The sequence below is a fragment of the Perca flavescens genome, chromosome 3, assembly GCF_004354835.1.
Source record: "Perca flavescens isolate YP-PL-M2 chromosome 3, PFLA_1.0, whole genome shotgun sequence".
Lineage (NCBI taxonomy): Eukaryota > Metazoa > Chordata > Actinopteri > Perciformes > Percidae > Perca > Perca flavescens.
The window spans coordinates 26966941-27386836 of NC_041333.1; the positions used below are offsets into that span (position 1 = coordinate 26966941).

The 419896-nt window shown below is 39.4% G+C and overlaps 1 protein-coding gene and 1 long non-coding RNA gene across 2 annotated transcripts; one reads left to right on the forward strand and one right to left on the reverse strand.

Moving 5' to 3' along the window:
- Window positions 1–192887: 192887 nt before the first annotated feature.
- Window positions 192888–200453, reverse strand: LOC114553251 (uncharacterized). Its single transcript, XR_003692273.1, has 2 exons — window positions 200360–200453; window positions 192888–193216 (listed from the first exon to the last, which is right to left on the reverse strand). It is a non-coding gene; the product is annotated as an uncharacterized LOC114553251 (long non-coding RNA).
- Window positions 200454–210880: 10427 nt separating this feature from the next.
- Window positions 210881–419375, forward strand: lsamp (limbic system associated membrane protein). The gene is made up of 8 exons (XM_028574484.1): window positions 210881–211298; window positions 341363–341507; window positions 342001–342088; window positions 381915–382040; window positions 408306–408437; window positions 409488–409608; window positions 416639–416787; window positions 417940–419375. Exons 1-8 carry the CDS (start codon window positions 211144–211146, stop codon window positions 418035–418037), a joined length of 1014 nt encoding a protein of 337 aa, XP_028430285.1. The 5' UTR covers window positions 210881–211143; the 3' UTR covers window positions 418038–419375.
- Window positions 419376–419896: the final 521 nt, after the last annotated feature.

Sequence of the window (419896 nt, forward strand, 5' to 3'; positions counted from 1 at the left end):
GTGTTAAAGTGATGGTTCGGAGTAATTTCACCCTAGGGTCCTTTGTACCATGACCTCAAGCTAAACACCCACCTGAAGCTTTTTTCAGCAGGGTCTAACATTGGGAGAGTTAGCGTAGAGTAGTGTTATCAGCTGAATAGCTTAGCGCAGGGGCTAATGGACCCAGGTTTGTATCTCGTAAATGACCCCACTAATAATGCTCGAAATGATACCAAACTTCTACACTAGTACAAATAGGTTATGCAGTTATAAAACAATGGATTGGAAAGTTTGTAAGTACACCAGAAGTTTATGTAAATAACACTTGCCTGCTGGCTTCTGCTCTCTGCTGTTGTTGTTGCTGTTGCTACCGGCAGTAAGACGAGTGCTTAGGGACGTCTTGGTTTGGTTGACAACACCAAAAAGAGATACAACAAAAATATTCATTAATTTAACTTTTTTTTTTAAAGTAAGTGCTGTATTATAACTATCAGGAGACAAGTTATAATTGAGGTAAATTTGGAGACATTACTTTATTTAATCATTAAATTAATAAATATTTTTGTTGTATCTCTTTTCGGTGTTGTAATTTGTAGACGGCCCTAAGCACTCAGTAGCAACAGCAGCAGGGACGAGAAACCAACAGGCAAGTGTTATTTACATAAACTTCTGGTGTACTTACAAACTTTCCAATCCATTGTTTTATGAATGCATAACCTATTTGTACTAGTGTAGAAGTTTGGTATCATTTCGGGCATTATTAGTGGGGTCGTTTACGAAATCTTTGTCTTCCTTTGTCACATTAGTTAGCTGTTGTGGGGAGGGTGGGACAAAACAGTTTGCCTAAACTGTCTTTTTTTATACCACTGCCAGGATTCACCAAAGGAATCACCAAATTCTCTACCCAAAGAGGCTAAAAACACTGCATAGCAGGCAAAGAAGCTCCTGTTGATCCTCTAAAATAACAGTATATAGAGGAAATCACTTTACCATTCAGGCACCCATTCATCATATTTTCATAACATGTCATGTGGCATAAAATGAGTGGAGCCATATGTCAATTGTGTTGCTCAGTGTATATGATTACAGGGAATAATACACGCAAGCTGTCTTCAGTTCAGTAAAGTACAAATAGTGGATTTTTTGTTATATATTAACTGATAAAGTGGCAGTTGTGCTGTAAAGGCAGCTTTTGCTGATTTATTTCTCACTCTACACTGTATAAAACACATTTATCCCATAAGCATAAGCAATTTATCAACATTTTCAACAGACAGAACATTCCCTGGAGTGGAGGTTTCTGCCAAAAATAGGGTGGGTCACAGAACACAGAGCTTTCAAGCAGGGGAGCATAGTTCGTGTCCCTGAGGAAGTTAAGGGGAAAATACAAGACTTTCACCCAGGAAAAGTGTGTTAATGTCCCGGTAGTACTATTTAGGGGGAATGGTGTTTTAACCCAAACCACAATTTTTTTTCTAATCATAACTAGTTGTTTTGGTGTCGTCGACGCATGACAGTCACCTTTTGTCAGCTAGCGTTAACTGCAATGGCCGCTTAATGACTGGGGCCTCACGGTGCTCTGTAGCCAGCTCACAGCGAACATTTGTTGCCTTAACTTAACCGCAACGGCTGCTGAAACGACAACAAACTCATGGTGCTCTATACCAGGCTCACAGTCACCTTTTGTCGGCTAAACTGCAACGGACGCCGCTCGCCATAATTTCATAGGATATTATACGAATTGTTGTGCATAAGTTTTTGTACAATATAATTAATGAGAATGCATTAAAATGCCATGTGAACTTTCCCAGTCTGGAAGTGATTTTTCAAATACACCACATATGTAGCCCAAAAGCCCTTTCTTGCAATGTTGTTGTGGAAGTGAAAAATTATTTGTGTATCTGCCTCATGATTCAAATGTAATTGTTTCTTCCTTGGCCTATGCTACACCATTTCACCAAGTTTTATAAAAACCGGGCCAGTAGTTTTTCTGTAATCCTGCTGACAGAGGAAACCGAGCCAAAAACATAATAACCTTGGCGGAGGTAATAAATGATTTGGAGTAAGAATAAATATGTTTATCTGAAATGTTGTAGAGCAAAAGTAAAAGTCTCACAAAATGTAAATTTCAAATACTTCGACAAATAGCCTGTAACAAATACAGTTCTTCAAAGCGGATGTCTTCCATGGTACTTTCCACTCATGCAGGATAAATGGGATCTCCCTAATGCTAAAAACATCTTCTGCTCTGCAGATTACTAAAGTAGGGTCTCAGTTGTGCCACAAATGTTCTAAATGGATTGGGCATTCCTTAAACACAACAGGGAATTAAAATCTGGAGAGCGGGAACATTAGTTCATGTACACTGAGCCATAGCTTTGGACCAAAATACACTGGAGCGTAACAAAAGTGTTTGCCTCCATCCTCCACTTCCTCACCAGTGACCTTGTTAACCCAGCCACACTCCACTACCCTCAAAACAGGCCAGGGAAATTGCAGTTAGTTACTGCTCTGACCCTTATATTAACAAGGATATTCCCTTACTTGCGTGGATGGCTGAGACCAGGCTTAGTCTAACTCGGTTGCAAACAATATGGAAATAGATTGTTGGTTGATCAGATCTTTACAGACGTTTGCTGTGTTGTGTTCATACTCTACTGCACTACTGTTTTGCATTTCATCCCCATGAGCATCATAAGGTTCCCTGGACTTAAAGGTCCCATGACATGGTGCTCTTTGAATGCTTTTCTATAGACCTTAGTGGTCCCCTAATACTGTATCTGAAGGCTCTTTCCCATAATTCAGCCTTGGTGCAGAATTACAGCCACTAGAGCCAGTCCCACAATGAGCTTTCCTTAGGATGTGCCGTTTCTGTGCCTGTAGCTATTGAGGAGGAGAAAGGGAGGGGCAATGTGGAGGGTGGGGGTGTGGCCTTGACCAACTGCCACTTTGCTCATTTGAAAGCCATGATGACTCTCTCTCATGGGTTGACCAAATTCTCTGGGCGGGCAAAGCAGAGAAAGGGGAGGTAACCTTGCTTGTTATGACCTCATAACAAGCAAGATTCCAGATCGGCCCATTTGAGCTTTCATTTTCTCAAAGGCAGAGCAGGATACCCAGGGCTCGGTTTACACCTATCACCATTTCAAGCCAATTGGGGACCATAGGCAGGCTGGGGGAACGCATATTAATGTTAAAAAAAAATGTTCATGCCATGGGACTTTTAAGCACTTAGCCTCTGTGTTCATTTCAGTTTTAAATTCGGTACTGATTCCTGTTCTGTCTAAACCCAGATTTCAGAATGATTTTCTGCCTGATTTTGACTCAATTGCAATTCACAGATTCACTAAACTGCAGGGGACTGCAGGCAAAAAACAGCCATGGCCAATGAATTTTGCTTTTATGGTGATGCTAGTCATCGCTGAGAGATCCATCCGAGATGATGAGAGTACCATGACAAGCTCAGGATTTTCTGCCTGTGACTCTGAGCCTCTGCGGCCTCTTTCTCTAAATGACTGAGATTGTGCCGTCCTCCGTCCTCTGCAGTCTAGCAGCCGAGGCACACTGTGGATGTATCATGTTTTTATCAGGACAATACAATTGGGCTGTGATATCAGTCATTGAACCTTAGGTTAGCCAAAAATTGATTATTTCACATATCAGGACATGCCAAGGTGTCCTGAAAGTAATTTGCCATGTGCAAATTGTCTTTTCCCTGCCAATAACATTATTTTTTTTAAATGACGGCATCAGTTTTGTCAGCGAGTGCCTCAAAACGATACGTTTATGTTCCAGTGACGAAGCCCTCTAGCAGTCTTAGTTGTTATGACTGAAGTAAAGAAAGAAGAAAGGTGACGGAGACTGGCTGGCGTCACCTCGCTCGCCGTAATTTCGTAGGATATCATACGATTGTTGTGCATAAGTTTTCGTACGATATCAAACAAAACCATTGGGATGGGAATGCATTGATATAGTAGACATAAATGTCGGTAATTCCAAAGGGTTGACATTTTGTTTTCTCGCCACTGTACTGAAATTGAATTATACATTCATTTAAAGACTCTGACAATGCTGTTTGCAGAGTAAAGTAAAATAAGCGAGTTACATTAATAAATGGAACTGAAAGTGCCAGTCTGCAATTATATCTGTTTGCCTTTTTTATTACAGTGGATAATGTGTTGTTATTTCTTTCGGTCAGTATTTCGTTGAGCATCACTGCAATCACACAGGTAGCATTTCCACCTACTCTGTCTTCCTCTAACAAGGCCGGCTGCTAATTCATCATCACTGCCGTGTTTTGATGAGCTCTTTAAGAGCAAACTGATTAGGGGAAATAAATGAGAAACTCCCCTTTATGAAAACACAAGTCAATTTATCTTCATAAACAGTACAGGGTGTACTCTGTATATGAGTAAAGTAAGATAAATGAAAACTAAAATTATGCGTTAGAGTGTATACATATTTTTTTTATCAACTACCACCACCTATTTCAGACAGAAAGCAAATGGGTGAGCAGAGGGCTCGGAATGCAGCTGTTTATTTAAAAGCACTGCACCTGGTGGTTTTTTTTGGCATGGTGAAGTGCCAAAAGTTGAGAGTGGTTCAAAGCCCCAAGTGGTGTCATCTGATTTAATTCTCATCCAGTTAGTCACAGAAAGTGAGTGGATTTCAAGTTTTACAAAAACAAGCAAAAAGTTTTCTAGGAAAAACAGTGTTAGATTTAGATAGACCCCATGTAACATTCTGGCAGATGCATATTTCATGAATCATACTTTAGCTGGCAGATTGTCTAGAGGGGATTGCACATACAAACACACACATTCAATGATATTTTCACATATAGATTACTGCATCACAACCTGGTCACTCGCCGGAAATACAATTTTAAAACCCATAGAAATGTTATTCAAACAATCTATAAAAATACTTGATGAAAAACCTCTGTCATACCATCAGTGTAATATTTTGGGAAAATACAATATGCTCAGTTTTGAAAATTTTATTCATTTTAAAAACAGTTGTCTAATTTATAAAGTTTTTCATGGACTTGCTCCACCTTCGCTTTCTACATACATTAAACCAAGGTCTGACAGAGGTTATTGTACCAGAGCCTCATTTAGAGGAGATATAGAGATCCCGCATAGAAAAACTACCTTTGGACAAACTGTTCTGTCTATCAGAGGAGGTCATTTCTGGAACACCATCCCAACGAACATTAGAGAATGTCCAACTTATTGCACATTTAAAAAGCAATTTAAACTGTTTCTTAAAAGTTCCCAGTTATGTCATCATTTTGACTAATTTTACCGATGTAATTTAATCTGTCTGAATGTGTGATAATGTGTTCCTTGTTTGATATTGTATATTGTCATATTTTTTGCTTTGCATTATCTTGCATGTTGTTGTTTTCCTGCCTCGGGACTACAGGTGAAAATATATATATATATATATAAATTTATAGCATTTATGCTATAACCTGGCTCATTTACAGTCTGTACAGAAATGTTAGATTGTTCATTAATGTGCACTGTCCCGAATAAATAAATAAATAAATATCATCCCAAACCACAATCAAAATCACAATTCCTAGTTTGACCTCATAGGTGGAAGGAAAAGCTCACTTGTGTTTTCTCTAGGTGCGTGTATGAACATGGGGTTTTATTGTTAAGTGCCAAGGATTCAGCCTCACATACTGCTCTTTCATCATATAGGCCAATAAATGAACATGCCAACCCTTTTTTTAAGTACTCAAATCTGGAAATTGATCAAATTATGATTCACTAAGATAAGTAACATAAGAATGATATTCATTATTCACATAAGAATGATATTCATTATTTTATAAGCATAGTTGTACATGGCACTTCCCTAGAGCATGACTAGGGGGAAAGAGGGCGCCAGTTGGTGTAGGGAAGGTATTGATCACCTGAAGCCCCATCCAACTTTAATTGCCACTTAAAGCGGCAAACCTATGTGATATAAATAAACCAGTGTGGCTCTGCACACATTATAGAGTTCTGACCTGCATATGCCATCCAGTCTGGCAGACTGCCTTAGCAATTCAGTAGTGACAGCAGCTCAAAAAGATATATGGGAAATTATATTGGGAAATGATAATGATATTGGGTATGTATGTGAAACAGTTAAGCTCTGGCTGTTGTGATATGATATAAGGTCACTTGTGGTCATTAACTGGGGAATTCTAGTGATATTAAAAATATCAAAGTAAACTTATCATTTTCTATTGATAACCTTTTTTAACACAGTTATGTGGTGCAGTGTTATAGTCGTTCAAAAAGCATTTAAGTTAGAAAATGACAAATGCATTCAAACCACCCCAATCAGGTCTGTCAGATCATTTATTTATTGCTACTCTCTCTCTCCCACTGTCTACACAGATGCATTTCAGCCATTTTAAGACAATATAATGCTTAAATATAACATCTTACGGTCATCCAGAATTCATAGATATTATTACATACTGTTCTACTACTTGACGATAGTGTAATAATGTGATGTAATTTACTAACTTAACAATTTAGTGATAAGTTACTCTTTAATGTGATAAAAGTACCAGATTGTGATCTAGCAACCCACACGTTCATCTCAAATATTAATGAAATGACATCTCAGCCTATTTCAGATCCCAGATGTTTCACTGCGGGAAATGATGTGATGATAATGACTTCAGCTTTTTCCTGGGCCTGTCCTCCCTAAAGCTTGACTTAAGGATTTGACTTGCAATCTGATAATTATCTTTTATATGACAGAGACACTGGCTGAAGTTGCATGAGATTATTTTACCAAGTGAGTGACAACCAGTGAGGTATTAACATGAACATCAAATGTGTGGCCTTATCATTGGTTTACTGCTGTGCGTATCCCTGAAACTACAAATGGCTTCACAGAGAAAAATTGCCCAGTCAGAATCTTTTTTACAATTTAAAAAAAAGGGGTGTTTCCCAGGGGATCTTCAAAGTTCATATAGAGTTCATATATTCCAACAGTAATCAGAAATAACATTTCCATCCATTCTTTTAATTTACAATTGTTTTTAAACAAAACTGAGGTTCATACAAAACTAAATTCCTGTCTAAATGCCTATTTACTCTAATTGTTGTGTTGGCATGTTCTCATTGGGCTTTCAGTCTGACTATTGGTGAGAAAAAAAGACTCCTTATGGGCACATAAAGGCAGAGAAAATGGTAAGCAGAAGGGTGATTTCAGTAAGCTTGCAATTTGCCTTAAACACACTAACGTGTTTTATTATCACAGTCCTAAAGCATGGATGGTTTGACTGCTGTGTTTTAGTAAAGTAGGACACATAGGGCTTTCTTAGATTTGTACAGCCCACAGCCATGCTGACAAATGAAACAATCACAATCTGCATTCGCCTTTTGATGAATGTAATTGTGTGTCTGCTCCAAATGCCTTCAGGTCGTGGAGCTGCTAGTATAATGCATTTTGTTTATCGCTTTTTACTTAAACTGGGAATGTTTTTAGCTGATTGGATGAATGAGATACACAAAGCTGTACAAGGCTGTTTGTGCATAAAGATTAGAGTAGGACTAATGTAAGCTGCCATATCTTAAGTCACACACACACACACACACACACACACACTCAAAAATATGAACAATACATACACAATAGTTTATTTACAGCATTGTGGCATACTATAGAAAGCTATTTGAGCTTGGTGTTTAATGTAAAAAAAATATTTTACTGGCGTGATGGATACTGTCTTAGTAAATGTCATGATGCAATTCACCATATTTATGATCTCAGTGGCTGTTGATAAATAACTATTAGTTGACGAGTGGGAAAGTCTAGATAATAAACAGTACATTATTCAGATATACAGAGCTCAGACCTTCATGTACATAAATAAAAGCACTGAGGGACAGAGGCATAAAGAGGCCAGAGTCAGCCTCTGCTTGAAGGCTTTTTAGGATAAATGATAAAGGACGAGTTCTTACTGCAACAGCTGCAGCATCGTACATTAACATATATCTACACTAACAATGTTATAGCTGTATCTGTGATATCCTTCCTTAATCTGCATTTCCAAACACATGCTGATTCTGATTTGTTAAAAGGCCCAGTATCTTAGGATTGCATTCTTGTTGGTAGAGTTGGGTCGATTTCCGGTTTCAACGGTCCGTTATGGTGTACAATGATGACCCGGTATAATTTTATGCTAACCGGTTGAACCGGCATTTGTCACTATGTCACCTTCTGGCAAATTAAAAAGTAGCTGACATTAGCAACCTGTTCCAACGTCGCTAAATCTCATTTTTGTTGCAAGCATTGTTGGACAGTAACGTTACTTTTTTTACTGACTTCTAAATAGCATCGCTGTTTCCTGAATCAAATAGCTTTTCAGTAGCTCAAGTTAGGTCTTTTATTGACAACACATCATTGCCAGCTGTGCTACCATTTTATTTCAGGCTGTCTTATACCACGACTGATACTGATAAGTTTATTTTCAGCAGTACTTGCACAGTCACATTCTTCTTTTTACTTTTTGGTAAAGAAATGTGTGAATAAAACTTGCCCACACACTGAACAGAACACAGCCTTATATGACAGTTTTAGGGGCGTTAGTTATGCCAATGAGAACAGGTGGCATTCATCAGGCTGAAACACATAATTGACAATATGACAAGTTGGGGAATCCTTTCATGAGGCCCAATGTGTTCATCCTCTCATAAAATTAACATGGGACAACTTGCAACTTCAATCCATTACTTTGCATCTATCTATCAAGTGGAGATATTCATACACCATCATTTTCTTTCTATTTGTATTGTTCTGCAAATGTTTGCGTTGTTTTAGGAATTACACTTAGTTAAAAAATTTTACCATCCTGACCTGAGTGCACACACACTATCATGGTCAACTTGTGTAATACATGTAACACATGGTTCGTACCATGCATTATAAGAAGAGATCACCTGGAAGTGTATAACAATATTTATTGAGAAGACTGGTGATTAGCATTTTCATTAAAGTGATGGTTCGGAGTAATTTCACCCTAGGGTCCTTTGCACCACGACCTCGAGCCAAACAACTCCCCAGAAGCTTTTTTTCACCTGGGTCGAACATTGGGAGAGTTAGCGTTATCAGCTGAATAGCTTAGTGCAGGCGCTAATGGATCCAAGAGTGTATCTTGTACATTACCCCACTAATAATGCCCAACATGATACCAAACTTCTACACTAGTACAAATAGGTTATGTACTCATAAAACGATGGATTGGAATAGGATGGATAGGTCATGGTGCAAAGGACCCTAGGGTGAAATTACTCCAAACCATTGCTTTAAGCGAATTGCCTTGAAATAGAATGAAATGAAATAGATCTGAAAGACAGGTTGATATAATTACAATAATATTTAAAAAAGAGCATTCAAGAACTCATTGAAAGATCATTGGTCAGATATGGTGACTTTGCCAACAGAAAATTAGAACACAACAACATAGCAGAAACGTGTTCGAGGAATAAAGACAAAACATGAAGGAAAATATCTTCCTTATTCAACTTTTCACTGTTACATACATCTCCTTATCTGACCAATTTGCTTGTTTCCACCACAGTAACGATACAGAGCTCATAAGAAGTTTTTTTTTACTCCAGTTGCTAAAATCCTTGAATATTTGTTAAACATCTTATAAAATGTGTAACATGTTTTCATCCATTCTACAACTTTTCAACAAAATGTCTATAAGACGTACTTTAAAAACCTTGGTCGAGTCAATGTTCAGTAATGTTAGCCAACGGCAATTGGCATGGTCAACACTTACAGCTTCACAGTAAAGCCCCGCTTCTTGCTTCACATTAAAATACATGTAATGTTTAGCAAATTCAGGAAGTGATAAGCAACAGCAGTAGCTAAGTGCATCAACATTACAGCAAATCATTGGAACAGAAGTAATAATGTGGATCGTGGTGTCTATTTTGTGATGCTGGTAAGTTATCATAAATAGTCAACAGGCATATTTTTTTTTATCTATGAGAAACTCTTACTGTATATCTTCAAAAAGTTAATGAGGAAGCTTTTCATGTCTTCATGGTATCCATTATGACTTTAACAATAACTCCTTAGAATCTTCTAGATCTAAGGCTCCGCTGATTAAGAAGCAACTTTCTGCTTCAGCTCTGAGGGACAGAAAGAGAGAGAGAGAGAGAGATGGTGATTATTTTACTAGTTTCACCAAAGAAGAAAAACTCCCATTGTGAGTTTAAATTAGATGACTCTAATACTCATAGTCTGGTGATTTTCTTTTTCTTATCTCACACAAAAATAATTTCAACGTTTCCCCGGGGTGTTTTTTATATGAGCCCATGGCTGAATGCTGAATAATTTATTCAGACCTGTGGAGAGAAAAATGGTGATGATTTTGTGGCAGTGACACCAGGACCGTCAGACCTCTGGATCGTAAACGAGAATCAGAGGAACTGAGTGAATTAATATGACTCATCCATGCTTTTGATCAACAGCTTGTTCTCTCTAAATACTGTAATTGGCATCAAGAATTTTTCCTTCAAGTATTTGATGTTTTCGGCTTAGCCTATGCCTGTATCTTGCAACAATGTTTTCCATTAATTATTTTCATCCTTTTTCAATGCTTATTCTACAATAAATATTTTGCTGGTAGTTATTATAAGGATAGTTACTATTTTTAACCATGTTTGAATTGCATGCATCCTCTCATTTTATTTTGTTTATTTTTGCAATAAATCCATCCCCTTTGTATTATTTTGTCAGAAAACAGAGCTGTTCTTAACTATGGGCTTCAAATTCAAATAGGATTATTTATTCTTTTGAGTCTCTCATTCATTTGCTCTCTTTCTCTCTCTCTCTCATACACACACACACACATACCACAGTAGGGTGCCCCTGGGAATGTTACACCATTGGGACATGCATGTTCCACGGTGCCAAATGAGCTCTCAAAAGCATAAAGTGTGTCAGTCGTTGCTTGGCTCTGGAGGCTGTGGGCCCTGTAGAGCTCATATTCCATCAAAGCAGAGCTGACATCAGAAATCCCTTTCATTTAGAGCAGGCACATTCGCACAAACATAGAGAGCTACAAATTTTGTGTGGTGAGATGGCCTGCTCTGTGTTTGATGTGAAGTTGTATTGAATTAGCTTAGGTTCAAAAATAAAATTGCTTCACTAGAAAATTTGAGATTTTCTTCAAAGGCGTCTTTGTAACTTGGCTGTTCATTTTTGCAACAATCAAAAATCTGTAATTTTAGGGTAATTTTCTGTCATGTCTGATTGCAGCTTGCAGGGTCACGCAATGCAAGGTATGGCAGCAATGAAAACAAAAGGAAGATTTAGAGTAATGCAATTATGTTATATAGCATGGGAGAGGACATTTTTAAGTTATTTCCCAGGGGACCATAAAGTGTTTGAGGAAATAAGAAACTTCATCTGCATTTCGACCAGAGGTCAAAACTAACTTCTTCTCTTCTGCATCAACTTACCAGCCCAAACACTTAAAGGGTCCTTTTTAAAAAAAAAATGTCAAGTTTTTAACATTTTTAACCTTTGTGTTGTCTTCCCTTCAACCTTGAAAAAAATGTTCACCTTTTTTTCACAGTTTGTTTTTGCTTTTTCCAACGTTTTAAATTGTACAATTCTTCTTCTACACATTTTCAACGCTTATTTCTATGTCCCATATTTTATGATATAAAATTGAAAATGGGTCAATTTGACCCAAAGTCAACAAGGGTTAACATTCACTAGTAGCTGAATCCAGAGTTATTAAACTAGGTATGATGAACGCCCCCCTCCTCTTAATACATCCATGGCTTCGACATAACAAAGGCAGAGGCAGCAGTTTCCGTGTCGTGCGGACGGGTGTGGCAATGTGATCGCGGTTCTCTGGTTCTCTTTTAAAATTAATGCACTGTCGATATCTTCTATAACGGATGCGAATAGCAGAATCTACACATCTCAATTCTCCAGCGGCAGCCACCTTTGTTGTAAACAAATTCAACACAAGCGCTCTTTGGTGACGTGGTTGTTTATGTTACTGTTGATCATCTGTCCGTCATCGTTTAAAGCCCGCCCTGACAATTTGATTGGTCCGAACAGCTCTGGTTCGAGCATAGTTGCTCCACAACGGATCAAGTCCAGACCGAACGTCGCGACCTCAAATGGCTGGCATCCAGGCTACATTTTAGGCAGAGCTAAGTTATTCTTAAGTTTTGCGTTCTATTCTCCATTTCGTTTTCAGTTGAACAAAGAGCAAGCTCATTTGTTTAAGCCTTGGAGATAATATGTCCATTTGTAAAGATGAAAAATGTTGTTAGAATGAGTATTTTCATGGTGAAATGAATCTATGAAAAGAAACGTTATGTCAGTTGCTAGATGAATACATACTACACATGTTGGTTATATGCTTAGCAGCTAGCTTGAAGGAGCATTCCTATTGAGGTCTGTGCTAAGTTAATTGTACATTCCTATGTTAATACTTACCTGAGTTACTTATTATGCAGTATACTTGTGCTAAATCAGATACAAATACTTACCTTCCATGTTACCTGTGGAGAAAAGTTAAAATACATGTACAGGAAAATGCATGGGCATTCAAGTATTATGTTAATTGCATTAAGTTCATTTTCATTTCATACATGGAACTATTTACATGTCATTATTTTATATTCAAATGTGTGCAATATACATGCTTTGTGTTGTATCTTTCAGTTTTACAGAAACGGCCATAAATAAAGCCACACATCTTCTAAAACATGGTTTATTGGAGTTTGTGTTCGCTGTCTGTCTAGCCTTGCCCAGACATGCAATCGTGAGGACAGAATACGTTGTGTTACAGTACATGAATGGTGTTTGTCCATATGTGTGTGGTTTTTTTTGGCAACAGCAAATGTATAAATGTATTAATTTCTGAGATTGAGTTAAATAGTATCCTTTTTTTACACAACCATATTCAAAGTCACTTTTGTTGATTTGATATTGATATCATTTTAAAACCATGACATATCTGTTGATTCAGTGGGTTAAAAATGTTTTGCACATGACACAGACCCAGCAACATTCAACAATCATCAAATAAGTCTGTTTCATTAAAAGAATAAATAACTATATTCTCCACAGCATTGATCATGATGCAATGCAGTAACAACATCTGCTTTAGTGGTGAAGCGAGGCACCCTCTCGTTCACTCACTCTTTCTTTCACCACTTGGTTTACAGTATGCACTAATGCAGTGCTTTCTATTCTCCATTCTCAATTAGGACTCAGGTAATGGGTTCATGACCTAATCGTCAAGACAACAGATGCATATCTGTATGTCATTACTGAGCTACTTTAGGTTTGGATTACGTGTTGCACATCATGAATGCAACTATAGTGTCTTGCAGAGATATTGCATGTCTTCCTTTCTTTATGGTTGAGCTAATGGTGAACCACTTAATTATCCATCAAGTATGATGATAGAGTATAGAATGGAACAATATTGATTGAATCACATCTACACAGCATCCTTGTGACCAGCAGAACTGTATCATTTACAGTGCATTTTCAGATACTGTGCGGCAGTTGCACTGAAATGCTAATGACTTTTGCTGCTTCAGTTTCCCTTGCTGTTAGTCTCTGTCCTGAATAAAGTACTTTTTATCTCTATTTCTAATGACTCCCTCATCCCAGAGCTTTCCATCACACTGGACCCACAGCTGATTATGTGTGGCTCTTTAGAGAACATTTGATTCATAACTGCTTTGCTGTTTTTGTACTTGGACTCTCAACTCAAACTCTCCAGTTAGACAAGCTACGGTAGCGAGCAATAAATGTGGTCAACTCCTATTATTCTGATTCTGATTTGTCTTTTCAATTAGTATGCTTGGCTACATTTGAGAATGCTGTGTACTACTTGTACACACAATCAAGTCAATTTATTTATTTATTAAGTCAAATATTTGTAGGGCAGAATATTACAAATCACAAATGTGCCTCAAAGGGCTTTGCAATCTGTACAGTATACAACACACTTGACCCTTGACTCAGATATGGAAATACTTAAACTTTTTAAAACTCCCCCTAAAACACTTTAACAGGAAACAAAATGTGTGGTATGCAATAACCAATCCAGTCATCAGCTAGCATCACGTATGTTTTAAGTCTTTAAATGAGCACTGACAGATTTGCAAAACATATTATGTTGACATTTTTTCAAGAAACTACTAAAAATTACATGCATGATTTGAAATGCATGAGCCCTCAAGATCGTTGCTGGTAGTAGCTGGGATTCTAGATGATGAATCGTATACCACTATAATTTTTAAACACTGTTGAGCTGCTTTTTGTAGTGATGGATTTCAATTCCATCCAAGAATCAGTGAACATGCCTTTTGGAAAAGATGACCAAAGCACAGCTAAAGATAACATGATTAAACTCCATCATCTCTGATCCAGGTAGAGTCTATTGCTGCTGACCTCTATTTCTTCGGTGGGTGTACGAGCCAGAGATTTGCTCAGAACTCAGTGGACCAGAGTCAGTCCAGTGGGCCTGTGTGTTCCTGGGTTAGAGGGCCTCCGCTGGGACACACGCCCGCCTATTAGTACACCCTCTTTGGGAGAAAGAGAAGTAAAGACAAAGAGTGAGAGAGAGAGCAAATGTTAAAGTAAAAGCTGTCGGGCTAGATGCCAGTAAATGACTAATGAATGAAGGATTTAATTTTTTTGCACATGTGTGCTTTTGTGTGTCAGCTAATGTGCGTCGCTTCGGTTCCCTTGAGGTGAATGATTATAAGGTTTAGAGGCAACGGTACATTGATCTGACACACCACTGTGTTATGTCTGTCAGGGAGCAGATGTCTTTTTTTAGCACTTTTCCATGCTGTCATGGTGTCCCATCATCCCAGATGGATGCTGTCAAGCAGCTTAATGATGCATGTTTTCCCTCATGGACTCTGGCTATAGCAGCAGTTTACATGCAGAGCAACAGTCAGACAAGCTGTAACACTCACCCTCATGCCCACACTCACACCTTATTTATGTTTGAGTGCTTTGTAATTATACAAACATATCACTCTTGACAACACAGATTAAGCCTTCTATAACATGACTCAAAGAGAATGTATATTGTAAAAATGATTACATCGTCTATGACATGGAATTTTGTTTTTAAGTGAGCATTCAAAATCACAAATGCACAATGTTTCCAGAGTCTTTAAAACAAATATGCCTTAGAGAAAATGACAAATAAAATAGCAAAACAAAAACCTCAAGTATGTACAATACAATCTAACCTTTTAACAAGTCGTTGTAGAATTCAACGTACCATTTATGTGATATCACACTATAAGACTGTTTTTCATACATAATTCTGGAGAGAAAATAAAGACCAATGTGTTATCCTGTGACACTGAAGACATTGGAGAAATTATTTCACGACAACATGCACCATTTTGCTGTGTAACTTCACCTTGCGTCACTTATGCCACTTCCTTACTTAATGACTGCTTCTCAATTTTAATAATATAGATACTGGTGTGGCATCTTCCTTATTCCCCAAGGGGCCAGTAATAAGGTTTCTCTCTCTGGATATTTTAAATTAAATTAAAAAGTGCCGCTGAAGCCTCATCTCTACATTAGTACCTAAAGGAAAGAAATCACAATGCACTTCTTCACATTACCCCTTCACTAGCTAAGCATATCGGCTCTACAGTGGATCCATTATATTGAGAGGAGCTTTTTTGCCATTTACACACGCTATGTACACTATCACAGTTATTATACTATTATAAACATCTTAATATAACATCATATTTAATATCACTACATACTGCAGCCAGTACACTACTAAAATCAACTACAGAGTTGAATCAACGTATCTTTATCACAATGTCAGCAAAATACTGAACATTACAGTATACAGTCAGCTTCACAGTCATTGGGTTTATTGCAGGGCTGTTTTATTGAATTGCATCTAATAAACTGGTGACTCAGTGAATCCACCGACTATGATCTCTGCTTACGATTTATGAACACTTCTACCTGAGTGTCTTTATGTACTGCGTATGTCAATATATGTGTTTTGTTTTGCTGAGCAGGGCATTGAGTTTCATGATTTATGATGGTGTCAGCTCAAATTCTGTCTCATTGCCCAGCTCCCTGTCAAAGGCTGTTTTCATCAATATTGGTCATGGTTGTAGGTCTTTGTATAACCACATGTGCCGCTATTTAGTCTTTTTGTATTTTAATAAAGTGCAGTGGTGTACTTTCTTAACAGACCTTTTGACTTATAGAAAGAAAAAGCTAATGTGATCCATAATGTTAATGGTGCCTCTGTTCCATTTAAATGCCCTGGTGAGCCAGTGTGCGCGATGCCAGACCACTGGAACTGGTACACCTAAATAGAATGCAGACATTATTAATGTTGTTAGTTACACCTGTGTTTCACAAGTCAAAGTGTCCTTGTTCCAAGAGGAAGTTGACCGTGCATACAGGTGTGCTGCATATAGCGGATTAAGAAGACAAAGTTGAAGCCATACTTATCCTGGCTTTCCATTATTTGTGAGAGGTCCTCTGATTGGCCAAAACCTTAGGCAAATACAATTACATTAGGACAAAGTGTGAGTTTATAGTTCATATGTAGAGTCTCGCCCTACCTGGCATCTTTAAAGTATCTTAAAGCTAAGTGCATATGTGTCTTACCTTGTCTCAATACAAAACAATACAAACACTACATGGATGTTTCATATTTTTAGTTGATGTTTGGGACAGGAATTCATCTTTGCTTGGGCCGTAAGGTGCTTTCCTTTGCCTGTTAACCCACATTTATCAACATCTTTTATATGTTTGTTTTTGTTTGCCAATTCATGAAACTGAATCAATCCAAAGCCTGGTATTCAACTTTGTGGTGAACACTGTAGTGCCTTAAAGTCAGGTTGAAGTCAGTGAAAGCCAAAAAGCTGCAACAGCATCAGTAGAACCCAATGAATCTGAGATGGTTATTGTGTCAAGTATAAAATACCAGCAGAACACATTTCTTTTGCAGTTTGGATTGGAGACAAGGCTGGCTAAATGTTGGAGGCAGAACAAGTGGCTGTTGGACATTTATTTCAAACACAGGCTATTACAAACACAGAGCTGTGTAGTGTAGAATTGCAAAGTGATGTAGTATTAACTACACAGTGACTGTCAGGCCAGTATCCATGGTGACTTGATCATCTATGCACCTGAGTTATTATATGTTGTCGATGGTTAATTGCACTGTGGTTAAACCAGGGGATTGTCAGTGATCAGATAATCAGCAGGCTCAAATGGCTGGCTGCCTATCTGCATGCTGGCTATACTCAATTATTGTCAGTGACTTCATGTAAAATATATCTAATAACAAGTCAACATATAAGCACTTTCTATTGCAAAGTTGAGAGTTCTATCAGTAGCTACGTACGTATTGAAATTTGAGGTGTAAACCATTTCTTAGCAGTAGCCCATTTGTTGTATGTTATGAAACATTACATACACACTGTACATGTGTTATTAATAACATAATGATGGCTCCATTGCATCAGTAAGCCATGTCAATAAGCCAGCATGCTCTTTAACAAATCCATTGAACTGGAACACCTGAATGTAATACAGCCAAAAATCATCTAAGCAGTTACGCATGTCCAACACATGCATACAGTATCTGTTGATTATAACACTGCAGTTGCAGCCATTTAGGTCAATGAATAGGAAGCTGGGTAGGGTTGGGTACCAACATCCGTTGCTAATACGACACAAGCGCCTTAACAACCGGTATCTACCGGACCAAACGCGGATTTCGGTGACTCATTTCAGTGCCACTGAAATGCCAGCACTGCCCTCTGATGCTCCGAAACGGACATTAGAGGCAACCGAAACATTGCTGCATGTGATGCTAGTTAGCATAATACACTTGGCAGCAGGTAACGTTAGCCTACCGTTAGCTAGCAGCTGGATTAAACCATGGATGTATTAAGAGAACGGTTAAAATGCTGACAGCTAACGCGGTGTGACTGTATTTCACTGTAGAGGATTCCAACACAGAGACGTAGTCAGCAGCTGCCGTTGTTGGAAAAACAACACAGAGGGTGCGTTCCCTTGAAACTCGCCTCGCCAGCCTCGTGGTGCATTCAAAGTTATTGTAAAATGCCCTTTTTTCATCTAGTGGTTGTTTTTGTCGGTTACCAGCAATTTACTGGTGAAATAAGTTATTGTTATAAGTTATTGTTATTACATTTTTAATAAATCATTTATTTTTGACCATATGGCCTTAGCAATAATAATAATAATAATAATAATAATAATAATAATAATAATAACTTTATTTACAGACTCAAGGTCCAAATATAAAAGTACACACAACATACCACAGACAGAAGGGTACACCCAAACACAAAAAACATACAGACACACTGTCCATCACATAGTACACAGAGGGAACATACAAAACATACATACCTACATACATACATACACAGACACAAGACATTCTTAAATGTCGCCGACTGTCGTTTTGTGCTCTTTTTTATTTTTTAAATATATATAAAAAAATGTTTGTTGTACCAAAAGTATTGGTTCAGGCACCGTTTAGGCACCGGCACCGTTTTTAAAAGTATCGTTTTAGCACCGGTATCGGAAAAAAAAACAACGATACACAACCCTAATGCTGGGTAATGCCACATTCACATCATATTTGTTCAGAATGTAATTATGAGCAGCCAAGTGGGGGAAAAAATGTGTTATCAGCCTCTGGGTTTGTAATTCCAAAACTACCGTCAAACCCACCAAATCAAATCTTAACACTAATATAATCAATTCAGCTAATGTAAAACGTGTTATATAATGTATCTGCTTTCACTTGTTAACCAACTACCACATTAACTAGTTATGGCTATGTATCTGGTATGACTGCAGGGCTAGCAGTTGGGGTAAGCATATTGTTCTTTAAATGCTGCTAGCAGTGCATGATTTGAGCACCTGGTACACACTAATTCCATGTTTTAATGTTCATCACTGGTTTAATGAGCAGTGCAACACTTCCTGTGATTCTGTGATCAGTGATCTGCTGATGGATACTATACATAGCAGCAATGTTGGGACTTGTATGAGACTTGTTGGCAGCTACAGTTAGTTGTAATTACATTTTAAAACATGTTGCAGATGCTCAGTTTTGGATATAACATGATGCATTTTGGCTTAATTAATTCATCAGAGAGGAAAATACAGATTGATTGAGTGCTGATCATGTTGTTCTCCTGCAGCAGGTGCATAATTATACGAAGACATGCTTATTATGAGTGACATTATGCCTACAAGCATTTAGCTTTATACTCTGTGTCTTTTGCTTGCACATCTGGCATGTGTGTGTGATGATGGCATATACATTTGCTTTTGCCCATGCTTGTAAAATGTGATTTTGGAGACTGAGGATGTTGATCTGTCATATCCATGGAAACATGCATAATGGATATTCAGGTTCTCAGATTATGTAGCCGTGGAGCAAAGGAGACGCATTCGGCTGGACTTCCAATGCGCTGGACCAACACAGTCTCACTCCCTACTCGTCAAATGTATGACGCATGGTCAAGGACCCTGGCGTCAAGTTTCAACGAAATAGGGGTACCCTTGACGTTATTTTTCGACGAGGGGGTCCGTCAGATAGACATTCATGTTATTCCCTCACCGTCGGATATCGACGAAAGAAAAAAACACGCCCCCCCCCCCCCTTAGTTATTGGTATTTTTAGCCCAATAACCGCTGTTTTAATCAACATTATTCACGAGATAGTATCATGGTTTATATGTATTTCTTTTTATGTTATTATTTCGGTATATTTCGGCCAGGGAAGCTGGATTGCTTTTTTGTTGATTTATATTTTTAAACTATAATGCTACATCTATCAACATTTATTTAGATGTTATCATTGTATTCATTTCTTTACTTTAATAATATTATTTCGGTCTTATTACCGGTGAAATATTACAGTATAGGCTAATACAGAACATTACGATATGATCCGAGCAGGAAGCATTCAAAGCCGATAGGCCTATCCCCAATGCAATGCGGCCATTCATTTCAAAGAATCGGGCAGCGATCAGCTGGTCTTTAACGCCAGGATCGCTTCAATATACATATATACAGTCAGTTATTGTGTCACCAGCAACAACACGTTGCTCAGTTTTATTCCAGTAAGTTATGAACCATAATAACGTTTAAAACGAATCCGCGAAAAACTCCGGAAGTGACGTAGTACGTCCGCTCGGGCGGATACGAAGATAAAAATATATAGGCCTAACATTCGTAATATTAATGTTTTTTCTAATGTTGTATTTGAGGAGTTAAACAATAAAGATTGTTATAATATTAAAATACAGTTTCATGTATTTGTCTACGTTTAAACGAATCCGCGGAAGTGACGTGGAAATTCCACATCTCGTCTGTGAAAGAATGTTTCAAGTTGTACGTGAGAATTTACACAATAAAATACTAATAATGAAAAAATTGTGTTTTATATTTAGCACTTTTATTTGCCTTATATATACTATATAAAAAACCTACAGTTGAGTGTTTAGAAATACAGCCTAATGGCTTGTTTGACTAATTTGCATTTGTTTTGAATTGTACTGTTGTGAAAAACAATATACAAAGAGAAGCATTTTTTTTATTTTATTTTCCATACATAGTTATTTAAAAAACGCAATTTTCTAATTTTGCAGATGATGAATATTAATAGCAAAGACTAAAGGGGAAAAACATAAGTATATTTATGTGTGGGACTTAGTTTGATTTAAAATCACACTGCATTATTAGTTGTTTTAAATAAATTACTTTTTTGAAATATCAATTTATGGTAGGCCTAACATATTCATTATTATATTCAGAACATGATCCTCATATCAATCACCGTGGTTACAGCTTGTAGCCATCCTAACCTTTGTAGCCTTTACTGAGACTACCTTTTCAAAATTAAGAAGGGACTAGTTTTAAGAAGCATTTTCAGGAAATTAAAAGGATAAGCAGATTGTTACCGAGGTTTTTGTTCACTGAGTTAGATGTATATAGCTTTGTTTGGGTATGTGTACATATACAACATTTGTATATATATATATATATGGCATTTTTGGCACACTTCTACCTCAGCCCTACTGCACAAAGACAAAACTCACACATCTCATTCAACCATTTCACAAGCTGAGAAAAGGGTCATGACATGGGTCAGAGCAGTGGTTCCCAACCTTTTTTCCTTGGTGCCCATCTTGTGAAAGATGAGCAATAGTTTGTTGCTGTGTGATGTGCTTCAGTCTAGCCTATATCACTTTGTTCATGTTGTTTTTTATTTTAAGTATGTCAGCTGTATGATAAAACAATATGTCAAGTGTTATTTGTGAAGCATTTGAACTCAAGGCAAATATACCTCTGGGGACAATAAAGTAGGCTATCTCCTGCTAAGTGGTCTCCATGATGTGTAAAAATTAAAACGTTATCGTGGGACTATAGCAAACACATCGTTGGAAAGGTCTCAACCTGGAGAGTAACATATGTCAGTCTGAAGAAGATACAGTACTCCTGCTTTGAAATATTGACCTCTGAACCTTGAACCCAGTACATGTATGAAGGCCTGTCATTTAGCAACAGAAGGTTCTACACACATAAAAACAGCTGTTATAGAAAGCTCTGGACCTCAGCTGTCATATAGATATGGTCACCAAAGTTTATCCACTGTAAGCACTGTCAAATATGGTAATAAGCTATATTCACCTATTTAACGATTCGATTTTTAAAATCTGATGACACCAGTGTATTCTCCATCCCAAAAAACCCCAGGGTGTATCCAAAATTATACACTGCCAACTTCTACTTATGAGCAATATACCAATATACTTTAAAACTACAACTCCCATAAGAAACGCCACAGAAGCTGTTACAAAGCTTGAGCACTTGTAGTTTTTCCGGGGTGGGTGGGGGGGACTCGTTCGGCTCCTCTTTCTGCTGTCTGCCGTGAAATGGCTTGATTCCACTTCAGATTGAGGCCGCCCGCCCGCCGACCCGAGCACAATAATATATGAGACAAATACATGAAACTGTATTTTATTATTATAACTATCTTTATTGTTTAACTCCTCAAATACAACGTTAGAAAAAAACATCAATATTACGAATATTATATATTTTTATCTTCGTATCCGCTGAGCGGGACGTACTACGTCACTTCCGGAGTTTTCCGCGGATTCGTTTAAACGTTATTATGGTTCATAACTTACTGGAACAAAACTGAGCAATGTGTTGTTGCTGGTGACACAATCACTGACTGTATATATGTATATTGAAGCGATCCTGGCGTTAAAGACCAGCTGATCGCTGCCCGATTCTTTGAAATGAATGGCCGCATTGCATTGGGGGATAGGCCTATCGGCTTTGAATGCTTCCTGCTCTGATCATATCGTAATATTCTATATTACAGCATATACTGTAATATTTCACCGGTAATAAGACCGAAATAATATTATTAAAGTAAAGAAATGAATACAATGATAACATCTAAATAAATGTTGATAGATGTAGCATTATAGTTTAAAAAATATAAATCAACAAAAAAGCAATCCAGCTTCCCTGGCCGAAATATACCGAAATAATAACATAAAAAGAAATACATATAAACCATGATACTATCTCGTGAATATTGTTGATTAAAACAGCGGTTATTGGGCTAAAAATACCAATAACTGTCACAGATTTCGAGTTAAGGGGCGGGGGGCGTGTTTTTTTCTTTCGTCGATATCCGACGGTGAGGGAATAACATGAATGTCTATCTGACGGACCCCCCTCGTCGAAAAATAACGTCAAGGGTACCCCTATTTCGTTGAAACTTGACGCCAGGGTCCTTGACCATGCGTCATACATTTGACGAGTAGGGAGTGAGACTGTGTTGGCTGGACTGGTACAATGGTTCTTAATGTCTTTCTTTAGTTAAACGCATAAGAGTGCAAATTGTGTTTTAGCGACAAGGACATCATCCTTTGCCAAAACATGTTTATTTTCTTATGCAATAGTAAGAAATCTATTAATTAGCAATCTGTCAGTTGCATTTGCTGTTATTTGATGTACTAGTCATAATTTCACATCTATCTATCTGTCTGTCTATCTATCTATCTATCTATCTATCTATCTATCTATCTATCTATCTATCTATCTATCTATCTATCTATCTATCTATCTATCATTTTGTTCTTTCTTCTCTTCCATGTGTTAGGAGTGCTGTGTAACCTTGAGTGTGTTTCCAGCATACAGGCTACTTTCTTATTCAGAGTGTGTGTGCTGCAGTAATGTCTGTCACAGCCCATTTCCCTCTAGAATAGAAAATGCCAGCTGACACACAGCTCGGGATTAACCACGCTGTGTCCATGTGTGCTGACGGTATGTGTGTGTGTCCTCTCAGCACACCACCCAGTGCAACCATCAACATTTTTTGTCCCTGGCACATATTGAAGAACATTAATAGTTGTTTTTTGCTTATTTTTTCGTAGTTGTTTTTTTGCTTCACATCACAGCAAATGAAAAAAGAACTTCTATATAACCTTTATGCAATATACCACGGGCATTTTACATTTACGTTTGGCTATATTGGCTTCATCATTAAAGGCCACATTGTAATGGGTTGTACAAAATAAAATGAAATAGTATAATATACCAGCCTGACATAGTTCCTACCTTCATGAGAGTTTTTAATGTTCAGTTGTGTTGCTGTGCTGCTGTTGACAGTGGTGGAAGAAGTACTCAGATTTTACAAGTACCAGTACCACAATGTAAAAGTACCCCTTTACAAGTTATGCACTTGGAATCCTACTTAAAGCTTTAGTGCGTAACTTTTTGATATTAATGAATTCAAGCCATTGCCAAATGAGTTGCTACCAAGCTAATCAAGACTATCCGCTCCACACAACTCTCTCTGTATTTCGAGTGAAGATAATTACCTCTTCTGAAGAGTCCATCATGTTTTTTTAATCCTCCCTGTCCTCTGTGGCTACTAGCAACTGCATGGGGGAGGGGTGGGGCAGTGTTCTCAATACTTAGAATTCCTCATAGGGGAGACAGAAACTATGCACTATAGCTTTAAGTAAAAGTACATAAGCTAAATGTTCCTAAAGTATCAAGAGTTAAAGTGTTTGTGAAGTAAAATGTCCTGTGACTGATATTTTATAATATATAACATTATTAAATTGTTTATACTGATGCATTACTGTCTAAGCAGCATGTTGCTATTGTAGCTGCTAGAGGGGTAGCTGGTTTTCCCTTTTTTACATACTGTTCTGTAAAACCACCATACTGGTGGTTCTTAGCCTGGGCATCAAACGCCCTCCACAGGGTCATAGGACAAATCTGAGGGAATCGGTTGATGATTAATGGGAGAAGAAAAAAGAGCCTTCAATAATTATTCAACTTAAACTCTCAGATAAGTTTATTGGGGGAATTTCTCTTTAGTGCAACTGCTAACAACTAATTGGCAGCTGAAATCTGACAAGCGGGCTAACTAGGCACTGCTTTTTGGGGGGGTCACAAGCCAAAAAAAGTCCAAAACCACTGGTTTAATCTTTTATTTTTCTATTTGTGTTTTATGTATCCTTTATTTAGCCAGGAAGAGCCCATTGAGATACAATATATTTTGTTCCATGGAGTCCTAGTCAAGACGGCAGCATAAGCAGTTTCACATAAAACCAAATTTCACATGTAGAAGACATAAAATACATGAAAGCAACACATGGGAAATAATAAAAAGAAGAAAGGCATACAGGCCATACCACCAACACTTTGCACCTAAGTGAAACAGCAACATGTTTTCTTCAGGGTAGTTTGTAAAATACGTTGAAAGGTATTTAAAAAAGGGAGCACTTCTAAGGTAATTATGTGTTGCAGCTCATTCCATGCCCAGGGTCCATAAAAAGAGAAAGCAGTTTTACTAAGCTCTGAGCACACCCTGGGGACATTTAAAATAATCCAATTCGTAGATCTAGTGCTGTAGTTGGTATTAAAGGATAACAGGCTGGAGATACATGCAGGTAGTTTACCTAACAATGTCTTAGCAATAAATATCAACATGCATTTTTCTCCTCTGGTACAGAGGGCCACTCTAAAGATTCATATAAAATGCAATGGTGAGTGTGTGAGCCTGAATTTGTTTAGGAAAACGTAATGCAGCGTGATATGCAGAATCCAATCTTTTTAGGGATAAAGTTGCATGCTTGTAAGTCACTATAATCTAAAAGAGATCAAAATGAGCTTTGCACAGTTGTCTCTCTGGCCTAAAATGGAAAGCATTTTTTTTAAACGGAACAAAGAAAAGCCCAGTTTTGGCCAAAGCTTTTTTAATCATCTTTAACAATGTCTTGCATTTTATAAATGTATGTAAAATAGTAATCTTAAAAGCAATAAGTACCTACTGCTGTCAAATAAATGCAAGTAAAATGTTTCTATCTGAAATGTATTAGAGTAGAAAGTATAAGGTTTTATAAAATGGGAATACTCATAAAATAGAAGTAACTCATGTAACTCACAATTGCACTTGAGAGCAGTTCTTGAGTAAATGTACTACTTGCTTTCCAGCACTGTCTGTTGAATGGTATTACATTATACATAGAGGTGTGGAATTGTGTCCACTCCATTTGTATCACTGGCTGCTCATGCCCTCCACTGGATGAGACTACACTCTGGTAGATAACATCCTGCAGGTACATAGCAGCTGTCTGTGTTGTTTAAGTCGGTAACCTTTTATATATCCTGATTGCTTGATTTAAGCATGTCAGTCCACATCAGTTAATCCAGTTATTCTTACCCTAATTTATCTAAGATGCAATAAAGGTTTTCAGCATGCCTATAATTACATTATTAACATTCTACCAAACACAGAATGCGTGTTTATCCTTAACCATAGACCCCTTATGCTGACAAGAATAACATGTTGCACAGTGAAGAGAAGAGATCCTTGTGTCTGTTCATGTGTTGGATATTTTTTAATAGGGAAATAAATATCCTTGTTATATTTATCTCAGCATACAGTATTATGTGTCAATCCTTCCGTATAATCATTTGGAGTTTAGACTTTCATTTATGCATTGACAGAAATAGATTCAACCTCTCAGATGTAGACGTAACCGAATCCTTCATTCAGCCTCATTCCTCACTTTATTCTACTTAACATGTACTTTAGCTGAGACCTCTAGAATGCCATTTGAGAGGTCCAGTGGACTATATTAGGCTCATAAATCTGGTCCATTAGGAACAGGATCTGAGAGGAGAGGATATGAAATCTCTCTACAGCACCACATCTGACACCTTAAATGTCATTTTAATCAGTCTGTCACAGTCTGAGTCTTCCCTCTTTAACCTCTCCTCACCTCCTTATTTCTTTTCTTTTAACTTCCGCTTTGAATGTAATGCTCTGCGCACCCCCTTCTATGTCCCAACCGGGATGGCGCACCCCCAATTCACACTTCAAAAAAAACGCAACAAAGCTTTGTTTTATTGCCATATAAAGACTCATGTTTAAACATGCGCAAATAACCAGAACACGCATGACAATAACAACATCAACAAAGTTTCAATATAATGCAATAAAGCTACGCACAAGCTTCCACTTTTAAGAGGACAAGTGACAGACACAGGCTCTGTAACAGAAAGCAAGGTTATTTTCAGCCGCGTAAAATTGCAGCAATAGGCTCGGCCTATTAAATGACCGTGCAGCTATAGCATCATCATCATCATAACACAACGGTTATGGAAATTAAAACGACAGTACATTGAATTAAATTGCAATGAAGTTACAAACGATCCATAACATTAAAGAGAATAGGCTCCAAAATAGATAAAATAAATAAAAACAAGGATCAATCTGAAGTGCGACAATAAAATTAGCCTACACACGATTGACAACATAATTAAGTAACAAAGAGCATAGGCTCAAACATAAAATAAATTAAAAGAGGATAAAAGAGGATCCATCTGGAACTTTTCAAGTGCAGCGCAAAAGTTGCTAAGCCTGCAGCGAGAGAGAGAGAGAGAGAGGGGTGTTGGAGACGCGGAAGAGGATGTGTTAGTTTTCCCAGTAGGCCTATATGTGTAGCAATAATATCAAATACTTACCCATATTAATGCGACGGGTGGGCTTGCATCTTGGCACAAAGCTCTCCAAAGTTTGGCGCAATGGAAGACAGTTTAAGCCTCAATTCCTTCTCAACAGCATCCAGTCTTTGCCCATGTTTAGTTTTAACTGCTGCGATCGCAGAGAAACCAGCCTCGCAGAGGTAAGTTGTGGCGAAGGGCATCAAAACTCTCAAGGCTTGCTTTGCCAAGACTGTATATTGGTTGAGGTGTTCAATTATGAGACTTTTTACATGCTCACCGAGGTCCACGTCATTTCCCCCCAAGAACTCGTGAAGCATAGGGAAACACAGGTGTGTGTTCCCACTCACACAACTCTCCCAGAACCGTAGCTTCTTTATCATGGCCTCAATCCTGTCTTGTGTGATGAACACAGTTACACTGACTCCCTGCAGACTTAGATTGAGTTCATTCAGAGCTGAGAAGATGTCCGCTAGATAGGCGTGCCTTTTCCGAAAATTTTCGTCATGCATACTGGAGGCCAAATGAAACGGATTCTCCTCAAAAAACTGCTGCAATTCGTGCCCGAGTTCAAAGAGCCTTGTCAGCACTTTGCCGCGGGACAGCCAACGCACCTCTGTGTGCAGCAGCAGTGATTTGTGTTTGCTGCCCATCTCATTACATAACAGTGTGAATATTCGTGAATTTAGCGGACGAGCTCTAATGAAGTTCACCAGTTTGACTGCGTTGTTCAGCACTGCAAGTAGATCAGCTGGCACGTTTTTGGCTGCGAGGGCCTCTCTGTGAATACTGCAGTGTAACCAGCTGATGGATGGGCAGACTCTCCTAATATGATCTATAAGCCCTGTGTGTTTCCCCGTCATTGATTTTGCCCCGTCTGTGCCAATTCCCACACAGCGCTCCCAGTCGATGCCATTGGTCCTCGTCAATTATATTGAAGATTTCCTGTCCTGTTGTTCGGGTAGCAAGGGGCCGACAGAACAAAAAATCTTCTTGTACCATTCCTTCAAAAAGGTAACGGACATACAGTAGAAGATTGGCCAGATTTGCAACATCTGAGCAGCATGGTGGTCCAGTGGTTAGCACTGTGGCCTCACAGCAAGAAGGTTCTGTGTTCGAATCCAGGTCGTTCCGGGCCTTTCTGTGTGGACTTTGCATGTTCTCCCCATGTTTGCGTGGGTTTCCTCCGGGTGCTCCCACCATCAAAAACATGTACTAGTGCCCTTGATCAAGGCACTGGCTCAGATCTGGAGTTGGTCCCCGGGCGCTGTCATTGGCTGCCCACTGCTCCCTTGAGGGATGGGTTAAATGCAGAGAAAGAATTTCGCTACATGTACGTGTATGTGACAAATAAAGTACCTTACCTATCTGTAGACTTGTCTACTTGCAGAGCGTAAAACTCACTTTTCTTCACACGGCTGACTAGTGTAGCCAGGATGTCTTCAGACATGGCATCAATGCGGCGCGACACAGTGTTATTGGACACAGGAATCATGTCCAACTTTTTTGCCTCTTTCTCTCCAATCATACACTCCACCATCTCTTTGGCCACTAGCAAACGCACGTCTTTGGCAATTGTGTGCGGCAGCCCCTTTCTCCCTACTCTGTAACTGAGCAGATATGAAGCCCGTAATGCGTCTTTCGTAGACCCAATGCATGAATGAAACTGCATTTTTTTGGGCTTTTCTGCAACTCCTCCAATTTTGCTTTAAAAAATGTAAGGGGCTTTTGACTTAAATGGCCATGTTTCGTGTTCAGGTGACGACGGAGATAAGACGGCTTCAGACAGCTGTTTGCTAGAACTTCACTGCACAACACACACTGAGGCTTCGGGCAATCTGTATCGCCGATCCAAGTGAAGCCCAGACCCAGATAATTGTCATCATATTTCCTTCTTTTTTTCCCCGTCTGGTGTTCACCCTCATCACCTCTTTTTTGGCATCTCCTTCCCTCCTCTTCGGTTTCCTCCGGTGCATCTTCTGACTCCCGCTCATTTTCTTTCTCTATTCTCTCCGTCTCTGTTGCCTCCAAATCCTCACTCTCTCTTGGTCCCTCTCCTCCTTCGTGACTAACAACTTTATCATAAGACATCCCACTTGACAGTTTCCCTGATTTCAGCCAGTTAAGCATATTTATAGAATGAATGAAACGAGTTGTCACGCATATAGCCTAGCGGCTGCAGTAGGCCTACATAAAAGAAGAGCAATGCGTAGAAGAAGACAGCAGCTGTTTCTATCAAAAACTAATAAATTATAGTTTTTTTTATTGAAAATAAAAGTGATTACAAAAGGAAATGTTTACTGTTCATGTTTTTTTATTGTATGGAAAAATCCTTTTATGTATGTCAACAGACCGCCATTACATTTTTCCTCTCGCGTACCCCTGGGGGTGCGCGTAGCACACTTTGGGAATCCTTGACCTAGTATAAGTAAGGCCTGGTTCACATTACTTCTATACAGTTAGTTTAAAATGTATCTCTCCAGATGCCACATTAATGTTTAGCTCCAGGGAGTTGTGGCTCTGTCTGACCATAATGTGCTTCCAGTTTTACTTTGTTTTTCCTTTACAAATGCATTTGTTGTTATCATTGTTCCGGTTCTCATGGGTCTGGGTGGAGGTGTGGTGGAAAATTTTATTTTAACCATTTGTTTAAAGATTGTTTTAAACCTCCACATAATCCTGTTCCTTCCTGTAGACTTTTAAAGCACCAGAGAGGGAAACAGTTACAGCCGTCAACTATAGCCTAGAGAGTTATTTAGTTTTACTAGCTTGAAGCTCCTCACATTGTTGACTTTTTGCTTAGATAGAAGTGGAGAAGGCCGATGACTGTTTACGACAGTGAGAACTACGTACGTTTCTGTCTCCTGAGATAAACTGTTGTTTAGGCTAATGTTTGGAAGAGAGCAGAGGGGAAGGTGAGACAATGGTTTGACTGTTAATGATGTCCTCTTTTCAACTATGAGCATGCTAGAAGATACGTTTACAGGGGTGGCTTAACAGAGGTTTTCACTATATGAAGTGTGGATGTTTAGACTTTAGGTTAGAAGACCCTTTCAGATGTGCCGTGGTACTTGTGAAACTGTTTTCTCTGCATTTGCAAATGTAAATAAATACTCAAAGACCCGACTTTGGTTTAATTCTCAAACAGTCGTTATTCATTTTCATTTTGATCATTGATATTACTAAACACTGCTGCTTCAAGGAAAACTTCCACCACAGAGGGAAGAGAGGGGACTGTGGGGATAAGACCATTGATAAAAAAGGGCAAGTATCAGAATTATTCTATAACAGACAATCATAACTGAGTGCATGTAAATGTAGTCTATGTAACAGGATGTCTGGCTTGCTGAGGTGAACAGAATGCCCGGTCAGCCGTGGCATAACAGGCTCAGCACCCAGCAGAGCCAAGCCCAGCATGACCAGACCAGCTGTGGATCAACACACTGGAGAAGCCATGAATAGGTTGCAGAATACCCTCAACTCCCAAGTGTGCGCACTAGCACAATTAATGCTGTACAGAACATTGGCAGACACATTAGGTCAGTGTACTTGTATGGTTGTTTTGTTTTGTAGTTTTTGAAAACAAATTGTAAGACTTGTGGTATCTAAAAGTGAAAATTAAAGCATCTACATACAGGGAAAACTTATAGATAGATAGATAGATAGATAGATAGATAGATAGATAGATAGATAGATAGACCAACCTTATTAATCCCAAATTGGGAAATTACTCTGTTACAAGCAGCAAGTTACTTGGACATACACACATACTCACTCACTCACTCACTCACACAGAAAAAACAAGAAATATACTAGAAGTAATAAATAAGATAAAAATAAGATGGCAAAGACAAAAAAAACAGCCAGAACAACTACTGAAAAAAATAAAAAAGAATGTACATGTACTATATATACTAGTGTAGAATACAATTTACAAATAACAAACTACATACTGTATAACAAATTAAAATGAGTATAATATTAAATATGAAGTAACCAGTGTACAAGTAGTTGTGGCTCATATAATGAGACACCACTTTTACCATTAGATGTATTTACTTGTGTTGTTCAAATAAATAAATCCAGTGATATGTTTCCTGTCTACCCAACAACACAAAAACACCCAGTGACCTACGAAAGGAAAATTGTCTTTCTGCATTTTAAGAGGTGCAAATTAGTGTTTTAATATAGGGGAATATGCATTGTCATTGTATAAAAGATAGTTTTGTAGTTAAAAGTTACATGTTAAATATTTACATATTACAAAAACCTCTATTTTCAGTGACTGTGATTCAGTGTGATCTGTTTGACCATTTAATTGCAACAACACTAGGCTTGACAATGTGACAAAGTCCTTATTGGCTAAATGATAATGAATGGGTTATTCTGCGATACATGCAGGCTGTAATCTTAACATTTAACAAAATGATGCCATGTGCAGAAATGCATTGGTTGAATAAAGGTCAGGCTATTACATTAAACTAGATAGTGTTGGCGAGTAGTCTTTCACATTTACCCAGACAACACAGCGGTGGGATCTTAGCTACATGGGAGCAAAGCGCTGTGCACAGTGTCATAGGTAGCATCCGTCTGTCACATGCTGCATCCACCTGTAGTACTGTATGTCCAAACATTTAGATTTCTGAGGAGTGTGACCTTCAGCAGATTGTAATGCATAATGTATGAACAGCAAAAATATGCACAGTTTTAGCCGAATGATCACACACACACATATACACACACTCACACTCACACACACACACACACACACACACACACACACACACACACACACACACACACACACACACACAGACAGACATTTTGCATTTATACATTTTTAAAATTGAAATGACATTACAGACACCACTGAATGAACAATATGCTGAATACATGCATGAACTGGAATGTTTGGACTATTACTAACGCTTATCTGATCATATACCTGAGGCATATATGTGCTTTATGAATTCAATCAATGCTTGATTATTCAAGATAAGATGAAGTGTAAAGTGTATGTCAACACTATTAACACTCAACTATTAACTCATTTTGAATTATGCCTTAATTTATATTTAATCTGACTAAAAAAAGCATTATGACTTTCAAGCTTACACTTGAGGATATTAGATCAGCTGAGTCACTCATCTCTTTTAAGTCCCTTCTTAAAAGATACTTTTATCGGAGAGCCTATCCTGATTTTATTTGAGCTTTAACTTCCTTGACCTGTCTTTTGTTCTTTTAAAATTGTTCTTTTCTTCTCTTTTCTACACTGTACAGGTTTTTATACATCAAATAGTTTGTATTTGTTGTTTTAAAAACCTGATGTTTTTATGACTGGCTTGTTTTTTGAAGCACTTTGTAAGATGGAGTTTGAAAAGTGCTCTATAAATAAAGATTAGATTATCATTACTTGCACTCAAAACCCATATAGAAAATGAGGGTGAAGAGAAAGTCTCTGCCCATCAGCTCACAGTGTTACCTTTAGAGATGATAAAGTGTAATGGCCCTGATCCCTGCCAGGTGGAAGTTATAGCCAACACAGAGAGACAGCTAATCATTGTTTGGTAAGTCAACCTTGATGATGTATAGAGATAATTCAGCACACGCAGCAGTGTGTGGTTAGCTGCTTCTGGCCGCAGAGCCAAAATGCACCAAAAGAACACCATTTGTTATGTGAATATACAAGGCTTATGTGGGAACACCGTGAGCATGGTGCAAAGTATGGTTTAAACCATGAAAAGCCTTGGTTTGTTTGTCTGGGTAAGTGGCAAAATCTCTCCAGCTGTACACATGCATTCCAGTGGATGATTCATTCCGATTTGAAGTTTGTGTATGTGCTATTTTATATATTTTACAAGAGAAGTTAGCTATGCTAAAGCAAAGTCTAACAAATTAAGTCATCATAGTGGTTGCTATCTTTTGCAATGATTGTGTTATCTTGACATAAATCTGTAAACCCCTTTAAAGAAATACTTCAACATTTTTGGGAAATACGCTTATTTTCTGTCTTGTCAATAGTTAGATGAGGAGATTGATACTCCTCTCCTGCCTGTACACTAAATAGGAAACTACCGCCAGTTAGCTTAGTTTAGCAGAGAGACTAAAAACAGGGGGAAACATATACCATTGCTCTTTCCAAAGATAACAAAATCCACCAACGCCTCTGAAGTAATTTTGTTTTTTTTAAAACAAGCATGTTAATTATTGTGTATTTTATGCATACAGAAACTAAAGTTAAAAGTGACTTTACGGGGGGTTATGTGCTGGACTATTTCTTGGCTGGGCGCAATAACTTCCTTGGACATAATCCCCCATAAAACCACAAATTGACATTTTACACTTGACATTGTGTGATTAAGCACATAAAATAGCTGTAGTCAGGTGAAAAAGATCATACTCGTGACATTGCATGATTTATCTCATTAACGACAAACAAGTATTTTACCATACTGAACATCCAAAGTCTTTACAATGATGCCCTATTCCCTGTGTAGCCATTAGATTTGTATCAAAATCAGGTAATCAACTTGCAAATACTTGAAACGTCCTTGAGATAGGTAATCCATTGCAGTTAGCATTTTGACTCATACGGTATTTATTGCTGTTTGTCAGTATTACATTATTGCCAACCGGGAGTGTTTTGATTGATTTGTATTCTGATACTTTGATGTATGAGAGTTCCCATAGCTTCTAAGCAATATCTACATGGACTTCCAAAGTTGACAATGAGTCAACCATTTTTTTTAGTGTTTACTATAATTCATTGATGATATTAACATATCAGTGTAGACATCTAAACAATTACAATATTTTAAAGATGATACCTTTGTGCATTTGTCGGGTATCTTATATATACTTTTCGCTCTTCTGCACCTGACTAACTGCTGTTAGGCAAACACCTCTCTCAAATTATTGGCATGTCTCACTGCTGTTTTGTAGCCAATAGTAAAATATGTTGGCTTAGTGGATGATATTGTACTTTTGGTTTGTGTCAGAAATGCACAGCACGGTGAGTTACTTGATATTGGTTATATTTTTCATACAGATCAGCAATCATTCTTGAGTCACCTCAAGACATAGCTCAGCAAAATGCTGACACTGTAAGGCTTTGGTCCGTGAAAAACCAAGACTGAGAGAAAGGGGATCTTTCAGGGGAACACATTATTTAAAGTGCAGTCTTAGGCATTATCATATCATAGGGCTGGGCGATATGGTTGAAAACTGTATCACAATATAAGTTTTTCATATCGGTCGATATCGATAATTATTGATATTTTTTATGACCTATTTAAAATAAGGACCAGGAGAAAAATATATTAAATTTAAAGATTTTTATTTTAAACTTAACCCTGCTCTGATTATAATCCCCTCAGTTATAAAAGCAGAAATGTCAACACAACCATGGAAAACACTCAAATAATTAAAATGTAAACAGGTCTAAAATCACAATGAACACTTAACAATTATCTCTTAACATTAAAATTAAAGAATAAGTAAGAAATGCTTAATAAAGTGTCATAAAATAGTGCAAAGTGTTAGCTAAATATAAGAAACCTGAGAAGGAACTATTTTCTGCAGGTTTAGTGCTTCTGGACAGTGCTCAGCATGTCTGCCTGGCTTCTGATGACAGTGGTCTGCTGCTTGTAGCATGTCTGCCTCCGTTATTTGCTGCTTGTAGCGTTTAGTAAGGCGCTGATGCAGAGAACCTCTCCATGGTGGTCTGCTGCTTGTGCCGTGTTGCAGCTGCAGATGTTGTTGGACATTGATGGCGAATACGGCTGTGCTCAAAAGTGTGAGCGCAGCTAAAGCGGTAAAACAAGTTTATGGTAGTACCAGTGTTGGTGGGGATGACGGTCTGACGACATTGGTCTGACTACGGTCAGACTTATAAAATCCCCAAAACTGCCATACTGACTTTTCCTGTTTTATCAACGATTTCCTTGCTCGCTGCGGCACTTTCCACTCCACGCCGGTTCTGTTATTTGGCGCAACCAAACATGATACTGTTACATGATTGGCTGTTAGAGTGTCACTCCCCACATTGCTAGGTTGCCAGAGAGTGAGGGCCTTTGTTCATGCAACCAAACTTGATTCACAACCTCTGGTTTCTTCTGATGAAGAAAAACAAGTTAACGAACGTTTTATCGACCGCATTTTCTATTGATATTGATTATGTGTCTATCGCGATACATATCGTTATTGTTTTATTGCCCAGCCCTATCATATCACTGTTGATGCTCTAAAAATAGATACTTTACTCTCTTTTCTTTGAAACTGTGTCTATTTTTTCTCAGCCAGAGGGATGATAATGACGCTTGATTCGTCTCTACATTTAGTCATGAACATAACAGATATGTCAAAATATAACATCAAAGTCCTGTTTTTTTTTACTCAATCACTTATACATAAGTTGGATTAGTATCCCAATGAGTCAGATGTGTCATATGTACAATCCACCACTTCTTTTTCTCCAATTTCTGTTAAGAGATATATATGTTTGCACCTCACTTCAGTTTTAGTTATTTAATAACCCTATGTGTGTACAATGACCAATTACAATCTGCCATATCTAAAGTCCTGCTTTTTATTTCTATTACTGACACAGTGGCTGCCTTTCCTGAGGCAATCATACACCACAGAGACAGAAAGATGGAGTATCTCCCTCATTTTTTTCCTCACATTTAATCGTCACTTACCCCTGCCTCACAGTAAATGTACCCTCTAGTGTAATTACTTTATTCTCTGGTTGTGGATTTTTATCAGGCAATGTCATATCTACTTCCTAAAGAAGTCCAAAAAGGAAGAGGCTTCAGAATGGGCTTCACTGATTGCTCTCTAATCAGACATTGATGGGAGGTTGATGTGTTTGATGGGGGATAGTTGACTTGGATATTATCTTTGTTATATGTTTCCTGATGTGCTGTATTGTTTGTGTCTGCATTCAAACTCCCTGCGTGTCCACTTGACAGTGCTGACTGTGGTTTTATGTCATGATTATGTTAATATTACGGTATAGGCAGTGGCCATTTTCTCTAAGCCACTCAGAGGCTGCTAATCCATCTGATGGCATTTGACTTGGGTGCTACAGTAAGTAGTTACATTTGTGAGTGTGCACCTTTAAATAGTATTTAGCTTTTATACCTTCATAACCCCTATATCTCAAGCTAGGGTGTAACCAGGTGTACTGATTGATGATCTATATCATTTCAGCAATTACACTGCGGTCATTAATAAGCAGCAAGCACATAAGGTCAAACTGTAATTGCGCTGTACTTTTGGCAGGGAGTGTATCCGTGTGTTGTCACACTTTTTGACTGTTTTTCCACTGACTGGAAAGATGAAAGGATTATTATTCAGTCCACAGCTACGCATTAAGCAACAGTGCTGCATTGATCAAGGCTTCTTTGGTTTTAAGCTGGCAGGATTTTACCCAAATACAAATTAAAATGTGTGATTGCTAGGAACATCTGATATGTTAGAAAAATTAGATCTATCTATCTATCTAGCTATCTAGCTATCTAGCTGGTTGTCTCCATGTCTGTCTCTCTGTATGTCTCTCTCTGTCTCTCCAAAGTCTGTGCCTTGGCTGTTATGATGGGTAGTTGTATAAATATCTTAATGGATTCATACATGGAAAAGAAAGCTTCTCCTGGTTCCGTTTTGACCTACCATGCATAACAGTAGTTGTGGACTGTTTTCACCTCAAAAAAGGTGGTTTAAATAATATGTTTAAACAGGGATCTCACCAGTCTGATTGCTCATGTGACAAGGCCATGTGCTCTCAGTTATAAACACCCTTTTCTAATACTCTAATTATGTTGATAGAAACATGTCATGTGGGCTACATTGTCTCCAATTATACAGTGTAATTTTATTAAATGTAATTCAAATGAGACAGGGTTGGTTATTACAGCTTAGTTTCACGTTACTGTGTCCCTGTATTTCTATAATCCATCTGTTAAATAAAATGGTGCTTTTAATGGTAGACAAGATGGCCTAAACCTACAAAAATAAAATCACAAAAGAAAGACTTCTCCCTTCTGTTTTATGAAAGTCTTTGGGTATAAACACCTAATGTCAGTGGCATCAGAGACCGTGGCAAACAGGGTGTCCTTGCAGAGCTGATGAAACAGAAATATATCACAAAGACACCCCTAAATTGTGTTGTAGCACCCACCAAAACCAAGGTCTCTGTTCCAGCTCACTGTTTACGAGTTCAAACACAGCTGTGCATGAAAAATATGACGGTAAGGTAAAGGGTGGTGAAGGGCGTGCACCGAAGAGCTTCCGCTTACTGAATCCATGGGCATTCTCTGTTCATCTGTTTTTGTCCCTACAGGCTTACCATATAGAAGTTAACTCATTTTAGTTCATGGGCCACATACGCGTCTACTGTGACAGCATTCTAAGGCCATTGTAGGAAAAAAATATTACGGACCCAGGAGAAAGGGGTAATATTCAGAGAAAAAGCTCAAACATTTCTAAGACTAAAGTCGTAAATTTCCGAAAAAAAGAAATTGTATTTTCTCTGAGATTAACGTGGTAAATTCAGAATTGGAATTAATTACTTCTCTGCAATTTTCACACTTTGCAAAGTCATCCAGTTGCCCTGATTGGACCCTTTGGCGGACCGGTTCGAACCCACGGGCCATTTTATTTCCATCTGCAAAAGCTGTAAATATTGTGATATGGCAACATGTATTGTTTTTTAAAGGACACGAGGACCTCTACAAAGCATAAGGGAAAGTTTCTGACAAACAAACATAAGCCTATACCTCATGTGTCTCCTTTCAATAATGCTATTCATACGTGAAGTTTCAGTCACATGAATAATTTAAACAATACCTCTAAATTGCCTCCGTTTGCAGGCTTTAGAAATGGAAATTAGCTGCACTTTTTCTACTGTTTTAATTTCATCCAACTATAACAACTGTGGATTTAAATCTTCATATAATGTTCAATAAAACAAACTGCAGGTCATTTTCTATTGAGATCCTCAAGATGGCAGACATCCATTTGTCTCTGTAACAACATTAAACCTGCCCATGTCTGTAACCAGAGGCATGGTGTTATTTCTCAGCTGGGTACTTAGTCTTAGAGTAGAAGCAGCATAGGGTGCCACTCCAAAGGTTGTATTTATTACCATATAGGTTTCAGGCTTTGGCTTAGCCATACTTAACTCATTCACTTTACTTAGGGAATGCTACTCAGTGAGCCTGCAGTCTAGCATATTAATCAGGCAGCTCTGCAGTGGAACCATTTCTCTTCTAAATCTAATCTCTAAAAGGATCCATATCCTTTGGAAAGGAGAGCCTTGAAACAAATCATTGCACCCTTCTTAAAATCACATTATTCTAAAAGAATCTGCCATCAGGTCGTCTTTGTGACCCTATACTGTGTACACCCAGTGTGTGAAGGTTGAGGGGAGAACAGTTAGGGGCATATGATGTTTTAATAATGAATGAATTCTGAAACTGTATTAGTGTCCCTGGAGTGAAAACATAATGATAACTGCCCCACACTGGTGCTGCAGGAGTCCTATAGGACACTGTTAAATGCATTGTTCACAAAAAAACATATCTGTTTATAAAAAAATCTTGCCTTGTTTAGCAATGGTTATTTGTGGGCGTTTTATAACCTTTGTTTGCAGTCTTTTGTTCAGCCTCACTCATTTGCACTAACATGCTTTCATTGTTTGGGGGTTAACAGCATTTGAAAGAAAACTTTAACATATGTTCACCTGTCCACTAAATTTCACTCTTAAAGGTAGAGGAGTTTTGAGGAAATCAGGATTCAAGGTGATGTATGTGATAACCACATATTTAGAATCCCCAGCCTCTGGTTGGATGCTGGCAGTAGACACATTTGTAACCACCAGTGTGCTCCTTCCTCAGAGCTGCGGGGAGGATGGTGTGAGTGGAGTGAGGAAATAATGCTAAGAAATGGAAAAACAATGTTTCCTAAGAACTGAGTGAGGAGTTTTAAGACTGTTAGATTGTGCTAACTCGTTACATTAATTCTGACCGACTTGAAGGGGAACGTAATGAGTTCAAATGGGGGGCTCGTTTGATTTTATGATGACTATTTATTTGAGACATTTGACTGTGTTCAAACCTTATTCAGTGGCTTACCGAAGCACACCTTTATAAGATTGAAATAGACCCTGAAACAGAATGTACCACAGCAGCCTGATAAACTGCATTGACTGGCTGAAACTCTTGGGATTGTGCCTAGGCTCAGAGGGTTCAGCCTGCAGAGCTGAGAAGTTTGATATGCTCTATTGACTCCACTCTGGCTAGATGGAAGAAATTGATCTCCAAGGTGTCATTCAGAAATTGTGTGTGAACAGCCCGTTGGCTGTCGCTGTGGAACCATCTGGCCTTTGAGAACCCAGCAGGTAGCCTCTTGCAGAGCCTGCAGTAGATCTTCTCAGATTTAGACGGTGGAAATCCTTCTGGTGAGGAACGAGGATCTTTAATGTCATTTAATTACCATAAATGACTTCAAAGGGCTCTCAGATCATGAATTTTAGCCATTAGCCAAATATTTTAAGATCAAAACATTTGCAATTAAGATTTTGAGAGATCATTGTTCTGTGTTGTCTGTAAGTAACAGTTATTATATTGTAATTATTCTAAGAAACATACAGTACTTGAACTCAAATGTATCTTAGTTTTCTCTTTCTATCTCTGTGTGTGTGTGACATAATGCAGCATAAGTACATAAACATACTTATGCTGCATTATGTCACACACACACACACAATGGGAGTCTAGCATCGAAGCAGTACATTCTGTTATTTCAGACTTGTGTAAATGTGCATTATAATGATACATTAAGGCATAGGTTTTACGTGTGAGAATACACGATGGCTCTTGTTTGTGTTGGATTTGGCTCACTCTGTAGATGGTGAACAAGGAAAATTGAGAGAGAATCCCAACTGTATTATGGTGTTCTAGGCAGTTAGGTTATAGTGTTAACTATCTTCACCATTTTTGTTGAGCGTGCTAATTAGTGGCCATGGTGCTAGATAAAAGTCAGGGATCAACAAAGTCATGATGATTCATCCTCTGGTCACTAAAGTTATCTATACTAATATACAATTTTTTTTTCTCTAAACAAAAAAAAAATGCCAACTGGCTCGTGGCACTAGAGGTAAAGTCAGGTGATCACATAAGTCAGTAGGATCATTTGTCTGGGGTCCATGAATGTTAACTCTACATTTCTTGGCAATCAATTTTATAGTTGTTGGGACCAACTAATGTTTCCATTTCTAGAGCCATGCTGCCACAGTAGTATGGCCCAAAAGTATTACGATTGGGGTTCCTGTAGTAGTCACATCACCATAGGGCTGCAACAACGAATCGATAAAATCAATAAAATTCAATTACTAAAAAAGTTGTCAACGAATTTAATTATCGATTCGTTGTATCGCGCAACTATTAGGCAACCTAGTTGCGGAGATAAAAAAAATTGAGTTGAGCGCAGCAGCGCGGAGCGGAACAGCGCGGAGCGGAACAGAGCGGAGCAGTGCGGAGCGAAAGAAAAAAAAAAAGAGCAGAGCGGAGGTAGAGGAAATACGGAGAGAGACCGGAGAGACCCGTAACGTTGTTCTGAAACACACAGTAATAAAGCAGGGGTGGTATACTTTGCAAGACTAAAGACGCGGTTTTATTCACTCGCCTTTTTTGGCCCATTAATTTTTCAATCTGTTGTCATGTATATATTATGTGCTTTGTCCCATATCAGTTAGTGTTGACAAATATAATAGTGTGTGGTGTATAAACGAACTTAACTTGCACTTACGACAATGATGGCAATAATTTAATGAATAAGTGTGTGTGTGTGTGTCTGTCTGTCTGTCTATCTGTCTGTGTGTCTTGTCTGTATCTGCTATTTGGGTTACTTACCTTTACACAACTATTAACTAAAACAACAAGTATGTATGTATTGAGTTGATGTAAATTAATGTTTTTTTTTTTATCCGATTCATCGATTAATCAAAAAAATAATCGACAGATTAATTGATTATTAAAATAATCGTTAGTTGCAGCCCTACATCACAGGCACGGCGCCAGGATTCCAGTTTTGGATGGGCCAGACCAATTGTGGGTGGGACTTAAATTAAAAACGTTATCAAATCCCTGTTTAACCTAATAAAAATGACTGGCTAAAATACTGTTATATTATATATATTATATGTGCTTACATAATAAAGATTGTAATAGCTTGATGCTATTTATATGTTGTTGCATTGTAAAATGTTTCGGTGCAAAGGACGGACCTATCTGCGATCGCTCTCCTTGGTTCTGACCAAAAGAAGAGCGCTTTGGACTCTCCATTACCACCATACCTGGCTGGGCTATAGCGCATCTCTCCTAACCTAAGGCCTATAGACTGTAAAAGTGGTCAGGAATCTAATATTTCCCCAAAACATAGTTTAGTTCTGCTCGTATAACATGAGGCCGAATATTTCACAATTATTTTCAACTGTTTTAAGTTTTCAACAATATACAGATCAACAACACTGCCCGACAGTTTCAATCAATACTTGGCCACAGAACGTGTTCATTGACAACGTCATCTGTCATGTAAAACAAGACTCAAGTTTTTTCCTTACTTTAGTGTGATGATTTATGTTAAAAACATGTTTAACAAAAATAAATAAATCGCATTAATAGCCCTAAGCATTATTGGCCATAACAAGAGAAAACCATGAGGGAAAAAACAACTTGACAACAGTAACAAGCTGTTATAGAAATAGAACTGCGCCTGCATGTTCTGTAGCGGGTTACGAATTGATTATTTGAATCCATATATCTCATATAACGACATAATACAATACAGGCAGATTAGCCTTCACATACCTTACTGTTATCCTCTGGCGGTCCTACACAATTAAACTCAGCAGAAGAAGTGACCGGATACTTTAGCACTGGTTGAGTTGCGGGCTCATCCACGGAAGACCGATCCACAGGGCTGTATCCATAGGGGCTATATCATCCACTCGCAAGGCAGAGGCAAAGGCATTAGCACCGGCGCTGGTCACGCTAGCCGCGTTAGCATCCTGCGGTGGCCGAGACAAAGATGTGCTCGGCGTTGTGGATCTCAGCTCTCCTTCATCTCCTGGTTGCAGCGATGACTCTGAGACCGTTCGTGCACGTTTAAGGTACCTAAACAACGACTGTTGCAACCTTGTCCTTTACTGGAAATGATTTTCACACTCTCAGATCACTGGGAGCTAGCCTAGCATACCTACAAGCTACATCCGATCTGAACCTCACTGTCTGCTGAACTTGTGCAGAAACATAAAAATAGACATGACCAGTTTTTTTAAATTGTTTTTGAAAACTAAACATTTAGACCATTTTAGCACAAATTATGAGATTATTTGCCGATTTTTAATAATTCTTCACCAAATTATAATATATTAATTAATTAATGTTTTTTGAGGAAATGTTTTGGGTGGGCCTGTTGAAAAGTGGGTGGGCCTAGGCCCGTCAGGCCCACCCATAATGCCGTGCCTGCTACATCACAATGTTAAATATTGCTGTCATGAGCTCAGCTTTTCTAAGGGTACTATGGCTTATCTTCTCAGTTGCTAAGAGACAAAATTTTCTTCATGGCTAGTTAAAATATAAGTAGATTGACAGGATATGTGTTGTTGACAGGTTCATAACGTGCACTATTGTTTTTTTCTCTCTTCCTTCCTTCCTGTCTCTCTCTCTGCCTGTGTTTCAGTTTGTTGAATATAGATACATGCTCTGGACTATTTAGTGCTTCTCCTTTTATGCAATATTCCCTCTCAAAAGCTTCTCTACATAATATAAACCTCTCTAGTGACTGCTCCGTGGCAAAGTCTCTGTATATTACTTATTCACAGAAGGAAGATAGCTCAGTCAACTAAAGCAGGATTATGTGGCTAAACTAGCATTTTTAAGTAAGGGAAGAACGGCAGTTTCGGCTAATGTTCTTTCAATAATTGCCACTCAAAAGTCTAATTAGGGCTCATTATTGTCCTCTTGAAATGAGTGTCCTTATGGTAATGAACTTATGAGTTTTAAGTGCTGGGGGCTCAGCTGGGCCTGGCTTTTTCTTTTCACATTTTTGTTGTTTTTTGTTGTTGTCGTTTTATGAATCCCACTATGGCTTCTCTCTTTAGGATCATGCATCATTGTGTAAGCTCAGACTGCTCTCACACACACTTTTTTTTTCTTCTTTTATTAAGAAAAGAAACAGTAGTGATGACTCTGCATTTCAATGCTGTGATATCAATGAGACATAATTAACCCTGCATTGTATATGCTTCAAGAACATGTATTGGTTTCCTAGCCATAATTACAAGGAAGGAAAACAGTAAATGTCTCCATTTTCAAAATGTAATCTTAATGGTAATTGTTTACCCTCACCCTCACATCTCAAACAAAAGGAACACATTAAACTCAATACATAAGCATAGTTTTTCATTCAGTCAAACATTTTCCACAGAGTGCTTGCGTTTCAGGCCAAGGAGTAACACAATGCTGTCACTGAATAACAAGAAGATGTTCTTGCTCCATTGATCTCAAGCTGTGTACTTCCACTGTCAGACATGGCTGTGTTCAGCTTATGCTGCAGTAATCCCTGTATTTACAAAGTCATTGTCATGTTGAGAGCTTTGCTCTCAAGGCCATTGAGCTGTTGACTTCAGCCGGCAATGACTCTCAAGTGACATTTAATGCAATGAAAAACACACCGCTTTATTAAAGATCAAGACCTGCAATATCTGAAAATCAAACCATGAGTATTACTCTTCCCACTACTGATTACAATAACTTGTCATGGTATAAGCAATTATACTTTTTTGTTGTTGTTGTCTTTCACACGTCTTGTGCTGTTTAGCTGCTACTCATTATCTTTAATAATTTGAATTAACTCTACATAACTACACCAATAACACTATCTATATTGTAATTCCCTCAAATGCCCTACAGAACACAGAAGCTCTGTGGTTGTTCTTGGTAAATTACACCTGGCCTGGGGTCATCCCAAAAGAGTACAAAGGCTTGTGCCTTTGACTTTTTTATAAAATCACCAGATATTTTCTAACAAAGTTGTACACTTCTTGTACTGATGTTTAAACCGGGAGAATTTCATGCTGATCCAAACATCAGAAGTTCTCCATCTGTAAGGTATACACTAATGTCTAATAGGAAACCATTTTCAGGCCTGGAGTTTCATGGCTTAGACCGTCCCACTTTATTCACAACTGACTATGTTAAAATAATGTAATTAAAACCTTACTATATGAGTCTGCAATAGCGCACTGTTCTCTACAGTTTTGTACTTCAGTGTATTTTTTGGAAAATATAATTTCTAATTAGAACAGTTAACAACATCTTTACAACAACACAACAATGTTCAACAATAAGTGTTTACAGATATCTGAAAAAGAATAAATACAAATATAAATAAAAAGACATAAAGAATAAAATGAAATGTATTGCACTTTCTAATGACACCATCATCTATGTTTTACTTTGTATAATATTTCATATTACTTTCATCCTATTCCCTTTCAGTCGTGGGCTTTGTATATTTACTATCATACTTTTGACTACTACGTTGTATTATGTTTTGCAAGATCGCTAGCATCCTTCACTCCTCCTCACTAGCTTAGTTTACCCCTCTCATCGTCTTCATTTGGCTTTTCCCTTTTAAATTGCAAGCTGTGTTTTTAAAAAGGTTTCTCAGTTTTCAGGCCACGTCACTTTGTAGAGCTTTTCTTTTTTAATTGTCGATTGCCGTTTAGCCAATCGGGAGCCTGATAGGAACAGTCAATGGGATTTTTTACGTCTGGAACCAAGAAAGACCGAAATAGCTCTTCCCTAATCACTACTCTATAACCAAAATACCAGATCTCTGCATATTTCTCTGTCCCAACAGTAAGTATCTCTTAGTAGGATTTAGTAATCAATACAAAGTGATCAGTGCATTCAAAAGAAAGCTTTTCAACCAAGCACATACTGCAAACAGCATTGTTTTGTTCCCTCTCCTCCATCTGTACCTATAATACTAAAGTAATCACGTTTTTGATTGGAGTCTTAAAGAGTCCACACCTCTTTTGATAACATAATTAAACTGTGCTTTACTGACTGACAGCTCCATTTCCCAGCTTTATTCGATGTATTAACAATGTCTTATTTATCAAAAAACGAATATAGAATAGCAGGGGTCTGACATCATCATCATCTTGTCATCTTCATGAACCAAAACATGACAACTAATTATACCGAAGCTGTTGCTTGCATTGACATATTAACAAGGGTTTAATGTGTTAGGAAATTTATCAGTATAATATTGGAGCAATGTCAATGGCGGGCACAGCAGCTATTTGCTAAAATGATGTATCACTGCTAACTCCAGTGATGTTGTTGTTTCACAATAATGGATTAACTGTGTCCCATGATGTACAGAGCAACTTTTCAATATCAGCTGAATGTCGACCATGTTTCTGCTGTTCACTGTCATTGTTGGATCATTAGCTGGTATGGTCCATGGGTAGTGAAGTAAAGCTAGATGGATTGATGGTTTCGCTGGTCTCTTAAGGCAGGGTCTCTTGTTGTCCGTGGTGTTGTAGAGGAGACATATACGATATCGGGGGTGTCTTTTGGTAAAGTGACTGGATACTCTCGCTGTTTCACTTCCTGCCCGGCTGTCCGGACACCTCGCGGCTCTCGTGAAAATAGACCTGGCGCGTATCTTTAGTGGAGCCGAGAGGCGAGCCGCTTCACGCTCGCATCTGGGACGTGCCCTGGCGCAGCTAGATTAGATTATCAAACATTGACTTGAATGGCCGCGATTGCTTGCGGGGGCCGCAGACACGCCCATTGGAAAATAGGGATTAGTATATTCTGCAATAGTGCATTGTTCTCTACAGCCTTGTAATTCAATGTATTTTATAAAATATCATCATTTCCAATTCAGGGCAAACACAGTATGTGTGTCTACAATGTAGATTTATTACATTTAACAACATATTTACAACAACACGATGATGTTCAACAATATCAGAGTCTATTTTCAGTAGAAATAAGTGTTCACAGAAATCCAAACCTTAAAATAAAATAAAAGAATGAATACAAACATAAGTAAAAAGACATAAATGATTAAATAAAATGTAATGCACTTTCTATGGATTGATGGTCTCTCTGGTCTCTTAAGGCAGGGATTCATATGAGCTGACAGTCCACAACCTGACTTTCATATGTCCATTTCTGTAGTCTTGCATGCTGGAATTATATCTCACTCACACACATACAGTACACACACACCCTTCAGCGTCCTGATACATAGTAAAGGTGAGTGACATGTTAGAAATATATAATAATAACCAAAGTTCTGCTTTCATCCCAAAAAGGAACCTTATCTCTGAACAGTTTTACTGATACCATCAGGTACATTTTCTGAATAACCTCAGGTTTTTAGCAATACAGTTTGAAGCCTGAGCTAGTTTAAGTTTTTCCCTTTCATGTATTTTTTTATCTTAGACATGTCCTTCCACCTGTGTGCATACTAATCAACACGAAACGGTAATTATCCAAAATACAAACTGTGGCACTTCAAGGCACACTGTTTAATCCATACGAAACCAATTCTCTCCTCATTAAAACTGCAATAAAAAAATATCATTTAGGTCATTAGACACTGAGCCAAACACACATACAGCAAGCATGCGTGCACACCCAGACACACTTATATGCATGCACATAAAATACATACACACACTTAAAATCAAACCCCCTCAGTCAGGCTTCAGCTATGGGAATACGGCAGCTAAATTAGCATAATGAATTAATATCAAACACAGCTTTATCCAGCCTGTACAGCCTCACAGGTCCAAAGCTCCAACCAACTCTATCTTTAATGTGTCCCATGCTATGAGCATTAGCACGGCTGCCCACTCTTAGCACAACATGATTCATCTTGGCATTGTTTTCAACCCTGATTAACTGGGTTAAGGTCCTACTAACAATACACAGGAATCAGACAAAGCCATGCAGGCCTGTAACAATTCCAAATTTTGCTGGATATTTTATTTAATTATTACTTTTTTAAACAAATGTTTAAATGAATCCCAGGATACGTCTTTTGTTATATATCCATGTTATGTATGTAAACCACGCCTTATCATAAAACATTGTATTTTTTGCTTAAAGTGGCTATATGTAACTTTCAGTTTGTCTTGATTCTAGCAGCTGCTTTGGCCAAAAGTGGTAGTGTTTTTACCACACCTCCTGTCGTGAAGATCTTTTCTTTACGGTGCTATATTGCCCACTGTATTACCGAGTAAGTGTTACAGGGAGGTCATCCAGTTGCGATGAATGTTTTGCTCAGAAAGAAAATCATTAATTTACAATAACCGAATAAGTTACAGATGCATTGTTGCATTTCAGATGTTGCTTACGGTAACCTACTTTGGATGTCTCTAAATGAGCTAAACCGGCTATCGCTGTCACTGTCACAAGCCAAAGCATTAAGACATTGTTGTAGCAACCAACGTAATAACTTAGATTACTATAGCTCATTTCATGAAACCCACGGACACTTTACACAAGTAGGTGGACAAGGGAAAAGAAAATAGTAAGCCAACACAAACACGGACTAAAAGGAAAACGTCCACACTAAATGGAAGGGGGACATAATTTAATGTCTGCTACTGACGTAAAACCACATCACGCAATTTTATTAATAAAAATAGACATATTACATCTGATTCGGGGTGGATTTTGATTAATTTACAATCCTGTAATTGTCTACATCTGTTGATAGCCTCATCGAGTGTGACTCTCATTATCGCCTTTTGTCTTTCACTTTCCCTTTTAGCTTTTAGTTGTTCTTTGTTTATTTCCTTCTTTCTTGTGATGGTCCTGCCCCAGTATCAGCCATAACTACAGCAGATAACTTGTGAAATAACATTAAAATGCAATTAGGCCTATATAAAGAAATATCCTGCTTCCTTTTACCTGGCTCAAAAGGCTGGATACTAACACAGGCTTTCTGGTGTTACAAAGAAATCTGTGACCCATCAGAATGCGTTGATGTAGCACCGTCTATCTGCCACAAATCATTCTGTGACTGGGAAAATTACTAAAAACTATATAAAAATGGCGTTCTGTTAGTCTAGTTTGCTGTTACAGGTCATTTAAGATCATTGTATGATCATTGTAAAAAAAAAATTGTTACATATAGTCACTTTTTTAAATAAACAAATTTAAACTAGAACATTTATTCCCATCAATAAAAAACAAAGCATTAATCGTAAATAATCAGAGTGTGTTTAATTTCTCTGGCTTTAGACGGCTACAGTCCAGGATGTTTGGAGTTGCTATGGCAACAAGTGACAGCTGCCGCTAGTCCGACCAATAATCACTTATATAATTACAATTTGGCACATCTAAACAAAATTAACAATTACCATCAACCGTCATACCACTTAGGACCTTAGCAAATGTTAGCAAACAAGTTGTTCTGTACAGATTAGAATAATAAAAATACAAATCCCCGTGGAACTATGTTAGCATAATGTTAATTAATGACGGCCATTTCCGCTACTGCGTCGTCATTTACGGTAACCTTACTAATTAAACAAAGCACCATAATAGATTAAATACCACAGATGGACTAACTGCATTACTTCAACACGTAACACTTAACGTTCAAAAGCCGACTGGACTTGAAACTGCGGGTGGGGCGTCCTCTGGTAGGAATCCATAGTATCATAGGCTAGCTAACGTTACTGTTATGATGCTACACTATGCTACTATTGCACATGCGCTTGATGGATCCAAACAATAGTGTGACCAATCTCATAAAGAAAATGCTCTAATGTTTTAATTGCTGTTAAAAAAAAATAAAAAATGCGGTTAGACAATTATTTAATAATTGTTACAGGCCTAAAGCCAGGTAAAGAAATTATTTAAAAAGGACTTTAATTTGTAAGTAAGTAATTATCATGCCAAACACTGTTGCAAAGGTGGGTCATATGTAAGGGTTAATGCCCAACGAGGTGTCCATTGTCAGGTATTAATGGACAATGGCGAGGCTGCGTCAAACAAACCACAGTGAACATGAACGAAGAAGCTGACAAGACCGCTTTGGTTGGCCCCGTGGATGGGAAATTTTGTTATAAAAAACGAACGGATGGAAGCGTCGATTAGAGCATGGTTGTGTGCATGCTATGCAACAAGGAATTCGCATATCACCGCAACACATCGAGCCTCAAGTATCACCTCAACGCAAAACATTTAGCAGCTAGCGTGGACGTTAGCCCGACTCAGAGTACAAGGACCCACACCCAACCTACATTCCACCAGATGACTGGTTTAAGGACCAGGGTAACTAAGTCTGAATGTACTTGAAAGTATTGTGTTTTACTTAAAAAAAAAACATAGTTTACAGAAGGTCTACCTACCTATAGGCTACCTGAATTTCTGAAATGTACTATATTTCTAAATATGCTATTGCTACACTTAATGGCAAAAATTGCACTGGTCTGCTGGACTTGGTTGAACAAAAATAAACAATATTGTGTTGCTTAAGCTTATGTATTCAGTCATTATTCAATGGTATACTAAAAATCCATGTGAAAAAAATTACTTCTCACTGTTCTCAGGTCAAATATTCATGGAATTAAAATGCGATTAATTTCGATTAATTAATTACAAAGCCTGTAATTAATTAGATTCATTTTTTTAATCGAGTCCCGGCCCTAGTTTATATTTTAATTAGTTTTACAATAGAAATCTAAAGTTTTTACAAACAATAACTCTGTTTCCCTGGTTACGCCTGATGGTTTGACTAATACCTGGAACAATCATTCCCATCCTATAAGGTTCTTATGCAATGCAAACATTGTTCACTCCTCCAGGAAATAGGAAGGGCCTTAGATACGACTTGACTAGTATAAGTCCAGTATGGATGGATGGATGGATGGATGGTTGGTTGGTTGGTTGGTTGGTTGGTTGGTTGGTTGGTTGGTTGGTTGGTTGGTTGGTTGGTTGGTTGGTTGGTTGGTTGTGTGTGTGTGTGTGTGTGTGTGTGTGTGTGTGTGTGTGTGTGTGTGTGTGTGTGTGTGTGTGTGTGTGTGTGTGTGTGTGTGTGTGTGTGTGTGTGTGTGTGGGGGGGGGGGAAGGAGTCCTGGGCTAAGAATATGCAGTGTGAAAACGGTGTTAGATGAATTAATCTGTGTAGTGGAAAGTGGTCAAACACTAAACAAAAACAGGCATTTGGTTGGTTTCACTATTTCTCTTCTTCAGATACAAAAAGCTGCACCAAAACAAAGTCACACATGTACTTGTTAAAATAAAGTCTGATTCTTATATTAACATATCGAAAGTTACATGTTGCAGCTTGAAATGTCTCTTGTGTCTCATTTATTATGATTGTCACCTGCATTATCATACTGTATTTCCACTTTAGTTTGAATTAATGCATTGCTTGTCATTGGTATTCCATTCAAGCAGATGGTAAAAATCTCATATTGAGTGATGGAAAATCCTCTGGAGGTTGATCCAAGCTCCTCCACCTACGCAGAGTGAACAAAATGAAAGGCTAACAGCTGGTGAAAGTTTGCCAAAGCAAAGACTTGCAGAGTTTCTTTACTCTGAAAATGTCATGTGGTGTTGATTGTTGCATGAGCATGTTCATACTGTTGCAACTGCACAGGAAACTCAGACGCCATGGTTTGTTTATAGTGCGAACACCGCACAATGTTCTCAGCAATCGTTGTCAAGGGTTGCTTCACTTCCACCTTTTCCATTATTTTTGTAAATCAAGACTCTGTGACTTGCTTACATAATAAACTTGTTTCACCTTGGTTAGTCAAGAACATTATTCTACAAATGGTTGTGACATGAATTCGTTGGTACAAGTTCTGCTATCCAAGGTGATTGTTATATGAATTTGTGCATGCATACTTATTCTCATCATACTCGTCTCTGATAATAAAAAAAACATGTATATCATATGAGTTTAAATGTACTCAGTATTGTGCACCTGCAACAAGCATACCGAGAAAGAATCAGACAGCAGGAGATATGTTTTGGAAGGAGAAATTCGAACAACTGTCGTTATTGCAGGGAGGAATGGCAGGAAAGACGTGGAAAAAAAATTATTAAATACAATTCACATAGCAGGTATAGTTTATTGCCATATGCAGAATAAAATAGCATTGAGTGTTCATTCTAGCACAAACACATCAACTGTGAATTTCAGTAATTAGCACTCACTAAAGAGGAAGAAACTTATTTGTTAAATCTGTTTCTGTTGTGTTTTACTATAGAACAAAACACTGCATGCACTTAAATACATAAAGGTCGGGGGTGCACATGTTTGAATTGAAAGCCTTGTCGCTTCTAACTTTTTATTTCCTTCCTTTCCTCCTTGTGGACTATATACAAATGTTCACGAGAGCTTTCTGTGAAATTAATTTGTAGTATCGTGACAGTTTTGGTAAACACAATTTTTTTTCCGCTGACTTAATAGATTGTTTTGAGGAGAAATCATTTTTGATAAGAATCATTGTTTGTTTGAGTGATTTGTTGCCTCTTTTAGGCTTTCTCCAGCTTTAACAAGTTCACTTCTTAAGAGACAATCTGTATGCAGCATAATTTCATAATTGGGAATTTCTGATCATAGTGACAAGGCCGTGATGCGTTTATCTGTCAGTGCTCAAAGGGAGAAAGGCGAGTACGAGTTAGAGAATAAGAGACAGAGAAGAGAGAGGTTACAAACTGAGCCCAGTTTATCCTCCTACGCAAGTTGTCTAATTCATCAAGCACATAAATTACCAAACAGAGGAGACTTTGATTTAAACTGGAGACTAGCGTTATGCTAATTCATCACAATGCACTTTATTGCATTATCTTACACTGTATTAACTTATCGTCTCTTCCCTCTCATCTCCTCTCACCTCCTGTTAATTATCTTTCTAATAACAATTACAGTGAGGCAGCAGGGAGCCTCCTTAATTTATTCTGCTCCAAAGTAAACCCTTTGGAAGGTCCTCCTAGGATAGGGATCATTACAACGATGATAGCGTCTATATTGTGTGCGTGTGTGGGTATCTGTGAGGGTCGACTAAGGTAATTCTAGACCTGCTGCTCTAGCAGATTGTAAAATGTGCTCTACACACCTGCACACAGCACCTGTAGTGCAGTAGGTTTATTTGTATTTGCACCTGCATGTGTACGTACCTCTGTGGGAGTCTCCTCATTAGTTCGAAAAAGTGCAGTTCAGATTCAAATAGACCATGGATGCTTGAGTCAAACTCTGAGCCAAGTGCAGCTCCCAGGTTATTGTTTGTCTGTTGTGTTATGATGAGGATCCTGTATGTAAAACAAATTGCTGCATATTAAGCAGGTCCATATCGATCACCAGGGACGAGTGAGTGACAGTTGAACTCAATGCTTTCTCTCTTCTAAAAAATAATAAGCAGTTATGATAAGATGTGCTGGGGTGGTTTTATTCATGCCTCACAATTGCTCATTCATCAGGCCAACAGCTATCAGCTGATGTCTAATCATCCCTCTGACATCAACCTTTTCAAATTATGTGCTATACTTTTGGTGTTGTTGCTTTACTGTAAGATTTAATGTCCATCTACACTACAGTTCAAAGTTTTGAAACAGCTGTTATATTGATGGTAGTTGTTCTTTCCTTCAATAATGGCTATTAAACCAATTTAATTCAGACACAAAACATATTATTGTAACACCGTCTCACGGCAGTTCGTGAAATTGTCACGTTATTGTTAATCTATTGATTCGTGTACAACAACACGTTAATCTTGTTTTTTTTTCGTGGTGGCCAGCACAAAATGGTCTATACGGAGATTAACGGGGAAAGCAAACGTCACACACCGGGACACGGCCGTGGGGGAGGACGCCTCACACGCCGGGACACTCGACAATAACAGGATGGCGGAGGTTGGGTTTAGGAAAAAACAACGGGGAAAAGATGTCTCACACACCGGGAGATGGCCGCAAGGAACGCGCGACAATAACGGGACGGTTAACGGGGAAACAAAACGCCACACGCGTGATGCGGTTCCCGGCCACTGGGACGAAAGTCCTGAATTGTTTGACCCATCCACCACCCCAAACAACCTCCTTACGCAGTTTTTCGGCATTTCATGCTACTATACTACTATATATACTGCTATAGATTAAATAATGTGACCATTTCACAAACTGCCGTGAGACTGCGTTGATTATTTACATTTGGCCCCAAAAGAAGAATAATTAAATGATTAAAACTTTTATTTTGTCAATGTCCCCACAGTGCTGCATGACAGGGGAGAATACTTTGGAACCATTTTCCCCAGTTTGCCAGTCCAGAAAAAAAGTGACCTTTGATCATTGTTGAACAACATTAATGCAATTGCACTCTGAATTTTTGGGAACCCACTTTTTTTGGGCACTCTGCAGTCGACTCATTGGTTAGATTGAAGAGGTTTAAACTGTGTTTTGTCAGACCATAGAATGCTCAGCTGATATTCCCTTATCCAATTCCAACAGTGCCAACCCTAGAGTAACATTTCAATTGTAAAGTTTTAAGAATAGCTTTGATAAACCATCACGCCTTTTAATTGCAGCTTGTTATAGGCTGCAACAATGTGCACTTGACACTGAAACAGCAACCTCTTTTTATTTAAATCACACATATTGATGTTGCTCAGAGGTATCTTTGTCTTTTTCTGCCCTTTCAATTATCATTCTGGTTGAACCATTATACAGCGTTTTATTGTCCATGTAAAAAACATTAGTTTTTTTGCAAACCCTTTATACAAAATAACATCTATTGGTAATCTACAACCAAAAGTTGTAGTTGTTGTTGTGTTTAGTTTAGTTTATTGAAAATCATGCTCACAGTCAAACAGAATAAAAAGCTGAATTGGTTTAAAACGTAGAAAGTCCGGCCCTGTATTGATACAAAATAAAAGATAAAAATACTATATACAAGTTAGTAAATAAATACCATATATGCACACGTATGTTTATGATCACACTGCATTTAGTGCTGAGTTGTACAATCTCACTGCCTTGTCTTCAGTCGGTTAGTTCTGCACTGAATGTCTGTACGATGGTCTCTGTTTTTTAGAAGTCTGTTGGTATTTCTGGGTCTAGTCAGTGGAAGCAGGTCATGAAGAGGATGGTGTTCAGAAGTCATGTCTTTAAACAGCCATACTGCTGCCTGCTTCCTCCTGCTCTGATAAGATGGGAGTGGCAGAATTGTCTGTGATGCTATAATTAACTGGAAGTTCCTTCAAACAGCAAAACCTTTATATAACCATTGACTATAAACGGTCAATTCTTTAACAGATGTGTCTGACTGAGCTAATAGCCTGTTTTAATTAGCTAATTGGGCTTTTAGGGAAATATGATGCTGACAGAACAATTTGTTGTTGTTGTGGTGTTAAGGGATATGAAGAAGTTTGGTGGAAATTACAGTGAATAATTTCATGTCCTGAGGAGAGTTTTAATGATTATGGTCAAATGAATATAGTGTGGCAAACAGAGTGTTGGTAATTCAAAAAATACAATTGTATTTTTAATCTCGAGGAGCAGATCTGCCTCTGACACTCAGTCTAGCCTTGGTCGACCTACAGAGTAAACTACACTCATTGGGTTGATCAAAATGAAGCAATATTTTGGCCAATGCGTTTCATGGCTTATTCATGCCAATTATTTAGATGAATAAGGAGTGTTATGGCACTGGAGACATATGCGATATCAAGCTGTTGAAACCAATGACTTGGTTTTAATTTCTACAAGGAAAATGAGTGTGTTGATATGATATAGTTTATACATTTATCCTGCGGCCTAGTCATCGCTTTTGGACTGCAACAATTTTAGACAGCTACATTTCTTTCTTTCAATAAGAGAGTGGGATGTTATTTAAGTTCTATTTCAGTACATATTGCATAAATAACCATGAACTGTCCACTCAACCCAGGCTGTGCCCAATAGGCCTACAGCCTCACTAATATGGACCTGGAATTTACAGAGAGAAAAGATCTCTTGTCCATAGATTCTGCTGCTTTGTCAGTGAGCCTCCTTCCAAGATAGTAGTGGATGACATGTATTTTATTTATTTTTCTCAATTCTTTGCTCTTGGCCCATTTGTACATCATTGGTGGTGAGCTTATAAAGACTTGAGAGGAACAGAACCCCAAGGGAAATGATTAAAAGTCTTTATGCACAATTTGAAAAATAACACCTCTTTAAGCACAACCCTGTCAGACACACAAAAAAAATAGAACAGATGGTAGTACATCGTTCTAAACATGCATTCTATTGTAGCAGCTGCTGTTGTGTTTTCATAAGCACCATTTGCTCTCTTCATGGTGGCTAAGTAAAAGAAAGACATGTCTGATGTTGTTTCTTAAAAACATCTTCTAAGAAAGCAGAGGGAAGAAGCATGACTGCTTCTTCTTGCCAGAGATCAATATCTTGCCCTCAGAGGGTCAAATTCTGAAGTGATTTCCCTCAGTCCATTTTCCCACAGTGAGAACTCTGTGAAGCAATAAATCATTTCCTCAAGTACAATGAACAAAACAAATACCTCCAAGAGGAAGGCTGCTGGAGTACATAAATACCTGCCTCCCTTGTGTACATAATTCCCATTAACACTCTCTAAAACTTATTCAGAGTCAGGGAAATTTGTCTCTACAGCTCTCAACCTTCTAATGGTTATTGGGACAATTAGGGCAGCAATCCACATTTTTTTTCATGGATGTTGGAGCTTTTCTGTTTATGATTTGGAGAAACATTTCAATATACTGCAATGCAATGCAACAGTCTAAACAAAAAGTGAATAGAATAAGCTTCACAAAGTTTAGATTAATTGCAGAGCAGTTTTATTGGAGTCAATTAGACTTTTTTTTTTTAGAATTGATTTAAGCTTAGTTTTTAGTGACTGCCACTGACTTTTAATGATAAGCATCCATATGCTGTTTTTATTGAGCTAAATCTATGTTACATCCACTCTTCACACACAACAAGTTATATAAGCAAAAAATGAATTTTATGGACGCTGGTATCTTCTGTTTAAATGTTAATATCACTACTGAGCTACTAAACATAGTCCTAGGCTTTAATAAAGTGTTTTTTGCACCCAGGAGGTGGTCGTCTTAGGTTTACAAACTACAGTTTGTTCCATTTACAGTAGGCTACTGAAAGTGTGTGTACAGGACAGTCTGGAATGTTTTAGATAACCGCTGTACAATTTGTTAGATTCTACAGCAGTCTTGCCATTCAATTTATTTTTGATTATAAAAACTAAAGCAAAGCGCTACAACGTCAACAAAATGGTCACGACACAATTGATCTGTTTTGAATTTGTGTCGTGGGTTGAAAGAAAATCTATTATTCCAGTCAGGCCCCGACTTACTGGCAATTTGGTACTGTGGAGCCCTGTTATTACAACTCTTTCATCATGACAAGGACTTGCACATCTGCCAGCCTGTGGCCCGGTCAAAGACAGCCATCACGTCTTTAAGGCTGCTGCTCTGGATTGTTCCGGAGGTCTGTGCTGCCCTGAAAAAGGCTTTTTTCAAAAACTGCGCGCAGACAAAGATGATAAATATCACAATGTTTAACATGCGGCATGTTGCCTCTGCTGTTTGGGAGTGTCACTTATAGAAAAGGTCATTTTGAATGTCACACTCATGCTATATGGCAAGGATTTATGCATCCAGGTGGACAGATTTTTTTTCCCAAAAGGCTCATAGTACAACATGTGCAGGCTGCCTGTAAAAAAATGAATCACAGCAGGAGGAATGCATGGGAAATACCTACCTGTGAGACAGGCTCACTTGGACCCTTGTGTTACTTTCAAATGGTTTTCTGTCAAAAAACTACTACATTATACACTTCATTTTCAATTATAAAGTTGAAGTAGAAATTACGTCGGACTGACATTATTTGTTTTTGGGTAGCTTCAAAAAGGAGATTTCATATCTGTGTAGTTCATATGTTTCTTTCTCCATGCACTTGTATTTACTGCCATGTTGTAAAAGGTTTGTGAAAAATATGTTTGTGTGTGTTCTGCCTTTTGTGCTTGCTCATTTACAATTGATTCTCTCTTGTTTTTGTCTAAGTAAGGGGGAAGTCTTTGAACCTGTGCCTACTGTGTGCAAGTCTGTGTGTGTTTTGCTCATTCGTGTATGCCAGAGGGGTAGCGACATCACTGAGTTGAGAAGAGAGAGAGATTCATTTGACACGCACACACACACACACACACACACACACACACAAAAAGACACGCACAACTTGTTAAAACTGCTTCCTGCATACTTGTCTTCCCAAAAAGACTTCCATCCTGATGGCTCTTTGATTTGATTTTAGCTTCAGTTTGTGTCATTCCAAGCTGTTTGGTTAGGATTTTTAATTGAATCAGCAGGATGTGAAGAAAAGCAAAGCTGCTGTAATCATGTTTGGTTGAAATAGCACTTTTGAGGAAAATACATATAATTTGGAAACTCCAGGAATAGAGTAGAACATGCAAATGGTGTCGGAGCACCTATGCAGCATGCCTTTTGATATAAATTAATAAACTTTCTTATAAATACTTAGTAGTGAGAAGTACTTAGTGAAATACATGGTCAGATAAGGCTCAATTCAAATCTGATTTCTTTCATGACCACACTTTGTGCTGTTGTTGTTTTGGATTACATTTTGGATTACATTGGGCAAGGGGTACCAAATAACAAGAACATAACAGGAACATGGAATTATAATAGAAGAACACCACGTGCTATGGCCTAAAAAATATGTCCGCCCCCTGCATATCAGAGGTGGATTGTAATGCTGGGGAATACTGTGGTGCAGTTTCAAAAGAGAGAGTTTAGAAATTTGACGAGAATGTTTGATGCATTCAGATTAATATGTATTGAGCAAAAGGGTTTTTTGTAGAGGAATAAAGTATGTGCAAAATTCCACATTAAAATGGAAATGTAAACAGAAGCGCTGACATTTGAAAGATTTTGAGTTTTAAAACTGCACTTGGTGGTATCTCTGTGTAGTAGTATCTCTCTTTAGGTCCTGACCCAGTTCAGTAAAACTGGTCAATTTCCCCTCTGGCACTTTAGACTTAAAAGCAGAACATCACTACAGGAAGAAATACTGGCTCATGCATATTTAGCAGAGTTTACCATTGTTACTATTATTCGTAAAAAAAGCATGAGCTCTTTTAGAGAAAGGCCCTGTTTCTATATGTTTTTTTCTGTTATACATGTTGTGAATGTGGAAAAAAAAAAAATTGAGCTTAAATTTTAATCCTGAGCTACAGGTGCATACAGTATGCTGTGTTTGGGGCTCAGTCCTGTACTAAAATGCGGCTGTGATCTGCTTCACCGGAGGGGGAATCTCTAAGGGTCGGCCATTCTCTGTACTATGATAAAGACGTGCTGTGAAGCTGTGAGTGTTTCCATCTGTCACTTTGTCACTTGGCTCCTCAATTCCAGCCTTCGCTTGCTCTTTCTTCTAAATTACATCGGTGTATGTTTTCATTTATTCTCCCTACTTTTCCTCTCTACATCTCTTTCTTCCTTTCCTCCTGTCTGTCAATGTACAATCCACCACCTAAATTGTCCAACTGTTATAAATTCAGCCCCACTACGTCTTTAAATACATATAGGGACAGACGGTTCTCCCCCATTTCCATTCATGTGTGACAAAACAGGACATTCATAATAATAATAACTTTTATTTATATAGCGCCTTTAATGAAACTCAAGGACACTTTACAGAATTACTGTGGCTAAGCTAAGGGAGGTTGTAGGCTGTGGTGAACAGGTGGTGTTTCAGGAGTTTTTTTTTAAATGTCCAGGGATGTAGCATTTCGGATATTTGGAGGGAGGGTGTTCCAGAGGGATGGGGCTGCAACACTAAAGGCTCTGTCTCCTAAGGTACAAAGTCTGGTGTGGGGAATGGAGAGCAGGCCAGCATCTGAGGACCGCAGGTTTCGGGGTGGGCTGTATGGATGGAGGAGGTTGGAGAGGTACTGTGGGGCCAGGGCATGGAGGGATTTGTAGGAGAGAAGGAGGATTTTACATTTGATGCAGGACTTAATTGGGAGCCAGTGAAGGTGGATTAGGGTTAGGGTGATGTGCTGCCAGGAGAATGGCCTGGAGAATGATCACATTAGAGTCCCGTCTCTGCCTCCCGGCCCACTTTGAAGGCATTCCTAGTTTTCCTAGCAGCAGGGAAAACGTGGGGAAAGGAAAAACAAACAAGTAGTTAAAAGTCCCATTTTATCCTCATTCCATGTTCATACTTGTATTATGGCTTTATACAAGAACATGTTAAATGCTTTAATGTTTAAAAAACACATTATTTTTTCTCATAATCTCTGTCTGAATATACCTGTTGTTGGGAATTCGTAGGTGTACAGATTCAATCATTGGCAAATGATCACAGATGTTTTATCAATATTAATAAAGTTATGAATATGGTTATTAATAACTTTATCAAATCGACAAACAATCAAAACAGGACACCACCCTGGAATACAAGGGACTAATAATCAAACTGTGAAACAGTCTCATTTAGGTGGTTTTCCCTTTAAAATACAGATCTTAACTTGGTTAATCTATCTGGTATTCTTTAAAGGAACAAAAGGAAGGGTGAATTCGAGCAACGATCTGTTTAACCAGCTTGTTATTACATTAAGTACACAAATAATCACAGACAACTTCTATTTAAAATATAGTAGAATTTATTAACTTCAAAATTATCAATGGCCAATCAATAATCCTTTGATCAATTAAAACTAATATACCTTTTTTTTTAAACTACAACAAAACAAAGCAAAAACAAACCAGCATTTATCTGTGAGACAGTGTGTGTGTGTGTGTGTGTGTGTGTGTGGGGGTGACGAAACCTGGGGGTTGCTTGGTCACGCCCAGATTAGCCGTTAGCTCATTGAAGCTAGGCTATGTGTTAGCTGCACAAAAGCTATTTAGCCTCAAGAAGGCGAAAGTGGTGCTGGGTGCAGCGCCGGGTGGCTAGGGCTGGCCGATTAGCTTTCAGGCTAACGTCTTACAGACCAAAGGGACACACTAGCTACTTTGCTATGTGCTAGCTGTTTAGCTATTCAAGCATGTGCATTTGTGTGTGTGTGTGTGCGTGTGTATGTCTGTGTGTAGAGAGAGGGAGAGAGAAATGGAGGGAAAACACACTTGAAAGAAAGAAAACACTTGAAAATCTTGATCTCACTGTAAATAATCACTGTCTTTGTTTACTTAAGATTCTAACTTAACTCAACGCTACAGCAGAATCTGAGGTTTTGTTCAACGAGAGAGTGTTATTTTCTGCTCCTTTCTGCGAGCAAACGGCTGACTCTGCGGTAACGATAAGCAGGCCCTCAGCCGTTCCACGGGTCTATGATATAACGTCTTTATATCACAGTGCAGTAGTTGACTGACAGAAGGCAGGATTATGGCTCCACTTACTAATTAAACTTCTCCATGGCGGGATGTAAAAGCTACAGATCAACACAGTTTCATCACAGCATCAACAATATCTGGATCAGAGATACATTCACAGCCAAAAAGATTAATAATCAAAGCATGCAGAAATAGCACCGTATTAATCAGATCACATTAATGGTAACACAAATAGCAACAATAGCAAATTACTCATTAATAAAACACACCCTGTTCTAATCAGCCCAGAACACTATGAAGCCTCTTACTTTTGGATGTGTAGTTCGCTTAGTTTGTTCGGTAGAGCGAGTTAAAACACAGGCCCGTGATTTAACGAACAGAAAAGTTCCTCCTGGCAGACGGGGAGCTTTTCCAGAGTCGACTTGTAGGAAGACACATCCTCCTTTCCTTGGAAAACAGGGCAAGTTACCCTCTGCAGATTCGGTGAGAGACAGAAAATCTTCTTCACCAGGACCCCCTTTTGTAGTATCACGAAGATACCCACTCCACTCAGGTCAACTCAACCGGCAAGGTGAGGCTGTGGATTTCTCGGCACCGCTGCAGTGTCATCGTTTCAGTAACGAATCACTAGTGGAAAAGACTCAGGTTTGTGTGTGTCAGAAAGTGTTATAGTCTCAGGCCCCCTGCTGTGTTTGGAGTCCACTGATCCAATGGGAATCCAGGACCTCCAGTTTAATTCTTCCTTACTGTGCTCCCAACACTGTATTCAACCTCTGTCTGAAACGCTCAATTTTAGAACCCGTCATTTTAAGCCCCCCTCCCGAAAAAAGTCCATTCTGCTCTGATTGGTCAGCATTACTTGGTCTTCTGCAAATGCGCTCTCAGAGTCTCTGCACCGTTGCAACCGGGGAATGATTGTAACAGCACTGTAGCGGCACATTCTACCTATATAGTATCGTTGTGACATCACAACCTTACTGAAGTTCTGGCGGCTCGTTGAAAGGCCCCATTTTCTAATACTGCCTATGTGCATTCCTCTGTGGATTGAGTGTTTTGATATGTTCACAGAATTTTTAAAGCACTTAGACTTTCTTTATAATAAAAAAACATGTAAATCACACTTAATATATGGAACCTTTAATATGACTCTTAATATGACGCTTTGAATATATAACAGTGTTCCAGGGATTTTGAAACCCGATGAGAAACTGTGCCCCTGTCGGACCTCTGAGGATACACTGGGCCTTGGACAATTTTGAATTCTCCTTAAAGGGATGTAGCAATTGGTGCAGAAATCAAACCAGACCCTAAGAAGATCAGTAATAGGCTTTCAGAAAGAAATCATCAATGCTCAGGAAGCATTGGCCATCACTGTCATAAATCAGTTAACTGGAAATTGTTGATTAAGAACTGGTGGAAATATCATTTTGTGTGTCACCTTCATGGTGGATTAAATGTTGGCTGATGGTTTCAAGTGGAATCATTTCATCATAAAAGATTTATTATAAACTGACTGTCTGAGTGCTGAGCCTTTAAAGACTGAGCTAATCCCCGTTCAACAATTTTTTCTGCTGACATATTCTATTTTAAAAGACGTTTTGGCCTTTTTAACTCTCCATTTTCTCATGTTATTACAAAGATTGAAGCAGTCTAATTGGACTAACCATACGTCGATGGAGCAGGTTTGCAACTTTCAGTTGTATTTTAACTGTAATTCTAATTTTAACTGGGCACATTCTCAAGGCAGCCTCTCTTATTGAGTGATTACTAATAATATTATACAGTCCATTAACTGGAGCAGTAGTCTTTAACTTACTTTAACATGAATTTTCATGATGGTTACAAGGCAGAGAGAATACATTTTGCTGATGGGAAAATAACATAATCTGCCAGAACAGTTATTTTAAAAGCAGACATAGGGTGTAATCTTTTAAGTAAAAATGTCAGGGATCCCATGCATGTTTCTGCACTTTGAAAGCCCCTGCTCTCCCACATGGGTGTTATAATTATTCTGGCTGAACAGAACTGAATATAATTGAGCCATCATTATTGCCATTAGTTGCATCACATGCTCTAAAGTCAAAATTTCTGCCATGAAAAAAAGGTAGCACGGAATCATTCATTTACATACTTTTAAATACTTTGAATAGTATTTATTAGACTTTTTATGTTATGTTTTAGGTTATGAGGGAACTCATAGTTTATCATTTAAATGACATTCAGTCATATTGACACTTTTTAAATTAGCTGGCCTTACAATGAAACACTAGTACCTTAGCATCCTGTCATGCATGATCAAACATGAATTTATTAAGCTTGGTTTGGTTTACTAAAGTAATATGCTCTCCATTCTCTGTAGACTTGAAGGGCACTGAGTGTTAATATCAGCTGCTTGTGGCACTCAACAATCTACAAATTTTTCCTCCTCTTTCCTTCCGTCTTATCCCTCCTCTCACCTCACATGTCCAGGGGACACCGTTTCATGCGGATTAATGCAGTTTGATGTCTTTTTTCATTGTGAGTCTGCACATTGTTGCTTTTCACAGTCAGTCTTATGCTTCTGTGGCTTATATCTTAAACCAGTGTCTGGTCAAATCAGAAAAAGAAACTTCCACCCTTAAAATTTCCATTTCTTTAGAATGACATTCATATGTAGATGGGGATTGTAAGAAAGGAATAAAAGGATGAAATGGAAAATTGACTGAAGGGAGGCGATGGTGTTAAAGGACGAACAAGATGCAAGCATAATGACAGCACAACAGATTGAAAGTATGGAGGCTAAATGGTTGCTTCTTTCGCAGGCTGAATACTAAGTGCAGACATCAGCGTAAAAGACGGGATGAATCACTAAGTCCATAATGTTCTTTGCTTTCATAAGGTATTTTCGTGATATAAGTGTTGCTTTTGCATCAGGGAAATTCTGGATTACTTCCCTGGCTTCTCTTCACTGGCTGTCAGCTAGATGCTTCTGGCTATTCATTATCCCAAATTCAGTATTTCTGCCAGACTATTCTGTCTGAACAGTGAGGGAGTGGTGACTCATTGGTTTACTGCTACATTGCTCTCATCACGCAAGAGACAAGGAGCTCTGACTTCCATGTGTTTCAAAATTCTTTGCAAACAGAAGAATTATATTGTTCCTAAGACCTAGTCAGTTGTTTCTGAATTAGTCATTGTAATGCTAGCATAAATAACAGCTGCAAAATCCATGGGTCATGTTTTGCATACACAATGCAACATACACAATATAGAGAGCAGTATAACATCCTTTTCAAGTAAACCAATCTCACGCAAGAGAATATTTCACTTTGCAATTTGTTTGCAGTGGCTTTGTATGATGCATGTCAATAGAACTTTTGTTCATTATGGACATTTTGACTTATAACATAAAAAGGCTATGCTACTCTTATAACTGAACTAGCACTAATGTAACAAGCTAATCTGCTAGCATGTTACCTGCCAGCCAATCACTATTAACTGTGCAAACTATAATTGCAGTGTTATGGACCACATATGAGCTTAATTAACCCTCATCCTACCAACATATTTAACATATCTGGACTCGTGACTGGAGACCCCTAGAATGAACTACTGTAACTATCATAGTAACATTTTGACATATTTCTTCTTAAAACATTTTTTTCAGCAGTTGTTCTGGCATTTTTAATCATTGCTATCTTATTTTATTTTATTTTATCTTATTTTGTTATCTCATTTATTATTTCTCGTATGTTTCTTTTATTTTCTGTATGTGTTTGAGTGAGTATGTGTGCATGTCCTTGTTAGTTGCTGCTTGCTTGTAACAGAGTAGTTTCCCAATTTGGGATTAATACAAATCTATCTGTTAGTTATGTAATTAATATCATCTAAACAATTATTTATGGAAAACATGTGTTGTCATTTCACTACAGTGTCTCTGATTGACTATAAGTTCTGTTTGCATGGATATTCTCTTCCAATAGAAATTTAATTATGGGGACATTTAAAAATATGCAAATTCACATTATCACAAAATCATGTCAAATGTGTGATTAAAATAACACCTAACAATTTTTTGAGAGCACTACAAGATAGTATATATATTATTACTTTATTTAAAAACATAAACAACATACAAAACAGATTCAAATTCTTAATTATATATTAAATATTTTATATTTGATTGCAGGCAGCCTCATAAATACATGCATGTGTGCACCCACTGCATGTTCAGTGTCAAAAGTTACTTTGCAGTGTTTTATTTTTGGCAAAGTCCCTATCTTTCATCAGATTATTAGCCTCTGTTTGAGCTGTCTGATACTCTGCACCTTTGTTGCCTTTGTTGAAATATCTCTTCTAGCACTGACAGATAATATGGTTCTTATTCAAAGCAGCTGAATTGATAATCCCATAAGACTATAGGAGTGTAAAGCTGTGTCTTCAGCGGGGTGTCATCCCGGCTCGCTGCAGGGTTATCTCTGTCTCTGAAGACAACTGCTGAGCACGGGTTGTATGGCTTTCTACTTCATATTGGATTCTGGGATGTGAGCAGAACTCTTTTCCCACCATTTCTTTGCAGAGCAAGTGGGGTGATGTCTGTGAGTTGATCCATCCATCCAACACTTTGATCCAGAACACGATAAAGAGAATTTCACTTGATTGAACGTTTCTCATTCACTATAGTTGTAATTCCAACGGAATGCTGTGGATAATAATGATCCCTAAAGACAAGATAGATAAATAAAAAAATAAAAAACTGAAACCCCTGACCTTTCCTCTAATTAAAGGTATCCCTCTTACACCATAAATAAAGGTCTACGCTTTATTTTTGCATGTTTATGGCCTCCATTTTAGACACTTTCAGGTTTTTCTTGACCACCCACAAAACAACTTTAACACTGCACACACATTTTCCAAGTCTTATTGGTAACTGTGACATTTTTTAGTAACCTTTTGCTCCCAAGGGAATAAACCCTTTTGATATCAATAACCCATTCCTTTAGTGTTGCCTTCAGGACAAACTTCACATTTGTAGCTCCACTACTTGTAATGCTCTTACAACAGAAACAAAAAAAAAACATGTATATAGACATTTTGACAGTGATCAAAGTTACAGCTCTAAGAACTATCCACGTTCAAACAGTAACAATGTCCTCTCATCGCTCCCGACCCTCGTCTCCTCCACATTACTACTTCTTTTAATCAACAGTCTGGTAATGATATATGTCATCTTTCACAGAACCCTGATATATCCAGATTTGTTTTTCAATATTCACCTTGGGTGTGTGTTGGCGAGAGATGTGTCAGGGCTTGCCGGAGCTTGAAGCTGCACAGTTACAATGATCCACTCCACTGGGCTGTAGGAAGCTATTGTGAACTCCAGATTAATAGCAGTGACACGAACATGCCCTTCATCCCCCCACAGATTGCAGTAGAGTAAAGTAAAGACATTTTGGTCGGAAAGGTGAGAATGCAGCAGTGTGCACAGGGGAGAACGTGGGTTAGACTGTGTCTTGTATCCGCCCTTACATTAATCATATTCATGCTTGGAGGCATAAAATAATTTCCTTGTTGTCTTCAGTGATGTTTATCTGCTCAGAGAATTTATCATCAGGGGACATGGATTTACTGCTCATATCTTTCCAGCTGAGACGGAAGATTTAAAGCTCATTGTGAGTCACGTACAAGAGAGCTGTGAGGACTGTTTGCTACAGTCTGCTCACCTGAACTTTAATTCAGTTATTCATGAATCTCTCCTGAACTGAGGGTGTGTATATTGTTGCGATCATGAACATTTTCTCTCCAACAAAAGACTGGCGATTTGATCACACACACACAAAGAGGATCATACTTCAAAGAGGGAGAGAGCAGCAGGGAGAAAAAGAGGCAGAGAAAAAATATCCACAGTCTTTTTATCTTAATTCAGAAATGTTTATATGTGCATCCAATCAATAATCCCTTGGTCTTGCTTGATAGCATTGAGGCTGCACTGTTTGATAGCTACTTACTCACTCCCACATGGGGTTCTACAAAGGCGAACTATGTTGCTAAGCAACATAATTGAATTGCATGGGTGGGCATCCATTTTTGGCATATAGGATAAGTGACATGCCATTAGCCATTGATACTGCTAACCACTGTATTGTACTGTTATTTCCATTAGGTGAACAGTTGTTGATTAATGTTTCCAGTCCATAATCGTGATTGCAGAAAAGGGTTACACACTTCATCAGTGTGTCAGGACTTTGGGCCATGACCGAATCACACCCTTTTATTTGGAAGATCTAAAACAAAAAGTCGCATTTCATGCCGACATGCAACCGCAATCACATTTAAAAAAAATACTCATTCAAGAAAAAATCACCAAGGGCGCATGGGTAGCTCACCTGGTAGAGCGTGCGCCCATATACAGAGGTTTACTCCTTGACGCAGTGGCCGTGGGTTCGACTCCAGCCTGTGGCCCTTTGCTGCATGTCATTCCCCCTCTCAATCACCCCTTTGATGATTTCAGCTCTGTCCTATAAATAAAGGCTTAAAATGCTCAAAAAATTATCTTTTAAAAAATAAAAGTCACTAATCTAAGCAATGAGGCACATTATTTTTGTCTTGACTTTAGAGGATACAGATTTAATCTAAGACATGATGTGTGACTACTGCTGCAGGGGTTGAGTCAGATAAGAACCAATAAAACACTCTTGCCGTTGCATTGCTCTGTAGCTGTAAACCTGTAAAGAGAGAAGAATAGGTTTTACTGAAGTCCAATTATGTTACAGAGCAGTAGAGGTAGACAGCAGCAGGACTACCAGGCCAACATTTTTAAAAGACCTGAATATACTATACTATGTCTTTTGTTGTCACTGTAGTGAAGTCTACATTTACACATTGATTTTGACTGATCCGATTTATTTATTTCAGGTTTATTTAACAGGGACAATACACTAATAATACATTAAAAAAATGTACAGTGTGCCAGAATTAGCCAAAAGGCTATTTTACATCTGCTGTCCCTGGACAGATCGTACATTGTCACACCTTGACTGATCCGATCATTCCATACAACAGCATTGATTCCCAGAGCCCCGAATTTGCTCAATTGCTGAACTAAATTAGGATTTGTGTGTCTCTCCCCAATGAAAGCAATCATTAAGTAATGAGATTAGAGCCTTAGCATTACATAAGTAGAGAAGTAGAGACAATTTACACAAGGTATGTTCATTGTGTTTTTGAGTGTGTCTTGGTTAATGAGGTTTTGAACTCAAGAAGTGTACCAAAGTCTATCCACAGCCTTCACATTGGTTTCAGCTTCAAAATCAAAGACTCCAAACAGTATCTTCATGGTGATTTCAGGCACTTTCCTCCGTGTGCAGTCTAGAATACATGAATCATCTGCCCTTGGCACTCATTCGTTATGAGCTATAGATTCAAAGGAAACTGCGTGTGTCAATACATGGCTGCTTGACCTGACTGAATCATATGTGAGCCCTCAGCCTCCTTTATCTGAATGGGTCAGAGGATCGAGGCCATGTTTCTCTTCCATGGACAATTTCCCTGCAACTGTTCTTCACAATAACAAAAAACACAAGCGGTAGGCATGATAACTAGTTATTTATTTCTCTCAATGTAGGAGCAGAAGCAGACTAAGGAGCAGCAAGCTGTCAGTGAATAACGGGATGCAGCTACTGCACAGTTATTGATTCTGTAGAAACAGAGAGTCAATCCTGGGCTGATGAAATGTTTACAAAACCCTCTAAGCTCAGAAAAAAACTGCAGCTGAGAGTAGGCTTTTTGTGTAATGAAATCAAAATTGCACCAATAACTTGGAACTTGTGTGAACCAACCAGGTTATCATTGTCTTGATGGTAAAAATGCACACATTAGATTCAACTTCATTGTCATTTCACAGAGTAAAGACAATGAAATGCTGATTAGCTTCTAACCAGAAGTGATAAAAGATGTAATGTACAGAGTAATATGCAGAATAAACCGTAATCTAACTAAAATGGAAGGGTCTCCATCTGTCCATATGTATGTCTGACCTTTGATTTTCTTGACCAAAGTCTATCCACTCGACCTCACACTTGGCCGGTGTATTGCTGAGGACCTAAGAAAGTGTGTCGTCGAGGTAGACCTACAGGATATATTCTTTTAGAATTGCATTATGTACACATTGTGTAGTGTATTGAGAGGGGACTTTTACACCGCCAAACGACATGCTGGAAACAGCTCGCTCTCCATCGCTCGCTACACTATATTCAAAGACAGATGAAGAAAGACCGGAGACTGGAGAAGTTACATTGTAACAAACTCAAACATTTTGAGCATCATCTATGTAACTTTTGGAATTATCGCTTTTATTCCCAGAAAACCTGGTCCCAAATAGCTAGCTGTTAGCATATGAAGCGTGTACTCTAGCATTGCCACTAATAGAATTAATTTAGAATGTAGAATAAAGAGTAAGGGGTAGTTATGAATATGTTAGATATTAACAGTATGGGCATAATGCAGCAGTTACAGTAGGCAGTACAGGGATTTGATTCTGAAAATACCACCATGTAACTACTAGTAAAAGAGATAATACTGAAAATACCGGGGGAAAAATACTGTGTGTTTTTGATTTTTTTTATAAAATGAACTCATATAGCCTATGGACTTTGTGCAAGGTGCCCAGATATGGAAACCATTAGGAGGTAACTGGGGAGGTGATTGGTTAGGCTAGGCTAGGTAGTCTACATGCATACAGTCAAGTTGACCTACTAATGCTGCTGTAACAGAAAAGTTCAGCAACATTGAGCAGTAGTGCTTTGTTTTAATTAGCTCATAGCTGTTCCTTATCTTAACCTTGAATAATTGTAAATCATTTAAGTCTTATAGTATGTATTATACCCATATGTTTACACAAACACACACACATGTACAAATATGTTATGTTTGTGCCCCATTGTACAGACAAGATCTCAGTTTCAGTACTGGAGTAGGTACTAACCACAGTATGCTCTCAGGGGAGTGATTCATTTAGGTCAGTAGGGTTCACTTATCATTGCTAAGGTACCTTCAAATTGGCTGATCCCACAGTGAACAAGCTAAATCACTTATCTATCTCTCTTTTCCATTAATGCATCACAGCTTGGAGCTATGATAGAAATCTTCCCTGATTTGGAGATTCTGGATGGATTTCACATCATCGTGACATGTTCTAGAAATAATAACCACTTGAACATAAAGAATCCTACTGAGGCAGTAACGTGAAAGGGCACATGAATTCCTCAAACACTACCTAACCAGCAGAAGGGATTTCACTACAGAATTTGTTCTTCTTGTAGTGATGGAAACAGGTACATGTCCATAACAAACCAGAACAAGAGGCCAGTTACAAAATATAAATTGAGTTATTCACAAAGTCTGCATGAATTGAAAACACTAACAGGAAAAGGCCAACAGCGCCAGCGTGGAGCTACACAGTAGCGACTTTAGGAGGAAAGTGCAATGGCACCAACACAATCACTTGATATAAATAGCAAAAACGCACAGGAATAATTTAGAGGCTATTGATATGCTTTAGGACCCAATACACACAATAAAAGAGCAAATAGCTCCGATAGATCAAAATACCACTGGACACTTAAAACCCATACATTAATTGTTCACTACATGCAGGGAATAATAGAAGACTTAACAGCTCAACCCACACTAGCAGGGAATAAGGGGTCTCTAAAGCTATATTTGAGCCTATAACCAACTCTATAATTGCACAGCTCCTGTCAGCGATATTGCACTATACCCGTGAATAATAATATTTAAAGTGAAAGAAAACGGACAAACCAACAATGACAGTCAGTATTGCACTCAAAGACAGTCCTGTAAAAAATCAAGATAATACTAGACCACTTTCCAGCATATTTTAGGTCGCAATGTATTTCATAAAATGGTCCGACAGTATGCCATACCTTTAAGTCATTTAGGTTTCATTCAGCCCAGCAGCATGTTTTAATGTTGTGGTGACCAGTACTAAAAAGGAAAAACAAAGACAATACACTGAACATCTCATAGTTACATTCTACTATATTTGATACATTTCACGGTTCATAGCTTACAATTATTATCCCCGCTCCAAGTTTGAGCTCATCTAAACAGCTGACTGGAAGTGTTTTACAGCACGCCTATACGGCAACTTGTATTCCGTCACTGCAGTCTTCTGCACTCTGTGAAAACAAAGGCACTTTCTAATTGAACAACTTTTCTGACACACTCTCACGTTACATGCTGTAGATGTTGCCCCCGCTGCACTTCCTGATTCTGCGGACCGATAGAGAGGGAGCGCAAATTACCAGTGTCCCTAAACAACCTTCGCCCTTTCCAGGGTCATGACGTCATATCCATTACAATGTTATTCATTTTAATGAAACTATATTATGACCTAATTTCTACAAATGGCTTTTAAAGGTTTCTAGAGAATTGCAATAATGGAAGTAGCTTTTAGTCTAACTCTATATTTATTTATATATTTGCTAAGTTAAAGGACCCTGCACGGACGGTTGCATTGTTGCTCTAATTACAGTTTTTTACAATCACTTTGCTACTAATTTCAGAACCTTGACGTCATTTTTCAAAACTCTAGACACAAAACTCACAACGGTCAACACTTGTAACACAGGCTGTCCAATGTTCAAAACATTGCATTGTGCATTCATATCTTTAAAGAAATCTTGCACTTGCACAATCATTGGTTCAAAGAACAAATTTACTGTGAAATACCATTGAAACGTTACTTTAGATCACCCACACACAAGCTACACATAGTTTCACTGTGTCATCGTTCTTACAGTCATTAAAGTGATGGTTCGGAGTAATTTCACCCTAGGGTCCTTTGCACCATGACCTCGAGCCAAACACCTCCCCAGAAGCTTTTTTCAGCTGGGTTGAACATTGGGAGAGTTAGCGTAGAGTAGCGTTATCAGCTGAATAGCTTAGCGCAGGGGCTAATGGACCCAGGTTTGTATCTCGTAAATGACCCCACTAATAATGCCCGGAAATTATACCAAACTTCTACACTAGTACAAATAGGTTATGCAGTCATAAAACAATGGATTGTAAAGTTTGTAAGTACCAAGGTTATAATCGTTAATGAAAACGAACGAAATAACGAAAACTCGATGGGAAAAAACATTGTCGTTAACTGAAATAAAAATAAAAACGAGGCATTACAAAAAATCGATAACTAAACTAAAACCGTAATGTCTGTTTGCAAAACTAACTAAAATGAAATAAAATGATCGAGTAAATGTCCTTAGTTTTCATCTTTGTCAATGTCTTTCACAGAGCAAATAACGTTATATCTTTCAGAGTTGACATTTCCGACCTGTTTTATTCAGTCTATGCCGTAGACATATAGGTTCCGACTGGGAACCCAGAAATTCCGACATTCCACGTCAAATTGAACACAACATGTCCGTGCCCTTCACCTGGCATTATAGCGGTACCAAAAGTCTGAAGAAAGCGGCAGAGTCCTATCTGATTATGACTGTGTCAGATAAAAGCAAGTGCCTCGCAGTGGAAAGTGGTAAAATCAGTGGACAATTCCCACGAATTTGAAAGTACATTTGAGAAGCGCGCTCAAGGAGGCTAACCTAGCTTACCTTAACAAGCAGTGACAGGGCAAGGAGAACGCAAAGCCCCCTTCCCCCGAAACAGAAGCTAATATAACCCCGGTACAGGTCGTGGATGTATGGGGCCACGGCCGGGCAGCATAACGGAGACAACAGCAGGACAGAGAACACTACAGGAGGGCTTTCACCGGTGACCCGATAGCTGCTGGTTAGTAAATATGCATGAACACCAAAAGTGTGAGGAAGCGTGGGTTAATATGTGTGTGTTGATACTGGGATGTCTAGCTACACAACTGTGGGAGTCGACTGACTTCAAAAAGTTTGCCACTTTACTCGAACCAAAGTTCAAAACACCTGTTTATGTATGTCTTCTTTAGTCTGTTGGCTATTTAGGTTTTTTCCTGACACAGTTACTAGCACATTTTGCACTTACTGCTGCGTCTTGTGTAGACTGTTTACATACAGTATCTCACAAAAGTGTTTTTTACATTTTAGTAAATATTTCATTATATCTTTTAATGGGACAACACTGAAGAAATTACACTTTGCTACAATAAAGTATGAAGTGTACAGCTTGTATAACAGTGTAAATGCACTGTCCCCTCAAAATAACTCAACATACAGCCATTAATGTCTAAACCGCTGGCAACAAAAGTCAGTACACCCATATGTTTAATTCCCATAGAGGCAGGCAGATGGTTATTTTTAAAAGCCAGTGATTTCATGGATCCAGGATACTATGCATCCTGATAAAGTTCCCTTGGCCTTTGGAATTAAAATAGCCCCACATCATCACATACCTTCACCATACCCCCACATCATCACATACCTTCACCAGCAGCAGAGACAAGAAGCCAACAGGCAAGTGTTATTTACATAAACTTCTGGTGTACTTACAAACTTTCCAATCCATCGTTTTATGAATGCATAACCTATTTGTACTAGTGTAGAAGTTTGGTATAATTTCGGACATTATTAGTGGGGTCATTTACGAGATACAAACCTGGGTCCATTAGCCCTTGCGCTAAGCTATTCAGCTGATAACGCTACTCTACGCTAACTCTCCCAATGTTCAACCCAGCTGAAAAAAGCTTCTGGGGGGGTGTTTGGCTCGAGGTCATGGTGCAAAGGACCCTAGGGTGAAATTATTCCGAACCATCACTTTAAATACTGTAGTACAAAATAGGTGATACATGTTTCATTATGGTACTACATTTACAGTTTTTTACAATCACTTTGCTACTAATTTCAGAACCTTGACGTCATTTTTCAAGACTCTAGACACAAAACTCACAACCGATGATCAAAATACACATTTTTCAAAACTCTAACACTTATTGCTTGGATACAATACACATAAACAAAAGATCATTTGTTCATTTAACAAAGATTACTTGTTCAATATGACACAACTTAACATCAAAGTACTACTATTTCAAAAAGCAATTCACACATTACATTTCAGATAATTGTCTATTCATTTCATTACAATCATCTAACTATCAATCCATACAACTACTCAAAATGATAAGTAACTGTTGCATTACTCTTAATGCATAGTTGTATGGAAACAGACAAACAATATTCCATGTTTATATCATGAAAGTTTCAAGATAACGAGATTCATTGTCACCAGTTAGCGTGGAACATGAACCAATTAGAATACAGTATCTATGGAAGTTAATATTTCATCATCATTCTTTACTGTAATGTACTACTGTTTACCAGACAATGTTTCTATGGTCCCATGTACTACTTTCACTCTACTGTACTACTGTTTACCAGACACTGTTTCTATGGTCCCATGTACCAACTTTTCAGACTATTTACAGTATTGACAGTATTGCACTGTATGGATTCAGGCCCTTGGAATTTCTTGTCCAATTCTTCCAACTCGCTACTGATGATTGAGATAGATTGTGAAAAAATTAGGACACCCATGCTAAAGTTGACTAAAAAGAGGAATAAAAAAATCGTCTTTGGCAAATTGATCTTAATGCCTTAATTAGAAAAATGAGGAAAAATCCAATCTTTAAGGACACCAATTTTCTTTGTGAATGAATAATGTATCGTAAATAAATAAATGTTCTTCCTTAAAATACAGGGGGCATAAATAAGTACACCCCTATGTTAAATTCCCATAAAGGCCGGCTGATGAAGTTCCCTTGGCCTTTGGCATTAAAATACCCCCACATCATCACATACCCTTCACCATACCCCCACATCATCACATACCCTTCACCATACCCCCCACATCATCACATACCCTTCACTTTCCATAAAATCATCTCTATATGCAAATGAAACCATCTATTAGACTAACTGAAATCAAACCATGCCAATCTCTAGGTATGATATATATATATATATATATATATATATATATATATATATATATATATATATATATATATATATATATATATATGTATATGTGTGTTGTCGTTGCAAATGAGAATTTGTTCTCAATCGACTTACCTGGATAAATATATATATATATATATATATATATATATATATATATATATATATATATATATATATATATATATATACTTATACCACATTGGTCTGTAGTATTCTCTACTACTGCAGTACTTTTACAGGGATGTATTTACTTGTAGTACCATAATGAAACATGTATCACCTATTTTGTACTACAATATTTAATGATTGTACGAACGATGACCCAGTGAAATTATGGGTAGCTTGTGTGTGGGTGATCTAAAGTAATGTTTCAATGGTATTTCACAATATATTTGTTTTTTGAACCAGTGATTGTGCAAGTGCAAGACTTCTTTAGAGATATGAATGCACAATCCAATGTTTTGAACATTGGATAGCCTGTGTTACAAGTGATGACTGTTGTGAGTTTTGTGTCTAGAGTTTTGAAAATCACATCAAGGTTATGAAATTAGTAGCAAAGTGATTGTAAAAAACTGTAAATACATCCCTGTAAAAGTACTGCAGTAGTAGAGAGAATACTACAGACAGTGGAATCATTGAACACAATCTGAAATGTATTGATGAAAAACAATACAGTACTAGACATAGGTTTATTTGAATCAAAGCAAAAATAAATAGCTAGGAAATAGAAAAGAAAAGAGTAGTGTAAAACAACAAATGCAGTGTTCCTCAACTTGCTTGCTTGTACTTTAAAAAGCAAAACAAAGTGTGTGTACAAAGTATATATCTCAATCATCAGTTATGAGTTGGCAGAATTGGACAAGCAATTCCAAGGGCCTGCATGCATACAGTGCAGTACTGTCAATACTGTAAATAGTCTCAAAGGTGGTACATGGGACCATAGAAACAGTGTCTGATAAACTGTACTACATTACATTACTTACATTTGTTATCTTGAAACTTTCATGATATAAACATGGAATATTGTTTGTCTGTTTCCATACAACTATGCATTAAGAGTAATGCAACAGTTACTTATCATTTTGAGTAGTTGTATCAATTGATAGTTAGATGATTGCAATGAAATGAATAGACAATCATCTGAAATGTAATGTGTGAATTGCTTTTTGAAATAGTAGTACTTTGATGTTAAGTTGTGTCATATTGAACAGGTGATCTTTGTTAAATGAACAAATGATCTTTGGTTTATGTGTATTGTATCCAAGCAATTGAAACAAGTGTTAGAGTTTTGAAAAAATTAGTATTTTGATCATTGGTTGTGAGTTTTGGGTCTAGAGTTTTGAAAAATGACGTCAAGGTTCTGAAATTAGTGCCAAAGTGATTGTAAAAAAAACTGTAAATCATAATATACTGTGGATTCCCATGATCTAAAGAGGCTATGACTTAGTATATAGTGTGTTCTTTGTTTAAAAAAGTCATAAAGAAAACTCCAATCCTATTTCTAACTGAATCATTGATTACCATCAGTCGTTTAAAGCCCATGGAGCAATGGATAAAGGGAATTATTCCTTTTCTGAATACCTTTTTATCCCCTTTTTAATTTTTATATATATTTTTTCAAAAAGTAATTAAAAATTGTTGCTAGCAGAGCAACATTGATGCATCACTGTCCATTTATTTAAGGAAAGCCTTGATGTATAGTGGTGTGTTGTGTCCCGTCTAAATTAGTTTCCAACATGATGGTATCGCTGCCATTGCAGGATGAAATAGTAACACACATACACTTTTTATTTATAAATCATGTAGGTTTATACAGTAACATTTGAATCAATTTAGGACCAGCATATTTACCCATTTATTCTTTTCAGTTATTACATAATTTTTAGTCATTGTAGTGAAATGGCTCTCAGGATGGCATGTCAATCTGTCAGTTAGTCCCCGTATAGTCCAGACTGAATTATCTCAACAACTATTGGATGGATTGTGATGACATTTTGTACAGACATCCATGATCCCCAAAGGATGATTCATAATCACTGTGTATGCAACTGCCATTTACTGTAGTGCCACCAGCAGGTACAAATGTTCACTTATCCTGAATAATGTCTAAATCTCATTGGACACTTACTTTTATCTATTTCTTTATCCTAACCGCTGCAAGACAAATAGAGGCAAAGGGAACACAAAGGCTGAGAATTGAGTTGTACCCAGTAATGGTTGCAACCTCATTTTGTTTCTTTTGAAGATAAGGTTTTCTCCAGCTGGATGGCAGTATTACAAAGAAAGTAAGATGAGGTAAAATACATTTGTCTGTCATAATCCACCAGGTTTAAAAGCGTTCTCCTTGTTATGGTTTCTTTTTGTCTGCTTGATTAAGTTGTGTGATGGAGCAGGTTGAGTCACTGTTGCAATGAGTCCGCCACAAAAGGAGATGTCAAATGTTTGTGTTAATGAAAATAATGTTCATACCATACAGACATATTTCCATGCCATATTCTATTCCTTGGCAATAAAAGTGATAGTAAGTCTTAATGAAGGGAAGTGTTTGAAAAACCAAGGACATAAGATATTGGAGTCACCAGGTCTCTTACATGTATACGTTTTCTTTGACTCAATAAATTGGATTCTGTGGATGAAGTGCGGTATTATCATTCTCTACAGTAGATGGCTGTTGTATAATCCTGGACTACTACCAATATGGTCTGTTATCTGAGCTCAGCGAACAAGTTTTGGAAACAGCAGAGTTGACTCATTTGATCACTTTAAATGGCTTTTATTTTTGGGTAATACAACTAAGTGTGTACCATTATCTCTCTAAAACACATAAAGGAGGCTGGTGTAAGAGCAGAGTACAATTTTCCAACAGGAGTTTGTGTTTCCATGGTGCTGTCCTCTCTCTCTCTCTTGTCAGATGGAAGTGCTGCTGATTGTTAATGCATTTGCTTGTCAGGCTGGTTGTACTCTGCGCTGAATAAAACTTTCATAGAGAGAACAAAGACGCACTAAAGCATTATGCTGTGCCACATACGTGGACAGGGTCTGCTGTTATGATGATAAGGGTCATGCCGGCTGTGTTGTGGCCTCGACCGCAGTGTCAGGAGAGGCTTTAAGATGGGATGTGACGCACAAAGAGGTTAACAGAGACACAGCAGGCAGGAGGCCAGGAGAGAGAGGCAGCACAACACTAAGTGCAAAATTAGCACACCCATGACATGGAGCTCTTTGGATGCTTTTATATAGACCTTAGTGGTCCCCTAATACTGTATCTGAAGTCTCTTTCCCGAAATTCAGCTTTGGTGCAGAACTACAGCCACTAGAGCCAGTCCCACAATGAGCTTTCCTTAGTATGTGCCATTTCTGTGTCTGAAGCTATTGAGGAGGAGAGAGGGAGGGGCAAGGTGGAAGGTGGGGGTGTGGCCTTGACCAACTGACACTTTGCTCGTTTGAAAGCCATGATGTCTCTCCCTCATGGGTTGGCCAAATTCTCTGGGTGGGCAAAGCAGAGAAGGGGGAGGTAACCTTGCTTGTTATGACCTCATAACAAGCAGATTCCAAAACGGCTCATCTGAGCTTTCCTTTTCTCAAAGGCAGAGCAGGATACCCAGGGCTCGGTTTACACCTATCGCCATTTCTAGCCACTGGGGGAACATTGACAGGCTGGGGGAACTCATATTAATTTTAAAAAACCTCATAAAGTGAAATTTTCATGCCATGGGACCTTTAAAGGACAATTCCGTCGCAAAATGAATCTAGGGGTTAATAACGTGTGTACCGAGTCAAACGTTCTCTGGGATCTGTTTTCATGCTAATCGAATGTGTCTCTAGCTTTAAACAAGCTACCGCAAACCGGTGGTTAGCTGCTAACGCTAGCTTTCGCTAGCTAATAATAAAAGATTATTAGTGTGATTTAACATAAACTGAAACCAACTTTAATGTCCGAAGTGGAAAACAGTGGTGTCAGTGGTAAATCACTATTTTATACCACTAACAAGGCTCAAAATAGCACCACACTTCAACGGTAGTATAATAAGGGTCCCTACATGTAAACCGATGCATTGAGAACTTTGTAAGTGTACAGACAGTTTATTAAAAAGATAGATTATAAAGACAGTAGCATTTATGTTTACATGCGGGCGCCATCTTGGAAAACAATCATCAGCAGTCAAACGACAAACGCCGTGCAACCAGTAACCAGGAACATAGCTCAAACCCTCATTATGCTACCGTTGAAGTGTGGTGCTATTTTGAGCCTTGTTAGTGGTATAAAATAGTGATTTACCATCTGCCCCGAAAGCTAGCGTTAGCAGCTAACCACCGGTTTGCAGTAGCTTGTTTAAAGCTAGAGACACATTTGATTAGCATGAAAACAGATCCCAGAGAACGTTCGACTCGGTACACATATGTTATTAACCCTTAGGTTCATTTTGCACCAGAATTGTCCTTTAAAACGCCCATAAACCTCAAACACAAAACGTGCTATAGTTAAATAATTATTTCATTATTAACACATATCAAAGCTTTTGTCTGAACATTTAATTGCCCTTTAAAATCATATTCTGAAAATCAAAAGAGCAGATTCAGAAAACTTTGAAATAATGTTTCATGTATTTTATTTATTGAAAAAAATCTTGCTCTCATCTGCAATGTTATGTAGGGCTTTTGCAGGACAGGAACATTGTATCCATAAATTACAGCACTGCGTTGTCTCGTCCAGATGCTCTTCACATTGTTTTTACGTTTATATGGCTTATACACAGAGAAAAAACACTTGGTAGATCTTGTGAGGATAAAGAACTTCATAATAATTTTGTGAAGAGTTTGTGTTTTTGTGTTCAGTCCAGTCAGTCAGTCCAGTTTAGTCTAGCTTTAGATAACCAGCAGTATGGCCTCATTGGCTGTAAATAAAGCTTTGGGACTCCCATTTACTTGGTTTTACTATCGTCTCTACTAAACAACATGACAACAAATGGCAAACATGCCACAGTCAGAAAATATTGGATGAGAATTCAAAATAATATGCTGTTCTAAAATATATACAATGTAACACATTTTTAACCTGAATATGTGCTCTTAGCATGTGCAATACCACACTATAAAAATACCCCATTACAAGTAAAAGTCCTGCATTCAAAATGTCACATTAGTAAAACTACAGTAGTAGTATTATTAAGTATTATCATTCAAATAAGTACTTGTTTTGCAGAATTGATATGTTAACTTCCTGCATAGTTCTTGTACATAAAAGCCTCCCAGTAGCTCAAATGGTATACTCAACATTGGTGCAGTATAACTAACATATAAGCTGCATTTAATATTATAGTTAATATGCGTCAACTATTGGTCAACTGTGTTAACTACTTTATCTCCCTAAATCTGTAGCAGTGCATATGTTTTATACTGTTAAGTTTGCAAAGTAACTTTAGCTGGCAGACAGATGTAGTAAAGTGACAGCTACATTTCCATTTGAATTGTAGTTGAATAGAAGTATAGAGTTACAGAAAAAAACATAATACTTAAGTAATGGTGAATTATAAATGAATAGACTCATACCGTGATCATTTCATGATTTAAGCAATAATTACGTAAAAGTTCTTGAATGCCAGAAAGTCGTCTGGACAATGTGTAGGATTGTTTTGGTTCTTTAAAGAGTTTAGTTATGCCAGCAGAAACCAGTGTTGTAGTACTCAAGACCAGTCTTGGTCTCAAGACCACTTTTCGAAGGTCTTGGAATCGACCACATTTTTACTCGGTCTTGTCTTGGTGTCAGATGAAGAGTACTCAGGATTTCACATAAATTGCCTTTTGTATCCTCTGCCGATTGTTAACATCATTACTGTTATTGGATGTAAAACTTCCTGCTTCAATCCCTGCGCCTGCAGCGGCGCAGGGTTTGAAACCGACCTGCTGCCCTTTGCTGCGTGTCATCCCCCATCTCTCTCCCCCCTTTCATGTCTATCCACTTTCAAATAAAGGGAAAAGCCCCAAAAAATAATCTTAAAAAACAAGAACAACAACAACAACATCTGATAGAAAACACACAGCAGTGTGTAAATTCTGCAATGTAGCCTAACGGTAACCGACACAGCTGGGACCACCTCACATTTTTATCGCCACTTAGAAAGGAAGCATAAAGAAAGATAAGCTAAGTGTAAGTGATGCTAGTGAAGCTAGCTAGCTAAAGTTATGAATCTGCCTCTGTACCAAAACTCTTTAGAAATCTCTTCACCCCTCACCCAAATTGATTTAGCAAATATTAGCTATACATATAAGCTAGTTGTGTATATACTGTATGTTTCAGTTGTTTGGTCTGATCTTGGTCTTGACTCAGTCTCGCCCTGCCGTGGTCTTGATCTTGACTCGGTCTCAACCCCTCAATGTCTTGATCTTGACTCGGTCTCAACCCCTCAATGTCTTGATCTTGACTCGGTCTCAACCCCTCAATGTCTTGATCTTGGCTCGGTCTTGATACACTCTGGTCTTGGTAATGACTCGGTCTCGGTTTAGGTGGTCTTGACAACAACACTGCCAGAAACTAACATGTGTGTTGGTGTGCACTGCGATATACTTTGAGTATTTATGTGTATGTGTGCTGTGTGTCTGGAATCTGATCATGAACATCTGTGTATCTTTTTAGTTTGCTGTGTGAGTTGCCTCCCCTGTGTTTGTCTTGTATCTCTTTCCCACTGAGCTTCAATGAGTTCAAGTGATGTATGTCTTTTAGATATCTACAAGCTCTTTAATTTACTGACATCTTTGTGCACATGCTCGTATAAGAGGAGCAGTAGTGCCATGCTGTTCATAGCATTGTGTTTTCTTCATTCCCTGTAAGTGATGCTCAAAATAGTCTGTGTGAAGATAAAAGCCACGTTGCATTTGCGCCCTGGTAATTGAGGGAAACAAGTTGGACATTTGAACTAGAAATTCAGAGTTATGTACTATAATAGAATACAAAGTAAGACTGGGATTTTCTAAAAAGGAAAACATAATGGCTTCTTCAATGAAAAAAAGGCAATCTGTTGTTGCCCAAATTAAGGATACTGCACATACATAGCTACTCATATACAAAACTTTTTTTAAGATTCACATTTTAAATAGACTGCTGTTTTTCATCTCAACCCACACACTTTTACCACAGATAAGAACATTGCAATTGTTTGTATGTGTTGACACATAGACCTTTATGCAGAAGGAAAGGACGACAGTCTCACTGTGAGCCATCTGCTCATTCTAAATGCTGGTTGCCTTTGACAGGACAGCAGAAAGTCACACTCATCCATGGGGAACAGTGAAAGACACAAAGCAGCATGAGACTAATCAGAGAGACAAAAGCCCCTTCACACATGGAACCTGCATATCTGGGTTCAGCTATCCCTGCAAGTTGGTGGTATTTTTTGACACACATCTTGTCTTCCTGTAAGGACGCATTCGGTATTGAGTCTGTTCCCTCATGACGTGACAGTTCTGGATTGATTAGCTTTTTCAACTCACCATGGGTGGCAGCTCTGCTGGAGAACAGCAGCCAGTTGAAAAATAAGGACACCGCAGGAGACGCGTTAGAGTGAAGATGAAGGGAGTGAGCATTTCCAATCCTCGGGCCGGCCACATAAATGATGGATTTTGAAAACTTGTTTTGCATGTGAATGCTTTATCAACCCCCTTTATTGTCTCATTGCTAATTTCATTGGACAGGGCATAAGATTTAGAAAATATGCTGCTTATCCTACTTTACTCAGTCCAGTATCATCTAGTTAAAAAGAGAGAAAAAATATGGACTTACGTTAAAGGTACATTTTGAGAGATGATATGAGTAATGTTTAGGGTTAGCCCTGTACGTCTGATGATGGTGTGTTTTATGTTTTGCTTGCATGAATCTAGTTGGAGTGTTTGTCCCAGAGCAAATGATTTTGACACATTAGACAACCAGACATTTCTCTTTACACATCCAACACTCTTACTATCTCTACCTATCTGCTGCTGTCTGTATGTATTGTATGTGTAAAGATGAATTATGGGAAAAACACTGTAGTTAGATGGCTTTAACTTTACTTGCACCTTCCAAGAGCAGCACTGGCTGTTGCAGATTCTCTTTGAAATGGTAAAAGAGAATCTTAAAAAAAAAAAAAAAAAAAAAAAAAAGAGAGGGCTTGTCTTTGTTCAGGGTCATATTCATGAAAAATTATATTTTTCACTGGCTTATTTTCCCATAGGTTACTGTATATAATTAAGTCAATGTTGTTTGTTAAGAGACGTAATCTTGTTCATGGTCTGGGTCAGAACTGTGGCAGAATCACTACAGATTTCTTATGTACTGTATGTATGTATGCTTGTCCTCTGGTATTGCTACTTGCAGCTTTCTTGAGAATCGCACCTCCAAACAACTTCACACTTGACACTGCGCTTTCCTACATCCCAACCAATACACCTGCCATGACATAGTTACATCCCCTAGCAATGCTAGAGTATAAGCTTCATTTGCTAACATCTAGCTATTTGTGACCAGGCAATTTCTGGGAACAAATGCATTCATACCAAAAAGTTACATTGCCTCTCTTTCTTCATCTGTTCTTGAATGGACTGTAGTGAGCAATGGAGAGCCAGCTGTACCCATTGGTGTAACAGTTAAAAGGGGTCCCCTCTCAATACACTACACAGTGTGTACATAAAACACTACTAATACATATGTTCTCTAGTTCGCAAGAGCTCGCAGTCAACACTGCACTTCCGTGGGTCCTCAGCAATACACCCGCCAAGAGGGAAGTCGATCGGATGAACAGTTGTTGAGAAAATCGAAGGACAGACATTTAGACTGACAGATACTCCTTCTATTTTAGTTAGATAGTTGGCTATTGTATGGCTCTCCTCTGTTAAAGTGCTGCAGGGGAAAACCCATCAGGAATCTGGAGGTATGTAGTCCTCTGGGGAAACAGAGGAGGTTTCTTATCTAAAATGGATCTGGCTATAATGGGTGGAATGAACGAGCATTTTTCTCTATGTCTGATACTGTATAGCAGAGGCATGCAATGACCTTTTTGATGTTTTTAAAAAATAAAAAGGGCTATAACTTACTAAGCTGGATGGAGCAAATGTATCTCATCTGCCAACTTGCTTAATTAAGGGATCAGAGAATAAAGTGTTGAAGAAGGGCTGCTATAGAAGACTGCACTTTTCACTTTGATTTGCTGGAGCCCAAAACAATTGGATCCAAATTGGTTTTATTTCAATAACTATGAACTCATTGATCTTGACACAGAGGAAAAGGAATTATGGGTTTGGGGTGAGCTGCGGTTAATTTCTGAAGAGGTTAATTGTTTAGTCAGAATCGTGGACTGTGAAGGTGAAAGTGAAATTGTGCACATACAATATCTGTCTGGATAGGATGCTTCTGGCAAATTAAGGCAACATATAATGTAAGTCTTCCCTACCCAGTCTCTACCACTGACTGTATGTACAGTATACTGTATAGATAAGAAATAGTGGTTTAGGATAGGGGAGTGTGATTAATAAGTGATAGTAAGTGATGCCAATTGCTTGCCTTAAAACTGTCCCTTTTACATTTTAATAAAGGATAGGTACACATGTTTTTCAATACTCACATGCGTGTATGTACATCACTGCATGTCGAGGTAAAGTAAGTAATTTACCTTGATTACACGTCATTTAGCTGACGCTTTTGTCCAGAGCAACTTACAATTACTATATATGTCAGAGGGACACATTGGTTGATGTATCGCAGTGGGATTCGAACCCAGGTCTCTCACACCAATGGTATGTGTCATATCCACTGCGCCATCACCAACTATTTTTTTTTTTTTTTTGAAGGTCAGCTGGTTTGAACAAACTATTGTAGACACGGTCATCTGCAGCTCCTCATCAAACGTCTCACTGTGGGTGATTCTGTTTGTACCATAACTCACTGTGATATTTAGAAATGGTCCTCTTAGCAAATAGCAATCAGTATACTCATATGTTGTTGTTTTGACAAGGAGAATAACTCCGCCAATGAGCTTGGCAAACTTGGTGCCAAATATATTGCATTTCCTATATCGAGTAAAAATCTGGACAACAGTGGGATATTGCATCAGCAATAACTTTCCTAGGCTGTGATGCAGTGGAAACACATTTGAATTTAAAAGATGAAGAACAAAATCCACAATCGTCATTATGGTAAAAAATGTATGTCGAAGCTAAAATTAGGTTTCAGTAGGCCAAGGTAGACATATCAAGTAGGTATTGTTAAGACTTTAAATCCAAGAAAGCACTGTATACGGCAACAACAAAAAGGAAAATTTTGTACTTGTTGAAGCCTCATATTACAGGAGCTTCAACTGAACTTTAGAATGCGTGTTTGCACAGAAAGAGGACTGTGTATGTCACCCTCCAACATGGAAGTAAGAATGGAGGGAAAATGGAGTGTCTTTGCAAAAAACAAAAAAAAACAGTAGGAACTCTGTACTTGCTCTAATGTTATTATGATGCATAGAAGCCAATAAACACAATTTCCAGCATCTTGTTGACTCTGTGCCTCAGATAAATGTAGAAAAAGAAATAAAGCGATCCTGTTGGGTATAGATACAAACTGAATGTGAATATGCTGTTGGCCACGTTGAGCACTTTCCTCAGTAACTTATTGAGTGTTTTATAAACCACAACAAAGTCAATCACCGTACCCTCTGGGATCCCTTTGTCTCGCTCTTTGCCTGTCTCAGGTTAAAAGGGCAAAGAAAACCCTTTTAGACTGTCTATACAGAAGTTGAGGCCAGGCAGCTGCAGAGACAATCAATACAGTCTGTTGATTCAACCCACTTTACTAAATGAGTGGTCTACTAGAGATGGACATTATAATTAGAGTAGTTAAAAGCTTTGAAAGACATACACTGGATGGATGTTCTTCACAGCTGTGTTTTTTTATTTTTTATCTCATGGGTAATTTTTATTCAGTATGTCTTGAGAAAAACTTGTCACATTGTTGTCAGGGCTTATATTGTATGTCAAAAAGGCCATGGGAAATTGTATAGCTCGTGTAACCATGTATTCCCTTTACTAATTAAATTGTGTGTGTGTGCGTGTGTGTGTGTGTGTGTGTGTGTGTGTGTGTGAAAATGACTGCTCTTGGTCTTTGAGAGGACACTGAGCTGAGTGGTTGACTGCATGCAATTTAAAGAGTAGATCAAACCACCTCTGATCTCTGTCAGACTAGAGAAGCTGAACCTCAGAGCACTTAAATTCTTCATGCAATTTAATTAGGCCCTATGGCAGATGAGCAGCTGTAGTCATTTTCCTGCCAGCATTGACCAATTTACGATATATGTCATAGATCGCTGGAGAGTTAAATCTTGTGATACTGGCTCTCAGTAGGAGATAATCAAAACATTATGGTTTAAACTCTTATAGATGTTATGAAAGTTGCCCATGTGTCTTTAATTTGTTGGTGGGTGCCGTGTGCGTTGAAGGTGAGGCTTGTGATAGAGACAGCAGACTTGTACGTCCAAAGAAAGATTTACTACTTGATTGGGCAAGGGACTTCATATTAAAGTAAAGCTGGAGTGAGCAAGAACACTTTTCTCATTTGTTAACATTTCAGATTTTTTTTGTCTTGCTCCCTCCCCTCTACTTCCCACCTTTGTCTGCCCTTCTCCTTCTCATCTCTCTTTTGACATTTGTCTTGAGGATATTGCTGACAAGATTAAGCGATGGATGTGTTTACTGACTAAATCTAATCTAGCAGAAATATATAGCAAACTCTGTGTGTGTGTGTGTGTGTGTGTGTGTGTGTGTGTGCTTGCGTGCATACTTGCATGCCTGCTTGCCTAAAGGCAAAGGACATGTAACGCCTAGCAACAGTAGTTAGCTGCCAGACAGCCAGCCAAACAAACAAACAGACAGAGTGCAAAGCAATACCGGGTCAGTCTGGTAGACTAAATTCATATAGCTACCTGACTCTGGTGCTTCTCTCCATGCACAGCTGTGCAGAGATAAAAAGAGTATCAGTGTGAAAATCCAGAACAATTAGTGACCATTATGTTGCCATTTACTGTCGTGAATATCCACAGAGGGCACAATTTGCATTTGAAGCTATGCCACCTACTCATTTAAGCTAGCACAGGTGTGGGAATATTTTGGAGGATTTGGATGGTTAGTGTCTGAAATGCACAACCATAGCAACACGGTAGTCTGTCTACAGTAGCATTGACAATTATCTTTGTTCAGGTGAGCATTAGTAGATCTTGTTGGCATACCATGCAGATTAAAAAGGATGTGCCCCACAGATTGGATATCACTTTGAATATAAGACACATTGCATAATTGGGCACTGCATCATGACTCCACTGTATCCGTGTGTTGTTTATCTAACCGCGTTTACAGTTAAAATTAATTGGCAGGCAAGGGACATTGCACATTTAAGTATGGAAACTCTTGCACAGTGGCTGAGTGCTTAATAAATAAAGACTTCCCGGACAAGTGGCTATATAGCTCACTACACCATGCAGATGGCATTAGCCAAACTAGCAAAAGAGAAATATTAAAAGCACAGCTGAAGTCAACTTTATGCTGATTTTTTTGTGTCTGCAGCAGACTCAAAGCCCTCTAGCATCCCATAAAGCTAATTAGTATTAATAAAGCATGCCCAAAAACCAAAGGGAGGATGAAATAAATCCAACAAGGCACAACCTGACCTTCTGTACAGGCTGAAAACACAAATCACACCCAGTCATTTGCGGAATGAAATGCAGGACACAGACTCTAGCCCCTTTTACACCGCCTGACTGTTGGACAGGACTGTTGCGCTGTTCTTCCGCCTTGCTGTTCTAAAATCACAACTGATGCAGCGTTATGCCAGCTGTGTTAGGTTTAGTGTAAAACAATAAAGCCAGCGTAATAGCAGATCTCCTTTACTGCAGTATTGCTGAATCTCTGTGTAAAAGGGGCTTTGGATAATGGAATGGATAACAAAAGGTTTCTTGACTGGGTTTCAGGGGATGAAGGTGGATGAGGAGGAAAGTCCGGCTGGCTGAGTCAGAAGAGGGAGAGGGGTGCTGGTGGCTCGTGAAGCGTGGTAGAGCAGGAGAGATATGAGCGTGGCTGAGCGGCAGGCAGGCAGGCAGGCAGTGATCCTGTGGCAGAGAGAGACAGAGACACAAGATAACTTGAATACACAATTCAATAGGCCTGAGACGTGATCTACATCTTTGGCTGAAACAACGAACCGGCGATGAGTGGATGTCAAACCGGGGTTGATACACTGCTGAGTAGATGAGTAGATGGACTCACTGCAGGTGTGTGGACAGGATATGAAACCAATTAGAGGATAGTCAGACCTGAACCGAATACACCCAAGGATAATAAGGCCCAATCCAAAATGCTGTCCATTCACAATTCACAAGCAGTATTGTTTAAGGACTAGCAATTCATGACATTTTCTTCACCATCAAATATAAAAATAAAAAACCTTTGAACATTAAATAGGTGAGCCTGTCCTTTTGGAAAAAAACAAAATTACTATGTTTAAACAGCTTCAAAAATATTATTATTGTGTCATAGCAGGAAGTAGTGTGGCATTCCTATACTGCAGTCAGCGCTGTGTCCTCTCAGGAAGATTGACAGCACCAGGCGATTCAGCAAGTGCCCCAAAAAACGAAAGTAAGTTCACAGTATTATAGAGCGACGCATATGGAGGAGTTTGGTTTAGTATTTTTTTTAAGCAGGACCACAATCATTTCCAAACCTTATCTGTTATATAAAAAAGGCAATCACAAACAACCCACCTTGTCACTGAGGTGTTAGGACTTTTTGAGCAGGACGTTAGTCATGCTGCGATCACTGACATCCAGTTTTCTACACTGTTCTTATATCGAGCTGGCATAGTGCCTGGAAGTAAAACACACACAAAGCAATGAGCTATTAGAGGAATATTGATCTTCTCGGACGCAATGCCACAGAAGTCAGATGGATGATACAAAAGCCACAGTGTGTGGGCATAGCAGTCAATTATGTGACTGAGGCAGGAGCTTTGATACAGTGGTTGGCTGGCAGTTAGCTGTGAACCGTGATTGGGCATGTGAAATTAAATGAAACGCTTAGTTAAAAGACACACCCAAACCGTTGTAAAGGGAAATACAAAGCAGCCAATGCTTAGGGAAACCGATTTTTCATTGACATCTGAAAAAAATAGGTTATCTTTAGATTCTACATGGTGCAGGTGATTAGTAAACCTGATACCTTTTCCTTGGATGTTTGGCCTCTGGAGAAGGCCTTCACCGTCATTTTCACAGCAGGCTTATAAATGTTTAATGAGGTTAAAATGAAACAACACAGACAAACCCCCCGCAGCGTTCTGCCTCTGGTGACTTTGTTTCATTCTTTATTAGTTTCTTCTTCCCCACTGAGACGCACCAGCAACCACATAAATGCATTCATCTCTGAATGAGTACATCAAGCAGTGTTTGCTTTTTTACACATAAGTGTAGGCCTCTCAGTAAATCTACAACATCTCCCTCTCCAAGCATTCCGGGAGGTTAATTCTGGCAAATGGCCTGATTCACTGGTTCCACTCTAACTAATTTCATGCTGCATCTCTATTTGGAAACAACCATTAAGGAAACGGGTAAATAGTCAGAACGCAGCACATGCTCTTTGTGTGTTTGGGTTGTGGAAACTGTTAGCAGTGTTCCACTTAGACCGCAGCACCCCACACACACACACACACACACACACACACACACACACACACAAAATCCTCTCATAGATGCAGCTGTGCCTTGAGATTATTGGGGATTTGACGCAATTGAAATGTTTGTCCCTAACATGATTATTATCATTATTTAATCAACTCTGATTGCATTAATCACTAATGAAATAATGGCCGGTAACTGCAATCCATTTTGGTGTGATTTTAATGGGTTTTTTTAGCTTTAAGGCTGCTCACTTTGAATTATGATTGATTAGAGTTGACTATAGAGTACGTAGTGATATAAATTAATACTAGAAAATGTTGGTGAAGTAGTTTAGCCTATATGATCACATCAGTCTTACGCTTTTCAGGAAAGTAGGCCGTGATGCACATGATTTATCAACCCAGTCTCACGGCAGTTCGTGAAATGTTCACATAATTTAATCTATTGATTTGTGTACACGGACAAGTTTATCTCGTTTTTTTTTTTGTGATGATCAGCACGTTTTTTTAAACTAATGTATTTCAGTGGGAAGCATTTTTCGTGATCACAGCATGATTCTTTCTGCCAGTCGGGCTGCAGCAGAGAATCTGTATACAGCTTTGCTATTATTGGTATTTTTAGCCCAATAACCACTGTTTTAATTTATTCACAAGATCATATCATGGTTTATATGTATTCCTTTTAATGTTATTATTTCTGACTTATTGCCAGGGAAGCTAGATTACTTTACTTTATTACTGCACGTTGTACGCGAGAATTTATACAATAAAAATACCAATAATGAAAAAAATAGTGTTTTAGGCTAAGCACTATGATTTGCCTTGTCGCAGAAAAATACCAGGCCTATATAAAAAACCTACAGTTCAGTGTTTAGAAATACAGCCTAATGACTTGTTTGACTAATTTGCATTTGTTTTGACTTGTACTGTTGTGAAAAACAGTATTTAAAAATAAAATTTTCTAATTTTGCAGTTGATGAAAGTTAATAGCAAAGACTAAAGGGAAAAAAAACATGAGCATCTTTATGTGTGGGACTTTGTTTGATTTAACATCACACTGCATTATTAGTTGTTTTAAATAAATGACTTTTTTGAAATAACAATTTATGGTAGGTATGTATCATTATTATATTCAGAAGATTGTCCTCATATCAATCACCATGGTTACAGCTTGTATAGACATCCAAACCTTTGTAGCCTTTACTGAGAGACTACCTTTTCAAAATTAAGAAGGGACTAGTTTTAGGAAGCATTTTCAGTCGTGCTGTGTTCACAAAAGATACTTCCCATTGAAATACATTAGTTTAAAAAACGTGCTGATCATCACGAAAAAAAATTGATAAACGTGTCCGTGTACAAGAATCAATAGATTAAATTACATGAACATTTCACAAAGTGAGACTGGGTTGAATTTGTGAGCTCTGGTAACACTAACTGTCAAAATACTGAGTTCCAAAATACCCATCTGATGTTTTTAGAGGTGTTTTATCTGGTGTCATTTGCATGTGATTTAGGTTTTGAGGAAAATGTGATGTATGGCAGAGCTCAATGACACTGCGCTCTTGTGCGACACTTCTTTACAAAATTTTTTTTTGATGGCTAAAGAACAGTGAACTGAAGCCACATGTGCAAAACTCAAACTACAGTCTGCACGGGGAAAACACAAGAATTTCTCTCAGGAAACGGGTATTTGTGTCCCGGACGGGGACACAGTGGGGACCGGTGTTTAACCCAAACCACAAACATATATCTAATCGTATATAGTCGTTTTGGTGCCAAAACGTAACTGTCACGTCGCCGCACGACAGACACTTTTTTGGCTAAACTACCGTCACTGCTTTCACGACTGCTATCTCATGATGACCGGTACCGCCTCAGTCACCTTTTGTCAGCTAAATTTCACTTAACAGCCGCTAGACTTAACTGTCACTAAGGAAAGCATACCAGGTTGACACACTTGATGAACATAATGAAGCTTTTATCCTTGAGGTAACTATTCCAGACAGATAATTTTACCCACATCTTTTGTAAATTTAACATAACTTGATGTGGTAAAATTCACTGCACTACAGGGATCAAAATAATGCTTAATTTCTCTATTATTCAATACATTTTAGATGTTCAACCTGTCTCTATATCAGACTTGTACCGGAACTTTAGAAATGTGACTGACTTAACAGATAAGAGAAACTCTATCACATTTGATGCAAAATCAAAAGCTCTTCTAATGTAAATGATGACTGGAAGGAGGTACAAAATGATTCACAGAGGGCACACAACAACAATCTTTCAGCAGGAACAGGTTTCTATTATGTAGTGTTACTTCATCTCTGTAGGGCTGTCTCCATTGGAAGGGTAGATTTGTGTCCACAGTGAGTCCAATGACATTCATAGTAAAATTTCCCATCCTGTATGTAATGATATCTGATATAGATTGGAGCTGTATGTCTATCTAGCATTGAATGTAAGGTCTTAGCCTCATGTGCTACAGTGCCTGTTTCCTGGCTGTATTATTGTGCAGATTGTTTTGAATTTTTCACTGACTGCAACTAATTGTGGAGGAGAATTAGGTATTTGTCTGGTAAATGTGGGCGACTGCCAATTAAAACTCTCTGCTACTTTCTCTTTCACTGTCTGTATTGCTCTCTCTCTCATTTGCAGCAAATGATTGCTATTCAGATGTTGCATTGAATAATTTCCATGACCAGGGATGTGGGAGTAGAAATCCTCAACTGGCCTCCCTCACACTCCTTCCTTCCTATCTCAGAACTCTCCATAAATATTTATGATGGTATTTGAATAATGTGAATTGGAATGACACAATATCATTTTGAGAAGCAACGAGTAGAAATAGCAGGAAGGTGAGGAATGGCAAACAGCAAGGGTGAAAGAATCTCCCAGACCTGAAATGTGAGTCCTTAAGAGGTCTTTGAGACAGGTTAGATGTGGACCCTGCAAAGGAGGTGCCAATAAATAATTGCAGTGTTCGTCATAGTGTGTACCGTCAGAGAAGGCAAATTGAAATCTCAGATGTGGTCCATCCATCCATCCATCCATCTTCGTCCGCTTATCCGGTGTCGGGTCGCGGGGGGAGCAGCTCCAGCAGGGGACCCCAAACTTCCCTTTCCCGAGCAACATTAACCAGCTCCGACTGGGGGATCCCGAGGCGTTCCCAGGCCAGGTTGGAGATATAATCCCTCCACCTAGTCCTGGGTCTTCCCCGAGGCCTCCTCCCAGCTGGACGTGCCTGGAACACCTCCCTAGGGAGGCGCCCAGGGGGCATCCTTACCAGATGCCCGAACCACCTCAACTGGCTCCTTTCGACGCAAAGGAGCAGCGGCTCTCCGAGCTCCTCACGGATGACTGAGCTTCTCACCCTATCTCTAAGGGAGACGCCAGCCACCCTCCTGAGGAAACCCATTTCGCCGCTTGTACCCTGGATCTCGTTCTTTCGGTCATGACCCAGCCTTCATGACCATAGGTGAGGGTAGGAACGAAAACTGACCGGTAGATCGAGAGCTTTGCCTTCTGGCTCAGCTCTCTTTTCACAACGGTGCGATAGATTGAATGCAATACCGCACCCGCTGTGCGATTCTCCGACCAATCTCCCGCTCCATTGTCCCCTCACTCGCGAACAAAACCCCAAGGTACTTGAACTCCTTCACTTGGGGTAAGGACTCATTCCCTACCTGGAGAAGGCATTCCATCGGTTTCCTGCTGAGAACCATGGCCTCCGATTTAGAGGTGCTGATCCTCATCCCAACCGCTTGACACTCGGTTGCGAACCGATCCAGTGAGTGCTGAAGGTCGCAGGCCGATGATGCCATCAGGACCACATCATCTGCAAAGAGCAGCGATGAGATCCCCAGCCCACCAAACTGCAACCCCTCCCCACCCGACTACGCCTCGATATCCTGTCCATAAATATTACAAACAGGATTGGTGACAAAGCGCAGCCCTGGCGGAGGCCAACCCTCACCTGAAACGAGTCCGACTTACTACCGAGAACCCGGACACAGCTCTCACTTTGGTCATACAGAGATTGGATGGCCCTGAGTAGAGACCCCTCACCCCATACTCCCGCAGCACCTCCCACAGTATCTCCCGGGGACCCGGTCATACGCCTTCTCCAAATCCACAAAACACATGTAGACCGGTTGGGCATACTCCCAGGCTCCCTCCAGGATCCTTGCGAGAGTGAAGAGCTGGTCCGTTGTTCCACGACCAGGACGGAATCCGCATTGTTCCTCCTCAACCCGAGGTTCGACTATCGGCCGAACCCTCCTTTCCAGCACCTTGGAGTAGACTTTACCAGGGAGGCTGAGAAGTGTGATACCCCTATAATTGGCACACACCCTCTGGTCCCCCTTTTTAAAAAGAGGAACCACCACCCCAGTCTGCCACTCCTTTGGCACCGTCCCAGACTTCCACGCAATGTTGAAGAGGCGTGTCAACCAGGACAACCCCTCCACACCCAGAGCCTTGAGCATTTCTGGACGGATCTCATCAATCCCCGGGGTCATTACCACAATATATTATCTCTACGACATTGATATGTGGTCATTTGAGTTATCTAAAGTAAAGATGTCACACTATTCTTGGAAGGATGTTACTGATGTTACAACAAAAGACCCTGTATCGAAAGAAGTGAAAACAAAGGGGGAAAAAAATCTGTTGGTAAATGGGGTGTAGAAGTGAGAGTCTCCCAGGAACAGAGAGAGAAAATGACATTAGGTGCTGGGAGAAAAGTGAGTATTGCTCTCAGAGAGAAAAGACAACATGGCAAATGAAAAGCGAAATCAGGCACTAAGGGAGTAAGGTGTGTACAGCATTTCTCAAAAGTGAAAATGTCAGAAGAAAGAGAGGTGCGTGGTCCTGCTGTCTGTCACTGCTGTCTTCTGTGTGGATCTGTTGAGTTGATTCTCTAGTTGTGCTGCTGACAGTGTTGCCTTGATGTCTCCCACAGGGAAAGACACCTTGTGTTCCAGGAACAAGATATACAGTATTTTAGCTATGATAGTTCCAGGCGAAAAGAGAACACAGTCATGAAGCATTACAAATACAGTGAAAATTTAGTGAATTTTCTGCAACACTTATGGTTCAAATGTCTTTAATTATGTAAAGGAAACTATTATTAGATAGTTCGGTTTGGGGTGGGGGGTGATATTGTCTGTACCTTTTAACGGACATTTCTGTTAATCCAAAGATTTAAATACGGAAAAAACACTGTGAAACAGAAAATTCCTTCATATTAACACACTATATTATCCTGTATTTCTACAGACTTTTCTAACAGTGTATTTAATTTCAAAACACAGGTTAATACATTATTATGCACTGCAATAATAAACAATAACTCAATAAACAAATGGTCTAAATACCAACCACAGAGCAGTGAATATGCTAATTGTACTGTTTCTTAGCATTTTTGTTCAAAAAGCTCTTTGTCGATTCAACTTGTATGTCATTAAACTGGAATAAATGGGAGTCAGGGAATCAGCCATGCTTCAGAACCTCTGGCTCACCAAAGAAGAAAGACATCTCGATGTATCAGTAAGTCAGTATAAAGCCAAAGGTCAGTAACCCAATGCTCCTCTTCTTGTCCGACCCAAACATATCCTTCCCTCTTCCTTTACTCACTCTTCTTTTTCAGGTTGTTTTTCTTGCTTCTGTTTTGCCTCTTTTCTCATTTTCTTTAATCACTCTTTATCTTCCTTTCTCAACACAACGTCTCCATCTACCTCCCCTCTGGCTTTCTTTTATCAGGTCTAAACCACATTTCCACCACCATACTTATTCAAGGAGACAATTTTCTGTTCAGATGCCAGGCTTTTGTCGAATATAAGCACTTGTTCAAAAACAATTTCCACTACTATCTATTGTGGGTTTTTTCTCCCTATCCTCCTTTCATTTAGGTATTTTCTTCCTCTCAACTCATTGTTCTGCTCTGAGTGATAAGGAAAATAGAGCTCCTTTCAGGAGATTGGAGCAAGGACATAGTTTCTATGACGAACACTGTGATCAATCTGATGGGGCTCTAAATAACCCATTATGCACAGTACATTGTGTTGTACTGTAGGTGAATTATTATTTTTATTCCAAATAAAAAGATTGACTGACTTCTTTTGAGGTGACAGAATGGTTAACTGAATTTTTACTGATTATGTGACTCTTGAGGTTTGGTTCTTTTACAGTCAGTCTGCTGCTTGGATGATGTTTTTTTCCAAAATGAGAAAATACTTTGGATTCTGTTTACAGCTAGGAAAGTGTCTTTTTTCATATATAACATTGTGTTACAATTGATAATGAACTATGAACTGCTACTAATATTTACCACAAGTTATATATACTTTGTATATTATTTATCATTCGGGGGCAGCTGTGGCTCAGGAGGTACTGTAGAGCCGATCGTCCTTTAGCTTGGCGTTCCTGTCTGCATGTCAAAGTGTCCATTGGTGAATGAATGAATTGGTGACTGAGAGGCAAATTGAAAAGCCCTTTGTCCAGTAAGGTACAAAGGCACTATATATATATATATATATATATATATATATAGATATATAGATATATAGATAGATATAGATACCATTTACCATGTATCTAGGGAGATAGCCTTGGCACAAATGTAATTACTGTTAGTACATGCCATTAAAGAATGAGTTATAAGTTCAACGAAATAAAACATTTGAAAAAGAGCAATACTATTGTATAAGATAAATAATTACTCAATTATTGTTCATACAACAAAACATGCAGATAATATAAAGACTGAAATGTAAATCTGATGATGGAGAGGGATATTATGACATATTTCAAGAACCACTTAATTCCCAAGATGAAAAAAGTGCAGGTTTTATCACTAGAACTCATACAGCGAGAGCAGAGGAGGGATGTAGTGTTACTTCATCTCTGTAGGGCTGTCTCCATTGAAAGGGTAGATTTGTGTCCACAGTGAGTCCAATGACATTCATAGTAAAATACGACAAAGCAGTCTGATTATGTAAGTACATGAGTCTGGTGGCTAGCTTACATTGCCAGTTGTCAATTATATTTTGATGTAAGAAAAGTTGTTGAAAGGCTGTTTGGTGCTGAGCATGAAGCATACAATAGATTTTACAGCTTTTAGAGCTTGAAACGGCTCTGCCAATGATGCTTATAAGAGTGGTTAGACCTAAACAAAGGCTGTGGGCTGTAAAACCAAAACTATGAGCTGAAAGACGCTCAGTAGAGCTGAGGGGAACTACATAGTTACGTAGTTATCAGTTGGTTTGTTACTTTGAGCAAATCATTTGATCCATTGTTAATATAAAACTATTGACTACCGCAGCTTTAACTTCTATGTTCAGGCAATTCAATCATGTTACAGAAATGGTCTTGTGGTACATTCTCCTGCAAAGCATTATGGGAAAGCTAAAATTGTCTGCAGATATTTGCATGGAGAAGTCATGAATTCACCTCATCTCATAAGTCCATCTTTCTTCCCCTGCCAACTTTATTTTGGTACATGCTACCTTTTATATGGCGAGCTGACAATGACAGACTGACTGTGCTATGTATAGCCTGCTGCAAACTGCGACTGAGTCCTATTAAATTGATGAGAAAGTTCTTTCCTTTCTTCTTTTTAAATTATTCTCATGCACCTTACAGAGCATTTACATCACAGAACCTTTATGCCTCCAAAGTTGTTACATATGACACACTGACTGACAAGATCTACATCCAAATAGTATGACTATGTTCATTGTCACTATGCCATTTTAAGATTCACAGGCAAATGGGTTGGAGGTGAAAGTGGCACAGGGCTCATGCCACTTTAAATAGTGACATTATCCTGGATATATATGGCTATGTAAACCATAGTACAATATCAATCACCAAATATAGCATATTTTCCTCTGTTGTTTAAACCACAACATGCCCAATTAATCAATCGCCTATCAATCAGTGTCTGTTTGTGGGAGGGAGGTGCTGTGACACTGTGGTCGATGTATTAAATGGAAGTGGGGAGAGATGGAGAAGCGAACCCTGCGTTGGGTTATTGTCTTTCTCTGCAGTCAGGCCACATAAATGCCTTGTTACCCATTCCTCTTCTGCTTTAGATGTCATCTTCTGTTCGGCTTTCACCTTGGAAGGCCGACATCTTCTTTCAGTCTGCCAACATTTTCTACATTGGTTCACAAGACTCCAGACTTGAATATCAATTATCTCTGTTCTTTCTCGCTGTCTTGCTCTCTGTCTTTCTCCTTCCTTTTTTTGGTTTCAAGGAGGTAATGATGTCAGCAATTACAGCTCTCGATGCAATGTATTAAAACCGCAGCAAATCAAAGGAGAGTGTTGTTCACATGATTTGTTGTGCCACTTAATGTATCCTTGAGGAAAGGATGCACATTATGCATGGCCATGCACTTCAGCTGTATTTTTTTATTTTGTTTCTTTTGTTTTTTTGTGCTTATGTAAATAATTTGTCCTAGAACTATTAGCAAATTACTCTATCAGAGGAGTCAAATCTTGAACAACATTTTCCACAAAGAGCTGTAAGAAAACAATTGTTTTCCCATAAAATGTCACAATTAGCAACAACAAAGATGCCTAGAGCTCCAGACTGGGAGTTGATGTTTATAGGATAGGCACTAAAAACAATGCATAAGTATCTTAATTCTTACTTGAATAGAGCTTAATTTTCAGAGCTGCATCATCAACCTTCAGTGGCCTACAGCTCTCCGACTATAAGTTTTAGATTAAAGCATCTAAGCTTCAACAGTGAGTGAATGAACACTTAAGTATTGCACTTAGATGATCACTGGTGCATAATAACATTCATAAAAAACGCTGACAGATGTGTTTGCTCTGAGTTGTATAGTCATTTAGCTAACTTGAAGGTCACAGGCTGCCAGGTGTCAGTGTGACAATACTTCAATAAAACGATCAATATGGCTGATATTTTCCTATATAATGAAGTAGTAACTTGTACATGGATAATACAAACAGTGCATACATTCACAAAACATGCAGGTCACACATAAATAGCTTTGTTATAAATAGTGCCTTGTAGGGCCTTAACAAAACGTGTAGTTTAGTAGTCATCAACTACTCCCCAGAAGTCGACAAATAGTTGAAAATTAGGACTGTCAGCATTAAGGGCCGAGCATAACGCGTACATTTTTTTTAATCGCATGCCACCATTTATTAATTTGTTTTCACTTCACTCGGCTTCACGCCATGCCTAACAGACTACTATTTTGACCCTTTGCCGCACCTTTAGTTATCATCAAGCTGTCATACTTCCTCGTAACACATACTGCTGCAGGCTGCAGGCATGATGGAGAAATGCAGCAGCAACACAATTCTGAATGGCGCTTTTTATTTTCCAAAACTCCCGGACGGCTCATAGACAAGTCGAAAGCCATATGCACATTGTGTATAGCCGAATTAAAATATCACCGAAGCACGTCAAGCTTGAGCTACCACCTACAAGCTCAGCATAGTACAGCTAACGTGACTTAGGTTGATGCTAGTGGGCTCAGGCAAAGCACTATTTTGGAGAGTGCTATTCGCCGACCTGTTATTGAAACCACAGTGCAACGTGCAAACGCTGTCTCATCATCCGGTGATCACTGGACATCAGTGAGTAATCAAAATTATTTAGAAGTTACTGCACACTATATTGACTCTGGTAAGTAGGGTTGGGTACCGAAACGTGCCGACCTAAACGGTAGTAACAAGACTGAATAAAAACGAAAATTTTGGTACCTTATTTCGGTCCCTGACTGAATCGCAATTAACTATGGAAATTCAGCAATTAATCGCGATTAAAAAAATTAATCGTTTGACAGCCCTAATATATATATATATATATATATATATATATATATATATATATATATATATATATATATATATATGCAATCTTGCCAATTACCCTTTATCATTTCATGAAGTTCATGAATGTTATTCATTTATTCACATCAGTAGTGGCTGAAACACATCGAAATGAGCTGTCATAAGGACACAGATTATTAACAGTTTCCTCAGATGACAAGTGTAAACAGAAAATAGGCTATAAACAGTGCAAACAAAAAATGTCACCAAAATGAAACACCAAAATAAAAGTGCAAAAATAGAAAATATCTCACTGTATTACTCGCTGTCGCTACAGTCCTCATTTATATCCTCATTTTGCACTCCTTTTTAGCGTTCAAGATATTTTCTGCTGCTTTCCTGCCTTGCTGTCTTAAGTCCATAGACAGTATATAAAATGGACCGACAGGTCCTGTTGCTCTGGACGGAGACCAGTGAAGGATATTAGAAGCACTTTTCCAGTGAGCACTGAGCGTTACTGCGCAGCCTCCAAATGAGAGAGACGATGTATATGTGACGTGAGCAACCTGTCTGAAAGTTGTAATTCTTCTGGTAGCTGTGCCAAGAGAAATCTCAATCATTCCCAATCTTGCAGAGACGTGGGCGTAGGTATATGTAAGGAGATAACATGGGCAAAGGCTAATTATTGCTAACTAAAATGCTAGTTAATATTAGTAATTAAACTTAAACAGCTAATGTAAGTCGAAACTGCCTGCGAGCTTCTCCTGTACTATACGGTAAGTATAGTACAAGTCACGTGGTTATGACACAATTGTTAGCCTATTTTTACAAAAACGTCTGCTATGGAGCTATAACATGAGATACAAGGTAATGGAGCCTTTTATACATTGTCGTGTTTCTTTAGAAATAAACAATGGACAGATAAAGTCTTTAAATGCTTCAGATATAAAGTTATTCGCTGTCAAAGTGACGTCGAAATGAATTTCAGTCAGTGGAATGCTAACGGCGGATGGGCGTTTGGGAACATCAAAATGGCGCCATAGGAGGTTTGAGTTCTGAAGAGAGGCTTACCCCCTTGCTTAAGTCACACAGAAAAACTATGACTTATTTACCCACACCACCCCTGGTGCATATCTGATGTAATTACATGCATCTCTGATACATTGCCACTACTTCATTACCGCACCATGTTAACACCACAGATGAACGAATATTTGACAATGATGCACTGCATCAATTAGTAGTTTTGATGGTCGAATATTCAAATAGTTAACTATTCTGTGAAACGCCTAGTGCCTTATAATCACAACGTTACTTGTATAAATACATTATAATACAATGTGACAGAAACACTTCACAATGTCAGTGATTCAGCTGAATTATACTTATTTGAATGCTTTTGAGATAACCAGTGATTATCCAAAAAGTTGCATATTTGTTCTTTTAATGGAGCCATATTTTTGCTCCCGCTTTCATTATTTCCTGATCCGTTTCGATACCATTTATAGAAGGCCTACTAACAATTCAAAACATTGTTGCAAAACAAAGCGGGATCACAAATGCCTGCAGCTAATATAATTAAACCCCACAGAGACTAAATAAATGTAACAAATGCACATATTACTTGTAGACTTGTTTTATCTCACCTGAATTGCTGAATGTTACTCATTTGAAGGTGCCAGGCAGCATACAGTGCAAACAACTACAACCTGTCAAGAATACTCTAGAAATGAGATTTCAAAGACACCATGTAAACTATTTCCAAATATATGCATGCATAAATATGCTCCAATACAGAACTCATGGCACTTTTTCAATTTGAAGCTGTCACTCGACGTGGCCACATTTTGACAGATCAGATTTGGCAGCAAACAAAGCTCTTGTGCAAATGCAGCTCTCTCTGCCTCTATACCTTTGTGCACCTTAAGTCACCCCTCTGAGCTGCCAGTTCAAAACAAGTTGAATTATTTCGCAAGGTTTTTGTCACTAGCATTTGTCACCCACAAAGGCCATATGTAGCACAGAGTTTCCCCTAGGATTTTTTCCAGGGGGGGTGGTGACCGTCCCCAAAAAGTTGTTGAGCGGGGGTTAATCAACAACATTTATTTACACATCACATAAATATTTAGCAGTTGAATACCATTAGCCTTTAGCGGAATGTATGTTTTAACCGGCTACACCAGCTGCGCACACACGACGTAGGATTGTGTGAGTGACAGGCGAGACGGAGAGCTTTTGCTTTGGGATTGTTGTTGTTTCTTCAGTTTTTTTGAGCTGGCATAGTGCTGTGAAAATGTAAATTTACTGTCTGCTGTTATCAGAGGACGCAGGTGAGGGAAACAAGAAATGAAAACAGAAACTCCCCCAAAAAACAATGGTAGGGGAAACATTGTGGCAGCAGTGCACTATGCAACAAAATAACACAAAGAGTGTAGCATCATTAATCAAGCAATGTTGTTAGGTATAAGAAATGCTCCTGCCATTGTCATTGTCATTGACCAATGCTTTAGAAGTGGAGGTAGTTGCATAACATGTATCTTATCATTAGTTGGGATGCCTGTGGGTGGTACATGCATTGCAGTGTGTGCGACCGGCGATTGGTTCACTTCCATTGGTTCCAAAGGTTCCCCTTTTGAGCGTCTGGCACAAATCTCTCTCAGAATGTTGTTCCTGACAAAAGCGCTCCTCATAGCCTTGAAGTCGGCTAGGAGAGTGAGTGACTTATGCGCGCTGTCGGTCTCACCGTCAGTCTCACGGCTACTTTACAGAAAATCCTTCATTCATGCCGAAAGTTTAAACAAACTATTTTCTGCCAATAATTTCTTACCTTGAGGGTTTCTTCCTTCCGCCTCATAACAGAGAAGCGGAATAAGCGTCTCACCGAGTCTGCCCAGTGCACGCGTTATCTCAGTATGTTTTACGCACGGCAGACATCAGGCGGAGCAGCTGTTCATTCACTATGTAACACTCACGCGGCTCTTTTGAAACAGCGGCTGTCTCACCGGCTGTGGGAAGTTATCACCCACGCTTTTAGTGTAAAGGGAGTGGCATCCAGGCACACGTACACAAGAGCGTTATCAGCACCCACGGCCCTCCTTAGAGGTATGACAGTGGCTGACATCTGCACAATGGCGTCTTGTGCATTTCCGTGCCTTTTTTTATCCGCTTTCATTGCGCGATACATAAATATTGTCATATTCAGAATAAAAGTTGTTAATACAATATTTTTTCTGTGACATAATTTTAAACACGACACTCGCTGGATCATTTATTTGGCAACAATGTCTGCACTTTGTCAATTTTCTATTAATTATTGTGCTAAATACTAAGATAATTACTTAAAGTTATTACAAGTCATGAATGCCTGTACCTAATTACACAGCAACCCATCAAAGGGTTGTTGAGAAAATCACCATCACAATCCACACAGGCAGTGTCAGCTTACTATAAAATCTTTACCAATTTTAAGTCAATCAAAATGCCTTTTTTATTATCTGCTTTAACCTTGTCTTGCAATTTCATGCTTCAGCTGAATTTAAATTAAAGTCCAGACATTGGTTACTTTGGGAGGCTAAGGCACTTTGCGTAATTTTCAGTTAAAGTTTGGAATTGTGTCAAATTCAAAAGAAGCATACATCTTTCCCTGCAAAAGTCCTCCTGCTTTACCAAGTACAACTTACTGCAGCGTGCTTATCTGCCATGACCCTCCACCTTAATCTCCACTCCCTCCCGCTTTGGCTGGCCACCTCTTTTCATTTTGACACATCTAAATCCCTCTACCTGGTTAATGATGTGTAATTATCTTGGAGTGTGTGTGAGGTGAAAACTGATTTCTCTGTGTCGTAACTGTTGACAGGCTTGACATGAGTGTAGTTGTCCAGGGCGGGCCGTCTGTCATCCCAGTGAAACCCTCTGGGTCGACATCCGCTTAGTTATGGCCACTCAGTGACAGAGTTCAGGAGGTAAAATGACTTTGTGGCTTTTTCTCCCCTTCCGTCATCCAAAAGAAATCAGCTGCAATGCTCTCTAAATGCAAATTGGAAGCCAGGCTTTTATGTGCTGCACTGACCGAACATTGGCACTGCGCTGCGAGGCTGGCCTGGTGGGTGGGGACTGTTGCAAGTGCAGGTTCTGGGTGAATGTTATCAACTCTTGTAGGTCCTCAATCATCCTTGGCATTAAACAGCTCTTCCAGCAGAATATAATTGTTTTAAAGTGGATGTATTTATTCTGTATGGGTGCATTTTTTAAGAGAAATATTATTTATGTATTCCAATTCTCCACAGAAAGATTATTTGATTTTTAGAGTTATATATAATAGAATAGATAGAATGCCTTTATTGTCATTGTATCATTAAAAACATACAAGGAAATTCAGAGTGCTACTCCTGTAAGGTGCCGCTAGTTAAACACAAAAAAAAAATTACATTCTACACAACAGAACGTGTGCTACTATTGATCAGCTCCCTAATAAATCATGTATTAAACATTATCAAAGGATGACATTTTTTTCCACTCTTCTGTCTCTTTGAATTAAAAAAACTGACATCTCTCACCATTCCTCAATTCCTACATTGTTGTGATTAACTGAATACACAGCAGCGACTGAATAAATGGCTCTGAAGTATTTTGATGAGCAGATCAAAGTATCTCTATGAGTCTAACAGCTCTGTCTGTGTCCGATGAACCATTGCCTGGAAGTGATAAAAGAATATATGGAGTTTGAACTGTGAAATTAATGCTTTGTCTGCCATTTTCCCTGTGCACTGGGCTAAAAAATTATAGAAAATTGCTCATTTATCGCACTCAGCTCAGATTATTAAGATTCACCAATGTCTTCACTGTGCCAGTCTCAATATATTAACTTTGGTGAAGCTAAATTATATCCTTATCTTTTCCACTTTACAACAGCCTTAGATAAAGATCAGTAGCCATGATGAGATTAGATTTTTTTTTTTTTCGTTCCCAGACGGATTTTTGGATAGTTTACATTAAAGGTTTAAACTAAAAAGAGTGGAAAAAACATATATCACATAACACACACACACACACACACACACACATATATATATATATATTTATATATATATATAGATATATAGATATAGATATATTTATACACTACCGGTCAAAAGTTTGGGGTCACTTAGAAATTTCCATTCCACTCCATTATAGACAGAATACCAGCTGAGATCAGTTGCATTGTTTTTTTAATCAGGGCAGCAGTTTTCAGATTACATTATGTGTTTACATGATGGCAAAAGGGTTCTCCAATGTAGAAAGAAGTGGCTGATCTTTAATGCAATATCTACATTGCCCATTATCAGCAACCATCCATCCAATGTTCCAAAGGCACATTCTGTTTACTAATATGATATAATTTTAAAAGGCTAACAGAGAAAACATTGGAGAACCCTTTTGCAATTATGCAAGCACATAATGTAATCTGAAAACTGCTGCCCTGGTTAAAAAAACAATGCAGCTGATCTCAGCTGGTATTCTATATATATATATATATATATATATATATATATATATATATATATATATATATATATATACTACTGGTCAAAAGTTTTAGAACACCCCCAATTCTTCCAGGTTTTTATTGAAATTCATGCAGTTCAATGTCTTATTGTACGCTGAAATGAAAGAATAGAACAAATGAACAATTTAAGTTGAAAAATAAATCCTGGAATCAATTTATAAACCAAAATGTATTCTAAATTTTTGACTCATCAAAGTAGCCCCATTTGGCAGACACACTCGTGGCATTCTTTCTACAATGGAAATCAAATATTCTTCAGAAAGTTCTTCCCAACTCTGCCATAAATGTGTGGCACTTGTAGGTTGCTTTCACTTTTCTTTTTAAGCTTACCATCTTGTTCTTTTTTGCTAAGGTAGTTCTGGCATAGCTTGGACTTATGTTTTGGGTCATTATCTTGCTGTAGGATGAACACCTGACCAACTAGGTGCATAAAAGAGGGTACTGCATGGCGCTGCAAAATGCTGTGGTAGCCGTTTTGGTTCAGGGTGCCTTTCACTCTGTACAAATCACCTCCCTTGGATCCAGCCAAACAGCCCCAGACCATCACGCTTCCTCCTCCATGTTTGACAGTTGATGTCACACACTGAGGAACCATCCTTTCGCCTACTGGACGGCGTACAAAAATCTTGCGTGATGAACCGCACATTTCAAATTTTGATTCATCAGTCCATAGCACATAGCAATGGCTTTCTTGCTGCAACTGGACCTATCAAACCTGCAGCTCGAAGTCTTCTCTTTACAGTTGAAACTGAGACTTGCTTATTACGACCACTATTAAGCTGTGCTTGAAGCTGTTGTCCTGTGAGCCGCCTATCACGCAAGCTGTTGACTCTCAGAAACTTGTCTTCTGATTCTGTTGTGGCTTTGACCTCTTCTTGTCAGAGTTTCCCCCAGTTTCTAAGTGCCTTTTGATGGTGAAGAATACTGTACTCACTGACACCTTGACTTTCTTCGCAATTTCTCTGTAGGAAAGACCAACATTCTTAAGTGTTATGATGGTCTGTCTCTCTTCCATTGTTAATTGCCTTTTTCCCACCAGTTATATAGCAACACACTACTTTCTGCAGTACAATACTGTTCAAATAATGCTCACAAGGGTACGGTACCACAGTGTGTTCCAACAATACTTTTATACAAACAGAGGGGGTTGTAAGTAATCCAGACAAGTTGGAACACCTGTGGGAATTGGTAGCACCAACTTTCAAAGCTTGATCAACCTCCATTGCTGCAGAACAGCTTTACATTGTTAACCCATTTCTTGTTCCCTGAAAAAGGCCTTTTTGTAAAACACTGAAATGTACATTATTTTTCAGTTTTGGGTAACCTTACTTTTTTTTTACCTCAGGCAGTTCACCACTTACCTTTGTGACATTTCAAGCTATTCATTGGACTTGAACTGCTAAAACAAAAAAATTGGGGTGTTCTAAAACTTTTGACCAGTAGTGTGTGTATGTATGTATGTATGTATGTATGTGTATATATATATATATCCAAAACACCCTTTTAATCACAATGTATTTAAGCCATCAGTGCTTCTGCTTCACTTCTGTCAGCATTTCAAAAGCCCCAGCATCCACCTGTAGAGCCTACTGCCTTCTGTCTAGCTTCCCCCTAGGGGTCACAGCCTAGACGCCAAACATTAATGCTGCACATTCTTAATTTACATAATCATCTCTTCCATGTGAGTTGGGTGACTGAGCTACAGATAAATGACAACATCTACGGCAACCCCAAATCCGATGCATCATCTTGTTCTCATGTTTCTTTCATTCGTTTCTCTTTTTTATATGTGCTGGCAATGTCATCCACCAGGACAGAGAGAAAGGGGGGAAAAAAGAAAGAATAAACAGCTGCCACTATCTTCAGCGTCGTTCATATCTCTGCTTGCTACTCTTTCTCCATATTCAGTGGAAATAATTAAAACAAAGGGACAATGGGCCATGACAGTAGGCCAGTGAGAATCTTAATGGGAAGATGCAACAACACACTCAGAAGATTGAAGTTGTGAGTCTGTTGATACAATTCATATATTATCACCCTAACGTCATTTTATTTTACAATTTTACATCCAATTCTGGGTATATGGCTTCACAATATGCATTTTAGACTGCATTAAGTTTTCCTTGTAGCCAAACCAAAACAATCCAGCAGTCAACGTAATAATGGTGTACGAGCCTGAAGCCAAGCAAAAAACAGTGGTGGTTTCTCATGTCAATGATTTGCTGTCAAAGACAGATGCTGGCCCTGTGTGTTTGTTTCTGTGCAAGAGATAACCCAAACGTTTGTGGATAGGGCTGACATATTTGAAAATAAAATAGGGAAATTTGATCAATTCTAATCACATTCATAATTTCACAGCATTCACATTTAAACTAAATGTCTCACACTAGTGAGGCCACAGCAAATTAAACTGGTCTCAATCAATCACATCCATATTCAGATTGTGCCCGAACATTTTCAAAACTGTGAAGCCTAAAGACTTTTTGTCTTTTCATTATGAGTACATACTTTGTGAAATTGTACCATTGCCCTGTGTGATGACACAAATTAAAAATATACATAAAAGTGCAATCAGTTGTTTTTCCTAACACACCAGACTGCAAAGGGGAAAGGATCATTTAACAGGTGTGTGTGTGTGTGTGTGTGTGTGTGTGTGTGTGTGTGTGTGTGTAGGTGTAGATGTAGGTGTGTTAGCCTTGTAGAAGCTTATGAGATATCAAAGGCAGGAGAACATACATTTCTCATCAGCATTTAACCATTACGTACATTACCAAGCCGATTTTACATTATGTGTGAACAGTTATGTCATTGCTTTTATACTGTATTTTGGAAACTAAAAAAACATTATTTTACATATTTAAAAATTCCCAAATGTGATAGTAATTTTAACATAATTTAAGTATGTGAGTGATTTTTAAATACCATTGGGTCTACTTTAATCACACAAAGTAATGTGTTACTCAGAATTGTCCATTGGCTCAATTGAGCTGGGCTGTATCTCTTTTTCAGAGCAAGGTGAAGAGGCCCTCTTATGAGTTTGTTTGCTGGCTGCAGTTAGAAATGACTGTGAAGTGTGTTTGCGTTCCCCTCAGTCCATAATAAGCCCTCTCACATTCACTAAAACATCCAAATGGAATTTTCTGAAGGACACCGTTTCAAGTTGAACAGAGCTTCATCACTCAGCCTGTTGGCTTGTTTAGCCCAGAAGGGGTTGAAGATACTGACAGATAACTAGCTTTTTTCAGATTGTTGAGACTCTTCTTCATCTGTTGTACATCTCATAGTGTCTGTCATAATGTGGACTATTATAAGCTCCATCTACAGTTAATAGATCTCTAACCTCCACCACTTTTTCGTGAAGAGTCAGTGACAGGCAAACAGCGAGAAGTCAATCATAGATACGGTTGCCTTCACAACTATGTAACCATTAATGTGTTACGCCTGGCGCTTGGCTTGTCAGTAAGGTGATGAAATTGGGTTTAAGTGCTGATATTGAATCCTTTTAAAGCACAACGATGCTGCATTTAAAAGACGTTTATCTCGAAGCCTGCTTCCTGCACCTGTGACCTTTCATGAAAATGCACCACAGTCGGTGCTTTTAGTGTAATTTTCATGGAAAGTTAATAGTAAGTAATGGAGCTGAAGAAGAAATCAAACCATCAAACCCTGCAATCTAAAATACTCCAAGCTTACCTCCATTTGCATTTGTTAAATTAAGGCTTTTTACACTGAGTCACCTTATTGTCTTCAAATAATCAATACATTTTATCAATCAATTTTATTTGCAGAGTCGGCAGGAGGTTTTCAGAGTTGGCAGGAGACTGGCAAGTTGATTTCCCGATCCTGATGAGGAACTCATAGCCACATTCTATAACCGTCACACAAGTACAACTAATATTTGTAAAATAGACAATTCAGCACAACTTTTGCGGAGCTCACGGAGAGGCGCCCGGAGAAAGTCTCATGGTACATCACATCCATGCAACATGGACTGATATTGTCTCACAAATTCAGTTCATTATTTCTTTCCAAAGCATCGTCATATTTAAAAGTCTATTTTTAATGCTGTCAATTGGATGACAGGTAATATTCTAATGCTCTTCTGTGCTCCTCACATCTTGATATGCATACAAACAATCAGATACAATTATGAAAACTGACTTTCAAATGACATCTAATATGTTTTGACGAAATAGGAGCATTTCACATTTCTGACAGCAGTAAATTAAGATTGAGGGATTAAAGCACAAACTTCCTGTTCCCAAAGTTTTAGTGTCACGTGTTTTTCTGAGTTCAATAATACTGATGCTGACTTTCTGTTGTAATTTCAATGGAAGTTATTTATCTGACAAATGATGATGAGCAGTCACCATCAGCAATGAATCTTAATACCCATCTCGACAGCACAGTTGGTTGATTATTGACAGCAGCTTGTCAGTTAATATACACATCAGTGAATTATATTAAATAGCAAACCAGTCAAATGTGGCAAATCACCACATCGTTAGAAACTCAAATTAGATGGAATATTTTTTATCAAGATGACAGTCAGTCATAATTTTCTTCAAACAGCTTATTATTTTCCACATCTAATAGGAGTTTGCATATCAGTCCTCCCAAATGCACTACTAGTAATAATAGCATTGTTCCAAATCTCCACCCTGGTCTTTAATACCCATATGTGCAAATGTGTTTCTTTTACCATATTTTACCTTAAAGTATATATGTTTCTTTGCCCACTTGATGATGGTATAGGTAGTATAGGTATGAACCCATAGATATGAAGCTCTAAGTTGTCGGCTGTGTGGGTCCGATTGACCAGTTCCTCATTCTATTATCATTGCTGACTGTAGGGCCACAGTTCATTTGTGGTCCTGGGAGTTATCACAATGGCTCGGTCAACCCTGAGTTGGTCCATTAGGAACTGTGTTATTTATTTATGGGGCCACCGGATGAGTTTTTGGACCTTTAGCCTAAAAAGACATGACCCTCCCCTCGCCAATAATATTTTTTCTATGACCCTCCAAAATGACTTGGAAAAAAGGCATGACCCTCCCCAGCAATTTATCAATATCTTCTGCACTGGTTTGCGCTTGGCAAAGATATACAGATTACCATTGTTTTTTTACAGCCATGACATACCTGACTAAACCTCTGCATTCTCATCTTACGCATCCCACTCCTCTGTTATGGTGTGGTGGCCCTTTCAGTATATTTACTCACTAACATTGTTGTGGAAACACAATAAGCATGTAAACTAAATGCACACTTCCTGCATTACTGCATTACTTCAAATACTAAGTTACTTATCTAGTAAACTAGTAATTCACATGAAATAAAACAATAAAACATTCAGCAAGGCACTCAACATTCAACACACAAACTGGTTGCTATGGATTCGTCACTAGGCTTCCTCCACTTTGCCGTTTAAACAAAGTGGAATAAACGTATACAAATCCAAAACACGCAATCAATTAGTAAGCTGACATCAAATGTGGCATTTAGGCAGTGACGGACTGGGAACTTTGTGACGGACTTTGGGAACAAAAAACAGCCCTGGCATTTCCACCCACCAGTGACCCACTGGTGGGGGGGGGGTTGCAGATAGAACTTTTGACGCACGGAAAGAACACGCACTTTTGATAGCCAGAAGGCTAAAATCATCAGAGCCAGCCGCTCCATAATAATATAATATTCTGAAGTAGCCAAACTTACTATACCTACACTCCCTCCTGCAGCATTGGTCTCCATCTCTGTTGCTTCTGGTAATCCACATTCAAACCCAGGCTTGTTGTTCTGTGTTGGTTAGTTCCATAGATTTGTTATCCATGTCTATCTCTTCATCCTCCTCTTGCTCATTTTGTTCTTCCTCTTCCTTATATTCCTCACTGTCCTGTCTTTCTCCCTGGTGTGCTGGCTCAGATATAGCGCTAATGCTAGCTGAAGCTGCACTTGATTTTAAAAACAAATCAGTCAGTTTGCCGCATTTTTCAACATCAGCCAACAGTGCTCTCTTATATTTCTCTCTCTTTTTCTCTTTTCTTTCATTGAGCTGACACTAACAGACAGCCACAGTTGGTGTTGCGCATTAGCTGTGACTTAGTTGATTTAATGGCTGAACATTGTGTTGCCTTCATGTGCCTGTTCTAAATATAAGAATTATGGTTTCAGATGTATTAACCAAATACATCACTGAACATTAATCAACAACTATTTGGATGATCGATTAAGTAGAATTGTTGGCTGTTTTATATCATTTTGAATCAAAGTCTTTGATTTTTGAAATGTGGAGTACAAAACAGGGCTTGGGCTATGGGATTAGCAATTTTATTTTGTCTGACATGTAATCGAGAAAATTGTCAGATTAATCAACAACAAAAAACAAAATAGTCCCCAATATCAAAGTCCAGCTGGCCTGCATATGGCAATGGGAGTGTCACTTTACTGGAACTCCAGCAATAATATTGGACTTTTTAAGAACACACTGTCCAGAAAGAGGTTCTTTCAGCTTTGTTCCAACCCGCACATTACTGACAACTATGATGGGCCTTAGGGAAATCATGACGTCTTCTACAAAGTCAGACCACTCTATGATGCAATCAGAAAGCTATGCCATGACCTGTCATTGGAGGGAGAATTGTGTATCGATGAGCAGATGGTGCCGTGCAGTCAACCAGTATATGAAAGTAATATCAGACTCATGGGGAATCAATCAATCAATCAATCAACCATTTTGCTGACCCCCCCCCCCCCCCCCACACACACACACACACACACACACACACGTAACAAGGAGATGTGAAAGAAAGAGAGGGAAAACAGTGATCAAGTCACAAACAGAGATGGGAAGTTTGTCCTTGTGAAGTGGTATGACAACCACCATGTCACTCTGGCCTTCAACTTTGTTGTTGTGGGACTAGAAGATGAAGTTTAGAGGTGAAACAAGATAAGAATCAAGTTCGATATCCAGCACCCAGAGGTTGTGAAGAGATACATCCATGCCATGGGTGGAGTCGACAAGCTTGAGTCTTTACAGAACGGAAATAAAAATGAAGAAAATGGCTGCTACGTATGATTACCCACACATTCGATCTCACACTTGTGGCTAGCTCAAATACAGTAGAGACAAAGCAAACCAAGGCATACGAGCTCAGTACATGCTGGACCTCCTACATTTCTGCATGGGCATTGCAGAGGCGCTGCGCTGACAGGCAAAGGCAAGCCAAAGGACATTTGAAAGAGAGGAAAGCCTTCCTTGATCAGTCCAACTCCTTTGGCTGGGATTGCCTCAAAACAGAGTTGCAAGAGGTGTTCCCTTTTGGAAGTTCAGACAGACCTAGTCGACTTCATGCCAAACTTCAACACAAACCAGATCCAAACTGAAAGGATGCACAGGCATGACACATGTCTACTGTAAAAAGTGCAAGATGCTCCTCTGCATGGTTTCACAGAGGAACTGTTACAAGATTGCGCACGTAACGTAAACACATGACTGCTGAAAGCGACGATATAATTGTTACAGATTTAGCAGCATTTATTTCTTGCTGTAATATAGGTTACATGTTTTTGCTTTGTGCTTGCAGTCTATTCATGTTTTTTAATCTTTCTGAATGAATATACAGTATTTTTCTTTGTTGGCAGTACTGTTACTTGTTACTTTTGTAATAATAAAGCAAGGCATACATATCAGATTTTAACAGCATTACTGATGCCAATAAAATAAACATCCCCATATGGACTGAGTCCTTGTTTTTTGTTAATCATTTTGTTAAAATAATAAAAATATACATGCAATGTTTTTTAAAGCATTACTTTTTGCATTGATATGAGAGAACCTTTCATAACAAATTAATAAACTCGTGTTTTTTTGTTAAAGAAAAGGTATCTTAACACTGGTGTATTTAGATTAATGCATTTCTTTCTTCAAAGAAAAACCGTACATAAAGCATTTTCATTCCAGCATGATATTTGCATACTGTCAATCATGTCATTTACAGCTTAGGTAAGATCTCCTCCTAAGTTGGCTGTTGAATGTTTTTGGCCATGACAGCTGAAATGAGATTTATGAGTACATTAGACTTCAAAGCTAACTGGCTGAGCTCTGCTCAAACATAGGAGGAGACATTAAACACCCAGAGAGAGAAAGAGATCTCTTCCTCTGTGAAGCTTTCAAAAATCAGGTACAAAGTGATATAAAAGAAGAAATTCACTGACACCCTACACAAAGTAAAGTACTACTGTGCAATCTAAAGTACTGTAATCAGTGCCTTGAAAACAATTACATTTCAGTGTGACTTAATCAGAATCAGAACAGCTTTATTGCCAAGTATGTTTTTTACACATACAATTACTTTGTTTTGGTGTTGTAGGTGCATGTCACACATTCTCTAAAATGCGTTAAACAAATAGGTTAAACAGAACAAACAATATAAGTATATATATATATATATATATATATATATATATATATATATATATATATATATATATATACACACATATAATGTATTAAAAATAAGAGTAAAAATTAAGATAAGAACAGCAGATAAAGTACAGTGGCATGTAGAGCCAGAGGTGGGGTGTGGAGAGAGTCAGGGTGGGTTCCGGGACTTGTCAATAAGGCTAGTGGCGGAGGGGAAAAAACTGTCCTTGTGACGTGAGGTTTTGGTCCTAATGGACCTCAGCCAACTGACAGAGGCAGTTTTGTATGTATTGAAACATGATATAATGCATGGTTTTATGGCTGCACAGGTTTTATGGCTGCACAGGTGCGTTCATATACAGTATGTCTATTCTATCGTTGATCAATGTATCTCACTCATGTTCCTCCATCATGGAGTTGTTGACTTCACCCCAGTTTCCTTGGTTGGAGCTGTTTTTATCCGGTGGGTCTCACACATGTCTGATCTTATTAGATCAGAACACGGCTGCTGAGCTGATCAACTGTAGCTCAGCAGATGGTGAGCTGATGAATGTTCATAATGGAGAAAATGAACATTAAACCTCCTGATAATAGAAATTAGATTGGCTTTTACTTCTATCAAGAGAACAAAGGGAGCCAGAGTCTGTTTTTGATGTCTGGTCATACATGGGTCCCCTTGACTAAAGCAGAACACTCCTATTCAAATTAATGTTATGGAGACCAGTACCCTACAGCCCTCAGTTTAAATGAAGGCCACATCCTCACATTATGTGAACTGTGTGACACTGTAAACCAGAGGGATGATGTGTGTCCCCTCGGTGCCCAGTCCTTGGTCCTGTCCTCTCATATCGTTCCATGTTCTCTTATAGCTGATCCAAAGCTGGACAGCTGTCCTCCGTCCCAGTCTGTCTTCTGTCAGAGCCAGAGGGCTGGAGCTGCTCTTTTGTGTCCTGTCAGTGGTTGGAATTCAGCTCTCGCTCTATCTCTTCTCCACCAGACTCCACAGACAGAGCAACCACACACAGACTGACCTCCATCTTCTGTCCTATAAACGAGGACAATAACGCTTCATGTCTTTTGAGTCATTTTATTGTCACTTTGACTGATTAAGAGAGCTTTAAATAGGATCATCACAGCTGTTTAGTGGAATTTAACCAGTTTTCAGAACTGTACATTATGTATTATGCTGCATCATTATCACCATTTTTTCTAGACTGTGTAGGCAGATGTTTTATTATGTTTAATCTATAGTTGCCTAAATTAACACATTTATTTGTATTTCTTTTTCACATTGCCTGGCAATTTATCTTTAGGGCAAACTCTTTTCCTCTTTCCCTGATATATATCTTCCACCACCTGCTCCTTTATTTCCCCCTCCATCTTAACAATTTATACTGGTAGCATCATCATATACATCACATAGCGGTATCAAGCCTTTACCAACTTACTAGTTTTCCTCAGAATCTTGTAGTAATAAAGCTAAAGCTAAGAGAGAAGAGGCTGCAGGTAATCCCTACTCTTTAGAGTAAGGATGGAAAGAGGACATGGCAGAGAAACAGGGACTTAGACAGGGTAGGGGAAGAGAAACAAGGCTCAGAGAGATAAAAAACCAGATTAGAGACAAACCGCAGGAGAGATGCCATGCCGTGCTGTCCCACCAGACAGAGGAGAGCACTGACTGTTAATCACATTGTGTTGTTTAGTTTGTGTGTGTGTGTGCTTGTGTTTGTGCATTGTACTTTTGACACACAAAAAAAACATTTCTCATTACATTTGTTTGCATGCTGGGATTTGGACTCCCCTCGCTGAAAATTTATCTGCCTCTGCTTTTTCTTTGGTCTTAAAGATCGCACAAAGAATTCTTTAGCCGTCAGTTAATAATGCAGATGTTCAATCTGAGCCAGTAAGAAATATATGAATTCCAGCTCAAATATGCAGTTGCGAAAGACCCCTAAAGCCCTAAATAGTCCGACATTTACAACCAACAAAAATATACATAAGCACATTCATGCATCACACACATCACACAGGCCACCACCTGCTATGACGTAAAGAGGAGGAATGCAAGGCTTTCAGGAGTGTAGTTGCTCTGCTCTTGACAGGTTTCAAAGGAGAGATGTTTGCTATGCATGCTGAACTGCCAGTGGGTGTTTATACTGTAGTTGTGCTCTGTCTTCTCCTCTGCGCCATCCATATTCCTGACAAGTTTCACAAACAGTTCCAAACTCCATGAATGCAAAGGCACCAGTGGGTTTAGTAGTAGTGCTCTCTCTTTGTCCTCCTCCTCCCACATACTCTCATTGCCACTTCAACACAAAGTCATTCAGTCTCTAGAGTTTGTATTCACCTTCACTCTGAAAGAAGTGCCGCGAGTTTTGTGCATTTTTTAGTTGTTGCTTTTTTCACCGATCACAAGAGGTGGAGGCATTCCAGTGTGGAGCTTGACTTCCATTACTCATCCTCCACACACACACACACGCGCACACACACACGCACGCAGATACACACAGATACACACAAGCACCTGTTGACAATAAACAACTCATTCACAAAATAGGCCTTAATTCACTTCATCTTGCTGACCTTGTTTCCTGCCTTCAGATTTATCATTAAATGTATGCAGTATTGTCCAAAATAATAGGTCCTATATTTCCCTGGTCGTCAAGCATGAAGATGTTCACAGTTTATCTGTTAATATGCCCAAGCTCTCTTCACCTCATCTCAGGCCTGACCACATAGCCTTTCCCATGGTGCTTCCATGCCAGACGGAGCTGGCACACTCACTATCTCACCCTGGCATGGACTAGACCCTGTCAGCCTCTGCTCCTACAGGAGGTATCGGCTAATTAGTCTGAAATTGAAGAGATAAAGAGACACTGGATTGGCTGAAGTGCAATAGAACCAACTTCTCTGTCCCTATCATCCATATTTACTATTCTCAGGTGTATGCCCTTAACCTAATGGCATGCAATCTTCCAAAGTTGTAATAATTTAGCTGGAGTGATTTTGACTTGTTCTTGCTTGGTGTTTAGGTGCTAACGGTCTCTTTTCTGTCTCCTTTCTGGTTTCCGGGATGCTGTCTTCTGATCTCCTCCACCCTGGGCTTGATCTGTGGATCTTGTAATGCAGGTAAAAATCGTGGTAGTTATTATACTGTACTTATAGGGTCTGATTATAAATGTGTACATAAGCATGTAAACAGACCAGTGTTGAGTTGCTATCCACTGTTTATTCAACTTAAAGAAAAACATTGTTTTGAACATCTTGTCCAAATCATAATTAAGGACATATATTGTAGAAATATATTGGGTTTAGAATAAGAATGTCCTGTAGCCTGGGATGGCCTCGCTGTCTCCTCCTGTCTGGCATGTGCAAGATAAGATGTGTTCAATGCATATTAAACAAAAGTATGGAATCAAGTTGTTACATCTTTAGAAGCCAAAGATCTTCAGATGTACAGTTTAAAACTGATATTTGTCCTTTTTTCATTTAGGTTGGCAGATTCAAAAATATTTGGAATGAAAACCGATTGTGTATGCTATGTGATTTGGAAGAAGTACCGAGTCCCATTTTCTTTTGTACTTTACAATATTATTTAAGGAGATTTAGGAATTGTCCACGGAATGGCTCGCAAATGTATTGCAGGTGCCTGCAATGCATTGCTGCCTCGCTCTAATTCCTCTAACAGCACTTCACACATGTCCCACTAATGATAGCAACAACACTATTGTCATGTCTTTAATTTGAAGTTTATAATCTTTAAAAAATGACACCATTACACCTCCATTTTTCGTATTACACCGCCATTTATTGTCTCATGCGACTCTGCTCCTGGAGAGCTACTGCCCTGCATGATTTAGGTACCTCCCATACTCTAACTCATTATCAAGCAGGTGAAGGGTTTGATGATGCTGGTCTTCCAGGCCTATCATCCAATGTTAGGGCACATCTAAGTTTGATGCAGAGGAATGGTACGTGTATGTGCTGTTGTGTAGTTAAAGCTGTTGTTTTGAACTTTGAAAATAGTTTCCGTAAACAACTCAGCACTACTAGCTATCAAATGTATGAACAGTTTTTTACAGCATTCATGTCTGGTAATTATTTGTATTCTCTGTTGAGTGTCCAAGGTTACAAATGGTTATGAATGCAATCTTATGTGGCAGCTGAATGGCAAAGCATTGTTAAAACTAATTAAAATGAATATTAAAATGAAGTAACTTTAATGAAAACCAGGAAAAACAGCATTAGCTGTGTTGAGTTTCAAGTCTGGCCAGTTGATTTTGATAGCAAGCTTTAATAAAACCAATGGGGCCCTGGAAGGTAGGAAAAACACATTTAAAAATGCCAGTGTGTTAGTGTTCTTTTACCATGTGTTGGTGATGGGGCTCGTTTGTGTGATGGATACTGGAACTGCACAATGATGGACTGGCCGCCGTGTGGATGTGCATCAACCTTTTGCCATTATCAATTTAACATTGTCTTTTTTTGCAATTTGACTTTGACATTGTAACCATATCCATCTGAATAGGTTTTGGCACAGTGATGTCAGTAAATGTTTATGCTATGGGACATTTTTCATAACTGAAATAATCTAATTTCACCACATTTGTCTGACTGTGAATTGTGCTGCACTCATTTCCAGTTTGTATGGTTGCCAGTGTTTTTCCACCCCATGCAGTGACAACCATATGGTTAGAGTGTTTGTGTGATGAATAGTGTTTCAGTTGCATCTACATTGGCATGAAGAGAATCATCCTCCATCTTAGTCATCCATTCTGCACTGTATGTCAGATGCATTCTCATCAACTAGTATGTGTTATTAAAAATACTCCTAACAACACATGCAGCATCACATATAAATAACCCTTTACATTTTGGGGCAGATACACAAATCATCTTTCAGTTTTGTCAACATTGTGAGTGCATGGTTGGGGCAGAGGTCTGCTCTCTCCAAGTGCTCTTCTAGTTTATATATATATATATACAGTATATATATATATATATATATATAGGGCTGTCAAAATTAACGCGTTAATTTTTTTGCGTTAATTTTTTAATATTTAACTCGTTAAAAAGAATTAACGAAATTAACGCAGCTGTGTTTGTTTAATTCATGCGGCGGCATTTCAGCTCAACAAAGGTCAGTTTAGAAGATTTTCGTCAGATTTTGAGAGACTAGTCACCTCATTCCGCTCGCTATTTCCGGGTGAGTCCCGACCATTGACTGCCCTGCCGCTGACTGAACATAGGCTCGTTGGAGATGAACTGCGCCTCGCCTGTAAAGTAGACGAGAGCAGGTGACAGCAGCCGGGGGCGGTGACAAAAATCTGCTCTCAAGTCGGACAGTTTCTAGCCGTTTCTAAATAAGCCAAATTGTTGCTGCTGTTGTTCTGAAAGATATTAAACATTCTGAACTTAGCAGAACCTTTCTTTGTTTGTTTTTTTCTTCATATTTGCAAAGTTAAGTGATTTAGCATTTAAATATCCATTATTACAAGCTTCAGTCTCAATTTAAAAAAGCGATTAATCGCGATTAATTACAACAAATTGTGCAATTAATTAGTTAATTTTTTTTTATCAATTGACAGCCCTAATATATATATATATATATATATATATATATATATATATATATATATATATATATATATATGGGCTAAACAATGAATTCAACTGTAAAAACTAGCTTGATGTGTTAGGAAAAGTAAATGTTAGCTAACAGATTTGCTAACATTAGTTTGCCCCCACAGCACAAATATTTCCTCATTCTTTTTCTTATAAAAAATGGATGTAATGTGAAGGGATTGCTTGTGGTGCAGAGCCAGTAAGCAGGTTGGCTTTCTGATTTCAGCTTTCAGCTGCTTCTAGCCACCTTTAGTTAATTGTTTTTTGGCTAGCCTTCACATTGGATGGTTGAGCCACACAGCAATCATAAATATCACATAGGCTATAAGGAATGTAGGCAGTTAAGCACACACTTCTTGCCCACCGCAAAACAACAGAAAAAGAGAAATAGCAAAACCAGCAATGCTTTTTAAGGAATGAGAGCAAATATGCCTCCAAGTTCCTATATGACAGCTGGCCATAGGGGCAATTTTGTAAGCTGTTGCTATTATAGCAGTTTTAATATGTATGTAAATATTTCCCAGTTGTTAACCATAATTAGTTGGCAGTGAAAGGATACCAATAGATGTTGACAGCGGAGGGGAAAGGTCAAACTAATTGGAAACTAAGCACTCCGAGGGCTGATGAAGCCTCCAAACTGTCCACATGGTCCAGTAATGGTCTCTCTAACGATGTGCCAGACAACTAAAGTTTTCTGGCATCCACTCTCTCGCTTTTTTTTGGTTAATCTGTCTCATGCTTTTACAGCACATGCTTCTGTCATACATTTTAAGATTGACTGTTCTTTTCACTCAGTCTGCTTGTTATGTATTCTATTTTCCTGGCTGACAGCCATGTTTCTTTCTCTCCCATGAAACCAATTGAATCCTAAAAGACGTACAGTATTTACAACCCATAAGGGCAAAATAAAAATGTTGATACGTTGTTTACATGCTCTGCACTCAGCAGTCAGAAAGAATGCCTCTGACTTGCGTTGTGTACAACAAATCCAGCTTTTTGAAATCAATTGACCTGCATCAAGGGCTCCGCACCATTGTTGCTTTACTTTCTACTCAAGCAAGGCTTTTTTTTAAATCATTTTTATTGAACTGAGGAAGGTGAGCCTCCCACTGAACCCACTGGGATTCCGACTCTCTAAGAAAGTTGTAAACTTTGTGTCGTTGATTGCCAGCAGAAATAGAGTATGTATTTCAAAGTGTTATACCAGTGGGAGTGAAAGAAAGTTTTATAAAGATGATTACTTAAGCTGTTTTTCTTTTAGTGATTTTTCAGATTAGTATTTGAATAATGGGCTATTGGAAATGCTTTTTTTATGTTCTGCATCCTATGGCGTCCCTGCTTTTCTCATCCATCATATCAAACAAAAGCCCCTGTGATTAGAGGGTGTAGGTTTAGAATGAACTTTGTTTGGGAATGCACTTCATCTTCACCATTAACAATTGTTGGATAGTTTGCATGACAAACACTTCTTGCATGTCTCCTATTTTATCCAAAGTCTACTTTTTTCCTTCTTCTTCTAACTTCCCAGTATAACTCTGCACAATACTGACAATAGGCCAATACTAAATAATTTAGTGATTCTATATTCCCCAAAAATGTCATTTCTGAGTCACTCTTTCACTTCTACAGCAAATGCCAGCTTGAGTCAGTTTCTTTTTTTTCCTGAAAATGACCAGCTGTGTCTAGTTTGTATTCTTGCCAATGTTATTGCAGCTTTCAGTGACAGCCATATGGTCAGTGTGTTCGTCACATAGTCACCTTTGTCACATAATGACCTTTGGTTAGGTTATTTTCAGAATTTTGGAGCAGTGAATAATAAGCACGTTTGGATGTAAAAGAGGAGGGCAAGACAGAGAAAGTCAGTGTGTCAGTTTGCTCCCTCACAGGAAGGTTACAAACAAGCAGATCAGCTGTTTCAGCTGTTTCATCTTGTTCCATTTCAGTTGTGGTTGGGAGTCCAGCTTGTCATAGTCACATACTGCATATGTACAGTATATGTTCATGCCCCCCCCAACCTCCAGAATCAGCTGCTACTTGACAAATGACAAGGACATGTTGGATATAAACATCTCAGTCTACCAAAAGTACATCTTGACAGAAGAAAGTGTGTTTATGTTTTCACAGCCCTGGAGATATGCTTTTTTATGTTGAGGATAGTGGGTAGTGGGCACTTTACTTGAAGGTATTTACATAATAGTGACATGACACTGTCATAAACATTAACAACAAGTCATAAACGTTCATGACATAACGCTTCTTTTAGTAAGTGTCATTCGGTTTGGGTTAGGGTTAGAGTTAGGGTTAGGGTTCATGTGTCATAAAGTGTTACCGGATATTGTTGTACGCAGTGTTATTGAAACAACCTTATCAAAAGATTAAATTAGTGAACACACTTACACACCGTGGCATTTTGAGTGCCAGAAGAAACTTTATCCTCGCTGTAGTTTAGTTTCCAGTCCCTCTCTATACACATTAGGTAATGTCATGACTGCATTTCTCTATCAGGGTAACTTAGAAATGCACACATGCTAATCCCATACATTCACCCCCCTTTAGTATTCCACTCACTATTCCATGAACCCAAGTAGCTTGCTTCAGTCTGTCAATTTCTGTCATTGTGGTGTATGTTGTATGAATTCAAGCTGCGTTCAGCCATGACGGCAAGCACCGCTTACTCTCCCGGCATGTCAGTGATGTGCTGAGGCAACACAGTGGTTAGAATCCTCGTATTCAAACTGTCCTCTGCGTTGTGGCTTCTCCAATGCGTGACAGAGGCTCCCAAGGAATCTGTTTGTGTGTGTGTGTGTGTGTGTGTGTGTGTGTGTGTGTGTGTGTGAGAGAGAGAAATAAAGAAAATGTCAGCATGTGTCAGATGGGTGCCTGTGTACATGGCATGTTTGTGCATTTACAGTGCAGTAAATGTCTGTGTGTATATTTATGTTTATTTCCATAAAACCTTTAATGTGTCTCCTCTCCTCTCACTGCGGATAAAAGGTCATGCAACACCATACAGTATGTTGTGTGTGTGTGTGTGTGTGTGTGTGTGTGTGTGTGTGTGTGTGTGTGTGTGTGTGTGTGTGTGTGTGTGTGTGTGTGTGTGGAAGATACAGCCTGATGACCATGCTCATATTTATACCGTGCAGAACTCATATCTTATTCGTTAATACAACTGACCCCTTTCCCCTTAGTGTCTAACCATACGTCATTTATCTGAGTTTTTTGTTTAAATTAAGGCATACCTGATTGAAGATGTTGCTGTTTATTTTGGGCCATATGTTGGGGATGGTGTAGTGGAAGTTTCCTTTGCAGCAGGGGAAGAGTTTTCAGAGTTTAGTAAATTGAAACAAATAAGACAGTGAGACTAGAACCAAGTTGGGTTTTTGTATTTTATTAAAAAAGATATATTTGCAAATATAGGATCAACATGATTTCACAAAAGGCCGCAGCCCAGTGTGGAGTCAGTTTCTCAAATGAGGTGAACAAGAACACTAGGCTTATATGCATCTTCAGAGTGACAACACACATGCACTTGGATTATTATGACGCTACAGTTCTTACAGGCAATCTGATACACATGAAGACAATCAGAGAAATGCAAGAGACATCTTGGAGCCATTTCGCCTCCTCCTCCCTGTATGACTTTCACCCCCCAGTTACATCTTAACTGGCATGGGAAAACTAGAGATAGTTTTAGGGTGACCTTGTACCTTTATCGGTTCAGGCAAACAATGCTCACATTTTGTTCCAGACTGGACGTCTCACAAAGTTAGAATCAAAATCTGCATGTGGGAATTGAGATAAACTCTTTCAGCATTTGTGAGAGAAGTAAAGTACGAATTAAACATAAAAATATAAGGAATTGTGCTTAAATGTAATTTTCCCATTACATTCCACCCTTTTGATTAGAACCTAATCACAATACACAAATTACTTTAATGATTACATATATTTTCCATGTTCTTCAATTGTCAGAGCTTGCTAGCACTTGACAAATCGTTGGAAACAATCTTTACCATTGTTTTGTGTGTGTGTGTGTGTGTGTGTGTGTGTGTGTGTGTGTGTGTGTGTGTGTGTGTGTGTGTGTGTGTGTGTGTGTGTGTGTGTGTGTGTGTGTGTGTTTTAGCAGTACCTTCCTTATCAGCTTTTGGAATCAGTCAAAAAGAGGGACTAGTGTTGTTCTTTGTCTGAGGTGTTTTTTGCTTTTTCTTCGGGCAATTACATACCCAATGTCCAAAGTCCTTGCAGTACAAACACTGGTCTCGGTTGTAGGGCTCATTATTTTGCTCACGGAACCCGCCTCGGCACCCTCTGCCGTGTCTGGGGCCTCTCCGTCTCGACCACGTCCTTCGTGGGAGCGGCCTTTTTCGGGTCCGCGCTCCATATGTTGCCCACCAGCCTGTTGTAACATGCAGACAAACGCTTCAAACATGGTTTTTTCACGTACTCGTTGGTCTTTCCACCCGATGCAGGTGTGACTGATGTTGTCGGTCCTGTCCGATAGTTGAGTCTGTGTCCTCTTTGTCCCTCCATTTTTCCAACTTGTCTTCCTGATTTTTAGAGAAAGCTTCAGAAAACTGATGAGGATTGGTGTATGTGTGTTGTTGCATTCTTTCCCTGAATCATACCTTTAGATTCTTTTATGCATAAGTTAAAACACTCCTTATTTTTCTCCACTTGTTCTAAATCACTCGTCTTAATTTTGTCTTTCTTTCTCAGTTTTTTTTCTTGTTCCTCTAATTCTTGTCTTAACAGTTTGAGTTTGTACGTGCTAAAAGACACATTTTCAGGAAAAAACGTAAGTTTTGGACCAATGCGGCAGGCACCCCAGGCTTTTTGAGCCGTATTTTCGCACCATGTCATCCACCACGGTTCCCGTAGGGACGTGTGAGCCGGATCTGCCTGATCCGTTACCCATTTTACTGGGAAGAAGTACTTCTATCCTACTTACAATCGTCACTGTAAGGCCGGGTTTCTATCTTATTTCGGAAAAACCCAAGCACAAAAAAACCTAACCGTTTCTGAAAAACTATTTATTAGATTTACTTCAAAACCTAATTAGATTTGTCCCCCGAAAATCTACAAAGCAAAGTCACACCCGTGCGTGGATCAGTTTTATTGTGCAAAAATACTGCTAGAATGATCACAATTAGGCCTATGTATTTACACAAACATAAAAGACTAGGCCTACCCAAAATTAATACAAAAAACCCCAAAGTGGTTATCCTATTTTAGTGTCAGTTTTTGTTTCTGGAAGTTTACTACTGCCAATTCAAATTACTCTTCATTTAATTTAAATTAGAGTTTGATCTTACCCTGCTGCTGCTGGCAGCTTTTAATGCTACATAAACGAAACCAGAATGATGCATATCTATCCGCAGCATCGAGTTATTTATTCATCTATGCACATTTTTCTGTCTAACAAATGTTCTTGGTTGTCATTTGGCAGACATTTATTTACACCAACATACACACCTGCAAACCTGCACACCTGCTCATGCATATAATGTTCTCTCTGTACGCTTATGGGTGTAAATTAAGTTGTTTCCCATATAATTATAGATCCTGTCAATATTATTACAGCTATATAGGGCAGAGAAAATAAAGCGCATACAAACCCAGTACACTTGAACACAGAGAAGTCACACACGCGTATGCAAATAAAGCCCCTGACTTTTAATGTTTTTATTTTTGAATCCAAGTTATTTTTCTGAACAAGGTCCAACAGAAAACAGCAATGTAACAATGCAGCATGTCTTTTTAAAAACCAAGAACAAAGTTGCTAACTAAGAAAAAAAAGGAAAGGATGTCAACATCAACATTCTCCTCAGATGCTGGGAGACGATGCATACCAAATGTCTACAAAAGTGACAGACTCTTCTTTTTTTTTAGGATGCACATATGCAACATTTTGATAATTTGATCTTCATCAGATCTTCATCAGCTTCAGTCAGTGATCAAAATGGTGCTCCAAATATGGGAGCCCCATGGTTTGTGGTCATTATTTATTTCCTCTTCTGACCATATCATGAGTTTGTGGCTGATGTGAAGGTTAAATTCTGATCAATATTGAGCTTTCATTGGTTGTAAAGATATTTGACAGGCATTCCTGTGCATGCATAGCCTGATAGCATGAACACATAAGCATGCACACCGCTTCGATCAAATTCACCTTGGTAATCAGTGGACCTGAGAGGTGCACATTGTTTAATTCGCCCTTATCACAGCAGTATTGTAGACGAGGCTCTGGGCCATAGATTAAACGTCATTATTTAATGAGAGGAGAGCAGGATGGATGCAGCATGTAATTACAACGACACATACACTGCTCTGATATATCCATCACCATAGACTGAGGGCCTTGTGTGTGTGTGCGTGTGCGTGCATGCGTGCGTGCGTGTACGCTGTGGGCTTTCTCATTCAACGCTCAGATGAGTGTGTGAGTATGCAAATACGCAACACATTAGGTGCTGCTCATCAGTCTTCTGTTAAATCTGTTTTTGTCAGCCATGAATATACACATACACACACACACACAGACATAACACACTCGACACACGCTCAAATGATCTGAATCTTATTTGAAATCCCACTCCTCCAAGGCAATATATCATGTATCTGAGAGGTAGAAATACAGATTGGGCATGTAAGCTCTCGGGTGTTACTAGTAAAATATGTTAATGATCCGGAGGTTAGGTAATAAGGATGTCTTGGATAACTAATGGAGGGAGTCACTGTCTATTTATCTCTGTCTCACCATCTATGTTTTTAGTTTTCTCTATCTCAATTTTCTGTTACTCACACAGACACACATGTTCACGAAAAAAGGTTTGTGTGGATCCTATTTATCAAGCTAGAATTTGACGTATTATGCAGGAATATTAAAATACACCAGCATACACACACACACACACACACATACACACACACACACACACACACACCAAATACAGTACAAATGTGTATAGTGTACTAATACTGTAACTTACAGTAACAAGGAAACACAAGGCAAACACATTTAATGTGATGATCTGCTGACATCTAGTGGTCATTGTATTTTACTGCATTGTGCAGTAGTGGGTATTTGTATTTTACAGGTATTTTACAGATTTCACTTAGTAGTTCATAACTGTAAGATGTTTTTTTTACCAAAATGCATTACCCAAAATGTGTTATACATTTGATATGTACCTAAATATATACATTTCTCTGAGGTTTTCAATGTGCACAACTTTTCCTATATTTGTATAAATATGTGCCACAAAATATCTGGAAAAGGTACACCAATTTTTAAGTTAGCTGTAATCAAAATACTTTATTTTGCATGTACAGTAATGTCAACGCTATAAAAGAGTAGAAATGGATAGTGTGTGAAAGTGACCAAAGGAACTAGGACCACATACTGTAAAACATTGTGTTGGAAAAAGCTGTTACCCAGGTGGTTTGGATCTTCAGTGATTCTCCTAGCCTTTTTTCTTGCAGTGCCTGGTCTAAATATCCTTTAGGCAGGGTAGGGCACCGGCTATTGTAGGTTCAGCCAAACAAACCGCTGTTTGCTGTACTCTCTGTTGTCAAATACCTTTTAGCAGAAGGCACAAGGCAGCTCAAAGAGTTTGATCGGTCCGCCTTTGCTGGTTCTTTGAGTTCAGCTAGTGTGTCAGGGCCCTCAGATTTGCTGGGGACGTGAAAGAAGCAGTGCTATTTAAAAACCTTTAATACATGCAAATGCCATAAAAAATAATTCAGGAAAATAAAAAAGGAAGTTTGAAAGTTTAACTACAAGGCAGTCTCTAAGGGTTCAGATCATAGAGTCAGAAGTTTGACTAGTTTGAATACATAGTGGAAAGAAAATCACCGGTGACCTTGCAGCCTTCATTAAAAAGTAAAGAGTAAACATTTCAGTGGCGGAGAACTTTATATATTTATATATTTAACTTTGAAATGCCCTTTATCAGATCTTTAACTTCATTGAAATGGGAATATGCCAGAAACATCCAGCATGTTTCTAGGAGTTTGAAAGTAACATTTTGAAATATATTTAAAGCCAAGAAATGAATATGTGTAACTTTTGATGTGTGTGCAAAGGGTTTAAGTGACTTTGAGCTGTGCAAACGTCGACTGGACAGAAGTGTTTGTAGGCAAACTATAAACTGACTCAACAGCACACACATAGCACAGAGAGGGCCAGATGTACGTACATTTGCGAATGTAGCGTTATCGGCGCTATGGCCAACCCGCAGAAAGCGCACGCTGTGATACTTCACTTTACGTCGTATTTACCAAACCTGCAGTTCATTGGGTAATCGGCGCCTTTCTGGTCAGTGTAGAACTGACACTTACACTGACCCTTTCTCCACCCACTATACCGTAGGCTAAATTGCACGCATCTTTCTATCATGGATCAGCCACCAAGTCAGTCAAAACAGCGCAAACAAAGATTTAACGATAAAAAAGTTGATCTGCTTGTTTATGAGGTATAACAGCTTGATTGCGTGTTATTTCGGCATTAGTGGTGGGGAAATGTATGTATTGACTAGTGCTCTGTAGCAAAGTGTTAAGTACTTGTGCTATGATACGGCTGAGTGCAGACTGCGATATTCCCACTGCTGATGCTATGACTGAAATGATCCTGATGATATTTGTAATGTACCAAGGACTTTAACAACTGCTGGAATGGAATGTGAATGCTGAGTTGGAGATTCAATGTCATGTTTGATTTCTTCCAGTAACTGTAATATTGCATGGCTGCTTAATCTGACGCTTAATCATTTTTTTTTCACTCAACTGAAAAAGTGTGATCCTTGTGGCAAAAAAACATTCTGCTCATCTCCTTGGCCTATGTCTTCGTCTTGCTCGGATTACTGCTACAATTTCACCAGGAGGCATATGCGAGCAAACCCGCTTCCTGGTTTACACCTGCTTTTAAGAGGCCGAGAATTTTCACCGCAAAATAGAGGCGCGAGGTTTTTGTACATACCGCGGAATACATTAATAGGCGCACTTTACGCTTCTCCTCCCATCTCTTTATGGGAAACTCCCACTTTCGCCTTCACCCTCCCATGAATGCATATGCATGACACGGAAAAGCGCAATTTGCCATTTTCAGTTTCCACAACAGGCAGTCTGCGCTTTTACCTCAGTTCGGCCTGTTTGTACATAGGCTAACTAGTAAGTAAGTAAGTAAAGTTTTTTTCTATAGCACAATTTAGAAAACAGCTTGCACTGACCAAAGTGCTGTACATAGCGCATTAGCCACAGGATGATAAAAAAAAATAAAACACACTTACAAATCAGTGATTTAGGCTAAAAAGGACATCGAAAGACAAACAATTACAAACATAGCAGGATAAGACAATTCAAATGCTGGGAAGGCCAATGTAAAAAGGTGAGTTTTGAGCCTGGCTTTGAATATCACATACCTCACCATGCTTTTACACGCACGTTGCGAAACAAATACACCTGAAGTGGGCGCAAAAGCGTTAGTACTTCGGTGTTTGTGCGTTGGTGTGCAAACATAAATCAAATCAACTTGGATCCACCCACTTACATCCTTGACAGACTAGCATTGGTGTTGAGTGCCTGTAACACAACAACTCTGAGACCACATCATTATCAAAGCACTATCATTAGCCAGCAGTCCACCTGTTTTTTTTCAATTATACAAAGCTGCTGCTGCTGACTCTAATAAAGATGTGTATTGGGATTGCAAACCGTAATCAGTAACTCCTGAATGTGAAATGATTCTCATTTGTTTCTCATTTGTTTAGGACTGGTACATAGACAGTTCAGTAGATGGGCATGTAAGGTCAGTTTCTTTGTTCTGCTTGCTTTGTGGATGAATATTTTCAAGCCCTGTCTGAGGTTATAAACCCATATCCCATGAGCAAATCTGTCTTGAGTGAGTCATAAGCAGTTGTTTATTAAAAAAATAGGTAAGGAATGTCTGCCTATGTCTTAAATTAATGCTATAGAACAAAGATGATTTATGTAACCTTCAAACACTGCAGATGCTGTAATTTAAGATATTTAATATTATTTTCCTTCCTTTTTTTCACCCAAATTTTAGCTGCATTTTTTATATAAATATCAACTTCTTTATAATTGAGAGAGATCTGTTTTCTTTTTTCTCACTTCAAAACATAGATTAAAGCATAATGTCTCTCTCATTTTGCCTCAGTCAGGACAAACAACATCCACAATATTCCCCTCTACACCTTTGGACATGTCAAGGCTTAATGCCCAAAACGATGTAAAAAGAATTGCATTCTTATCCCACACATTGCTCAGACAGCCTCACTTTTTTCAGCTTTATTACTACATTACTACTTTTCCTGGGTTTAGGGGCCATCTGAAGCAATGCTGCATTCAATAACTTAATCCAGAAGGGATCATGTACCAGTCAAGCCCTGTGAGCAGACCCAGCAACGATGAGTCGGCGTAGGCCCTCGGCCATTAAAAATGCTTTGTCTAATAGCAGTAACATGTTCTTTACAAAATGCGCTTTGCAGTGGTTCTTTGTATTTAAACTCGAAATACTTAAAATACTAAAATACTTAATACGTGTGTGAATGGTGTCATTTAGCAGATTTGCTATCTATTTGCAGTAACGCAAATACCAAGTAATAGACACTGTATGTTATTAAAACAAACGCACTTACAGTTTGAAAAAGCCATGCTGTGCTTACTGTGAGTGTTTGGACTTCCATGGTGACCCACTGTCAGAGAAAGAGAGAGAGAGTGTGTGTGTGTGTGTGCGTGTGAATGCTTAAGGCACAGATGTGAGGTGCTGTAGGCTTCCACATTCACTGCACAGATGAGAGTGTGAGTACACACTCTACTCATTAGACACAGCTCAACAGTCTTCTTTGAAATCTAGCTCTGTCACAGTCACACAAACACACACACACCTCCATTGCAGTCAGTGCCTCTTTTTCTCTCTCTCTCTCTCTGATGTTTCTATAGCAACGGCAGGCCCAGAAGAGGGAGAAGGGAAGCATTTTTTACCAGAATACACAGCAAATTAAATACCCTGTCAAAAAATGCATACAATACCCATTAGACTATGTTACATGTATCACTGTATCACTGCTGGCACATATTGGGAATAGATGTAATAGTAGTGCATTAAATCAGATGCAATTAAAATATGTAGCATTAATCACTGTAACATGAAATATAAACTCAGTGGACATTTTATAAAGCACACCTGCTCATTAATGCTAACAGCCAGTTCATCCACACAGCAAAGCTTGAGGCAACTCTCAATATAGAAAGAATACAGACTGACTGAGAGTACAACCCACACAATTTGCATGTCTGATGTGTCCGTTTTTTTTAGGCTGACCAGTTGTCTTAAGATAAATTATGTCCTGTGTGGGAGGATAAGTTTTAGTGCCCAGCCACAGACTCGCAGTGGTGAATAGCACATTGAACAACAACCTGAATAGGGTATGGAATTTTGGAAATTAATGTACGTGGACTTCATGAGTTATGCATCAAAGTGCTATTTCACATCTCCCAAATTTGCCTTATATATGACTACCAAAAACATACTGGAAACAGAATGGTGGTATTAGACGACCGTGTTGTTGGGTCTGTGGTTTGTTATTATTAATTGACTGTGCTGTGAGATACAATGACCTATGCAACTTCTATCAGCATCTATGTGCTATTTATTGTATGCAACCCCATTGTGAATAGTAGCTCCAACACCCTATGCCTGCTGTCCCACTGTGATCTTCAACTCTCACCCTCGCATAAATATGTTTTTCTAACTTGCCACTTGTGTGAAAAGTGTGAAACATTGGGGTTGCCAACATGTGCAGGGCAGATGGAAGAGTGTAGTACTTTTTTAATTAATTCCACTCAGAGCAGATTTGGCAGCCGCAGCCACACAGTCATTTTAAACATGGACCTCTCTCAAGAATTAGGTTGGCAGCATATGGTTGCGAATTAGAGATTGCTGCCCATATATACTGCAGCATCAAAACAACAGAGAGCAGCTGGAGATAAATATGGCTGTGGTGATTAAATTTGGATATGAGCTAAATTTATAAATGAGATAAGTTTGTTCATATGTTTGGTGGATCTGTCTGAGCAAATGCGGCAAGGAGCACAACACATGTTTTTATGCATACACAAAAAGTGGCACAATGCGTGTCTGTGTGTGCAGGTGCACAGTTGAGGTCTGCCAACATTTGTTGTGGTCCATAATTCCGTAATTTGCTAGTTTGCTCACTCCCTGTTGAAAACAGTTATCTCTACAGGGTAGCCCATGACATTTTCTTTTGGACAAGCGCTGTCCTCACAAGCCTCCCTGTTCCATTAAGTCCCACTAAGATCCTTTTCAAATCATGTCACAGTTCACCTCACCGCAGTAAACAACTACCTGTTGTCTTTGGCCATGTCATTTGAGTTTGTGTCATTTCATTGAACCTCAAATGATTGGACTGACCGACTATATAAGATTCAACATAAGTGAACACATATATTTGAGACTCAGAAATATCTCTCCTCAGAACAACAGCATATAGATACATTCCAAATTGCTAATTTCTTCCCCTTCATTGGAATGCAGAAGAAGCAAGTATGGGAAAGTAGTTTTTGGAGGTGAAATCAAGGCTTACATAAATATATTTGCATCCAAGCTTCTTATGACAGGGTCCAAGCCTCCCCAGCACGAGTCGCCCCCGACGACCTGCCCAGCATTCATAAGTGATACCCAAGGCGCAACAGCACACGTCAGGAAATATTGTGAGGTGTGAGCTTCAATGTCTGTAGTACATTGCCTTTGCAAATTTCCCATTTAAATTGATTGCGTTATAGGCTAAAATAGGGCTGCTTTATTATGGAAAAAAAATATAATCATTATTTCGGTCGATATTGAAATCACGATAATTTAACACGATTACTCTTTGACTTCTGGAAAGATGTTGCAATTATTGAACTTAAAAAACAGTGGAAAAAGTTAAATAAATCAACAGTAAAAAACACATACAACTGTGAAATTTGCCTTAATTTTTTACTTTATTTTTTCCTTCAGAACACAAGAAAAAATAAGAGTTTACTTGAAAAACATAATGAGCTAAATAATTGTTTCTCTTGATTATTCTGTTTTTGTGATCATTGGGAGCCGAAATCGTAATCACAATTACATTTTGATTAATTGCACAGCCCTACGTTGATTAAAGTGTCCCCTTATGGCCGATCTTCGCCAAATTTGGTACAGAGCCTCGAATAGGGACGTCAAACGATAATACCAGTTTTGCTCTGATACCTGTTAATTTGGCCGAGATTTGCTAAAGTTGGTGTTTTGTGGCTAGCTATGAAAATTTGTTTGGTTGTAAATTGTAAATAGTTTAACGTAGCAAAGTTCTTTTTCGATAACTTTTTGTCAGGTCGGTCTGGAGATGCTACGTACCAAGTTTCGTGCAGATCGGTTGCACGGTCTAGGAGGAGTTCGAAAAAGTAGGTTTACAATAAATCGCGATATTTTGTGCAAAACATTCTAGGTGAAAATGAGGCCTATATCAGGGAACCTGTGGATATTAGTATGTTTAATGTGCAATGTACAGTTTGGGAGTTAGAGGGCCAAACGTGTTTGCCATTGCAAATTTCCTATTTACATTGATTGAGTTATAGGCCAAAACGCGTCTACGTTGATTATAGCACCCCCTAATGGTCTAAAGGCTCGGGGTGGCAAGGCCAACAGGAATACCAAGTTTTGCGCTGATAGCAGTTAATTTGGCCGTGATATGCTGAAGTTTGTGATTGGTAGTTAGCTATGGAATTTAGTTTGGTCGGTAATTCCGCATAGTTTTACTTAGCAAAATTATTTTGATAAGTTTTAGTCAGGTCCATCTGCAGATGTTACTTACCAAGTTTCGCGCAAAACGGTCGCACAGCCTAGGAGGAGTTCGAAGAAGTTGGCTTTGCACATTGTGCAATATTACTAAAAAAGTCCATAGATCACTTATAGTCTCCTAAGTCCATGGATCAGGGAACCGTGTTGCCTTTCAAATGCAAATCATACGTACAGACAAACAAACATCATTAATCAAGGCTGCAACTTTTCAAATTGAATTAACCTACTTGAACAAGTATAAATAAACTGTTGATTTATGCAGACCTACAGTGTATTATGAAGCTTTTACTACAGTAATTCAGATTCAGTTGTCACTGTTTTGCCAATCCAGGAAGGAAGCGAAAGGTGAATATGAATATCAAGCATAGTTTTCTGACCATCACACAATCTTTCCCTGTTGATACACAGGAGAAGCCTCTATAGAGTTGTAAAACATCTTGTAGCCAGCAGATGTCTCTCTTATGCTGAGAATTCCACACTCTCCATAGAGGCTCCCATGTCTAATTTCAACTTCTCTCCTATGTCGTCAGAGTATAAGCTTATCTGAAATTCAGAGTGCTGATAAACTAGATAAAAGACGGAGTGCTGATAAACTAGATAGGCTCACTTCTCCCATCACTTTGAATAAGGCAGTCAAGTTTGATGGATGGGTCTTATCGCAGATCTTCTCATGAAAGAGGATGGCAGCAGAATCGCTAATAAGGTCCTCCATGTCCCTATCTGATCCATTATGATCCACCAAGTAAAACTAATAAGAACCTTTCATTCTTTCTTGTCTTTTCCTTTTCTTTTGGCCAGAGTGAAGTTAATTATGGAAGCACATTTGGGTTTCTACCCTCCTGACTCCCTGACTTGAAATTGTGTGTTCATTTTAGATTGTACATTGTCTGTTTCTATCCTTTACCGATATGGTTTGGTAACTTTATTAAGGACAAATAACAGGTATGACATCTACCCAGAGTCACTTTATGAGTAGACAGGGCCACAACAAATCTATCAGTGTAACTTTGACACAACCATTGCCAGCACAAGTTTGACAGATCAATATCCTTTATTGCGGGGTGTATGCCAGTCCTTGGTGTTGTTTTGTATTTGTGGAATTTTGTGTGACACAATTTGATAGCTTATTGATTGGCTTGAACATGTGGCTACATCCATGTCCTAAGTTTCCTTATGAATTGTTGGATGGATTTGATTTACCAGCTATTGGACTTTACGAAAACCGAACTGGAAAAGAAGTTTCTAATTCCTATAGCAATTAATGATGAAACCTGCAAAACTTTGCATTTGTATGACAGGATTTCACTTATGTGTAATTGGAGGCTTAAATTTGCCCACACGTGAAAGTGTGAATGTGGCTATATGTATCAGCTCAGGACTGGCAACCTGTTTCACCCATGTTTTTCCTAGATGAAACGTCCTTGTACAAGTGACAGGCACACGTTGGGAAACGGTCACAGTTGTAAACCTGTTGAATTTACTAAAAACTTGGTTAAGTTTAGGAAAAGACTATGGTTCGGGTTAAAATAAATTTGATTACATAACTTAAGTTACCTATGTGACATCATTGAGAATGCAGTTAATTTGTACGGAAATGCAATCTTTTGGAGACAGGGCTGCCTATTAATGTGATAATTGTCTCAAAGTGCTAATTGTCCTTTATCTTCTTTGCAAGATTGATGTAGATATCACACTTTATGAAACTAACTTTCTTTCAAGATGTTGCTTAGGTTAAACATTTGCATTTGCTAGTTTGCTCTCTGCTCTATTCAGTTTCATCCCTGGCTTGGAGCTTACTATCCACATATTGCCTTCATACTTGCACTGCTTAAAATAGAGCCCATAAGCTGTGCGACTATACAGTGGCACAAGCAGAGCCTGATTAATGCCCATAGCAGAATATAACACAAGGTGTATTTCTTCTGTGGCTGTGCTCTGTGGCTGTGCATCGTGGAGAGGTGGAGACCCTGCATTTAATAAAATGTGAGGATTGTAAGTATTGGATTTTTTGTTTTTCACACCCTTATCACAGGAGCTGTTTGACTACTGGTCATCACTAACACTAAGGTTTTTTTTTCCCATCATTCGTTTATTGGATTTCCATCCACTCACCTGGAAAAAAAAAATACAGTATACTTTATGTGCTGATTAATAACTCCCATATTGACTGAACACCTAAAATAAACTACTGGATTTAAGTCTGGCAGCTTTAATGATAGCAAAACTAGCCAATGTTTATGCTCTGATTTCCATTCTTTTGTAGATCCCTATGGATGTTTTGTTTTGGTCAATGTTTATTTTTTATTTTTCTATATGCTATAGAGGATTTTATTTTGGACCGTGCCTGGGACTGCTAGCAGGGGGGTTGAGTACACAACATTTATTTTTCTTAAAATTCAGAATTTTTATCAATTAAAACAAGGACATGAAAGCTGTGAAAGCATGGTAAACAAACCATGTCTCTAGTTTAAGCAAGCTTTTTTTCTTCTTCATTATTATTATTATCAGCACCGACCACAGTTAAAAACGCACATGTGATGTTTGAAGACATGACTCATAAGAAATTCTGCAGTGTGCAGGGCCTCTACTGTTAAAAGTGTAATGAACATAGTGCACACACATCAACACGCTCCTACGCATATACATGGAAGCATGTATGCATGTCCTATTGTGCACACACACTATCCGGGGGGACCATATTTCAAGTTTAAATTATACAGCCACTTTTTTATATTAAAGGCAGAAAAGCCCAAAAAATAATTTTCAAAATAAATAAATAAATAAATTATACAGCCACTTTTTTATTTTTCAAAAGTTTTGCAAATCAATTAGGAACTCTTCTTTGATTTAATTAAAAGTGATGATATCTCAACTCAATACTAAGTACTTTTCAGTCTCTTCTCAAACTTGTGCTGTTTGGCCGAAGAGTACAATGTTTATAGCCCCGAGCGTTTGTTAAAATCCTACAACTTGATGTCCGTATAAAAACATTTAAAATGTAAGTCGTACATTCTGGATGGGTGATTTTTCACGTCTGCTTTTGGCTCTGGAATAAAGACTATACCCAATCCCATCAATAGAACTGCTTAAGGGAATTTTAGCGGAACCAAACGTTGCTGTCTCCAACTTCTTTGGCGGATTTATTTTTATTTTTGGACAAACTGCTTTGAAGTTAGGAGACCATAAGTGCTTTTCCAGGGGCTAGAGAGGTCAAACAGAACAAAGCCTCTTTAAGTATAACATATTCAACTGTCGTTTTCTGTCCACTGTATTCATCTCACATACAGGCAGCTCAAGTTTCTGACTCAACCTTACACTAGTCTCTTAATCCATCCATCAACCTTTTTATTTATTTATTTTATCCATCGTTGTCTTCACCTCCAGTCAAAATAAAGGTGGAAAACACTTCCTGCAGGTCAATGTCGTCTGACACATGAAATCAGTCAGTGTTTGGATTTGTGAAATATCCTTCAGCAATGACGTGACGAAAAGCTCAATTCGACCTGAGTCAAGTAATTCACCATTTTTATGTGCGTCCTTGTCAACCACTGAAGTGATGATTAGGTGGAAAGTGGAGAACGGGAGTTGGTCATGCCTGAATGGTTCTGTGTGTGGAAAACAAAGGCTTGGCAGCTGAGAGCGAGTGGGGTGAAATCCCGGTTACTAAAGGCCATGTTTCATTTAAAAAATGCAATAATAAAATACAAACATACAATAGATATACTGTGTGTATAGATAGGGGGAGAGAGAGAGAAAAAGAGAGAGAGAAGTTTTGCATGCCACTCAATGCCACATTTAAAAAATCTGTCTAGTCTGCTAGCAAATAAAACCTTATTTGACTCATAACTGACACATTTAGATAACTGAGTCAGAAAGCCTATAGTGCATTGAACCTCTTGTTTATTCTCTGTAATGTAGGTTGTGAATAGCAATGAGCTGTAAAACTTTAAACACAAATGTTCTATTCAGAGATCTACTCAATAACCTTAGACTTTGCAAACTATAGAGGGTTTTCACGAGGAGCGCTCTAGGCAAACTTACTTGGGGGATAATTGGCCTGCGCTCCTGGCAGTATAATCCAATAACGCTCTTATAGGTACAGTTCATTTTCTCACTCTTCTGTCTCTAGCTCATAAGTGATGGTTTACTTAACAGTGCAGTTTTATTAACAATGAACTGTTGTATAACATATCTACCCACAGCCGCACTCTCACTGTGCTTTCAGTAGCTAATTAGCATTATCATTCATATGTTGAGCCATTCTTCATATACAAACAGTCAACTCATTTACTTTAATGTAATTTGTCTGACAGGCATTTCAATGATTGCCAATACCTAATGCTGGGAATAAGTGTTGAAAACATTTAGTTGATATATAATCAGTTTTAAATCAATGTTTTGAATGCAAGGTGTTGGCTTCTGAATCAGTTATATTTCCCTTTGAGAAACGTCATTCAACTCTGACCAACAAAAAGATGGGGCTCTGCTAGCAAACCATCATTACCACTGTATTGCAGTCTTTTGGGGGAGAATTGCATTTTATTTGCATCAGCTTTTCTTTCATTTTTTCCCTCTGATTATTTGCATATATTAATTAATCAATCTGCATAATAAAAAAAGACAAAGTCTTATAATTTATTTTGTATATGATATCGCTGTCACCTGCTGGTTCCTATAGGATGCCTCTCCCAGAAGGAGAGCTGTCACTCAGCGAGTTAAACACTGGAACAAGATTGCTGCGTTTCAGCTATTAGCATAATGTGCTTGTTTTGATGCTTATCTGATGCACGTCTCCTCTCAAAAGTTGATACACAATGAAATGTTCTCAATGTTTGGACAGAAATCCACTCAGTTTTACCTGACTCTTTTATTGAATGTAAAACTACAGGGATATTAATATACATCTTTTTATCATGCTATCTCATCAGTTTAAAAAAGTCCGATTTTACAGCAGTGTTGCACAAGGTTTTTGTATAATGAAGGAAAAGCAAAGTGCAGAATATGATTGAGGCTTCGATGGATACTGTTCTACTCAGCTCACATAAGACAATACCACTGTGGATTGTAATTATTATCACAATGTGTCCTAAATGCTAATTTAGACTCATATATATGACTGTTAGAATTTCTTTAGCATATTAAACACATCCTTGCCCTGATCTTAGGTTACAGGGTGACCTCTAATGCCTTATCAATAATTAATTCATATTGATATATTGTTATTGATATCCTTGAAAACGCAGCAAGTAGCAAAACATGAATCATTTTCTGACTAAAGCTGTGGACCATATGTTTTAGGTGATTAGCACCTACTGAGCCATCGCTGGTTGGTTTAAATGATGATGACTCATAACACAGCAGCAACATCTTTCTTTTATTTCTCTGTAGCAGCGCTAAATGTTCTCTCCACTTGTATGCCACAGAGTGTAACCGCTCTCAGCAGTGCATTTGTAGGATGTTCAAATATTAGAAATAGATAACTGAAATAGTATCAAACAAATACACGATGCACTCTTTAGCTGTTGTACAAAGTACCTGTTACAGAAAATATATACTTACAAGAAGTGAAAAGATACAGATGTGTTTGCAGGATTTCTTGTTGGTATATTAAAGACAGAGACTCAGGCCTGAAGGTCGAGAGAGAATCCACTGCTTTCTTTTGAAAAACTCCCTTTTTTCTGCACAGGCTGACAGATATGTGTTGGAAGCACAAACAAAATGCCAGCAGGTTATGCACTTTTGTTCCTGGTACAAGTAATGTGATATTGAATATTTTATGAACCAAATCTAAAAGCCTTTTTCCTTTTTTTTTTTTTTTTCACCCATCATATCAACTATGCCACCTTTATCAGAGTTTGTTGCTGTTGCAGGGGTTGCATAAAAGAAAAAAAACAAAAAAACAATTGATAACGCCATGACACTATTTCAGCTATACCCTGTAAGTGCACAGGTGTCCAATGTGCGTGTATACTTCCTTTAAGGCACAAACAAATACTGTAGTGGCCCATTATCCATCACGACTAGCTGACAGGGCCTCAGGGAAAGAGTGTTTTCATAGTTGACAAGCCAGAGAAGGCAGTCTCACCGCTGCCTCAGCTTAACTTCAGGGGGTAAATGGAGCTTCTTAGAGAATGTGGTTTTGTGTCTGTGTTTGTTAGTGTATGTATAACAAACTGAGGAGTGTATCGATAAATTGACCCATTCACTGGACAATCAGCAACAGTTGAGTGTAGGTGCTTCAGGCGACGCCCTCCCACTGGTTATCCACTTTTCCCTGAAACATCTCCCACTCTCAGAAACAGCTCCCCCTCTCAGCCACTTCTTAGAATCTTCTCTGGGCTTTGAACAGTCTCTGCCCTCCAGTGCACTTGTTGGTATTAGGTGGAGGCCTGCCTCTGGGCATATTGAATGAGAAAGTGGCTGCATGATGTTCTCAAGGAGGCAGGAATAGGTTTCTTCTAGTTTCTGAGAGAGTGTCTATATCTGTCTGGACACAAGTTGCTATCTGAAACTGGAAAAACAAAAGAAAGGAGTTGGAGAACTGTATTGTTGCTTTGCATTTTGTGGTTTACAGCTGGAAAGCCCTGAACAAATGGGAAGGAAATCTTTTTTCAAAATGACAGATACAAACATATTTATGCAATGAAACGTCTACCTGAAACAGCACACACAAGGTACAGACAGAAGCACTGGAAAGTGCCAGGGCTTTAGTTGGGACATTTCAGCTACATGGATGCACATGGTTGGTCATCTCATTTCATTGTGTGTTACGGGTGATGCTAGACCCTGACCTGTGAGGCTGTAAGAGTATACAGTGTTCCACCTCAGTGCTGTTCCTACTGTCCCTGAGGGCCACAGTCTCTATCGTGTATAGGCTATCAGCTTTACTTCATTCCTGGTAATTGCACAGACCAAGTGGAACTTTATTTTGTCAGACATGTGAGCATGTCACATAGCCTGCGGATTTTCAGTTCAGCAGCCAGATCAGAGTGTTGTATTCATAGTAGTCTATATCCACGATGTTCCTCTTCTGGGATTGCTTCGTCGCCGCTGGAAATTCCGCCGGATGTCACTTAAATAATACAATGTCAAAATGAAGAGTTACTGTGGAGCTCTGAAATTGGCAGTGGTTTAGTTTCTTGTTCAAGGACACAATCTCTTAAATTGACATCTTCTAGTTGAGTTCCATATAGTCTACAGTATATCCACTTCCGGGATTGCTCCAGTGTCGCCGGAAATGTCACAATTTTCGGCCGGATGTCTGTTACCTTCTGCTTTCTTTGTGTTGGAATTTTAAACTTCGGTCGATTTATGAGGACTGTGGTTAACTGCTCCTTAGATCTCTGCAGGATAAATCCAGACAGCTAGCTAGACTATCTGTCCAATTTCAGTTTTCTGTTGCACGACTAAAACAACTTGAACTTGCACGTTCCACCAAAACAAGTTCCTTCTTGAGGCTATTTTGCAGCGGCAAGGTGGCTCTGCCCGGTGCTTAGCGCCGCCCATGATGATTTGGGATTAAAGAAATGCCAATAAACCAGAGCATGTTTCTCTCCCATCCCGGAATGCTGTGTGGACTAGCCAGACCCTCTTTCCAAGCTCTGTGGAGGAAGGTCTGGCAAAGCAAGACTATGTTCATAGTGATGGTATGCCAATATACTATACATGCTATATGTACTGTATGTCTAAGAAAGGGCATTATTTTTACTTGGGACGGGGAAATGCCCCCCTCACTTTTCAATATTCAATTTTTTTCTGCCTCACTTCTGTATTTTTGAACATTGTAATCTTATTGTCCAGACTTTCTTGTTTAAGTTGCCTTTAGTTATTACTACGCACTCAAAGCAATAAGCTATACGAGCAGTAGCAAGCATTTTTGCCTTGGGCTACATACATACAGTATAAGAGAAAGAAGAATTACTTTAAATTGAATCCACACATAGGACACATAGAATAGCAGTTGTAGAGATGTTGGTTTGTTGTGATGACACTCACACACACCTCAAGCAGTAGTCCATACTCTTTACTGACTGACTGAGCTACTACCACTTCTCAAACACAGCTGCTGAAATCCAAAAATGAACCAGGGACGTTTTAGATCTTTAGTCTAACTCACTCCCAACTGAGCTATTTCGGCACAGGCGAGGCTGAATGCATCTTGAAAGGAATACCTGCAGACACTATTCAGGGCTTTGAATGAGATCTATTGAATCTGTATTTCTATTCACAGTTAATATTCCCCTAAAATATGCTAGAATTCTCCTGGCTACATCACGCTGGTTTGGGAATATTTTGTTATTACACTTAACATTGCATTAATCCAACAACCAGACTGAACTGAAATTGTATTTGGTACTTCCGTAATGCAATTATATATAATTATATTGTTTAGCAGCAATGTGTCTATAACTACAGAGGAGAGTCTCTGCAAACATTGACGACACCAGATTAACCCGTTGCAGCAGCCTCGTAAATGAGATCAAGCATGGGATGAACGTGCGTATTCAGTAGATCTGCGGCATACGCGTGTCTCCTGTGGATACAGGTCGGAAAGAGGCCAGAGCCTGAGCTGCAATTGGAATGACCCTGTCGACCTCGAGTGTGAAGAGAGGTGGAGAGTGTAGCTGTTTCCAAACAACAGGTGCTGATTGATGTCAAGGAGCAAATGTGTCTTTTACTCTCCTCTCTCTCTCTCTCTGCCCTCGTGTCCCATATACCTCACTCGGTACCTCTTTCTCTATAATGCCACATTCCACTCAGAGTTTGAAGTCAGAAATGTCCAGTTTCCCTTTGGATTATCATTATGACCTCCTTGTGTTTCATTGGCCCTGTTTTAAAAAACACAGAGGAGACATACAGTATGAAATCTTGTTTTTCTCACTGGAAAATCCTTTACTCAGTGCAACACCAAACTCATATTTGCTAGTGTTAGATGAGTTTGCTTTGAATTTAAGAAACCATAAGTGGAACGTTACCGTTCAAACTGACAGACAGGTGACATATTACATGTGATCTCACTGGTTTTACACATCAAAGTCTAGTCACAGCTTTTGGGGGAGTTCTACTCTATGTGTGTATGTAAAAAGAAGTGATGCCACTTAAATCAGTGTTGGTTTGTTTTGAAGACTACAAGTCTGACGATGACAAATGTTTGGGTGTGTGGAGATAGCTAAGAAGTTAGTTGACCAGACCTCTGTAGCCCGCTCCACTTCTACCATACACACCGGAATCTCAAACCGATCTGTCAGTGATAAAGTTGCATTGTTGGTAATGTAGGCGTCAGGTCGCAATTTGTTTCCGACTGCACAATATCAGTGGCAGATTGTATGCTGTACATAGATGCAGCATGCAAAAAAACATCAAAAAGAGGTGGAAAGGAAAATTGTAAAGCTGGTCCTGGGAGAGCAACATGAGATTTTGACTCTGCAAAGTGAGTCATGTTATGCAGGGGTGTAGGGTTTACTTGTTGTCTTGGCAACTGATGTATGATTTACAGTTACTAGCCCACCATGTACATAACCTTTTTTTTCCTGCCTGTCTGCTTTGATATTGTTCATTCCTGCAATTCTTTTGTCTATTCCACTCAGGCCGCAATTTCATAGGAGCAGGACAGAAATGCACTATAACTCAGCCCGATCCCTCATGCAGCACTTCAATGCTCCGGTGTTCATCTGCCACTCAAATCACAACCCCCCTACAACAAAATAAATAGCTCAACTATCAATGAGGAACAATCTTACTTTTTCTATATACAGACAATCTCTTTTTCACCCACTCTCCTTTTTTCCATTTTTTTTACCTCAGCTCTTCTTGTCTTGCCATCCCCTCTCACCATTCCCCCCTTCAGCTTATTTTTTGTCATTTTTATTTTGCCATTCTGATGGGAGTGAAATAATTAGGCTGTCAAGTTGGCTAGCCATGGACAGCACGGGGGCGCTTTGATCTGGACTTTCTTTTATAAGCATGCACACACATATCACCATAGATGCGCACACACACACAAAGACACACACACACACACACGGTGGACATGGTACAAGCCAAGGATCAGCTCAGTTGAAATAGTTTTTGGGTTAGAGATTTTCAGTGTTATGGTTGTTGCCAGCCACACAGATAAAAGGGGTGCAGATAAATAGGATGTATGCAAGTCAGATCAACTTTTTTGTGCTTGTGCTACCTTAAAGTACCACTTGTGCATGCTACTTTACAGAATTATATATATATATATATATATATATATATATATATATATATATATATATATATATATATATATATATATATGCTATAATATGGTCAGATAATCAACTTTATGCATGGCCATGTGTAGTAACTGTCTATGCAATCCTACAGTACAGACAACCCCAGGATGTAGTGATGCTTTCAGTCAACTTGCCTGTTCAAATCAAGTTTCAAGGTCTGAAAATGCATCTCTTTGTAAATCCAAGGCTTTTGTGAAGGTGTACGCTGGACAGATTAAATGCATAATTGATATGCAAATCTAGATGATCCTAAAAGTCAACTATGTTAATCCTTGTTGGTCCTTGTTTGCCTTTCATGTAACCTGGTTATTGTTGTTTATGTAAGCACAGCAGCTGCATATGTGTTAAGTCATGAGTGAACCCAGCCTCTGTGCAGATGGTGCATGCAATTATTTCCAGGTGCTCGATGTTCCAGCTGTTCTTAGCCTACACTATGACAAATTCCCATGGCATGCATGGCCTCATAGTGAGCACCACAGACCTGCCTTAGTTTGTGGTGGATGACACCATTAGACTGATTTTACATGGATGCAATTTTGGGTCATATAAAGCTTTAAACTCATGCCAACACAAGGATTAATGCTTTTTTTTTAAAGGCTTGCCTTTCGTCTTTGCCTTAATTTATAGACTTTCAAATGTTTTGTGTTACTTTTGTGTTTTTTCCTGATACATGTATGAAAACCTCATGATAACTGACCTATCTTATGTCACGGACACCAGCATAGATAGAAATGCACCCACACTGAATAAAAACCATCAATAAAATCCCTATAGATAAACATAAATATGGTTTTACACTTCCCCATAAACATCTCTGAAATGCCTGGTGTGGGTGTCGATTAACCTATGATTCCTGGCCAAATAGCTTTACCAATAGCCAGCCATCACATAGAGCCATTCAAATGACAAATTTCCAGCGTTGGTCAATTGATGTATGGAGGACAGCATCGGCCTGCCAGCAACCTTTCACTGCATTGTCTTCTTCCTCATGCCCTGCTGGGGTCATTTAGTATTTATTCGCCTGACTTGGCTCCTTTATGGCCCTGCTCTGCTTAATGGGCCAAAAGAGAGCCGCAGATCACGGTTTACCTCCCCTCATAAGATGATGCATGTTATGATTCTGCTCACATACAGTAAACTTAGACTAGAGTAATACAAGTATTTCACAAATTAGACCTGTAAACCAGATAAGATTTAGAGACCATACTTACTCATGGTCTGCCAATGTTTTCACTTACAGTTTGTTGCCTGATTAAAGCTTTTTCCAGGGCTGTGTCGTTGTGTTAAGTTTGATTGACATATTGTTTTCCCATGGTGACATCACATTTCCCAGCATATCACCCAGCTACAATCAGCAGCTGTACTGTAGCTGAAAACACCTAACATCCACTTCACACACACACACACACACACACACACACACACACATATATATATATATATATATATATATATATATATATATATATATATATATATATATATATATATATATATATATATATATAGTATCTCACAAAAGTGAGTACACCCCTCACATTTTAGTAAATATTTCATTATATCTTTTAATGGGACAACACTGGAATTAAAACATCATCACATGCCCTTCACCATACATAGAGATTATGTCAGTTAGTCTAATAGCTAGTTTGATTTGTATTGAGAGATGATTTTATGGAAAGTACCACATGCCAATCTCTATGTATGGTGAAGGGCATGTGATGATGTGGGGCTATTTTAATTCCAAAGGCCAAGGGAACTTTATCAGGATGCATAGTATCCTGGATCCATGAAATAACTGGCCTTTAAAAATAAAAATCTGCCTGCCTCTATGGGAATTTAACATAGGGGTGTACTGACTTTTGTTGCCAGCGGTTTAGACATTAATGGCTGTATGTTGAGTTATTTTGAGGGGACTGCACATTTACACTGTTATACAAGCTGTAAACTTAATACTTTACATTGTAGCAAAGTGTCATTTCTTCAGTGTTGTCCCATTAAAAGATATAATGAAATATTTACTAAAATGTGGGGGGTGTACTCACTTTTGTGTGTGTGTACATATATATATATATATATATATATATATATATATATATATATATATATATATAAAACCCTAACAGCAACAGCAACACATTATTAGTGTAACTAAACATTAATGAAACAGGCAACCTCACAGGCATAGCACAAGAAGCACAGACTGACAAAGCAAAAGAGTTTCAACTTTATAAGGTGATAATATGTCAGTGTTATGTTCACAGCTATTTCCTAAGTGGCCAAAATGCAGGTTCATTATTAAAAAGAAAGAATGTTGCATACATTGTATGCAACTACACCATTTAAAATGAGTGAATGGTCTATATTCTCAAACTGAGCATTTTCCAGTCAAAAACATTTAAAAATCAAAGCTGCCTGATGACTAAAAGCATGCTGCTGCTGACTAAATATGTAGTTGTGTGGTTAGAATAAAAAGGTGATGGCCCAGTGACTAACACCCACCCCACATCCACCGTCCTCTGACTCCTAGAGAAAGTGTTGCCATCAGGCCTCCAGCCCATGATGTTTTTATCTTTGGCTCTCTATGACTGATACTTTTCCATCAGCGGAGGGAGGGGGGGGTATTTTTCCCATACCTCTGTCACTATCCGCTGATCATGTCTCATCCATCCCTCCAAACTCACGACCAGACCATCCTCTCAGCTATCTCTCCATCAGCCCTATTGCAGACATCACTCGTTCTTCACTCCTCTCTCCTCCATCCCTCCCCAAACAGGGCCTGTTCAGGGCCTTGATAATCCCATAAGTTCTTTTCTAAATGGCTGACTAGTCCGGCAGTGTCCCCTGAAAGACTTAGCATTATTGAATGAAATGTGGTAAATGCTGCCGCAGGGGAAAATTAATGCCACATCGTATCACTCTCCCCCTTCATCTCCTCCCATGTGTTTGGCCCCACTATTGTCTTTATTGAAGGATTGAAGCTCGTCTGCCGGTGGGGCTGGCCAGGTGTAGTCAAACGTAATACAGAGCTGTCACTTTTGATCAACATTATAAAGATGGTTCAGGGCTTCTATTTTATCGTGTGTGTGCTCCTTCTTGAAATGACACTTAATGGAAAGTCATTTCCAATCATTTTGTGTTTGCCAGGCGTTAAAGGTTAGAGTGAGACTTAAAACAGCTATGAAAACAACAGAACAGGAACATCCAATTTGAAGAACCCAGGTGGAAGGATGCTAAATAAAAAATAATCATTGCGTCCTGCAACGTGTGGCAATACAGTCCTTTGATAATTCAAGCTTAAAGAATACACTTCATGTGCTGTAAGCCTTTCTTTTTATGACGCATCCTGCCCACACAAAAGCATTTGGATTTACTTAACAGCTGTATTAGCTTTTCCAAGTTTTTCTCATGGTAAGTTTTAATGAAAAGGACTCGACTAGGTTCATACTTTATATGTATTTTGGGTTTCTACAAGAAACATCTGACGCTCTGTTTTAGCGCCTTTTTTTGTTGTTTAAGCCTCCCTCTCAAAAAAGCCCAGTCTGCTCTGACGGTCAGTGGTTCCAGGTCTTCCGCATCTGCGCTCTCTGAGTCTTTGCAAAGTCATTGCAGTAGGGGAATGACTGAAACGGCACTGTAGCGGCACTTTCTACCTATTTATAGTATATAGTTGTGACATCACAAGAAGTCCAGATGGCTCGTTTAAAGGTTTCTGAATACGTGAAGTGTGCATTTCCCTGTGGATTGAGCGCTTTGATACTGTCACAATATTTATATAGAACCTCAACCTGCTTTATAATCAAAAAAGGCATGTACATTTCACCTTTTACCATATAGGACCTTTAAAAGGGTGCCACCCCATGTTTACGTCATTTGAGAGGCATTTGGCTTCTTTCATGAGAGAAAGCTGGTATTGAAAAGTGATAATCCAAGAAAGTACATTACAGAATATTTTCCTCAAGGACAGTGTCTTTTTTTATTCACTGGAAATATAACCCACAAGTGTGCTTTTAACAGACCAACAAGTCCTCCAAACCATACCACAATAGGTTGTTTATTCCTACCCTCAAATACAACCCACAGGAGTGTTTTCCTTCCTCATATTTCAACCAGAGAACAAAACAACTGTGGTTTTAAACAGGCCATTAACGGTGTGAAATGGACATGACGTAGTTCCTTTTGTTTAGTAAATAAAACATTTAAAAGAAATCACAATTTACTTTGATTTTCAAATGGAACACGGACCCCAGTCTCCACTCTATTGTCTTATTTGGCACTTTTACACTTTGTCAACTTACTACTTTGCTCCTGTCACAAGTTTTATGTCCACTAGCGGGTGATGTCACTATAAACATAATTATGAGTCGTAATTGCTGCTTGAACAAACAACTTCTGGGGGCGTTTTTCAGGTGAGGACAGTCTCCAACAGACACATAATTTATTATTTGGCATAATGCACACAAATTCACTGCACGTGTATTCAACAGGAGCATGCCAGAAAGTACAGGACGGAAGAGAAAAGTAAAAAGAAATAGTAGTAGTGAAACTTTTCTTCTGTTGACTGAATTTTCTCACCAAACAATGGCTTTACAGGTCCGAACATACAGTTGAAAATGAATCACTTTGTGAATGGTACATGGCAACAATGCCAGTTAAGTGGAGAATCAGAAGATTTAAGCTGAGACACTCTGCCCAGGTCTGCTTTCAATCTTTATGCAAATTTATCTCCCATCAAAGAATCCATCAGAATAGTTTGAACCGAGTTAGGTCTTGTTAGGGAAACAAATGAGGCTCCAATCACTAGTTACTATGGGAACAAGTCCACATATTACAGCAGGCAACACACAGCAGAGTCTAAACAGCTCATCGATGAAAAGAGGAAAGACTCTGAAAGAATTTGAGGTTGATCATGTACCTAGATCAGGGGTGGCCAACCAGTTCAGCATAAAGAGCCACAAAAAAACACGCACCATAGCAAAAAGCCACACAACACATGCACGTCCATATTACAACAGTGACTTCCAGATCTAATGAAAGTCATAATACATAGCAGTTTTCATAGTTTTTTTTTTCTTACTTATATTGACTCAGTGGGAAACCTGACAGTCTTTGTTATCCACAATCCTTTTTAGGTCTGGTTGTACTCGGTTGTGGCCACTCTTTCACTCATTTGTCACTAGAAGGGCTTTCAAACAATCAGCAGTAAAAGGGTTGATGAGGAAGGTGATCTGTGGCTGCTGTTTTTCCTCAGGTTGCAGAATCTGTCCATAAAAAAAACTCTGCTGCATTATTTTTTATTTTAAAATAATTGGCAAATGCATCATTCAAATGCTTTTTTTTTTTTTAAACTTATCTGAAATGTTTCAAAAAGTAAAAAAAAAATCTACCAATAACACAGCCACACAGTAAGAGCCTCAAAGGAGCAGGCAAAGAGCCGCATGTGGCTCAAGAGCCACAGGTTCCCCACCCCTGACCTAGATGTAGCATCTAGCTGAGATTAGCATTTCCAACTGTGCATCACCTTAGGTCAGAGTATATTTATTAGGCATATTCAGCTTTGCCATGGTTTTGTGAACATAGCTATTTGCAATGTACTCTATTGTCAGATCCAGACAGCTTGTATGGTTGATCCTCTGCACACTGTAAGTAAATGCTAGTGTATACAATCTTTTCCTGTTACATTGACATATTATTGATTGTTTTATTTGATCTGTCAATATGTTTCTTTCAACAGGAAATCACTGAGAATCCATTTACAGTATCTGCACAGATTCTTACATACAAGTTTCTTACATCAGTGTTCCCAGTGCCAACAATACACAGGAATGATTCATTCCCTGATTTGCCCTGTTATGTTTACCAGCATTATTATTGTTGCCTTGTAAAGCAGCTATATTACAACCTATAATTTTGCTTTGTGGCGTTGGCCTGCTTGTACCACCGGATAGCCAGCACGTGGTCTGTTTGAAACTCAGGCTCATCAGAGCCAAATGACGCCCTATTATTATCATGAATCAATGCTTCATCAGCACAAATAAACAAGGAAATACTTTAGGCACTGCCACTAACAACCAAGCAGGTCTTTCATTATTTCGTTTTTTCTTTCTACACAAAGATCTGCAGTAATTGCTTTTGTGTGTATTGTCTTGGATCTTTTGTATGAAGACGCTTACACTACTGCATCTAAATCTGAACTCATCGGTGCATGCTGGCTGACTTGAATAAGTGCACCAAGGTGGATGCCTAAGCTGTATATTGTTCCTTCAATTTTCCACCACTCTTGTTGAACATTTCATCCACTCAGCTGGTAAAACGTGCAATTTGAAATTATTGCAGTTTAGGCAGTCACAATTTATTTTTTGTCTCGCTGCAATGCCACCTTAATGTAATAATAATTAGTTGGAAAAAATAACAGTTTTGTTCCAAAACAAAGCTAACCTGGTGCTCATGGCTCAGTGTTTTGAATATGCAAACATTTATATTGTCATTTCTATTTGTACTGTATTGGCTCTATGCCCTGCACAAGGACTGCAGCAGACTGATCAACTAAAACGATGGTTCATATATAACTAAAAATGGCAGTATTTCTAACATTTGATGGGAATTTTCATACATAGTAGATGTTACATTTCATGTTGGAATGATCTTTTTAAACTTATTTTTGTTCATGTGAATTTTTGCCCTTTATACAGACAATTTGATAGCAGGGTAATGTAAGATCTTGAGAGAGCGATGGCTCATGGTGCTGATGAGTGCTGTTTCCCATGTACATAAGCAGAGTTAAACAAAGCCAAGTGACAGGAACAAGGAAGAGAAATAGAAATCACCTACAACAAGGTTTACTTAGACCCTCCATTTAAGATACACCATTTGTTGGCTGTGTGACAAGACATCCCTTTGTCCCAACATTCTAGAAAGCACCATTTTGATCATCTTTTGGGGAAAAGTTTTATAGACATTTTTGCTGTAGAGAATGACAGGTCCAATGTGAGACTGCGAGAAGAGAGAGCCTGCATCACATTTTATGGATGAGGATCACGTCCACCTGGGATAACCGCCCACTCCTTTTTTATCTGAATTGATATACACACATACACTGTAGGTGCTGAATCCTGTTTCAAACAGGGACACGTGTTACTTTCTATTCATAAGAATGCACGGAGAGAAAAAGGCACATTTGCAGCAACAAAGTAATTCTAAGTAGCATTGCTTTACTGCAAGACAGTACAGTTAATTCCCCTTCAGCGGCACCCTGGAAACATCCATATGAAATGAGCTGTGGAAATGTCCCCATTTGAGCTGTATTCAGAAATCTCTTTGTTCCTCTCCATTGGGTTCCAGACTAACCCAGCATTACTATGAATAGAAAATCTGATGCTGATGTAAAGTACCATTGTGCATGTTTGCATGTCTGTGTGTACAGTATGTGTGTACATGTAGGCACATGATAAAGTACATGTCCAACTGGGGTTTTGATAATTTCTTCCTTATTACAAACTCAGAAGATCAAAACAAAAGCTGTCCTACATAAGCTAGGTTAAAAACATCAAACAAGAACATTTCTTTGGGAAATAAAACAGGAAGAGAAATGGCCCAAATTGAGACAATGTATATACTTTGTGTTGTGCAGTGTGTCGAGTTATAGGTTGCAAACTAGTTAACGCCGACTACACACTGGATGCGTGGCGTGAGCGTGGCGTTTCTGTTGCGTGTCAGTTGCGTGGTGTTTTCTATGTTTTTGCACACCAGAAACGTGTCTGACGCGGCGCTGCTGCTGCTAGCCTTGTCTGTACACATGTATGTTTCCCATTGATACACTGCACTCAAGCAGTGGTATACTTCATTTAAAACATAAATATATATTGATTTGATTACAGCAAAGTTGTAGCCGGCTTTAGAACCAAAACAATTAGAAATAATTAATCAATCCATAAATAATTCTGCAACAATTGTGATACTATTTGAATCAGTTTAGTTCCTGTGTTTGAGGACCCACCCTCCACCTCTTATACTATGTGCTCTGGTCATAATTAGTACATAGTTAGTAGATAGATAGTAGATAGTAGAAGTTGCTGCTCTACAGCAAACCTCAATGTGGGGCTTACAGTAATAAATACGTGAAATACATACGAATAGAACAGCATGATCCATTCCGGTGCTTCAGTTTAACGAATGACCGTGTTAACTGATTTTGTTTTGTGATCAAATGTTTTTATTAAACATAAACAACAGCAACACGGTACAGGTTACAAAGCTCAGCAAAGAACATACATATATGTTCCCACCCCCCACACAAAAAGGGCAGAAAGCGAAGAAGAAAACAATTAAATATATAAAAATAAACATAAAACCCCACCCTCCCCAAGACCCTGTGTTTGTGTGTATGTACACACATACACACAAACATGCACACATGCATAAGCCCACATTCCAGTGTTTAGCCCCATTAATGTGGGCTGTTGAACGTTCCATATAAACAATATCAGGAGAAGTCAAAACCCATTGCTTAAAGGTCAAAGTCTGTGGAGACTTCCAGCGGTGACCAACTGGTGACTCTCAGCGGAATGCGTCGTGGTTGCTCATAGTGACGACATCGAATAGAATATGTAGGTGTCCTTAAATACATACTCATCTGTGTTTATTATCTACGCCACCCACTTAAGTAAGTTACTATGAGCAACTATGGACGCATTTGGCAGAAAGTCACCAGTTAACATGGTCACTTTGAAACCCCAGCATGCTGGGTGCCGTAAAACACAGTGTGTGAGCACTCTCGCGTGCACGTTCATTAGTTGCAAATGTATATTTTCAGTTCACCTTTAACCAAGCACGTTTAATAAACTTGCTCTTGTAGCGCTTTCATTCACAACACAGCAGCTGGCTCAAAAAGAAAAAAATATATTTGTGTAACAGTTGCATGTGTGTCCCATTTTGTAATGCATAGGGAGGATATGATTAAACTGTAATGATCTCCATGGGGAAATGAGGGGATTCACATACCGTGTATGCTAATCAAGATATAGGTTTCATTTCCCTCTTGTCGTCATTCTCTGGATGCTGTTGCCATTATGGATTCATCAGGTGCTACCCTGGTTTGGCTTGGCTGGCGAGGATCGTTAGGTTCACTAATCTAATGACACAGGACTACATGCTACTGACGGCTGTGCCAATAGAGGTCATTACTTACATAGATCAAGATAAGGAGGCTCTGATGCTGTGCGGTTGGTGTGCATGTGTGTCCTGTATCTGTGTCTATGGATGAGTGTATTTGTCTTTTTTGTGTATATGTGGGTTCATCTTTTATTGATGTGCCCTGATGTTTGTGCAGAGAAGGAAGCATCAAGGCCACTGTTAAATTAGTATGCTCCTGTAATCACTCTGTATGACGATTGGACTGCTACAGCTTTTAATTGAGGAGCTTAAATATTTATTTTTTTATTTCATGCATGCCCAGCAGTGACACAGTAAGAAAAAAAGACTGCTTTTGCTTCTTCTGGTTTTGCAACAGGAGAGGGATCATGCATAACACCAAAAAACATGTGTCACTCAATCAGAACTAAAGTAGTGCCGCATCAAGCAGGGATCACTGAATCAGTTGAACCCCTTTTGTAGAGCATCTACAAAGTACATTCACATTCAGATACTGCTATGGCGACACAACAAAGACCACTCTCACTAGACGATACGGCTGAAACTAGTGTCTTTGAAAGGCCAAGATAAGACCTTAATAGAGATTAGAGTTGGCCAAAGTTAATGTAAAGAGACAGGATCTGCTCATGCTAGGCAAGAGAATAACGGAGCTCTCGTGGACTGGTGATAAAGCAACTTTTAATCTCTCCCAACTCCTTTTAATGTGATCCAGAAATCCCTGTGCATTGTCAAGAGAAGTGGCCCTCTGTGCCATGGAAATGAATTTGGGGGATCACCTTTAACCCTGACCAACTGCTCGCAGCCCCCACTCTCTTAAGGTCAGGCTTGTAACAACATCTCCAAGGGTACAAGGATATGTGGCCAGTAAAGTATGCATGATTTGCTATTTAAAATTTTACGATGCAATCTGGGAGTCCTTGCACAGAACATGCAACAGCCACTCGGCTCAAGTCATCCCATCTTAATTGAGAATATATTCATCCAAACTGACGTTCACAGTGAACTTCGAGATTAAAGATTGATGATAAACTAATGCTTCTATCAGATTAATCCAGTGATAGGAGATTAAATTTGAATGCCTCCTGGTTTTGGTTTTGATGGCATAATTACTTTTTTCCCCTAGTGGAGAGCATCAAAGAGACACAATCCACTTTTTGCCACTTAAAAAAAGAATTTCAATAATAAGCACAGAGCCGATGCCCAGATAAAGGTCAGACTGTGTTTTAATTCTTTTTTGGAACTTGCTTTGATAAAACTTAGTGCTTTATATGGAGGTGAACTCACAGAAAAGGTGATTATCACAAAGATGTTCATGGCAAAAAACAACAACAAAAAGAACAACAACAATAGACTTTGTATATATATATACTGTACATATTGTAAACATTGTATCAATTACAAGTACTGTCTGTATGCCTTCTGCTGCAAACAATTGGACAGTGAGAACATAAAGGCCTCTATCAAGAAGCGGCCTTGTTTAAGCACCATACCCATAATTCAGCTGCTATATATATTCTCAAATTATTATTTAGTGAAAATAATAAGCCACCTAATACATTATGGTCACACAGCCCTTGCTACACCAAGTTACAAAACAATTTGCGGTGTGAAGCGCGTGTCCGCGCTATTCTCCGACACTCTAATGACTGTTGATAGACGGCCTTTTGTACAGTCGGGCTGTAAACGGGTTCAGGCTTTTAAAAAGCTGTCAATCAAAATGTACTTGTCGGGCTCGGGCCGAACTCTGTTGGGCTCGGGCCTTTTCGGGCCGTACTTTTAAGGACCGATTACAGCTCTACTCACAGCAACACTCATGCTCAATGCTGTCTTCACTCCCATCCTCCTCAATCAGATGTTCTCTATCATCTTTCTCTATGAAGGATACATCTGATATTAACCTCTTATCCTAATTGTAACCTAATATAATAAAACACACTAAGATGTTAGTGTTACTTAACACCTTTCAGTCAATATGGCTAAACATGGCTTGCTTTAATTTTGATATAAGCTCACCTTGTCTCAAATCAAAGAGGATGATGAGGGGTCTGTTGCTACTCCACTTCCTGGTGGGACCCTTTTTGAAACTGAGGGCCATGTGTTCCACAATATTAACATCTGCTTCTACTAAATCTGACATAACTATAATATTGACATGATATGTATCTACCAATGAGCTACCAAGCTACCTATGACACTGATTAGCCTATTATTGCTAATTATAGACATTATAGCCTATTAATTTAAAATTAAACGTGTTTTAAATTAGGCTATTACAATGGTGTGTTTTATGCAAACAGCATTGTTAGTGTAGTTTATTTATTTAGCCTTTACCTCAGATTACATATATAACCAAATTATCATTTGAAAGTTTATGTTTTGCTCTTTCAATGGGTAGTCTCAGTCCATTTTTAGCACTAACAGTCGCGGAGATATTCAAGCAGTTTAGCACCATAGATTTGGTTTTCTAGTTTCTTCTTTGAAAAGAAGTCAGTTACCAATTGTTTTCCCTCATTTTGTTTTCTCTCCTTCTCCTGTCTTTCCTTTCTTTTTTGGTAGCCTGATTTGGCTTTCATTGAGAAAGACATTTCTACAGCAGAAGTTTGCGCTCCACCAGATGCTCAACTGCAGATGGACTAAACCATTTGGCGCATTAGCAAGGGGTGGGTGAGACCTTAGATAGTCTTTTTTTGTATACAAAATGTAGTCTGTCAATCATCCAAGTTATTCAGCCAATACACTAACTTTGCATTTCATCTGACATGCATTATGAAATTGAATTAAGAAATGAAAATATCCAGGTGAAATAAAATATATTCCAGAATTTTCAAGGGCCCTCTCTCCCCTTGGGCCCTGGTAATCTGTATTGGTTTTCCCCCCAGTCCGACACCCCTGTATTCAAGACATATATGTTTATTTTTAAAGCAGATTTTAAATTACGTTGTAACAATTTAACAATTCGCCCTTATGAAATCCAATCGCGGCACGGCTGTCTTGGAACGCAATAGACAGACAGTGGCGGAATGCCCCTACGCTTAAATTCAACTAAAATGTAACAGTGAACAAACGCAGAAACCAAGCGCAATCACACCTTAAAATGTTAAGAAAAAAGATCTGTATTTTGCAGTAATCCAATGACACGAAAAAAAGTAATCCACAGCGATCAGTAGATCCACAAATAGAGTCACTGTGTATCCAGCAAGGCCTATACGAGCGTCACATTCACCAGCCAGCTCCAAACAGGTGAACGACGCCTTTTTTTACGTTTTTTACGTCCTGCTGCTCCCATCGTCAGCCAGGTAATAGGTTTTTTACTAAAGCAGTATATAAAATCTGATGTATTACCTACCACAATTTAGTTTTGTGGTATTTAAGATTTTTATAAAATATCTGGTCAGACCAGGCATAATTATTCCACTAATGGGTCAGACCCATCTGGTAGCGAAGGATGGTCAAGACTAAGAGCTAAATGGAAAAATATGCACCAAACAAGCCACTTTGAAATGTTGCTGTTTTATGAATACAAAAGTTGGGTGATCACTTGTTACCGGGTTAAATCGCTGTGGTATCTTATGCTGAACACCTAACCTGCTCGGGAACAGGTTATGTTGGAGATTAGAGATCAACCGGTGTAAAAGCACCGCCTACTGACCAATCAATACTCGATTGATAACGGCGTCACCGTTCTTAGAAGATCTGGTGGAGCTCGGTGCGTGGAGAGAGAGAGGTGCTCTCATGAAAGTTAAAACATTTACAGAGCGACAACCCTGTTTACATTCCCTGATGGGTATTATTTTGAAAGATATAGATTTTCAGCGGAGGGAATTACCTATAGGCTATTTGTCGGCTTCTTGAGCCGTGTGTTGCCAATGTGCACATCGGTTTCAATTATGTTTTATATTTTTTATTTGCTCTCACGATCGCTTACCACTGCCAGGGTTGCAACTGAAATAATAGGCTACAGCAACGACAGTTTATGGAAAGCAGAAGTGTAATTATGGTCAGATCTTGTGCCTGACTAATGGGGCCTATATCACTAAAGTGATATTGATAAGCGTTGTGATTTACGCATTTACAGCGTCGCCTACATTTTTGCCAGCTTTCCTTCCTGTTTTAGAAAGCAGCGACTGTATTGCTTTTTGCCTGTTAAACCATGTCTGTGTTCTTCATATTCATGTTGAATTATAGTTTGCTCTTCTTATGTAAAATATGCGGCTCTGGTAGATGTTTGTGATTGGTCATGCTGTGCAAACACCGCCTCTTTTATGTGAACGCGCACGTCACTGGATTGGGAAACCCTGGGTTGATTGAACTAGTTGATAACCACCGTCGTGACACAGCTTATGCAGGACCACGGTTGTTAGGTTTGGTGAAGCCGGATAACTGAAATAAATCCAGGGCATGTTGATCTTGCTTCGTAGTACAGGACACTGCTTTCACACACCACACTAGCAGAGGGAAGAATATGTAGCTACATTAGGAAAGCTGCAGATGAATTAAATGTCAATAGGAGTCATTAGAAGCATAAGATAAGCCTCTGAATCAGAGCTACCTGGAAAGTGTTTTCTTTATTACTGCAGAATATTTTGTGTAACACAATGAAACCTTAGTCAAATCCGATGACATGCACCACGGCTGCTAAACGGATTGCTCTCCTCATGCCTCGCCCACCAGCACTTACCGCTGGCATCGCTCGCAACAAGCCGCTGACTCAAGATCTCTTCAGTTTCAAACTTTCCACAGAGACTTCAATAACGGCAATGTATTATGTGGCGGTAAAGAAACCTTTTTTTCTGTTTCTCTTTCCCCCTCATTTTTTTTAACCTCCTCTCTTGTAGTGTCCTTATTCTGTTGTCATACGCGTTCTGATCTGCCACCTGCCCATGACCCCCCCGCCTCTTTGCGCTCCCCCTGTCTCCAGCTCGAGTACTCCTTCTAAGTCTTTTTCTCTGGCTGTGTGATTAGTCAGTTTGAGGGCAGGTCTGAAGCTCTCCTATATCATCCGTCTCCCCCACATGTTCCTGTCTGCAACACAAAAACTTTGGAATTAAAGAGCTGGAGCAGTAAAGGATTGGAGTTAAAGAACTGGAGCAGTGAGTGGTTGGCGGTGTATGTGTGTTTGTGCCGGTGTATGTATGCCTGAGTGCCCACTAATTGGGACCACTGGATACAGATGGTACATGGTGCATGCTGTATATAGTCTGGCACTTATATGTTAAAGAGAGAGATATTTTAATAATAAAATGATTCACTGGTTGCTTGTAAAACACTTATGTAAGTCTTTTTTCTGTTTGTCACTTCTTCAAGGGACTTATTATGGGTTAGGGTTTGAATCAAGAGTTTAGATTATATAATTATTATTATAGTTGTAGGTGAAAATGTTATCTGTAGGCATTTAGTGATCATTAAGGAATAGATTTGGGAAATAGACTCCTTTCCACTTACTTTCTTGCTTGAGTTAAATGAGAAGATCAACATTACTCTTATATCTGTTCGTAACTATAAAGCTAGGACGGGAAGGCTTAGCCCTATTTTAGCTTAGCACAAACACTGAAAGCAGGGGACAATGACAGTGTAAAAACAAGTTGCACTTTTACAGGGGGTTAAATATCTGTCTTGTCACCACGAGGTTGCCGTGCAACCATGAGGTTGCCATGCAACCAGCGAAAACTCCAGATAGTCACAGCTTCTGGCCAAGAATTAGTCCAGCACATAACCTTCCTGGGAAACCACAGCTTTTTGGACAGAGCCAGGCTAGCCGTGTCCTCCCATTCCCAGTCTTTATGCTAAGCTACTAACTGTCTCCAGCTTCATGTTTGACGAACATACATTGTTGTACCGAATAGCTCAACTGTCTGCAAATTTCCCAAAATTTAGAACCATTTATTTCAGGGTTATGGGATGACGCCAATAACTAAAGGTTCCCCTAAAACCATTATGACAAATGCAGGTTGCAGTTCAGTGCCTAAATCACATAATCAAGCAAGATCAGAAAAGTCAAATCACAAATGGCGCTTTAGGGCAGGTGCTTTGTCCCATTGGCAGAGCTATAATAAACTGTACCTGAATGCAAAATTGTAAAGTGGATTTAAAGCCAGACTGTGTGGAATCCTCTGAGATCTCAGAACAATAACTATATATACATTTTCACAGACTCATGTGGGATTGATATTTGATAGACTTATTTAAAATGTTATAGTCAGAAGGCTGTGTTGGTCCTTGAAAATGTGTTCTTAGAAGAAGAGAACATTCCCCTAAATAGGTAGTAGGGCCTGCAGCACCCATTCCTCTTCTTTATCCCTCTTGCAAAGACAAAATAGTGAGATGGGAAAATGGCAGAAGCTTAATGGAGACCTTTATAGCTAATGAGAGAGGGACCCATTCTACAAGCCATCTGGTTAGTGTAAACAAAACGTTTTCTATTGAGGAATATCTAAATCACAGCCTATGCCTATAAACCATATTTCATCCATTCATTTAGTGGTAAAGATGTAGAAATGTCAGGATATGCAAAACATAGTCAACACACATAGGATAAAAAGGAGTAGCTGAACTGTTTGCATGTATGAGTCAGTGTGTGTTGAGGGGAGGGAGGTCTGGAGTTCAAGTTTTCATCTTCCTTTCTTTTCCCTCCTTCTGCACTTTCTCTCTGGTGCCTGGAGGATAGAGATATGTGTTCTTGTTACTTTGTGCTCTCTTGCTTTTCTTTTCAGGCTCTTTCTCTTTCATCTTCTACTGGACCCTTTTTACCTCATCCCTCTTCCTACACTCTCTCTTCCTCACATCTCAGAGAGAACACACAGAGACACACACACACACACACACACACACACACACACACTTATGATTTAAATATCCATCCAGCATTATGTCTTTGTTTGAGGAAGCCTACCTGGCCAGCATACTAAAGTGTGTAAGCCACTTTTGAGGCCTGATACCAGCACCAGGAAGGGACTGGTTGCTACTGATCCCTTATTAAGGAAATATGGACTTTCTTCACAAATGCTGGAGCCCGTATATGGCTAAGTGACCTTACAGAACCCTCTATATGCCCTCCATTATGTTTGTAATAGATTTGCATTTGATTCGTTAACATGCTCGAACAATGCATCATGTGACACATCTTGCCCTTTTTAGGCTTCAGCTATTGGCTAACGACAACAACAGCTCCTTTTAATAAAGATAAATGGATAAATAACCACAGAAGACAATCATTGTTGGATTTTTTTGTTTTATAAAGTCTCTAAAAAGACACTGCTGGATTAAAATGCTTCTGAACAGATAATGGTAACAAAACAGATGCAATTAAAAGTAACTATCTAGACCACAGTGTTCTGGATATATTCTAAATATTGTAATTAATGAAGAACTACAGGTAGCGGTTATACTAACTATAGTTACCAGCTTCCCACCAGTAACCAGCACAATCCACCATGTTGCAACTATTTGTTAGCTTGTGGTTTTAATCACAGCTGGTCACATATCTTTCCATGTATTAAAGGTGATCCCTTGTTAGACCTTAATCACAACAGTGATTGAATGACTTAAGCTGCTCAACACAGCAGCTGTGGTTTGTCTTTGTCTCACACTACAAATGCAGTGTTAAAAGAGGCTTCACAAGTCTGTTGTTTGCAGACAGCTCAACAGATGGCCTTATAATGTCGTGTGTATGTGTTGGAGAGAGAGCGAGTGAGACCGAGATAGTCCCTCTCACCCATGTATCACTGTGTCTGCCGATCTCTGTGTCAGAAAGACTCACACTCTCACACGGACGCTTACATTCAGCGGTGTAATACAATCAGCAGGAGCAGCAAACACAAGCGGAGAACATCTGCGGAGCCACAGAAAGCCAAATTATCTCCGCTGGGAGACAGTGACCATGGACAAACCGGCATATGGATGGGCCAGAGCTTTCCAACAAGGCCAAATAATGATTGATGCTAGCAGTCCCTCACTCCACAACAGTCTGTGCATACCCAATTCACCAGAGAGGCTCTGTTGCAGGCAAATGAGCAAATAAACCATAATTATATTGTCATTGATGATCACATAATCCTGCTAAGGTAATTTGGACCAGGATGCACATAGTTAGTGAGTTTCTATTTTGCTGTATCTGCCATTGGAAAGGAAATGAACAATAATAATGATGATATGCCGTGCCCGTCCAGAGACAGAGCAGAGAAATACAATGCGTCCTTTTTTGGAGTGCTGTGTGAGAGGATGACGAAAAGTTCTGTAACAGCAGCTGCCATCTTAAATTTACAAGACCCAGAATAAATCCTTTTTAGCATGGAATTTTGCTCAAATAACCTTACAATGTTGTCTGGTATAATCCCACATTGTTTCCCAAAGAAAACTTTGTCTACGGTTTACCTGCAGTAAGCCTATATTGCATAAAATCATATAATAACTGAGAAATAAGACAAATAAGAAAACAAATAAAAATCACCGTTTAGATATTTAATCACTTATTCATATTGATGATTGATGATTTGCAAAGCCATTTGTATCTAAATTACAGGGAAATCTATGCTTCTAATTTTAAAATGTTTATTTTTTTCATAGTTTTTGCAACATTTTAACAAAATGCAGTTTCGTTAAGATTCCTGCAGTACCTGGATACTGACTACGACTACCTCAAAATGGTTTATTTGTACAAACTGGACTCAATTTGTGTGCTCTGCCAACCAAGCAGTGACCTTGCAGCAGTGTTGCTGGCAAGCAGATGTTTTCTCACCTCTCATCTGTTCTGTATTTATCTATGACATATACGGTGCTAAAATGGGTTGAGGCCACAACTAATGGGTATAGAAACCGGTAACACAATGCCATTTTAATATCAACACTCAAATCTGCACCCCTTCCACAGCATCATAGTGCAGACACTGTCTTTACAATGATATACGTATGCAAAATAGATCTCTCCAAACCCATTTTATTCATGCTATGCTTGCCTGATTCATCATATAGATTCCTCTTGAAACACTGGATAGTATGTTTAGATGCACACAAAATGTGATTTTAATGTGATTAGACAATATTACAATATTAAGATGGAGTGTGTAATAGGTTCAATTTAGAGTGACTATTACCGCACCAGTTTTCCATTACTACATACGGGCTGTTCGGTTGATTAAATCCCTGAAACCACATGAAGACAGCAGATCTGTTCCATCTGCAGCCTCTAATTTGAGGAATGTGGTGAGTAGTTTCAAGCGTTGCACAATTTCACAAGAGTCATCTAATGTGGCTACCTGGATTAAATGTTTTTGCAACTATCAGCATGCTCTTTAAAAATAGGTAAACGAAAAGCCTTACCTGATATGTTGCACAGGAGATGGACGGAAGTGACAGAGACAATTATGTGTTAACAGCGGACATTATTGATGACATAGCCGTGATAAGCCAATGTATTGGTGTGGCACCATGATTTACAAAAGCAAAACATCTTTCTGTAGCTGGGAGGTATTTCTTTTATTGTGGAGCACTGTTATGTGGAAAGTTGAAACTGTGATCAGCGGACCCAGAGCGTGATTTTTTTATAAGGTAAAACCCTATAAAATTAGATACTTAACTCTTAAACGTACATCCAACATGACTACTAGTTAAAGAGTTAATACTGATAATACAGAGACATACTTCCATTACAAAACAAGCTTATATGCAGACTTTGTGCCTTTCAGTATGTACATTTGGATACACATAGAAGCCTGACCAGTGAGGTGATTGGTTACCTCCAGATTGTGCCAGATTGGCTACATAAGGAGCCAAGCTGACCTGTTGAGGATGGTGTGACAGAATAATACACCTACTTAATACCTTAAAATACCTACTGATACAGCAGCGGTTCTCAAAGTGTGGGGCGCGCCCCACTGGTGGGGAATAGAGACGTGACAGGTGGGGCGCGCCAAACGGGAGGAAATTTTCCTTTTTATGCCTTTATATCTTTATCCAGACATCCCAACTGTCCCGGAAGTTCCGGGAATCTCCCGCATATTGATAGCGGCTCCTTTACGCCCGCAAATGAGATCAAATATCCCGGAATTTGGAGCAAGAACGCGCACTAGACTAGAGAGTGACTGCGTGTGTGTGTGTGTGTGTCAGGGTACCCGCGGGGTCTTAAAAGCATTGAAAAAGTCTTAAATTTGATCGTCTCAAATTAAGGCCTTAAAAGCCTTGGATTTGGTATACAAAGTCTTGGATTTCGTTACAAAGGTCTTATATTGTTTGCCTTTCCTAGGATTAAGTTCATACCGTAACAAAATTAACCGGTACCGGGGGGGGGGGGTTAGCGGTTAAACTGAGTGGAGGATGTGCGGAATGTGTCGGTGTGTCGAGCCTGGCTGGCCACTCGGCGCCTTCAGACAAAGCTCAAGATAACAGGCTAACGGGATTATTAGCTAGTCAAACACCGAGCGGCTCCATTAATCTGCTCGGTGCGTCTTAACAAACAGAGCGAGCAGCCGCCGGACTCTAACATCTGTTGATCCGTGCAGGACTTCACTGTGAGCGGACTGTTTAGAGACGATGTGACCGGCAGGTAACGTTAAAGGTTCGCTGCTACTGTAGCAGAGCTGCAAGGAAACTCAAGTGTCACACATTGAGCGTGACTGTCACGCAATCCCGCCACACATTGTATTTCTCACGCGAAAAAACTATTTATAACATATTTAATATTCTGCAGCGCCCAGACGTTTTCTGGTGCGCCGCTCTCACTATGGAACTGACAGGAATCAAGCGTGTCTTTCCTGGAGTTCTTAGTCAAGCCTGCCACTTATCAGCCAATCAAAAAAAAAAAGGGGCTATACAATAGCCAATCAGAAAATAGTACTATTGTATCTGGGTAAGATTTAACGCAACAACCAATGAGAAAAAAGCATAGAGCAGCGTACAGACACTTCCCTAAACGTTCCCAAACAGGGCTCTGAGTCTGTCAGAAGGTCTGAGATCTACCGTATCAGCACAGCAATCACGTAATGCACAGCAGACTATGGTGCAGGTAGATTATTTTATAGTTTTTTTTTTTAGGTACTTTATTTTTCTCAAAATATCATGACTCCTCCAAATCTCAGAGAACACATATATATTTTGAATGTGCAAAAAGTTTTGAACATGAGCAGAAATCTTGCTCAAAACACATCTGAAATATTACAGTCCAGGGGTTTATTAATTCATTAAAATTAATGAATTTATCATTGAGGTGAATAATTGTCATATGCGCATTTAAGGAGGTTACTTCCTCAACAAAAGTTGTCACTGCCTGTCCTTAAAACTTGAGAGCCCTGAGTAAATGCTGTACTGAGCTGTGTGTTTTCAGTGTTAAACACTGCTGCAGCTATTCATGCACGACTGTTGTTAGTGATCTCCAGAGGTGGAAGACTTACTCACATCATGTATTTCAGTAAAAGTAAAAAAAAACAGTGTTGTAGAGTTACAAATTGTCAGTTACAAGTCCTGCATTCAACTTAAGTAAAATATACTGTACTTAAAGTACCAAAAAGTAAAAGTGCTCATTATGCAGTGTAATATATCTTATATTATTGGATTATATTATATTATTATGCCACATCATATCTCTGTGAGATGGGCTTTTCAGCTGTTGCTTCACTGAAAACAAAGTACAGATCTCAGCTGAACATTGAGCATGACTTGAGAGTAGCAGTATCAAGCCTGCAAACCCAGTTTGAGAAATTGTGCAATGCAAAACAGGCTCATTGCAGCCACTAATGCAGGGATAAATAGACCTGTCTTGCCAAATTGATTTCTTTTTTTCTTTTTTTAACAGATTGCAAAGTGGCGCTTTTATTTATTTTCTATTTTTGAACTTGATACAAATTTTGACACAGCTGTACTTTTATTTTCTTTAATTTTGAACATGTTGTTATTGGATGTAGATTGTTAGTTTGTATTTATTTATTGTATTTAGAGATTTATACTGATACTAGTTGTTCAATAATTTGGAACAGTTTAAGCTTGTTGCGTATTTCACTAGCATTGTGTTGGGCCGATGGGGGCAGGTGGGGCTTGAAAATTCCGCCTTGTCCAAAGTGGGGAATGAACGAAAAAGTTTGAGAACCACTGTGATACAGTGTCCCTCCAACTTTTACAACCGTGTCACCAGTGTGCCAGAACCTTCAGTCACAACCAGGTGAGCCAACACTGGGAAGTTGTGTCACCACCTGTGCACTCACCTTGATTCCCGAAATAGGGCCTTAGGGTAAGAAACTCAACTTAAAAAAAATCTATACACACATAAAATAAAGAAAAAGGGTAAAAACTTTATTTATTTATAACTTTATTTTTAACAGTGGAGTCTTCTCTCCATACTGCCCATCTGTAATAGTTTGCCAGTGAAAGAAAAGTATATGTTATTTCTCACAGTGTCCATTTTTTTCTCCAGCTGCAGTGAAAAGACAGATGTCTGTATTTTTGCTATATGTCTGTGGAACAACTGTGGCCATTGACCTTGCATCTGCGTTGACACTGTGGCTTTGTTAAGAAAAACAATCAGGCTGTGCTTTACATGCACTCTGCATACTGCTGCTTTGTGTGACTGCATCTCTACACTTTACACTGCAGTCTCTGAGGACGTGTTGGGTGGCTAAGTTACTCACACGCACAAGTATGCACACACACTTCCATTGTCAGATATATTTCCACTGGTGACAGCACTGCTAAAGGGGAAATAATTGTTTTGGTATCTATGGAGGGCTTTTTGTAATGTGTCTGTGTTAGTGTGTGACCTCTTTACCATCATACCCAAAGACTTCTTTGTCAACCGCAGAATGAGAATTTCCCCAAAGACATGTTTGTTTTAATGGCTTGTACACCTCCACACTGTCAGTTCTGCATGGTCTTTACTGCAGTTGATTTTACATTGTTGATATACAGTATGTATGCCTGTGTAATGCAATTAGACTTCCTGAGTGGGTGTGTAATGAACCTCTCCTGCAGGAGCTGTGACGTTAAAAGAACAGCTACCTTTGTTATCCTGTAAATATTGATACAAGTAGTATAAAAAGTGTCAATATATTAATTAGCACTCTGTTGTAATTTGTGGTACTGCACATGTCTGTGCAGAAGTGTTAAAAGTCGTCATTTATTGCAAATTTTGACATGTCATCACAATTTATCAGAAACTCTGTCTGCAACATGACTGGCTGAACCTTACTGTTTAGAGACTGGCTTCATAGACTCATACCTACCTGGAAGGCACTAGGATTAGGCAATCGTTAGGGTTAAGGTTAGGGTTAGGTCCCTTGAATTCAACGGTCGCATCGCTGCCTTTAAGTCGATTAGGCAATGGTCAGTGTTGGGGAGTAACGGAATACATGTAACGGCGTTACGTATTCAGAATACAAATTATGAGTAACTGTATTCCGTTACAGTTACAATTTAAATAGTTGGTATTTAGAATACAGTTACATTGTTAAAATCAGTGGATTACATGACGATACTTCTCTGTTTCACGAGTTTATTCACTCTGAATAAATTAAGGCAACTTAATGCATTTTCCAGAAGCCCCGATATGAAATAGAAAAAAATTGCTATTTGCGTGATCAGTCACAATGGAGTCGGAACGGGCACGACAGAGCCAGGGCAGCCATAAGTTTCTATCTTGGAAATTCAAACAGCATTTCACATTAAAGAACGAACAGGGAGAATGAAATACAGCTAACTGTGCTGTGCAGCCTCTGCTTGCCAGAAACCAACCTCCTTTCAGCGTCCAAATTACTCCACCTCCAACCTGAAGAAGCATCTTAAAGTAAGTTATTTTTTTAATTAGCCAAGGGTAGTCGTCTGCTGTAGTTTTACTGGTCACCTTGCTATTTTAATATTGACGTGTGACTTTACATTCTCCTATACGTATACGTGCTGATTTACTAGCTCCAGAGCCGTTTAAAGACTGACTAGCCCCGTTTGACATGCTAACTAACGTTAGCTAAAATTAGCTTGTGGTAGCTTAGACCGCGGTTAGATTTTTGTAGTATGCAGTTCGGGACTACCAATACAATAATCTATCTGCTTGTTCAGGTACACATTCAGCTAGTTGGAATAAAAAGAACACACCATTATAGGCCTGTTTAGTAAGCTGGATGTGATAGCCGCATTCCTTACACTGTAACGAAATACGTTTTGAAAGTATCCTTCCCAACACTGGCAATGGTTATGGTTATAATTATGGTTAGGGTTAAGGTTAGCGTTAGGTGTCTTGAAGTCAAGGGTCGCAGCGCTGCCTGGAAGGAGACGTTGAGGGCTTAAAACACCATTGAGCAATCTGTGGCCTCAATGCAGCAGCTAAGAATTAAATTAGCAACACATTCTCATACCTAAACGACAGAATAGGTCCACTGTCAAGACTCTCAGTAATGACATATATGACCGTTATGCAAGCAGCTCATAACGACCCAAATTACATTTGTGTGGCTGTAGTTATTATCACGAGAGAAAACAAGGCTGATTTAAATGTGACTGTAACATGTGATTAGTGAAACGTCAAGGATTGGATTAAAATAAATCACATGAAAATACTAAAATGAGGATGTCACGTGACGTCACAGACGTCATTGCGTCACGCACTAAGGTCCGTAAAATCAGTCAATTTCAAAAAGTGACAATTGACTTTTGGTATCACACAGGACACAAACCATGGTTTACTGAATGAAAGTAGATGAAGAAGAATCCCCAAGGGAATATTACATTTTTCACTCCCTACACATTACACACAGGCCTGAAATACAAATTGTGTTGTTATAAATTGTTAACAGCAGGATTTTTGGTGTGCCTTTCAACACAATACAAAGACATTTCAATCACCACAGGATGACCGTTTGCATTGGAATGAGTCTTTTTTTTTTTATAAATCTTTTTATTAGATTTTTCATTCACATACAACATTTGACACATACAATGAATCCAGGTAGTCTTGTTGGAAGGTAGGAAAAACCCTATCCTACACAGAGTATGTTGAAAACAACAACCAACTGTAGGATTCTCGTAGGGTACAGATTTGATCATTGGCAAATGATCAAAGATGTTTTATCAATATTAATAAAGTTATGAATATGGTTATTAATAACTTCATCAAATCGACAAAAAATCAAAACGGGGCACCACCCTGCAAGTCAGGGACCAATAATCAAACTGTGGAACAGTCATTTCTGTTAAAATCCTTTAAAAAGGAAATAAAGGAAGGGGTGAATCCAAGCACGGACCTGATTGACAAATAATCACAAGCAACTGCTAATTAAGTATAATAAGATTTATTAACGTCACAATTATCAGTAGCTAATCAATAATCCTTCAATAATAAACTTCTATACCTTTTTACAATATCACAACCAGAAACAAAACAAAAACAAAACAGTTGGACACGTCTGTGCCTGTGTGTGTGTGTGAGTGTGTGTGTGAGAGAGAGTGAGTGAAAAAGGAGAGGCAGTGTTGAAGTGTAGTTCTAACACAAAAACAACTCCAAAAATGGCTACTCCTGTGAGCTGCACAAACTATTTAGCCTCAAGAGGGCGGTAGTGGTGCTGGGTGAACGGAGAAGGGGCTGAAGAAGCCGGGGGGGGGTTGTTAGGCAACGCGCACGCTTAGCCGGTATGGTAGCTAGTTCCTGTGTTAGCTCTGTACGAACGTAAGCCGATTCCACGTGGCTAAACTACAGCGTTAGCTCGGGAGCTACGCGGCTGTGTGTGTGTTAGTAAAAGAAGAAGGAGAAGAAGAGTAAAGAAAAGAGGCACTCTGATCTTAGTTATCGATAATGACCCAGTCCCCCTCAGCCACTCAGGTCTGGGCTAACGTGTAGTTAGGACAGACTCTGAGACTTTTGTTTTACTGAGGAAAACGTCACTATAACCACTCCAGTGGCTAACAGCTCATTTTTGCGATTCTATAGCAGACAGTAACTAAACTCCTGAAAGGAGTGATTTAGCAGGTAGCGATTACAGTTATACCCAGCTACTTAACACAACATAATCAACGGTATCGTGTCGTGATCTATTGATACATTCACAGAAACAGATTAGTAACCAGATATGGCCAATACATGATTACAATCAGATCACATTAATGGCACAAGCGGTAGCGAACCCTTTGCTCATTAATAACAAAACAAAACGCACTAGTTCTAACATCTGCCCAGAACTGTGTAAGCCTCTTACTGTGCGTCGTTTGTCAGTTAAATCTCTTGCCAGAGTTTAACGATCCGTTTCGTCCGGAGCAGAGGACGAACGTGATCCAGGTCGACCAAAACAAGAAACAGAACGCTGTCCTTTTCTTGAATCCAGGCTGATTAAACCCGCTGCAGATTATTATTATTATTAATAGTTTGTATTGCTCTCTGCTACTCATGAGGGAGCTGCAACAGGTCTCTCCATGACCAAGACCTGCTTAATGATGAGTAAAAGGGCCTCTGTGTGTTCAGGCTCATAGATATCTGTCTTTTTGTGTGTGTGTGTGTGTGTGTGTGTGTGTGTGTGTGTGTGTGTGTGTGTGTGTGTGTGTGTGTGTGTGTGTGTGTGTGTGTGTGTGTGTGTGTGTGTGTGTGTGTGTGTGTGTGTGTGTGTGTGTGTGTGTGTGTGTGTGCGCGCGCGCATCCGTGTGTCTTGCTGTATTTGTAACACACTGTAGGCAGAGGAGCTTCTGCCAGGGTGTGATTATGCCCATGGTAGCTGCTAGCAGTCGGGTAATCATCAGCGCCTTATTGTTGCCTCTCTTTAATGACGCACTTTCATTGTTGCTAAGAAGAGCGATAAAACTAGGAAGAAAGATAAAAAGCATGCAGCTAGAGAGAGACACAGAGAGATAGAGTCCACCAGGGATGCTGGAGGGGACTCTTGTTCTGAAGTATACCTCCGTTTTGTTGGGGAAAATTATGTTTAATTGTTTTTCTCTCATATTTTTGTCAAACCCTATCTCCTATTTGTCCTTTCTCTTTTTTTTCTCACCACCAAATTACTCCTGCGCTCCATCTTTCACTCCCCCCCCTCCCTTTCAACAGCTCTTTCCTCAAATTTCTCCTTCCTTACATCACATGCAGAAAATCAAAACGTGGGAAGAATGAAGGCAAAAGGTGGATAGTTAGTGGAGAGACTTACAAGCAACTCATCTACAACAGTTTTTTTTTTTTTTTTTTCCTCGCTCTTCATTGGTGTAAAAGTACAAGGCTGACAGAATGTTCAAAGTGTTCAGGATCAAAGAAGAGCACTCTTCCTTTTTGAGTGATGGGGGTGGGATTGGATCCAGAGGGTTAGCTAGTGTCAGACCGCATCACGCCTCTCTTTTCTCGCTTTCCACAACTGTCTGTCTTTCTCTTTTCCCTTGTTCCCTTGTCCTCTCTTTTGCTCTTTCCCTCCATGTTTGCTGTATCTCACTTTATCTCTCTCCTTCTGCCTCTGTTTTTGTTGGCTTGCTCTCTCTCTGTCTATCTGTCACTCACTCTTTCTACCTTGCTTTGCTTCCTGTTATCTTTCTTCCTTAGCCTGTGCTGCATCTCTCCTCATCTTACCTCCTCTCATCCATCTATCTCCTCTACCCCTCACTGTCATTTATGCAGTTTTTTATCTTCCGTCTTCACTACCCCCTTTCCACCTGTGCCTCTATCTTTCCCCTGTCTCTTTCATTTCCCAAGTAGGCCTATAAGGCGGACGGCTATTCTAATCGGCTGTAGCAGTTTCAAAGTGGTATGACTTAATATTCAAATTGATGGTAAATGATAAATCAAAGGCACTGTACTATTAAAGTGATGGAAATAATCAGAGTCCTTGAGGATCCATGCTTACGCTGAAGGGCTAATTCTGTGTGGGCGCAATGAAGCAGTCAAGTATTCAATTAGGTTTCATGTTATTTCCCTGTTTACCCCTGTGAGCAAAAATCCTCTTGAATTAGGTTTAATACACAGACTGGGGTCACACATTTTTTAGGCAAAAAGCAGCAGACGTTTCACCCACAATATGAGTCAACCTCATCATTTATCAGCTAGTTCTTTCTCAACTGTTTCTCAATACTGAACACAGCATGTTGCCAATAAACCAGAAAGGCATACAAATGATTTCCAAAGTGTTGATACTCTGCATGTTTTGTTTCTGTTGGCAGACCGATAGTTACGTATTGTAACTCCAGATTCTATGAGGATAGTCATAGCCCTCTAAGAGCTGTTGCTATTGGTTTTATCCCTCACGCATGCGCAGTCTTGAAGATTTCTTTCGCGCCCTTATGCCCTACACTGGCCTCTCTTACATCCGTAGTTACTGTATATTACAGCTGCGAGACCAGACATCTGCTCCCAACATCAGCATTTTTCTTCAGCCAATGTTAATGAAGCAGGTGGCCTGGATCTTAGAGGGCTATGACTATACTCATAGAATCTGGAGTTACAATACGTAACTATCGTTCTATTTTTTATAAGCTTCACCCTCTAAGAGCTGGTGCTATTGGGTTAAGGGCAAAGCCGATGTAGTCAAGGCCACCTGTGACACCAAAATCCACAAGCAGATAGCATAGACTAGCTCCTTTTCCTTCTCACACTGTACAGGTTTTTTTATGTAACTAAATAACATTGTTTGCTTAAAAACATGATAGGCTATCTCCATGACTGGCATGCTTAACGTTGTGAAGCCCTGCCGGATGGATTCTGAAGGTGCTCCATAATTAATAATAAAATCCTCATTAATTAATGCAAAGCACATTCCTCACGGGCACTCTGGTGCAGGAGGATGGAGACGATGGCATACCAGATCTAATAGCGCATCACATGCAGTTAAGTGTGGAAAAGACAGAGTGAATCATGGAGACACATTGCGCAATGAAAGCGGATGAAAAAAGGCACGGAGATGACCAATGTCAGCCACTGTCATACCTCTAAGGAGGGCCGTGGGTGCTGATAACGCTCTTGTGTACGTGTGCCTGCATGTCACTCCCTTTACACTAAAAGCGTGGGTGATAACCTCACACAGCCGGTGAGACAGCCGCTGTATCTTTTTCTAAGAGCTGTATGAGTATTACATAGTGAATGAACAGCTGCTCCGCCTGATGTCTGCCATGCGTAAAACATACTGAGATAACGTGCGCACTGGGCAGACTCGGTGAGATGCATATTCTGCTGCTCTTTCATGAGGCAGAAGAAAGAAACCCTCAAGGTAAGACATTCTCTGCCGAAAATAGTTCCTTATTAACCTGACTCCGCCAGATGGATTGCTTCACATTTGCTCGGCATATCCATCTGGGAAGTTTCCGTTGGAGAACTTTTGGGAAGGGGCGAAAATACTGGTTAGCTGATTGGATAAACCATCTGTCTATCACCACCTATGTTGGTGACAGACGGGCCAAATCAACCAATCAGATCAAACTCTTGCCGAAACCAGTCGGGAGAAGAGCAAAAACATCTTTTCCTCCGAGAAAAGCCTCCAGTGCCGTTTTTTGCTCTTCTTTCAATGAAGGAATACTTTCTAATATGGATAAAACTTGCGCGATAGCTACGCTCATCTCATCTGTAGAAGCTGCCATGTTGTTTAGACTGAACAGTCGCTTCTCATTGCGTTACACCTAAACCCGCCTCAAAACCAACGCTAATTGGTTGGTCGTTTGGCGAACGGCTCCAAATTTTCTCTATCTCAAGATGCCAGACTGATCTGCAAGTGGAAAACTGGAGCTCGCGAGATCAGGACGGTCTCTCGAGGATAGTTCCTTATGACTTTCGGCATGAATGAAGGATTTGGCTGTAAAGTATCTGCATTCCCGTCCTCTCTAATAGAAAAGCAGCACGCATAAGTCACTCACTCTCCTAGCCAACGTCAAGGCTATGAGGAGTGCTGTTGTCAGGAACAACATTCTGAAAGAGATTTGTGACAGAGGCTCAAAAGGGGAACCTCCGAGCCCAGAGCACTGGGATTAAATCCCTAGAGAACGCACAACAGGTTTCGCTCGTCTGAACCCCTTCAACAAATGCTTCAATAAGGAATGCGCAAAAGCCCACCTCTCTCCACAGTCCTTGTGGCACAACGAAAAAGCCAACAACATACGCTTTAAAAACTTAGCCAAATCATTATCCAGCAATGTCTGAGGGTAGGTTAACATGAGAGGCAGAGGACATGAGGTGGTGTCCGAGCCTTTCTCCACTCACCAGCACTGGAAAGCAGACCGCCGTCAAGCGTAACACGCTGAATGAATAAGACCGCTAGTCATTCTGTGACTTAAGATTTGTGTATTCGCATACAGCATATTGGCTCACACAGTGGGCTCTGCTGTTACAGATCAACATACACCTGATTTAACCACTGGGTGGAGCTGTTGCTTAAGTAGCGCAACGAGACACCCTAACCTCCCCAAGTGCTCCCGTTCAGTGGCCAGGGCAACAGCCGTTGGTTTATCACTGCGGGGTGGGAGATTGCCCAGTCCAGCTGCGACAGTGTGTACCTGTGCCATATGGCAGCTGTCATGATATCCCCGCCAGTAATTGTACAAGAATCGGGAACCAGGGTGCGCTTGTGTGTTCTAGTGCCACTAAAATGGCCGCCAGGCTCTCTTCCTGAATGTGAGCCAGGAGACGAGGAGTCAGGGGGACAAAGGGAAACGCAATACCTCTCGTGAAGCGAACAGATCCACTTTTGCCCTCCCAACCTGTTCCTGTTGTCCGTTTACAAAACAGTGAGTATTGTGCCCTCCCTGCCGCTGTTTTAAGCAAAAAAAAGAGTCGAAAGTGCGGCTGCTGCCCGATATGTGCTGGGGATGCATGGCGGGGTCAGTATTCGGATCAGAGTACCAAAAACAAGGCCCGCTAAGGGGGGACTCAGGATTCTCACTAATCTGCGTAATCAGCTGGGAGGTGGAGAATAACTGAGTAGGTTATCAACACACACTGGGTGTTTCCTTCTGTTAATTCTGACACAGTGTGACTGGGCTTCACCTGCGTTACTGCATGTGAGTGTGGCGGCAAGCCTGTCTGTGTGTGTGAGGGGAACGTGTGTCTCAGTGGCCGCAAGATGCTCAGAAGTGGCCCTTAAAATTGCTGCTGGAGTGAGACATGCATTGCCGGCACCCCGTCAATGTCACTGCCACTGACGCCGCTGTTTGCGAGTTGGCTCAGTCGGGGATTGGACCAGACGGGTGCTGCCCGCAGGGCCTTAAGGCCGAGTCCATTTGATGTTTGGCGGGGAATTCCGCTGCGGGCGAGGAGGGCGGTACCGTGGAGCTGGAGCTGGAGCCGGGGCTTGGGGATGCAGCCGCAGCCTGCTGGGCACCGTCTCCTCGAGCTGTTGTGGCCAAGGCGCCTCTCTGCAGGAGATTTGTTTCCGCATCACCTCCACTACCTATAGCTCGTGGCTGTCAAGGTTTGTTCCAAACAACCCACCAGGGGACTGTCCAAGAGCACACATCTGCTATTGGCTGGAGTTGTGACCTGTGCAGGCAGATGTTCCGCTGTGACATGTGCAGCCGGATGCATGACATCCTCATACCTAAACAACTCCCCAAAACAACCTATATGACCGTTATGCAAGCATCTCATAAAGACCCAAATTACGTTTCTTGTTAGGCGGCGACCTCATGTAGTAATTATCACCAGAGAAAACAAGGCCGCACTGTTTTAAATGTGACCATAACACGTGACTGCTTTGGAAATTTAAATCATGTGATCATTCTATTTAACGTGATAGATGCAGCTTGAAACACATAGTTAACATTGTGAAATTGAACTGCTTAAGTTTAGGCAACACAAATCCTTAGTTAGGGTTAGTAGAGCAACAGGAATTGGCTTAAAATACTGTAAGTTCCTAACAAGAAACGTAATTATCAGGCGTTATGAGCTGCTTGCACAATCCACCTATGCGGTCGTTTCCTGGGTGAGGACCGGATGTAAATTTGGCATGGCTAAGAAGTAGCAATGATTTCAGAATTTTATAATTTTTATTCTGTCAGACAGCCAAATATTCCATATTTTCTGAGACATGAGCAGCATTTTCAAATGTACATGCATTAGTCTGAACATGCCAAAGCCTTCTAAGACATAAGTGGAATTACATCCTGAAGATACAAAAGTTGAACCACTTCGAAATGCAGAGAGTATCGGCAAAGACTGTGGCTAAGCCAGGGCTTGATGCTGTCTTTCAGATAGGGTGAACTTTTAAAGAGCTGGGGAAATGCAGTGGCCAGCAGTTGTGATCAGACCAGAGCAGAGCCAGATCTTGGGGGCGAGCCACAAATAAATGAGGCTGGGCCACTGAACTGGCTGAGGTCTGTCTTTCTTTGGCTGCAGGGAGGGAGGAGTTGAGAGAGCGCGGTTGTGGAGTAACTGCAAAGCTAAAATGCTCTTAAGCAGACAGGGAGTAAAATAAAACGGCCAGTTAAGATGAGTAGCGATAAGGTAAACTCTGTCAGTAGGCTATATGGAGGGTGAAGTTTGTTGGTTCCGGTAGTCGCTTGGCTATTTAATATGTATGGGTGAATGGAAGCATTGATTGTTGCTTCAGTATTCAAATCACTATGATCTGATGTGTCCACTGCTAATGATGTGTCTCGCTTTGGGAGAACATAGATTTGGTTTGTAAACAAGGCAGCATGCCTGCCTTCCTCTCAACTTCCTCTCTCTCCCAATGTGATTAGGACTGTAATGGGGACATAATTGCATGACAGACAGAAACAGTGCTCAAATGTACCCATCTAAGCCCCTCTCCACTCTCCCCTTTCTCAGCCCCCCACCAAGCTATTGCTCTGACTCTAATTTCGTCAGTCTCCGCTTCTGCTCAGGGAAATACAATCAGAGCATAAGCCATTGACAAATTCCCATTATATGCAATTTCATGGGCGATAAACCCATTCAAAATCAGAATGATCCCCTGAATGTATGCATGCAGCTCCCCCAATGAGCTAATTATGATTTTTTTTTTTATTTACTCTCATGGAACCCAGCAGAGAGATTTCTTTTCTTGAAATGAAACTGGGTGGAGAAATGAGAGAAAAATGCCTGTGAATGAGAGAGCAACAATGGAAGAGACAAAAAAGTGGCTTTGTGACATAAAGGTTTTTGTCTGAAGCAGAAGATTTGACATACATACATCTTATTCTGCAGCACAATTTTGCCCAGACATTTAGCTTTCAACCCGATGCCATTATTAGTTAACAAAAAAACAAAGAGTAAATCATATGAATAAGAAGTTCTGTTCAAAATGCAATTTCTATTGAAAAAAATCACAGTAGATGGCATTTAACTGTTTTATTCATTCAGCATCTCCAAAAGGTGAGCACTGTAAGCAATAGCTTCATATCCACTTTAAAGTAACAGAGCTTTCTACAGCTCTAAATGTTACCCTATGAATCATAAGCAGTGCTTTTGTCAAATGTTGATGCTCATTCTGGAACCAAGTGCAGTCCTCCTTTGTTCCATTGACATAACAAGTCCCCAGAGCTTCCAAGCCTTTATACTGCCGCAATCAGTAGATTAAAGCAGTAAAGCCCTTACACACGTACACTGGCGTGCACATACTTGGACACACACACCCACACTCTCTCCACAACAGAAATAGTCACCCAGGCTTCACGTTAAGCTTGTTTTTCTCCCTCTTTGTTTTTTTCTATTTTTTTTTTGGTCTAATTTTACAATCACATATATTTCCCATCCTTCACCACATCTGTAAATGTACACGATATGTTGCTACAAGTGTGGTTTCTTGTTCACAGTAGTAGAACATGTACACAGTGACAGGTTTTGTCATGTTCAAGATTGGAAAAGTATTAAAGTGTCATGATTGAAAAGATGATTCAAAGGCATCGTCCCACTGTGGTTTTTCTCTTTTCCTTTTTCAACAGCCCTCTCGCACAAACACCATCACACCTGAGAAAGTCACACACTCTCATTCTTACGCTAGGATTTTGTGGGATGATGTCTTTTTGTAATCCCCCCCTTAATGCACAACATACATCACTTTGCCTTTGGTATAAACACTATAAATCTTCTCAATACACCTAAGTTGCCTTCCCTCCAACTTCACAACCACTAATGTGTAACACTTTGAAAAAATGTTTTTACTGAAATGAATACATGGCACCGTGCGTGCATATGTTTCCATTTTATGTAAATTTCCATTGAAGATATGAACTATGAATTGCACCAACCAAGCCACTCAGCACCAGTTACATCTTTGATATGCTGCAGTGACGAAAAATAAATTAGTATGTTGGTTGCAAGGGGACTTTGAATCAGATTAGAGAGCCACAGGATTCAAATCAATTCTATAACTCATACAATTCTACAGGTTGATGAAATAAACACATACAGACCCATAGATTGTTTACTGCTTTATTTGCACTCGTTTTGCTTGTGTTTGCTGTGCAAAACTGCACTTAAGTTGATGAAATTTCTGCAGAAGATTAGTGGGCAGCTCTGAATAGCCCCCAGCCTCTCCAGCAATAGGTTTGAGCAACACAGTCATTATGTTACTCATTCTTCATCCATTCTTTGACTATAAACACAGGCCTTCCTCTTACAAATACTGTAATTGTGGCATCATCAATCCTTACTGCAATAAACTAATTACATGCATCCAGATACGATTATGTGTCTACGCATCATGACAGTAAGGGCCACTTTTGACATAATGGTCCATCTCCTCAAAGAACAGTCTGATGATATTGGCTTTCTGATCTATAACTTAGCTCCATTACAGCATCATTCCAATAAGGCGCCTAATGTCGCTGAGGCAGTTTCCAGGCCTGTCTGGTTTGGTGCAACAGTTCAGAAGACTGAAAGTAGCACTCCCAGAGGATCAACGCTCACTCTTATTTGAGAAAGTGGAGATGTTGATTTTATGTGAGTAATTTTTAGAGATACCTTTACCAAATTGACACTGACATTTCTGGTAAGAGCAGCTACAGTGGGAATTTAATATTTTAAGCAGTGAGTGTGCTGGACAGCACCATATGCAAGGTTTTTCAACTTGATTCTTCACATTCCTCTATTTTAGCTTTACTTCAAATCATATCTTGACTTCAACTGATACAAACAAGAATAATGGTCTCTTTGAATCACTGTTTAACAGATTATGTGTAGTATTTTAAGTTGTTTAGACCACCACAGTTTTCATGACCAACTTACTGTAAAACTATACTTTTACTGAGAAACACAAATGTAACACATCTTCAAACAATAAGTTAGAAGCTTGTTTGACAATGTATTATTTTTTTCCCAATTGGCTCTACGTACATATGTTGAAGGACAACTCCAGTTTTCATCTTCAAAATTATATGTGTGTAGATTTTTGTAACCCTGTAATGAGCATCTTTTCAGTTTGAAGGTTTAGAATTATTGTCTTTTATTTTGAATAGTTTATTTATTTTGTGAAGCACTGTGTGACGTCTCTGTTCTTTACTCATATAGTATCAGCTTCCACATAATTTCAACCTTGGTACTTGGACATTCTGTTCTATGTTTGCTGCCTACTGTTTTCCATTTTATTTTCAACCCACAACATTGTGTTAACTTAATCACATCCCTCTGTACAAATATATGAAGAAAGGGAATGTAAAGTAAATGGGCAAATCTGCATTATGCAAGGAATATAAAATATTTGAAGAACACGGCCATCTGAGTTTGAGCCCAGAACAGTTTATTCTCCTTGTATAACCTTTTTTTCACTGGATAACCTTGACCTGGTGCTGCCGGATTTCACAAAGGATTTAAAGCTAGCTTATTCCTGCTACTGAAAATTATAAAGCTAAATGACAGAATGTATATGTAGAAACAAAAGTTAGGTTTGAAAATAGCAGTGATGATAGCCTAAACATGACCAGTCTTTAAGATCTTCAGTAAAGCTGTGCTGTTGAAGGTATAGGAACCAATGATTTGATACAGGTCAACTATGCATATCAGCAGCTCCCAATGAAAGCAACATGTTATGGTTGTAATTGGTTCACAGAAAGCAAATGTATTACAGAAAAGGACAGCTTTGTAAAAATGCACACACACACACACACACACACACACACACACACACACACACACACACACACACACACACACACAAACAAAAACAGGCCCTGCAGCCACATGGACAAAAGACTCTTTGTGATGGCCAGCCATGAGATGAGGAATTGTGCCTTTGATATCTTTCACTCTAGTGGTTTGTGATTGGGCCTCACGTGTGGCCAAACCTGAGTGCAGGGCACTGTCACTTCTGAATCATCAGAGCTCCACAGAGAGGCTAGACCAGGTTGTTAATTTGGTCCACAGAGAGACAGAGCCTGCCTGCCAACAGTACAGTGGTTGTTAACAGTTATGTCCCATCAGGACTGCCTCCTTATTAACCAAGTTATGATAATGTAGATTTCCACCTGGAGTATATGCTGTATATTAATAACTAATTTTGTATTATCTTCAAATAATAATACAGTGTTTGAGCCAGGATTGTCTGGTGGTAGTAGAATTACTTTTTTCTTTTTCTTTTAGTAGGTTACTGCTCTATCCAAATGGGAGAATAAACAATACTTTGAAAACTGTAAACATCCGGCGAGTGATACGAAATAATATTAAGATTGATATTACCCCATATACACAAATAACACATTTTGTTTTTTGACTACACTAAAGAAATTAGCATTTCATTTTAATAAAATATAAAATCATATTGATTGAAAATTAAGTGAGAAATACTTCACTTTTTAGGGCTTAACTGTGTCACTAATAAATATTTTGTCAGTATTTTAACTCAACTTCAAAATTGATCTGTATGTAGACAGATTTACTGTAGTTCACATTTAGTGATGATATTATTTTTATAAGTATATCCTATTATTATTATTTTTGACTGACATACCCATCACTCTGCTAGTCTTGCTCTCAGTGCAGCAAAAACAAGCAGTCCCTGTTAACATACATATAAAAAATGATACAGAGTGCCATGTTACTCCATAAAAAACATATTTGGCAGAGCACAAAGACAGACTCTGGCTTGTGATGCACGTTTACCAGATAACAGCCAAATAAAAATAAATGTTGATACAGCTTATAAAATCTGAAAATATGAAGCCTGCTAACAGCATTGATCCTTCCTTGATTTTATAGGGGGACAATTGGGTGCAGGGAGGTTAAAGTTCAAGCTTCAAGATACTTTATTGTCATTGTATGGACACAACGAAATTCCGTTGGTGGCAATCAGTATAGTAGCAGTAAATAAATAAATAAAATTACAGCACATTTGATGTTTTATAGGGTTCACAATAATTGTATCACTACTATTATTATATGAGCAGTAGATAATTAACTTATAAATGTCTGTGTATGTGTGTGTGTGTGTGTGTGTGTGTGTGTGTGTGTGTGTGTGTGTGATTTAAAGAGCGTACTGTACTTTGTAAATGTTTTCTCATCAACAAAACTTGTAGCTTCAACATCATTACAGTGTGTGTTGATTTGTGTAAGCTTCGTGATAAGTCCCATTACAGAAAATGTCTCACCATTGAACTGTCATTTGGGCAACTTCAGTCACAGAAATAACGTAGAAGGCAATCAAAGTGGCTGATTACACAATCAGCTTCTAAATTTGGTAAACCAGACTTAAAAATATTCATCCAGGCGACAAACGTAGAAACGGAAAATACTTTCATGCATTTACATAAATCTAAGCCTTTGTATTATATTGAGCTATACAGTATGAATCAGTGAAAGAGCAGCAATGCAGAAATGTGACATCCTTCAGTATTTAGCCCTGTGTAGAATTCCACCAAAATGCTCACTTTGGTGGATCTCACTTAATTTAATTCTGGCGTCAATAAATCTGGACTTGAAAAATGAACACACATCCAGTGTGCAAATTCCAGTTGTGTCAGACAACAGGTTCAGCTGCATGGGTGCAGTCAGCTATAATCAAATACTTGTGATGACAGTGTATTGTATTCACTGTGTGGAAGACTATGTTTTGCGACAACAAAATAATGTTAAATGCATCATAAATAGCCATACATTGAAACTGACCAACAGGAATAATAAAACATGTCCATATAAGGTGGTGGAAAAAAAGCAGCTTCATTTACATAAACCAAACAATCAGGGGCATAGGAATGAGTTTAACATTGGTGGGGACACATATCGGAAACCTGACAAATGGTTTGAACAGAAATATGTCATAAATTAACTACACTGCAAAACATTCACCAACCTACTTTATTCTACTAAAAAGGTTCATTTGTAAAGATAAAGGAAAACACATTTTGAATGGCAGTAATTAACTGATACATATCAAATCAATTCTTTAATTGCAGGCCTAATTATCCAGTTTTGTAGATTAATGAATAGCATATTGATCCAAACTTTTCTGAATACATTTTCTTTTCTTAGTTGTATTTTAAGCCTCAATGAACAGACACAGATACACGCAAAGGTTAAGTTGAAAGGCAAAAACAGCATCAAGAATGTTAACATCGGGCATGAAAATGGGTCAGGGGTGAAAAAGCTGAGAAGGATATTACCCCTCTAGGGGGGTCTGGGGGCATGCTCCCCCGGAAGAAAATTTTAAATATTCCATATTTTAAAGCATCAATCTGATGCATTTTGAGATGCATTTTTTGCCAATCAACACTGTAATATTTCAATATGCACTCATTAAAGTTAATTTGACTGGCAAAACAGTTAAAGTCCTTCTGACATTACACAATAATAAAAGTCTAAAAACTAAAAAGTGTTGCATCAATTTTTACTTCTTCTAACCATATGTTAAATAAAGAGTCAATGTGGATTTACATAATTGCAATAATATCATAACTAAACTAACTAAACTTTACTACTTTGGTCATCATCAAAAAAGAGAATTAGTACATTCATGATTTTGTCCATGTTGATATTAGCTGCTTTATTTACATTTATTAAAAACGTTGCATTGTTTATCTTTTCATATACCTAGACGTCTAGACTCTGGGACAAGGCCGTTATGTTTAAATACCTGCCATGCTGATTCCAAACAGACAGCTTTGTCAAGGAAGTTTGGGCTTCAGATCAGATGTTCAACAAACTAAAATCACCTCACCCTTCATATAACACATACCTGCAGCTCTGCAGTGCTGGCTCTCCCTGCATCACTCTCACCAGTGTCACCACTGTTAGTTTCCAGCTGAACTTCATCTAATCTCTAATATGAAAGCAGTGGAGATGAATAAGGTATAGAAAAATACTGATGGGAATGTCAAGAACAAGTGAAAACCCACACAGACAGACTAACTCCTTTCTAAATGTGGGAGATGTGTAACTTTACTCGTTTTCAAGTTACATGGGTTAAGTTAATAGAAAACTCATGTTCTTTTACAATCATCTTAAATACTGTTGTTAGTGTCAAATCGCTGCCAACGTTGGCTAAGTAACGTTACGTTAATAGTAACAACGTTTACCTAGCAATAGTGTACTAGTTAGCTAGATGTTGAATCACAACATCAGCTTTACATCAACAAGTCTAACGTTGGTTAGACAGAAAATATAATTATCCTCCTGGACAAAATGATTACCAACTCACATTTCCTTTCTTTCTATTCTTCCCCATGAGAAAGAAATCACTTAAACTGAGCTGCTGCTGTCTTTTCATCTTAACTTCTGACTACCTGTCGCCACTGCCAGCTGCAAACTCCGCTTCCCAAACAGTCTGCCGTTGAGGGGGTGGGCCGGTGGCAAGACGCTGTATTGCGCTTTCAAAATAAAAGCATGCGAGTTAAAGATTTCAAAATAAAATATGTGTCTGCTCCGCCGGTATAATTTTTGGGTGGGACAAATGCGACTGTCTCCAATATTGGAGGGGACACGTCCCCCCCCGTCCCCCGTGGTTCCTACGCCCTTGCAAACAATACCCACTTGAAACAGCATTTGCAATGCTGATTTATTTTAACCTTAAATGTGCAATATGTAATGCTGACAGCTAGTGTTTCAAATAGTTACTGCTGTACAAATTCAAAATACTGGAGAAAGTTGTCCCCCCCGCCCCCTCCTTCCCAGACTCGAAGTTCACGGTGGTTGCCAGGCTGAGACCGCAGCATTCACAACAATGTTGCTAGACGCTTGTCTCACATAGCCAGACATTACTCCACAGCACAGCGGAGTAGCTAACGTTAGATTCTGGATATATTGACAGTCGTAAAAGCCTGTGCTCACGTGGAGCTCTGTACCAACTGACAGACACACTTTTCAACTTAGAATTATGGTAGGAACATCTAAAACACAACAACCTCGCCTTCCTCTCCACCCTACGGACAGACACACTTCCTCGGCTTAGAATTACGGTAGGAACTGCTAAAAATACCACTACCTTGCCGTCCTCTCCACCCGAATGAACACAATTTATTGGCTTAGAATTACGACAACAATCGTTAAAATTAAAGGAAAACTAAAGCCTTTAACCCAGGAAATGCGTGTTTTAATAAAAACCACAATCTTTTTTTCCTTATCTTATTTAGTCGTTTTGGTGCCTAATCTTAACTTTCGTCGCAGCAAAACGCTCATATTTTGTGGACTAAATTTAACCGTTATGTCCGCCGAAACAACAGGCAGCTCGTGGTGCTTTGTACCCGGCTCAAAGTCACCTATTTTCGGGTAACTGAACCCCCAACTACCGCTGATACAACGCAGGTCTGTAGCCACCGTCACAAAGCTCTGTAGCGGCTTAAACAACTAGCAACTGCCGCTCAGCGTCATGGAGCTCGTAGCCAGCTGGCCGTCTCCTAATTTTGTAGGATATCATACGTTTTGGTGTGCATACATTTTTGTACAATATCATACGGACCCTTTCATGAGAATGCGTTGGCACTGTATTGTGCCAAGTGTCCTTTTAAGGAGCAACACTGTTCTTGTATAGCATGGTAGGTCATTATACACTGTTATAATTATTAAAAAGCCAAAGCAGCATGTGTATACACTCTCTGTACCTTCAGTAGCTATAACGTCTCATGTTCTGTCCTTTGCTAATGTTAGCTCCACACGTTTTCATTAGGGCTGTCAAAATGAATGCCATAAAAATGATTTAACGCCACTAATTTTCTTGATGCGCGTTCATTGATTTGGGCCTTGGGTTGGTTACAGGCTCTGTAGTTTGTGAAATCAGGAAGCGATGCAGCAGTTACGTTGTGGACAAGCACATTTCCTTACAACCTCACTGGGTAACGTGTATCACTATTACATGTGCCCCAGGTACAGCGTTTAACCATGACTAGAAACCAGACTGAAAATAAAGAAAATCTGAAACAATTGCACAAGTATCTATGTAGCAGAGCCGTTTAGTTGTCAGACCTTGGCTATAGCTACATATTTTGCATACAGACATGGGAGTGGTTTACATTTTCTCAAATATGTCAGAAAGCAAATAAGCATGTTTTCCCAGTGTCAAGGTATTCCTTTAATTTGTATATATTCATATTTGGTTCTCTCTAAAATGAAGTTGTGCAGGTTTAGAGGAATGTTTGACACAGCTGTGTTTAACATTGTTTTGTTTGTCCCAATTTCCATTCAGTATTTGTAATACTGTGGAGGGAGATAATTTGTGAGCCATTGAATTAATTGTTTGGAGCTAGAAAGACTCGCTAGTGAATGCAGCGCTGATTCAGTTAAGTGTTCACACCTTCATAATTGCAAAGTCCTTGCACTGTGCTGTGCTATGTTGGATCAAATGAGTTATTTTCAAGTGTTTTGCCAGAGCCGTTATTACCAGAAAATGCCCAATGATGTAAGACTGTTGCACATTTATCTTCGGGTTTTTATTAATTTTTTCTTTTTTTTCTTTTCTACTACGAGCCAATTCCAACGGAAAAGAGATGCTGGCAAAGTTAGACAACTCCCAGCTCTGCAGAAGAAAAGCAATCAATCAGCCAGCCATCAAAAGAGCACATACCCAGCATCTAATGAATCACCACACTGGAAGATTTCCTAATCGCAGTGTAGCAGAATACAGAATGCAATAATGATAGATGACTATATTCTTTCGACAGCAAGGATTTTTGTTGGATTTACAGTTAGTAAATTAGTCAAAGAGTGTCTTGAATTGTAATGCAACATTAGTGATTTCAACAACAGAGCAATGTAGAACGGCAATGTTGTATATGTTAGTGTTACTATTACTGCACAGCATTTCCATATGGATAATAACTGTGAGTTAAACCTCTTTGCAGTTGATGGATAGATTTTTTCAAGACCTTGTTTTGGCTGGAGAGCTTGACAGTTCCGTGTGACACTTTTAAAAAATGCTTTTTTCTTTTTGAGCAGCACATCATTATTTGTTTAATCTGAGGAAAGAATCTCTTCACAAGACCTCCAGCATCACACCCCCTGAAAAAAGACTTAAGAGGACTCTTGGCAATGCTTTAAAATGTTATTGATATAAAAATAGATAAAAAAATAAATAAAAAAAATAAAAAAGATGTGGCTTGTTTTCAGGTCTTTTGTGGGATCTTGATGCTAATCCCTTTAGAATATCAAAGTTAATGTCTTTTATAGACTTACAATATCATTCTTTTTTAACAAACCAAAACCGATCTTTTAAATCTAGAACAGCCATTTTGATTTAACATGCATTTCAGCATACTGCTTAAGCCCCGTCATTTTGATGAGAGACAGCCAGAGCATTATTAAAATGATAAGAAACAGAGAACAAGGCTGAGGATGTAAGCACAGATATGGGAACAATATGGAACCATGTGAATTCAGGTTGGAGACTGCAGTGTCAGCCACACTCTCAAATAGTGATCCCTACAAAATGAAACATTCTTGGCTTGTTCTCAAACAAGCTTACATTTTTTCTATTTTGGGATCAATTATTGTACCATAACAGAAAATAACATAGGCTGTACAGTGTCTGATATTCTTTCTCATAACTACACTATACTTAGCCACAAGACACTGGAAAAAAAATTGACCTCTAAAGCTTTGCAACAGAATATCTATTATTGTAATAGATGACGTGAACCTGATATATTAGGGAATTTAATATTTCCTTTGAGTAAAATAACTGACTCAAAGAAAGACATTCACCATAGAATATTCAGTGTCCCTTTGTTTGCATTGTGATGTTAAAGGAATCCTCTCCAGCTCTCAGTCTGAGTTGGCTGAGTTTTATACATAATGGCAGTTCAAAATGTTCCACATTACATTTTTAAGATCTCATTTTTTTTTACTTCCAACTGTACTGATGATGACATGTTGAATCTGAGTGTCTTTCAGACAATGCTAGTATTGTGTTTGATCTCTATCTTTAGTCCTCAAAACGAAGAGCAGCCTATCTGTCCCACTGTGCATCGGTCATTACTGAACAATCTAGTCCGCCTTTTCAGGCAGCTTTATAATTAGTCCTCCATGAATAGGGGTGAAACATGAAAATCTCTACCTCTCAGGACAGTTTCACTTTTTGTACATTTGAAAACTGGCTTAATTGGGGCCAAACTCTGTTGCTATGAGATCCACTAAGAGGACAGAAAGAAACATTTCCACATAAAAGTAAAGCAGTTTGCTTTGATACTTGAGACTACATAAAGCAGCTAACAAATGGGCCTTGTGAAAACCCTGCTTAGACTTTTTAAACAATGTTTGATATGAACACATTTGCCATTGTTGTCATTCACATTGAGTGTGTCCTATTTTAAAACACTCCAAAGTGTATTTTTAAAAATAAATTAAAAAAGATCCTCAAATGATACAAAACTCCATTGTGTAGAACAGCATTGTGCATGATTGAATTCTATGTAAAACTGGAAACATTTTATTATCCTTTTGAATTTGAACTGCAAATACACTGTAGGATATATGTAGAAAGTGCAGTGCGTGTTCAGATTAAGCATTGCCCCAATGCAAGTATAGTCCTTGGGGAAAATGGAACCAAGAGCCGTGTTTCCATTCACATATGTATTTTTAGGCGCATTTTATGGAAACAAAGGACATTCCTCTTTGAGTGACATGTTGGCTGCTATCAGAGAGGAGGCAAGCACAGACTGCAGGCTTTACCCCGCCTCAGCTTCTGCACGCTCCACGTCCTTGCTCTTTTTTGGAGTGGGCGACAGGAGCCGCCCACTTTGAACTTAATTTTGGCTTTCCAGAAACCTATTGGTGACAAAATGGAGACTACATTCATATTGTATACAGTTTATACATGAAACATGGCCAATAGTAGCTGACATTAACAACAACTAAAGTCTCCCCAATTGAACCAAATTCCTGAAGACCTCTCTCCATTTTTATCTCACAAATGGGAGATTAGATGTACAAGGCGACTTGTTTTGTTTCCGGTTTGCAAACTCTACTTCAACTCTATTTACTGGTGGATTATAGCCATGCATAGCCTAAAGTGCTATCCTCTGATGAAAGTACGCTGTAGCTTTATTCGCTCTAAATCGGTTGATGGAAACGTGCCTAATTTGCATTTCTTTTCACAATGTCGCTTAAAATTTGCATGACAGTTGAACGGAAACACGGCTAATGACGTAAATGAAGAGAAACACAAACCACCATGGAAGAACAGAGAATCTATAATTGAAGCCATATTAATTGTATTCTGAATTAATCATATATTGCATAATATTATGACAAACATATTTTCATGTTTCTTATATATCATTAGTTTATTTCCTTCATGGTGTGTGTCAGCTTTTCTTTGGTCTCTAAATCTAAAATGTTAACTGTGAATGATTTGTTTTTGCTTCTGAATGGGATAATTGCTCAACACAGCGTCATGTTAAGGGCACTTAGCAGTGTGACACACCTGCTGCAGTCATTGTCAAAGCTCAGTGGTGTCAGGATGTATAGGTATAATCAATATTGTATTAGCACAATTACTGTAATTCAGTTTAACCTCTTGTTCAAACATTACAGTCAGTGGTTTACAGTAGATGATAGGCAGTTGCATACTGTAGGTTGGCAGCTGGCTAGAGCGGCGGAGCACTACTTATATATTATTAATTGTAAAGTAGTTACAGTCCATCAGTTGTACCGTCCTCCTTCCACTGTGCATGTGCCTTCTGGGCACAGTGCTCAGCAGCAACACACACTACACCACAGAAGCACAGCTCCAGCTTTTCTAACATCCCCTCAGTGCGACCTCAAAGTCGTACATAGTCTGTCAAAGATCCCAGCACCTAAGCTGATGGCATGTCTGAGTCAGTTAACCTACACTAAGGCTGACATCTTTTCTCTAGGAGTTTTATAATAATAATAATAAAAAAAAAAAACACAATTTGTAACCACACAAAACCAAGTGCCAGTTCTGTAAATTGTGCTAGTTTACTCAGAGAATATGACCTAATTTTAACTGCACTTTCAGCTTCATCAACTTTTCTTTTTTTGCCGCATTATGTGACTTCTCAAAAACAATATTTTTTGAAAGCAAACTATTTTTATTTTATTTTTTAACAACTGTTTGCTTTAATACTGGGTGACCCTGATTGAATCATGAAATATTTATTCCATCATTTGACAGACAGAAACAACAGCATCAGTGGCCAGTTGTATTGTGGGAGTGTGTGTGTGTGTGTGTGTGTGTGTGTGTGTGTGTGTGTGTGTGTGGGTGAAAATTGTTTGTTAGAGTGGGTGTCAATTTTAAGAATACATATTTTCCTGGGATTTTCATGGACAGACGCTGTCTAGCACGACCTCAACCAGCCTGGTATCACCAAATTACGTGTGAATAACACACCGAGAAAAAGAGTCACCCGGTTGAATGGCACCGGCACTCCAGGATCCAGCCAAGTCTCTGCGAACGGACACTAGGGGAGAGTGGGGTGATTTGTGCCAGGGGGGAAGTAGTGCCACCCCTTGTTTTTGGAAAACCATAAAATAAATTGGTCATTTGACCACATCATTTTGAAAAGCCATCCATTTTACTCAGCCTCCAAAGAAGGGAGTCACATGGCATCCGCGGCACTGTAAGATGACGTAGTATTAAGAGCGACAACGGTAGCGAGTAGTACAAAAATCTGCATAAGGAGGTTGGTTGGGGTGGTGGATGGGTCAAACAACACAGACTTTCACTCAGGAGACCGGGGTTCGTGTCCCGTTTTTGTCCTGTGTGTCACTGAAACTTACATTTTATAACCCCACCCTCAATCTTTTCCTAAACCTAACTGTACCGTTCTTGTGCTGCATGTCAGTTAAACATACGTCCTGACCCAGGCATCAAAAACTGACGCCACAAGTCCCGACCAAGTGTACCATTATATTACGCCAAAGGACTAGACGCTAAAGGAGACTTTTTGCATCAGGAACAAACACCAAAGGCACCTGACCAAGCGTCGCTTTTCGACACGCTGGGGGTGAGAATGTGCTCATGTAGTCAGGATCGTAGCCATAGGTCGTAGCTGACATCTTCACCATAATGTTTGTTGATATGCACTGTCCCTGTAACCTGACTCCGCCAGATGGATTGCTTCACATTTGCTTGGCATATCCATCTGGGAACTTTCCGTTGGAAAACTTTTGGGAAGGGGCGAAAATACTGGTTAGCTGATTGGATAAACCATCTGTCTATCACCACCTATGTTGGTGGGTTGGGTCGGGAGAAGAGAAAAAACATCTTTTCCTCAGAGAAAACCTCCAGTGCCGTTTTTTGCTCTTCTTTCAAGGAAGGAATACTTTCTAATTCGGATAAAATTTGCGCTCATCTCATCCGTGGAAGCTGCCATGTTGTTTAGACTAACAGTCGCTTCTCGTTGTGTCACACCTAAACCCGCCTCAAAACCAACGCTGATTGGTCGGTCATTTGGCGAACGGCTCCAAATTTTCTCTACCTCAAGATGCCAGACTGATCTGCGAGTAGAAAACTGGAGCTCGCGAGATCAGGACGGTCTCACTAGGCTACTGTCCCTGAGAAATAAACTGAATAATAATAAGCTGCTGAAATTGTAAGGGTTGTTCACTGGAGTCATGCATGCAGATTGGTTGGAGGTAAAGTTTTGGACTTAAGTATAAACCTGTAAACATCAGCAGGCTGCCCATGCCCTTTACTAGCTTTCCTACTAGAGCCAGTGCAGCAGCAGATGGACCTGCAATGCTGCTCTGCACCACAAAGATGGTTGCATGTGTGCCCATGTGTGTGTCTGTTCCTACCCCAGGACTCACCTCTGGCTTCTACCAAAACAGACGGCTCTGGGTCATTATGGCAGGTCCAGGAATGACGAGTAATGCAGTGATGGATTATAGTTGGTGTGAATGCTCCTGTGAGTGTGTGTATGTGCGTGTCTGTGTGAATCAGGTCACCTCCACTCCCTCCTGACCTTCCCCAGATTCCTCTACACCTCTTCTCTCCTTCTATCTATCCCTCCTTCCCTCCTTCTCAGCAGCAGCTCTCTGCAAAGGTTATTATCACAGCGAGAGAAGCCACAGCCCTTTTAAAGTCAGGTAATACACACAGCACACATGAAGATTTGTATTGAATGACTGTAAAACATTAAACATGTTTCCCTATCTTAGCACACTTGTATCAAACTATTTTTGTCGCTGATAGAGAAATACATTGAAAAATACTTTCAGGGAGAAGAGGACTGCAGGACTTTTCAATTACAGTGTACCTGACAAAACTGCTGTGCGTTAGTACTACAGTATAATGCAGTCTGCTTTTATCTTTTCAGATGTCGTTTATTGATAAGGAGTATACAAGTATGTTATTTCCTTCATTTAAATAATAAATTATAATTAAATTGGTTTCCATGCTTTTCATATTAATATATAATAAATAGCGCGTTGCATTATACTGCACTAACCCAATTATCACCTATAATTTCCTTGATAGACCCATGATACTTTTTGAGAAATAACTTAGTTATATGAACAAATGTGTCTGACAAAAATGTCAAACTACCTTTTCCATTAGCAACAATACACTCTATAAAGAACGTTATATTTCCATCTTTACTACATAGAGCACTACAAAGAGTATTTTACTGCATGATGAGCATTTCTGGTGTTGTTTTAGGAGATTATCCAAACACAAAATATACAAAAATGCAGAGCAATTGACTTTTCTGCGCCTTATTTTTTCTCCATACTGTCCCAACAACCTCCACCAAGAAGGTAGGGTAGCCTTTAGCGATTCAACATGGTGGACTTCATATGTAGATATAAACAACTCATTTAAACGTAACAAAAACACAATTCTTATTTTTAATTGTAATAAAAACATATTATATTCCCTTTTAACCAATTGATCACCCTAAATCCTACACACTTGAGCTTTAAATGAAACAATGTTAGAAGTTTAGAGGGGAAATGTCTCTTGGTGGAAATACTAACAACTCATAGGTATCTGAAACATGACAAGGCAGCCCTGTCTCTTAAAAATCATGTTCCCATACAACAAAACTGCACTTTAAACAGCCTGGTCTCACAGAATTCTGTGAAATGATCACAAACTGTTAACACCGCATTACGTGGTGGTGGCACGGAATATGTGAAAATTCCGCGTGGCCACCACGGAAAACAATGCCAATGTAAAGTCAATGAGAAGATGACGTAGCATTAGGAGCGACTATGGTAGCGAGTAGTATGATAGCCCAAAAATCTGCGTAGGCAGGTTGGTTGGGGTGGTGGATGGGTCAAACACAGGACTTTCACCCTGGAGACCAGGGATCGTGTCCCACGTGTCACGTTTCCTAAACCCAACCGTAAACGTCCCATTCTTCTTTTCCTAAACCCAACCGTCCCGTTGTTGTCCCGCGTGTCATGGAAACATAAGCCCACCCACAAACTTTTCCTTAACTTAAGGGGCTGTGTTCATTTCATGGAATTCTGTGAGATCAGGTTGATTTTAAATTACGTTTCAAGAGAAACATATTTTGTCCCGAATTATGTTTGTCTTTGATGTATCACAAATATGTTTCTTATCAAAGTCCTTATCAGGAGGATGCTGGTGTGGATTGATGGGTCAAACAAACACCCAAGAGACCGCTGTTTGTCTCCTGTGTTAAACCAAAAGTCAACGTTGACTTATTTGCAATCACCTAACTTGTGTACGTAGTTTTGTTGCTGGAACAACTTTTCCCTTGAAATGTAATTGAGAATGCAGTTTTGTTGTATGGGAATGTCATTTTTAGGAAAGAGAGATGGACAAGCGGCCTCAGCTACACATTTTTGCGTCACAAACCAATGCATTCTATTTTATACACGTATCATAGTTGTAGTTTTATCTAAAATCTTAAATTGAAAAGTAACTAGTAACTGCGGCCTGTAGTAGAAAAATAAAGTAGCATTAAATGGATGTATTTATGTGCAATACTTTAGTAAATGTACTCATTTACTTTCCACCACTGTGTGAGGGACGTATTTGCTCTTCATGTTACCTAGTTCAGTCAGACAGATGAGATGATAAGCATCAGCGTGGAGGTCAGGATTCAGCAGAGAGCTGGGTGTCTCGGTCGAATGGGCCACCTTGAAACTGCATTATTTGACAAATAGTGAGAGTTGAGAAAGCAGATAGGAGAATGAACCATAGGAAGTGTTATTTTTGTCATCTATATTTATGACAAATAACAGCAGTAATCAGGCACCAGGGGCTGACTGGCCAACTGGAACAGTGGGCGGTTGCCCGGTGGGCTCGTCAGCACTGATATATGAAAAGTGAAAAACAACTCCATGCTGTTTTGTACTTCTGCTGTTGACTGGTTGGCTGATTCCTTAATTTATGTGCGTGCGTGCGTGCGTGCGTGCGTGCGTGCGTGCGTGCATGCGTGTGTGTATGCGCATATAGGGGTCATAAATTTGTCACATTCCTCATCTCAACTCCCCACTTTTAAATTTGGTACGTTCTGCTCTTCACAATGAATGCTAAGCTGACAGTGTTCTGTATAAATTTGTGAAAATGTGAACCAAATAAGTGAGCAGTATGCTGCCTTCAAGGCTCTGGTTGAAGAATGAGACTTTGGAGTTGAACACATACAGAAAAAAAGGTAAATATATAGGGATTTAAAATTTTAAATAAAAACTTGTCACCCATTTAAAAAAAAAAATGAAATACAAGTGTGGTCCTGTATTATGTAGCATTCTTGCAGGCTATTTCCATGTTATTTGTACTTTTATCTACAATGATGGACATGTGTTTAAGCATGAATTGCTTCTGTTTCAGTAATTTATTTTAGTTTGTCTAAGTAATTAGGTATGGGTTGCACTAGCTACTCATAAACCCATTACAAATTCATAGTGTAAAGTGTATAAAAAAAAAAAATCTTACCTAAGGTACTAAATAATATATAATACCAAGTTCAATCCCTACTTTTGGTGATTCTGTCATTTCTATGTATTTAGCCTAATTTAAGCAAATCCATGGCTGTTTTGAAAATACAGAGCACACACGAGGGACTATGAGATTACTCTGCTGGAGTGGTTTGCAAGGTTTCTTTGGATGTTTTTGAAACTGAAAACTTTATGAAACCACCACCATTCAAGTTAACCACAGCTGCTGTTCTTTGTGTCAGCCTTTTAAACCTGCAGATAGTGGATATTTGATACTAAAAGGTTGGATTTGTGGTTGGACAACACTTTAAACAAACATGTGCATTTTGGATTTTTGGTTATTGAAGGCAACAAATGACAAACTGATTGTGTCCTCCAGATCTTGACTAAAGGCCACATTACTTGGCAATGAATTTCGCTACATGTACGTGTATGTGACAAATAAAGTACCTTTACCTTTACCTTACTTGTACAGGGTAGAGCCGCTGTAGGAAAACTGCCTTGTCGACCAAATCAGTGAAAAAAATGTGAAGGATGCAGACTCTGAATTGGAACAGAACTCAGTGTTTGGATCTTTATCAGCTATGGATTAGTTACATCTACAAGACTATTAGTACTACTTCTCTTTCCAACCTCATGCTTTACTATTAAACATGTTAATAAATCAAAAACAATGTAGATATAGACAACTGTGCCCCTGGCATTTAGACTGAAATTTGTGCATAAAAACCTGTCTGAAAAAGTCACAAAATAGTTTTTATGCTTGGTTGAGGTGGAAAGGATCTATAAAAGCAGAATGTATGAAAGTGCAATGGAAAAGGCTTGGGTGTAACTTAAACGTCCACTGAAGCTTATGCTCCACTAAAGGGGCAAAAAATGGCAACATACAAAAACATCATGTTCACACTGATGCCTGTAACGTTCCTCAAATATTACATAAAACAGACATAAATGCCATATTTCCATCATGTTTTTCATACTTCATTCGCATTTTCTTTTGCCAAATTTCTGGAATGTACATATTAATTGACCAAGAATGTGTGCGTGCACAAATTTGACTGTGCTAACGCTGAATGTAAACACACAAGAGAGTACTGTTTTAGCTTCTTGGATTACAAGCTATGTCATAGCTTATACATGAAGGTGGTGAAGATCCCTTGGGTGCTGTATGGTGCTGTACCCAGAGGCCCCAGGCTCGTCATTCCTTTGCTGTACACATTTACCCTGTAATTCACCCGAGAGAGAGAGAGAGAGAGAGAGAGAGAGAGAGAGAGAGAGAGAGAGAGAGAGAGAGAGATAGATTAATTTCTGTCAGGGGAGGTTTAGAGAGCAGATTCTTGTTTAGACAATATTATTAGATATGAAATAAGGCTATTATTAAATTAAGCCCCTGAAGTTTCCCTTTAACACCTAATAAGCAATGGGTCATTCAAGCTTTTATGTTGGGTTGTTATTGACTTTTGTGGCTTGTGGCAATTCTGTCTCCCTTAATTATTTACTCTGCCCTTTAGCCTCCCTTCATTGCTTCTGTTTCTATAAACTATAAACTATGCAGATAAAACGTGTTTATGATGATGATGAAGACGATGAACGCGTAAGGAAAAAAGACTAAGATGACTAAGATAAATTTGACTTGGGGAGAAAAGTGTGTCACAAGGGAGGACTAAAATGAGAAATCTCCAACAACTGCCTGCAATTACTGTGCCTTCTTGTCCATGGCCTCCTAATTAAGAGAACAGAGGGAGAATGCAGATTAGAGGGGAGGGCCTGAAGATAGGCCTGTGGCTCTCCAGTCCTCAGAGAGAATCTCATCCAGGGAATCAGTCTGTTTATACAAAACAATGGGAGGGTCTATATTATTCATCTCTGGTAGAGTGAGAAACACAGAGGCAGCAAGAGAAAAAGGATAGAGCAAAACTTGAGTGGGGGGGGGGGGGGGAGAGAGAGAGCGATATAAGATATGGAGGCACACCAGACTGCTAAGGAAAAGAACAATTTAGATTTGTGCAAGTATGTGGGTGTTTTTACTCTCTTCCTAAAGGCCTTTTTACATTGGTGATTTTGGTAAAGCTTATAGAGAAATTCTTTTGTGGATGTTCAGCAATTTTACCCACTTACTCATGGGTTAAATCCTTCTCAGCACAGACATTCAGCCTTTCCAACTGCCAATCACATGCAATTTTAGTTAGCCTTTTTGCTTCTAATGGCGCTGCTGCACTGTAACAACTTGGCAAAAAAATAACAATGCTGTAAGAAGATGCTTGCTGTGTTTGCATCCACGACATGTTACATCTTTGGAGGTTGGTAGAAATAGGATTGTGTTTTCTCACATCAGACATTTATCTTTGCCACATAACAGTTGTTAATGATTTGACAATAAATTATTAAAACATTTTTCACACTGTTTCTTGCCATAGGCACCATTATCAGTAAATGACTGCAATGTACGTGCAGACTAAAAAAAGACAACAATCTGATCTGGCAGGTATTTGACCTACTTGTTTGATTCCCCTCCTTTGAAGAAACAGCTTAGCTATATAAGAAGCACATCAGTTTGCATTTCCTAAGCTGTGCTTCTGGCTGCTCGGATCGATACATAAATCAGTCTCAGCAGGGGGTTCCTATAAAAGGAAACTATACTTTACGGAGATTTGCACTTTGAATATGTTCATGTCATGAACATGGAGTTACCAAGGAACATTTCAGGGTTTATGTATGTAACCTGTTGAAAACTGGGTTAAAATAATAATCGAAATAAAAGTGATAAACTACTGAATTATTTATGTAGATTGAAGTTAATGTTTATTCCGTCACTACTAGGTGGGATAAGTTTGAAATAAATCACTCTTTTTTTTACTTTTTTAACCATTTTTTTTTGCATCTGTCGGTTTAACCGGAAGTTTTACAATGCATTCTGAGGAAGCAGAAAAAAAGAGTCCGGTGGAAGTTTCTTCTCCAAGCTAAAGTCTTCAGTTGAAAACGTGCACCCTACGAAACAAGGTTTTGTAGAGGTTGAAAACTACTTAGGGAGACGCTGTAAAGATTATTGGCATTGTGTAGTTATTAAATAAATGTCGTGAAACAGCAAGAAGTACCGGTTTCATCTCAGAATGCTGCACTTTGTGCCTCGGTCAGGTCTTTTGTGACTACTGAGATTCAACGAGGAAAACCACTGACCCAGTAGGCGAGCCACCCTGTGCGATTTCCAGGAAATTGGATCTCCATCGCTATTGAAACTGCTGGATGAAATATCTAGCATGTTGTAGGAGTGTGCCAGTTTCCCAGATTGGTACCCGCAGCAGATATACATAGACAATATTGCACTTTGAACTTTGACTCATGACTTTTGACTGATTTAACTTCCATTAGACTGGAACTCCAGAAACACTACTCATCAGACATTGAGCTGGATAGACATTTTGGAGAACTCCATACAAGGACAATTTTATTTTGTTTAAAGGGCCTGTTTATTGTTGTTCACGTAGTAAATGTAATGTAGATTTCTTTGCAATTCATCTACTAAAGTTGCAGTTAAATTACACCTCTTTTGTGTTGTTATGGTTATTGCACTCTAACTCAGCTCCCCAAACCTAGAGCAAGGTGTTCTTACCAAGAGTGGGTTACATGTACATGCTTCAGGAATATATGAAGGGGACACAAGGGCGCTGGATTTTTATGCAGCTTTTTGTTTCAGATGATCTGTATTTAATTTAGACTCCAGGCAAATACAGCTGAATTACAGGATCTGCTAGGAATGCATTCATATTTGCGCAATATAGGCAAGGCAATTTTATTTGTATAGCACATTTCAGCAGGGGTGCAACTCAATGTGCTTTACATAAAACATTAAAACATAGTTAGAAGTTCAATACAAAATTAAAAATAGTTAATACAGAATTAAAACAATTCATACAAAAAAAACCAATTAAAAACAGATTAAATACAAAAATAAAAGAATAAAATTCCCAATACAGTGCAGTACAAAGAATTAAACATAAGCAGTATCAAAAAGAAACGAGTTCACCGGAAGTTCATTCCCGATGCGTGGTGCATAGAAACTGAATGCTGCTTCCCCCTTTTTTGTTCTGATTCTGGGGATAGCAAGCAAACCTGTCCCTGATGATCTTAGAGGCCTCTGCAGTTCATAGTTCACAAGTAGATTCAATAGGTAATTTGGCCCTAAACCATTTATCAACTTATAAACCAGAAGAAGAATTTTGAAGTCTATTCTTTGGGGTATAGGGAGCCAATGTAGAGACTTTAAAATTGGAGTAATATGACCCACTTTCCTTGTGTTAGTGAGGACTCGAGCAGCTGCATTTTGAATCAGCTGTAGCTGTCTGACTGATTTTTTAGAAAGACCTGTAAGAACACCGTTACAGTATATATACTGTAATTTCAGACCGTCGTCACCCAGAAAACGCCCATTGTGCAAGAAACTCATAACGACCCCTATTCACATTTGCTGTTATTTGGCAATGCAGGAGCAAATGAGGAATTGAGGTGACAAAGTATAAGAACGGCAAATTCCACATAAGGATACAGGTTGTGGTGGTACAAAAATTTATGCACAGCGTTACGTGTGATATCTTATGAAAATAGGCGGCCGCCGGCTGGTCACATGTCAGCTCCCTGAGATGTTGTCGAATCAGTGGCCGTTGAGTTTACCCAACAATAGGTTACTGGTAGGCGGCTACAGAGCTCTGTGCTATGTCACTGTATCAGTGGCAGTTGCTAGTTTACCCGATAGGTGACCAGGTAAAGGGCACTGTGAGCTGCCGGTTTCGGCAGACATTACAGTTAAGTTTATGCGACAAAAACTGAGCGTCATGTGGCGACAACATTCAAGTTTAGGCACAAAAACGACTAGTTAAGTTTAGGAAAAAGATTTTGATTTGGATTAAAACACTCCCAAGGAACATGCATTTCCTGTGTGAAAGTCTTGTTTTCCCCAGGAAGCGAACTCCACTCCGACCCATCCATCCAAACCTCATCCCTACGCGGTCCACAGCGTTTTTATACAGTGGCAGTCACTGTGGAGGATACAGCGAAAAATACGTGGAATGCTTACAAATTACAGTGTCTTACTTTAGGTAGCTTTTTGTATGAATGGTTAATGAGAACAGCCTGCGCAGTTATGTCCTTATTTTAGTTGTTTTACCTACATTTTTAAGCCAATCCCTGATGATTTCATAACCCTAAGTATGTTTGTTGCCTAAACTTAACAGGTTCCACTTCACAATGTTAACTATGTGTTTAAAATATCGGCCTTGGCATTAAATAGATTGGTCACATGATTAAAACCAGCACCGCGGTCATGTGTCATGGTCACATGTTAAAAATGCCCACCGTGCGTAAATGGAACGGTCATATATGTCATTTTGGTATGAGGTTGTGTTGAAAAAATACACTCAGTGATGGAAGATAAACATGTTAAATATGACCATCTGAAATTACATAAATGTAACTCTGAGTCTGAGATTCTAGTGCTATAAATACACTGAGATGTTGGAAGTTGCTAAGTAGGTTTTATATTGGGTCTTGTTTGTCTGTGTCTGTTAGTTACACTGCAAAACAAAAAAAACAAAGGAATCTCAAACAAACTTCAAAGTATATTGTAAACTACTGTAATATAAAGTTAGTTATTGCCAAAGTTAGGTTAAAGGGGTGATAGAATGATTATCTGGGGTATTTTACACTGTTTCCTTAAGGTCTCCTAATAAGGTATGTAACATTGGTTTGGCTGAATATTGCTCCAATGCTATTTTATTGGTCCTTAACTACCCTGTGAATATAGCCCTATTTGTAACAAGAGCTTTTCTTCTAAATATGGTATGCTCATGAATATTTAGTTGAGCTGTGCACTGATTGGTTTGAGCTGATTGGGCTGTTTTACGAAAATTGATGGCTAATTGCAAATTTGGTAAGAAGTGTCGGACTTCAGGAGCTCCACACAGTCTGACGAGAAAGCGGCAACCTCTATACCCAGTGAAAGTCACCGTTTCTCAGTTTCTGGACAACCGGGACTCGGGGCTCCGCGGAGCTCCGGAGCTGGCCAGCTGCCAGCATAGTTAGAGTATATTTACAGTTTGAATTTCGTCACGCCACTTATATAACAACTACCCCAAGGTCTTATTAAGCTAACAATGGTGTCCGATTTCAATTTAATGCATTTTTGACATTTTTGTGAACATGAGCGGTCTCTTTAAAGCCGTTATATACTAGACGCATCCAAGGCGGCGCGCGACATCGTGACGTCAAAATGATGTAGTATCCGGCCGGCGCGTCCGATTTATGCCGCGTGAGCCGAGGTTGCGAACAGCTTTTTTTTTTTCAGCGGCGCGCGACAAAGTGGAAACAGGAGGCCTGAATGAGTTCGCCGACAACCGGATGCCAGGACTCTCAGAGTGACTGCAAGTCTCTCTGGTAAACTTACTGGGTTAAAGGAGAATTCCGGCCAATTTTTACGTTAATCTTGATCGCTATAGCTACGCGAGTACTTTCGATAGAAAAAAACCCGACCCGAATCAGTGCAGGTAACACTGAGAAGCTGCAGCTACGTACTACAAGCGTCCCCTGAGCTAAAACGGCAGTGCTCGGGGCATGTTTTAGAGTGCCTTTGTGTCTCTTAACAGACACAAAATGCAATTAATATGTCTGTGCCACAAGAACAGGGCCCTTACGTGTCAACAAGATGCGTTTTCAACTCAGACATTGTTTAAATTCACCTACCCTGGTCCCTGTCTCGATCCTGCCAGTAGCTAGCTTGCCCTGCTAGCTGATAGCCGTTAGCTGCTAGCTGCCGTTTGGTGAGTGTATTCCGACAGGCTTCTGTGATAATCATCCCAAAAACAATCCACGGAGCGGTGGTGGTGTGGCTATGTCCTCCAGAGGACAGGTCATGTCATGTCTTGAAGTGTATTCCCCTAAAAAAACAATAGTGCGGTAGTAGCTGTTAGCTGCTAGCTGCCCTCCGTGAGTGTGTACAGCCAGATAGCTGTTAGCCGTTAGCTGCTAGCTGCCGTCCGGAGAGTGTATTCAGCCAGGCATCTGTGCTAATCATCCCAATAAAAATCCACGGAGCGCCCGGTGGGTTGGTGGATGTCCTGCATAGGACAGATCATGCCTTTGCAGCGAAAGGTTTAGATTATTTCCCCCTCAAAATAGGTAATTGAGCACTGTAGTGGTTATGACCATATCAGTGACTATCCTATGTAACTACATGGAAACGGGATAAACGATGTCTGTGGCTTGCACAGTAATAGCGTTACTGAAGCCTAGCTGTTGCATCGCGCGGTCTCCTGGGAATTCAGTTGTAGCAGAAAAAGGTAAACAGTAATTTGCAGATTGGAGCGTAGTGTGTGAAGAGTGAAAAGCGGAGTTGTTTATAACGGAAGAAGCTTGGAGTATGAAGAATATAGCAGATATGCAACACACGGAAGAGCCTTTTATGTTTGATGGTCATCCTTATTTATTCGAACCAGAGTATACAGACGAAGAACTAGCCTCAAGAGTTGAAAAGAACGAGACTGACAGACAGAGGGGAAACAGGCAGATGAACTTGCTGCTCCAAGCACAAGCTAAAGGTAGCCTTCAGTAACTGGGGACATAGCCACACCACCGGGCGCCCGTGGATTTTTATTGGGATGATTATCACAGATGCCTGGCTGAATACACTCTCCGGACGGCAGCTAGCAGCTAACGGCTAACAGCTATCTGGCTGTACACACTCACCGGAGGGCAGCTAGCAGCTAACAGCTACTACAGCACTATTGTTTTTTTTTTTTTTTAGGGGAATACACTTCAAGACGTGATATGACCTGTCCTCTGGAGGACATAGCCACACCACCACCGCTCCGTGGATTGTTTTTGGGATGATTATCACAGAAGCCTGTCTGAATACACTCACCAAACGGCAGCTAGCAGCTAACGGCTATCAGCTAGCAGGGCAAGCTAGCTACTGGCAGGATCGAGACAGGGACCAGGGTAGGTGAATTTAAACAATGTCTGAGTTGAAAACGCATCTTGTTGACACGTAAGGGCCCTGTTCTTGTGGCACAGACATATTAATTGCATTTTGTGTCTGTTAAGAGGCACAAAGGCACTCTAAAACTTGCCCCGAGCACTGCCGTTTTAGCTCAGGGGACGCTTGTAGTACGTAGCTGCAGCTTCTCCGTGTTACCTGCACTGATTTGGGTCGGGGTTTTTTCTATCGAAAGTACTCGCGTAGCTATAGCGATCAAGATTAACGTAAAAATTGGCCGGACGGCTTTTATGGTGAATAAAAGGCTCGACCGGACGAAGTAGGTCATTGAATCAAATTAAAGCATTGACGGCAATGCTGCTGCCAGTTCTGCCGTTGTTTACCTTTTTCTTTTTTTTCTAGCCAGTAGAAAGAGCAACATCAGTAGCCTTTGCTCATTAGCGCCACCGGTGTTCAGGAGAAGACTGCAACTAGTGTTGCGACCACCATCGCAGGTATAAATAGTCACGGCGATTTCATGACGTCACATATGCACGCGCCAGCTCGGCTGCGGTTACTGTAAAACAGGCATTAGGAGGAGCTGCAAGCTAGGCTATGTGTCCCATTTAATCCTATGGGAAAAGATTGTTGCTACACTTTCGGCATAACTTTTGTATATTTACAGTGTGAATTTTGTCACGCCACTTATATAACAGCTACCCCAAGGTCTTATTAAGCTAACAATGGTGTCCGATTTCAATTTAAGGCATTTTTGTGAACATGAGCGGTCTCTTTAGGAGGAGCTGCAAGCTAGGTTATGTGTCCCATTTAATCCTATGGGAAAAGATCGTTGCTACACTTTCGGCCGGTTGTATATTTACAGAATGAATTTTGTCACAACATGTATGTCACAGCTACCCACAATTCTTAACAAAGCTAATTTCAATTTAATGAATTTTAGAGGCCCTGGAGCTCTGTCAGGGCAGCGGCATTTGGTAGTCCACTAACCCAGAAAAGGTGACTTTGCGCAAGTATCAAGCACCGTGGGCTGCCTGCTGTGACTGAGCTCTATCTACCTCACAGCAGGCTGGTTTAGCCATCAATTTTCATAAAACAGTCCATATTTGACTTCTACATAGTTGATTTCTCACATAAAAAAGTCTCAGAAGTGAATTTAGTGGTAAAATAGCAGATGAACAATGTATACAATTTATGAGATCTGCCCGACCTATTCAGAAGACTAAGCTGACCTCAAATCAGTGGTGTAGCCTATGTAAATGTTTGGGCGTGACAAATATAGAGACTAGAGCCAAATGAGGAGGAGCTCGTTGAGATTCGCCCGTTTTTAGAGGCAGTTTCAAATTGTGAGATTTGCAGAGGAAGGATGTGTCAATGTGATTTTGAGGTTCTATGTATGTACTACTTACCCACAAAACTGTCGTTATTCAACTATGACAAGGTAAAATCAGTTTTGCATTCTATCACCCCTTTAAGGCCAAAGCAAGAACTGGGCCGTTTTTGGTGTACATAGCGCCACCATGTAGATCACATGTAAAGCACTTCACAATTTTGGCATAGAAAAACTTATTTCAGCCCTACATATCGTTTTTAACCTTCACCATGGAGGATCCTGAAAAATGCAATTATTATTTTAATTAATTACGGTCAGGATATCTATCGCCATGCAGGGTTTGATGTAAAATAATGTAATTATTTTTTATTACCACAAAAAAACATTAAAAGGATTGTGCAGCTTTGGTGTAGTTCTGCTTGATGGGGGCTTTCTAGATTGTATACTGTATGTTTTGGCAGCATTCTAGTTCAAATGTTTTTTGTTAATTGGCCACATCTACTGCCGTTCATTTATGTCCAACATCTCAGTGGGATAACGCTGTCCAAACAATCTGTATTTTATATTGCAGTATTACAACCATAACGTAACTCTGAAGAGCTTGTGTCAAAATCTCTGAAATCCATCCATCCATCCATCCATCTTCGTCCGCTTATCCGGTGTCGGGTCGCGGGGGGAAAATCTCTGAAATACCCCTTCAAATTTACAAAATGTAATTAAAAGAATAAATCTGTGCTTGAATGAGGCAATTTCACACCATTGCTTTTAATTCATGTACACAGTCCTCAGAGTCATTTGGTGTGTGCTCATACTTTGAAAGTCTTAATTAGTCATCCATCACTTCTTGAAAGGCATCCCATAATTTAGCAGATGAGTTATACAGAGAAACAACAACTTAAGTGAAGAGCATGGACTTACTCTCACATAGACTCATACAGATGCCTTGTGTTCACAAGGACAAGTCCTTCGATCTATCAGACTGCATATTCTTGTACTTCTGCAAGGAATTCATCTTATTACCCCGTAGGTTTTCACCTTCAACATTACTGCTGCGGCTAAGCCAATCCTCCTCAGCATGGAGCCTCTCTATGCCTGAACTCTCAAATAGAACTGAATCGCAAGAGGAGGGATGACCCTCAAGGGCCAACTCAAAGCAATTCTTTTGATTGAGGAAAGTCAGGTCAAACGTTTGGCAATGTATAGATGTGGTGTGACTCACAGTATGATTGGCTTTCCTAACCATGGAGCCCTGGGGCATTTGCATTACCAGTTGACCCATAGATGCAATTGCTGTACCTTTTTATGATGGCATAGGAGTGGTGACGCTGTCAAAGGCTGAGCTAGGAGATACAAATACCTTTCACATCAAAATATGATGCTGTTTTTATGCTAATCCTTTTTGACTTACGGTGCTTTTTCATACTGTAAATCTACAGTATATTATGTGTCTAAGATGAATGCAATCCTCATGCTCTAGTAGGAATGTTATTCAGAGATTTTTGCTGACCATTGCATTTTGTGTTTCAATTATAAATGATATGAACCAACTCGAAGTCAGAAGCTATCACTGAGCAAGAAACAAACAAAAATTTAAGTTGCATGATGGACCATGCCAACCCTGTCTCCTAAAAATGTATGCTTCCATACAACGAAACTGCATTCTCAATTATGTTTTAAGGTTAGCGTTTTATTTCCAGCAACAGACGCACAATGTGAAACGGTTGCTATTTTAAACATGTAGATACATTTTGAATTAAAACAAAACTACTTGTTAAGGTTTAGGCAACTAAACTACTTGTTTGGTTTAGAAAATGTATAGAAATATGTTACTTAATTTAAGTTACGTATGTAAAATCCTGTTTGTTTGACCCATCCATCCACACCGACCTCCTCTCTAGGTGGACTTTGGTGGACTTTGACATGTTTGTGATACCTCAGAGACATACGTAATCCAGGACAAAATACATTTCCCTCAAAGCGTAATGTAATGCAATTGTGTTGGGAACATATTTTTTAAGAGACAGGGCTGATCATGCTGCTTACCGCAGGAACATTTTGTTGTTCGGAGAGTTGCAATTACAGCCAGGTCCCTTATGGTCTTAAAAACACAAGACAAAAGAGCAAAAAGAGAAAAAAAATGCTCATTAAGGAAATGTTTGGCTTTACCTCTGCATATCCAAGTTTGTGGTCCTTGCTTTTTGTAAGGCAGAATGAAATAATATTTTGGCAAAGCACATATTGATCAAAAGTTTGAGTGAAAGAGGAAAATAAATAGAAAACACAATAGCCTACACATTGCTGTTTGTGAGATACAGATGCTCATTTTGTTTATTTTACATAACATACAATCATTTAGATATGATCATATTACACAGCACAGGTATAATTTGGCCTATAGATCTTGGGAACACATAACACACAATCTACCGTCTGGTGAAGGAAAATCACTCTTCAACAGGCAGTTGAGTAATCATATAAAACAGCATAGGTCTGCACAAGATAACAACATCAGAACTGCAGTTCAATTAGACATCTGGTCACACACAAAACCACTCACAGGCCAGCTTAAACTTTGTCAAGGTTAAGCATTTATGCAAAGGAGCCTTGAAAGGTGGCTTTGGAGTGCTTTTTTATACTTAATGTGTCCTTTGAATTGTGTTTTGTGTGTGTTGTCTTGTGCAAGTTGGTGTTGGCAGTCTTTGCATAGTGTTACGCCAGTATAAACAGGCTTCTTTGGGAATGCAGAGTAAGTTACTCTGATTTTAATCTCACCAAAAGCAGAGAAAAATAAAACTTTGAAAGAAAACCCATAGGTGATTATTTGTCACTTTCATCTTTTGCCAAAAAGTTATTATAAATGCAGTATTCACCTGCCGCGTAGAATAAAGCCAGAGATTGTTCATTCACTTGTTTCACCCTGCTGGTGTGCTGGGAAGTTGGTGCTTTTAGCAAAAATATCTGCGGTTAAATTGAATACAGATTAAAATTCACTGAAGTGTTCACAACATGTTCCCTCTAAACTTTGAACTATCACTTTAGCACGTTGTCTACAGTGTACCAAGCTTTGTGCCAAAGTTTTACATTATTTTATTTTTCTGCTGACAGAGAGAAAGAGAGCAAGAGGCTTCAGGCCAAGGTGTGTGTGTGTGTGTGTGTGTGTGTGTGTGTGTGTGTGTGTGTGTGTGTGTGTGTGTGTGCATGTGTGTGTGTGTGTGTGTGTGTGTGTGTGTGTGTGCGTGTGTGGGCGTGCGTGTGGGTATTCTTGTGCGTTAGTGGTGATACAGTATACTGCTGAGTATTTTGCTTGGTATCCTTTTTCCTGCGTATCATGCATTTTCCTGCCACGACTCAGGTTTTGATAGGAATGCCAGGGAAATTATGCATGCGCTCATTTTTTATGAAGAGAAGAAAACAGTGTTTTTGTCCTGTACACACACATGCACACACACTTACAGTAAGTGTCTGTGTGGGGGGGCATGTTTTGCTAATGCAGCCTATTCTAGTTTGATACAGAGCATATTTGGCTTGAAAGGGGAGACAAAAAATAAAAGAGGAATCTGAGGGGCGAGCCTGCTTCATTGATCTTCTATAGCTTCTATAGCAGAACCGAGTGCAATTTGTTTTCATGCAGATATTAGATGCACAATGGAGGTGGATGAAAAATCTGGATTCCATTATAGATCCTCCTCTTGTTGAAACTTTTCTATTGTTTGTGTTTCATACAACATCAGTATTGATCCGAGACCCAAAGATGGAGACTGCAAAATCCAAAGTGATGTACAATATTACAATATTTAGGAACACACAACATTGAACACTTAGTTAATCAAAATGACTTACAGAACAAAATGCAAGTAAAGGACAATGTCATTTTGTAATATTTTTTTTTGTTTATGCCTTCATTACTGGAAGGTGGACAAACTAACAGAGCATTTTACTAAATGGACTGTTCTTATAAATGTAAATGGACTGTTCTATAGCGCTTTTCTAGTCTCAACGACTACTCAAAGCGCTTTAACATTGTACAGGAACCATTCACCATTCACACACATTCATAAACTATGGCCGAGGCTGCCGTAAAAGGTGCCACCTGCTCATCAGATAATCAGTGACACACATTTACACTCCGATGCGCAGCATTGGGGGCAACTCTGGGTACAGTGTCTTGCCCAAGGACACTTCGACATGGGACTGCAGGGCCAAGGATTGAACCACCAACCTTCCGATTGGCAGCCGCCCCTAGTAAATAAAATTGTATTTTCCCCTTTGTGTCTCCAGGGTCAACGAGTCAGCAAAATGGAATTGAAACTTAATTTCAGTAAGACAAAATTACTTCTCAATATATACCAACAGAAAAATCTATTAATTATTTAACATTTTGTAAGAGTGAAAATAGTGGCCATCTGAACAAGGAAATGCACCAAATTGAGGCAGAGATGCTTCTGTTGCTGTGGCCGGGCAGCTGGTAGATTGTACTCCATTTTCCTTTTGCTGATGTGAGGTTTAATGTTGACCTTTACACTGGCACAATACGCTGCATGTTCCAAAATATTGGGTTTGCAACCAAATGAAGTGAAACATTTGGCTTTGATATAGCAGTATGGTGAGCAGCCAAAGTTTCTGAAATGTTTGCACAACCCGTTGCTCACTATACCAAATACAACAATAAGTCAATTGTATGACTGACTGTGGGTTGTTTGTGTGCATGCTAAGACTGTGTTATTATTTTAGTATTTCTTCTCCTCCATGTTGTTTCCTCCTACTGTGACTTCCATCTGTGGACATTATTAAGTGAACAGACTTTGAGACACTGCGATTTACACTCAGTGTGATATTTGACAGCAGTTTAACAGCCGAGGTGAAATGCCATATTTTATATATATTTACTATCAGCCTAATTTATTAATGAATTCCGTTGTTTGCTTGTGTGTGCAGGTCATGATGGTGTGTGTGACATTATAAATGTTCCTCAAAGATGAGCCAAAATCTAAAACAAAAATGCAGTGTTTCAGAAACATTTTGGTTTAACTTGGCCAGCATACATAAGCCACATAAGATGTTGTACAACTATTTTTATAGGCTGACTAAAACAAACCATGATAAGTAAACTGATCTGGTGTAAAATTGATGGAAATGCCTACACAGTCCATCAAGAAAGACTTGACATGAACACACTATGTTTTCTGTAAAACTTTTCAAATGAGAGTACAACAAGTGCCTGGATGACAAAACTGTGAGAAACATTAACTGATGAAATCTTGGCAGTGATGATGCATCCAGGTAATACTTATGAAATCCAGGTCATGGTATGGTGTTATAAAACAATGTGCAGCCATTGTCACTCTTGAAATGTATGGTTACAGCTGCTTTATTGAAGAAGACTCCCAAAGGTGGAGGCAAGACTACAGTCAGCCTTACTGGCATCATTCTCCAAAATCACATAGTTGTTCCTCAATCGCAAAGGGCCGACTTTGTGAGACAAACACCAGCAGCATGGTTCCTAAGTATGGTACACAGATGATGGATACATCATCCATCACATCCGAAACAGCATGAAACTGGAATGCCTGTGTTATGAAATCATTAGTTATACTTGTTAGCTATACAATTGCCACAGAAAAAGTATTTTGAACCAGTCCTTGTAGATTTTGTGTACAATATTAAAGGAACACGCCAACTTATTGGGAATTTAGCTTAATCACCGTAACCCCCAGAGTAAGACAAGTCGATACATACCCTTCTCATCTCCATGTGTGCTGTAACGCTGCCTGACGGTTCCAGCATTAGCTTAGCCCAGCACAGATCCTGCAGGTAACTGGTTCCAACTAGCCTACTGCTCCGAATTGTGACAAAAGTGACAAAATAACGCCAACATGTTCCTATTTACATGATGTGATTTGTAGAGTCACAGCGTGTACAAAAAACAACGTAACATGAGACACAGCCATCTTCTAACAGTAAACAAACCGGGAACTATATTCTCAGACAGGCTTGCTGCGAGCATATCACTCCGCCCAAGTACTATATTCTTCCGCCTGAGAATATAGTTCCCGGTTTGTTTACAGTTAGAAGACGGCTGTGTCTCATGTTACGTTGTTTTGGTACACGCCAGACTTATAAAATCACAACATGTAAATAGGAACATGTTGGTGTTATTTTGTCACTTATTCGGAGCAGTAGGATTGCTGGAACCATTCACCTGCAGGTTCTGTGATGGGCTGATGCCGCTGGAGCTGTCAGACAGCATTACAGCACGCACGGAGATGAGAAGGATATGTATCGACTTTTCTAACTCTGGGGGTTACGGTGAATAAGCTAAATTCCCAATAAGTCGGCGTGTTCCTTTAAATATTATTCTAATTGTAACAATAGTGGGGTAATGCAACCAAATTATGTCCCTGCTTCATTTCAGCTAAAGGGCTATTCAGGAAAGTATTAAGAGTCAGTCAGGCTCTGAACCAACAAGGCGGGTGCTATGTCACAGACTAAAGGCTTGATTCGCTGATGCGTTTATGTAACATTTGAAAATGTTAATTGACCAAACATCTTAGGAACAGTATGTGTGAATTCAGTTAAAAGAGTGGATTTTCTGACTTTATATCAGAGTCATACATCTCTATTTCTTTCTGCTGTTCTGAGTTCTGCCTTCTTGACTGGCAAAACCATGCAGAGTCACTCTGCTGGAGTTATTATGACTAATGAGATGGGGAGAAAGTCAGGGCACCTCATAATATGTATTAATAAAATCACTTTATAGTGTCTGCCCTTTGATGCAGACCTTGTGGAAAAAAATTACAAAAGGCAGAGTCACGTATTGCTAACATTAGCGTAATTTACGATGCATTGTGATCGCCTCAGTTGCCAAGCATGAAGAAGCAAAGAGATGATTTCTAGTTATATTGTCGCTGGTGTGTTTCAATAAAATGGCTTCCTGGGGCATTCCTTGCTATCGCCTTCTTCTGAACTACAGTATACAGAGTTGAATAATAGATCATGTTCTACTTTCCCTTCATATAAGTTAATTCCCCTTATACTGTAATTGTTTTAGCATTCATCTGTCACAGACTGCCCTATTTGTCATAGAAGATACCAATTATTGTGTATTTATCCTCACTATATTATGCATTAGCACTATTATCAAACAAAAAAAAATCCTCTGTGGTACAGTAAAAGAAAAGTAGGCATGTCACACAACTCACACCTGTCATTGTTCCTGAATTACACAGTATAGACAAATGAGCTGTATATATCGCCAGCGAAACAAATTCTATAATAAAATAATTTTACCTCAGTGGGTGTGTCATCTTCTGTTTATTTGGCTGTAAACTATCTTAAGTGGATGGTGTTGAGAACTGTTTAATGTTAACAGCTAACATGTCACTGTTCCCTGAATGGGACACGTTACACTATTGTTGTATTTACTTACAGTATATTATGTATTTCTATTTTAGCACACTGCAGCAGAATGTATGACCAGTTCTGCTTTCTAAACCACAACACCAACTAACTGAGAGCATCCCACCTGCATGATAATAACCTCTCTGTCTTCCAGCACTCAGTTTGTTTGTGTGTGTGTGTGTGTGTGTGTGTGTGTGTGTGTGTGTGTGTGTGTTCTCTAGTGTGGGGTAGAGCGAGAGATCACTGGCCTTTTGTTAGGAACTGGTTAAAGCTGCTGTGTCCCTGGCCTTCCCTCCTCCATCTCTCTCTGCCATACAGGGAGGTTTTCTAATAATTACACACAATATTTATTTACACGCCACATTTATCAGATCACTGACTGACTGGTGAGAATTTCAAACTAAAAAAAATAGCTAAAAGCCACATGGGAGCCATTCCTATATAAATCGGTATGCAGAGGAGCGCCTCTTCTCTCCTTTTCTGAGCCCAGTAGTCCCTTTTTAAGTGGTCTTAATGCATATGCACTTTCATAAACTGTACAATCTCCAAGATAGCAAAAACCTGCAGAAGCTTTGGTGAAATGGTAACAGGCACTGATTATTAAAGGCCAAGTAGGGAGCAGCTCTGCAACCATCACTCCCTGAAAAGATTGTAGTGTTCCTTACTAACATCCAAACACACATATCAATTATGTCACTGTATTTCATTTTCATACATCTTTTCTCTGATCTAGCTGTAGCTGTAAAGCCGACATGTCACAGTAGGCTACATGGGGGCTGTAAATTGGGGTTTATGTCTGATCTGGTGCTTAAAATCTGCTGATGCTGGAAATAAGGCTTAAACACACTGCCTTGCACTGGTTCACTCTGAACAATTGCATTATCTTTAGAGATAAGGGGTTGGGGTTGGTTGTTCATGCAACTTAACGCAATGTTAACATCATATTTAATCATTCTACTTTCAAGTCATATATGATATCCTCAGCATGTCCTGTACTTGACTAGAATTAAAACTTTGTTATGTGTCTGATTTGAAATTATTAACCAAACACCTCTAGAGGCAAAACAAAAATGCACCGTGCAATGCATGACAATGATTCACATTAGTATTAATGTATTTTCTGAATCAAATAAAATGCTAAGTGCACTGCCTTAATTGTTACTCTGCAGTTCATTAAGCACATCGTCGAATGAGCATTAGATCATGGCCTATTAAGCCGGTGCTTGATTGGCAAGTGAAATTAGAAGCTCACTCTGCATTCACATTTTTGTTAAAAAGGAAAGGTGCACACCTTCAAACGTTGGGTCCCTTCTTAGGTTGAAAGTCAATTTAATTGCCTACTGAGCTACAGCACCATGCAATGGCACCCGTGGCAGTCTAGACAAGAGATGATTATGTCTGGTTAAGCTATTCACAGCTGAGCTTTGCCCTGTTCATAGTCAACAGAGTGTTAGCACTGTTTTTCTCTCTCCTTTTCCACTTAATTAATTTTAGCTGTAAATGGGAAGTATGTAACATGGTCAGAATAAGGAGAACCTAATATTTCAAGCATATTATGTGTAAAAAAAAAAAGTGTTTCAAGAGTCCTTGATGTGATTACAATGTGAAAATCCTAAAATGTACAGACATTTTTTTTTTTTAGGACAGGTTTTACTGCTTACTACCTAACAGCATATTGAATGTATGTAATTCTCCCCCTTACTAAATCATAACTAAGTACAGAAAGTCTCACTGCTCTAAATAACAGGATACCTGTGAGCATAGTTTGTTTGAAGACTAATGATAACATGATGCTGCAGTGATTGGAACTGATAAATTGTCATTTCTGCTTGGCCTACCCTCCAGGGTGGTAAGAGCATTCAATAGACTAGTTGTGTATAGATTATCACATGTGGACCTGGTCCGGACTATTGGTTGTTGTCTCCTTTTTGGTATCTTATCCAATTATACAAGAGGGATATAATGCTCCTCAGAATATTCCTGCACACTTGTTTATTTATTCCTTTTTTGTTTTTACTTCTTTCGCTAGTATTCCTGTCCTCACTTAGTTGTGTATCACTGAAAGGGACCTCAGGTGGTGCTGTTGTCCTGACAACCAATAAGGGGAGCATCACAGCCAGACGGCTGGATAATCTGAGAGAGAGAGAGAGAGAGAGAGAGAGAGAGAGGACTCTGATCGGAAGCCTGCCTCTCTCCATCGCAGTTGCTGGCTGTGCCGTTCCTTTACGCAGAGAGCATTACGCATCACTGGACAACATTGCACGTTTTCGTCCCAAAGATCTTTAAGGAAACACGTATCACCCATCCGTTCAGCACTGCTTTGGACATAAAAGGCATCCCGCGTTTTCCGAGAAGTCTGGACAACTACTACTCTTCCTCCCCCCCTTTTTTAACCCTTGGATCTAGAGCTCCCTAAAAGCGCGCTCCTGTGCTTTTAAAATGCAAGTCGGGCGCAAATCGTGTTGGAGGCAATTGCAGGCTTCTTTTTTCAGACTCCTGTGTCTTATACCCACAGGATTCCCCGTCCGGAGTGTGGATATGCAGCGGGCCACCGACAACATCACCATCCGCCAGGGCGACACGGCGATTATAAGGTAAGAGAGTCATCTTCCAACTTTCCTCTCCTACCGTCTCCCTCCGAATGCACAGCAGCACCCTCCCCCGCGACAGCTGCATGTTGCAGATCGCAGTAGCCTACCAAAGGGTATCGTTTATTGGACTCCGTTAATTTGTCATAAGGAAGATATATACTACTTGTTTCGGTTTTCTCTGGGGTTAATTTATATTTTCCGCAAGATTACACAGAAGTAACGGGGGTGGTAAGTGTTCGGATGACAGTTAATTTGCTTACGTTTCCAACTTTTATCTCACCAACCAGTCCTGACAAAAATGCCCATACGATATCATATACATAATATCCCTTCATCTCCTCCCTATTTGCAATTATAGTTTTGCAGTGCCATATGTCATCCTTTTCTGGGGGGATTTATTGCCTTCGCTGACATGGCGCAAAGAGCACCGTAGCTTTGGTCACCCAGGCTCCCTGTTTTGTTTGACTTAATTCAAGAACAGCTTAATAATGCGAAGTGCGTCACTGTGTCAGGAGTTGCTGTTTGTGAGTGGATTACTTGCAAATACAGGGATCGAGGCACTGATAAGAGGATGATGCGAGTAGACAGAGAACTGTCTTCTTGAGATTTTACGAATCACTGTTGGATGTTGAGAAAAGATGAATTGCAGCCTGTAGGGGACAAGTAGTTAGGTGAAATACCATCAGAGTCAGAAAGATTTTAATTTAACCTCATTGCTGCACATCCCTGTTTGCTGCCCCATGAAGCTACAGTCTCTAAATCTAGTTTTGTCTCTTACCGTTTTTGTGTCCAATAGCCTCACATCCAACTTAATCACTTCCTAGACAATGCAAGCTGTCAACTCTATGCTATTGTGATGATTCTGGGCAGATGTCAGTGTTCACGTGATCTGAGCCATGTGTTTGTGGCAGGCTGAAAGGGGATTTAGATTTTGTTGGTTTTTATAAACAAGGCGCTTTGCCATCCCTCCAGCCTCAGTCGCCTGCCCCCCCATGCACTGTAGGGAAGTCCAGTGGTATAACAGGCTGCACACAGAACACTCAATCACATTGATTTTCCCTCTGCCTCACTCTTTCTCTGTCCTCTCCCTACTTTCATGCTTTATTTACAGTACTACCTCCCAGTCTTGCCTAATGAGTGTGAGAATATAGAATGCAAAGGATAGACCTTTAACACAGCCAGTCAGAAAAGCCTGCAGACAGACAGACAGACACACACACAAGCACATTTCCTCACATGTGCCCTGAGCTTATATAGGTACACACACACACACACACACACACACACACACACACACACACACACACACACACACACACACACACACACACACACACACAAGGAATAATTCCCTTTAATGGATTCATTTTTGTAACCTGGTTCCAATTATTCAGATACCTGCTGATCAAATGAGTCAATTGATTTAGTTACTGTTGAACTCACAAAGGGTCACAGCTATTTGTTTCACTTTTCCAAATCCAATTGACTGCGTCTTTGCTATATTCAGCGGTTTAGTCACCCAGTCAGTCTATCTCCTTTAGAGGTGGTGGCAGGCTTTTGCACTCAGCCAAAGCCAAATTAGATTCTCCTTTCCGAGAAAACACTTGCATCCTAAGTCCGCTGTTTTAACCATAATCTCTGATAAACTATCCTTGAATAATTGTCTATGGTAATCACTCAGGGAGTGTCATAATTAATTTGATGTTTATAATGTATGTTGTTGGCTTTAGCGATCAGTCTTATTTATTGTCAGTCAGGCAACGATAAACTGCAACTCAGACCCATGTGGCTCCATTGAAAAACACAACCATTTTTCACACCCAGTTTCCACCTGACAAATTGGATATGGGGGTGGTTGGGGGAGGGAGAGGAAAAGAAGAAAAAAAACATAAGGGCTAAAATGCCAGAACTTTGAGCAGGGGTGGGAGGCCGTTGGCTCGTAATTTGTCAAGCTACACAGTGTATCTGAGCCCATAAGCTGGGTTTTGTGAAGGCTGAGGGGATATTGGTTACCTGGGGGCGTAATAAGGCCCGTGCTCCTTTAGTGGAGCCTGTGGCTGCAGTCATGACATTCATGGCACCAGAGGAGAGATGCTGGAGCAGAGAAACAGTGTGTGGCCAAACAACCGCTGTGACAGAACACACAGCAGCAGGCCTCGCTACTGAAATGAGAAAGGAAATGCATTTTTACCAGGGGCCTAGAACTGTGTCATGTGTCAAGTATTTTTTCTTTATGCTTACGACTTACAGATTTGCAACACTATTGTGGCTCACTGTGAAAGCCTGTACTAAAGGTATATATTTAAGCTTTATAATGGCAATGGATTAATTCATGTGATTCCAAAATTAGACCTGAAGGAGATCCAAATAGGATCAAACTGTTGTCATTATTAAACTTTTGTGGCATGGAGTAAGTGTGTAGGTGTTTGATTTTCTTCATTTTATGGATTGATTTTGCGATGCATTACAGATTATAGTGTAAATACTCTAGATTTTGATCAGGATTGATTATTATATAAACATTCCATTCAAACATCTGCCAATTGTTGTGACAGGTTTGCCTACTGTAGATGAGATTGTTTTTTTTTCAGCAATTTTTTCACAGAATCTAATTTCCCCTCAGACTTCAATTAAAAGTGAACATAAACTAAATATTGACATATATCTCCAGCAACTGTGGGTGCCTATAGGGAACACAGCATGGAATCTTAATTGATTTTCACTATCTTTTCTTCTGTCTGATAAGACTGAGATCCACTGGTAGCACGGTCTCCTTTAAGTCAGCGTTACTGTAGATGTAAACATTAAGCTATTCTTAAACTTTAACCTTCTTTTGCCTAAGCAGGTCACCAAAGGGTTAATTTTAAGAAATTATGCTGTTGAAGACGGAGGATGTTGGACTGTCTCAGATTAACATTTCCACACCAGCATTTGTAATGTGGAGTGAATTAGTCCTAAAGTGTGTGGGTTAAAGCTCTAGTAACAACAACCATATTGGTGGTAAAGTTTTGTAATATAGTTTCTTTGAATCTTTAGTTGGTCTTGTGTAACATGCTTTACTCAGAACAATGTATGCATGCTGCATCCTAAATTGTTTACTATTTTAATGATCTGGTGGCTCTGTGTTGAGTTCAAAGATTACTGACTATCTGGGACTTACATGTGTCCCCAAGCTGTCTTTTTACTCTAAAGGGGGACTTTTCTTTGAAAAATGTTATCTTCTTGAAGTGACATTTGCCCCTGGAAAGTGTGAACATTAATCCCAGCATATTAAATCTAGGCCTGTATCACAACATCTTATTTCAGATCTACATGATTTAGGTCGCTGAAAAACATCCCATATTTCAGAGCCCCCTTCCATGGTGACGTAGCCTGTTTATATTTTTTTTCCAAGGATGATGCCAACAAGTGAAATTAATCTATTTTCATCATCTGCAAGTCACAATATGAATCTGAGGAAAGGAAAAATAAAAGTTTCTTCACATTTTCTTTAAGCCATATCTGAGTCACAATAGTTTACTTTTTAATTTATTTATTTTTAGTCCCAATTATGCGGTTGCCTTAAGGGGTAAGGTTGCAATGTCAGGCGAAGCCCTGATAATTGACAATCGCTTATTAAAGCATTAATGACACAGTCTCTGTGATTGCTCTCCTCTGGGTCAATTATCTGCTCTTTGACAATACTCTCTGCCTGGCTTGTTAATTTCAAGGAAGATGATTCTGCACTTGTGCTTTGCCCCAGATGATCACTGTTAAGACTTACCCCAGAATTCTGCCTTTAATTTGAGTTAGATTCAGCCAGATATTATGTTTGTGAAATCTACTAGAGGTTCAGACACTACATAAGGCATGGTGTTAGTCTAATTCAAGCTGCAATACAATTCACAATGCCGGAGAATGCAATTATTTTCATTTGCATTATTAAAAACTTAACTATTGAATTCTGATGACTGATGCATCTTAGAGTGCTGCTGTGTGCATCAGCCAACCTTCAAAGAACTGTACTTTTCCAAAGTGGAAATAAAGACTGTCCAGTTATTAGAAATTATCTGACAGTGCCAGCAGCTGATCATTTATTTACACAGTACACTTGGTGTCAACCCGACAGCACAAACAAACAAATAAATAATAAATTTTGTTTTGGTCATAATTTTTGGTCGGCTATTAACTATTACATATGACCACCAAGTATCTCCAGGAATCAATTGTTGGGACAATTTGTGAATTGCATAATCCTGTACCAATGTAGGAAAGAGAATGGCCTTGGCATTGGATTTATGTAGTGAGAGTAACTCCGGATTTCCACAGCATGCGTAACGGCTGCGGACCGGCTCAGCTGCATGTCTGCTGCGTGCTCCACCGTCCGTCAATACCCACCGGGTCCGGATTTGTTGCGGCACGGCTGCGGCCGTGACTGACAGCTGTAGTCACGAGGACCCACAAGTTCTCGCGAATTCACGTAGAATAGAACCACAAAACCAACAACAGTTTCCATCTCGAGGAGAAGAGGGGAAACAACTCTGTGCTGTTTTCAAGGTGTAGTGCAGGGAAATATGATCCGCCGTGAGCACGGTGTATTTTATTTTGAAAATTAACCGGATGTTTATTTTGTTTCTGTGCTCGACTTCCTGTCCCGCACTATCTGCCGTGTGCTGAATTGCTGCCAAGCTCTCCGACGTCCGGCAAAAATAGAAGCTCTGCGTATTTTCTGCCGGAGTCGGAACGCAGCCGTTATGCAGCCAGTGGAAATACACACATCGACTTTAATGGAAACCTAATGACTCTGCCGCCGTTTCGGAGCCGTTCCGCAGCTGTTCCGCATCTAGTGGAAATCTGGGGTAAGGGTGTCAAGACGATGGATGGGCATGTAGCATGTATGACTTCATGCTGCCCTCTGACACATCAACAATGATGACCCTTTTAACTGGAACATGAACTTTCTCCAGCTGGTTCAGTGTTGGGCAGTCTTCTTTGCTTCCTTCCAGGATGATGTTGTTTCCTCAAGTTTTGCCTCCACAGACCTTCTCCAGCTGTTCCTGGGTCTTCCTGGCTTTCTTTTCCCTTGTGTGTTCCAGGTGAAGGCCTGTCTGGTCATGCTGGAGAGTGGTTTCCTCAAATCTTGATAACTCCCTTACCGTAACCATAATTTACATGTGAGAATATTGCATAAGTAACTTTATTTTTTACTTCAAAGTTATAAAAAAAAAAAAAAAACATAACCATCCAACATCAACATTTTGTCTGGCAATAGGGCATGCATTACTTGTTGGTAAAATGTAAGCTTCACACCCCAAAATATGTGTATCACTGCCATTTATTTAACACAGCAAAACGACAAGCAAAAAGGGGAAAAGTGGGAGAAAAAGAAGACTGACTATTTTTACAAAGAGAGTTTGATTAAGGTGGCAGCTAGTGCTACCTGGTACAGTAACATATTGTGACTTGAGTTTGTTAGGCTCCGTGAGACCTGTAATGTGTTAATAAGTATAATCAATTAAAAAGTTTAAAACAGTTAAGTCTATCTGAAAATGTGCCCAAACGTGTGTGTGTGTGTGTGTGTGTGTGTGTGTGTGTGTGTGTGTGTGTGTATACCACCATTACATAAAACTGACCTGTAATCAAAATTGTTTGCTGTCACATTAAGTTATGATGAAGACACTGCAGATATTCATTTTCACAGACAATACAATGATTTGGTAGGGTAATACTGTGGGCAAGACAGTCCAGGCAGGATTCCAAGTGGAGGGAGGAAAACAGGAATAACAGATCAATTTCTGGATTTCCGGGCAGAGGGCAACAGTGCAACATCATTTGGGATGTCCAGCCCCTGGGGGGGGGCTCTATATTTCTCTGTACAGCTCATCACATTGGACTGCTGTCTGTGTTTTTTTACGGTTTAGAGCCTCCCTAGGCATTCCTCAGATGCTCTATCTCTTCATCGCTCTCTCTCCCTCTTTCTTTCTCTCTGCCAGCATTCAATTGTCCAGCTGTGCTGTCTTAACCCAATTTACAGAGTGAACATGAAATCAGATGAGGGGAAAAGAGGAAAAAAGTGAGCTTCTTTATGAGCAGGATAAAGGGAAAAAAAATGATAAAAGGGAAGAGTGACGGTTTCTGAGAGAGAGAGAGATGGACAAACAGAGAAGAGGAAAGAGTATGATGAGTAGAATTAGAGTGGGATGGCGGGGTAGGTCAGGGACACAGTATTAGTACAATCAGCACAATAATCCCTTCTGTTCCAGCCTGGGCCGGCGTAGGTTTTCAAATCAATTTCATTTTCACTCATGATGCTACAGTGGGAGAGCTGAGTGGCTGCCAGTTGGGTCATTATCGTCTTGTCCCTATTTTGGCTTGGGACGGAGCAGAGGTGAGGCGGAAAGCTTTGGGGGCATGGGTTTTGGTTGATATTTTGCCAATTCTGCAAAGTTTTGTGAAGGCTTTTGGAACAGCTCGGAGTCATCACAAGTTCCAGAGGCTTTCATCTTGGTCAGTAGGATCTGAATAATGGCCCTGCAGAGACAGTGTGAAGTCTTTTGACATGGCAGATGAACCGAGTTCTGACGCTCTCATCTGAAAGCCCAATACAGTTCACTGAGCTGCCTGGGACTCTTTCAAAGGCTGCCAACCAGATATGCTTTCAGACTGTAGTTTGATGTTTGCTGCTTCATCCTCAGAAAACATACCAGGACACTTTGAGCTCTTCATTATATGTTTTTGGAGCCCAGACCTGAAATGTTTTCTTTTTGTTACAAGTGAATATTAAAGCAGTGCTTCTACCTAAAAGCAATTCCACTTCATTTCCCCCTTTACCTAGGCTTTTGTTAGACAGTACAGACTGTCTCTAAGTGCATATTTAAACTACTCAGCAATTGCTCACAGCCTCTGGATACCTATAGGCGATGGCTGTAGTGTAGTAAGTAGAGTGGAAGAGTAGCCTATACTTATTGCTCTCAGAAAACCTCAAAATGTCAGTGCTAGGCAGCCGCAGTAGATGTAGTATAAAAAAGGGTAGGTAGTCTCAAAGTGTACTTGAAAAGTAATTACTAGCCATGCCATAATGTACTGTGTTGTATAGCAACACCTTGTGTATGTCTTCCCACTGTAGTCCTGGCCTGCTGTACTTTATGATTACAGCTCAGCTAGTCTTGCATTGCCAGACCTTTGGCTAGTCCATACAGCATTCCGGAATGGGAGACAAACGTGCTCTGGTTTATTGGCATGTCTTTAAACCAATCACAATCCTCTTGAGTGGCGCAAAGCACCGCACGGAGCCCCGGTGCCGCGGCAAAATCGCCTCTAGAAGGAACTTGTTTTGGTGGAATGTCTACGTTCAAAAGTTGTTTTAGTTGTGCAACAGAAAACTCAGATTACCCTGCAGAGATCTGAGGAGCAGTTAACCATAGTCCTCATAAATCGACCAGAGTTTAAAATTCCAACACAAACAAAGCGTAAGGTAACGGACACCTGCCAGAAAAGAAGGACATACGGAGGAATTTCCGGCGACAACGGAGCAATCCCGGAAGTGGAAGGTCGTGGATATAGAATACATCTCCCCTAACCCATTATCATTCTAATTACTTGTGTGCTATCATGATTAATTCCAAAATCAGTACAACTGCTTAAAAGCACAAGTGCTTCACTTTGACTGCCATTGGCCAACCACTTTGGAGCAATTTTGCTGTTAAACTAGAACAAAGCAGCAATTTGAATTAAAATTTAAACATTTTACAAACACCCCTGTGTCTCCAAATTAGTGAATGAACCCAGGTTGAGCTCAGTTCAGCTGGAACTGTGGAAGCAGGTTAAATACATTTTAATCTATCAGTCAGTCAGGATGAATTCAAATTAAAGCTGAAACATGTGGGTTTTTAGCTGGGATGACTCCCGTCCCTGCAGCTGTAAATCCACATGGCTTTAAAGCAGATTAGAGGCCTGCAGTAAGTATAGCCCTGGATGAGCACACTCATTGTTTACCTCCCATCTCTTCCAAGATCAGCAAAAATCTGCTCACTGACCCACTGACACAAACTGTACAAGATGGCGTCATGCTGCGATGATAGATGTGGATTCAGAGTAGTGACGATGTCGTCATTGGATGAAAGTGTACAGTTAGGCAAACCTGCAGCATAGCCGGATACCATAGCTGTCTATATACACGTCTCAATTACTGTGCTTGAGAGGTTTACGACATCGAACACAAGATAGTCAGCAATTTGTGCTTGCTTTGCTGACAAAGCAGATACAAGTGCCACGTCAGCCAAGGCTGTCTGTATTTTTCTATTTTATTTTATTTTTTACCAAATTATTATTTCTAAATGAATCAAGCTTTCTACTTATTTAGGTTTCCACGCCTTGTCATAATCAAGTGTGTGTTCCTTTGAAGCCTTCACAATGCTACACTTTGTCACAGTAACTTTTACAGTAATGAGTGGCCAGGTCGTGTTGGACACTGCTGTAAGCTTTCATACCGTACCATTTTGTTATCTCCAGGAAATGGTTTGGTATTGTTTGGTATGATATGGCATGTTGCTATTGCAATTAAGCAAGAAATAGCTTAGGGCTTTATTTAAATATTATGATTTCATAACAGGGTGAAGGCTGCAGTTGCAAAGCAAATTGCCAAACACGTTTGAAATATCTTTATCTATAGAATTTACTAAGCATTTAGTATGAACAAAAAGGAAGAGCAGCACACTCTGGAACCCATGATTAATTATGATATTTATGTTAAATTTTGATTAGAAAAAATAAAAGGAAAGATATAAAAGTTGAAATATTAGAGAATAAAATAAGTTGTTCCTAGGCTTATTAGTCCAAATTACTTTGGAAACAATAAGATAGAAAATAGCCAGGTTCTGGGGATGGTGGCAACTTCTCTTACTGAAAAAAAACAAGTACCTATGGTTGTGAAGAACTGCTTATTTATATGGAGTCTGCCATATTGTTTAATACATGCATTTAATGCGGAAAACAGTCTAAAAAAGTGTATTTGATGCATTCTACATTTCAGTTCACTGCTTATGTTGAAAGACACTTTTGAGTTCATCTATCTAATAAATCGCTTATGTTGAAAAAGTGTTTGCCCCTTCCTCATTTCTGTTCCTTTGAATGTTTGTCATAGGTGTTTTCATCTATCTAATAAAGTCAAGGAAACACAAGTAAACACAAAATGCAATTTGTAAATGAAGGTGTTTATCATTAAAGTGTGTGTGTGTGTGTGTGTGTGTGTGTGTGTGTTGTGTGTGAGGCTTTTACTTTGAAATTTTGGCCCATCTTTGCAGAATTGTCCTAACAGTTACATTAGAGGGTTTTCGAGCATGACTTTTTAGGTCATACCACAAATCTCAATAGGATTCAGGTCAGGACTTTGGCTAGGCCAAAAGTCTTCATTTTGTTTTTGAGATGGATTTGGTGTGTTTAATCATTGTCCTGCTGCAGAACCCAAGTTCATTGTTTAGAATCACAGATGGTCGGACATTCTCCTTCAGGATCTCTTGGGTTTAGTTCCTTTTATCACGGCAAGTCTTCCAGGTCCTGAAGCAGCAAAACAGCCCCAGACCATCACACTGCCACCACCATATTTTACAGTTGGTATAATGTTCTTTTTATGAAATGTACTGTTCCTTCTAGTGAAATGTTCCAAAGAGTTCCACTTTTGTCTCATCGGTCCAGAATTCCCAAAAGTTTGGGGATTCAAGATGTGTTCTGGAAAGTGGTTTTCTCCTTGGAACTCTGCCATGCAGGCCATTTTTGCCCAGTCTTTTCCTGATGGTGGAGGCATGAACGCTGACCTTAACTGAGGCAAGTGGGCCTGCAGTTCTTTGTTTTGTGGGGTCTGTTATCTTGGATGAGTCAGGTTTGGGGTAATTTTGGGCGGCCGGCCACTCACCATGTTCCAAATTTGAAATGGCTCTCAAAAAGCTTTGGAAATGGCTTTAAACCCTTTCCAGACTGATAGCCAATTACTGTCTTTCTCAATTGTTCCTGAATTTCTTTGGGTCTCGGCATGATGTGTAGGAGATTTCTGGTGGACCTTATTAGTGATGCCTTGATTGTTTGGCAATAATCAGGCCTGGGTGTGGCTAGAGAAATTGAACTCAGAGTGGACAACCACAGTTTAGTATGTTTTAACAAGGGGGGCAATCACTTTTCACACAGGGCCATGATGGTTTGGATTTTTTCTCCTTTAATAATAAACACCTTCATTTACAAATTGACTTTTGTTTAAATTGGTTTGATGTTCTCACATGGGAACAGGAAATGAGGAAGGGGCAAACACTTTTTCACACCACTGTTGAACCGTTCATACTAGTACTCAAACATCGACATAATAATTTTGAGATGGATTTGAATCAAGAAGCATACATTGTTTAGAATCACTGTGTTAAGTGGGTTTGCAGCTGCTTACTAATATTTTGCATTACGTGTAATGTACTGTACAGTGAAATGTTGAGTGCACCCAGTTTTAATTTGTTTCAAAGTCATGCTGTAAGTGGCCTTAATGGCAACATGTTTTGATCTGTTATCCCTCTCTCTTGAGCATTTGGCATTTGAGGAAATGGGGATGACTCCATGGCCTACTTGCTCTGCGCTCCCCTCTGATTTGTGTAGCATAAATGTGTCAGATGTAAAAAAAAAAAAAAAAAAAAACTTTAACTGTAACACTTTTTCAAATTATACAGTGTGGCATCATTAGATGTAATGTTTCAGCATTAGCATTAACAGGCAGGAAAAAAGAAAAATAAATCTGTATTGCATGTCTCATTTGCCATTAATTATTCTCTTTCAATTAACTTTAATCTTCTACCCAATGGAACAACATTGTTTTCAATTACTGGAATCTCACTCAGGTCTCTGTATGGTGCCCAATTACCTCCAATTATATTAGGTACCTCAGTGAGTAGTTCAGGTATTGATTACTGTTAGTCCCCCATTCATAAACCTTCCTTTTTTAAATGTACCATTGACCCTCAACAAAGCTTTTTTTTCAGCTGACACCTATGGGCTTGCAGAGAGATCATTCTGGCCCAGGAGTACATTGCAGGCTTGACTAATTCATTATTACTTGATGTTCAGCACTTCAGCTACATTAGCTAAAGCACTATGGTGCACTCACATTTAAAGGCTGTTTGTGTATAAAGGCTCTCCTATCACCTGACGACAAGGAGAGGCATTTGCCATAGTCTGTCTGGCAGCATATCGGCGAAAGAGTAGAAAGCTAATAAAACCTTCAGAATAAAGTGGTGGTTTGTATCCTATGTGTTTTCATACAATAGTAAGAGTTTTTGCAGAATGCCACAGTGGGAATTATGCAAAAGTGTGCGGTAATGGAATCTAGTATAAAGTCGTTTTCACTTTCGTCATGTAATGCAAATGTGAAAACACACTAGAAGATAGTAATTTTACACAATAGTAGGATGACTTGACAGTGAGGAAGGAAATATGCGGCTTGGTCTGGACCAAGCAGGGCTGAAAAAAATTACAGTTTAAGTTACATGCGTAAGTTAAGTATGTTACATACATGACCTAAGTTAGGTATGTTACGTAAGTTACTCAGTTATACAGTTACTAACAACACTCCAGTAAGTGCAGTAAGCTCGTTTATGAGTGAGATTCATTGCTAAGTGGGTGTTGCCATGCATTTTCAAAGTAATTTGGTATTTTTAATTCTGTGTTTCCATCCTTAAAATTATTTTAAATTTTGTATCGTTTGTTTAAGAATGCTGTGACTTAATATTACTTTGCCCGGAAGGGCATTTCTACAAAGCTTTCAACGCACGTTTTGACCTGTGCTGTCTATTTTATGTGCAAAATAAGCATTCACTTGCATGAAAAGTCTATTAAAGTTTTGTTAAGTTTTCAATTTGCTTAATTACTATAGCCCCTAAAATGCTGGAGTTTGCAAAAATTTGCATTTGATTGCTTTGTCTCACACTGCTGGAGGAAATACCGCAATGTGGTATGCCTGAAGTAAACATTGTACCCAAAGACTAGGAACAGGTGGCCAAGTACAAATACAAAGTCCCTTGGAGAGATGGCAGTAACCGCCTTCTTTGTGTCTTCAAACAGAATGGAAACAAAGGAAGGGAACTGCTCAGCCTATTTAACTATGGCTTGGTTCAGAGTCATTGCTTAAAAATAATGTCAGTTTTTTGTCTTTAGGGCATTTTTATTAAATTTTTATATCCTTGCAACGGAGGCCGTCAAAAATAAATCATACACAGGAAATAATGGGGTTGTGAGTTGTGAAATATGTTCGCCATCTTTAAAAATGTTTGTGTTAGGCTTGTATTTGTATGTAACATTATGGTTTCTAAATACACCTAGAGTATGTTTGAGTGTGTGTCATTTTTTTCATGTTTATATGTGTGCTTCCCACTAACTCATGTGTGAGAAGCCTGCTGTACCAGGTTTAAAAGGATTATAAACTTCTATGGTTATCCAATCAGCTGTGGCAGAATACACCAAAAAAGGGTGTTGGCAGACACTCCACTGACAGCACCACAGACCACAGTCATCTTTTCTTCGATACTGCATGTCCTCTATTCCGATTTTTCTTTTTGACTTACCTTAAATCAATATTAAGTCAACACATTAGACATATATTTTTGAAAATCTAATGCCCTGTGGACCTTGCTTCCTCTGATCTTCACATTGCATTCTTTTTTAGTGCAAGGCTGATTTAGCAACCCTTACCTAATTTAGCACACTAACACTCTGAACACACCCTTATCAAGATTTCCTTGATCCTTAAAATTGCCATCGCTCTGAAGAACCACCAGAGGCACCTGATGGTTTCACATGATTAGACTTCAAAACTGTAGTAACTCATTTCACAAACCAAACCAAGTCTCATGTTTGGAGGTGGAATTGTTTCCTATAGATTAAACCCTGTAATGTTCTTCTCAACTGTTTTCCTAACGCATTCCGATTGAACCATCTCTAGCACTCTTTTGAAGTATGTTGGGCAAATTATTTAAAAAATAATTTTAAACACCCACCTTCTTCTGGGATGTTAGCAGCTGACAAATTACTCCTAGCATGTGTCCTGTTTGTTCTGAAAATTTCCCAAGTAGTTAGTTAGTTGGTTTTAAGAGGACTGACAGAACACAATGGCGAATATACCCACCAAAACAAGCCAGATTTGTTTTTCTCCATATTTAAAAGATAATTTTGCAAGTGAAGAAAGTTTCAGATTGTTATACAGTTTGTCATAGTACCACTTAGTTTTGTGTGGAACTGCTCAGTGAACTAAAAATCTTACAAAATACACAAAATATATTACCTTGCTTGATGCTCGGCTTGGTCGCTAGCTAGCTAGCTTAGCTATGTTGTCCCGGTTTACACCAACCACTATGAAATTGTCCTGGTTGTCAGCAATTACATAGCCGACGTGGTCTTATTATAGCCCGATTAATAACTAAACCCATGTAGAAAGACTAATAAAGCATCCAGCGTATGGTTTTATGTGTGTGTGTGTGTGTGTGTGTGTGTGTGTGTGTCAGTCAATCGTAGCGGTCCGCGTATGCATAATCTGTGCAGCCAGTGTTACAATGTATATTTGTAAACATTCTTGCAATGCCTCTTCTTATCTGTCTCATTTTAACCATAGACAGTGAAAGGGTTTTAACCGGGCACAAATGCTCCCGTTGAGCGGATCTTTTCGCTCATGAACAACACATGGACTGACAAGAGGAACCGCCTGACCATTCCCACCTTAAAGGCACTACTTGTCACACGGGCCAATTTTGCTGACGCGCGCAATTTCACAGTAGGCTTTCAGCCAACAAATTGATTCTTGAGCAAATTCACTCCTCTAACAAATATACGGATCGGAATGAATGTTTCCAATAGGGAAGCTATCTGCTCTGTCAAATGAGATTACATTTGTGTGTGTGTGTGTGTGTGTGTGTGTGTGTGTGTTGGTTAGAATAACACTGCTAAAACTTTATGGTAACGGTACATGAATTAATTGATGTATTATTATGCATTATGTAATTAATGATTTATGTCTTACTGCATTCCTTAATATCCCATGAATCATCAGGAATTGACGTGAATACATAGTCTGTCATTCGTGACCTCATACATGAACAACACAACTAAAGCATTAGGTACGTGGGCACATGAATTATGATTTATTAAGCATGATCGTGATTATTTTTCTGCAAAAAAATGTGGTCATCACTGTGCAAATTCTGATTTGAACACAACTTCATAATTCATGTACCCTTACTGTAAAGTGTTACCATAACTTTAGTTCAAGCCTGTGGCAGCAGTTCCAAATAATTTGTTTAGTGCCATGCAATGAAAAATACCTTTTCACAAAGTTTTTCACAAGTTCAGTGGGTGCATTTTGCAAAAGAATGCTTTTCTGAAAAATAAAGTTGGTCCTACATGAAACTCACTCAACATCTTTTAATATTATTTCTTAGATATGTAGGCTACATACCAAGAAAATGCATGAATATTAACTGAGATAATGTTGTGAGCAGTAGACCTACGTGTGCTGTTGGCAAAATTGTGTCTAATCTGTCTGTGTCTACTGACCTGGGCTGGCACATGTTCACGTTAAAAAAAAAGTGCGTGCGCTGGCACATGTTCCCGGTTTTAGTTCCAGGATATCTGGTCATCCTAAAAAACACCATCTTACAGTCCTGTTTTATCCAGTCCTTTATCTGCCAAGAAGCGAGAAAACAAGCAAGATCAGTTGCTCGTGTGAGTAGCTTTACATCCTGGTACGAAACAAACACATCCTATAGCTTTCAGCGTGACGTCACCTATGCGACTTTGAAGTGAGTAGTCTTTCTAATTACGTATTTTCACAGTCTTATACTTTAACAGTTTTACGACAAACTGAGACTTATCTTTTAAACTGACAAATATAATTATGTATAATCCTTGGCTGAACTCAAATGGGATAAAAAAATTATTTGTCTTTCCCTATTCACTACCGTACATATTTTATTTCTCCAAATTAAGGTCCCATGGTGTTCCACCGGAAGGTTGTATCCTAACTGAAATGTTGAGAAAATACTTCTAGTGTAATAGTTTGTAGAAAGTTTGTATAGGAGAGGATCCATTGCCCCAAAAAACTAGTATACGAGTATACAAAGAATACTTATTTGCAGATTATATGCCAATTTTTTATTTTTTCAATTATTTGTCTAGTGCACAATGTTTTATTTCTTAGGTTTTACACATTGCTCTGCTGAAGGTGTAATTTGACCATAACAATAATAAGACCACTCTGTATTCAGTTGAATTTTTTATTTGTTTCCCAAAAGAAAGAAATCCAGTTGGTGGGGCCATTTAAAGGTTACATTTCAATCTCCATTATGCTGTTTGCATAAAAGATACAAACAGGTAAATCTATTTACTGAAATGGTTCTCAATAAAATACAATTTACTTCTCATCAATATATCTATTGTGTTGTCAAAGCATTTTTAAAGCACAAAAATTGTTCTGACTTTGCAGAAACCAAAAAGTTCTCTCTCTGTCACTCTGTCATACCTTTTTCCGTTAAGATTAACTCTGTAGCAGGGCTTCTCCAAGTCTTAGACACAAATCCTTTCTATTTTTATTCAGATTCTGACTGAGGCCCACACTCACTAAAGACTTCTGCCAAAGGGACACCATAGGAAAGGTATGCTATTAACTGTCTGTACACAGTGAGTGGACTGTCATAGACTTAGCATAGGAAAATGGTACAGCATGCAAATCTTTTTATTTTGCTCAAATATGAAGTATTGTAGATAGTGTCAGTGGTGGCCTTACAACATTGTGCAAAGGGATCAGTAGTAGAGATTGGCTCCTCTCAGGGAAGTACAATGAAAATTGTACTTTAGGGGACCAAAGGGGCTAGCCTTAGCGGATTAGCATTAAAGTCATACATTTTGTGCTCACTTTTGGTGATACATGGGAATATTTTAGCTAATAAGACAATAAATCTGCAATCATAGCTCACACAGCCGAGTGACAGGAAATATACAGAGCTCCGTTGCAGCGCCGTCTTTGTAAATTTGCTCCTGAGGTTCTATTGTTAAATGCTATTAGTCGTCCAGCAACTATACAAGTCATTTTTGTACAAGGACATTATTAGCTTTGCTGTCTTCTCCCACTTCCCACACATCCTAATTCTAACTGTTACTCTGTTCATAATTCATCTGGTCTTCCAGAGAGTGTGTCTTTACAGAGAATGACTTAGATAATTGGACATTTTTACCTGAACATTTCTCAATGTGTTTGGAACAGTAGTTTCAGTAATTGTGCTCAAATTGCCTTTTATTCAACTTAGCTATACTTTTCTGCCCCGGTTTGAATTTATATCGGTGAAGTGTGTGTTTTTGAGTGTTTTTTCTGAGTGAGTTTCTTTCCCTCCGGTAGTCTCTCTTTGCTCTTTGTCCTAGACTTACAGTAGCAGTTATGGCCTGTTGCACTGAATCTGTAGCATTTCTTAAACACATGCTGAAGAGACTCAATATTCAGACTGATCTCATGAATTGGCGTATGAATGACATGCCAATTTGTATTCCGTTTTTGCGTGTTATCAAGACGCATAATCGCATTTTTGCGTGTATATCAACGCAAATTGGCCGCCATTGACCTACATTACAAGTCAATTTCCGCCATAGCAAGGTAGGTTGGGGTGGCGGATGGGTGAAACATAGGACTTTCACCCAGGAGAGCTAGGTTCGTGTCCTGCGTGTGGTGATTTTTCAGCTATTTTTAAAATTGTTTTTAATAAGCCTTACCCAATGTTTCTTTCCTAAACCCAACCATTTATTGTGTTCCTAAGTGTGTTTTTGTCGTTATTTTCCGTGTTTTTGTCACTGTTTTGTTACTAAAGCCTTTCCCTGTGTTCTTTTCCTAAACCCAACCATTTATTAGTATTTTTTTTTTAACAGGCGTGTGACGTTGTTCTTGCAATAGTACGTCGCGTTCTCGCAATAACACGCAACGTGGCGAGGCCACGTGGTGGGTATGTTTACATCAGCTGTATACAGCGTAGGCACGTGGATAGCTGAAAATGCGTACAATAACACACCATTTGGCTTTATGAAAGTGGCGTGTATATTTACGCAAAGTCATGATGCCATGTTGCAATATTAAGAAACCATTAGGAGATTGGGGCTTTCCAGAACTATGTCACATAGCAGTATTACAAAGACAGACTTTGACTGATGAAAAGTTGAAGATGCAGCCCAGAAGTTACTGGAGTTCCTACAGCTTTCTCCAGAGATACATTCTGTCATGCATTTATTGTACTTCTGATGGAGAGTTAGGTTTTATTTTTTCTGAAGAAACTCCACAAAAAAGGCTTGAGAATAATGGAGACATTACATTAGTTGGCCTGAGGGTATATGGTAAACCTTCCCACAACTCCCTCTGTTCTCTGCTGCCTTTCTGGCGGGTCGAAACTGTTGTACTTTCCAGGATTTTTAACCCTGTGCAAAGACCACAAAAAGATGCTGCCGATGGTAATGATTATGACAATAGTGGTGGGAAAGACAATAATGAAAATACTGATCATATGAATGAGTAGGAGGACTTTTGGTGGTAAGATGGTAATAAACTGTCATTCTAGAGAATATTCACATTTTAATCATGGTACTGAGTGTATCCTATTATCCTTAGCAGTAGCATTTTGTCATTAATGTCATTTTTGATTGAATGTGCCGTATTTACATAAATTTTTATGTGCTCACTTACTTACTGAAAACATTTTTTGGCACCATTCATCACATGAGGATTTACAAATAAATCTATCTCAGCAGCAAGGTAGAAAGAAAAGCAGTAACAAATCACAGTTCATGGGTGTCATCCAACCCACCTTGAAATTAACCATAGGGAATGAATATTAACAATGAATTTACGCATTAATCATTTTGGAGCACATATGAGAAGCTGAAAAAAAGTGCATTCAGTAGAAGGTGGGAGATATGTTGAGTATTGAAGTCAAGGTTTTTTATTTATTTCTACATTTTTTAAATTGATTTTATTTTAGATTCATCATTTAGATTCCAAGTAATGCAGTTGCTCTCTGTCTTGTCTAGCTCTACGCTAAAGTCAGTGTCTATTGCAGGAGTAACATGGAGTGTAATTGCATTAGCCGTAAGCTCTGAAGTTTCACATCCAGAGCTGCTGTAGAGCTACAAGTCAGTACTTTGCAAACTAAGGTAGAAATCAAAAGGGAGGAATGACTTGTGTGGCCTTGTCGCAACAGCTTCTGGTCTGTAAGAACAATACGTTTCGTCAGTCTAAGAATATGTCACTGAGGCAACACTGTTCGGTTCACAATAGGATCAAGTTTCATGGAAATCATCAGTTTATGAACCAAAAGATCTGCAAACTCCAATGACTCCTACCTTCACAATTTCACAACTCGCTGTTGTTTTGATTATGTAAGATCTGTACCATGGAAAAAGTAAAATGCTCCATGGTGTGCCCCCCACAATACTTTACTGACAGTAAGACTAACATATCAAAGAAGACACTTTTATCACTTAGTGTGATAGCATGCCACAACCGAAGAACTTTTCTTTTTTTTTCATCCAGGCTGGTGAAAGGAAAAAGGAATTGTTTGAGCAAACTCCTGTATCTTCAGGAAGTCTTTGTTTCCATGACTCTGAAAGCAGTTTGACATGGTGCAAGATCTACAGCTCCATCCCGCCTGATTTATCTCTGATTCAGAGCTGGTTAATCCAGCACGTGGAGCACAGTGAGGAAGTGGTAAATGTTGTGTTTGTATGCTGTGAGGGGAAACAGAGGGAAATATCACAGGATACAAGAAACGAGACACACTATCACAGCCGAGACAAAAGAGGCAGAACCTGAGGGACTTGTTTCCGAGTGCATGCCTGCTGCTTCTGACGGTACTGGTGTCGAGTAAGAGGTGTGCGTGCAACTGGATTAAATAAACTGCATTTTCCAAGTTGATGCTTGTGGGAGTTAATTCGGGTTTGTGCACTTGTATCTGTTTTTAACTGATAACAAAACATTTTGACAGCTTAAATACTTTTCTATGCAACAAAGTGCATGTGTTAATGATATGGGTGGTGTGCGTTACCATTAAAGTGATATAACTTTCAGGACTTAAACATGTGTGTCACTGTCAGAAACAGTAAATCACAAAATAAAATCCTATAAACTACAGGGAAGAGCTAACATGTGAGGAGAGGCCTATTTAATGCAGCAGAATAGCTGGTTCCATCGTTGCCAAAATCTGCCGGGTGTTTAGTTCCTCGATGGAGAAATCGAGACCCCCCTCGTCCACCGAATGCATGGCTTTTTTAAAAATAAAATAAAAACATAATCTAAACATTTAACCTTTGTTCAACCTCATTAGGGGAAAACAAAGAGACATGGTGCCAGTCTTGTAAATGACACACAAGCTGGCACTTGAAAGGAAATCAGCCTCATATGATTTGGCAAAGAGAATGATGAGAGGCTGAGTGAGGAGAGATGTATGGAGGGAGGGAGAGAGAGAGAGAGAGAGAGAGAGAGAGAGAAGAAAGAGATTGATCACTGAGTGGGTGGAAATGTCAGTGGGCTCCAGGCTATGCATTTTCACATCAGGAAGCTGCCATTTGTGCTCTTTTTTACACTTTGTACACTGTCTAATGCTTTCTCAGACTTAACCTCACAAGCACTTCTCTCTCTCTCTCTCTCTCTCTCTCTCTCTCTCTCTCTCTCTTCTCTCTTTTGTCCTCCCATGAGAACATAATAAATGGTTTGCCCCCATCTAAAAATGTTAATTATTCTCTTTGTTAGTTGTATTTTAGTAATGCTTTTGTACATTGCTGGTCCCTTGCTTTCATCCCTACCATGATCCTCTCTGCATTACATTCAGTTACCTCTCCTCCTCCTGTCTCTCTGCTCCTCTCTGCTCCTTTCCAATTTTCTCCTTTCTGCTTCCTCCAGAGGAAGATAGTCGGTTCTCCTTAATTGACTGGTTTTGTCAAACTCCCATATCCACTGTTAGGATGGGGCTGGGGGAAGAATGCAATGTGCAAATGACTTAGTGTGTTTATCATTGTTTGTGTGTGTGTGTGTGTGTGTGTGTGTGTGTGTGTGTTTGTGTGCACTCGCAGCACATTTCTGTGCTTTACCTCTCAAATAAGCCTCCGCCAGGCACGTTAGCTCGCCCACCCAGGAAAGCTAGGATTTGCAGCGAGGGCCATAATTATAATCAATCATATGGCAAAGCCACTTCTGATACATGAAGGAGTTTCAGCCTCTAATGCCCCATTGCTTATAGCAGCATGTGGGCCTGCCAATTAAGACCCCTCAGCTCAGCACTGTACAGCACTCGCTTCAGTCCCATTGTTGAGGAGGGGATCATCTGGGTGTTAGCCAACAATCACCCAACATGTAAACATATACAGCATGCAGCAAACAGCGAGAAGCATGATGTTTGTTCTCTGCTGAGGCTTGTTTTTTGATGGACTATTTATAGCGTGTACACTTCGTGTACATCGCCCTCATTTTGCTTGCAGGAAAACCTAAATTCTCCATGGCAGCTTTGATCATATGTTCCCAACAAAACCGAATGCACATGGTGTCCATCATTATACATCTACCTGACACAGAATGCAGTTTCATATTTTGGCAGTGCTACAGTATCTGACTCTTTGTCATATTTTCAGCAGAGTTTATTATACCTCAGTGCAGACTGATCTCATTAAGTGGCGTATGTATGACACGGCAATTTGTATGCCATTTTGGCGTGTTATCAAGACGCATAATCACTTTTTAGCGTGTTTATCAACGCCGTTTGGCCTCCATTGACCATTACGTGTGAATTACCGCCGTAGCAAGTAGTAAGGATGGAAGTCCGTGTAGGGAGCGGATAGCTCAAAATGCATACAGATAACACGCCTCTTTGCTTTAGGAAAGTGGCGTGTATGTTTACGCAAAGTCATGATGTCATGTTGCTCAGTGCTACTTTTTCTATGTTTATGATCCAGCCCCATTTCCTGGTGAGTTCTTGGCCAACAAGATGCCTGAACCTATGTTACATAAAACAAAGCTATAATGCAAGCATGTATTGCATCATCTCTTATTTTGGTCCTTGAAAAAGAGCTCAATAAGAGGGCACACTCATGCAGAAGATTTCTCTTCTCCACTATGATTACGGAGCTGGCAGATTGCAGACAAATCCTGCTTATGCATTTTCTACTGTGGGATCAGTGCGTGCCTGCAGGCCAAGCTTAGTGCCAGATGCACTAGCCCCTATGACAATCGCCTTAATCTGATTAATCTCTATGCACACACCGCATCATATGTACTGTATTTGTGCAGCAATATTTCTAGTATTTGTGGGTTCAGACTGTGACCCTCATTGATTGGATGGAGAGATTTGTTAAGCAGGATCTCTAGCATTTAATTGTGGATGTGTGTGCATGCATGTTTTCTGCACATACACTATATTAGTGGATGAGTGTATGCGTGCGTCAGACAATGCTTGCATACGTGTGTGTGCAGGTCATTTAAAGATGTGTGGGTGCACATGTAAGTGCATTTGCACACCAGTAGATGCATGGGTGGATGTGTGTGTTGAAAAGTAGAAATCCTCCCAAATTAGAACATAGGCTATAGCTCATAGAGGAATTTGAGCTGGAGTATCCACATCATTTTAAACAAACACATTTTATTCCGGCAAAATAATGATTGAGGATCAGAGAGGAAACATTATCATTAGCACCAAATGAGGAGGTACCTCCCCTACAATGACAGTGGTCTCTTAGCTAACAACAAAGGTTGCTGCAAACCCTTGCAGGTTTTTCTCATCACGTGAGAAACTTTTCTGGCATTCTCAGATATCATTGTGTTTGCCTATTCACACAAGTGTTTCTGTGACTGCCTCGGAGTGTGCTTGCTTATTGATTTTGTCATCAATATTTTTTCTTAAAACAGACTGGAAAAAACTTGTCTATTGCTGTGCTGCAAGCTGTGTTTGTGAGTTATACTGTACATGTATTTGTGTTCTTACCAAGCGGCAACTTCTGGTGCTGAAAAGTGAAGCCAATGCAGAAGTGCCTAAAACCTGCATTCTATCTAATTTCCAGCAGGGCGCGCTCCACTGACTCCAAAAAGAAGTTTGTTTCTATAGAAGTCTATGAGAAAATGACAATACTTCTCACTTGAATTATTACCTCAATAAGTTTATATTTTCAATCGCTACTTTCAAGTCTTCTTCAATACAGCATGATGTTAGGATTTTGGACTGTGCCCCCTCCCACTGCCATGCTTCCCTACTGTGCAGCTACCTGCCTGAACTGCACTTTGTTTGGACTAAACACATGACTGCATTGCACTTGCACTTTATATACTGTGCTGCTATTCTGCACAAGCTGCTACTCTCCACTGCACTTTAATACTCTGTGCCTAAGCTCCTCCTATATGTCTATTTGCTGTATTTTTCTTGTTTTATACTGACACAACAATATTTAATTTTTTCTATGTACGGAAGGACACATGAAAGGGACAGTAAATCTTGAATCTTAAATCTTGAATCATGTTCATTTTTTAAATTATGGTCCCATTTATTTTAAAATAGACAATAAAGCAAAGCAGGCTTAGCAATGTGTATCCATGGCACTGTGTACATTCAAATAGCCGTGAACTTGTTTTTGGGTGCTGTCCATGTTTCTGTCTTAAACTTTGAGGGTCACTGTGTATTTTCACTTCATGAAAGTTGATAGTTTGAAATTTTGGTCACCTACACAATTCTGCAGAGTTCAGTAGCACCTTGTAGCTATCACTAGCGTTAGCAGGTAACTTAAGGAAAAGTCTTATTTATTTCCACGGCTCTGTGTACTGCCGTACATGCAGATGAATGGTGCCACTACCTGATGGCCTGAGTGAAGAAACTCCTCCTCATCCTCTCTGTTTTGGCCTTGAGGCAGCAGTAGCGCCTCCCTGACCACAGTAGAGCTGAAGATCTTTGCCCGAACCCGACGGGACCCTACGGGTTCCGTCGGGTTCGGGCTTAATTTCTATTGTTTTTCACGGGCTCGGGCCGGGCTCGGGCTTGCGCTTCGGGCTGCATGGTATATGAGCGGTCAGGTGATGCGTTTCGATTAGCGTAAAAATGGATCCTGAGGAGGTGAAATAGAGGCTGGTCTCTGGAGGACTTAATTAATTTCTATGTTCCAACTTTCAAGTGGCCTATAGCCTCCGTTATTCATGAATAAATGATGTTAAAAAATGTATAAATGACTCATTTTTTATGAAAGACAAAGGAGCTGTGTGCGTGCGGCGCAGTCTCTTTTTTCTTTCTCTCCCTTTTCCGTCGAGTGGTGCGTGTGCCCACTCGCGGTGCGAAGTGCGTGTCCAACACTCTAATGATGCTGATAGACGGCCTTTACAGTCGGGCTGTAAACGGGTTCGGGCTTTTAAAAACCTGTCAATCAAAATGTACGGGTCGGGCTCAGGCCGAACTCTGTCGGGCTCGGGCCTTTTCGGGCCGTACTTTTAAGGCCCGATTACAGCTCTAGACCACAGCAGAGAGAACAGTCTGTTGTTGGAGTAATAGAGGTCTTTTATGATCCTCTCCTGTACCTTGTGAAGTAAATATCTTGTATGAAAAGCTGTTTAAGCATTAAATACATATCCACCATATGAGTTGACATTGGATAATGTGTTCAGTTGACCGCACCACCCTCTGCAGGGCCAGGTAGTCCCTCTTGGTGTTGTTCCCAAACCAGAAAAGTCAATTTACAAAGTCATTGTGCAAATTAATGAATGAATGTTATTAATGTATGATATAGCGTTATAAATAGTCTATTAAGTTGTGATAGAATTGTCGCTGGAGTGTTTCTATGCTGGAGTGATTGGATGTATTGGTATCAGTGTGTGTGCATCACTCTGTGTCACCTCTGTACTCTTTACCTTTATATAAGACTAAAGAAGCTATGAGTGCTGCGTATAACCTTTGACCCGTACATTGTTTTTACCACTCCCTCTGTTTAAAATGTTATGTCATTAAAAAAAAAGATCATTACTTCACAATAAAATGCAGTTTGGGGCCAGAAATCTTCTTTGGTCGAATTGATTCCAATAGGAGAGCATTTCTTCATCTTTATCCTGCCCTGGGAGATAATTGTTAGAAAATCTCATTATACTAGCTCATATTTCTAAGCATGCCCAGGTTTGGGTACAAATTGTCTTTTCATTTTTTGCTGTGCTGCTAAATTAGCGCTCGCCACCGAAAGGGGAGTTGGAAGTTCACCAATTCATCAAAGTTTTTTATCAATTCCCTTGGTATCACTTCTTAATTGAGTGCTGCCGCCTGAGTGAACCGAGGCCAGCTCAGGATACAGCAGAAACAAATTGAGTGGACAATTAACCTTGCAAACCCAGGGACAAGGAGTGTTAAAGGAAATGGACCTTCTTGGCACAATTGTGCCAAAACAAAACAAAACCTTAGCTGAACTTTGTGAAACTGTCATGCACTGCACTGAGCGCCACATGCTGTAGTAGCTCATGTTTTAACTACAGGGCCAACCGAGGAATGCCAGGACTTATTCATTATTTAGCCACGACTTAAAACCAGTTCCCCTGTCCCCAACATCAAATTTCTCATCCTTTTAACATCTTTTTGCCAGCAGAAAAAAAACATCCAGTTGGCCCGCAACTTCAAATGAACTAATGGTGTTTTTTGATCTGTAAACATCGTGTACTCGCCATCTGGCAAAACCCCACTTGGCCATGCTGGAGTTTATTCAGTGACAGTTAAAACTGTCTGTGGTGTAAGATGTTGTCAAATCCGACTATTGGATCTTTTGTGCCTTTAGCGCACCTGTTTTGAAGAGCAGGTTACTTCTATTCACAGAACTGAATATAACATTGACACAAGATGTCACCACCTTGTGTGCTACTTGTGTTTGGTTGGTTTTGGCATAGTATCCTGGATCCATGAAATAACTGGCCTTTAAAAATAAACATCTGCCTGCCTCAATGGGAATTTAACATAGGGGTGTACTTACTTATGCCCCCTGTATTTTAAGGAAGAACATTTATTTATTTACAATACATTATTCATTCACAAAGAAAATTGGTGTCCTTAAAGATTGGATTTTCCTCATTTTTTTAATTAAGGCATTAAGATCAATTTGCAAAATATGATTTTTTTATTCCTCTTTTTAGTCAATTTTAGCATGGGTGTCCTAATTTTTTCACATGACTGTATATACAGTATACAGTATATATATATATATACATATAGTATATATACATATATAAGTGTATATATATATATATATATATATATATATATATATATATAGGGTATATTTAGCGTATAGTATATAAAGATGACATTTAACCCCTACAAGCTAGTTTATGGCAGCCCTACACACACACACACACACACACACACACACACACACACACACACACACACACACACACACACGCACGCAAACACACCACCACTACAACCCGGTTCCGAGATTATAGTGACGTGTTGTGGATATTATTGAACTAGGTTACTGCTAATCAACTGCATGCCTATAAGTATAAGCATTGTAAGTGTGTGTGTGTGTGTGTGTGCGCGCACATGTGCAAATAAATAATATTAATGGGTGCATATTGGTTGGTCAGCTTGTGTGTGTCTTTTTATGAATGTGTGTTCCTGTTAAATAACCAGTACAGTGTCAATGTACAGCCCTTTAAAACTAGCTGTGGCTAACGAGCATGATTGTAAAAAATGTACGACTGACACAAGCTTTCTGGAAAGTAACGATGGATACTCTATTTTTTCATAACATAGCCTACCTGTTACTACATGTACAGTTGTCGCTTAGTAAATTGAAAACATGGTGAGGTGTCATTCACGCGCATATTAAGTAGCCACATGTCTCTGTTTTGGTCTTATACATCCACAGGTTTACCACTCCAGCGGAGAGGATGGTTCGTTTAGACAACAGCTACGTTTACAAGAGTTTGTCCAAAATTAAGGATTTGTTGCAAACTAAGATAAACAGTTAAACTACAAACTGACATCTTTAATTTTAGCTTGTTTGTAAAAAGTTGCTATTTGCGGAGTAGAGCTGTTTGCACAGCGCGGTGGACAACAGTGGACTGAAATATCGGTTTCTACATGTTTATGCCTGTAGAACAGGTAGGTGGTTATTGATAAGTATTGACTTTTTAATCATGGAGGGTTTATTGTAGGCTACTTACAGTAACGAGTGTAGCGTTAGTTCATCTGCGCCAGCGCAGTAAATAATGTATAATCTGTATCGTTTCCAATCAGTTACATGTGCTGCATCAAGTAACGCAAACACAACGGCTCTGCTGTGTGTGTGTGTGTGTGTGTGTGTGTGTGTGTGTGTGTGTGTGTGTGTGTGTGTGTGTGTGTGTGTGTGTGTGTGTGTGTGTGTGTGTGTGTGTGTGTGTGTGTGTGTGTGTGTGCGTGCGTGCGTGCGTGCAGCGCAGGCATTGCTGTTCAGAATCCCGTCTATCTTCCATAATGCAACGCTTGTATCCAAATGAATTGTGTTGTGAAGTTGTTAGCTTCACTGCTGTTAGCCACCTCCATTGAGCTACAGGGACTTGCTGTAACGTTAGAGCACTCTAAAGGGTGTTTACCTTTCATTTGATCGCGTGTGCTTGCTACGCTGCCATCCTCTTGAATGACATTAAACACAACATATAGTTCATGAGTGGTTTCATCTGCCCTGTTTAACGTGTTGAACCTCTCCGGCGGCGGAGTAGCGCTGTCGCTGGCCGGTGAGGGCTGCTTGAAGGCGGAGTCTGCCCCGTCCTCACGTTGCTGCTGCTGCCGTAAAACTGGACATGGCAACGTTAAGTGCTGCTGCAGCGACATCGGCTTCTCTTCCAGCATCGCTGGAGGACAACAAGCATCTTGCATCACAAGAATGCTGTACAAAAATGTAATTATAGTTTGCCTCAAACTTTTTATTTGTCTATTTATTTAGATTGTATCATTTATTCCCCGAGCTCATAAAATAAATTTGGGTCGCACATAAATTGAGAGGGTCGGTCGGAAACCGGAACCAAAAAATAATTTTTGTTAGGCCTCATTACTGCTTGCCTAGATATTCACATTCACACCCTTTTCCTTCGATGTCATACACACACGTAAGCTCTATGTGCATCCACGTGCAAATACATTTACAGCACATGCACAGATCTGTAAGTTCCCACGCAGAATCAAATTCGCTCCTTCACAGCCACCAAGTACACAAATAAATTAACACTACACACCATGTTCACTGTATCTCTTCATCCGTCATAGTACAATCCAATTAAACATGCATTTCTTTCAACTCTGAGCTGTTTTGCACTAATGAAAGGCTAACGGTCTGCTGCTGCTTAAGTGGATTGCAGAGCCTCTTCACACTCTAAATCTTGTTTTCCATGAGCTGTGATTGCTTTGACATTGTGGTTGTATGACAGAGCGGTTGTCAGCATGCCTGTATGATGAATAGAAAAATATTGCTCTTTGGATGGATGGAATGAGATGCATTCCGATGTAGTAATAAAGAGGGAATGCTTGATAGTGAAATAGTGTGCTGTTAAACCTTGCCACAGTGGTGATTGTCAGGGTTACTTGGCTTTTCACTGTGAGAGGCCTCATTCCCCCATTTTTCTCTCTACTCAACCTACATCCATGTGCTTCTTTATCCTTGCTTAGGGTTTCCTCTTTTCTTTTGCACTGAATTTTAGATGTTTAAAGGAGCTAACTTTATTTGAAACTCAAATTACTGAGAAATCATGGTTGAGTGAAGAGGGTTTATACTGTCTGTGTCTAGTGGGGGGTGGTGGGATGAGGCTGGTGTCTAATTCTATTCCCAACGGTCTGAATTTTGCTCTCAGTAAACATTGCTTATTGAAATTTAAAAGTGTTTATCATTACACAGTAGCAGAACACTGCTCATGGATTTGAATGTTAATGTGTTACTCTTTTGGCCACACCCACTCAGTGATGTCATAGCAGGGGTTTTCCATCAAATGTTAAAGTTTGGATCCTTAAGATTTCAGTTGATTTGGTGACACTTGTGGTGACACAATTTTTCAGAAATGCAGTGAGAGAGCAACTGGTGTACATGTCAGTGAGATAAAATCACAACAGTACTACTGGATTACATGCTATATCCTTTCCTGTGAATCCATTGTGTGTGTGTGAAGGCAATCTGAGTACAGCACATGAACAGCTGACTTTGCCACTATCAATGAAAATATTACGAAGAAAGATCATTACTGAAAGTAAATATATTGGTGAAAATATGGTGACCTTAAATTGTTACAAAAACGGGGTTTGGTTCATGAAAATCTTGAAGATTAAAGGGGAATGTTGAGCATCAGAGTAAGTATGCAAGTTTTTGCAAGTACTCCTGCATATGTGAAAAAAGTTGTAAAATGTGTAAAGCCTTTTGTTGTTACTCAAGACTACATTAACCGCTACTAGCATAACACACCTGTATCTCCAATCGTTGCATTGTGGGAAATTTAGGCAACAGCAGGGAAGAAGAATGAAAACGACAATATCTCTGGGTCCATCTGCTGCGTCAATTTTTTTCTTTTGTTTGAAACTATTGTCTTTGAGTCTGACAGTGTAATGGGATTGGAATATATTGGTACCTTTTTAAGGCAATGTACCCTCTTGTGGACAGATGCAACATGCTTAAACACCATTGATTTACCCTTTAAACTTATACAATACTGTAGATCTTAACAGGCAATACACATGCAAATGAGAATGTGAAGTGAATATAGTTGATTACCTGAGGATAAATCTAAATTACGATCCAAGGAACATTGAGTTTTACATGCAATACAGCTTGTCAAATAAGATTAACCACTTGTAGACAAACTTGTCAATTAGCCTGTTATTTATATCTTTCACAATCAAGACGAAGAAGGACTCCAGCCAGTTATCTGCTTTGCATTTTTGTTCTCATCAATTACTTGGTGTAAATTGTGAAGCCGTTTGGAGGCGTGAGAAGTAGTGATTATGTCTAACCTTCTGATCAAGTGTTAACCATTTTCTCTCTGTGCGCCTTAAATTTCTTAGGATGTGCTGTTCTTCAAAAAGAACAAAGTGTTCAGTCCTACTGCGATATCTCCCATAGCAACTGAAGGTTGACTTTATAAGAGGATAAGTGACCTAGGAGGCAAACAAATGTGTATGAGAGAATACACAATGGCACTGCCATGTGTGAAAGAAAGGGACACACCCACATAAACACACACACTTCTAACAAATATTCAGCAAATATTCGGAGCTTGGGCAGTGGCGGCAGCGGCGGGGGAAACCAACATTTCCAAACGCACTTGAAGGCAGCTTTGGAAAAAGAGAAAAAATAAAGGGTGACAAAGCGTGAGATGAAGCAACTGCTTTGTTATTGCAGGACACAGTCATCTCCTAGGCAGTGTTACGTCTTTTGCCACAGGCATTCAAAACCGACGCAACGTGTGTGAATGAATGCTCAGCCAGCCAGTGCCTCACTGTATAGGCATTATGCACGGCCATAACTAACGTGTTATTATCTTTACCTTTATCAAATCCACAAACAGCACTACATAAATTAGCCAGCAGCTAGCTGACATTTAGCAAGCAGCTTAATACCAACAAACACCACAGTGAATATCATCCTACATACACGTTTAAAAAAAAAAGAAAAAAAAAAGTCAAATCCCTAAAAAACCTACTCATATTTGAACATTCGCATCCAGCCCTACAGGTGTGCTACCCACCTAATTATTTGTGGTCTGATAAACGGTAAATTCGTCAAATGAAGTGCCCCATATCGCTATTTTCCAAGCTACCGTAGCTGTCATATTTTGTAGGACATGCATGTGCACGGTTTCAATGGGAACACTACAAATCTGTTGAGGCTTTCGTCCGTTTGTCTGAAAATGCTGTACTCACGTTGTTGTGTATTTCGTTGTCATGGCTTTGCTAGTAATTGACGTTCTGTCACTGTTCCAGTTGCTGATCCTTAAAGTGGAGAGAGACTCTACAATGTCATGTAAAAAATGCAGCTGCAAAATGTATGTAACGGAAACTCCACACACACAAACACACTGTTTTACCAATGTAAGGGAACAAATATTGAGGTTTTGAAAGATTTGCTAATGAGCTCATTAGTTAGATGCCACGGACTATTTCTAAGTGCAGGATACATACAAGCAAATGAGAGCAGAGCACATATAGATATTAACTTCACTTGCAGAGAGTGCTTCTCCTTGTTGCAGATCGTGCAGAGAGCTCTCTTTTATTTTTTTCAATGTGCAGTGTTACTTAATATCTGTGGGCGAATGGGTTTTTTATTAATTGAAGTTTAAAAATAAACAACAATTAGGGGAAACTTTCATTTCAAGCTTTGCAGGCCACAAGGGAATATACCACTGAAGATACAACTTCACAGGTACTGATTTAATATGCATGCACACACAAACACACACACGCACTTATGCACGCACACACACCTATGCATGCACAAACACACACACACACACACACACACACACACGCACGCACGCACGCACACACACACACACACACACACATACACACACACACACACATGCATGAACAGTTCTAAAGCATCAACAGACAGAGTGGAGGGGCCTCATATCATCTATCCAATCCATCCAATGGTGTTTTTCACACCAGTCGAGAAAGAAGAGATAAATTGCTTAATTACAGTACAATTACTAACATGGGAAAATGACATGGTAATAATGACAAATGTATCATGCATTGAACTTTAACATATAAAGGCCAGTTAGGAGACATAGGGCTTTTGATGGTCTTTTTACTGCAGTTTTTCTTGCAAAATCTGTAAATCGGAGTCTCACGCTGGGTGGCAATTGGCGACGTGCATTCCAAGAGGAATCCTAATTAGCTGCTGTTGTAAATGTGCGCCTTCTCCTGTCATTCCAGCTGTACACAGTTTGTCTTTGACTGTGGCACTGTGTGATATGGCTCAGGTTGATCTTGAGGAAATAACAATATCGAACATCTTGCCGAGACAGAGTTCACTGCTTCAAAGAATCCTCGGAAAAGAAAAAAATGTGGAGTTTTGCAAAAATAGCTTCAGTAATGCTTCCCCCCTTGTGCTAAGCATATGTGCAGGTGTTTAAGTACTTTCTAAGTTTTCTTGTCTTACCTGATGTGTGCTGCTCCACTGAACTACTGCAAGTCCTATCTCTGGTAGATTAAGTTTTGCAGAGGAAGAAAAACTGAGCTATTCTGAAAGACTAAAAATTGCAACACCAAAGCTTTAGGAGCTTGATTTTATTCCATGTAGATCGAGGTATGGATGACAAGTCAATAATTACCTATGAAAACAAATGATGGGCACAAGATACAGCCCAAATGTGCTTTTAAGTCTAATTAAATAATTCAATTTAAGTTCCTAATGCAACCATTGTTTGTTGAATATTATTCAGTATCCGGTTAAATTATGTGATGCATGTGTCACATTGACATTTGTACTACAAACATGTAAGCAACTTCAATGAGCTGTCTCTTCACATAATCATCTATATGGTTACTGATAAATAATAGATACTTATTGTTTTTCATGCCTTCATACATTCACTATTATATCCCTTGCATTGTGCATAGTATATATTAGACTACTCATCCACATTGCATAGGTTGTCTCCAGTGTGTCTACAGCTACTTAGTATTTCATACATTCATTTTCCTCAGCAAGCAAAGAAAATGAGTCACTGCTCAAGATGCAACAGATCTAATCAATGGAGACGTGAGTGGTTGTGAAGGGTGTGCAAGCTCTGAGGGTGATGGTGGTAATGAAACAGGTTTTGGGAGATGGCAGATGAATTGGTTTGTGACACATCTAATGGTGTCAATGAAGATCTTGACTTCATCCCGCTGATTGGCTACATGCACAGTATATCTCTGTCGCACACAGTCGATTTAGATTAAACCTGTTAATATATGACTCTTCGACTTTGAAAACACACCTCTCATGGGACTTAATGAATTTTGCATTGCATGTTGAATGTTTTATTGAATTCTGTCACAGACTGAAAAGCCAGTGTGACACCACTCAGCACGTGTTGGTAAAACTTTGTGGTCTTTAACATTGACAGCCCACCATTTGAACTTTAATCTTGCTAACATTACATGGCCATATTGACCTGCAAGAAGCGCCCAATGTCTGTTTACATTTCCATGCAGGGAATTAGCTAATTGGATAGTAGATCTAGAGCATTAGAGAGACACTAGATTTAACAAGTAGACTGAAACTAACTAATTGGATCAACTTGAGATGAAGTATTAGGCTTCTCCGACAGTGGCTGATGCAGCTTTCATTATTTATCAGAGAAGCTTGACGCATTACAGTTTCTTATTCTGGGGAGGATGCTTTTCTAATCATCTCTGTCACACTGTTTGATTCAATATCAATTGTTTTGTCTTTTGTACTATGGAGTTCAGCAAAACCTGTCACAATATTGAAGAAGTAAGGAGGTACAGTTGTTTTTCTCCTCATCATACCTGTAACTGCACAATTATTAAAGTAATACTTGTATTGTTTTCACTTTGTTGGCACCAGTTAAACAATTTCTACTTGCAGAGGGCTATACATGTTATTATTGAATGTACCCGGCATGCACTTACAGTTAACTGTTAAGAAATTGACAAATAATTAAGTATTGTTTCACAGGCTGCTGCCTTATATTCCAACTACTACACATACTACTACTACTATATCTCTGACATTTACAACCAGTCCTGCAGCTGCCAGTAACCACCACTTCATTCTACATACAGCTCTCTGCTCTTTGCCTTTTTTTTCTTTTTTTTATCAAGGTCTGTCTTCACACATACTGTAGATCAGGAAATGCGCAGTTTGTGATCCTCATTTTATAGCTTCATAATTCAGGTTTTCCTTTAATGTGCCGTGTTGTGCTTTTCACTAATGCACCTCAGGAGCTTGTGGCATAGTGTGCACACTTATACTGCTCTCTGAGATGGAAGAGCATTTCTCAAGGTTGTCGTTTATTTGTCTGTCTTGTCCATCTATCTATTGATAATTTATGTTGTTTGCCTTAGCAACAGATTAAAACCAGATATTGCAACAGTGCAGTTGTTGGTTTAGAGAAGAGACAAACTAAAACTAAAATTAACTTTATTTGATAGTTTTATAAATTTGAAAGCATGGGGTTGACTAGAAGACATTTACATACAGCCCAATAATATTAACATATTATATTTTCAAATGTATGTTTTCATTTAATTTCATTTCTTTATTCTGCGATGACCATCCTCTCCCACCCTGTGGTGGAGCCTGCAGCATGCAACAGATCTCAATCACATAATAAGGAGTGTTTAAGGAAAAGGCAGGATGACTCTGACATAATTCCAAATTGAGGGGTCCTATTATGAAAGTGTAGGGTAGTTATTCAGTGATTTAGTTCAGTACATTTGCCAACTATCTGAAGAGTTGCTCTTTGAAAATAGGTGTGAGGGAAACAAGCCAATGTTTTTTTGGCAAAACTGATTTCTTTAAGATTATGTTGTTGCCGTCATTCAATTTATCATGGAAAGAAAAGGTTAAAATTAACAAAAATGATCTTTACAGTCAGATAACTCAAATGGCATAATTATTTAAAAAGAATGGAAATATGCTCAATGTAGATATTTATCGTGAAGGAACTAACTTGTGTCCTGCAATTAAAGGCTACAGGTGGATGCTAGGGTGGATGTGGGGCTGATTAGTGAGCAAGAGTAATGACTGGAAGCACCATGATGAACAACAGTGATTGCAACAGCAATGCAAGCATTAAACTCCAGCACTGTCAGTCAAAGAGTAAACTAAAAGTAATAGCTTAGATTATCTCTCTGTATTATTTAACCCCTTTACTAAGGAGGAGTTAAATGCGTGCTGTGATACATTGTCCTCTTTGATTATGATTTGTGAAACATAGCATTCATATAGCATTTTACTTAGGACTAGTACTCATGTTATTATCGTATAATGTTTACAGTAACCTAGACTGAATCTCTTTACATGTAAGGTTATTTATATACTGTAGTAAGGCTGGAAGAATGTGCAACTGGTTTACTATCGCTGGTGTTGGGCTGTATTACAGCACCTTATGTAACTATGTGAAGGTCTACATTAACGTACAGATGAACCTTGTTTATACCGCTCTTCTTCCTCTCACCCTCCTCATCCCTTCATCCTTCCTCTCCCTCTCTCTGTGATTCCCCAGAGGGTCTTTCGAATTTATGAAAATTGACTCTGCATCTCTTTGAGCAGATGCTCCTTCTTGGCAGCAAGAAGCGCTTCATTAGTTATTTAAATCAGAATAGCCCGGGACTGCATATGAGGCACTTAATTAATTTGATATATGATAAGAGAAAAATAGAGCCATTAGTGGGAAAACAAAAACACAGTGTCAGTGTTGGAGGATTCGCTCGGTCTCACTGTTGCAGCAGCATGTCTGGATGTCAGCAGGAGATATCAATGCATTGTCTTTATAACATTGAAAAATATATGCTGCCCCCAGTAAGCGATGAATTGAATTCATACAAGTTTCATCCATTTGTCAAGCTAAATATACATATATATATGGCCGTTGCCAATATACTGTATATAAATATCACATGTCCTGATGAAAATGCCATCCCAGTATACAGCCCTGTCACAGAGTCTATATATTTATGTTCGAATCATGAATTTTACATAGCAACCAGTGTCCTGACATGAATGTCACCTATCTTCATGGTGATGTATGACCACAGAGGGTTAGGGGAAAACGGACCACGAACAGTATAGCAGTGTGTGCTTTAACATCTTGCATGTATGTCATTTCAACCAGTAGAATATACAGAACAGCCAATTAATTGTATTTAGAAGCCAAACTAATGATTCTTTGGGGTGCTTCATTTTACACACTTGGGAGAGAGTGGATACTTAAATGAATAGATGTGTTTTGGCAGCTGTTGAGATGAGTGGAGTTCCACATCAGAATGGGTTGGGAGCAGTAGGTGGATGGCAGTTTATTACAGAGGCTAGGGGGCTGTGTACATGTGTTCATGCATGTCAAAGCCAATCCTTCCGGGGCTCAAAGGCTAGAAAAACAGGACACAGAGGTGTGACAAACCTCCATCACACTCTCGGTCTCTCATCTCTCTCTCTCTCTTTCCTTCTCTTCAACTTCTCACAGCCATGCCATCTTCCACTCATTTCCCCAACCCTCGATTCTACCATCTTCCCCCCATTTGGCCTAATTGGGCCATTCCTCCACTCCTTTCTCTTCCGGTCCACTGAGAACATTACACTCTGTATTAAAGTGCAAGTTCCGGCTCCCAATTTGTTTTGCGCCATCCGCTGCCTTGCATTATGCGCTCCCACTTAACGTGTAATTTGTAACAATTTGTTGCTTGTTTATATGGAAATCACTATTCCAATTAGACTAAACGGCAAACAGCCGCGGCTGTCAATACTGTGGTCCCGGCTGAGTCCTGTGCCGGATCAGGCTGAGCTTTATGTCTTCATTTACCATAGTCCCCATGGCTCCTGATGTCTTTTTTCGCCACCGGTGTTAAGCATGGAGTGATTGAGGGTAAATCTTTTTAGCACTTTCCTATCAAGGACAGTGTGTAGGGTGACATCCAGTTAGCATGTAAGTATAAAAGACAATATTGGACAAGGAGATAAATGGGCAGTTCTGCAAGACAAACTTTTCTTGGTTCTTTGTCTACTGCTTTGTTTTTTCTACAATGCGTCATCTTTCACAAACGGATGACTAGGCTTAAAAAGCTAACGCTCTGAAAGATATGGCCTCTGCAATTATACTCCCTTCCCTCAGATTAGTCTGCCTGCCGTTCTGTAATCCTTGTGGGTTATTATGAGCGGAGGAGCCCGGTGGAGAGGTTTTCGGTGATCAATCTTAAACCATCCTCTCTAATTTTCCACGGTCAGTGCTTCCATCCGGCCTGCCCTTGTCGCTTGGCTGCGCCAGCCAATTATGGCCGTAACTATGTCAGCTTATTACAGGACAGGCCTAGCCCTTGCCGCCATATTGACCTCATGCGATAGGCCGGGCCTTCCAACCTCCAGGCTCCAATTAATTACTGTCATGCCCTTGTTGAGCATGCAAACTTAGAGTGTTGAATAAATAACACAATCACTGTACCTGTTTGTTATTATATTCTTTTCACATGGATTACGTTTAATTAAATTGAACACATGTGTGAACACTGGAGCATTATGACAGGTAATGAAGGCAAGATAATAGATTATTGGCAGGGATTTAAAAGTAGCAGATTCCTGGAATTTGTTCGCATCCTTCCTGCTCTACTGTTTTTTTCACAGGCCCAATACAGAAAACAATACCAGAAAATTCGACATTCCCAGTGTGTATAAGAGTGTTTACTCTTGGCTAATAAGGATGCGATTATAAATGCTTGAAGTGAATTATATGTCCTGCCTTCAGCTCCCCCTCTCTCAATAAAATGTATAAAATGTGGCACAACATGGACTTTCCACTTTTATATTTTGCCAAAAAATGGGTTTTGAATTAATATGACAGATCTCTAATGAGAGCTAGACAGATTGCCGACCCGCAGGCACAGTGGACTACCGAATTAGGACACACTGAGGAAGAAGAGCGAGAGAGAGAGAGAGAGAGAGAGAGAGAGAGAGAGAGAGAGAGAGAGAGAGAGAGAGAGAGAGAGAGAGAGAGAGAGAGATGATGTGAGGAGTTTGGTGACAGTCAATGAGGCTATTATTGATTAGGCAGTTCTATCATTAGCTGAATTAGTCCAAAGGTTGGCTTGTTGGGGCATGTGGTTGGCTAGTGCACTGGGTCAGTTCATAGGCTGACCTAATTAACTCATTATAATTGTATCACTGTCATCAGCACAGAACTAGCATATTTAACAACCAATTATGACTTTTTAAAGAGTTGTGTATTGGAACAAAATATATCACCAACAAGCTTATGGTTCTATTTTTTATTTTTGTATTTTAAGATATTACAATATCAAGTATGCTTAAATAAAAGTGAGGTCCACTCTACTTTTTGGTAAATGGACTGCATTTTTAGAGCACTTTTCTACCTTAACGGACAAAGCGCTTCACAATTTTGCATCGCATTCACCCATTTACACACACGTTCATACACAGATGGTGGTGGAGCTGCCATGCATTGCACTGGCCTGGACATCAGGAGAAACTTGGGGTTCAGTGTCTTGCTTAAAGACTGTATTCCTTCATACTCCCAACCAGGACCTTGAAGTAAAAAAAAACCTTTGTTCAAGTGCAACGCTGCATTTGATTTATTTTCTCCAACAACATCCACATGTCCCTTCTCCTTTTCTGTCCTACAATTTGCTCTGCCCCTGACATCGTAGCTTTGGGGGACCGATTTGTTTGCTGATACTTTTTTTTAACAAAAGTGGAAACGAGTACTGTCAACCAATCTTTGATCTCCATTTCAAAACGTTTTGAGACTGAAAGGAAAATAAGAGAGGCAGATAAATAGTGAGAGCAGCATTAAGTCAAAAAATGAGTGTTGTGAATGTTACGAAAACAACAGGGCAGACTAGAGCTTGTCCTTCAAAAGTGACCGTGTTTCACTTGCAGGAGTCTCTTTACCACAACAGGCTTCAATGCTCGGCCCAGTGGACACTTATTGTACACAATGCTACATTTTGATTTTGTGTGAATATTATAAACATGAATAGTTTTGTTTATTTTTGTTATACAGTATAAGGAACAAAGCATAACAATTTGCGTGAATATGCAGTTGACAAAAAGATTATTATACATGTTAACACCAATGCATTTTAAACAATATAATTCACACAATCAATTAAAAGAAAAGGGATGAAGCCCAAGGCTGATTTTTGCCTATCCTTTACAATCCATAAGCTAACCCAGAAATTCAGCAATACGAAAGAAAGAAAAATGAATATATATATATATATATATATATATATATATATATATATATATATATATATATATATATATATCGGTCCCCCAAAGCTACGATGTCAGGGGCAGAGCAAATTGTAGGACAGAAAAGGAGAAGGGACATGTGGATGTTGTTGGAGAAAATAAATCAAATGCAGCGTTGCACTTGAACAAAGGTTTTTTATATATATATATATATATATATATATATATATATATATGGGTGTTTTGCTGGCTCAGAAGTCATCCTCTCCATTGTTGCAGTGAATCAACAGTTTGTTCTCATTATTTGACCCTTGCATTTCCACAGGCATGAATATAGGCTTGGCCATTTTGTCAGTGAAGAAAAAAGAGAGGTATCTCAATTCATCTAGGTCCAAGTTTTCTCTCAGTCTCTCTGCCTCTTTCACAAGACCCTCCCCTCCTTTGATGGCACCTTCACTGTCCTCCCTCTCCATTAACTGTCCTTCTCTCTCAATTTAACCTTTAAACCTATTTGCTCTCTCTGTCTCTCTTTTCCGCTTTTCACCCACCTTTTGCAGACCAGCCGGCTCTGTTGTGTGTTTGTGGTTTGTGTGGGAGAGAGAAGCAGAGACAGAAAGGGACGGCATGAAGGATGGCAGAGTAAGACCAGTGTGGCGGAGGAGAGGGATGGAGGTGCCCAGGCCACTACAGACAGTAGGTTAAGTAGTGCCACGCTGTCCCACTGTCTGACCATCTTAGCGAATGGCTGGACTCCACCCAAGTCATTAAAGTTTCTTGTCCCAGCTGCGAAAAAAAAAGGCCATATCACTAAGGGAAAATTTAGATCTGTGCTCAATCACATTCATTGCAGCTCCATCATTGGCTCTTTGTTCTCGCCTCGGCTCACAGCTGAGAGGATTATGAAGATGCCAACCAAAGAAAAACAACTAAAACTTTTGAAAACAGTCAACCATCTGATGCCTCAAATTGCAGCTCCCTACCAAGTTCTATCGTGTAAATGATGGCTTCAATCTCTGCCTTGTGTGTGTCATCTTTATATTTAAATTAATCTTCTAAGTAGCCTTGGAGGCAGCAGTTAAAGAGACAAGGAAAACAAAAAGGAATCAGTGTCAACCTTTTAGCATAATCACTCTGACTCTACGTACCCACACAAGTAAGTGTTTCAGGGTTTAGCCACGGCCGTCGGCATAGTGATTCTGCTTTATAATTAGTGGCTAGCTGATTATAGCCTGCTTGACCCAGGCTATGGTTTCTCTCCTCTGGGGAGAAGGAGGAGCAGGGGAAGGAAGGGACTAATTGTTGGCTGGAGTGTGGATGCTGCATTGGTGGATGAATGAGGTGATTAATATGCAAGGGATGGAATGTCCTCCCCGCGCAAAGCTAGAAAGAAATAGCAGAGGCTCTTTCGCTGGGGGTGGGAATGTGTATGTGCGTTTGTGTGTATGTGTGTACGTTGAAGAGGGGCCTGAGAAAGAGAGCACAGTGAAGAGGCCTTTGAGATACAAAGAATGCCTCTGTTGTAGCTAGAGAGGAGTATACACTGACTCACAGCAACAACAACAACAACAACAACAACTACAACAGAGAACTGAAAGGCTTTCTTAAACTGTGTGACGCAAATTGGGATGGGAATGTAATGAGCATAGGAGTTGGAGGTTGACTTTGGGTCGGAATTTTGATTGGCTTGGCTGTTCATAATATGTTCTAAAATGGGATCACCTTGTGATATTAACTCCATGTGCACCTGGATGATGTGCCAAACAGATACGCATTCAATCACCTGACTTGTTTCATCTGCCAGATAGTAAGATCAGACTCCAGAATATTGATGTCACCATCCAATGTCCTCAAATCCTTTTTCGTGCAGTTTGAGCTTACAGCTTCATTTGTGTAGTAAAAGAAGTGCACACAGAAATTGAACAAGACACCCGGCGGATACTGTCCATCATCCACCATTGTAGAAACCTCTCTAATTTTAGGTATGAGGCTGTCATCTGTGTGAACCTTCCATCACTCTTTAAAAATAATAATAATAATAATATAATTATGTCACAAACGAGAGCTCCCTCTCCCCATTCTTTGTCTTTTGATTCTGAGTCAATCTTTTTTTTTCATTATATTGGAATACAATTAAGTGGAATGAATGTGAAGCCAAATGAAAGAAAGACTAACAAGGTTTTCAAGGTTGCACGTGGAAAAGAACAACGTGATCTAATTGAACAACACTAGGAGGTTTGACATCATTCTCCTGATACAGGCTGTTGAATTTGTATATCTGTGGCTGTAAGTCAAGATGTAATTATGCAAGTGATTGTCTTTCTTGCGAGAGCAAACTGTGCGCTGAGTTAAATGAAAGTTTGTGGATAGAAATAAGGAATTAGTTTGTTAGTTGGTTTTTTTGTATTCTGTGTCTTTGTCAGTTCTTCTGGCTTTAGTCTGGCTCACGAATTTAAACAAAGACAGAAACTCAGACATAAGACACAAGATAATTATTTGCACACACACTTAAAGTCCTCCTTATCATACATACACAGCCGTACACATGCACACAGCCAAAGTTTGTTTCATTTTGCTACATAGTGAGTTAAACATTTCTTTTTTTCCAGGAGGACAAGAAGGAACGACAGCAATTGTATCACTGTCCATCTCTTTTCTGCTGAACCACACAGCCAAGTTGTCTCTATCGAACCAATAAAGTCAGTCAGCTCTGAAAGAAGCTATTCTTCATTTCCCTGCTGTACATTTGAATAATTTAGAGACTGTAGAATCAGTACTGCTTTTGTTTTGATATACAGGCACTCCGGAATCAGCAGGAGGGGATGTGCCACTACAGTTATCAGCTATCAGCACATCAAATGAAAATCAAGACAGTTGCAGACATCAGTGTCAGCCCTGCAAAATCTAACTCCACTTATGACAACATGCAAACAGTGTCAGACAGGCCTGTGCACTGTTTTTGTGCATCTTTGTGCATTTACCTTCACTACTATATTATATCAATAAGACGCCTCAGGCTCCTTCATGAATCCATACAAAAAACATTACAAAGCCAAAGATACGGACACTTGACAGAATGGCACATAATCATCCAGAGCCAAAAGGAGAAAAAGAAAAAGCAACATCAGAGTTATAACCTCATACATAAAATAGAGGGATTATTCCATTGCCTGTCAGCCATTCAAACATCCACCCCCCGTGGGATTTTTCATGGCAGGCGTGTAACTATTAATTTAGTTTATGCTTATGTGCTCAAACATTTTGCCACATTATTGCACTGTGGGTGGCCGGCGTCAACAGCTTTCTCACAACATTTTAAAACATTTTTTATTGGACTCCTTAACAATGGGTGTGGCCACTCTTCAGTTTGTTAAACATGCTGCAGTTGTTGGTGAAAATAGTAGACAGGCATAAGACAGAATCATGTAAAAACCTTGTAAATATCTTTGCATCTAGAATATTATATCCCACTTTCACTTGGTATTATTAACATGCATTCTGTATCTGGATTATCTAAATAACGACATCTAATCACGCCTGGGATTCTTGGGATTCTGCTGCCACATCTCAGGTCAGGGTGAGCGATGCTACGAAGCCTTTTCTTTGCAAGAGAAAGGTCTGTACATAGCCCTTTTCAAGGCTTGTCTACAAAGAAGTTATTTGACCTTCATCTTATTGGATGGATTTTTCCACAAGAGCATAGCCAAACTGTACATGGCATTTCCAACAGGCTGAAAGGCTACCCCAATGGGAATCAATAACGTGCTAACTGTAAGGCGTTCTGCATGCATTTACACATTGCAATAGCATGCGTTTGTCCTTATTCAGATTCAGATTGCATGGTAATACCAGGTGTAAATGGGGGGTCTAGATGTTTAAAAGCAAGAGATGACAGTGTAGCGGTAAAGTTCTTGCCAAGAAGCTTTGAAACCTGTTAACAGGTGGGAAGCTGTTTGGGGATCATGGCCTCATTGCTGCAATAGAGATTGATACTCTCCTGCGAGGGCTAGTGGGATCTGGGGCCTATTGCACAAAAGTAGAATAAAGAAATCCAGGATAAATGAAAAAGCGCAGCTTGACTTAGTGTGATCCACTCATCGCGGCTCAATCGGTTGCACGTTTGCCGAGCCAGGATAAGTAGGTGAAGCTATGTCAAGGCAGGAGTAGATAGCTATGATAAGTGCTTGTTCACGGATTTCTTAAATAGACCACGGTATCGATCACAGATTTAATGATGCAGAAATGGAAAAGACGTGTGCAGCATATGTTTCACCCATTGAGCAGCAGCTTCTAATAGAAATTTACGAGGAGGTGAAACATATAATATGCAAAAAGGGAAATACGGCTGTTATCGAACGGAAAAAAAGCCCGACAGACAATAGCGGACCGACTGAATACATATGGATTTAAAAAAAAATCTACTTTCACTCCACGTTTTAATTGCTTTAATATGCTTGTTTTATGTGTTGGTTTTATTGCTGTATCTGTTTTTATGCGCTAAATGTGCTGGTTTTAGTGTAAAGTGTCTTTGAGTAGCCTGTAAAGCACTATATAAATAAATAAAAAAAAATCTTGTTCCTGGGAAATTTATAAGGACTAGGCTTAATTTCAAAGCTTATTCATAATGCGAGAATATGTTTTACAACCATATGCACAAATCTCCATAAGCTATGTCTAATTTTAAATATCTTTCTACAATTAATGTTCATACAGAACAAGCATGACTGGACAAAAACTAGAAAAAGAAGTGACTTCAATAGGCTACACACTGTAAGCATATCTGTAAAACAATGTAGCCTGTTATTATTCATGTTTTTTTTTCTCACTCCCAAGCTCCAAGATGACAAGTGACAGCACCAAAATAAAATGATTAAGAAGCTTTGTGGCATTCCAACACATTCTCACTCCCATTTGGTAAAAAAAGGACATTTGATCAGGTGCCATTGTCGTCGTTATTGATGCAAAAAGTCCGCTTTTAGAGTCCGCTGCGCGGTGTGGGAGGATCCCCCTGCCTCCCCCCGCCTCCCCGCGTTGCATGGGCGGGGGCACATTTCACGGGGACAGCAGCAGAGGAAAAGCCCATTTCCTCCGTATCGTCCCACTTTTTACCATTACCATCTCAACAACTACAGTAGTAGGATTTAAATCAAACTCGTGACAGCAATAGTGACAAGTAATGCATGTTAATAAATTATTTTAATTAATTATATTTCGGATCAGAGCGTCAGCTGATTTAACACATCAGACTCCAGGATTAATCTTAGCCTGCCTGTTAGCCTGCTCTTGACCAGGCTAGCTGCAAAGAATAAATCGCCATGGTTACTTGGCTGGGTTAAATTCAACCTGCTTTTGTGCAACCAAGTCAAAGCTAAATTCATCCAGGATAACCTGAATATCCCGGCTTAATCCCTTATCATGGTTTTGTGCAATACCCCTCTGGTTGGGACACTGTGAATCTCAGCACATGTGTATCAGTGTGTATCAGAAGAAACATGTGACTTCCCCTGATGCCCATCAGGTCAACAGCTGAAGTAGCAGTGACAGGCACTGCAGTGCACAGGGAATTTCGACTTTATAAAGTGTGGAGAAAAAATGGGGAAGAAAAACAGGAAATTGGGAAAGCGAAAATGCCACAGTATAGTGTTGATTCATTGCATGAGAACAAGACATGTCAGATAACATAAGCCTAACACCTAAAGAAACAGCTAATTTGCAGATTTCCCATTTGATACATGTTGGAAAAAAAACTAGCTACAGAGAGGCTTTTTGTCAGTTACAAGCAAATTAAAAAGAAAGAAAATGACCTCCAGCAATCAGTACATACTATACCTTTGGGAATTCATCCCAGGGCAGACATGACATTATTGTAAGTCATTGGCGCAACCGCACATCCTCATCCAGTGCAATTCTGCATTGGCCTTTGAGCAAGAAAACCTTTGATCCATCTTCTATCTGTCGTGAATGGATAGCTGAGCATGGTCTGAGCACTGTGTTACGCAGCAAGTGAACACACAGAATGCCAAATGGTCATCAGCATAAAAAGAAAGTCCTCAATTTTTCTTGTATGATTCATTATTTATTTTTTTACTATTGAAATTGAAATGATTAAAAAGAAGATTCCGCTCAGTGAACTAAACTCATTAATTATCTGCTGGAAGGCCTGCTAGAAGTTAGTCAAATCTAAAAAGGATGACTATGAAATAAAATGTGAACTCAAAATATGTTATGATGGCTCCAGCATATTAGTGCTAATGATCACAATAACCCATGGATGTCTTTGAATTCCTTACCCTCTAGTTTACACTTGAGAGTCTGTGTTAGAAACTCTCAGACAGTTATCCTTCTAAATCGATACAAATGTTATCAATAGTTAATTACATCGTTAGAGTTAGCACAGTTCCTTCTGTTCTGTGCCTTTCATATTGACTTACTGCTCTATATTTCGAGCATGTTATATCGTAAGAAGGCAGTTTTGTCCAGTTTGCTACTTTGCGTGTGGCAAGTTAACTTCAAGGGCATTTGTGCTCATACATTCCCAGACACACACTTGATATTGAGCCAGCAGTGAAACAGTGACAGCTCCCCATTCTTTTGATGACCAAACTATAGAGCTTATCAACAATCAATTTGTACGAAGTGTGCATGACATGCATTTTATTCTTAGCAACAAAGGAGGGACATTAACACATTTAAACATTGGTATGCACATTAATACAGTCTTCATCTAAAACAGGCACTGTGCACAGATGGGTGCAGTAACCCCAAGTGGAGAGCCTTTTCCTGTCTTCCTGGCATGTTTCTTTTGTTTGCCTCAACAATGTTTAGAGCTCCAGCTCCTCCTTGTTCATCTGTACACACTAAACTGATGTGAGATAATGGCCCTGTTGGAGTGTCAGAGAACGCAGAGAGTGATGCTTTCTGACACTAATTGTTCTCTCAACTTAAGCGGCGGCGTCTTAGCCAATCTCCAAAGCACTCCATAATGAGGCCTGTGGCGGAGAGAGGAGGAGGAGAGGAGGGAGGCTGAGACAGGGAGCTGACTGATGAAATTCTGATGCTTTTTGTCATGTGTTTCTTTTCGGGTTTTTTTTTACTATTATTATTATTCTTAAGCATGAATTATCAGAGAATCTCCTTTTCTCCCATTACCCATCACCGTTATTGTCTGTGAGGTAGTTCTGGGCTGTTTATCTTAAAAACATCTGCAGAAGAGTGTGAAATATGTCATCCACTGGCTGGCTTACTCCATACTTCATAAAGTGAATTTTGAGAACCACAGCCATGAGATTAAAATCCAAATTGCTTGACAAAGCAGAACTAATTACATAATTGAACAGGGTTGACCTTATGCACGAGTAGAGTCCAAAGCCGCTTAGAGTGATTCTAGTTCCAGTTACTATTTTGAGGAAAATAGTCTTCTATTAGGCATCTCTATAGGACAGTACAAATCAAACAACAAATTACAAATGACACATCGGTCCGTGTACTTGGCAGCCAACGGATTTTCGTTTTGAAAGAAAAAAAACAAAAACGAAAAACAGCCAGTTTCCCAATTACCATTAGTAAATAGGAAAACAAAAAACGGAAAACAACCCATTATTCGTTTTTTGTTTTGATATTAAAAAACGGAAAACGAAAAACTATCTCGTTATCCGATTTTCTTTGATGTGTTTGTAGATGGAACTCGGAAATTAAATTGTGTTTGTATAAATCTTATTCCTCATTCATTTTTTTCGTGACCCGGAAGCGATCGTAGGTAGTAAGCGGCTGCATACCCGGAAATCATTTGGACATCAATGAGACCCATGAGACCATGGACAGTTAGAGTGATACGGACGTAAAAATGTTTTTAGACGAATATGCTAGTTGCGTATATAGCAGCTGCGTTGGGTTCACAGTTTGGAACGATACGGGGGTTTTCTGAGAGGAGTGTGCGGAGGTGGTGTGCTCAGCAGGGACTTGTGGTGAAACACAAGTTGACTTTTATTATGAAGTGGTCACAGGAGATTAGCGCTGATTGCTCTCATTCATCAAAATGAGTCTACACAACAAGACAACCATCATAGTCTAATAATAATAATAATAATGAAGCGAAAACATTTTCAAAATTTCTCATTTTCACATAAAAGGTCTAACGTTGTTTTGCGCCACAGCTTTGGCAAATATCTGTCAAACAAACTAAAATTGAAACCATGATATGGCTTTCCCTTATCAAATCGCAAAAGACAAACAAACAGGGATATAATTAGTATAAATAAGATATAAAATCAATATAAATGTGATTTTTGGAGGTTAAAAAAGTAACTAAGTAACTACATTTTAAATTAGCTACTTTTACTATTTTACTTGTACTTGAGTAAACAACAAAGTAACAGTACTTTTACTTAAGTAGAACATTTTTTTTACTCTTTTCACTTCTGCTGATTTATTTAAATCTAAAAATTGCATAGACCTAGCCCTAGTCTGCATATCGCTTTTAATATGCAAATATTAAAAGCATTTCACTGGCGAAACACAAGTTGACTTTTATTATGAAGTGCGGGAGATTAGTTTCCGAGTTCCATCTACAAAAACATCAAAGAAAATCGGATAACGAGATAGTTTTTCGTTTTCCATTTTTTAATATCAAAACAAAAAACGAATAATGGGTTGTTTTCCATTTTTTGTTTTCCTATTTACTAATGGTAATTGGGAAACTGGCCGTTTTTCGTTTTTGTTTTTTTCCTTTCAAAACGAAAATCCGTTGGCCGCCAAGTACACAGACCCACATCACTAATTAAGGCAGTACTGATGCCATATAAAATGGCATGTAACAATTGTTATCTGATTATCTTAATTACACTTGAACCATATTGAGATTAACCAAAATCCAGGAAACAAGTCTATACATCTCTGCTGAATGTTTCCATTTATTTGGACATAAATCAGTCCATATAGACTGATGTATGGAAACTAGGTTATTAGAGAATTCATGTTTTCTTCCAACCATATTTGGTTTTTAGTTTAGAAACTTTCATTGGTGAATTTCACAGTAGAAAGTGCTGCAATAATTCGTTACAGTCAGTCCCCTGTTGCAAGGGAAAATGAGAATAATGGGTCCCTTTAAAAAACAATGTTAATGTGTGGACAAAGACACCCACTTATACTCTAATCAGTTAATTAAAAAGAAGTAAATTGCAGACTATATCTGAACTATGGTACAAATAGAAACACAACAGGTGAAGAACGAGAGCCATACCTAAGCAGCATTAGAAAAAAGCACTGATTGAACTCCAATTAGATGATTACATGTAAGCAGATATCCGCACAATCCAATTGTTATGACTACTTTAAAGGGGAATTATGCAGTTTATTTAGCTTAATTTACCTTAACTGAACAGCTTTGGAGTCATTGGAATGGTTATATGACTTTTTTCGAGTTGAAAGGTGATTGTCTTGCCTCCCCTTAGCGCCTGTGAGCGGAAAAACCACCCTTGCAACTTTCGGCCTGCGAGCCGCCGGCCTCAGCATAAGGAAGTATCGCGTGATATCAGGTCTCGCGATGTAACAAATTGCTTCACGGCACTGTATATATACGCCCATTCAGGAACCGGCTAACAAGGTAGCGATGGAGTTTTTCACACTATCGTCATGGCTGACCCACAAAAAAGAAGCAGAAAGCTAGGACAGAAGAAAGCGGAAACGGCAGACTGAGTAAGACACAAGTAGACGTAGGAGCTGCCAAATATCTATTCGGAAGCTGTAGGGGGAGCTCTATAGAGAAACCTGCGAGCAAAAAGCAAAGAAATGGCCAAAACTGCATAGCGCCCCTTTAATTGGGTTTTAGGAGATAATCCAATCCCAGCCTCCATCATTATACTGAGAGCAGTCCAAAGACAGGGGAGACAAGTGAACATCTTGCAGTAATGCAGCGTTTTTTGAAAGAGTGCTTAACAGCTCCTGGGGCGCCTATCTCATCACCTCCCTCTAAAATAAGGAATCGGTTAATAAGCAAGGGGAATCAGTTAATAGTTTAGAAGGAAATGACTGAAGTTAGAGTGAGAAAAGAACACCATGGTCCTTTTTTTCAAGCCACCCATTTTTTTAATTGATTGTTCCGCTTTAGTGATTCCCTAAGGAGCTATTTAGACTGAGTTGGCTGTGGGCTGCACCATGAGCTCCCTCTGTCTCTCTCTGTGTCTCGGTCTCTGTTTGTCTTTCACTCCCCAATTCCCTCTCTCTCTTTCGAATACACACACTCTCACACGCACAGAAACACGCACACACCAGACACCAGTGGCTAAAGGTGTTCTTAATGGCCTAGAGTTTGATCCACTGTCAAAGAGCCAGAGATATACTGTTTTTAGAGACTGCTGAAGCAAACGGAGAGGTGGATTTATTTTCTCTCACTAAATAAACCTACCTCTCAGTTAGTATGTGCGTGTGTGTGTGTGTGTGTGTGTGTGTGTGTGTGTGTGTGTGTGTGTGTGTGTGTGTGTGTGTGTGTGTGCATGCACAGACGCCACACGATTGTCATTATCTTCCTCGAAAGTGCGTTTTGCATGATTATAATGCAGATTCTTAATATCTGCTCATGCATTTTTATTCAGATTATCCATCTCAGATCACTGACTTCCTGTACGTACGTACACACACACACACACACACACACACACACACACACACACACACACACACACTGGTTAGCATATTAGTTGCTGCCTTGTGTTTAAAATGTTGGAACTGTCAGCTTTCTTCTCCCCTCCTATACCTATGGAGGTCAATACACTCTTGGGATTAATTATTTGTTTAGCCAGTTTAACACACTCGTAAACATCTATTCAGTATGGAGGGAGGGGTACAGAGCAGGTGGTAAAGGGGCAGATGGGGTGGCGGGAGTCAGCGTTGTGGCCAAGAGACTGAGAGAAAAAACAAGTAGACTGGAGAGGACAGAAAACAAGATTTGTTTTTTTTTAGGAGGTAACATAAAGAACACGATAGAGAGAAGAAAGTCACAGCTGGAAAGAGAAAAACAAAAGTGTAAACAGAGGGTACAATGCAGACAAATATAATTAAAGGAACAGAGCAGCAGTGCCTTGTGGATTTTGTGGACAGATTCTATCAGGTATGTTGGACATGGCACACTGGGAAGGGCTGGCTAGACAAGGCTGTGCATGTACTACTATGACTCTCCACTCCTTATTGATTTTGTCAGCCAAGCTATTCCTAGTTGGTTGACACAAAGTTCTGTCTCTGTTTAACAGTACGTCGTGTCTAGCACAATCTGCACAAACATTTGCAAACTCTAAATCAATGTGTATCATTCCCTAATGTGGATTTTGCGCCTGCAGGACCTCTGTGGAGGACTGTGTGTGTGTGTGTGTGTGTGTGTGTGTGTGTGTGTGTGTGCAGACTGTGGCACTGTGTGAACTTTCAATTAGAAATAACTTTATTGCCCATAGCTCCCCGGAGGCCATGATCAATCACTGTCATCAATAAAGGCAGGCCAGTTTGTCAGGAAGCACCCACAAGCCTCGGGGTCTGGTGGCAGTTGCAGAGGAGGTTCCTAATCGAGGATGGTCTTTTACCACCAGTCACACCTCAGAAACTGTCTCAGCCTTTAATCCTGTTTTTGCAACTACCACTTCCCATTGCTCGGAGGATCAAGATCCACTGAACAGCAAGAGGTGGGAGAAGCGGAAAAGAAATACTGCATTTGTATTCTTCAGATCAGAAACCACAACAGTCTGTGCTTTTATAAGTTAACAAACTTCAATTTGTGTGCTGGCATGCAAAGAAAAAAAAACAGTTTTAAAGTGATGCAAGTTAACTTTCCCACTGCAAGCATATAGGCAGTACAAATCATTTCAAAACAAACTTTGATTTGTTGACATGGCTTGAAGCCAGCGGAGCTCATGTATCGTTTTAGGGAAGAATGTTTTCTTCTTAGGCTTGTTGTATAAACGGGATTTGAATGTCTGAATGATGAGTCCCACTTGTTACTATTCCAGAGTCTAAATAAAATAGTGGCTGTTCAGAGGTCTATGCAAAGGGTTTTGCATCCGTTTATAACTAGGCACTGTGATGGGTCAGCACAGCATTACATTAATTTCTGAAACTGATTTCTAGCATCTCACCAGTTTATGAACTATATGAAAATGAATGGCACTGGAGTCGGCATTTCCTACTACAATTTACCTTGTATAATATAGGCCTAGATATAGAAAATCAAAATGCTTTAATTTCACATTCAATTTCATTCACAGGCAACATTTATTCTTGAGTTTGAAACAGTAGTTTGACAAAAATAATATTAACTCTAGCTTTAGCTCCAGAAAAAGCTGATTTTTTCAGGTCATAAATGAATCTGTAATTTGTATGTGTGTGTGCTGGTTCCAGGTATGAGACTATCATGCAGTAGACATTAGCAGACACTCACATACACAGACACAGTCCCTGATCGTTGCTGAATCAAAGAGTACTTCCAGACCTGCCTAACAGCAACCTTTGTACTACACTGAAATAATTGTAGCCATTATCAGAAGTAATGTCATGCTTTAGCAAACAGACAGTTTAACCTTTTAGACAGCAAGGTGCGTTGCTGAAAGCAATGTTCTCTGTGTTGGCTTCTTCTGTACTAATAAAAGTAACATTCAGGAGAGCTGAGGGTCGCAGCTGTTTGAAATTGCCTCTTCATTACACAGGAGACAGCAATTTCCCTTATTAACACCAGGTTTAAAGATGCAGGTCAAATATTAGGGTGTCCTGGATGGCCCCAGTATGCCAGTAGGGGCTTGTAGCTGACAACGGCTTTAACAGAAACTTCATGTACTACATGTTAATTAGTATATTACACAAGATGCAGACGTTCACTTATTTCTATACCCTATGAACCAAATTATGTTTTTATGTAAAGTGTTTTTTTCTAATCAATTTAACAAGACTAAGAGTCTACAGCAATGCACACAGCAGTGCTTTTAGCTAAATGCTAACGTCAACATGCTCACAATAGTCATCGTGAGCAGCTATTATGTTGTGACCAATGTTTACCATATTATTTTAGAGTGTCAGCATGATAACATTAACATTAGCATTAAACACAACGTACACCTGATGGGAATGTCATTAGTTTGTTCAGGTATTGGACAAAATGAAATTTGTGTCCTGAAAATTGCGCTAGAGGAATATTCTGGATCACCAAAATTATTACAATTCACCCTGAGGGTGACACAAATATCTGCACCAAATTGAATGGCAATTTATCCTGTAGTTGTCAAGACATTTCACAAAAAGCCGAAATGTCCACGTCACAGTGGTGCTAGAGGTTAAGTCAGGGGATCACCAAAGTCAGTGGAATTCATCATCTGGGGACCATGACTGTCTGTACCAAAATAATATGGCAATCCATCTAATAGTTGTTGAAATGTTTTCATAAAAACAAACATTACATGCTTTTTTTGTTTGTTTGTAATGGTAAACACCATTGAGGTGTTAAAAGCTAGACTGTGAACTTAAGCTTTACCCTCCCATGTGAGTTTTCTTCTCAGTACCCTTCAACTCACACACACACACACACACACACACACACACACACACACACACACACACACACACACACACACACACCAGAGACACACCAGACACACACCCAGACAGTTGCTGAGTTAAGCCACTGACCCAATGTACAGCTGGTTTAACCCTCTTGAAAAAAAAACATCTCAGATAATCCTTTGACTTTTGATAATAAGTGCTTTGGGTGCTTTGCTGTGTAACTGGACTGAAGTATTATTTTACCACCACTGAGCCTTGACAAATACTAAACTAGGGCCAGAAGACACAGATCTACTCTCTGCGTGTTGGAATGCATGTCTCTCGGTCACAAAGTTGGCGCACATATCATGCTTAAACAACTTGAACCATTGATTTGTCTTTTGAATGAGAAAGTTTTTTTCAGACAAGGCGTGGGAGGAGAGGAGAGGATATTTTGAATACAGAACGTAACATCATATTGAAGTAAAAACCAAAGAGAGAGGGAAAAAAAGTTTGAACTACAGTATGTAGTGACACACATACACAAAGATGGGAAGGGAAGGGAAGGAGAGAGGGGAGAGCAGAGGACAAAGGTTTTGTTTGAGTTCAGGTCTCTGGGGCCTTCATCAGCTATCCCCTGTATTCTGACCTTTGACCTCACTTTAATTCAAACGGCTCTCTCTCTCTCTCTCCCTGCCTCTCTGTCCATCTTTATCCTCTCATTCTTATCTTCTTGCTAACTCCCGGCTCTCTCCCCTGTGTACATCACACATTATATTGTCGCTGTGTGTACGTGTGTGTGTGTGTGTGTGTGTGTGTGTGTGTGTGTGTGTGAGTGAGAGAGAGAAAGAGAGTCTTAAGAAGCAGTAATTGGGGTTATCTCTACAGAGGATTGTGTAAATGACTGGGGCTGTGAATCTATTCAAGTACAAGTTCAGTGTGGAGAACATTTGGACTTGACTAAGTATCCTAAATAATACAAATGGACTCTTAGGGTGTGACCGTTTTAAGCTAATTTAAGGCCGCTGTAATACTTTTAATTACATGCATTTACAGTAACAGGGTTGTTACATAAAAACAGTAGTTTCTCAGCCTGGGACTGGACAGAGGTTACGGAGGACTCCACTGCATCATAAGCTTTTGCCGGAGAATTGGCTGTTTAACATCTTTTTATGAAATGCACACAAATGCTTCCATGAATCATTATTTAACAGATAATACTGGTTTGTTGCAACTTGGGTCTTATGTTTGTAGTTTGGGCTATCATTTATATCAGTCTCATCCGTTTTTTGCCCCGTTTGTCTTCTTTTTGACAATGTTGCTGCATTCTAAGATCTCAGCATTTAAGTTTGTGAGTGCATTATTATTACAGATAGGAATGATGGCCAGAACTATCAAAATTTGGAATTTTAAAGCAAGTCTATAAGTATAAGGATAATAAATAATTCAAAATTATGATTACTTATTTATTAGTTGGTATTTTCACATACATTCCGTAGCGAGGCAATACCTTCCGGTACGTGACATCTTAAAGGTGCAATATGTAATATTGTGTGTAATACTGGCAGCTAGCGGTTAAAATTACTGCACTACCAATTCAAAATACTGGAGAGTCGTCTCCCCCGCCCCCTCCTGCCCAGACTCGAAGTTCACGGGGGTTGCCAGGCTGAGACCGCAGCATTCACAACAATGTTGCTAGACGCTTTTCTCACATAGCCAGACATTACTCCACAGCACAGCGGAGTAGCTAACGGTAGATGCTAGTCTCACATAGCCAGACGTTACTCCACAGCACAGCGGAGTAGCTAACGTTAGATGCTGGCTATATTGACAGTCATAAAAGCCCGTGCTCGTGCGGAGCTCTGTAACCAACTGACAGACACACTTTTCGGCTTAAAATTACAGTATGAACCGCTAAAAACACAACAACCTCACTGTCCTCTCCACACGCCAGTCAGGCACACTTCCTCGGCTTAGAATTACAATACGAAACGCTAAAAATACCACTACCTTGCCGACGGAACACACTTCATTGGCTTAGAATTACGGCAACAATCGCTAAACACACTGCAAACTCATAGTCCTCTCTTTCCGATTTACAGCCCCCCTCTCGTGGTTTAAAATAACTCACCGTTGTCGGCTCCAGCTGCTGAAGAGGCTACACGCTGTAAACAGCCATGGGCTGCTTGCCTGGTCCTCCCGGTAACGTTAACAGTTAGCAGGGTTAGCATGGCGGCGTTAGCCAGGACCAGTTGGGATCACTTTACTGGCTATGTCTCAATTGTTTTTGCGAGTAACCAACTCGGGTACTCTAGCTATATAATTCAATGTGAGTACACAAATGTTGAAATGACAAAAAATGCCCATCCCTAGTAGCTGTGATAAATTAGCCTGAAGCTAATACTTACCTGTTCAGGAGAAAATAAGCCAACTCTGCGTCCTTTTGGGATCTAAGCTGTCTCCATCTTTCAAATACATCTCCAATATTTACCAGGGGTTTGTTACGTCTCTGGTCACGCAACTGTTAGAAACATGCTGTTTTCTTTTTTTTATGTCATGTAGAATCTATCTCCGTTGATCCTGTTCGTTTGTTTGCTGCTTTCATGGCTGTACTACCGTTACAGCTGTAGCGTGCTGGGTTTACGTTTTTACAGGTATATCTGGCAACCCGGCCTGGCTGTCAAATTGGGCCGTTGATAACAACACACAGACCAAAACATAAACATAAATTCCGTCACGGAATGTAAATTTCAAAAAGAAAAAATACTGACATTAGCATTGTTATCAGAAAAGATAGTATTTCAGTTTAACATGTTTCCTTAATATATGATGAGGCATTGGTGTCATTTTTGGATTTATTACAGTACAAATATTACATATTGGACCTTTAAGTTGTACTTGGTGCTCAGTACAGCACTCAGAAGAGTGTCCAGGGTGGTAGGGGCCTCTGAAGATGCTATGTACTTTGTCCCTGCTGCAGTTGGTTTACAGATACTCTACAGTAGGGCTGCTCGATTATGGAAAAAGTAATAATCACGATTATTTTTGTTCAATATCGAAATCACGATTATTTAACACGATTACTCATTAACATTTGGATATAATGGATAGTGTCCAGGGTATAATATGTTAGTGTCCTTTATCTCACAGAAAGAGTCTTTGGATCAGAATAAAATCTGTTTTACTACTGTGAGTCGGTTCAGCTTTACAGATATCACACATAACGTAACACAGCTAATGAACAGTTCCACAGACATAACACAATGTGCATCTCACATCACATGTTCACTCACTATGACAACTACTACTGTCATTACTAAACATTGTGCCAAAATATCAACAATAATGTCGCCGTTAGTGGGCTTATTTGCTAGCTAACCTTAGGAAAAATCCAGCACATAGACGGTACCTTAGAGTAATGTTACGTGAAACAGGTCCCTGCTCATTTACATATAGCTACTCTAGTCTACTACGGGGGGCAGAGGGACCACAGGGTTAGATAACATTGTTCCCAGACAACTGAGTTGGTTTTGCCTTTTCTTGCTCACCAAACGCTGCTACCATCTTTTTTTCTCAATTATACTATTTTGTTGATCGTTGGGAGCCAAAATCGAAATTGAAGTCGAAATTCAATTAATTGCAAAGCCCTACTCTACAGTGTGGAGACATGAGCCAAAGATCTTTTCTATAGTTCTCATGACTCTCTGGAAGGTATTTTTTTTTCACCCTTAGCAGCGTTGCCAACCACACAATGATAGGCTACTTGTGGTGTGTTTATAGTTTGCATGTTTTCCATTCAAATATTGGCTAGATCTTTTTTGACCCGCTACTATTCTATAGGGCTTCATGTCCATATCGGATTCATTGTAAAAGCCACTGGAAACAAAAAGGGTTCACAGCAGACTATTAGTGGTAATTATAAACCATCTCTCTCCCATTTGGCATCACAAATTAGGGCTGTGTATCAGTAAAGCTGCACTATTGTTGTCAGCTCACAAGTCCCAATTAAAAGGATGATAGATTGTAATAAGTAAGTAAAATCACACTCTTTTAATCAACTCTTAACATGACTATACTACTGGATTTATGGTTGAATTGAATTTGAATTAGATTGTATTTTCGTGCTCAATCTCCGTTCTACTGTATTGAAGCTCTCTATTTATCGTCTTCTGATGTAAAATTACCCTAAGTCTGACACCAGTTTTACATTATAATGCCAAAACCACAAAAAGTAATGCAAAATAAAATATGTTGTTCTAGGCTCTATCCATTGAGATTATGTCTGATTCCAAAAGAGGAAAAGCTTCGCCTCCTGGAAATGTTTGGACAACTATAATTCCAATCTGTTTTCCATCTTACCTCCTTAAGTGTGGGAGGATACGTGCGAGCGCACATGCTTCAAGACAAACTCAAGTTAGAGCTTGTACAGTATATTGGTCAATGAAACACTTTTGAACCATGTGTGGCATCTCCCACATGTACATTTACAGTTTTTTTACAATCACTTTGCTACTACTTTCAGAACCTTGATGTCATTTTTCAAAACTCTAATACAAAACTCAAAACGGTCATCACTTGTAACACAGGCTGTCCAATGTTCAAAACATTGCATTGTGCATTCATATCTTTAAATAAATCTACCACATCATTGGTTAAAAAAAACTAATTGATTGTGAAATACCATTGAAAGTTACTTTAGATCACCCACACACAAGCTACCTATAGTTTAACTGTAGCATTGTTCGTACAATCATTAAATATTGTAGTACAAAATAGGTGATACATGTTTCATTATGGTACTAGATGTAAATACATCCCTGTAAAAGTACTGCAGTAGTAGAGAGAATACTACAGACAGTGGAATCATTGAACACAACCTGAAATGTATTGATGAAAAACAATATAGTATGATCACAACATAGGTTTATTTGAAAAAACAATTAGCTACAAAATAGAAAAGAAAAGACAGTAGTGTAAAACAACAAATGCAGTGTTCCTCAACTTGCTTGGACTGTAAAAAGCAAAATAAAGGAGTGATTACTGTATTCTTTTTCTTCATCAACTCTGTCTTGTGGATTTGGCCACAGGTTCTCATCTACATTGCAATTAGCCAAACATCTTGGAAAAAACCTTTGGGCATGGCAAACAATGTGGTATGAGTTTATATGTATATGTATATGTATATATACAGTATATATATAAAGTATATATCTCAATTATCAGTATCGAGTTGGCAGAATTGGACAAGCAATTCCAAAGGCCTGCATGCATACAGTGCAGTACTGTCAATACTGTAAATAGTCTCAAAGGTGGTACATGGGACCATAGAAACAGTGTCTGATAAACAGTAATACATTACAGTAAAGAATGATGATGAAATATTACATCCATAGATAACAGTGGAGGAATGGATGAAAGGATGGAAAGATAACACATTTTCTCATTCCTCCTCTTTCAGTCCAGCAATGGTGCAGAATGTAAAGCATTGTGTGTGCGCTTGTGTGCGTGTGTGTGTGTGTGTGTGTGTGTGTGTGTGTGTGTGTGTGTGTGTGTGTGTGTGTGTGTGTGTGCAGTGTGTCTCCGTATTGATCAGGGCAGGGTGATGTTTTATTAAACAGAGGTGAGGACGGAGATAGGAGTGCTGATGTCCCTCACTTTTGGTAAAGCCTCTTTTAGTTGGCCTTTTGCTGAATCTTTGCCGTCACAGTCATGATCTTCTCCTCCCCTTTGGCACTTTCCCTGCCTCCCTTCATCCTTTTAATCACTCCTTGTTGTCATCTTGTTTCTTGCTTCTTCTTTTAACTAATTCTTTCACACTCTGAATCCAACTCCTTGCTTTTCTGCCACATTTCCTTTTGCCTTTTTCCCATCATCGCCATATGTTCTATATTGTTCCCATTTATCTGACTTCTTTCCAAGTAATTATCTCACATGTGGCCCCAATGCTCTTCTCTTCCATTTACTCTGTTTTTTATTCAGTCTCACCCCTCTTTTCACTTTTGCTCCACTCATCCCCATTGCAATTTTCCACCTCCTTCCTGCTCCTTGACTCATCCTCAATCTCTCTCTTTCAGTCTCTCTTTTTTTCTTTCTCTGCCGCCCTCATCCTCCTCCTTCTCCCGCCTCTCCTGGGGAAAGCTGGCTGATAAGCCGATTCAAACAGACATGCCTTCATGCTCTCCTTCTTCCCTTTCATTTCGCCCAGTCTCTCAGGTCCTGCAGACCCCTGTGGACTCGATCTATGAATCCCCTGTGTCTCTCTATCCCCCTTTCCTCATCTTCTCCTCTTTCCCCCAGTGCGAGAAGAGAGATAACACTGCATGCATCCATGAACTTCTTCATCTCCTCACTTTCTTTCTCCTCACTCACCCAATATCCTCTTCCCTCCCATGGGAAACACACACACACACACACACACACAAACACACAAATGTAAGCCTTTCAGAGTCTCTGTGTAGAGAACCAGCAGTCGGAACCAACCCAGGTCTTGTACACCTTGTTCTCTGTTTGCTGTCACATAGTTCAACAACCAAGTACTGTAGAGTATTGTGTGCATGTGTGAGTGTGTGTGTCTGTTTTGTGTGTGCAGCAGTGTCCAACACCTTTTCTTTTTTCTCTCTCCCACATTCACTATGTGTTTTCTCTGTTCCCTCTATCTTCCAATCTGGGCCTGAGAAGGTCAGTGAGGGGAGGGTCTGGAGGGCCTCTGTGACACATACTGAGGAGTAGATAAGGAGGAAGAGAGGTGAAGAGGGGTGACGTGGAGGAACCAATAAACAGATCCAGTCATGACCTTTGAGTTGCAGCCGATTGTCATGCTCATCCAGACTTGACACCCAAACCTTACTGTTCTCGCTCATCCTTTCCCACTTCATCACCTTTTCCTTTCTCTATTTCTACCTGACTCATCGACTAACTCCTCAATGCAAACACTACTCCAAGAACCAAAAGAATATATTATTATCATTTTTGCTGACTTAAATATTATCCTTCATTTTATAATCCTGCCACTATCAAAACAGAATTTTAACAACGGACTTCCTTGTTTTTGAATTACGATTAAATTAGGTAAACACAAACAATAATATGGAGATGGTTAATGTATTTTTATTTTTAAGGTTTTTTTGTGTGTAAAAACATCTGTCCAATGTAATGCATTGTCTTGAACATAAGTCTGATAATTTTTTTTTTTTTAAGATAATTTTTTGGGATTTTCCACCTTTATTTTGACAGGACAGCTAGGTGAGAAAGGGGGGAAGACGTGCAGGAAATGGTCACCAGTCCGATTTGAACCCTGGACCTCTGTGTCAAGGCATAAACCTCTCAGTGTATTTGCGCCTGCTCTTCTCACTGAGCTAACCCGCCCACATCAGTCTGATTATTTAATTGGATTTTACAAGCATCTGCCTGTCATGATACAGTATATGTAAACCTCTACATCGGAAAAATGCTAAACTTTTTAATATTTTAAAATGAATTTAATATTGTTTTTAGCAGAGTACTATCACATGTTGCCTTTACTCTCCCATCTCCCATCTCCTTCTTTCATTCACATAGGATGGGTGCCTGATTACAGATAAGCCAGGACTGACTCAAGTAATGTTTAAGTCAAACTTAAGCCAAAAAATCTGAATAGAGATTCGGCTGTTACTTTTCATCATCCTGCTGTGAGAAGGTCAGTCCATGCTGTTGGCGAATTGTATGAGTCCATATGAAAAACGCGCTCATTTTAAGACATTTTGCCAGTAACTTATTTTTGATCTAGCTTGTGTATCTATGTCTTGAATTGTGCTGCCCCATGTCCTTAAATTGTCTTCTTGAGCTCCACAGTTCTGCCATCACTGTAGAAATTGCGCTCACAAAATGGGACATGGCTTTAGAGAAAACATCTTCAAGTGGGTGTTTTAGCCTACAGGGGACCACATGCAGTAATTGCTCACTTCACACCTCCCATTCATTTTCATTCAAGCATGTGTGCACTGCTGCATAGAGGAAGGCTCATTGCTATTTTTGAATCATATTATATTTCCAGCAATTCAACAAACATACTTAGTAAATTACCCAAACATTCATCACATATAGTAAGACTTTCTGTTATTACTTTGTAATAACAAGTGTCTTTCGCCTTTCCCTATCTTTCAGCATCCTTCTTTGTATTTCCTACCATTTATTTCCACCTTCTCTCTGTACAAGATACACGTGGAAACGATGTGTGACGGTACAGCGGCAGCTATTTCAGGGTGGCCGCTGGCCTATTGATTTTCTCATCCTTTTTTTTTCTCTCTCCAATAATGCCCAGTAGAGGTTGTCCCACAGATTGATCGGAATAGTGTGTGTTTGTAAGCTTTTGTGTGCTTTTATGCTTGTGTTGGCCTCAAATCACTCAATCACAAGCATCATCGTTCTATGTTGAATGAAATGTGCAATTTGAACACTTGTCATCCCCTTCGGACTGTTGAACAAAACACCACAAACAATCAATGGCAAATACACATACTGTAGATGGAATACAAACACCCATTGTCAGCCGACTCCCACCTAGGAGGGACATTCTCTGATAGAAATCAAACATGGTGTTCAAAGACACAAACACAGTGATAGGACAGACCCTGACTTAAATGGAATACTGTAGGTCATACTGTGGCTTACTTATGTTTGACATGGTACAATGTAGTTTGGAATGCAAACTAAAGCAATCCCAAAAGATAGTTTGAAATTATTTGCTATGAAAAAGTTTCATTTGATTAAATGTATCATTTTTGTACTCCTGGTGTAAAGTGTATTTCAAAAATTCCAGCAGTGTGTGACAGCTTAATACTATGGCCCCCTACCCTCCGACCACAGCAGGTTCATTCCAACATTGTCTTATTCTGGACTCATTTCTACCCAGACCTTGATTCACTTTGCGCAGAGAAAGGTGGTGTCTCTGTGAGACGGCCATCTAAGACTGCCTGCAGATGAAAAAACCTTTTTCAATCCCCGGGACCAAATTGAAACGCTATGATACTGAGATGAAGGTTAGCCAGGTGGTTCGCAAGAAGACATAACCAGTTGGAGCAGATCGTATAAAGTGATTTTAAATGGAATGACATTTGTTCCCTCCTGGGACTAACTTGCTTGTACATGTCATAGCCAATGCTGAAAGAAATCAAGAACTTCTGTCAAAGTCATTTTAGCAACTCTGGAAAGTACAGTGAGAGAAAAGGTAGATATTACTTTTATATTTTTTTTCAAAGTTGAGAGGACAATGATTTCAAGTTTATGAATTTTCCTAATTCTGTTACTCCAGAGGGGGAACATATGAGTGTATCCTACATTGTTGGGAGCAAATACATGTAGTTTCCTAAAAGTGAACTTGGTATCCTTATTTCTATCTGGCCGTAGATCAAAATGAAAGGACAACTCTTGAAAAACGTTCTTTGTTTCCAAAAGCATTTAACAACAGTAACAAACCCTGAACAAACAGTAGTAGAACAAGTGGTATAATTTTCCAAATCCAGAATAAAACCTTATTGTCTCATTGACATCTGATTGGTTGTGTCTTAACTGCCTGCCTGCATGAAGCACATCAAACATTTGTCATCAGTTATGTAAAAAGTGTTGCCTTTAAATCTCACAATCAAACATGCCTGCATATATCACAGCGGGGGACCTTTGGTTGTAAGGAAAGTACTTGATGTCTAAAACCTCTCAATATGAATCCACAATTAATTAAATGCCAGCAATGTGGAACAGCTTCTCTCAGGCCTACTCATTAACCTTCCCCATTCAATATGTCAGAGGAAGTAACCTTTTCACAACTCACTCATGGCCTTGAGAACGTGTTTACTGAAGTGAATAACGTAAGGCCCTTTTCATCAACGCATTTAGTATTCTTTTGTTGTTATTGAGTGTGTAATTTGATCATGCTTGGATTTTAAAGTAGTTCATTATTTGCGTGGAGCCCTTTGGCAAGACTTGCTTTATTAAAACACATTGGCCTCTTAGATCCTGTTAGGGCATGGCAGCTTATTGAAATACTTTGTACATGTATGGAAGTCATGCAGTAGAAGAAGGCATTCTTAACCTTATTTGACAGACCAATCGTTTATTGAGACGTGGTGCTTTTAATTATAATCGCCCTTTATTTATACCTGGGCTCGCTGAATTTTCGCCAATCCTATTAGTAATACTTAATGGATTGATATCTTAGAGGCAACGGCAGGCACTTTATGATCAAATCAACAATCAATTTTACTTGTGAACTCGAAGCCATTTTCATATTACACTTATAACTCAGGGGAACCGATTATGTGTCGTCCTGCAGAATCTCATCTTGCCATTTTATATGGTTATTATTAAAAGAGATTGATATTATTGGAAAAAGCCTTGGGTGGTTGCTCACCAGTGATTCCTCATAATGCAGCTGTTGTTTGTATGCTTGTATTTGTCTACATGTGTGAAGTGTGTGTCGGCGTCCTGTTTTGCAGTAGGTGTTGGTCATTATGGCTGAATGAAGGGTGTGTGAACTTGCCCAAGGACACTCCTGCTCAGGCTTTTTTTTAAGTCTTCTATCTTCCCAATCAATACTCTGCCATTTTACCTCCATAGCGCCGAGGCAGGGCCAGCTCCACAACTCAACACCTGTCCCTGGAACGGCAGAGATCTGTCAAAGACCTTTCCTCCCTGAAACATGAAATCACCAGCAGCAGCAGCAGAGCAACGATGCTGCCATTTATAACCGTTGTCTATCCCTTCGGAAGGCCCCCACAGGGATAAGTAGGGGAAGTTGAAAGGTTACACCCGTCGAGAGAACAGACTAGACAGGGATTTGGGCTCCAACCTGAACAGGAAATGGAACCGTCTCCATTTGGCGGGTTGTTCATCATGAGGTAGCATATCAGATATAGTTCAGGCAGTGGGAATTGCTTCAACTGAATTTCTGTAGTAGCAGCTTAAAAATGGCTATACTGCAAAAAGGTGTGAAATAACTTTTCTATCAAATCTCGAGGTAGTTCAGGGAAGAAGTGCCTGTAAGAAAGGAAATCTAACCCTTATATACTTAAGACACTGTATTGCAGTATGCCACTGTGGCTGTGTGTCCTCGCAGAAATACAGTAGAATTCATAAAAGCAGTTTTATACATAACCTCTCTGACTCTTTTAAAGGTAAAAGCACCTTGAATTTCTTGGACACAACTTTAAAATACATGAAGTACTTTATCAGCTTAATCTAAAATGAGTTTTCTACACTTGGCTGATGAAATAAGTTCCTCTCTTCTTTCTCTTTCTTTCTGCTACAAGAGGTGTTAGGAATTTGAGATTGATGATGATTACAGTTCTTGGGAAACCAGTATTGATATTGATAATGGTGTTGGTGAGGTCAGTTGTTGTTGTTGGTGGCAGTGAAGATGACGGTGGTGGAGGTAGCCGTCTGCTCCCTGAGCAAAACTCTCATTTTGTTTTCTATTCTATGTAATCATTTTCATTATTCAACCATGTGCTGGTGTAAATGAATACAACACAAATTCTCTCCAATGACTTTGTTGAGGTTGCCTGGGTATTCAGAGAAGAATAGCAGGTTCTTAATGGGAATCCAAACTGAATAAATTCACAGTAGGGGTAAGACTTATTGAAGAACATGCAGTCCAATAATGTGTTATTAAGGCGATACCATCTACAGCCATTGTATTCAAGAATAATAGGGACTTACATGCGTCTGTAGAATGGCCACACATACTAAATGACCATACTAATGTAGCTAACAAAGCTTTTATCTGTCTTTTTTCCTCTATGGTCTCTTGGGGACGTGTGTGCTTCTGTCTCCCACCTGAATGATCCGTGTCACAAACACACTTCTTACTACAGGTAAGAGAGCCACGTCATCTGAACAATACACCTTTTGTTTGGTTTGTTTTTTCACAATGAAAGTGTACCCTCCAGCACCATTTGCTGATCCCTAATCTGTCTGCATCATTGACATGAACATATAGTTAAAGACTGACTGTGAACTTGTATTTCCATACTCAGTGCACACTCCTTGATCTCACTGAATATGCATATGTTGCTGAAAACAAGTCTCAGAGTTTGAAATAGAGATTGCTGTGACAGCATGTGAATCACAGCGCAATTTTAGCTCTTGAAGGCACTGTAATCAGTGTTGCCTGCTGTCATGCCTTATGCGCGTGCACACACACACACACACACACACACACACACACACATGCATGCATGGGCACATATATTCAATTCATATTGCCTTTAGACCAGGGGACAATTTTAAGAAAAGCCCAGTGAAGGGATTGTAGCTTGATGTGTCACACACTATCACTTCAGATGCTCTCCTCTCTTAAATCTCTCTTCACTAAGGGGGAGAGCTAATAAACCCAGTGGACAGCTACAAGCTTGGAAGTGTCATGCGGTATCCATCCGAATAGTCCCCTCACTCACTTTCAGATGTGACTAAGGGGTTCTTAAAAGCGGTGGAAGTGTTTATCTCCCAAAACCAATAGTCAGAATACAAAACTTGGGGAAAGTGGGAAAGATTAGAAGCTGGCTCTCACTGCTGTGCTGGTGTAATATCAGGTTGAGTTAGAGCTACTGTCACTTCTTGTTAATGGGAGGAAATGCTGCTGACCTTTCTAAGGCACAGGAAACGTATGTTTCTTTCAGTCGCACTGTTCTCCTTTGTTCTGTGACAATAGTAAAAAAGACCAGAGAAAGTCACTTGTCCAAATGGTACAAGTGGAAAGGAGAGAGGAAGAGAATAAGGATAAAGGATGTAGAAATGCTTATTTTGCATGTGACAAAATTAGCATGAACTAAAAGTCATTGGACTGAGTGAGAATGGGAGGAAATTAAACACATTATAGTCTAGCCTGACCAGTATTTGCATGCCTAAAGCTTTGTTACAGCCACCACTTTAACCCTTTTCTTCTGGAGCGGAGACAATATACGTAGCCACACGTGAGAATTTGTGCTGTTGTTTGACACAAACCAGCCACTGATTTTACATTACATTATAGTGGATTTACTTTTGTTTTCTTTATAAAGCCACAAATGACAAGTTAAACAAATATTTCAACATTTTGGCAATTATGCTCATTCACTTTCGTACCAAAAGTTAGATGATGAGATTGATAACTTTATCATGACTAGAGCTAGAGCCAGCAGGTCATTAGCTTACGGCGTGTCTACACAGGAGGTGTTTCAGCACTTGTTTTTCAGTCCTCTGTGTCACGCACATCGGAATGAACAGATACGCTCCTATTTTAACCAATCTGTCTACACAGGCCTAACAACTTGCCTTTTAATCATGCTGTACATTATTAAATAACTTAACTAACTTAATGAACTGCAGTGATTGTGTGTAGGGCTCTGAGCACTGCCAAATCACGGTTGACCTACACTCAATGTTCCTGAATGCTTTGACAGTGGTATTGATCTTCTCATCTACTGTGTATCTGTTGGCAAGAAATTGCTTCACCTGCGTTTTTGACTACTTACCTTGTGTGACTAATCATACAAATAACTGTGATGAGTGGTTGTTTAGATAAGAGCCATTACTTTTGTGTTGTTGTCATCTGCAATTCGCATGAGTCATTGTATGAAAACAAACTGACTGACTGATCCTGTCACTTTCATTTAACAATAAAAGACAAAAGATATCAGCCTGGAAACATTGTAGACATGTGTCTTTCCAACAGTGCCATACTTTTAAATACAATCCCCACCGCTCATCTACTCCTGGGAAGTTTCCCGGTTTCATTTATATGTCTGGCTATGCTAACCCTCCTGCTCATAAATTGCAAATCTGCTACTCCACAGTGTTAAGATTTATAACTTGTTCAGCATGATAAGTAAATCATCGTTGGTGTTCCTCCACTTGCTATCCCTCTCTCTCCCACATTATACCACATTATTGATGTTCAAAAAGTCGGCTTGATTCATACTCGTTGTCATTCTGCGGAATGCTCCCATTGCTGCATTATAGATGTCAGGTTTCACCTGCAGCGTTTCTATGTGAGTATTAATTTGTTTCTGTGTATGTGGAAAGGAACGGGATTATCTCACTGCTGGACATTCACAGGTTTGTTCTACCTGGCCATGCATGTATTCAGCACTTCTTTTCTGCCCATATGGCGGCATGCTGAAGAGTGCGCAAATGAGAAATGGAGGTGCTTCACATCCACAGCGGAGCTGTTAATTTAGATAAGAGCAGCAGTGTATTCAGGACATGAAACAGAGGGTTAGGGCCATGGCCCGTAGATCAGCCAGTAGCCCTGGATTTACCGGTATTTCAGGGGGAATTTTGTGGGGAAAATGGGACTAATCCTGTTTGTAAAAAGTCACAGGTAGAGGGATTAAGGCCTGTTGTGTTGTCAGCCTCAACATAGACACAGTCTTGGCAATAAGGAGAAAGAGATGTGTGCTGGTCTCTGGTGAGAGTATATGGAGAAGTGCCAGGGGGATTTGTGAGGATGAGGGAGCATAACTGACCTTCCGTAAACACACACATACACAGGCTCATGCAGTGTGTGGATATTGCATTACATGCTTATCGTTCATTCAGAGAATGCCATGTGAAATCAGAGAGAGTCTGTGGCGTAAAATACAAAGTTGCTCTCTGTTGCTTCTTTGAGTCAGCAGCAAACACTCTCTCTCACCTTCACACATGCTCTGTCCTGTCTTTTCAATTTGGTAGCAAAACCTGATTAGTATTAAAGAAAAGTCTTAACATTTTCCTTGTCATAGTTATCTCAATAGTTAAGGACATTTTAAAGCTCCCATGGCATAAAAATTTCACTTTATGAGTTTTTTTAACATTAATATGCGTTCCCCCAGCCTGCCTATGGTCCCCAATTGGCTTGAAATGGTGATAGGTGTAAACCGAGCCCTGGGTATCCTGCTCTGCCTTTGTGAAAATGAAAGCTCAGATGGGCCAATCTGGAATCTCGCTTTTAGGTTATCTCCCCTTTCTCTGCTTTGCACGCCCAGAGAATTTGGCCCACCCATGCGAGAGAGACATCATGGCTTTCAAATGAGCAAAGTGGCAGTTGGTCAAAACAAACAAATCAAAATTTGACCATTCCTTTTTTAAGCTGTCTCTTTACAAGCCCCTTAACTTTAAAGAAGTACAACACTAATGGCGTTTTTCCATTACATGGTACCTGCTCGACTCGCCTTGACTCTACTCGCCTTTTTTGGTTTTCCATTATGAAAAAAAGTCCCTGGTACCTGCTAACAGGTACTTTTTTTAGTATCACCTCCGTCGAGGTTCCAAGCAAGCTGAGGTGATACCAAAAGGTGACGTGAAAACCTGCAAACTACTGATTGGTCGGAGAGAATCGTCACTAATCACTGCGTCATGATTGATAGCGGGGTGTCCTGAACAAATAGTTTAGCCAGCGGTGTTTTTTTTGCTGCCTCCAACTTCTTTTGAAACAAAATTTGTCTATATGCCGAGAATAAAAAACAACACACCTTCGACAGTCTGTGTGTGTGTCGCGTTAGGTCACGGCAGTTTCCTGCGGCGTCGCTATGACGACAAGCCACGCTCGCCTTACGCATGAGGCGGTACTAAATCTGCAATGGAAAAAGGAGGACGGGGCACCGCGGCTGAGTCGAGCCGAGTAGAGCTGGTACTAGCAGTGGGTAAGTGCCATTAATTGTTAGAGTAGGCTTTTACGGGCAACATTTCTTTCAGTTCCAAAGAAATGTGAAAAATGTTTGTTACATAAAGGAATATTAAAAATAAGAGAAATAACAAACAGCAGCTGTTGTGCGACCTGTTTGGCAAAAGCACAAACCACATTGTTACACATTTAAAGGAGAAACCAGAGAATAATGGTATTCATTTCTACCTTTATTTACTCTTGGAAAGACACACTGAGGAGCAATAGCTATCTTTAACTATTGTGCTGAGTTTAGTAACTAACACAAGCAAAGTTTTGCGAACAAAGTTTTGCTAGACAGAAGTAGCAGTTGTTAATATTAGAAGCCAAGGAAGCTATGATAGGCCTTTGGCCGAGGATCTGATCCAGCTCATCAAAAAGGTGGAACTTGCCTTTTATTTTCCCTCCGGCACCGCTGTGAGACAACTCTCTTTTTTGAGACATGTATCGCTGTTTGAGCCCCTTCCATTTACTCCGGAGGACGTCCCACGGCTTGTCGTAACCTTTGTTGGTCCGCTTACATCTGTCTTTGTTGACACCTGGGCGGAAATGAACTAAAACTTCTTCTTCTTCGTTTTGTGGCGGGTTGCAACCATAAAATGACCTAAAACTTAATCGCAATTCATTAATTTATTCGGCAAATAACGTTTCCATCAGCGTTTATCGCATAAGCCGTATATCGATCAAGAGAAAATCTGATGAAACCGAACGTATTTCATTTGAGTCGATATTCATGAAATTCTATCAAATTTTATTGTTTCCATAAGGCATTTTTCATTCAATATCACGTAATTCGGATAAAAACGTGTGGATGGAAACATAGCTTGTGTCATAATTATAGAAATGCTACACTAGTGCAATAGAGTACAACACAATGCACAGGACATACTGTGGTGAACAAGGACAGGACAAGGCCCAAAATATACCCTTAATCGATCACTGGAACAGTTATTTTTTTTATTGGTTGGTGCCACGGAGTAAAGAGAAGGGTCACAGTCCAGCGGAAATGACTTTGACAGAGTACATTGTGTTGCGACTCAGACATTAACATGAATAAGTGTACGCATATGCATGCACGCATATGCACTTGCACACTGCATTTGTGCACACTGTTACCTAGAATGTGCCACCAAATGTCCCCGCCGCCTGCCTCATTTAACCTGGCAGAGCACTCTGTAATAATCCTGCAGATGGCTACCTCTACTTTCTCTGTCTCTCCCTCTTTGACACACACATTTCCACACACTTCCACTGCCATTTTTCTCTCCCTCCTACATCCAAATCTGCAAATCTGGCTTCAGTTGAGAGCCTCTCTGTATCTGGCTTGCATTACATTCCGCTATGGTCTTTGTTGGCTCCCTGACCTTCACCGACAATAGCTTTATTCATTTTAGTTTGCAACATCTCAAGGCCACAGAAACCCTGTTCTTATTTTACAGCTGCAGAGGTGCAAAGACACAGCAAGAATATTTTTGTACCCAGCCATGGCTGGAGCCTAAAACTTGCCCAAACCAATTGCTGTCTTATTTGAGCAGCTGCAGCCTTTCCTGTCTCTACTTCACTTCATCTCCTTCCTCGGTCCAATTCTATTTAATTCCAGGACACAGGGGATAGGAAGAGCTTTCAGATCATTACAGTCAAATCATCGCTCGCCTTAATGATAGAAGTCTGACTTATTCTGTAAAAAAACACTTCTTATTCCAAAGAGACTTCCTCTATCTGTCTGTATCTCCCTTCATCTTTATTTCACACATGCACTGCCTGTCTGTTTCAAAATTCAAGATGCATTTCATAATATTATTGCCATATCAACCAAGGCTGCTATTAGCTTCTCACCAGTATGGAGATAAGACAGGACATCATGTACACATATAATTATACTCACCCAGGATGCAATAGCCGCTACAAGCGAACGCAATGAATTCTCTCTCTTTGCCTTTAATGCACACACTGTCGTTATGTCTCTCTGTCATGCACACAGACACTATATTTCTCCACATTTCTTGTACAGGATTTTCCGCCCCCAGAGGTGCAGATAAAATAATTGCGAAAAGAGAGACAGGAAGAGATTGGACTCCAACATAGCATGATGCCAGACTCGAGCTAGCCAGCACTATATTCCTCACTTATTAATTTGACTTCATGAATGAGCCGGCATTGTGCTGTGAAAATGACTGGAGATTAGCACTGATTAAAGAGGGAAATCAGTTAACATAAGCACCACCCCCCACATCCACTCCAGCATCCCTCCTAATTAAATGCAGCCATGTGGAGCTGGGGCTCTTCGAGCCTGACTCTCTCCTGGGCCTCGGCTCCACTCCTGAAGCCCGCATATCAAATATGTAAACCACTTTCGATAGCGGACAGATGGAATTAATTATTTCCCGCTAGTTGACTGATGAGGCTACATGAAAGTTAGTGTGAGCAATTATTTTTTGACATTATTGGCGCTGTGTTTATATGTTTCTTAGTTTTTACATGAGGCAGGCTAAAGAGAAGACTCTGCACACTGTTGAGAAAAACTATTATACTCAGTGTTTTGTCATGTTCCTTTAATCGTCAACAGAATCAAAGTAGATTTGAAGCTTTGTCTTCATAGCTCTTGTAAAGAAGTATTACATTGTCACAAAGTGATCTGGGTTGCTCATGTCCAAGATAATGGAAGACGATAGAACAGATGGCTGATTAGATCAGTTGAGGCTGAATCCATGGGTAAAACTGTTTAACTCTTTTAGTATACATAGTGAGAAGAAAAGGTTGTTTAAAAAAGAAATAGTTCAAGATTCCAGTGGTGAGGCTGGAGCAGTACACTCACAGTCTGTGTGGAAGGTAAGGCGCTCTGTAGCCAGAGGGTCGCTGTCATTGTCCACCCAGTCTGATGTGGCCTTGGGCAAGACAACTAACCCATTTACTGCTCCAGAACCTCCTGTATAGAGCTCTGTTGCTTGGTCATCTGCTCTGACCACTTTGGTATCATGTCCACATGCATATTTGCCAAATAGAGATATGTCAGAAAATGTATGTGTCCATTGTGTATGATGGGAGATTATGTTTAACACAGTTCTTTAAAAAGGTGCTTTCCAGAGACTTGAATGCCCCCCTGCAGAGGCCACATTACAGAAAACCAGTGTGGCCTTCCAAAATCCATGCACCTGCATGTTGCATAAACATGAAGTGGTCCATTCTGCCTGACTTAATGGTAAATTAGTTCCTGTGGCCATCTCTGGTGCGTTCTTTTTTAACTCCACACACGTGCAAAGTCATCGTAAGCTCTGCAAAGAAACTAATAGAACATAGACTGACTCAACCCTCACACCTACACTTGCTTTACAGCGCACTTATCCATTATTGTGCTTGCAAGCATACATTACAGCGTACATACCCTGCTAATGGAGTGGGAATGATATTCACATCATGAGAAGAGGCGTGAAGGGACGACCAGGCACCTATTCCCTCTGAGTCACCAGCCGTGAATTTTACATCTGCGTCCCTTCGGTTGCAAACGGAGGAGCGTGCTCTCCTTGTATTATGGATGATGTGGAAAGAATGGAAGCGGAGAGAAGAAGATGGTGAAAGAGTTATCACACAGAGATAGAATTGTAGACGAGAGGAGCTTTGTGGTGCCCTTCTGTTGTTCGTTCAACGAGACACCTTAGTGTGGGCCGTTCGTACGTGCACAGTGAAAGTCTGGTAAACACATAAACTCGGCTCATACACACAAGCACACAGACACACTTACTGACTTGATACATCCACAGGAAAACAGGGTTTTAGACCCTAGAGGCACTTGAGGGCTTGGTTAGATGTTTTTTCTTTCACAGTCTCTTGGGAGCAGTAGAGTAAATATGAACGGGCTAATGCACCTCAGAAAGAGGAGGCGGAGGAATGCATTAAGAGTGCACCTGACCGTGGCTCAAGGCATATCTAAAATAGTTGTAATATGCAGAGTCTGGAGCTGCACTTCATTTGATAGTATACACCCTGAAAGTGAGGTTTCTGCTTCTGCAGCCAGTGGTGTACAGAAAGCATGACCAAAATCAATGCATATTTCACACAGTGGTTATAGAGACTTGAGATTGGCTTGATATGACAGAAGCCCGCCAGGGATATGACATTTCACCCCGTTGCTGTATTAAGATGACAGCATGAACCTGTGCTGAACTGGATGCATTTCTTCCGTATGAAACTGCAGTACAAGGAAAATGTGGGTGACTTGAAATGTGTGGGATGCTCTTTTTTTTTTTAAATATAGTCTTCAACACCATTGACGGTAAATTAATCATCTTCTGAAATAATGGGTGAAAATTTGCATTTGTTGTCTATTCATAAGTTGTGCTGTTTCTGAATCATTGCTAAAAAAAAATGTATTTGATCTTTAAGCTCAAACACACAGAATCTCAATCCATTTTCTTACACCTGCACTTAAAAAATCCCTTTTGCAATAAAAGGATGTCTTCTGCACCGGATTCATGCGTTAGCCGTTATAAGTGCATATCCAAATGTGTAATCTTTTCATCTTGTATTATCTTTTATGCCAATTTCATTTGACCATGTTTCTGTTAAGAGGTCAGTAGTACAGCTGACCTCGAATCTAGTACATATTTAATACTAATGTGCAATGTCATATTCATGAGGTGCCTTTGATTTTAACTTAATTCATGTAATACCTTTGCACCTGCTGGACTATCTTATTTTATTCCCCTTAGTTGAATGTGAGTATGAATCAAGCGCACCTTGAGTGCAGAAGGCAGAAAAGCCATTCGGCCTTTTCTGGTATGTTATACTTCACTCTGTATTGAAGGCTTCAAAGGCTTTCTGGCTCATGTACCTGATCCGGCCTGACGGATGTGTATCTCTCTCTCACCACAAGTGCTAATTAAGCTGACAAAATGTAGTCACATGTCATGAAAGTTAATAGAGTAAGCAGAAAAAACCTAGGCCAACATCTGGCTGCATGGAGGATTGGTTCTGTGTGTTTGTGTTCTGCACGCATGTTGTGTTTATTTACATGGTATATGATGTGGTGATTTGTATTTTGAACTGTGACTGCAAACTGAGTTTCCCTCATGGGGCTACAACCATTTAAATTGGATTGTTTTGTGTTTGCACGTCCTGTTGTATTGTGTTCGCCGTGTGTGTGTGTGTGTGTGTGTGTGTGTGTGTGTGTGTGTGTGTGTGTGTGTGTGTGTGTGTGTGTGTGTGTGTGTGTGTGTTTGTGTAATTTGCAAACCAATGAATTCCCTCACTCGGCTCAGAGTGAGGCTCAGAGAGGGGGAGGCAACAGTGCACTTTTACACTTTCACTTTCATTTCTCCCCTGTGTGCCTGATATGGAATGTTTCCACTTCTCAGACTGAGGGCATGATGCTGACTGACTGGCAGACCCTGCAGGGGACCTACCTACAGTACTTCATCAATATAACAATGCTTCAGCCGTGACTTCAGTGCCGACACAGTCTCCTCAAAACTGACAGGATGTTTGCATTGACACTGGAGCCATGACATGGCAGTTTTCACTTCAAAATCAGATATTTCTTATTCATAAATCTGACATCTCCTCTTACAATACAATAGAGAAGAATAGAAGAAAACTTGTCCACCAGAGTGGAAAATTGTCCTTGGCTTACAAATATATAAAAGCAGCACAAGAACATGTAACATAGAAAATAAGTCAGCCTAACATACAGTATAGAACAAATAGGGCAAAGCGATACTGTTGGGACAAAAAAATAAATGCACTCATGTACAGAGTAAACAATACAAACGCAGCATAAAACATTAAAACTTAACACTAAATGTTGTGGAGAAGGATTTCAGGCTGTGTTTTGTTTGTTTTGAAATAAAATCTCATAAAAAATAATTTCTTGGAAAAGACACCCTATAGCACATGTGTCAACTCATTTTTGCTCACTTTATTATAGCTTTATGTGGACCAAACTGTAAGTGAGATGACTATATGAGACATGCAATAATTGAGTCAAAGATATTTTACTTTTTCGATGAAATAAAAGCATATCAATAAACTATACATGTCTGGCCTTTGATGTGATTCTCTTTTTTCCCTGTGGCCCTTAGTGAAATTGAGTTTGACACCCCTGCCCTATAGGGCCTCCTAGAGTTCAGAGTAGGCATTAGCCTTCAGCAAAAATATCACGGTTTTACAGCTTTAAAATGTATTATTTATTTAAATACACAATGTATTTTATTTTTAAACAGTCTGCACACTGGCACGGAGACAGATTACTGAACTGCAGTTTCTCTCCTTGACCACTCCAAAAACAGCTCATACCACAGGAATGGTATGACGGAAAATGTTAGTGGTTTTGAAACCTTGACTTTTCAAACCGCGGTACACCTTGAGACCGGTAACCGGCCCATGCCTAGTTCAGAGTTTCTAAGAAGTTATCTCTTCATCTTTATCCACGCCCCCCACACACACACACACACACACACACACCTCCCCCAACTAGTCCAGGCAGATAATGGTAGTGCCCCTAAAGGGGAGTTGTTCTTTGCCCCCAATACTCATAGGGGAATGCTAGGTCTCTGTCAATTACAGAATATGGTCTAGACCTGCTCTATATGAAAAGCATCCTGAGAAGACTTCTGTTATGATTTTACAGTATGTAAATAACATTGACTTGACTTTTCTGAAGAAGGCAAACCTATTCCATCTGCATATATAAACAAGCAAAAACACACTTTAGGCTGCACTTTAATGATAAATGCATGTGTGTTCAAGGAGAGGAGTGCAGGAGAAAGAACACTTCCTTGAGGAGCTCCTGTCAGTTGACTGAAGAAAATCTCTTATCTACAGAATTAAGTCGCCATTAACCTTCAGATCACGGAGTCCTTGGAAAAATGTCTTCATAGAGTTAAAAGCTTAACAAAAATCAAACAAAAAGTTATTCTCTTGCATATAATTTAGCATGCATATGATGTTTAATAATGATATTGAACATGGCACTAGTGCATCATTGCATATCTGCAATGTTTATAAGCAAATAGAAATGGGTCTAAATTCCAATTTTGTTTCAGGCTTTATTGGATGACCTAATTATGGGATGTTGAAGATGACACGTCCTATTTGATGTTGAAATAATCACATTATGATTTCATTCATACCCATTATGGGTAATTTTCATTCATTGTGTACATAATTTCTGTGTTTTCTCGTATTTATTGAGTGTAATGAAAGCGTAGCCCAGTCATATTAAGACTCGAGCGCATTCACCAACACTTAAAGTATTTACTGACAACTCACTTCAGCGCATATGTTGTAAGATAAAGCACAGCGCTTTTCAATACTGATGCTGGTATAAATTTGCTTGTTGCTTCAGCGGAATATTTTACCTGTGAGAGTGGTTTTCGCTGATGAAAATTATTACCAAGTCAGCAGAAGAATACCAACCATCTGTGATAACCCATATACTGTATGCATACACATTTGCTTGCACATGTAATTGCACAACCATTGTTCTCCCGTTCACACACACTGACAAAGAATTCCGTCAGCAACAAACACCACACCCACACCAACCCTGATAGATACACTCGTTCCACAGTGTGGAGATATTCTTCATCAGGTTCATCACCTTGTGCTCCATTGCAAAGTGAAGTGTTTAATTGAGAGTGAGTAAAGCGTAGGTCTGTGCCATTTTGGCCCCACTCCACCCAGTGGCCTGTGAAATAGACTGTATTTCCTACCATTTCCACCACCAGACGTGAAGGAAATGTCACCCGTGCCTCAAGTCTCAGCACCATCTCCTTTGCTCACTGAAACATAAACACCTGAAACATTTTCATACATTTCACTTATTTCATGCATTTCTCGCCTTCCTATTTCACTTTAACGCTCGCATGGCTCAGTGGCTGCGATGGTTTGGGGAGAGGCAGCAATGGAATGGAGTGAGAGAGAGCGACCAAAAGGGAAATGGAGAGAGGTGTCGTGAGGAAGTTGCTGAGGTGACAAACCGATTTATTTTTAAATGAACTCAAATTTGTGGGGTTATTTACTTTTCTGACTGGCTTGGATTTCGATTTGGTCAAGAACAGCACTAGTGGGATGATTGGGGATCGTGGAAAGGTGGGGGTAAATGGCGTTGGTGAAGGGTAAGAATAGCGTTAAGCTCACTGACATCAGAATCGACTCAGAATGTTCTTTTTTTTTACCAAGTAGGTTTTTACATAGGAGTTTTGCCTTAATAAATGCAATAAACATATTCCTGTAAAGCCGCCTACACATGATGAGTGTTTTGCTCTCTGCACACCGTGCCACCACCACATAATGCAGTGTTAAGAAAGAGGTAATGGTCATTTCACATCGCTCAGTGAGATCAGGCTAATGTGACTGTACCTTCATTTAACACGTTTTTAATAGTAAAATAGAATTATATTTAAAGACTCATTGAGAGTCGCAAAATACTCAAAATGCTTTTAATGGGTTTTAGATGCACTGCAGCAAAAAATGATCAGTTTTCAACCCTTAGCCCTCTTCAGTTTCAAAAAGTCACCACAGACATGCGTGCTGACATTCTTTAATTTAGCGCCTCAGAGTCTTCACCTGTTCAATTGGGAGGACAAAATGTTGAGCATGTGAGATTTATTGTTTCAAGGACTGAGATAAAGCTAGGAACCAGGCCTTAAATCATTTCTATAATGCAGGGATGCCAAAATAAGTGTAACATGATCCCTGCTAGTCCTAGTAAACAATTCCAATGTACACACAGTGGCTGACAGGAATGAACTCCAAAAGGATACACTGTCCTTGACCAAAGATGCCATGTTTGTTCACAAATACATCTTGAGTTGAATACAGTGATGCTATGTTGAACACCAGTATGTTGAATATGACAGCCCCCTTTTTTTAATTATTTTTTGGGCATTTTAGGCCATTATTTATAGGACAGCTGAAGACATGAAAGGGGTGCGAGAGAGAGAGGGACTGACATGCAGCAAAGGGCTGCAGGTTGGTGTTGAACGTGCGGGCGCTGCGTAGAGGAGTAAACCTCTGTATATGGGCGCGCACTCTACCAGGTGAGGTACCCAGGCGCCCATGACACCCCCTTTTCAACATCAGAGTATGCACTCTAAGTAGATTGGCCTCCTGGGGATGATGTTGCTCTGAATGAATAATGTAGCCATGTGTTGCTATTGGTGAAGCACACAAGTAAAAGCTCATTATACTAGTAGACTGGGAGACAGATGGAAGTCTGCTTGTCTTCTCCTCTCTTCTAATGAGGTTGTCCCAGGGAAGCTTAGTGACTGATTTCTATTATAAAAGGGGGGGGGGGGGGGGATGGTTGAGCAAAAGAGAGGCTAGATAGGGAAAAGAGGGCTGTGTTTGTGGTTTTCTGGTGAACTTCCACAGTTAGACTTAAACTTCTTCTATTCCTCCAGGGAGAAACACAGTGAATGTGCCAATGACATATGAATCCTTAATAAAACGTCTTATTCCTTGCCTTGGTTTTGTAGAGAAACTTTCTTTGTCATACTTAAAGCTGAATTTAATATTTTTTCTTTGTGTAGGGGATACAATAGAGTGTCCTTAAAAACACTATTGTCATAGGCAGTGGGCAAAAGGTAACTTTTTTTTCCATTGTGAACAATATGAGTTGCCATGGCATGCCACATTTCCATGGCAACAAACCAAGTTTTGTTGTTGAAGAATAGTTAGAATATGTTCTTCATTGTAAGTATGACAAGTGCAAATAAACTGCACGTTAAGTTTAAGTTTAAGTAAATGCATTTTTTTATTTTCTTCCTCACTAGTGTCCTTTAGCCCAATACTGAGTGTGGTGCTGAACATCTCTCTCTCTGCTACTAGCATGTTTTTTTATTAATGTAAATGTGAGGGATTTATGAAGACATGCCCTCATGAATAATTTACTCATCCAAGGTTTTTATCCCTGAGACATAACACGTCCATTTGTAGCTGCCTGTCTGAGAGGCCTGCTTTGACCTTTCTGTTATTCTAGACAGAGCTAAGACATTTAGTGTGAAGGGCTCATTCAAGGATGAAATGTTATGTGAGATTGCATTGATTAAAATAGTAATGTTGCACATATTATTTCATATTTAGCACCAGTCAATAATCTAAATAAGTCTGATCAGGCTTTGGGAAAAGGTTTTGATGTTGGATGAGTGTTTGAATCGCAATCTAGCTATATTACATAAGACAAACATTCAAAACAGATCGAAGCATTTTCTTTTTATTTTAATTTGTTTGAATTCAAAGGCAGCATACGCACTGCGCGACAGGAAGAAATAGCTCACACCAAGGTTATCATTTACCGTGTACATTTTCACACAGATTCCCCAGTCCAATGCTACATTCCCCGTTGTGAGAGTTACATTTAAATGAAGAAAAGAAGCTGTTTTACCGCTTCCACCATCTGGCAAGATTACCATCAGCACAGCTTTGCTCCCGGAGAGCCATTACAGAAAGATGAAGTAAGATGTGTAAAGTATGAATTGTAAAAGTCACTCCAGTAACATATGGAGGAAGCCTAAAGGGTGTGAAGAGAAAACTCTTGATTGCCTCAATGACATTAACTTTATAAACACCCATGAGCTTTTACTTAACTGTCTTCCCCAGACTACTCTCTCATTTAGAATAATATTTCTCTTGGATAAAAAATCATCACATCTTTTTCACGCCTGCATGTTGAACATTATCGCTTTTTTTTTAAGCAGAAAACCTCTGAAATTAGCTGCCACGGGGATCTGTATTCTGCAACAGTGATCAGGCAAATACTTCTAAGGAGATGGATGGTTTTCATTAAGTTTTTACAATGAAACAGAATGGCAACACATTTCAGCCAATATTGTTAGCTGAAGTTAAATGGATGTATTAAAATGTACACTTCTTCTTTGTTTTGCATTTTCCGTTGCTGCTACAACAAATCTCAAATCTACTTAATCCCTCTTTGCTTAGATATTGGCTATTTGTGGGCGTAGAAAGAAATGGGCAACAGTGACATTCACCAAACTAACAGCAACAAAAACACATCCATCCTGTAGTTTTACATTCAGCCCTTCAAAGAATTCTAGCTGTCTACCTTACGGACATCTGTTACTGCTAATTTCCACCAACTGCGGAACGTCTGCGGATCCGCTCCAGAACGGAGGCAGAGTCAATAAGTTTCCATTAAAGTCAATGTGTTGCGTTCCGTCCCAGCTCCGGCGGTCCGCAGCCCTCCGGAGCAGATACGCAGAGCTTCTATTTTTGCCGGATGCCGGAGAGCTCCGCAGCAATTCAGCACAGGGCAGACTGTGCGGGACAGGAAGTCAAGCACAGAAACAAAATAAAACATCCGGTTAATTTTCTAAATAAAATACACCGTACTCACAGCGGATCATATTTCCCTGCACTACACCTTGATAACGTCATAATGGATGGAAACGGCTACTGTTGTTGGTTTTGTGGTTCTGTTTATAGAAACTACATCCTGTTATATTGCGCGATCATACGTGAATTTGCGAGATCTCGTGGGTCCTCATGACTTCAGCTGTCAGTCATGGCCGCAGCCTTTGCACAACAAATCCGGAGCTGGTGGGTATTGAAGGACACTGGAAGACAGAGCCGACATGCACCGGAGGGGATCCGCAGATGTTCCGCAGTTGGTGGAAATGAGGAGTTAGAATTAGCTTACCCTCCATCAAACCAATCATTGTTTGCTTCAAGCTAACGCTAGCTAACTAACACCAAATTTGCTGTCAACACTTACTGAGAAAATGTAAGTCTATTACAGATCACCTGTTATTTCCAGATGGCTTAAATGCGGTCCGGAGTGATGACTGAAATTACAATTGTTAAAGACAAAAAGCTAATATTTGTTGTTTTAACACAACCAGCTGTTGTATTCTCAAAGGTTGTAAGGCATTACTTTCAAATACATTTAGTTATATTTCTAATTTGTGTTAATAGCGTTGACATCTGCAGGTTAGTTGTAGTCTTCAAATCATTATAACTGCAAATGCTGATTTTACGGTTGCAAATATGCCATCCTGAACCCAATTCCCCTGAATGTCACCACACATGCCTACACTGGGTTAAAATAGTTTGACATGTACTCTTTCTCCAATTTTCTTGAGATATGCTTTGGTTGACACCTCTGCCAACCGCTGCCAGTAAAACTAAACATAATTTCAATTTCCAATACTTGTGTGGTGAGCTTTCAGCGATTTACCTGGCTGGCCACGAGCTGCCACAGGTGTCACAGAAAAACAGAAGATGCTATTTTCACACATGCCAAGCTGATGCAATTTTATTCAGTTTGGAAGGTCTGGCCGTCAAAATGCCATTTAGGGCCAGCTGGGCACAGCATACTTGTGTCACAAATACCCCTAGTATCTGGCTCACAGTACAGCTGCAGCTATTGTGAAGTGTGAAGCTGTGGCTGTTCAGGTGAAACTGCTCAAGCAGGTGTGTACTGTTAAAGAGCTACAGACAAGGTTCACAGAAAAACATACACACTCAAACACGCAAGCTTGCATTCAAGTAAAGGAGGTGTACACACAGTCCATTGGTGCCTGCTGGCATTTTTTTTACAACTCACAGTGTCACGCTGGCAGCCAGAGGTTATTATAGCTGACTGTCTGCCCAGGATGCCTAGGCCCAAAACAAACACACACACACACACACACACACACACACACACACATATTCAAGAGATGTTTTTGCATTACAGGAAAACGTGGTGCTCTCTCTATCTCTGACTCTAGCCTCTCCACATCCACCTCTTCTTTCTTGCTGTCTTCAGCAGCATGAGTCATCTACCCACACATTACAGTAATATCCTCCTCCCAACCTCCCTCTCTGGCCACCCACCGCCTGAAGTGACATCTGCCAATCAGCTGCGTGTCAGTGGTCGGTTAGTCGGTCAGACAAGTCAGCATATCAGTCAGTTAATCTGTTGGTGAGAAGCGAGTCTGCTCGCTTTCCAGTAGGACGGTCTGCCTGTCAGTCAATCAAACAGACAGCTTGTCATTGAGGCAGCCTGTCAGTCAGACATGCAAACAGTCAGCTGCATGACGTTCAGCAAGGCAGCACTGTGTCATCACTTTCTATTGTGCTTATTAAAGAAATAAGGCTCCTGTAGAGAGTCTCTTTTATAAGACATTGACTCGAACAGTTGGACATTGTGACTGATTATTTTGTAGAAGCAGTAGAAAACAATCTTGTCATCACAGCAAAAATGGCAACTCCACAGCAGCCTTGGGTGTTATCTTTCAAAGGAAATGGTGCTCTTGTTTCCTTGCATGGGATTATCAGAATGTAATTGTACAGTACTATAATATATAATGGGCTTAGTGCATGTTGTGACACTTTTATTGCAAGTCAAAACCATGCAAATCATAACCATTTGTTTCCTGAGTGAAGGAAACAAATGGTGTTTTGTTACACACTGTTTTGTTACACAAGCATGAACACACACAAAATAATGAGAGAAAGAAGGAAAGAGTGTTCATTTGTTAGTCAAGAAAGTCTATTTTGCTGTTCTTGTTGATTAGAATGATTTGGATGGACGCTTCGCTGCTGTTAAAATGAATAAGTGTGTGTGTGTGTGTGTGTGTGTGTGTGTGTGTGTGTGTGTGTGTGTGTGTGTGTGTGGGTTTATCATATTCCAGGATATTAAAACTGCTGGAAAATTGTACATTCTATTGAACAAATAATCTCACAGCCTGATGCATTAATCTTCTACAAGCACCCACACCTACCTGTTACATTTTCACATTTCAAATTAGCCAGAGGATGAAGATGGCTGACCCTGTCGTAGCTATCAGTCACCACAGTAAATAGATGGAGGATCAGCTTGGGCCTTTTTCCAAACAGCAGCAGTTATAATTATGGTAAAGCTGTATTTATTCTTGCCTCACTGAAAACAAATCACAAGAGAAAGACGGACAGAACTGAGAGAGCAACACTGAAATACTGCCACCTTGAAGGTTAGGTAAATATCCATAATTAATTTGTGAAATTCACAGGCACACTCAGTCTTTGCCTCTGAGCAACACGCCCCACCCCCACCCCCAAACACGCCTCCCTTCTGCCCCTTATTTCTTGGTTCTGAGCTAAGAAATTTAGAAGATCAGCAGAAAGTGCACAAGTGCAGTAATTACATTGTTTTGTTCACTGAAATTGTGTGTGTGTGTGTGTGTGTGTGTGTGTGTGTGTGTGTGTGTGTGTGTGTGTGTTTGTGGTTTGGGGGATTATATGTGCCTGTGAATTCTACAAATTAATTATGGATGATGGTACTATTTAAATGCTACCATCCCACTTCCCCATGCACCTCTCTGCCTTTCTCACACTATGTCTGAATCACCATTATTGAAACTCTAGCCATTGTTTAGAGGAAATCATGTTGATTCTTTAATTTATCCTGTCTGCTGTGTATAAGCAGTAAAAAAACGTTGGAATATTTATAATATAAAAGCATGATCAATTGAAAAACATTGTATAACATTGTTATCTTGTAAGTTACCTGGAAGTGTTTTATGTTATCCATTCAAATTGAAAGGTAAAGTTTTTGGTTAGTGTGGCATTTACTGAAATGTTTATATGCCCATTTGCATTTTACTTTTATCTACCCTGCCTTGTTGTGATTTATGTTTAGCCTACTTTCTTTATTGCATTTCCATTGTTTTCCCTATGGTGTCTGCATAGTAATATAGGCTACAGACAGTACGGCCCCTTTTATATGGGCTCATCGTTCAAGCATTGCTTTTGCATTTGTTCTTGTCTTAATGTATTTTGTACAGTGGCCCTGAGAGTTCAACTACAATTAGGAAAACACTTGCTATTAGACACAAGCACATGATGAAACATCTTCACCAACTTGATGAAACATGGAAACTGTTGACAGGGAACACAAAAAAGTGATGCACATGGCTGGGACAGCTTGTTGTTGCTATGGTTTGTGGCTGTCATTGTGATTGCATTATGATTTATATTATATTATTATTATACGCAATATGCTAGGTTAACAGCAGATATCTGCAATAACATCTGAATTGTGCCATCACAATGTTAATATAAGGCAGAGAAACTTTGATTTTAGGTCTGTTTCCCAACACCAATGACAGATAGCTGACTTCAATAACTTCATAATCCACAAACGGCAACAGTTTTCATTGTTGTGAGCTTCTTGCAGAACAATTCTCTATTAGCAGAGATGTTTTTAATTGCTGTGCATGCAACATCCATTTCATGTTTTTTGTGTTGACAAGTTGGTGAAGATGTTTGTTAAATGTTGTGCGTGTGTGGTCAAATTGGTGAAGATGTTTCTTCATTTGGTTGTGTTATGTCTAGTTCCATGTGTTTTCTTAATTTGCAGTGCATTGAGCTCTCTGGGCCACCGTACGTTTGGTATCAATGATGATATTAACCTGGTTGTGACATAATGTCAGTGTTATTTATCAGACCTGTTGCCATTACCCGCCTCTCCACTTCCCAAAATTACTTTTCAAGTGAAAGATGAAAGAAAAAGACTCATTAACAAGGACAACTTTTTAAGTATTGAGGACAGTTTTTTTACTGATCACTTTTGATTGATGCACCATGGTGCAGCTGGTGCAGATTCCACACTGAGACATGTCTCCCTCAGCCTCAGCTGCAGGAAGTCTGGATGCTGCAGCAACCTCCACCCCAGGTGGCTGATGTATAAGCTACTGTATTAAGGGTATTATTTGTTTGTTTTTTCTCTACACCCCACCTTACAGTATATAGTCCATGTCTTCTACGATATCTTTTGATTCCACTACTGCCAGCACAAAACTTTCCAGGCAGTCTCATGTAATACTTTATCCTTTAATTTGTCTGTATGCTTATTGATCTGTTATGACAGGGTGGTCTGGATCAGATGTATACAGCATCTGTAGCATCAACAAAATAAAATTCAAATGCAACTTTCAACCATCAGCTGCACTGAAAACGTGTAGTTATGTCATGAGAGACAGCCCTTCTGCACTTCAGTAATTCTAGTCAGATCAAGTTAATATTATTTATGTAACTGAATATCACAAAGCACAAGGTTGCCTCAAGGGGCTATACAATCTCTACAGTGTACAGCTATCCTTAGACCTTCGATTCGGATAAGGAAAAACTCCTCCCCCGCAAAAAAACCTTTGACAGGAAAAAGGATTCTACCAAAACAGTTCTCTGTATAGGCAATAAAATGAATGCCACCACAGGCAATGCTCCTGCCTTTGTTCCCAGTTGATCAAAAAAATGATGTAGAGTGGACTCTTCTTTGAAAAGACAGGCAATTATTGAGTTGACTGTTTTTAAGATATCTTCAAATGGCTGCCAAGCTTTTTTGTGATATAGAGTACAATGCCAAGCCATCTCTGGCAGTCATGTTTTCATCATATATTGTTATTATACGGTATCCCTCTATACTGATTCCTTCTTTAACCATTTTAAATGAATTGTTATGCTCTGATGTATCCATTCCCTCATTAAGTGAACACTGAGGGCTGTCTTACAGCGGACTGCTGTTTTGGTACTTTTATTTGGCTTATCTCTCATTGTATTGTACTGAGTCATTGTACTCTACTGCATGACATAAAATAAATAGTTGAGTAGCATCCAAGTCCTTTTAGTTGGATGCTATTTAAAGATTAGCAAGGCCACTACCTGAAACCTTAAATTAAAATAAATGTAATAAGAGTTTATGATCAAGAGGTGCTCAGGCTGTCTACCCTGTAACCTTTGATTGTTCTCTGTGAGTATTGGGAAGCTATTCAGTCTGTCTAAAATGTCATTCTCAAATCCAACAGCTGACTGAATGGTATGATGCTGTCCATAACATTGTATGTTATGGACATGCCACCCCTATGACTAATTCATAAAAAACAAAGTTGACAATTGGCACAGTGCTCCTCTAAGGATCAACTGGAGTACAGGGAGCCACTACAAACCAGTACTTGCTGCAGTTATGTGTGTGGTTCTACTCTTTTTATACTGACAGAGAAGGCACATAGTTTAGGATTAAATGTACAATCTAGGCCTTTCAGTGTGAAATCAAACCATCACATGCTGGACTGCGGATAATGTCAGGCTTTCTAACACATAACCACCTTTAATTTATTATTCCAAATTGTAGAAACTGGTGTTTAAATTGTATGTTTTGTAGAACAGTTGATGCTGATGGTGTTACTGATGGTATTGTTACGAGTGTGCCTAACGTCAGTAAATGTGTTGCCATTGTGGTCATTTTCATCCTCAATGTGGTGTGTGCTCTTTATTCAGGGATGGGAGTTATGGCATATTACCAAAGAATAGCCTTATGGCTGACTTGAATTAGGATTCCATTAGAAAAGATCTCCTTAGTAATTACTGTTTGTGTTCTAGTCAGAACCAAAAATGTGGAACTAATGTGTGTTTAAATGCAGTGCAGGCTCCAGTACCTGGCTCTGCTAATAGCTTTTGTATTGAGACACCAAAACAAGTTTGGGCTGTTAATTGCAGTTTAGAAAGTAACATAATTCACCCATGAAAAAGAATATTTAATGTTAGCTGTTTCAAAATATACACCTGTTATCAGTGGTGGAAGAAGTATTCAGATATTTTACTTAGGTAAAAGAATCAATGTGTAAAAATACTGCATCTTCAAATCTTGCTTACTGTAAGGAAAAGTACAAAAGTATAAGCATCAAAATATCAAAATTGGTCATATTTTAACTGCTTACAGTAATATACTGGTGGGTAGCCCTATACTAATATAACATAATGTATTATTTGATTAACCCTAACCCTGAATTACAGTACTTGAGTAAAAGTACTAAGTTACATTCCACCACTGCCTGTAATATAAATGTTTCTTAATTTCAAGTCAATAATGTTCACTTAAACACGTCAGTATTTGTGCGTGCGTGCGTGCGTGCGTGCGTGCGTGCGTGCGTGCGTGCGTGTGCAGACATACATAAAAGTTGACATTTTCCACACTTCTCCCAACAGTACGTGTTTGTCTTTTTATTGTGTGTCGGCCTCTCTCTGCACTCTCACGTCTGCTTTCATGTGATCCTTCTGTCCATAGACATTATAGATTGCTCACCCCGGGGTTGGAAAGATCCTCCCCTTTATCCACTAGGCCTTTTAATGATGGTTGCCTACCAGCAGGGTGGTTGAACACTGCCAGAGGAAAGCCGTGAAGCCTCACTGCTGGCCAAGCCCTCCCAGTCCCCAGCCCTCTTATCCATATGGCCTCTATTAAGAAGTCATAGCCATACCTGCCAACACTCCCGTTTTTCCCGGGTTTCTCCCGTTTTTTAGCCCTATCTCCTGGACCCCTCCGTAATTTGCATGGCCCAAACTCCTTTATAAATAATCGGACCAATATGTTTGTCTAATGTAGACGAGTTGCCAGATTTTGTATGAAACGCATCCTATTCACACAATCCACACACCACAATGTTCAACCCGATTGTCACCTCAACCTGGCAACCTATAACCCAGATGCGCAGTTGATCTCTGTGCAAGCATCACGGAAAGGTCAGAGTCAGACCTGAAAGCGAGCCGATAAAAATGGCAGGTGAAGGCGGTGTTCCCGCAAAGAAATATAGCTCTAAATTTCAACAGTGTTGGGCACAACAATTTACATGCATCTACCTAGTCATATCGACAACCTCCACGCTTTTTGTAAGTATACTTAACTGCGTTTAGTATGCCCCCCCCCCCAGTCGCGCCACCATGCCAAATGTTGGCAGGTATGGTCATAGCAGCAATACAGTTGCCTGTGCATTGATTTTGAGGCTGTTTAACTCTGAAACAACTTACTTGCTGTATGTCATTTTGAAGGATAATGGTTTGAGAGCTACAAAGAGAATGAATTAATGTGTGTTAGATTGTGCATGCAGCTGTGCGCATTTGCATGCCCATGTGTGAGTGAGAGAGCTGGTGGAAGCTGCTTTGGCCAGTCTAAATAATTGAAACTCTTGTCTACTATTGTACTTTGAGCCAACAAGTATGCTTGTGTGCATGTCTGCCACCCTGACTAGTCTTTCTGCATAGCTGATGGCATGACTTGATCTCCGTGCCAGCCGAGTGATGTGCCTGCAGGGCCGGGGTGATAATGACCCACTGTACAATGGGGATCATTCACATCCAGGATGCTTGACATACTGTAGTTTAATTCAGTCTGTTGAGTACAATTGCAGTCACAGAGACAAACACTGACACTGAATTATCACTGTCACAGACCAGAGGGAGCTGAGCTGCGTGAGGTTCCTCAAAAATGTAAAGTCCCACGGTGTATTACATGCCACCCATACATTTCTAAACACATTTTGGAGACATTCGTTTTCACTGGATATGTGCAGTGTTCTGTCATGCTGCAACATCGCCAAATTACACTCATTATGTCTTTAAGAAACAAAGAGGCAGCAGACAGAAGATATTTTCTTTTCCGTTGTGCTCAGAGCAGGAATCCAAGAATTGCTTAAAAAAAAGTGTAATTTTGCATAAATTGCTTGCATTGAGCAGCCAAAGATCTTAATTTTTAAATAATATTAAGGATGTCTTAAGCATGATTTCTGCATAAGTTGATGACGATGTCCCTCACCAAAGGAAATAAAAGATTGTCTTATCCTTTGAGCCATATGAGTGTCATGCTTTTTACATGGGGCCATTTTGTTGTACCTAAGCCACGGTTTCAGAAACCTCCAGTAATATTAAGCTATCTTTGTTTTTCAGTAAAATGCAATATGCCTGCAGGAATAGATGGGTCCCTCTCTTTGATGTTCTTTCTCTTTGATGTTACCATGTCCTTTATGTGACACAATTTACATTTGTGTTTTTCTTCATAATAAATTATTGAAGTCACTCATTTTCAATCTAGCCTGTTTTTAAGTTCTAAAACTTCCAAAAACAAACAGAACTTTAAATAAAAAACTTAAATAGAAGTGTCAATGTACTCAACAAGTGAAAACTAATTTAACATTAATGACTTGCCACATCAAGACTTACACTGTAGGAAAGTCATGGTTTATAACATTAAAGGCACATAGTTTAGGATTAAATGTACAATCTAGGCCTTTCAGTGTGAAATCAAACCATCACATGCTCGACTGCGGATAATGTCAGGCTTTCTAACACATAACCACCCCCCCACCCACCCACACACACACACACACACACACACACACCTTCAGCTGTATTTAGAGAATATCATGGATCCAAGACAAAACTGACAGAAGGGCAGGAGTAAAAGAAAAATCACACAAACCCACTAACCTCAATCAAAAGGAATGAGTCAGGCAGACTAAAACAAATATCTACCCCTGCTTTCTCTCTGCTACTAGGGGATGGAGAGGGGTGGGGGAAGGGTGGGGGGAAGGTTGACAAGGGGAATGCATTGTTGGTCATTTTGCTAACAAGGGGGATGGCATCCCACCTAAAAATGACCCACTAACTGTATATATCCTGAGAAAAGTGAAGGCTAATCAGCTTTCTGATCATATAACAGTGACACAACCTGGTGTTTGGTACTAATCAAATCTGTCTAGGAATATTTGATTTCTTGTGGGGACATGAAACAGTTAGACAAATGGTATTAAAGGATAAAGACATTGGGAGACATGGCGATTCTTTAACAAATTCAGCATTGTCAGTTATCCAGTACTGATGTATTGCATAATATATATGATGATTGCCTTCATCACAAACGTGAACGTAAGTGCTACAGTAAAACTTTGAATCCATTTGTGTTCGTATATATAATGGCTTTTTTATTACATGCAAAGGCAATAAATAAAGATAATTTTGAATCAGTTATAAACGTTTTTGAAAGCAGTTCCAGCTGTGAATCATAGGAATGTGAATTTCGAAACAGGAGTTTGCAATTCCACTTTTCCATTTCTTATCCTGGTGAATTTGCTTGAAAATAATCTCACAATCTGTTAATGTTCTTCTAAAATATATTGTTCTTCTAAAATATATTGTTCTATCTTTGCTTTTAAACAACATGAACAACTGCACCAGAAGTTGTAGCCCCCAAAATCAACAATGCACAGTAATAGTAAGCATTGAGTTGTGGTGTTGCAGTAGATGTTGGTTAAGAAGTCAGGATTTGCAAAAGTAAAACACAAAATAAATTTGAAATTATTTTCTTGGATTAGGCACCCTTTTGTTTTTCTTGCAAAGACAGGGTTCATTGAACACACATTGAGTGCTAGATCTTCTGCGGCTTTCTCAGAAAAAGATAAAAGTGAATAAATCAAATGAAGAAAGAGCAGCCAGACTCTGTACTAGACACATAACAAAGAGATCCTCAGCTGATGTAAGGCTGCTCATGGATGGCATATTTTTAACGTCTCTCTGGGGAGAGTTGGATTGTCTTTTTTAAAATGACTTGATGTGTGACCACACTGTCTGGTAGGCGCCTCAGTGGCTAAACAGCCACAAGTAATGGGACTGTCTCAAATAGCAGAGGAACAACATGTACAGTACACGTGTAAACAACATGTAGAGAGAGAGAGAGAAAACTATGAAGTGAAGTGACGTTGCACTGATGTCATGCTTCTGTAAATTACTGGTGCATAATGCAGAGTCAGAGTGGCATTAGGAGAAAATCATTATCAGTAGGGGCTGTCGACAAGCATGGCCAAACAATCCACTGCTCTTATTCCTTTCAAAGGTATTTTACTTCTTGATGTTGCCTCTTGACAGTTTAATAACAGAGAGGAGAGTTCAGTTTGGTTCAGATCTCCTAAGAGAAAACTCAAATGTGTCCAGGGGTCACCAAGGACAGATGGTATGGGTGGAATTAACAGTCCTGGAGATACTGAAAGCATGGTTGCCAACTGTTTTATGTTGGGAGGCAATAATCACGAATGCACTTTATGTGACACTATAATTTATTTCAGAATAAAAGTGAACCCCTTTCAGCCGTGTATAAACTACTGACCTTATTTTCTTAATAAAAAATCCTATTAGGAAAAAAAACACCTTAAGAAATCTGGCGAATGAATCGATCTAAAATGCTGACTCACTTCCTGCTCTTATGACAAACTGTAAATCTCTGTTATGATCGTGATATTGTCAGAGCTTATATACACAATTATCAGTGTAAAGTACACTTGAAATCCTTGAATGTGTTTCTATGGGACTGCCTAATGGACAACGCTGGTGCCTCTGTAATAGTCCAATCAATAACGGCAAACTCTACATGATGTGAAACGCATAATGAGATTTTTGAGCCAAGACTGAATGGAGCCTCATTCAGAAGGTTTGTTGAGCGAGAGCCGGGCGTCTGATCACTTTTAACTGCCCTGCACTCTTCATTTTCTCTCAAGGCAAGCTGGAAATTAGTCACAGAATCTGAACTCATGCTATCTTGGAGACAGGCTTTCCTCACAAGTGAAATTAATACATTATGATGTTAGAGATGAGCAATGCATGTCAGTTACTCTGCCTGTGTATATCTCTGTCTCACTTTCTCTTTCTACCCCTTACATTGCCTGTTCTCTGAACAGGCTAACCTTGCTGCCACTGCCTCTGGGGCAAAAGCCTGTTTTAAAACATTTAGATTCAGACAATTTAGCTGAGGACTGGGTGTCAATGGGCCTGTGTCCATGTTTTTATTAATACACATACGCGTGCTGTGGCTTATCTGTTGCATCAACTGCAGAGAGCAGCAATTAAAAGCAGGTCATGTTGAGGTGAATCTTGGGTAACTGCTGCTGTGTGAGTTGTTCTTCTCTGTTTTCCCATCTTCTGATAAGAAAATACCATGAACTGAGGACAGGGAACATCACCAAGGCGTGTGTGTGAGTGTATGTTTGACTATAAGGGAGGAAGCGGTATTAAATCACAAAAATGTTACCCAAGAATTAAGAAGTTTAGAATTTAGAAGTCAACGTTGACTCAATTTAACTTATGTACATAAGATACTTACTTAAAGTACTGAACATACGTCATGTATCCTTAATTTATGTACGTACTGTGACTTAAGTTACATGACAAATGTAGGCTACTTATTTTAATCAAAACCACAATCTTTTCCTAAACCTAACCAACTTGTTTTGTTTCAATTCACAACATTAACCATGTTTTTTAAATTGCCACAGGTTAATGTGCACCTGCTGCTCGTACGAGAACGTGTTAAAACAAACATAATCCAGGTGAAAATTCCCTCAAAACGTAATTGAGAATATAGTTGTATAGGTACGTAAGTTTTTTAGGAGAACATGTTGGTTACCGAAATATTGAAGAATATCATAGCCAAAATAGGTGATGTTACGAAGTCGGATGCAGGAGACTGGACAGTGACCTACATGAACACCCTGTCTGAGTGAGAGCATTTTCCAACAGCTACTGAACTTTAGAAGTTGCTGTTCTGACATATCTTATTAAAAGTTATAAAATCTAAAAAAATATTCTCAGTTAATTGGCAAGCCATGATGATAATGGTGAACAGAACATACATTTTGCATTAGGTTTGTCTTAGTAACACATTTGTTAATTTCTGTATCATATTTTAACCTTACAGTTTTTTTTTGATTGAACATATATGGTATTTATACAGAGAAAGCTCAGAAAGTCTTTTTTTGTATACAAACACCAAATACAGTGGGCACAACTAGAGTCACATGTGCAAAACTCTAACTACAGTCTGCACAGCAGCAGTTCATGTGGACCAAACTCTAGTTCATTTTTCATTGCTTGAACACAGTTTTCAAAACTCTACACACTTATCCCATGACTTTAACCACAACGTGCACAACGCTGTCAATTTACAGCACTTTGTTCAAATGCTAACACACTGCTGTCAAAACTGTAAACCACACATTCAAAACAGAATAGATTTCAGTCTGGTGCCTATCAAACACTGCTGATTGCAATTTTAGCTGAAAGCTTAAGCAAGTGGCTTATTTTAGACTAGTTAATGAACATATAGTGTATTTATACAGAGAAAGCTCAGAAAGACTTTTTTTGTATACAAACACCAAATAAGAATGAAACAATTCTACACTGTACTGTTTGAGAGAAACGGGTAAAAAAGCAAAGATACCAATATGTCCAGGTAAGATGTCTGAGGTTATGTAGCTATAAAAAAAAGTGAAAAACACTATATCTTTACAATAGTAAAACTGTGTTCTTAAGGTTTTTCAGAAAGTAATGGAGGTGAAAGCAATAGAAACACCACATTCATTAGTATTTAGAGATGATGCAGACATCCAATGTGATGAAGAAAACCTGCCACATGATGCTGGAGAGAGGCAGGATTAGTCACACTATTCGTTGGTACTGTTATATACCTTTTAGTTGTTTTTTTTCCCAGTAATTCCATAAATTACTAGAGACAAAATACTTTATTGAAGAAAACTGCTGATTTTCATTCCTTCTTGTTTACCTTATGTAAAAATTGGTATGCTATACAATCTATATTTTTTCCTTAAATAAACTGTTGAGTAGTGTCAAGTCACTCAAATTGCTTTGTAATTTCTGTATTGGTGTTTGAAACTGTAAAGATGAGTTTGAGTGTTAAGTTTGTGTTGCTTTGAATGAGTTTCTGTATTGGTGTTTGATGCTTTGTGTTTTTGACCCTCAGTGTGTTCATTTAGTGAATCGGAAAAAAACTGTTATCTCAGTGAGGCCTGTGCATAGTGTTTGAGTGTTAGGAAAACATTCTAAATATGAGTTGTGTTGCTTTGAATGATACTTTGCAGGTGATGTGAACTGTTTAGGCTCAGGTGACTGTAGGTGTGCAGACTGTGTGTTTGAGTTTTGTGTGTGTGTGTGTGTGTGTGTGTTGTGTGTGTGTGTGTGTGTCATTTAGAGAAAAAAGAAAAAACTGTAATATTTTATCTGTAAATGACTAGTGAAACAAGTATGAACCACTCTTGAATTTTGGACTAGGAAAACATTCTAAATATGAAAACATTGGTAACATATAAAATACCATTGTTTTTATACTGTAAGTATATGTCCCCAAAAACTCCCCTACTAGACGGCCCCCCTAAACTTGTTAAGAGTGCAATAATGGATGAAGGATAGTTGAGCTTTGGACAGTGGTCTGGGTCAGTGTGTGTGTGTGTGTGTGTGTGTGTGTGTGTGTGTGTGTGTGTGTGTGTGTGTGTGTGTGTGTGTGTGTGTGTGATAGAGAAAAAGAAGGTTTGAATGGAAAGGAGGAGAAAGCTCTCTGAAATGATGATTGTATATTTTTCAGCCCTATTGGGATTGGACGTAAAATTTGGACATTAGCAGAAAAACGCTGAGCCGAGTAACAAGAACTCAAGAAGAGAGTGTAGGTTGAGTGAGAGAGAGCAAGAGAGAGTGTGAAATTGAACAGCTGTTTTCCTTCGCCCAGCTGACGTGCCTTCCATCCTACCATCACTTAATAATGTTTGAGATACCCGCAAGTGCTGTGTAGGCATACACAGACATACACACACAGACACACACACACACACACACACACACACACACACACACACAGCTAAATACGCTGCTGGCTTGTGCGGTAGAGCACGCACACAGAGGAAGTTAGCGTCAGCTGGAACCTGTGCTGTGTTTTTCAGGACTTAATTTATGTCTGCGATTAACTCAGCAGGGCACTGAGGCTGCGTGCTCTCCACTAGATGCACACTTCTCCAGTTACCGCAGGGCACACTGATCCTCACACTTTGATTTGAACACAGTGGAGCAGGATACACAGTAACGGGTCCTTAGAAATGTTTTTGGAAACCACAGTTTTGTTAGACTAAATGGATGGGAGACAAACCTCAAAGGTGAAATTATAGAACAATAAAAATGCTTCTGTTTAATCTTCAGGATTTTGATAATTCTATCATTTTTATTGATTTAAAATGTTCCCTTTTTTTGCCAGTCGCCTTGCCATTTCAGTTTAACATTTGGGCTGAACAAAAAAAACTAAAGTTAAACAGAACCTTTGTCTTGCCATTCAGTGTCAATATGGGATGCGTAGGAGAAGGCACGTTTTCTGTGGCATTTAATGGTGGTGTAATATGTCAGAGAGATTTTCTCTGTCAAGATGTCACCTTATAAACGTGCCTTGAGCCTGTGTGTGGATATACAGAAGATGCTGCTGCAAAGAATATGATTTCAGCTAGATTTGCGTCTTTATTACATGCGAGAAAATAAATGATCTGAGAGAAAGAAAAAAATGTTTGAGAGCAAAAGTTATCACACTGAAAGCAAAAAATAATAATATTTGAGACTAAAAAAAGTTTTGAGAGAAAGTATTTTCTCATAGAACATGAAAAAATATAAATTTGAAATTTTTAAAATTATTTCATGTTTTTTCAGAAAAAAAAATCTCTCTCAAAATACTTTTTTAAACTCTCAAATATATATTTTTTGCTATCAGTGTGAAAACATTTTCTCTAAAAAAAAATGTGTTTCTCTCAAAACGTATTTTTTCTTGCTATCAAAACCTAAGTCTTTGCTCTCTATGCAATTTCTTGCTCTCGTGTCAGGATTTTGCTCTCGCTGTGAAAATAATGTCATGGGCGGGGCCACGTTCCTATTGGCCAGTCGGGTGAGCATAGTCTTGTCTTGGGAGTCAAACTGAATCATTACACTGGCTGAGCAAGTCCAGCATCACTGAAGATTAAACATTAAATAGGCTAAATCAGCTATCCTAAGCTAGTTTGCCATTACTGATGTGTTTGTCAGATTGACATGGACAAAGAATAACACTCATATTCATGAATGTGTAATATATTATTAGCATGCTAATTACTAGTGAAGTTAATCGCTAATTAGCCCTCATGCTAGGTAAACTTGCAAACTCACCTGGTTTATACTATTTTTAAATCAAATGCCAAATTAATATGTTGATTTAGTGAGTAGTGAGCTAGTTTCTACCTTTGTACTTGCTAGCCTCAAAGCACCTGAAGAGTAACTGCTTGTTCATCATATACAACCTCCTGTACAACTTTCAGCTAGTCTATATGGAAGGTGGCAACCCTATAGCTAGCTAACGTTAGACAGTGATTGATATACCGTTTGAAAGTGTCCCACCTAGTTTTGTGTAAAATAGTCTTTGTATGGTTGTTGGACTACATGTTAAGCTACACTGCATGTGTAGCTTGCAAACTCAGCTACACAGAGTTTATTCTAAATATTTTTTACAAGGTAAATTGCAGGTCTAGGACTAAGGCTGAATCTCATTTCTCATCTTACCCCTTCCCCTTCGTCTTACCCCTAGCCCTTGTCCCTTGAAACCGAGTGGTATGGGCTAGGGATGAAAACATACCCCTATGAAATAAGTTTGTAACTTTCTTGTGTTATCCTCAACAGTTCTGATAAATGTACAATGTCACTGTGATGGCATCTTGTTATGCATTTATTTCTGTTACTGTCTAATAAATCAAATCAAATCAAAATATGAAATGAGACACCACTTGGTTACAGCATCATACATACTTAGGTCTGTTTGCAATCAATATTTCTATAGGCCTACACACTGCATGGTGTGTTGTATATCTGTTTCAGTTATCACTAGGGCTGCTCCCTCTTAGTCGGTTAGTCGACTAGTTGGTCGATTTGGTCTTAGTCAACTTAGATTTCCTTAGTCGATTAGTCATGTTTCATTCATTTTTCATGCTGAATGACTTATTTCCAAGAAATGTACGAGCACATCTCTGGTAAAAACAAGAATTAAAGTAGTGCTTTTGCACGACTCTTTGCGGAGAAACTCAGATTTACAGATCTGTCGATTAAATCAACTAATTAATTAGTCGATACAATTGAATGAGTGTTAGTCGACTAAGAATTTCTTCAATCGAGCACAGCCCTAGTTATCACTGTTTTGAATGTCATTAATTTTCAGAAACACTTTCTTTGTTAACAAAAATGTCTTTATTTCCCAAAATAATCAATGTACGGGCTTATCTGCTAGCTTATATGTTAGCTGCGACCGTTACCTTGAAACCATCAAGCAAATAGACGGTACCGTAGGGTGATTTAACGTCACCGCGGTGCTCATTTAACACACACACAGTTTAACAACAAAACTAAACGCTTTTTCATGTTGGTTTTGAGCGGTATGCACCCCCACTAACCTAGAAAACGGTTTTAAAAACAGTAACGTTAATGCAGTGTGTCAGAGGATTACAGCGTTCTCCTGCAACTGGAGTCAGAGGCAGAGGGGCCGTCACAGCAGCGTTAGCCAACATTAGCTTCTTGTCTCATCTGGGGTCTGATAAACAGTAAATTCATCAAAAGTCAGCGTGCCCAACACTATTTCCCAATAAACTGTAGCTGTCAAATTTCACGCGTGAGTGCGGATTTCATGTTGCGGCTTTCGTCGCTGTTTATCACTTATTGAGTGAAGTAGTACTCGCCCTGTTGTTTATTTGTTTGCTATGACTTTGCGAGTGATGACGTCCTGTCACTGTTCCAGTTGCTCTGCTCACCCTAGGGGGGAGAGAGAGCGAATGACAGTTCGCTTGAGTTCAGTAGAGCAGACGGCTCTACGACTTTATCACTTTTCATAAACAGCTGAACCCTGTTGTGCGTCTGCCCTATTTCTGATACCGTGGCGCTGGAAATTTTACCGTAGCGCCACTATGCTATCAACATAGAGGAAAAACTGATGTAATGTTAGCGTTAACGTTAGAGTTAATGTAAGCGTTAACGTTAGCGTTAGCATAGCAAGCTAGCGATTTATAAAAATGTTTCAATTACAAATATAATTGCAAATATCTATGTATAGGACTGTGTAGAGCACAAAACAAGACTCTCGTGATTTTTAAATCAATTCTTTAAGCCGAAAATACTTACATTTATGGGTTTCTCTGGTCGACCTGGCAGCCATTGTTCCTTGTTGCACAATGTATCAAATGTTTAATTTTCAGTGATGCTGGACTTGATCAGCCAGTGTAATGATTCAGTTCAAATCCCAAGACAAGACGATGCTCACCCGACTGGCCAATAGGAAGTGGCCCCGCCCATGACATTATTTTCACAGCGAGAGCAAAATCCTGACACGAGAGCAAGACATTGCATCGAGAGCAAAGGTTTTGAGAGCAAGATTTTTTTTGAGAGAAAATGTTTTCACACTGATAGCAAAAAATATATATTTAAGAGTTTAAAACAAGTATTTTGAGAAAAATTTCTAATTTATATTTTTTATGTTCTATGAAAAAATACTTTCTCTCAAAACTTTTTTTAGTCTCAAATATTATTATTTTTTGCTGTTGGTATGAAAACTTTTTCTCTCAAATATTGTTTTTTCTCTCATGAAATGCTTTTTTGCTATCAGTGTGATAACTTTTGCTCTCAAACTTTTTTTTTTCTCTCAGATCATTTATTTTCTCACATGTACTAAAGACGCAGATCTAGCTCCATATTCAGGGTTGAGGTAAAGAAATACTACATCTGTGGGTATTTTGGTAGCTGCGCGTTACTGAGGACCATAGCTTACCCTTGAGGCAAGTCAGTCGTACTTATGCAATTCATTGCGTTCAATGTAGGAATGGCATGGTGGGTCTTTACATTGCCAAAGTAAAAGGTGACAAAAATGAATTTCAGACACTATACGTAGAAAATCTGTCAAAACAATAATACAGTATTTTGTTTGTATTTATTACTGCTGTCCATTTCCCTAGTTGAATGTGGTTGTATTGATTTCTTAATACTGATTGACATGTAAGAGATAAACCACCAAAGGATTTGAAGACAGTGCAGAGAGATTTTTTTACTATTTTGGAGTCAGAATTAAAGGAATGAAGCAAACATTTGCCGTTACTATGCTTGTACATTAGGTAGGTTGAAATAAAAGCAAAACGGCAAGTATTTTTTTTTACTTTAAGGATCAAACTGAATAAATGGAACTACGTCACGTTCTGCGTCACGTGTGTAACTGGAAGTGAAGTAACGTAAACCACAGTCTTTTTCTAAACTAAACTAATTAGTTTTGTTAAACCTAACGAATCTGCGATACTCCCAACACTGATGATCACAGCAAGTCATCTACCTATACAAATATAAAGAGTATTTAATGCACCAGTTGGGGAACATCATACAGTAGTATGCATTGTGTGTTTAAGTGTGATTATAAATGTTAGTAATACAAATAATTTATTGCAAACACAGTGTGACTTTAAAAAGACACATTATTCTACATGGTTTGTAGATAAATCTGTGTAGGCTTAAATGCAAATTATTTCACAGAATAAATGCAGTAAATGACCAGTGCCACAGTAACATAAGTAGAAAAAAGAAAGATAAAATCCAGTCCGTCATAAAATTAATTGAATAAAAAGGGCATGCCAGGTAGTCTATTGAAAATGTTTCAATAAAATGTGTAATTACATTAACATTAAAATGAGTTTCTGGGAACAAAGTCCAGAAATCATTGTACGCCTGTGATGCAAAAGAAAAAAAAAACTGAAACAGTCAAATGCCAAATCAAAAGTCAAATGCAGCAAAGGCCACAACAGCTGTTCGCCACCAAGGATGCAGCATATCAAAAGGAAATGGAAAACAAGTGTGTCCCAAAGGTGGAGGACAAATTTCACCGCTTGCCCCTGAACCCTTCTATACCTAGTGACCTTCACTTCTATTTAATTAAGAATTAAGTGTCACTTCAAAACAAAGGCTAGGGATTAGAAATCACAAATGCAGAGAAAAGGCTTCGTTTTATTTTCATGTTTGTGTTTGGAATAAATTAAGGAAGATTGCCAGCAAGGCTGAATAGAAAAAGTCTTTACCTTACTAAAACAACAGAAGATTTGCATGACCCACATTGTTCTAAAGATATGTAGATATATTAGATTAGACAGCACTACCGCAGCTTGTGTAAAATAAAAGCTTTATTCCTCCAATATATGATGTCTGTTTTGGGGTTTGTGAATTACAGTAATTTAGTTACACCAGATGGAATTTGATACCAGATGAAAAAGAGACTAATCTTTTTTCAACTCTTGGCATGTTGGATCTCTGCAATGATAGTAGCGAGGTTGAGGTCACTATTCAGCCCTCTTCCTTCATCTCTTTCTCTCTCATTAGAGTCTGTGTGGTAAAATTACTTAATTTCTAGTCCACATTTAGAGCACCTAAGAGGCCTAATTGCCTTAGCATTTTTCTGCCTAACTAGATCTGCACAGCATTGCACACAAGGGGGTTATGAGTATCTGTTGTGGCTTGTGGCTATCATGCCTTTTCCCAAACACAGTTTCCATCTGTTTGCTGAAAATAAACCATAATGTCCTAAATGGCGAGTAATGTATTTATTCAGGAAACAGTCTCTGTAAACAGTGTTTGGGAAAAACACTTTGTATTCTGTGTGTAATCATATTGTAACACCGTCAGTTCACTAATGCCTGCAAGGGGGAATAGAGATTTGGCCCTCTTATGAATTCAAAATGTGTGCTTGAAAAATGCCCCCACACACACACACACACACACACACACACACACACACACACACACACACACACACACACACACACACACACACACACACACACACACACATACAGGTTTGTTCAGTGTTTAGCCCACCACTGTTGCTGGGTGGAGTTCACTTGGTCATTCACAACAAGAGTTCTGTGCTCTGCTTTGTTCAGTATGGGTTCACTTGTTTCACACACGCACAATAAGTCACATGCACATGCAAACCCCTACGCTGTCGGTCACAACCCTTCGTAATCAAAGCCGCCAATTGTTGGTTGACTTTTACCTCACTTATTTGTATTCCTCCATCCTTCTCCATATCTCCTTTTGTTAAAGTTTCTTGTGCTATCTGTGCGTCACATTTTGCTTTTTATTTTTTCTTTACACTCTTCCATCTCCCATTTCTTAATGGCAGATTGGCATAGAAACAGTAAACCACCCACCCTCCACCTGGCCCTCTGTGTCACATCATCCTCTCCTCATCAGAGTACCCAGACTGATAACACTTTGCAGTCACCCTTCAGGGGAGTATCCTTTTCTTTGTGTTGCACATTAGGGCCCATTTCTCATATGACCTTTCAGACCAGATTATCTGGACATTGTCCGGTGTTGCCCTTTCACACATGTAGCATGCAACAGGTGATTGTCCGTGTAAGTCACATTGTCACATACTAAAAATACTCTGTTTGGTTTAGGCGAGGAGTGGCGCATGGGTAGGGCGTGCAGGAGGCAGGACATGACGCGATTACACTGTGGTCTCTTGCCATTTGTCTGATGACTCCAATGACCGGCTCTATTCACTCATGGGCTCAGTCGTCAGTCGAACGACGAACGCCGTGTAACCAGTAACGAGTAACATAGCTTAAAGGTGCAATATGTAATATTGTGTGTAATACTGGCAGCTAGCGGTTAAAATAGTTACTGCACTACCAATTCAAAATACTGGAGAGTTGTTTCCCCCGCCCCCTCCTGCCCAGACTCGAAGTTCACGGGGGTTGCCAGGCTGAGACCGCAGCATTCACAACAATGTTGCTAGACGCTTTTCTCACATAGCCAGACATTACTCCACAGCACAGCGGAGTAGCTAACGGTAGATGCTAGTCTCACATAGCCAAACGTTACTCCACAGCACAGCAGAGTAGCTAACGTTAGATGCTAGTCTCACATAGACAGACATTACTCCACAGCACAGCGGAGTAGCTAACGGTAGATGCTAGTCTCACATAGCCAAACGTTACTCCACAGCACAGCAGAGTAGCTAACGTTAGATGCTAGTCTCACATAGACAGACATTACTCCACAGCACAGCGGAGTAGCTAACGGTAGATGCTAGTCTCACATAGCCAAACGTTACTCCACAGCACAGCAGAGTAGCTAACGTTAGATGCTAGTCTCACATAGACAGACATTACTCCACAGCACAGCGGAGTAGCTAACGGTAGATGCTGGCTATATTGACAGTCATAAAAGCCTGTGCTCACGTGGAGCACTGTAACCAACTGACAGACACACTTTTTCGGCTTAAAATTACAGTATGAACCGCTAAAAACACAACCTCACTGTCTTCTCCACACGCCAGTCAGGCACACTTCCTCGGCTTAGAATTACAATACAAAACGCTAAAAATACCACTACCTTGCCGACGGAACACACTTCATTGGCTTAGAATTACGGCAACAATTGCTAAACACACTGCAAACTCACAGTCCTCTCTTTCCGATTTACAGCCCCCCTCTCGTGGTTTAAAATAACTCACCGTTGTCGGCTCCAGCCGCTGAAGAGGCTACACGCTGTAAACAGCCATGGGCTGCCTGCCTGGTCCTCCCGGTAACGTTAACAGTTAGCAGGGTTAGCATGGCAGCGTTAGCCAGTACCAGTCGGGATCACTTTACTGGCTATGTCTCAATTGTTTTTGCGAGTAACCAACTTGGGTACTCTAGCTATATAATTCAATGTGAGTACACAAATGTTGAAATGACAAAAAATGCCCGTCCCTAGTAGCTGTGATAAATTAGCCTGAAGCTAATACTTACCTGTTCAGGAGAAAATAAGCCAACTCTGCGTCCTTTTGGGCTCTAAGCTGTCTCCATCTTTCAAATGCATCTCCAATATTTACCAGGGGGTTGTTACGTCTCTGGTCACGCAACTGTTAGAAACATGCTGTTTTCTTTTTTTTATGTCATGTAGAATCTATCCTGTTCGTTTGTTTGCTGCTTTCATGGCTGTACTACCGTTACAGCTGTAGCGTGCTGGGTTTACGTTTTTACAGGTATATCTGGCAACCCGGCCTGCCTGTCAAACTGGGCCGTTGATAACAACACACAGACCAAAACATAAACATAAATTCCGTCACGGAATGTAAATTTCAAAAAGAAAAAATACTGAAATTAGCATTGTTGTCAGAAAAGATAGTATTTCAGTTTAACATGTTTCCTTAATATCTGATGAGGCATTGGTGTCATTTTTGGATTTATTACAGTACAAATGTTACATATTGGACCTTTAAGCACAGCGTTCGTCGTTCGACTGATCTTGACTGTTTTCGCAAGATGAGGCCTGCCTTAGGAGGCTGCCAATGTTCACTGTCAACAGAGGAAGTAGTGTGCCTCTAATGTAGCGAGGAATATATGAGTGTGGAAGTTGGGATGGTGGATGTAACGTATCGGAGAATACAGGAATGGGCTGTACTTGACATTCAGAACATAAATATAACAGCAAACAAATGTTTGCTATGTAAAGGTATAATAGAGTAATGGCGTCCTGAGCAGAGAATGAAGTCACACTCCCTCTGTGTGTGTTGTAACGTCTGCGTTCCTAGTTTTGATAACCGATCCGGCCACACATGCATGTTAGTGCATGTGGACGTGAAAAAAAACATAGGTATTTCAGGTATTGGGGAATAGTCTGTTAAAGGCAATCCCAGCCTGATGCTTTTTTCTGTATTTTGAGTATAGCCCCAGGTAATTTGCCATAACCTTGACCATATGTCCAATATTGATGTTTTTGTCTATGGTTAGGGTTGATGTGCTCATGGGTGGTGTCGGTTGAAAAAAGTGGAAAAGCATGAACAGAGGAGGCAAACAAGGGTGGTTCTTTATTCTTATTTATCTAAGTTTTTTTGGCATATTTTGAGAACAAAGAGGGTCGACACGTTCCAAGCCTGGCACTCGATGCTGAAAACCCTAATGCTTTAATCTCTCGTGTGTGTGTTTGTGTGTGTGTGTGTGTGTGTGTGTGTGTGTGTGTGTGTGTGTGTGTGTGAAAGAGAGAGAGAGAGAGAGAGAGAGAAGAAAGTTCCACTGTCTTCCCACACTGTTTGTTTGAAAAAAGCTTGCCAAGAGTAAAGTCTGATTGATGTCAAATGCAGAGCCAACGGGAGAAAAAAAGCACAATATAAAAAAGACTCTGATGAGTGATTCATGTTAGTTGCTTGATTGTGTAGGCCAGTATATATGCCAGTCTATACAAGCTTGTATTGTAAGTAGTAACAACTATATTTGTCATATTTCTTATTAGTTACCAGCAAATTAAAAGTAGCAGAAACATAAAAAAACAGTCATAAAAACTATCCTGAACTGTTGGCTTCATTAAGTCATGCTCAGCAGAGCAGAATAAGAATGAAAGTATGATGATAATATTTTCATAACAACAGCAACACACATTAAAATGTCCACTCATTGGGTTTAACTACGGCTCATTCAACCCTCAAATTGAATCCAAAAGGATAACTAATACTGCTGGCTCATTAAATCCCACAGCACAATGCAGAAACCATATTGGGCAAACAAACAAATTATCAAAATTAGAGCACCACGAGATTATCAGTTGAATCATGGTTATAAAATTAGTTTTATGTTGAACATACAATATTTCAAAAGAAAAGTTTGCGTGTCCTTAGGCAGAGTGTTAAAAAGTTTAGTATCCACTTGTGTGTTTGTGTGTGTTCGCATGTCCATGCAAATGTGTTTTGGTGTCCGTAGGCGGGCGGAACATTTGTTTGTTGGCGGCATCTTTCCCCTAAGTCCTGTCTAATGGGGATAAGGGAATGGCCTCTGGCAAGAAAGATAGGAGGATGTTGTGTTTATTCCGACAGGTCCACAGGCTACAGCCTCACTATCACAACGAGAGGAGGAGGGAGCTGGAGGAGAGGAGAGGAATGAGGAATTCACCAGAGAAGAGTGATGATTAAGACAACAAAGGGGAGTGATAGGAAGTAAAAGAGAAGGGGGGATTATTGAGAGGAGAGGGGTAACGCCGGGGAAAGTCATGATGGAGAAGGCAATGGGGAATGACAGAGAGACTTCCACTCTGCCAAGGGAGCTCCAGTATTGTTAAAAGATCCTCATATGCATACTTGAAGCCCTGCTATCCACAGTTGGCAGATTCCAGGCCCTTCAAAAGTGTGGCTTTAATCTGCATCAGTCAACCCAACTCACTAATTCCGTTTTATTGTCGATTAATGCAAAGCTGCAACCACACACACACACACACACACACACACACACACACACACACACACACACACACACACACACACACACACACACACACACACACAGGCATGGTTATACCTCTATGTTATTAAAGTGCTCATATTATGCTGTTTGGCCTTTTCCTTTTCCCTTATAGTGTTATATATATTTATTGTGCAAGTTATAGGTTTGAAAGTGAAAAGCCCAACGTCCACCCCAAGTTTCAAGTTTCAAGTTTATTTGTTATGCATAGTAATACACTTACAACAAGCAGTGAAATTAATTCCTGACTCCACTCCAACTGGACTATCTCATAACTAATAACATAATTAAGTTATAGAATAAAAGTCAAGTTAAAAAGATGAATTAATAAGAAGCTAAAAATAAAAATAATCCACCCAGATACCCCTACTCATAAATATAAAACCTTGTACTACTAAAGTGCTCACTAAAGTAGATCCAGGGCTTAAAGTGCAAGGTGCATTGAGCAGTTTGTCATGTTTTGATCCAAAGGGACTTACCATCTCCAACAGAAAACACTGTTTACAAACTGCTCCAAACAACTCGATTGTAGTCCAGCGTTTACTTCCGTGATGAACGTGCGTCACTTTCTAACACATGTAATTATGCTCGCCTAGCTGCTAGCGTGGCACGCCCTCATACTCTGCTTCTGATTAGCTAGCAGTGCGTACCTAGGTACTGCGCATGTGCGACTCCCAACAAAGATGGTACAGAAGTGTGATGCCTCACTCTGTAGCTAAAACAGAGAGCTCAACACACAGGGTGAAAAGAGGAGCTGCAGCAGTGTGCAGTACAACGAAAATATGATGTTTTTTTTTGAAAATGAAACCATGTAAACCTATTCTGGTACAAATTTTAAATGCAAGTATGAACCTAAAAATGAGAATAATATGTGCACTTTAATACTTTTTATTACATGCCAGACTATGATGAACATTTGCCACGGGATGTAAAAAATTTAAGTTGGGGACGATGGACTCAGGCAAAATGTAAGTGTTTCGGATATGTAAGCAGAAAAGATTACAGCAACTAGACGGCTGACAAGATGTTACTAGATTTGAAGCACTAATTGTATTAACATGTATTTATCTAGTGTCTTTATAGTTATGATCTACTCTGCGCTGTCTCTATTTATACCATAATCTATGACTATGATTTCAAACTCAGCTCTGTTGCTGTAATGACAATTTCCCCATAATGGATCAATAACGTTGAATCTCCTTATTAAACTCTCATGCACCGGAGTACATACACACATCTGTACTCAATTTGGCAGTAGGATCAAACACACTGGAGAAATGTAATACATGATAATGTATTCATTTAGATCCCAGACAAACGAATACACATAAGTCTCATTTATTTCCCAACACCTGTTGCATCTGTGTTGTCAGCAACATAATCTGACATTATTGATTAGAGCCAAGCTGGAACGTTCAGCTAAACTGGCTTGTAACTCGGTTAAGTTTATAATAATGTGGGGTTAGCTGTACCTCGTATATCTTGTGTCAGTTGCAGATGATGTGTGAATGAACAGCTGTCGAAGCAGCACGTATGCCAGATGTAGGGAGGCAATGCTGCAGCACAATTCGTCACAGTAAGGATATAAGAAAACAAAAATACCCATTTGCCATTAGCCTGTTCTTCATCTTCAGATGTATCTGTCTGTCATGTATTCAGTCATCTGTTTCTCCACCCATCCATCTGTTCATCCATCCATACAAACATCCATCCTGTCTTTGAAACCTCTGATCGCTTCCCTCATCAACATCCAGCAGCTAGATCTTTATTAAAGTTGTTGCATCAAATTAGACCAGACATTCTGGCTGCTATTTGCTTACATTACTCGTCTTACTTTTACAAACAACCCCCTGCATCCCCGTAAGGTATATGGTATACTTGTCAACACTTCCTTCCAACTTCTACATGCTTTCAGTTGCAGGGAAATCACAAGCATATATTTGGTGTACTTTTGGGAAACATCCTGACATTTTCAAGATCCTGTCTGCGCTGAAAGAATAAAAAGCCCTGAAGCGCTAAAAAACACATCACAGCAGCGCACAGACACACAGATGTGCACAAGTACACACATTTGTCGCGGCAAGGCCAGTGAGCTCAGGATCACCACTATCTAGGAGCAGGCCTTAGGCGACTCATTCATTTTGGAGACCACCGCAGCTTAACTCCCCTTCCACATGTCAGAGCAGACAGGAGAATGTAAACATCACTTTATGCCCACTACGTTTTGTGCAGGGAGGGCTACACATCTCTCATTGCCCCTGCAAGTCTTCTTCTCAGGCATTTAGTTATGCAATTTCTGTCTGGGAAGCTGTTTTAAAAAAATAAATACAGCAACAGCGTTTTTCACTTTTTTTGGCCAGGAACTGCGCTGTCATTACTGTAGGATAGACAGGTTTTTACCTTATCATTGGCAAGTGTGAATATGTGGCCTAGTGTGGGTTTGACAAGAGAATAAATATGGTATAATACATTTGCGGTGATGTAACTATGCTGCAATCACGAGACAGCATGAAAATTAGGCTGTCACCTATTCTGAGAGCCTGCTTCAATAATTGAGTATCCCTCCGAAATGTTGTGCGTGGTATGTAGGGTATTATGGCATTTCTGATTACAGTCATTTATCAACGTCTTTGTTATTGTTGCATTCAATACAGTATTACTGCAATCAAGTTATTTGGGGAAACATGGTGATATTATTTCCTTGAGAGTAAAGTCACAATTGGTTGATCTTGTTCTTGATCTTGTAAAAATAAGTATTTCATGATTCAGCCCTTACATGACAGTGACTGTCCTTCCTTATGTGCCTCTAGAAAAGCTTTTAAAAGAGTGGGCCTATGTGTCTGTATACACTTTCCAATCCAATGGTTTGTGAAAGTACTATTAAATGAGATACCTCAGTGGGACACTCTACACACACACACACACACACAATCACACACACACCCACACACTGACAAGGCACTTCATTAGCCAAGGACCTAAATGCCAGATATATCTAGCTGCTGTGCACTCTGGGTAATAAGCCCTGGACAAAAGCTCTCCTTTTCTTGACTCCAAACGAGGCCGCTCACATATAGGTATGTGCACCAGCACACACACACACACACACACACACACACACACACACACACACACACACACACACACACAGACACACAGCATTGATATTAGCAATTCAGCTTGTGAACAGAAAATGGATCCCCAGCATGGAAAGGTGACATTAACATCACAACTCAAACTAGTTCAAACGCCATGGAATGGTCTCAGCGTACTGAGAAATGGCGTCTGTGTAGCTTACCTGAGGCACACGAGGGATAATTACCAGGCTGCTTCCACCTCTCTCCCTTTCCACCGCTACCTCTCCGTGGGAGAACATTGTTCTTTGTAATTACTTCGGAGGGCTGCAAGTCGAGTTACGGTAAAGAGATGTGCTGTCTCTCTCTGTCCCTCCATTCCCCATATCTTATGTTCTCCCTCACTAATCATTGTTTTGAAGTTAAAAGTATAGAAAACTGAATTTAAAATGCATTCAGACAACCTTAGATAGTTCAATTTTGATAAATGTGAACTGGCTTTACTATTGATTACTGACATCTAAGTGAGACACCTCATTTTTTGCCAGATATTGGGTTAAATTCTACTCTATTATACAGTATTCTGGTTTAGGACGTGGCTCTATAGTGCGCCAATTCATTGTACGGTGGCTTTTGTAACAGCACATTCATTTAATTTTATTATTTCATCAAAGTCTATGAAGTGTGCCTTTTGATGAGGTGCTGACCTCTACTTTATTGCTCATTTATTAACTGAACTACATTTTAGCTGAGCTGAGAATTTAACACTTTTGATTTGGATCCTATAGTCTCAATGCAAAGCTCCAGTAGTTTACACTCAATGTTGGAACATGTGTGTGTGTGTGTGTGTGTGTGTGTGTGTGTGTGTGTGTGTGTGTGTGTGTGTGTGTGTGTGTGTGTGTGTGTGTGTGTGTGTGTGGTATTCATTAAACCTATAAAATGCATTAAGTAGACAGCAGACAACTTTCAAGTCTTGAAATGTTTTCATTTGAGGTTCACACAGCACTGAATACACTACAGCACAAGTTTGCGCTAATCACAGAGCAGCCTAGGGGCTATGGTAAACTTTTCAAATACAAATGTAGTAAGAGATAAGATGTAGCAGTATTACCCAACACTGTTTTAAAAGATCTCGGAGTGAAGAACAGGCAGTAGTAAATCATGTGTTGCCAAGTCCCCAGCAGCACTGCAGGGGTTCGTTTTAAAGCAGTTACACCCTAATGCTTAAGGATTGTTTTTGCTTCTGCTTGGGCCTTAGTGAAAGGTGCTGTAACATTGGTATTTAGAAAAGTTGTGTTCACAAAGGAGACCTTTATGGTGCCTGGCGAGTATTTTTGAATTTGGGATGCATATCATATACTGCAGCAGTGCAAGTCAATCTCATATATGAATGAATGCTATTGTACATAACATATTGTTAACTTATAAACTTACATCCAGCAGACATGGAGCAGCACTATTAATTTGGAGTTGTGTTTCTGGCCACCTTGTTAGTTTTAGTTAAGTATTAATTCTACTTTTAGTTCTGTTTTTGGTCTCCACCAACTCCTTAGGGATATGTCTGGCACTTTAGCTGCTAAATGTTCCATTATGTTTACAAACTGCTTTGTCCATCTGCTATGTTGTGCCTGACAAGTTGCGTACCATGGGTATATACAGGCTTGTTCAATGAGAGCTGCCAAAGATTTACTTCTGCGGTATTAAAATTTGGTATTAAATGACAAGGCATTTTTTGAAACTTGATAATATGGAGGCAATTCGCTCGGTGCCTAAAAGTATCGACGTTCGATACCCAGCCCTACCTGTGCGTGCTGGGATTAAATGTTGCCTTGAATAGAGACTGAATAGTTATATCTAACTTGTGAAATACTTTTAATATGTATGTCAGTGTGACAACTGGCACATTGATTCAGGACAGAACCTTCATCATATGTTAAATAGATGAATACATGAATGGATAAATTGACTGATTGTAGCAAAAACAGCGGCAAGTTCAACTTTCAAGTTCAGGTCCATTCTTGGCAAGCAAGTATGAAACAGTCACATCGCACATCTCAATCAACACTTCTAGTTCCCATTCGCTGTCAAATTGGACATCATGACCAGAGTGCAGCGCTAAAATAGTTGTTTTTGGTCACAGATATATTTTTTTCCTACTTTCCACCATCAAAGAAATAAAACCTGCCTAGTCTGACTTTAGATGAATTTCCCTTTAATCAAGAGACAAACTGACAGTGTGCTTGGGAGGAGATTTCAACCATCAGTCGGTGTCGCAGACTGACAGATCCATGCTTCTGCCTCCCAATGACGTCCTGGCAGGGTGCCACACAGGCAAAGCCCGGGCTGGTAGACAACATTAAAGCTGAACCTACACATCCACAGTCACGTCAGAAGACACCCCAAATTATATTGATTGAGGATCAACACTTGAGATGAGAATCTTGGGTTGCTTGTAATCAGTGGTTAGCTTGCCTTGATGTTGCTGTGATCAAAATAGTGATAAAGGCAGTTGAATATCACATACGTTTTATTTGAACAGCTGTGTGCTGTATTTTTGTGATTTTTTTTTTTTTTGTTCCTTAAAAGAAAAGTCCCAACTTTCAATTGTTCTTATTCCCATGGATCCCTGAGCAAACATGATGTCACTTCCAGACTTTCTGGTGCAATTAAAATGGCATGGGATGTTTACTATGGAATATAGTAGTAAACATAAGATTATAATATTCCAGAATCAGAAAAAGAGTACTCACGATTACCCATAATGATATAAACGGAGACCATTGTAAAGAATTCCAATTTCCAGCCACAAAATATCCTGTGTATTTTGGGGAGCAACATGACACTGTTTGTGTTACCTCAACTTAAAAAAGTTACCAATTTCATGATGAAATAAGGTATATATTGGTAAATTATTTTAAAATAAGTTAATTAAGTTAAAGGTCCAATATGTAATCTATTTAAATCCCAAAACAACCCCAAGGCATCATCAGATATTAAGGAAACATGCTAAGTTTAAACTACTATCTTTGCTGACTACAATGCTAATGCCACTATTTTCTCCTTTTGATATTTTTTATATAGTTTGTGTTTTGGCCAGTTTGACAGCCAGGCCGAGTTGCCAGATATACCTGGAAAAACGTAAACCCAGCATGCTACAGCTGTGATGTTAGTACAGCCATGAAAACAGCACACAAAGGAACAGGAACAACGGAAATAGATTCTACCTGACGTAAAAAAAAAACAGCATGTTTCTGACAGTTGCGTGACCAGAGACGTAACAACCCCCTGGTAAATATTGGAGATGTATTTGAAAGATGGAGACAGCTTAGAGCCCAAAAGGACGCCGAGTTGGCTTATTTCCTCCTGAATAGGGAGCTAAGCATTAGCTTCAGGCTAATTTAGCATGGCTACAACATTTGTGTGCTCACACTGAATTATATAGCTAGAGTACCCGAGTTGGTTACTCGCAAAAACAATTGAGACATAGCCAGTAAAGTGATCCCGACTGGTCCTGGCTAACGCCGCCGGGGGAGACAACTCTCTCCAGTATTTTGAATTTGTACTGCAGTAACTTTTTTAAACACTAGCTTTAGTATTATTACATATTGCACCAAGTAAAATAAAATAAAAAATGTTCAGTGCAAGAGCTTCAAACGTTATTCCCTATGTACTGTATATGAAACAAATGAAAGTGTATGTGAGGGTTTCCTTTATGTTGATTATCATTTCCGAGCATCAGCTTGTTTTTTTTTTATTCTGGGTAGCTTCTGCAATTTGAGCTGCCAAAGTAAATAAATGCCTGTTTTCTCTTTAATCCCAGTAAGGTCAAGAAAATGATGTGTGTCTGATTTAAGAGTGTTAGAAAACCACTAATTACAAATGGCAGTTATCGTCACTGCAAAACGGCTAGTAATTAACTGAAGCAGATAAATACATATTTTCCATGATAGTAAGAGGTGATTTATCCAGCAAAAACATAATCTCTAGTGATGACTCAGATTGTGATTATTAAACAGATTTATGGACGTTTGTTTGTGATGGATAATGGAGATAATGTTATCATTGGAAATTGTAGGTGAACCTAACAATGTGTATTTATGTCTGGGTGTTCAGATCTGACTGAGTTACGAGTCTGTTATTTTTGCACAAATTGCGGGAACCGAGTGATATTGGTTTTAAAATAGCTTAATTGCCTCAATAAGCTGTGCTGTTACTGCTACTGTGTTGATGAGTGGGCCAAATCAGTGGTACGAATACAATAACACTTTACAATAAGGTACACAAATGTGAGAAGTAACCAAGAAACAAGGGAGGAACAAATCAGGAGCAACCTGATAATTGATAAATTGTTTATAAGTACTTCCTAAATAACTCAGAATCAAGGACTATATAGCAGAAAATGATGAGTTACTAGAGAACAGTACAATGCTATTAATACATCAGTAGGTAGTGATTAGTTCATAAATATCTGTGAATTGGAATAATGATCACTATCTTCAAGGCAAGTTTTTTTTTCTTTCTGTACATTGATATCGCAAAATCAACCTGCCTAGTTGTGATTAAAGAAAAGAACTAACACTGAGCTTTGAGTGTAATTGCCTCAAGGACAATGCGATGGCAGTTGTTTATAGAGAGGAGTTCATATTCACTTCCACCATTCACACTTCACAATCAAAGCTTGCTTCTATAACAAAAAGGCATGCCTGAAAGAAGTCCTTTCTGAACAATTGATCTATTAACATAAAGGTCAGACAGAAATTGAATGAATAATGCATTTCTATTAGACAAGTCAGATACACTGAAGAAATGAAAGGGAGAAATAGATTTTAGTTTGTTGCCCAGACCCAGCAAAGGCTGTCTGTTGCAGCTGTAATGTTCACTTGGTGTGAGATGCATAAGTAGAAGCAGCAGAGCATGAGCAGTGAGGATAACATCTTAAGTAGCCCACACTCTCTGTGATGGCATCACAACTTAGCTGATGCCTCTTTTGATTTTAAATGCCAAACCAAATATGTTTTCTTTTATGTTTGTGTCAATGTTGTTTTGTTATTGCTTCCCAATAAGCATAATTCAAAGCTAGCTAAAAGTAAGAGCAGAGGTCAGACACCAACTGTAGAGTTTACAAGTGCAGCAGTGTTAGTGAAATGTGGCTTTCTCTCTTGATGTTTCCATGCTATCATTTACCAAAATGACACAAATGTTTTCGACCTTTAAAATGTAATTAATTTCCAATTACGATACTGCCATAAATTATCAGAAATGCAGTAACATCAGCTATGTGGGAGAAATGCATAAGCAGTACATAATGGCAGTTATTGAGAATGTAGTAGGTAAAACATTTTGAACAGTCTGCATTTTTTGGCATAAAGTTTTTTTTACTCTCAGATTAAACTTTGGCTTGTACAGTGTTCAACAAGTCCTCCATATTAAATTATGAAATACGTCTGTCCATGCCCTCTTGAAAGACACATATGTGTTTTCTGATCTGATGCCCTTTCAGGCAGGACAACATAATTTGTCCCTGCTTTCCACAACCATTAGAAATACTATAAGTAAATAAAATATTATTAGTACTTGTTATTATTAGCAAAAAAACGACTTGACTTGACAAAGGGGCAAATCAAGTATGATTTCCAGTCCAGCCCCTTTGTTGAGAGTATTTAAAGTTGCAATTATTTTGTTTATATATTGTCATAGTATTATCTAGATAGTTGTTTGTATTCAGAAGTTAATTTATTTCAATTAACCTGCCTTTAGTTTTTAGTTTTTTCAGCTTTGATATACAGTACAGGCCAAAAGTTTGGACAAACCTTCTCATTCAATGCATTTCCTTTTTATTTTCATGACTATTTACATTGTAGATTCTCACTGAAGGTATCAAAACTATGAATGAACACATATGGAATTATGTACTTAACAAAACAGTGTGAAATAACTGAAAACATGTCTTTTATTTTAGATTCTTCAAAGTAGCCACCCTTTGCTTTTTTTATTAATAAGGGAAAAAATCCCACTAATTAACCCTGACAAAGCACACCTGTGAAGTAAAAACCATTTCAGGTGACTACCTCATGAAGCTCATTGAGAGAACACCAAGGGTTTGCAGAGTTATCGAAAAAAGCAAAGGGTGGCTACTTTGAGGAATCTAAAATATAATGTTTTTAGTTATTTCACACTTTTTTGTTAAGTACATAATTCCATATGTGTTCATTCATAGTTTTGATGCCTTCAGTGAGAATCTACAATGTAAATAGTCATGAAAATAAAGAAACACATTGAATGAGAAGGTGTGTCCAAACTTTTGGCCTGTACTGTATTTTAAACAGTGCATTCAATAACTGTATAAACGTGAGTTTCATGTACTAACTGAACATAGTTAATTAAAAGTTATGTATATCCAAGTGAAACTAAACATCCACACTAAGTTCTATAAACTAACTGCACAACTGCTAGTAAGTTTACAGTAAAAAAAATAAAAAAAACCTTTCTAAGGCTAGATTTAGTTTTTGTTCTGAAGTATTTTTGTAACAGTGGAGAGAGGAACATACAGTAGCAGAGGCTGACTGTAGCTCTCTTTTAAGTGTTGAGGTGCTTCATGTACTGGAGGAGAGAATAAATACTTCCTGGGGGAAAAAAACAGACTTGGCTTCTAGTATTCTCTTTGCTGCCAGAGTGGACAGATAGAGGAGGCCAACAGCCATAGGCGTTTCCAAATGTGAGCATAGAGTCCAGCTCTTCTGAGAAGCTGATACTTTGATGACTTATTCGTTAATGTGCTCTGTCTTACAGCCTTTAGCTACAGTATTTGTTTGATTAATGTAGAAAAGACGGGGGATTTAATTAGACATATCTATCAATAAGCTCTGTTTTATAATTGTATTAACATGATAAGGTTATATAATTAAAAGTGCTACCAGAAAACATGGTTTACATTAGCTGCGCTTTTATTATCTGTTTGTCAGGGCAGCTTAATAAGCTGCCAGACCAGACCAGAGAATGCACCCTCTTTGCTGGCTCTAGTCAACTATTTCCTACAGCGTTGGATGCATTTCTGACTGGAGCGATCTAATTTAGCTATTAGATTGTTGTCAACACCAACTGCAGGAAATTCCCTTTGAAATTCTTTTCATAGAGTGCTTGAGTTTATCTGCCACTGTGCAACCCGTTTTTTGTGTCCAAAACTACAAGCCATGTCAGACAAAAGGATTGACGTTTGGCTCATCTCGTATCTCAGGCGCTGTGTCTTTGAGCAACAAAACTCTCTAACAAGGCAACATTGTTCCAGCCAGCGTCAAAACCCTGGTAACTCATATTGACCTCTCAGTAAACACAGCAAGTGTTTGTTTGTGGTCTAGATGTCACCAGCTTATCTTTTTCACATTGCGTTTGCCTGGAGTTGGTTCTTCAGTGTTGGATGGATGTGAAGTCACCTCTCTGAACAGAAGCACATAAAAGCACTCTTCAAGCACTAAGCCTGTGGGGTGTCAGTAGTGGTGTTGAACGGATGACCACAGGAAGCATAGTTTTTGTCAGAGAAGACATTTTTGATATGGCATAGTTCTGTTTAATTCTGAGGTGTCAGGATTTTGAGAATTAAGTCAGATTTCTGAGTTTAAACTCAGAACTCAGATAAATATTCCACACGTTTCCCCAATTCTCTTTTATAGTCCTGACAGACAGACAAAAACACAGATATATGTGATCAGAAATAACCAAAACCAATTTTTATGCAGGACTTTATCACTCATAGTAAGAAGCTAATTGAGAAAACAAGGTTTTCATGGCCTTTAACGCCATAATGCACCTATAACAGAAAAGCAAGGGACACAGTGAGTACACACACGCACACACGCTGTGACAGGCTCTCTCCCATACTGCCGCAGGTCAGAGCATGTGCTAATGAGGCAACATCGCTGTCAAATTAAATGTTAATAAGGGCCATTTCCTTCGACCAACAACATTAACAAAAGTTCGAAACACATTTGACTTTTAAGTTTGTTAGCTTAAACAAGGACGGCATATCAAAACACACATTACCAGCTACTACAAATAAACAGGAAATAGAAAACAAAGACTTATTTATCTGATTTTTATCTTATAATCAGCAGTACCCAAATGAAATATTTTACAATTTTATATGTATCTGTTACACAGTTCAATTTTGAGGAAGCTCACCAAAATAAACAAAACAACATATTGTTCCAGCTACACAAGCAACAAATATGAGTTTACGCTCCCAACAAGTCTTAATCCGACCCTGAAACGTGGTATGAACTGTGCTGCTTTTATCAAAATACCAGCAAACTGGCTCAAGGAAAAGCATCATAAATCAAAAGTGTTTCATGAAGTGAAGTTCTATTTATATCTCAGACAGAGCTACTTCATCACCAAGGAAAATTTCTTTGAAACAATAGCTACAACCTCAAAAAGTTGATTGTGTTTAGATAGCTTCCCTCTCGCCTATCTTCAGTCCTCTCAGAATAACTGCATGCAAATCTGTAAACTGACATCTCTAAGTGTTTGTGGTAAAAAAAAAAAAATAACAGTATATTCTTTCTGGTGTGAGTCCTTGCTCCTCTCTGACAGTTTGAAATAAAGCTGAAGCAGAGCACTGTCCAAGTGATTAACGACTTGAATGCTCTCTCTCTCACACATACACACACACACACACACACACACACACACTGTGACACACAGTCTGCTTGTGATAGAGAAAGAGCTTTACCCCCGATCAAATACATCACAGACATTTTAAGTTTAAATTGCCCTCACTTCAATGCAGATAAGTATCTCGCACTGCAAGGTTATCACAGTTTGCACACATACATACTAATAAACACATACATATGAGCCACTGAAACATTTGCAAGCCACTTTTTACACACATACACATACACACAAATACACACACACACACACACACACACACACACACACACACTTCTGTCAATGGCTGATACCAACATCATAAAGTTTAGTGTATGCATATGATTACTTTTATCACCATTCATGTAAAAACAGCGCGCATATACAGTCATAACTTGAATTGATGGCACAAAATTGTAGCTAGATAAATGTTAAAAATAATATGCATTTTAATTTGTCTTTGTCTGTATTACTTTTGTAGTCATAGCAACTGAGGAAAACAGAAAATAAACATGTTTTGAATGGTTTGTAGTGTTTGATTTTTTTTAAAGGTGAAACTGTCAACAATAACAGTAACAAAATAATTGTGGTTATGCAAATAACCTCAAGAGGTCACAGTTTAGTTTCTACTTTTATGCAGTCGCAATTCAAGCTTCAATCGCCTTCCAATCTACTATGACAAGCTAAGAATCCAAGAAATCACCTCGCCAGCTTTAGGTCATGCATAAATGTAGCGAGACTGCCGATGCCTGGAGGCTGAAAAGACGGTTTTTGTCTTGTTTGTCTCTTTTCTCAAGATTAAATTCGATAATCATGCCAGTGGTTGTGTAGCTAAAGTAACGTTCCTAAAGTTCATCTCCTGTTGTCTTAGATGAGTAAATAGATAATCAAAAGCTCCTCAGTCCGCCCAGAGAGCTCAACTTGTTAGATGTGATATATATACTGTATATGTGTGTGTGTGTGAGTGCGTGCGTGCGTGCATGCGTGTGTATGTGTGTGTGTGTGTGTGTGTGTGTGTGTGTGTGTGCTGCGTGTTTGCTTCACAGTGTGGACAGTATACTCATTATACTCATTGTTGTATGTGCATGTGTGTGTCAATTTGAGAGTGGCCATGCAGCTAGAATCAGGTGTGTGTGTATGCATGGGCGTTTGTGTGTTGATGTAACTTTTTTCTTTTTTGCATTTGAAGTTGAACACATTAGGGTTAATGCATGCGTGCATGTGCATATGTCGGTTCATGTCTCAAGTGTGTTCGTCAATTATACAATTCTGAGAATCACTTGCTTCTTGCACTGTTTCCTGAGTGGGTGCAAGGAGACAGGACTTGGCACTGATTCGCTATCTTTCCACCACAAACCGTTTAGCTTTAAGGACTTTTCCCTCTGACTGAACAAAGTTCTTATGGAAGGCGACAAGAGCATGTGGCTGGCACAAAGTGATTTCCCGTTTTACTGTCACTTTAAAGTGATATGCTACATGTCGCACAGTCAAGTCCCCACTACCTGTGACAGATAGAAATTGCCCTGGCTGAGGCCCCACAAAATGGGTTTTCCAGTTGATGTGAGCGCGAGCAGCAAAGAAAGTGACTTGGAGGGGAATCAAAATCAGTTGGCGATTGCTTCAAACAGTAATGGTGGTCCGGTGGCTTGACGGTACATAGTGTTGGGAGTATGTAGTGATGCTATCGGCGGATGCAGGTGATGTTCCAGACCTGAAAAGATAAGTTGATTATCTCCTCGGTCCCCATGATAAGCTCTAACATTCTATAGGCTGACAAACTGTGTGTCTGCAGTTTGACCCTGATAGAGATGGTAGTCCAGAGGCTGTAGGTTTTTCGGATATGGGTTGTGTATTTTTACTCCTCGTGTACTGTATGTCATGTGATCATCAGAAAGCAATGCAGTTTTTTAATGGTAACCTCTCTGAAAAAGGGACTGTTACTATGAAGAAACCCTGGTGGTTGAAGAGTAATTCCAGCACCCGAGACATGACTGATGGTAGCAGACAACCATTGCATTCTATGTGTGTTTGGAAGCTTAAACACAGAACATAATCAAACATCTAGGATCATTTGAATTTCTTTTGTTTCTTGCATTTCAACCTGCAGTAATTGTTTTTTGGCGTGCAGTGGAAACAAGTTGTGAACATAACACTGGCATATCATCACCTTTTGACTTTACCAACTCCAGAGCAAGGTTTTTATAGTTTTGAAATCTCAATTAGTTTTAATTTTTATTTTACTTTAGACTTTTCAATTAATTTTTTTTAGTTAGTTAGTTAACACAGTGTGTTAGTGTGTTTGCTAGTTTTAGTTTAGTTTCAGTTTTTCAGAATGATTTAGTTTTACTTTTTATATATTTAAGTGTTAGTTTGTTTTTGTCAGGGCCAGTTATAATGTCTCAGAAGTATGTAGCTGTGATACCTACGCAATACATGGTTGGAGAACTGAATCGGAATGGCCATGATGCGTAATGTTTAATCTTGGGGGTACTTTAGTGTCCGACGTGAAGCACCATCGCCTGAAATGTCAGTGTCAAGTCCACGTTCATTTTTATTTAGTTTTTATTTGTCTTTTAACCTGCTTAGTTTTATTAAATTAAATTTTAGTTTATTAAAAATATTATACACTGCTTATTTTCATTTTAGTTTACTATAGTAATCCTGTTCCTGGCTTTTTAACTGATGAATGCGCCACTCTGTTCACCAGCTAGTCTCTGGCTGTCTCTGTTTGCCGTTTGGTGCTGAGCAGGTAGCGTTCAGGGTTTTTCAACAGCTTTCACTCAAAACAGCAACCTGCTGGGGCAAAGATGGTAAAGTTAGACTGGACATCTACAGTAAGCAAAGAGCTGAATAAAGCTCCATAAAGCAGAGAGGAGCTGCAGCTTCACGTGATAATTCTCTGTGCGTTCATCACTATTAGCAACACCCTTCATATTGTCACATTGTTTTTACATTGTCGTTATTAAGATATCTTAATATTATAGCCGTTTTAAAGTTGCTGAAGTCATCTTCCAAAAGGCCTCAGAATGGTCCCCGCTCACATCCATATAGGGTAACTTACATACTTACATACGACCAATAAAATGTTCAATGTGATCAAACAAGTACAACACTAAAGTGAATGGAGCTAAATGACTGCTTGGAAAATAAGAAATCCAATTTTGTGAAATGGTCAGCAATAATGTAATTGCACATGGAACAATTGGTACAGGCTTTTCAAGAGCCTATTTAACCTTGTTTACAGGTTTGGTAAACCATGCCCTGGGCAATAACTGTTTATCAGAAGCAACTAATTCTTGTGTTTATTGGTTATTTCTCGATGCAGACCTGTTGCATTACGTAGTACTATATGAAAAGACAAACAGTGTGTGGCATTTTGTTTCAATGTTCTAAAAACCTTTCTAATCCTTGTTTGTGCCAGAGGCTAATTTCCTCCCGCACAGAGTCAGAGTTTAACAACAGTGGCAGAGTTTCTTTTGTTATTAAACCACCACTGTGGTTAAATTACATTCATCTGCTTGTTTATTTCCTTGTGTCAGTTGAGTATTTTAGCATGATTATTAGCTTCAAGCTTTCCCTCTATTGCTCTTTCTGTCTTTATAGATATGGGTAGAAGAAGGGAAAAAGTAGGGATGATTTTGAGCCCGGAAAAACACATTCTTCTGCCTCCTGTTTCCTCCTGCTCCCTCTCATCCCTTGTCCCTGTCAGGGTTGCTTGGCATTATCTGCTGGAACAGTTGCTCTGAGGAGCAAGACAAACTCTCCCCCCTCCTTCTTTCCCTCCCACATTTCCATCCCTGCCACTATCCTCCTTTCTCATTGCCCTGCACAGAAGAGAAAGCAATTAAAAGGGAATCTGCTAGATTGTCTGTTTATACCATCTGAGAGAAGGTTGCCAGGCTGTTATGATAATAACGCATTGCTGGATCATTACCCAGAATCTTCGTTTTACTCGTGCCTATCTCTCAGTGTGCACATGAGGCCTTCTGAGCCGTGGCACTCGTGCTGCCACACATGACAGAGCTTGAGAGCATGAGGCCTTTTCTTCTCGACCACAGTTGTTGAGCAAGTTATAAATCGTTGCTGTCTTTGCTTTTGTTTCTCTCCTTTTCTCTCCTTCTTTCTGTCTTCCTGCCCTCCTTTTCTTAGAAAATGTTATTGCCAAGTGTTGACAAAAGGCTTTAATTATGGGCACTCAAGGGTAAACTATTATTCATTAATTATGACTATTGAAAAGCAATGTATCCACATACTGTTATTCCACATGCCTGTAAATGACCCGGATTACATAATGGAGCCAAAACGCTAATTATTAAGTACAAATCATGCATTGACGTATGCACATTCCAATACATGAGTGAATTGTTTTGATCATGCTTAGGAATTTATTTTACAAGTTCTGTCTCCGTTGGATCTGTTGCATTAGTGTGTTTACAATAGAGTGACAAGCTTCTCATGCCTCTGCTATGCAATCAAACCGCAATTTTGGTCAAAGATAAGATAATAGTTGATTTGCATTCATTCATGAGCCCCCTACTGAGTCCAAATTATGGTCATAAAATATTTTGCGGAAATGAGTTTTACGGCAGAATCTAATAGCACTTCTAGGGCTGTGCCTTGCCGCATGAATAAGTGAATGAATGAATCAATATATTTGCACTTCATTATCATCATGCATTGTGATCCGGATGAGATCGCAGTCTAAAAGCCTGAAATGTACTCTAACAGCCTTCCTGTTATGAAAGATTGTGTTCAGGCACTGTGAATACTGAGATCAACATCTACATGTCAAAGTCTATTAGGCTCATGGTTTCCTTGTCCTTTGATCTGTAGACAGATGCCAACTCAGCATCAAGTGAGTAATTAAAGATAATTTTAAGGAAAAACCGCGGAGTCAGAACCTTTTACACTTAAGCCTCATGCGGCATGCAGTAGTTGTTCACATTATTTAGCCTTGTACAGGCTCAGGGGGCCACTTGAAGCAATGAGTTATCCTTGGTGCTAAGTGCTATGAAAGACCTTTGCAACAGCAGCGGGATTCATGAGTTCGTTCAGCACCATCTGAATTGGCTCTGTTAAGGAATAATTATAGTTATACCCCATGAAAAGAAAAGAAAATAGAACAATAATAATAAATGTTGGAATTGTGACATGTTCTATTGTGGCTATGCCTACACCATCAATGGATTTTGTTGTTGAACACCACGAGTGCAGGCAATTTTGTCCTAAAGATACAACCAAATAAACAAATCAAATCTGTGGCTGTGCTTGAAATATGAATACTGGAGAGTCATTAGAGCTTTTGTGTACTGACAAATCTCTCTTCAGAATGCAGTTCCACAGTTGTTGCCTGCGGCTCGAAGTGCGTTAACTTGACACCATTTTGGAAAAGGTCACCCTGCACCAATCAGGATTTAGCCAGGATTTAAAATCTAATAACAAATTGGTGGATTGTTTGGTCATTGTCAGTCAAATCTGATCAAACCTCACCCTCTTTAATACAGTACAGTACTGAACAGTACTGATAGAGCAGATTCACTTTTGTGTGTTAAACTCTTAATAAATAATATCTAAAGAAAATGTCTTCTACTTCTAATCAGTCATGAATGACAAATTTATTGAGAAATGCTTAAGCTTTGAAGTCGTGTTTTTAAGGGCTTTACAATGAAATAAACCATACAAGTTACCCAATAGTAACCTGTAAAAACTCAGTTTCCTATAATTGTGGTGTCACTAAACACAATTTAGTGCAAAAAGTAAAAAGTAGAATAATTAATAATTCAACAGACTGTCAATGTTAATCTCTGGCATGTGTGAGACGAGTTTAGTAAAGTCCACTCATTTCAAGTCCACGAATGAAGTGCATTTGACTTAAAATATATGCCTTTAAATGATATAGGCAGCCTTTTTAATTGCCTGATTTCACATAGATATCAGGAACAGCTGTTAACCTTTCAGCATCTCTCCTTTGCTATTTCATCCCTGGCAACAAACCATAGAAGACCTTTCTGGCTCTCTCAATTGACATGACACCTGTCAGTTATGCGTTTAGTATGCCGTCCCCTGTACGCATGACTAACCTTTAAAGTCCACCCGCAAGACTAAATGCTGTACATTGTCAAACAGCATCCCTCATAACCCTACTTAATAAGGCTGTACTTTTTAAATTGGCCCACAAGGGAGAAATGCTAATTAGTGTAGCAAGACGGTATAAAAGCCAATTCTCAAACAGGAAATGATGATAAAACAACCTGCACCCCAAGCTTTGATTCGCACCACAATTATTTAAGACACATCTTCAGTTCAAAGTGTTACCTCTGAGATAAAAAAAGACTGTGAGTATGAAAAAGGTAGCAAAGCTCTTGGCTTATATGTGTCTGATTTTCTGAGCTTTGCTAAATCTTTACTAGATGTGAGTGGAATCTATGTTGTTGAGATGTAGTGCAGGTTTTGGTAGTTCGACTTTGTACATTATCAGTAGCTTTCCCAAAACACATACAGTAAATAGTGTGCTGGGCCAACAAATTCAAATAAGCCTATTTCCCTCAGACAGAATTTATGATGCTGCATTTCATTTTGCAGCTTAAATAGAGGCAGCCAGTTCTGGGGTATTGTAGCACTTTTCTTTTTTTGCCTCTGCTCTCGTTCAGTGGCACTGCATCATCAACTGATTCACCTCTTTCTGCCCGTAATGCACCAAAGCAGAACACAGTGATGGATCGAATAAGAGGTAAATGTGCAGAGTGGATGAGGTAGTAGTTCCACTGTGTCACACTTGGAGACAAGGCCTTATGTGACATCCTGTAATAATAAGAGCAGGTTGTACATTGAGAGGGAATGCAGCGTGAAGAAAGAGATGGGCGGGAGAGGTCGACGATCTGCAGCCGGTAATCATGGAGTAATAATTATAATTTGCAGCTGTAAGAGGCATGTGGCTTACATTAGCAATAATATGTCTTTCCCCTATACTTACACCCTTTTCAACAGCACCAATGTATAGACCTAAACACAGATGCAGGGATATCCTGATGCAATGCAATACAAGCTGTTGAACTAACACTTCTCAGGTGCACTTTCAACAAACATGTAATAGCCTATTACACTAGCTTTTTTTTGTTTTTGTGTTGCGGCCATGTTGTCCATCCTCTACATGCACCAACTGACTGTTGTACTGTACAGTCTGACCACAGCGGTATGGGGTAGTAATGAAATGGAGAGGAAAAGGAGAACAAGCAAAGAATGGGACGGGGAGAGGAGAGGTTAAGAATTGGAAGGATGGATGGAGCAAGAATGAATGAGGAAGACAGAGAGGGAAGGGCAAGGACAAAAAGCAAAAAGAGAGGGAAGAGACGGAAAGGAGAATGACAAAGAGAGAGTGAAAAAAGGGAAGATAGGAAGGAAGGAAGCACAGTACATCTCCTGAGATTTAATAGCAGCATCCTGCCCTTGCAATAGATCCTCCTGCGTACGTCTCAATGAGGCACCATCTGTCACAATATTGTTTCATCCACTCTTCACACTCCAACCCTGCTTTAAAACACAACACAGAGGAGGGAAACGACGGAAGAGTTGTCACATTGAATTTCAAATGAGGATGGATGGGTCAAAGTGAAACTAGACTGACAGGAGAAGTGTCAGGGCTCCTGCGCTGCTGACATGTACAGTATGAACTCTGATCAGCATTTAGATGTCCGTTTCCACTGGTGCACTTTTTGCCTTTGCCCTCTTCTACTTGCCCCGCGACAGTTGATGCGGAGATTTATAGTCTTGGACTTCACAGTAGACCCAAGCGCAACATCTAATTGGAGCGGCTTTAGAAACTTTGAAAAACATGACACGCACAGAAAGTTAACTGCACTTGCACTTGCAAAGCCTTAGAGGTGAAATCACACCTGTGCTAAGCAAATTTGAATCAAGCAGTCCTGCAAATTCCTGAGTTGTTTGTAACCATTTTTTTATAAATAATTCCCCCCCCCCCCTTGGCCTGCTGGCCAAGTCTCAAAACAATCATTCCTTCCCTGATTAATGGCTTGCTCTAAGCACTGATGCATGCCAACCAAGATGGAGGGCTTTATGATGAGAGAATTATATGAGGACCTGTGGTTGTTTGGGGGCTTTGAAGCAGAGAGGATAAATCAAGTGAGCAACAAAAGGTTACTGCAAGTATATTCTGATGCTATTACGTCATTTGGGATTTCCCTACAGAGATTGGCTCCAGGGTTTAGCTTAACAGAGGGAGTGATGACTTTCACGGACTGAAACGATTGTAGTGATTGATGGCATGTCTTGAAGACATTTTTGTTGTCTATGTTCTTCCTCTTTGTATGTGGACAGAGACAGACAAAGAGACACTGGACCAGTGTAAGAGACAGGTTTTTTTTCTATTAGAGCTACGCTCCACTGTGGTGTATGCAGGGCCCACGGGATGGGCTCTTCCTGTTGATAACAGCTTTGTTTAAAATCACTATTAATGAAAGGAGACAGTTTCTCAACCTCGACCTATTACCCTCACCATCCCGCTCTTTAAATGCTTCATTAAACCTGCAGAAGAAATTTCACAAGCAAGCTTCAAACACTTTGCACCTGCCTTTTAAAATCACAATAATTAATGTGAACTATTTGCCACTGGTGTCAACACCAATTTACAAAGACCTAACAAAGATTTTACCTGTTAACACAATGAGGTGGCATGACCACATACATTAGATTCACTTTTAAAGTCTCATGTTTGTGGTAGCATGTTTCTGTGATTACACATAATGTAACTGCTTACTTACACGTACTTCATTCATGTAAAAGTGTTAATTGGCAGGGGGAGAAATTTAGCTTTAGTTTCCTTTTATGTAAAATACAAAAAGGTGGATGTTGAACTATATGCAAAAAACACAGATAAACGAACTATATGGCAAGACAACGTTGCACCAGTCATTTCAATAAGTGCTTTGTTTTGTTAGGGGATAAACCTAGACCCTGGAAATACATTTAACCTGCTGTGCAAAGAATATCTAGAGCAAGATACTGCTTTGAGGGCTATAAAGGAATGACCTGACTTTGATTTGGTATGCAGCTTTAGCTTTGCTTTTATAGCTTACATTTCTTTCTCTCTCTTTTCTTGGTGTCATTTTTTTCTGCAGCGCGTCTTTTCTTCCTCTGGCTGTCTGACCGGCTGGCAATATCTCCGTCTCCCTCCCACTGTCTGTTGTGCCCCCTGTCTTGTATAGACAACAAAGACAAATAACTTACTGGCTAGCGTCAGCGACTCTTGCCCACCAGGCTGAAGTAAGGCAGATTTTGATCAAACAGCCAGTGTGCCAATCTCGCCTTTAATATTTGTTGATGGCTAAAAGAATTTGTTTGACTCGTTCAGAGAGAATATTTCAGATTCTCTCTGTATGGCTGGTAGGCTATTTGCTGCAACACACACAGAAATATGCAGTAACACATGCATGCAAACAGATACGCCTAAGTCCCTATTTACACTTGCTTGAAAATGTGTCTTGGGCAATGGATCACAAGTGGAAATCACTACATACATCAAGTGTAAATGACCACCAAAAGGCATTGTGATCTGACCACATATTTTTTTGTGGTGTAAACGCTAATGCGTCCTAATGCCTCCCCGACTAGGACGTAAGAGAACAAAAAAGTCACCAATGGTGGGACGTGGTGTTTTTTTGGTGACAGCACGCCAACGCGCTTTAACTTTCCCATTTTAGAATACGAGTTGGACGAAGTGTTGCGTTTGCCCTGTTGAAGGAGATGTGTTGAATTCTGTTGACAGCGATATCTCCGTTTGTACCGACATAACTGCTAACATGACTGGCGAGTGTGGACGTATTAACTGTACACAGGGCCCTTTGACCTTCTAGCAGAAGGAATGTAGGCAGTAACAAAATCTGAATACAAGTGCTCAGCTAGAGACGAATGATAGGTCTAAACAGTAGTGGTGGGGGAAAAAATCAATACAGCATAGTATCGCGATATTTTCCGTGGCAAGTATCGATCTTTTACTATATATGTGTTGGTCAGTTTGTCTGCTTGACAATCCCATTTTGCAGCAGTAAAATTGAAGTGAGATGAACAACAATCTTTTGAGCTAAAACAGATGTTGACAAAGTTTCCTTTTGGGGACATCATTTGAAATTGGGAAAAATTTCAAGTTGGTAATAAATTGCAATATATCGCAGAATATTGCAATATGTTTAAAATCGCAATAATGTTGTATCGTGACATAAGTATCGGGATGATATCGTATCGTGAGGCCTCTGGTGATTCCCACCCCTTCTAAACAGTGATGTGTCTCGGCTGTCCTATGTTCGGCACACTGAAACGCATACAAATGTGAACAGTGATACATGTTGCCCAGTAAAGATAAGGAGAAGAGGGAGAAAAAATGGGGAAAGAGATGGAGGTACATAAGGTTGAAGTGGGTGGAGGGCAGAACAAGACAGAAGCACTACAAGGAGGAAATGGAGGGGAAAAGGTGTTTTGTTAAGGGGTGAGAGGTGTCAGAGAGGCAAAAAAGGAGAAAAAAAACGAGGTGAAATGAGGAGAACTGGGTATTGATGGGGATAGCGGGTGGTGGAGCTATCTGTCAGTCTTGGCACATCGTTCCTCTCATTACAGTTTCACTCCCTGGCTTCAGCTTGCTCTTTGGTCCTCCCCCACGGCTAGCCCTAGAGCAGGGATCCATCTAGCCCAGCCCTCCTGTCAACACAAGCCCAGCTCAGCAGCTCTGGCCCAGGCATCTGTCAGCCCACACAGTCCCCTGTCAGCCCTAGCCTATTGGCCAGTCCATATTGGCACTGCACAGCGGGGCAAAAATAGAGTATAATATAGCACAGCATAGCATCCATCAACAAAGCTCATGGTAACACAGCACAGGACAGCAACCGAGGCATCCATCACAAGCAGACCCCGTGTAAACCAAGCCCCTGGTCTCTGAAGGGACTGATAAACAACAACGGCACTTTGTAAAACCCAGTAAAAAAAGGTGCATTTAACAAGGCTTTTTGTTAAAGCATCAGCAAATATTTGCTAGCATTTACAAGCTTTTTTATGTTAGCGGAGACTATGTAGTCTGTAGAGGATTATGGGCTGGGAGAGGATTCTGCAGAGTATTGCGAACATGGAGAAAAACCAACAAATATTCAAATTAATAAAGTCTCAATCGCTAAGTAACACAGTTGAGATACTGCATCATTGTGAGGGCTGCAGCCAGTTAATGGGATGGATTTTCATTACAAATCGTCCAACCGTAGCTTGCTATTCCAATCAAATCGAGTTCCCTGCAAGCGACTTGTTGGATATGCCTCAGATCAGGCCAGCCAGGGACAACCGAGCTCTTATTTCTCATTCTGGTCCAGCAGAGCCCCAGCACAGCCCGAGAACCTCGGCCCTGCCTAGACACACCTTGACAACTACTCTGCTAGAAGGAAGCGACAGCTACAGGCAGACAACTGCTCTGACAAATGATAGGAAGTTCTCTGCTTCCCAGGCAGTTGCTCATTAGTGAGAACAGGAACTAGCTAGTACTGAGCATGCTATGCAGAGCAACGAGGGTTGTCAGGACTCTCTGGAGGTTTGAGCAGTTCGAGGGAAGACAGACAAAGCATAAGGCAAGAGGTAGCAGAGGAACCTGATCTGAAGTGCAGATCAATGAATAGTTCCTTTGATTTCTATTTCATGATGTCCACTTCTACCCAAGAGTGTTGATGGAGAGATGAGAGGGTGGATGTAACTTACAGAGAGAAGCAAAGATAATCAGGAAGAGAAGCTGACAGGGTGAGAAAACAAGGATAGCAATAGGAAGAGAAGTGAAGGAGTGGTGAGGCAGAGGTGCGAAGAAATGAGATGGAAAGAGATAAGGCAAAGGAGCAACAGAATGTGTCTCTGATTGAAGTCTGAGTGTGGTGGCATGTACAGTACCATGTGTTGTGTATTTACTTATCTATTTCTTTGACCCATATGGAGCAGCATATGGTGACCGCTAACTGAAAGGAGGTAATACAATTAGGAACATTTGGATGATTAATAGTCCCAGTCACCTGTATTTAGCCAAGAGTTTGCATGATGCTTTGGAGGAGCCACACTCACAGTATAAGTGCAATTCACAACTAGGACAGCTTATCTCACTTGCACAGAGGTTTTAATTGAATGCATCAGGCTATACTACACTTCCTCTTTTATTTCACTATTTGTCCTCCTTCCTCCATGACCTGGAAACTGATGTTTGCCCAGGGATCTTGACAGCTGCCACAGGACAGTTGGAAATCATAGAAAGCTGTTTTGATATTATCTTTAAAGTAAACTGTAGGAGAGTTTTTTTTATTAACAAACTAAAAGATTGTGCTCTTGTAACAATAGCTTTTTGCTAATGTCATTCATTCATTAGCCCCGTTTGAGAATAGCGTTATATAAAACACATCAAAGTCGGTGTACAAGGTTTCTGTGCTTATGAATTTTTATCGGTTGACAGATTAAAACTATGCATACCAAAAATTTTAAAAAAATGTTTTGATGTGCGTAAATAAAAGTATGCAATCTGTTAATGACCAGCTGTGGAAAATGTCATTTGTACGTATAATCTTCTTCAACTTTATTGCCATATTTTTTAGAAAGTTTGGTTTATTTTTTCTATTTCCCTGTGCTGAATTCTATTACAATGGCCGCTCCTTTTAATTATCAATTTTCCACACAAATTAGATTTTTATCTCAAATCAACTTGAGGAGTTTAAAGTCTGTAAAATTAACATATTAATTGCATGATGAATCTCATTACAATTCGCTGAGTAACAATTTTGCAGTCTCTGGAATGTGTTAGGCTGCATTTGCCCTCCAAATACAGTAGCAGGAAGTAAGAGCTTGCCACACCAGTCTTTTGTTGGACAATAGCCTCTGTTCAGTCTGTAAATAGTAATAAAAAGTGTCAGCAAGTATGCTGGTGAATTAGTGTAGTTTTCCAAAATGAACTTATGACAGGGTGACCAGAATCACACACTTATAATGACAAATCTGTAGATTATAGGCTAAATTCATTGAACTATTAAATTACATACATTGCAAAGATTTATTGTTTATTAAACATATGTGTTGCACGTCTGTAGTTCAATCCTAAACTCTATGAAATGTCTGTGCAGTACAGTTGTCTTACACAGTGCATACAAGATTACACGTTTTTAAAAGAGACTAAAGGAAACTGAAGGACACTGGTGTCAGGATTCTGTTCACGTCTCCTCTTTCTGTCTTTCACTTTCCTGCTTTGGTTTTTTCACCTTCTGCCGTTTACTTCACGCTAGAAGACAAGTGGTAATAAGAGAAGAGAGGAAGCAAGCTCAGTGAAAACAAACAAAATGCAGACATTCAGTTAGCCAGGGCAGTGTTTTGCTTCACTGCAAACACTTAAAATCAGTTCAACCGTGTTTCACTCATTTAGGGCATTGCCACTTTGAATTATCACACTGTCATTGCATTACTACCTTTACAAACATAAAAAAGTAGAAAGCAACTTCTTTTTTTATAAATCTCATTTAAAAAAGGTATCCTACATTGATAATCACAAATAATCCGGCAATATTATTACATTGTGTGTATTAGATTGCTTTTACGATAAAGCAAATGTGCAAATACCAATTTAAAGGAAACATCTTTACACAAGAAAGTATATCAGCAATTCTATACCGTTGATTTTATATAATTGCATAAATGAACAGGTGTTGAACAAAGACAGGCATGCCCTGTCTCAGTAGCTGATGTGCTGTCGACCTCTCTTCTCCCACACTGCACGACAGTGTCACAGACTGTACTGTATATAGTATTTTCTGCATCTGGCTGAATCAGCATTACAATGGAGCTACAGCACAGAATTTCACAATTCTTTTCAGTGACATGTTTTGATGTTTTGTATGCATTTCCATTGAATTCTAAATTATGTTTTTTTGTATCTTCGAAAGCGCGAAGGTTTTGACTACAATATAAAGTAAAGGTCTCCGGTTTTGAACAAACTTGCATGAGTCAGGAACCAGGGGGCCGTCCTTCATGGACTTTTTGCAGAGGGTAAAGCTGAGAACTATCTATATATTACTGATTTAAATGATGTGAGTTAGGCTCCCTTTCAGAGCAGTACTCCAGATGTTGCCCTTGCACAGAATCTATGCTTTTAAAGTTTTTCAGTTTTGTTTATATTAGCTCTCCATCACTATAGAAAAAATGTGTCTTGATTATTTTCGGATGCTTTTGACTATAAAGTCTATCAAAAAGAGCACTGAAGATATTTGAAAAGAAATTGGATAAACCTGTTCACTTCAGAGTGAGAAAAGTAGAGGGTAGATGTCAAAGCAAGTCAATAAATACAGTGAGTTATCTGGGCTCCGCACAAAGGGAAGGAACATCAACAGGGATTCAAGCTGCGAGTACAAGCCTTCAACAAATCTGACATCCAGCTCCCACTGGGTAACAGGCTGGGGTGACTGCACCACCACTTTTGAGCATCACCTGGGGTCATCTGCCAAAGACAGCTTCACTCCACTGCCTCGCTAATCTAGTCTCTTGTAGCCCAACACATTCCAAAGCAGTGTGCACAACCAAGGCTCGGGGAGTCGCCCAAATTTGCATGTGAGGCGCATCCGCTGTCGGCATGCATTACGGCTGATATCCATTCTCATTGATTCTGACGTCTTCTCACATTTACATTTATTCATTAGGCAGACGCTTGGCTCCCGTTCCTCCCGTGCGAGATGTCTTAGCTCGAGCTTACTTGGCGTAATGTTCTGTCAGCGTGCAACAAGGAGTAAACAAGAGGATACCGGTGTCCTTTTTCTCATCCACAGGAATAGGCTCACTGTTAAAGGAGATGTATTTATCAGAGAGACGAAGAGGAGTGGATTCAAAAGAGAAGGAGAGACAAGGGTAAAGAGAGACAATGAGTGGAAGGAAGAGAGTGTGTGAGGGATGGCTTAAGGATGGGAAATACCACTCAACTTTAGCTTTCCTTTCAAGACCTCAGGAGAAGATCAGTGCTGAGTTGTCCGATTAGCTTAACTAACTCCGGATTACCCTTGCTGGTCAGCAGTATCAAACACAACACTGCTGAACTGTGTTTCAATATACCCACCTTGGCCCATTGTTTTGAAGAAATTATTCTACCTTTAAACCCTTACTAAAAACGCCTCTGAGTTTCATACAGCTCACCTACGCTGTTATTTATTTGTTTCCTATCTATAAAACTCCACATTTCCTTTCTCCTGATAAGATTACATATTATGAAATGAAAGACGGTAAATTACCTTTCTTTTCTTCTCATACTGTATCCCCTTATCTGAAAACCAGCCTTTTATTTCTATTTCCTTCTCTTCACCTCACTCGTTCTTGTTGTGCCTTCAGGTGTTATGTGGATGACAAAGTGTCCAAGGTGGCCTGGCTCAATCGATCCAACATCATCTTTGCTGGCCAGGACAAGTGGTCCCTGGACCCCAGAGTAGACCTGGTCACTAAAGGACAGCTGGAGTACAGCCTGCGCATACAAAAGGTAATACTGACCTAGAAACTACGAAACTGGACTGGACTGTTTATTAAAATGTGATTAATCATGGACTGGGATTGGATGACAGTTGCATTTAGAGATGGGAGAGAACAGATTTGTTTTTGGGTTTAAGGATTCGATTCAGAAAACATGAAGAATGAGCTTAATAAACTTTTTAAGACTTTTTAAGAGCCAGAGCTGTGTTGTTTAGATATTTATCCATTCATTTATCCATTTATTATGCAGAATACTGGACTTGTTCTGATTCCACTAACTTCCTGCATGATGTTTTACAGTGTATTTAAAAATTACAAATATGTATTTGGATAATTTCTTGGAGAAGTATAATAACCAAAATGTAAATGATAAAGCACTTGATCTGAAAAAAGGTAACAAAGTAACATGAAGAAAGACATACTGCTCTGCAAGTAACATTGTGATAAAATACATTCAAACTAATGAACAATAACTTAACAATATTCTATTTCATTGTGTGTAGGTGGATGTGTATGACGAGGGTTCGTACACCTGCTCCATACAGACTAAGCAGCAGCCCAAGACCTCACAGGTCTACTTGATTGTACAAGGTAAGTGGCACTGAGAAAAACACCAGCATCATATAACAAGTTACCTATCCATGCCAGCTGGAAAAATACAAACTTGGAAATTGGGTCAATAAAACACATTATATGCTAAACAGAAGCTCTAACACATTTTAACATATATTTCAAATGTCCCGAGAGTCAGAGGCATCGTTGTCCAACAGCACACAAGCAACTTACATCAGCGTCACCACGGCTCTATTATTGAATGTTAAAATATGTCCCTCTAAGGTGTCTGCAAGGAAAATATATGAATATGTATTGTCAGGTGGGGAAAAAGCTATATGTCACAAACATCCGCCTCCAGCAACCAAATTTCTTGTTACAGCTCAAATGAATCTTAAGTGCACTTGAAAAGCCTTGAGCAGTAGCTTTCTCTTTCAAAAAATAGGAAAGTATTTCTCATGAATGGAGACAGTAAAGTTGAGAGCGAGAGAGAGAAGGTGCTGCGGGATTTCATCCAAGGCCTGGAGGGTGGATCTTTTTTTTTTTTTTTTTTTTTTTTTGCCAGAATGCCTTTCAAAAGTTATCTTTTGGGTTTTAAGGTTGTAGATCTGTAAGATGGAGGGGAAAGCTATGCTATAACATTATTAAATTGTTGTACCTGAGAGGGTACACAGCACAGTCATGCTCAGTTTTGAGCTGTTTTTTCATCCTTCTGCATCTTGTGAAGTAAAAACTGCTGTCATCCCAGAACTATTTCTTAAAGAAGCACTACCACAAAAGTAAAGTATCATACCATAATTATGTGGACGACAAACACATTTACATAGAGGTATTACCATGCAGCTATGGTGTGCTGAACAAATCAGTGATTGAAACTGCGACAATTTCCTCAAGTTTTAAAATAAAGGCAAAGTTAAAACAGAAAACAGAAATAATTGTTTTTTTTGGTGCCAAACTAAAATTATTGAAACTAATTTTTTCTGTCCACTCCAATGGACGGAGAATCTGAGTGCAAGAAACCATCAATAGTAGAAATAAATTAAAAGATCTTTTTTCAACAAAAACAAACATTGTTTGTTTATTTTTCATGAATAGTTAATTCATATGAATGAAGAAAGTGATGCTTTAATACACATTGCATATTGTAAATATTTTGTATTATTCTAACAGAATTATTGATAATAATAAAACAAGGGGTCAGTCCAGGGGTCAGTCCTGAATTGAATATTCTGTGTACATTATCTAAAGAATGCATTATAAGCTAATTGTATCCTGAGATAGTCAAATCAGAACAGTCAGACTAGATTTAAACAGTATTTCCTTATTTAGTCCCCTATTGGAATGATCGGGGGATCTGAACGGGTTTAAAAAAAGTTTGGTTTTCTACTCTTTTAAGTATTTTTTTTTATTGTTCTTTTAATGTATCCTTTTAAAATCCTGTTTGTATTTGTGTCTTTTCATATTGCCTTGTGTGTCTTTTATATCCTCTTTTTTTATTGTGCCTTTTTATAGCTCATGTAATGCATGAGTAAAGGGTTACATTTGCCTTATCTTACTTGAGTGCTACCATGTACAATCATTTTGACATCTTTGGAATATGCTTATTCATATTCTTGCCGAGAGTTAGATCAGAAGATTGATACCACTCTCATGTCTGTACGGAAAATATCTATCTGAAACCAACCGCTTGTTTAGCTAAGCTTAGCTTAGTTTAGCACAACCACAACCTGACATTTTTACACTTTGGTTTTTATACCGTTTAAACAAACAAGGTATAACATGTAGAGATCTTTAGATTTGCTGGTAGGTGGATTTTGTTAACTCTGGACCGGGCCAGGCTGTTTCCAGTCTTCCAGTTTTTATGCTTAGCTAAGCAAAGCACAAGCATATTTTTCAGTGCACTATAACCTTTTTGTGTAAAACATGTATTACTGTAACTTTGTGGCTTAGAATATCCTTTAATCTGTTGCATGTCATTTCACTGTCCCTACTCTGTCCTGTCTATTAACTATACACTCTTAAAGAAGAGAAAAATTGCCAACAAATAATCTTGGCAGAAGCAACCTCAATAAAACCCATAAACATATTATTCTCCATATTACAGCAACCGCAGTCTTTTGACTGTTTATTTATTTATTTTGAAACTGTCAGAATACCTGGCTCTTTTAGTTCTTTAAACCTGTGTAACATTTCTGAATTGCTAGTAAGATCTCAGGAGTCGGGACATTGAAAGAATAAGAGCAGTAAAAACAATGAGCTGTGCATCAAGGCCAAACAAAAAAGAGTTCATTATCCATCAAATGCCATTGCCACATCTCTATAGTCTTGTTTCCCAGACATATTTCTTAACCTGTCAGAAACAGGCTGCCTGAAAGACACAATGTGCAATGCCTGAGTAAACCTGTTTGAGTCGTGACTCACTCGGATCTTTCACCCGTGTCTTTAACTCATGAGTCGCAAGTCTCTAGTATCATTAACTCGGATCAGTTGAGTCCTACTACAATTCAATCTAAAATGATAACAGCGCATCACACAAACCTCTTGCAACATTAGCTACTAGACCTAGCCATCTTAGCTGCCAAAAGATTTATAACTTACAATTTCGTAGGCAACCACAACTCCACAAGTCAACTCAAGTGACTGAGTGAGCAGAGACACTCCGAGACAGGTTATATGAACTTTCCGACCCGCAGACTCAGAGCCGGAAACATTGCAAGATCGCAGACCATGTGACTCATGAGTCTAATACTCATGAGTCATCATGACTCAGCCGGCTACGTTGTCATGAGTGGATCTGTAGAGCGAGTGAAGTCTCTCCTCAAGTCAGGGTGAAAAGCAAATCCACAACAAAAGCCATTCTTTCACTTCTGAAATAGCATACAATGTTCTGCACGTAGCCTAGGCCTACTGTGGGTTTGGTGTATAAATGTAGTATATTAAAATGCAATTAGGTCGAGCAGACACTCCGAAAAATTGCAAGCTCGGTAGACCATGGGAGCGCATGACTCATGCCTCCCCATGTCAATCTGTATGGAGCTAAATCGGGGCCAAATGTTTTGTTCATTCGAAAAAAATATATATAGTTGAAAAAATAAAGCTTGAAATTGAAAATTTAAGTTTTGGTCAAAACTTGGAAAAAAATAAAACCATGTATTTGAACTAAAAATAAGTGTACCAATTTTTCTTTCAGTTTGAATAAAATATAGATTCAATTCTGGAATTATTTTGAATAAATTATAAATTTTCATTTTTCACTTTTATATTTGTTTTCAGTTCCACATTTCATGTTTTCAGATTCAAAAGTTATTTTTTTTACGGCTTCAAATCTTTTTTTTTTTTACGCTTCAAATCTGTTTTTCACTTTCAGATATTTTTTTTTTTGTTTGAGACTTTTGGCCCTGATTTGGCGTGGGGGCGTGGCTTCAACTCAGAGGGGCGTGGCATTATGAGTGACAGCCTATCAAAGAAGGCAGAAGACTCCTCTGTCATGTTGACTTCAGGAAATGGTGTTACTGTGAGAACTATGACTGAATGCTTTCTATCCACTATATACATGTGATTTTTACTTAAACTGATGCCAGTGACAAAGTTCCATTTAAAAAAATGTTTTGGACAACAAATGGTACCAATTACATTATAAGAGCAATAAACTGTGCCAGATTGTGCAGTTCAGCAGGAACAATGACTTCTCCCACTTCCATGTATGACTTATAGCACCACAGTATTCACTGGCACCAGCCCACAGGTAGGACATGTGAAAGATATTAGCATTTTTGAATAGATACTTTGCGACGTTATCCCCTCAGTGGCATTTTTTTTGTGATTAACACATAAAAGGAAAATAGGTGGACAGCTGGACAAAGCTGGCAATCAAGCATCGCTAGCACTAAAGTTAGCATTAACTAACGTTAGCTTCACACTAGCTGGTGTTTTTACACTAATTTCAGTGTCCAGCTCAAGTTTTTTTTACTTTAACGTGTATTGATCTTTGTTAACCTCGGTTTGTCAGAATGACCATAACTTGACACTGGCTGCAGTGAAGAAGGTCTCCTTTTATAGAGTAGACAAATATGACTTTACATTAATGCTCTGGCCTGATAAATTACGTTTTACACTATAACGTTACATGTAACAGCATGACAGTTATGCCTTACAAAATATGCCAAGTGGGCAAACTTTGAAGGCTTCTACCACAGCCTAACTTAAGTATCAGAATACACTAACTTGTCTTTTTGTATTTGTATGTCTTACTGTCTGTTTTCTGGACCGTGTGTGTCCGTAATAAAAGCTTTGATTGATTGATTGATTAACAAAGCGGACCAGGACAAGTTATGTTGTTTAAACTAACCATGAAAAGGTAACACTAGCAATGTTAGTTATCTATAATGTTTTACATGTATAAGGCTGTACGGCTGCAGGCAGCCACTGTCGAGTTATGGTCATTCTGACAAACAGAGGTTAACAAAGACCACTACACGTTAAAGTCAAAAAACTTGAGCTGGACACTAAAATTGGTGTAAAAACACCAGCTAGTGTGAAGCTAACGTTAGTTAATGCTAACTTTTGTGCTAGCGATGCTTCATTTCCAGCTGTCCACCTATTTTCCCTTTGTGTTAATGACAAAAAAAATGCCACTGCGGGGATAATGTCCCAAAGTAACTATTCAAAAAGGCTAATATCTTTCACATGTCTTACCTGTGGGCTGCGCCAGCAGGTTGCCTTGGCGGAGCGGACGCTATGCTGACTGCCGAGTGAATACTGTGGTGCTACATTCAATGTCATACATGGAAGTGGGAGAAGTCATTGTTCCTGCCGAACTGCACAATCAGTTTATTGCTCTTATAGTGTAATTGGTACCATGTGTTGTCCAATACAATTTTTTAAATGGAACTTTGTCACTTGCATCAGTTTATTAAGTAAACATCACATGTATATAGTGGATAGAAAGCATTCAGTCATAGTTCTCACAGTAACACCATTTCCTGAAGTCAACATGACAGAGGAGTCTTCTGCCTTCGTTGTTAGGCTGTCACTCATAATACCACGCCCCTCTGAGTTGAAGCCACGCCCCCCACGCAAAATGAGGGCCAAAAGTCTGAAACCGAAAAAAAAATTATCTGAAAGTGAAAAACAGATCTGAAAACGAAAAAAAAAAAGATTTGAAACCGAAAAAAAAAAAAAGATTTGAAGGCGTAAAAAAATAAGTTTTGAATCTGAAAACATGAAATGTGGAACTGAAAACAAATATTAAAGTGAAAAATGAAAATTTATAATTTATTCAAAATAATTCCAGAATTTAATCTATATTTTATTCAAACTGAAAGAAAAATTGGTACACTTATTTTATGTTTGAATACATGGTTTTATTTTTTCCAAGTTTTGACCAAAACTTAAATTTTCAATTTCAAGCTTTTATTTTTTCAACTATATATATTTTTTTCAAATGAACAAAACATTTGGCCCCGATTTAGCTCCATAAATCTGTGTGCACTATTTTTTTGCCCAAAAAGGATACAGTGAATACTTTGGTCAACAGAACTTCAAACCATACTGGACATTTAGTGTTGTGTTTCTAACTAATAGAACTCCTACCTGATGTCATCACTGGTCTCATCTCTACTTGATGCCATCGCCAACCTCATGTTTGTCTCATTCACTCCTTGCCTGTGTTCTTCTCCACTAAGACATATTGTCAAACAAACATTAGGTACTAGATTTTCCATGAGTTTTTCCATATTAATAATATTAAGAAAATTAATCAGTTGGTATCAAGTGGCTCCCCCTATGCTTCCACCTAATGTTAGACCTACATGTTGCCGTTCCCTGTCTTTCCTGAGCCACCATCATCACACCTGAATGAAATGAACTCACTGTTAAATATAGCAGCCTAAATTCAATTTTTAAATCAGCCTAGTGATGGCATCATATAAGACAACTATTATGCAGTAAGGTTGTGCTGCTGTTGAAATTACATTCACATTTTGGATTTAAAAAGTAAAAATATGGAGAGCCACTTAGCAAAAACCTTTAAAGAGAGAGAGAGAGAGATGTGACCCTGTAATTACAGCTTCCATGTCACTCAACAGATGTAACTATAGCCTGTATATTTCTGACAGCTAATGGTAAAACAAAATCTATTAATGATTCCATGGTAAACCAGAGTTATTGCATTAGTTATGTTTTCTAGATTCTTGTCATTTATTGTACATGCTACCTTATATTTACCAGTTTTCAGCTCATCAACCTCGCTTTTGCATATTCTAAGCTAGCCGTGAACCCCCATTTGGCTGCTACATTCCCAGTGTTAGCAAACGCTAGCTAGTCTGTTAACATAAATATTTGCAAGCCTCCAAGCACAGATGTCACACTTTAAATATTACCTGTTGCCTTTCACCATCCACTTATTTAACTGCTGTTACATCCACTGACATGCTATCTCCTTTCCCTCTTTCTTTTTCTATTTTTAGCCACCAACAGCTTTTTTACTTTATCCATCTTTTTCCATAGACGACAACTCACTACTGTACCTCATAGACAGTATATAATGGACCAATAGACCCCGTTGCTCTGGACGGAGACCAGTGAAGGCTATTAGAAGCACTTTTCCGGTGATGGCCAGCTTTACTGCGCAGCCTCCAACTGAGAGAATGTGACGTGAGCAACGTGTCTGAAAGTTGGAAGTCTTCTGGTACCTGTGCCAAGAGAAATCTCAATCATTCCCAATCTTACAGATACGGAGAGTGTAGGTGGATGTAAGGAGATAACATGGGCACAGGCTAATTATTGCTAACTAACATGCTAGTTAACATTAGTAATTAAACCTAAACAGCTCATATAAGTCGAAACTGCCTGCGAGCTTCTCCTGTACTATACGGTAATTCCTCTACTATGCGACAGTAAGTCACTTGGTAGGAGGTGATGGCCAGTTAGCAACAAAATGGCGCCATAGATGGCTCGAGTTCTGAAGCGAAGCTTACCCCCTTGCTGTACCTGCTCGCTCAGCGCTCACAGTGCACCCCGCTCGCGATATTACCTATCCTACTATGGCCACGCCAAGACCTGCCCTTCAATAGCCCGGGGTCTTGGCGTGGCCATAGTAGGGAGCGCCCCCCCCCCCCCTCTTCTACAGTATGTCAAAATTCTATGATATAATCTTATGAGATAGTCTTCTACAATGTTATATAATAACATAGAGGAAATGCAGAAATGATTTAGAAATGCACAAAAGCAGCTACATAGGCAAGGCAAGGCAGCCTTATTTGTATAGCACATTTCAGCAACAGGGCAATTCAAAGTGCTTTACATAAAACATTAAAGAGCAGTTAGAAAACAATTAAAAAACAATAATAACATTAAAAGACAAGAATAAAATTGATAGTGCAGTCAAGAATAAAAGTTACAGTGCAGTATAAGAAATTAAAGTTAATAAAATAGATTATTTAAAGAAAAGCAACATCAAAAAGATAGGTCTTTAGATTAGATTTAAAAGAACTGAGAGTTGCAGCGGACCTACAGGTTTCTGGGAGTTTGTTTCAAATATGTGGAGCATAAAAACTGAACGCTGCTTCCCCCTGTTTAGTTCTGACTCTGGGGACAACAAGTAGACCTGTCCCAGACGACCTGAGAGGTCTAGGTGGGTCATAATGTAGTAGCAGATCAGAAATGTATTTTGGCCCTAAACCGTTTAGTGATTTATAAACCAGTAAAAGTATTTTGAAATCAATTCTTTGAGGCACTGGAAGCCAGTGTAGAGACTTCAGTACTGGAGTGATGTGATCCACTTTCTTGGTTTTAGTGAGGACTCGAGCAGCAGCGTTCTGAATCAGCTGCAGCTGTCTGATTGATTTTTTAGGGAGACCTGTAAAGACACCGTTACAGTAGTCAAGTCTACTGAAGATAAAAGCATGGACAAGTTTTTCCAGATCCTGCTGAGACATAAGCCCTTTAACCCTTGATATATTTTTTAAGGTGATAATAGGCTGATTTTTTAATTATGTTAATGTCGCTTTTAAAATTTAGGTCTGAGTCCATGACTACACCAAGATTTCTTGCTTTGTCTGTTGTTTTTAACATTGTCGTTTGAAGCTGAGCGCTGACTTTCAATCTTTCCTCTTTTGCTCCAAAAACAACCACCTCCGGTTTTTTCTTCATTTAATTTAAGAAAGTTCTGGCACATCCAATCATTAATATTTTCAATGCACATATTTAATTGTTGTATTGGGCTATAGTTCCCTGGCGATAAGGTTATGTAAATTTGTGTGTCATCCGCATAACTATGGTAACTTATTTTGTTGTTTTCCATAATCTGAGCCAGTGGAAGCATGTAGATGTTGAACAGAAGAGGCCCCAGAACTGAGCCTTGGGGAACTCCGCACGTCATATTTGTATGCTCAGATGTATAATTACCTATAGACACAAAGTAGTCCCTATTCTTTAAATAGGATTCAAACCACTTTAGTACTGAGCCAGAAAGACCAACCCAGTTTTCCAATCGGTCAAGCAATATGTCATGGTCTACCGTATCCAATGCAGCACTGAGATCAAGTAATACTAAGACTGTAATTTTGCCACTATCTGTGTTTAAGTGGATGTCATTAAAGACTTTAACAAGAGCCGTCTCAGTGCTGTGGTGTGGTCGAAAACCTGACTGGAAGGCATCAAAACTGTTGTTTAGCGATAAGAAAAGGTTGAGTTGTTGAAAAACCACTTTTTCTATAATTTTACTTAAAAATGGAAGGTTTGATATTGGCCTATAGTTGCTCATTAGTGTCGTGTCTAGATTGTTCTTTTTTAGGAGTGGCTTGATGACTGCAGTTTTCAGGGCCTGTGGGAAGATACCTGAGAGCAGAGATGTGTTTACAATCTGTAGAAGATCAGAAGCCAAACAATTCGAAACATTTTTGAAAACACCCGTTGGTAGAATATCAAGGCAACAGGAGAAGGTTTTCAGATGTTGTATAATGTCCTCCAGGTTTTTAAGGTTGATCGTATGAAATTGTGTAATGTTTGAATTTGTTTTGCGTGCACACTGTGACAACACATATCCTGTACTTGATATGTTTGTCTAATTTTCTGAATTTTGTCTGTGAAGAAGGAGGCAAAGTCATTGCAAGCCTTGGTAGACAACAGTTCAGATGCTATTGGTACTGGAGGGTTTGTTAATCTATCAACAATAGCAAACAAAGCACGTGAATTATTATTGTTTCTGGCAATAATGTCAGAGAAAAAGACCGCCTTGTATTCCTTATTTCCATATTATAAATGCAAAGTCTCTCTTTTTAAGTGTTATATTGGACCTGGAGATTAGATTTTTGCCAACTGCGTTCAGCTTTTCGACACTCTCTTTTTTCTGTTCTCGAAACTATAAAATTTCTCCATGGAGATCTTTCCTTACCAGAGACAGCTTTGACCTTAGTGGGAGCAATAGCATCAATAACATTCGTAATTTTACAGTTGAAATTATCTACAAGCTCAGTGACTGAGGCCCCAGTGAGGGTGGGTGTAGAGGAGAAAAGCTGAATGAATGATTCACTGGTGTTTTCAGTGATATACCGTTTTCTGATTAACTTTGTTTGAACACTTTTGGGCAGAGAGATAGTGCCGTTAAAGAAAACACAGGAATGATCAGAGAGAGCAACATCAGTCACCACAACCTTGGAAATGTTCAGACCCTTGGAGATAATCAAGTCCAGAGTGTGCACCTTATTGTGCGTGGGCTGTGTCACATGCTGAGTCAGTCCATAGCTCTCAAAAACACAACACAGTTCTTTGGTCCCTCGGTCCTGGGGTTTGTCAACATGAATGTTGAAATCACCAGCAATAATTACACGGTCAAAGTTAATACAGATTATAGACAACAGTTCAGTAAAGTCGCCAAAGAAGTTTGCACAGTATTTAGGTGGCCTGTAGATATTTAGAAGTAGAGCTTGAGGGGAGGATCTTAGCTGAAGAGCCACATATTCAAAAGAAGCAAAATTTCCATAAGATATTTGCGTACATTGGAATGAGTCATTAAACAAAATGGCCACTCCACCTCCTTTCTTATTCACTCTATTCTCACTCATAAAACTGAAGTTAGGGGGGGATGACTCAATGAGAACAGCAGCACTGTTATTATGGTCCAACCAGGTTTCAGTTAAAAACATAAAATCAAGATTGTGGTTGATAATAAAATCATTAAATTAATGATTAAAAATGATTTTCCTGCCAAAGACCTAACGTTTAGTAGTGCTAGTGTTAGTGCGTTTTCATTTTTTGGGACAGACTGTGGCTGACGAGGAATGGATGCTAAATTTGCAAAGTTTGCAGTTACGTGCTTATTCACCATTCTTTTTCTATTACCTATCACAACATAAATTGTGGAAGAATCTAATACGTAGGGCCCAGGCTTGTCTTGGCTACTAGGCATGCAGCCTGGACCCGGTCCATATCAGTTAATGCTTACTGCATTTTGCACACAAGCATCCTTATCAGTTTGGGGAGAAGGAGTTAACTGCCGTCCTTGAGGGGGCAGAGGTGCCTGGCGTTTTACGATGGGAGAAGGAAGGGGGGCATACTTGGTTCCAGCATTTACCAGCTGCTTCATCTGGTCAGTGAACTCCAACATGGGGATGGGGGAAAGAGGGGAGAGCGACGTATCCTTAAAGAGGTCCTCAAAGCTTTCGTGGTTGTCAAAGGGGTTTGAGGAGTGTTGGACGGGTGAGAAGGGGGGTTGAGATTTCTCATCTCCGGTCTTTGGTCTCCCATGGTCAAATCTTTGCTCAGGTGGGGGCTGTGGTGGCTCACTGCCGCACTTAGTTGTGTCTTCCTCTTGTTTTGGTTTATCTTGTCTCGTGTCCTTGGCCAAGGGAGCAGATGTGTGGTGCAGAAAGTAAAGTAGGCTACAGGTGAAAAGCTTTACTCCTGGCTTGTTAAGAAATAGTCCATCTGCTTTAAAAAGATGTCTGCAGCCACAGAAAATGTTAAAATTGTCAATGAACTGCATAGAATGGTTGTTGGTACGTGCAGTTGAAAGCCATCTGTTCAGTGCCAACAGTCTGCCGAAACTCTCAGCTCCTCCTCTGACTGGCGGTATAGGGCCACTGACAAACACCTTTGCGTTTAGGGAGCTGACTGTGTTCAGCAGATTCATAAAGTCACAATTCAGCACTTCAGACTTTTGCTTTACAACATCATTTGACCCTATATGCAGTATAATGTTCTTCACAGTTTAGTGTGCTGCTACGATATCTGGGATTCTTTGAGCCAAGTCAGACACCATGTCTTTGGGAAAACAGAGTATTTTGGTGTTTTTACTGCTTTTTATATCTTTCACAGCAGAGTCACCCACAATCAGAGTTTGGGTTTTTACTTTTAGAATTGCTCTCAGTCTTTACCCAGCTGTGTGACGATGAGACGTAATCCAGGTCATGTCCAGGGTCCTGCAGCAGAGGAGCAAATCTGTTCTTCACCTGCACACTCAGTTGTTGGGGAGGCATTTTGTTGCTGATTTTCCCTTTTGCAGCTGTCCACGACCGTGTCCTGCTAAGTACAGGGGTTGAATAGGCGCTCTGCCTGGATGATAATGCAGTCCAGCCGGTCATATCACAAATCTCAAGGCGCTGTGTCCTGCCCGTTAGTCGTCCTCCCATTTCCCAGGAAAATGATTTACTCTTAGGCTTTGCACCAAAAGAGTTCCAGGGAGGACTGCCACTTATTGATTTATTATCCGTTCCACAGCCCTCCTGTTTCTTTGTGGTCTTGCTGGTGCTAGTTAGCCGTGTGTTAGCATGCTTTTGTCCATTGTTTTGGGTCACTGGTAAAGTGGTGTCATTTCCACATGATCCGTTCACTTCCATATTTACTTCTAACCGGTAAATTTTGGTTTCTAGAACTGCAATCTTCTGAAGGAGTTTGTAGTAGTCCTCTATGGAGAAAGGTGGCATCTTGCTGCTAATTAGCCTTAGCTACAGTCACTTTAGGACAGGCTTGAGCTATTGGTAATATGACAATAGCCTACTATGTCTACAAAAAATGTATAGTCCAGTGATTTATAAGTATCCAAGAGCCGCTGCTCATAGTTTCTCTCAGAGGAAAAGCAAGATTATCAGCAGAAATATGCAAGCAGAAGCAGGAGCAAGCAATAGAGCGTCTGCACTGTAAGAAGCAGACGCTACATATTTTTATATGAATTATATAATTATATAAATTATTTTTTTTAAATTTATTTTTACCATAGCTTTGGCGCCCCCATGGTGCTGAGCCCCTATGCGCCACATATAGCACATACCCACTTTTTGCACCACTGCTCATGAGTCGCGCAAATCAGCCGGCTTCGTTGTCATGAGTGGATCTGTAGCAGACGAGCGAGTTTAGTTTCTCCTTGAGTCAGTCAAATCCACAACAAAAGCCATTATTTCACTTCTGAAATAGCATGCTTATAGGTTATAGGTTTGGTGTATAGATGTAGCATATCAAAATTAGGTCAATTGATTTAAAAAAATAATAATAATAATTTATTCACTGCGGGCATTTCTCCGTTCCTGTTTCTATGTTACATTGAAAGCCTATATATTGCGTAGGCTACACTAAGTTAAGACAATAAATAAATAGTCTGGCTCAAAATGCTTTTTTGCCCAAGACTAAATGGCTCTCCTGTGAGCAGCTGCATGAAGTGGCGAATAGGACTGAGTTTCCTTGGCAATTTAGCAATACTGACTCAAGTGACTTGCACAACCCGGATCAGTTTAGTGAGCGACTCAGAATAACCCGAATCCTTAAAAGGAATCGCGTTTGCCAGGCCTATTCCTGCGTGCTCAAAAATGGGGTCTCTTATAGTTTGCTTGTTTGTAAGGAGTGTATGTCGTTATATGCTTTGCTTTCAGCTGTGGATGCTTCAACTGTCATTTGTTTATCCCGGAAAAACTCAAGCTAGACATGGAGTGCTACAGTATGCGTATAGTGACAAATCTAGTGTTGCGCTCAATACATTTCACCATAGTTTATTGTTTCATCAATCAGAGGTTGTTTTTGTTTTAATTGCCCTTTCCATTTTTAAACTACTGACTGTCTAATGTGAAACCTGACCCCAGATAAATACTAAAGTCTGTCAGTGGAGCAAATGCATTTCCCCGCACACAATAGCCTACTAGAGAACTTCCCATAAAGCTATGAACTGAATATATCATCCATTACTAGCATTTTAAAGGCCAATATGTGAATTGAAGCTCCTCTTCTTGGATCCATGGCAGAAAATTGCCTCTCCTTCCCAGAATTCATTGTGTCCGATTATTCAGCACTTGATCATTAGAATGTCCTGCATTGACGTCCAGAGTTAATGTCGGCGGCCTCGTTTATCAATTCTAATGCGACAGCTAAAGCCAAACATTGTTTCTGTTGTTTTCTTTCCCTGCTACTTTGTCCTATGCTCTGCCTCTCAAAGTCCCATTCAATTTTGCTGCCATTGTTATAGTCATCTGTTGTATTTCCCTGCTCAGTGGGTCTAATCTTATCCTTGAGGTTCAGTTCAGCATCTTCCATCTAAATTGCGGTGCAGTGCTAAAGGTGTTGGTTTCTGGTAATTACTGTGAATGTATTACTGTGCGTAATTACTGTGAATTTGTATTTGCTTTTAAATGGTGGTCAAACATTGATCACTGATTGATTGATTTGATGATTGACACAGATGTGAGGAAACTACTGAATGCAGAATACTGATTAAATAACAAGAGTAAGAAGTAAATTCATACTTCTGCTTGGTCTAGTATCATCCAATTTGTTAAATTGTTACTCTGGATGTAGGTTCAAGTCTTTCACTAAGGGAATATAAGATTTTTTTCTTTGTGTGTGGCTCCACTATACTATCACATGTAGCCACCTAATTCAACCCTGCAAAACCCAATCAACTTTGCAGGATAATAATTCACCCTGCCTTCATCTTTTAATGGGTATGAAAAAGTTCCAAGCATCAAACATTACCCCCGGTTACAGACCCAAGAGTGGGTTCACATAACCAAAGCTGACAATTTTCTGCTAGCAGGGACAGGGACGTAATTGGAAAACAAATGATCAGACAAAGTAAATTTGCAGTGGGTGAAAAAGTGGCGAACTCGCAGGGCTCAGACAAGTGGTACCAAGCAGAAGGGTCACTGCTCATGACAAGAATCCCAATATAAAGGCAGGCTTTCCACCCTAATCCAATTTGATTTTTATGAAACACAGACATTGAAGTTTAGCCGATGGGTAAGCCCAGTGCTGTGATGATTTGAAGGCTTGACTTTGATGTTTGCCAGTTCTATTAGATGTCTAGAGATGTTTAAGTATGATGAAAAGTAAGTGTGTGTGTGTGTGTGTGTGTGTGTGTGTGTGTGTGTGTGTGTGTGTGTGTGTGTGTGTGTGTGTGTGTGTGTGTGTGTGCGCGCACGTACCTCCATACATCTATATCCATGATTATTGTTTTTTTTCTATGCCGTATTAATCGTAGTTATAGTAGGTTCAGACCATTGTTTGATTTATGGTCAAATTTAGATATCAGGAAAAAATGCTCTTCTCTCCTTTTAACCTATCCGTTCATCACTTTTCCCATAGCCTATGGAGAGGTTGTTCTAGAATAATATGCACTTTATACACTTTGAACTCAAATCAAAAAGTATCCTCCGTAGACGCTGTGTCTGACATCAGTCCCAGTGAGGGGGAAGAGTCTGTATGCTGATATCCACGGTGTTAAATCCTGTCTGTAGCCCATATAAACTGCTTGGCTGTCATTAATGATGTTCCACTCCTAAAGAACAGATGGCAGGAGTATATTTTTTGACTATAAAAGAAGAATATTTGACTTATTAAAAAGTGAAATAGCTCATTTCTTTATGACTACTGTCATACTGAATCAGCAAAAGCTTTCTTGAATCCATTTGTGTAGGACTATGTAACTTGGGGATATCCAGGCATCTGCAATAATTGTTGACATCATTTTACGTGTGTGTATTTTTTAACATTGTTAACAAATTCTATTCACATGCATGGCCTAGCAATTGCTCAACACATTACGGAGTTAAACAACAAACATTATTACAATGGACAGTAGGCAGTGAAACAAACGAGTGGAGAGCAGGAAACAACACACGATGAAACGGTAATCAATCAGCACAAATCATGTAAGAATAGAAAGGGGTGCTTTGTGCTAATAGGAATCTATTGTGAAAGTAAGAATGTCCTGTAAAATTGTTCAGTGTTAGTGTAACCTATTATTATAGTTAATATCATACCAATCAGTGGGTATAATACAAATGCATCAGGACACATGACTAAATTCAGAACTGTAATGTTTATGATTGGTGAATCATGTACTGTATACTGGTGAAGACAAAGATCCTCTGATACAAATCTTTCCTGGTGAATCAAACTGCATGCAATTTATTTTTCTTGTTCCCAAGGACAATTTCCGTCTTCCTTTGTTATGAAAAACATAGGCAGAATTGAAAAAGAAATGTACAGTATAATTTTGGTTGTGGACTAAAGTGGCTACAAATAATCCTCCAGCAGCCATCACAGCTAAAACTTTTCGGGCAGAACCCATGCTTTTGAAATTTGGTTCCACATGACGTCATCAATCTACGTACTGTGTATCATGTGTGTGGCTGCGTGCACCGGACTGTGACCCCTGTACTGTGACGGTTCGGCATGAATACACCAATGGTTACAGCCCTTGTACAGACAGAATGAATTGTGATGCCTTTGATGATCCCCTGACATCTAGCGCCATCATCTTTTGTTCTTAACAGTGTAACAGGCAGACAGTCATTTCAATTTGGAGATAAACAACAATCATGTTAATGATTAGAGTAGATACATGTAATGTTTTGTGGTACGTCAGTGTTTATTAACATGGATGTGTTTACTACTTTTGCCAGGCAGCCTGCTTCCCTTCCGGTCTCTTATTCTCTACTACTTCTTGCTCATTTACAGATTATTTTGTCTATTGTTTTTTTTTACGCCATTTTTTCCAATATTTGCTTCGCCTGGTCTCCTTGTGTAATGCCTGTATTACCTCGACCCTGTGATGCACAATCAAGTTCTAGTTCATTTATTTCTGGAGCTATCAGGATATGTATGCTGCAGGGATATCACATAAATGTAATAATTGTTATATGACTATAAAGACAAAAGAAAAGACTAAACGGAAATGAAATCTCCCAGAAATGTATTGAAATCACACAGAGAACAATAATAACTAAACCTTTCAGCAAATTGTTTTCCCAAGTCTTGGCAATCAGGGGAAACAAAAAATAAACTCTGTTACTAACAAACATAAAGCTATTTTGTTTTTTTCCCATAAAAGTCCAAACGCGTCTATCCAAAAAGGTTAGTTTTCTCATCTCAATTTATTTTCTATCTGCTATTAGACATCAGAAGGCCAAATGACAGTCATTTCAGCCTTCAGGCTTTATTCTGGCCTTCGCACATAGAACTGTGTTTACAACCAGTAACCACTATTTTCCAATATACACACTGCTTCTAAAAAAAAGTAAGTCTCTAATGTTACACTGGTTAATCTGGAGATTACATATTACACTATACCACGTAGTTTTAAGTCGTATACGACGGCATTGTTTTAATTTTAAGTAAGCATGCTAAAACACTGAAATAACATAAACATTATACCTATTGAATATTAGATGTGCTGCTGCATTGTTATTTTGAACATGTTAGCATGCTGATGTTAGTATTTAACTCAAAGCTCTGCTGTTCTTTACAGTATTGCGGCCTCACACAGCTGCTATCATGACACTTAGCTAGTCTTCTTTTAATCTACTTTATTTAAAAAAAAATAGGATTGAAGCTTTTTATCAAATATAATGAGGAGGTTCACTAAAATAAATTAAAATTAAAACAAAAACAAAAACAGGACACATAAGTCCAAATATAGCCCCAATCCCCACCCCATTGTTTCATACAGTTCTTTGTCAAATATATCCACAGCAGCAGTGTTTCAGCAAATTCAGCAAATCTCAACATGCTATGCAAATGTATTTTATAAAATGCAGATGCTGGGGAGTGATTCATTCACCCCACGAGGTCCACTTATAATACTCATCCCACAGGAGTGGGACTTTTATTTCATTTAGCCCTTATTGTATTTGCCTGCAGACTGCTGATCCCAATCAGAAATATTGCAGCTTGTTGAACTCAGAGTTCCACTAGTGTCAGCATTCATTCGATGTGACTATTTTACCAGTTAGGAAAGTATTAGTAACCACAGCCAGTGAGTGAATCAGCTTTTCAGTGAACAGGATCTTGAATCACTGGCCACAAGTGAGCCATAACAGCTGGATGGATTATACATAGTGATTATACATAGAATGCATGTGTGTACATGTGTGTGCATACCCATCTCTCTCTCTCTCTGTTCTAAAACTGTGCTGCCAATTATACAAGTGTGTGTGTGTGTGTGTGTGTGTGTGTGTGTGTGTGTGTGTGTGTGTGTTGGTTGTTTGCCAGATGCCACAAGTTCCTTGAAGCCTGTCAATAGTATTGATCTCTTGTTGGTTTAAAATTTCAATAGGCTGCTGTCTTGTTCCTTGTTTTGTTTTTTTTCCCCTCTACTTCCTTTTCATTCCAGTGGTGCTTGATCAGCTGATTCAAATCAGCATTGATCTGATGCTATTGAATTAAAGTCAGCATTTGCATATGCAATGACCTTTATGAAATGATTTAAGTAGCCTTGTTGATATAAAAATTGCAATCAACTGATCTCAACCTGTCAAACATTTTCTTTTTCCTCTAACATTGCTTTAGTTTTAAACTGTGGTGCAGAACAGATAAAACAACAAGTAATATTCACTGGACTGTATGTTCTTGCTTACTTTTCAGTACAACATCATAATTCCTATTTCTGTTGGGTTTATGACAAGAACCAGTCTGGCTAGGCAATCTGGTTTAGCTCTTAAATCTACAAGTTATCACCCAAACCTTCCTTGCTAGCAGCTTTCCCTCTAAGACAGATGGCATTATCCATTCATGGTTTGTCACAAAATCAGAGTGACTATAAAGTAGCAGACAAAGTGCATAGTCCCGTAAGCAGCTGTTCCCCGGATTCTGTGACCCCATTTCAATATGTTGTGTCCATTGAGAAGTGACACATGTTAATGTACTGCAGACACTTGCTCTGGAGCATGGAGAATTGACAAAATAAATGCAACAACAGGATGTTGTGTGTGTCTTTTTGGCCACGGCACAAAATCAGAACATAAAATTATAGCCTTGTGCAAAATCTTGTAGTTGTATTTAATTCCAGACTTCCAGACATTCCAGACTCTCCCTTCCCCCCCACCATCACCACCAGGATGTTGATTGTTTTAACCTTTATTTTGTATCTGGCAAGGGCTCTTATAACAGTATGAACCCTAACCTTATTATTGACTCTAACTCAGTCATAGGAAACAACCTTTATCTCTAATCGGCATCACTGAATCTCAGACAGAAGATAGAAACCATCAAATGCGTCCTCTTTCACACTTATCCATTTTTTTTTTACTTTCATTTCTTCCATCCTTGTATCACAATGCTGTGGTATTTAAGGAGCTAATCCGCAGAACTCTCTAAAGGAGCCGTGTCACTCTAAAGAGCACCTCAGCAGGAGGGGGAGCAGGTGTGTGCACCTACCTATAGTGTCTAGTGACCTTTTAACAATTATCATGGGACACTCAGAACCTTTCAGTTGTGCCTGTGAAGCCATCTATCCACTGTGCTCCTCACCACGTCTTCCCATATCGACGACCCCCTTTCTACTTTATTTTGCCCATGCACACCACTTGTGCATCTTGGACCACCCCTTATCTGTGCTGTTGCTTAAGTGTTGTGTTATTTCCTCTAACACTAACCATGGAGTTGTATGGATAGTAGGGGAAATAGAAAGATTGGGAAAGGCAGAGGAATTGAAAGGCATGCAGAGGAAAGTGCAGATTAGGTATGGCTATCATTAATTCTAGATATCGGCAGTCTGTCTGGCTCTACTGCTACAGCACTGTGATCACACCCACATAGGCTACACATTATTGCTTGTATCGCCGCCAGCCACGGAGTTCAGACTACATTCTTTTTGCTGGATGATCCCTCCTTACCGGAAAAACCTGAAAAAAAATGTTAAGAGAGATCAATGAAGCTTCCATTCACCAAAGGAAAAAAGCAAACCATCAACATTTTTTTTTCTCATCATCCGGCAGCCATGCAGCAGCCTCTAATTGAAGTCAAAGCTGTTGCTTGTCAGGGGCTTCCCAGCATCCAAGGAGCACATAGAGCATCACACTTGAAGCCTTGGATGCAATTTAAGTGTACTGTCCTGTGTCAAGTGTATACTGCATACACCACCCTTGATGCCACCTGTACAGCAATTTCTAATATATCCACACCAAGACTGTGACGTGCTTTTAGTAAGGGTGTTTATCAGTTTGGATAGATACATGGCCAAGAATCAAGAGGAAGAAAATATGCATATAAATGTGTTTATTTAGTTGGACTGTGCATACAGGCATCTAAGATTTAGCATACCGTAGTGATTTTTAAGGAAGTGGATGGTTCCAAGTACATGTAGGACTGTGGATTCGGAAAAATAATTATTATCTAGAGGGGTGTGTCGCACAAACTGGAAAAATATTATTTCCGAATAAATTTGGACAATTTCCAAACAGGAATGCTTTGGCCTGAAACCACTCTATTGGGAACAGTAAGACTGAACCAAAACAGTAAAGTTGCGGCCGTTGAACTGCAGAGATTATCACCCCTCTCACATTGCACTAGTCATTTGACCCACTGTGAATATAAAAACATGGATCAGTGCAGCATTTAAAGCATTACTAGTTGATTTACCCATCTCTGAAAACACTCATGGTGCCATATTTTTAGCCTATAAACATTCAGGATATTATGAGGAAATCTAAGTCCCAGGTTCAAGTATTTGAAAAGCCCAAAGTAAACCCTGCAGAAACACTGGCTTGTGTGAAGGCCAGCAGTAAGCCCGCCATGCCTCATTATGCCTGCTGTGTGCATGACGGCAGACCGGCGACTAGACATATATCCATATACAGCAGACCCTCCAGGGACAAGATTACATGTAGTCGTTGCATCCCACATTATTCCATGTTGCTACCCAGTTGGATAAAGAAGAGAGATAGGCAGAGAAAAAGAGTGGGCGGAAAAGCAGCGCACACATTTTCCATTGCCTTTGAACCTTCATAATGAAACTGACTCCTTGAAGTTTTAATGAAAGCAACAATTTAACATTCCCTTTTTCTTCCTGGGCTGCTGAGGTTATGTTGCTTAGTCTCTAAAAAAAAGAGTCTCCTTTAATCTTCTTTATGCTGGCTGCGAGAGTCTCTTTCATGCATTTAAATGGGGCCATCCCATGGACACACATGACAGCAGGGGTATTGACAGGGGCTGCAGGTGAGCCATTGGGGCTATATTTCACAGACTAACCAGGCAAGCCAGTGGCCATCGGTTCTGGACAGTGTCTCCCTGGTCTTATCTCTGATATAGTGGAACACTATTTCTTTCCCCATTGCCTCCACTCCCTGCACACATACCCATCACTTGTATAGAAGTGCCAGTATCCTTTTCTTCCATCTTTTCTCATCCTCTATGTGACCTGGGCCTGTCAGATGGATGGACAGCCCTTTGGCACGGTGTTCCTTGTGCTCGTGAATGCCTCTTAAAGTGAGATTGAGTGGCACAGTTAAACCTGACCTCACCTGCTTTCTCTGAGAGGAAAAGATGAGGTTATGTGTGCGTAGAGGTTGTGTCACTGTGGGTCTGATGTGTGTCACAACTTGTAGTCCTGACTGTATGGCCCTGTATACTGTAGGTACATACTGTATATGGGCTTGTGTCTGCCCACCTTCTGTGTTGCAACTGTATGTTTTTTACCTTTCTTAATAGAATCCTGTCACCTTTTCTTCAATGTCTGTGCCCTACATTACTACAGGGTCACATGCTGTGTGTGTGTGTGTGTGTGTGTGTGTGTGTGTGTGTGTGTGTGTGTGTGTGTGTGTGTGTGTGTGTGTGTGTGTGTGTGTGTGTGTGTGTGTGTGTGTGTGTGTGTGTGTGTGTGTGCGTGAGAACTTTCTGCCATTCAGCCCTGCTGGTGTTCAGGTCAATCCCACTGCTAGGCCTTGATCCCACTTATATCACCATGGGCTGGATAAGAGCAGAGAGGGAGTGAGTGTTATTCTGTGGTCCATGAATGCTGTCACCTATGAGATCCATTTAGCATGTGAATGAAAGGACAGCATGCCGATGAATCGTCTTTGTTTTTTGTGCAGTTGGTGTGCTGCACTTCAGACACACACTGAGCGGAATCTGATTTCAGAGGCTTCCTGGTGGCTCACTTGTTTCAAGCTCAGCACTGCCTGGGCCCATGTGGATTCAAACTACTTCCATACCTTTCCTCTACCTCACTCTACTGTCAGAAATCCACACAAAAAAAGTACAGACTTTCTTGCAATAGGAGTATGAACTGTGCATTCTCTTTCCGTGGCAATACTGTATCGATACACAGATGCCAAGTATCGATCTTTTATTATGTGTTGGTCTGCTTGACAATCCCATTTTGCAGCAATAAAAGTGAATTGAGATGAACAAACAGAGAAATGTATCTTTTTAGATAAAACAGATGATGACAAAGTTTCCTTTTGCAGACATAATTTGAAATTGGAAAAAATTTGAAGTTGGAAAAAAGGTAATAAATTATAATATATCGCAGAATATTGCAATATGTTTAAAATCGCAATAAGATTGTATCGTGACATAAGTATCGTGATGATATTGTATCGTGAAGCCTCTGGTGATTCCCACCCCTAATAAAAAAAAAAATATATAAATATATATATATATATATATATATATATATATATATATATATACAGTGTTTCCTTTAGGGTTTTTTTATTAGTGGGGGCAGGTCCGAACATCCCCTATACTCTTACTTAGTCATGAGAAGGATATCCAGGAGAGAATTTTAAAGCCATTGTTTATGTCAGTACTGTTTCAAAGAGACTCATAAAAATTAATTGGCTGACATCTGCCATGTGTCTTGCATGGATTGTGTACTCATCCTCAGTGTTTTCTAGTGAGTGTACTTGGCTGCTCCTTCTCCCACTGCCCCACCAGATGCCTGGCATGTTATTAAGTTGGAACATATGGTATCCAGCGCTGATGTAGTGCTTTACATACAAAGTCATCTGTGGCAGGAGAGCGCTAAACCCTTCTCATGATAGAGCATATGTCTTGTTGGATGTCTTTTTGATGGATATCTGCTTTTCAAATATGCTGGGGTTGGGAATAGTTTAGGTAATTGAAAACTGATGCTGACTGTTTTTATTGTGTGGTTAGTCAATGGATGTCATTCAAGTACTTGATAGCAAATTACATGGGACATCTTTGTCAGAAATGTTTTCACCTGACTGTATTTTGTGTTTTTGTTTGTTAAATGAGCAAAAATATGATGTCAGACTAGATTTCCTTTCTGTAAAGTGACTTAAACTTTTATCTTGATATTGCTTTGCATAACCTTAGTCCACACAGTTTAAACTTTTCGAAGCACACATGCACTGTAATCAAAACAGAGGCCCTCAGAGAAACTAAAAATACATCACACTAATGAGAAAAAAATGCTTATCGCTTATGGAGGGGAAATATTTATGACTCTTCATTACAATATGCTGCTCTCTAATGCATAGGCATCTCACAGCTACAGTAGCTGAGTGTTGTCGAGCATGTGCCTATTCCCAGCACTTTGATGGTGCTGCTACAGATTTAATGGGAAGTATTTTTCCCTGGGAAGGTCTTTGAGGGTTGGCACTGGTCGGCGGCTGCAGGGGCCACTGTGGTAAGTAACATATGGGCTTGTTATCTCTCCTCAGAGCTAGAAAACACACCAACACCAGCCACTTTCTCATTAGACTGCCGCAAAGAAACCGTGAAAAGGAACGACAATGCGAGGAAAGGAGACAGTGATGAGGCAAGAGTTGAGGAGACAGAATGGCAGCAGACAAAAGGGACTGAGAAAAGCAATGCAAGGCAGAATGGGATGGAGACACAGAGAGATGGAGACTGTGTGTATGTAACATATGTGCACAAAATGAACAGTTGCATCCAAGTGTGCACGTTTGCATGAAAGACAAAAGGAGTTGATGAAAGAGGAAGTTGAAAGGCAGCGAGTGATACCCACAGAGACACGGGAGAGAGCGTGCGATGGCAAACACACCCATCCCATCAGCCGGTATAGCAACAGCAGCAGCACCAGCTGTGATCCCACTTAGATGATGGTGTGTGTGTGTGTGTGTGTGTGTGTGTGTGTGTGTGTGTGTGTGTGTGTGTGTGTGTGTGTGTGTGTGTGTGTGTGTGTGCGTGCGCACGTGCATGTGTGTATGTGTGTGAAAAACACTGTGGGGTGGTCTCCAGCTGAGTGAGTCAGGTGCTCTGCACTCTACCAGCTGTTCACAGCTCTTAACACAGCAAGAACCAACAAGCTGGTTGAACATCTACAGATCTGGAACCCAATCTACACCAACATAATGGCAGCCCTTCATTTGCACGTTTCTGAGCCAATGACACACTCTAAAAGTTGTGCAAACTTTGTCTCCCAATCAATATTAATCATTATTTCTAATTCTGCCTTTTCAGTAGTTTTGAGTCGCTCATAGTTTATTTTCATCAATTATTGTTTCAATCTATAGGTTATTTAAGCTGTAAAACAAAATAAAATAAAATGCCCATCACAATTTCCCAGAGCCCAATTGATGCACTGCATTCTACCCGGGCTGGGCTTCTGTGGGAGATCGCTGCTATCCCAGTCAACACCGCTCTCCCGTGAAAGCCAGGTTGCCCTGGCGAGTGTGACCTAACCATGGAGGTAACTAATGCTCTGTTTGCACTGTAACCATTATCACTGTTGGTGCTTCCCGTTACCCTCTCCTTCCCTCTGTGATCTGGGGCCTTATGTATAAACGTTGCGTATGCACAAAAAGCTTGCGTATGCTGGTTTTCACGCACCTAGTGTGAGGTAAAAACTCTGGAGCAGACGTGAGAATGTGCGGGCTGTCCGCAAAGTCCTGTCCGGCTCTGTAACTTGGCGAATTCTGACTTAAAAGTGCTGTGATTGACCAATGAGAATAGAGTATTCAACAAAGTTGTGTAATAAGAAATTAACAATTCTATTAAACAAAGAAAATCAGCAAATCTAAAAAAATAAAAAATAAAATATGTGGGATTGTTTGGCAATTAACTTATGATTTAACCAAGAAATTACACATGGACTAATTCTCTAACCCAGCTTTGATGAGTAACATCAAAAGATGCATTTACAGCTAAGTAATTCAATTAATTAAACCTCTTGTCATTTTCTTATTTGTTGTAAATGTGAGAAACCACAACCCCATAGCTTTTCTCTGTCATGCTTCATAAGACCAGTAGTAAACCTGATCCAATCAATTCTGATTAAACAATTTTTGCTTTGGTTTGTATCTTATGCTTTCTGGGGTGGTATTCGACAACAAGCATTTTGCCCTTGGCCTGACTGAGGAAGAAAAATAAGCAGCTCATGAAACTCCCTTTGACAGCCAGAGTTAGGCTTGTGCTGTGTTGTGAATGTACTGTAGTTGTATAGTGCTCACATAGGCACTAAACTGTTTAAGTGTTTACTGTGTTGTATAGATCAAGAATAAGGTGGACCGTAAGCTGGTTATTGCAGTATCACAGCACATAGAGCAGCAGGTACGTCCATAGAATTGACTGTTGGATTCATTCTTGCTCATTGGGACAATACCAGAGGCTGACCAGTGACTGTCATGTGGATTACAGGATCTGTTGAAAGAGTAATGTGACAGGTTTGGAAGTTAAAACTAGTCACAATCAAATAGCATGGAGAGCATCTTACTTCCATGATTTTGTGTATTTGAAACAGATTAATAAAGCAGGAACAGGATATCAGATTGGCAAGATAGGGACAGTTGTATTTCATAGGAGGGGCAACAGGGTGAGATAGATTTAGTCTTTTGGCACAACAAGAAAATATAATTTAAGATTGTGTGACAGACATGGACATTTCCCATACAGGGACGGTCAAAGAAAATGATGCCCAGTACTTTTATTTTTTATTTATTGGATTTACCACGGTCCACCACGGAGCTTCTTGTATCTATATATCACTTTTGATTCCCCAAATTGTTTGCAAAATTAATGCAAAATCGCTTTAAATATAGCGAACAAGTTGCACACGTTTTTTCCGTAACTGCACAGAATGATCTCATGAAGTGGCGTATGTATGACACACCAATTCGTATGCCATTATTGGCGTGTTATCAAGATGCATACTCGCTTTTTAGCGTGTTTATCAACGCTGTTTGGCCTCCATTTACTTACATTACCTTGCAATTGCTTGTGAATTTACACCTTAGCAAGTAGTATGAAAGGGCGAAAATCAGCGTAAGGAGGTTGGTTGGGGTGGCAGATTGGTCAAACACAGGACTTTCACCCAGGAGACCAGGGATTGTGTCCCGTGTGTCACATTTCCTTTGTGTCCCACGTGTCACGTTTCCTGAATTCAACCGTCGCTTTCTTCTTTCACTAACTTCTTTTCCTAAACCCAACCGGTTCTTCTTTTCCTAAACCCAAACCGTCCGCTGTATACGGCGCTCAAAATGCGTACACATAACAAACCACTTGGCTTTAGAAAGTGCCATGTATGTTTACATCCGCTGTATACAGCGTAGACATACACGCGGATAGCTCAAAATGCGCACAGATAACACATCACCTGGCTTAAGAAAGTGGGCGTGTATGTTTATGCAAAGTCATGATGCCATGTTGTTCCTAACAATTACATTGACAGGAATGAACTATGTAATTTGGTACAAGTTATAAGAGAGAGCTGTTTGAGATAGGCTAGCTGTGTTAAGTTTAGAAAGAAGTTGTTGATTTTCAGAAGAAACTTTATTAAAAGAACTGTTGAAATATTAACTAGACTGGAAAAACAGAGAGATTTATTTAAACCCAAGTAAATATTCATTCAAATAATAATTCTCCTTATTTGTTGAAATGTGCACTCATCTGTAGAAAAGAAAATCACATGTTTTATGTTCAGTTAAAATGATGTGTTCTGACTAAAAAACTGTTAAATTGAGTTATTTAGTTGGAAGTGCACTAACTGAATATTGTCTTCATTTTACCTACCATGGCACAGGTGCGTTTAGGGCGTGTCCAAATCCACTTTTGCTAGGTTGACAGCGGAAAAAAGGGTCTGTGCGCCGCGCGCATGGTTCAAAAGGGTTGTACTTTGTGTCTTCATTAATTCATAGGTGTGTTTTGGTCGTAACATGCAATAAACCAATCAGAGTGTCATCTACCATTCCCTTTAAAAGCCAGGTGTGTTTGTACCTTGGTGCATTGCTATTATAATGGGGATTTGCACCGTAATGTTTTTATTTGTAATCTTTTTATTTGTAATCTTTCGCATGTTTGTGTGCTGCTGCGCTTCCCTGTGTGTAACAAGCATAGTGTGCATGCGCTGTGCACGAGCCTAGCACCTTTTACTAATTCACTGTTAAAATAACAATGAAATGCTGTGCTATTAACTTTAGACCAGGTTTTTGTTGGTCAATGGTGCGATCACTTCCCGCTGCCTCAAGATAGCAATACGCCAAGAATTCACCTGAACAAAACTAGCAAAGACACTTGCGTTGGGCTTTGCAAGATAGTGCAAGATAGGGTCCTATATGTGCGTTTCAGTATGTTAATTTCTTCACATACAGATTCTATCATTAAGTGTCAGGTGGCTTGTACGCATCGATCCCATTGCTTTTTTGTCATTAGCATTAGAGTGGGGAGAGTCCATCAACGAAGCTGCAGACTGAAATAAAGAACCTTTGGACCCGATCTCAATTCAAAGGTTAATGGCTGCTAACCAAGGAGTCTGAAGGCCCCTAGTCTGGGGAGGGGTCTGAATTGTTAATGGTCACACACACACACACACACACACACACACACACACACACACACACACACACACACACACACACACACACACACACACACACACACATTTAAACGTTCATACACCCACAGAGATACACAGATACACCCGTACACTCTCCCCATTATAGGGTGCATAATCTGGTGTATTATAACAAATCGGGGCAAATTGGGTACTATTGATCCTTGCTGATTGCTGGTTTGACTTCCACAGAACATCCTTGAGGGTCTTCAAGGATCAGGGGAATTACGCTGAAAGGCCATCTGAATGCCACAATAAGTCATGCTGTAATTTGATAGACATCTTTTAATCCCTGAGTGAGCAATGAGATGGCATGCTGTTGCTTTGAACTTCCAGTTTCACTTTGAATTTGCATAAATCAATACTATACTGTCCAGGTTTACTAATGTGCTGTAATTCAGAAAATCTATACTTCTGTTGGACAACTGTTAACCCCTCCAGTAATAGTTTTTTTATGGAAAAGATACAAAAACGTTTTGATTTAATACACTTAAAGCTTTTTTATTCAATTTTATTCAGTTCAAGACTTTAAGTGACATTTTTTTTTGGCATCATAATTGATTTAATTATTGATAGGTAAAAACGTGTGAATACATTGAAAAATCACGATAACAGTTTCGTTGTTCTGACTGGAACAGCAATGAGAGAAACGAGAAGAGAACATTTGCACAACATCATTGACTCCCTATAATGAAACCAGGTTTTGCTGAACCAGCTGTACTGGACAAGACTGAAAATGGCTCTGGAATAAGAACAGGAAAGGTGATGGTGGTTTCACATTGTAAGGAAAAATGGGAATCGTTGGGGCGTAAAAGGCCTCTAAACTGAGCTGCATAGGTATTTGGGTTGTGGGAGGGCTTGTGATCTCTAATAGCCCTCGTCTGGACAATGTGACATGAAGAGGAATTGTATTTGGAAGTGGAATAGCAAAGGGCAGGGACAGGTATTAAACAGTCGGTATCTGTTGAGGGAAAGTAACTTATTCTGTAACCTTGAATTTAGCTTTTCTGGCCACCTTTGTTTTTTTTCTCATTATCATGAGCGGTGTGATATTGTAAGCCTCTAAATCATCTGATGGCTGAATGCAAAATCTGCTTTGCCTTTTTTGGCAAACTCTCCACACTTTGTGGATGCCAAGTACAACGCTATTGCTGCTCCTGAGGAGGCAAGGATTTTACAGAAAAAAATATTGGTCGCATTTTGTCCTCTTTGACCCTATCTGCCTGTGTTGAGCTTGTTAGCAAAAACTGCTGCTACACCTTTCTACCTTACACCTCTGTTGTTTTCCCTCTTTCAGTGTAAACACCAATTAAATGCTCATGTGATTTACGAGTCGCTGCCCTTGCGGGACCCTCATTGGAGGAACACCTCTCAACACAGATTGAAAAACCATCTCCTTAATTAATCATCTTGGTTGAGCGAGGTATTTTTTTTAAAATCAAGAATGGGTCTCAAATGCAAAAAAATTCTCTTTCGTTTCCATCTGTGCCTCCAGCAGGCTATTGCATCTGTCTCATATCCGGTACTTCCTTTGAAAGTTTCACAGGCTTCTTGGGTTTTTAACACACTGCCACTGCTGATGGTTATGGAGGAGATGAGGAGGAGGTGAGGTCTTCTTCTCTGTCATCACGTTCTCTCATCTACCTTCACTGCACTGGCATTGCCAGGCCACTTGAGCTTTTTCTTCCTCAGCAGTAACAGCAGCGTCAGCCTGCTTTTCAGACCTATGCTTTGTCTTTCCTTTCAATTTTGCAGTGCCAGGCTGAGAGGAATCAGAGTGTATGCAGTGCCAGGAAGAGAGGTGCGTGCGTGAGTGTGTTTGTGCGTGCGTGGGTTGCTGCAGAAATCACACCCCGAGGTCTTAGATCAAATGAGATTGGTGCTCCTCCGCATTCTGCATGTGGTGACGTGATAGCACAGGCAGTGTGTATGTATTCAAGTGTGTGTGTGTGTGTGTGTGTGTGTGTGTGTGTGACGCAATGCAAATCTATCTTGTCATTACATCAAGTAAAAATGTCAACATGGAATGGATTGACGGTGGATATGAGTCACACAGTATCAGGACGTACTGTACAGAAAGCAAAAGGTGTGTTTGTGACTCTACTTGCGTGTGCCTACAGGTGTGTGTGAACGAGTCGTAAGACTACAACCAATGGCTCAGCCACGAGGCTTAGTGTTAATCTAAAGAGATATTCTTTATCAACACAAACACATTGCAGACATTTGGAGATGAAGCACGGCGATTACATTTTGCTCCTTTCATAGCTCCTCTTTCCTTTGGCCTTTTTTTGTCTCACTTGTCTTACTTTTCTTGTATTCACTCGACTCCGATTTTAAAAATGTGTACTGGCGCCATTTATCTGCATGTACAGCAGTGCACGGAGCTGGTTCCCTGCTTCATTGTCTTATTTTAAATAAATGGGACCATAATTTACAAAATGAACATCATGCTGTTTTGAAGAAGACTTGAAACTAGCGATTGAGACAATACACTCATTAGGAAAATGTTTACTGAGGTAATAAATCAAACAAGAAGTAGGGTCATTTTCCCATAAACTTGGAGCCAGTGGAGAAAGTACTGGTACCAAAAATGTAAGTCGAGTTGAGCAGAGCCGTACCATGCCGTGGAAATACAGCATTAGATTTCTGTAAATTATTATTGATATTTGATTAATTTCAAAGTGGAGATGCATGAAGTACAAACACAAGAGTCACTCTGGGGGCCAACAGGTTGGTTATGTTCTTTTCTGGGGGGGTCTTTGGATGCGAGGTTTTGGGCTGACCTTGTCACATAGAAAGCAGGTAATTGGCAGCAAAGCTTCTAGGCACTAAAAGCTAAAGGCTTTCTCCTGATTATCTTCTAATGGTTTCAAATTAGCTGAGCTTAATCGCACGTCTCTTCTACACTCTCTGCCACATCACTCCTCCGAATTTCACATTGAGAGTCAGCGGGAGGTGAATCTAGGAGGGAGCAAAATGAGCCCAAGGGGAAAAAAATACAAAACATATAAAATGGGATACACCGAACCGATGAGTGTATAGATGATTTATTGCTGCACTTTAATGTCTTTGATATAAAATAACTGTAACTGTGCGTTTCCTTTGCTTGTAAAAGATATACTTCTCTTTAATGCCAACATATTCTTTTATTTTGACTGCTTCATACTGTGTCTATAAAGTCACATATTACAGTATATTGTTGTTTTAACCAATAACCTGTGATGGGAGAGGATGAATGCAGTCAATGCCCAAAGCTGTCGAGTTCTTTATTGTTTCCTGTTTTTGTGGAATAGAGTTTGGCGCAGTAATCCCTGGATTGAAATGAACAGTTTAACTCGAATATAAAGCAATCTGACAGAGCCCAGGTGGGCGAGGTCGCTTCTTGTGTTACCTGCTGCCTTCCCTGCGTCTGTTCAAAGGCTAATTTCATGCTTAATATGGCATGGACCAAGCAACAATGTTGGCATATTTTTGATACACTAGAGAATAGACCACCTGTGATTATAAGAAATGGAGAACAGAGGGGGAGAAATGCAGAGAGGGAGATAGACAGAGTACTGGGAAAACGTGTTACCATATCCTAAGAGTGATGTAGGGCTTGGGTTTATTGCCATATACGCAAGCGGCGCTACAACGAGTTGGTTATGCCAACAGCGGAACACTTTCTCCAAGAGCCTCCGACAGCTTCGGTGTCGCACAGACCACTACAGGAAGTCACACTTCAACACTGAGTGTTAGATAAGACCTATACATTACAATACTGCACTATAGTGCAACTTGCACAAATATAGGTTTACTTACATCTTTATAAATACTATTTAACATTACATTTTTTTTCACTGCTTACACGTTTGTACATTCTTTCCTGTGTATATTTTTTGAATAGTTCTTGAATTCTATCCTATTTATTATTCCACCCCGGTCTCACGCCAGGTCGTTATATAGTCACGTTATTGTAATCTATTAAGTCGTGGACAGGTTACGTAAATCCCGTTTTTTTCGTGTATATGCAATGACTTTTGAACGTGTACAAGTCACGCTTTTCGAATCTGCTGCACTGGGGGACGCGACAACGGGGAAATGAGGCGCCACACGCCGGCCAAAACAACGGAACGGGCCGCCACTCGCGATCGGGGAAACGAGGCGCCACACGCCGGCTAAAACAACGGGATGGGCCGCCACTCGCGATCGGGGAAATGAGGCGCCACACGCCGGCTAAAAGAACGGGACGGGCCGCCACTCGCGACCCGCGCAGGGGCACACAACAACGGGAAAATGAAATACCACAACGGGGAAATGAAACGCCACAATAACAAGACGGTTGGGGTTAGGAAAAAAAAAGAACGGGGAAAGGAACCGTCACACGCCAACAAAGGAACTGCAACACGCGGGACAAAGGAACTGCCACACGCGGGGCTGCAATCCCCAGTCTCCGGGGTGAAAGTTCTGTGTTTTCTGACCCATCCACCACCCCGACCAATCTCCCTACGCGGACTTTCGCCTTATCAACTACTCGCTACTCGCTTTCGTTCTGGGATCACGAAATATGCTTTCCATTAAAATGCATTGCTTTCAATTTCGTAATGGCCACACGAAAAAAACGGGATTTACGTAACCTGTCCACGACTTAATAAATTACAATAACGTGACTATATAACGACCTGGCGTGAGACTGGGCTGATTATTCTTGCATATTATATTTGCTGCTGTGTCACTGAAAATTCTCAATTTGGGATCAATAAAGTCTTATCTGGTCTTTCCTGCTCTTAAAATGCACTTTATCAGTTTGATTGGTGTATTTGTGCCCATAGATTTCTCTGTTATTTTGCAAGTGTTGGTCCAGTCTCTTCTGTGGTTGACAGAGTTGCACTCTCTGTATTGCCAATCCAGAATGATGCCTTTGTTATTTTTCTTGGCTCTAACTTTCAGGTCAAACTATGTTTTCTAGCATTTTATATTGAGTTCACAGCATTAATTACCCTCCCCTGTAATATGTCTGTTGTTACATTGGACAAGACATTTGTGAAAGTGCCAAATTAAACATCTTAGTTTTGCTGTATCACATTGATCAGAATCTCAACCCCTTTGTCCTTGAATATTGTCTTTTTCCTAATTGCTCCATTTTCCAACAGTATCTCAAGTCCTAGATTATAAGCATATTGTTACCATATCTGGCAAATGGGGACAATTGTGCAGGAACAGATGGGGAGCAGGTACAATGTACTATTTTTCATGGTAGACAGTCATGTATATGCATGTATGATAGGATGATCTTGTTTTTACTGGCAGCACAAATTCATACATTTATCTATGCGTGCTTTAATTTGTTCAGACATGAACATCAATTTTCGACCATTCTGCAGAACCCTGGATTACATTTGGTTATAGTTTTATTCACTTTCAATGCCAAATAAAAATGTTTGCTTTCTGCAATATCTGCAGATGCAACTAGTATTGTTAAGGTTAGAGATTGTGGTTATGGTAAATGCAATATGGGTAAGGAATAGTTAAGGTGAGGCAACTGCAACACTGGGTTAAGGTTAGGGAAAGATTGCAGTTACGGTAAATTAAAATGGAAATGGTAATTATAAGTCCGTTATGGTTAAAAATACACCCTTTGCGCTCAGGATCTGGGGCACACTACTTACTGTGTTGGTACTAACATTCATTGGTAGGATGTAATTCCTAAGGATACTTTGCTGGATTTTCTAATCACTAAATACACACAATTGCAGATTAATGTTTATTAGCTTAACATTTTTTTTTATTTCAGTGTGATTATAGCAAGAGAGACAATAACACTCTCTGTACTTTTCTTTGAAAAAAAAAACGTGGATGATTTAAGCCAATATCTGTCATCCACAGCTGATTTTAAAATGCATGAAATCCTCCCACCTTAAATTAATGAATCTTGGGATTTTTCATGCAATAGATTAATTTTAAACCTGACAAAATATAAAATATTTGGCAATAGTTGCAATATTAGGTGCATGCAAATATAACCAGTAATGGATGGAGAGTGAGTGATTCATTGTGCAAAGGTTCCATTTCTCTCCATGGTTAATAACTTGTGGACTAAGGAAGTGCCTGTGGCTCTGTCTCTCTCTCTCTCTCTCCCTTTTCAAGGCAGACGCAGAGTTAATGCACAAACCTGCAAACACAAACAGATTTCTCCCTAATTACTCTTGCTCTTTCTGCTCTTTCTTACGCTGTCTTTCTTTTTTTCTTTCTTTGAAGTTTGAAATTAAAGTTGAAAGTAAGGTCATTGTATTTATAACATTTTCATCAGAGATTCATTATTTTTGAGGAATTGGAAAAACTAAACCAAATAGGGGATCATTAGCTGAAGACTTTTTTTGGGGAGCGGGGGCTGAAACCTTCCAAACCTGAAGACGGTAAAAATGCTCCCGTATACTGTAGCTGATTATATTTGACTATGAATGAAAATTTATTTTTATTTGGGGAGTGTATGAGAAAAGTGAAGTCAATAGAAATTAATTAGAAAATAGGTATGAGAGTACATGTGAAAGTGAGTGTGTCCCTTTGTGTTGAACACAAGATGGTGTGTAAACGTGGGTGTTTTTTAGCCCACGCCTTTGTCAATTCCATAATTCACACAAACCACAGCTATAGGGAAACATTAGTAGAGAGTGCAGTGTATCCCCATGGAATGTATCCATCCTGTGGTTGCAGAGGTAAAGTGCTTTTCAAAGAGATGCCCTTTCCAACATTGTTCCTTGAAGGTTGACCTATGACTAAGATTACAATTCACTACTTTCTTCTCTTTCTTCCCCCTGACAGCTGGACACCAGGCGCTTTATGGCAGCTAAAGCTAAAATGTCATTCACACTTCTATTCCTCCACTATTCTCTTCCTTTTTTCATTGCCTTCATTCATCTTTCCTATTCCCTTCCCTCCCATTTATAGAGGTGACAGGGTTATCAGAGTATGAGCAGTTGTTTCTTAGCCGATCCATTTGTATCTATGCTTGCGAGAATTATTTCTCCAGTCAGCCAATCAACTTTCCCACCCCGTTTTGATTGTTTTTGAGAAGGAAAAAAAAACCCAATTGGATTCTTTGTCACCTCAATCGTGTGCCTCCGCCCGGGCATCCCCCCTGTTCCATCTCGCCATATCTGGAAAACACATCTTCATTTTGGCTTGGTCATTTGACTACAGCAATAACTCTGTATGACTTCATTTAAAATGCTGTTTGGCACGGTTGTGAAAAGGAGTCTTGTCAGTTGGTATTACAGAGATGGGTTACTTGGGGATGTTCATTGGGGGAGGCTGTAAGTGATGCTGTAGAGACAAAGCTTCAATAATAACCTTGCTGGAGAAACCGAGACAAACACTGAAATATTGTTTGGTCGATATGGAGGAACGTGGCAGCTTTATTTCAATCCAACACAGCAACTCCTATCAGATTTAGATAGCATATTAATTCCCACATGATGCCACTCTCACAAATATGTTTACAACTTGAGAAACAATGAAATGCTTTCAGTATACATGTCCCATGTGTTTTTGTTATATATTTTTCTTTTTGGAGTAAATCAAGGTGAGTCTTTAAAGCAGCTTTCATATACACCAAAATGAAAGGTGCAAAACTGGAAACGTGCCTCACTGCAAGAAGAAGCCCATGCTGGAATGGATAACACCCAAAATAGGAGTACGACTTTGGTGCATTTATTGTAGGACCTACTGAGTAACTTTAATGGAGCAGTTGGGGTTTAAGTGCCATGTTTATGGACAAATTGTTGTTGTTGAGAGCTGGCAGAGTGTGTTACTCTCAGCACCAGCTTCATGTAACTGATTGTGCAGTTGTGACACTTTTAAGCAGGTATACCATAAGGTTTAATGGTTTACTACCCAGCCCTGCTTTTTATGCATAAATGATTTGGATGGGATAAATTAATGTGAGTCTGATGTACAGAGAGTGTAACCATGGCAATTAAGGTTTAATGCACTACCATGGATGGTGCAGGTCAAAGACACACACTCTGATGCAATTGTATATAAAGAAAAGACATTTAACACACATTTCCACACTGCAAATGAATGACATACAATATAAAGGCATGCTTATGATGGTTAAAAAAGGGGCTTTATCTTACTGTAAGAAACACTGGAAACAGCCTCGGGCACCACCCTGATCAAGGCAAGAGAACCCAAAACAATTGGTGAATCAAGCATGGTGTACTGGAGAGGAGTTGTTTGATGTGTTTTAATTTTTAAGAAAGACCTCTAAATTGCAAACATGAAAACCCAAATACAATATTTAAATAATGTGGTAAAAAGTCCAACAATTACAAATATCCTTCAAGTAGTGTATTAGTAACACTGTATTATATAGAGAATCACACAAATTACAAGGTAGAAAACGCTAAGATGCACACATTCAAACACAAAAAAGAAAAACAATTGAATTAAAAGTGTGCAGCTCTCTCCATCTAATATCTGCCAATCTCAGACCAACATCTCACTAGAATAGGTCTAATTTGGTAATGGACATTTTAACAACTCATTATTTTTTCCTGACCTTGAAAATAGTAAAGAATTGATTGTGTGGTTAAAGGTGCAGTAAATAGTACATAAGCTAAAGGCTGTGTTCATTGTTTGCAATATCTCCTGTGGTTTTCGAAGCATTATTCCTCTCTGGGTTATTTCAGGACAATGGCAGGGTCACATTGCAGGAACAGAAAAAGGCAAGTGATTTAGCAAGCTTTTTCTCGCCTTTTTGTCAAACTCGATGCACAAGGATTTTTGCGGATTATTTATAAATTGACTTTGAATGACAAGCTGATACTGTGAATGTGCTCAGTACACAGCAGGCGATGAATGCAGGTCAAGGGTGGATCGTAGGACTAGCTGCACTGGGTGAACAATAGTTGCCCTTGAAACAAATGACAAACAATGCTAGGAAGTCAAAATTTGAAAAATATTTAGACTTTGCTAGAATGCATCACAAGTCTGCATGTTTATGATAATGTGCACCAGTACATTTCACAGGCTCAATCATCCAATGTTCTTAGGCAAAGGACTTGAATATGAATATATTGAATATCACCTCTTTGCACCTTTTTGCACATATTGGTTTTTCCATGATAACCAGGGCAATTAGAAAATTAAGACACATTTGATGTGAACAGTTGCACTAAAAACATGTGATAGATACTATGCATGTAGACCTAGACATTTTTTTGTTACAAAACGCATTTATTTGTCACATATGGAGCATAACGTTAGTTTCACGGGAGCACTGAAATTGCGCTTGCATTAGCTGATTGGCACCAGCCGTTTCATTCATGCTCCAAAATCACCAGACATAGTACTAGAGACCTAGACTTGAGTGAAAGTAGAAGTGCTCTACCAAAAAAAGTGACTTAAGTATAAATTGAAGTGCTCTTTAAGCACCACACTTAAGTGGAAGTACAAAAGTATTCAACATTTTTTGTACTTTTTCAAAATGGACTACTCAAGTATTGAAAGTAAAAGTAAAAGTATTGTGTTATGTAGTTATTAAAGAAAGCAGTCAAAAGTTTGAATATCATATTGTTTATATTATTTCAAATTTGGTGTATACTTCTTTAAAAATTAAAAGGAAACTTGTTTTGGGGAGAATAAAATTACTCTGGGCTGAGTTTTCCTAGTAACCTTACCAAAAAGACTCCAAATGTTGTTGGTATAATATGAAAATGGCTGGTGGATTTAAGGCAAAAAATAATAATTTATTGAATTAATCAAATTTGAACATATGTGTCAGTGGCTTGTTGATCTTTACATTGTTAGTTAGTTTCCTATCCTGGCCTGGGACACACATTCATACAGTTTGATAAAGTACTTATTGGACTTTATCTTTGCACTTATAATAACGTAGCGTAGCTGTCCTCAATTTAGGTAATCCTGTACGTCTCCTCTCAAGTTTTTCCTGCATCCAGTCACAGGGAGAACTGAGCAGCCCCGCCCGCTGCAGAGAGCCAACAGGATTGAAGCGACTTTATAGTGAAAAAACATCACAGCGTACATTGATGTTAAAATGTATACAGGTTGGAAGGATAGTCTGAAATGTTTTGCACGGTCTTTTACTGCACATTTTGTTGGTAAATGTGAGATGTTCGAGTCGCACACGTCTCGTCTTCATATCAGAAACAAGGAAATGAATTCACTCCCGCTTGGTCATTGGCTCTCAGAGTCACATACTGATACAAAGTCTGGCACGTGGGACTGCTGGGATTGGTTGAATTTGCGGAAAAGTTGCGGTGATTGGTCAAAATTGCGAGTTGCACCAAATTCACGGTGATTGGTTTTAACGAGTAACGATGCAGCACATAAAAATGTATTTGAGTAAAAGTATTAAACTCATCAAAAATATGTACTCAAGTAAAAGTGGAAGTAGGAGGAAAAAATAATACTCCAGTAGAGTACAGATACAGCCTTTTAGTACGTAAGTACAGTTGTGACGTAGTTCTACTTCGTTACTATACATCTCTGACAATCACTGGCTCATTAATCAGCTCTGTGCCTTAGCTGACTAGTAACATCCATTCATATCCATGCAGGTGTACAGCACAGCACAAGTCACACTTCTCACTATTAATCAGCTAAAACCAACACTGTGTTCCCTTTCTCACCCCAGACTCCTCTGTATTTGCCATAGTTTAGGTTCGGTGATTTAACAAGAATTTTATGTTTATGGATGTGTATTATGGGGAACTGCTTGTATCCTTTGAGTGTTCCTTCAAATAAGCAGAGCTTTCTCTTCCAAATCCAACTGTCTTTTGGCTTGGGAGCTGGAAAAACCAAACTCTAGTCAGGCCAATCGCATCGTGTATAGAGTCGGTGGGCGGGCTTAACATAATGACGGAAGAGTTGCAACGGTTCCGCGTGAATTCCCTGCTACTTGAAAACAAAGAAGATGGTTGCTGCTAGCCTCGTGAGACCGTCCTGATCTCGCGAGCTCCAGTTTTCCACTCGCAGATCAGTCTGGCATCTTGAGGCAGAGAAAATTTGGAGCCGTTAGCCAAACGACCGGGCCAATCAGCGTTGGTTTTGAGGTGGGTTAGGTGGTGATAGACCGATGGTTTATCCAATCAGCTAACCAGTATTATCAGCCAGCGGTAGCCCTAATTCTGTTAGCCGCTCGCTAATGCTTTTTTTCTCTTGGATCCTTCTTTTGGAATATGGTCCGGGAACCTGAAATGGTGTCTTTTATTCCTAAATTCTCGTTACACAAACGGCAAATATCCTTTACCGACATGTTGCTTGCATGCTGAGCTTACGAGCTATGCTTTGTAGTAGAGAAGAAGAGACCGGAAGTAAAGGGAAGCAGGCTGCCTGGCAACCGTAGTAAACATATCCAATATTAAACACAGACGTACCGCGAAACATTACATTTATCTACTCTGATCATTAACATGACTGTTGTTACATATTTAAGGCTGTTTGACTCCCTGTGGTCTGTACGTGAAGAATCATACAGATGTTTGTACAGACAAACCTGCTCTTCCCAGCCGACCGTGTTGAATTGAAAGCGCAGTGGGCGCGTAGTTCCAAAAATTCAGAGGCGCTGCGACAGCTTGCGGAGCCTTCGCACTGGAAGAGACAGCCGTGGTGACGTCATTTTATGGCGCACACACCTCGCGCCCGGAACACCACAGCAAACATAAATTAAGCTTAACTCAGCAGAGACCTTACACAAAGCTGGTGCAACCCAGTGGAGCCCAAAGGAATGCAGACCTGACACACACACACACACACACATAAGTATACATTAAGTTAGAATAGTAAATTTGCTTATTAAAAGTTTAGAGAAAAAAAGTTACTCTTCATTTGCCTGCATTATGCATGCACCAACATTTATCATATTCCAAAGTCATTGATCATTATTTGTATATTCTGGCCTCATATCTTTATATACGATACCTTTACCCACAGTTTGTGGAAACAGTGATGCATGCCCTCTACATCCTTCATGATTGATTGCATCTTTGCTGCTGACTCGCTTTAAAACAGACTGTACCTTCTTATTTCATCGGAGTTGTTTTTTGCCAGAGTTAATGTTTCTCCCTCCCTCTCCATCTCTCTAGTTTGTCTGTGTGAGAGCATTATGAGTGAGGAGTAGATGGAGATCACGAGGCAAGAGGATCATAAATCTGCAGCGTTGAGATGAAATAGCTACGTGTTACTTTGAACATCAGTGTCACATACACACACATGAAATGATTCTTCATTTTACCTCTAAAGATTTGATTTGTATATTAAAGCCTACATTTCTGAAGGTATCAGTCCGAACTCTGAATCCGAGCCAAGTGTCTGGTGGGTCCCCATATGACAAGAGAAGCAATCTGTTTTCATGAGCTCAAGTCCCGCGGCAGGATATTAAATTGCTTATTTGGATCCTGGGTTGAAAAGTTTACTGTAAGTACCTCTGAGGGCTAAAGCAGTATTAGTAAAGGTTCTCCAAAGCTTTTCCAAAATTCTTCCTTTCACTGAGAGAATCAAGGTCAGTTTGTGTGTGAATTTATTCTCTGTTTATCTCTGTTTTTTAGCTAATAGTTTTTCTGAAGATATGGTAATGGATCTTATGGGAGCAAAGCACCTGGCATGGTAAATTTGTTTTTTTTTAATGGCAATGTCACAGCTATTTTGTTGAGTTGAAAGGTGTTTTACAGAAAGATGAATAAAACACTATTGCTTTTCAAGTTATGAACAAAAGATCAAAAATGTCAGATCTCTTGAATCTTGGTCTGTGTGAGATAAAACACACTTTGCTCTTTAAACTCCATTTCATAACAAGTAGCAATTGTATTAACCTTGATGTCATTTCTCTTGTGTCTCCAGTCCCAGCCAACATCTACAAAGTGTCAGAAGACATCACAGTGAATGAGGGCAGTAACGTGACACTCAGTTGTTTGGCCAGTGGCAGGCCGGACCCTGCAATCAACTGGCGGCTGCTCAACCCCTCAGGTAAGAATCATCCAGTCAGTGCTCATTATCATTTGTGTCAGTCCAGATGTCTGTGACAGATTTTTGTCATTATCTAAATACCAGATTGTTTTTTCATTTTATTTTATTTTTTTAAGTGAAGCTGAATCTTGCTGTGGCGCCTGCTATGCATAAGGCTTACAGAGGCAAAATAATACATTATGCAGATATGAACAGATATTGCACTCTGAACAGATACAAACAGGATCATTAGCAGTAATGTTACTTACAATTTGCCACAAATGTCACACTCCTTTTTCACACACTACAAAATAAATCACTCTTTACAGTAGTGGCAGGATATCCAATGTCTATTGACAATGAACATGTGATCTTGGCTCATAATCATCAGATACAGATGTTATCTTCAGTATCAAAGTAGTATTGTTGTCTGTACAGTGAAATCAGGAACTGATAGCAACCAAAGCAACATCAATTTCCATGATGTCTTTTCATCAGTCTTCACCAGATTTGTTGGCTAGTGCAGGATTGACTGATGTTGGCATCTGTTATAGCTATTTTTACCTCCTAGTCTGATGTTGAATCCTGGCACTGTTTGCGGATTGACAGTGGGCGAGAAACTGACAAGCTGGAGTAAGGGGCCGTCTCAAAAGTTCATGCAAATTAGTCAAGAGAGTGTGTCAGATTTTTGTTAATAGCTTTCTCAATTATTTTCATAGACACTTTAAATTACACTTCTAAGCCTCCTCCCACTGCATGCACAACCTCCTTGTTTATGTGCTGATGGGTTTCTTATTTGTTATCATAGACACTTCCAACTTTAAATTAAAAGAATTTCAAATTTAAATTAGTGCCTCCTCCCATTATGTACCCAACCTTCACTTTTTAAAGAGACATCTGGGGATATGTCCCAATGCAATTCTGACTTGCATTTTCCCTGTTAAAATGTCTTCCTCAAACCATGCTTTATTTTTTTATTTCTTTACAATATTGCTGTTTTCTATTTGTGAGCAGTAAACTCATACAAATGAGGAGTATGTATGTCTGTAGATAACGCAAAAGCAGAACCTGCCCATATCTGGAAAAATCTGAATGCAGATAAAAAATATTGTTTTATACAGTTACAGATACTAGCTTTGCATTCGCTAGGGCGTGCTTATCTAACATGGTGTGAGTCCCTTATATAATAGTACAGGTGGTGTTGTCAGTACATCTTTCCATATATGTGCGTTTAGAGTGGCAATACTGTGGCGATACTGTTGCTTTGGGATTTAATCCAATTTCTGTAAAAAATAATGTCTCCCACCAACGATAAGCTTGTGTGACAAATGGAGATGCTTGACTTGACAACATCTCCGATTGATAAAAGCCTTGTGCCAATGAAAGCAATTCTATTTGTCTGTCTTTATCAATTACTGAATCAGTTTGTCAGCGCTCCAGACACGTTCCATCAAATACATCTGTTTCATGCACCTGGAAGCCGAGCAACTTGGATGGGTGTATTTGCTTCTTTTGTCTGTTTGCATTAAAGGAGAGTGATCTGTTTAGCTTAATCATGTGAGCCATACGGATCTGACTGGCTGCTTTACAGTAGTGCAAGCTAAAAGCTCCTGTGAAACTGAAGTTAAACCCTCAAGGTTCAGATTGCTCACTGTTAGTAGGTAAAGATCATTTGCAGGTTTAAATAGCTTTGTTCCAAGAATATGGATGGAGATGTGAATACAGAGGGAAGGAAAAAACAATGTCCAATAGTAGATTATTCAAACTGCAATGAACTGGGGCTTAATAACTACACCTCTGCAATTTCTTCTATAAAGTAGTTATTTCTTTTTTCCATTATTATTTTTTCTTTCTCTATATTTTGTTGAGAAAATAGTGGGAAGACCACCTTCGACAAGCCTTTGTTCTTTACTGAAACAGTGTGAATGGTAAAACAGTATGATAGAGGAAAAATCCTGTCAACATCCTGGCAGGATTGGATTCTGTTATTCTACTTATAGCACATGTGCCTCCAGAGATGGGGATACTAAATAAATACACACTATTTGCAAACACTGGCACTGTTGATATTTTTGTTGTTGTTTTGCTGGTGTCTTTCACCCCAGAATCCATAAGCCAGTTTGTGCATGTGTGGAGGACTGCTGAGAGAGATAATAATGTCTGGCAACATGTGGTCGTAGCTGCTTCACGCCTTCGCCTGCCTCAGCGGTAGCGCCGCTACACTCAGCTAGCGAGGCTCTCAACTAACCACAGATGTTCTTGAGTCCTAACATGCCAGTCCAAGTCAAGACTTGAGTCATTTGCTGAGAGCCAGAGTCAAGTCTCAATTCTACAGTGTGATTATCAAGCTCAAGTCTCCATAAAGCTTCAAAATTGCTAACAGTATGTCCATTTCCACAAATTTCACTGCAGATTAATTGTGTTTTTCATAGTTATAGTGGTTTCTATTTTTGTGATTACTTTAAAGCACAATACTCTTTTTGTACTCTTGTTTTTCAAATGAAGCAGCAAACACATAATATAGATCGTTATCAAGAGGATGCAGTAACTGAGTACATCAAGGCCAGCAAAAGGCAAATGGGCATACATATTAGTGGTATCACGCACACAGAGAATGGACCCACAAATGCACAACTCAGGTACGTAAAATACAATGATTTATTAGCAAGCTAATAAAGCATGGCAACAGTGTCCAGTAAACAGCAGGCAAAAGGGAAATATGGGAAACAGGCAATGGTCAAAGATCCAAGGGAAAACAGGAACTCAGGAAAACAGGACACAGGGAAAACCGCTTGAAGGCTGAACATAAGGAAGCAGATGATCTCACACTGGGGTAAAGGGAAGACTGAACTTAAATACATAAGACAGGGGAGACAATGAGACACAGGTGCAACACATTAGGGCGGGGAAAGGTAATCACACAAGCGGGAAAATATACAACAGGAAGTAAAACAAAACAACACATGGGAGAACAGAAAACCTACAAAATAAAACAGGAAATGGGAAAACTAACAAAACATGAAAGGTACTAAAAACAGAAACTTGACACAGGGACGAAATGTGACAAGTGGCAGCTGAAGAATGAACTTTTTAAGTTTAAGTAACGTAGCTTCTTACATCTTAGTCACATAAAACAATACAGTAAATCTGATTTGCTGGTCAGCAGAGTCATCCATCTCAGCAGATGAACAAACAACTGAAGTACATTAAGCGGCCCAATGAATAGTAGCAACATTACATCTTTTTATGTTAGTAACTTGTAAGAGTTCAGCCAGGGGAGTCTAGGCACTCTCCGTTGACTTGCGAGCTGAAAAAACCAAACTCTGGTCAGGCCAATCACATGCAAATCACGTCGGTGGGTGGGCTTATGGCTGCTGCTGCTGGGAACAGCGCTCTTCTGGAAGACTTGGAGTTGATATTTTCTTTGAGAAAAGAACAAAGAACATCACAGAAATCATTCTTAAAAAAGGAAGATGTTTTCGAAGTTTTGCCGACCGGATACGGCAAAAGTTTAATCTATCAACTAGCTTTTCTTCCTTCTTCGTTGCTCTGCCTGGTTGTAGCGCTATTACGTGTAGAGGGGATTTGAAAGACAACCGTTCATCCCGCCCTTCGGATTGAGCCCATTTCAATGGTGAGTTCCCAGACCCAACATCTTGATGTGGGTCTGGCTTGTCAGGCTATATGACTTGAGTATCAGTCATAGACTCAACACCCACATATTTATGTTTGGGATTTGGGACTGTTGGTCAGACAAAACAAGTCATTTAAAGATGGGCTCAGGGAAATTCTGATGGGTTATTTTCACCATTTTTGACGATTGATAAATCAGACAATCAATAATTGTTGCAGCCCAAGCAGCACAAGCTTATGTAACCACAGTGTTACCAGTCCCACAGACTGTTTTCAACATAAAAACATCACTGCAATGAATATACATTAGTCTAACTCCAGCAGCTACCAAGTATATTAAACCAAACAGGTAGTGCCTTGGTTTAATTATATTTTCAAATATTGCGAAACTCAAAAAGTAATTACATGCACACATGCCAAAGGGGAGGTTAAAGCAGTAAGCAAAGAAAGTTTTAAATCAAACTGACAAAACTGTAAAACTCCAGAACAATAACAACCCAGAAAGTCATCAAACTGCAGACTGCAACAAGTCAGCTCTTAGATATGTCTGTTGAAAGGTTTTCTCTGTAAAACTTATTTTCTCAGGGGCTCAGAAATGAAAACCTTGAGCAATCCCGTACAATTCATATAATCTATAGACTCTTTCCGACCAAGTAGTTACAAGAACGTAGTTATAGGAACAGTCCACTTCTAAACAGTTCTACCATCTACTCTCCCCCAAAACCGGTTTTTCCCATTTGCATTCGTACTGGCCAAGTGGCCATAGGAACTGGTAGGAGGGGCAATTAACCAGTGTAGACCTTTTGTGATGATAACACAAAAATTTCACAAGAATGTCAACAGGTGTGATTAGATGGCTATGTGAACATGAAAGGCCTACACTGGCAAATTGAATGGGCATTATGAGCAAAGTTGTCTGAATGCCAGCGCAGACCTTTTGTTATTATAACACAGCCATCTAACCACCACAATATTTAGTTATGATACCACAGCCATTTAGCCTGCTGCTGCTCTTTTTAATCAAGCAGGTAGGCCAACCTTCATGTGTGCATGTACAAATAACTGTAACCCACTTTTCTATTAAATACTTTATTTATATCAAAGTAAAACACAACACAGCAAACTTTAGAGTGCAAAGATAAACTTAAGACCTGTTTACAAAAGTAGGAGGCATGCTAAACAGTGAAGTCAATACAATATTAAAAAGTGCAAGGATAACTATTTACATATGCATTTACAAGTGCATGTATATGTGCGGCAAAAGTGTTTACATGTGCAGAAACCACACACACACACACACACACACACACACACACACACACACATACATCTTTAAAAAATAAGGGTTGATCACAGGTCCTCCTGCCTGGGTGCCAGCCTGTTGATACTGCGCAGGAGACTCTCCAGCCAGTGAGCCTGGAAGCGCTTCATCTCTTCCTCCCTTGGCATGCTCCTCAGCCTCTGTTTTGTCTTGGTCTTTAAGAAATTGCAGTATTTCACCATAGCGGGAATCACTGTCCCTCCGCAGCTCAGCATCTGACTCCAGCAGGTTTTCCACCGTTGAAAAGTGGCGTACCACTTGCTCGTTTTGCGATTTGCACCGCTCTGGTTGTTGTGGTCCTTTATCTTCTTGTAGTCTTCAGTGTTTCCTTTAGGTTTTTTTTTAGCAGTGGGGGCAGGTCCGAACACCCCCCCCCGCCACACGCAATGAGGCATATTTTCAGTTGTGACTGAACTGTATTTTTTGAGTTACTATATAGGCCAACTTTGATCTTGACATATAGGCTAAGCATTCTGTAGCAAATAACAATAAACCCACTATTAATTACATTATCTTAATGCAGTGTAACTACTTCAGCATGTAAATAATGCACCTACGATACAAACGTTCTCCGACATGCACTCTAACAATGCAGCCCTATTTCTGATACCGGGGGGGGGCAGAAATGTTGCCATGGGGGGCCGCCACGGTCAAATCAACATAGAGGAAACACTGAGTCTTGTTTCAGCTTCTTCACCTTCTCTCTGCACTGCTTGGCCATGTGGTAAACCCCCATTTGCGCTAGCTCACTGGAGATTTTCCCGAAGATTTTAATGTTTTTTGTGGATCCTTCCAGGTCCCTCTGCACCTCCTCAGTGGCGTACATTGCCAGCAGCGCCTGCACCTCCACGTCAGTCCACTTTTAACAGTTCAGCATTCCGTCCATTCTCGTAGTAATTCACGTAGTCAAGTAATTCAAGTAATGTTTTGCTTACACAGATGGTATTGCTTTTACAGACGGCGCGCTGCAAGTTCCAGGTTGTCAGTGGGCGTGACTTATAAGTTGGACCAATCAGCATAGACCTAGGTCACTATGCGGAAAAGGGAAAAGGGAAAGACCCTGCCCTGAAGTAGGAGCTGAAAGAGTTACAGAAACTGTGGAACTTAATAATCCCCAAATTGGTCTAGTCAGGTAGGGTTCTAGGAACGTTATGTTCTAGGAACTGCAAAAATCCCTCCAGTCGGAAAGGGACATATGTGACAAATGATGCCTCCAATGCTGGAGTTAAATGTTATCAGCCAACTTTCTAAATTGGTATTCCATCCCAGGATTTGTTTATTAGATAGTTAATGGCATGGTTTCTCAGGGTGTCCACACTGATTACAGCTGTCACCTGGTTCTACGGGGCCATCCAAGCTGAAACTGCTCATTCTCAAATCTGCACAATCTTATTTATCTGCTATTGTTGCCTCTGTTACTCAGTTATCACCAAGCTAATTAGATTATAACTGACGTGTTATGTATCTTAATGACAAAATAGCATGCTGGATGGATTGAAAGATAAACAGGAAGAGCCTTTTCACTGCTGGGAGATATGTATATATTCATAATTAGACTCCATCAAAGAGACTGTTTGTGTCATTATTGCTTGCACATCACTGAGCTACATTTGTATTTAAGGGATTGCAGGATGAAATTGAATTGAATTTAAACACTATTTAATAATAGAGCAGGTCTGACAGAGATTTTTGAACCTGCTGTGTTGAGACTGCAAAGAGCCATCAGATGAAATTAGGAATACTGTGGCTGGGTAAATACTGTATTACAACCCTTTGAGCATGATAAAAGATGACAAAAAGGCAGGAGATACTTCATTATGAGGGACATGGACTTCTGTGGGCAGAGCAAACAAGGTAGTCATTAAAGTGGTACATGCACCGGTTCACCCAAAGGATTTTATTTGTTGTTTGGCTTACATTGACAAAGCAGATAACAAGCTAAGTGTAACAGTTACCACAATCACAAATAATAGCCTGAATGAAACTGGGTGTGATTATTAAGCCTTTCTTTCATACACTCACAGGGGAATTCACAAAAGCCTTGCGCAGCTTTTGCAGCTGCTAAACCTGCACCATTAAGACCAAAAGAAACGGTGTAATTCTCAAAGCACCCGCAAAGGGTAAGATTCACCCCAAACTGCGCTGCCAAGCAAATAGTGTCTCAGTGCTCCTGTGCTATTTGCACATATTTAAATTAATATGCACACATTTGGTGCAAAAATTGCTCCTGAGCAAAAAACAGTCCAATTCACAAAGATCAGCGCTAATAACCACGCGCAGTTACAGTGAAATTATTAGCGTCCTAAGAGAGTTGGAGGGGATGAAGCACTTTTAAAAGCGGTGTCGTCTGCTTCAAATCATGGTCTGAAGGTGTGCCTTTGAAAACACTGACAACACTGACCGACTGATATTATACCCCAAATACGGTTTCTCTCTGTCACTTTTAAATTCCTTGCTTTAAGTTTTGAGGAATGCCTCTGCACCCTGAATTTTTCTCTCTGCCATTGTTCTGCCTACTGTGTTCTTGGCACAAAGGCAACATTTGTAATTTCCCAGATGGATATTTGCAATCAGGCGCAACAAAATGGCAATTTTCATTCAGCTGCAACTTTTGCAACTTTGTGGGCGCTGTAATATCATTAGCGCAATATCTTTTGTGAATCTTACCTTGAAACGGGACAGATAGCGGTTTCCAGTGCCGGCCCGAGCCTTTTGGGGACCCTAAGCAAAATTTGATTTGGGGGCCCCCCCTCCCACCACGCGGAGTCACCTGTGCTTGACGATTATTGACACAAATACACGCTATAATGTTACATTATAAATTAATACAGTGAGGTTATGTATTAATACAGTGACGGTTTATGAACTACTGTCCCCCTGGGCACAGATGCATAAGGACCCTCCCCCCTACTCTATTTGTGCAAAAGTGGGTGCAAACCGTGAGGGGGGGGGGTCTGGGGGTGCTCCCCCAGAAAATTTTGAATGTGATAGATGTGATTTCCTGTATTCTGGTGCATTTTTGGGATGGTCAGCTTCAGTACCTAAATTTGTTCAGATTCATAGCCTTTTGCTTTTTGACTTAATAAGGTAGTGACTTCACACAACTACTTGGGCTTCAGGGCCAAACAACACGTTCAATCTCACAGGACTTCATGTTCTCTATTTATCCTGATAGGGATGCATATTTAGATTTTTTGTCCTGACCGATAGCCCGCCCGTGTTAACCGCTTATTAACCGTTAACAATCAGCCGACTAAGTCCAAGTCCACCCTTCTGGGAGAGATATGGTGCGTTCTTTTTGTCCACCAAAGTCGATTTAAGAGTTGTTTTCCGGAGTTACGAACCGGAAGTTGCAAAAAGAACGCCACCGAGGTCGTATATACAACTCGTCAAGTCGTCTGAACTCATAGGACCCCGAGTTCACTTTCAAAGATGGCTACGTCGTGCATCACACGTAGTAAACATTGTGGTTTTCTACAATTTTAAGCACTTTTGTCTTTGTTGTAACCAAATGAAGAAGTGGTACACATAGCACTGTATACTGCTACCTATAGGCATGTTGCTACAGTCTTATTAGAAGTTAAATACCGCCTGATTAGTTATTTTGTAGCTTGTGCAGCTGAAATTGGCTAGAGACGCTTGGTTGCTATATGACAACAACGGCTTAAGCCGAGCCTTGAGCAGAAAGCAGAGCAGTAGCCGAACGTTAATGTTAATCAAAACGTAATTTTCATGTATCAAACTGTGAAATATATGTGTGTAATATGTCAATAACTGGGTGAATAGAATCCTAAAAGACAAAAAGAACACAAGTTTAGCTGCGTGGTTGTCAGCTGTGGGTTTGCCGGACATACACTGTGTTAGTAGGAAGTAGGGCTGGGCGATATGCCCTCAAAAAAATCCCTGATTTTTTTAACAAAAAATCTGATTCATGATTTAAATCAATTCTTCCCCCCTACTTAAAATCAATCTGCAGATGACAAATAAATGACAAGATCCCACACACACATACACACACACACACACACACACACACACACGGGACATGTATGATTATTCATGCCAATTTTATGCAAATTCATTTGAGTGTTTTCCCTACCATTGTATTGGGGGGGCGCCCTCCGTAAAAGAATGACAAAATCATATGCTATGTATTCAACAAATTATATAATTATGCTATCAACAACAACTAAACGGATGCGTGAGATAAAGCTGTTTTCACACATACAGGTAATTCACTTCTCGTTCCTCAGTAAAAGTTCAATTCATTTTGACTTTAGTTGTTTAGTAGTTTAACTTGCTCCTGTTTTCACCTGTTGCTGAGTAACGTACATTAACATGCCATGGTCTCATGAGTGTAGCATACCTGTAGCAAGCGGTAAAAAAAAAAAAAAAAAAATTGAAGAGGAGCTCCGTGCTATAAAGCAGCAATTGCTAGTTGTTTAAGCCGCTACAGACCTCCGTCACAGCTCGGTCGTATCAGCGGGTTAATGGCACGTTTTAGTAGATGTGTTGAGCTGCAACCGAGTTCCTCAACAGCTGACGGTGCTCCATGGTGCTCCGTCCAATACTCGCTCCGTCAGGTCAGCAGTAGTTCGTGGTTCAGTTATTCGAGAATAGGTGACTTTGAGCCGGGTAAAGAGCACCATGTGTTGCCGGTCATTTCGGCGGAGATTACAGTTAAGTAAGTAATGAAACAACTAGTTAAGAAAATAACTAATATTAGCCGCTGTTGCTGCCATGTTGTTTGTGTATCTCCATGGCAAACGCGCGGGGGGAGGGGAGGGCTGGGCCCATTCTGAACTACGGGAGCCCAGATAGGACCGTCGGCGAATGTTAAGGAGAAAAAACAACACTCGATTGGGGGCCCCCTGGTGGCCCCAAGCAGCCGCGTAGTTCGCTTATGCCTCGGGCCGGCTCTGGCGGTTTCAAGCGATGCGCAATTCATGGTGTTATCAGCGGTCGCAATCCATTCCTTGTGGATTTGCCCCTCAGTGTACAAAATATTAAGTGGCCATTATCTTGAGTTGCATATTATTATTTTTTTGTTTCAGCAGATGCACCATGCTCACATGGAAGTGACAAAGCCCTCTAGTGATATTGATAATTATGACGGGAGCAAAAGAGGAAGTGAGGTGACATTATTATAGAGCAACAAAGTATGTTTAGGGAGGAGGTTGGTAGAATGAATTTTTTGACACAGGGAACCGCTGTTTGTTTCCGGATTCAAACCATCAGTCAACTTTAGTCTATTTTAACCAAGTGTTTATTGTGGTAACCATGTCGACAAAGGTCCCCTGGCCTTAAAGGTCCAATGTGTAGGAATTTTTCCCCTCTAGCGTTGAGATCATATATCGCAATCAACTCTCTCTCACCGCGCAGTTCAAAGTACGTATTACAATTACAGTAGCATTCACGCTTCAAAAAGCCACTCTCTTGCTCTTTTCAATATCCTTTTTCTTTTTCTGGACGAAGAAGAAGACTCCTGTTCCTGAAATTTGGATTTTGAATATGTGTGGTCCTCCATGTTTTTTTTCTTCAAACTTGCCGGGGCCGGTAAGCTACTATTCCCATTAGCAGCACCTGTGAGTTTATCATGTGACAGCGAAAACGCAGAAGGCAGAGCAGTATGTCCTGTATGTACCTTAACGGCTAACATATTTCAAGATGCAAATGTAAAATTTCAAGCCAAAAGGAATAATTGGAATTGATGGTGGTGGTAAATATTCATGAAAAAGGACAAGTTTGTGAACGGGCAACACAGTTTTTGATAATGAACAACTAAACACATTACACACTGAACCTTTAACAAAGTAGTCATTTTATCCCTAACCATGAAGTTTTCCTAACCTTTTTGAATGGTTTGGGAAGGCACAGATAAATTATGCCATCCTGCCAATAGGGGCTTATATGTCTGCTTTTAAGGGCAGTTCCAAATGATCGATCTTTTAATTTAATTTAAAGGCTATTTGTTTTTTCAGTTTTATCTAAGTCCAAACGTTCACTAACTCATCTCCTAGTGTCTGATGAGAAGATATTCATTCATTAATCAATAAGCATTAATAGCTTTTACCTGGATTCCCCTCATCAGTGTAATTCATCAAGAAAATACATGTTGCTATCATTTTATGCTTTCACTGTAGGCATAGAATTTGTAAAAGGATCGACTGATATCAGCTCCATTAAGTTAATCATGAAACCAGGACAAAGATAACCAACACATCCATCATGTGTCTCACTACATGGCTGTCTCATTAAATAGGTTCTTTGACACATGCACTGAAGGCAGCTAGGGCCCTATGATTTCCGCAATGTGGAAAACACGGACGGAATCGCGGAATCCACACATGAAAATGGAATTCTGTTATACACGCGGAATCTCACGGAATTTGCATATATTTTGTTGACATATTAAATAAACGATTTATTTTTCTCATTTTTCAGTTTAAAACAAGCAGAGAAAGGTCTCAACAACAAGCAGATAGGTCTCTACCTAAACCGTGGCCAAATGGCACAGCCTGTTGCCTAGTAACCATACGTAATCACGTTCAAGTTGAGTTTGTTGCGAGGGAAAAAATGTCGAAGCGAGTGGCACCTCCCAATAAGACAACGGTGGCAAAAAAATTAAGAAACTCTGAATTAACTGCTAAATACCGGGCTGAACAATCCCCCGATGACTACTATGAATCTAGCCAACGACTGTTGACTGAACCCGCACGTAATCACCATTTGAAATCAAAAGTTCATCTCAAGAACAAAGCTAAATCTACAGTGGGAAAAATCCCTCCAGGTTACCATTGAGGCAACGACTAAATCGATAAATGCAAGACGGGAGTTTGTGGAAGATTTTGTTGCAATGTGTGCTGAAGCTGACATACCGCTAGAGAAAATGAAGAGGATACGTCCGTTTCTTGTTAAACATTGCAAGGCGCGCTTCCAGAAAACGCCAACAGCCTCAGGCAGGCAGACCCACCTGCCGTGCACATGCAAAAAGTGCTGCAAGAGATCCGCGGAAAGAAAATCTTGGTTGTTGTCGACGAAACCTCTGACAAGCGAGATTGCAGTGTCCTCAACATTGTTATAGGTGAGCATCCAATTAGCTTTTATTTAGGCAATTTTGAATGTGCTTTGCTGAATATATTAACAGTTTAAATAAAAAAGCTGTTGTGAGTTTGTTTCACTGAGTTTTTAAAGGTCAATACTGCTTAGAAGTGAAAAGAAAACAAGCAAATCTGAAAAATCCGAAAGGGCTAAAAGTAAATCTGAAAACACGGAATTTGAGAAAAAATACAACGGATTTCATAGGGCCCTAGGCAACAAGGGAGACTTTGAAGATCTGAGGCGGACACAGTGTCTGATATTGTCCGCAGAAGTAGTGTGACATCTGTTTTATCTGTAAAAGACAGTGGGCAATGCTCCATGTAGTGCGCTATCTTGTAGTTCTTGTACTTTTTATCAAAACACTTTTTGTTCAGCTTCTGCCAGAGTGCTGCTGTCAATATTGACTGTATAGCTCATTGCTCCGACTTGTGAGGCAAATTATCAATAGAACACAGAGGGAGGGGAGAAGAGCAGAGGTGAGTGTTTATTGAGTGGGATGGAAGGGAAGGAAAGAAGAGGAAAGAGAAGGGTGAGGAAAATTACAGTATATGAGCGTGAATGCACATGTGGTACAGTACATGTGCACGCCTCCAGTGTCTGCGCGACATGCATGTGCTAAGACCTGCAAGCATGTTGGTGTGGATCTCTTTAGCTGACTTGTTCCCAGCTTGAGACTACTCCTGTTTTTTATTTAACTCCCCCAGATTAGTTGCTAAAGGTGGTAGACTGGAGCTCCTGGGTGGTTGCAGGTCAGAAAAATAGCAGCACCCTGGCGTGAGGGGGGAAATGGAGCCACCGGTCAAGCAAAGAATCCTTCACTGCACACCTCCCAGACCAACCAAAATAGTAGCGGTCAGTCAAGTATGAAAAATACATGCCCTCTGGCTGCCTCTGGTATTCCATGATACAATGAGGACCCATGCAGAGCTGAAAAAGAGGAGGAATTGATGGATGTTATGCTATCCTCAGGGAAGGAGGGACGGAGAGAGGAAAAGAAAGAATTTAAAAGACAAGGGAGAACGGCAAGAGATGGAGAGAGGGGAAAAAAAAGAACAGTGTTTTAGTATGCAAATGGCCAGTTTCATTGCATGTTCAATCATTCTTATCATTAGTTATAGTAACTCCAGTGGTTAATTAATGTTCAATTATGCATTTGAGATCTTCTCACCTCTCTGGTGTAATAGAGTTTGTCAGTCATTTAACACTGCAGGGAGGACAACCGCAGTGAACCTGGGATCCACTCAAGCAAAGACACACACATTTGGACGCCTGAGGAGCTTGCAGTGAAAATAGCAAGATGCTGATGATTTACATTCAAATCATAAAGATTTCTTGATGTATTTACGATGCTGCACCCTGGCGGCTAAATGGACGAATGGCTGCAAATCGTGTCCTGTAACCAAAATATCAACACCTATTACCTGTCCATCAGCATTCATGCTTACTGTCACAGTGTCCTTGAGCAGCACACTGAACACTGAAGGTCTTCTGGATAATGGTGTCAGCTTACTGTAAATGGTAAGCTATGAATCTATCACACAAACAGTTTCATTGCAACAAAGACTTCTGTCCAAATGAATTGATTTGGACCGCAGCCCACGCGCCTACCCTATATGATCCGGCTGAATATTGAAGTCATAACCCTTTTTATAACAGTGCTTGGCAGGGCTGCCTGTTAGAGGTTTGATGCTGAGTGCCCTTGACATCCCTCCTACGCTGGCCTCAGCTGTGTGTCAGCCATGCTCCAAGACCGGGCTCAGGAAAGTCTCCCCAGGACTGTCACCTTGTCTGGAAAGCTCTCTCCCTGTTCCTCTCTGCCACTCTTTGTCTATCCATCTTCAGCTGTCGCTCTCTGTCTTCCTCTCCCTCGTTTTCACTCTCATTGTCTCCCCCTCTTTCCATCATCTCCTCCCATCTCTTCGGCAGAGTATGACAGTCACTTCAATTGTCCTTTCTGCACTTCATCTCACTGTCTGGAGAGAGCCATGGAGCAAGAGAGCACACACACACATGCACGCACACATAGCTCTGACACTCAGGAGGGGGTGGAGCAGGTAAGAGTGCAGATACATAGGTGCCTCAGTAGTGTTACTCCCGTGCAGTACGAGTGGGTGAGAAGACTAGGCAGGAGATAAACACACATACATACATACACACACACACACATAATTGTGTGACAAGCTTGTCAGTGACAGAAAGTAGCTGACAATCCTGCTGATTATGGGAGTGAAGTGTAAGGTGGTGACAGGTCCTTGTCAGAGTAACCCAGGTTAACCCTCCCACTCCTTGTCTCCAGGTGTGTGTGTGTGTGTGTGTGTGTGTGTGTGTGTGTGTGTGTGTGTGTACTTGATTCCAGCCCTTGTGTGTGTGTGTGTGTGTGTACTGCCCTTTGGGAAACAAAAGAAGACAGCTGCTCATCCGTCTCTCAGCAGGTCTCAGATCTGCTGACTGTCACTGTTCCCCTGTTTGTTTACAATCAGCATCATCAGCATCTGGTCTGAAATCAGTCTGCTGTCACACTGTGCACAGAACATCATGAGCACAGCTTGCCCTGTGTCTGCCCAGCCTCATTAGGTGTAGTCACCGCTGGGCTGGCTGAACACTGGAGCTCACACTTGTTTAAAGTCACTCACAACTGTACAGAAACTCAGCACTTTTTGTTCCAGTCCATAAACACTTTTTCGAGAGATCCTCAGAGTCGCACAGCCCTTCTGGGAGGCAGTAGCCAAAAGGAGAAGCAAACTTGTGATTTGAAGGTTTCTGGTTTGAATCCCTACCCAAGGCAAGGAGATAGGAGCAGGGGAGTAGAATGGAGACACACAGTCTTCTTTCTATTTTACCTTCTCTTCACATGCCCTTGAGCAAGCCCTTCTAAGAAGACAGGGATGAAACAATGTGCCCATACTGGGCAGCTCCCGTCCACAGATAGGTGACAGGGAAAAGCTAACCAAATAATTTAATCGAGAGATGTAACGAAGGCTTCCAAACTGGGTGAATAATATGCCATGGCCTTACCAGAACTTAACCTAAGTGATCATGGGAGTGATGTTAGACAGTGAGTGTTGTAGAATCTATACCAAGGAGGACTAAAGCTGTTCTGAAAGCTCCTGATGTAACAACATCTTAACTAATGCTGTATTTACAAAATCACAGAAGATACGTGTTTGTATGTGCCTCCTCCATTATTAGATATATGGTGTGTTATAACAGCCTTGTACTGCAGTTAATGTAACTATCCAATAACAATCATCATCATAAATATCAGTTTTCAAATTCAGATACTGTATAATGATACTTACTGTTAACAACATTTAATATTGTAGCCTGTAGGTCTTTGAGAAGGTATTTCTGCCTGGTATCCTAAATCGAATAGATAGAAAGAGACTATAAAACTTACAAATTCGAAAAAACTAACATTATTCCAAATTGCAAATTGTCAATAAAGTTAGCTTAAGACACGGTTATTTTTTCTTTAATTTTAACCATCACCCCCAGCAGTGTGTGGGCACTGTAACCCTAATTCCCTAATTAGGACATTGTGTTAATAGGTATTTTTCTACTTATGTTGTACAAAGGAGAATGTAGACTACTGCTGGGGAAAAGTAAATCTAACAGTTGGAAAATAAAAAAGAAAGAAGATGCAATCTTCTGAGAATAAAGTCATGTTCTTGAACAAAAAAAGCCATAATATTGCCCCATTTTAGCAAAAGAAGGTCCTAAGAATAAATAAGTAATTTTTATAATAATATTTTTGTTTAATTACAACGTATACAACATATAACAAGAAAAATGTTTGAGGGAAACAAATCTACATATTTCTAAATAACCTTGAATAGTGTGGGTGTATAAGTAATTAAACAAACTCCCGCACACTGTCTATCTTGCAAAATGCCAGATGAAGTGTTGGATAAAGGTCTTAAACAGAAACTAAAATAAATGTATTTTTGCAAGATAGACAGTGTGCGGGAGTTTGTTTGTCCCTCTTTTCTTACCCGTCTCATAGATGTGCAAAGTATTCTTCTGTATTATATACAATAAGTAAGCATAAAGTGTTTTGTCATAATATAATTACTTTTTGGTCTCATATAATTGTGACTTAGTGCCATACCATTCTGTAAAATTATGAATTTATTTTCTTGAGAGTAAAGTTTCACTTCATTTTCATAATATTAGAAATCATTTCTCAAACTCGTACAACATTTTTCATATCATCTCAGATGTTGTTTTTCCCAAGAATGCTCCTAAATATCTCCTAATATGGGAACTGCGACTGGGGGCGGTGCGCCCAAGTAGAACCTGTGTATGGGAAACACTGCTTACTTGCAGAGATGCAATGTAGTTAAGTTCTGACATGAAGAACAGTATTAAAATGTTTGAATGATGCTATCATGTGTGTCTTTGCATACACATGTGTTTGTGTGTGCATCACAGAGAAAGGAAAGGAGAGAAACAGTACATGAAAGGTAAGCAGCCATAGTCTATGCCTGACCTTGCTATCCTTGCTTAACATAAAGCATCTTCTTCCATGGCAAACACAAGCCCATTGAATCTATCAAGACAGTAATGAGAAGTCTTCCCACAACAATAGGCTGAATCCACTTATCAGCCAAGTGTAAGAGAAAGCGGACAACCCAGCTACCCTTCATGGGAATTCAATCACTAAACCCTATTCTGTTTTATCAACAACTAATCTCCTTATAAAGCCTCAGACTTGAATAGGCCAAAATAACAGTATACAGCGTCATACAATGAGCAGCCAATCTGAGAGAAACCACACCAAAGTTGCCTCAAAAAAAAAACCAAAGGCATGTGAGGAGTCGAAGAAGGAGAGAGTGGGAAACAAGATAGAGAGAGCAATGACAGCGTTGAGCAAAACAGACGGCTGCATCGCTCCGCTGTGCGTATCATTTCTTCGGCTCAGGAAGCGGCAAATAAACAGCCGTCTTGTTTTTGGCTCGAACACCTGTGTTATTTCTGCACCGCCAGCAGCAGTGGCAGCAAATGGCTTGTGAATAGAAGTGGAAGTTCTCCTTTAGTCCCCAGACTGCTGAAAAGATATTGTTCATGTTGGATTTCTTCTCAGATATACAGAATTGCTGCCAAGTGTAATAAGACATTAGAATTTAGGCAATATAACAGAACATGAACAAGATAAGTCTCCCAAGGATATTTTTGTTGCTATCATTACAAACAATTTAAGGCATTTGAGGTTGCAAGTGATTTGATTTTATTGTTGTAAAATTATATTTGTCATTTAAAACCAACCCGTCACAGTGAAATTACGTGCATTCAAACTTTAAGTGCAGTATCCCTTTACAACACACCCTTATACCTAAACGACAGAACACAGTAGGGCGAGTTCTAATGACTCCCAAAACAATTTTTTTAACGCCGTGATACGGCCACACGGTGCACATTTTGAACAAGTGACTGTAACACACGTCATGATCGCAAAGGCAGTTTTTATCACAGGACAGTTCTATTTAAGGTAACGGTGGCACTTTTAAATACGTAGTTAATGTTGTAAAACAGAACTAGTTCAGTTTAGGCAACAAACATTAGGTAGTTAGGGTTGGTAAAACATCAGGGATTATCTTAAAATAAGTCACGTACAGTGGTGAAAGAAGTATTCAGATCCTTTACTTAAGTAAAAGTACCAGTACCACACTGTAAAAATGCTCTGTCAAAGTAAAAGTCCTGCATTGAAAATGTTACTTAAGGAAAAGTTTGTAAGTATCATCAAGAAAATGTACTTAAAGTATTAAAAGTACTCAATAAACTGGAAAACGATCAAAACTGTTCTGTCAATCAACTAAGTGTTTGATCGTCTCATCATTTTAGCTGTACCTGTAGACCTATATATTGTTGGGTAGTTTAATTTATAATAAAATATTGTATTTTATAAATTACATGTGTTTTGTGTGCCATCATCTTAATTTGAATATGTAACTAGTAACTAAAGCTGTCAGATTCATGTAGTGGAGTAAAAAGTACAATATTTCCCTCTGAAATGTAGTGAAGTAGAAGTAGAAAGTGGCATGAAAAGAAAAGACTCAAGTAAAGTATAAGTATCTACAATTTGATCTTACTTAGTTACATTCCACCACTGGTCACGTAAAACTACTAAAATGAGGAAGCAATGTCACTGCGTCATTAGTCTCGCTTTGCCAGACCCTCCTCCAAAGCGCGCTGAAGGAGGTTCTGGCTATTCCACATAGCATTCGGGGATGGGAGGAAAACGTGCTCTGGTTTAATGGCCTTTATTTAAACCAATCAGAATCGTCATGGGCGGCGCTAAACTCCGCTCAAATCAGCTGCAAAATAGATAGTCTAGCTGTCTTAATTTACCCTGCAGAGATCTGAGAAGCAGTCAACAATAGTCCTCATTAATCCACCGAATTTAAAATTCCAACACGGAAAATGCATGCATTCGGCGGCTTTATAATGTATAATATGTATAATGATATTTGCATTGCATGGCATGTTTGGTTTTGGCAACACACTGTCAATAGAGTCATACGTGAGCTTAAAGTGCTCATATTGTGAAAAAAAACACTTTTTCTGGGATTCGGGGTGTTATGTTTTGTCTCTGGTGCTTCCACACGCATACAAACGTTGAAAAAAAATCCCATCCATGCTATTTTGAGTGTGATACAGGTTTCTGAATGTCTTCTGCCTTCAGTCTCCGGGTGATCTGCATGGCTTTCTACGTCGCTAGCCGAAACGAGGGAGCTAGGGGACTAACCATTAGCATGCTAGCGCTGGCATGCTAGCTCATTCTCAACGGCAAAACACTGGTACAACACACACAAATTCACCCTAATCTACAAAATAAATTGTATAGAACTACTTACCTGTCCCTGTTCTGCAGGTATTCCACGCAAAGTTGAAAGTGCGCCCTCATTTAGAAGAAGTCTCCCGGCTAATCCTGCCTTGTACAGGGATAAGCTGGAGAAACCGCTAGCTAGCAATTGTGAGCCTTACCTAACTACTGCGCATGTGCGACTGCCAACAAAGATGTGACAGAAGTTGAGATGTCTCACTCTGTAGCTAAAACAGAGACCTGACACAGGGTGAAAAAAGGATCTGTAGTAATGGGCAGTACAACAAAAATATGGTGTTTTTTGAAAATTAAACCATGTAAACCTATTCTGATACAATCTCAAATTACAATTATGAACCTGAAAATGAGCATAATATGGGCACTTTAAAAAGCATGTAGTTTCTGACTTCAGTCATCTTTTCATTATCTCCACCACGAGAAAGGTGTCGATGAAAATAGTTACTCTGTAAGTACGTGTTGACCCATCATTTAAATCACAAAGAATCCTGACAGGAAGACAGCTGCCGTGTGGCTGTGTTAGATAAAGCCAGGACCAACTATCCAAATACAAATGCACACATGCTCGAACAAACACACATACACACAGAGTTGAGGTCCAGAGGGGTGTGATGGGTGTGTGCATGTATACAGACACCAGTGCATATACTGTCACACTCATGCAAACAAAAGAAAATAAATGTTGCAGGGTCTTTTATGCTACTCGACGCTGAAGTTTCTCAAATCAGCTGCTTAACATAAATTAGCATTTGCAAAATAAATGTAATGTTTCGCTCTGTGGTAAAGTGATGCTGATGAATGATGCATGAGGATATGCAAATGAGTGCCATCCAGTTGCCAGCTGAAGTTGCTGGTTTGTGATTCACATCTCTCTCTCTCTCTCTCTCTCTCTCTCTCTCTCTCTCTCTCTCTCTCTCTCTCTCTCTCTCTCTCTCTCTCTCTGGAAGGTAGGGGACATGGGTGCATGCATAGACCTACAGAATGTGTGCTGGTGATCCTATCCCACTCCTGTCCCTCAATCCTACAGAGTATTTTTAATTGACATGGAAGACTTGAGTTGTTCACAAAAACTTAAAATTGCCAGTGCAATGCAAATCAGTATCCAGTAGGCATTTGTGGGAGTGTACTTCTTCCAGGCCCCTCAACTCTTCCCAACTCGCTTACAAAAGCCTGCTGTTGCATATCCCAAAGGCTGCAGGGCTTTCAACAGTATGATGTGTGAAAAAAAACTGCAGTTATATGCACGTATATGTCTTTTCAGCATAACTAGCGCCAGGCAGCTTGGAAAATTAGTGAATGGCAATTTAAGCTTGGTGTCCAAAAGGGTGTGAAAGGTGGGTTTAAAGAGCAGATTTTTTTTGTTTTAAATAATAATTGATGTGCTTTTTTTATACTTCCATGTTTTGAAGTTAAGAATAGTCACAAACCTTTGACTGTTTTATCTAGTTTTACAACAAACTCCATAAGCTTTCAAATAATAATGGCTAGGGAGACAAGCTGGCTGAAGTTCTTCATTTAGCTGAAGGCAGCTATAATGCAGCTTAGTGAATAACGTCATTAGTCACACATGTTACCTGTAATTCTTAGTTATTACATGGATTTCATTTACAGAATCCTTTTGGAGCAGAGTGACTTTTCCATCTATCTCTTACTCTGAGGGGTCAAACCCACAATATTTCAGACTCCCACACATATAAGGTATTACTTTGCAATAGCTTCTAAAAAAAAAAAAAAACACTAATAATCACTAAGCATCTCAGTAAGGTAATTTAGTGGGTTAGGATTTTTGTGGACTGGGTATACATTTGTCTTTGATAATCATGGAATATTGTTATTCTAAAATTAGATATGCAGCCCCTAAAATGGGTGATACCGCTTGAAATAAAAAAAATCATAAGCACAAATTAGAATTCAGTTAGAATTTCGCTGCTGCTTCCCAGTTGTGACACAGTTGGTGCAGTTGTGCAAAACACTTTTTATGACCACAAGTTTCTATTCCAGTTAATGCTATTCTCTGTGTTGAAAATAGGCAATGCATTTTGCCACCTATTCCCTCTGCTTTGCTCATTGTGAGAGTAGCTCAAGGCTACTGACGCCTGTGTGCCTCCCACTTCAAGGATAGCGGGAGAAAAGTCGGAGAAAAATGCTTGCAACATGAAAATACAATGAAAAGATGGTTTGAACTCTGATCTGCATCTGCAGATATACAGGTTAAGGAGGCAGCACACGTTTGTGTACTTATGTGAATGTGTGAGCGAGATAAGGAGAGAAAGAATGTGTGATAGGTGTTTGTACAGCCAAAAAAAAAAATTAAAGTTAAAAATCCTGTCTGTCTATCTGTCAATTTATTTATTTTATTTATATTGTTCTTCATCAAAATTGCAATTTGAAGGCGTGCAATTTACAAATTGCAAGAGTCGATGGATTTGCATAATTAACATTCTCTCTGTCTTATAAAGCTGCAACAGGAAGTTGGCACTTGTTGATTATACCAACTACAATGACAATTGTCGATATATTTACTCATCTTTTTTATCTATTCATTTATTCTGTGAGATGGAAGAACACCACTCTGTATCATTTTTTATGTAAAAAAAAGAGTGTGTTCTTGATGTCAAAAGAACAGTGGAAAGTGAACTAAGTTGTTTGAATCTCCCAGTTAAAACACATTACAGTAAATCGTCAGTTTAAGCATTTCACCTTCAAAGCTCTTATTTGAGACCTCCATGATTCACGGCTGTAAAGCAAATCATGAATGAGGGAGAATCCCAATAACTTTGGTGATCCCCTGACTTTTCGACAAGCGCCGTTATCAGGTCAAATTATAATTTGTCCAATACTTTTGATTTGTTATCAAACCCCTTTAAAATGAATGATATCAGCTGTATATTTTGTTTATTGCTATTTAGGAAATGTAAGCATGCTAGCATGCTAAATTAACATTATACTGTACCTCTTACGCAAACATTAGCAGGTAAGCATGCTTATCTTTATCTGGAAGAACTATATTTAAAGCTATAATGCGTAGTTTCTGTCTCCCCCATGAGAAATTCTAAGTAATGACAACAACACTGTCGGCGCGTCCACATGATACAAGCCTTCCTTGATCGTGCACGCGCCCCCACCCCTCCACGCAGTTGCTAGTATGCAGAGGATCAAAAAAACATGATGGACTCTTCAGAAGAGGTAATTAACTGAGAAATAAAAAGAGAGGTTTGTGAAGCTGATAGTCTTGATTAGCTTTGTAGCAACTCATTTGGCAATGGCTTGAATGTAACGGACATCATTAATATCAAAAAGTTACGCGCTAAAGCTTTAACAAAAAAAGAAAAAAAGTGATATTCCTTGTCCTTACCCTACTTAATCTACTCTTTTCATCTGTGTCACCAAATCTCCATCCTCTATTCAGATTAAGGAAATGTGTCTTCATCCCAGTTCATGCATGCATGTGTCCTACTCACTGTATAGACATTAGGCCTCTGCACACAGGCGTGACCACATGTGCACATACACACATATACTGTACACACACTCTCATCAATTCCCTCTAGACAAGATTAACCAATCTATCTTCATTACGCTTCATTAAACTGATAACGTAAAGCACACACTTCATGTGCAGGAAGCTGTATTCTCCTGTGGGCACAGACAAAGATGCATGAAATGTTGTATTGTAATGAATTGTTTCTTTAGACAATACATCACGTTCCATTCATCATCATGAATGAGTTGAGCTCTGTATACGCACCAGGTGAGATTACCGACAGTTAATTGCTGCGCTTAAAAGAAAAAGTTGAGCCGCTTCCTGAAAAGGTTGACTTTCATATTCTTCGCTCCCTCTTTCTCTGTTCTTTTATCTTTGCAGTCACCTGGTCTCTCTCTCTCCCTCTCTCTCTCTCTCTCTCTCTCTCTCTCTCTCTCTCTCTCTCTCTCTCTCTCTCTCTCTCTCTCTCTATCTACGTATCCATTACCAAACCAAAGCACTGAAGAAGAGATTGAGCTTCAATAGAATTTCCATGGCAACAGATTTTCAATCATACCTTTCCAATCACGTTACTTTGGCAGTTTGTCCAGGGAGAGCGGAGTATGATCTGGTTTATACTTTAATCATGATCCCACTGATCTTTCAATCAGTATGAAACAATACTGTATGAGCTGACCTCCATCTCCATCATGCATTTGATTTGAATGATTTAGTTATTTGTTTAAAACTGAGGGCCAGACTCAGTTTTTGGCATTTGAGCTCCAGGCATGTATACAATTTAGACTGATGTTTTGTTGTTATCTGGAGTTTTTGTGAGCTTTATGGCATGAACTGGCACAACATTTATGTATGTTCACCGAAGCAGAACAGCTGTTTTTGACTAACCTGCCTTATCGGAGTCCCTGAAGTTTCCGGTTCATTTCTCAGGTTGCGCTGCTTCAGTCTCACAGAGCCTGCAGCCCCTTACTCGTAACATGAGCATGGACTTGCCAACAATTGAGACTACTGACATTTAACTGTTGTTACAAACAGTGCATTTTCAACTCACGTTTATTTTATTTATACAGTCTATTATTACAAATTTGCCTCAGGGGCCTTTACTACACCATACGACACCCTCTGTCCTTTTCGACCCTCAACAAGGAAAAACTCCCCCAAAAAACAAACAAAATGGAAGAAGAGCAGGAGGGATCCCTCCAACATACAATAGGTGTTGTGTGTCCAGAAAAGACCAACATAATAAAATTAAAATACAGACAATCCATATGACCAAATGATACAGATGGATCCAGGAGGATGTCAAGCAGCTAGAGCCTGAGCCACACAACTTCTCTCCACCATGTAACTTGGAAAGAGGACCGGCTACACAAACACACAAGCAAAACTAAAGCACATCATTCACAAGAGAATGAACACGAACAGGGGGAGGGAGAGAGAGAGAGAGAGAAGAGGTGAGGCTGAATCTCCTTAAGGCCCCCATAGATCTTCACTGTGCAATTTATTTTCACCGCCAAGATTCCATCATTCCTTATTTTCTAAGATTAAGGGAACAATCAGTCGATGTTATTGAAGTTATTACATTTGCTTGGTCCTAGGAGACTCCCTTCCTTCATTCGGAGGAAGATAATTGTATCTTTTTAGGAAATATCCTGAGATCTGCACTGTTGCCGTACTGGCTAAAAGCAGATGATTACTTTTTAAGTTATTGCAATTTCCAATAATCTTATTTCCCATCAATTTGAAATGTATGTTAAATGGATGCTCTATAAAATGAACAACTTGTACGTGTGTGTATTGTGTGCAAACACAGGGTATTATCATAGACAGCAATAATTATTACAACTCTTTTCAATTAATTGCAATGTCCCACATCCACCAATAAATTAATTGCAATAATGATAGCTCAGGGTCTTCGCACCAATCCTTCAGATGTGATAAAAAGATGAAGTGCAATTACCATGGCAGCACATCAAATAATTTGCCATTTCCCCCTCCTGACCCACCTACAGATCTTTAATAAGACATAGCAGATCTTTCCTGAAACACTGAGATGCTGTGTTCTTTACATGGCTAATTAGCTGGATTGCTCATTAACAAATATCTCACTAACAATTAGTGAGATATTTGTCTAATAGTCTCTGTGGTTTTCTTCCACACAGTTCAGAGGGTGTGTCTGACATTTGCAGATATTATTCCTCTGTTAATTGAAGCTCTATCAGACAAACAACTGATAAAAGTCAGCTTAACAAGTTGTTGAATATTAAATGCGCTTTTAGTTTAAAAGTCAATCGAAGTCATTCAATGTGAGTTTCCCAGCATGACCTGACTGTGAATTTGTATTAACTCTATTGTGGAATATAAGTGTGGAAGCATGCCGTAGTTCAAATCACTGCTTATTTATTTAGCCCTTAATCAAAAGCAAGTCTCAGTGGACTTAAAGGTTTCAGTATGCTTCAAGCTAAAATCTTTACAAAAGCATGCACATCCAGACGATAAACACTAGTTACTGGACTGAAGAACATGTAAAAGACGGAAAAAGTGAGTCTGCACTAATGCTCCCATGAACATGTATTTAATTACCACCAAGTGATGTTTAAAGTGTCAAGCTCTTCTCCAGCTCTTTATCAGACGTCTGAAGATAGTTAAGTTCATTGGAGCATTATCTAGTGTGCAGACTATATTTTTGCCTCAGTTAACTTCAAACCAAGTGCTTGTTGGATGGTGGAAAAGCATCATGCCAAGCGGACATGGGTGGCAAATTAATAGCAGTAGTCTATAGCAGTAGCAGAAGTAGTATGAAACAGAGTCTCGCATTGCCAGACCTTCCTCCACAGCGCTGCGGAGGAGGGTTTGGCTAGTCCACACAGCATTCCGGGATGGGAGAAAAACATGCTCTGGTTTATTGGCATTTCTTTAAACCAATCACAATCCTCTTCGGCAGTGCTAAGCACCGGAAGATGCAATGGTGCCGCTGCAAAACAGTCTCAGGAAGGAACATGTTTCAGTGGAACATGTGCACGTTAAAAGGTTGTTTTAGTCGTCCAACAGAAAACTCAGATTGGACAGATAGTCTAGCTAGCTGTCTGGATTTACCCTGCAGACATCTGAGGAGCAGTTAACCATAGTCCTCATAAATCAAGTTTACAATGCCAACACAAAGAAAGTGGAAGGTGAGGGACATCCGGCAGAATTTCCGGCGGCACCTGAAAAATCCCGGAAGTGGAACGTCGTGGTTATAGACAATATAAAACATAGCACATCCAAATCATTCATCTCTGACAAAAAGTGTATAGATGCCTGTTTCCAATAAAACTCAGTCACAGTATGTTTAAACAAAGTGCATACAGCAGAGTAATACTGTATACAGTGTTGTAATTGGAATGTAAAAATATGTGACTCCATGCAGCTTTTTGCAGTGGTAGGTATTTTCTTTTGTTTTTTGTTTTTGTTATTTTACCTTCGGACAAAGACCGGCTAGCTGTTTCCCCGTTTCCAGTCTTTATGCTAAGCTAACCGGCTGCTTGCTGTAGCAATAACAAACGGAAAGATATGAGAGTGCTATGAATCTTTTTGCCTAACACTCGACACTAGAAAGCAAATAAGTGTTTTTTGTCATCACCTGCATTTGATTGTTGTTAAACATGCTCATCCAGCGAAAATCTACCTGTTAGTTTCTCTTCCATTTGAACTGATGGTAAGTAAATGATGCTGGTTTTGAGTCAGTGGGAAAAGTAATAGTGGAGATTAAAAGGAAATGGAAATATTGTTATTCTGGAACAGGGTTTAAACATTGACTTTGTCTTCATCCCTCTTCCTTCTTTCTCTCCTTTCTTTTGTGTATCTCTTTGTTCCTCCCCCTGTCACATCCCTGAACGCTTCTTCACTTTGCTTTCTATCTCTCTGCAGCAGAGCCATTGGACGGAGAAGAGTACCTGGACATTATAGGTATCATGCGAAACCAAGCGGGTCGTTATGAATGTAAGGCCAGTAACGACGTCGCCACGCCTGACGTCAAATATGTCAATGTGGTTGTCAGCTGTAAGTAACCACACACACTGCAGCACTTGCTATACTCCAAACTGAACAAAGATCAATATGCTCACCACGTTTCATGTCAGAAATTTCACAAGATGATACACTCAACAGATAAAAGCATATAAAAGTCAAGATTGGAATTACGTGTAGAGAAGTGGAGAATATAGTGTGGCAGAAAGCGATGGCTCGTCTTGAAAGTTTTGGAGCACCCTTCAGTCTTCAGAAATAGAAAGATCTCTAGCTTTGATTGCAACGTACTATCATCATTTAGGAGACACTTAGCATTTCAAAACAAGATCACCTAATTACATCTTGTCAGGGGTCCATGTTAGATCTGACAAGTGTAATGCATATGTAGGACTGATGAACAGCTCCTGAGACATCACAAACCAACTCCCACCAAAGGAGTTATAGAATTCTCTTTTATCTGAACAAATCATGTATGGCTGGTTGCCTAATTTGTACTTTAGCCAAGTCTATGTGTCTGAATGAAATTATGAAGATTTCTATATTTCTTAGTGTGTAATCCTAAATGCAAAACAGGCATTAATCCACATAGGACATAGTTCTGGCCGGTTGTGATGTTTGTAGAAATGTACGTATTAGCAATGTTAATAAACTTGATTAAGTTTTTGTACTGATCACTTTTCTAAATCAAGCCCCAAATAATGTATCTTCCATTGAGAACCATCTCAATGGAATTGCATTTTACAAAATGTGGCACGTAGAAGAAACTACTACTAATTTCCAAGATATTTGTTTGTTTGCTTTTTTTTCAGTGAGGTTCAATACAGAGCATTTTTTATTATATGAAAGGGCTTGTCTTCTGTCGCAGGCTTATATCAATGACCCCATTCAGACATACTTGACACAATATATTTCACTTTTCACTTTTTAGGAAACCGAAATCTGAGCATTTCAATCAAGAATTGAAAATGCTCCACATAAAGTGATTTTATTGAGAAGCAAAACACTTGATTGTGTAGTACATTAGAGTTGGTTTGGTTATTGGTTTACAGATGTAACTTACTTTAACATTGTGTGACTCTGCAGACCCTCCAACAATAAAGAAAACCCAGAGCTCAGAGACTCAGGTGGGCCGTATAGGGACACTGCAGTGTGACGCCACAGCTGTGCCCACACCAGAGTTTGAATGGTTCAGAGACGAAAAAAGGTAAATCTTGACACACATTTACACTATCACTACCACATCAATGTCACAGACACAATAGACACTTGCATACGTGACAGTCGGATAACACTTGGACAATTTCTGAATACTTAAGGGAACAATTCTGTACTACTATAGGACACTTCAATATCAAATAACCATGAAAACAGGTAACACTTGGCAGTCACTAGTTATAGATCAAGTATAACTAACACACTGATTCAAGATGATGTTGCAAGCTCAGTCTGTGCAGTTGTTATGCTTTATCCCATCAAGGGCTAAGAGAGCTAAATAGATGCAGTGTATACCAGGGGTCTTCAATGTTATTTAAGCCAAGGACCCCTTAACTGAAAGAGAGACGGAGCAGGGACCCCCTACTATATATTGTATGAAATGAAGTTGCATATTAAACTGGGCCTACAATAATGTGTAGGGCGGCCTAAAGCCTTTATACCTTTTTTTGCATAGAATACTAAGCTATTCAAATAACTGTCTAATAACTGTTACCCCCCCTAGGGGTCCTGGATACCCTGTTGAAGTTCTCTGGTGTATACAACCAGTCAAAGAAGCCATTAAATATAGCACAAGCCATTAGTCTCCTTTATCACAAACAACCATGGAAGACCAGCTCCACCAAGGCTGGCACCCCTCGTGCTCTGATGCTCTTTTATTTCTGTTATTATCTCCTGTAATGTTTCCAGGTTGGAAAACATGTCAGATAACTAGAAACAACAAAATATTTGAGGAAAGCCTTCACAACAAAAGTGTTTACTGTATATGCATTAAAAGGTTTGGGAAGGTTTGGGTACCAGAGCTTATTATGTACAGTACTGTCCTCATGGTTTATTAAGGTGGATTATGTATTAAAACATTCTGATTTGTGATGATTGATAATTAGCTCCTGCTTGACATGCATGTGATGATAGGTTGCAGAAATAACCTTACATTGACTTGGCCTGACTTGCCTGAAGGCAATGAGCCAACTTGATTTATTATGCCACCATTCCAAATAAAATAATGAGGCAAAATAATGAGATTTACATTGAATTTACTCGTGCATGGCCGTGACAGCTGTAAGAGGCTGTTTACTGTTGTGAGCACAATTAAAGGGCAATTAATGAATAGCATGGCTTTCTAAAATAAAAAAATATTTTGAACAATGTTCTCTATGCAAGTATGTGGGGAATGCTGTACTGTATCAGCATCAATAGGTCTTCCAACAATAGGACTATACTGAGGTCTCTTTTTGTAATGAACCTGGGTCACAACCCTCGACATAGCTTTCTCCAGAGTAGCTTTCTCTTCATCTCCCAAATGTGACAGCAGCTTCATCACTTTATTCTCTGTGCCAGGCACGCTCCGTATCATTTTACTCACTGGTTATAATGGATCTCTTTGATCCCTTTGTCAAATCTGCCCTCACAGTGGTCCCATTGACACAACCCAATGTTAATTTGATGACATCATCTGTGTAGTTTGATAATGACTAATCACCCACTTAATCACTCACAAGGCTGTTATTCCGTTACATAGCTGCGTGAGACTGCAGCGTATTCTGTGATATTCTTTTGAGAAAGAGACAAAGGAGAACAGATCGGGTGTGCTCCTGCATGCAATTTGTATACGATAGTCACTGAAAATCTCAATAACCCTTTTCTCATACCACAAGTAATTCCACTAAAATGGAAATCAGCTTTCTCTGTACTACTGGCTCCTGTGAAAGTGCAAACCGTGTGACCAGACACAGATGTTCATTGGAAAGCGATCAATTTAAGTGCCACGCATGTGTCTGGAAAACACTTGAAGAGGATCAAAGTGTAATAACATTCAAAAGCAACGACAACCCAGTCCCTCGATTTTATCACTTCTCATTTAATAACCCAAGAGAATCTGTCCTCTCTCTGCAGCAAACTCACCACCGAGTCAGTTGGGAGTTTGAATGAAAATAAAAAAAGCTAATGATTAGAGAATTGCACATGCAAAGCATAATGATCTGCAATTTCACTCCCACCCAAACTACAGCACTAAAAGTTCATGGAAGATCGGGAGTGTTATCACAGATATGGTCTAAAGTAATAGGCCTATCACGCCAGTGCTCGAAAAGAAAGATTTATGGTCGTTGAAATATTTTTGCATTATCTGTTGTTTCCAACCGCCATCTATCTCAGTTGTTTTGTCCCCTGGAGGATTTTGGCAATGTGCCTGTTCACGGTCTCCTTCTCCCTCTGCGCCAGTGGAAAGTGTTATTGCACTTTCTCCTTGGATGATGATGATGTTAATGCACCATAATAATATCATTTATCCTTGCTTGGCTAGTTAATTTCATAGTCCCCTACCCAAAAATCAAAGCTAATGCACTGTAGCGTGTTGTGTCTTATTTACCTGATTGTTAAGGTCTTGCTCCTGGACTTCATCCGTTTAACCTCATCAACACACAGGTTGGCAGTGGGCACCCTGAAATCTGCATGTGAATCAAGATGATGTTGGTACTGTTGCTGTCAAGCTTCAGATTCTCGCAACAGGGACATGATTTACCACTTGAAATTTGTTGTATTTTTTTAAACAGTGGGTTCTTTGTTTCAAACAGAGTCAGACAACAGCAGTCTTTTCATTTTTAGCTGGCTAAATCACTTTTCCGCCAAAACAGAACAATCCAGAGGTGTGGTTGCGTGTAAGGAGACAGGGAAACATGTTAGAACTGTTGGTTTTGAATTTCACCTCATTATTTCAGCCTCAAACACACACACTGTACTTTGATCATTTCAAAACATTTTTAGAAGTACAGTTAAGTTTGACTGGAGTTTTCTAATTAGCTTTGGTTCCTCGTGGAATTAAGCCTTATTTAATCCCTTCCTTTACCATATTTTAACAAACAAATTACACTGTCACGTTTCATATTTTAATTACTGATACCCGTCGGATGTAGGATTTATCTTTGCAAAGCCTCATTATATTTGACATTGATTAACTGTTTTCTTAAATCCCTTGTTATATCTTTAATATATTTTGTTTTGGATTTGTTGATGTTGGAAGGAAAGTTAGTGTTAAAACTGTTCCTATACCCCAAGTGTGTTCATGTTTTATTAATATTGTGACAAGCCCATAAATCCTTGCTTCTTGGTCAGACCTGTTCAGTTTCTTAGCTTCCAACTTTTCATTTCCTCTTGGTGGGTTATGTTACACCAAACAAATCACACAGCAGCTCTTTTGGAATAGGATCAAGACACACATTTATTTTACTCCAGTTATCTAGTGCCAAGTTTGAAAAGCGTTGCTCTCACCTGCCCAAACAAGCCAAACTAAAGCAGTTAAGATTTCCGAGTTCGAACAAACTGCTTGGCACAAGCTGGAAAACACATTCTGGGCTGCAGAGCCCAGTCCTCTCTCCTCCTCTGACTAGAGAGGCTTACAGCAACTCACCTTTCCGTATGCATATCCATCCTCTGTCAGTCTTAATATCCACATGAAGACCCCCTCACATAAATGAATCATTGCTTCACAGCATCCAGGATCTGAGAGTCTCCATGGTGCTTAGACACGCAATTAGCCTCAGTATAGACCGATATATCATGATCTGAATACAGCTGGCCAGAAGTTCATAACTGAAAAATATTACTACCTGGCTGTCATGACCCTCCCTGCTCCTTTTGTCTCTTCTCCCTTGCTGTCCTTGATGGAATTTGGATCAAACTGTAAATTGCCTGCCCCTTCAGCCTTGTTTTTTTTACCTCCGCCAAGGAGGACATATTTTCAGCTTGGTCTGTTTGTTTGTTTGTTTGCTTGTAAGTTTGTTAGTTTGTTTGTTAGCAGCATGGGCCAAGAACCCATTGTATTCTATAGTGGATACGAATCAAGGGAAAACACATTAGTTTACACTTCCATTAACATTGCCAGATAGGGCATTTGTGCTGCATTCATGTGGTGACTGAATAATCGGAAAAATTTGTTCCCGACTGGGAAAGTTTACACTACATTAAAATTGTGAGATAGGGCATGCCTTGGCGGAGGTCCCTAAAGGCGAAGCTACAAATCTGATGGTGCACATAGAAAATAATGTCCAGTTTTATGCAGTAGCTCTTATGAACCCCATAATTCATTACTGTACTTTAGAATTGAGTTTGTGTCAACCAGTGTTTATCTACTAAAGCATATTTTAAATGCTAGTGCTATTTGTGCAGTAAATCACTCCACCCAGCATGAGAAAATCCTACGTGAGCTGTAAGCTAACATGATAGACAGATATTTTTGTTGTTTTGTCAGCTGATGCATGGCTGTCACAGACACCAGACCGCTTTCAATCATCACTGGGTTACAAGTCTCAGCAGGGCTCTCTACTTGATTTCATTCATCATCGGCCTTGAATCATAACAGGCCTGTCACTTTCTCTGGCAGTGATAACCTACTTTAGATGCTCCCACACACTACAGAATCAAATCTGTCCATCTGATGATTTGCTCTGGTCTTTCATCTCTACCGGCCTGCGACCGCAGCCCTGCACACACACTGCCTGCCCTCCACCAAATATAGGGGTCAAATCATTTCAATCTAGGCTTTAATGTAACAGAGTTGAATCTGTGCATCAAGAAGTGATCACTGAAAATATCCACTGGAGCACTGCTGCCCTCTGCCTGCAAGGAATGACATCCAGTATGATACAGTAATGATGAGAACACTTGATAAACTTCACAATTTCTGCCAACTTCTCTGATAATGTATTCCAATCTATTATGCCAGATAAAGAAGCTGGCAGAGACACAGGCATATTTGAAAATAAACTTGAAAAAGTGAGAGAAGTTACCGGCTGCAGATGTGCGTGTGCCAAACGCGTTAAAAGTTAAAATGGGAAGCAGAAATGTCAAACTCAATAAATGGTAATAGAAAAAGGAGATGCACTTTGGGGGCCAGAGATCCAGTTTCCTGTTCTCTACGGTTCTCTACGCTCCAGTTTTCTGCTGCTGGGTGTTTAAACTCACAGCATGTGTGCAAAGAAAACAAAATCCCGAAACCTTCACTGTGGAAACAAAAGAGAGTTCTATCTCTTTTGACCTGTTTAGGTCAGTTTATTCCCCTGCTGCTGCATTACAATCATGCGCTGCAATCTATAGTAAAAATAGCTGTTTGCTTTCAGCTCCCTGAAGTGCTGTGTATATTATTATCTGGGTCTCTCAGCATGCTCTTTGGGCAGGCAGGCCTTTTTAATAGTGCAGTCACCTCTCATGAAGACACACTGGAGAATATATCTGCTGCTGGCCTTATCGTGGGAGTGGGGTTTGCTTTTAGATGAAGTGGGGACACTGCTGGTGCACTTGTCCTCCCTTAGTTCTCGCTTTCTCGCTTTTAGACACACACACACACTGCCACCGTTCCCAAGGTGTCCCCTATGGGAAGGACCTCAGCACTTTATCAATTCCTCGCTCCCCAGTGAGCCAAATTATGCTGTGCCATGATGTGCGTTTTCCTTTTTATGTTAATACTTTCTATCAGCCAAGTATGTGTCAGCACAAACCTCTCGCTTCCCCGCTCCAATTCCGATTACCACATTACCCAGACTTAAGCAGGATTAAGTTGAGGCGCCTTAAATGAACTGCACCTCATTCATGATACGAAAGGGCTCAATCAGCTCAAGAACAAGCAGAATCCATTATGCGTACTGTGTTATTAAAAGAGTTTTATTTGGTTGTGATGATGTAAGGAACAGTTCATCAGCGAGGTACACAGTCTGAGTCAGCAAATTGTATTGATTAATTTGTGCTGAAAGGGATTCAAGGTTGTCATAATTGATTGGCAGAAGTTTGGTGGTCATTAAGAAACCCAGAAGTGCAGGGAAGGACTGCATCAGCATACTAATCTTTCATCCAAAAAATGGGATAGCAATGATACTTTAATGACAACAAAATACATAAAAGACAACAATGAAGAACATTGACATGCTGCACAGCAAATATCCATACAAACATATTTACTAAGAACTGTTTATGTCACATTTACACTCTGCTGTTTTGTCATGTTTACAAGTTGTTCCATTTCTGCAAACTTTATGAAGGATTTAGTGGCTTATATCGGTGAGTTTGCACAGAATCTATGGTGGCCTTTAGATAACGTAAAAATGTGAAAGGCCCTCTTTAGGGCCAGTGTTTGGTTTGTCTGTTCTGGAATCCCATATGGCGGTGCAACATAGGACAGAGGACCCTCTATATGAATGGTCATTTTAAGCTAACAAAAAGACAAAGCGTTTTAGTTTAAGGTGATTATACACTAATGAAAATATAGTTGTGAATATTATATACCATATCTGCCACAGCTCCCCTTAAATACACACTGGTCCTTTAAACGGAAAAAATACTTATTTGCTCACCACATAATCCAAAGGTCGAGGATTGGTGTCAAACTGTTAATGAAAGAGGTTTGTTCCAAAGGCTTATCCCCCCTCTAAACAATCACAACGCCTACATTCAGAGTTCACTGACATGACACTGACCCAGCAAGAAAGTATAACCATCGTTATGGAATATTGTTGTTAGCTGTTTTAAGATTTTTACTTACATACAGTACAGAGATTTCTATTAAAATTGTTGAGTTTTTTGTGCATTTTTAAAGGGGGTTAAGGTCTACTGTTTATTTGTAAGCGTGTAGATTTGGGTTTTCAAATGGCTACTTCACAGCCTTCAGCATGTAGTTTTTGTTCTACAGGCAGCAGTGTTGTTCCTCTGGGATGTCACACCACAGTCAGAAAACAGCTGCCACGTTGTGAAAAGTGCCATGTTGCTATTAGGCTGATAATCTAGCCTATGTTTAAACCAAAGGTTCAACATATTATTCAGAAAACCTCAAAGTGTGTATTCTCTTTCAGTAAAGAATCTACATATTTTGTTGGTTAATTAACTTCTACCATCTCCTTTACGTGCACAGACACTGCAGACTATTATTTTGCTCAAAATGTCATTAACTCCCTTCTGGCTTAAAAAAAACCTCTGATTTTCATTACTTTGCAATTTAGCTAGAATGACCACTTCTGTCTGTCTCTCCTCTCCAGGCTGTCCAATGCCCAGGGCATTAATATTCAGATTCTTGGCACTACCACTATTCTCATGATTGCCAACGTCACCGAAGAGGATTATGGAAACTATACCTGCGTGGCCTCGAACCGACTTGGCGTCCAGAATGCCAGTCTTTTCCTCTATAGTGAGTATATACACTACTGCATTTGCTATAGCTCACGCTTTGAATCTAAAATGAGATTGAATTACTTTCTAATAACCTACTTTCCCATTGAATCGTTAAAAACAGCAGGAAGGAAACTCACTGTAGCTGGGTGTGCTTTTTTTTAAGCTTCACTGCAAGAGCTGAATAATTGGATGCTAGTATGAAAACTAAAACTTGCTTTGTAGTAATTTTGTTAAAGATCAGTGCAACCACAGCTTTTTTTAACCTGGAATGCAATGTAAATTAAGAAAACATCTTTATCAATCTGACAATGCTGTTTATTTAGAAGAAGAAAAAAACAAATGCTGCAAATATAGAAATCACAACCAAATGCAGAACAAACCCAATTGTTCTGTGTGGCATGAAACATTTTTGTATTTGGTTGTTTTTTTTTCTGTATTTGCAAGTTGCAGTGCATTGAGCTTCAGGCTCACCATATGTTTCCCCAGTTTATGCCTTGTCTGTGCTCTCTGAAGCATGATTTGCGCTTGAGCTTCCATCACAGCATGGAGGCAATAGCACAACATGGCCACGACATGTCACCAAACACCTCTCCAAGTCCGTAGTGACTGTCTCAGAGTGCATATGTAAATATGTACCTCTACAGTACCCTCAAAAATATCAATATTATCTGTGTGAATATGAAGAAAACCAAAATGGTGGATATCCAAATATTTTGTCATCCATTTTCTAGATAAAATGTAAATTAGACTTAGACTTCTCTTTATTGATCCTTTTGGGATGACTCCCGCAAGGAAATTAGATTTCCAGCAGCAAATTTTAGCATCTTACAAAACACTCTTTAAATAGAAAAAAGATAGAAAAAAATACAGTATACGAATAACAATAAACTTTTAGCTAAATATTTTTACAAAAAATAAACAAACAGTAAACAACAATAAACTACAGATAAATAAATATAGATATATAGATATATAGGACTGTGTATGATATTGTGTTATTATACAGTTAATAAATAAATTACATTTAGCATAAATTAGCAGCTAAGAGCAGTTAGAGTGTCAAGGTAAGGGTGATGGTTGTGCCAATCTGAGTGAGCTCTCTGGCAGTAACTCTACATTAACACTCCTCTCTGTCTCTCTCTGTCTCTCTCTGTCTCTCTCTGTGCAGGACCCGGGACAGGTCGAGATATCAACGGCTCTGCCTGTGTATCTCAATCACTGTGGCTCCTGCTGGCCTGCTTCGCCTGCCTTTTCTTCAAGTGTTAATACCGCTGCCCTCCGCCTTTTCCCCCTCCTGGCCTTCCTTCCTCCCTCTCCTCTTCCTTCTCTCCAACTCACCGACATCCTTATTGCTACCTTATTACCAACTTTACCGCCACCCCCCCCAGACTGTTTGCATCATTATACAAAAACCGTGAGCACTGCTTACAGATATTACAAAAATGATGGGTTATTAGTAAAATGTTATAAGAACAATAACAACAAAAACAATGAAATGAAGGACAGAACAAGCAAACAGTGCTCTTTAAAGAATTGCATCGTTCTTTTTAATTTGTATGCACTTCTTTATTTCTGCTATATCTTGTCTTCGGGGTCTGGATCGGGTTTAGGGTTTGTTGTATTTTTGTCTTCATGGGAAAACAGAGGGGCACCCGCTCACAGGGATGCCAACAATCATTTGTCTCTAGAAGTACTGAAGACATAAGGTATATTTGTTCTTACTCCCATAGATTCATTATGTTAACTTAAATTGTAGATTTAACCGATTGTTTAACCAGTGCATTAACGAGCAACATGCAAAGCATCTGCCAAATATCCATATAGATTTGAAACTAACACATACACAAATCAAAGGGAAAATACTGCAGCTGTCTTCTATAATGAGATTAAAGCTTGATATTAAAGTCTTTATTACCATAATCTGATGCTACTAGAGTGAAACGCAGACATAGAGCATTAGCCGGATATCTCTCCTATCAATGACATTGTTTCTATTGTTTTCTAGCAGTCAATTGAGTTCTTGCTGTCAAACCCAGAAATTGAGGATGCAGTGAATAGAATCAACTTGATCCTACTGAGCTAAACCATGCGAAGTACAAACCTGAGGAAATTAGTTTATCTGGTGACGGATACCTACATCTTCATTCAGTGGCTTTGGAACCACATGCCTTTTTTTTCCAAAAGAATCCCTCTTTTATTTTGCAGCAGGAAAAGAAAACACAGTAGGTTATAATGATGCGTACTGTACATAGTAACATTTTGTATTTCTCTATGATAAGACAACTTGTTCTGCCACTGTAACAACAGGAAACAGAGAAATTGTTGCACTTTATGTTGCTTGTTTGACGACCAACCAACCAACCATACTGTGCAGTTTGTCCCTGCTCCACAGCAGGCTGCACGCATTTAGCTGCATATACTGTACCACATACAGCGTTCGCATTTAGTTTATGAGCTTTAGGATCAATCTTCTATACTGCTGGAATTTGGATAAAAATGTATGACACCAATGAATGACTTTTTAGTTTTTCTCTTTCAATAAGTATGCGTATTTTAATATGAACTGATACAGACAAATTCATAATATATTGATATTGAGGTTATTTTTCCTGTCTTTACCTCATTCATTTTAGTTTTGTGTGTGTGTATATATATATATATATATATATATATATATATATATATATATATATATATATATATATATATATATACTTGAATCCCATGTCCTTATACTATTATGAAAAGGCAAAGTTTATGTGTCCATGTTTCTGAATAGGGTAGCAATTTGTTGAGGATGAATAACTTGTACATCTCTTGAACTGGCACCCCTGCTCTATCGAGTGACCTGAAGCCCATTAGAAAAATTATGTTTTAAACAAAAACAAAGAGAAGATTGTTTTGTGCAGTTATTGTTGTACCTATCCTTGAGATGATACAAGTGCTGGCTTGTATGGTGTTGTAGGAAATGGAATATTATGTTTAGCTACTAATACGCTGCCATATACCAGGAATTCAATATGAGACCAGCAAACAAATGAATACCGAATGCTTCTTTCCCTTAATGGCCACCAAGGCCACTGTGCTGATGGGCATCTTACATGTTGTATAGGAAATGTTCTCAT

Bases quoted from the DNA above. Each gene is read 5' to 3' on its own strand.
- lsamp (XM_028574484.1), top strand. From the start codon at position 211,144: ATGCAAGTCGGGCGCAAATCGTGTTGGAGGCAATTGCAGGCTTCTTTT. The intron at 341,508-342,000 runs GTAATACTGACC...CATTGTGTGTAG, and splicing joins ACAGCCTGCGCATACAAAAG to GTGGATGTGTATGACGAGGG. The intron at 342,089-381,914 runs GTAAGTGGCACT...TTGTGTCTCCAG, and splicing joins GGTCTACTTGATTGTACAAG to TCCCAGCCAACATCTACAAA.